This window comes from Emydura macquarii, unplaced genomic scaffold (assembly GCF_026122565.2).
Source record: "Emydura macquarii macquarii isolate MOO-44397 ecotype Brisbane River unplaced genomic scaffold, CSIRO-AGI_Emac_v2 contig_476, whole genome shotgun sequence".
Taxonomy (NCBI): Eukaryota; Metazoa; Chordata; order Testudines; family Chelidae; genus Emydura; species Emydura macquarii.
The window spans coordinates 316,633-893,348 of NW_027130613.1; the positions used below are offsets into that span (position 1 = coordinate 316,633).

At 42.2% G+C, this 576,716-nt stretch overlaps 1 protein-coding gene across 4 annotated transcripts; it reads right to left on the reverse strand.

The window, feature by feature from the left end:
* Nucleotides 1-58,044: 58,044 nt before the first annotated feature.
* Nucleotides 58,045-444,792, reverse strand: APP (amyloid beta precursor protein). 4 transcript variants are annotated; one of them, XM_067538215.1, is made up of 17 exons: nt 444,384-444,786; nt 361,483-361,650; nt 282,054-282,183; nt 237,508-237,620; nt 235,515-235,708; nt 208,952-209,154; nt 196,658-196,825; nt 165,250-165,383; nt 142,922-142,996; nt 141,478-141,636; nt 125,676-125,804; nt 123,505-123,604; nt 96,722-96,943; nt 83,265-83,318; nt 69,925-70,025; nt 66,131-66,277; nt 58,045-59,259 (listed from the first exon to the last, which is right to left on the reverse strand). In XM_067538215.1, the coding sequence occupies exons 1-17, from the start codon at nt 444,441-444,443 to the stop codon at nt 59,158-59,160; spliced, it is 2,259 nt and encodes a 752-aa protein (XP_067394316.1). In that variant the 5' UTR covers nt 444,444-444,786; the 3' UTR covers nt 58,045-59,157. The 4 variants fall into 4 exon arrangements, with proteins under 4 accessions (XP_067394316.1, XP_067394318.1, XP_067394319.1 ...); XM_067538217.1 differs by lacking the exon at nt 83,265-83,318 and having other exon boundaries at nt 444,384-444,792; XM_067538218.1 differs by lacking the exon at nt 196,658-196,825 and having other exon boundaries at nt 444,384-444,785.
* Between the last annotated feature and the right edge of the window lie 131,924 nt (nt 444,793-576,716).

Genomic DNA, 576,716 nt, shown 5'->3' on the forward strand with positions numbered 1-576,716 from the left:
TTGTGCCTTTTAGAGGAAACAGGGTCCCTGTGTGATCAGAAGCCTGCTCATGTCATGGGGTTAATTCAGCACGGTGAGAGACATCTGTGACTAGTTAGGTCATTAATAGTCGCAACTGGGGTGAACTGGGAGTGTTGGTCAAAAGGAGGGGGGATGCTTAGGGAGCAGAGTTTTGCAGTGTCTCTGGGCGAGTAGGCTGTCTTGGCAAGGTGGATTAGGAGGTGACAACTGAAGGGAGATTGTGAGAAGTAGCCCTGTATGGAAGGATGTAACCAAAACAGATTGCAAGGAAACCATAGCAGCCTAGTAAACTGGCTCAGGATGGAGAGGACTCAGGAGTGTGCTTCTGGGTGAGAGATTGGGAAGAACAATGCCTGAGATATGAAGACAGCCAAGGCTTCGCAATACATGTCTTTTTCCTGATTTGCTTTGTCCTTTCTGTTGGACTGTGTTTTGGTGCCCAGTTGATCCTCAGTGTCCCAATGAAAAGAACCCGGAAAGATGAAAATATGAGGGGGAAAGGAACCCAAGAGAGCTGGCTGTATTTTAAAGAGACCTTATTGAGGGCACAAGAGCAAACCATCCCGATGTGCAGAAAGAATAGCAAATATGGTAGGCGTCCAGCTTGGCTTAACAAAGATGTCCTTGGCGAACTTAAACACAAAAAAGAAGCTTACAAGAAGTGGAAGCTTGGTCAGATGACTAGGGAGGATTATATAAACACTGCTCGAACGTGCAGGAATGAAATCAGGAAGGCCAAAGCACAATTGGAGTTGCAGCTAGCAAGGGACGTGAAGGGGAACAAGAAGGGTTTCTACAGGCATGTTGCCAACAAGAGGAAGATTAGAGAAAGTGTGGGCCCCTTAGAGAATGAGGGAGGCGAACTAGTGACGGAGGATGTGGAGAAAGCTGAGGTACTCAATGCCTTTTTTGCCTCTGTCTTCACAGACAAGATCAGCTCTCAGACTGCTGCACTGGGTGGCACAGAATGGGAAGGAGGCGAACATCCCGCAGTGCTGAAGGAACGGGTCCAAGACTATTTAGAGGGATTGGACATTCACAAGTCCATGGGGCCGGATGCAATGCACCCGAGGGTGCTGAGGGAGTTGGCTGAGGTGATTTCAGAGCCATTGGCTATTATCTTTGAAAGCTCGTGGCAACAGGGGGAGGTCCCTGAGGACTGGAAAAAAGCAAATATAGTGCCCATCTTCAAAAAAGGGAGGAAAGAGGATCCAGGGAACTACAGACCGGTCAGCCTCACCTCAATCCCTGGAAAAATCATGGAGCAGGTCCTTAAGGAATCCATTTTAAGGCACTTGGAGGAGAGGAAGGTGATCAGGAACAGTCAACACGGATTCATTAAGGGAAAGTCATGCCTGACCAACCTGACTGCTTTCTATGATGAGGTAACTGGCTCTGTGGATGTAGGGAAGGCGGTGGATGTGATATACCTTGACTTTAGCAAAGCTTTTGATACTGTCTCACACAGTATTCTTATCAGCAAGTTGAAGTATGGGTTGGATGAATGGACTATAAAATGGATAGAGAACTGGCTAGAGCATAGGGCTCAACGAGTAATGATCAATGGCTCCATGTCTAGCTGGCAACCAGTCACAAGCGGAGTTCCCCAGGGGTCGGTCCTGGGGCCGGTTTTGTTCAACATCTTCATTAATGATCTGGAGGATGGGGTAGATTGTACCCTCAGCAAGTTTGCGGACGACACTAAGCTGGGGGGAGTGGTAGATACCCTGGAAGGTAGGGATAGGATACAGAGTGACCTAAACAAACTGGAGGATTGGGCCAAAAGAAACCTAATGAGGTTCAACAAGGACAAGTGCAGTGTCCTCCACTTAGGAAGGAAGAATCCCATGCACAGCTATAGACTGGGGACCGACGAGCTGGGCAGCAGCTCTGCAGAAAAGGACCTGGGGGTAACAGTGGATAAAAAGCTGGATATGAGTCAGCAGTGTGCCCTGGTTGTCAAGAAGGCTAATGGCATATTGGGCTGCATTAGGAGGGGCATTGCCAGCAGGTCACGGGAAGTGATTATTCCCCTCTATTCGGCGTTGGTGAGGCCGCATTTAGAGTATTGTGTCCAGTTTTGGGCCCCCCACTACAAAAAGGATGTGGACAAGTTAGAGAAAGTGCAGCGGAGGGCAACCAAAATGATTAGGGGGCTGGAGCACAGGACTTATGAGGAGAGGCTGAGGGAACTGGGCTTGTTTAGTCTGCAAAAGAGAAGAATGAGGGGGGATTTGATAGCAGCCTTTAACTACCTGAAAGGGGGTTCCAGGGAGGATGGGGCTAGGCTGTTCTCGGTGGTGGCAGATGACAGAACAAGGAGCAACGGTCTCAAGTTGCAGGGCGGGAGGTCTAGGTTGGACATTAGGAAAAAGTTTTTTACTAGGAGGGTGGTGAAGCACTGGAATGGGTTACCTAGGGAGGTGGTGGAATCTCCATCTTTAGAGGTTTTTAAGCTGAGGCTTGACAAAGCCCTGGTTGGGATGATATAGCTGAGGTTAGTCCTTCTTTGAGCAGGGGGTTGGACTAGATGACCTCCTGAGGTCCCTTCCAACTCTAATATTCTATGATTTTATGATTTGAGTAAAGTGTTGGGTGTGCACATGCATGCTTAAAGAGTTGGGTCTATCAGCTAGCCACTAGGGGGCAGCAGGGAGGGAACTTGTCCCTTGACATGAAATGGAGTACTTACAGTGAGACTTAGCTGAGGGAAGTGAGCCAAAGAAAGGGTGATCTGTAATGAGTGTCAATTCTCATGTATGTCCATTTTCCTGATGTTCTGTAGGTGGACACTAGTGGTATTGTAAGAAATAAAACAAAAATAAATCCAAGCTTAGAAAACATGTTTTGATGATCTATGGCTGTATACACACATGATCATTCTTGCTTTTGGCTGAGCATATGCATGTGTAACCTTTCTGTCTGGTGGATAATGGCAGCAAAAAGGGGCAGGTTCAATGTAGCTAGGATCTCTCTTGATAAACAACTAAACCATTGGGAGCCACCACCCTGAAATCCAGGAAAATTAAATGCACCTGGGCATCCTTACATGCACATCTGCCTCAGTCACAAGCACTCCAAGACTGTGTACAGGCAAGGAAATCCTTATTAAGGGAAAAGGAACACACAGCAACAGAATATATGCAAATAGATTGTAAAATACCCTTTCATTAACTGCAGCAGTAGTGCATCTAACTCCCTTCTCCCCTGCCAGTGAAAATGTCACATAGATGATAGTCCTGTGATTGCACCACCTCAGTCAGATGCCACTCAGTTGGGATCAGCAAGTAGCAGTAGTCCAAGTGTGTCTTTGCAGGGCTGTCTCTAGTCCCAAAGGAGTGGCACTACTGCTTAACTCAGCCTAATAATTCAGCTTTATTAAGGTGATGGGAGACTATTTATTTTGATGAAATATATGGGCCCAAAGAGTCAAAGGTGTTAATGTGATTGTTACTGTCCAACATTAAACAGTGTTCAGGGTTTGATATACAGAGACTTCAGCTTGCTTAGTACCATAGCAAACATCATTATAAACCCTTTTAACCTTTTATTTAAAATAGAGGAAAATATGGAGTAACCATGATAGCATTTGAAATGTGAAGTAGTAAGTAAGGCTTTTCATTTTAACAATATCCCTTGTTCCTTTTAGCTGTAGAAAGTTCTAGAACACCCCCAGTTTGACAGTCTTTTAGATGGTATTAAAGATGATCATACTTGTCCTTTTTGGGAAAAGAGAAATTAGTTGAGATGCGCTGGAGCTGTTGTTAAAGTCCAATCCCTTTTTCTAGAAGACCAAACAAGATGAACCCATGCACAAAAGGGGAAAGAGAATAACGGAAAAGATAGAAAATGCAGCTTCTCTCTATGGTGGTGACTTGCACTGCTGGAGAAACACAGGCATGGCATAATCTTTTTTGCCAGGTCTCAGAGTGGCTAGAAAACTTGTAAGAGCACCAGGTTGTTTAGGATGTTACTTTTAACTTCCTCTTTATTCATGGGCTCACAGTAGAGTTGCAAGATATATAGTCATGACTGGCTAAGTCAGACTCTTACTAAACAGAAGGCAAAAGAAAAGGGATAGGAAAGAGAAGAAATAATGTGGGGGTGGCAGGATAGTGTTGGGGAAGGGAAAGTCTCACGTCCCAGGTGATATTTGGGATTCGTTTGAAGCTGGTGGAAATGGTAATGTCATCTGGGTCCTCCTCACTAGCCCGGTCTGGTCAGGTTATCCCTTGGGATTAGGATGATGAAGGCCCAATAGTGTCACAGTGGATCCTGGGGTCCCGGAAGGCTGTGAAGGTGGCAGCCATGACACTGGTGAAGCTCACTCCTTTCTGTTCACCCATCTTTCAGTCAAAAGCATCTGCTAATTCTCCCTCCCCCCAGAGCACTTTTTGAGGAGTCCCAAAAGGGAGTGATGGATGTAATAGCCCATCCCCTCATTATTTTGTTCACTATGTAGGCTTAATATCTGACACACTGATTTTGGTCCATTGATTTCCAGCCCACATTTCTCTTGTTCACCAGGTATGATTATAATGCAGCCTTGGGTTACATCTGTAGGCCTTTTTTGTTTGGACTAACCTATTCTTTGTCCCCTTTTTGCACCTTTTCCACCTCAGTGCTTAGTCTAGATTGAGACAATTTATAAACTTTAACTCCTCACAGCTGAGCTTTCAATGAGGGTAAATTTGTAGGCCCAGTTATTACAACAGGGCCCTCACCAAAGTCCACTCAGCTGCTGTGCTCTGTACTGTTTCTTGCCACAAAGTCCCCACGGGAGGGGAGCCAACAGTGTTTACAACTCTTGAGCAAAGTCTTGGCTGATTAGAACCGAAATCATTGGCACATGGCCAGAACGCTTTCCCTTCTCTGGGAGCCCACTCCCCACCAGAATCCAAGTTCGCAGATAGCTTTGATGACTTTCTAACTGTCACTAGAACAACTATGGGTGGGTAGCTGATGCAAATGAGCCACTCTCTATGACAGCACTTTTTCCTCTTTACCAATAGAGGGAGTAAAGCAAACTTTCGTCTCTGAAATTTCTTATATCATGAGTTTATTTGTTATATATGTCATGAATTCTGACTCAGTTGCCTGGTAAACTAAGGGAACAGATTTGTTAGCTCACTAAGAACTCTGTAATGCCATATGTATCTAGCGCAAAATGGCTCTTAATCTTGGGTGTTATGTGTTTGCATTTAGCTTACAATCGTGGAATTTGCATGCTGCTACAGATCATTTCAACCCATTCTGTTGGTGTGACTGTCTGTGAACTCCTGTCCTGACTCCATACATGAAGATAGGACATGCTGGATGGAGAGAAGAGTATGTAGTCAATGAGTTGTGAGTTTGTGTTTTGTTCTTCTCTCCTGAACCATATAGGCTGTGCTTTGTTACCTACGATGGCTGTAGCATTGCTTTGGAACTACCATCTAGGGGCATAGCTGGTTTTATCCTTGATCTCTGTCTTTCTTTTATTGGTTCCTATCCATATAGAATCTGACCACCTTGAATACATGCAGTTGAAAGTTTTGATATCTGACAGCAAATCAGTATTGAATATGTGGGTGACTTAATCACATTCTGCAAGTGCCTACAAGGGGAACAAATACTTTATAAGGGGCCCTTCAATTTAGGAGACAAAGATATAATATGATCCTGGCTTGACAGGAAGCTAAATAAATTCGGATTGGAAATAAGGTGCAAACTCTTAACTTTGAGAGTAATTAAATTGAGGGTAATTAACCATTGGAACAATTTATCAAAGTGCGGGGGGGGGGAGGATTCTCTCTCCCACACAATTTTTAAAGCAAGATGGGATTTTTTTTTTTTTTTTTTTTTTTTTTTTAAATATATTGCTCTAAAGAAATTATTTTTGTGGAGTTGTACGGGAGATCTGACTAGATGATCACAATAATCCCTTCTGGTCTTGGAATCTATTAATCTGTTTTACCATCGCTTTGTGCTCTACATTTTTTCCTGTCCAGTATCAAGTCTTCATCTACGAAAGCCTAAATGGACCACAATCCAGTTCTCTCAGGAAAATGACCTTCTCTGTGTATCCTGAAAAAGCAGCAGCATGGGACTGAGACATTTTGGCTGAGAGTCTGTGATACAATTTGAAAGCTCCTTGCATGGAGCTTTCATACCTTCCATGGAGATTCAGAATAGTCATCTTTTAGGGAATGGTGCAAAATTGATCTCGTCTTGTAGGATTGATGGAGAAACAGAGTTCCTTCTTTAGTCTGGCTCTCATAAGAAGCTGTGCATTAGGATAAGGTGGAAGCCTGTTCCCCTGATGTGGAGATTGGAGATAGTCCATGTACTAGACAATTTCATATACAAGCATCCAGATAGTAAAATAATGTGTGTCAGGTTCTCCTGACCCCAAAGGGTCAGCCACATTACTAGATCAATATAAGTTTGGATTTTACCCAAAATACCACAATGCCAGCCAATCCCTTAGTAACCAAAACTAAAGGTTTATAATAAAAGGAAAGAAACAAACTATAAGAGAAATGTTCAATGATTAAAGCAATCACATACATACAAATGATTTACAAGTCCATATATATCAGGTTTCCAGGAGAATTGTGGCATTTGCAGGCTTGTATAGTCCCTCTGGTGTATATCTAGTACCTGGATGGGTCTCAGTCCTTTGTTTCACAGCTTCAGTTGTAGATGAGTTGATTCAGAGGTAGATGAAGGCTAAACACTGACTCAAGACAAAATGGATGTGGTGCAGTTGCCTTTTATGTCCCTTGGCCTTTTTCCATGCTGCTTGTGGAAATTTACAGAAATAAGATGGAGTCTAGGGTCATATGAGTAAGTCCTAGTGACTCATCAGGTGTATCCATGGCTTCTCACCCCCACCCCCTCCCCGGGGCCCATTGTAACTGTGAGTTTATTTAATGGACCATTAATCAGGCTAGTGCTGCAGCCATCCTGTCTGAGATGTCGCCCAGAAACACAGCACACACTGAAATACAGATACATCAAACACATCCATAAGTTCCAATACAACTATGACACATGCACATAAACAATATCATCATACTTAGGAAATTATAAGCTTTCTAATGGTACCTGACATGACATATCTCATATGAATTAGTTTAATTTTGAAATATTGATATTACATAATATTATAAATGGTCCACAGCATCACACTGACTAGTACATGTATGGGGGGGGAGGCTTCCTTCCCTTACTGGTCTGTGTCCATTTAAAATGTTTGCATAGGCAATGTATAAAAGAAAAGCTTGCCAGCTAGCACTTAAGTATGGGTAATTATGATTTTGTTGTTTCCATCAGTATGTATTAACTGTCTTAGATACTTATATAAATATACATTAGAAACTAGGAATTGTAGAAAATTGATAAGGGAAGCAGAAGGAACACAAGGATAAATTTATGGCCAGCAAAGTTAAGGTCAATAATTTTTTTTAAAGTATACTAGGAACAAAAGAAATCCTAATAATGGCATTGGTCTGTTACTAGATGGAAATGGAATTGTTAATAATAATGCAGAAAAGGCAGACGTGTTTAATAAATATTTGTTGTGTATTTGGGGGGGAAATGATGTATTGATATCATGATTAAAGTTAAGATTTTGTGATGGTTATTTTTAGTAAAAGTCAGGGAGAGGTCACGGGCAATAAACAAAAATGTATGGAAGCCATCACCTCTGCCTGACATTTACTAAAAATAATTCTATGACAAAATGGGGCTGACTGAGGGGGGGGTGTGATGAGAACAGCAGGGCAGGGTCTTCCCCACTGCCTGCAGAGGCTGGGGGCTAGGAGATTTAGGTCTATTGACCCCCCACTTCCCTGTGGGGCCCATAGCTTGGAGCTGTGGGGGACTCCACCACCCTGGCATCCTCCATGCCACCCAGGGTGGTGCTGAGCTGGAAGGGCTGCCCCCTGATGGCTCTGAGCTTCAGGGGGTTCCCATCATCTGCGGAGGTGGATCACAGCTCCATGGGCCCCCACCTGTGGCAGCAGGCAGCTCCTGTGAACATCCCAGCCACCCCCGTTGCCTGGGAGCTGCAGGTGCCCTGGGCAGTGGCAGGGAGCTCCAGGGATGCCCCACTGCTGGCTGCAGCTCAGAACTCCAGATCCCCCTTTCCCCTCACCATGGGGGCAGGGATCCACCAGGCCCCCAAGAAGCTGATAGCTCTTACCCCCCCTCCCCCCCGAGCTGAAGCAGAAAATCTCACAGAGGTCGCAGGAAGTCTTGAATTCCATGACCTCCATGACATAATCCTATCCTTACATATGATGATGAAATACTTTCAATTCCAGCATTAACTCAGAAGAATGTTAAACAGCAGCTGTTCAAGTTGGTCAGTTGCATCCAAGAGTTTATAAAGAACTGGCTGAGATGCTCACTAGACTGTTAATGTTGTTTTTCAATAAGTCTTTGAACATTGGGGAAGTTCTAGAAGTTCATTGTGCCGATATTTTAAAAGGGTAAATGGGATGACTTCACATGCCACCTGTTATGAATTATTGGGCAAATTTCTGACCCAGGGGATCCCTGAAAACTGTATGTACCCTCCATCAACTAGCACCAAGAAGTTCCTGGGTCACACCATTCCTACGTGATTTGCCCAAGGTCACCGAGGAAATCTGTGACAAAGCAAGGACTTGAACACAGATCTCCCAATTCCTAGAACAGAGTCCTACCCAATCCCTTCTGCTCTGTTATTTAGGCCCTTAATTATATCTGTGGGGGAAACTAGCAAAATCATATAAAGCTGTTAGGCTGTGTATTAGTATTAGAAATACCTAAATAGAACACATAAACCACTAAATGTGACTGAGTAAATTCTGGAATTAGTGCCCACAGTATCTGACAGGACATCAAACTGAAGTTTTAGCAGCATCTAATTAGAGTATTGATGATTTGGCCGTTAATAATTTGAACCAAAGGTTAAAAAAAAATGCTGAGGAAGAGAAGCAAATATTGAGTATCTACCTTTAATTAATATTTTCTCCTTCTGTGCAGAATTGGTCCCCCTGTAACCAAAATTAAACAGTGCTAATGGCAATAGCATCTGAAGATTTATGTCACCTATGTAACAGTCACTTTCTCATTTATCTCAGTTAACAAGGAAATTGATTGTTGCATCTGTAGTTCATGAAACAATTAACATCCAAGCATGTTATTTTTGTAGGTGATATTACAGTAACAAGCTATGAGATGAAAAGAACACTAAACTGAAGATAATGAATTATCGATCATAACTGTAAGCAACTAATTATTTCAATTGCTTAGTAGAAATTAAGGCAGTTAAAAGGGGAGAGTCTAGCTAGCTTTTAATCTTCATTAAAGAGACAATTTAAAATCTTATTGTAAATAATTGTCTTTACCTATGTTTGTAATAACAGCTTACATGACTAACGGGGTTTTTTTTTTACATGTCATTATTCTGGTAGTTTCTATCTAACCTGGCTGTTGATGGGCTTTATATTACATTCTTTATGGGAGAGCAATTTCTGACTTATGAAATGCTTTAGATCAAATTGGAAATTTTACAAGCACATTGCTCTCTGAGCGCTGCTGAGAGTGTAATTCTTGAAACTGCATTATATTGCCTGCTCCCAAGAGCAGTGCATAGAGGTTAGCAGGAAAGTGCTACAGCCCCACACCTCCAGTTGGTGGAAAGCTGTATCTTTATTTTTGTTTCACTGAGGGGCATAGGGCTTATTCTCTTAAAACTTCAGGTCGATACAATGTTTTTTGGGGAAAGCGTTTTGGACAGAAACATGAGATCGTGAGTCTAGGCAAAAAGAAAATAAGTTTTAATGATGTTAAAATGTGGGGTTTTCCACCTTGGCTATATTTGTATTCACAAACACACACAAGGGAGTGTCGCCCTGTAAGAACAGGCCCCAATTCAGGAAAGCACCTATGCATGTGCTTGGGGGTAAAATTTTGCCCACCTCAGTTGAGGAGGAAGTATGGGACCACTACCATCAGCCATCCAGGCAATAAAAAAAGACAACAAACTAGAGAAAAAAACAACCAAATTAGACCAATATTTTGCTGTTGTCCCATTAACCTCAATAGGAAACTGCCATACTGCATTCCTGCCACCCTGTGGCACTATGCAGCGCTCTATATGAGTGGGACTCTCAAACGCAACCCACCCAACTCCCACGCATGATCGAAGACAGGGTCCAGAAGCAAATATTTTTGGCTCCTCATGCATTCAGAAGAAATCTAGAATGGGGAAAAATACCCTTCTGAGATAAGAATGCTTCTCTCTCTTATCTTATAAATGTAGAAAGAGGGAAGAGACCAGCTCTGCAATGTACACCCAACAGTTTGTTTCTCCTCTGTCTCCTTGGGACTTCAGTGAAGAGTTTTAATAAAAAGATTATTATTCTTTATTAAACTTTAGTATCCCTCTCTCTTGGGCTCTCATTCTCAGTGGCAGATCCATTTCAGGGACAATCTAACACTAAGCAAGTATGTCCAGGGTTTCGATGCTTGCCTGATCTGTGGAGAGTAGGAAATTTGTGGAGGGAACATTAACATCTTCTGCAGAATGTAAGCTTTCATGTTTAAAAAAATGTAAATTACCAGCCCATATGGTGTGAAGAAAACCTTCCAATACAAACTCAGTGTAACTGATGTAGTTGTAAGGAACACAGGCCGTATCTGGATTTAGGCCTGAGTGACTTTGGTTGAACAAAAATGAGCATTGCTATGAGACACAAAAAGCAGCTTTTTGTATGTAGGAAGTGGGTTACTACAATAAAGGCTGTGCGCTTGTCCTAGCTGCTACCCATTTCTTAGACTATTTCCCCGCTGTTATAATTAACTCATTGTCATGAATTATATTTAAGCATCCTCATGACGTAATCAAGGACTTGCTTTTCCTCATTTTCATGTAATCAAGACATTTGAGTTTGAGACCTAAAGCAGCAGAAGCTTTCCTAACAATTCCTTATCACGTGACAACAATTTGTGTCCTGTTTCCAAGAGTCAAAGGTTCCAAGACCAGAAGTGACCACTGTGATCATCTAGTCTGACCTCCTGTATAACACAGGACACAGAACTTCCCCAAACCGATTCCTAGAACATCTCTTTTAGAAAAACATCAAATCTTGACTTAAAAATTGTCGCTGATGGAAACTCGACCACGACACTTGGTAAATTGTTCCAATGGTTAATTACTTTCACTGCTAAAAATTTACATCTTATTTCCAGTCTGAATTTGTCCAACCTCTACCTATTGGATTGTTATATCTTTCTTTGCTAGATTGAAGAGCCCATTGTTAAATATTTGTTCCCCATGCAATACTTAAAGACTGTAATCAAGTTACCCCTTAACCTTCTCTTTGATAAGCTAAATAAACTGAACTCTGAGTCTTACCATAAGGCATGTTTTCTAATCCTCTTATCATTATTGCAGCTCTTCTCTGAATCTTGTCTAAATTTATTAACATCCTTCTTGAATTGTGGGCACCAGTACTGGACACCAACAATAGCTACACCCGTGCCAAATGTAGAGGTAAAGCAACCTCTCTACTCTTACTCAAGATTCCCCTGTTCATGCATCCCAAGATTGCATTAGATCTTTTGGCCACAGCATCAGACTGGGAGCTCTTATTCAGCTGATTATCTACCACAACTGCCAAATCATTTTCAGTCACTGCTTCCTAGGATAGAGTGCCTCATCCTCCAATTATGGCCCTCATTCTTTATTCTTAGATGCATACATTTACATTTAGCCATATTAAAATATATATATTTTTGCTTGTATCCAGTTTACCAAGCAATTCAGATTGCTCTGAATCAGTGACCTGTTTGTGGTTAGTAGTTAATCAGATTGCAACACATCCACCCTAGCCTGGAAACTTTGAAATAGCTCTTGGACCAAGGTATCAAGTCATTGGTTCCTGATGACCTATACCAGCATGCTGGAATCTATAACTGGGAAAAAATAACCCTTTGGTGTGGAGCAGAGGAATCACTGATCCCTTCAAAAGTTGTCAACCATGTGGAGAAAAAAAGAGGATTGTGGGGGAAGCATTCTCTCTCACACCAGTAAGATACCTAAAACTGTATCCTGCTCCATTTGCTGGACCAGCCACCCCAAGAAGGAAAACTGATGAACACTGACACCGATTAAGCTGAACCTGAGGTGTAACTAAAAGAAATGTAAAGATCAGAGCTTCTCCACATGCAACTGCGAATCACATCTTCTCATTGGTGAAGATACTAGTAAATATCAACTTAAATCCAAGCTATGATCAATCATGTGAGTTAAAGACTTTAAAGAAAAGAAGATGTGAAGATCCTTCTGCAGAGCAATCTGAGGATGCTCAAAACACTCCAATGCCCACAAGAATGTGTTTATTGTGTGTTAGTAACTTTTCCCAAACTAGACACTAAGCCCTTAAATCTGTTATCAAAACAGTGAGGGTTTCCTGGATTAAATTAGTGATGTTCTAAAACTGCTATAAGTCTGGAATTGCATAAATCATTTTATCTTTGTGCCATACTGTCTGCAAACTATAGGCATTGTGTAACATGGGAGGAGAGAGAGAAATATATTAGACAAAGCAGGCTTGATATTTGTGAACAGAAAAGTTTTAATGGGAGAGAGGTAAGCAAATGAAAGCTACCAGGAAATCATTTTGAGAGTAGTACTCCCTTTTCATCAAGAACAGCTACTTCTTTCACCAGACTTGGAGTTAATTTAATCAAGTTAAAGAAAAAGGGATTCTCTCATCAACCTTTCTGTAAAAACTTTAGAAGGATTATTTTCTTAACTTACTCATTATGATGTAATTACTATTTGTAGTAATTAGTGAACTAGATAAATCGAACCATTGATTTACTGATTGTATTTCAACTGTAATATCAATGTGACCATTGTAATGTACTCTTGTAAATTAAATCAGAACGATAAATTCACCTATCTAGTTTTGCTTAAACTTGTATTTGTATTATAACTACTTACTTAATATTTTAATACATTTTATAAAAGACACACTGAACTGGCCCCTAATCTTCAACACAGACAACGTAACCAATGTAGGAGAAAAAGGTAAAATCCTTAAATCATTCCTAAACCCATTGTATATTTCCATAATTTCAAATATAACTCTATTATTCATACATAGTGCTACAGTACTAAGTCTACAAACATCAGCAGTGCCTGAGCTGCTGCTCACAGTTTTTCCAAGGATGAAAATTTGTCAGAACCCTGTGGGTTGCAGCGAAATTGAACAAAATAATGTCAACTCTATTGTGCTGTTACTTGAGAAAGCTATGAGCATCCTCAGAAGTGGGCATTGAAGCTATACACTCCCAAATGTAGTCTGATACTCCCCTGCCTACTTTTGTGCCACCCAGGATGCTCTGGGGTGAGATGGGAAAACAGAATTCTTCTCCAGAAGCCCCAGGGAGTGGAAGTGAGGAAAATCTATCAGGTACCTATGAATCAGGGGATGAAATGAAAGTTGGAGTCCTGCCACCCTCTCCTCCAAGCAGGGTTGTGACACTGGCTTCTAGGGGAGCTATGGTGGGATTGCTCAATTAGGGTAAACTGCAAATAATGGGGCAGGCAGACCTGCAATACTGGTGGCTATTTCTAAAAATTAGATTCACCAAGCCAGCAACAAACAGCTTCTAATCACCTCATTGGTTATCCGGAAGCCAAAACCACAGCTCCCTTATAGCCCTCCAGCCTTCTGGCTTCCACCCACACAGCCAGGTCAAATATGATGGAGATTACTGAAAAGCTTTGTCCATCATATGTAAAAAGTTTACCAATCCCAAAGGATCAGGCACATCACCAACCAGGTCAATTAATATTTTAGATCTTACACAAATACACGCTTATAGACAATACTTATTAACTAAACTAATATTTACTTTTTTTAAAAAAGGAAAGGGGGAATATTGGTTTAAAAGATCATTGTACATACAGATGAGACTAAAGTCCATAAGTCAGTTTCATAATAGAGATGTTAAACTAAGTTGCAAAAGTTCTTTCAGGATCAATTTGGTAGCAGTGGTGGAATAAACTGCTAATTTGCAAAAATCTCTGGAAATTACCCAAACAGCTTGGAGGGTCCTCAATCCTTGTTTAGAGCTTCCTTGTTAGAAATCCAGTCCAGAGAAATGAAGCAGGAAATGAAGACAAAATGGAGGTGTTTCCAGGGCCTTCTATACCTTCTGCCATGTTGGTTGATGCTCTCAGCCTTAGCTTGTGGAGTATTTCAGGCACAAGATGGAGTCAAGGATCACAGGAGCAAGTCACATTATCTTTCATGCTTTGTTGAGTCATAGGAGCATCCATTACCCGTATTTTGACTAAAACTTTGTATAAAATGTATTGCAATTATATAACAGTGGTAGCAACAATGATATGCATGGTCATATTTTAATCATACAACATCACAAAGGTCCAGGAATAGCATCCTAGTGGAACTTCCAGCACTTTTCCCTTTTCTCAACAGTTGGACTGTGGTGGGGATTGGCTTTTCATTGGGTTGTTTCCTATCGCTTATTGACTGTAGGTTTAGGATTTGTCTACACTTGAAATGCTAGAGAGGCACAGCTGCACCACTGCGGCTACAACACTGTAGTTCTTCAGTGTAGACACTACCTACTGAGACACTACCTACCGAGAGGTGGCAGATAGGTCGATGGGAGAATTCTCCCGTTGACATAGTGTTGTCTACGCAGAGGTTAGGTCAGTTTAACTGCCTCACATCCCTAAGGAACATAATTATACCAGCCTCATTTCCTAGTGTATACCAGGCCTGAGTCCTCTGACTATAGGGTGTTTGGGAAAATTTCCAAGTCTTGCGTGTGAGAGGGACAAACTGATGGGGTAAGTTTAGAAAAGATATGCATGTTATTGTTATGCTGGGGGTTGGGCAATCACGTGACCTCACTGAAGCAGTTGGGTATGATAGCCTCCTTCCATTCAGGCTAAGTGAGAGAACAACTGAATGTGCTTTGACTAGTGATAGCTGAAACAATGGAAATCCACCAGCCAACGACTAGACTGTATGCAAGCTTGGGTAGTGGCTGAGGGCTGGGCCATTCAATCCAACGGGTTTCTGGGGGTCCAATAACAAATGTGGGGGTAGATGATTGCTTTGATTGCAGCTGTGTGTCTGTTACTGTGTGAGAGAGAAGCAGAACAAACACCGCTGCATTGCACAGAAAAGATACCAGAGAAGCACTTTGTAGTGTGACTCTAAGAAAAAGCTTAGAGAGGGAGCTTTTGGGGCAGACCGCTTGTAGGAAAAAGGCTTGGAATTATGAGCAAAGAAGCTGTTTCCTGTTGTTTTGATTCCAACTGTGTTCAGGGAAACAGGGCTTTATGTTCATAGTTTTGTAAATAAACAGGCTTGCATAAAAATTTCTCCTCATAACAGAAACAACTCACAAGACCCCCAAAACTGGCTAACTTCTTGGGCCAAAAGGGATAACAGCACTGACAAAAAGGGGGAGAGATTTTGGAAGTAGACATAAGAGAAGAAGAGAGCAACAGAAAATATCAGGAAGTATATAGAGAACACAGTGTAAGGAAAGAAAGTGATATAAAGAGTGGAGCAAGAAAAGGAAAAGAAAAACTGACTGAAGATAACACAGGAAATGAAATGCCATTATCTGTTATAGGAAAGAAAGTGGGATGAAATGAGACAGGTGAAGGAATTATAAACAAGAGGTGTGGAGGGGCATATTTAAAATGTGTATTAAGTAACAGAGCGCATCTAAAAAAGATGAGTACATTTTGTGAAAAATATCAGAATAAATGAAAATGTTTGCTTCATTTAAAAATATTAATTAATGTATTTCCTTTTAAAAATATTTTGAAAACGTTTCATTTCTGGTGGTGGAAGGGGACGTCCTTTTTTTTCCAATGGAGAAACGTGAGAGAGTGATATCTCCCCCTCTGCCCGTTGAAATTCATCTGGAATTGAGAGCTGTGAGGCTGCTTTGGCCATCCCAGCCCAAACAGTTATGTGATCAATGCAAGTGTTCATGTCTTCTGTTCATTTTGTCCCTTGACTGGCTACTGTTGATTATTACTAGCTGAGTTCCAACGGTGGGGTTCATCCTGTATAGCACACAACGTATAACGTCTCCCTGACCCACAAAGCTTAGAGTGTCTGAGTCCAATTTAGTTACCAATTAACAAAAAAAAAAAGGTGACCATATAGAGCACATTTTCATTTTCTTCCCCGATTCTTTGTAGGTCACTTGTCGTAAGCCTGGATCCTGCAAACACATATGCATGTCAATAGACCTTTGAATTCAAGTGCTTCAAGTTAAACATCTGCATCAGTTTCTGCAGGATCAGAGTCTTCTGAGGGAACTGTGCCTTTTTGTATGTTTGTACAACACTTACTTCAATGGGCTCACAATCCTGATTTAGGCCTCTTAGCAGTATCATAATCCTAATAATCAACAATGACCATGCACCAATATTTTTTGTAATTAACAAGATGGATGTTGTTGATGCTGAACTGTAGAGATACCAGAACATCTCACAAAATTTACCGTAGGATATTGTAGGTCTAGCTTGACAAGAGTAATTGGATGGAAGGGGAGGCCTCATTTCTTGAGAGACAGGATTGGGTGGTAAATACATCAGCAGGCTGAAAACAGAATGTCTGTGCTAATTAAGATAGGTAAATGGGGCAGTAAGCTAAGAGACAGAAGGTCTGTACTAGCTAAGATAAGGGGGAACACCCAGGGAACCCATTACAATGGATAAGATAAGTAGGAAACGTAAAGATGAGGTAAAGAGTAAGTCATGAGTGGACGGAGCATGCTGTCCAAGGATTGGTTCCTGCAAAGGAACCAAGCCACTCTCAAAACGTGTGATGCAACGTGATGTGTAAATTTATATAAAGGAAGAGGTTGGCTATGTATCTTTGGTTGTGTGTGGTATACCCTATACCTACCTCTGACGCTTCAGTCTGATCAACTCAACATAGATTTGCTGTATGCCAGATAGAGGACCTTGAGTGTCAAAACTGGAGTTGGGCTGAAGTATTGTGGAACTGAGTGCAAGAGGCCTCAGGGGAACCCCAACAGATGTGTCTCCTAGAGTTAGAGGTGTAATTTCCAACTCAGTTAGATGTATCCGCACTACCTCTGACTGAGCTAGCACACTGAAAAGAAAAGGGTAGTCACGGCAGGAGAATGGTGGCTAGGGCTAGCCACCTGAATACTCACCTACGGTCCTGGGTTTGCCCACCTATGCTGCTGCAACTACTCTTCTATTTTTAGCATGCTAGCTCAATCAAAACTAGCGTGTGCATACGCCTGCTTGAGCTGGGAGTTGTCTCCAGCTGCAGTGTAGACATACACTTAGTCACTGAGAGATATCAAATGTTTGCCACTCCCTGAGAATATAGCATGCTAGTTGCCAAACTGCGGACAAGTCTATACTTAAAACACCGCATTGGCACAAATGTACCTTTTTAATAAAGATGCTGTAAGCTGATGGGAGAGAGCTGTTCACTCGGCATAGTGAATCCACCCCCCAAAGAGGTGGTAGCTAGGTCGATGGGAGAAGTTCTCCTGCTGCCATAGTGCTGTCTACATGGGGGGTTAGGATGGTATAACTACATTGCTCAGGGATGTGGGTTTTTTCACACACCTGAGCAATGTAGTTATACCAATATAGGTCTGTAGTGTAGACCAGACCTCACTCCTAATTACAAATTCTTCCGTCAAAACCAGGTCTGTTCAACAAATCAATAATAGACTTGAGAGTAGCAAACATCACAAGCATTAGCAAGTAAGAGCTTGTACAGCTTCTTTTCCCAAAAGGCAAGCTCAACTGCACCTAACAAGATTTTCATATTAAAATTTCCATAAACATTACTGAAAACCTTCCATGCCCCAAGAAAAATGGATTTTTTTTCATGCTGATCTAAGTCTCCTGGGATTATTTTACCTAGCCTCCACTTGGATATCTACAGTCTCCTTGCACATATTCAGAAATAAAGTGCATTCACTTTCTCTCCAAAGAGCAGTTTGATATGAGATATTTCCTGCTTATCTGCACATTCCAGAATTGTCCAAGGTCATTTATGCTGTAGCAATATCTTCCAGAAAGAAATATAATCCTGATTTATGCCAAGATCATATACAGTATATTATGTTCTTCTACGAGAATATATATATTGGTCTCTAGAAGCAGAAATGATGATATAAATGTGTTGAATCACCTAGTAAATTGTGCTGCAGTAGTCATGGTGCATGTGATGTGATACACCCCCAACCCACTAACAGCAAATCAAACCAGCATCCCTGAACTCAGGCAATGCCATTAGGTGAACATGTAGAGCATCCTCTACATGGAGAAGGGGAGCTTAAAAGGTGAAGCTGGCCACAGAGCAGGGGGGGGATGTTTGCCCAAAAGGAGAGGCTGTTAGGGAGCCCAGTAGCCAGGGGAACCCAGCCTGAGGCAGTGACTAGTCTTTTTTTCCTCACTGCCCCCCTTGTTTAGGGCATACAGACACTGCAGCCCTTAGAGGGGCTCTGGCTGTCTGTTGTCTGTCAGTGCCCTGTAGCTGGACCTGAGGAGCAGTGTCAGGGACTATAAGTAATTAAACTGAGAAAGGACCCTAGGAATGAGTTCAACTCCCGCCGGGAACAGTGAACTTGGCCAGGCATGGGGGTTCCTGTGAGAGACCCGGCAAAAGACTGGAAGAGATTATGGCCGCACCCAGGCCGAGGGTTGGCTGACTGCAGTTCCTAATTGAAAGCCCTTGATTTCTAACATAGCATTATAATAGGTTGCCTCCTAGAGGACCAAAAAGAATGCCCAAGGGCTAACCACCAACACCTTGGCTGTCACCTTGCTCCAAGTTTACACCTGTGTGTAACCTTTATGACTACAGTGGACTTACTCTTAATTTACACCTATGCAATTAAGTGAAATCAGAATTAGGCTCACTATGTTCTACTGTTTCCTGGAAAAGATATCCTAAAATTGAACTTTATTGTCGCTTTCTGAAGTTCTCTTATAAATTTTATGTTTAAACAATTTACAGGTTTGAAAAATTAGTTCAGATGTAAATCGGCATAGCTCTTTTGATGTCATTGCAGATTGGACTGGGTTCAGATCCTGGGAAGTTGTAATTCTGTAGTACGTGTTTGGGATTTCATCAGAACTGGGATTATTCTTCTTTGTGGTAAGGGGAGAAACATAAATGCTGATAAGTCTTCAGTTGTTCCAGTACCCACTTTTTCCAGCTGATGTCACTCTGGCAATGGAATCAAAGACATTGGGTTAAGGTAGGAAAGCAAAACCCTGCTGGAAATCTAATAGTGTTCCTAAATAGAGAAGAAACCCATCTTCTGGGGGTAGGAGGGAAATGTATTAATATTAATTGCAGAGCTAAAGACTCAACTTGGGTGTCAACGGCTGGATGAACATAACACTTTCATTTATCTGATCATTATGAGTCAGCAGAAATAGTGTAATGAGTCTAGAGAATCATGGAAGTGCTGCAGGCATTCACATGATGACATTTGGAGGTATATCTTCCTGCACTGTCTGAATTGAAGTGATATATCACAGCAATTTCTATTATACAGTCCTGATTTGATATTCTACAAAACACCGAAATTGTCTCTGAAAAGCTGTGTGTCAGGTAATAGACTGAAATATCTGCTCCTCCTAGCAAGAAATCAGGATTTATGGTAAATAAGAGGCCAAAAGCAAGGAAGATATTACTAATAAGAGCACCAAAGTGCCAAATGCTGTTGCCCTAAAAGTTAACAGCCAATAGGCTGAAAATGGAAAATGTGCTGTTGCACTTGTTTATCTCCACATGCTCTATGTTGCTTACAGGTACCAAGTGTTGTGTATGAAAAGACTAGAAGGTATCAGGCTGTGGAACAGTCTGTTGAGGGAACTTTCAAAACTAGCCCAGGCAGAACACAAGAAAATCTATTGCAAGCATTAGACCTGCAAATGCAGGTCTGATGGTGACAATGATCTAATAGGTCATTTCCAGCTCTATCTTCCGTAGTACTTTCAATTAACTGTTTAAATGGAATTGTGTTTTTTTAAAAATATCTTTTCACTGGGAACCAGCTTTTAAAGTTCAAAAAGTTTACACAGACTGAAACTTTTTATATTAAGTAATACTTTCTAGCTGTTCATTGAAGCAAACAGAGGTATTAACAAACTCTTTTATAGCATGTTATATACTTTAAACAAGAAAGCAGAGCCTCAAGTAGCTGACTCCGAGTGGGAAGAACTCATGTCTGACCTCACTACTCTGATGCCCTTTAAACCAAAGCTACACACACATAAAACCCCAACAGTTTTTTTTTTCTGTCATTACAATAAAACTTCATAGAAGTCTGACAAGTAATAGAGGGATGAGAGTTCCATTGCATGAAACAGGAGGGTTGGAAATTGTAAAAGAATGTAAAGTGTATGATTTTACTGACAATGTGTGAAAGTGAAGACCTGATTTGCAGCTGGTGAAATGTAGCTCTGTTGACATTAAGGGCTCTATGCCAGTTTACCGCAGCTGAGATCGGTGGCAAGGAGAAAGTAGCTTTTGCAGCGCTGAAACAGAGGCCATGTGATTAATTTACATAAAGCAATTCAGAAAAGGATGGAAGGTTTTGGAGCCTAACGCTATAATATCCAATACAAATTGACATAGCTGATGAAAGGGTTCGTATGTGGAGGCTTGAAGGTGAAGCCTCATTCTACTCTAAAGTATGGGGGAGGTAATGTCATGTTCTGGATTTATAACTTTCTTTAGATTCATCTGCAGAGCAGTGCACTGACAAGAAAGAGCCCTTCCTCTGAATATAGACTCTAAAGTCTTGCACCTGTGGCTATATGATGCATGTGTACATCACTTATTGGAGGGTGATGCAATTCCTCTTCACAGAAGGGAATCTCAGCTGTATGGTCAGAACGATGTTTGCTGAGAAATTTTTGCATTGAGTTAACTTTGGGTCAGTCTCTGAAAAAGGTGGTTTGCTTATGCTATCGGGCAGGATAAGCACAGTAACAAAATGTATAAATTGGTCAAACAGAGGTGGTACACTGCATGGAAAAAGAGGGCTATACTGTAACCTATAGATCATCTACCAAGACCTAAGAGCACAGATATACTAGCAGGGTGATACTACTGGCTTTTCAGTCAAGAAAAGGATGCATACTGTTGAGAGGGGAATCACAGAAAACTGACTCTAATAAGGTAGTAATACTGGATAAGTTCAAATATCTGCAGATAAATTGTTGATATATCACATTCAGAGAAGCTAAACTAGCATTGTGACACTAAAATTCCTAAAGCAGATTTTTTTTTAAAGGGGATGCTAGTGGAAAAAACCTATCAAGTCAAAAGTAAGGAAATTAAAATCCTTAGCTTCAGCATGTAGGCTGCTTAAGAATAAGATAATAGAAGAGATGCACAAATGAAGCAGGACATCAAGGAAAAAGTTAGGTGAAATCACTGGTAAAAATCCTATTGACATTAATAGGGTGAGAATTTAACTGGCTAATTGACAATATTCTTTGTTTTTTCTACTGTGGAATGAGAGAGATGCTTGGGTAGCTTAACTCAAGGTGTCTGAACCTTCATGGATATACAGAACACCTTGAAAATATTACTTGAATGTAATAGACATGGTGGTGTCTGCCAGAGTTTGAAGAGAGCCTGAAACAGTAGCTCTGAGAGGTGTGAACTGCCTTGTTCAGTGTATTGGAATGTTATTACTGGTTATTTTGGACGCTGCAACTCACACAAAGGGCTCTTGCTACTGCCACCCTATCATGGCATTTTGGAGATAGCCTTACCAACCCATCACTGCAACAGAGTCCTGTGCTTGGATGAGTGAAACCTGCCTGTTCTCTCTTGTTAATCCATTCCACCTGGAAACAGAGTAGTGGGACAGGAAGTGAGGAAATCCCAGTGGACTCAAAAGGAAAGATGATGTGCCCCAAGCAGACTGCTCTTGTGTGCTTGCTATTATCATCGTAAGCAGAGGTGGAGTCATGACACAGGAAACTTCCATAATATAGTGTCTTTTTTATTATTGTTAACAATTACTATGTTGTGGTCTTGAGCATTCTCTGCCTGTTACCCATAGTGTAAGCTAGGAATGCGTAGAGACCCTCCTTGCATCATACCACCACCGCTCAACTCTCAGTTTTAAAAGGATTGTATCATCATCAGCATCAACTTTAACATCATCCATCATCTTCACTTCTTTATTTAAGTATGTATAGTTTAGGCTTTTCTATGCTACTCATCACTTCAGCATCTGAACTCCTCACAAGCAGTCCTTATGCACAAGAAATGTCTCATGGTTACCCTGGCATTTCCCTTAGAGGAGAATCTAAAATGAGGAACTGAGGCACTGAGATTAAGGACCAGACCCAATGCCTATTGAGCAGAGCAACACCCATTAATTTCAGTGGCTGTTGGATTGGGCCCTACATGACATGACCAAGATCACATTTGAGGCTCTCTCCCCATCTCCCTCACAAGTATGTGGAAAGGACTTTTCTTTCTTACCTGTCTCCAAACAGACTGCACTAATCTACTGCATCCAATGCTTACTATGTTTTGTAGTGGTTTGAGCAGGCTTAGGATGAGATTGGTCACATGGAATATGATTAAAACACTGACCTTTCTCTCTTCCCTATGGGGGCGTGGCAGACTGCTGCATTAATACTGTCAAAAGCGTCAGTCAAGGACAGTTCAAAGTGCTTTCTGTCTTTTCATGTGTGATATGGAGCCACATCAACACCACTCTCCTTTTGGTGATATTGATTTGCTCTGACACTTTCTGTGCTCTGCTTGAAGCACTTCAGCTTAAGCAATACAGAAAAACATATAAAGCTACAGGATCTGTGCACGCGGGCTATTACAAACCTTTACCTCCTTCTATTTACCAGATAGATGCTCACTTTTCCCATATAGCTTTTTCTCTAATAGTTCTGCTATATATAAATAAAATCCTATGTCTGGGAATGTTTCTCCTTAAAGCATGGTATAAACCAAAAGGAGATTAAAAAGAAAATTCAGTGTCAACAACTCAGGTAAAAACATTAAAATGTCAGTTGTAAAATGCCTACTTGCTTGTGCTTACTACCAATCCCCTAAATAGGCTATTTTTAAAGACATATTGTCCTTTTACCACTGGCTTCAATAGCAGGTTTTGAAACGAATAAGTTTAATTATGTTGCCATACTACTTAGTGTTTTAATGTTAAGAAAATAGAACCCATAAGAAACACAGAGAAATCATTTTGAGATTATGTCCTATAAAGCGTGGAGACAGACTTTGACTCTTTGACCACCTGATCTAGTGGTTTCCCTTCCCTCACTCACAGTGTGATCTTGGGCAAGTCATTTAACTGCTCTGTGTTGCCTCAGTTTCCCCATTCCAAAAACTAGGACAGAACTGCAGTGCAAACATATTGTGACACATACTTAATGTCTGTAAATGACTCGGATCCTCAGATGACAAGTGGTGTGTAAGTGCAAAGTGTTTGTTATTAATGTTAAGAGTTGGGATAATACAGTTGTGAGTATTTCAGATCCCATGCTTTTGGTGGGGGTAGTCTTCAACTTTGGCAACACTGGATTTTCAGCAAACCAAGCATCATAATATTCAAAATTTTCCTTAGGCTGTGTCTACCTCAGGGAAACTATACTGGCACAGATATGTTGGCATAGCTATGCCTCCATAAACCCATTGTATAGATGCAGCCTCCATCGATGGAAGAGGTTTTTCCGTTGGTGTGGGATACCACCTTCCTAGACTAAATTAGCTACATTGATGGAAACGTTCTTCCATTGACATAGCTGCATCTACAGTGGGGGTTTAGGCAGCATAGCTACTATGCTCAGGGGTGTGGCTTTACTTCAGACCCTTGACTGACAAACTGTCAGCCTAAGTATTAAGCGGAGACCAAGCCTTAGTTATTTAACAGAACTGCAGTTTATAGAGAATCATACAAATGTGTTAATTATATTACAACTCTGTTTATTTCATTTTCCTATTGGCTCTATACTAGATCTGGTCAGGAATTTTTTGACAAAACTCTTTTTGCCAGAAAATGTTGATTTATCCAAACTGAAACTTTTCATGGAAATGTATCAATGAGAGAGAGAGAGAGAGAGAGACTCCCTCCCCAGAAGAGTCAATAGGTCAAGGCATACACCTAGGATGTGGGAGTTTCAGATTCAAATTCCTGCCTTGAATCACACACAGCATAAACATCTTACATCTCAGGTGGGTGTCCTGACCACCAGGCTGTAAAGTCAATCTTTCCTGTTGGAGCTGTTCCACTTTGTATAAATAATGAAATATTCTTTGGGCCTGCAAGAGAGAGACACTATTACTTGGTGGTTAGGGCACTTATCTGCAATGTGGGAGTGTGAGGTCCAAGTCCTTATTCTGGAGCAGAGACTAGAACCTGGATCTCCCAAGCCCAGGTGAATGTCCTAGCCACTAGGCTATTGGCTTCTCAGTGGGAGTGTCTCTTTTGAGGGGAAAAAAAATCAAAAGGTCTCATTTTCATTCTGAAGTGGAATGAAAACAAATTTTGAAACTTCAATTTTTGGCAAAACAGCCAGCCCTGTTGTATACCTCTGCCTATGTCTCCTGAACACTACATAACTTTTCCTTCTAGTCAGTTAAATTTGAGGTTGGGCTTAGGTAATTGAAGGGTGAGAGTGGCCTTCCCAGATATCCAGACCCATCAAGAAGATGGCTTTGCTACTTCTTTTGCCAGTATCTGTGTATCTGCAATAGGCCAAGTACCTGTCATCTTGACGGGCCCCTTGCATTGCAGTTCAAAACATATAGTAACTGGAAGAAATAATATCTTTCTCTACACACAAGCACCCCTCTCCCTTTTCTTAAAAGTGAATTTTTAGTTATCATAAAGTGTCTGTCTGAAGATGGCAAAGCCTGTAATTCAGCAGCAGCCATTTATTGCATTCAGTGTTGGAACAGGAAGCTGGTTTAGTGGATGCCTTCAGAGAAGCCAGAGTGGGGTAGTATTTACAGAGATTAAATGAACCAGTAAAAGCACCTCTGTAAGCAGCAATTTAGAGCCACTGGATTCTCACAATTTGTAAACATTACAATTTAAAGGGATAGAATCTCCACTTCTACTTACTGTTTTATTCAATTAGGTCTGCCATGTCTATTATTTTCAGTGCTCCATATCGCCACTAGCAGCCACTCTGAACCCAGCGATAGCACAGCCTGTATTTTCAAGAAACCTCCCTCCAATCAGTACAAATAAATGCAAAATGATAACTGTGTGCTACTCAACTTATTACTTACTCTACTGCTTCGGTCAACAGGGTTCTTCTTACTCCATTGTGAAGCAACACAAACACACTGGGATGCACATGAAGGCAGTTGGGTAAAGATAATAGTTCTGGGATAGCTCTTTCACAGCTGTTGTGGACTTGAACTATTTTTGTCAAGCAATTGCGGTTTTTCTTTCAGTTGTGAGTGAATCCAGGCAGCTGCCTAAGCAGCAGAGCTATGGGAAAATGCAGCACAAAGAATTGGTAAACCACTGCAATTACTTTTGTTCCCATGGGTTTGCAGTTGCACTTCACTGAGTTTCAGGTGCAAATGTACACCCCAAAAAGTCAAAGCAAAACACAGGCAATTGCACCAAGTTTTGCCTGGTATTGGTTGAAACCTAAAGTTTCATATGGGTTCTACTCAAAGCCAAAAGTCAGCACAGCATCTTCAAGAAGCCTTGGGCTGTCCCTTGCCTTTGGCTTGCTTATGGAGTAGAAGAGTTCTGGTGGCTTCCTGTTACCCTCCTACTCTTGTGATAGCTCCATAGGGGGGGGCTGGCCAGCTATGCAGCCCTACTCTTGACATTTTTTAAAGGGTGGCTGGCTAAACTGATCCCCTTATCTTCTGTCTCTGAGGGAAGAAAGAGCTGGCAAAATAAACTTGCTCCTGGCTCGTTAGCAAAGAGGAAATCTCTTCAGGGTGTAGGCTGCCCATTTCCATCTCACTCCATTGCTGGACTTGCATTACAATGTGAAGGGCAGGGCTAGACTGACACCTCAGCATGTACCATATAATTCTAAGGATTCTGTATTCTGGGTCTTGTCTGGAACTTCCTCCTTCGCCCCCTACATGCATTGCTGTTGTAACTGGAATGGTGGGGAAAGTGATAATCTGTAGTTGTGTTATATAAATTAGGTATGTAATGCAAATTACCTATTGCTGTGGTCAATTGATTTACCTCTGTACTATAATATACATATGATGAAATACCTTGCTTGAGGTTTTTATGTTACTGCATATTTTTAAAAATATTAAAAATTAAAAATTAGGATCCAGAAGTTTTTGACAAATGTAAAGTGCAGATCAATTAAGCAGTATCAATGAAAAGTGAATTTAAAGTGAAGATCAATTAAGCAATAAACTGAATAAAGTGGAAAAGTCTTTGAGCTAATGCAAATACAGTGTTGGGGGCAGGTGGATGTTAGACTGACATAATAAATATACACTGTCAGAAGTATTTACTCCTAAAAGCATTTCTTTCATTCCAGTATGAGTAACCTGGAATGTTCTCATTGTTAGACAGACAGATTGAAAACACATTGCTGTGGAACAGTCTATCAGTAAGCAAACCAAGCGTATTATCATTTACTCAGAATTTCCCAGACCTTCTACATCTAGACAAAGTGATACTCTGAAATCAGGAGCAAGTCTGAATTTTAGGAAATCCTGGATGCTTCTAGGCTGCCATATTGATGAAGCATACCAGTAAATCTGTGTGCTGTCTTGAAAGATTGTCCACATCAATGTATGCATCTCTCATTCATAGTGGAAGCTACTTGTACATCAGAGAAGAGCATCTCTGTCTATCCTTCATTACATGCACTGTAGAAAGAAAATCAATGTTTTTGTAAATAGAGTGCTCAGTCAAAAATCTATCTACTTCACTGTTCCAAAGAGATTTGTGGATGACTTAGGCAGTCAGCTATTTTTTCTCTCCCTCTTCTTGCTGTGACACTTGACAGCCACATGGCAGGCACTGATACTGCATAAGCCAGCCCTTCACTCCAATTTCTTCGTTAAACGCATCATTTTAATCTTAATTGTTGTAGTGTTCGGTGTTTTGCTATGCTTTTAGCAAGTTACTAGTGAAAATGCTTGGTCTTTAGTGGGTGTTTGTTTGAATAATAAAAGCACAACACAATTTGTCACAATAGATAATTCCTGCTCAGAAGAGGCACATTCAAGACAGGAAAAGCAGCAGCTGTGTTGTGGCAATGACATGAATTGACAGAGCTGTGTAGGGTAGTGCCTGCATGAATGAATACCTGACATTAATACATTCATTTATCCCTTGCTTTCATGATTTTTCAAAGTCTCCTGTAGTTATTAAGACGGAATGTACTTTGTTCTAAAAGTGTGTCTTTTAATTTCAAGTGGGAGTTCTGTACTTCCTGTGATACTGACAGATTTCACACATACCAGTCATATCACTATCGCTCCCATAACCAAATTGTTCGAGAACATTTAAAATGTAAATCTGTACAGCTGTTTATCTGAATGTGTCCAGGCCTCCAGAGCCCAAGCACATTTTGAAGTGCATAAAAGCTCCCATGGCACTGTGCAAGGAAGGATTCAGGCAGGAGTCTCTTTTATGTCAGTAGCAGGGCAGGTCAAAAAGTTTCAGTTAACTTTTCTGAGGGGGAGGTTCAGCAAAGTGAATTTTTTTTAAACACGTGCAAATTGAATTTTTTGCTGAAAACCTTTTTGGCCCCCAAACTGAAAAATTTCATCTGAAAAACAAAAAGATTCAGCTGAAAACCATGGTTTTTTGACCAAAAAAAGTCAAAATTTTAAGTGGACGGGTGGCTGATACACTTTCCTACTGGCTTTAATCAGTAGTAAGAGTTCAAAGATGTCTTGGTCTCTTTGCCTCTAGTCCCCAGCAGTGAGGATATAAAAGACAGAGCTGATGTTAGTATGCCCTCTATTTTGAACTGGATTTGTTTCTCTTAGGTGTAAAGAATGTACAATTTTGGGAAGGGCCAAAGGTAGATGACAACACTGCAATCATCACGCAGTAAAAAACAGCCCTGATGGAGATGTTGAAAATACACAAGGAGAAAAATTAGTTTAAAGACAGAGGGTGCTGAGTGTTTGAGTGAGTTTGAGTACCGGCAAAGATTGTGGGGGAGGTGTGAAGAAGTGCTGCTGCTACAGCTAGAATGAATAGGAGCTTGGGGCAGAGCACTTAAGAGTCTAGCTGGGTTGAGTGCATGGGCATAACTTTGGTTGAGAGGGATGCAGGGGGTGATGTTGCAGGGGGCAATGTGTTTCTCCAGTTCCTCCACCTGGAGTGAAGGGAGGTATCAGAGAAAGGAGGAAAGAATGAGTCTCCCAGCCTCCCCTCAGGCTCAAGGAAGAGGCAGTGGCAACCCAAGAAGGAACTGCCACTGGGAGCTATTCTCTAAACAGACAGACAGGAGGAGGCTGCCGTCTATAGCTGGCTCAGCTCCTTCTCTGGCAGTCCCCTGTCCACACTGGAAATGAGGCCCAAATTCTCAAAGGTATTTAGGTGTCAGGTGCCTAACTACCTATGGGGATCTGGGCCTGAGTGCAGAATGAGGATGTGGGGGAACCCAGTTAGGCAGGCAGGAGGCCGAGCCTGCTGCAAAGAAGAGATTGAGCCATCACCCAGCCGCCTGCCCAGCTGCAAATCCTCCTCCTGCTTCCCCCTTACCCCCCAGAAGTGTTTGAAGCTACTTCACCGCGATGTTGTGAAGGATAACTCAATGGAGCCAGCCAGTGGTGAATTTTTCCTTATTCAAATATCTCCCTTCTCCTACTACTGCCAATGGGCTGAAACCAGCAAGATGGCTGCAATTTCCCTTCAGTCTATCCACGTGTGGAAGTGCCGTTAATAAGCTTGGCTGCCACTTCCCACTGTTTTCAGGGAGGCTGATGCCAGGCCCACAGGCAAAATGGCTGCCAGTTTGTGGTTCAGGGGGTTGGGCAGGACACAGGGACTGTGAGGAGCAGCAGAGACCCTGTGAAAGGTGAGTAGAGAAGAATGAAGAGGAGCAGGGGAGGGGGCAGGAGGGAGTTTGAGGGTGTAGAGGATAGGGATGGGTGGGAGATGGAGGCATCAGGTGGCAATGCCCCCACCCTGAGGCATCCCCTCTGAGCAGCCAGGGGAGAGCAGCGTGCAGCATTGCCAGCTCTCATGAGCTGATTGCAAGCTAAGGGATTTTCTTGCCTGCAGGCATGCTGGCAGAACCTTGGTGATGAGGACACAGACCTGTCCTGCCCTGCCCCAAGCCTTGCCTCTATAAATGGCCTAGAGCAGAGAGCGGGTCCTGGGGCAATGGGAAGGAGGGAAATGGGGAAGTGCTGCTGCTGGGACCCAGGTGAGAAGTCCCTGGGTAACGGGAGACGGAGATGTATTACTGCTGGGTCAAGATAGTAATGGGAAATGAATGGCAGATCTGCTGTTTTAGGGGTGAGGAGAGGGTAAGTGGCATCTTCACTGGAACAGCCAGGGAGAGGCATGCATTTTTGTGTTCATTAAAGGTTGACTTTTCAACCTGAAATGATCACACACACATTAGCAGAGGAATAGAGAGGAGTTTAAAAAGTCAAAAGACAGACTAAAAAGGAGTTGGGTGTTGGTTTTGGTTTAATCTAATTATTTTGGAGGGTCAATCTTGTGATTTTTGGTGGTCTGACTCACAATTTTTGACCTCTTGAGGCTAGCAATACTCCACCCCCTGCATCCTCATATCCCTTACATTTTCACAGTAGCTCTACCACTTCTAAAAAAAACTCTGAACTGCGGTATATTGAAAAAGTTGTTAAAATTATAGGCTGTTGTTTTAAATTCCAGGGGATTTTCCTGGTCCTACTTGCAGGACCTTGCACCTTTTAGGGAGCAGTCTGCTTTTGTGTCTCTCTGTTTTAGTGTTCTTGGGTGTTATTGTTTTGAATTCCAAGAAATAAAGTAGTGTTACATTGCATCCTTCCAGCAAAAGAATTCTATGCTTTATCTAACTTCTCTGTTTTGTACGCTGCGAACATAATATGAATATTTTGCCCAGCTCTATTCCAAACAGAGAAGTGGTGATGCTTTAGATGATTAAATATCCTAATTTCTGCTAAAACAAACTATTCTGTTAAATATTAGGGAATAATAAACTACTGCAGTGCTATACTAAATATATTTTAAAATGTACCGGACATTCTTCTACCATGCACGATTAAGCAAACCAAACACACTATCTCAAGTCTCATTCATTACTAGAGTCCAGCTTCTGCCATCATGTTGCTTTTAATGCTTTCCAGCAACTTTGGTGTTGGTGATGGATCCCAGAAAATAAAGGCATTTGTTATGGCTTCCCTGAAGCTTTGTAGGGTATAAGAGCGCAATAAGTTTTTTTCCTGATAAAAGCTGGTTTAATCACTGTAGGTTTATTTCTTCAATTTCTGCAGCTGGGCTCAGACCCAGAAATGTCAAGAGTTCATTTGTATTCTGCTATGTTTTTCCTTGCACAAGAACAATTATATGCTTTTGTGGTGCATGGTTTTTATTACAAATTAGGGAAAACAACCAGAAAGAACTGTAATGGGGGTCTATAAAGCCCATGCTGAGCATAGACAGCTGGAGGAGGCAAGCCTCTCCTGTTAACAGGCAAGCAGCTTAACTACACCCCCTACACAGCTACCAATCGTGGAGGCAGGCACCCATATCTGCAGCCCATAGAGGAAACAAGATCTGCTGTAAAGGAGTGAGTACAGAGAAGGAAGAGGAAGCAGAAAGCCTAGGGACAGCAAAAGGGTCATTCCCCTGCACCTGGCTGCCTCTATAAATGCAACCAAGGGATGGAAGCAGACTGCTAGACTTAATTAGAGGTAAGAGTCCCTGACTGGGCTAAGGAGGGAAAGTCAGGAGCAGCAGAGACCCCCTCAAAAGACCACACCATGAGCCAGTGACAAGAACAAAGAGAAAGCACAGTGTGTATTTGTGTTCTCTGTGCAGGTTTCAGCAACAATGACAATGTCTCCTCTGTGTGCACATCAGCAGATTTCTTAAAAATTTAAAGATGCAAAACACAAGAAACAAAGCCATCTCTCTTTCCTAGTCACACATCTACTTCTAGATAATTTTTTTCCATGGCAGTTACCAGAATCTTCTTTAGCAGGTGCATGTATCATGATTTCTATCACAATTGCACTTCTGGTATATGCAATTCTTCTTGCTTGGGATGCAGCAATCAGAGTCATCTTCTAGATTCAGATCCAGCTGACACTGTGCATTATTCAGTCAATTAATATGACAGCTTTCACATTTCCAGTGACTCCTAATATTTTGAGATTTTTGGTGAGGCAGATTTTTCCAGGGCTTTTAGTTTGCCACCCACATTGATCTGTTAGTTTACCAAGGTCTCTTCTACATTATCATTCTTCTTACCATTTATTCCCATAAGAACAGTCATATGTTGAACATAAGAACAGTCATACCGATGGTCCATCTAATCCAGTATCCTGTCTTCCAACTGTGGCCAGTTCCAGATGCTTCAGAGGGAATGAACAGAACAGATAACCATCAAGTGAGCCATTCCCAATGAGTAACACACTCTACTGGTGGAAACACTAGTATGGATGCATAGTTTTTACTGCTGTTCAAGGCAGGGTGATAAGAACACAGTCAATTGCAATATTTCCAGTGGTGCCACCATTAAAAATAACCAGTAAGAAAAATTCTAGTGTGCACACAGCCCAAATATCCAAGGACTTTTCAGCTACTAGCTCTTGTTCTACATTTGCATTTGCTGCTCCACCAATATTCAGTTAATGGTTTAAAATGAGGTAGTAAGACTATCCAATATGCCCTCCTGTGCCATGCAGTTGCCTCCTTTTGTAAATCTTGTGCTGAAGACTATCTTATGTAGGTTAGGGTTTTTTATACCTGTCCATCGTCCTAGTATCTAAGTGACTTCTGTGTAAAAATAAATAGTAATAGGGAAATTGTCAGTGAACTTCATGATGTTTCTGGCATTTCATTTTAAGGGTAGAACTTTTGATTGGAATATTTTTGTTTTGTGATGCTCGGTTTGGGTTTTTTGCATATTGATTGATTTGTTTGTTACAGTTTTGGGGTTTTTTTTAGGTGGGGTGTTAGGAGTGTCATTCTTGAAGAGAAAGGTTTTGCAATGTTTGCTAAAGATCAGACTCTAAACTCACCTGATCCCCTTGAAGTTTGTTCCCCTTAGTTGAGAACACTTTTCCCCAGCTCTCATGCATTTCAACGTAAGCTTTGTTGTCATCTGCTTTGTCCCAGGGACCGCCTGCTTCCAAGAAATGAAGGGGTTGAGGCTAGACTAGCATGCTCTGAATCTATTCCTCAAACAGGAAGAGATTGAAATAGTCCTTTTTGTTCCATCCTGTCCTTATGACACTTTGGTAGTTGCCACTGGCCCAAGGAGAACCTCAGTACCCAATATAATATGATATCTTCTCTTTCGTCATCCCTACAAAGCAGGGATGAGGGATGGACTAGGAAAGAAGAATCCGAACAAGAATAAAACAGGAGTAAATCAACCAGGAGTTTAGGAGGCTGGAGATTGAATCACTCAAGCAGCAGAATACTTCCTTATATAAAATTTACGAAAGACACTGACATTTAACCACTCTGCCCATTTTCAGGCTGCTCAGCAGCTTTACTGTGAACTATATGACCCAAGCCACTGACAACCCACGATCCCGGAGATGTTTCTTCTTAGAAGTGAGAAGTACTGGTCATGTGGTAGCTGGGAATCTCCAGGGGATCATCAAGTCTTTGCAGATTCAACTGGCTTGGAAATACTCTGAGAAGGTTGTTTGTGGCACCTGGGCATGAACAGAACACAAAGTTCTCTGAAGGGACAGGAAGGTCACTCAGCCCTGTCACATAACCTTTTAATTGTTCTCTATTTCATCTCACCTTCCCAGGACTCCATGGTATGGAAACAGGATTGTCACTTTAACAGTCAGTGTAATTCATTCCTCTGTGTGTGTGCAAGCAATCCATGGCATTGGGTTGACTCTTCTAAACAGCTTAATGAAAACTTCATCTACAGGCTCATCACTCAGCTCGTTCATAGATTTATTAGCCCTCTGGAGGTCTGTCCTCAAACTGTCTTTTAATGAGTCATCCTGGTGTTCGGATCATCGAAAGATATCACAAATCTCAGCCCATGCTCTTGCCTTGACTTACTGCATCCTCATTCTCTGCTTAAAGCAAAGCAGTAATTGCTAGCTACTGCTGGGGAGGCAACATGAACTCATAGCTGTTCAGTTTTTTAAGACAAAATATGGGTTTTTTTTAAAAATTTGTTTTGGTTTGAGAAAAAAAATCTATCTTGTTAACAGAAGAAAATAATGGAGTTGCAAAAATAGAAATATCCATCATGCCATATATGTGCACACATTCATGTAATCCAAGTACATGGATGAAAGAAGCTTTAGGTTGTGAAAGAAAATTCCTTGTCTGTTTTAATTAAAAAAAAACAACAAAAAACTGTAGACAGTCTGAAGCAATGACTCGGATAAATTTATGGTGATATACTCTAGACGATGGTCTGGTGCAACCCATTAGCTGTAAAAGAGGCCCCCTTTCCTCTAAATAGTGTATTAAGTATAAGACCTAATGGTGTTTTGAATAGAGCAAAAGAAGGACACTACTCTTGCCTAAGCAATGGTGGCCTCGTAAACTGCATGAAAGTTGGAGGGAGCAGCACCTGCAAGGAGGAAAGAGTTCGAAGGAGGCATCAAGATGGTGAATCCCAGAAAATAAAGGCATTTGTTATGGCTTCCCTGAAGCTTTGTAGGGTATAAGAGCACAGTGTTAGTTTCTTTCCTGATAAAAGCTGGTTTAATCACTGTAGGTTTATTTCTTCAATTTCTGCAGCTGGGCTCAGACCCAGAAATGTCAAGAGCTCATTTGTATTCTGCACTGTTTTTCCTTGCACAAGAACGATTGTATGCTTTTGTGGTGCATGGTTTTTATTATAAATTAGGGAAAACAACCAGAAAGAACTGTAAGCAGAAAGAACTGCTGCAAGGAGGGAAGAGTGTGGAGGAGGCATCAAGAAGTCTGCCTGTGTGCACATGGCTAAAATGCTAGCTGCAGTCGCAGCACCTCTGTGAGTAGTTCTCTTAGTAAAGAGCCAGTCTGGGTTTTACAAACATGGAGTTCTTCCTTGTAATTACCCAGCATGTGGTGAATGAAACCACTCTGGGCAGGACTTGAAGCAATGGCTTCAGCTTGACTGCTCCCCACCCCTGCTAGGACATCTTTCGCGGGATGCCTGCCTCTTTAGGTCACCCTTTCTTCCATGCACAGCAGTTGGGACCAGGAGCCACCCCTCCAATGCTGCTCCATCACAGCCAGAACAGGGTCTCCCCCTTTAAGCCTCCCCTTTGCCCTCACTCTAAGTGTAGTAGGTATTAAAATTTCTGGCTTTCACCTGGTGGGCAAAGTGCCTCTCATAATGTTTGTGAAATCGTTTGCCAGGCAAGGCACTTCAGAAACATACATTCATTATCATAGCACTGTTTTGACTGTTGAGAGGGCTGATATTAGCCGAGTTTTCTATTTTCCGGTGACATGAAGTTATAGAAGCATAAGCAGTCACTCATTTGCTTGTGCACAATATATACTCAAAGACTGAGCAAAACAGACTCTATGAAAAAGAAATGGCTGGATCCTAATCCGAGATGTATAGATCATACATCACCACTACATTGATACATTTCCTAGAGCGAGAGAGTGTGTGTCAGTCATTGAATATTCCTGGCTAAGCTGGCAGACACACTGACATATCTCTGGGCGGGTGTTGAGGTAGGGGGGCTGGTTTTGCTCTAATTTAAATCCAGCATTACATTAATGATGACTTTCAAGACCCACTTTCAGGGCTTTATGATATCAGCATAAAAATTCTCCCACCAAGGGCTGGAAAAGACGAGCACGTTCCTTCCTCTCCCAAAACATGAAGGGAAATAAATGAGCTCAGAGGAAGGATTTCAGTTATAGGTTTGCTAATTGTTTCTAACCCTTTAAAAAGTTTGTTAGCTCTTGTTTCAAAAACTCAGAATTATGCACACGAGGCAATATTGACCAGACCAAAAGCACATGAAATGCTTGAGCGTGCAATAGGGTCTGTTTTATCAAAGCCTTAAAATGACAAAAGATAGGACAATGCTGAGCCTGTAACAGAGCCGGTAAAGGATAACAAGTCTGGAAAAACTGCAGAACCCATTTTGTGTAGGTTGCGTGAGCAATCACATGCTAGTTCTTGCAACCTCTGGCAGCACCCACAAGAGCTAATTGTGAGCCTCTCAGTTTGCAGGGCCACAAAGGGTACGTCTACACTGTGGTGAAAGACCCGTGGCTGGCCTGGTCAGCTGACTCAGGCTTGGGCTGTGGGTGTATACAACAAAACCACAGTGTAGATGTTGGGGCTCGAGCTAGAGCCTGGGCTCTGGGGTCCACCTCCGTTGTGGAGTGTCAGGGGCTGGTAGCCGGTCTCTGGTCTGAGCCCAAACATCTACCTAGCAATTGTATAGCCCTGGAGCCCAAGTCAGCTGACATGGGCCAGCAGCAGCTGTGCCACAGGTCTTTTATCGCTGCGGAGATGTACCCAAAGTCAAGTCCAAAAGATAACCCCACTCTCTGCTGGTTGCCTAGTCATACCATACAAAGGGTTGCAGCTATAGCATTTTAATATCTTCTTAGGCATTGCCAAATCAAATGGCCTGTGGCTGGGGAAAGGAACAAGTTTCCTCTATCTTCCTATTCCTTTGTAAATCTGCTTTACTGTTATAGTTTATATTCCAGTAGTGCCTAGAGGCCCTAATCAGGGTGCCATGCGCTATGAAAACCCAAGACAGCCCCAGCCCTAGAGAGCTCTCAGTCTATGATTCTGACGAGACACAATGGATGGCTAAAGGAATGGGTGTGAGAGACAGGGTCACAGTAGCAATAGGTACGTTGCAGAAGGGAGTAGTTCCAGAGATCAGAGTATTCAGAGGAAGCTGCAATTCTAGCCAGTGCCTGGGGGCTATTCCTCTGTTGTCATGTCCCCAGTGTCTATTCTAAAAATTGTTTTGTCTCTGTTCTACATTTTCACATTGCAAAACTGTTTCCGTGGGTGGCGTTAGGCAGATGAAACCAATCACTTCTGCATGAGCCCATTTGAATTTTAAAAACCCATTTTTCTCCCAGGGATCCGTTTTATTGTTGTCAGAGCCCTGAAATGCCTTCTCCTTTAGAAATCCGCGTTGCTGTCATGATGGACCTGACCATTGGAGCCTGTCAATTCTGCTCCTTTAATCAGCAGAGTTATCGCTCTCCAGAGAGGCAGTGCGCTTCCCAACAGATGCAGCAATAGCGGAAGACTGGGAATCAAACCCAGGTCCCTTGCATAACAATGAAAAGCAATACTATTATCTCAGCAACCTTGAAAACGAATTTAAAAAAATCCCTATTGTAGTGTTAGTCATATTCCTTTGCTTCAATGACTCTGCCTGAATGTTTGATTTCAATTTGATCACTGTAAGGGACCACTGACCATGCATGCATCTAACTTATCCCTTGCCAGATTTTACAGCTATGTCAGCACTGCATTTTACTCTCCTACTTCAATAACTATTCCTCCTCCCTAGTTGCTTTAGTTTTAACCATTTCGGCACTGCCTCATGCAAATTGATCAGGGCAGCAAAATGACCCCTCCGTTGCAGTCCCCTGTATGTCAATTTTGATATGTCAGCTTCCAGCTGATCTCCCTCACTGCCTGGCTGCTATAGGAACCTGGGCTAAAGGGGTTACTTGTATAATATAGCCAGCTAATCATATGTGTTGCACCTGTGAAATTCCTGGGCGCTATTAAGGCTTTTTTGCCTAACATCCACTACTTCTTGCAATCAAGGGCTTGGCTGTTTCAAGGAAAGGAAGCTAATTTGTAACAAACTAGCAAAATCTCTCCATCCATATGATGGGAAAAAGTCATTGGCTCATTATCATTAAGAGAGGATTTCAGGACCTGTGTGGCGTATGCGAGTGCTTTTTTCACAGTTGCAAGTAAATCTTGCATCATAGATGACTAAAAAGCACAAATTTCAGTATTTATTTGTTGGCTGGCTTCTTTGCTCCGTTTTCGTAGGTTGCCATGTGTGCGTCTGCTTTTTATCACTGGGTCAGTGACTATGTTAATGCTGTGTAGTGTTGCATCAGTTTGGAAATATTCTTTTAATGAAAAAGGCAGTAGAATATGGACATTTTGATAGCTTTTTTTTTCCCAAGCAGTGTTTTGATTTGCTCAGATGAAACCCAATTCCCCACCCCCTTCCATAACATATTGTCTGGTTGTCTGTGTCTGATTCAGAAGTTGGTGTCAGCACAGGGGAAATCATCAGCAGCGAACAGAGGGGCGGCTAACAGAAGGAGAAGGAGGGAGTTTGCCTGGGAGCTGTCCCAGGTGTGTGCTAAGTGAGTGCAGCTGTGTGGGGTGTGCTGTGCTAGAGGGGGGAGTACCTGAGAGACCAGGTATGTGACTGGTGCAAGTACAGCTGACTGTGGGTGGGTGCTTGTGACTGGTGCAGTTACAGGCACCATTTTGGCAGTTGGGGGTTTGTCTGTTTGAGTGATTGATTGGATCCAGGTGGGGTTAATTGCGGGGGCGGGGTTTTGAGGGGTAAGTGCAGGGGCGGGGCAACTGCCCCAGCCTTATAAAAGGCAGCCAGCTGAGCGGCGAACAGAGGGGCGACTAACAGAAGGAGAAGGAGGGAGTTTGCCTGGGAGTTCGCCTGCGGAGAGAGCCAACTGCAGGTTTGTGCCTTACAGACGTTGCTGAGCAGGAAATTGAGCATCTGAGGAGGCTCTCAGAGCAGAGATATGGAGATGGAGCGATCCGTTGTTGTCACCTGCACTGGATGTGCTATGTTTGTCTTCCTCCCACAGGATAGAAATGACTTCATTTGTACCAAGTGCAGGCTGGTTTCCTTATTGGAAGAGAAGGTTAAAGGACTAGAGACCCAAATGTCAACCCTGCGGTGCATTACAGAAAACAATGTCTTTCTCCATCAGGCACAGGTAGAGCATAAGGAAGATTCAGAGAAGGCCGGGCAGGTGAAAATGAAGAACGGGGAAGAAAATTGGCAGCATGTGACCTCCCGAAGAAAGAGAACCCATGTGCCCACCATGCAGATAGAAGTAAGGAATCGTTTTCATCCTCTCTGCACAAGTATTACGGCGGAGAATGATTTGGAGGACCCTTCAGAGGGAATGGATCATCAGGAGACCCGTTTGATCAGAAGGCAAGAGATGCACAACCACCATTCCCAAGAGTAAGAGAAGGGTGATGGTGGTCGGGGACTCCCTCCTAAGGGGGACGGAGTCATCCATCTGCCGTCCGGACTAGAGAAGTGTGCTGCTTGCCTGGAGCTAGGATTAGGGATGTGACGGAGAGACTGCCAAAACTTATCAAGTCCTCAGACCGCTACCCCTTCCTGCTCCTCCATGTGGGCACCAATGACACTGCCAAGAATGATCTTGAGCAGATCACTGCGGACTATGTGGCTCTGGGAAAAGAGATTAAGGAGTTTGAAGCGCAAGTGGTGTTCTCGTCCATCCTCCCTGTTCAGGGAAAAGGCCCAGGTAGGGACAGTCGCATTGGGGAAGTAAATGCGTGGTTACGCAGGTGGTGTCGAAGGGAGGGCTTTGGATTCTTCGATCATGGAATGCTGTTCCAGGAAGAAGGATTACTAGGAAGGGACGGGATTCATCTAACGAAGACAGGGAAGAGTATCTTCACAGACAGGCTGGCTAACCTAGTGAGGAGGGCTTTAAACTAGTTTCGACGGGGGACGGGGACCTAAGCCCGAAGGTTAGTGGGGAAGAGGGACACCACAGGGAAGCAGAAGTAGGAGGGTGCAGCAGGGGAGGCCTCCCGATTCATACTGTGAAAGTAGGACACTCTGCTACTTATCTCAAGTGCCTGTACACAAATGCAAGAAGCCTGGGAAACAAGAAGGAGGAACTGGAAGTCCTGGCACAGTCAAGAAACTACGACATGATTGGAATAACTGAGACTTGGTGGAATAACTCTCACGATTGGAGCGCTGTCATGGATGGGTATAAACTGTTCAGGAAGGACAGGCAGGGGTGAAAGGGGGGAGGAGTTGCACTGTACGTAAGAGAGCACTATGACTGCTCTGAGCTCCAGTATGAAACTGGAGATAAGTCAGTTGAGTGTCTCTGGGTTAAGCTTAGAAGCAAGAACAATAAGAGTGATGTCCTGGTGGGTGTCTGTTACAGACCACCAGACCAAGAGGATGAGGTGGATGAGGCTTTCTTTACTCAACTAGGGAAAGTTTCCAGTTCACAGGGCCTGATTCTCATGGGAGACTTCAATCACCCTGACATCTGCTGGAAGAGCAATACAGCAGAGCACAAACAATCCAGGAAGTTTTTGGAGAGTGTTGCAGACAATTTCCTGGTGCAAGTGCTGGAGGAACCAACTAGGGGCCGTGCTTTTCTTGACCTGCTGCTCACAAACAGGGAAGATTTGGTAGGGGAAGTACAAGTGGGTGGCAACCTAGGCAGCAGTGACCATGAGATGGTCGAGTTCAGGATCCTGACGAAAGGAAGGAAGGAGAGCAGCAGGATACGGACCATGGACTTCAGAAAAACGGACTTTGACTCCCTCAGGGAACTGATGGGCAGGATTCCCTGGGAGGCTAATATGAGGGGGAAAGGAACCCAAGAGAGCTGGCTGTATTTTAAAGAGACCTTATTGAGGGCACAAGAGCAAACCATCCCGATGTGCAGAAAGAATAGCAAATATGGTAGGCGTCCAGCTTGGCTTAACAAAGATGTCCTTGGCGAACTTAAACACAAAAAAGAAGCTTACAAGAAGTGGAAGCTTGGTCAGATGACTAGGGAGGATTATATAAACACTGCTCGAACGTGCAGGAATGAAATCAGGAAGGCCAAAGCACAATTGGAGTTGCAGCTAGCAAGGGACGTGAAGGGGAACAAGAAGGGTTTCTACAGGCATGTTGCCAACAAGAGGAAGATTAGAGAAAGTGTAGGCCCCTTAGAGAATGAGGGAGGCGACCTAGTGACAGAGGATGTGGAGAAAGCTGAGGTACTCAATGCCTTTTTTGCCTCTGTCTTCACAGACAAGATCAGCTCTCAGACTGCTGCACTGGATGGCACAGAATGGGAAGGAGGCGAACATCCTGCAGTGCTGAAGGAACGGGTCCAAGACTATTTAGAGGGATTGGACATTCACAAGTCTCACACAGTATTCTTATCAGCAAGTTAAAGAAGTATGGGTTGGATGAATGGACTATAAAATGGATAGAGAACTGGCTAGAGCATAGGGCTCAACGAGTAGTGATCAATGGCTCCATGTCTAGCTGGCAACCGGTCACAAGCGGAGTTCCCCAGGGGTCGGTCCTGCGGCCGGTTCTGTTCAACATCTTTATTAATGATCTGGAGGATGCGGTAGATTGTACCCTCAGCAAGTTTGCGGACGACACTAAGCTGGGGGGAGTGGTAGATACCCTGGAGGGTAGGGATAGGATACAGAGTGACCTAAACAAACTGGAGGATTGGGCCAAAAGAAATCTAATGAGGTTCAACAAGGACAAGTGCAGAGTCCTCCACTTAGGAAGGAAGAATCCCATGCACAGCTATAGACTGGGGACCGACGAGCTAGGCAGCAGCTCTGCAGAAAAGGACCTGGGGGTAACAGTGGATAAAAAGCTGGATATGAGTCAGCAGTGTGCCCTGGTTGTCAAGAAGGCTAATGGCATATTGGGCTGCATTAGGAGGGGCATTGCCAGCAGGTCACGGGAAGTGATTATTCCCCTCTATTCGGCATTGGTGAGGCCGCATTTAGAATATTGTGTCCAGTTTTGGGCCCCCCACCACAAAAAGGATGTGGACAAGTTAGAAAGAGTGCAGCGGAGGGCAACCAAAATGATTAGGGGGCTGGAGCACAGGACTTATGAGGAGAGGCTGAGGGAACTGGGCTTGTTTAGTCTGCAAAAGAGAAGAGTGAGGGGGGATTTGATAGCGGCCTTTAACTACCTGAAAGGGGGTTCCAGGGAGGATGGGGCTAGGCTGTTCTCGGTGGTGGCAGATGACAGAACAAGGAGCAACAGTCTCAAGTTGCAGGGCGGGAGGTCTAGGTTGGACATTAGGAAAAAGTTTTTTACTAGGAGGGTGGTGAAGCACTGGAATGGGTTACCTAGGGAGGTGGTGGAATCTCCATCCTTAGAGGTTTTTAAGCTGAGGCTTGACAAAGCCCTGGTTGGGATGATATAGCTGAGGTTAGTCCTGCTTTGAGCAGGGGGTTGGACTAGATGACCTCCTGAGGTCCCTTCCAACTCTAATATTCTATGATTCTATGATTTAGGAGCACCAGACAAAATTATCCTGCATCACCAGGAATTTGAGAGACCTTGGGTATTTCTAGTTAATTTCAGTGACTCCTTCAGTACTTCTGCTGTCCATTGCCGCAAAAATCTGATCATGGCTGTTTTAGGGGAGGAGACAGTGAACGCTCGCTGGTTCCCAGCGGTGGTTGTCTGATCTCTCGTGGCCTGGACGGCTGTCTGAACAGTGGATTTTTGTATCTTTTTACTTTTCTTCCAGTTGGGCTTTATAAATCTGGTGCTTGCAGAGGTCTTGTGGGAAGTCAGCCTTTTGGGGAATGATGTCACTGCAATTAAAACCTGCGGCTGGTCTGCACCAGCTGACTTGGGTTCCCATGGCTTGGTCCATGGGGTTGTTTAACTACAATGTCAACATTCAGGTTCAGCCTGGGGCCTGAGCTCCGGGACCTTCTCAGGGTCCTAGGGTAGATGTACCCTTACTGGAGAAGCCAGTCCTTCCATTGCTGTACATCACTGATCCTAGCAAGCAACTCCTTCTGACCGCTCACCAGGATGGCTGTTGCTCTGGATCCCATGGGTGCTTCAAGCTTCAGCAGGCTACAGTCCTAGTTGTTCCCTTGGTTTCTTGGGCACATTTTCTGGGCACTGACTCTCAGTCTGTTACTCCAGCTTGGAAATGGAGACACTCAGCCCCCTCTGCCCTAGGTCCCCAGGAGCAGCACTGACCCTTGAGATACCCCTGTTACTTAAATACACCCCTCACCCCAAATTCCACGCCAAAGGGGAAGCTTCTGTCACAGTATAACTCTGTCAGGGGCACGCAGCAGTTGTGAAGCCATCAATACACACTCTGCAGAGTCTTACACATTTATGCTCTTTCACGTAATTATACAAAGCACCGGAGAATACAGATCATACAAAACAATAAACATCTTAAACTGCAACTTCCCTCACTAGCTCACCCTCTTCTTACGGGACCCGCTGGGTCCAGAAAGGCTGTCAGGGAGCTCCTTGCCTCCCGAGGCATTACATACTGTGTTGCTTCTCCCCCGTGGACTGCAGTAAACGACCCCTGAGCAGAACAGCTTCTGCCCTCTTTAAAACCTTCACCCCCCTCTGTCCAGTAATACCCTTGCCAGCTTCCCCACACAAGCAAAACCCCTGCCAGGTGCCTTGTTGGCAACGTGACTTCCCTCCTTCTAAACCAGTTTTTCTGGGCAGGGACTGTCTCTTGTCTAGAGGGATTAGATTTCCAACAATTGGGTAGTTAGAGCTCATCTTCACCTAAAACTTACAGTGCCACAGCTGTACTGGGACAGCTGTGCCACTGTAAGAGCGCTTGTGTAGCCGCGTTATGTCGACAGAAGAGAGCTATCCCACTGACATACTAAAACCACCTACATAAATAGCTATGTTGGCAGAAGAGCGTCTCCCGCCAACATAGTGCTGTCCGCACAAGCACTTATGCTGGCAAAACTTAAGTCGCTCAGGGGTGGGTTTTTTGTTGTTGTTTTTTTTTAACATCCCTGAGCGACACAAGTTTTGCCAGTGCAAGTGTCAGTGTAGACAAGGCCTCGGACCCTTTATTGTTGTTCTTTTGCCACCAGCCCTTGGAATCTCAACCCTCCCCATGGAGGAAAACAGGCCGTGAAGAAGGCAAAAGGCTGCACATTCAAAATGTGAGCAGCCTGACACAGAATTCAAAATCTCACACCGAAGTCATAAACTGGAGACACACATTCCCAGATTGTCACACTGTACTTCTAAGATTCAGTCATGATGTTTATCTGGCATTCACTCCTGGAGTCCCCTTCTCAAGCCCAGTAAAAACACATAACAAAATAAAGAGTCCATGTCCTGGAAAGCTTACCTTGTAACTGCATGATGGGGGAGACAAGTGACTTCAACAAAGAGATGGGGAGTGAGGTTGGGAGAGCACAAGGTAACAGTGAGATTCGGTATGTTGAAAGCAGCAGTTACAGCACGCCAGCTGCTTATCCTTGCTGACTGTTCTGTAGGAAGCATGATGTCAGAGGTGAGTTTTAAGAAGGGGGTCTGACTTGGTGGCTTTGTGCATCAGTAGAGAGAGGATTTTGATGGTCAGGAATGGCTTTCTAAGAGATTTTTTACAGTCTGCATAGCTCATGGCCATCTTTTTATTCTCTGGGTTTTTTGGGTGAAAGGCTCAGACTGGTATGTTTACAATTCCTAGCCATCTTTACATAAGAATTGGTGTCCTTGGTCCATAATTAAAACCACTGAGATTCCTTGCCTGGGTGATGGTGACAAGAATTGGTAATACATTTATAATTGTCTTATTGGGCCACAATTGTACAGGCATCTCTGAACCAAAGAGCTATGTTCTAAATGAGAAACCCCATTCTAGTGCTTGTGGGTGCTTTCGTTAACATATTATGTTAATCTAGTACATGTACATAGATTGCTGGAGGCCAGACAATGATAGTTTCTCCAGTTTAGATGGCGGTATTAATTCTGTGACATACCCTGGGAGGGTCACAGCCTCTATTCCAAAATGATGGGTCTCTGCATAGCTCAAAGCCTAAAGAGCTATCTGACTAGGACACTGGTAAGAAGATGAATTGATCAAGCTGCAATTGAAAATGTGAAGCAATCTGTACAGGAGAGGTTCAGAAGGCAAATAAAAAGAACTCCATGTTTATTTTTGAAGTTTCATGACTTGTAAACTAATCTCATGATTTTGGGGCCTGACTCAACTCCTCTGTTAAATTGGAGAAAACTATAATTGTCTGGACTCCAAAAATCTATACTTTTGCTGGATTAATTTTAGTGTCAAAGGCTGGTGCAGTTTAAAATGCATTAATGCTGATTTGCTTAGAATGGCTTGGCACTTTGGAGGTTTCTGTTGGCACTAATGAGGTTAATCCTCTCACTACAGTTTCTTTGTTCGAAGGGGGAAGATGGCTCCCACCTATCTGAGAGAGACTGTCCAAACTGTGGAAATAGAAGCTCCCTGCTTAATGAAAACAAAAGCTGAGTGATGAGTCAACTGTTTTCATTTTACAAGAGAATGGAACTCCCTGGATACTTCAGGATTCATTTTGTAGTGAGGCATCCTTTCGCAGTTTGAGGATTCTGCTTTCCTCCTCTATTTATCTAAATGGTTCTGAGTCCAATTCCACATGAGGAAGAATGTTATATTTTCAGATTAGTATGTGCAGTGATGAATGCTGCACATACACTGGCCTGCGTTCCAAACTTCCATTAGAAATGGCTCTTTATGACTCACTCAAACTTTCTCCGCTGTTTCTTTTCGGCTGAAACTTCCCATGCACGGTCTCAACCAAAAAGTATCTTTAAAAAAAACAATTCCATTTAGCCCTTTTTGAGTTACACGTATACAGAGGAAAAGCCTTTTCAGCTTTAAAAGCTACCAAGACTTTTTCAAACAAGCAAAAGAGATTGGTCCACAATGAGTGTTGTTAATTGTATTGCAGTAGCACCTAAGAACACTAGTCATGGACCCGGACCTCAGTGGTTCCCAACCTGTGGCCCGCAGGGTTTTTCCTTGCTGAACTCCTTCAATCTGGCTGCAGTGGGGTTGTGGGGGGAGGGGCACTACTGGTGGAGCAGCCAGAACCTACCATGCTTGAAGAAGGGCAGGACTCTAAAAATCAGTGCCTTCCAGTTTGGCCTGCACTTACCAGGCTGCCCACTGTGACTTAGCTGCCAGGCTATGTGTTTCAGTGTGTAGTGACAGTCACTCTCTACACACGTGCTTTGTCTGTGAGTGTGCGACATACTGAGAGCAATCTGTAGGTGTAAAATAGTGAATGTAAAAATGAGCACAGTAGCATCAAAATATTTACTTTAAATATGTAGTGGTTTGTAGGCCTTAATGGTGTATACATCAATACATTTTTTATGAGTTGATAGACTGGTGGCCCTTCAGGGTGGTAAAAATGATATTTGTGGCTCTTGAGCCAAAAAGGTTGGGAACCACTGTGCTAAGTGCTGTTCCGACACAGAACAGAAAGACTGTCCCTGCCCTAAGGAGCTTACAGTTTAAGTGGTCCCCAGGTATGTCTGGAAGGAAAATCTACAAAAACAAAGTTAAAATTAACTAAACATTTGCTTTTGTTGTTTTGCTATCAGAAATGTCACTGAGATTAAGTTGTACAAGGGGCAGCATCGCTAGAGAGTTGCACAAAACATTGCCCAACTGGCAGTGGGGGCTGGACTAGATGATGTCTTGAGGTCCCTTCCAGTCTTACATTTCTGTGATAGCACCATAGCTAGCATTGTATATATTTACAAAGTCAATAGCTGAGTTTAAAACACATGGAGCCATTTAAAATGTGATTCAGCTGCTACATGTTTTATAGCTCTGATTAGATTCCCTTCTCTCTTTTTCTCCCTTAAAATTAAATGGAAAAAACTGCTAATTCATTGGTAATGTTGTAAAGGTAGAACCAAATTCAACTCCCACTGAAGTCAATGGAAGATTCCTGATGCCTTCAGTGGGAGTTGGATCAGACCCTTGCAATACTCAAGTATCATAGTAATAGTTCTGATATTAATGTTACTTTGGCTTGCCCTATGTTATGCATATATCATTTGTTACTAGTGAGACTTTTAATGTTTCCATTATGGATGTACATATGTCTACATCTATAGCATGTATCTAAAGTATGTGCCTCATGTATCATCTTACTATAAGACCCTTAACTCTAAATTTCCAGACTTGTGTATTTAAACTTGCATCTTTAAATGCAACATCCTATGTTAATGCAGTCTCTGTTGTATTTTATGCGGCCACATAACTATAGCATCCCAGTAACTCCCAATTTTTTAAAAATAGAAATATTAATAGCAATCTCTTTTCCTTCCCAGCCTGTAGTAGAAATAGCTTGATTAGCTTATTAGTTGTGTTTGTGTTGTGTTATTGGCTATGAGTGTGAAAGAAACTGAGAAGTTGTTGAGGGGAAAATGAAGCACCACATTTATTTCTGAAAGAGATTAGTTCCATGGTTGCTGCTTTTCTCTTTCAAAGAAATTAGTGTTAATTTGTTGGACAAATATATATATTTCAGTTACACTAATTGGGAAAGCAAGTGACCCAGAAGCTCATAACCTACTGCAAATCTAAAAACCCTTTCTAAACACAGCTTTGAGCCTGACCCAAAACACCAGATCGAAACCATCCATAAACCTTTAGGAACTTTTGGAGCAGGATCCAAATTTGCCAGCTCAGGCCCATCTTCAGTTGGAATATATTGTAGTTTGTTGGCACGTCTTCATATTGATCAGCCAGACCAGGTCAGAATCAGTTTTAGCTGGAACCATATTTAAACATGGTTCCTTAACACTGGTAAAAACCTGGAGAAGACAGGGAGCCAGAGAAATCCAGGAGGAAGGAAACCACCCCCTCCCCGAATTCCCTTGCCCCAGATCAGAATATGCAGTATTTTTTAACGTGTCCAATTTATAGCCTGACCGTCGTGATCAAAATTATAATTCCAATCTGCTTTATGTTGTTCAAGATCCCTCAAAATCATGGCCAGAATTGACAATTAAATCCTCCAATGAAACTGGTGGTGGTTGGGCAAAATTAACAGCGTATCCTGTTCTTAGGCATGCCTTTTTAATTCACTTTTTTATTCTGTTGAAGCTGCGTCAAGAAAGTGGTGACTTTTATTAACTCTAGGAGATTTGGACATCTGAATGTGATTCTTGTGTTAGACTCCATCACTGATATAGTCTCATGCATTCTGGCAGTCACCGGAGATGGTGCGGATTCTACTTCTAGCAAACCAAAAGCCAGTGTCAGGAGAATGCTTTCCTGATGCAAGAATAAATCTCTCAGATTTTGTATGTAGTGAATGTTGCCATAAAGCTTGTCTTCAATAGACAGCCCCCTACTTTAGGTGATTAAGTACCCAGAATGTTTCCAGTACAATTTGACCTTCATTTAAAGACTGTTTCTGTTAGGCAACTAATCTTTTGCTAGTTCCATGGGTAGCAGACAAAGAGTATTTTCACTGGATCTTGACTAATACTGTTACTTTTATTGCACAAATACTATACACATTTTACCCTATTTGTTTCTAGCTAAATTTTCCTAAATACCAATCTTCAAATCATTGGGTGTGTCTCTTAAACTGCCAATAAGTAGTTTTGCATGATGCAATCACCTGAGCAGCATATGCATGTAGAGATCAAATGCAATACAAATATCTACTGTGGTTTATACAAGACTGAACTGCAAAACTTTTTAAAGATGTTGACTAGATCCTCAGCTGGTGCAAAACAGTGTAGCATCACTGAATTAAATGGAGCTATGCTGATTTATACCAAGTAAAGATCTGGCCCATTACATTTCACCAAATGAATGATGCTCATGTTTCACATCACAAGCATGCATTCAGGTGTAACTCTGTCACAGTTTGAAATACAGTGTTAAAATTTTTTCCCAGTAGACAGCCTCTCATTGGGATGCCTTAGTCTAGCAATTTAGTCATTTTATCACAGTTGGGTGCCTCATCAAGGGTTTCAGTTGCTCACATGGAATAAATTAGTGGCATTGTGGTCTTAATATTACTTAACATAGTAAAAATCAGTTGCTTATCCCCATGGCAATCAGCAGATGTGCTGGATGTCTCTGGGGCCTCCACAGTGGATTACAAATAAAATCCATTGGGGTTTCATGACATTTTGTCAATTTATAACTGTTGCTCTTACCCATCTGCTTGTAAGATTCTTTAGACTCGAGTGCTGGCCCATTGTTTCTGGCTTCAAGAAAGCTAGTTCAATACAGAACTTCTTAAAGGTAAAAGAACAATTTCCTCAGCATTTACTTGTTCTGGAATTTTTTTTAAGTGCTCTTGAAAGCTAATTAAGCATTTTGTAGCCCTCTTTTCTCCTTCAGGATAAGGGGTAAACTTCCAGTTGATAAGAGTTTGACCTATCCCTTTGTAGGGAGTATAGGGGTCCTTCTTTAAGAAAGATTTAAAGAGGATGGCATGGGTTAAATGGAATTTTGTGGGGGTTTTGAAATGATAAGAAAAAGCCCTTAAAAATCCTGCCCAGTGTCACTGCTTGGAGTGCTCTGTGCCCCTCTTAGGCATAGTTAGAGGAAATCTAAAACAGTTTTACGTTGCTATCAGTGGCTCAGAGCTACCATAATTACCTCATTACCTGTTGGCACAGCTGCAGCATGTGAGCCACTTCTGCCAGGATGCAAGGGGTCAGACTCAATCCTTAATGAGGCAAATGCTCTCTGCCAAATTCGTTCTCTTTCTTTTGTATGGAACGTTTTATATATTGGGTACAGGTTAGATTCAGCCTTAGATCAAAAAGGACAATAGTCCTCTCCAGCTGAGCCATCGGAAAGAAAATGGATGACTAATATGAGAGAACAATACCTATGAAGAATCTTCCTCCTTGGTCTCTCAATTCAATTGTTTTAATTAAGAATCAGATTAGAATAGGAATATTTTATTTCTTTTAAATAAATGCCAGCCCTACAACTGGAAGTTAAGTAGATTTTATTGCATAGCCAACCAAATGAGTTCCCCAGAGCTGTACAAAGTGGCAGGGAATGATTTAAGATGTAATCTTGTATGTGTAAATGTAAATAGACCCAGACTGGGAAAAAATCCAACCTGTATTTCTAGCAGAATCTGGGCTGTCTCTTTCCAAGTGGTAAAACAATTACACAGAATTAGAAAACAATATTTTTATTTTCTTATTTACTGGGTTTCAAGGTGCTGCACATACTCTTAATTGTAATCCATTCTTATCTGTCATTAGGATATTTTCATTTTTCTGCCAAGGAGCCTTTTAATTTAGGGTGACCAAATCTGCCGTTTTGGCTGAGACAGTCCCTTTTTTAAGCCGCCCCAACCATCCTGACTTTTTTGGCAAAAATGGGCATTTGTAAAAAGTGGAGTGTGGAGGAATGTGCAGGAAGGGGTGAGTGGTGATGCCAGCCCTGCACAGGGTGGGAGGTAGGCCTTGGGCAGGGGGAAGGCAGGGCTCTGGTGGGCAGCGGAGGAGGAGGGCTAGCCCTACATTTGCCTTTGGAAAATATGGTCACCCTAATTTTCACTGCAATTTATCCACCCACACAATCTGTTTGCTTAAACAATAAAACTGAGTAGTTGGGTCCTACAGTAATTGCACTGAAATTGCTTCAGTAAATGCAGATGTAATGAGAATGGAGAACGGAGTTTTCATCATAAGACCTAATGGAATGTACAACAACTGTAAGTTATTCCTCTTCCGTCCACCAGCGGGCTTGGAAATTTTCCAGATCATCTGCTAATTGAAGAACTAAACTCAGCAGTTAGAGGTAGATACAAATGACAAGGTGAAATAGAGGCAGAAATGGGGTCCCCAGGCTTCCTGAGTGTGTCTCTATCAATGGCCGGTCATTAGAGCACTGACCTAGGAGGTGGGAGAAGCAGGATCCCGACCCTATACTCCAACTCCTTTTGTGCATTCAGACCTGGGTTTGTACCAGTCTATCCCTCTCCCAAAAACTCTTGGCTCTCTTAAAGAGTGGAGAAGAAGTTTCACTACTGTACTCCTTCGCCAATCTCTGTTCTTTGGAGGGGCACGGGGAAGTCTCCCACCCCATGAGTAACTGCAGTGTCTGCCTCTGCTGCTTTTCCCCAGACAGCAGCAATCCCTGCTGTTCTCCCTGAGCCACTGGGGGGGCCTCAAAGCAGCAGCCCTGAAACTGACCAGAATCTTGTAAATTGTTTTTAAAACTGAAATGCTGCAAAAGCGACTGGTTTTGCATCCTTTGCCTCTCCCCACCCCGCCCAATCTCAGCACCCAGGAAACTTTCCTGCTGGCGAGTAGGTGGTTTTTTGTTGGTCGTCCTGGTCTAGCTTCAATTCAACAGCCAACCACGTTCATTCTTAAATTACAATGGAAGGGGGGGGAAAAAAGGGGTATTTTTACTCTTCGTGCTATCCCAGAGCAGGAGTGACTCTCCTAGGAAAGAATTACAAGCCCCCAGGCGATGGTGCCTGAGACACAAGTGAAATAATGTGTCGCCTAATCCAAAACCAGCCCCTGGCACCCCAGAGAGGCTGCAGGTGAAAACACTTTGATCCCGGCAAGAGCTTGATCCCAGCGCACCCGTGTGCTGTGTGCAAAGCAGCTGGAGCCACTTCCCTTGCTAGCTCTGGCCTTGCTCTGGGCCTGGACACTGGCGGGTGCGTTTGGGGAAGGGGGCATGCATTGGAAAATAGTCGGTTGGGGCAGGCTTAATAAGAAGAGACGTGCACCTTCCCAATTACAGGTAGGTGGGAAAAGGAAGGCTAGCCTGGCAGTGCACGGTATGAAGTTAGTGCGAGCTGTTAGGTGGCCAGCCCCTTGGAAAAAATCAAGCCACATGTTATTGCAGTGCATGAATGTGGATTTAGGAGCTGAACTCGATGTACCCATTTTTAAAAATCCGTGGCCTGTGACTTGTACCTAGGCTGAGCATTGCACAGTGACCTTTCTGTAATAAAAACCTCCCCTAAGCTAGCGCTCTGGCACCTCCTTATTGTAGGTTATTCTCTAGCACCCTGCAGAACCATACACATGTTATTAGAGTCTAGCAAACTCAAATGAGGAGCAGTGTAAGGGACTTACCATAACACTTTGACTTCAGGGGCAATGGGGGCTGCTTGAATGGGATAGCACTGGCTTTACTTCCTCTAACTCAACGGCCAGAAAGGGGCTCTTGCCACCAAGCGTTTGTGCCAGCGCTAGAACTTAAAACTTTGGTTCAAACCACTGCTACACACAAGGTAGCCCTGCCGCTTTTGACCTGTTCAATTTAGTTTATTACCTGGACAGATGCATCTCAAGGAAGGGATTCTGCATTTAAAGCTGACAATCTTAGCTGCTTTCCTATGTCTCCCGCTGGTCACATCATCTTTTGTTTGTTTTAGGTGTTTATTTATTTTAATGTTGTCCTTCCACATTAATAAGCTCTTGTGAGTGGTAAGGGATAGTCAGGATGCTGCTGTTAATGAGGGCTGGATACTAAGAGAAGAGCTTTAAGCTCTATAAATGCTAGAGTTCTGTTGTAGTGACGGTGGCAGTTGTTTGCATTAAGACGCTCAGTAACTTTTACATGTTAGCCAATTCTTTAATTTATAAAATATTAGCTTTTAATTAAAAGTGGAATAGCTTGTATTACAACTCAACCCAAGGTAGTAATGCTGTGACATTCCTACAAGCCACTGAAGGAAAATAATTGTCTGCTTGACCACAGTTACTCCATTTTAGTTTTCTTTAGTGTTCTGCTTTCTGCTGAAGATTGCCCACCCCCTCCTCTTTTGCTCTTACAGTGCTTATTTTGTGCCAGGGTCAGATAAAAGTTTCCTAGAAGACGCAAGGAGATAGCCCCAACTGGTTTCTGCTAGTTATACAGCCTTGAGAGAGAGAGACCAGGCAACTCTGATAGATAGGCTGAAATCTTCTGTTAACATGTTTTTTGTTATGCATACCTTTATAAAAGTGTAAGCCAATAGCAATGGTAGTAATAATTTTGAATGTACCTATAAGCATTAAGAATTTATGCATATGTAATTCCTTTGTCTATGTTTGTATAAATATGCAAAAGAGCATGCCGTCGGCATCTCACACTGACCACTTGCTGGGAAGTGTCTGACCTCTGCAGAAATAAAGTTTGGAGACTGCCCAACTACCTGTGTGGATCTCTTTTTGGTGCATGGTAAACGAACCTCAATTGGAATCTTTTTCCAACACCACCCCCCTGTTGCTCCTATGTGTGCCTGCATTATGAGGGTCTCATTATATGAATACCTCACACTGTGCAGTGCGCAATATTATTTGGGAATTGTCGTTCAAAACAACTGCATTTTCTGTAATTGGGGTTGCACTGAATTATGGTATTATGACTGGGATTGTCTCTAACTGGAAATGCACATGTATAGTTTGCGGATTACTCTGCCTGCACTTAAAGGGAATTTTGGTAATGTTCCTTTAATGAGCTTGCAATAAATTGAATTGGGTCCTGTTTGTATTGAAGCCACCCCCTTTCCTATAACCTTGTGTGTACATACAGAGAAAAATCTCTCTGTATTGCTGTAGGTGGCATGGGACTATGTTATGAGACCTAATGTAATGCAGCCCCAGTGTTTGTGAAACTCAATACAAAGGATAAGGGGCAAGCATCCAGATTCCTGCCCTTCTGATCCTGACTACATGTCCAGAGTTTGTCTAACATCCCTTGGCATTTCCTGTGATTTTTCCCTACTGTGGATCTGTGGTTTTACTGACCTCTTCTGAATGGGCCAGGAGCCAGTAAAGTGAATTCAGTTTCTTCCATGACCCATCATCACTACTGTTAAAAAATGGTGCTAGGTGACTGGTGGTTCTTTGCCAGGGATGGTGGCTCGGAGTCCTATGGGCCTTAAAGCCACTACTGCAAGGGGCGGGAGAGAACTGACACCATTTCCTGACTCTCAGGTAATCATTTTCTTAGTCCTACGGTAAAAGTATTTTGCATAGAATTTGTAGAATGTTTCCGAAGGCTTTACAGTCTCATGGGAAGTGTTTTAAAGCTGATATTTTGAAAGGAGCCTATGAAAGTTGGGTGCCAGCTCCCATGCAGTGGCCATTGTGCACCGACCCATCCTCAGAACTCCAGAGCACCCAGATGGCTTGAAGTCTTTGATGTCCCTCCTTCAATATATACCATGCACAGCTTTGGAGTTAGGAAGGGTTGGCCAGAACGTTTGGACTCAGATACACTGCCCAGACCCTACTGGATGGATGCAAGAGCCAGATGGTGCACCTGCAAATTGATACACTTTATGTTTGCCCTTGTACCCAAGTTACTTAGCCCAGACTGAAAGCATCTGTAACTCCGGTCATGAAGCTAGGAGGGCAGTGGGAAGAAAGTTTTATGCCTAGTAAACTTTACCATGTTGGCTTTCTCTCTGTGGCAGAGTTAATTGTCCCAGGGGAAAAAGAAAGATAAAACCAAACAACCCCAGGGCCTTTGAGAAGCTGGGCTTACCAGGAAGGAGTCTTTGGAAAGATTTTTTTTCTCTACCATAGACTACAACATGGCCCAGCTAGTTGCAAGTGGGGAGGGGAGCAGAGCCCTGACACTTAGCTCTGGTCTGTACAACAAACTTATGTGATGACACAGTTCTACCTACCGAACTCCCTATCTATGTCGATGGGAGGGCTTCTGCCATCAACATAGCTACTACCTCTTGGGGAGGTGGATTAACTACACTGACAGGAAGGAAGCCCTCCCATTGGCATTGGCAGTGTTTTTGCTAAGCCTTCCAGGGGTGCAGCTGCAGCACTGGAAATGCAGAAGAGCCCTTAATATCTTCTACCAAACTGCTGGGTGTGAAAGGAGCCTCAGCCCCTATAAGATCCAGGCTCTTCTAACCCAGTCCCTAGGAGGACACCTAATCGCCTTTGTGAATCTAGCCCATAGAGCCAACAGAATGGCCATGGTGCCAGCAAAGCTCAGTCTAGCTTGTGTTTTCTTCAATCCTTGACGACTGGAAGGTTTGAAGGAGGAGGAAAAATAAATTCTGCTGCCTTTCAAGCTCCTGTTGCATGCATGGGCAAGAGCTTTTCTTGTCAACTGATTTTGGAGGTGCTCAGCTAGGCCAGTGATAAGGGCCTTATAAGTAGACAGGTAGAATGGGGTTAGTAATTTAGTTCTCAGTACTGGACTTCTTGTCTCTGAGGTAGCTGGCTCTGAGAGCTGGAAAGTGGGGTTTGATCTAGGCGCACACCGTGAGCTTCTGACAAGTGAGGGGCTGAAGGCATCCGCAAGTTCACCACTGTCCAGTCATCACTAGTGATACCGGACTTTGTGCCACTTTTCTGCATCTCCATGACCTAAGCAGTTGCTAGATAGGATGGGAAAAGTGACAAAGGGACATTACTGACTGGTTATCGTGTTTATTATGGGCTCTTCTATGAAGAGGTGACTGGTTCTGTGGATGTGGGGAAAGCAGTGGACGTGATATACCTTGCCTTTAGCAAAGCTTCTGATACAGTATTCTTATCAGCAAGTTAAAGAGGTAGGGGTTGGATGAATGGACTATAAAATGGATAGAGCGCTAGTTAGATCACTGGGATCAATGGGTAGTGATCAATGACTCCATGTCTAGCTGACAGCCGGTCACAAGCAGAGTGCCCCAGGGGTCGGTCCTGGGGCTGGTTTTGTTCAACATCTTCATTAATGATCTGGAGGATATGGTGGATTGCACCCTCAGCAACTTCATGGATGACACTAAGATAGGATACAGAGTGCTCTAGACAAATTGGAGGATTGAGCCAAAAGAAATCTGACGACGTTCAACAAGGACAAGTGCAGCATCCTCCACTTAGGATGGAAGAATCCCATGCACAGCTACAGACTGGGGACTAACGGGCTAGGCAGCAGTTCTGCAGAAAAGGTCCTGGGGGTTACAGTGGATAAGAAGCTGGATATGAGTCAGCAGTGTGCCCTGGTTGCCAAGAAGGCTAATAGCATATTGAGCTGCATTAGTAGGAGCAATGCCAGCAGATCGAGGGAAGTGATTATTCCCCTCTATTCGGCATTGGTGAGGCCGCATTTGGCGTATTGTGTCCAGTTTTGGGGCCCCCCACTACAAAAAGGATGTGGACAAGCTGGAGTGTGTCCAGTGGAGGGCAGCAAAAATGATTAGGGGGCTGGAGCACAGGACTTATGAGGAGAGGCTGAGGGAACTGGGCTTGTTTAGTCTGCAAAAGAAGAATGAGGGGGGATTTGATAGCCGTCTTTAACTACCTGAAAGGAGGTTCTAGAGAGGCTGTTCTCAATGGTAGTAGATGACAGAACAAGGAGCAATGGTCTCAAGTTGCAGTGGGGGAGGTTCTAGGTTGGATATTAGGAAAGTTTTTCACTAGGACGGTGGTGAAGCACTGGAATAGGTTACCTAGGGAGGTGGTGGAATCTCCATCTTTGGAGGTTTTTAAGCTGCAGCTTGACAAAGCCCTGGCTGGGATGATTTAGCTGAGGTTAGTACTAGATGACCTCCTAAGGTCCCTTCCAACTCTAATCTTCTATGATTCCTCTCCTCTCATTCTATGACCTTTCTGCTCTCTCCTCTGTGACTGTACCGCAGAGAAGCTTCCTTCTTGTCCTCACTTTCCTACCTCTATGCCTGCTTTGGGATATCCAGTGATTGGGCAAATGGGGCCAAAATGAAGTTGGTATAGTACAGCTGTTTGGGCCTTCTACTTCCTGAAAGGTGGAGCCATGCTACACTTGTAAAGGTAGCTGTTAGGTAGCATAAGAGGCCAAACATTTCTGTGCTACCTATAACTTCAGTCTCTTAGGCCCATGTCTACACGTAAACCACTGCAGCGGCAGCGCTGTACCAATGCAGACACTTTATGCCAAGAGCGCTTTCCTATTGGCATAAAAAAGCCACTCCTGCAAGCTGCACAAGCTACATTGGTGGGAGAAGCTCTCCCACCGACATAGTGCAGTGCACATGAGTGCTTATGTCAGTGTAACTTGCGTCGGTCGGGGGAGGAATATTCACACCCCATGAGTGACATAAGTTACATTGACATAAGTGGTTGTGTAGATATAGTCTCAGCCTGCAACAGAGCAGTATCAAAGGATTCTCAGTACCCTGCAATGGTGTTTTAAGGCTCTGTTGCATGTGCTGCTTTGGGCAGGTAGATAATGCAATTATCCCACATTAAACCTTAAATAGTTTTTCATTCCTTTCAATGTACTATGCTTCCCCAAATGCAGTTGGTTACTGATTGCAACAATTACTTCAGAAAACACTTCTGCATGGAACTGTTCACAATCAGTTTGTGATCACTTGTACAATGTGGAGGAGTAAGAGACGTACTTTCTTCACTTTGCTCCCTTTCCCTCGGTGTAAAAAACTAAAACAAACAAGTGCAGGGCCCAAGCATAATTTTTTCGGGCCCAGTACAACCTTGTAACACGGGCCCCCTCCCACACCCATACCACAATCTCTCATCCCATACATACAATCTCATGAGCCATGACAATTTTTTTCCTCATGGTAATGGGTGTTGCAGGCTGGGCCGGGCCCGCCCAGGGCCTCTGGGCCCTGGTAAAGTGTACCCTTCCCCCCCCCACGTGGGGGGCCTGAACAAGTGTCATGCATTGGGGCACCAAGGGCTTGATTCACAGAGAGGTCTTGGATACTGCAACATCTGACCCCTAAGCACCTTGCCAACTAGTGGAATTCACAACCCCAATTTAGGTGCCCAGGCTCCCTGTACAATTCATGGGAAGAGGTAGGTGCCTTGAGGGGGAGACCACAAGAGCCACCTAAGATAGCTAGGAATGAGATGCAGTGGGGCTGGGGATCCAGATCCACAACATCGATGCCTAAATTTGTGGTTTCAGCATTCACATCCCAGTTTTAGGCATGACTGTGAATCACAAAACCCACTTGACCAGTGCCTAAAGTACCTACGTTTTCACTGTAAAAGGGCCCATGGCATTTAAGTTTCTGCTTCACTCTGGGTTTCTGGATGCCTGTCTCGAGCCTAAGCCCCGACTGTGATTCTCAAACCAGGGCAAGACAGACATTCACCCGCCTATCTTGCCTGAGCTCAGAGTATGCCTGCTGGCTTTGGCCCCATTCAAAATCTGGCTGGAGGAGAAAGTGCCCCACTTGTAACTCATCCCTGGGGACTGCACACTCACCTGGGATGTAGGAGACCCTGGAACAATTCTCCTGCTCTGCTTGATGTGGAGAAAGGATTTGAACTTGGGTCTCATGTTGCAGAAGAGGGCTCTAACCATTGGGGTTGGGATATTCTGATGTGGGATCCCTCAGCCTCTCCTGTGGAAGCTGTTCCACATTAAGTATTTATCCACACCAGTGGCAAAAGCACTGGCTTTGAACAGGGAGTCTCTCACCCCCATCAGGCAAAGAAGGAAATTGAACTTGGGTTTCCCACATGCTGGGGTGTGCTCAAAACTGTAAGGTGGCCAACGGCAGCACCACTACCATTTCTTCCTCTGGACAAATTTTGAACGGGACCTGATCTGGTAGGTGGTCTTTGAGCACACCTACCAGATCAGGCACTGCAGGTAAGATAGGGGCCAAACACCAGTCTTACCCTGCTTCATGGATCGCAAATGGAGAGAAGTACAACAGCCGCATACTACCTTGTGATTATCATGCGATTCATTCTCCACTCAGGCACAGGGAGAGCAGTTTTGTTTTTGGCCTTCACTTTAGCAAACCACATCTTGGTATTGTGGGAAGAGAAGAGCTGTGTAGCAGGTATGCTTTGTGGCAGATTTCAGGACTGCCAGCTGATTGCGTACAGCCCAACATTAGATTTGTTGCACTCTTTTGGTGTCCTATTTAAAATCAGAGAGAGCATGAACAGTGGAGGAGCAGCAGTAATGAGAGAACAACTTTCCAGTGAATAATTCCTGGGTTGGCGGAGTTGACCTCATACTACATCAGTCTGCACACCTTTATACAAGCTCTTGTGGGTTGGTAATTACATAATCACACTACTACAATGGAACTCCTCCAGGAATGTATTTATTTACATTAAAACACTATTATACAAACTGAAAAAGAAATGACATTTTAGAGGCAAAGGGATGCCAAGGGCCAAGCCCCCTCCCCCACTGCTACTTTGTTTCTCTATATTCAAACTGTGAATGTTCCTTTCCATATCAGCTTGCAGGAAAACACCCTTTCCCTCTCTCTCTGTGGCTGTTTGATGTTTAAGTTGCTTTCAACATACCTGTTTCTGGCTGCAAAGAAAACTCTTGTCCAAAAGTTTTTTTTCTTAATTTATTTATGTAACAGTGTAGAAAGCTATCAGTTCATAAGCAATGATTCTGTACAATCATCCTGCAGAGACATTTGTAGGATCCCCATTAATTTTCACCCAGCAGGCACTTTTTCCCTATGAAAGTGCTCACAATTAATAGGGATTCTTTTTCATTTTTAATTTTTATTAAAAGATCGAAAAAGTACATGGAAAAGAAAATAAGTTTACCTTCCAATGCCTAAGGTGTGCACATAAAACAGGCACAAAGAAACAAATGTGTATTCCCATGATTTCTACATCACTAATACAGCAGAAGCAACCATCTGTACAATAAAATGCAACTGCAGAGGAAAATAACATCTGGAATACTTTTTAAAAAAAATGAAGTTTTACTTTAAAATGCATAGTGATCAGAAAAAAATACTCAGCAAGGAGAAGCAGCTAAGACACAGGAAACATCCCCCATCAATTCTTAAAGCATATTTCAATTAGGACTTAATTTTTGCCACAAATCACAAGAATAATATACAATTGGCTAAGGGGCTACATGATAAATAATTGGGAAAGAGAATCTATTCATGCACTAGTTAAATACAGCTAAACTCTTTACAGTACACAAAAAACATTCATTAATAATGTAGTGTAAAGACTGAAATGTAAAGAGAGAAAATACATTACTGATTTTTATTATTTCAAGTTCAGGCATCTACTTGTGTTACAGCACAGCTGTTAAAAGGCGATAATGAGTAAATAATAAAACAGAGTGTTTTTGTTTGTTTCCACGTTATTCTATAATCGAACACCGATGGGCAGTGAAGCAATCATTTTGCTGTCCAACTCATGAGGCTGTTGTGGTGTTCTAGTTCTGCATCTGTTCAAAGAACTTGTAGGTTGGATTTTCATAGCCATTTTGTTGCATCTTGGAAAGATGGCGTTCCTCTGGTGTCACGGCAGCATCCACCTACAGGGGAGAGAAGATAAGACTGTGGTCAGGTTTCCTCTTTGATCCACCCAGCGGTTCAAGTTTACTTATTCCTCCCACCTAATACATTCTGAGCTCTTATCGAATTTTCATTCTGTGCATTCAAACACAGAAAAACATATAATTGAAAGCTCCAACCCCATTAGAATGAAAAGCAAACAAATTGCTCACTCCTCAGCCCTACCTTCACAGGAAAAGCCTAAGCAGGCAGGTAAATTTTGGATCTTGCCCAGGTCAACAGACTCTGACCCCTATAGATCAAATTCTAGATGGGATGGTTCTCCAGTGAACAGGGCATAAAAAAGGTCTAAGGTCTATTGGCTCTCATCTCAACAACCAGGTTAAAGAAAGAGGCTGACTCTCCTCTCAAAGCTATCCAGGACTGAAACCATGAAAGGCTTTATGAATCAAAACCAACACCTTGAGTAGCACCTGGGAATTAACTAGAAGCCATCACAGAACTTCTTTAGAGAGTAACATGCGGGCAGGTAAACTCAGCCTTGCTCCTACTGCCTTGGCCAGAAAAAACCTAGACAGCCGTGGTTCGCCTCTCTGCTGCGGTAACCTGCAGGACAAGAACTAGTCACCAGAAGCACTTAAGTTTGCTTGAGGATCTGGCAACCAACTAAGAGAGATGGCAGCTTCTTTCTGCAGTGTGCTTACCACCTCTGCTTGTCCCTGCTCCAAAGAATTTGCAACCTGACAGACAAAAATGGGGAAAGGGGAGACAGTTTGCATCCCCTTTCCCTACCTCCTTCATCTACTGGCTGTCTTTCAGGTCGCAAATGCCTAGTAGCAGGAGTGGCCTCTCTTCCAGTGCTTGGAGAGAGCTTGGCAGAGAGGGGATGCAGCTAGAATCTCAATAACACAAACCATCTGAGCAGGGCAGTAGGGGGAGGCTTGTGCTGGACACTATTAGGTACGTTGCCAATTGGACCATTCAAATTCGCTAATAAAAATGAAATCTAAGGATACTGCTGAGGGCCAAAAATCAACCATGGAGTAAACAAGCAACTCCCATAGCATTCAATAAGGGACACCTCCTCTTACTCCAGGGTTGAATTTGGTCCCCTGATATCAGCGCTTTGTTAGTATTTTCTGTTCAACTAAAAGTGACTGCTGTTGAATTCTTAGCAGATAGAAACAATGACAGCTCGGTGGTTAAAACTTCATTTCTGAGTACCTGCTGCTCCACAGTTTAGTTTCTTCCTTCACTGAACATTACAGTTATGTGAAACTATATCACATAAGAGGTGGTGAGACCAGTCTCTAAATGTTAATTAGGTGTTTTATCTCCACTATGTGAACTCAATAGCTGTTGTGTGTTCAATATCTACCCTCTCCTGGCTATCTTACTAAATATTTATTAAAACCAAGGTAAAGGGGCCCCCCCCTCTGCCAGTTATTCTCTTTGCTGTCCTTTACCTCCAAAAGTTTAACATCTCCCTTTACAAAATAAAAAATTCAATTTTACCTGGTTAGAAGACTCAAAAGCAGGAAAGGCCAAGAGGATTCTAAATTACTCTGAAATATTAGCTATGAAAATTTTAATGTGAATTTCTGTAAGTAATGACCTTTAGCAAAAATAACCTTTTATTTTTAGCACAAAACAACCTTTTGGATAATGGAAAGTGAATTCTCTCAAGAAATCTTATGTAGCAGGCTAGTTTAGTCTAACCTTTTGATGAATAAGTAGAGGAGAAATGTTTATGCCTGATTCTCTTGAAATATGATCTACAACAGTGGAAATATTTTAGCTTTGGGAGGACAAGAGTGTCTCCCTTGAAAAGTTATGTTACCTGACGCTCCAGAGAAAAATAAGGGCTATAGGGCAAATGCACGCTGATCTACCTATTTCTGTGGCCTTGTCTGCGATTGGCCCCTCGCATTTCACTGTATCTTCCCATCAGAATCCTTTCCTACCTCATGTTATCCTACTGACTAAAAAAGAAAAAAGTTTCATGTGTGAAAATACCTCACGTGACTTGCTGCATCAAAATCAGCCCTACTTTAGCATCCCTTCTAAAATCTTCTCTCCCACCTCTGGCCCAATTTCAACTGACTGTAAATCGTCTTAAAAAAAAAAAGATCTCTCCCTATGTGTGGGAATAATCCTTGCCCTTCTTTATCAAGCCAGGTCACCAACTTTAAGGGTCGAACCCAGGCAGGTTGTTCCATAACTGGCTATAGCAGGATTTCTTGCCCTCTCCCTTGGCCACTGTTAGAAACAGTATATTAGACGGGATAGATCACTAGTCTGGTCTGACTTGGCACATCCTATGTTCCCTGTTCTGGAACGTAACTGGACCCTTCTCTTGTTAAAATACTGTCATTAAAGGGTGCTAGGTTTTTTAAAGCTGAGCCTGCAATGAGCAATTTTTTGTTGGTGTTGCACAAAATAGCTGTTGGTTAGAGAGGCGGCTCGCTCTTTGAGCTGCTCTTTTACATTTCCCCAGCTTTTGGGAGTAGGAACAAACCTTTTCAGTTTCAAAAGAAAAACATTTTTATATTGCTAGACTACTAGTTTCTTTCAGCTGGTGCAAGCAGTAGATGAATGCTCACCCTAGCTGTCAAAAGTCATTCCAATTTATCAAGGGGGGCAGAGCCCTTGGGAATTTCACATCCTGTCTCCTCTTCCACCTCTGCACTCAAAGCCCCAAGACACTTCTGGTACAATGACTTGCTCAGCAGCTAGCGTACAGTCCTGCACTTGTATTTTAATGACACTCTCCATGCCTGCCAGGGTTCTTTCCTTTCTATCCTACCTCTCCTATAGACTCTTCATTACTATTTACCATAGTGATGGCACCCTGGTGTTAGTGGGGCTTGGTGAGTGACAGTGCTGCAGACTCTGCCCACAAAAGAGTCTCAGCAATTAGCTCCAGGATAGTCGGCTGGCTTCTCCTGTTTAAATACCTTCTCTTCACAGGCTGCCACTTGCCCCATACATGAATATACTGCATGTAGCACAAATCAAAGAATGAATACCTGGCCAGGACTTTGTCCTACCATCAGGATTCTGTACAACATTTATAATGATAATGATGAAATGTTCGTAATTGAGTACTGCCCAGTAGAGCCAATCAGACTAAGTGTAAGATCTTTGGGTCAGAGGCCATGTTTTTGTTCTGTGTATATACAGTGCTAGTACAGTGGGGTCCTAGTCCATGACTGCAGCCCTACGTGATAATATAGTACAAGTAGTGAATAATAATAGATGGTGTGGTGGACGTTCTACAAACATGTAAGAGGACATTGTGTCTGCCCAGAAGAGCTTACACATTTAACAGTATAAACGATGTGAAAGCTATACCTATGTTCATTGTGTACCAACTGCTGTTTGCTAACGTGGTCCAGTGTTTTGGACATTAAGGAAAAAGGAAAGCAAATATGGGGAATAAAAAACTATAAACATCCCAATATGCTTCCGGCTTGTACTGGACATGCAAGACAATGGAAGAGAAGACAATTTGAAAAACCGCCCAGCTTTCTTCCTGAATGAATTACTATAAAGTCAAGAAAGGTTCAAGATTTACACATACACACAAGCCAAAATCATCTGTTAGATGGAAATGACTGTTGCTTGTCCAGATCATGCCACACAAGCCACTGGAGTGCTCAAAACCAAAAACACCGTTACAGGAAACTCCCAAACGATGAGATATTAAAGGTCAAATTCAGGAAGTGTTGGGCTCTTGGGTTGAGAGATTAGGGATCTCTACATGTTACAACATAGACCCAATGTCTGACAGGACAAACATGCTTAATACCACAGAGGAGGCTAATCTCATTGGCCATGCCACTAGATTGGTCATGGGCAGAGAGAATCTGGGCTACAGGACTGTGCCATGGCCTATGCTTATTGAACCTTTAGACAATATTGTACTGAACTCCGTATTTTGTTTTAGCTTTGAGCTTCCCACGTGATTCCTTTGTTGAAAATTAAGGGGACGAGACGCACAAGGTACTATCTACCTGAGACGAGAGAGAGGACGAGGAGACTAAAAAGAAGACTGGAGAATAATCAAATGCAGAAGAGGAAACAGATGAGACTAAAGAATGGACAAGAAACTGAAGAGAATTAGGAGCAGCATAAACGATTGTATTTTAAAGGTAACGAAAATAGGCGTGTCTATGAAAACATGATAAAGTTGAATAAGCAATCTTAATACTGCAAAATATTCCATATTAAGGTAAAACCTACATTTGATAAGCTAATTTATAAACACCATTCCCTAGCATCATCAAATCATGGAATCTATATGTAGAAGAGACTTATTAAATCATCGTTTCTCTCCTAATGAGTGTTCACTACTGTACATTTTCTTGATTTTTTTTTCCAGTTTGATTTTAGAAGTGTCAAGTGATAAGGCTTCTTCTACCTTTTGCCTCCTTTATGTAAATAACCTCTTCTTTTGTCTGTACACTCCCTTTTGTTCTCACCTAAAGATTTTCTATGCAGCAAATCCTAATGTGGCTTTAGGAGTTGGTTCTCAAAAAGTGTTTATGTTGCATGTACTCTAACTTTAGAGTTAGTGTAGCAGGCTCAAGAAACCCAGGCAATATATCCTAGCAGCCCTCAAAGATATTGTAAGCAAAGATGTTTGTTTAGGGCTTGTGATATACAAGGTCTGTACCCCAGTTTTAAACTGTTTGTTTGCAATCCCCCCCCGCCCCCCCCCCCCCCCCCAAAAAAAATTGTTTATGGTTGTCCTCATCTCAATGAGGACAATTCACACGGAAAATTTTAACTGTCAAAGTTGAGCCAGTTCTAAAAATCTGTTTTAAAAAATATTGCAACACCTTTCAAATGGGCATAGTGTATTTCCCTCTCAACCTCAAAAAAGGCTTTTTATATGTATATTTAAAAAACAAAACAAAACACATTGGAGAACAATTATTAAGAATTTTATCCCTAGTAGAGAATTTTTGGAAACCTAGGCGCGTGTGAAACCAGGGGGTGGTAATAGAACCTGTTTTGTAACCTTATACCTATTAACATAAATTTAAATTGTCATAATAGTTTCTAACACAAGGTAAACAAATGGGATACAAAATTAGTTTGTAAAAAGACACCTAATGTAGATTAGATGCAAAGCTATTTATATTTTAAATGTTATGCCTTTAGTGCACAACTTTGCCAGATAAATTAACCCTCTTTAGACTGGAATATCCTTACTTCAAAGACACTTTATTAAGAAGAATTTACTGCCTAGAGAGTTTTAAATTTTTCAAGTACTGTACTTGTATTTACTAACTAATCCTCAACCTCCCTGGAAAATAGATAAGTATTATCCCCATTTTGCAGTTGAGAAATTAAGGTAGAGAAGTTAAGTGATTTGCCTAAGGCCACATAAAATAAGAATCCTGGTGCCCAGTCCCAAACGTAAGCCACTAGACAATGCTGCCTTAATTTCTGTCATGCTAATTGATTAGGTATTCATGCTAGATTCAAAAATCCTCTATAGGAGCTAGCTTTTACTCACCACTCAGTTACATTGTCACTGACACCCTGCTCAGTTGTACATAAGCTGATACTGTATTTTCAAGAGCTAGGCTAAAATTTCTGATTTCAGTTTTGTTACGGAAAATTCACACAGAACTAAAATTATCCTTTCCATTTTTATTCAAATCTACATTTTTTTTAATGAAAAGTTTGAGAGCTCCTACATCACAGAACCGAAGAGTCATGATGATCGTGTGTTTAATTTTGTCTGGGCTACAAGAATACTCAATAAAATTTTGTAAATACTTCACAAAAATAAAGTAGAGTCCCCCAGCTTTGAAACCTCTTCTGCACTGAATAATGTGCCGCATGTGTGAGTTTAGGAAACATCCCTTTTATGTATCCAGGAGGGCCTGAAGTGTCACTCACATGAATTAAATTGCTGCTGAGACAAATGCACCTAAACAATTTAACAACATTTAGTTTAATTTAAAATTGATAATGTTTAGCTGGTGGTTTCTGGAAACAATCTCTGGAGGAATCTCTTGAGGAATGCCTGATATGATGCACTATTGCAATTAATAGATATCTATAGTGAGTGTTCTGGGTATCAGTACCAAAGGAAGAGAGTAGTTTATTTATTTTATTTATTTAAGAAGCTCATGATGCAGCTTTTTATTTATAGTGATGTTCTGTTAAATCGCAGCAGGTCGTGGCAGCAGTACTATTTTAAATTTATTGTAAGCGTTTGATGGATTTACTTGACACTTGGGGAGAGAAACAGTTTTCATTCTGAGAAAAGATCTTTCAAGTTTTATATATGGTTTTCAAATCTATATTAGCTGTAAAGAATTAATCCTGTTGGTAGAATAAAAAGTAATACAGTATCTGTGTAGGTCAAATCTATGTAGTACACAGTACAATCGACAAACGATCCCCCCCAATCCTATCTAATAGTTTACTTAATTTTTTACAAATCGATTAAAAAAAAAAAAAACTCCTTACATGTAAATTCCCAATGATAGTAATAAAAACTCAAATTTTTCACCCCATACAATGTTCTCTTTGCGGCTACTGTTAAATTCTAAAGGGAAATTCACGTTCATGTTTCAAGGTCATAGGTCCGGATAAATCCTAGAACAGATTTTTTGCCATTTTAGATTGAATTACCCATGGTTTATCCTATGTATTGCTGTGCTTATATTTACTTGTTCAGATCATTCCATCCTGCTGAACAAAACTATTAATTTAACAAGACAGCCACACTGTTTTCGAGCACTGATTAACCAAGGAGCTGATTTTCTTAGTCCATTTGTAAACACATGGATTGACATGGTTGTGTGCAGCACTCTGTTGCCACCTCCATTCACATAAGTGCAGCTTTGCTCAGTAACCTTTACTCACCTCCACTACACCGTGATGGATGGATGTGTACTGTTTTTTCTTCAGCATCACCAAAGTAATGACAATGACTGTTGCTATGACAACACCTCCCACCATGAGTCCAATGATAGCACCTTTGTTTGAACCCACATCTTCAGCAAAGAATACCTAGGAAACAAAAATAAAGCAGATAAGTAATGAAATCCCTTCTGCTATTTAGCTAAGTTGTACAGTCTTGTATACAATTTACAAAATGTCTAAGTGGACTTGACAGAAATTTTAGTCCACGACCCCAATGTTCCAACCTCTTCAGCAGTGCAACAACCAGGTCACTGTAGTACTAAGCTCTCCCTGTCATGGAAAAGGTACATGGGCAGTGTGGGAAGTTTTCATGGCTACTGCTTATGGTGTCCCATTTCTGTGGCTAAATCCAGCACCGTCCATGGGTTTTAGAGACACTTGAAGTATGACTTGTAATTGCTGCTCAGGCTAGTTTAGGGGACAGCCAGGCAAACCCCAGGGTGATTGACGAGACTTGCAGGATGATAGTGGGGAAACGTACATTTTTTTCTCTACGTTTTGAGAGGCTAAAACATGAAATGTTTCATGAATTTATATATAGTCAGGATTGGTTTGGGTAAGCATGATGCACTTGTCTGATATAAAGGCTTATTTCAGACCTGCAGGATAACCAGGAAGCCCCCATGTAACCAGCTGGGTTAAGTGGAGGAAGTTCAAGCAAGCAAGATGATTTGTCTAGCAGCAGCTGAGAGTTTAGCAAACAAGAATAAACATCCTATTTTAAGGTGCCTAGCATGGGAAATCAAGCCTTTCCAGAGTGAGGAGAAAACTATGACCTACATACTGAGATGATGGTTATTTTCTAAATTTATTTTTATATAATTAAAATAACTACTGCCTGCCTTCTTCGCAATGATGAACATTCTTGTTTATCATCAGACAATCATGGAGACTTAGTAGTTAGCCAGAGTGTGAATGTGAGTGTGTGAATGTGAATGTGAGTGTGCATTTTGACATACGTTCACACACTGACTGGCTGCACACTAGGTCTTTGTGTAGACAAGCCCTAAGTATATATGGATTAAGTAGAGGACAAATTATTTGCTCCTTTTTATTTCTTCATTTACCCACCAGGGCCAGTTCTTAATGTCACTACAACACTTCCTTCACCTTAAAGAGCATAATACATAGACATGTATTGAAAAAGGAAGGAGAAGCAGGAGAAGAAGAATCATAATGAGCTTAGTATTTGTCTTTAATAAAAACTAAACCGGTGTGATATATAAAGAGGATGACTTCCTTATTAACTGTGAAGTAACAGTTCTGGCTATCGTAGTATAGCACAGGATAACACAATTTAAAATCAGGTATTTTCAAAGAGCTACAACATTCCCTTTATTACAAAATATTATCTTTTCCACTAGCACAGTAGGGGGAGCTGCAGTTCCTAACAGCTTGAGCAGATATCTGCCACTGTCATTTTGTCAGTTACTATAATTGAATGTATGTGCCACAGAGACAATGAAATGAAAATAAGGACATTGAAATGCACTAGTGGCAGCTTTCCTCTCCCCAATAAACTTTCTTTGACTTATTTCATCATAATATTTAACCCTTCTGAGCCAGGTGTGGCAGAATTTCCCAAATTAGTGCTAATGCATTTTGGATTAGCTTGTCACCCTGGGAATGCTCAATTCCCTGAATCAAAGAGCCGAGTATCTTTTTACACAGTCATTAGCTAGTTCAAATGCAAATTTGAGTCCCATGTTAATTTTAATTTTTCAGCACTACTTAGGTTTAAGAATATATTTTTAAAAGAAACCTTTCGAGTTTATTAGTAGAACTTTAGAACTCTAAGATATGAAATTCTATTATGCCTTAGACCTTCATAAAAGAGGAAGCAAGAAGACAGATTTTACTATCTGCTTGTAGTGTTGCAACATTGCTGTGAGGATTTGCCACTACTTTTGCTTCTTATGGTCCTGAGTAGGGCTGTCAATTAATCACAGTTAATACATGCGATTAACACAAAACAAATTAACTAGATTTAAAAAAAGTCACGATTAAAACTGTGATTAATCGCACTTTAATAATAGAATACCAATTTAGTAGTAATACCATATTTTAATATGGTGGTAATAGAATTATGGTAATATTAGTAATAATAGAATACCAATTTTCTGAATGGGTTTTGGATCCGTCCCTGTTAGAAGATGTGTTCTCTCATTTGGATATTTTTGTATTCACAAGAGTCACAGTGCAAAGTTAAGGCTGGGACTTTTTCCCCACCTATCTCACAGTGCATTTTATTACTCACTGTACAATAATAGCAAACAAAATAAAGATATAACTAACTATAGTTGCAAAGTAAATCTAGTGGAAAATCTCCTCCTTTGAAAGTGAGTGAGACACGGAGGTTTGGGCACTCACCGGAGACCTAGAAACTGTACTGAGGTCTAACACATGCTGGCTGAGTGCCCTAACAGCGGGGCTAAAGGTTACCAGGGGGCCGCTGCTACTGTTACCTCTCCCTGCTGCTCTGTTTCTTGCAAAAATGGTGTAGGTACCCAACCCCAGAAGAGGGGGAGGGAGGCTGTTTTCCTTCTGTGAATCCCGAGTGGAGACAGTTGCTTAACTCCAGGTTGGAGGGAGGGAGGCACCCAACTCCCTTTGAAGCAGGGTTTAGGCCACACCCCTTTCTTCAGCATTTCCTATTAGCTCGCCTAGATGGCTCCCAACTCAGTGTGATGACTTCTGTGACTCCCATTCCTATGTTCCTTACACTCCTCATGTGCCATATAGGAAGCCTCAGTCTTAACTTAGGGTTATGAATGTCACTAGGTGCTGTGTTGCAGTGCCTAAGACCCTCTGTGAATCTAGCCAAGTGGCTCAGGGAACATGGCAATCTCTTGAATCCTGCTCAACTGGTATTATTAGACTTGGGCTGGTATTCCATGATTGCACTGGAATCTGAACTCACTTCATGGGTGGATTGCAAGGCTCCAGGCTCACTTTTGGCACAGCCCTAGCAAAGAGTGTGATTTGACTGCAATCCTTTGCTTCTGCTGGGGTGCTCACAACTGTATGTGAAAACCTCTTTGATTGTTGTTTATTTATAGTTTCTGGTTTCCACAAAGTTTCAGATAACCAGGATGGGATATGAAATCCAGGGCCTGAGGCTTTATGTTTTCATTACCCACCTCCATTGCCATGCTTCCTCTCCCTGCCCTGTTTGCATACCTCATGTTGTTACTGCATCTTAGTTGGAGTTGCAGAGACAAGGTGGGTGAGGTAATATCTTTTATTGGACCAACTTCTGTGGGTGAGAGCAACAAGCTTTCGAGCTTACATAGAGTTCTTCTAATATCCTGGGACAACACTGGGTCCAGAAGTATTTTTACTCCTGTCTAATGATGTCCCAGTTCAATGTTTTCTTACTTTAGTTATTGGATGGCTGGCATTCAGCGTGCACGCTACAGGCCATACTTGGCATAAATGACCATATGGGTTGGTAACTGATGCACAAATTTGGTAACTGTTGGGTTTGATTTTCCTCATATACTAGTCTTACACTGGTGTAAGTTCACTGACTCTGGAAGAATTACTCCCAATTTACACCCATCTAAGAGGGAGGGGAATCAGTCCGTGTATGTGTATATGTGTGAAAATTATGTGTAAATATTTTTTCCAACCATGCAATTAAAAAAATATATCCCCATAATGTCCCTTAGGTAAGGATGTTCTTAGCCACAGTGATTCAAAACATAAACGTAAAGCTCTAGTTGTTCACTCACCAATTTTTGATGATGCACTTCAAATCCTGAATCATGTCGGAACTCTGCATCCATCTTTACTTCAGAGATTTCTTCTGTTTTAACATTGGTCAATCCAGAACCTGCATTGACCGCAATAAAATAATTGATTAAATCCACCATTTAAATAATTAGCTAGAAAAGATGACCGCAAAAGGCAATGGTGTCACTCACATAAATGAGGTGTAATGTAATGTGAAAACTGAGCTGGGGAAGAAATGAAGTGTATCCAATTTTGCATTTCCACTGAATGTAAATTCCTCCTCTGTGTTGGTATTTCTCAATCCACTACAGTTGTGGTAGTGTATGCACCAAAGGTCTGCAGTATGAAATACTGAGAATCAAGTAGTGAGGAACTAAGGTAGTGATCTTATGAAGTGGCTCACAGGATGAAAGAGTTGAGATCCACTATGACAACATTAAGGAAAGTAGACATGAAGGCTGAAATTCTCCTATTTAACTCCCACTGCTGTGAAAAAATTGCATCTTTCTTTGCTTTGTGAATTTGTACTTTATTTTAAATATGGTGTTTTTTAAAAATTATGGAGAGGCAGTAGACTTTCTATTGTTAAGGCTGAAAGGAAGTTTACTTACCATGATTCTTCGAGATGTGTGGTCCCTATCTGGATTCCAGACATGGGTTGCATGTGCGCCATGCGCTGGGGCTGGAAGCATTTAGAACAGTGTCCACTGACCTGCGTGCACAACTCGCGTCATCCATGTGGTACGTCTGAAGTGTGATGTAGCTGAGTGAGTTGATACCCCCTCAGTTTCCTCTTACCAACACGCATCGAGTTCATAGCAGAGGGGACAGGGGGCAGGATTGGAATCCAGATAGGGACCACTCATCTCAAAGAACATCAGTTACAGTAAGTAATCCCCCTTTCTTCTTTGTGTGCGGGTCCCTATGTAGATTCCAAACATGGGTAGCATAGTGAGCATGGGTGGGTATGGAGTATGGAGATGGGTGGTAGGGCTCAGTGGATGCAAAAGTTTGTAGGACCGCTTGGCCTACAGGTGCATCAGTTGATGTCAGATTGGTTATTGTGTAATGTGCAGTGAATGTGTGAATAGAGGTCCATGTTGCAATCTTGCAAATGTCCTGTCATGGGATGTCAGCAAAGAAGGCAGACATAGCGGCCTGTGCTTGTGTGGAGTGAGCTTTGATGCTTGATGGTAGTGGGATGTGGCAGAGAGAATAACACTCCATGATACACTGGGAGATACACTTCGAAATGCATTGGGAAGAGAGTGCGTGGCCTTGGCAGTGCTCTGCTGTCACAACGAATAGTTTGGCAAAGCCTGGAAGGAATTGGTACAATAGAGATAGAAGACCAGTGAGTGACGGACGTTGAGAGAGTGTAGAGTGCATTCTCTGTTGGAGAAATGCTGTTTAGGGTAGAAGACAGGGAGATGGATAACTTGGATAGAATGGTCACGCCACCTTGGGAAGAAATTTGAGGTGGAGCCATAGAGAGACTTTGTCCTTGTGGAATACCGTGAATGGAGGGCCTACCATCATGGCTGCCAATTTGTTGACTCTCCAGGCAGAGGTGATGGCCACCAGGAAGATTACTTTCATGGACAGGTAGGTAAGTGGGCAAGCTGTGAAGAGTTTAAACAGAGGTTTTGTGAAGGTGGAAATGATTAGATTGAGATCCCAGATTGCGGTGGATTCCCTGATGGAAGGGATTGTGTTCTGTAGTCCCCGTAGGAAGCAAGTAGATATTGGATGGCTAAATATAGAAGTTCCATCCTTGGTGGAAGGAAAGCGCTAATAGCTGCCAAGTAAACTCTTACAGAGGAATGGACAAGGCCTGAGTGCCTGAGGTCTTTTTTTGATTTAAGGAAGTAGTGGGACTAGAAGCCCCGGTGCTGGTAGCACTCTGGAACTGGCTCTATGGCACCTTTTTGGAGAAGTGTATGAAAGAATCTGGGCAGGAGCCACATGGTTGTCCCAAGGTGGGTGTCTGGGTGAGAGAACCCCACTGTACGATACCCAGTACTCATCGGCAGGTGGTAATTTTGCTCCAATTGTGAGAAAATAGAGCAAAACGGCCTCTGAACATGATCGGGAGAGCCGGGGGCAGGATGGGGAAGTGTTTGCGGTTCTCTGAGATTGCGTCAAAAGGGCTGTCTATGAGGGCATTGATGGAAGGTAGTGGTGGCTGAGGCCAAAGCAGTAGAGTGTCTAGCACACTGTGGGTATTGGTGATGAGGAGTTGTTCCTGATGGTGTAGAGAGTAAGGTTGGTAGGTGGGTTGAGGTGGGTATCTGGGTCTTGCAATTTTGAAATCTTGTGGGAGCCCAAGTGTACAGGCTGAAGGACCAAAGTGTAGCTCAAGAGTCCTTCAGGGAATGAAGACTCTCATCCATTTTATCACTAAAGAGCTTCTGGTTTGTCCTGCCTTAGGAAAACCAGAAGGTCGTAGCTAGGACTCTCTTCTGAGTACCAGCCTGGATGCCAAGGAGCAAGCTGCTGTGTCTGCTGCATCCACTGATGCTTGAAGGGAGATTTTGGAGACCAGTCTGCCTTCCTCAATGAGGGCCTTAAACTCTGCTTGTTTGTCCTCTGGGATGGAGGCTTGGAATTCTCCTAGTCTTGAGTATGACAAAGACATACATTGTTAGGATGGCTTGGTAGCTGGCTATGTGGAATTGGAGGCCAGCGGTTGAATAGACCTTGCGGCCAATGAGATTTAGCTTTTTGGCAGCTTGATCAGTAGGTGTGGTTCCAGGATGTTGTTGCCCGGCACGTTGAATGGTACCACAGGGCTGACACAAGGTGTGCATGCAGGTTGACAGACACGGCTCTAAACAGTTCCAGCTATGGTGCATGATGCGCATGTGCACCCTTGTCTGGAATCCACATAAGGACCAGCACTTGAAGAAGAAACCAGCCTTCAGTATAAAGTCCTATTTTAGCACACTGTACACTTTGGCTCAAAATATTAGTTTGGGACACTTACTCTGAAGGTAAAAGGTTGTTTCTGTGAAGTTTACAGAACTCTGTTTCCATAGTGCAGGGTTATTAAAAATTATCCTGATTTCAAATTTTGATTTTTGTAACCTACAGCTATTTCTGTAGTTAAATTTTTAAATTCAAGTGATCTGTGCTTTAAAAGTCACAAAAAAGGATTCTAGTCTAAGCTCTGCAGGTGTGTGTTGTTCCCTAGAAGCTATCACCTCTCCACAGTTACAATGAGAACATAGGAACCACCATATTGGATCAGGCTCATAGTATCTAGTCCGGTAACCAGTGCCCCCCTTCCCCTCATGGTCTCAATCCTAATCCCTAGGAATTGGTGTTTGTTTTAAACCTGAAGAATAAGGATTTATCTCCCTTCCAAACTTCTTCTTTTAGCATTTACTACAAGCACTCTGGATAGTTTTGTTATCCGCCTAATCCCTCTTTGAATCTTGCTAAATTCTAGGACTCAGTGAACATCTTGTGACAATTAGTTCCGCAGTCTGATCCAGTGTTGAGTGAAAAGTATTTATATCTGTTTTGAATTTGCCACCTTTCAATTTCATTGAATGTCCTCTTGTCCTAGTGTTATGAGACCAGGAGAATAGAAGCCCCTGAACTACCTTCTTTAGATGACACAAATGATCCCATTTTAAGGCTGATTTTGATCTCTCTTATAACACAACATAAATAAGAGAAAGAAAAAGTCTCATGCTTTCATATTTTAGGCCATTCTCATAGACTGTTTTCTGGCACGTTTGACTGATTAAATTAGCTACTTATTGATCTTAAAATACTTACAATTTTTAAAAAATGTCAATGTTATCTGATGTTTGTGATTAACAAGATCACAAATGATGGATTTTGACATTTGCCAATTGCAAGAGGCAATTGTTAAAGGCAGGAATAGTAAAACGTTTAGGGAATTGCAATGTGAAAACTACATGACGCTTTGGTCAAGGAACCTGAGGGAGGTTAAATACATTAAAAAGGTGACAGAATATTTTCTTTCTAGCTCCAAACAGACTAAAACTAATTTTCCAAAGTGAAAGGAAACTCCTGGATCAGTCTAAGTGACTCTCTCCTTTTCATGCCCCACAAAATACACAATAGGCTTAGCGGGAATGTACACAAGGAATGTCCCTTTTCCAAAGGCAGTACTTGAAGGACAGGGTTTAATGTCTTGCCAAAAGTTATATAACAAGAAATAGTTAAGGACATTGCTAAACTCATACTGTTCACATAATAAACACATTATTCTTATCAAGCATAAAGAAATATAAATTACATCACAAAACAACCTTAACTCTGACACAAAATAAATGCTTTTCTTTCATCAGCAAGTTCAAAATAAAAACACAATACAAAACCTGTTTGAAAGAGAAATATATTAAAACATTAGTGACAAATACTCTCAGTGCAAGTTCACAAATAATTTTATAGTAAATAATTTTTCCTTTTAAATTACACACATCATTATTTATGCAGAAACGCTAAGTATATTAATTTAAAAAATCCTACTGTTAATTGATAAATACGTTAACTGATAAGGGATAAGGTTAGATGGGAAATGTTAATAGAAAATATTTTGAAACCAAAACCAGGATAGATAAAAAATAAAACTTGCATGAGTCAAAGTTCAGATCATTGTGTTTTGATTAAATGATTTCTTTGTACTTGATAACTAACATGTTTGCTGCTTATACATGCAACTGAAAACATGAAACTTAGATATGGTTTGCCTTGCTTTTAAGTATTTAGATTTATTAAATGAGGTGATATGTAACTATATTACAGTTGGTTAGCAGCCTTAATTATATTTTTAAAATGTATTTCTTTATAGTGTTTTGAATATATAATTTAATTGCTCTATTATCTTAAAAGAAAAAAATCAATTGAAATTTTAAAATCTCAGGTTAAATTGCTCAAGAGAGTTAAACAGCTGCTGTGGGGATTGTTCCTCTCTCAAATAGATTAGCATTTATGTTTATGTAAATGTGTGTTTAGGCCTTTAAAAAGAGAGACTGAACCCCTCTGGGTAACGAGTCAGTGGTATGTTGTTTACTTCATAGTTTGTAATGGCTTCATCTGCTGGTTAAACAACAGCAGTGCAGGACTCAATGGTTTTGGTTTGCAGGGGTGTCCACACTAATCTTTATTCCTTTATAATCCCATTGGATCGGGTGCTCCTGAAATACCAGACTGAGCCTCTCGGGGACTGGCCCCTGTACTATAGCAGCAATAATGGCAGACGTTCAGGACTCCGTTTCCCAGATTGCCTAGGGTCCAGGGTGGAGATAGAACTGACTAGCAACACTACCAGAACCAGACACAAAGGCTTTGGTTTTATTCTCAGTTTGGTTGTGTTTGGAGTGTAGCAAGGAGAGAAGCATCAAAGCTAGAGTGGACCCTTCTGACTCAAGAGAAGACTGAGTCCTTTTAGGATTTCTGGGACACTGAACAGTATATCTCAGCAGAGAGCAGAAACCTAGGAGGCTGAGGAGAGTCGCAGTCAGGCGACCAAGAGCCAGCATAACTGCACGTTGAAATCCAGACCAGAGCAATGCAGGGATGATCCTATCCTTGGTGTGGATACTTTGAAAAAACAACCTTGTTCATTTATTTTGCTATGTTGCTTTAAATTGGCCTCTGGCTTCAGTACTGCACCACCCACCAAAGACTTGAGTCTCAACTCTCTATTTGCCTAGGGAGGTGCTGGGATGCAGCATAGGTAGTTACTGTATAGTTGGGAAGAGCAGAGTTTATGTATTCTTGGGTTTTGTCTATTATTCTGATCTTTCCCCATTGTCCCCTATCCTGCGTTCCCCAGTTATTGTTTTAGTACTCTGGGAATTGTGATAGCTATTTCATTTTTTTGTGCTCTGATTGACGTTACTCTGCCACAGATTGTGTGTTAAATATTTTCCCCAGGGAAAATCTGCATAGAGAGGGAGCTATGATCTAGTGATCTGAGCAAGTGACTGGGAGTCAGAATACATGATGGTAGCTCTTACTGCCCACACTGCCACTTATTTGCTGTGTGATCCTGGACAAAGCATTTAAGCTTGCTGCGCCTCATTTTCATCATCGTAAAATGAGGATGATTTACGTCTGTAAAGATGTATGAGATATCTCTGGATGAAAAATGCTGCATAGCTGCATGGGATTAATAATTTTGCAGCTACTCGTTAGGAGTTGATAAGATCTACGTTTTGTTAACTCTTCTTACTCCCTGCATTACTGCAAGGCTCTCTATGAGAGAACTGTAGTGAGGAAGTCCAAGAAGATTTTTAAAATCTCACCCTCCATATAAAATCCTTCATTTTAAAAATTGCTTTTAAATTAATGTAAAAAAAAAAACCAAAAAAACAACCCCCAATCAATCAAATTTGGCAGGTCTCTTCTGGGCATGTGTCGATGCAGCTGTGGTGTAAATGCACTCCTCATTGAAATTATTTAAAAAAACCCAACAAACCGACAAAAAAATACCATGTGTGTGCACAGCAATAACTAGTGTGTTGTTTATAAACTAAGGGATTTGAAAATTTCCTGCAAATGGTTTTTGGACTCAGAAGTATAAAAGGTATCTGAAAATATATAAACAGCAGTTCTCAACCGGGGATCTGCAAGCCCCAGCGCCTCAAGCCCATGGGTGGAATTGGAGGGAGGTATGGAGGATTGCTCCCCCAAACTGCAGTGCCATAACCAGAGAAGCGTAGTCCCAGGGCAGCTCCATACCCCTCACCTCCTCCTCTTCTCTCCGCCCCCAGACCCCGTCCCCTCACTGGAGGCTGGGAGCTAGGCAGTGTGGGGTGGCTGGTACCATGGAGCAATTGGCTATGGCAGTCCAGTTTCATCCTGCTGCTGCTGGTGCCCGGGGCTATGCAGCCAGTAAGAGCAGGGGCTGGCAGAGCCCTTGGGGAGCAGTGACCAAAGGGGGCTCTCCCCGCTCCCAGCACATAGCCCCTAGCTATCCCCTGCCTGCAGCCTGAGTGGTTTTCAAAGTTTCTGAGCTGAGCCACCCCTTTGAGTTATAATTTCTGGTCCTCTCCCCGATCCCGGACAGGCTGGGTGACCTGCTGGGGTGAGCTGGGGGGTGGAGGAAGCGCTCCTGCCCCAAACCTCCTGCTGGGCCCTGTCTCCTCCCACCAAACAGAAGTCAAACTACGTCTATGCCCACGGAACCCGCCCCGCTGGAATGCCGAGGCCCCCCGCCCCCTGCTGAGCCCTGGCGTTTTTATAACATGTTGAGGGGGCCTCAGAAAGAAAAAGGTTGAGAACCCCTGATATAAAATATCACAATTTCAGCCAATTTCAGGACACAGATTTCTAAATGTTTTAAAAAACATGTTTTGCTCTCAACCCAAGAATTTATTTGCCAAGTTTCATCACAGAGCTAGTCTTATGGCCAAGTAAAAGTAACTCAAACTGTTTTTCTTTAAAGGAGGAAGAAATAGTAAAGTACAAAACTGAGCCACAGGGTGAGTCCTTGCTGTGGTACCTGTTTCTTTTTGATCTAGGTTAAAACAACAACTTAAATTAATCTCATTAAAAGAGAAAAGTGATAGTTCATGGTATGAAAATCATCAATAATTAATTTGTGTACTGTCTGCTCATGCCTGCAATAGAATGTCTCAGAAGCTTTAATGATGTGACAAAATACACTGTCTTTTAGGAGTCTTTGCATAGATTAGCTAGTACTGCCTAAGCCTGCTATTCTGTAACTGAAGCAAGATGGACGGGTTACTGAATTTGCTACAGGACTAAGGGGACAGGAGGACAAGAAGAAATAGAAGAGATTTTATGAGCACAGTCCCCTCAAAATGACTAGATAAATATTTAAACAATAGCCTGACAGCTATGTTGGGAAAATTGTAAAAGGCCAAGTGGAAGAAGTGATGCCCTAATATCTGTGAACCATGGCCCATAAAGACATTGTCAGGTGGTGGTATCTGGATTTAGCAAGGGTACCCACAAATCGGAATCTGACCTAATCTGAAGGCAGCACTAGCATTTTTATTTGCAGTGAACTTTGGAAATTCTGTCAGTGTTGAATAATAGGCTAGTTTTCTAATTTTGCCTTAACTTCCAAGAGCAGGGCTGCCAAGTTAATACGAAGTTACTGAGATGTAATGTACACATTTGGGTATTTTCATGGTGCTGTTCTCAGTAAAAATTTACTGATGCACAGGCACTAAATCAGCTGTAAGAAATTAAACAATGCAAAAGTGACTGCTGGCAAGAAAATACTTTATTAAAGCAGTGTTTATAGTGCAGCTATCAACTAAGGTGGTGTTCTTTTCATTACAAATCCTTTCTATAAGAGGGGTTTTCAGAGTCTGGGACAACATTTTGTTCTGGGCTATGACGACTATAAAGTTCTCATTGTATGGAACAATTTTTTGTAAGGCAATAAAAATGTAATAATTATTTATAAAGTTAAAATTGAAAAGAAAATACAGATCAAGGATGACTGCTCAGCATAGGTGGTTTTGGATACATCTATACATTTTTACCTTCCCCCTGACCTCTTTATTCTCTCCGCTTACTTTCTTTTGGGGGAAGAGAGGAGAATAAACATATTTAGGCACAATTCTTTCTCTGTTCCATCTTTTGTGAATGACAAATAGGAAGCAGAGTGGGCTTCATTTCAAAAGTCTGTCATGGAGATGCTGCGTCTACATTAGGAAAAGTTCGTCACGTTGCAATACTAGGTTCGGGATTTACAGAGACTGTTGTATTCCAGGTTCAGGACTGCTTCTGTTGTTGCTAGTAAGAATGGAGCTGCACAGGTGAATTACGCAACGATATTTCCTAGTGAAGATCCTGGAGACTTGATGCCAGTTTCCACAGAATACTCACCACTCTATGGACTGGACAGCTCTTCACATTCCCTGACACGATTGCTCAGGGCAATGATGATGGCTAAACTCTATATGAAACTGTTGCTACAGCTGGTAAGACTCTAGGTACCTAGGCTGCATTATTTTCCATACTGAGTCTGGATCTACTTGGGGTCTCAAGGAGATCCTACTAGTTGCACAGTAATAAGGTGGCGGTGGTTGTGAGAACTTCCTACTTGGCAATACATGAGCCATTTTTAAAAATGTACATGTGGTGGCATTAAACGTCTGTTGGGTTTTTTAAAAAGGTTCTGAGCACCCACTGGCAAGTCTGACAAGTTAGCTCAGGGCACTACATTTGAGTCAGGAGGTTCATTTGTTTCCATGCCCACAATAAAAGCCTGATTATGGATGACCAACATCCATATTTTCACCCTGCAGAAGCGGAAACTGAAGCGTCAAGATGGTGACATGAGGACCCTTAAAGGAAAACCAGCTTGGAATCTCTGCCATTTAAAAATTGTTTAAAGTAGTGTCAGGTATTTTATCAGCGCTTGAGTCCTTCTGCTAATATTTGTGGTTCTACAAACACACCCTCATATTTCAAAATGTTTTTCTCTTCTCTACTGATGTATGAAAGAACAGCCAAAACAACACTGAAAACCGACTTTCTGTTCAAAAACACAGTGAAACCAACTATATATATAGCACAATTATTTTTCCTTCTTTGTTATAATAAATTGAGGTTTACTTGTAGTAAGTAGTTAAAAATATTCAGACAAAAGGGTGATTTTTAAGTTTACAGCATCCCTTTTGCATTAAGTACTTTGAGTTTGATTAATTATCTACTTTGGTTGGAATTCTGGAAAGATACAATGCTTTTCTCTATTATCACGGCTTGGATGACTATACATTTTCCTGTACATAGCTTTGAATGTTTCAGAAGTATTTTAAAGTTACCTGAATTATAACTAAGGTGTGATGGAAAATCAGGCAGGTAGTTGTTGCCAGACCTTCACATAGTGGACAGAAAGTCTCACTATGATGTTTACACATTCTTTCTGACCTGGCTTGATCAGATTTTTAAAGAATTCAGTGTGCTTACTGATAATCTGCAGTGGCTCTATGTTCTATGCATCCTTTTGTTGCTGAGATCAGAGCCTACACAAATGTTGTTTAATTAAAAACCTGGCAAATAAGGTTGTTTGAGCTTAATGAATAATTGTTTGGTTCATCACATGATTAGCAATGACCTCAAGATCTCCTCACGTAAATCAGCACAGAGATCTCTGAGTTCCGTGAAAGTGTTCTCTCCCACTTAGTGTGAAGAGACAGGGTGGTGAAGGATACTATATTGTCTTCTGTATAATATATTATATGTTATACTAGGCAACTTGGAATGTGGTGAAGTCATATGCTGTACTAGAAGCAGAGAGTAAATCCAATCTAGTTAAGGATGCACAAATATTTCCATAATAATCCTCTATTTTAAGTAAATAAATGTATAAAGCTTTCCCTCATAGGCTGAAATGGATTTATTTTTTTAATTACAACACCCTCTGAGGCAGGAGAGTATTATCCTTGTTTTATAGGCAGGGAATTGAGGCAAAGGGTAAATTAAGGGACTCACCCAAGGTCATATAGGAAACTTGTAGATGAACTGGGAATTGATGCAAGGTCTCCAGAGTCCCAGGCGATACTCCATCCACCTTTCACACTAGTAACTTTGTCATTTCCTGACTCACTGAGCACTTAACCATCTAAACTCAAGGAGCACTTGACAGTTTTTTAATGGAAACTGCTAATGTTTTTAAAAAAGTTAATAGGCTAAAAATCCATTAGGCTTTCCTGAAGACAAAAACTATCTGGACGTGTAGATGTTTAAGAAGCTTTGTAAATGTAAAAAGGATATGCTATTTTCAATGAATTTTTGCACTAAGGTAGCCTCTTTTCCCATCTTCTTCTAATTGAACCTAAGAAGTTGATTTATTCCGACAAACTCAGGGTGCAGGCACAAACATCAGTTCCAGCATTAGATTTTAGTTGGTCTGGCAAAGTAATTGTGCTCATTTATTGATAAGATTATCAGTTTGCACTTACATGGGATGGGAATATTCTAGGGTTGTCATGTGATTTAAAAAAATCACAATTAATCATGAATTAAAAAATAGTCCCGATTAATCACTGTAGAATACCAGTTTACATTTATTAGAAATATTTTTGAATGTTTTTCTCCATTTTCAGATATGTTGATTTTAACAGCAACACAGAATACAAAGTGTGTACAGTGCTCAGTTCATATTATTTGAACTGTAAAAAAGATAAGAAATAATATTTTTCAATTCACCTCATTCATTCACAAGTACCGAATGCAATTTCTTTATCGTGAAAGTGCAACTTACAAATGTTGAATTAATTTTTTTTTTTTTACATAACTGCACTCAAAAACAAAACAATGTAAAACTTTAGAGCCTACAAGTCAAAGCATGAAGGGGCATATGAATGTTTAGCATATGTGGCACGTACCTTGCAACGCTGGCTACAACAGTGCCTTGCGAACGAACGCCTGTTCTCACTTTCAGGTGACATTGTAACTAAGAAGCATTATCTTCCGTAAATGTAAACAAACTTGTTTGTCTTAGCAAGTGGCTGAACAAGAAGTAGGACTGAGTGGGCTTGTATGAGGTGAATTGAAAAATACTATTTCTTTGTTTATTGTTTTTACAGTGTGATTAATCACAACTTGCTGTTGCACAATGCCCCATTTGCACTTGAGTGAATTTCACCTAAAACTCAAGCAGGAAGGAGTTAAAGAAATACTCAGTATAACTGAAGAGTGGTAAAACTGCCCTCTTTCACATTTGGAAATTTGAAGCTATTAAAAAAAAATCACCTTTAAAAATATCACAGTCCTTCCCAAAAAAATCTACTATACAACCTTGGATGGATCGTTTACTACACTAGCACCAGTACACTTGGTACAATACCACTGCCAGCCAAAGGAATGTACAGGAAGAAATTAAGAACCCCATTTACCAAGGGATTAATAATAGCTATCACTTAAGGAGATGAATCCTGAATGTAGCAAACTGGAGCAAGAATATGTCTTCTCATATCCATACCTACCAGACTTCTCCCCTCCACCCCCCCAACCCATTTGTGAAAAATATTTAACAATGAACATGGGTCTTTTAGCAGCAGGTTTTTGATTACACATATAAAAATGCCTATCAACACAATAACAAGCTTAAACAATTAACTAAGACATAATGCCAGGAAAAGAACTATGAGAAGAAAAATCCTTGTAAAACAGGTTACAAGGTTATGATTAAAGTGTGAGTATATTCTGTGGATGAGGGTGAATGAAAGTAAAATATTCATATGCAGCATTTTGCATATACTGTGATATTTCTACCTCTCTTTAGGAAGAAGCTTAGGTGCTACAAGGATGTTCTGTGATCCTAATATTTTTAGAATATCATATGTCTATATCTGTAACTGATGGAATTCCTGGCCCACTTAGCTTACCTAGAATAAATTGAGGCTCTGCACAAAACTAAAAAGATCAGACAGTTAGAATGATAATACAATCCTATTACACGGGCTGAACCTTGAACTGTACTTCAACTTGCTTAGATAGTAAATACTGGTAATTTTGTCTGAAAGATTTAAACACATAAGATCATGTTGCTTATGCTTAGTGTCAGACTCTGGAAGGGGAGAGAGAAGGTAGATTAACATTTACAAAAAAGAAAAAAAAAGCCAATCAGACTTGCTTTTAAAAAATGTGATGTTTCAGTGCTGAAATTCGGATCCAAGAACAGACTAATCTCATATCACAGATGTGCTGGAGGGGGACCTAAATTCTGCCATGAATGAAAGCTTGGCATGATTGCTCTGCCTTCAATGGAGTCAGCGCTGGAGCAAGACTACTACTAGAGAGGACTTCTTCTTGAGCTCGTAAAAATACTTGTGAAAAGCAACTTTGCCTTTGGAAATTGCATCAAGGGGCTGGTATTTAAAAAAAATAAGTTCTGTCACTGAATGCCCCTAAAAAGTTTTAATGGCCCGTCCAATTTCTGAACTGCAGAAGGTTAAGCCTGCACTTTTATTTTCAATTTATAAAACACAATACATTGTTCGCGAACAAAGTATATATATATTTCTAAAGTAAGGGATCTCTATATGTGATGCTGCTTCCCTCCTGTTTATAAAAAAACCTACTTTTGCTACATGGGAAGAAAAAAAATGAATAGATCCTCCAGTCTCCTTCCCTCTCCTTCTGCAAGCATGTACTGATATATAGAGAGTACTCAGATGCTTGAGGGAAAGATTTGAGAGAGCCCCTTTTTACATTTTGGCTGAAAGTCCCCATCTATACTGGTTCATGACATAACACTACACAGTTTAACACAGGGTTATAACAAAGAAAAAGTGATCATTTCAGCTAAAGCAGATCACAGACATGCTGGGAAAACATAGGTTAGATAAAAGCCATGCAAATTATATACCTGGTCGTGTGGTCAGTCCTCTGTCTGCAGCTGGGCGGGCATCGACTGGCTCAACTGGGCATGTGCAAAAAAGAAAAACAAAGCAAACAAAAAAACCGAAAATGATGTCAACTGCTATTCTGTTGGGATAGTGCAGGAGAAACATATGCCATAAACAAAGTTATAATAGCAGCAGCTGGAAGAGATTTGCCTATAGTTAATCCTGGGAATAAAAGGAAAGAGATGGGAACAACTTCAATAGTATATTTTGTCGCTGACGTGTCAATCCAGCACTTTATATTCTGGATACTGCTCAAATTAGAAACTATGGAGATCAAAGAATTTTAGTCAGTAGAGTAAGGCTTCATGTATTGTGTATGCTTAACAATATCTTCCTGCTTATTTATTAGAATGGGGAACAGGAACTGACACTATAAGGAGTCCTTGCAGCAAGTTTTAATCATTGCTAATTTCTAACCCCCGACTAAATCTTAGTTTATTTTTCCAGATTATTAATTTTTGAAGGCAACAATTACAGGCATTAGAAAAATATACATATACAATGTAGTTCCTAATATATTTTGCTTTGTAAGCAGTAAAATTGTCCATCTAGTTAGATTATCTTCCATTTTGAAATTGGGAGGGGACGTAAAGAACAACCATATTTCTGTGCCCCTCATTCACATCTTTAAACACTTTGCATTCCCACGCAGAGGCCATACCTGGCTGAAGACTGGCATGATGCTCTTTGGAGCCCATTGGTCCTAATAGTAAATAGGAAAGGGTTCAGACAAAATCAAAATAACCTGACCCTTCACCTATAATCCTAGCTAAAGCCAAAATGAACCTGGGGAAGTTGAGGAAGTTTTTTTTTAAAAAATTGGTGTAATCCCTTTCCCCTGCCGTCTTTATTTTTCTTCGTTTATGCTACTTTGTGCCTCCTTGTTCCACTTGGCATTGGAAGTGCCAAAATGGCACAAATAATTTGGTTTCTGCCTTGGTGGGGCTGGAAATAGGGTGCAAAGTACCACATGTCTTGTGAAAGTCACAGCCTAGGTTTCCAGAACCATGATATTTAGATAAGGTTCTGTTATGCATTTGAATTTTGGGATGATTATTTGAACTTTCTGATTAGTGATGGTTAAGCCACAATAAGACAAAAAGGTTGCTACTAAGTATAGCGGAGTGAAAACTGGAATTTCTGTCTCGCAGGAAATTCTGACATTTCAGCTTTTGCTTTTATTCTGAAGGGGGACAAAAAGTTGAAATTTCAATTTTTTTGTGTGGAACTGAATTTCTGAAAAACTCATTTGGAAAGGTCAAAATAGAACTAAACATTTCAGGTCAGGTCAGTAAACTGAAACAAACCATTTTAATGTTGGGAATGTCAGTGTTCTGAGTCAGTTCAATATTAAACTGTATTTCCCCCAAAGTAGTGAATTGCCTCATGGGAGTTGTAGTTCAGAGGCCAGATGGCCCCATTCTCTCCTATGGACCAAGCTCTCTGATTGGACAACAATATTTCCTATAACGTATTCCGAGTCATGTGACTATCATGAGGTGTCACACAGCTCAATGAGAGGGAAATCCACACTGCATTATGAGAAATGTAGTCCTCCATAGGACTCATAGGAAAAAAGCAGAGTCCCAAACTACAACTCTCATAAGGCAATGTGCTGATATGGAAATACAGTTTACTGTTTTGTTGAACTGATTAGAAACAAAACACACTGGATAAGTTAAACAAAATATTCTGGTTTGGATCGAATCAAGACAAAATGAAATATTTCATTGAAATTTGAAATTTTTCAGCAACATCAAAATTTTTCTATGTCAGAAAATCAGTCAGATGGAAAATTCCCAACCATCTATGTTATTGAGTGATGCAAGGGGCTCTTTTCAGGGGGATTGCACTGTTTCCTTAGCACACTTCATGCATACCAATGTAGGGAAGTAGAGATGGACCATTTATGAAACCATCTTCCTGGCAAGTCAGAGCACCAGCAGTAGCCCATGTGATTGCCTTCTCAAGATATACTAGAAACTGCTTTTTGTACAATGCTAAATAAAAGTATAGCCACTAAATGTTTTGTCATCTAAGCCTTTTGTTAGGTTTCTCAAATTGTGGATTACAGCCTTCCAGGGCAGCAGCATTTTTACAGAGAAAAGGACTGGTGGTGACGGACTGAAATATCCTGCTACTGCAGAAACATTACCCTTATTTCGTCCTCTGCTGTCACCATTTTTCTTGCTCTTGCCCAGTTCCTGTATTCTCTAAACATTTTATTCCTGCTCATCTGGCACCTCTATGCTGTTACACTTGGTTCTTCAAAGCAGGGACCGAATACATTGTTGCAAAGGATTCTTATATATATATATATATATATATATATATAGCCACTACTAGAAGTGATAGCTGAATGTAAGAATAAAATTATGTTAGATAGTCAAGGAGAAAGTTAGGAGACTTAGTTGTGGCAGGAAAAATGGTGGCAGCTGAATGGGGAAGAGGCAAATGGAACTGTTTGCTATAAATTGATGTGTCTACATCAATATTTCTGAGGGGTGGGGAGAGTAATGATACTACTTAACTCTTATACAGTTTTTATCATCCATAGTTCTCAAAGTGTTTTATGAAAGGAAGGCAAATATCATTGCCCCCCATTTTACAGATGGTGAAATTGAGTCACAGACAGGGAAGTGACTAGCCCAAGGTCACATAGGAAGGTCTGTGGTAAAGCTGGGAACAGAGCCTCAAAGCCAAGATTTGCAAAAATGACGAGCGATTTTGGGATCTTCAGTTTCTTGGTGCCCAACATGAGACACCTTAATGGCGCCTGATTTTCAGAAAGTGCTGAGCAGCTGACTTCTGAAAAGCAGGGCCCCCTTTAAGATGTTTCAAGTTGGACACCCAATATTGAGGCAGCCAAAAATCACTAGTCACTTTTGAAAATCTTGGCCTGGCACTCCTGACTCCTAGTTCACTGCTTTTGCTGTACTACGCTGCGTCCCCAACGTAGGACATAGTCATCTTTCCTGTGCAAAGTAGGCCTTGCAACTCTGTGCTAGCTGCTTTTGTCTGTCAGTTACTTGGCAATACCATGGGATTGTCTGCAATGATAATTGTTTGCATGCTGAGAGAAGAAGAGCCAGAGCAGCTGGAAACAGAGTGGAACATAGCAGTGCACACGTCTACAAAACAATCCCCAGGTAGGGATTCTTACATGGGGAACAGCAGGTGGGCCATGAGGTGAGCATAAGGGAGAGACTTAGAGATATGTTCTTTGAAGAAAGGGTGGGTGCTGGAGAAAGACGTGAAACCATATGTGTCTGTAATGTACAGGATGACTATGTGGAAAGATATGATAACCACAGTACTAATAAGAAACACAGTATGCTACAGTCCAAGTTTATAAATAGTCTATTCCCCACTAAGGACAACTGTGTCTGTGGAGAAAAACTCAAAGGGCAAAAAGTCATTGGCAAAAATTCCCATTTGACTTCAACGGGGCCAGGATTTCACCCTTAGTTTCTTCAGAAGCATTAAGGCAAGTATATCTAGCTAAGTTGAGCTAGACACAGGCAAATGAGATGGTCATGTGTTACTAACTAAGCTAGGAATATGTTCATTTGTATTCATTGCTAAAATAAAAGTACCTGTGAAATTCTCTTTTCCAAGTTTTTAAAATAAAATATGCTTAATTTCTCAGCCTTATTACAAGAACTTAAATTACCTTTTTAAAACTGGCACAGAGACAGATTTTTGTAAACCTGTCAACATTTCACAGTTACAGGAAGATAACTCACATAATCAAAGATCTACATATTCATGTAGGTTTATATTCTTCCCTGAATATAATTTACATTGGATATGTACTGGGAAATCAGCTTAGTGTGTAAGCAGAGGGGAAAAATCTTTCAGAGGTCTATAGGGATTTGCTGGATCTTAGCAGACTTAAACTTAGGCTGGGTCTACACCACAGGGTTAGGTCATCATAAGGCAGCTTTCATCGACCTAACTCTAAGAATCTACACTATTGCATTGCTCTCGCCAATGTATGTTCCCCACTACACCGACCTAATAACTTAACATCCACAAGAGGCGTAGTGCTTAGGTCGATGTACTCAGGATGACAGCATCTGTGCAGACACTGCATTACTTACATTGCTTGTCAGCACCCTGTGGAGCTCCCAGCTGGGAGGCCAGCTGCCTGGCGCTGAGAGCCCAGGCTCTCAGCTCTGCGTGGAACTCCTAGTTCTCATGCCAAACTGAGAGCCCAGGCTTTGAGCCCTCCCCTACTGCCGCACTTAAGTTGGTGCAAATGATCCTGGTGAGGACGTGTACCACCGGCAGAAGGACGATAGTGTGGACACGGAAAACAGCAATAATTACTGAGATGGCTGTAAGTTGACCTAACATAGATCAACTTAATGGTGTAGTGTAGACAAGGCCTTAGACTGCAGAGAAATCAATTCTCTACTGGCTCCTTAACTTCTAACCAAGCTAGGCAAAAAGATGGAAAGCAATTCTAATGAGAGAAACTGTTAAAACAACAACTTGTTCTTTTACACAAATATGCAAACCACAGAGAAATTCAAAATGAAGTTAAGAAGTCTCAGACTTAAATCACCCCCCATCACACCAGCGTGATAAAAGGACAGCAGTTTTGCATATACTGTATCTTGATGATCACCTAAGCACACCTCCAGGAGGGAGAGGTGCTGGGTTGAAATACCGAATAATGACTTTAATGCTGGATTTGCTTGGACTTGTTCTTTCTTACCATCACTCAACTTCATTAATTTCTTTTTTTTCCAGTGGTTAATTAAAAACATCTCATGCAGCTGTGACAATGGTGAGAAAAAACACATCATAACAATTCATTTTAGAATCAATCTGCCTCATAATTTAATAATTTAACATTTAATTTACCTGCCAGATACCAGTGTCTATTTGAAAATTTTGTATTCTGATATGTGCAAGTTAAATATGAAAAGGCAATTGATTTACCCAACACATTATAAAGGCCGCTCTGGAGAATAGTAAAGCATGTCCTCCTCCAGTGCCACAAAGGAATAACATTGCATTCATGTTAATGTTTGCATTTACGGAGTCAAGACTCCCAGGCCCAATGACTAATACTCAGGATTTCTGATCACCGGTATTTCAAACGTTGGATTTACTTCCAGCTAAAGCAAAAGCATATTAGCATCTGTAGATTGGCTATTCGTGAAGCACTGAGCAAATTACCAAACAGCCCCACTTAAAATTGCTAGATCAACCATGTGCCACATTATCCAGAGACCAAGAATCTCATCTAAGGTTCAGTCCTGCTGAGCTTTCCTCGGTGGTGCTGAGTGCACCTTCCCTCCCACTGAAATCAGTACTTTCAGCACCTCCTAGGCAGGCTCCACATCCTACAGGACCTAGCTGCTACTCCTATTAATTCAACTATTCACTATAGCGTATCTGAAATCTCTCCATTGGGGTATCTTTTAACCCTACATGTACTATGATTAATAATTTGGTAAGCAAAACAGTGTGCTCAGTAAAGGTGGTTACTTACCTCGTAACTGTTGTTCTTTGAGATGTGTTGCTCATGTCCATTCCATTGTAGGTGCATGCGCGCCCTGTGCACGGAAACCGGAAAACTTATCCCCTTAGCAGATCCCGTAGGGCCAACTTCGGCGCCCCTTGGAGTCCTGCACGCATGGCACGGTATATGAGGCGCTGCTGCCCTATGCCCCCTCAGTTCCCTCTTGCTGTCAACACCGACAGCAGGGACAGGGGATGTGGACATGAGCAACACATCTCAAAGAACAACAGTTACAAGGTAAGTAACCATCTTTTCTTCTTTGAGTGCTTGCTCATGTCCATTCCATTGTAGGTGACTCACAAGCAGTACCTTGGAGATGGGTTTGGAGTTCATAGGTTGGTTGACTGCAACACTACCCTACTGAATCCCTAGCCTATTGCACAAGGGCATAGTGGGACATAAAGGTATGTACCGACAACCATGTAGCAGCTTTGCATATGTCCTACATAGGCATCTGTGCCAAAAATGCTGCAGAAGATGCCTGCGCTCTGGTGGAGTGAGCTGTGAAGTTGCCCGGTAGCGGAACCTTCACCTGCTCATAGCAGAAGTGTATGCAGACGGCTACCGAGGAGGAGATTTGTTGTGATGAGACAGGTAAGCCTATCATCCTCTCGGCCACCGCTATGAACAGCTGCGTGGACTTACGGAACCGCTTTGTCCTCTCCAAGTAGAAAGCCAGGGCCCTGCATACATCCAGCGTATGCCCTCTCTTTTCCTCTTCATAAGTGTGCGGCTTTGGGAAAAACACTGGCAGGAAAATTCCCTGGTTGGTGTGGAATTGTGATACCACCTTGGGCAGGAAGGCCGGGTGAGGCCTCAACTGGACCTTATCCTTATAGAAAATTGTATAAGGCATCTCCGAGGTGAGTGCCCTGATTTCAGACACCCTCCTAGCCTATGTGAAAGCTACTAGGAAGGCCACCTTCCATTACAGTAGCAGAAGTGAGCAAGTTGCCATAGGCTCGAATGGCGCCCCTGCTAGGAATCCAAATTCAGGTCCCAGGGCAGTACGGGATCCCTGACCTGTGGGTAGAGCTTTTCTATGCCCTTCAAAAATTTCGCCGCCATGGCGTCAGAAAAAACTAATCTCCTGTGAATCAGGGGATGGAAGGCTGAGATGGCAGCCAGATTCGTCTTTAGCGAGGCAGTAGCTAGACCCTGAAGCATGCGGTGTAACAGATAGTCTAGGACCACCTGGATTGGAGCCTAGTGGGGCATAATCTGTCACACTGCGGCCCAGCAAGTGAACCTCTTCCACTTGGCCAAATATGATGACCTCATGGAGGGCTTCCTGTTACTCATCAGTACGGTTTGCACCTGAGAGGAGCAAGCTTGTTCCTCCAAGCTCAGCCATTCAGCCTCCATGCTGTCAGGTGAAGGGAATCCAGGTCTGGGTGCAGAAGGCGCCCCTGGTCCTGGGAAAGTAGGTTGAGCCACCTTAGTAGCTCTAGGGGAGGGGCGACTGACAGCTCCAGGAGTATCGTGAACAAGTGCTGCCTGGGCCACTCAGGTGCAATAAGAATGACTCTTGTCTGGTCTTTCTTGATCTTTAACAGGACTTTGTGTATTAACGGAATGGGAGGGAAGGCATATAGCAGCCCCCGCAACCAGTCCCCTCGTCCTGCCCTTGAAAGCAGCCCCTCCGACATGGTCCCCTCGTCCTGCCCTTGGAAGGAGGAGAACTGGCTGCACTTCTTGTTGACCCTGTAGGCGAAGAGATCCACTTGGGGAAACCCCCACCTCTGGATGATCATGTCAGCAACTGACGGGTGGAAAGACCACTCGTGAGACGGTACAAAGAACCTGCTGAGCCGGTCCGCTGTGCCATTCTTGATACCAGGGAGGTGAGAGGCCACTAGGTGAAAATCGTGGCCTATTGCCAGATTCCAGAGACCCACCACCTCCTGACAGAGGGCTGAGGAATGAGCCCTGCCCTGTCTGTTGATATAATACATTGAAGCAGTGTTATCCGTTAGGACCTGAATCACCTTGCTCTTCAAGAAGGGAAGGAACACCGTGCATGCTAGCTGGATCGCTCGGAGCTCCCTGACATTTATGTGGAGCCCCTGGTCGTCTTCCGACCAGGTCCCTTGGGTACTGTGACCGGAGCGGATGTATGTCCCCCACCCCAGGTCCAAAGCATCTGACACTAGAGTCACTGTGGGGCCCCTGTCTGCAAAGGGCATTCCCTCCATCACCATTCGGGGGTCTAACCACCATTCTAGGGAGGCCAGGACCTGTGGAGGCACCTTGACAACCCTGTCCACGGGGTGCCTGCTCAGGGCGTAAGCCGAGGCCAGCCATAGCTGAAGTGGTCTGAGCTTCAGGTGGGTGTGGCGGCGCACATAGGTGCATGCTGCCATATGGCCTAGTAGCTGTAGGCAGACTTGTGCTGTTGTAAGGGGGAAGGCCTGAAGGTTCCTGATCAGGCCGGCCATGGCCTCGAACTGGGCCTACGGCAGGAACACTCTGGCCTGCGTCGAGTTGAGGACTGACCCGATAAACTCTATCATTTGCACAGGCACCAGTGTAGACTTCTGCTTGTTTACTAGGCAGGCCCAGCCTGTGACAGGTGGCTCGCACGAGGCCCAGACTGGCTTGGGCCTGAGCCCTCGACCTGCCTCTGATTAACCAGTCATCCAGATACGAGTAGATCCCTACCCTTTGATGCCTGAGATATGCAGCCACCATGGCCATGCACTTTGTGAACACCCTCAGAGCTGACGATAGGTCAAACAGGAGGGCTGTAAACTGGTAATGGGAACTCCCCCTCCCTGCCCCCCGAACCTGAGGAACCTTCTGTGACCCGGAAAAATTGATATGTGAAAATATGCGTCCTTCAAATCGAGGGCAGCATACCAGTCTCCTGGATCCAGGGAGGGAATAATAGAGGCCAGGGAAACCATGAGGAATTTTTGTCTTCTGATGTACCTGTTTAGGCCCTGCAGGTCCAGGATGCGTTTGAGGCCCCCTGTGGCCTTCGGGGTAAGGAAATATCAGGAGTAGAAACCTTGACCTCTCATATCCAGTGGGACCTCTTCTACGACTCCTAGTATGAGAAGATTGCTCACCTCTTGTAAGAGGAGTTGCTCGTGAGAGGGGTCCCTGAAGAGGGACGGGGACTGGAAGGTGCGGGGAGGAGGAGAGGAAGATTGGAAGGTATAGCCCATTCCCATGGTGCCCAGGACCCAGTGGTCTGATGTTATATGGGCCCAGGCCAGGAGTAAAGGAGCAAGACGGTTTAGGAAAGGTTCCAGGATCCAGGTGCGAGGCTGGAATGCTGGCCTCGTGCACACCAACAAATTGAGTGCCGCTGACCACCTGAGTGTCGAGAGGTAAGCAGCTGCATGGTCAAGGAGGAAAGTGGGCCCTGCCTGTGCCGCCTAACGTTCCTTTCTCTCTCTCTACTCTTTTAGGTCCCAAAGTGCTGTGCCGGGAGCCTTGACTGCTGCTGGGGCCGAAACTGCCTCCTGGGAGCTTGCGGTGTGTACAGACTCAACGAGCTTGTGAGTCCTTAAGCCCATGGAGCTTCTCATCCGTCTACTCCAAGAAGAGTACAGCCCCATTGAATGGTAGGTCCTGTATGGACTGCTGCACCTCCAGGGGGAGAACTGGAACCATGAGCAACGGCGCATGGAGATCCCTGAAGCCACTGCCTTGCTGCTGAGTCAGCTGTGTCTGAGGTGGCCTGTAAGGCCGCTCTGGTCACTGTCCAGCCCTCCTCCAAAACCATAGAGAAGTCTTGGGCTTGATCCAGAGGTATGGCCTCCCCAAAACGCTTGAGGGAGTCCCACAAGTTATAATTATACTTCCCTAACAACGCCTGTTGGTTGGCGATGCGGAATTGGAGGCTAGTGGTAGAATAAATTTTTCTCCCAAACAAGTTCAGTTTCTTGCTGTCCTTGTTTTTGGGGGTTGAGCCAGACTGACCCTTCCTGTCCCTTTCATTTGCTGCTTCCACCACTAGGGAGCTCAGCGCAGCGGGAGTGAACAAATATTCGAACCCTTTCAAGGGAACATAATACTTTTTCTTCGCCCTCTTCGATATCAGGGGCAGGGAGGATCGAGTTTGCCAGATGCCCTTGCCCAAGTTTAGGACCCCTTCATGCACCGGCAGGGTGACCCAGGACAGCGTCGCTGCAGCCACTATGTTAAACAGGTTGTCCGTCTGCTCATGCAGCTCTTCTGCGTCTAGTCTGAGGTTGAAGGCCATCCTTTTTAGGAGCTCCTGGTGCACCTGGATGTCGTCCAGGAGAACCAATGGGCCTGTCACCAGTGCCTTGTCTGGAGAGGAAGAGGATGACTGACCCGGTGCCGGAGGAGCTGGCACTTCTGCTGAGTGTGCGGGAGCCCCCGCAGATGTATCCCCTAGAAGGTCTGACTCCTCCCCTGACTCGGAGTCATGGGCCTCTGCTGCCGGTGCTGGGGCCCCCAATTGCTTCCCCGACGAGACAAGGGGTAGGGTCCCAAGGTCACCTGTAACCCCCAGGGGTTCGAGGACTGCCACTGGGCCTGAGGCCGCCCTGGAGGGACCAGGCAGGGACCTTGTTCTTGCCCGTCAGATTGGGGAGGCTGGGTGAGGGGAGCCACTGGGTCCTTTCCCCTGTTGGAGTTGCTGCCAGACCCTCCTGCCGGTGACCAGTGTCGACTGGAGCTTGACTATCTCCTCGTCTCACGGTATCGAGGGGTAGGGAAGCAGTATCTGCGCCTCCTATCTCGGCGTTCCTTTGACCAACATCTCGGGGACGGGGAGTATGAGTCCAGTGACCAGCAGCGTCGCTGCTTGGACTGACTCGGTGAGGAGGATCGCCTGTGGTAAGAAGAGGAGTGGGAGCGGCGTCTGAGTGGGCGCTGCAAGGCCGATGACCAGGTTCTGCACCACCCATGTACGGGCAAACTCATCGGTGCCGATGACCAAGAATGGTGCTGGGCTCTAGACAGGGAGCGTCAGCTCAATACCGAGCGGGACCTGCGTCAACTCATCAATGCCGCTGCCCTTGGTGCCAGCGATCGTGAGTGACATTTTGGGTTGTCTAGGCTCCTCCAGTACCAGAGCTCTGTCCCTGGAGACCGCCTAAGTGCTGGGGAACATGCCCCAGGGGATTGGCCTCTCGGTGGGATGGATCGATCTCCACGGTGACCTGTTTCGTGGAGAGGTGCGTTGGGGGTCTGGTGAGGTGTGTAGCCACTGGGAGGGACCCACCGGAGATTTTCCCTTTGACGCAGGCGCCCTACCCCTTGTCCTTTCCGTCCAGGCCGACAGGGTGCATGGGACGGGCAGGGCCAACAGGTAGGCTGCCGCCTGAAACACCTCCAGCGTCGACGGCACTGCAAGGTGTAGCAGTCCCCTTCTGCACTCCAGAGCTGGGAGGCGCTCTGCGGAGGGGCTTACCACCCCGGGCGAGATCTGCCCCTGCAGGGGTTGCTCGGTGCACTGGCTCTGAGCTGCCCTGGAGCTTGACCCCTAGCCTTCTTCCGCACAGGACGGAGGTGGACTTCTGCCGGACACTGTTTTCTGGGCTTCTTCCTCTGTGGTGAAGAGGAAGCCCTGTGCCGTGATGGAGTCGGTGCCAGTGGAGCACTCTGCATCAACTCGGTGCCGAAAGGGAGTGGGACAGCTCCGACGCCGGGCTCAAGGCATTAACAAGGCCTTCAGATGGATATCTTGGTCCTTTTGAGTCCTCGGTCTGAACACCTTGCAGATGCATCACTTGTCCTTCCGAGGAGACTTCCCAAGTCACTTTATACAGTCTTTGTGGGGGTTGCTAATTGGAAAGGCCTTCCTGCAGGATTTACAAGGCTTAAAGCCCAGAGATCGGGGCAGAATCCGACACTGAGTGGAGGTCCCTAATGGGAGAACCTTAACTACTACAACAACAGTAACTAACAACTATCTAAACAACTACTTAACAAATACTTATTAAAACAAAAGGCTACAACTAAGAGGCACTTGCCGAAGCAAGCAAGAATGCAGTTCCAGAAACCATCAGTGGTAGAAAGAAGAAACTGAGGGGACATAGGGCCAGCAGCCCCTCATATACTGCACCATGCATGCAGGACTCCAGGGGGTGCCAAAGCCAGCCCTACGGGATCTGCAAAGGGGAAAAAAATTCTGGTAACCATGCACGGGGTGCGCACAGAATGGACATAAGCAAGCACTCGAAGAAGAACTGTGTAAAATACAGTGTTAAATACTGAAGAAACTACAGTGTAAAAGAAAAGACAAAGATGAAAGTTGATGCACTGGCACCCTTGGAGGAACTTCACATTTTTTTCTTCTTAGTTTCTTAAACATGTTATAATGAGGATGGCTTAGCCTGAGTGGGTTAGTGTTTGTGAGTCTCCAAGAGGGATTTAATTGAGTCTTATTACTGGGAGGTTGGCCATCCCATGCATAGAGTACAACATCGAAGAAGGCATAGAGATGGGTGTGAGAACAGAAAACAAGGGACACAGCAAGTCTGGCATTATTTGTGAAGCAAAGGGTTGGGAGAAACCTGATAAACAAGGCGAGAATGTGAAGTTCAAACTTGGTGCAGTGGCGCAAGGGAGGCTAAGGAAGGGATCTGAAGAGAGAAATGATGTACCATCGGTCAGATCGCATTAGTACCATCAACAAACATTAGTAGCAGCTGTGGTTTGTATAGGTTGAAAGGAAGTGACATGGGTACAAAGATGGCCAGAGAGCAGGTTTACTTCCACAAAGTATTTCCCATTTGTCATTTCTCTAACTGTATAAGACTTTTAAAAGCAGATTAAAAAAATGCTGATTCTGGCTTGATATAATATTCTTGTCTATAAAGATCCTTACATACTTCTTGAGTGACTGTAAAAGGTTTACAAAGTAAACACTGAAATACACTAATATAGCATGTATTAAAATGCCCAGAAATCCAAAATTAAGCAGTGTATTATTCAAAGCAGAGTTGTTTGTGCATCTTTATTAGGAACATATTAAAGGAAATAAGAACCACACATCTAGATGCAATTTGCCTGCCCATGGGAGCAACCAAGTGTCATCTTAAAATAGTATATATCATTCTTTCATAAATGCTCATTTATTTCTCTGTTTCAATTAACCTTGACTGAGTCTCTCTCATTACCTTGGTGAGTTTAGGTTTCCCTTTGTTAATTCATCTCAACACTTACATCAAAAGAAACTTAAGGAAAGTGAACAAATAGAGTTTTCTAGATTTCTGATTAATGTGGCTCAGGCACCTAGACAAAACCTGCCCTTTACCACCCTGGTAGTAAAATCCCAAAGATTTTTAAATGTAACAAATTAGATACAATTATTTAAATTTAAAAACATGAAAAGCATATTATTGTCTCAACTGGTTATTCCCCATGAGCTACACAAAATACTTCTTTAAAAGTTTTCACTGTCCAGTTACAAAATACTGAGTGCATGCAGAATGCCTCTGTAATAAAATACCAGACAATATTCTAATCAGTATAATCAGATGTTTACTTATACCACATTTTATTTTTAGAATGATTCCAGGGTAGTGTGCTTATTCGTTTTGATATTAGCAATTAAAAGCTCCTGTTTAATTAAGTGATTATTTTAAAATGCACATAATTCTAACACATTATCCTCATTAATTTACAGTGCATCACGTAAATTTTGCTGTTCTACAATAAGGGGAGTAGAGTAAATTCAACACTGAGATTTACTGTATACTTAAACCTCTGAGATGTAGTTAGAATTCTCTGTCTCATTAAGGAAGCCAGGCAGGTGTGGCAGACCATTTCCCAATTAGAATGAATAATTTCCTACTTAATCAGAAAGGTCAAGACTTAGGTCATGAATCAATGTCGCATCACACACCAACTCAATTCCAAACATTCTGGGGTCTCCTCTAAGTGATTCTACATTACCTTCATTTTCAGTGTTTGCTGGGACAGAATCAACACCAAAAGGATGCCATGGCTGAAGGTCATCTAGACTGAATTCTCCATCAACTGGAAGAAGTTCAACTGTGGTCTTAGTTTCAGTCAGTGAAGGCATGAGGGCATCATTTCCATAACTGATCCTGGGTTCACTGATCATATTGGCCAAGACATCATCAGAGTAGTTTTGCTCTTTCTGAAGTAATTCATCTGAAAACAAATAAAAGAAAATCTGTCATCAGTATAGAGGACTGAGTTTCAATTTTCCTGCTGTAGGAATTTATAGTAGCAGATTTTATTTTTTATAAGAAGTTATAATAAAGGAAAATAAAAGCAAAAGCTTGGAATGGTTGACATTTTTCATGCTGCTTAGTGACACATTTTCCAAATGGTAGTCAGAAACATCTGATACCCAGTTTTGCACCCAGAGCATCAGAACATGGGTCAATATCACCTCATTCTGGGGCATCTCATCCCTTTTGATGATCTCCTTGATTTTTTCCCCAACATTTGGGAAAATTCAGGTCAGTTTTCTCCAAGTCAGCAGTCAATGTTACTCCATGTATTAAGGCAGGGGGAAACTGTAGGAAGGAATAGCTTCGTTCTTTCCTCTCTCTCAGTCACAGCACATCATTATCTCTGCAACGCTCTTGATCGCTATCTGCCCAGGAATCCACAGTCCCAATACCACTTATTGCATGAACCTGAGTCTACTGAGACTCTAAGCCAACTTAAGGAAACATGCTTCTTTAATACAACTCAGATACCTTATCCAAACTACTGCAATTATAATCTCATTATAATTATAATCTCAACAATCTCATGAACCTATAGAAGGTTCTATAAAACATGATGAATATAAACTTCTAGCCAAAAAAAAAAAAAAAGAAGATATATGAATAATACACTCAAACAGAGACAATTTATTAGCCAGACACACATTAGTAGTGTAGTACCTATTGTTTTTGGATTTGAATGACTTTAGGAAGAGAGGAACAGAGCACTTCACAGCCCCATGAAGTACCCACATTTTAGCAGTTTTGCTTCCCAAGATGCTAAAAATTACTTGGATAACAACACATGCCTTTAGAATCACTGATTCATAGAATATTAGAGTTGGAAGGGACCTCAGGAGGTCATCTAGTCCAACCCGCTGCTCAAAGCAGGACTAACCTCAGCTATATCATCCCAGCCAGGGCTTTGTCAAGCCTCAGCTTAAAAACCGCTAAAGATGGAGATTCCACCACCTCTCTAGGTAACCCATTCCAGTGCTTCACCACCCTCCTAGTGAAAAACTTTTTCCTAATGTCCAACCTAGACCTCCCGCCCTGCAACTTGAGATCGTTGCTCTTTGTTCTGTCATCTGCCACTACCGAGAACAGCCTAGCCCCATCCTCCCTGGAACCCCCTTTCAGGTAGTTTGCATGTCTCATCATAGTAATTCCTTGTAAGTGCTGTTGTGTCCTCTTATGTCAGGGTAAGCAGATGCTCCCTACCTCACTTTACAAGATGTGGAGGAGGATGGCGGCCCATGCCATAAGCTCAGTGTACAGCCTTCAAACAGTTAAGTAATAACCAACTCATAATCTGGCTGGCTGTGCTTTTAAACAAACACTCACATACATAAAAGACAGGCACTTGGTTGCAGCGCTTTAAGCCAAAACACTGACCTGGCCTTGGAGTTCCGGGTTAGCACTGAAGCATTCCCCTTCTGTCCCAGTCTCACCCAGCTCTACCCTTAGCAGGAGCAGCAAGTCTTCTTAACTGTCCTGCTGGCTACCTATTGGTCCATGTCACCTTCTGATCCTTCTAGACCTCTGGAGGACTAAATCTCACTAGCCTAAAAAGACTTTCCTTAAGCAGGAAGTGTCAGGACACCAATGCCTCCGGCAGGAGACCAAGATGGCATGACTGATCCTTTCACAACCCCATTCTCTCATCTCCCACTTCACCGACTGTATAGGCGTCCCTCTGTTGCATCATACGTGAAATCAGATTGCAAACTCTTTGGGTATGAACTATGTGAAATTTACCTGTGTTTTGAAGAGCCTGGCACACTTTTGGGCATTTTAACAAACAGTGCCAAGAAGAAAACTTGTTAAGAATTGCTAATAAAGTGGTAGCTAATTACTGATGCTGTTTTGAAAACATGTACTTTTTTTTAGATACAAGGGATTCAACGGTTACATTCAGCAAAAAATGACAGCCGTGATACAACAACTCTCATTAAGGATAGCCTCTTTTCCCTTGTCAATACAAGCTACTGGATATTGTTGCTATACGATACACTTAAATTTGAATTTTTTAACACTATAGAAAGTAAGATTTCTTCACTATGCTGCCAGCCCCTTTATGCCACTCAGAGGGTGCAAAGGGGCTCAATTCTGCCCATAATTCGCCAGTGGAGAATTCCCCATGTGGAAGGGAACTACTTGCCAGTGTAAAGTTGGAAGAGTTGGCTCCTGATCCATCCAACCTCCTCCTCTGGTAATGGACATTAGGGAAGGGAGAAGACTGCTTCACTATGCCAATCCTCTATTGCATGGGTTTTCAACCTTTTTTTAGAAACTGTACCCCTACGGTCTCAAGGTTTCACCTGAAGTACCCCTTCAGGGTTTTCACTCTACCCGATGTTACCACTGTTGCAATAAAAGGCTGGATTCAGTTCTTTCAATGCCAGTGCTTCTTTGTGTAAAATACAATGAGTTGAAACAATGTTCGGTGCTACCTGCTTTATTCTTGCTATCAATTCTATCCTATCATTCTTATTGCAAGTCAGAGCCCTTGCCCCGTCTGTGCAAATACCACTATAGCTGTCCCACAAAAGACCTTCCGTGGTTATGTACTGGTTAAGTATTTAAAAAATATCTGTTCCTGTTGTTTGTTTGGCAGTGTAAGACGACAAAAAAAAAACTTCAACCAACTTCTTTTCCCAAACATAGCGAATAAATACTAACAACTGAGCTTGATCTCCCATTTCTGTGGATTCATCAACCTGGAGTGCATATGCAGAAACTGTTTTTAATCTCTCTATTACCTATATCTCTATGTCAAGTGGCATTTCAGAAATTTGTCTAGAAACAGTGTTATCTGAAAGCAGTATCTTTTGGACTTGACTTGTTTGCTCGCTGCCAAACATTACTTTACAGATATCCACTGCAGCAGGAATAATCAAAGATTCACCGATAGTATGTGCTTTCTTGTGTTTGGCAATCCGGTGTGATATCAGTTACGAGGCCTTCAGAGCACTCTCAGAAACTGTTAAGGTACAAGTGAACGTTTCCTTTTGTCATTTGAAATTTGCATACTTTCTTTCAAAGTATTCAGTCGGTTTTCCAACTAAGCTTGAATGTTTAGTTTCCATGTGCCTTTTTAATAAAGACGATTTTATACATTCATTGGAGAGCTCCTCCAGACAAAATATGCACTGGGGTTTTGATTTATCTTCATGACCCAAACATGTAAATCCAAACTGCAAGTAATCATCACTGTACTTATGGACTTTTTGTTGCTTTGCACTTTCTGTAGACAGTTTCGTGTTTCCTTCCTGTGCTTTGCTTTTGCAATTAAGAAATGTATTCATGTTTGATTTAAGAAATGATACAGGGCTTAATCTGAAATGAACATACTCTGTCAAACAATACTCTTCAACCAAACACTATACTGTTGCATCCGTTTGAATTTAAACCCACCCGATAGAAATAACACACGCGTGAATTATTTTAGTATAGTCAGCTAAATGTGTACGTGTGTATATATAGCTGTAAACCTGCGCAAGTGAAATTAAGCATCCGTGAATTATAATTTAAAATTTTGGTAGATAACAGTTGCTAAACAAAAAATGTTTTACATGTGTTTGTGTTGTAGAGATATTACATTTAAGACCATTTTTTTTTTTTTTTTTTTTAACCTTTGCACTTCTGAGTCTTCTTGTGCAGGGTCGTCCCTGGGGGAGAGGGGGCCGGGGCAAAGCACACTGTGTGGGCCCCAAGCCCAACTCCAGGGCATACCATAGGTCTCTGGCACCCAGGGGTCAAGCCTGCATTTGGGCACCCCTCCCAAGGCTTCACGCGCGCGCCCCCTCCCCCCCCCTCCCCCCGGTGCAGAACAGGAGGGGTTGCCGGCTCCCACAAGATGGCGCTGTCCCCCAGCTGACAGGGGGTGTCTGTACCTGCTGGGAAGGGGGAACATGCGACTTATCTCCTCCTGTGCAGGGTGGCAGAGCTGGTTCTGGCTGGGCTCTGTAGCCCCCTCCCTGCACTTACCCTTCGAGCTCCTTGCACTCCCCACCCCCTGCACTTACTCGTTGTCTCACCCTCCGCACTTACCCACCACGCAGTGCCTGGCTCCGGCCGGGCTCCACCACCCCAGCCCGTGCACTTACCCACCGAGGCCCCTGCACTCACCCGCCACCCCCCACACACTTACCTGCCATGCGGCACTTAGCCCTAGCTGGGCTCCGTCGCCCCCTGCCCCTGCACTTACCCGCTACCTCCCTTCACTTATCCGCTGCCCTCACCCTCTGTATGTACCAGCAGCGCACTGCCCGGCTCTCCTGCTCCAGCCCCACAGCCTGGCGCTGGCTCAGACAGGGCGGCCTCACTTTCCCCCTGTCCCCGCTGTGCGTCATGACCCAACGCCCCCCCCGCAGGCCGGTGCCAGGAGGCTCCCTCGGTAGGGGTTGTCATATAGCAAGAAGCCATGGCAGCTCCATACAACAAGGCCTGCAAGGAGACTCTGGCAATCATCTAACCTTTGGAGAGGAGAACTTAGAATTGGTCCTTCTGATCTTGTGGCAAATAATCAATAAAATGAGTGAATTTGCTGTAGTTCATGTAGTCATATCTAGCCACGAGGTCCTGGTTGTTAGCTACACTAAGATGAAGCAATACATTTTGCAACTAAGGACGTCCAGATGTTTTAGCTTCTTGTCATGTGCTATGGACTTGGAGTGATGCTGTCTGTCTCTCATTTGCTGCATCCACCACTAGAGAATTCAGTGTGGAATGGGAGAGGAGGTACTCTGAGCTCTTCATGGGGACATAATTCTTTTTGTCAGGTCTTTTGCCTGGGGAGGAGGACATCTCTTTTTAGATATTGGCATCTCTTCCTCAACTCCCAGGTTGTGTTTCTCAGGAGAGCTGTTGTCCTGGAGGAGGGGGTGGGAGGGAGAGGGGAAGAGAGGATTATGGTGCACTGGAGAACGCCTTTCCAAGCTGGACCTCTTGCTGGAGTCTCCTATAATACTGGTATCTATATGGTGCCCAATGATTCCAGAAGGCCCATTGTGGTGGAGCACAGGAGTATGGTTGGGGATCCAAGGGTGCTCCTGCCAAGGTGGTGGTCGCTGACTGGTTCCTGGGAGCTCCTCTTCCAAGCAGATTTTAGGGGAGGGAGCTGTTTTGTCCATTGCTGAGGGGAGAAGACCTTCTGCAGGTTGGGCAAGGTTTGAATTCCAGGGTTTTGGACATTACCCGAGCAAAAAAAAAACAGGGCTTCAAAGAAAGGAACCAACATGGGTGTGGAAATGCTTGGCCACTGTGGAAAAGGGGAATAGTGGGAAGTCCCCCCCCCCCCCCCCACAATGCACAGGAAGTGTAAGAGAATAAAGTTGAAACAAGAAATAAAATAGAGAAGGGCAAAGGGTTAGCAAAGGCTCTGTCTCAGGCTCCAGATGGCTGATAAGGAATTGGAGCAGCACTGGGTCCACCTTTCTCAGACTGGAGTACAAGGATGTGTAGGGTGCAGACTTAGACTTAGACACCACTACTGAAAATCTGCGATCAAACGCACATGGGTACGTGTGTGTACCTGAAGTGGAGCACCCACAACTACTCAAAGAAGAACTCAAGAGTTCCTGGCTCCTATGCCTGTGCTCAGTCCACTAGACCATGGTGTCTGCCTCTCTATAGAGGTCTGCTGTAAAAAAAGGGAAGGAGGACGTGGAAGAGTCACTTGCATGCACGCATACACACTCTGTATGCAAATGAGAAAAAAAATTCCCAATATGCCATCAACAGCATCTTAAAAGAATTTTACTACTTCAGCTTCAGAAGAAAAATAGAGTTTCCATCCCTTGATTTAAAAAAACTCAAATTGTTCCAACATTAAATGACAAAGAAATAGTACCGTTCACAGAGTCTAGAAAGCAAGCATACACAGGCCTGGTACTGCACTGTCAGAAATGGGGTAAATTTTTGGGTTGATTCTTTATCCTAGAATTGCATGAACACTGCCATCTTTAGTATTTTTGCAAGAATGGAATTCAAATGAGTTGTTATCCATTCTGGCAACATAGCGGACTTCTACAAAGACTACCCTAAAATTTCCAGTTATTTATATTGGCGGCCAAATTTCAGCATCTTTCAATGCTAACTACTCAAATTATTCATGGTTTTTGATACTATCCATCACACTAATATAAGCCATAAAAAACATTGTTATTCTTCAACAGTGCTTTCCCCATTTAATCATAGTTACTGACCCTTAATTTTCCCCAACCTCCAAAGAATAATTCTCTAAATATGATGGTGGCAAGGGAGACAGCTGGATGCTAGAGTTTGCATTCAAGTACATAACAGCGTGTTTCTTTATTCAGTGACTATCTTCATTATCAAGGCCTCAAGAAAGATAATATTCAGGCTGTTCCACAAGACTGCATCTTGTATCAGACCAAGCAGACAAAAAAACAAACCCAAAATCCACTAATAGATGTTCTCTTCCTATATAGCTCATTATGTCATTATGTCACTGCATCAATACAGAAGGATTGATACAAAGATAGTGTTTTGACACATTTTGTTTTGCATTGTGAGCACATGTGCTCAGAACTAACCACAACTTTGAAAACAACACACATCCAAAATTAGTGAGAGAAGAACTCCCAGCAGCTCAGAATTTGGGTCGGGTCCAATTAATATCCTAAAAATAGGATTCTTGTCTAGACCTATGGAGACCCCACACTATACTATTTCCTTCCCCCATGTAAAAACAGGCCTTGGCTCACTCTGTTTCCTTCTTGGGTGAATGAGATGCTCACACCTGTTCTGGTATCTTAATAGGGCATCACACTTTTTAGGTTTCTCATGTTCACCTTCCTTAGCACAGTCTTTCCCATCCTCTCTCCTGCTGCTTGTGGGTGTTTTCCTCAACTCTCTCCTCTTTGAGAGGGAAAAGCTTTTGGAGAGGAAGAGGAGAGATGTGGTTGGGGGAAGTAATCAGGAAGCTAGCACCATGTCTGTCTCTCTCCAAGTGCTCCATTAGGTCTCCCCACTCCACTGTAATGAGGCATGAAGAGTGGCAAATAAAAGAAGGAAAGAAAAAGGAGAGTGAAACCTCTGCTGTGGTAGCTTCTAACAGACAGGTGTTTGTAGAGTGGATAAACAGTTCTGACACTCATGCAGCTTTGTCTCCACTAGAAAGGAGTTGCCAGTATAGCTACACCAGCAAACCTGCCAAGTGGAGATGGAGCAAGAGAGTTCTTTTTCTGCTACAGCTTATACCAGTTCCCCAAACAAAATAAGCTATACCAACAAGATGACTGTTTCGCCTGTATAATGGCAGCTTCTGCAGGCATAGCTATGTCAATTACGGGTGGGTTTTTTCACACTTCTAACTGACACAGCTATGCAGAAAAACTTTTAAGTGTAGACTGGGTTTCAGTCCCTGGGACATATAGGCTGCTCAGGGACGTCAGCGATCCATTAGTCTCATTCCAAACCATTATTTTTACCTATTGTGGGTAATAATTAATTAATTAAAATTTCTGAAAGGACCAGGTTTAGTACTTGGTTATACTGGCTGAGTGGAAAGAAAATGTAGCAGTCATTACCAAAGCACTAGGACAAACAGCCATTCTGGTGTCATCACTGTGTAAGGAATATTTGTCTTGTCTTTACTTAGATAGTAACTATACAGTTAGGAATTTTAATTTTGTCTTAGGAAAAAGGATTTCCCCGCAAGTTAAACAGAATATTTTTTCTCAGCTAAACGGTCCAATAACATGTTAAAAAAAAACCCAAACAAACCCACACTTCCAACATGAGAAAAAATCCTTCTATGCGCTACCCTTTTAAGTAACTCCATAAAACTACCACTTGTTTTCAACAGACTAGCAAAACACTCCCCTCTCAAGCAATGTTTACATGACACAATTGTACCAATTTAACTAAGTTGGTTTAGAAATGGCTTTAAATAAATTAGTGCAATTGTGGACCACCTTATTTCTGCCTGAGAGTGCCTTATACTGGTTTAGCTTAAACTGATCAACGACTTTCACTTGATATAAGGTACTTACAAACTGAAATAAGAGTGTCCATACAACAGGATTGCACTGATTTAATTATATCAGTTCTAAACAAATTTAAATAAACTGCTACAATTTATTGGCCTTATAAAGCAAACAAAAAACAAACCAAATTGTAAGTATAAGCATTACAATGTCGTCTTAATGACATTTGGTTTGGTGAGAAATAAGTTAGTCCAGCAAAAGTATAATTGCGTGTACACCATGGCTTTTGCTGGCATAGCTACGTTGTTAAAACAACAAAACAATACACCACTATGCTGGCAAATTTTTTCAGTGTAGACCTGGCTTTCAATAGAAATCTGTTTTTAAAATCTGTCTGTCTTAATTTTAAACTATTTAGTAAATAAAAAAATGTGGTGCACATGGCTAGCTGCAGTTCAGAGTTATGTTATATGCACCTTATGAATGTATCTCCATAGAACTTACTTGAGATATAAACAGACACGTAGGTAGAGACTTCCAAAATACGAACTGTACAATTTATAGTATGGAGAAAAATTTGAAATTAGGAGGATGTAGGTTTCTGGACAGAAATGTGCTCTGCATAGCTGACAAAAGCCTAACTAATCAAGTTGTAGTTAGACATGTCTTACTTGAGACTGAGTATTTTATCTATTGTTCCTAGCTCCTGTACTGTCTCCATATCATATTGAACTCAAACTGTTTTCTCCATACCCAATCAGGTGAAACAAGGCAAAACCCCACCAATCCAAGGTATGGCATGATTCATCCAACTTTTCCAACCCCCAGTTAAGCGAATCAACTCAACCTCTTAATTAACCTCATAATTAATGGCTTTCATATAGAGAATAATCACATTGCACTGACTGAATATGGTTACATCAGTAACACAAAAGCATACCAGAGAAATGTAATGGAAACATTGCATTCTGAACCCAATTCAGTAAAAACATAACAAATGCTTAACTTTATCCATGTGTTGAAGTCCATCCTCATTCTGAAAACATTTAAGCACATGCTTAACTTTAAGCACATACTTAAATCGCATTAAAATTAAAAGTGCTTGTATTTTGGTGAATTGGGTCCTATAAGATTTATCGTGCCCTTAATATTACATACTATTAAGGGTGATCTTTATCAAACACCTTTATCAAACACTACAAAACACAGAAAGACTCAACTATGCTCTGTTCAGAGCTGAACTAATTCCGTTTTATAGTGAGCCAAGCTCTAACCTGCAGGGCAAAGCTGACCAGAGCTTTATTAAATGTGACCTGCCTACTAGAGGGAGCAATAATGGCTGTTTTGCCTGAGTGCTTTGATGGTAATAGAGGTACTGAAGTCCAGTACATGAGGAAGGAGAACAAGCACCAGGAAATAGAAGAGAAATGAAGATGACCATAAATATGTGATATTTTGGAGCATTATTATGTAATGTTGGAAATGGGCTCAACCTATAATGTTCAGATCCATATAAAATGTTTTCTAAAGTTCAGGTGTGTTTGTCTCTTGAGTTTTGGCTCAGGTCCATTACCATGTAAAACAGTAGGTTTTTTGTTTGGTTTTTTAAAAATATTTTTGGCTAGGAAAGAGTTCTTAGGAAACATATTTACATTGTCTTAAATGACTTGCCTTCAGTAAACTCACTTGTTTTATTCCAGGAATCGTGAAAACATAAGCTTTGCCACCTTATTAGAACAGAAGCTTTGATGGTTATAAGAGAAAACTTCTAGATGAGCCTACAAAGCTACTATGCTATTCCTTATACTCTCTTATTTCCATCAGTGCCGATGTATAATCTTGAACGAAGCCAAACTCAAGAGCTGTGAAAGACAATTTTCCACAGATCTGGGTTGCTTTTTAAGGGTCTCAGTTCCTCACAGAGGAGACTTACATACCATATTAGTAAAAGATTTCAAATCAGAAGAGCTGCTGGATAATTGCCGAAACTAACTATAGCAATAGGAAGATTTCAACTCTAAGTGGGTGACAAAGCTTCTATTTCAATATGAACATTCTGAACATTGCAGGTTGGGCCCATTTCCAAGTCTATACAATAATTGTCCAAAACATTACACCTTTATCAATTATTATCATCACAGTCATCTCTCTTTTATTTCCTGGTACTTGTTGTTTTTCTTCATGTACTGGACTCTGTTACCTCTAGTATCTCTGTTATGATCAAACCACACAGACAAAAAAGCCATTCTTGCTCCCTTCAGTAGGTAGGTCACATTTAATAAAACTCTGGCCACACTGGCCCACAGAGTAGTGATTGACTCACGCTATGAAAAGGATCATTTCATACAGCATAATTGTGTCTTTCTGTTTTTTTGCAGTGTTTGATAAAGTCATAATGATCACACTTAGTCGTATGCAATATTAAGAGCACAGTGAATCTTAGTGAACCCAATTAAGCAAAGCACAAGCACATGTTTATCTTTATGATTTCAATGCAATTTAAGTATGTGCTTGAAATTAAGCTTGTGCTTAATGAACTTCTAAAATAAAGATAAGATTTGAACGAATGGGTAAAGTTAAACACATGCTCAAGTTTTTTAAGTCTCAGGCAAAGATTCATCAAAGTTTCAAAGACATATTTTGTAATGGAAAGAGCAGAGTCATTTGTTTCCATTTTTTCCAGAGGTCGCCACAAACCTCAGGTTTGGGATTCTTATGTAATTCTAGAAGTCTTATATATATTATTCTTGCCTTAAATAAAGGAAAACTGTAGTTATTAATTATAATCCTTTAGTGAGAGAGCTATTTACTAAATATTATATTAGTGTGTGTGAATCTACATATACATATAGACCACCAAAATACATATGCGTATATGTATGAATGCAAGTTTATATTTAGTTAATATTAACTCTCTGGGGTATATTTAATTACTGCCGTTTTCCTTTAGTTGAGGCCAGGAGTGTTACAGTTGGCTTGTAGGATAAACAAAGAATCTAAAACCTGAGGTTTGTGGCTGTGGATGGAAAAACTAAAATGAACGATCTTGCTCTTTCTTTGACATACGTCAAAGTTTGGCTCCAGAACTCAATTTCACGACTTAGGCCCCTTCATTAAGTTCCACCACTTTTTGTTTGTTTGTTTGTTTTTGCTTTTTTAATTAAATTTGGTCCGTTTAACAATATTATTTTTAAAAACAACTTCAAAGATCTTGAAGTTTCCAGCATTCAAATAGCAAAATTTCTCACTCTACTCTACAAGTACATGAGACTATCTTCTAAATAGCAGATGATTAAAATAAAAATAATAAATATTTAAGACAGATTTCACTAATCTGTGATTAACTTTGCTTTGTAATTAGATATAATTATTCTGTCTTTTACATTACTACATTGCAGTTTCCCTCTGAAGTAGAAAATGTGCTGTCATAGCCAGAGGTCAAGTTTCTTAGAGCAGTTATTCTCACTTAAACTAATGCATGTTGCTGTTCATCATCTCCTTCTTACAAATTCTGAATGGAATGCAGTTATTTATAAAGCCAGTCCAAATATTTCAAAACTGCAATCCTGGCGTTCCAGTATCCTTAAAGAAATCCTCCCTTATGCCTCTCTCAAAGTATTAGTAGGCGAAACCTAAAAAGCAGCAAACCACAACATGTCCCTAAAACAGATATAACAAGTGAAAAAGCATGTAAATTGGGACTGAAGAAAATCAGACTTCAAAGTCGGAGGTGCCATGACTGCCCACTTACAGCTGGTGGGCATGGATCTCAGGTTCTTAACACCATGACACTTCTTGTTTTTCCTTAACACATTGAAAATTGTGGAGACACAGATACTAAAATAAATAGTATTTACATAATTTTAGAACATATATTTTGGTATAACTTCATAAAGGGACACTGTCAATAATATTTAGGAGTCAAAAATACTTAAATTGGTTTGATTAATATAAATACTAAATTCTGTTCTTTCCAGTTTCCATTCCTGTAGTTCAAATACTTGTCAATACCTGGGTCATCTTTCTCTTTCACCACTGCAATCTCCTATTCTTGTCTTTTTATCTCCATTTTTTCCCGAAAACCTTTGATATAAATATCTTCTGCACCTGCAACTGGAACCATGTCACTCCCCTTCATGAAGCTCTTCACAAACTTTCTCTGACCTTTAGTGCTGAGCTCTAGTTTGTCGATTGTTTAAAACATGATGTGGTTTGGCCTAGTGACTAAGGACACTTATTGCCTTCCAGGGAAGAACATATCCAACACCATTTGTCGCGTAGTGTCAAGATGGAGGCCTTAATGTTTTCCCTTGCATAACATACAGAATCTACCCATACTCCAAATGCTTAAAAAACAGAATTAGTAAAAACAATGTCAGCTACACTACATATTAGCTTAACCTAAAAGTTTGCCAAAAAATCCGCATAACGCTCATCTAGATAAGACTGATCAACAAGATGCTTTCATTTTCTGCTGAGATGGGTGGAATAACGAGAGTCTCTTACCAGAGTGGACTCAGTCATTTTATTTCTGCTTATGTTACAGAGAAGGGCTCAAAAATATAACAGTCTGGTGGCTAATGCAATCAACAAATTAAGAGTACATTTTCTTCAATTCAATATGATTCTCTTGGGATACTCTGGTGATCATCTTATCACCCCAATTAAGCAAAAAGGCCATTAGAAAAGGTCTGAAAAGACCTACCTGAAATACAACACCATAATTAATAACATTCACTCCATTTCAGCACTTTAATTTTGACTTGGCACTACCTATGTTAAAATCCTGAAGCTTAAAATTCCACGCTTATTTAACTCCTGGTTAAACACCTTGGAACTGGTTGAATACAGAATAAAGGCAGAACTTTTGCCAATTCTGTCCTGATTAATCAGTTACTCTTCTCTATCAGACTAATCTAAAGTGGTTATCTGGGAGCAATCTAAATAAACTGGACATCCCAAATAAGTGAGTTATAATGTAATGATGGTTTACAATTAAAATTACTCTAGAAAAATAGCCATTAAATAAAACATTTTATAGAATGTTATCAATGTAGAAAATTCGATGATATAAATCATCTGTAAATCCTCTCACTACACAGCAAAATTCAAATACATAACTATATCTATGTCATGGATCTTCTCAGACTCTCCTTGCCTGCAGCCCATGGGACTGCTGTGAGAGGAATCTAACCTGTGGACCCCAGGTATTTTAAGCCTCCAGAGTCTGAAGAGGCTCTCCCAGTTTTGAGGTACGTGTGTACACACACACACACGCACACGCACACGCACACGCACACGCACACGCACACACACACACACACAGAGTGCAGTCCCTCTGTCTAGCACACTTCCTGAGAACTGCACACATGGGGCCCAGCTGCCTTGCTCTTGAAACCAGTGCTAACTCCTAAGATTCCCCTGACAGGTTAAACAACCACCTCACCTCTCCTTCAACACCACCACAGGTGTGAGACTTTTGGGTTACATTTAAATTTCCAAGGCCATGTGGATAGGTTTGTCATATAACACATGCAGACATGTGACGCATTATTACTCGTTATTTAGTCACATGAGAAGCACACAGCTCCATGCAAAATTAATAAACCCTGCATGCATTTTCCCTCGCTCCAGCTCACTCTTCTCCGGGAGTCCTTGGGGGACCATTTCTGTTCAGATAGTTAAGCAGGCAGGCAACTTATCCCCTGCCACCAACTCATCTGGCTCCTGCAGCAGCTTCCCTCATCTTAAGATAGTGACAAACGGCCAAAGAGTGAGAACAAATACAGGAAATTCTGTCCTTTATAACCTTCCATTCTCCTCTGTCAGGTTATTCCCTGGTCTCCTGTTGAAGCTGACAGAGTGATTTTGTTGTTAAGTACCTCTCCCCTGCTAAATCAGTTCCTATGGGCAGCATCCAGCCTCTTGTCGAGAGCAACTACATTCAACAGTCAACCACTTGAGTCAACAACCCTCTTTTGTTAGCCCTTTGACTTCTACCTTTGAAATTTCAGTAAAACAGAGGAGGCAAAAGCTGCACTCTCAAAATGGAATTTGCAGCTTGGTAAACAGAGTTCCTAATCATGTATAGAATTCATAAATTGTACGGATGGACACATTCCCCAAATCCTCACAGCCTTTAAAATAGAAAGCCAGATGTCAGATGGTTTATATAATATGATCGTACTTAAGTACCCAGTCCAAATCCCACATAAATCATTGGCTCCCATTGATTTCTGTGGCAGTTGGGACCAAGGAAGGATTTACAAAAATTAAAGGTAGCTATAAACATCAGTTCAGAACTTTTAATTGATCACTCTGGGTTCCTCTGATTATATCGCCATAGCAAAGTACTACTGATACACTCAATTCACTTGAAAGGCACCGATTTAAAACAAAGTGTCAGAATTCTACACATCTTAACTGAGCACCTTTAGATTACATCTTTGTTACATAAGGTCTTACGTATTTTTTCACAGTTCTGTGTATATTGCAGTTCTCAGGAAAGTGCATTCTGATACTCTGAATAGTCTTGAGATGAGTATCCTAGTCATATATACACCAAAGCACAGATAAATGCAGTATGCCTTATTTCAGTAGATTTTACATTTTGCATACATGGTTCTCTAGCAGAGATCAGGAGAATGACAAGAAATCATTGCTGTGCACTGGAACCATACCCAGATGGTGTCACTTTGGGAAATGAAATTAAGCATCTGAAAGTTACTTGTCGGTAGACACTATCTTGCTGAAAAATGACATCATTTGCAGTCCCTTCAAGTTTTATAAAACCTTGACTGGTGTGAACACAGTGAATAAGGAAATGTTATTTACTTCTTCACATAACACAAAAACTAGGGGTCACGCAATGAAATTAACAGGTAGCAGGTTTAAAATAAACAGAAGGAAGTACTGCACCCAATGCACAGTCAACCCGTGGGACTCCTTGCCAAGGGATGTTGTGAAGGCCAAAACTATAATAGAGTTCAAAACATAACTAGATAAGTTCCTGGAGGATAAATCCATCAATGGCTATTAGTCAGGATGGGCAGGGATGCAACCCTATGCTCTGAATGTCCCTAGCCTGTTTGCCAGAAGCTGGGTGTGGTTGACAGGGGATGGATCACTTGATGATTGCCTGTTCTGTTCATTCCCTCTGAAGCACGTGGCATTGGCCACTGTCGGAAGACAGGGTACTGAGCTAGATGGACCATTGGTCTGACCCAGTATGGCAGTTCTTATGTCCCAGTTGCGTGGGAGCCCACTGTTAGGAGAATACTGCAATGTTTCCTTCAGCTCAGCTATTGTGTAACATTAAATGGCTTCAATCATTCTTTTTCTATTTATTTTTAAGTAAGATCATGTTTAGCTAGAATCACCCTGTTCAGCTATTCATGAACACAATGTACATCTGTGCACTTCCACTGAGCACATCTGAACAGAGAATTGTCAGAGGAAAAACCATTAACTTTGTATGTCATTAGTTATAGTGGCATATCCTATCCTAACCAGGATACTTCAGATGACAGGCTGCAGTGTTTTAAATCCTCTGGATAAGATTCCAGACATTCACTGCCTGGAACAGTGACTGGAATATTGGCAAGATAAATAGAGTATTGGAGTATATATACATAATTATTGTGGACAGTTATCTCTAATGCTATGTAAATAGATACAATTTGCTACTACAGGAAAGTTTATCCAGAACCCCTAGAGATGATTCCATTCATTTATCTTACAGGCTGAGATGGCATATTAAAAATATTCTAGGGCTGAATTATGCAGTAAGTTTGTTTTTCAGCAAGCAACTTGGAACTGAAAATTTCTCATGCAGTAGAAGGTGTGAACTAGAAGCAGCAGTTACAGAGCCCATGGTCTGGCAGGTCTGTGATGCTCTGCTGGCACAAAGTGGCTTCAAACCTGGCACCTTGAGGATCTCAGGTGGCACAGAGATGCCTTAGTATCTACTATTCATGGATGCTGGCAGAAAGAGGCTTGGCTGGAGGGAAAAAGTGTGTGGTTTGGGTGTCTCAGTCTACCTCAGCTATCACTAATAACTGGTGCAGGTTGGAAGAGTTGAACACAGAGAACCTTTGCAGTCTCCCCAAACATTGCCAAATACTCCTTTGGCACAGTTGTCGACCCTCCATATTGACACTGAAAATGGAGACCATGTCAAATTTATCTTAAGCATGTTTAAGACAGATGTAGTTTTCAGGCAGTTGTGGTTTTTCAAAGGCACGCTTATGCATATATTCAGTGCAAATATTTTTCTATAATAAGGAGTAATGACATTTCTCTAAGAGGGACCATGCTTCATGGAACCAGTGCCACTTCATCTGATTGAAAGCTATATAGTCGCAGAGTCTGCCTCTTCAGAGTTAACCTTTCTTAAACTGATATTTGCAATCTAGGCAGCTTCATGATTTGATTTAATACTTTTGTTCTCCAGTAAAAGAATGACATTTCCGTGCAAGATCTATTACCTGCCCAATTCCGTTAAGTAAACTGGCAGAAGCAATTTTTAAGAGGAGGTATGAAATTGAAAGAGGGAAAAAAGCCATCTTGTATAGTAGAACTGTAAATTCAGTCTTAAAGATAGCACCAATTTAATGTTCTGTAAGGAAAATACTAATATCCTGTATTATGACCGTATCCTAATAACCAACAGATATTCCATCTCTTCAGTTCTCATCTTTGCTCACCATTACTTATGTGCCCAGATACCACAGGGAAAAAAAAACATCCAAAGCTACAGTCTTGTACAAATCTATAATTTTAATTGATAATCCCAGTCCTATGAAATTACGTGTGTTTTGTTAAACAAAAATATACAACTTCACAATTTTAGATACTGCAACTTTATGCCCTGTATTGGCAGAAAGGATGGTAGTTGATGAGGCATTGAGCTAGGATGGCCATGGACACAGGTTCAAATCCTGGCTCAGTGATAGACTTCCTACGTGACCTTGACCAGATCACTTAAATCTTCCCTATGCTGCAGTTCTCTATCGGTAAAATGGGAATAATACTTCCCCTCCCTCACAGGAGTGATGTGAGGATAAAGTCTAATGACGACTGTTGGACATCAGAAATGACAATGGTGAAGTCCATATAAGCAGAGAGATAGACAGAAGTATTTATATGGGAGTGCTTCACTTTGGAATACGTTTAGTTTAGAAAACAGAAGATTTACTTAGCTAGAGCAAAAGTCCTTAACTGGAAGTCTGGTTAAACCCCAGAAAAGCTTTGGATTCTGATCTGAACTTTTTGAGGTCACCCTGTCCACAAACTCACCATAACTTCAATAAGCCTCCATTTAGGGCTTGATCATGCAAAGGTTGAGCACTCTAGTTCCATATAGCAAAGGATTCAAGCATGTCCTCCGCTTTCAGCATCTGATCAGTCTGATGCTTAAATGCTTTGCTGGATAAAGCCACAGTGCTTAGCACCTAGCAGGATCAAACCCTTATTTTCCTTTCTGCAGCCCCAACAAGTGTGTCTGTTAACAAGTTGCTTATCTTTGATTCTGGGGCTGGGGTATGCTTGATTTTAAAAGTCTCTGATGGACTATGGCTATTTGCTCTATTGAAATCTCAAGCCCAATCTCTCTCAGTTTGATACTGCAGTCCACCACCATAGTATCTGAGTGCCTTCCATGTAAAGTGAATAGGAACAGAAAAGATCCTAATTACCTTAATGGAGTCTCTGGGATTTTTCCCTTTTTGGGGTAAAACTCAGCTGGGGATATAGTTATTTTTCTTTTCTTTTTAAAAATTAATTCTCTACATTTTTACACTTTATTTTTTCTGGTTGATTTTTTTTTCTGGGGTAGAATGGGATGTCAACATTGTGAGTGTTGATTTTTTTCACTGAAAGACTTTCATCAGACTAGAAATTTTAAGCATATCCTGAACTGGCTCTGAAATTCAGGGGGTTTAAAAAGACAAGTGGCATAATGGAAATGAACTGGAAATTTCAAAGGTAGTAGGGCTTTTGGGATGAAGAATGCAGTACTCACAGAGTCTTTTAAAAAGGCTAGATTTTCAAATTTAAATGTATGCATATGTGTAATTTATATACACAAATACCTAATATACATGTATAAATTCTAAGCGTTTGTGCACACGTCAGTTAGTCTTAGTGATCATATTTGATCTGGTTTGTGAGAACACATTCCTTATTTATTTACTGAGGCTGTGGTGGTGCTTAGAGACCCCAGTCAAGACTGGGCCTTCCTTATGTTTACGCATAGAAGATAGCTGTGTGCAAATATACGCTCACAAGTTTATCTCCTTAACTTAGAAAGTTGGTCCAACTTATCTTGCTTGAAATTGGAGCTTGTTTTCTTAAACTCTATATCCACCCAGTAGGTATTTTGGCAGGTATTCTAATTAGTGGTTTTTGATCATAATAAGCACTCCGTTTAGAAAACGCTTTTCATACACGACCTAATTAATTCTGCCAGTGCTCCTGTGAGATAATTATGGCATATTCTATTCTAGAAGTGAGGTAATTGAGGCAGAGAGTTTAAATGGCTAAATTTGAGAGATGCTGTCTTATCCAACACTACAGTCCTAAAGTCAGCATTAGAACTCAGGAGTTCCTCGGTCTCCAGTCCAGTGCTTAGACCACTAGAACATGCCTTCTCAAAGGAAGAAACTGAAATACAATAGATTTTCAGATGCTTTCTTTCAAGTCAAGGGAAAAAATAGTGTTCTGTATTTCCCCAGATTTGTAAATTTTCTTTTTAAAATGTAAAGATCTGCAGATACTGTGAAAGGGCTGCATATTCCAGAGGAGGCTGATTTCTTTTGTTACCTAAAGTCATGCTGACAATATTTATGAGATTAAGTTCTAAAAAAAAGTTTGTACATGGAAAATCAGGATTAGCATCTTTACTGAAGAACATTAGTGTTAGTTAGCAAAGCACAATACATCATGTAACTACAAAAGATGGAGAGGCTATCATACAATGATGAAAATACTTGAGAGCACCATTCTGAATGGAGGACACCAATACTTTTTTTTAATCACCTAGCATTCACTATCAGTTTTCCTATGACAAACTAGTAATCTAGATAGAAGATGAGAGCGACTCAGAAGTGTGTGAGAAGAAACCTTTCCTAAGATCTTTTTCCTTTTTCCCCAACCACCAAAAGGTACTTCAACAGCAGACAGAGCTGAGCCTTCAAACACATACATAGCTCAGACTCCTCGGCTCTTGCAAAACGCCAAATGATGTGTAGAATTTACAAAACCTGAAGCGACATACAGCTGGCACTCAACCTGTCAATTATCTTCGCCTATTAAAAAGCAGCAGAGTTATGTCATTAATGTCTGAAACATACACACATCTTGTTGAATATATCACCTTGTTGCAACTAATACTGTGATAAGCCTCTCTTTATAAGCTATCTAAACAAAGGCAAAAATGCAGTTTTATAATGAATTCAACATTGCAGCTGCTCAAAACAGGTGATTTAATATATCTGATAACTATTGTAAACATAAAAATACATAAAACACCCAAAATATGGCAATATAAACTAGCCACAGAACTATCAATGCCACTATGCATATGCTGGAGATAGCCTGGCTGTCTATCAGGGAATCTCAACTGGGTCACCTTACATTAGTACTTAAGCATACGAAGATTGTAAAAACACTGTGCGAGACTTAATACAGAATTCATTTCTTTTAGCGGGAATAGATCAGAATTTTTTACACCATTTTTATGAAAGGCAACATCGCAATGCTATTTTAGTAAAGTTCTAACCAATTAAAATATTAAATCGCAATGTTCAATACCGGAAAGTTAGAGGAAAGTGCTGCACAGCAAACTGTGAGTGTTCTCTGGAAAGCTAATGTTATTGCATACACCTAAACACCTGTGAGATGGATTCTGTGAGGGAGAGCAGGTTCATATTAATATTGGAAATGATGTGTGTGCAAGTGCACCTGTGTGTATGTATACACACACACACTGCCTCCCAGGGCTTGAGTATGTCTGCCCAGTCTCATCATCTTTGTGGCCAGAGGCACAGAGTGGCAGGGAATGGAGGAATTGCAACTGTAATGCTGCTGCTGCTGCTACAGATGATCTGGGGACGAGGGCCCATATGACATTGTGATTTGCCACAGCTTTGCCATAGTTTGAATTGTACATGACATACAAAACTCAGCACTTTCATTCAACTGTGTCCAATGCTGGGACTGCTTTTGTTTAGAAATATTTTCTGGCTGGCACCTGGCATCAGTGTAAACTGCCACATGTTGCTCAAGACGAGGAGTTCACAGGCAGAAAAGGCACACAGGGACAGAGCAATCAAAGCAGCGATGGCTTCAGTAATTTTATTTGCCAAAGAATTATAGTTTGCATCAGATTTACCTACCCCATCCTCTCAATTGTTTTAGAGATTAGCTGTTGCACTGCTTTAGCAGGCTGGGACACAAATCTTGCTGCTGGCTCCAATGGAGGGCCACCAGTTGGGAACCAAAGACACTGCTTTGAGAACTGACCTCAGCAGAAGCAGTAACAAAATTTTGCCTGACCCCTGCATGTTTGACTGATAAACAGAATTCATTATAAGATTCAGAATCTGTGCCTGCCGCACCATTCCTGGCAATAGGTTGCTTTTTCCATACACTGGTAAGTACTCCAATCAGAAGAGGATATAAAATAGATTTGTCAAGATGGCTTTACTGTCTTCCCTCTACACCCCACCACTGCTCTGCCTGATGTTTTATACAAACTGCATGTTACATGAAATGTATCAGATCAGGAGAATACAAATTCCAGGCTAATCAGGTAATTTATTCTCCTGGGTGTTGTGGGTGTAATATTACTGTTCTCATCAGACTCTCACTGCCACTCATACATCCATGGAATGTATTTCTATCTCTGAATAGCAATGCTCAATGCTGTGGGCTGTGTCAGTCACAGATCATGACCTGGCATGAACTGTAGCATGTGTTGTCTCAATATCCTTTGAGAGATCACTAGCATCCAGGGAAGCAGACATATTTTCCTGGGCAAATAACTTGTTTATATGTTATTGTCACAAGCTTTGTCACAAGACACACACAGTTGGATCCAAATCCACGCCAGTATTGTGCCTCCGAGACAGGCTGATTTATTTTCCTAACACCAAGGGCAAGTATTCAGCCAGCATCAATGCCAGCACTGCTCTTGATCTTATTGTTGAGACTGACTTTTATAACACCTGTCTATCTAGCTAGCGAGAATAAACATGTAGGGAACCTATCTCTTTGATATACAAGTACTCAACAACAGGGCCTCCACATGGGGGGGGCGGGGGGGTGGGAAGGGGGGAAAAGGTACACTTTACTGGGGCCCGGAGGCCCTGGAGGGCCCAGTCCAGGCTGCAACCCCCATTACCATGAGGAAAAAAATGTTCATGGCTCATGAGATTGTATGTATTGGACGAGGGATTGTGGTATGTGTGTGGGAGGAGGCCCGTGTTACAAGTTTGTACTGGGCCTGAAAAAATTATTCTTGGGCCCTGCTCAACAACAGTATTAAGAAGCAAAAGGATGCAGTACAAATGCTGCTTGCTTTCTTTGTTCCCTAGTGTTGCATGGATCTTTTTACATATCTGTACGTGTAAGGATTTCTTTAAATGAACTATGCTTACCAACTAGTGAGAAATCACCGCAGGCAGTGACTGCAATTGATATGAACTGTACCATAATTAAGTTCCTGACACCTTCTTCACTGTATGTGTTAATGACAAATTGCCATATGCAGAAGGCTGGGTTGCTTTTACTTGAGAACTGGATTTGTTATTTTGGATCCCTCAACCATGTAATTCTCTTCCAGCAATGTCAAACACTGCAGTCAATACAGTGCACACAGGACAAAGAGTATCTTCAGGGTGGGACAAGAAAGCGTCCTGTATTTCTCTCTCTCTTTTTCAGGGACCTAAAATCACCTTCCATTCATCTGGTTTTCAACGTAAGCATCCTGAAAATCTCCTGATTTCCTACAATCCACTTCAGGAATTTTGGTTTAAACAGAGGATACACTGTGAAATTGCTGGATTCTCTATCTCAATGCAAGAGTCTCTGCAAGGGTTTACAAACTGTTAAATAGAAGATTCTCTGTGCATCTGTCACGATTCCAGACACAATACAGGATTCCCAATGGAACTATGCTAGAATTCTTGGCTCAATATAGGGCTCTCAAGGGATTCCCAAGTTAAGGGCAGAGCTTCCTGTACATCTGCTGGACCTTATTGCTACATACATATTCTCGTCTGTTTATGAGACAAGGACACCTCGTTTCCATTGATAAACCTTCTCTACTAGGTACGAAGGCAGGAGGCTCAAGGGCTGAGGAAGGCTTGCATTTGTTTCTTAATTTATTGAAAAATTATGTTCAAACAGGGCTAGGTCTCTTAATAAAAAACTTATGGTGCTAATACTTCAAGGTATAAATGGGTCATGAGGAGCTCTGCAGTCAACTGTAGAACTGGAAATAGTAGGCAAATAACCATGGAGAGAACTAAACCAATTCTCCAGTTACAGAAAATAATTATTTTCAAATGCTCTATTGCTGGCAATTCATTATTCAGACAGACTGTGTGTGTGAATAAACTCATATCTGGACGTAATAAAGCTTTTTCATTGATTCAGAATTTCTAAGCCAATGGTTTTTACAAAAGGTATTTCATGAAACTTTGTCTTTCTAATGGGAACTTCAGTATTTCTGGCCTTGAAACTGTTACAGTGATACAATGTGCCTTTTTTTGCAGAGTAAAGTAACTAATCATTTCAGAATACAGACCTGACACAGTACAGGTTTTAATTTGATCTGTACTCAAACCAGAGGGATACTGAGTTCTTTAGTATCAGGAATAAGTTCAATAGACTTCTACAGTAAAATTGTGATTAAAAAAGGTACCAAGTACAGTATTCGCTACCAACAGGAAAAGTCTAGCACTACCTATTAAAAAGGTTGTCCAAAAGTTCCCATTGTAAGTTCCAGTTTTCAGTTTTCAGTTCCTTATTGCTTTGTCAAGCTTCAATGTTGCAGGCTGAAGTTCTCCATGTTGGATGTCTGCCTCAGGCTGAATTTTTCTGGGAAAATTTCACACCCCTCACGTAAATATTTGCTCTTGGCTTCAGTGTTATCACAGTGGCAGGACACTGACATCTCCGTTACAATGCTTGGCTTCCGCTGTGGATATTGCAGCAAAGGCAGCTTTGCTTGGGTAGCCTTTGTAGTCTTTTCTATACATTTAAGATATTTGCACCTCTTGGTGGCAAACTTTTAAAGCTCTTATGAAAAAAAGAATGCAGGGAAGAATGAAGGATAATGGTCATACAGCCACTGTAGCAGCAATAGGAGCTTAAATCATAGAATGAGGGTTAAAATCTTTGAGGCAAAAAATAGGTCTGGCAGGAACAAATAAAAAAAGTTGGAAGGCTGGCATCAGTGTAGTTTAGGTGCTTTCACTTTCCATTTCCATACTTCATAGATATTTGAGTTGTCTTCATTTGAGATGTCTTCAAAGATAGAGTGTAGTCCAGGATAAGGGAAATCTCCACAGGTTCTGGTCCAACAGCTTTTGTTGTGCCCAAGAGGAAAAGCATTTTTTTTATTTAGCCTGGTAACACTGCCTAGTGGAGTATTTCCTGCTGTTAGAGAGAACATCCTGCCAAGGAACATAAACATTGACACCCATCCAAATACCACTTTCTCAGGTGGAGCAGTTATGGATTGGGATACTTGATCCTGCCACTGCACTGGATCAGAAGGTTGGGGAAATCAGCGGACGGGATGACGTGCAATAGGTTGGGGAACTAGAACTATCTGGGCCAGACCGGGGTAATCAGGAGCACCCGAGGTATGAGCAGTAGTTGGGGGAAGGTATAGTTGAGCTGATCCAACCAGGACAGAAGGAGAGCATTGCCCTGAGAGTGATAACTGAGTGCTCCCCTGGAGCAATATGTGGCACACTTGTTGTTGACCTGAGAGGTGAATTGGCTGGAGTTCCCCATTGTGTGAAGATGTCATGCAGTACTCCGTTGTGAAGTTTCCACTCATGGTCAATTGCAAAGTGCCTTCTGAGTGAGTCCGTGAGAACATTATGCAAGCATAGTCCCGGGAAGATAGGCTGGGGATAGGGTGATCTGATTGCTGATGCATTAGTTCCAGAGACTGACCCCTTCTGCACATAGGGTTGCGGATTTCACACTCCCCACTTGTTAATGTAGAAAATGGTGGTGGTGGTATCTAACATAATCAGGATATGATGGGAGTGAATGAGTGGAAGAAAGAACTCGCATGCCTTTCTTACTGCTCAAAATTCCAGAATATTGATGTGCAACCTGGGTTCTCGAGGTGTCCGTGTCCCTTCCATTGTGTGGTTGTCCATATGGACTTCCCGGCTAGCAGGGACATGTCAGTGGTGATAGTTTTGTCCGGAGAAGAGGGAAGAGAGAACAAAGATACCTTGAGGAGCAGTGACAGATCCAGATCTCACTGAAGTCTTTGCTGGTGCTGGAGAGTCTGGGATTTTGTGAGGCATCGGAGACAGTGGTACCAATGAAGCACTGCTTGGAACCAGTGGATCCTACCGTTTAAAGGTCTTCTTTTCATGCCTGTGGGACTTAGTACATACTACATCCCTTGGGCCAAGCTGATGGAAGGAATGTCTAATTTTTTAGAGCTGAATTTGGAGGAAGACTTAGTCCTATGCTTATGAGAGTGCTTCCTAAGTTCTTCACTAGGCCCTGCTGTGGGGTCTGTGGGAGTGGCTCCTCCAGCACTCAAGTCAGACTTAATAACAGCAGGAGACAGTTCCTCTCTGATTCAGCCAATGTACATGGGGTGGGGGAGGTGTGGCCTGGGTCCAATTGTGGTCTCATGGCCATCTCCATGAGACACTTCCAGAGATGAAGCGCTCATCCTTCTTGGGTACAGCGGGGAAAGTTTGACAAATACTGCACCTAGAAGTGATGTGAACTTCTCTCAGGCAGTAAAGGCAAGGTTGCTGGTCTTCACTGACTGAGAAGGATCACGGGCAGGAGACACAACGTTTGAAGCGCAGAGTTCTGGGCATAATCCGGTACCCGAATGAGGTATAAAGGATGGGGGGGGGGGGAGGAGACCCTCGAGCTCTACCCTATTTAAAACTACTAAACTAGTAAAAGTATTAAAGCTATTAAAACTATATCTAAATCTGATAAAACTATTCTCTGCACTTCAAGCACTGTAGATACCTGAATCAACATCTACTCTACAGTGGTGTGACTCATTATCATTCTCAAATTTCCCATGTCATATCAATGAGTGACACGGAATTGCTGAAATTTAACTGGAGATATGCCATCTTGGAAGCATTTTAATGATCAGTCAAAGAAAAGATGCTTGAGTCCTGCAAGTTATTTTGCTTGGGGTCTTCCCAAGACACCTAAATTAGACTTATCACATTGAATTAAATATCCAAAAGGAGGAAACATGATTTGCTCTTCATCAGTTATCTTAAGTCTAGTGGTGACTAGGGATGTAAAAATTAGTTCACTTAAAAATCCGTTTAAACATTCTAAAAACAGAACGTTTAAATGGTTAAATACTGGGGGGCGGGGGGGCGTGTGCACTTTCCCCGACAGCAAGAGGTGCAGAGCCCAGCTGCAGCTAACTCCCCCTGCCCTTCAGCGCTGGGCTCCGCGCCTCTCCCACTTTCACAGCTGTGGATCACCCCCCCCCCCAACCCCATGCTGGACTCCATGTTTCCTTGCCATCAAGCGGTACGGAGCCCAGCTGTGGCTACCCCCACCCACTCGCGGGGATCCAGCCCAGCTGCGGCTAACTCCCCTCCATCCTCCCCCGCAGGGAGCCAAGCCCAGCTGTGACTCCCTCCTCTCTCCCGCCCCCACTGAGCTCTGCACTTCCCTGCCAGCAAGAGCTCCCCAGTTGCTCTCGCTGGTGGGGAGCTAGCCCTGCTGCCACTCCCCTCCCCCCCAGTTTAAACGGTTCCCAGTTTAAATGGTAATCAGCTTAAAATGTTTAAACAGCTGATTACCGTTTAAACTGTTAGCCTTTTACATCCCAGTAGTGACACAAGTCAACAGCTGTCTGATTTCTTTACAGTGTGTGGGCCCCAAGTGTAAATTAATACACTGTCAGACAAAAATTGTGAAGACATCGTTGCATACGTTCTGTGAGAATTAACCGAGTGCTATAAAAAAGATAGCCACTTCCAAGAAAGACAATGTAGGAGGGAGAGGCCATTATGCAAGCAAAATTTTTTTCCTTTCTGTCCTTCTAGAAAGCTCATCTTAGTCCAGAGTAGATCAATGAAGATAAAAGGTACGTCCATATTTTACCCCCCAAAATGTCCCCATTTGTGGTTTTAAAACATTGACAGGTTTGTCCTCTTATTTGCTAGTTATACTCACTGTAGACAAAAGGAAGCATCGTATTTTAACTCTTTTTCTATTTTAACATTAACACGCAACTCCTTTCTAGAACGTCATGATTCTTATGCAAAAAATAAACTGTTAAACTTACCCACTTCATCTTGAATCTCCTCAGCAACTGCTGGTACATTGTAGAGAAGGGAAAGAGACTGGTTCATGCGCTCATATATCACACGTAGGTGTGTCATAACCTACAGAAATAGAAGATGCATTTTGAGGGGAAATCATTAATATTTTACTTACTAATCATCATTGCAGATTTATATCTTATACAGAGCAACACAGTTTTCAGATGAAGTCAGTATAAACACATTGAGGCATGCCTCATGGATTCTGCAATCCTCCAATCATGAAATCTATTCTACAGTTCAGCTCTCTCCTGCAGTTGACACAGAAACAGTCTTTCTGACAACGATTCTGTTGTCTGGCCCCTTCTTGTGTCCCTGCATTCTAGCCTACATCCTCTCCCATCCTCCTTCTACCTACCTCACATGTGACAAGTAGTGAATGAGAAGAGGGTGTCAATGAAGGTGGCCAACATTTTTTGGCTGAACCTGCTTTTTGATGGAAAACTGGGTTTTTGACTAAACAAAAGTTCCAGAGGGGTAGCCGTGTTAGTCTGTATACAGCAAAAACAATGAGAGTCCTGTAGCACCTTAAAGACTAACAAATTTCTGCAGGCATAAGCTTTCATGGGCTGCAACCCACTTCGTCAGATGCATCAGCTTATGCCCACAGAAATTTGTTAGTCTTTAAGGTGCTACAGGACTCTTGCTGTTTTGACTAAACAAAAGTTTTTATGGAAAGTGTTTGCTTTCTGTGGAAAATTTTGATATTTTGTTGAAAAACTGAATGTCCCAAACCTGAAATGTTTTCATCCAAAAGTCAAAATTATTCATTTCAGAAATGCAGCTGTGGTAGCCGTAGTTCTGTTCTGTTACCTCATGTCTTCATTCTCTATGAACTGGGCTCCCCAGCCGGACTTCATCTCCCATGCTGCACCATGGCAGTCAGACTCCCATGAAGCACCATCTCCCACCACCAAGAAGGATGGTCATGGTGCGTCATGCAGAATGAAATCTGACCAGGAAACCCAGCCTGCAGAGGAAAGTAGGAACATAAGGCATCCAAACTACAATTCCAATGAGGCTCTTCGGTAGCTCTTCATAATTGGAGTATTTTGGTTTTCCATTTTTCACCAAAAAGTTAATTTTCTGCAGACCCTTCCCCCCAAAATTTTCTGACCAGCTCTAGTGGTCAATAAAACATAGAGGAGGAAACATCCCTCAGTACCAAGATCTCAGTACTCACATCTGCTCTTCCTGCAGTTCTGCTATGCTGCAGAGAATACAGGGACCAGGGCAGGTACATTTAGAAATACATCTGCATTTATTGTTCTAATTTCTTATTTGCCAATTCCCATTCTTCCTTGTGCAGCAACTGCCACACTTCCCTGTATGCTGCAGATTTTAGTTGCACACAATCTCAGTTTTAAAGTAATCCAAATTTTCAAATAAATGGTCATATTAAGGGCAAAATGGCTAGTGATTTTTAAGATTCTTACAGGGGCTAGTTAGAGGTGAACATTTAAGATTCCAGTGATTTTAAAACTGTATGATCTTAATTTCCAATTCTGGCATATGTGTTCAAACCAGGGGTTTAGAGTGTAAACAATGACATTCATGGAATTACATGTCTTTAATTTGGCTGTTAGCATGTCTTATCAGTTCAAGAATCACAGCTGGGGCAGAGTTTTCAATTACATGATGAAGGGGGTGGGAGGGGGGGAAGCAGATTCTACAGAATACAGCACAGATTTTCAAGTTTAGCCACTATATCTACAAGTTTAATTGACATCTTGAAAGCCAGCTACAGCTCTGCTGGTTTCTTTTTCGTTCTGTGTAATTTGCAAGGAAAATATGAAAACTGTCCCAAAACAAATGTATCAAGGGTTGCAGAAACATCCAGCAGGCAACATGCCATGAAATACAGTGATCTCAGCTGAAAAGTGTGTTAGACACAAGCAAACTGCATGATTCATATTTATGGACACCACAAAGTACCCTTACAAATGACTACAGGAATCCTGGTAAGAATCTTTAAGACCCTATTTTATTAAAAATTGTAAAAGAGGGAGTCAAATATTTAGCAGATAGCATTACAGTTTACTGCGTATATTCAGGAGACATAAGTTTATTTAAATTCGTTGATGGTAGATTTGCAATATTTCAAACACTGTTTGCCCTCCTTACTGGTTATTACCTGAGATCTGATTTGGGCAGCTTTCTTTGGATCCACCATGCGCACATGTTCAAAGTGTTTGAGGGTATGCTGTCTGTCTTTCTCCTCTGCACGCACGTACTTCTTCAGCATGTTGAACACGTGGCGAGGCTATGGAGGAAAAGCAGGAGAAAATTCTGAGTTCAACACACTTTTCTGCATATTTGAACATATCTGCATATCTGGATGTTGGAGGTCAGAGGCTTCTCCTGAGACAAAACACTAAAACGGTCCTGCTTGCAGCACCTGCCCACCGAAGAAGGTGCAACTACTGGGAAGAACATTCAGTCTCTTGATCAGTATATCGTTATGAGGCTGGGCACTGGCTGCAGATAGATATGAAGCTCAAGAGGGCTGGGAGTGTCCAGCTTGGCCAGGTTTACATGCCACCTGTTACATTTCTCTCAGTGAGTACGTCTAGGGGTAAGTCCTTTGGGGTAAGGATAACTTTTTGGTAAAGGGAATTGTGTTTTAATAACTTATCTCTTTACTGGACCTAGTGGCTTATTCGGAGCCAGAGACTGAAATGCAGTAAAGGGGGCTGTGTATGTTTTGTTTTAGCTTCTTGATAACAAGTGTGGGGAATCAGAAGCACTGTTGTGGGTGATTGGGGAGTCTGACTTCAGTGTCACCCACCAGTGCTGGGAGAACCTGCTCTCCTTTTACAGCCTGCCCTGACCTTGGCATTTTCAGGTGGCTACCCTAGGCACGGACAGGTCACAGATGGTTCTGCTTTTCCAGAGTCTTAAGTTGTCCAGGAAAGAATAATCATACTGATACCTTTCCTAGGAGAAGTCAGTATTCCCTCCCCTCACCAGTCTGATGCCAAACTAACAATTTAAGAAACTTTACTCTAGACATAGCTGTCAAGTTTAGTAAGGAGCAAAGAGAGCTCAGGAGTAGCTTTGCCTGTTTGGGTGCGGCTGGGATCACAAATCACCTCTACGTATTATAAACACAATTTTGGCTGTGACAAAGTAAAACTTCAAGAATGATAATGGAAAAAGTATATAATAAATTGGTAAGTGCTTGTGCTAGAGATGTGCATTTAGAAGAATGGGGTGATGGTGCTTGTCCTTTGATTATTTAACTACTATAAAGATCAATTCTCCTATGTTGTTCATATTACGATAGCAATGAGAAGCCCTGACTGAGATCGGGAACTCACTGTGCTAGGGTCTCTGCAAATACATAGAACACATAGACAGGTCCTACCCCAAGGAGTTCACAATCTAGGTTTCTATAGGTGGGTGCAAAAAACAAGGGGAAGCTGAGGGGAAGAAGTAGAGAATGAGATGACAGGGAAATGAGCATGTCTTAGCAAAATGAACATTAGTTATGGCTCACTTCCTGCCCAGCTGTTCTCAGCTGATAGCATTTTATAGGTATCCTGGCAGAGCTGAGATTTAAGGAGGGATTTGAGGGATTAAAGTGATCTTGTATCCATTCAACAAAAACTAAGTCTGCAGCATGGGCCGAATCCTTGCAATCCTATCACACGCAGAACTCCCATTCTCTTCACTGAGAATCACCCGCTTTGAAGAGATGCAGGACCAATTCCTATGGCTGGAGCTATTATTGCAATTTTGGGGCATATTTTATTGCAAAAAATGTAGCTATTATCTGAAAATTTAAACCTCAAGGTCTGAACTCTGATCCTCTCTTTAGCAGAAGAATGCATTGCTGCTAGACCACTGAGTCAGGCCTGCCTGTTTTATATTTGATATTTCATTTGCAGTGTTGATAATTACTGAAAAAACCCTAGGTTTAGTATTTATCAATTAAAAACTCTGCTCCATATTTAAAATTTTTTTTAAATATGTTTGTAGCTATACTAATAAAAACTAGCTAGAGGACTGTATGCAGAACAGATAATAAACTTAAGGCAGCCAACAGGGGCTGTCTGAGCCCTATAGAATAATATTCATTACAGTCCAGTGAGAATAATCTCACTTAACTTTATCAGAAAGCAAATTATTTTTTTCAGATTGATTTTCCTCATCCACATGCTTATATTTATCTCGACTGGTCCTTTGGAATACTCTTATTAATCCAGTAACAAGAATGTTAAATTACCTCCTAAGCAGCAGCATCCAGGATTCCTCGACATTTTGAACACATCTTATTTCTAAGAATATTGTATAATGCAGATTTCACAACACTGGAGAATCCTGATTGGTTGGCAAGGAGGCTAAATTTCTTAAGAGCAAGGGCACGCTCACATTCCTTGGCTATCATTGATACAAGGATGATGTCTGCACAAAAGGTTCACTGATGGATTTTTAGGTGGTTAAAAAGCCCAATTTGGGCCCTGCAGATTTTCCCACAGAGATGAAAGGTGTAATCTTGGAGGAGACATACTTGTTGGCTAGAGTGTTGTGTCCTTTCTTTCCTTCATCATTTATCTGTCTCTCCCCAAAATAGGTGGTAGCTTGGTGTATGGTATGGCGCCCCTGTGTTCTGTTCTGCGCAAAGTCCTCCCAGTTTGTGGGACTGATCCCACCCTTTTTAAGGTGTACTTTCAGTATGTCGGAGGTGCTTCCACTGCCCTCCACAAGCCCTTCTTCCCTGACTTAACTGAGAGAAGGGGACTTGCTTCAGGAGGCGAGTGTCAGGCATACACTCAGAGTGATCAGCTCAACAGAGTTGGTGTTTCATGAACTATGCGTCTGCACTGCTGATGTTGGCTGCAGAGAGAGCGCTGATGTTACTGAGTCCATCTTGCCAACTGCTCCTGAGTATCCTCCTAAGGCAGTGCTGCTGGAAACACTCCAGCTGCTTGCAATATCATCTATAGGGCACCCAGGTCTCACACTTGTTAAGGAGGGTGGAGATGACAACTGCCTTGTAGACCAAGATCTTGCTGCCTGTTTGCAGATCTCTGTCATTGAAGACTCATTTAAGTAGTCTTCCAAAGGATGTGCTGTATTCGATTTCTGTGTCACTGCTGGCTGTTTGGGAGAGGTGGCTGCCAAGCTATGGGAAATGGTCCACATTTTCCAGGGATTGTCTGCCGATGGTGATTTGTGGAGTACGAAGAGGAGTTTGTGCAGGTGAGGGCTGGTGGAATACCTTGGTTTTCCAATGGTGAAAGAGAGACCCAGGCTGTGATAGGCATCTGGAAAAAGATTTAGAGTGTTTTGCAGGTCAGTCTGTGTGTGTGCGAGGATGACACAATCATCTGCATATTCAAGTCAGTGATGCCAATTCTCATGATCTTAGATCTTGTTTGGAAACGTTGGAGATTGAAAAGTTGACCATCCATACGATACTTAATCCTGATTCCGTCAGGAAGGCCATCGCAGACAAGAATCAGAATCACTGTGAGGTAAATGGAAACGAGTTTTGGAGCAATGACACAGCCCTGTTTGACACCAGTGTGAATGATGAATGGTTCGGTCTCTGAGCCATTGCACAGAATGCTGACAGTCATCCCATCATAGAGTAGTCTAATGATGGAAATTATTTTCTGTGGGCAGCCAAGCCTACACAGCACTTTCCATAGGGCATCGCAATTGATAAAATCAAAGGCATTGGTTAGGTCGATGGATGCCATGAACAGTTCCTGGTGTTGCTCTTTGCATTTCTCCTGAATCTATCGCACCATGAAGATCATGTCGGTTGTGCCTCGGGGTGGTCTGAAGCCACACTGTGATTCGGGGAGAAATTCCTTGGCAAGGGGGTGGAGGCGGTTTAGTAGGATCCAGGCAAGGATCTTCCCTGCGATGGAGACGAGGGCAATACCTCTGTAGTTCCCACACAAAGAACTGTTCCCTTTTTTGAACAGTGTGACAATATTGGTGTTCATAAAGTCAGGTGGAATTTCTTTGCAGATCCAGATTTTGTCAACAAGTTGGTGGAGTTTGTGCTGCCAGCTTAACAAACCTCAGCTGGGATGCTATCTGGGCCAGGTGCCTTATGATATTTTTTCTGAGTGATGGCATGCCGGACTTCCTCAGAAGATGGGAGATCAGCAAGATGTTTCATTGCTGAACACTGTGAAATAAACTCGATGGTGTGTCAGAGACCATGGTTTCACGGTTTAGTAGGCTCTCAAAATGCTCCTTCCAGATTGTTTAATGGTTGCATTGTCCTTAAGGAGAGTGGAGCCATTCTGGGAATATAAGGAGGTTGGGCCTTTGGAACTTGGCCTATATATAGCTTTTGTTGCTTGAAAGAAACTTCTCATGTCATCCTGGTCTATTAAACTCTGGATCTCAGAGGCCTTCTCTTGCCATCACTTGTTTTTGATGTCGCATAACCTCCTTTGAACTTCAGCTTTGAGTAGGTGATAGGCATCATGTTTTCACTGGTTAGAGGAGTCATTTTGCCAGTTACTTTTCTTTTCTGCTTTTCTTTAATGCTAGGATTTTCTCATTGTTTTCAAGCCACCTGAAGAGAGACGTATCCACGGGATTGGTTTTGCCATCAAAAATAAGATCACCAGTCAGGTTTTCGAGGTTCCGATGGGGATCAATGAGCATTTCATGACCCTTTGGCTCAAGCTCAGCAACAACCAATATGCCACGGTCATCAGTGCTCCAATACTCGATGACGAGTAAGACAACAAGGAGCAATTTTACAGCACTCTCAATGCAGTCCTCACAGCCACACGTAAGAGAGATAAACTCATCCTCCTGGGAGATATCAATGTCAGAGTTGGGCAGGATTTCCAACTCTGGAGTGGCATAATAGGTGAAAAAGGGGTGGGAAATGTAAATCCCAATGGTATTCTCCTCCTCAGCAATGTATGGAGCATGATTTGCTCATCACAAATACCATCTTCAGGCAGAGCAACAAATTTAAGACCAACTGAAAATATCCTTGGTCCAAACACTGGCATCTCCTCAACTATGTAATAGTCAGTCCGAGATCATACTGACCTCCATACAACACGAGCCATGACAAGTACAGATCACTGTTGGACTGACCATCAATTAGTAAGATCAATCATGTACCTGCAGTTAACTCCACCACAGTGCCAACACCCAAAGACTAAGCGAAAGTGGTACAACATCAAAGCATTTCAAGACCAAGCGAGTTGCGAGACTTTCCGGCAATACCTGTCTGAGAAACTCTTTAACTTGCCTGATAACAGGACAGGACAGAGTTAAGGTTGCAAATGTGATCTCGACTGTGTCATTTCCTGATTTGAGTGTGCTTAATCATGCAGTCTTAAAATTCCCATAACAGTTTTGAAATTGAATGAGACATAATGAAAGTCCAGATGAAGCAGGAAACTCTGACGGTGACTTTGCAGTTGACATGTGTTCCTCTGAAGTTACAGTAGTACTGAAATGTATGCCCTAAATTAGAGTTACAGGAGATGTGCTACTTCAAGTGCCATCATTGGAATAAGAAGCAAAATAAAGGTTTGCTGACCAGAAACAATCCAGGAATATCTACTGACAACTTTTTGCAAAAGTGAAGTGTTAACCCTAATGTCTTGGACAAATCCCAAACTGAGGTAATTGGAATCTGTCTGTCTAAAATGTCTCCTGTAATTTTACTTGTCCAAGTTTTTCTTTATATTTTCCTGATACACAATAGCTGCTGAATTTGCATTCCAGAAATGGCTTACATCCCAAGTCTGAAAAGCACTTTGGGACCCTTCTTGATGAAACAGCTTTATAAATGTAAGGTATTATGAGAGCACAGTCACCTCATAAAAGTGTATTCATGGTTATAGGCATTCATATATGAGATACTTTGATGAAGCAAACAGAAGGCTACAAAATGTAGCCTGCTAGAACCTGTTCATATAACATGCTAAATAGAAAAGTTCTTTATCTCCATTTTTAACTAATCTTTGCGATAACAAGGCCTTAGTTTGATTTTATTCTAGTTAATGTTGACAGTTCCTTGCCTTTTGTCTATAAAGGGAATTCTATTAATTTATATCCTGAGATTTAGTTCCCCTTTTACTCTCTCATTTATTCCAGCTTTCAGCTTTAGTACCTACAGGATTTCTTTATACTGGAGACCTGTGGAAATGATTAACTGGTGGCAGTCTGGCTTTATTTATACCCACCAAGTTAGCACATGAATACTCTTGTATTTTCTTTTCAAGAGGCAATTACAATGACAAATGGTACTGGTCTCTTTCCTGACCCAGAAGCCAGACACGTATCAGAGCTGAAATTTCTGATAAACAGTTGCACGCAGGTGAGAAATATTATTTAACCTTAAACACATTATCTTTCTACTCTCTTGAACCACCATTTCAATCTCAATGACCTGCATGTAATGTTTTTTGAAGCAATAATTTCATTGCATCTATGGAAAATGGAAGTTTACCAAATTTAGTCTACACTGATACAGGAAACAAGCTGACTCCCATTTTGCCAGCTCAGAATACTGACCACTGGAAAACAGTAACAACAAAAACCAATTAAGGCACTTGTGTGTATTTGAAAAACAGGTTCTAGAAAAAACTTCCATGCAAAATTCTGAGCAACCTCTTTATTTTGATCAAAAACTTTTCTCACACTTGAAAATAATAGCTCACTCTATTTAGCTTAGAACTTTGTACCCACTCTAGAGCAGTATCCAACTTTAACTGAACACTGCTTTAGGCATGTACAATTACTTCTTTTTATTAGCCTACGAGGATGGTTAACTGGTTGGATTTTATCAAATGACTGTGAAGTTAATGGGACTGGTTTGGTGCAGAAACAGAGGATTATCATGGGAGTGTTCAGGAAGGAATGCACTGAAGGGTGAGCTATAAACATTTAGAGTCTTTCATACTGAAATAACATTTCAAATATAACTAAAACCTGGATTCAGTTTCATTTCACATGGTTTTAATGAGGCCTTCCTTTGCCCCCCACTTTTGCTAGTTTAAAAATAAAATTGTTATTTAAGCTATGCATGGGCAAAGTGCCACCGTTTATATCCAACCTTCCCAGCTTTACACCTCCCCTGACTTTTGGAAAGAAGGATAAAATAGGACCACAATTTGGACCAATTGTGGTTTTGCTTTTCAGAACCTGAGCTTGCTAGGTTTTAACAAAATTAAAAACACCTGCAAACTTTGCTCTTACTTGAGCCTGAGATGGAGCAAAGCCAGAAACATTTATCAGAAAAAAAAATTCACTCTGAAATTTGGGTTTTAGATAAAATGAGATCTGGCAAAGTTATGTAAAACCTAACACATAGCTAGGTTTGCCTCCCTTTCGTTTAATCAATAGTTTGCTCTAGGAAAACCCATATTCTCCTACTGGCAAACCCAGGAATAAAGACTACACTACACGATCAAGCAAACAATCTAGGAAGTAAGGGAGTAAAAGCATTTTCAACAACAGCTGGAAAAATGCTGAAAATACTGATTTCTCAAAGTTTGAGCCAGTTTAAAAGAAAAACTGAAACTAATCCCTCCCTTGCACAAATCCTGTAATTGGGCTTTGTGCAAAACAAACAAACAAAAAAAAAACTCCATCGCTGTGGGCTTAGACTAGTGGGTCTATGGGCTGGAATAGTGGCTGCTGTCCTCCTTTCCCAACTCCAGGAATTTTGATAATTGGATCCGTGCAACTGCAGATACAAAAGACCCTCCTTGGCCTACCCTCAATCGCTCCTCACCACAGCAGCCTAATTAAGTTCAGGAAAGACCTGCAGTGCCTAAGGAGGCAGAGACCCCTTTTCATATGCCCTTCTCTCCCATCCCATGATGGCCAAAACTCTACCCACATTGTGCAGATGGCACTATCAACTTCTGCAAGTGAAGCAGAAGTGAAGTGACCCATGATGCCCTAAAAACACAAATTATAGTTTTTTTAAATCAAATGAGCAAAAACAACATGGCAACCGAAACTCAGATAGACATTCAGGACCTTACCCCATGGGGAGCAATTTACACTTGTGCCAAGTGTTTCCAGATCAGATCAGTAGCATTTAAAACCCTCTGTGCACATGTACAAGGCAGTGGGAAAACGATATTCCAAACTTTTCCCTTATATTTCCTTTATTATGCAATGTGAACTTGTGGAAAAAGAACGGTTACTTACCTGGTAAGTATTCGAAATATGTTGCTTGTGTCCATTCCCAATTAGATATGTGTGCGCCACATGCACCAATGCCGGAAATTTTTCCACTAGTAGTACCCATAGGGCCAGCTCTAGCGCCCTCAGCAGTGGCACACAAATGCTCCCGTACATACCGTGCCGCTGGCCCTCCTCCCTCTCAGTTCCTTCTTGCCAGAACTCCAACTGAGGGGAAGGTGGGTGGGTTGTAGAGTGAACGTGAGCAACACATCTCGAAGAACAACCGTTACCAGGTAAGTAACCATTCTTTCTTCTTCAAGTGCTTGCTCATGTCCCAATTAGGTGACTTACCAGCAGTACCCCTGGAGGCGGGAAGGACTTTACAGATGTGCCCTCTGCAAAACTGCCCTGCTGAAGCCAGCGTCATCCCGGGCTTGCTGTGTGATGGCATAATGGGATGTAAAGGTACACACTGAGGACCAGGTAGTGGCTCTGCAGATGTCCTCAATGGGAACATATGTCAGGAAGAGTGCTGAAGATGCTTGAGCCCTCGTGGAGTGGGCCGTTATAGACGTCGTGGGTGCAACTTCTGTCACCTTATAGTAGGCTCGAATACAGGCTGTAATCCAATTCGAGATTCATTGTGATGACACCGGCCATGCCTTCATCTGGTTGGCGATTGCAACAAAGAGTTGTGTAGATTGACAGAATGGCCTAGTCCTCTCTTTATAGAAAGCCAGAGTCCTCCTGACATCCAGAGTGTGGAGATGTCTCTCCTCATTAGACTTGTGAGGCTTTGGTAAGAAGACTGGTAAGAAAATATCCTGGTTGACGTGGAAGTTGGAAATCAGCTTTAGCAGGAAAGCTGGGTGTGGTTGCAACTGGACCTTATCCTTATAGAAGATTGTGTAAGCGGGCTCAGAGGTCAAGGCTTTAATTTCCGAGACCCGTCTAGCCAATGTCATTGCCACCAGGAATGCAACCTTCCAGGAGAGGTGCATGAGGGAACAGGAAGCCAAGGGCTCAAAGGGTGGTCTGGTAAGCCTGGAGAGAACAAGGTACCAGTGGAAAGAATCTTTCCAGGCTTCTGAGGAATCTAGCTGAAATTTCATGTGCAAAAGCCTATTTCCCTTATATAGGGGCGTGAAAAGCCGATATGGCTGCTAAGTGCACCTTGACTGACAAAAAGGCCAACTCTCCCTGCTTTAGGTGGAGCAGGTAAGTCCAGGATTACCTGAATGGCAGATTTATTTGGAGAAATATCACAGTGGAATGCCCAGCAGGCAAAGTGCTTTGGCCAGGTAAGATGCTCTAGCGGAAAGCTTTCTGCTCTCCAAAGGGACCTGCTAGATCTGTGCCGAGCAGGACTGTTCTCTACTCAGCCATGGAGCAACCAAGCTGTGGGGCGCAGGGAGTCCAGAATGGGTGGAACAGATGACCTTGGTCCTGAGTGAGAAGGTCCAACCGGGATGGCAGCATCCAAGGGTGGGCTATGGACGGATCAAGCAACATCCCATACCAATGTTGATGTGGCCATGCTGGGGCCACCAGGATGACCTGTGCCCTGTCTCTCTTGATTTTTATGAGGACTTTGTGAATCAGCAGGATCGGTGGAAAGGCGTACATGAGACTTCCCGTCCAGGACAGGAGAAATACATTGGTTAGAGAGTCCGCATCAATCCTGTTCCCTGGCTGATGTAGTCTCCTCTGGCCTCTCAGTGGCTGCCCCATCTTGGTCAGATTCCACATCCAGATCTAGTGCCATGTCTGGGGCCATCGAAGACCATGGCACCAAGGCCCCTGCAAATGAGTGAGCTTGTGGGGTTGCTGTCTGAGGATACCCACATGGGTTTCAGAACTGCCATGGTCCCAGCCATTGACTTTGAGACCATGCTCCCATTGGTGGCATCATGGGGAAGCCGGTGACTGGGATCAAGGACTGTGCCCGCGGTAGGGTTGCCTCCTATTCCTCAGAGTCCGAGGAGCTGCTGGGCGACCATGGGGGCACTGACACCCGATTTTTGCCTTTCCGCGCCGTGTGTGCCAGTGCTCCGGTCTGGTGAGCAGTGCTGGGAGTCTGGGTGCCGGGTGTCACATGGCTGACTTTTGTCCTTTGGTTTCCTGTAAGGACATGGCGAGTGGGATTGGAGTTGCAGGGACCCATGACGGGAGCCTGCGGATCGGTGCTGAGGCTCTTGGGATTGATGATGCTCCAGGGATCAGTGCCGTTGCCGGTATCTGGAGATCGGAGGCAGAAGTCCGACCTTTCATGGTGTGGCTCTGGGCATTGGTGCCACAGACCTGGTGACTGCTGGTGCGTTGGAGAGTAATGCCTTGGGGATGGGGATCGTTGTCATAGTGGGGGCTGCTCTCTAGAAGAGCTTGCTGAGGGTGTGTGTACCAGTTCCCAGTGCACAGGCCTCCCTTCCCTGGGTGTTGGTAGCACGGGGATTGCTAAGAGATACTTCATTGCCTGAAAAGCCTCAGGTGTAATAGGCCCTGACAGGTGTCGGGGGCCTTTGCTGCTCCGTGGAGTCGGTGGTGAGTCTGGGACTGTGCTTGAAGGCCAGACTGGTGTCAATCCCTTCAGGGCCTGTGGGGACAAGAGTCCTGATGCTGGTCTTGCTTGACTCCAGATCCCATCCTACCTGTTTTTGACGCTGGTGAGCGCCCCCACTCGGCGTGTGCCTTCCTTTGTTTCTTTTTTGGCACTGGAGATCTTGATCAGTGCCGGGAAGATGGCAGTGCTGGGGGAGCGCAGAATCCGACTGCGGTTCCAATGTGGGTCGAAGAGCTGACTCTATCAGACGGGCTCTAAGTCTAATGTCCTGATCCTTTTTAGTTTGGGGTTGGAAACTCCTGCAGATCTTACACTTCCCCTGCACGCGAGCTTCTCCTAAGCACTTCAGGCAGCTCTGGTGCGAGTCACGCAGTGGCACAGGCTTCTTGCAAGAACCATAGGGTTTAAAACCAGGAGATCGGGGCATGTCCCTTCTCTGGGTCACTTACTATCAGCTAAGTATTGGTTTTAGAAATAGTTAAGACAACTAACTCCAGAATTATACACACAAATACTAAGAAAACCACTAGGTTTGAAGAAGCTTGCAGCAGCAAGAGAACATTTCAGCACCATCACAGTCAGTAACAAGGAACTGATAGAGAGGGAGGTTGATAGTGCCCTATATACAGGTGTATTCGCACACTGTTGCAGAAGGCGCTAGAACCAGCTGTTTGAGTACTACCAGGGGAAAAATTTCTGGCACTGGTGCATGTGGCGCACACCCCCTTATTTGGGAATGGACATGAGCAGGCATTTGAAGAGGAAATACAAGTTTTTACATAGGAGGTCAAAGGTAACCATAAAGACCAAATGGAAAAAGGGGGAGAAAAGGAGGGGAAGCCAATTAAACTCGATGTGCATGTGAAAAATCAAATGTGAAGAAATATTTGAGCCAACCTACTTAGAGAGAATTATGACTATGTATTCGCATGGGGTTTTTTTATTTGCAAAATGGAAAAACAAAAATACTGATTATGTAAGCTGTAGATACATATTAATACCACTTGCCATTGATCCTCCTTTCTGTAATAATACCACGGAGCAGTGCAATATTGTGAACAGCTGCATTCCATTTCCAAAGACGACAAAGTACACAACAGCTCTGCTGCACAAAGAATTGGAGATGACGATCCGCCCTGAGGTTTTGGACAGCTTGCATGATGTTGCTTTCAATGATACTATCTTTCTCAATTTTCTGCTTAGTTTTGTTCTTAAATAGACCTTGAGTTATGTGACTTCATTTGGTACTTTCTCTGTTTTCCTGATTGCTGTGTCCCCACAGAGAACTGCTATGTAGCTGGCATTTCTCTATGGTGTACAATAACTCCAAAAATATTGCAGTTATACAAATTTGTCCTGCACAAAATAAACCATAAGTGAATTCCAGTTCTTCACAAGTGATGTGCAAGATGCCAAAGCCAGCTAAGGTGCCCATGGCAAAGGAAGACGATAGCGTGGAACGTGTGTGGCTGGGCATATGCATGTGTGCATATATGCACCTGGCTGACAGCACCCAAAACTGTTCTCTCCTGGTTTACAATCTCTTTACTTCCTCCTTCCTGTTTTTTGTTTTTAATTTTAACCTTCTTCCCCCTGGTCTGGGTGTTGTCATTCTTTTCCCAATTCAGCCTTGTGCTGGAATGTCTAACCTATTTTGCCTCGCTAGGTGTTTATCTGCAGTATCACAGCACTCCACAATCATTAATGGCATTGCTGTGAGGAATGAGAGTAATCTTATCCTCAGTTTACATAAGGGGGACTGAGGCATGGGGAGACTGACTTTCCCAGGGTCACAAAGGAAGACTGTGGGAGAACCAGGAACTGAACCCAGATATGCTGAGTCCCAGTTCACTGCCTCCACTAGAGGAAGGGCCTCCTCATTATATTATCTTCTTTTTGCAGTGAAAAGTGTATTTGTGATACTGTATAAAAGCAAAATCGACACCATGTAGTGCCTGTGTGACCCTCTCATCCATCTGAGAAAGACGCGGCACAGGCCGAGGAAAATGACCCTGCAAAGAAAAAGCTTAAAACAGGTTTATTACAAATCCTAACTTGCTTCTCCCTCAAGGCAGTGATGTGCTGCTAATAGCTTAACAGTGAGCATTCACAAACAGCTTGCCCCTTAGCCTGTGCACCAGGGATGCACATACTTCTATGGAGGAACTGCAATGGAACACAGCCATTTGTTTTCCAATTTAAACACAAATGCTCTCTCATAGCTTTACTCAGAGAAACTGGCTACCTCACTTGGCAAACTAACTTATTAAGCTGCTGGAAATGTTTACCCTTTATTTTTATAGTTAGTGAGTATATTAACAGAATAGCACAGTGCTCAACCTACACTTGAAGGTCTAGCAAGGACTGTTTATCACTAAACAAAGAAGGTCTGATTCCCTCAGGTCCAAACTCCTTTCAATTTGCTAGTGACAGAACCCTTAGGAGCACATCCTGTCTCTCCTTGTCATTCCAGGCAGCTGTTTCCCAGGGACAGAGATGAAGCTGAGTTCAAAGATTAGCACAGCTCCAGCTGAGTTTTCCCTCATTCCCGTTTTCCCTTGAGGTGGGACTTCAAGAGGACTGATATTTGGATTCTGATGGTACTGCTATTCATGAATCTGAAGATCATCTGAACAGTCACAAGCCCGTAACTATTCCGCAGCTCTTATCCACTGTCCAACAAGAAAACAAAACAGGCCCTGCTACTGCAGTCAAGATTTGTTTGCTGGACTTTTTGAACCACACACCTGAGTTGAGATTAACAACAGAAAAAGGGTGGGGGAAGGCAAGGATAAGTACCATTAACAAAACAGGCAGGTGAGCTATTAAAAACCTCCAAGCTGCTGTTCATCCTCCACAGCCTCCATCTAATCACGATGAGGCTCTGTATGGTAACACGTCAAGCAGGCAACAGCTTTGTGTGGCAGGGCTGACAGATCAATTTTTGTACTGTGGGATTTTTGCTGTGACTAGTTCAGGGTCTCTTTAAGATGCCATTAAAAACCCCATTTCCATGGAATGATGTGTAAACCCACATTACTTGACACATCAGTCTCAAGGGGGGCATAGGTTGTCAGTCCCAGTGTTTTCCTACTTTTAAAAAATAATTGATTTAGCTCTTTTAGACATGGTGCTGACCCCAAACCTGGATGTTTGTTACTTTTCACCCAAAATCTAGACTAAAATATGTACTCCTTTGTATTCTGTATTTACATAGCACCTTTCATGGGAGGCTCTCGAATACTTTAGACATTTATTTATTCCACACAATACTCTTGTAAGGCAAATATGTTATCCACCTTTTACCGAGAGGAAAACAAACTCAATGATGTCAAGTGACTTGCCCAAGGCCATGCAGTAAATCAGTAGAATAGCCAGGATCAGATTTATTTCAAGCAGTACGCCCACGTAATTTTCAGCTATGAACTGCTGACCATACTACCCCAAACGAACTCTGTACTGATCTATAAATTACTAACCTTCCCACTAATTAAAGGCTGGAGACCAGGCTCTCCATTATCTTTATGGTATTAGTCAGAGGCCACGCTAGGTCACATCTTACTCTCAACACACGGTCTGCACAAGACCCTGTACCATCCACCACCACACCACAGACTGCATGTCTTTTCATCCTGCCAAAATTAATCAGAGATTCCATGCTTCAGAACAAGCAACACATTCACCCTGAGTGTACAGGATATACACCACAAGCCTTCACAAGAGAGACCTGAGAGTCCGCCCCACCTTTTAATTGGTGCAGGGTGAAAAGGTGGGGTCACGCTGTAGGAGCCTACAAAAGACTGCATTTGTATGGGCAGGATAAGCAAGTGTACCAGGATTCTGGAGTGAGGAGGGCTGAGTTAAAGGCGATGATGAAATATTAACTGGTTAGCTTATTTTTTTTTATTTTATTTTTTTAAACTAGCACCTTCAAATTCTCTGATTTTGAGAATTTGTTTTCCCAGCTGTTACCCAGTCTTTCTCATTTTAAAAATATTTATTGTTATAGCTACAATGCTGTCTTATGGTAATCATCTATTTGAAAGACTTGTTTGTAGAAATTTTTGTTTTCTGCTTTGCATCCTATAATATACCACCTTGGAACATAAAAGCTCAGCTTTTAAATCTTTCCTACCACTGTGGTTAAGAAGTAACAATCTCTCACACAATCAAGGACAGGCAGCTTTCCTTCCAAAGTGGATTTTTTTCCATAAAGGAAACCATCCTACCCACGTGACCTCAGAGAGAGGCTCTCTGACAGTCTATTCTGACAAGTAAGAGAGGTTAAACCTCTTATGAAGCCCAGCCCCCTGGCCATCATCACCAACATTCCAGCACATCAGAAAAGTATTTAGAACTTTAGACTTTTAACCACAAGAATGTCTGGTGGTAGTGATGGGAATGTTTGTTTCAAAATCTCAGTAGTCATGTATTTTTTACTTTATTTTTCTGCTCTGGCAGATTAACAAATGCTTTGGATGCATTTCCAGTACGTTACCAAGTTTATCACTTGCATTACTTTCCAAGGTTGCTGAATCTGTCTCTTCTCACTCTGTAACTTGTATAATTGACTTAAAACCTTGTCAGTGCACTAAGGGTTTTTCCATCTAATAAGTGTCAGTAGAATATAAAATGATTGACTGTTTTCCACAAACTCTGAGTGGGCTCATTTTTCTCTGGAGAATACAGACCTACTATTTTTGGACTAAATTTAGACATTACAAATATGGATTCATTAAAAATTCCATCCAACCCACATCCTGAAGCTGCTGTTTACATCACAACTAGCAACCATATTTAGCACAACTACTATATTTAAGTTTCTATTTTGGAGCAGAAGTCAATGCCTAACAACCCTCCTAAGGGCTCAACCTCCCACCATCACAATATTTAAGCACATAAAAATCACAAAACTTTGACATGGAAATGGCAACTTACATCTGACTGCACACCACACTGTAGCACTTAAATATTACATGGATAGGATGTGTGGGTGCTTTCAATTTCTGAAGCCCAGGTCACTTTTAGTATCAAGTGCCTAAATACAGATTAAGGAGCATATCTTTAGGGACCCAGGTTTGAAAATTTTGGGTAATATCATTGGTGAATCTCTCATGAGGGAAAATCAAATGTTATTCTGTGACTTTAGAGAGGGGAATTGTATGTTAGTGTGTTTCTCTTTCTAGGATATTTAATGTGATTTCTACACAGCAGGTGGAGTTTGTAGTATTCTGCTTACTCTGGGAGGGATGGCCTGCAGAGCTGTGATATAGTTCTCCAGAGAAATGCGGCGACGGTCATTTAGCATGGCTTCCACTCTGGCCATGTGAGTCTCCACTAGCTGCTGTCTCTCATTCGCTGCTTCTTGTTCAAGTGATTCCACTTGCTCCTGGAAATGCTGTAGATTTCATGTTTAAAAAATAATAGTAGAACAATTGTTAAAGAGACTGGCAGAGCAATGGAGAAGTACCTTTTGCACAGAATATTAAAATCCTTATATACAAATGATGAAATTACCTGCCTTTTACCACAGCCTAGTGTGTTGCCCTGTAGAAATTCTGAGCTCCCACACCTACCACTGGCTTAAAATGGGAGCTGCAGGTGTTCAGCATGACAGCAAATGAATCCTTCACATGAGCCCTGGGACCAAGTTTGAGGTGATAAGATGCAGAGCAGGAAAGCATTTGATTTTAGTAGGCACCTTGCCTTCTGAGATTCTCAGGCTCTTCTGAGTATCAAAGTCACTCCATGAACATATATATGGGGAAAAATAATTCCATTCTGAAGAGAATGAGAAATCAGAATTCACTAAACATTGGTCACTTAGAAAACAAAAATGACCACAAGCTGGAAAAAAGTCAGGAAAAAGACTGAACAGACAAAAGACACAGAGCGAGGCTGTGGAATTTAATAAGTAATATTCTGGTTCTGGATTTGTATCGGTCTTGTGGTTCTGCACTGAAACCATCCTGGAAGTATATAAATTAAAGTGGCCCCAGTGGACGCAAAGGAGTCTCCGGATCTTTGGATTATAGACAGCTCTACTTGGGCTAGGTTTTTCTGTGTGGTTGGTCTGCTTTTTGGATGTGTGTGGAGCGGGAATGCTGTCTTTTCTTTCTGTTCACATATTCAGATACATTTGGTGAGCCCTCACCCTGATATAGTCCCTCTGAACATTCCAAATATTTCAGACATTCATTCTGAAAGAAAATTAGATCATTTCCAGTTTGGATAAAGGTTTGAGAGGGGTTGATTCCTATTCCCACCTTCCAAAACCTGTTTGCCCATTTCTACTTGGAACCAAGATACTCATGCAGTATCAAAAGTTTATACTGTTACAATTCTGGTGTAACTAATAACTACAGCTGGGATGGTCAAAGTAGCCTAAAGGAACGGGGTTCCCAACTCCTTCTGAAGATAAATCTTAATCTTATTGAAAACTTTCCTCTACAGTGGAAAATTACACTGTAAATTGTGAGGCTCTCCATTGCAATTCAGCTGATTGGCTGCTAACTATAAAAGCACACAGAAGTGACTGATATCTGGCAGCTAAAAGAGCAACAGCAAGAGCAGAAAATAGTAATTACCAACATAAATATGCTTGAAAATTATACCACAACTAGCATGGTTCATATTTTATTTGCAACCCCAATTGTTATGTTTGTAATTGTGTTTTTCTTTACCTGGATAACAGCCTTCTTATCAGCCTTTGGCAAGTTCTTTGCTTGGCGTTCTGCCTCTTCCCATTCCCTCATGACCTATACAACAACAAAACAGGGAGCATAACCTTTGAGTGATCTAGTTTCTCTCTGATGCGCTGGGGTTTAGCAACAGTCAAATAATGTAGTTCAGATAATCATCTCTTTTCCTCCCCTTATAAAGATCAGTTGCCACATATAACAAACAGAGTCTTGTTGTTAATTTAAAAACACGAAATGGATCACCCTGTCTGAATATCAGCCAAGCTCTCACAACATGAGGTTGCTAGAAGTGAAGGAATGCATTAACTGTAGATGTTTAACAGACCCTACAGCATCAGTAGAAGTATAATTACTAGATGCATTAACATACTGACCTTTTCATCTCAGAGAAAAATAAGTGGTTTAAATCTATTTTATGTCCTCAGCCAAAATGAACCAATTTCAACTGATTCTAAAAGGCGTTCATTCACATCACAAATCTTTCTAGTTTTAGATGGAATTTATCAGCTGGCTTTTGATCAGAACAGATCAAGACTACGTGCAATTTCTGCTAGTCTGTTCTGTATGCATGCTGAACACAAAGAACTGAGCTTACTTATGTCCCAAGTACAATCTTGACAGAACAATGATATAGGAAAACTTGCAGTATGCTTATTTTGAACAATCTGAAAGGTCATCTCCCTCTGGGAAAGGAAAGCGATACTCTCTAGCAAGGGGGGGAGGTGCAAGTGTTGTTTACTTTTCTGATTTTGTGTTCTATACGCGCCACTTGAAATCACTGTAAATTGTTGTAAAAAACATGGCCTTGCTCATGAATGTCCCCATTTCATTCCTAGGCCGCAATCTTTTAAGACAGCACTTTCTGTACATCAGCAGAGTTTCTTCCATTGAATACCGCATGTGCAAACAACAGTAACTTCTGTTTGCAATATTGAAAATAATAAATAAAAACCCTACCTCTCTGCAAAACACACTGTTTTCCCCTTCCCTCCCCCCATGAAAAATGCAGATTTCATGCCATTTAGAACAGAAATTCATTTAAATCCTTTTTCCAAAGGGGAGGAAAAAATAGAGTTCACAGGAACACATACTATTTAGAAAGAAAGGGAAAAGATGCACTGTATATGCATTTCTAATATGTATTAAGGTTGAACTGAAATTTTGTTATAATGTATCTCTAGGATGGAAAGATATCATTAATCTGAAGAAAGCAATGCACACTATTCCTTCTGAAAGTGAGATGACTCCTTTCAATTTAGATTATTTTGTTTTATAGAGGGGTGTTTCTGGTCTTCAATGATAATGGGGCAAAAAGTAAGTGGAATGTATTTTAATAGCCAGTGTGATGCTGCAAATCCTAAGGTAAGCAAGTTTTGCACTGCTTGCTTCTGGTCTTCGGAGACATATTGTTTTTGAACTGATTAGGAGCAGTGTGGCTGGTATTTAGATAATGGTTGGATGGCTCAGAAGTCACACTGTGACTGAAAAATATTTTTAAACAAATAAACCTAAAATTATTTAAACGTGTAAATCATGGCCTAGAAGTCAATAGACTTCTACTAGTATCTATCAGTTGTAATCAGAAGCCCTAGGAACATACATGAGGTGATAATTTAAACATGCCCTACCAATATACTGGCTCTTTTCACTGGAAAACTAACTATCCTATTTTGGCTAGTCCCAGTGATGTGGAACAACAAAGATGAAAAAGTTACTTACCTTGTACAAGTAACTTGAATTCTTCAAGGTGTGTATCCCTATGTGTGCTCCACATCAGCACATGCACGCCCCTGTGTGTTCTTGATCGGATATTTTTGTCAGTAGCTTCTGCAGATCCAAGTCTGTGCCTAGTCACCCTCATGCCCCAATACAAAGGAAAATATAGGGAAAGATGGACCCATCACCACACCTGTTCCTTCTCAATCATGAAAGTCTCAAGAAAGAGACTCTGAGGCAGAGGGGAAGGAGGGCGGGTAATGGAGAACCTAGAGGAACACACATCTCAAATAATTCAAGTTACTGTTCATGGTAAGTAACCTCTCCTTCTTTGACTAGTGTTCCTATAGGTGCTACATGGCAGGCGACTCCCAAGCAGAACTTCCATCATGGAGGCGGGTGCCATGGAAGCAGATATAGTACAGACTGTAGGAGAGTGTCACTGAAAGCCACGTCAGTCCTGGAAGTAGGCACAAAAGCATAATGCCCATAAAATGTGTGAGGCGAAGACCAGGTGTCTGAAGACCTACAGATGTCTGAAATGGGTACATTTTTGGGGAAGGGCTACTCTCAAAAGACTGCCTTGGTGGAATGAACAACAACTCTCAGAGCAGATAAACCACCAAGGCTTTGTAAGATGACAGGACACAATCTGTAATCCATTTGGATGATCTTTGAATGGAGAGCAGATGTCCCTTTATTTTTTCTGCAAAAGAGACAAAGAATTTAGAGGATGCTGTCAAGGCAAAAATGCAGGAGCAATTTTAATGTCCAGGGTATGGAGGCTCGCTTTTTCACTTGAAGAGTGAGGTCTGAGTAAAATCTTAGTAGGTGAATCTCTTCATTAACATGGAATTCAGAAGAGACTTTAGGAAGGAAATGAGAGTGTAGACACAGAATCACCTTACCTTGGTAGAAAACCTTGTATGGTGCATCCGTCTTCAAGGACTGAAGTTCCACCACCCTCCTGGTGGAAGTAATGGCTATAAGGAATGAGGTCTTTAGGGACAAATGAATGAGGAAACAACTCCCCAAATGTTCAAATGCTGGTTTCCTTAGAGCACTGAAAACTAAGGTGACATCCCATGGTGGAATTGGTTCCTTGACAGGAAGGAAGAGGTTGAATAAGCCCTTGATAAATCGTGCAGTGGGCAAAGACTGAGAATCCTTTATGGGAGGGTGAAATGTTGTGATGGAAGCATGCACCCCAACCTTTGAGGGAGGCATCTGTGGTGATAATCTGCGATGGTACCAATGGAACTCCCATGCATACCTTTTGAGGGTCCTTCCACCAGTTCATAGAATTGAGGACCTCCTGAGATATGGACACCAGCTTGGATAGTGTATGTCTATTGAGGGTGTAAACAGTTTTCAACCATGCTTGAGGTGAGAGTGAAGTCTTGCTAAGGGAGTCACAAACATAAAGGCTGCTACATGGCCCAGAAGTTGTTGGCACACCCTTGCAATGGTTAATGGACCCTCTTGGATTATTGAGACAAGGTTGAACATTGTGTTGAATCTGTCCGTGGTTCAGTATACTCTGGCAGGAATCTAGAGTAGCTCCGATGAAATCTATACATTGTGTGGGTATTAAAGTAGAAGTGGGGACCCAGAGAGTGAAACAGACACAATGATTTGCTGGTTGCTGTCTTCACTTCGAGAATCGAGCAGCCCTTCAGGAGCCAATCGCCCAGGTAGGGAAAGACGATGATGCCCATCTAGTGAAGATAGGCTAGTGTGGCTGACAGAACTTTGGTAAAAACCTTTGGGGCGGGGAGAGGCCAGAGAGTAGGATGCAATACTGGCTTACCACGAAATGTAGGAATAGTTTGTGTGAGGAATGAATGGTGACATGAAAATAAATATCCTGAAGGTTGACGAAACAAACCAATCTCTCAGATCCAAAGAGGGAATTACTGTTGCTAGGGTCATCATTCTGAACTGTTGTGAGTGAATGAAGGTGTTTAAAGTCCTGAGGTCCAGAATTGGTCTCCATCCCCTTCTTTTCTTCAGGATGAGGAATTACTAAGAATAGAACCCTTTCCTGATGAAGTCTGGTGGGACAAGTTCAATCTCCTCCAGAGCTAGGAGGGATTGTACCTCTGGCTTTGGCAGGACTTTGTGAGAAGGATCCCTGTAGAGGAACAGAGTGGTGGGTGGGAAGGAGCAGAACTGGAACATCCAGGATCCATCTGTCTGAGGTGATGACAGCACAGGAAGGTAGGAAATGGAGAGATGATCTCCATAAGGGTAGGAGGGGAATAGGTACAACATTGGGTCAGGAACGGGAGGTAGTTCATGATCCTTGACCAATGGGTCAAAACAGGCATTCTGAAGATGTCACTGGCTGGAAGGTTGCTGAAGTGGAGGACTCTTTCATAGGAAATCTGGGCTTCTTCCTGGGTGGTTCAGCTAGTGTCGTGGGCTGGCAGCGGACTGGGGAGATTGCTGAGCCATCTGTGACCTGCTGAATTTTCTTTTCTTTACAAGTGGATGGATACCCAAGTGTAAAAGTTAAAGCTTTATTACTGGTAAAATACAAACGGTCAACACTGCATGTCAAAATATACAAAGTAAGCAGGCTCAAAATGAACTCTAGTAAGCTTTCAGGGAGCATTTTTCTTACTTTGTGCCTATCTGTAAATTTAGATTATTATCAATGGAAATATTTTGTGATCGGTTTGTATGTGTGGTGAAATGAACATTAGCTGAGATTTAATGTTAAACACCTAACCCTTCCAAGCCTACCCAGAATCTATTAGTGTCCAGGGTGGTACAATGCTTTAAGCGCCCATTAGGCATTTGTCTCTTTAGGTCATGATTTTAGTGGTCTTAAAAACTTGCCCACATCATACAGGAAGTTTCTGTTTAGAAGACTGAATTATCATGAATGCTACAGATTATGAGAACATGGAAACTACAGCATTAATTCAAATCACTGTGCCTTTCTAAAACACCATGATATGTATTAAGTCTTGAGCATCAGCCTAGATTAGCAACTCTATATGATCTTATTTTTTCCTTTTGTGGCTTTAAATAAGACCTTTAACCTCCTTTTAATACTGCTTTTCGCGCTGAATTTGCAGTTAGAAGTTTTTTAAAAGAACATTTCTTTGCAAAACAATCGATCATTGTCCTCCAAACTAACCTTGCAATTTAAAGTCAAAGCCATTTTGCTAATCCATATGATGTAAACAAGCATTGTAGGCAATGTGATAAGGACATATTTGACTAGACCAGGTTTCACAGCCTGTTATCATTTCCCTAACCCTTTCAGGGTACAGGAGGTGAGATTATAAAGTGACAGCTCACACAGCTGGTCTGAGGAGATGAAAATTATGGGAGTTCAACTGTGGTGCAAAGAGAATGAATGGCTTGTGAAAAAGTAGAATAGCATGATTATCTTTAGAAATAACATTTAGTGTAGTATTTGCACAAACAGTTTAAGAGCTGGATATTTGCAATCAGTCAAGTCTGACTGCCAAAAGCCTCTACTTACACTAGCTGATCAGAAAAACTCATCTGTTTTTGCCAGCAGCCATCCCATACGCATCAACACTACAACCCAAAAAAAACCTTCAATTTTTTTTTAGATCACAGGTTTAGAGAAATTATGAGAATTCAACAAAAAATTTAGCATCTGTGGGAGAACAAACAACCGCAACAAGAACAATCATTCTGAAGACATACATTTGTAGAAGAAAGCTGCCTCAGGACCATGAAGTTGCCTCATGTATGCTTATAAAGATATTCTCCTTCATTGAAAGAACTAAGCTATCAAGGCCATACAGATTTACGGCACTTCAAAGACTTGGCTGTTTCATGTCGGGAAAATGACAACTTTTAAGATGCAAGCCATTTCAAAGTCAAATAGTCCTCAGAGTTCAGGATACACTGCATGCTCTACTTTTTGGGGGAGGATGGGAGGATAAGAGGGGAAAAGGGAAGAGGGAGTCACAAAAATGTTATTCATTATTAAGACAAATGCTAATCACCCAAATCCCAGTATATGTCAACCAGCATAATTTATTCTGGCTATATATACTAATGCATGGTAGGCCTACCTATACAGAGGATATATATGCTAGGCATATTAATTTGTATAAAATCAATCATGCTAGTACAAGTACCTATCTCAGGAAAAGGTTTTATTCAGAATGCCAAAATCATGACACCAAGGTGCATATCTATCAAAGGCTTTCTTCCTAGACTATGAAGTTCTGACCTTCCTTGGTAGTACTGGGGTAATCTCAACAATCTCCAAAGAACAGTGGCTCTGTAGCTAAGGAAGCACTACTACTACTGGAAGAGCTTTAATTAGTTTTGGAGAGGAAAATGATTCCCCACACGAAGAAGGATCACACAGACGGGGTGAGAGAAGGGAGTGGGTCCAATGGGCTATGGTGGGGAAAAAGCTGCAACAGCCACTGTGTGTGTGGATCCAAACAGCCCATCATATCCTGACAGCAACACCAGAGCCTGCCCACCACATGTGGGGAGAACAAAAAAAAAAGACATGCAGTAAACCACATTTGCTGACCCACCTATCCTATAGCTCAGTGGTTCCCAACTTTTTGGCTCGAGGGCCACGAATATAATTTTTACAGCTCTGAAGGGCCACTGGTCTCTGCCAGCAGCTCCTCCTTCCCTTCCCCCCACTGCAGCCAGAGGGAAGGAGTTCAGCAAGGAGGATCTCCCGTCCCCCTGGCTGCAGCAGGGAAACCGTACACTCCACCTGGGTCCCTAGGCAGCAACTCCCTTCTGCAGCCAGGGGGACGGGAGATTAGTGCTCCCCTCCCTCTGGCTCCAGCAGGGACCCCTGTGCCTAGGGACCCAGGCAGAGCACTTTGCCGTGCTCCCTGCTACAGCCAAGGGTAGGGGAGTGCTGATCTCCTGTCCCCTTTGCTGCAGCAAGGAGGCTGCACCAGCAACACGCTCTGTCTGGGTACTTGGGCAGCAGCTCCCTTCTGCAGCCAGTGGGAGGGGAGCTGCGGGCCACTCTGAAACACCTCACGGGGCACTTTTGGCCCCTGGGCCACGGGTTGGGAACCACTGCATCTAGCTGGCACTGACTGCTGCTCCAGTGTGGTGTTGAATGGCCAGCAGAAGCTGGTGGTGGGGAGCAGGGATGGGCCTGCTAAGACTGTGGTTCTGAGCTTGGCTGATGAAGGAGGCATGGACCTTTACTGTCCGGTACAGGGAGCAGCAGCAGCCCCATCTGAGTTGTGTGCTCACACCAGCATCTTCTGGTTCCCCACAGGAACTCTACTCTCTTCGTGTAGTGCCACTGAAACTATGTAAATTCACTTTTTTTTTTTTTTTTTTTTTTTTTTTTTAAAAGAGGGAGTTGGCAGGTAAGCAGGCCATGTCAAATCAGAGACCCTATTCAACATCAGGAAATTACCTTCTGAACGGCCTAGGGGCATAACCTTCATCTGCCAGTATTCGAGGCATTTAAATCTCAACCTCTCACACACGCAACTCAAATGTTCAGAGTTACACGGTAGGATGAATAACAGGATTTAGCACTTTGATTTAGAACTACTTGTTGTTTTGTTTGTTAAATTACACTATTACTACAGAAATAACTCAAAACCCTAAGAAAGCATTAATTTTAAATTGAAGATAGTAGAGCGTTTGTGGTACCTTCCCGGAAATCTGAATTATGTGGTAAACAGGACTATGATTGGAGATGAAATGTTATTCTTAAGCTCTTCCTAGTCCCAACATAAACTATGATTCCTAAAATGCTGCAGAATCTCAAGAAGAATAATTCGAAAAGCCTCAACATGCTTGACGGGGGGGGGGGGGGAGGAGGAGGGATGGGGGGACATCAAACATACTGTTCTTTTGACTAAGGTGCAATAGCTGGTGCCATCAGGCTATTTACCAATCTATTTACTAAATAAAGTATCAGGAGAGAAAGAGAGATGGGTACATTTGTGTATCTGTAACCAGTGGGTACAGAGAAGAGAAAGAAATGGAAAGGGGGAATCCCATCACACCAACAAATAAAAACTAGGGCATCCTGAAATTGCTGAAGTTGTGTTGACAAAATAGTAAAAATGTGTAAATATCACATTTGGAAGACTAATAACTAGTTCACACAGAAGCATGGTTTTCTTGGTGGTGGTGTTTTTGGTTTTTTTGGTAATTCTGTTGGTAAAAACTAAAATATGCCACTGTATTAAATAATTATTTGTATCACAGTAGTGCATAGATACACCCTAGTAGGCCCCATTGTACTAGACAGTTTACATACTATAAATCTTAAGGGAAAGTTCATATCCTATAGAGTGAATAGTCTCAGTAAGTAAGAGATACAAATGATGGGAGAAAGTAAATGGAAGATAATAATACACCCTAACATGGAACTCAAGAGATTAAAGACCATATTTTTAAAAGGTATTTAGGCACCTAATTCCCACTAAAAACAACAGGAGTTAGGTGCCTAAATACTTTTAAAAATATGGACTTAAGTGACTTGTCTGAGATCACACAAAATACCTGTGGCAGATATGGGAATGAACTGACATTTCCCAAGTCTCAGTCACCATCTTAACAACGTGACCATGCTTCTTCATAGAGGAAGGTCTGAGCCACAGAGCTGTGTCAAGATATTAAACAGTCAAATTACAGGCTTCTGATATGGTTTTACAGTGCTCCTCTGGAGGTTCCAAACAAGGAACCAACTCAGCCATAGAGGGAAACAATTTGAGTCACAGCAAATTTGAAAATTTTCACATGGCAGGAAAATAATTTATTTTTGAGAGTTTCACAGTAAGCAAAGGGAAACCACTGACAGTAGCAGATCAGTATATTCTCACAGAAAATCTATCAGTCCCATTTTAAGCAAATGTGCAGTAGTCAAGGTATCCAAATCAATCAAAGACTGTCACTGGCACTCTGCCTGACCTGCTGGGGATGAATTATGAGTAAGAGCAGTTGAGACACAGATGCAAGATTCTGCATGTAGTTGGAGATGGGATGAAGGATGGCCAATCGAAATTTTTTGTCCTGTCAGTTTTTTTAACATCACAAATCTTAGCCCTTCAGTTCTCACTCTGTGACAAAAAAAATCAGATGATGAGAAGAGTGTACAAGACAATGAGTTACTTGAAGGATAGCTAAATGTATAGACATTTTACTTCATTTATAAAGTTGGTTTAAAAATGCTTGCTAAGGTATTTTAACAAAATTTCATTTTAAAGATTTCTGGAGCTAGAATTTCTCTGCTTTTCCTGTTAATTGATGTAAATCCAAGTACTATCATTATTTTGTTAATTACACACTCTCTCCATAATACTTCTTCGGTGATTACCACATTTGATTAGTTCTCCTACTTTTTCTGCTTTGTAGAAAATATAAACACAGTTTATGCAAACATCATTCTTAAAGCTTAAGTCAAATATAATTAAAATTAAAACTCAAGTTTTTTAGATCAACTTGAAAGTGGGAGCCAAAATTGTAAGGAATAATTAAGAAAATCTCATCTCCTTATACATTGCCTTATATTTGCAAAGCATCTCTCCTTGGATATACGGTAATATTAAGATACTGCTTTCAGCTGGCCACTTAATGAATGCTATTGTTGAAGGATTCTCTCTGTGTGATAGGCTACACTAGGATGTATTATAAAAGGATATATTCCATTATTGCAGCAGCATCAAGAGCTTGTTACTAATGGCACCAAGCATTTTCTCCTCCCCGCTGGGAGTAGGCTTCTACCAGAAGTTTATACTTATTTATTATGCGCCATGCAGATTCCTGGATGCCTGAGGAGGTGGTATCTGCTATTTAGCTTTCCGGGTCCCTTGGACTCCCCAGGAAGATTACTGATAAATCCAGGCAGCTGAGTAGTAGATACCACCTCCTCAGCCACCTGGGAACCTGCATGGTGCATCATAAATAAGCTTGGTTCAGGGGAGGAATGGAGAGTGCGAACTGAGGGGGCTTTAGGGGAAGGCAGGATGTGCAGGAGAGGAGGAGTTTCTGAGGGGGGAGGGATGAGGAGGGATGTGGTAAGTGGCAGAGGGAAGGGGAGGAGGAATGCAAGCTGTGAGAACGGTGACCAGATAGCAAATGTGAAAAATCGGGACAGGAGGTGGGGGGTATTAGGCACCTTTATAAGAAAAAGACTGAAATATTGGGACTATCCCTATAAAATCGGGACCTGTGGTCACTCTAGCTGTGAGTGGGGAGGAGGTTATGGGGGGAAGGGGTGGGGCCCTGGGGCAGAGTGTGGATGGGGCAACAGGCGGAAGAGGCGGGATGGGGAGCTAGCCTCCCCGAGGGGAAACTTCACCCACCATCCATGGTCACTCCCAGACCTGTCAAACACAGAGCTTGCGGACAGCTTTGAATTAGGCTCCCTTATGCATTAATACAATGGACAAAATTGCAATGCTATCAGCTTGGACAAAACTGAAGTAATTTTAATTTAGTTGGTGATTTTTCTGAAAGGCAAAGGAGATCAGTGCTTAAATATTTTTATGGCCTTATTTCAGAATTTTCCTTTTCTTTATTTGGAAGGGATAGCTTCCATTTACTATGCTGCTGGTGAGATGTAGGTCAAATAGCCAAGAATATACCCCTCTGTCATAATGGTTTACTGTCATATTTGCTGTGTGTAGATTTAAAACAAAAGTCCAGGTATCAATGAGTTGTCATATTTACTTGTAAAGTTCCAGACATAGATATGGTGCTATATTAACAAGTAGGGTGAACCTGTTTCACTTACTCTCAATCCCACTCAGTCATTATGTGTCTGAAAATTTGATTCATGCAGTCATGCTTGTAGGTTAATGGGTTTGCATTATGCAGGAGAATAGGCAGTATACAGGAGAACGGGAAAAAGAGGTAAAATCCAATAGGGTGAAGGAGCAGAGAGTGAAAGTTATAGTGGAAAAATTACATTACTATATACATTACATTTCTATATACAGTATATCCAATTTGAACCTGGTTAACTTTCAGGGGTTGCTGTTTTGTCCCTAGTATGCATTGCAAACTTCCTTTACCACTTCTTTTAAAAAAATATATTTTTCCTCTGCTGCTTATGGAAATGCCACTAGAAGAGTTTCTATTGGCATTTCCATTACAAATCCTGTTTCTGAAAGGTGTAAGTTCAGCTCTTAATGTTCACCACTCAGCAGGATTAAATGTGGTATGTAGAGTCTCGGACTATATGAGTCTTTTTGGTTAAAGGAAAAAAAACATGGCTTGATATTTAGTTCAAAAGCCTGTATCTTCCTCCCTGCTTTGGTTTTAGATGCATTTCATGTCACCTTAAGGCACACGTGAACATACACACACGCAACCCCCCTCTTGATTTTAACAAGTACACGGCAAAGTGTGCATATATCTAAAGAAATAAACAAGATTTCCTTAGATGCTACTGTATGATCATGTACACACTGGGGCAGCTCCCACTTTAAAGACTACGAATAATGTCTCTCTCTCTTTAATGAGTAACTCTGTTTTTTCATGGGAAAAACACATATCACCACAGATAAACTATGTACATTATGATCAAATCACAACCATGTGATCCATTTGTAAACTTAGCAAAATTTTCTGTCCTGACTCATGTCTTAGATAGCAGCAGACAGTCAGTAAGGAGAGGCTACTTACCTTACAGTACCTTGAGTTCTTCAAGATGTTTTGTCCCTACATGTGCTCCACTGTAGGATGCATGTGTGCCCATGAGCTCTCAATTGGCTTGTGCCTCCAAATGAAAGCATATAGGGAGGCATGGACCTGTCGTCACTCAGTTCCTTCTCAACTGCAAAGGGAAGCCTTCACAGCTAAGGGGAATGAGTGCAGGAGGTGGACTATCAATAGGGACAAAACATCATGACAAACTCAAGTTATTGTAAGGTAAGTAACTGCTTCTTCTTCTTCGAGCATGTGTCCCTACGGCTGCTCCATTGCAGAAGACTCCCAAGCAGTAACTCAGCAAGGAGGTGGATGATGAGGAGGCAAGTTCAGGACATCTCAGAGGACTGTGTCAACAAAGGTAGTATCTCTGGAAGAAGGCAAGATGGCATAATGTTTGGCGAAGATATGGATAGAAGACCAAGTAAAAGACCTACAAGTAGCAGACTTTTGGGAAAGTTCTTCAGTACAGCCACAGACGTGGACTGAGCTGTCACTGTGAAGGGGCTGCATCTCAGCGGATTCATACCAAGCTAAGATGCAACTTGAAACCCACTTTAGTCTTTGTGTGGAAATAGGCTAACTCTGCATTCTCTCTGCAAGTGATACAAATAGCTAAGGAGAGGCCCAGAAGGTCTCAGTCCTGTCCATGTAGAAGGCAAGGGCCCTTCTGATGTCTAGCGTTGGTCTCCTCTCTGGAGGCATGAGCTTTTGGATAGGACACTGGCAGACAAATCTCTTGATTAATGTGGTATTCTGGAGACCTTTGGAAGGAAGCGATGATGGGGATGGCTTTTCATAACAGGTGGTGGAATACTGCCATTCAGCCATGAGAGCCTGAAGTCCTCCCATTTGACTAGCTGAAGTGATGGCTATGAGGAACAAAGTCTTGAGGGAGAGCTGGAGGAGGGAACAGGCAGCCATCGGTTCAAAGGGAGGTTTCCTCAGGGCATTAAGAATCAAACTGAAGTCCCATTTAGGACTTGAGGAATCTACCTGTAGTAGCATGGGCAAAGACTGAGAAGCCTTTGATGGGTGAGTGGAAGGCTGTGATGGTGGCCAAATGTACTCTGACAGAGCTCATCATTCTTAAATCCAACAGGTAGCCCAGGATTTTGGAAAGCGGAATCACTGAGGCTTGGGAAAAGTGAAGAGAACACCAGGAATGTAAGTCTTCTGAGTCCTAGGTTTCCTGCTAGGTAGGAGAACTGAGTGGACCTTCTCTGAACAGGTTAGCTCCATGCTCAAGAAACATCTAGCAACCATGATTTCAGGTTCAAGAAGGAGAAGTTGGGATAGATCAGGATTCCTGAGTTCTGTGACAGGTGATCCATCCTGAGTGGAAGCAGAAGAGGCATTATTACAGAGAGGTGAAAGAGGTTCGAGTACCATACATGTCTTAGCCAGAATAGCACTATGTGAATAACTCTCACGCTTTCTTGACATAGCTTGAATTAAGTCTTGATCATTAGAGGCAATGGTGGATAAGCATGCAGCAGGATACAGGATCAAAGCATTATCAGGGCATCTCCCAATGAGTTGTGGCCATGTCCTCCTATTGAGCATAAAAGATGGCATTTCGCACTGTTTGGGGTGGCAAAGAAGTCTGCATCTGGGGAACCCCAGATCTGGCAGATGTTGTGGAAGACAGAATTGTTGAGCTGTCACTTGTGGCCCTGAAGAAAGCGACTGCTCAGGGAGTCTGCCATTGTATTCTGGAAAACAGACAGCTGAGACTTCTATCTGATATGAAATGCACCAGTTCCACAGCCTCAGAGATTCTGAGCATAAGGATTGGGCTCTTGCTCTGGCCTGTCAGTTGATGTAACACATTGCAGCCCAGTTGTCCAGCATTACCCTGATGTAGTAGCCCTGTATGGTGTGAAGGAAGTGATGGCAAGCGTAAGAAACTGCTCTCAGCTCCAGAATGTTGATGTGGAGTGTGACCTCTTGTGTGGACTACTTGCCCTGGGTTGTGGCCCTTTTGGAGGTGGCCTCCATCCCAGAAGAGAAGCACCAGTTGTGAGGATCTTTTGAGGATGAGGAAATGTGAGAATGGGGTTCCCATGAAAATCTTCAATGAATCCTTCTACCATCTGAGAGAATCCAGAACCTTCTGAGGTACTGGGACACATTTGGAGAGACTGTCTGGGATGTACACAAATCTTAGCCACATCTGAAGACACATAACGTGCAGTCTTGCGAGGCATGATGAACATGGAGGCCAACATGTAGCCCACAACTTGTAGGCAAATCCTTGCAGTTGTTTGCAGGCTGTGTGGCACTGTGAAGGTTAGACAGGACACAGTGGAGACTCTTGTGGTTGGAGAGACTAGAGTGGTTCCAGTAGTCTCTTCTTTGAACTAGTGTCAATGTAGGTTTCTTTCGATTGATACGAAGGCCCAGAGACTGAAATAGGGCTAGAGTCCCGAAGGTTGCTAATTGGACCTTTAGAGTTGATTGATCTCTGAAGAACCAATCACCCAGGTAAAGGAATACTACTATGCTCCCCTGATGTAAATGGGCCACCAATGCTGAGTGAAGCTTTGTAAAGATGTGGAGCACCCAAAGGAATTATTTGGTACTGGTAATATCCTGAGTCCAGTTTGAAGCACAGGAAGCATTTGTGGGATGGGTGGATAGCTACATTAAAGTAGGCATCCTGAAGGTCAAGGGAGATAAATCAGTCTCCTGGATCTAAGGATGGGATGATAGTGGCAAATGTCACCATCCTGAAGTTCTGGGAAAGGATATAGTCCTTCAAAGTGTGGAGGGAGAAGTCTGTATCAGAGCTGAAGAACTTGGATACTTCAAAGGGTAGATCTTCAGCTGTACTCTGCACCTCCCTCAGGAGGCCAGAAGACTGGAGCTACGATACTCTCTGCATAACCATGGTTGTGACTAGGAATCTAGAAGCTGTGTCTGTGGCATCTAGGACAGCTTGGCAGAAAGTTCTGTCTATCAACTGACCAGCCAAAATTAGGGCCTGAAATTGTTCCCTCTGGTTCTGTGGCAGATGTTCAAGAAAATGTGTGTCTCCTGGCATCTCCTGGTGATGAGGGGGCATAACGTATCAGGGGAAGATCATGTGATACTGGATGGAGATCCTGTGGTATTGAAGGTTGGTCAGTCAGTGCCTGTGAATGATCCAGTACTGCCAAGTATTAGGGTCTCTTTCTGTATGGAACCCTATAAAATTGTTCACCAAGGTGACCCCAGGGATTCCAGTAAACTCATTGAGGGGGTGGGTAGGGAAAGGATCCCCATGAATAGTCATAGCCCTTAGCTTTATGATATCTGGTGGGGTCCTAAAGAGCTTCTCCAGAGTACTGCCTCAGTGAGGTGTGGTGGTCAAGTGCCAAAAAAGAGCCCTGTACTGAGACACCAGAGTCTGAAGTTTCGTCTCCTGGGCTGAAAGGGGAGCTTCAGAGATAGGTGTCAGGGCTGGAGGTCCAGCCATCTAGGTACTATCAAGGAAGGAGTCTGGTAGAAGGTGTAACAAGGGGACAGTACAGTACAGTACTCCAGTATAAACAAATCTCCCAGGGATATAAAACTGAAGGGTATTGGAGGGCTATGGAATCCAGAAGACTGAGTCCGTACCAAGGTTTGGTGGTGCTGAGATGGTGAGCACAGTACTGTGCGGCTCCTAGAGGAGCTACCTCGGAGCCCTGAAAGGGAGATGATAGTAACTGGGTGTGTGAAAGAGGCCTGTGCATCTCTTGGTGCCTGGAAGTGTCAGTTGGTACCTAGGTAGATTGCTCCCTGTCCTGTCTGCTAAAAGACTTGTCAACATGCTGCTTCTTGTGCGGTATCAGTGGCTCAGTACTGGGCTCAGATGGATCTCCGCTGTACCCCTTGAGAGACGTGAGTTCTCCTCAGAGTGGGATTTATGGGTTGACCTACCCATCTTCCTAGGGACTCTGGAAGGAGAAAGAGGCTTCTTTTTAGAAGCCCTAACCTCCAAAGGTGCTTCTGCCAGTAGGATGGCTTGGGATACTGAGACCGATGTTGAGCCCCCATAGGGCTAGTGAATACTCCATTAGAAGGAGCTTCCGTTTAGCCTCTCTATCTTTTCAAGACCTGCCTTTAAGACCCATACAGACCTTACATAAATGGGAGGTTGGTGTGTCTGAGGCAGCAGAGACTGCTTGAATGCCTGTCACTATGGGGAAAAGACCTGTGGCAGTTCTGGCAGGGTGTGATGGGGTGTTCACCCCACACTTGCCTGGAAAGGGTTAATAAAGACTAAGTAGGGGTCTAATTAACCCAATAGGCCACAGCTGAGAAGAATCAGGTGTCTACTGAAGAAGAGGTGGGCTGGATTATAGTTATTAATTTATTGAATAGGGTAATAGGTTTGCCAATTTCTTTAATTAAAGGATCATGAGGTTCGTGTCCTAAATCAGGCTTCAGGTAAGTTTTATAAGGACCCCGGGTACAACACAGGAAGAATTCCAGTGATAACCAGGATTTGTATAATTTTATAAATTTATTAAAACAACACAAAATAATAAACAAATGATTACTATAGAGAAAATAAAATGAATAATCAAATTGATAATAGATTAATACAAAGACTTATTTGATAGATAAATTTATGATATGCTTTAAACTAGTATACTCACACCCTTCCTGGACTTGGTTGAAAGAGATGTCTAATTTCTTAAGTTGGAGTTGAGTGGAATAAGAGCTGCTTCAAAGCTAAGAGCTATAAGCTAAGACTAACATTACAACTTTAAGAATATAAAATAAAGAATGAAGCTTAACACTAAATAAAACTTTAAGCAGGGATAGCTGACAGTCGACTGCCCCGATGAGCTGCCTTTCGATCTTATTTATACCCTTAAGAATATGAGTTCTTCATCCGGGCCCATACTTGGCCTTTCCACCTTCAAACTTTTGGGGTACATGTTGTCTATTGGCTGCTAGGTTCGTACGTATTATTGACGTATCCACATCCTTCTTCAGGTGGTCTTTTATCTCACCTTTGTTATTTCTAGCTTATTGTGGGTTCTGTGGTGTTCTTGTGAAGTTTCTTGGGTGTAACCGGGACAGCCCCTTCCCCTTTTAATATCTCTTGACTTGTCTAGGGTAAAGGTTATAACTATATATGTCTTATCCTGTTCTATTATTGATACTTATCTCTAAATGTTGACGTGGCCTGTCTAGGGTAAAGGTTATGACCATATATATCTTATCCTATTCTACATCTATCTAAGCCAAAGGTTGAATATATATATATCTTAACAGTAGCTGTCATCCAGGATGTGGCCTGGAAGGTACCTTGCATTACAGCTGAATAAAACTAATTTCATCACACAATCATATCAAAATATATATATGAAAAATATCTCTAATAATAAATGCAAGCAAGCAGGTTAGTTCTATAGGCTACAAATCCCCCCTTTGATGGGGTGGTTGCATAATAAACCCCATCACATAATGTGGGTCTGGTTAGTTGTTTGAGGGAATAATTTTCTCATTTCTTCATACTGCTTGCGAAGAAGGAAGAGTATCATAGTGATCTGTATTTTGGTACCTGACCCTTATGGTGACATAATTGTTTTGTTTAGAATTTTGTCTTTGATTGGATCTGAAATTTTTTTGTATTTATTAATTTTATATATCATGAATCCCAATAGAACTAAGATAATTTCTATTGCAATTTCTGTAATTTGACTTTTATTGAGGGAACTTTAAGTTTTAGTAATTTGGGTCAGACATAATGGTAGTAATGTTTTCAAAGATGGGAATAGGAGAGATTGCTTGATTTCCAATCAACACTGGTTGTTTTGGAGTAAAACAAAAATTTTGGGTCTGTGACCTGACACTTCAAGAGACCATAATGATACTTCTTTTGGTTAGTTACCATGCAAAATTGACCATTTCCAGCATAGGACACCTTCTCCATTGGAGCTTTCCATGTTGTCAGCCTCACCAGGCATAACAAAAACGATGTTTTGTGATTCTCCCTGGAATCCACACATGACAGTATTTGTTTCAAATACATTACAGCTACAAATGTACTGAAGCCCTTTTCAGAGCAACAGGCCATCTGTGGAACTTTCCAAGTTTAAGTCGGAGTGTGAGATTACCACGGGAGGCACATTGATCCGTTCTCTGTAGATGTTATCTTCCAGGTGACCTATGAACTGGACAGCTGCCAATTGCTTGTACACATCCTTCTTTGGATCAAACATTGAGTGAATGAGACACACAAGGATTGTGCCATTGTACCTTTTTTTTTTTTTTTTTTTTAAAGAACTGTTTTGGTTGGGGTGTGGTGTCACAGATCCCATATGTCTTATTGTTTTTAATGATAAATGCTGGCAAAGATCCAAACATGTGGATTGCTTTCCTTCTAACCCCTGAAAACATTTAGGACAATACCAACTTAGTAATTGTTTATCTTTGATTAGGTTTGGAACCCTTTTGTGTAGTTTCTATTAATTTTCCCTGTTTCACAGTATATTTCCAATTTAAATTACCTTATATTTTTCACATTTTAAATTAGGTGAGGGTTTTACTTCTGTTACTCTCTTCCAACTTCAAACAATGTTTACTACATTAATACTTAAAACATTTACCATATGAAGGAATGAGTCCATTGAAACATTTCCCACAGGTTTGGGATGCATTTTTAAGGTAACCATACGACCTGGATTAATTGCAATAGTTTCTTTCATTTCTTCCTTTGTAATTTGCGTCAAATGTTCAGTTAATTGATCAAGTTCATGTCGCCACACTTTTTGGTCTTGAGTGGTAGGTGGTTCTTGATTTTGGCTTAGTCTTACCCTTGAAGCAACAATAAGGGTGTAGTAAATCAGAAATACCAATGTCCATTTTATGATGGTTAGTTGCTGGACTTCAGCGGCAACTGTAGCAAACTGCTGTTCACCTAGCTCTTGAGGAGGAAGCTGCTCCTGAAACCTGAATGATTGATTATCATGAAAAATTTTGTTTTTATTACGCTTGCCTCCTGTTACCTTAATTTTATACACTGCTGAACCGAGTTTATCGATGATTCAGAATGGTCTGATCCATCGATTACACAATCCATGCTTTGGTGCCTTTCCTTGTATGTTAACAACATTACCAGATTACCAACTTTCCAAGTATTCTCTCTTTGAGTATTATCAAAGTAGGCTTTTGCCTTATGTCAAGATTTCCCCAATTTAACAGCTACCTGCATTTGGACCTGATTTGAATTATGTTGCAGATTTTGCAGGTATGTATCCATTTTTATTTCCTCTAGTTGAGTGCCACTAGTGTGCCAAATCAAGTGTTCTGGTAGCCGCATGTTTCGGCCTGTCATCACCTCAAAGGGTGTTTTATCAGTAGACGCAGCAGGTGTTGCTCTCAATGCCATTAGAATTAAAGGCATGAGGGTATCCCAGTTACGTCCATTGGCATCTAGTTTCCTCAACATTATTTTTATAGTTTGATTGGTTCGTTCCACCATCCCAGATGACTAAGGTTTATATGGGATGTGTAGTCTCTGCGGGACTTCCATTAATTTAAGGCAGTTCTTAAAGAACTGTCCAGTAAAATGTGATCCCTGATTTGATTTTACTTTACAGGGATCTCCATTGAGAGAAAACTTGTTTTACTAGTACCTTGGCTGTGGATTTTTCAGAGTAGTAAACTTTGCTGCCAACCATTAGATGTATTTTAACAGTGAAGCATACTTGATGGGTGATCCATCCGAAGATGTGAATCCATTAGTTTCCCAATATGGTAGAAACTCTGTAAGAGAGTTGCACATCCATGCTGAGTCTGAAAACAGACAAATGTTTTGATGTGTAGAGATGTAGTAGTGGTGTTGGAAAAATTGCACATTGTTCCAATACACAAGCTACTGCTGCTAATTCAGCATATTGGGCCGAATGTGGTGTGCATGAGAATGCCTTCTCCCCAGGTTCTCCTTTTTCTTCTGGTGGAATTGCATAAATTCCGAACCCAATATAATGTTTTCTTTATGATAGTAACTAGATCCATTCACAAAAAGCTGGTACCCTTAAAGGAACCTTTTTGTATTAAGGGTAGGAAACATTTTCTTGCCTCCCCCCTTTGATGGTGTTGTGCAGTATTTGGACACATATGTGTTAGAACAGACTTAACAGTTTGGTTTCTATATGGTTTGGCTTGATTTGGATAAGGGTATTGTTTTTGAGCTGGTAAATCTTCTCCTTCTACAATAGCAGTGACTGCCATGTATCCACAATTATATTTGTGTGTAGCAAATACATGTTCGCAGAGCAGAACTTGTAACTTAGGTTGGTCTGCGTGTTTAGCCACTATTTTTTTTTCATGTTGTAGCCTTCTGGTTCTGATTTCTCCTCTGGAGACACCATGCCACATTTAAGCATGGTCACTGGTGGGTTGTCAATTGCCTGTTCTGTAAAATATAACAACTGATTAATCAAATCAAGAACACTTTTTTTTGTTTGTATAGGAAATTGGATGCTAGTAAGCTATTTTATTTATTTATTTTTTTTATTTATTTATTTTGTGGGGGGGGTTGCCAATTTCATTAGGGCAAAGATGTGAATTCTTTGCATGTGACCTATTTGCATTTTGATAGGTTTAAATAATATTGTTATGACCCAGTTATTTGCAAAAGTTGATAGCACTTTTGTCTGTCTTGAAGACAGAGGAGAAGAATAATTTTAATTATTATACATGAATAGTGCAATTAGCATTGCTGCCACAGTATTTATAATAACTTTATGTAGCAGCCCCTACTACTGCAGATAATGTGGGTCTTCCACTTGCATCCTTGTTTAAAGGGGCCTAATGGCGTCATACCAAATATTCTGCAGACAAGTTGTCCACGGTTCTCCAGCCATCTCCTCAGGTGCAACTAACCCTTTAACAGGGGAAACTGTCCATGGGAGAGAAGAAAATGAGTTAATGGAGGCCACAGGACGATTTGAGTGTACTGGGCCTTAGCTTTCCAATATTAGCTCAGTTAGACTTGTCCAAAGTTTTCGGACATCCTGGTGTTGTTCCTCCAAAGTTTGTTGCATCACTTTTAGCATTGGCATGACCACATCTTCACTTTGACAGGGCGGTGATCTGAATCTCTGCGATCGTGATTGGTTCTTGGCTGTGTCTGAAAAGAAAGAAACACGATCCCGGAACCCCACATAGGGTCCGAACGTATAACCCTGTCGAGGGACACGCCCACTCGAAGATCCAGGATTATTCCGTTGGTTAGAATTATTTTGCCAATGTTTGTTTCCAGGGAATTTAGAAACACTTTGGCATATTCCTTGAGGTGATGTCCTCAAAGGTCCCTCAATTTTTACTGTGGGATTGGTGTGTGGCTCCTGAAGCGTTGCAACAGGGAGCCCACGCCGACCTAACTTAAGGCCTCCTTGAGAATGTGCTTTAGCCAATAAGGCCAATGCATCCTTCAAGGAAGTGTCATCATTGACATGCATATTAACCTTTTCCTGCAGCTGTGGGAGAGAATTGTTAATTAATAAACTAACATATTGTGGCCCATCTATGTCCTTTTCCATATAACTGTGCCAAGCTGCACTTAACCGAAGATGAAATTGATGTGGAGATTCATTGGGTCTTTGCTTTAAATTCGATAGGATAGCTACTCCAGCTTGTCCTGGGTGCTGATTATGTTCCAGTAAGGCTACTGTTTCCTTAAAAGTTTTCTCTCCTACTCTGTATTCAGGGGGTAATGTACTCCACAAAGCTCGATTTACTGTGAGCTGTAGGAGTTTAACCCAGTCTTCTCTCGGTAATCCAAACACTTTTGCCTTCTCTTGTACATGTTGTGCATGTACTGCAACAGAACTGTCCTCCATTATTCCTATTTGCTTAGCCACCAAATCAAGGGTCTTAATATCTGTAACTACTGCCACAGGACAATTTGAATTTGAATCTGATCTGATAATTTCTGGGGTTTGATTCTCCAATTTGGGAGATGAAGTTCTTTTATTCTGATTAGTATGCTCTTCATTAGAACTATTAGAGCTTTTTGTTGAACATTCTTCTGGGGTAGCTGGTGGATCAGGGTAGGTTTTTATTAAAGTTTTACATTCCCTATTTAAGGCTTCCCCCCACTGGTGCAGGACATTTCCTAGTTCCTGAAGAGGTATAGTTGAGTGCTTTACAGGTACACCAGGAGATACTAGCATATACCAAGAGGGTGGTCTTGGATCATGAAATTCAAAGGATTTAGGCAGTGCTTGTAATGATTGTTCAAATGATACCAAATGTTCACCTGAAGGTGCTAGAACTTTTAAATCATATGGTGCCAATGTAACATTAGGTTGGGGTACAGGGATAACATCCCTGTGCTGTTGCCTTACTTTCTGTTGCAATTTAGAAATTACTATATCACAGGCACTAGCTGCTTGTGTTACTTGGGAAACTGCATCTTTGGTAGAACCCAGACAGGTAGTGGACCGAAGAAAGGAGAGAAAACAGAAAGAAGGAGAGGGAATCCCTTTCTAAACACAACCGCGTAAGACTAAAGAAATAAAAAGAACTACAAAAATAAGGAAAGAAATTCTAGAATAAATGATAAACTAAGAAAGGCAGGAAGCTGAGAATAAGTGAACATGTGATTATTCCATTGAGCTGCAGGCAGCAGGTCTGTGCCTCCCCATCTGCCCTTGTTTGGTGGCATCAGGTGCTGCTCTGAGCAGGCATAGACCTGTGGACACTGCTTTGAATCCTCCAGTCGAGAGTTCACAGACATGTGTGTATCCTATGACTGAGCATGCATAGGGACATATCCTCAAAGAAGAAGGGAACAGTTAGTCTCTTTACTCCACTGCAGATTGGAAGAGTTGCAGGTAAACGCCACATGAGTTTCCCCAAAATACAGGAAGTCAAGGAATGAATTAATCCTGTGATCCCCCCGCCCCTCATCCAGCCCTTAATTATGAACAAACAATATGACTTACCTGCGACATTCTTTCACGGTGCTTGGCTTCGAGTCTCTCCTTGGCTTTCTGGAAGTGGGCGTGCTCATTCTCATCACCAGGTGTCTCCAAGTATTTGTCAACAGCATCAGGAGTGCTGGCAGCTGTGGTGGGGACTAGGGTAGGAGTTTTATAGGAGAAAGGGAAAAAAGCACAATTTCCAGTTGAGTATAAATAAAGTTCTTCTGAACACAGGAACGAGCATCGTTCTTTTTCCAGTAGAGTGAAGCCATTCAAGTAAACTCTGTCAGGAGACTAGCTTTAAAAAACGTCTCTATCAAATATATAGAAAAAAAATTGTGGCCTAGGAGAAAGATTTCACTCTTTTTTATAACTCAGGAAAAACTCTTTCACTTGGTACCATGTTACTTAACAGATGAGCGATTGGCAAAGGAAACATGCAAAGAACAAACACACTTGGCACTACCTTAGGTGCATAAACTGACAACAGACGTGTTTTTCAAAACCACATATTTTATTTATTTAGTTCTAAAGATTAAAAACAAACATGCGCAACAATACAAACACACTTTAAAGCATCTACAGAGACCATGTAAACCACAACCATACTGCAGTCCAATGAAATTCTATTCAAAACCCCTCTCAATGGCATTTTGTCCTCATAAAGATGTGCTTTGTTCTCAGTAACTTCGGTTAGAAACCCCTATGCTATAAAGTTGATTAATGCATTGGAGGGTTAACTAGAACACTTTTTTTGTTTTTTGTTTATAGGAACTCCTATGAGATAATCAATCGATATGTATTTCACTAGGGGCAGGGACAAGAATTGAATTTCAGGTTATTTAAAATGAGTGGACAACAGTTCTTCGGAGATTCAGTAGCAACCATTTACTGCTAAGTAATAAAGGAGAATTTTTCCTATTAGAGATTTAGCAAACATCATGGGCACCACAAACCATCTCCTATACTGCAATTTTAGAGTTATTCCATAATTTTTATTGCCCTCTACCATATTTTGAAAATTTTAAGATTTCATTTAAACAAAAAACATCTATTGCAAAGGTGCAGCCATAACAATAATGGAAACAAATATAGCCCTTCAGCTGCAAAAAGTGGAATCCTTCTCTATTACATTTACATGTAGTCTTCAAATCTGATTGAGTCTAGTATTTGTTTTATTATGAAGTACAGACTATTTCTTTTTACTATTTTTATTTTCTTTGTTCTTTGCCTGAAACCCCAGTGTGAATGAAATGTTAAATTATATAATTAGAATGCCAAAGAGTCAGGAAATGCAAAAGCTGTAGTATTTTCTATTCATGGAGTCATTATGCAATTATGATATAATGTAAATATAGCCCTATAATTCAGCCACTTACACATATTCACCCACATGGATAGTAGCCCACATACATTAATTAATCATAATATTTTGTACGTATGTGGTGTTTTACAAACAATAGTTCTTACAACAATCTTGTGAAGGAAGCAAGGAATTATCCCTAATTAACAGATAAGGAAACTGTGACGCAAAGATTCACTTACTTGCCTAATACCGTGGAATCAGGCAGTTTCAGAGTCAAGGTTAGAACTCAGAAGTGTTCCTGGCTCCTGATTCTTTGCTATGCTCACCCAACCAATCTGTCTCCAGTTGTCATGCCACTAAGCATAATTTTAAATCCATGAACATACACTTACGTTGTTTGTGCTGAAAGCCCACGCTGTTTTTATTTTAAAACTTTTATAGAGTGTCTAAAATTTACAAGGTAGCTTTACAAATGCAAGATAAGGCAAATAATTTGTTTCAAATATAAAAGATTCCTGCTATGAAACAGTGTTCTCTATTGGAAAAAATTATTAGCACTGATGATTTCCACCTATGATCATTTGGAATTTCAACTGAGTGAAGGGAAAACTTTTTGTGTATTTTGCAAAGTATTTAAAAAATCCAATTTTCTACCTTTGCGCTTAATGTTTGTCACATGCTGAATTTAATTGATATTCTCCATGTATTTCTCTTTGCTGAACAAAACTTATTCAAAAGGAAAAAAGGAAAATTAAAATATGTATCATGAAAAGTTTTAAATGGAAAAGAGTGATTGACTGAAATAATTATGCAATAAATATGTATGCAAATATAACCTTCAATTTATTGCACAGAAAAAAGTTCATGGGTATTAGGAATAATAGAAGATCAATCAAGCCATGTATACATTTAGGGAACAATTTTCAACAGCTTATCTTCCATGCAGGTATCTAAATAAGGGGCAGATTTCAGAAATGAAATATCCAATTTCCAGTGGGATACTGAAGATCATATTTTCTAAAGCATATTGGGTGCTGAACTCTTTTGAAAATATGGCCCCAATTGTGTGTGCTGAACATTTAAAAAAAAAAAATCCAGCCACTCGTTATGTGGTTATGATTCTTCACTGATGCTAATCTACCTGTGGTAGTAACTGTGGAAGTTGTAGTAAGAGACAGATCAGACTTTTTACCGACATATCACTTAACCCTGCTCAGAGCAGCTACCAATGGTGGAAAATAATGGTTATGAAGTTTCCTAGTAGAGGCACAGCTGACATAGCTGCATCTAACAAAGAATGCAGATCACACTTACAAGATGGGGGGAACTGTATCCTGAAATAGTGTGACACTGAAAAGGACTTTCGTGTCACCAAGATACACAACTGAACAACAGCTCCCACTGGGATGCTGTAGGTAAGAGGGATAAAGCAATCCAGTTCGTATCCAGTTCTGGAGTCCAAAGGAGGTTAAAAAGTAAACAAGGATTCAGAAAAGACCCACAGAAATGATCTGAGGTCTAGAAAACGTCTTATTTAGTTTATCCAAGAAAAGGTTAAATCGTAACTTGATAAAAAAGAACCTATGTAGGGAAAAGCTTTCTGATAGTAAACTGCTCTTTAATTTAGCAGAAGAAGGCATAATCCGGTCTAATGGCTGGAAAGCTAGATAAATTCAGACTAGAAATAAGGTGCACATTTTTGTGAGGGCAATTAACATTTGGAAAAAAAAACTTTCCCCTGGACATGGTGGAGTCTCCATTACTTGATTCTTTAAATCAAGACTAGATGTCCTTCTAAAAGATAAGCTATAACTCAGCTACAAGGGAGGGGTGAGGTTCAATGGCCTGTTTTATGTAAGAGTCCTTATGGCCTTAAAATCTATTCAACTGATTTACTGTTGCTAACAAAACCGGTGGGATTGCAGCAGTGCACAGCATCCAACACCAGCCACCTTACTTCTGTCACACACAATGCACCACACACACAGGGCGTAAGCAACCCTGCAAGTACTGAAGCACCAGGAATATTGCAGTCATCTCAGAGTACTCCCTTAGCAGGTCCATAATGTCTGTAATGTAAGTCTATTTGCACCTGTTCTCATTTTTGGTTTATTCTATTGCTTGCTTTCAATGGTTCTGTCCTGCACGAGAAGCTGCGTGTACATTTCAAGAGGCAAGGCCTATGCCCTGCTATGCACCCATACTTGCAACCAGAATGAAAGAGTCAGCAGCAACCACATGTGGCCTGGTGTATATTAAGACAAGCACTGCCAGCTTTGGGTCACTCTGCCTGAGGAGCCAAGGAACTTGATTTTATCTTTTTTTGGCAATTGTCTTCAATTTTTAAGTTTTAACTCTGGGCCCTCCCATTTTATTTTCTAGATGAGTAACTGTTTCCCCCTCTCTCTTGAGTCCTCTCCCTGAGAGACAGAAGCAGAAGTGATTTAGGCCAGTGGAACCCGTGGCAAAATAGGGACGGGAGAGAACTGAGAACAACAGAATCCTGCACACAGCCATTAGACCAGTGACCCATCCAGTGCTCTGAGCTGTCAAAGGCATCACTGAAGAGTGTGCAGGAGCACTAGGGGAGTCAAATGGGACTATCAAATGAAATGATAAAGCTGGCACGTCAATGCTAGCTGTCAACACTAGTCCAGCACCAGTCAAAGTAGAATCCCAATGGTGGCGTGTATGCTTGGTACTACCGTTAGAAAGTGTGTGCAGATGGGTGGAACTGAAATTGATTAAAGGAAAAGTTTAGAGTGTATATTAGAACAGAATATTATTAACAATGAGATTCATTAGAATGTGGAATAGTCTCCAAGTTGAAAAGGGAAAAGTCTTCTTGCTTGTGTCATTTAAAACTAGCACTTGGTTACCTGTAGGGAACAATCCTGCAATGTTGGGTCTTTTCCATTTCTTATCACTATGATTAGGTAGTGTTTTATAATTAATGTATTGGTGTTCAGAAGTTAATTCACATTAGCTTGCTTTTAAAAATGGTAACCATTTTAAAATAAAAGGCAGAACATCAGTCAACCTGGCATAAGAGACTAGTAAAAACCTTTAAAAACACAGATCTGCTTAAAAATCAAGGTCACCGTGAAATTTATTTATTTATTTCGTGTATTCACAAAGTCCCAAAACAATTATATGAGAGTTCCTCACTTCTATATCTCAAAGAATATCAAAACCGCACAGTGCTGGACTAATAGCAGTTTAAAGATTCCTAACTTACAACAATCAACAAAAAAAGAAGACAAAGAAACAATTACAACAGCACCACTCTACTCTTACATAAGCAGAAGTATTTGTCAAAATCCTTCACGCAAATTTAATTTTCATTGGCAACATTAAATGATATAGGTGTATCACAGACTATTTTTTTTCAGGTCCAACTGCAAATGCTCTTGGGTAGACATCAATAGCATGTAAGAGTACCTTAAAGATTTGGTTTTTTTGCAATCTGCAATCTGTTCTCATTTTATGAAGATCCCAGTAATTAGAGGAAGCTTCAATTTTCTATGCTGTGTGTTCAGTCAGTTAAATTAGGTGTACTGAGTATGCAATAATTGCTATGTGAAATCTAAAAGAAAAAAATATGTGCAAACTTGCTGATGGGTAGGGGAGAAAAGAGCCTTTTCCCTATTCATAATGGTCTTTTCTTCATGAATAATGACGATGGCATTCTTTATAGATTTCTGGACAGGTGGCTTAGTCGATATAAGCATCAGATTTAATAAAATAAAATTTAAAAAAAAAATCTAAGCTTCCTGGAAACAGACTTAAATCTCAACAGGGCCCACTGTGTACCTTGTCTTTTGCAGGTTACGAGTCTTTCAAATAAGATAATAAAAGATGCGGCCCCCTCCACCTTCTTCCCCCCCATTTTTTTTTTTTTTTAAAGTAAGAGTGTCCTTGGTCAAATTTTCCACTTCCCAAAAGTGATACTGTAAGTGTTGATAAAAGCGACTTATGTAAAAGTGCCAAACACACCATTACAGAAGTACTTGTAAGTACAGTATGCAATGGAAAAAAATGGTTATTAACCTTCCATAACTGTTGTTCTTCGAGATGTGTTGCTCATGTCCATTCCAAGTAGGTGTGTGCACACTGCATGCTCAGTCACTAGAAGATTTTTCCCCTAGTGGTATCCTTAGGGTCGGCTCTGGAGCCCCCGGAGCGATGCCTTCATGGCGCAGTATATTGGGCCCTGCCAACCCCCTGCCTCTTCAGTTCCTTGCTGACTCCAACAGAGGGGTAAGCGGGTTGGTCTTGGAATGGACATAAGCAACACATCTCGAAGAACAACAATTATGGAAGGTTAGTAACCGTTTTTTTTTCTTCAAGTGCTTGCTTATGTCAATTCCAAGTAGGCGACTCTCAAGCAGATCCATAGGAGGAGGGGTCAGAGTTCAATGACCTGGGGATTGCAGTACTGCTCTTCCAAATGCAGCATCATTTCTGGCTTGCTGTGTAATAGCATAGTGTGCAGTGAAGGTGTGAATAGATGACCAATTCGCAGCTCTACAAATGTCTTGGATTGGGATCTGAGCAAAGAAGACTGCCAAGGACGCCTGCACCGTTGTGGAGTGAGCAGTCAGTGCTGGGGCAGGTACTTTTGAAAATTCGTAACACGTCTGGATACAGGATGTGATCCATGAAGAGATTCTTTGTGCTGTTACCGGAAGGCCTTTCATCCTATCTGCTATTGCTACGAAGAGCTGAGCTGTTTTCCTAAAAGGTTCAGTCCTTTCGATATTAAAAGCCAAAGCCTGCCTGACGTACAGAGAATGCAGCCTCTGTTTATGGCGTGTGGCTTTGGATAGAAAACTGGGAGGAATATGTACTGGTTTGTGTGGAATTCTGACAACACCTTCAGAAGGAAAGCTGGGTGAGGGCATAGCTGAAACTTGTCTTTGAAGAAAATCGTATAAGGAGGCTCAGACGTGATGGCCCTGATTTCAGAAACTCTCCAGGCCGAAGTTATGGCTATTAGAAAAGCTACCTTCCAGGAAAAACAGAGAAGCAAGCATGTTGCTAGAGATTCAAATGGAGGCCCATCAGTCTTGATAGTACAAGGTTAAAGTCCCATTGGGGAATCAACTGAGGCATTTGAGGGTATAACCTGTCTAAACCTTTTAGGAAACGCCCCACCATAGGGTTGGTGAAGACTGAAAGGACTGCAACCCAAGGATAAAAAGCCGACATTGCAGCCAGATCCTGACTAATGACACTGACAGTCTTTGCTGCTTCAGATGTAACAGATAGTTCAAGATGAAGGGTATTGATGACAGCACAGGCAGAGTACCCTTCTGCATTGACCAAATGGAGAATCTCTTCCACTTAGCTAGACAAGTGGTGGAAGGTTTTCACCTGCCAAGGAAGACCTCTCTGATTGGTTCCGAGCACTCTAATTCCAGAGGATTCAGCCAGGGAGATTCCATGCTGTGAGATGAAAAGACTGGGGTGATGAAGGTGGCTGTGGTCCTGGATGATCAGGTCCAGAAACAGAGGCAGACTAATTTGAATTTCCACTGGTAGGCTGAGGAGCATGATGCACCAGTGTTGGCGCGACCAGGCTGGAGCTACCAGAATTACGGAGGACCTTTCCTTCCTGACCTTCAAGAGAACCTTGTGAATGAGTGGGATAGGCGGGAATGCATAGAACAGATGGCCTATCCATGGAATGAGGAATATGTCTGCGATTGATCCCGGACTGTGATTTTGGAAGGAGCAGAACTGTAGGCACTTTCTATTGTGTTTTGTCGCAAGCAAGTCTATGTAGGGAACTCCCCAATGCTGGAAAATGTTGTTCACCACATCCGGGTGGAAGAGACCACTCGTGGTTGGAGAAAGACCTGCTGAGGTGGTCCGCCAATTCATTCTGAGACCCAGGAAGGTAGATTGTCTCATGGTGTCTCCAGTGGGCTATGCAAAAGTCCCACAATGTAAGGGCTTCCTGGCACAGAAGAGGAGAGTGCTCCACTCAGTCTGTTAATATAGAACATCGCTGTTGTATTGTCTGCCATGACTGATAAACATTTGCCTTCCAGGTGGCTTGGAAGGTCTGACAGGCCAAGCGTACTGCTCTCAGTTCTTTTATGTTGACATGAAGTGAGAGCTCTGCTTAGGACCAGAGGCCTTGGGTCCTGAGCCCTCCTAGATGAGCGCCCCAGCCCATTGCTGAAGCATCAATGACCAGGAACAGCGAGAAGAAGGGGACTCCGACCGCAGATTGAGCCACCACTGGAGGGACTTGATCACAGAGGGAGGAAGTGAGACTACCCTATCTATGTGGTCTTAGGACAGATGGTACACTGAGGCTAGCCACGTCTGGAGTGGCCTGAAATGTAGTCTTGTGTGCTGAACTTGCATGCTGCCAAGTGCCACCCTGGATGGACCTACAGGAGCTAAAATGTCCACCATGGAGTCAGCGCTCTCAGATACCTCTTCAATCTGGAGCCCTAAATTCTGCACCACCCTCCTCAAGAGCCCCTAATGAGCCCTGCTGATGTCTGCAATTGGTGCTACTGAAGGACCTGCTACTTCTTCGTCTGGAGACAAAGATGATGAAGCTCTGGCCAGGGTAAGGCACTGTTTTTGACCTTCTGCCCCCAAAGGGTCCTGTGGTGCTGACTACTCGAACTCCGTGCTGGGCTTGACATCATGTTCGGTGCTAGATTCAGTGGTGGGTCCAGTGCCGTGTGGCAGTTCGTGACCTGATTGAGGAGGGTGATGTCTGCTCCTGGAGGCAAGCGATAGTGACCGTCCCAACTGCAACACCTGAGTTTGGTGGAATGCCCACGGAATCCAAAACAGCCACTGGGCTGGCATTTACCACAGTGGTGGCCAAGGCATGGGAAAGGTCTGATTGACCTTGATCCTTTGGTGATAGCTCTCTGACCGGTGCCAGCTTCTTCTTGAAGAATTCGACTCCATTTCAGAGTCAGAGCCTGACAGATCGCTTCGTGGGGACCAGGACAGTGCAGTGCATAATGATGCTGGGGAGCGGTGCCAGGGAGAGGGTTACCGCAGCATCATAGCCAGTTTTCCCCTGGATGGCACTGGGTGCTTTTTCAGTGCCAGTGATCTGGGTCCTGAAGCACGCTCGCGCCTGGGAGGATTATGGCGGCGCCATGCTCTCTGTCAACTCCCTGCCCGCTTCAAAAGTCTCTGGCATGGCGGGAAGCTGTAATTCCTCTTTGTGGCTCTCCTTGGTTGGGAAGTCCAAAGGCCCCAGACTTGATGGACCCCTCCGAGGTGGGAGTCAATGGTACTGTGCCGAAGTAACAGAACTTGAGTGGCCTGACACAGGTTGCACTCCACCCAAGCTCTTATGCCCAGTTGTTTTGGGTGTCAGTGAGCACCCCCTGTCCATTTTCTTCTGCTTCTTATGCGGTACAGGGGATTGTAAGCAGTGCTGCGTCCCTCTGCATGAGGTGTCCCTTGGTGCTGGGGGTCTCTAGACATACAGTCCTTCAGTGCCATCTCTCGTTTGGACACCGGTGGGCTCTGCACCGAAGCCAACGTACTAGGTGTCAGCTCAGCTGGGCTCAGCACTGAGTGTGGTCAGAGAGTTGCCTTCATTAAAATTAACTTTAATCCGATTCCTCTCCTTCTTTGTTCTTGGGCAGAATCCCCTTCAGATCTCACAGCAAGCCCTCTGATGGGTCTCTCCGAGACACTTCAGACAAGCAGTATGGGGATCGCTCCTAAGCATCTGTTTTTTGCAAGTCCTGTATGGTTGAAAGCCGGGGTCACCCTGATAAGTGGGGTCCTAACTCCTCTGCCTATATTAATTATAAACTAACAAACTATTTTACCTATTTACAGGTATCGGTTTAAAACAACCACTCGGGGAGCGCTCGCAGAGCAAGAGAAGACCAATGTTCCAGTGACTGTCATAGGCGATAAGAAGGAACTGAAGAGGCAGGGTGTCAGCAGGGCCCTATATATGGCGCCATGAAGGCATGACTTCAGGGGGCTCCAGAGCTGACCCTATGGATATTACTAGAGGAAAAACCTTCCGGTAACTGTACATTTGGTGCACACACACCTGCTTGAAATTGACATGAGCAAGCACTCGAAGAAGAATAGCATTTATATATTTATATAAGTGAAAGTACAAGAACAAATATATAAGTTCATGTACTTTCCATTCCTGCCTTTCCTGTAATTGTCTGGTTAATATATGAACAATTACCTAAATAATATAAGCCCATAGTGGAAGAGAAAGAAAAAGATGTGCCTATTGGGGCTGTTCTCTCAATGCAGGGCACTGAGAGGTATATGTCTGCCTGCTCTGCTGCACCCTCCCACACCCTGCTGACTCACCCCTCTTCTGGGCTGGGTCAGACAGGAAGTCTCCCTGCTGTTGCTGGTTGCAGTGACCAATCAGAAATGAACAGATGAGGCTGCCACCCTCCTCAGCAGGTAGAACAGCAGAGCCAATAGAAAAAGTGCTGCCAGCCGGAACTCAGAGTCTGAAGCTCCCAAATCTGGGACAGTGGATTCTGGGGCCCAACCAGAATCCGGGACAGTTGGGAGGGGATGTGATTGTTTCAAAAAAAGTATTTTAAAAAAGCACTTGCAAATGAAAAAAAAAAAGTTACTTGTGGTTTAGGTACCTTTAAAATCTACTTAAATACAAATATTTAAAATACTTAAGTATTTTGAAGTACTCTATATACTTGTACTTAGGTATGCACTTAAGTGTCAGGGAACACTGACTTCCGCACACATGCATAACAACTCTCCGATCTACTAGATAACTGGATTTCACTGGAGCGGGATATAATTTGTGAAGTGATTTGGGATGAATAGTACTATATGAACATAACTGAATATTCAGTGAATGAATAGATTACTTCTGAAATGCAATATATTTAATTATATCATCAATGTAAGATTAAGGCCAAAGATTTTTAGTCATTGACTAAACAAATTCAGATGCTTACGTTGTTCAACGTAAGCTTTCATTAATTCACCCTTTCCCACATCCGCCACTAAGTGTATTTATGGCATGTGTTGGGAAGATGGGTTTTCAATATTCTCTGTGCTAATTTAGGAGAGACACTGCTATACATGACAGTAATACAGTTCTTGTATGGACAAATTACTCAGTCTAAAGCTAGATAGTTCAGTCTGAGTATTACTGTCCCATAAAAAAGTCTAGAAAGCAAGCAAGCAAAATTATTACTGTAAAAGTGTGGTTTTTCTTAAAAAGAAATTTACTAGTTGAGAGATGGAACAAGACAAATCAAGGGAAAGAGAGGTATACTGGTCCATGGTAAGAAGCCATAACTTTATATTTAGGAGAAAGCAAGGGGATGCACAGAAATGTGCTGGAATATCACTAGAGGACGATCACCAGGTAATAAAAGGTTTACAAAGTTTTACAACGAATCTGATTTAATTAGCCATGATACAGCACGTACTGGATAATTTCATGCCCAGTGTGAGCCTCAAAATAGAGTGCCAGCAATAAAATTATAAATTGACTAGTCCTGAAAACGCCAAGGAAGACTGTGCATAGGGTTCTAAAATGAAGGACGGAAGCAGAGAAAACACCTCTATTCTCCTAACCCTCACTCCCTTCTCCAACTCCACTTCACATCCTCACCCATCAAGAGACATGAAGTCTAGCTCTCTAATCCTAACCTAAGGGGGGCAGTGTCTTCCCTTCCATAGAGAGGGACTCTCAAAGGTGATGCGTCAATGAAAACCAGGAGCGTTCCAACGTTCAGGACCTTTTCCTTGTGTCCAGTTAGTTTTTAGAAGATAACCGTGTTTTGTCCTGGTTTTTGGCATCCTCTACAAACTGGCTTCATGAAAGAGCAGAATGTAGAGCTCGCGAAATTGACAGCAGGCTGTCTATGTGCAGTGACCCTGAGGGATCACCATCCACAAGGCCTTCCATGTGTTGCCACCCTCTTCTTGTCTACTCCACTCACCCCCCAGTGAACCGCCAATTCTTGAACAAAACCCTGAGCTAGCCTTCCTCCACACAAGAGTCAAATCTACAGGATGGCAGGGGAGGAGACTGAGGTGGGTAGCTTACCTGAGGAGGATGACGGGGAGCAGTATGATTTATTATTTATATAACTGTAATGCCAGAGCCACAGTCGTAGACTAGGACTTCCGTGTGCTAAGTACTGCACAAGCCCAAAACAAAAGGAGACTGTCCCTGCCCCAAGGAGTTTGCAATCTGGAAAACTGATGGATACAGACAGACAGGTTGGGGAGTGCAAGGAAACAAAGAGACTACGCTGGTCAGCATGATCAGCAGCGGTCTTTGCACACCTAACTAGTGTCAAGTTTTTCTGACAGGCATCACGGAAAAGGAGAGCTGTAAGGAAGGATTTGAAAGAGGATGATGTGTTAGTTTCGCAAGTGTTTACGAGGAGCTTTTTCCAGGCATGAGGGGCAACACGGAAGCACTAAAACCATAACCTTAGGCCCACTGCCCCTGAAAACAGAGGCCTTTTTTGTCCACTTTGTAAATCTTGTTACTCTTCACTTTCTTTCCCCCACTGGCCAGCTTCTGGGCAGTCTCAGGCTCTATGCCCAGTCTGTCATCCCCTTCCTCTCCCAGTACACAGCCTGGTGTTTCACAGCATAAGTCTACAGCAGCATCAGCAGGAGGGTAGAGAAACAAGGGTAGAACAAGGGTGGAAGACTCCCAAGTCAGGTTGGCTGAAAGGTTCCTGTCTGGAGGGGAAGGAAAAGAAGGGGAAGCTTGACATAGCTGTTTGCCATGAGTCCTCAGTGTCTCTTCTCCCCATAACCAATCTCATATAGTTCGTTCACTGAAATGTCTAATTCTAAAGGTGACTTGAAAAGGAATTTTTTACACATGTGCTTTTATTGCTTCTCTATGACGCATAAAGGACGTCTGAAAAAGAGTTTGTATGTGCATGCGTGCGCACACAATTTTAGAGCTTACTTGCTTTTTCCCCTGACCGTTCTAAGATATGTAAGTCTAGTCTTCTCTGTTTTGCTGGAGGACTTTTAGGGCTCTCATCTATGTTTACCGTGAGCCCTTAATTAAAAAGGGATCTTTAGCAAATGCATTCCTTCTCCAAAGTGTTCAGTCAGACTTAAATGTATGTTCAAAACTTTTTAAAAAAATGCGTGACTCAAAACCCTTCTCACAGCCCTCCCCCATCTGCTCAGCTTTCAGCATCTTGACGCTTCTGATTTAATCATTTCACTATGTAAAAGATTGTTACAAGAAGGAGGGAGAAAAATTGTTCTCTTTAATCTCTGAATAGGATAAGAAGCAATGGGCTTAAATTGCAGCAAGGTTTAGGTTTAGGTTGGCCATTAGGAAAATCTTCCTAACTATCAGTGTAGTTAAGCACTGGAATAAATTGCCTAGGGAGGTTGTGGAATCTGCATCACTGGAGATTTTTAAGAGCAGGTTAGACAAACACCTGTCAGGGATGGTCTAATACTTAGTCTCACCATGAGCGTAGGGACCGGATTAGATGACCTCTTGAGGTCCCTTCCAGGCCTACAATTCTGTGATTAGTTCTCCATTTACCACATAGTCTTCCAGACTAGATAAATCCTGAATTTCTAATAAAAAACAACAAGAATTCCCTAATAAACCTCCTCCTCTATTTTCAAAGAAGCAATGAAGCCTCTCTCTGTACCGCCCCCCCCTTCCCTCAACCCCACTTGAGGTCATCTTTAAGGAAGTAGCTCTGCAGGGCGGAAAAACCCAACCAAACCAAATCCTTTTCTTATGTTATGAGAAAAATCTCCTGTCTTCAATCTCATTTTTACCCACATTCCTCAACACACTTTCTTACAAGGAGAATTGCAAGGGAGGGAAAGATAACCAGAAGGCTATTAGATTTTCACTGAGAGGGAGCTTTAAAAGGCATGGATAAGAGCTTCTGGATACTTATGTAAACTTACTGAGTCTTGCCCATCACTAGTCTTATTATAGTGATCCAGTTCTGATGCTAATATTTTTTAAGATTAAGTTCTGAGGTTCAGAAGATCTGAGATGTGACTAATCAGCACATTTGCTTGCACAAAAGATAAGTTCAGAGCACTAAATTGTGCTGATTACACTAACAGCTTGAAATTCCTGTCCTTGTTATAACTTTCTACTCCAGCTGCCCATTTTATAATTCATAATAAAAATGTATACTACCATTAAGACATTAGTTGATAGTAATGCCCAATTCTTCATCCATTTAATCTATATTTTTAGCATCTGGGGTGAATATGAACATTAGTTAACTTTTATTTATTTTGTCTTTCACATTCTTTCTTTTGACAGTTGGGATTTTTTTTTTTTAAGAAGAGAAGTGGAAAGTTTTTGAGAGCAAAATTTTGTTCAGAACTACTAATGGATTATCTACTACTAAAGCTCAATAATCTTGGACAGACTTAGTCATTATAAAATATGGGCCTGAACTGGGATGCTGCTTCAAAACCCTCCCAAACTTTAGAAAATTAAAGATCTGACCTCTGGAGCTGGGAAACATCTTCAATAAATACACTTTAAAAAAAGAACTCAAACATCATCTGTTGAAGCCTGACTTCAGGGCTATATACTACTCTTGTAACAGTGGATATCACTATCAGTATCTTTGTTTGACATTATCACAAAAGATCACAACAAATTTCCAATATTCCATTGGCTACCATATTAAGATGGAATTTAAGGGACACAGGAGTCACTCAAGTTAGAACTAGGCTAGACACCTAGGCTAATGTATTTTCAATTGGAAAAATAGCCATTGTGTCTTGAGCCCAGATTTTCAGAAAAATTTTCTCATGGGTTTGCTTTTGTTTTAAGATATTCATGGATTTAAATACAGCAATTTACAATTATAGTTAAAAGTAATGGAGTTACACATCCATGGCTTCTTGGAAGTCCTTTTTTTCAATTAATAGTTGTTTTTCTACTCATGTTTTTATTACCTTACCTCCTGTCTTGGCTTAAATGCCTGGTCACAAAAGCTTGTACAGTGGAGCCTCGTTATCTGATCTAACTGGGACGGGGCCAGATTGGATAATCAAAAATTTGGATAAACCCAACAATGGGCAAAGAGCTGCAGCCTAGACTATCAGCCCCATTTGGTTAATATGGTGAGCTGGATAATGAAGGCTCAGATAAACGAGATTTTACTGTATACTGATTCTCTCATATTTATTCAATTAAGTATTCTACAGCTTAATTATATGTCTTATCCTACCAACTTCTATTGATTTGGACAAAAACATTATTAACTGTGCAGGTATGGAAAATTACTTCATATTTAATGTTTTGAAATTTATATTTACATTCAAACTTATTTTGTAAAGCCTCAGCCTATCATTCTTTGAATGTTGCAGTTATATACCACTGCTGTACATCACAACAAAGCAGACCATCGAAATAATATGCAATTTGAGAGGAAGTTTACTACAATTCTGGGAAAAGACTAAGTTTACCTGAGTTTACCTTTCCCATACTATTCACCACTGTATGTACTGACATTGATACAGTCTTCTAGTTAGCACAAAGCGAACTTTCTGCATAACGCCTCTAAGATGCAGCCTTTCCTATTCATCCCCACAGCTAAAACTGTCATTCAGGCTCTCATCATCTTGCACCTTGATTACTGCAATAACCTTTTTAGGGCTTTGACAAATGCCATGTTGTCCTACTCCTATCCATTCAGAATACTATTGCAAAGATTGCTTTCCTAACCAGTTGCTTTGACCATGTCACCCCTCTGTTTGCATCCTTTCACTCACTCCTCATTCTCTAGCGCATCAAACATAAGCTGCTTGATTTCACTTTCAAGGCCGTTCATCACCTATCTCCACCCTACCTATCATTTCTCAGACATCACTGAAATGTTGTCTCCCACCTCTGATCAGCCCATGATACCAGCCTCCACCATCTGCATGTTAAATGTTCAAAGAAGCCCCTTCATGTTTCTTCCCATGTTGCCCCTCACCTTTGTAAACATCTGCAAAGCTACCTCATTATCCACTTTCAAATCCCTCCTTAAATCTCTCCTCTGATGTGATGCCTAAAAAAACCCCTTGACAAAGTTTAGGCTGCTGGGTGTGCCAAGACCACTGCCTACCATGCTGAACAATATGGTCGTAGTACAATGGGGTCCTGTGATGGTTCTCAGGGTATCCAGGACTTTGAGTCAACTTGTTAACCCCTGCTGTTGGCAAGAAGGGGGTCGTGCCTGTGGTGGCTCGGTGTTAGGTCTCTAACAGCACCAGCTTGTTAGCTACAAGTGCTCTCCTCCAGGCTAGGCCAGTCCTGTCTTTGCCTTGCAGGGTAACAAAGAAATGCACCCCAGTTCCCAAGTTCCCTTGAAGTATTCTCCTGTGACATCCAGCCCCTGACATGGGCTACTTGTAGAAATTACAGATCCTCTGTTCTGCGTGCAGTGTACCCCAGTTTAGCGGTTTTATCTTAAAACACTGCTCCTGTATAATGCACACCACTTGTGAGCGCTTATAATAAAACTTAAATAAATCTTCTGAAAGAAGAGAGTGTGATGGAAGCAAACGGTTACAATATAAAACAAAATTACAAAATGTGAGCTGAGGCCTACACTTATTAATCGTTACCTTTCCTACCTAATAAAGTAGTCCCCTTTCCCCAGCCCTCCTCTGCCCTCCCTCCGGTCAGTCTGTTGCAGGGCTGTCTGGCTTTACAGGAACCAGGATCCAATCTTTCATGAAAAACACCCCTGTTCAACAAAATGGATGCAGGGGGTCTTTCTCTGCCCTGTCACATACTGAATCAGTCTTTTGTCTTTATTCACAAACAGGGTGATCTCTGTCTGTTATAATGTTCCTTTGTACCTACATGTGGGGTTTTGATTATTTGCAGTTGTCTTGGATGGTTTTCCACTGGCTTTTCTGGGATGGGACAAGGGTAGGCGATTGAACAGTGCATTAGACAATTGGCCAGCCAGGGAGGAGTGCCCACTTCCTCTCACTTGAATGGGTTATCACCAAGACACATGATTACTTGGAGACTAATTTTTACTCCAAGACCATAAGGGCATAATTCTCAATATAATTACATCACTCCTTAAATATTACCCATGCACACATCTTGCAATGATTACGCAAGCTTTCATGGAGACCTTACAGACTACTCTTTATGGATAAATACCATGAAAACAGTGTATTAGGTGTAGTGAGTTTGTCAGGTCTGAGACAGGAGTTGGTTATAGAGAACAATGAACCCTTTGCCAGTTGGCACCAATGGACCTCTGTGCCACAGGCTCTGGCCATGACCAGGGCTGCTAGGCACTACAGTTCTACAAATAAACAACAACAACAATATAAAAAGTGGCTATACTAGGAAGGGAATTAGGGAAAGAAAAATTGTCCCAATTTAGGGGAAAATGGTAAAATACAAAACCCTCCCTCACTTGTGCTAAATACCTTGAGATTACTATTGAAGTACTTCTGTGTCCTTCACTTCTTAAGCATATGCCACTTGCCAAAATGATAAAAGATGGACAAGTCCCTACAAAAAATCTGTGATCCCTTAAACAGAGAAATACATTCTTATTTGGATAAAAATCCTAGGCAAACTGAATTTTTGACCAAAACCCGAGAAACTTCTATTTTTTTGTGCCAGGAAACTGGGCCAAAGTCAATTCCTATATGTTCTAAAGGATGTTGTTAAAATCACTAACATATGCATCTACCCTCTAATCAAACTCTTGCCATAACCTTGTGCATGTTCAGTTATTTGCATTGTTGCTATTTTGAACCCTAATCCCTCCATTCCGCATTCTATCATTCTAAAGTCAAAAAATCCTCATCCATTTTCAAGTGAAGTGCCATATCCTATGCTCATTGCATATATGGAGCAAGGACAAGCCATGAGACCGATTTACATTATTACCATTTTAAGTGGGTTGTACCACGTACACTGGTAATTCATGATTAAACAGTCACTGAAGGTCATATACATAAAAATAAGTTTATAGATTCATCGGAGGACAAATCTCAAATAATTATAACAGACAGACTCACAAAAATGTTATTCCTGTCATTGTCCCTGAATTTCATCTTGGTAAAATGGGCATCAGCTTCATCAAGACATGTGTCCTGTCTGTTTTCTGTGCCAGAGAAATAGAAGTCAGCAGAGGCAGGCAGCCCACATAGGAGAGGGAACTGGCTCAGAGTCTTTACTTAAAGTAATCCTTACCTCCCTCTTTACAGCCAGTTTGGGAGACAGTCAGAGCTATCTGTCCCCTCTGTTACGAACAGACAGAATGCCTTGATAATAAAATCACCCTTGGCAGATTATACCTGGGGACTGGTTTAACATATATTTATAATAAATTCACTTGCATGTTTTTATTCATTCAAATTGAAGACTTCATGCTCGCAAGGGGGAACCCGAAGCTGCAATGCCAAGCTTGGATTCACTACTAACAAATATTAGGTTTGGGGGATTTAAAATTTTAGTGCTAGGCTTCTAATCTATACCTTCGGATTATGCCCTCAGGAATGCTATGGTGAATTAAGGCTGCAGCTATTTTATTGTGATGATCCTTTCCCATCAAACACTGTACTGTCAGAAAGGTACTTCTTGGATGGAGCTACCTGCAAGCTCCACTGCTTTTATACAGACATAGTCCTGCCAATTACCCTATAAAACTCAAGAACAGTGAAAGGGCAATGACATCCAGGGCAGATGAACGTGTTCTTGCTCATTTGCTTGTTTTCTGCCCTCAAGCCTGCAACCCAACCTCCATCTGTCTATGAAGATTTTCAGATAAAATGCGCACTCATCTGACAAATAAAACAGAAAGAGCCATTTAGTTTTTTAACTAAAAATTACATATATTTTACCCATTGTGTTTACACAAATGCAGCACTCCTTACTGCTAAATATACTCTGGATGTTGACATGGACATTTAGCTGTCAAAATATTTAACTCCCTGTTATTTAGACAGACATCAAGATCCAAAACAATAGCAAATGGATCAAGAAATTTACTGAAAACAGGAAATTATGAGTGTGCCGTTTTTATAGGCTTTCAGCACCTATTCTTGAAAGGTACAGATTACAATGTGTGTTATATTTGAAGATACATTAAACTAAATAGTACACAGCACTGTGATGTGATGTTACACCATTTTCTTGAAGTTTCACTAAGGAGCACGAATTCAAAGTGTTTTAAGAAATATGCTGTCATCAACGGACATTGATGGTTTGATGACACATTTGAAGTCAATATGAAATTAGCCTATGCAAAGAGTAACAGATTAAGCCATAAATGTTAAAATATCTACGTCTTGTGCATAATAGCACAGTCAATTTGAAAAGAAAATACTTTGTTTTACATTGTAAAGTATTTTAATTATTCAATGGTTGTTCTTTAAAATAAAATGGGTGATACTTATTTTAATTTTCCCTGCTTCAGATTACAGTTTAAAGCCAAATATATAACACTTACTAAATGCTATTACTGCTTATATTGGTATTGTTTTAGGAAGTTGATTAATTTTACTACTTTCAACACATACTAGGGAGATGTTATTCAATTCACTCTACCCAAAATCCCAGCATGAGTGAATGTTTCTTCTAAAATGATAAGCAATTGAACAGTTAATGCTGAGAATTAAAAAGTCATCATTAGGCTTCAGAATTTACACAAATGAAATGAATGGGATAGCTAGGCAAATTCCATTGTTTTGGCAGTCTTAGCTACACAGCATAGCACAAGAGCTAGATTTTTTTCCCTTTTCAAATGATATATTAATTTTTTTAGAAATTGATGGTGCCACCAGAGAAATGATACTGAAACGTATTGCTGAGTGCCCCTAAATTGTTATGCCAATTCTGAAATAGGATTTAGGATGTCCGAAGTCTCTCAGGCACTTCTGAAAATATTATCATAATTGTACATACTTTGAAATAGAGTCTGCATTAGGCAAATCTTTACAGCAAGCAATGTTCTTTAAGATTAACTGGTGGGACTTTGAGTTTCAAGAATATTGATTATTCTTTTGCTAATGCTAATATTCAGCCTGGGTAAGACTAGTCAATGCTACTGGAGGTAAATGTCAGTGGATATTTTACCTAAGAAATAACAATTGACAGTCAACACCTACATTTTGTTTAAGAGAGACATGTCAGAGAACTGATTTTTGGTGAGCATGGAAACATGTTAATGTGATCTTGACTCCCTTACATCTTTGGACAACAAAGATATGCAATGTATTACAATTTTTCATAACATAATTGTTCTATTTTGAAAAATAGCAACGATAGTAATATAATCTATAGTTGTAAAATAGACATACATATTTGGCTTAAAACCAAGAACAAATGAAATATAGACCTAAGGATTTACTGACATTTTGAACTCACCAAATTGCAACTGCTGGAAGTACTGCAGGGGCCTGATATCAGCATGTTATGTTGAATTCTATCCTTGTTAAAATAAGTAAAACTGAAGAGAGAGGCAGAAGCCCCAAATCTGAAGTTCTTTGGCCTTTGAGGAGTTAAGGTCAATTGCTAATGTTATTCAGAAAGGGTATTTATTAAATATGTGTTTCTGCTGTAATTCTAAGGACAGTTTAAACAAAGAAAATCTGAAGTCAATAAAAGAAATCTTACAACTGGTGAATTTATGGTATGATGAAAATACAGAAATGGCTCCTACGGAACAGATATCTGGTCTATTTGGACAATGGATAATCACATCAAGATCATTTAATCTGAACTACCCATTTGACAGCTCCTAATGACTCCTTTGGAATTACTATGGATACTAATGTGGTGGAAGTTTAAGTACTTAAACTTACATTGTAAAATGTGTGTGTTTTGTATTGAACATCCTTACTAACAATCAATATGAAAGGGGTGTGTGCTCTGGAAGGCTAAGAAAATTGGTGATGCTGTATTTAAAGCCTTTAACTAATAGGTTAATGGATCGATTCCAGCGTAGTTCAGTGATGAATGAAACTATGAGTTTTGCAGTCTTAGATAGTTCCCAGGAGATAGAAGAAGTCTTTTTGACAAAACTCAGTACACTTGGCAGACCTGCTGATATGCAGAGAGGCCAAAGAGTGGATGAAACATAGGTTGTCCTCTCAGATGAAGGACACACACACACCTCAGGACACACACACATCTCAGATGAAGGACACACACACACACACACACACACACAAAGTGTTTTGTCCTACTTTTTGTAAGCTCTAGGAGACTGAACTCACAAAAGGAAACGCTGGCAGCTAAGTGGGGGAAATAAACAAAAGGTTGTCTCAACGCATGTGCGCCTCCACACCCCTGCAAGTCCCACACAAGTTCTGTCAATTTTGTCCTGTGTGGTCTTCTCCCCTTTCAGACTTGCCCCATCTCAAGATCTGCCATCCGCTGCCATTGAGGCCTCCCAGTGAATCCCCCTATTCTTCTGATCTAGCCCGCCCCTGAATGTAGAAACAGGTTGATATGGAATCAAACTCACTCTGACTCTGGGCAAGTGCTAGGAGCAATGAGCCTACTGGATGCTCAGCTATTTCGGCAAGCAACTGCTGATCCAGTCTGGTTTGGCATCTGCACATACCCTGTCCTGAATTAGAGATGGATTTTCACAGAACACTGGGGAAAAACAGGAAACCGGTGCCTGGATGAGAATGAAGGACAGAGTATATGAATGAGTGTGAATGAGTATAGCATGGAGCAGAGGTTCTCAACCAAGGGTACATGTACCCGTAGGGGTACGCAGAGTTCTTCCAGGGGATAAATCAACTCATCTAGATACAATATTTGCCTAGTCTTACAACAGGTTACAGGAACAGACTCAATGTGAATAAAAACTTAATTGTTGCTGTCGCTTCACTGTCTCCCAGAATGACAAGGCTCACAAGTGAAAAATAGGTTCAAGTATTACACTCAAACGCAAGTAAAATATTTATATTCCAATTGATTTATTTTAGAAATTATATGGTAAAAAGGAGAAAGTAAACAATTTTTAGGAACAGTGTGCTGTGACACTTTTGTATTTTTATGTCTGATTTTGTAAGCAAATAGTGGTTTTTACATGAGGTCAAGACAAATCAAACTCCTGAAAGGGGTACAGTAATCTGGAAAGATTGAGAACCACTGGCATGGAGAACAAGGAGGAAATAGGAAGGTGAGGTTTAGAGAAGGAGGAGAAAATGGGAGTAATTTGGAAGAGAGGGATGGGGAGGGGAGAAATGGGTGTCCAAGTCTGAAAATCTGGTCACCCAACTTTGGATAACAAAATCAGACTTCAGCTGTTAAACTGGGCAAATTTCATGAGCAGTGAATTTACATATAGAAAAAAAGACAATGCACAACTGACTCATGTGAAACCTCAATTCTGAAATAGTCCTCTTTTTAAAAAAAACTCTCAAGCATCAAATCCGCATTATGGAAAACGAGGTTACTTACCAGTAACTGATGTTCTTCGAGATGTGTTGCTCATGTCCATTCCACTAGAGATGTGTGCACACCTCCGTGCACGGCTACCAGAACTTTTTTCCACTTAGCAGATCCTGTAACCGGCTCTGGTGCCCCTTGGAGTCCCGTGCACATGCTGCAGTATATGAAGCACTGCTGGCCCTACGCCCCCTCAGTTCCTTCTTTCTGCCAACTCCGGCGGCGGGGATGGGGGGTGGGTTGTGGAATGGATATGAGCAACACATCTCGAAGAACATCAGTTATTGGTAAGTAACCTTGTTTTCTTCTTTGAGTGATTGCTTATGTCCATTCTACTATAGGTGACTAACAAGCAGTACCTTGGAGGTGGGCCGGAGTTAGCAGTGAGCTGCCTGCAGCCCAGCTCTGCTGAAGCCCACTCCTTCCCGCGCCTTGGCAGAGGCACGGTGGGTCGTGAAGGTACGTACCGCCAGCCTGGCAGCTGCTTTGCAGATGCCCTGCCCTAGCACTTCCGCTAGAAAGGCTGTAGATGGAGCTTGAGCTCTGTTGGGCAAGCTGTGGTGTCTGGAAGCGGCACCTTCACCTGCTGGTGGCCGAACACGATGCAGGAAATTATTTACAAGGAAACTGCACCAGGCTGAGACCGGTGAACCTTTCATCCGGCTGGATGCTGTAAGGAAGAGTTGCGTTGCTCTCTGTAATGGTCTCGTACATCTGATGTAGAAGCCAGGACCCCACTGACGTTTTAGCGAGTGCTGCCTTCTCTTCTCCGAACAGTGTGGTTCGGGGAAACCTGGGGAGAATATATGATTGGTCCAATAAGACTGGGCAACCACCTTCTGGGCCTGGTGCGGTCTCACTGAACCTTATCTTATAGACTATGAGGGAGGAGCTCTGGGGTCAAAGCTCTGATCCTGGAGACCTTCCTTGCCTAGGTAAACACCCCCAGGAAAGCCACCTCCCTGGAAGGCCAGAGTAGAGGGCATGATGCCGTGGGTTTCGGGAGGGGTGGGCCCATGGGCCGGGAAGGGCCAAAGCGAGATTGCAAGGAAGCACTGGGTCGCGGGCCTACGGATAGAGACTCCCTTCCCCTTCAGGGGCCGAACCGCCATCTGACGGGAGGATCACAATCCCCACTAGAGCGGCTGATATGGCTGCTAGGTGGGCCTTCAGGGAGGCCACAGTCGGTCTCTGGAGCTTTAGCTGCGGCAGGTATTCCCCGGATCACCTCCACTGGTGAGAGGCCGGGCAGAGTATCTCGGGACTGCTCCCAGCAGGCAACAGCCACTTCCACTTAACCCAGTACACGACCTGCGTGGAGGGTTTCCTGCTAGCCATCAGAACTCGCCGGGCTTGTTCTGAGCGGCTTGCTCTTTGCCTCTCGGCCACTGATCTATCAGTCCCTGAGGTGTTGAGGATCCAGGTCTGGGCAACACAGGTGACCGTGATCCTGGGAGCTGGGATCTCGCTTGCTCAGAGGCTCCGGAGGTGGGCAATCGAGAAATCCAGCAGCATGCTGAACCCGTGCTGGCGTGGCCAACCAAGAACAATTGAGATAGCTTCTGTTTAGCCCCTCCTAGGTCTGAGCCGGACTGTATGGAGGAGGGGAAAGGCGGGAGAGTGAATATGAAGGTCTCTGATCGCTACAGACAAATGGCATTGGCGAGCGCCCCCGCCCTTTGACCATGGAGGGAGCAGCACCATGGCCACCTTGTGCTGCAGACCGATACAGCCTGATTCCCTTTGGGGAACCTCTCTCCAGTCGGTCATAGATGTCCCTAATGGGCGCAGCGACCCTTTGTGGTGAGGAATAGCAGACCCTTGAGGTGGTCCACCTTGCCATTCCTCTCCCCCAGGAGGTGATCACCGCCAGGCCCTAAGGACTGATAAGTTCCCTTCATAAGGCTGATGAATGGGCTCCCGCCGCCTGTCAGTACAGCATATGGTCACTACACTGATTGACAGCGACTGTACCTCCGTGCCCTGGATAAAGCGAAGGGACATTCCGCAAGCCCTGCGAGCATTTCGTGGGTCTTCTCATTGGCGTGCCGATGCCTCTCCTCCCTTGGCCAGATGCCTTGTAAGCCGAGGTGAGCACTGATATGGCACTGTACCCTTTGCTCGAGGTGGCTGCTATCAGGGTACCTGAAGGAGCCTGTTCCATGAACGGAACGCCCCTTCACACATCCTGAGGAGTTGTTCACCAGTCTTGGGAAGCTAGGGCTTGCTGCTGCTGTTTGTTTGGGTTTTTTTTGGCAGTGGGGGAGGGGAGAAGAGGGGATCATAGCCTCCCGGCGCAGGAGCTGCCTGCCCGGACTGTATCCCTGGGCCGTGACTGAAGTGGCCTAAGTTTCAGGTTAGCTATCCTTACCCCATAGGTGCAGAGCACTCTGACCTATCCGCTGTCGGCAACATTTGGTTTGTTGTAGGGCATTCAGGCATGTGGCCCATTCTGAGGGACTCTGTCCCACAGCACGGCTGGGGCAAGAAGGTCTGGTCTGGGAATCAACCAGTCACTTCGATGCATTCCGTAGGCTGCACCTGGGCTAACATAGGTTTTGTGTGTTTGCCAGCAGCACCCGTCAGCCACAAGAGACGCCTGACCGGCTCACCTTGCTCTGGGCTTGGGACCTGGGCGGATCATGCACCGCCAAGTGCGCAGCTACCACTGCCAGGCCTTCAGTAAACACTGCCAGCCAAGTAATGGATTGCAGGGTAAGCCATAAAGCGTTAGAGGGAGTCAGCCCCTACAAAGTGGAGGAACCTTGAGGATGTGCACTGCTGACATCCAGGGCGGCCTGCCAGGCTCCTGTTTCCACTAGCTGGGGGGACCATGTGAGATTTGAGCCCCTTGTTTGGTATTGTGCGATGATGTAGGTCTGCCGTCGTCCTCAAACTCCCCTTTTTTTCCGGGGGGGGGCAGGGGGAGCAGGGGATGAGGAAGTACCTCAAGTAGAACCTCTTCAGCCATCGCCTGCGGGACATCTCCCGCTGTTTCTGGCTGAGGCGGCCTCAACCTCTTAGATGTGGAATTGCCACTGAGGAGGAAGAAGTGGGAGGCGTCGCAGGGCAGGGGGAGGAGACGACCTATGTCAGGGGCCCAGTGGTCCGAAGGCCTTCCGGCTCACCCAAGCCTGAAGGAGGGTATAGGCTAGGGCGCTGCCCTTGTGTTCACCAGCAGAAGGGTCTTTCCGATTGTCCTATTGCCATAGGACCCTTACTGAGGGCCTAAGGAGCCAGTCAGGGCGAATGGTTTGTTTCCTAGACCCCCTAACTCTGTCCCCTTGTCCATAGGTCACGAGATGGCAGTGGCTGGCACCTCTGCTGCTGCTGCTGTCCCTGGAGACCTGTCTGACACCTGAAGATCTGTGGCGCGTAGCAGCCCAAGAAACAGGACATGGATTAGGAGTCCCTGAGACCATGCAGCTTTGCCTTTACGCGAATGAAGAGAAGGCTGAGCTGTCCACGGAAGGACCCGATGGGCTGCTGGACCTTTTCGGGCTAGCCTGGGATTGCAGCCACTAACCTCTAGGCCTGCTGATGTTGGGGAGGGGAGGGGGGGGACGCTGTGGCTCTGCCCACCGAATGAGCAGCAACCGAGGGTGGCAGGAGCACTGCTCTAGCTCCCGCAGTACCCTACTCTGCAGTGGCCTACAGGTTCAGCATCTGCTGCTGGGCAGAGCCTCAGCAGAGCGGCTCCCTGAGTCCCCCGAGGGCTCACCTTCCACTTGCTGGTAGTGCTATTGAATAAAGTTTTTTCCCAACAAGTCTGACCTGCAGTTGCCCTTCTTGTCTGGAGTCGAGCCCATCTGCCCCGCCTATCCCTGTGGCTGGTGGTAACCACCACCAGAGACCCAGGGCAGGGTGGTGAACAACATTCAAACCCCTTGGCTGGGTGTAATACTTTTCCCGGCTCATTTAGGCATCGGGCTACAAAGGAGGGGGTTTTCCACAACCCCCACTATGTTGAGAGCCCCTCTGGAGGCCAGGAAGGCTACCACTCTGTGGAGCCCCTTGGTAGCATATTAAAGGGTGTCTGATGCCCCTATTGCTCCTTCGCCTCCAGCCTCCAGGTGGAGGCCACCTCTTGAGCAGTTCTCGGTGTGCCCTAGAAACAACCAGGGCTCGGGAATGTGCTTCATCTGGCGGGGGGCAGGAGGGGGAAGTTGCTGCCTGTGGGGCTAAGTCATCGTCCGAGAGCACATGGTGGCCTTTTTCTTGTACTTGAGGCACTGAGTGCATCCCTGAGGGGTTGATGAACCGTGGTCCCTCCTCCCCCACCCCCCCAAACCCCTTAGGCCCCCATACAGCCATTGGGGTGACTGTTGCCTCTGAAGCCATCCGCCTGGGACTCTGGCACCTTTCGTTGATGGTTGCTGCCCCAGGCACTGCATCCCCAAAGGGACACTGAGGCACCGTTGACAGACCTCTGTTGGGGTTGCCCAATAGCCTCTTAGTGTGCGGTACCATCACTCCAGAGAGTGACCCCTCAGGGGTGACGACCTCTACTACCAAGTTCGTTGTGGGTGCTGTGGCCAGAGCAGGCGTAGGGACCGTGCTCCGGCAAGCTGGGCTGACCCGAGCATCATCCCTGCATTGAGGGCTTTTTGCGCTCTTCATGCGTCTTGGCACTGAGTCGAGCTCTGGCGAGCAACTCTGCTTGACCCCGGTGCTGGGCGAACTCCTCGGTGCTGAGTCTGTCTCTGGCCACTGATTTTTGCGCATCCTCAGTATGGGGCGAGACTTGAGTTCCAAGGCTGTCTCCGACACCGGGTTTGCCTCAGTGCGGGGGGATCTCCTCGGTGCCAAGTTCGTCTCTGGCATCCAGGGTTCAGCGCTGCCTCGGCACGGGGAGAACTCCTCGGTGCCAGGTCCAGCTTCGGCATCCAGGGTTCAGTGTTGCCTTGGCATGCAGGGCGAACTCCTCAGTGCCAAATCTGTCTCCAGCTACCGGGTTCTGCACCACCCATCGAACTCCTCGGTGCCGAGTCCGTCTTTGGTATCCGGGTTGTACACCGCCCGGTGAAGTCTTTGGTACCGAGACTGTCTCCGGTGACCGTGATCAGCGCTGTGTCCTTGCAGGTGACCGGAACAGTGGGTTGAGACCGGTGTCGGGTGAGCGACTTTGCTGTCCGCCTCGATGCAGGTCGGTCCAGCGATCGCGACCTGGGATGACTTCTAAGGGAGCATTCCTGATCTTCCAACCCATACCAGGGATCTCTTGAGCCATTCAGGGGGTCTCAACACGGGCTTCCCCTTAACGCCAGCCCCCTCTCTCACAGAGGCATGGGCGTTGATGGTGTATGCAAGGCCAATGAGGCTCCTGGAGCCCTTCGGCCACCGAAGTTGATGGTGCCGGTAGGTGCCAAGGGGCTCCCCCACTCTCCTGAGTCAGGGGAGGCTCCCTGGCTGGAGACGCTGGCTCCAATAGCGGATCTCCGTGATCCAACCTCAGTGCTCCACCCTGTCTGCTCCGACGATGCGGGGGAGTATCCATGCTCCGAGTGCTTCCGTCTTTGCAGTGTTGAGTCGGGTCGGTGCTGACAGTGCTGGATACCACAGCGAAGCGGTTGGTTCAGAGCTGGCTTGGGGCTCCATGAGCCAGGCTTTCAGGCAGATTTCCCAGTGGTGTGAAAGCCTTATTCACTTCTCTGCAGAGCTTCCACCCCACACTTCAGGCAGTGGGGGTCTGTTCGCAGGAAAGCCTTCCCGCTGAGAGCACGGCTTGAAGCCATGACACTGGAACATACCTGCTCTCGGAAAGTTTGAGCTAGACTATCTTTGAGGCTCTAACTACTTACTAATCTAACTAACTAATTAACACAAAATATGCAAGTCTAAAGCTTTACTCACGGGGAATTAAGTGCTTGCAATGCAAGCACAGGCAGTTCCAGTAACCACCACGGGCAGAAAGAAGGAACTGAGGGGGTGTAGGGCCGGCAGTGTCTCATATGCCATGGCATGTGCACGGGACTCCAGGGGGCATCAGAGACGGCCCTACGAGATCTGCTAAGGGGAAAAACGTTCCGGTAGCCATGCACGGAGGCGTGCACAACCTATAGTGCAATGGACATGAACAGCTTGGATTTCCCCCCCTCTCAAAAAAAGGGCCTTCTCAAAATTCCCAAATGAGAATTCTCTGTCTCCATTAAACTAAAACCATGTTATAAATCAAAACCCAAGAAAGCATGTAACCATTATATCTCCATGTTTTTTTTAAAAAAAATAGATAATTATTTTCCTAACTGATTGAATTCATCCGTCTATTTATTTTAGAACATCACTGATTTCTCTGTCTCTCTTTCTTTTTAAGTGCTGTGAAAGAATTGTTGGATTGACCATTCTAGAGATACAAACCATTTAAGAACTTCTCCATTCTCCATTAATGAGGTTCAATCCTGATCTACCTGAATACATTTGAGGACAGAGGGTACTGTCTAGTTGCCTGTCCCATTTAATCTACAGCCTCTCTTCAAAGACCATGGACATGGTCACCAATTATGTTGGTGGCCGTTCTGTGATATAGATGCCTGCTCACTGGGAAATGAACTAGAGCCAACTCATTCCACTTAGGTCTTGGAACACTAGACAGCTTTCTGCCATGACTGACCTGTGCTGGATTCTATCTGAAGAGAATCTAGAGAGGAAAGGGTTCGCATCCCATTTACCAATGCTCTGAGCTTGAATCCTACCTTCTTTTTCTGATGATCTCTTAAAACCATCTTTCCTGAGGAAAGACCAAATATCTAAACCGGAAATAAAAATTGTAATTAGAAGCTTTAGGTAAGTAACTAAGGCCCCATTCTGCAAACTGTGCTATATGCGCAGATCCTGGCCTGCACAGAGCCCAGTGCAGTTTAAAGGGCTTGGGTATGGAGACCCACCTGCATGGATCAGTTTGCAAGGTTAGTACCTGCCACAACACTCTAAAGGCCTAAAGTTTAACGTATGTTAAAACACTATCTTCCTGCTCCCACAAAATCTATTTGGTCCTCATGCTAAGGCTGAGAAGTACAGTGGGTTACCATGAAAAGCTCAGCATTTGCCAAAAGATGCCAGTGTTATTTTTCACTCTAACTAGAGGGGGTAACTGTGGAATCTCATATATCACTGCGTAGTGACTGCTGGCAAATAGTGATTTTTTATTTTTTTTAAAAATAGAGACCAACGTAGGCAGGTTTCAAAATACCCTGCTGAATGACCACACATGACACATCTACAACCCGTTACCCTTAGCCATTTTCAATTTGGTTTTCACTTGGCTGCACATTAACTATGCGGAAGAAACTGATTAATGAACTTCTCCTGGCAAAGGCACTCAGGTACCATGATGATGATGGGTGCAATATCAGATTTAGATAGAGAAAGCTATCTGTTTTCCTTAACTTCAGTTCAGCTACAGATAATCAACACTCCTGGATTATCCCTATACCTGTGCAGGTGAGTCAGGTTCATTCCTATCATGGTTCCTCACTCCTATCCAATAAACTAACTTTTTATCTGAGCACAATTGTTTTTCTGCAACAAGACCCTTTCTCTATGGAGTCCCACAAACCTCAGTTTTTCAGCTTTTTCCCTTGAACAATTTCTATATTGGTCATCTCATCTTCAGTCTTAACTGCCATTTAAATTGATGATATTTAAAGGCACATACTGCTGACATATTTAATTACTCTTCCCTCATCCACTCATTATGTCTGTAATGATCAAACAGAACCATGGTTCCATCTCTGCTACCTGAAGCTAAATGTTGCAAAGGTAGAAATACTTTTCTAGGGCAAAAGGAGCATTCACAACCATTTCATCTACTGTCTCTCATTTCTGGACTTAAGAATTACTATATGTCTCCATCATACACAGTCTAGCCATTATCCTCGATTCTGAACGTTACTTTTCCCTCATTCTGTGTCTGCGTATATGCCCATTACCAACACAACACTGCCTGAGTTTGCTATCGCATCAGATCTACCTTGGCTAAAATTCTCATCCATACTTTCACCTTTTCCGCTATAAATCGATTCTGCATGGGCTTTCCAAGCCCCAGCTTTCTCTGCCTCCAAAATGGAACACACATACATACACAAAACTACAACCACACCACTCATCCTCATAGGACACCATTAATGTCTTATTCAGTTCAGGATTCAGTTCAAAACTCCATTTTAATTAATTAATTATTTTTGAAGAATACTCCGTGAACTTGTTCCATCCTACACCATAATCCTACTTTCTTTCTACTACTCCTATCCCACTTCTCTGGCACCTGCCTCCTCTAGGTCCCGTCATACAATCTTGCCACTGCTGGTGTGGACTCCTCCTCCTCTGCAACTTTTATCTGAATCCCTCTCCAACTCCCCAGATGTCTCAAAAAACTCATCTGAAAAATGTCCTTTTCTTGCTTGTTTACACATTACAATTCCCCATCCCATACCACTCCCCACACCCAGACTCATTGAGACACTCTCTCACCTTCGTATTATTTAAAGCTTTTCTGGATACCATTCATAAGATGTACAAAATGAAGTCATGGTGAATTCCTGCTAGTTTGGCTCCACTGCTCTATTCTTGTGAGCAGGCTGGGTATTGAAATATGCAATCATTCTTGTACATTTCATTCGTAAATAGAGGCTATAATTCCATGAATTAAGCCAAAAGGTGCTGTCCATAAATTAGCGGAACATTAGCGGGGTGTGGGTCTCGGATTTTGCACATTTGTTTCAGTGTTACCAAGTGTAACAAGGGGTGGGTGAAAATTACCAGAAATATGTTACATAATTTATGGACAGCCCCCAAGGCAGAGGAAAAGGGACAGTACAAGAGTCTCACAAGTCAAAAAACACCCAGATTAAATTTAAATCTTTGATTTATCAGCTTCAATATTCCCCTATCGGGAACAGCGATGCTCCACAAACTGAAGACTCAAGAGCAAGTATTTCTTCTTCATGAAAATTAATCATTAAAATATATGGTGTATTAAACATAAATAGGTAGCAGGTCATTCATATTAATGTGTATCACTACGCTTGAAGAAGACCTAAACCTCAAATGGCAAATCTGTGTTTCCTCTTTTCCAAGTTATTTATTTACATGCACACATGCTAACAACCAACTTCCAAAAGGAAGAAGTGAATGCTTAATATTTAAATGTAGAAATAAACATCCTGACATTTTGATGTGTTTGCGTTGCTTTGATAAAAACAGGAACCCAAATAAGAAAATGTAATATCAACAGCATTTTCATGACTCAAAGATTATAAAACTATTTTAACTCACTTAAAGCTTCATTAAAAACTGGATATACATTTGGTTTTGAGGGTTTTTTTGCACGTGCATGATACATGCATGAAGACAAACACACAGACACACAAATGTAAATACATTTTTACAGAAAGACCTACATGAGAGACTAACTGTAAACTGCCTTGTTGAAAAATGTTAGGACAAAATTTTCATTCCCTAGTTGCAAGACTCTTGCATCTATAACAGATAAAAGAAGTCATCCACTGTCATGCTGGTTAGAAAGACAGATATTAATGAGTGAACACACTCTATAGAACATGGGCAGTTAGAACATCTTGACAGAAATATGGTTAGTGGTAGCACAGGCCCATCCCAAGAATCGGGAAAAAAAAATTGTTACAAACAGCAGAGTCAGTGGCAAGAAAGAGAAAGACTGCTACAGGCTTGAGAGGTCCACTTACTGACGCTGCCACAGACTGCCATGCAGTATTCCTCAGAGTCAAAGTTGTTTCGGTTCCCACCACATCCACCGTAAAAGAATGGTGCACACTTTCCTTCAGTCACATCAAAGTACCACCGGGAGATCATTGCTCGACAAGGACCAGTCTCAGCTTGTTCAGAGCATACCTCTAGTTATAGGAGATGTGGAGGAACCACATTTAGCATGAAAATGGTATTGTCTTGCTTTTCTTCTACACATGTTTACTTACATCTTTTAACTCTTGCACATTATTAGCTATGAAATGGATGCATCAAGGAAGGATCTATATCTTTCACAAAGCAATTAAATGATCTACACTAACTCTGTATCTATAAATAGTCTTTAGAACAATGCATTCTCATCTGGATTAACACAACTAAATCCCTCCTGCTCTACACACAATTTTTGTACTTTTATATCTGTTTTGGTTAGAAGCGTGGTTATTTACTGAAATAGTTATATGGTACAACCCCGAGTGTGGACGCAGTTATACTGGATAAAGATGTCTTATTGTTCCCCCTCCCTTATGGGAATCAGCTATACCGGTATAAGCATTTTTATACTGCTATAACTGCATCTACACTAGCGGTATTGTATTACTTTAACTATACTGATCTAGTTAAAGCAGTACAACCTCTGTGTGTGGACAAGCCCTTAACTAGAGTTTTGCCTACAAGGAAGTTTAAATAATTGTCTTTAGAGAAAAAATTGATGGCAGAAAACTTCTACACATCAAACTATAAAAAAAAAAATCTAAAATACTGAGATTTCTTGGCTTGTACAGATGCTCTATACCAGTGGTTCTCAACCTATGTGAGAACCTACTGGCGCACAATGTGTTATGTGGGCCGCATCCAATACTACCGGTATGGACTGAGATGGTCACATGGGCCACAGCTGTGTGCTGACTGGGCCACAAGCGGCCCATGGGCTGCAGGTTGAGAAGCACTGCTCTATACAAATGATGCAGGGAGTTAAATTCCTTCCATACTACGTACACAATCATTTTGGGTGAAACTCCCTCCTGTGTAGAGACTCAGCACAAGACTTATATACAGCACTTAGATCAACACAAGCCCACAAAACAAGATTTAAATGGTGCGCCAGCTTTGTGAACAGGGGCGATTCTCCTTCTTAACATATCATACTACGGTACAAAATCTGGTTTGAACATATATAATGATTTGTGTTTCTCCGTTTTCTCTGAGAGCTGGAACAGCCACTGCATTTACATTGAAACTCATTAACTGGAAACCTGTGGGGAACTGAGCTGCACAAATTAAGGTCAGAGAACAAAAAATGAATGCAGGCAATCTGTCCTTAAATTGGAATTCAGCCCATCACCTTGGTACATATATAACCCTTTACCACTAATGTTCCAAACAGAAAAAACAGCATTTACATTCAGCATGTTGTATATCATTTGCAAAATTGTACAATATGAAACACCAGTACTTCCCCTCCAGACTTCTATTCCACATACAGGTTCAAAACAATGGCAGACAACTGGTAATTTATCTGCAACTGTTTCCAAATTTATTTCACAAGTCTTAATTTTGTGGAAAGCTGACTCCTTCGTTTTGAAATAGGGGTCTCTTCCTTGGTTAACTCAACCCCAACTAGTGTATGTAACATTGGAATTCTCCCCACGCTCATCACCTCTGAGAGGCTCTCACTGACTGACATTAGCCAAGATTTGGAGAGTCTCACTGGGTGCTTCACAGCCTTTTTTCTTATAGGCTGTTTGGTTCGTCTCTGTTTAGCATATAACCCTTCCCATCTCCTTTCTGCAGAGTACATTTCGTATCAAATTGCTGTAAGTAATCAACACATATGTATATTTACATCAATAATAATTTACCGTAAAGCCTTTATGATGGATCCAATAAAATGCTGTATATATGCACATCAACAGTGTATTAGGCACTTACACAGTTTAGTTTGTAGAAATTAATGATTTAAGTTATGGTAGAGGAGGGTTAGCTTCTTACTTTTAAAAATCAGGACAGGTGTGATTAACAGTAGACATTGTTTTCCATATCAGTTACTCCTGATGGATTTTACCATAAAATCCAAGCCCACCCACCTGATAACATAGTTATAGTTTACACACAAAGTAAACTTTGTACAGCTTTAAATACATGGAGGAGCCCCAAAAATTTCAATTTAAAAATTAATCACTGGTAGAGTGATTGGCATTAAAGAGACAGGTATAATCAGGAACAGTTTTGCTGAAAGAATACGTCAATTCAAAAAATCGGGGTCTCAGCAATTTGTTCTTGTTCTTTTAAAAACTAATCTATTTAATGTGACTGTTGATCAACCTCAATCTATAAAGAAGTAAATGCCTTCTAGGATTCCCTCAATACATCTAAATTTTGTTATGAAGTGTAAGTTATTTTATTATTTTATATTTCATACACTCTTATCAGTATGTAAATGTTCCAAAGACTCATTTTGGCATTTTCTTTTTTAATCTCTCTTTCTCTCTCTAAATGTCTCAAATATAGGAACAATAAATGCAACAACTTTTAGCACCCTGTATATTTTTGCTACCTACAGAATGTGAAAAAAAAAAAAAAGAAGAAGATTGCCATTATTTCATTGATGGGTTATGAAAATCAGGAATCAACTCTTGGGGCACTACATACATTTATACACATGAAGCATTCATTTGACCGGCAGTCAGGAAAATGCCATCACATATAAGTGTCAATCTTTAGGAGCCTTGCAGTCAAAACTACTAAGATCTGTTTGCATGAAAATGGAAAACACAGCCCTTTAAAGAGTGAGTACTTAATCATGCAATTTAATCAGACTCCCTCCTTGAACTTAATGCAGGACTAAAGCCATGCCTTCCTTCCCCTGCCGCATGGGGAAGCCAGTGCTACTACAGGGCAAATTCCTCCTCTCAGATCTACCTGGTAGGTCTTGACCCTTTGTACGGATGGTGTTCCATTGCTTCAGAACATAGATCTGCTGTGTGGGGATGAGAGGAGAATTGAACACCTGGAGATTAATAACAATGTATGATACAAACATAGGGCTAGACTGTCACTTTCTGATTGGCCCTCACCCAGGCAGCAGATTGTAACTTGGAGTCAATAATCTTCCTGGTCTTCCCTCTGCTTGCCCCTGTCATCTATACTCAGATGCAAGACTTCCCCCTGCCCTCCACTGAAACCCTCAGACTGGGAACATATTATCTGTGAACATATTATCTATGATAACAAGAAAAATTAAATTACACTGTGGCAAAATGGTAACTTTCATCTTTTAATCTTGTTTCTGGGAACTGATTAAGAACTGAAGCAGTTCTTTGCCTTTGGCTGCAAAAAAGAGCAAAGCAAATTAAAAAGGCAGAGCTTTTGTGTGCTGCTTGTTATAGCTAATGTTGCTGAAAAGTTTGAGTTCTAACCCACATGCTCAGAATTTCTCAAACAATCCACTGTTGGTACTGAAATTTCTCATGTGTCGTCTTTGCCCAGAAATGAGAGTTTCCTGTTGCTAGCCCCTCCAGAAAGTTTGAGCTAAATGTTTTCAGCTCTTATTTTTGAGTTCTGATGTGCAGAAAATGATTCATGTTTCTTATTTGACAAAACTGCCATGCTTTTCCCACACACGTAACTCAAAAACAGCTAAACTTTTAACATGGCAGGAGATTGACGGATATCTCCATAACAATTTTTTTAGCCACTGCAAAGGCACAGTAAATATTTTGCGTGGTCAAACTTAGACGTGTGCAATTTTCAAACATTTGGACTTTTGGATTTACAGCTGCTTACACCAAGCTATTTCAAAAGAGCTAATTGATCAATGTGTTATTAATAGAGCTAGCTGAAATTTTTGTAGGGAAAATTTTCATGTTTAAAGTTACAATTCTTTCTATATTTTTCATACGAAAAAATTTTCATATTAGCATTTTCCTATGAAAAATGTTCCAAAATTACAATTTCATCACTGGAAATGTCAAAACGAAAATCATCATTTTGAACTGACATTTTGAAATAAAATCTTTTGTTGCATTTCAGCTTAAAATGTTGGTTCATTTTTGTTTACTGAAAAACTGACACAAAATAATTATATCTAATACTTGCAGTTGTTAGCGATGTCTAGTTTTATTACACAGGAAATAAGTATGAACATTTTTGTTTCTCTTCAAAATGTTAATTTGAAACCAACATCTGTGTTTTTATTTTTTTTTCAAATTGGTTTGAAACTTCCTGTGGGAAAACCAAAATTTTTCAACTGAAAAATTTCAGATGAAGCTTGAAATTTCTCATGGGAAAAAATTCACTTTTCTGACCAGCTCTTATTTAGTTACCCTAAGAACGTATTCCACCTTAGATATTTTTAAGATGACTTAACAGTCTCCTTAGGAACTGAGCACACTTAAATGCTGGCGTTGTCTGTTTCACTCTTAAAAAATCTAGGTAATTAAATCTAAAAAACTACAGTGGGTATTTTCAGACAGAAATGGGAATTACACCACCAACTGGCTTTCCATGGGAGCTGAGCTTCTAACTCTGTTTAGTGCCTTTTGGAAATCTCAAAGAGTCATACAGTTAAATTAATCAACAATCAGGAAAAGTGAAAGTTAAGTTTCCATAGCTCTGGTCTGTTGTAACTATCCAGCATTTTCCCTTATTTGTTCCTATAACATCAACACATTGACCTTATAGCACTTCCATCTGAGAATCCCAAAGCTCTCCTTTATAAATGTGTAAAATTCACAATAACAACAGCCCTATAATGCAACCAAGTCCCGGTTTCATAGTGAGGATAAGTGACTTGCACCCAGAAAGTATTTGGCAAAGAAAAGGAATAGAACACAAATCTCCTGACTCCCAGTCTTATGCTTTATCTCCAAGACTCTAAATGTGCAGTTTCATATTACTATTTACTTCATAAAATGGAAAATGTATACAATAAAAATATGCCAGGATGTACGATTTTACTGCAGACAGACTCAGAACATTTACACGGCTTGTGTTTCAGTGGCTATCTGTGCAATTTTTATGTTGTATTCATGTAGACCCTGATTCAGAAAAGCACTTTAGCATGGGCTTAAAATTAAATATATGCTTAAGTACTTTGCTGAATAGGGATTTACTTAAGCATATATTTAGTTGCTTTGATAAACTGGGGCCATAATTCTTTGTATTTTTATAAGGTGTAAAATAAAGTATATTTTCTAATCTATATTCCACTGGAAAACTGCAAGGTAGTTGATTAATGCAATAACTTGGGCAAAAGAATCAAATCCCCCTAGCAAATGTAAGATCATCCAAGTGTCTGCTCAACATTATTAGGCATGAAAATTTAAGGTTCGAGTCAGTACTTTTGCTATCCCCTTAATTTGGGTTATTTGTAAATCTCTATGGATGTACCCACATATTCATTAGGAGCATTATTCTCCAGTATGTAATGACTTCAGAGTTACGGAACTACGTTTTAAATAAAGTTTACTTCTTTGATGATTTTGTTTGTATTTACGCTTTCCTTAGTGAAAAATCTATGCTACTGTTCTGCTACGTGGATTATTCCCAAGGGAATATCTAAAGATAATTTTACTGAACCAGAAAACTATTCATTCTGAATATATGCCTGAAACTAGCAGCCAAATTTTAATTTGAAGATTCAAAGACAAAAACTAATTACTTAAGAGGTTTTTAGAATTGAGCAGGAGGCAGCTGTGGAGCTGGCACTGGCTCTGGGAATAAAGCCCATGCATTAGCTACACAATAGCATTGATACTCTCTAGAGAGAAAGTTAAAAAAAAGCTGAATGATTAGTTATAAATGCAATATTAAGAACAATTCTTTAAAACAGTTAAATAGCTTGAAATTATAATTGCCAACCTAAACAATTAAGATTGAATTTCTCTCCCTAACGTTGACTTGGAGCCTACTGGAAGGGAATAATTGGGGCATAAATAAAAAGTAGTTGTATACGGTGCCTAAAATACAAAACCTTCCAATTCCAATGTAAAATAAATATATAATACATATATTTTCATTTTATTTGTGCGAATAGTATCTTTGCTTAGAAGCAAGATGTCAAGTGGCCAAAAAAGACGGCTTGAATGTAAGACTAGATCAACAAAATTCCACATTTAATGTATATTTTAGAAGGATACAGCTTTCATATAACACTATGATTTTACCAACACAGCAGACATATTGATTGAGAAGGTTAGCACAGAAATGCATTTCAATCATCCAAAAGACTTATCCCCACAGATGATGATAATGTAGGATAATATTAAACAGATTACTAAATAAAACCAAAGCTTTAGATCATTACAGTTTCAGTACATTAAAATGGTATTTTCTGCTGGAGAAGCAGATTAGCAGAAGACAGAATTTGATCGAGTATGGCATAGATCATAATGAAATTTTCATCCTTATGTAAAATAGCAGAACTGCTATATAAAATATTCCAATATGTTTGTCCTTGGCCCAGAAATGTAATTAAAGAACATGTTCAATTATTATTTAGCAGTCCTGGTAAACAGTGAAAAATATTTAATTTGATGTAAGACAATTTACAGATGTTGTTCTATGGAGAGACAACTGCATTTTAAATCAAAATATCCAATTAAGTTCATATTTGTACTAATCAAAATGCACCAATACGTGATGTTAATTTTACCAGTTCTCTATAGCCAAGGCTAGACTGAACATATTAACATTCATAAGAGTAAGGAAAATCACACATACTTTTTGTCAATGGACAGAAAGATAGTTATAACATTAGACACTATTGTACAAATGTGTAAGTATTTTCTTACAATGCAATGTGAGCATCTACTATCTTTTTTCAAATTCTTTCATCTAGGCATCCCATCAAATTCACCCTAAATTAGGTAAAGAAAAAACATAAAATGTACTGACTGACTCTTAAGCCAACGTAATCACATTTTGCAGAAGAAAAGGGAAAAGCAATTAAGTCAATGCGAGCTAAAGCAGAACTGATTTTGAACAAAGAATTAATACTCCAATACTATGTCAAAGCCTGCAATTGATAGGACCAGCACTTCAATATAATAAGGTGAATGACGTGCCTTGTAATAGGTAGTAACTGTAATTGAATGGATTTAAAGAATCTATGAAGTGGTAAGGGATTAGCAAACAAGATACAGTAGAGCAACAAGGCTAACAGCTACCACACCTAATGCCACATCACTTCTCTTTTGCTAGAAAGCTGGCTCAGATTACAAACATTTTCAAAATGTCACAGCAAGCAGCGCTACTTCAATTCTTTCCTAAATATTTAAACAAATCTATTTGAATTAAGGGATAGTGAAATCATTGCTCACAAGCAACACTATACACAAAACTAGATGGTCAAACCTTTGCTGAATCTCCCACATCTGCTGAATGGTATGTGTACAAGCTGCCAAAAGTTCATCAGGTTGCTGCGTTGGCCTGCTGCTTCCCTTTAAATAAACTCTAATTGACCGATATGTTGACAAGCAGCATTAAACTCAAAACAAGATCTAATTGTTTCTTCTTTGATGTAAGCTAGGAGACGAACAACGTTTCTTACCGACAACCATGTTGAAGGAGAACAGAAATGGAATCACAAACAATTACACATCACAGGAGAACAGAGTTTCTCCATGATTTAGTCAAGCCTAGCAAAAATTGCCCAGGGCCTGAATATTTCAGTATCATTTCCTATTTCTGAAACAATTTATAATGTACTAAGGCAGTGATGGCAGCAGAACCAGAGCTGATCTGCTGGTTATGGCTGGTCTTCAAAGTGATTTCCCTTGTTTGGTATATAGGTTGGGTGAAGTGCCTGCAGTCCTGCACTCTGCATAAACGAGTCACTCAACCCACAAATTCAGGGATAACATCTTCCAGTAGATGGGATAAGAAATGAAGAACTGAGAAGGGCTGACTTTTGGGCTCCCTAGAGCCCGGGCCCTCAAGCCCACCAGTCAAGGTACACAGATTCCTCAGTCAGACTTACAAACTGATAATCAGTGGCACAGATATACACAGAATCCTGTTCTCCTGATTCCTGGGCTTAATCTATCTGAAAATGTATAGCATAGATGCCCTTGCCAGATAAAGGCATGTGCATGTTGCTAAATATTGTGCTAGGATAAGGGAAAGGAATTCACCAAAGCCATCTTTTTCCATATTCTCTTACTCTCTTTAACAAAGAAATAACTGCTAAAAAACACAACAGCTTTCAAAAACATGTTTGCCAGAGGACATGAAATAACAAGTTACCACCCCTCAAGAGGTAGTGCCTGACTGGTTAAGGCACCTGATGATAATCCTGAAGGTCATGGGTTTGAGTCTTGCTCAATCTCTTGCTGAAAGGCTGAAATGGGTACCTGGATCCATGGGGTTAGGAGAGTCAGGGCAGGTGGACATAATTCTGGCCACATCATTACCTGGTGCACTGTTGTCTAGGAAACTGATGTGGCTTAACTGCATCAGCCGCTGATATATTGGCTCAGGGGAACTTCTATGCTAGCTGGCATTCTCCAGCTAAGACTAAAATTGTTCTGCTCCTAATGGTTGGAAATATATTTGTGAGCTGTTTTGCTAGGGGCATTCTGGTCACTACTAGTAAAAAGCATGCTTAGGAATAAGAAACAGCATGACATATTGAAATTACAGCAGACAGCATAAATGTCTCCACCATATAGCCTCAGTTTATGTACATGCTTTATTTATCTAGGGCTTGAGCCAATGCCCATTGTGTCAATGGAAGTCAGTCCATTTACTTGGTTGGGCTTTGCATTACCCATTATCAGAAGAGTTAATTTATGGGTTCATAAGAAAACTAGCTTCCACTGATTTGACATAGGAAAGATAACTCCTATAAAACATGAATAACTTCGGTCCACACTCTAATGTTAATGGATTTAAATAATAATTATATCTCCAGCAAATATAAAGAACTGGATGTGCAATCAGCAGGGAGAGTATTTACTCCTGGGCGAATTCTGCACCACTGCACACATGCAGAATTCATGTTCCCTGCAGATTTCCTCACATCCTGCAGAATGATACAGGTGCTTCAATTACACCTTTTACCCACCAGGGGCTGCTGTGGTGCCAGAAGAGAGGGCAGCTGGCTCAGGGCCAGAGGAGCCAGCCATGGACAGGGTGGAAGCAGAGGCTGCTTTCCTCATAGCACCCTGCCCTCAGAGCCATTTGAGGAGGCACGGGATATGGGGGGATGGACAGAGCAGGGCACACAGAGCTGCTGGGGAGTTACACAGACTGAGGTTCAGAAGGGCTAGGTTGGGGGACAGACTGGGGTGGGCGCACAGGAGCTGGTAGGGTGACAGCATTGAGCCAGGGGCTGAATTGGAGTGAGGGTGCAGAAACACATGGAGAGGGGGAGAGGTGGGTGCAGGGACACACAGGGATGGGGCAGATGTGCCTGACTGAATGGAAGAGGCTAGGGGTCAGCCAGGGTCTGCATGAGAGAGGCTCCCAACTCCCTAACAATCCTCTCCCCCCACAAAAAAAATTATATTGTGTTATTTTGACAAATAAGATATGCAGAACTTTAAAATTTTTAATTTTTAATTTTTGGCACAGAATTTCTTGGCAGAATTCCCCAGGAGTAAATACAATATTATAGGATACACTGTGTAAACTTCATTGCCCTAACCCTTGGGAAAAGGGACCTTAGTTTTACTTGTAATGCAAAGTGGGTTCAAGCTAGTCAGCCACCCATGGCAAAGAAGTCCTATCTACAAGGGTTCTCAAACTTCTTCATAGCATGGACCACATCTTAATAGAGAAACAGTCTCACAGAACCTCCTCCCTTCCCATTTGCAATCATGGGAATCAACTCTCCTCCCACACGTGACAGCATAACATCCCTGTGTCAATCGTCAACATCGCATAGTAACTGCTTAATTTCCTAATTTATTTTTAGCTTTTTTCAACGCATTTTACCTGTGGGAACAAGGAGACAAACCTATACCACAAGAAAAGCCAGTTCTCTGCAGACCACCAGGTAGTTCCTGCAGATCATTCGATTAGCATTTTACCCCTGGAGGACAACCCTGCAATCAGTGTGGCAGAAGCAGCTGCAGCACAATTTGAAGATATGCTGGCATGAGAGTAGGAAGTTTAGTCATTTCAACAAAATAATCAGGGGTAGCCACCTACAGCACCAACACCATATAAATAATTTGCTACAAATGATAGTCCCATCAAGAAGAGCCTCATACTTAAAGACAGAGAAAGACGCTGAAGGTCAGATGGGCTGAGGTGCCTTAGGAGAGCTGCATAGTGAATCTGGCACTGAGTCTGATTACAGTAGACTTGTCTGCAGCCAAACTCTTGCCTTCATGATGCATGCATTTTATTAATTTTACATGCAAAAACGAAAGACGATTATCTTTAGGCTCTTAAAACCAACACAACTGAATGCCATATTTTAGCTAGCAAATGCTTATATTTTGCAATCTATTTTTAATATAAATTCAGTATGTTGCTTCACCTTTTTTGTAGTTTATATTCACATTAAACATACTAGTTGCCTGAAGACTAAACATCTTAACTTCTTTGAAATTTCAGCTTCGGTAACAGATATACTGTACCTAATTTGTTCTCATTTCCACTCATCCCAAATCCCATTAAAATGAAGTGTATCATTTTTAATATTAATTTACTGGTGAGAACAGGGTGTTTCTTCCTTGGGCAGTAAGAGCTCACATATGGAAATACAGTTAAATGGTTTAAAGATTTAAATGGGGATTTTTACTTTCGTCTCACCCTGGCTCTCCAGTGACTGAACGGAATACTCCAGAGACAATTAGGACAAATAAGAGCTTCTTCTGCCTAAGAAGGAAGCCCTTGCAAATCAATTTTACTCAAACATCAATTCATTTGATCATAGCATTCACCTGAAACATGGAGAAAAAGAGAGGAAGAAGAGAAAATCTAAATCAAGGAGCAAACACCCTTTCCAGGTTACCTACTTAACGCCATTCAATTATATACATATTTCATCATGGGATGAAAATCATAGCTAAGGTCGAAGCTGTGCTGTCCTCCCAACCACCAAACAACATAAACATCGGCCAATAGGGCAGAACAACCCTGCCACAGGGAAGGGACAGGAAAGTTAGTGTGGGTTTGTGTATACTTTTAAGTTGCAAGGGTCTGTGTCCCTCAATTTCAATAGCAGCAGGTAAGGACTAAGGGAACCAGGACTAAAATGTTTCTGTTAGTTCCATTGCAGTCATTCCATGATCATTTTGGCTCTGAAGGTTGCAAGTTGCAACTCCTTCCATTTTAACTCCTAGGAACTTAGCTTGTTTTATGTTTTTTTCCTCGCTTTTTCCTGTCTCTCATTCCTTAGGAGGTAGAAGATCATTATAAAGACATTTGAAAAGTACAACACTACCAGGGGGATGAGCAATATAGAAAACCAGTATCCGGTTTATATATATTACACCACATGGAATTGTTCCAAATCATATAGAAATCTAGGAAAAGTTCCTTTAAAGAATAAATTGCATGAGGAAAGAGGAACAGAAAAAAAAATTCTATCCTGACTGGATTATCAGATTGCCTATGGATAGCTAATATTCAAATGTATTTAAAAAAATGAAAAATTGCTTTAATGACACCATATAAAAGATTATAAAAATGGAGCATATTTTAAAAAATCTATTTTATCCCATTTGTTTCTTTGTGCATTGTGTGTTCCCCATAGACAACAACCATATATTAGTCTGATTCACTTTTGTTTATAATTATTTGTAATCTGTAACCCCTACACTAGAGTTTTTTTTATTTGCTTATTTTTGAGAAATGCTGGGTGTAAAAAAACCAATCTGAATAAAACAGCTAACCAGAAAATGTTAATATAAGAAAATATCCTACCTAACAGTGCTTTCTAACACACATTTTCTATTTTTATCAACATTCCCTTTTCTTTCACATTAATTGATTTATCAGAATACATCATCATCTTCTTGTGTAGTTTACTATGCTGTTTGCCACATATTTCATTCAGATAGCTTTTAAAAATAAAGTTCAAATCTGTCACAATCATTATCCATTCATCTACATACACAGAGACCAGAATCTCTCAGGAAGATAGAACTCCAAAGCTTAGATATAAAGGAGGAAAAAACTTGCAAATCATATAAAGATAAAGCATAATGATGTAGCAACTTAGGATATTTTGCTGTTTGGAACATTTTTAGTAGTAAAGGGCAAATATACACCAGTAACATCAATTACACAGACCCCAAACTAAACAAACATTAATTTACCTCTAACAACTTCTTCTACAGATTCTGTAGTTGTGGTGGTTGTGGTAGCAATGCTGGTAGTTCTTTCTGAGGTCTCTTCGTACTGTTCCTCTGTCTCTTCTTCAATCTCATCACCATCATCATCGTCATCATCAGCATCTTCGTCCTCCACATCCGCTACTTCTACCTCTTCCTCTGGCTGCTCTTCTACTACTTTGTCATCACTGAAAGAATCAATGAATGAGAAATTTGACAATGGTTTATTCAGAACCTCTTGGCAGTGCGACAAGGAAGCCACTTCTCAAAAAGTAAGAACCTGGGACTCTGGAGAGCAGTGCAGTGAGATTTAATGCGTATTTTGAAAATGAAACAATGACAACAGATCAATATGGATTATGTTCTGTTGACAGCTTAGAGAAGGACGGTATGCAGCCTGTCTCCATGCACTGGAAGAAGAAAGGCTTCATATTAGCCATACCAGATTGTGCCAACTGATTAAGGTCTTGGATGTGCTTGTTTTATGCTACTGTTGGAGGTTTGACAGTTGCTTTGCACTGGAATTCTGTAAAATGACATAGGTGTGTTCAAAGAGACGAATTAAGCCAAGGGTCATGTGCTTTCAACATTAATGATGTTTTCTTAAACACTTACATACCTCAGATTATAATGAGTAAATTGATTATTATCAGAAAATGACATTAAATACTGATAACAATCAATTTACTTAAACTCACCTTCTATTATTATTTGTATTCTGGTAGCTCCCATTACGTGATAGGAGCTGTTCAAACGCCTATGAAGACGTGGGGTAACACTAAGTCTGTGGTACTAGGGGCTTGTCTACACAGGGACATCCTGGAAAATTAATCCAAATTAACTAAAGGTATGAATTTGAAGTGGAGTATGTTAACCACATTAAATACCCGTGTGGATGCTGTTACTCAGAATTAAAGTGGCCTTAATTCAGTTTAGCTTAATTCACTTTGGTACTCATGTGGGATAAACAGGAGTGTCCAAATCACAGTCACAAGATGAAAAAAGTAGTAGTAAGCCCTTGTGTTTAAGCACAAGTCAAGCTAAGGTGTTTGCACCCCTGTGGTGTGTCTTGGGCAGTGGGTCTCACCTTTTACATACCGTGACCTTCTCCTCACTCTGGGACAACCCACCCATTTAGCAACATGGGAAGAGCAGGGTGGTCATTACCTTTTGCCACCTGTTTGTGACCTCCAGGTGGAGAGCCCCTTAGTCTTGGACATCCATTCACATTTTACCTAGGAATGCTGAAAGTAAGGGGCTTCTATGGTTTCTGATTGTAGAGCTCTGAATATGAAATGCTTTTCTTACTTTAACAACCAACCAACATCCTCCAAAAAGAACCACCAAAACAAACTAAAGCAAGCTTGAAAGCAAGTACAAGTAGTTTTCCATCTTCCCTTCAGGTGATTATTTTCAGAGCATCACAAGCTCATAAAGCAACAAAAACACTAATGGAACAAACAAAGGAAAGCCAATTTAAGAAGGGGCAGGGAAAAGCATCATAAAAACCCAAGCATTATAACCCAAGCACTATAAAACCCAAGATCCAGCTGTGTTTAGCTATATAAAAGCAATTCACTTTGCTATGTGAATGCACAATATTCTGTTGTTATATTTGAAGTCCCCAAATTCAATGGTTTGTTTTGGTGTAGAATTCTATATACATCTGATATTTGAAATTGTAGAAAGAGTTATAGCTAGGCCAGGGTCATCTAAAAATACTTAGTAGAGTGATAAAAGTATGTTCTGCATTTGTTTTAGGATCATCACTGGAAGTAGCACATTTTTGATCGTCTGTAGACATTTCATAAGAATGAACACAAATCCACACAGCAGTTACTTGTAGTTGGGAGCACAAATATTGAATTAAATGTGAATAATAAATGATCAAACAATCTAGTTCTGGCTAGAGACATAGTGAGCTATTTACCTGGAATTCAATTTCTGGAAAACAATACGCTACTTCCTTACATGAAAAAAGTGCTTATATACCCCTCATATGAGTGACATATGCTCCTGCACTTACTACATTTTATGCTGGTTGCAAGCACCTGACTATAGCACAGAGGGCCTTGGATTGCTCTTAAATTCCACTGACCCTGTAGACACTAGTGAATCCTAAAGTGTAAGATCAGCCATTTGCCTAAATGCTTTGGAGCCTTGTGGGAGGCACTTTGGTGGGAAGTAAAGAAAGACTATGATGGCTGGGGAAATTGGACTCCTGCAATTATTCTAAAAATCTACAGAAATAAACAAACAAACAATATCCTTTGCACCTCTTTTAGCCTTTCTAGAAAATTATATTCTTGCTATAAAACAGTGCACTATATCCTTCAGGACTCTATCCCAAGGGCAATAATTCACAGAACTGGTTTTATACACATCACTGCATTGGAAGTACTGTGAAAATTGACTACAACACATTATTTCTTCCAGAGATTTTAATGCGAGTCAATCAGAAGGAACCAAAAGTACTGGCATACGAAAACAGTATTTGGCTTTCTCAAATTGAATTTAAAATCTAAAGGTTTATTTCTGTCCCGTCCCCCCCAGTTCCTAAAAACTGATGGCCTCTCATTGTATGCACATAGCCATTTCACAGACTTCTGAAGTAGGATAGTTTCACCATAAAAGGAGTCATTATTTTTTCACTCACTGCATTCAAAGATGACTCTTTAGATGACACACGAGCCAATTTTACTATCAAACATACTCTCTTCATTTTAAAGAAAATGAGGAATTGCAGTTGAAGAATTTAAACTCGTGTTTTAATTTTGCTTAAAGAGAATACGTCTAAAAAGGAACTAACAATAAAACAGAGTACCAGAGAACAGTTTGACTTTGGCTAAGTCTGATGATTTCATTGTACTGTCCTAAATTTATACAATGCAATACTATAAACTGCACAGCACAAATATGCAAATTTAAAACATGATGTCTAGTGTTATATCAAGCCATACTAGAGAAAGCAACTAAAAGAATAGTAAGAGCATGGTTATACTAGAAATCAATGCTAACAATTGTCTCATATGCTCCTCCAACTCAGCTGTGATAGCAGCACTCAGTATATTACTACTGTAGTATCAAGGGACCATGACTTCCCCCCCACTCTCTCGAAGTGACACAGACCTACCAAGAAATAACAACATCATAGTCTTTTGCCACAATCCTTGATTTATATCACTTACACCAGGAGTTCTCAACCTTTTTTGAATCATGCCCCATCTTAGCTTTCTTTTTAGCTTAAAAAAAAAAAAAATAGGTTGGTGCCTCTGCCCCCCCTTAGCGCACTCTCACATGGTTACAACCCCACTCACTCGAATCTGACCCTTCATGAATTAGAAGACTCGCTATACCCACCTACAAAGTTTGATGCACCCCTCCCAGGAGGCACCATGCCCCAGCTGAGAACCGCTGAGCTACGCTCTAGAGGCAGAGTTTGATCAGCTGCAGTGCCAAAAGAGGTCAGTGTCAAGTTTTGTATTTCTGTAAATATTTATATTTGCAGATATGGATTTTGAACCAAATTTTGGTGTTGTCATCAGAGATGTGTCTGCGGCACATGCTTGATAATACCCACACCGAGTGCTAGTGCTTCAGTGATGGTGCTTCAGTGATAAATGATGTATTCTATACTGTATGTGGCCTTAACACTCTCACTCTGGAGACAGATCAAATGCTTTTATTGTTGTTCAAGATAGAAGAGATGCAGTGACTGTTATGTCAGGCACTGCTGCCTGCAGGTTCTGGACACCAGGTGAGGAATAAAAACACACCCACTCCAATTAGGTACACTTATCTTTAATACGCTTTATGCTCCAAACAGCAGAGGGAGCCCCTAAGGCTCTGCGAAGCAACTGCAGGGGAATGCCAGACACTCCAGGGTGAGTTTATGGTGGGGTCTCATAACATAACTCACATTTCAAGCTTTTATACAGCATAACATATTTTCTCTAGAAAATAGCAGGGATTGGCTTATTTACAGCAGGTGGCTTGGCTAACACTTTCACTTTCCTTGGCACAAAACACAATTAGATAAACTGCAAAACAGGTTACATAATCTATTTACTACTCAACCGGTCCTGACCAAACCCGCCACGTCACTATCTCAAACACATCACAACATCTTCCGCAACTTTCACTACAATCCACCCCTTGACGAGGCGGGTATGGTCTGGCCATAAATAATACGCTATAAATACAAAAACTTCTATAAACTCTTTTCAACTTATAACAAACATATCTATTACACATACTAACACACACAATCACACCTAACATCAAAACAATTGGGTGTAACATCACATTTTGGAATTTGCTGGCTCCCGGGGACCAACCGATAAACATATCATACCAATGATGTATAATTAACTGTTGAATATGGTGTGCTGAGTGAACCACCCCTTGACTGTCAATTATCATTTTGATGGCACTGCCCCAGCCATTGCCTCAGTCTGGGCAAGCAACCATTTCACTCACAGCCCGTCCTGCTGCAACTCGTGGGCCCGGGTCAGGGAAACATGATATGCCTGCAGCCACTGGTGCGATAGAGCGACCTGCAGGGTCCTTACTTGGGTTTCACAGATTATCAGCATAAAGCACAAAACACAATCTTTGTTGCAATAATAAATTCATGGTGGTGTTATTCAGCTGCTCCGCTGATGCCCACTTTTCCTGAAGTTCTGAAATACAAAAAGAACATTTTTCTACCCCCTTTTGGGGGTGGCAGATAATTGATTAAAATACCTCTTTCCTTTACAAACCTCCTTGCTGATGGCAGGCAAAATAGGGGAATTACCTCCATATTTTCCTGTGTCTGGTTGACTTTTCCACAGCCATAACTTTGGTTTTTAAAAGATACTGAATTTTATGAAGCACAGAAGTACCCAAAGGGTTACTTTGCTAACAAAACCAAGTCATTAAACCAGGAACTCCTTTTTTATAACACTGTTATCCTTTGAACATTTCTACAACTATTACTTTTGAGCATTTCCACATATCTTAACTGTTTAATTCCCTTCAACTTCTGTAGTATTTATTTTTACCAAAACCATTTTATTAACTCTTCTTTTTCAAGTCACTTACTTGCCTTCCATTTACTATATTTAAACTTTATTATATGACTCTTGGCTGCCATTACTTTTAACATTTAAAGTGTATCCAAAATTCCTTCTATTAAAAATCTCAGAAAAACAAACGTGCAAGTGAGTGTGTGGGGGGAAGCAACCAATTAACCTTGTAAAATCTTTTAAGTTCCAGGCTAACGGCAACACATTCTTTAACAGTTTAATCAGGGATTCACAATGGCTATGATTAGCAGGTGCTCTGCCCTGCTTCAGGGTCAGTCTTTTTACTATTCCCTGCACTGCTTGATTTTTCCTTTCAATATCACGTTAAATGATGTTTTGGAACAATACAAAGGATTTCATCTTTTCTATTAATAAAGTGATTGACTCCTGATCAAGTGCAGCTTGCATGTAGCCTGAATTACAGGGTTCTCACAAAAGCCAAATTGCTGCTGCATCTTTCTGTTTTGTTCCAGAGGGATTACAGAAAGGGGAAATATCTTTGACAAAGGGCAGGGATTGGGGTTTGGAATTGGGATCGTCCTCTGAGGGTGAGGAGTTCTTAGGTTGTTTCTTTCTAAACAGCCCGACTCTCTGACACGGTCCAAATCTATCCCTGCTTAAGTGCCAAGGTTTTTGAGCTTTAAATGCTTGCACTTAGTTTCCTAGTCATTGGCACGGGCAGCAGACGCCTCTACCACTTCCCGAGCCACTAGCTGGGCTTCCCTTGCAGCATCGAGATCATCCCGGAGCGCCTGCACCTCCTTCTCCGTTTCTCGGAGTCGGTCCTCTAGGGAGCACATGTGGCAGATTCCTGCATCCAGGCAAAGCCCCTCTCACTTCAGTGGGCTCTGTGGGGGCAGAGAGGTCAACCCACACAGAACAAGCTGCAAGAGTCAGATCACGGTTTTATTTCTGACAATGGAGTATCAGGGGCAGTAATAATAAGATGGGATCAGGGGGAAGCATGAGATGGCCCACAGCAAAAATTACATCATTACTCAGACAAGGGTGTGAGCAGCATGGAGTAACAAGTGTGTGTGCATGTATATGTTTCCGAGTGCATCACAGTAAATGTGGGTGTTCATGAGGGGTTTGAATGAGGAGCGGGTGAGAGGCTTACAGACTAACTTACAAAGGGAATGAAGTTAAATTTCAACTGTATGGACTACAACTGCAAATTTTTTAAATGGTACAGATCCCTTTATTTTGGGCACAACTTGGATTGCCAACTTCTTTATCTTGGTCATGGTGCATACTCTTACTCCCTCTGACACTGCACTCAAAAACTGGCATCAGAGTGATGCTCTTTCTAGCTATTCTATCTAATAAACCCATCACTTCAAGTTACATCAAAAGTTTTGAAAGAAAGATTTGTTACAGAAGCAGTTAGGCACAAATACTTTCTTTCTTATCAGCTCAAGAGTTTCTTTATGTTTTATTTAACATATTGAGCAGGTGTGCATACTTCACGTTGCTATTGCATTTTACTACTTTGCTAAGCAAACCTTACTCTCAGTCTTGTTGCTTCTGGAACCCTGATCCTTCAACAGCTGTTTCTGCATACTCCTTAACACTCTCTCAGCCAGGTTTTCCGAAGCACCACAGACTGCAGTGTCTAGTTTACAAGGTATTGTTGACATTTTGACTCAACATAATGGTGCTGGCAACAGTATTTTTCAAAGGCTGTTCAAGACATTACTTGATACACTGGCAAGTTCACATATTTGCAAAGCCTTTCCATTATCTGAATTTTACAGTTCAGCAGCAAGCTACAGGGATAAAGGCTTGAATATGGCTTTGAAAATACCTGCAGTGTTCACAAAATCAGTATTAGTGTGTCACATCCTCATGTCAACAAATATGTTGCAGTAATTAGGAATAGTAATTTACAATAAATAACAGACACATGGAGGCTTAAAAGCAACCTTGACCTGTTTCAAAACTCCTTACACAGGGAATATTAAAATTAATTTCCTCACCATGGAAACATTTCTGCTCTGAAACACTGGAGAAGTAAACTAGATCTTAATGTAAATCATCTGCCCTGCTTATTGTATTATCAAACAGAATATTGTTAAGGGACACTACAGTAATACTACTTGACTAATACTTATGGAACCTCTGGTCATTTCAGGCAGATCCAAGCAATTCCATTTGTAACACTGCTTTAAATAAAAGCATATCAACCATTTTAGGCCTAGTGCGCTACCCTCAAACACGCACACATATAAGTCCCATTAATATACACCTCAGCACATATTTGAAGGCAGAATTTAGCTCACAGATATGCATTGATTATTCAGTATGGTTTTTTTTTAAATCCACCACTTTGCTTGGACCTAACACAAGCTTACACTTATTCTGCTCATTCTAAGACCTGTGCATGGTACTGATGACTTCATGGATGCCGGACAAACATCTAAAAAAACCTGAGCTATGCCAACTTCTGTGCCTCTAGGAACACGACAAAATCATCAGAGGAAAGTTTTATTGGTGACCAGACAGCAAGTGTGAGAAATCGGTGAGGGGATGGAGGGTAACAGGTGCCCATATACGAAAAAGTCCGGAATACTAGGACTGTCCCTATAAAATTGGGACATCTCATCACCCTGCTTTTAGGCCTTGTCTACACTGCAAGGTAAGTTGACCTATTACTGTCCACACTATCCTCCTTGGGTCGGTGGCTTGTCTCCTCACCAGGAGTGTTTCCACTGATCTAAGAGGGGAAGTATGGGGAGCTGAAAGCCTGGTTTCTCAGCTCTGCTGGCAGCTCCCCCCCCCTCTGTCCCATTCCCTGCCAGGAGCTGGGGGATGCTACCCGGGGCTTCTCCCCTCCCTGCCAGGAGAGGGGTCCAGCCACTCAGCTCTCCAGGGGAATGGAGGGGCAGTTGGGCTCTAGTTGCCCAGCTTTCTTGTCTATTTAACAGCTCCAAGAACGACAGCCAACAGCCAATGTAAGGGATGCAGTGTTTACACTGACACTACATCGACATAATCCCTTCCCCTCTCATTAAGGTGGTTTTAGTATGTCAGCATAGCAGGGGAGTTACACTGGTGGGAGGAGCATTTCAGTGTGTTCACCTCCACTGTTTTGTAGACAGATGCTGACTTTTGTCACTCTGTTACAAACCCTGTTTTAGAAGCTTCTGTCTCTATCACAAAGATTTTCAAGCTAATACTTGGCAAAAAGTTTCAATTAAGAATTGATATTTAAAATTTAAGGTTACTCTTTTAAACTCACATTTTAGTCACAAACCTGTCACATACCAAAATTAACAAAATGTATATTTGAACACTGGAAAAAAAAATCCTAAGGTTTAAAAACAAGATGTTTTAAAATGTGAAAAGCAATGAGTCCATAAAAGTTGCATTGTGCTTTTGCAATGTTATTTTATTAAAAATAGATTCGGGCTGGATTGTATTTGTACCAGCTACTCTGCTCTGCAAATAGGTGGGGGAATGCTGAATTCCAAGAGAGAAACTCAGCAACAGTAACCAGAAGCATTCTGTTTCCAGACGACAAAGCCATGGAGAATTTCTCTGTGGGGCTGAGGGAGGAACAGCAGCTGTATCTACCTGAAAGAATACAACATCTTTTCCCCCGGTACCATAGGAATGGTGCCTCACCCACTGGCACATCTGTTTGTGAAGTCTAATACTGCTGATGCTACCCCTCTTCCTCAGACCTTGCCCTCAAGGATCAGGAGCACAGGATATCTTCTGTATAAGGCACAAAGACTTCATCCTCTCCAGAAGCACTGCATTCCCCCAACAATTTTATATTTATTTGTATAGGTGATGTTATTTTCTCTATCTCTGGTTCACAATATTTTTTAACGGTAGTTTTCCTACATAAGGTTTTGTTCAACCCTAAGCAAGAAGACTACAATGAAAAGAAAATTTGTGACAGAAAGTGCCTAAAGACACAATTAAGGCAAACACTACTTCAACACATACTCTTATACTTTTTCACTTATAAAATGAAAATTTGAACAAAACAGAGAGAGGTAATGTCACATATAGAAAGCAATACAAATTTACAAACCATGAACAATGAAAATTAACAACTACTCTGATTTCATAGGTAATTCTTTAAACATAGAGCATTCACTTGCTTATGAACAGAATTGAACTTTTAGTGTTTCATTATCAGAAGCAAAGGGGAGATATGGAACTTCCCATCCCTTATTAAGTTGTGCACAAATGAAAAGGATAGATATTTGGCAGGTGATTGAGTTATACACAATTTCCAGAAACAAAGGCCCTTCACAGGTGGCAGGTCAAAGTCGTCTGAGTCTCCAGAAGCACTGTACATATTTTTTTGGAAACTTACAGGATGCAAATCAGAATCACAATGCAATTGCTCAAATGTGATGTATGGCTGTAACTGAAACAGTAAGACTAATATAGCACTTTACTAATGCTTTTGATCAAGAGATATTTATGATGCAAATAGCTGAGGAACTCAATTCTGTATTTACTAACAAAACTGTCTGTTAGAGGGACTGCAGTAATTTGTACATAGGAAAAATCTTTTCCACAACTTTACATGCTGAAGGAAATCAAAACCTCCTTTGAGTGATAGGTGGTAAATCCATGAAAGATGGATCTAAGAGTGCCCAAGAACTTTGTGACTATTCTACCATTCAGAGGAATAAGAGCCAACATAATTACTAATAACCTTAGGGTTAAAAATCAATGCTAAAATATAGACCTTTGGAATGTGAGGATGTAAATCCTTTATTGTTTACTGATTTAACTTTGTTTTTGTAAGTTAGGCATCTGTAAGAAAAAGGCTAATATTTAAATAAAGTGTTAAACTGAACCTAAAGGTGGTATGCTTATAAGGACACTACCTAATTTAATGCTGTGGCCTCAAGGACTAAAAGAGGGACAGAGATATTATGGGCATGAGTACTCACCTTAAAGGTCTAAACCCTGGTCTACACTTACCTGGAAATTTGGCGGTAGTCAAAGGGAGTTACACAAGCTACACAGAGTAGCTTATGTCACTCCCATCGACAGCTGTGCTTCCCTTCTGCACGCCGTCTTCACTGCACTGCACTGACAGGAACCGTGTTCCCATGGATGCAGCGCTACGCCACTTGAGGGGGTGGATTTACTGTGTCGACTTCCTCCTGATTGATTGAGAAGGTCTACACTGACCGCTCAATCGATGCAGAAAGATCGATCTGACGGTGGCGACTTTGCCACCGTCAGTATAGACATAACCGAAGAGTAGGAAATACATTTTTCAATTCAATTTTCTGAAGTGTCTGTCTGAGCTGTAGTGCTGAGTTTAGGCACAAAGCAGAAAGTGAAAGAGTTTGGGCCAGATCTTCAACTGGTGTAAACTGGCATAATTCCTTTGAGGCCAGAACTGACACACCAGCGAGAATTTACACCAGCTGAGAATCTGGCCCAAAGTGTCCATTGTCCATCATCCTTTTGCTTTCAGATAAACAAACATAAATAAAGGATTTAGGAATTTACTTTGTTTTTCCTACTAGAGCTACATTTTGTCTACAGCAGCTTTTCCAATCAATCAGGCATCTTTCAACAATCAGGAGAAACAAAATGCATACCAAAAGCAATGTTAAGCATCAAGATTGCATGGTTAAGCACTCAAAAGTGAGGAAATGATAAAGCTAAGGTTGCACATTTTATAATACAACGAGACCTGACAATTAATGAATGGAATCTACATTTTTGGAGTGGCAAATCTGTAATTTCCAGTTATTCTTCTGCTGCTTTCTCTCACATAAGTGATTGCCTTGATGTTTATGTATAGTTTCCCCAAATAGCTGCAATTATGTTTGTGAAGCCTATTTTGTAACATATAATAATTCATCTTGTTTTTCTACCACCAAAGTTTATTTTTGTGTTGTGGGCTTTAGAACATTATTTGTATTATGAAACTCTGTTCAAGAAATTCTTCCAATGCATATCTAAAATTTGCACAATTGTTTCAGTGTAGAACACTGGACACTAGAGAGATGTGAATAACATTTACCTATGAGCACAGGAATTTCCACTTTATACATGCCAAAGGACTCTCACCGTGGAATGTCAGAAATAGTAACACACCGTTTGCCATGTATATGAGCCACACATGAAAAGTTATTGACTATAGTACATCATGAGCTTCAGTGTAACTTTAATTGGCCATTGAGTGTAGATCACATCATCAATGTAAGAGGTACACAGAAATGTTGCATGTTGTGTTCAATGCACAGTACTGCAATTACTGCTTTTGCTGACAGCAGGGTACACTGTAAATGAAATGTTAATTGGTGAACTTCTTGCAGTTTTGTTTTGATAAAGTAAAGTTCTCAACACACCATTGCGGTGGTTACATATCTCAAGACATTTTCTGTACTTTAGTTTCTAACTAAATGATCTAAATGACGCTTGGAAGCATTATTTAATCAAGCAAACAAAAATGATTAATTTTCAAAGACAGCATTATAATGAAAGCCAAATCCACAATGCATTCAGGAAAGTAAAAGACTAAAATGCTGAAATTCAAATTCCTACCTAACAGCAAGTAGACAAGACTTACAATAAAATAAACAAATATATATTTCTTATCCTTCCACCACTAATATATATTTATACAGTTTTTTACACAACCTTTAAACGCATACAAAACTATTACAATTGTTATGACATTATGTTATTCTCTGAATTTGACTTGTTTTAAGAGACTGTGTAAAATTTTCAAAGGTATCTAAATGACTTATCAGCTAAAGTCCCAGTTTCAAAAGTAACTTAGAGGATGGATAAAAATAATTTATTTTAAAATAAGAAATTAAATTTTCTGTTTAAATCAGATTTTATTAATATTAATGAAATACAGAGTTTTTAAAAATAAATTATTTAAAATTAAATTTGAAATTATGACAACCTATGCTAAGGCCTAAATTTATTGTAATCTATTAAAATCATTTACATTAAATATAAAAAATAATATTAAGTGGTCCATGTTTGCTACCCAATTTTAAACCAGTGTTCCTCAACTTTTTAAGTAGCAAGTACCCCCTGACTTCTGAACATTTTAATAAGTTACCCCAACACTCAATTTTCCACTCTGAGAAATACATTTTTTTTCCCTTTTACCGCTGGATGACTGTATTTCTTGTAAAGCAGGAGAGTTCTGCAATGCTGTGTGGCTGTGGCAGATCACAAAATCCCCGGCTGTTTCTCCCCTCCTTCCTCCATATAGGAGCAAAGGTCAACGCCAGCCAATCACTATGGCCTGACAGCGGGGTCAGGTGGTGTTCTTCTCACACAGGCGGGAACTTGTGAGGTATGAGCAGGCACTAGCAGCCCACCAGAGTGGATAGCAGCGCTCCCCATGGCCGTCCCTAGGGGGTTGCGAGCCTGGGGCAAATCACACTATGTGGGCCCCTAAAGATTTTTATACTGGTAAAATCTGGGGCTGTCATAGTTGTCAATTTCACTGCTCAGCTACAGCAGTGAAATTGACAAGTAAACCTGTGGGTACAGCCCGGCTCCAGGACTGGACAAACTGCTGGGCTCTCCGCCCGGCTTTCTGGGCACTGGGCTTAGAGCCCGGGAGGTGAGCAACTGCCACCTAATCCAAGCTAGGGCAGAGGAGGCTTCTGCGCAGGCTGGGACCTGGGGATGTGGGCAGGCAACTGCTGCCCATCTTCAAGTCAGGGTGCGGGAGCCTGTCTCTTGGTTCAGAGCCGAGCCATGGGCGGCCACCGGAAGCCAGCCGCTGCCACCCGGCGGCCACCAGAAGCCAGCCGCTGCCGCCCGGCGGCCACCAGAAGCCAGCCGCTGCCGCCCGGCGGCCACCAGAAGCCAGCAGCTGCCGCCCGGCGGCCACCAGAAGCCAGCAGCTGCCGCCCGGCTCCCTTCACTGGGTTTTTTGCCGCGTACCCCCTGCCTGTGTCTCGCGTACTCTATACCACAGGTTGAAAAACTATGTTTTAAACAAAGTAAAACCACTGAACTGGTGTAAGTCACTGGCTAAGTACCTGGAATCAGATTTGCTAAGGAGCTAAACCATCAACAGTAACCTCTTCTGTGGGTGCACAGAGAATATTTTCTTCATTTCAGTTTATTCAAATTGTCCAGTTCAATGACTTGTTCATTCAAAGTAAAGAAACCAATTGGGAGTCGAAATAACAGGAAAGCTAGTTTTCTCTTCCAATCTATGAATAAAAACTAGGTGCAAGAGGGTGAGACCTACTAGTTTTAAAATCTTGAAGGACCTGGTGAGACCAGAAACAATCAGTTCGACAGACTGATCGATAGATACAGTCAGTTTTAAATTAAAATCATGTCTCAATAACCTCTCTTTGTTTATTATCCAGCACACTTAAGGTTGTTTTATTTAATAAAGTTAAAATGCCACTTTTGTGCATTTTTAATTTAATTTGATTTCCATCCAAATAGAGCTTGACCCAAATGGCAAGTACAAATGAATCATCATCTAGTATATAAGAAATGCATCAGTCATCATTTTCTAACACAGTAAAACATGCAAAACATTAAAAATCTGAATAAATGTACTTTAAGCTAACTAATTGCTTAAATAAAGGTATATAGATATAGTGTATCTTTCCTAGTTCACAAGAAGCAGCACCAAATTTAAAGCAAAGAATATACTTGATTGCAAATCAACATGTTTTAATGGTTCTGAACCAATAAGAATCAACTTTTTTTTTTCTTTTCTTTTTTTTTTTTTAAAGAAAAAAAAAGTACAAATGCAAAACATGATTAAAAGCAATGATTTGAATCAAGGTTTTCTGCTTGATTTAAATCATGATTAAAATTGATGATTTAAATCATTTCTCCCGGTCAATACTCCCCAACTTTATACTGCAAAAACTCAAAACAAACAGATCAAATATTCTTGTACACATACCCACACAAAATCCCATCGCCTGGCAAATATTTTGGACAACATTTCATACATATTACATCCAAAAAGCTACATTAAAAGAACTTTTAAGTGCTTGTCCAGATGAACAGTTAGTGTCCAGCAAGCTGGGGTGTAAATCTACTTTGCACTAGCCTGCTGTGCAATACCTGTCCATGTGGACCCTACTACCATGAACTAAAAGTTCCCTAGTGCACTGAGATCTATTCTGCTTTGTAAAGGAAGTAAAGTGCACTAGGCTATGGAACTTTTAGTGGACTTAGTCCACATGGAGAGTTAATGCGTGTCAAGCTAGGGCAAGGTAGATTGACACCTCATCTTGCCACATGCTAACTGTTCATCCAGGCAAGTCCTGTGGGTGCAGAGTCAAGCATTCATCAGTTTACAAATGCCAAAATTAAGATGTCTGTGCAATTTTAATCCCTCTCCCCTCTCCAGTGTAACCATGATAGTGTTGAATTTATATGATCACATACTATTCTTTCCATATGACCCTCCCTCACTCGGTACACAGAATGGACAATGCTTCCTGAATGAGCAGCTATTCAATGTTTCATCTTCATTGTTCAATGTATGGTTCCGTGTCTTAATTCTACACACCCTTCACTGAATGGAGAATTACTAGTTTCATGAGCTTTTCCATGGCACTCATCACGGTAGTATCTCAGTAAATTTATCTTCACAATACCCCTATGAGGTAAGGTAGTATTATTTCCATTTTACAGATGGAGAATGGAGGCAGAGTCACAATATCAAGAGTGTCCACTAATTTTGAGGACTCAGTTTTAGATGCTTATGAGAAAGCAGCATTTTATAACACTTTATTTGTTCAGATCAGCTCCCAATGACTTCGGTTGCAGTTGAGAGTGCTCTGAGAGATCAGAACAAACCCCAGGAATCTCAAATTGTGCACCCAGAAAATACTTGATTAGTTTCTGAAAAGTGTGAAAAATTTGGTTTAAGTGACTTGAGAGGAACTTTGTGCCAGAGGCAAAGATCGAAACAAATTTTCCTGGGTGACATTCAGTTGCCTAAACCATGAAAACTTCCCTTCACTTTTCTTGCTTTTCTTGTTCACTAAATACCTTCTAAATTTTGAAGCAAATGAGGCAGGGATGTTGTGGAAAAATATTATTTCATCATGCAACTAAGGCCTATATCATAATGCATACACATAGGCAATCGTCTGGCATTTTGGGTGTTTGCTTTGTAACTTCAGCATTCTTTAATGTAGTTTTTTGTATGTAATTTCGTATGCAACTTCCTAAGTTTTTAAAGAAGCAAACTAAAAAAAAATAAAAGTTCCATCATGTGGAAACAATGCAACTCCCACATGGTTCATCAGAAGGGTTAGAAAGTTTAGGTCCACAACACAGGCCTTTACCACACAATAACTGAAAGCAATAGTACAGCCAGCCACTAGAGAGAGATGAGGCACATATTTTGCCAATGTGTTTCACAGCTATTTGCTAGCAGCAGAGGAATGTTGAGACTCAGGAACCTTGATTCTGTTCCAGGTCCTAAGTGTTCTCTGGTGGTTTCAGAACTTTATGTCCATCTCTCACTCCCCCCCACACACCTGACCCCTTCTGCTCTTGGTCCCATTCAGCCTGTCTTTGTCCCCGTTACAGTCTCCCCACACCCTCTGGTTCCAGTTTTCCACCAGCCACCCTTGGTTCCCCATCCCAAATCGCCTGCTCATGACTCCTAGGAAGGGTTTTAGCTCATTTAAAAACTCTTAACTACTCGCCCATGTCCCATTCTCACTGTCTCTTGTCCTAGCCTACTCTCCAAGCCCCTCTGCATTTCAGTCAGGCTGCTTCCTCCTCATCCTCTTGGCTGCCCGGATGCCAGCAAGGGGTCTGTTGAGAGCACAGAAGAGACTATCTTTTTATTCTGTGTTCCAGTACCTGGTGTCACATAGCCTGCAGCAGCAATTGCATGGAAAGTCCTCATCAGTCTCCACACCTCTGGGCTGCAGCATGCTCATTGTGGACAGATTCTTCTGAGAATTTAGCTGCCAAATTCTAACAAGTCTCTGCTGAGCATGCATGAACTTAGATTTTTCAAAGGCTTGTAAGTTGGCTAAAGCTGGGCAGTTTTTCATGTCAAAGGCACATCCCTAACCGTAGGGCAACCTCCTGGTCATATTTCAATTCTTTGCTCCCAAACATGGAAGCACTAGAGCTTTTCAACCATTTAGTTATAAGAATTTTTAAGGGAAAAACATATTTTCCCTTAGCCCTGTTCTACGAAAAAGCTGAACTGTTCTTTTGCTGAAGTTTTCCAAAAAAGTTCAGCCTGTGACAGACACAGGTATGAAAAATTTCAGCCTAAATGAGTAGAGTTCAGCTAAGTTAAGCAACCGAAAACAGTTCTATAATTGACAATGTTGTGCAATCTTAACTATATGCATTGCTAGTTATGCTGCCTATAAAAGAACAAATAATGGATGCAATTATAAAGCTATAAACGGTGGTTATTATGACATAATAATGAACCAGAAGTAGGAAAAAAAGTGGTTTCAACACAACCCCCAAGACACATTAGTAGCCCCAATCAATTTGGCATTTTGTGGACTATGGAGACAACATTTTCAGTTGTATACCTCTGTCACTCCTACTTGCTAGGAATAACTTTTACCAAAATTAATTTGCAAGTGTCTTTTTGTGTTGCTTGTATCTGAAAGAAGTTCTTTTACTCTGATACTTGTCCAAGTCCTCAAAGGATAAAGTGTCCTATTTCCAAGAAGGACTGCAATTTTGAGAGTTCATATTTTAAAGTGATGAACTGATTCAAATCCCACTGAAGTCAATGGCAAATTTTCAGCTGACTCCAATGGGCTTTAGCTGAACCCCTGGACAAGGACGTTAAACAAATTACACGTCTCATGTATTATGTAACCATCTTCTGCATTAACTGTACTTCAGTATTATTCTGTCACAAGTACACATTTATCATAATGCACTAGAGTGAATAAAAAGAACTGCATTGGCAGTGTAATTCTTTTTTTTTTTTCCAGGAGAGCTTTTTAATTTTGTTTTCTACTCCCAGAGAAAGAAGCAGTTAATTTTTTGTGAGGTTTTTTCAGTGCTAATCTGAAGTCATTAGTTCCGACTCACACCACATCAACAGAACCACCCTCTTCAATTACAATATGCAATGAGAGAATCACAGTCTGCATTTAGACAGAGCTTTTATTTAAGTTTCCCACCATTTCATCGGCACCAGTGCAGCTGTGCTAAGGGCAGCCAACAATACCAGTTAGTCACTGGTATTTGTACTACTGTGTGATCTAACCCTGCTCAAGGAAAATTGAAAAGATACAGGGGTAAGAACTCAGATAGCCTTGTCTACAGTAGAGCGCTCCCTTGCTGGACCCTGGTGATGGTGCAGTTATGGGAAATTTTAAGAAAAAAGCTTCACTTGCCATCGAAGAGACCATAAGTATTATTCAGTGCTGATTTTAGAATTTTGGCCTGCTTTATCAGGATCCGGTGGACTTCATGTGGACTTTGTAAACTCTGTTAGCTGAACCACTTTGGTTCAACGAGTTTCTACACTCCTTTGGCAGAACATATGATTGATCTATTCCAGAACATTGTATTGTATTTCACACAACATCATGTACCGTCATTAGATCACCTCTACAATGATAACAATTTATATCCTTTAACAGAAGGAAACAGAACAATGTACTAGTTTTCACATATCAAAGTTTTAAAATACTTTGTAAAGAAATTAAGAAAATTTCCAGACAAGGCTCCATTATGATGAGTTAATGTTATAAACAGATAACCTTTAAAATAAAACATTATAATAGTGTAGTTGTGAAAGAAATTTGAAAGATTGGGAATTAAAAATGTGTTTTCCATAGACCACCTTATATCTCACCTCACCAGTAGCCTATCACCTAACCACCATACCATGTCCACTTTTCCAATAAGGACCACAAACTTTAAGGAGCAGACTATAAACCTAGTAAAGATATAAACAAATCAGAACTACTGGAAACATCTCATGGAGAAAAATCTCTTTGAAACCATCATCTTTGAAGCCATCTCTTTGGCCATCATGTGCCAGCAATGCCCCTCTGCCATGTACATTGGCCAAACCGGACTGTCACTACGTAAAAGAATAAATGGACACAAATCAGACATAAAAAATGGTAACATCCATAAACCAGTCGGAGAACACTGCAATCTCCCAGGACATTCTGTAGCTGACTTGAAAGTTGCCATACTTCTACAAAAAAACTTCAAAAACAGACTTCAGCGAGAAACTGCAGAGCTGGAACTCATATGCAAACTTGACACAATCACACCGGGTCTGAATAGGGACTTGGAATGGTTATCTCATTACAAGAAGTAATTGTCACTGTTCACACATTCTCACATTCTAATCAATGGTTGTGAATAGGCGTCATCTATTCTAACTGAATGGACTTTGCTAACACCTATCTTCCCCATTGTTGTTCCTTACCCTTGGATGTATATATATACATATATATATACATACCCCCTATCTGATTTTTGTTTCTTGCATCTGACAAAGTGGGTTACAGCCCACGAAAGCTTATGCCTGTAGAAATTAAATTTGTTAGTCTTTAAAGTGCTGCAGGATTCTTGTTGTTTTTGCTGTATACAGACTAACACGGCTACCCCTCTGGAATTTTTTGTCAGTTAAATGCAGAAGTGTGGTATTAACCTCCTGCAAGATACTGAAAGTTCACTGAAGTCAAATAGGAGATCTCATGGCTGACAAACTGAGTCTTCATGGAAGCAAGAAAGCTCGTCTTTTTCTTATTCATCCTTTCCCAGATTAGATTTATTGTTTCTGCACAAGAGCTCGACCATCATTAGAGTTAACATTTTATACTCAAATGGTGCTTGGAATTGCTACTGCAGCACTATAGCAATTACCTCTCAAAGCAATAAGCTGTTTCATCAGTTCCATTCTTACTCTACTCAACCATTTGCAGAGATTCAACATTGTATTTGTCTTTCTGGACTCACTAATGCTCACATGCCCCTAAGCTTTCTCTGCTTTGTTTATTTAAATAGCTTCCATGAAAAGAAAGATTAGTTATTAAAAACCATTTATGCACCAAAATGTATTCAAATCTAAACATTGCAACTTGTCAGCAAGGAGGCAAATACAGGAAATTAAAAATTGTAAATAGAATTTGTTATCAAATATGTTTTTAATCTAAAACATGTAACATATTATTCCAAGAGATGCAAAATACATGCAGGAACATTATGTCCATAATTAATACAATATATTTAACAGCCACAGGTAACATAGTTAAAAAGTTAAAAGGAAAAGTTCAGTTTTTAATCTTAAAAAAGGCCTTGGTGAATATCTTCAAAGTCGTGACTGCCCTGGGATTCAAAGCTTAGCTCCCCTCTCACCTTTTATCCCCACATGGCAGTTGAGCTATGCTTTGGATGCACTTGCTAAGACTGAACTTTTCTAAGATCAGCTATAGATTTTTTTAAATTGAGGGCCTTCTTTAGAACTTTATCTATCTAGACATGAGAGACACAGTGTGAAGTTGTATCGTTTATTGGACCGACTTCCGTTGGAGAAAAAGGCAAGTTTTCGAGCTCCACAAAGAAGACATTACCTCACCCATCTTGTCTCTCTCATATCCTGTGACTGTTTTTAAAGGGTTCATTTTTGTTGAATAAAGCATTTTTACTGAAATTATACATATAATTTTAAACAGTCAGAGAAACAGCACTCTGCGGCAGTATGGTGAAAGCCACTGGCTGGCACCCTGTGAGCTAGTAGGGTAACCTTGCCACCACCTCTCCCGCCTCCAGTACAGGGCCTGTGATAATGGCCCTGCTGCCTCCCCTATTTCCTTGGGAAGCTGGCTGGGCTGCCTTGCTCATCTATGCCCTGGTTCAGCCTCTCACACAAGAGCCAGGCGAGGAAAGAGGCATGGCAGGGAAGACACAGCAGCAACAGCAGCAGCTCTGGGGATTCTGTGCAGCGGCCCCATCCCCCATCTAGAACCAGCATTAAAAATCTCACTGTGATTTGTAAGTGTTCTGCCTCACTGCCAATTTACACATTATGTGGGCTTCAAATATTTTCGCAGCATAAACATGTGTAAGAATCGTTCTTTTCTCTTCAACCACAAGTAATCCAGGAAGGGGTAAAACAAGAAAAGCCTATTATTTAAGCAGCATATAATAGACACCTGAACGAGGCACACTGGGGATCTGCTGTTTGTACCAAGTAGAACATATGTAGTATCAGGTACAACTGATGAGGAATCCTCAACCACCACTGATGACCATTCCAGAGAAAACCCACCTGCAGTGGAACGTACAAAGTGCATCCAAACACTGTAATGGACACACGATGCAGCACAGCAGGTACAGCAGCAATTCAGCAGAAGAAGAATTAAAGCCATGTGACAGGTATAAAGCACACTGTGAACAGTCAGAGCAGGCAGGAATGTGAAAACCTGGGGATGTGTCCGGGTCAAACGGTGAACTCCATTTTGTTTTGTGAACCCCATTCTGTTTCAGGGTTTCCACCTTGTACTGTAACTTTCATTTTGGACCGTGACCATGCTGCTTTGCAACCTCCTTTGTGGATTAAAGCATCTTTTTTTGTAACAGGGGCCTGACGCCTAGTGGAAATGTTGGCCAAATCTTGTTTTTGAAAAATACATGAAAGAACAGAGCCACAAACACCCCCCTTCCTACCAAAAGGCACTTCAGCCTGACACACTGTAACTTTAATCAAAAGTTAAAACCTCAACTAACTCTTATTGTTTTACCCTTTGAAATGTTCACTTACTTTCTATAAGTCTATTTGTTTTAAGACCATTTTATCTGCTAATTTTACTCACTTGCAATATATTTGTAAGTATAAAAAGCCACACCGTGAAATGTAATATATCTACTTCCAATTGTAAGACACTGTCAAAAATGAAATAATGTTTGCTTTAAAAATAATATGCAAGTTCTTCAGCTAGGAGTTGGCACTGAGTGATTGGAGTGCGAATGGCTGAGCAATTTAGGTGGGTGTAGACAGGGAGAGTGATTGAACAATTGGTCTGAGTGAGGGATGTTGAAACACACGAAAAAAAAACACCAGCCTCACCTAAAAGGCTTGAAGGAAGAAGAAAGGAGCGAAGATAATAACTTTCACCATTCAAATGGCCGAAGAGGAGTCCACCCTGATAACTTTGGAGCCAGCGCATTTCAAAGCACAAAATCTGATCAGGCTTGCAACAATGTGGGTGATTAAGAATCACACCAAAAATGCAGTTGCAGCATGACAGTGCAAAACCCACAGACTTACATGGCGTCTTTTCCCTATAAAATGGGACAGAAAGACGACAGCTGGAGGTTCGGGTCTACATCATCACATCAGCCAAGAGTACCGATGCGCATCGGCAGAACCTTGCTCCTCACCCTTGTGCCCTAGTCTGGCCAGTGACTACCACGAGCACCAAGAGGCTGGTAACTATAACATCTGTGAGACCCTTATGTATGCTTGTCTGTCTCCCTGTCTGTGTATGCCTGTCTGTGTGTATGAGTGTGAATGAAAGTACCAATTGAAACATGTGCCTCTGTAATTGTAATATTGATACAATGTTAATACTGTTTTCCCATTGTTTACATTATTAGTACTATTTTACTAAGTAAAGAACAATATTAATGTTGTTACAGTGTTGATACTTTTCTTTTTATTGGTAATATTTACCAAATTTCTGTATTCACAATAAACGTGGCTTGTTGCCTTATCCCCTGAAAAGATCCTGTGACATTAGTTATTTGGATAACAGAAAGACTGCCTGAACCAGTGCTGAATGACTCTCCCCTTCTGGAACAAGGGGCTTTGTACTGGTAGTGCCACTGAGTTTGAATTACTCTCTACGCATAAACCTGGGAGTGGGGAGGGGAACTGGAGCCTGTAACTCCGCTGGCAGAAGCACATGAGCAAAAGGGGGACAGAGACTATTTTAAAATGGGGGGTGGCTTCATTAAGCAGGATGCCATCCATTGCCACATACCAAAAAGAAGTAAAGGGGGGTGGGAGAGGAGAAAGAGAAGGAGGAGAAACTCTGCTGAGTCAAAGGACATAGGACTCAGAGAAGAGGTGAGATCAGAATAAGGGAGCCTGTGTTCAGGATTTCATTGTTTTTCACAGATCTGTAACTCCCCAAATGCTTACAAGATAAAAAGCTTGTAGTTAAAAAAAATTTCTCTGCTATGCCCTTGTTTTCCTGCCACATTGTCCCTGAAGAGTTTAATTAGAAACCAGACCTTCCACAGCCAGGTGGACTCCGGGGGAAACATGTCTAAACAACTGGGGGGTCCCGAAAGGGCTGATGCAGTCTAAGGCAGCTGGACTGAAGGGTCCCAATGTCCCGGAAAGGTGTAATACAAGGGTTGAGCACCTGTGCCTTTGAGATCCAGAGCTCAGAACAGTGACCAGTAACTACCCAGACTTATGGGCTTAGAAACGTGTGACCAAGCAGTTTTGTCACTCACAAAAGACTGGTAACCATTCAGAGAGTGGGTGTGGACTAGGTTTTAACAAGGAGTATTTGGTAACATTGACATAGCTACTACTGCATGAAAATTAAAGAAGAGTCAAATTTGGTAAAACCAGCTAAAAGGCCCTATTTGCAAAACAGGGCTAAAAACACAACACAAGACTGATCAGCTGTAATAAAAAAGAAAACAGAAAAAGCACACCTTATCATTATTTAAATATTCAATTACAGATTCACTCTGCATTAATTCTAATTAGCCATTTTGCACTTTTGCGAAAGCACTGGACAAAAATATCAAAATAATACAACTGCCACAGAAGTGCTAAGGAATTCTTAAAATAGAATGATGCTGAAGTCATAGCATAAAATAATGAAGTCTTTTTAAAATAAAATCTTCTAATTTTACTTATCTTTGTATAAATAGAAATGTTTCACAGTAACTGACAGCTAAGTGCATGATAAAGCAATTTCACTGATAATTACTGCAGGCTCAAAAACTGCACTCCTTTCTCTGTTATATCTCTGAAAGGCCTATTCCAAAGGCCAATTTCTTACAGTGCAAAGAAGATGTTAAAAGCTGTCACTGGAAACTACTGCTGCATTGTGTGCGGTTAATCTGACAGTCCGTTTAAAAGACCCTGATTAATCTACTACAAATAGGATCACAAATTTGTCAACATCAATATGGGACACTAAATTACATGCATTCTATTTTTTCTTGAAAGGCTAAGAAAAATGCAGCCCAATTACTCTATAAACTCAAACTCTTGACAAGATCATTGCACAAAGGAGATACAAAGTTAATTAACTCAATATATAATTGAGAGAAATGAAAGTAAAAGTCAATACGAAAGTTAAAAAATAAAAGGAAAAAAACCCCACAGACTTCTGTTACAGTTGCATGATTTCTAATAAATTCTTCCCCAAAAAAGTCAGGTTCTAGTGGACAGAGCACTGGCCTGGGACTCAGGAAACCTCGGTTCAATTCCCAACTGTACCATTAATCTGTTGTGTGACCTTGCGCTAGTCACCTTTCCTCTGTGCACTTGTTTTCCTTTACATTGTCTGCCTTGCCTATTTGGACTGTAAGGCCTACAGGGCAAAGATACCAAAATATCCTAGGCACTTTACAGTAAAACAAATACAGATCAGCTGTTTATTTTAAATTACTTGTACAATAATAAAATAATAAAATTCCTTTTACTGAATTCTTATCCTCCTTTCTCCAGCCATTGGCATTCCTCAATGTTCTGTCATTGCTCCTTTCCTCTTCTCCAGCCCCACCTTCCCCCATGAACACAAATACTGTGTGCATGCCCCCACCTCAACTCATTCACTTCTAAGGTTTCAACCTCTACTTTTATGTGGATTACTTGCAAATTTACCTCTCACCTCTTGCTCCCCTTGGTTGATCCACTGCTATCTAAAATTTGCTGTCTCCAAAACTGACCTTGTTTTTCCTCTTAACTTGAATGCCCTAAAATCTACAAAAGCCACATCTGAAGGTACTAGCACCAGTTGTTTTTTCCATCACCAGTTATGGGGAAAATAAGTGTTCACACTCACATCAGCCAACTGATTTTGCTAAAGCTTTACCACCTTCCCCAAAAAAGAAAGAGAGTCTCTTCTGGGGCATGTCCAAGCATATAAAATTGCTGTTCAGGAAAATTGTGTTTTAAAAAGTTAAAAGCTACTGAAAAAAGAGGGCTCCGAAACAGAAGCTTGAATTCAACCTTCATTAATGCAGGAGTTACCAGCACCTTCTGTTCTTTATATACAGTGTCACATAACATACATATACAGGGACAGCCTATAAGCTTTTTGGAAGGCTGAATGATGAAAGGAACTGTAAATCTAAGGTTATCTACTTATGGGTGAAAATACATGGAGCCAAGTAAACGTTCCTAACAAAGAAAACTGCTTTAGTGGTATAAAAACATTAGTTTAGTGATATTAAAATATCAGCATCCCTCCCTATTGATTTTAGAGCTAAGGTACAGAAATCCAAAATTTGATAATTTCCTATCTGACACATACTGTAGCTTAATATATTATATGACATAGGTTTGTTATTCTATCAAGGATACAGCATTTAAACTTACTCATGTTTGAAGTGGGAAAACCTATTTTTGTAACTTAATATCAAAGATACTCTAATTTTGATGCCAAAGGATTCTCATTAATAATTTTCATGAGTATATTTTTGGCTTCCAGGCAGAGTGGGGGGACTGGATGAAGTCTCAGGATTGAAGAGGCGGCAAGCGAAACTAGTGAATTAGTTTATAAGAACTACAAATTGCTGAGCTCTTCATTTTAATTAAAGTTAAACTATTTCATAAAAGGAACTTGGTCTTTCCATATCTGCTGTACGTATTTCTATATGAAAAAAGCTTTTACTATTCACTTGGAATTTTAGGATATGATTCAAATGTAATTCCAGTTGATGCTCTAACAGGGTATTAGTAATCTGAAGTCATCCCTGACCTGCTTAATTTAAAACTTGAATTGCTTTATGAGTCAGTAGATTATATATGCTTCCCCATGACAAACATGAACAACTGAAACAAATGGGTAATTTAGACTGCTCTATGTGCATCCCTTGTCATTGCTGTTAATTGTTGTAATGTGCACCATTATAAAAGCATTTTTATTTCATATTTTAGATATCTTTAACCAGACATTTTAAGAGAGAATATTTCATTTTTGAAAATTTGTCCATCTTTATATAGGAAGAAATTGATTTGAGGGTTGCAAACATTTTTCATTTATAATTTTTAGGCTAATATTCCCATTTTAGTTTAGTCATTTTAGTCATTGCTAAGGCAAACTATACACATTTAGCACTATTAATCTTTCCACATAAATTTATCCATCTTTCCCCTAATCATTTTCATTGTTCTTCTCTGACCTCTCTCCAGTCTGCCAGTCTCATTCTGATTATAAGGTGCTGTGAAATGAATGCAGAAGATGAGATTAAATGAAAAGGAATCCATCAGCCAATTCCCAAGATCCAGATTCCATGTTTCCTTTGTAAAAATTGACGTTACCAACATATAAACTCTGCACTTCCTGATTTATTCTAGCATGTTGTGATGTTAAAAAAGCTACAGGACAAGTACAGAGTCATGACCTTTGATCTTAGTTTAGTAAAGAAGGGTATTTTTCTTTGTATTTTAAAATTAATTCACCAGAAATATTTAAGATTCAAATAGAGCTGTTCTCAGCTCTCACTTACTCTAGTGTAACCCGAAGGCAGTTAGTATGCTACTATGTAAAAGGCAGTATCAACTTGTAGCATCCAGTTACAGTATGATCATATCCCAAGCTTAGTCCAGCACAGTGTGTATGTGTGTGTATCTAAACTGTTAAATGAACCAAGGTATAGCCATGTTCTTTCCCCATCTACAACAGCAAACCAGTCCATATTGTAACAATTGTCTTGTCTAACATAGATGCAGCTGTAGTGCAGACAGGATCTAGCAAAGAACAATACGTCTTATTGTCAATAGTTGGCCATTTAAATAGTTTTTTTTAAATGCCTTTCAATTCACAATTAAAAGGGACACTGCCAGCTTCAAAGTCTTCTTACTATGCTACTCATACCTATGTTAGTAAAACTAAAAGGGGGCTTTAAAACATCTCACTTATAACTAATTATGCTGGCTATGTATTTTTTGCAGATCACTCAGCTTGCCAATGAAAGTAAGCTTCCCAGGTAGCCTGTTTTAAGTTTTGGTTGTCATGTGCTTGCATAATTTGGTGTTGGGTTGCAAATACTGCAAGGGAATGTTTACAGCCCAACAAGGCATTTTTCACTGCACTGAAAAAAAATAATTAAAACATTATAAACCTTAGGGTTTTGAAAAAAATCAAAAACCTACAAAAACTCCATACATTTTGGGTCACTTCAAATGTTTCAAACCACGTGGAGTTCCATCAAGTTTGCTCATATCAAAGACTGAGATGTTAACTTTTAGTCTTTCCAAATAAACTTTTGACAATTTTCAGCAAGCCAGAAGGGGGAAACACCACTCTTACCTTCCATCTGCATAATCTGCATCTGCACCTCCCCACCAGACATCGGAATCATCTTCCTCAGCATCAGCTGAATCAACATTGTCACTTTCATCTGCTAATGGACAGCAAACAAACTCCACACCACGGAACTTGTCAATTCCACAGGGCAGCAGCATGCCATAATCATGCAGATTCATACTCTTTTCACTACAGGACTACAGAAATAAAGAGAACAGCAACAACATTGTTACACAGCGAGCTGGCCAAGGAAAAGTTGGCACAGATGTAAGAAAACAATAAAACTCTCTGTACAGCCTCAGAAAATTAGAATTAGCTTGTCAATTGACCTTTCCATTGTTGTGATTGATAAATTCATTCTGTGTGGGAACCTGGGCAAACTACCCACAGTCTATAGTCATTTTAGGCAACAAGCTTTTCCTTCTTCTCAACTCTACTTCTTGCCAAAAGATTATATCCCCTCACATACATTTGACAACCCCACATGCTCTCACCTAGAACTCCTTTAGGGCTTGTTGTGCTGTGCACAAATAACCATGGGAGAGTGACAGTCTGCCCTGTCTATGTAGCAGTGCTATTGAAGACTCCACACCTAAAACACTTGATACATTGAGGTTTGAGTCCTCCTACAGTATGGTACCTCCAGCCATGTTGGAAAACTGTTGGTTATGCATCCTTTAAGAGGTTGCACAAAATACTTAAAAGACAAAGCCACACAGAACATGTGGAAAGGGAGAACACATTTAAATACTATATGGTAAATCCACTCAAGACTGTCATTGTGAGCTGATGATAATATAGTGTCAAACAGACTTCTAGGAGGGTGCATGCAAAACGGTAATTTGAAACTCTAAGCTCTTCTCAGTTTACCTTTAAGAAGACATATCCTTAAAAGGACTCAGATATTATAGTTTGGTTGCACAACTCCTACAAAATTAAGTTTCAGAGAGTCTTTAATAAAATGTCAGTGAGTTGTAAATGCATATGTTCTGTGCTTTGTATCAGTTTTAGACATTGTCCTTGCAAGTATCTTTGTCCTATCTTTCCTATTCCTTTGCCTTTTCTATTTCCTTTTCTGTCTGATGCGACCTCATTTGTTGCATCATCTGAGATTACATTGTAAATTCTTTGAGGCAAGGGACGTGTTTTATTTCTGTGAAGCACGCGGCACAAAATTATAATAATAATAATAAATAATACATGTGAGTGAGTCAAACATTAAAGGTGAAGCTCTAGTTTAAAACGAACTAGAGAGAATGCAGTTTAATGTTGCCATGTACCATGTGGGACAAAAGTTTATGAGAAGTTAGCTAGACGTTTTTATTTTCCATGCATGGAGAAGTGAAATTACAGATTTAATCTTAGTTCTTCAATGGAAGAGCACTGTTAAATCAACTTGATAACACAGCAGCTTTCTATGAATACATGTGACGGTAGGTAAATGCTACAAGGGAAGCTGGTGAGATGAAGCTGGGGAAGGGAATGCAGGAATTTTAAAAGGATGTGAGGGAGTTGGGGGAGGTAAAGGGTTTCTTTATATGCTAGCAATACCATCCTCATGATCCCCCCCTTTGGATTACTTGATACAGCCATAAGTAGACAACAGGGCCAGAGTCAGATGCATTAAGCCTCCCTAGTAGGGGAGAAACAATGCACAAACACTGGAACTTGCATATAAAAATCAGAAGAGCATTGACATTTGAGAATACCATCTAAAACAACAAGAATATGAAAATTGAAATGTCAGCTCTACATGACTTACATCAAGTTACAAAATACTATTACTTATGAAACAAACTAAACTTAACAGAACTTCTCCTGTTTTTCTTCTAATTAAAAGCACCAATTCACCACCCACCAATAAATATTTACAAATACAACTGAGAATTCACGATTTTCTCTATAACATCCTGTTGTAATTAGATGTATTCCCAGGAATGTGATACAACTTGAAAGAAAGATGGCTAGGAATTTCAAGATAAATTATATACTGTACCTCTTTAGCAACAGTGTGCCAGTGAAGGTGGGTTTCACATACATCCATCCTTTCCTGGTGGAGGAACTTGCACTTATCTGGCACTAGAAGGGCATCACTCACAAACTCACCAACTGGAAGAAAACAATATGCAGTCTTCATTTCACTCATGATCTCAGTCTCTGATTTTTTGTTTTAAAAGTTTAACAGTGCATAAGCCAACCTCCAACTAATAGAGGCTAGCAAGAAAGTTTCACTGACAGACAGGTTACTCAATTTCCCACTATAAGGATTCCTTAACTTCCAACTGAAGAATGTGGTACTGTTCCCTTTCAGAGACAGGATATTGGACTAGAAAGACTACTGGTCTAATCCAGTGTGGCAATTCCTATGTTCCTAATACAAAATCTGCAGAACCAAAGACTTCACTGGCCTTTACCCTTAAGTTAGTGTTTGCTGTGATCACGCTATCTGAAAAACATCAGAACATGAATCTGAACATGTTTACATTTTTTACATCGAGAATAAATCTGACGGGAAATCATTGTTCCAAATCATTCTAAAATATTTTAGTGAATTACAGGATTACTAAGGCATTGTTACTGTGTAGCTCTTTTTTATTTATTTATTTTGTTCCTTTTCAGCTTAAGACACTTTCATCAGTCAGACAGCACACAGGTTAACTGAGAAGGTTAACGGAACTCTGAAACAACAACATAACAAGATTCTGGGATCATCTGATTGTCAGCCCTCTACATCAAGTTAGTGTGTGATCACTGCCTCTCTCTCGAGCACTGTACTTTAATTGGCCAGGAGGGATCCATCTGCTGCACAATAAAAAAAACAAATCAGTGCTGAAAAACACACTAGGGAATAAACGTCTTCAGTGTTGGTGTTTACAATTATGGGGAAAATATGACGAACAACATGATTTATTGCACTGCAATCATTGTAATTCTGTCGCAATTCTGGTACTGCAATTTTTTTAAATTAGAAAGGTGGAGATAACTAACAAATAACTAGCATGAAGCTGTCACAGAATTGATGTACTGTATTGCACTGACATTGTCTGGACAATAGGAAAAGGAAGTTACATACCTGAGGTGATGGGTACTGGGAATGTAACTTTCATGGATAGGAGAGACATGGAGGAATGATTGAAAAGAAAGCTTAGTGAGTACTGAGAGAAAAAGGTTCAAGTCCCATTGAGGAGTAGGTTTTTTTACTAGTGGAAAGGTTCTGATTAGGCCTTTTGAGAACCTTACAGTGGGTGCGCAAAGACCGAGTAACCCTGTGAAGGGTATGGCATGCACTAATTGCTACCAAATGGACCCAGGAGGAGCTGATGGACAAACTTGCTGTCTTTAGAGAAAGAATATAGTCCATAAATAGAGGACCATCAACATCTTCTGGGGAGTATATGTCTGTGGCACACCCAGAGAGACAAACACTTCCACTTGGTTAACTAACATTTTCCAGTAGAATTCTTCCTACCATTAGTAAGGATGCGCTGTACAGATTCAGAACTTGATCATTCTAAGGATGATGACCCTCCAGAAGCCACACCCAAAGGTGAAAGGCACAGGGGTTGGGATACTTGATCTTGATAGTCCCCCTGGATCAGGAGATCAAAAAATGGCAGGATAATGATTGATGGCCGAGACGACATGCATAGGAGGCTTGGAAACCAAAACTGTCTGGGCCATTAGCAGAAATGAGGATGACACATACCCTATCATGCCAAAACTTTCATAAGACCCAAGGGAGGAGTGGTAATGGAGAGAAGGCATAGTTCAGATGATCCGACGATGGAAGAAGGAAAACGTTGTTCTGCAAGTGGCAATCTAGGGCTCCTCTGGAGCACTATATGTCATACTTCTTGTTTGTTTGGCAAACAGGTGCTGGTGGTGGTCCCCCACTCATCCTTTTCTAGGGATGGGATTGTAGATGCCAAAGTGACCATGCAAAACTTGATTTTGCGATAAAATGACTGAGATGGTGAAGATGGAGAATGGGTCTCCAAACTGCCCTTCTTTTTGGGAACTAGAAAGTACACTGAATAAAAACCTTTCCCTTGGTACTAAAGAGAAACCAGCTCTAACGCTGTAAGAGGGATTCTACTGCTTGCTTTAGAATCTCCTGAGGGTGGCCCCCAAAAGGGTTGGGAAAGGGGGTAGAGCCATAAATACCCATTTGTCAATTGTTATAGCACTCCAGGTGTGGTACAAGAGTTAGCTATCCTGAACTGAAGGCTAGAGGAAGAAAAGACCTTCCTTCCCAACTAGTCGAAATGCTTGCCCTTCCTTATAAATCAGGTTAGATCGAGAGTATTGCTAACTAGATCTCTCTGTAGTGGCTTGGAACACCAAAGAGTTAGGGCAGGATAAGAGAAATAACTGACTATGCCTTAGGAATTGGGGTGCAAGTAGCTGGGTATGCCAGACTGCTCTAGCTGGCTCCAGGATGGCTTTGTTAATAGGAAACACTACATGACTAGAAACGGAGGACTGGAGAACATCCAGGAGTTTATGTTGAGGATCCTGAATTTCCTGAAGAGAAATCTATAGCTCTCCTGAAAATCTATGTAAGAGCTCTTGGAACTGCTAATAGTAATTGGGGAGATGGGGACATTGGAGTCATCTCTTCATCTAAGAATACGATAATCTTGTTGGTCTTGGAGGAACTGCTCGATATGGCGTGTACTCTTCAATGGGATCAGGAGGCAGCTTTGGTTGCCCTCTTGAAGGGGAAGGATGGGACAACTCCCTAGCAAACCGGACCGACTCTGCACGATAGTTTGGATCCCCGGTCTCCAGTATGGCCAATAACATGGATCAAATGGAGATCCCTATGGCACAGGGTACCAATGGCTCTGAGGCAGGTGATGATCTCAAGCTGGTCCAGGCCTCCTGTCTAGGAAGGCATGCCTTGGAGAAATAAATAACAGTTTATTGGGTTGTTCAGAGGAAGACAAAGCCAAATCTGGATCCAATGGCTGTACTGGCTCTGGTGCTGAGGAAAGTCATAACCACAGAATGGAATGGGAGACAGATTCCACTCAAAAGTCACCTCTCCTAAAGAATTCAGGACCTCTCTCTTGAGAGGGAGAAATCTGATGGAGAAGGAGACCCTAGATATGGGAGGGCAAAGAAGCCATCAAGAGGAGCATAGGTATTGGCTCTTCCCGGAACATGAGGGGTCCTGTCTGCCCAAATCGATGGAGCCAAAGTAGAGACAGACTGTGCTACAATCATGCAAGACAGAGTCAGTACCATGGGTAACCCAAGCCTCAGTGCTGAGTGATCTGTGGGGGGTAGACTCCCTTGCTCCTGAGTTGGGTCCTCACAGTGGGAAGTGCACTCCTTGCTGAGTCAGGTCGATGAACTGGGGATTGGAGGGGGGGTGAGGGGGAAAGAGTCCCCTGGCCCAAGTCCAACTGCAGCCTCATTGCCTTTTCCACTGGATACTTCTTGAGGCTAAGTTCCTACCTCTCTCAGGGAACGAATGGCAGATACTGCACCTTGCAGCAGTGGAGCTTCTCCAAGGCAGTACAAGCAGCACTGATGGTTGTCATTGACCGAGAAGGAGGAAAGGCACAAATTTTGAAGCCCAAAGTGGTGGGTATAGTACTGTACCTGAAACGGGGTACATGGGTGGTTTAGTGGGGCTCCCCAGGTCAGGGAGGCTATCTAACTACAAAACACTAAAAAATATTATATAAAACTCTAAACCTTAAAATCTTCTAAAAACTACTTACAGATACATTATATATATATGTAATAGATAAAGATAAAGCTCTAGACGCTAGAAGTGGCAACTCGGACCATGCAAAACTGAAAAGGAACTGGAGAGGTGGTCGGCCCACTCAGCCCTTTATATCCTCACTCAGGGATACAGGAGTACAACGGAGCACGTGCGGACCAACAGACACTGCTTTCAAAATTCTCCAGCTCCAGCACATGGAGTGCACGTGTACCGACAGTGGAATACACATAGGGACTAGCACTCAAAGAAGAATTACGTTTGAATGGCATGTGTTTATCTGCTCCCTGAAGCATACTTGCTTCTAGCAACCTCCAAAAAATTAAAGTACACACATTTCAAATGAATGAACCAAAATGGTCCAGTGGTTACATGTTGAAATAATGGTTTAATAAGTTACAGAGAAATAATTATGTGTTTACTATTAAGTAAGTAAATATGTGCTGGCTTTTGATAATTACTTATTAATTTTTAAAGCAGACTTTTTGAATTAACTAACAACAGGGAAAATTTTTCAATATTGCACTTCAGAAAATGGAGGTACACTTCTTTTGCTAATGATTGATATTTGTAGTCCAACTGAATTTTTCTCCTGTGTTCGATGTAAGTAATTTTAAGTCATTAAAAGCCAAACTCAGCAAATTTCTGGGGGAGAATGGATTTTATCACACCAGTGCGTCACACCATAATGCTCGCAATTTACTCACAACAACAGAAAACCCATAGGGATATATTATTATTCTGCACTCAAAATGGGTTTGTGAGCTCCATGCCCTTAAGATGGGTTCATGGAACCAATAAGACACAAACATTTGTAAACGCTGTGCAGCACATTCAACCTCTGATCCTGACAGGTATCATATGGTGGTAAAAGGAAGGTAGAGGCAACAGTCTCTCTGGCCAATGACTTGTAAGGAAGCAGGGAACTGAATCATAGAATCACAGAAATGTAGGACTGCAAAGGACCTCAGTATATCATCAAGTCGAGTCCCCTGCACTGAGTATTACTGAACTAAGTATTATTTTGACCATCTCTAACAGATGTTTGTCTAACATATTCTTAAAAACCTCCAGTGATGGAGATTCCCCAACCCCCCTAGGTAATTTGTTCCAGTATTTAACTACCCTTATAGTTAGGAAGCTTTTCCTAATAGCCAAGCTAAATCTTCCTTGCTGCAATTTAAACCCATTACTTTGTGTCTTGTCCTCAGTGGATAAGGAGAATAATTTATCATCCTCTCCTCTTTCTATCAATTTTTTACATTCTTGAACACTATCATGTCCCCTCTCAGTCTTCTTTTCTCCAGACTAAACAAACCTATTTTTTCCCAATATTTCCTCGTTTTCTAGACCTTTAAGCATTTCTGTTGCTCTCCTCCAGACTTTTTTACTTTGTCCATATCTTTCCTGAAATGTGGTGCCCAGAAGTGGACACAGTACTGCAGTGGAGCCTTTATCAGTACTGAGTAGAGTGGAAGAACTGCTTCTTGTGTCTTGCTTTTAACACTCCTGCTAATACATCCAGTGAGGTTTGCTTTTCTTGCAACAGCATTACGTTGTTGACTCGTATTTAGCTTATGATCCAATATAACTCCCAGATCCTTATCTGCAGTTCCCCTTCCTATGCAGTCATCTCCCATTTGTTTAATTGATAATCCATTTGTCTTTTTCTTAAGACTCGTCAGAGGTCAAATCAAGCAAGGCAACAATGGCACTTCTAGAACGGAGACTGCAAAGAGGTGTGGCAAAGAACTGGACTACAGAGGTGTGATTTACACAAATCACAGAGGGATTGTTAGTTTAAAGTACGGAAAATGATGCAGGCTGGTACATTTTACAGCCATGTTTCACCTGATTATCAGTGGCTGAATTAGCAGTACGCAGTACACCACCATCTTATGGAAGGTATGGGTGACATCTTCTAAGGCTGAATACGGAATACCGAGGTTCACTGCACCTTGGATTCCTGAACTCTGCACTGCAAAGAAGAGCTGTTGGACCACTAACTCAGGGCCTGGCTGGCTAGGGAAAAATGCCCAGGCCTCTTCAATGAGCTGTGGGTCTTTCAAACCTGAAATGCGGTCCTTTCATCCCCTTCCCTCCCCTTCAGGATCAGCCAATCAGTCTTGGGGAAGTAAGTCAGCTTTGATGGCATGGTGCAGCATTTCCCCCCTCACTACCGGCCAATCTTGAAGAAGATGACAGGCTGTCTCCAAAGGAGAAATAAAAAGCCAGGGGGCTGAATGACCCTAAGTACAAACTTCAGAACTTCGTGTACTAGCTCTCTTATTATCCATGAGATCTTCAGATAAGAAGGGATCCAACATATGTGATTATACTCACATATACCATACTACTGGGGAGCTGATAGCAACCACTATATTTAGATGGTTTCCATCCTAAAAGATTGAGTTCTCTCTCTATCTTTATTACATATAAAATACATTAAATGAACGTTAAGATTGCAAACCCAAGCTCTCAAAATGTAGGAAATGCCAGAATTAAGGTCATGCACACAACCTTAATTCAGCCCCTTTGTGTGAAATGGTTTATGATACAGTCTTTAATTACATGATCACATTCTTTTTCCCCCACAAGAACCCCTCATTTTGACATATTGACTCCCACATTGATTCATCAGCAGGGCTGAAACCTTTACATACACAGCACAGACCTCTGCCACGGGAGCTAACAGAGCAACTGACAGTAGTAGCATTTGTCCTTCTCTATATGGACCAGTTGCTAGAGGAAGATGAGAGAGAGAGACTCTGTCAGTGGGTTTCACAGCTATTTGCTGACATTAGGGAACTGATGAGACCCAGGAATCCTTACTTCTATTCCAGGTTCTGAGAGAGGTATATCCAGTGGTTGCTCCTGTTCTCCCTGCTGACTAACCCCTTCTGCCCCAACACCTCCAGTCCCCCCTTTCACCCACTGGCGCCTTGTCTCAGTACCAGTCACTGCTTGGGCCACCTATACCTATGCTAGCTATTTAGATACTATCAGAAATAATAATAAATAATTCTCTCTTACCGCCCCCACAAAACATTACAATGTGCAGCTAGTTCTGCCTCTACAGAACTGCAGATATTAACATTATGCCTTTCTGTGCATTCCCTCCTACATCACCACATTTTAAAAGTGTAAGGTACCATTAAATACAAAGATGAGTGTTTTGGGGTTTTTTTGTTGTTGTTTTTTTTTAAAGATACCTTGGACTCTGTAGCTAAAATAAAAACCTTTAGAGAGGTACCTTTTATAAGCTTATTCCAGTAATGAAATGGATTACTTAACTGGATCATGAACCTACTGTAGATTTAAAACTATTTTAGATTATAAATTCTCTGGATCAGGGATTGCGTGTTGTACAGCACCCAGCACAATGGGGCTCTAAGCTTGATTGGAACCTTCTGACAGTATCATCATATTAATATTTACTACCACTACTAATATATTCTGAAATGTCTGTCAGTAATACTAATAGATCTACTAATAGATCAGACAACCAATATCTGCACTCAGGATACACTAAACTTCCTCACCTCTGCATTCTCTTGCAGAATCTTTCTGGTAGCGGACTGCAGAGTTTTACCAGGTACATTAGGCAGCAACAAAGCAGTTAATAAAACTACATGTTTACAGCAAAGATAGCTTTTAAGATGACCTGCTGGACTGGCTAGCAGATCATGAAATTCCAGCCTTTTAATCAGAGAAATACTCAATACCATGATTGATATGAAGGAAGAATCTTGTGGCCTTTTCATAAAATTCATTTTTTACCCAACACCCAGTTCTCAGAAGCAATCTAATTTTGATAAAGCAATACGTCAGCATTCCATAATAACTTGAGCCACTTAAGTCTATTTACTCATCTGAAGAATGTATCTCCTGCCAATAAAGTTGTCGCACTCCTGTGAGAACGCTGAGCCCAGTTCATCACTGATCTGTAATTTAGGGCATATATGTTCATTTCGGATTTACAAAAGGCAGCAGATTGACAGCGCTTGAGACCGAAGTCCTAACTGCAGGAGCAGTGACATTAAAACCTTCCTTTGTCACCCTGCTAATGCACTTCAGAGGTTAACTAGAGGCATTGCCTTCAGTAATGTGAGGGTAGAATAATCATCACACCAATTCATTCCTTAGAGACTCTGCTAAGATTGCTAACTTTGTGCCTTCTGTGATAGCAGTTTTTGTTACTGAGACTCTTCCCCACTAGACATCACCAACTCATTTACTCCAGACCTCTGCACAGATAACAGCATTTTATATTCTGTTCTAGAAAGGTCACCCAGAACGTTTTGAACGTTTAAGTATGACCTCCCAATTATCTTTTAGACCATGCCTTTGGCCTCGGAAGGAAGTCAATACAACCTCACCGTGACAGGGTGGAGGCTTCCAGTGTGCCCAATCATGGACTCAGGGTGGCCCTGCAAACAGCTCCCTGCTTCAATTTTCCTCTTCTGGGCACTTGTGATTCCCTCTTTCCACAGCTGATCACCTGCCCCATCATATGTGATAGTGCAGTCCTCTCCTGGGGCACCCTCCTGCGACAGGCCACGGCACAACTGGTGCACCTGCCTCAGTTTCCCCTCAATCAGCCACAAAGAGATGCCACGAGGTGAGTTGACCCCCCTCCCCCGTCCCTTCACGCCTTCATGTTACAGACTGAAAATTTTGGACCATAGTGGGGTGGTAGGAAATGGCCTATGGAAGGCAGCCTGAAGGTACTCCTGGATGTCAGACCTATTTGTCCGCCTGGGTCAGAGCCTGGTGGAATTGCGAGGGCCCAGGCTCCCCTATCAAAACCCCACTCTGCGTGTTGAAGGGCCTAAGCTCCTGACCACTATGCAACGCTCCATATGAGCAAACACTACTACGGAGGATGTGACAGGTTTATAAAGTCATGAACGGCGTGGAGAAAGTGGCTAAGGAAATGTTGTGTACCCCTTCACATAACAAAAGAACCAGGGGTCACCCAGTAAAATTAATAGGCAGCAGGTTTAAAACAAATATAAGGAAGTACTTCTTCACACAACGCACAATCTGTGGAACTCACTGCTAGGGGATGTTGTGAAAGCCATATGTATAATTGGGTCCGAAAACAAATTAGATAAATTAATTAGATAGGTCAATCAATGGCTATTGATGTGCTTTGGGTGTTTTTGAACCTCTTACTGCCAGTAGCTGGGACTGGCTCACAGGGGATGGATCATTCAGTAATGGCTCTCTTATGTTCATTGCCTCTGAAGCATGAAGCACTGGCCACTGTCAGAAGATAGGATCCTGGGCTAGCGGGACCATTGGTTTGAAACTGCATGGCTATTCTTATGTTCTTGTGGAACAGAAGAGCTTGGCCCAACTTCACTTAAGAGGCCAGCTACTCTGTTACTCTCACCTTTTCTTATAACTGTTATTGGGAGCAAGCTCTTTGTGACCTAAAGTGGTGTAACACAAACAAGGGATTCATATTGTTGTTGGGACCCATTCTGGGTTCAGTCATGTTTCATTTTCCACAGAGAATTACTAAAATCATTTATACAGCATCAGAAGTTTACACAGTGGTTTACAAAAAGAGATTAAGACATGTTTCCTGCCCCTGCTTTAGTTAATGTCTGAAGAATTAAAGGACATTTTTAGAAATTTTAATAAAAATCTGAGAACAATGAGATTAACATTTTAACATTAACATATGGCCAAATTCACCCTTAGTGTAACTTCCTGAAGTAGAAAAAGTTACATTAGGAGCAAGGCTGGTCCACAGCATCAGAGTACAGAAAATTATAGGCTTCAATTAACAAGTTTCTTTCTATTGGATATAAAATTGATTTACCTTAAATGCTGACTCTAATTATATTGTCGTTCTTAATCACTAGATTCCTTCAACATAATTTTGCAAATCACAGACATTAAACAGTACCATTTCCCAAGCATCCTGCAACAGCACAAGATGCATGACCACAGCTTGGCTTGTGCATGGAACACACAAGAAATCAGGTGATTTCTTTCCACTCTAGGGAAGTAAAGGAAACAGATTATAAACTCTTTGGGGCAGGGATTATATCTGCCTCTTCATCAATAGTGAGGCTAGCACAACACAACCCCAATTTTGACCCAGGGCTCTGTGTTCGTCTATATATAAATAATGATCAATCACCTTTTTGGGAAGCCCGAACACCTGACATGAAATTCTGGAGACAAAAGGACTAAAAATAAAAAATTGGTAAATTTTAATGCATAATCAAGTGGGCAACATCTGCCTCAATGAAATAATAAACTACAGAAAGTGTATAATTAGACAGAAAGATAAACAAAAGAAAGTCTAATGAAGTGGTAGGAAGCAGCCAACAGCTCATTTAGTCTAAACCGAGTGCAACTGAGCCTTAAGCTTGTGTACTCAAGGGATGCTGCCAATAAAACAATGTGTCCAACAATACTTCTATTCATAAAACACCCTGTTACATAACTGTATAAAATTGGGCTATTCTCAAACCATTGCCCTTTTATTCCTCCCAGTAATGCTTCAATCTAGCTGTAAATGGGAATTTCTGCTCACTTTGCTACGTTTCTGCTTGATTGAATTTGAAATGAAAATGTCTGCTCTCTCTTTTCAGACAGAATGCAAGTGTCATTCAGATTTTACACACCATGCAAATAGAGAATGCATTTGTTTAGATGCAAAAGTATTTACATATGCTTCATTATAAGGCCTGGCACTTTTACAGATGCAGATGTTAAAAATTATTTATGCACTGCAGCATTTAATGGTGGTTCCTTCAGACTTTAAATACATTTACTTTTCTAGCGTTTTTTTCCTTTAAATAAAAACTGCATTTTATGTCTGACACTGCAGTAAAATGCTCTTCCTCTCTCTCTCACTTGTTAACAATGCCCATTACCTCAACATCTTGTTCCAGGTCATCAGAGTAAGGTTACTTGAAAACCTTCCTTTTAGTTTGGACTCTCCTGGGAATAACTGTTGTGATAATCAAGTGTTCTTGCAATGATGCAACAGCACTGCATCACAAATCAAAGTGTTGCCTCTCAAACCTGATACATTGCAAAACAGCCCAAATTTGGTTGCAAAGTCAAGCACTCCAGAGTTAAGAAGTGTCAGAATTAAGGTTTTTTTTTCTGAAGCCCCCCCCACCTCATTAACGACACATCTTCCAACTTCAGTAACAAATGAGGCAGAGGCCCTGCAGCCAACAGCTCGCTCTCTCTGAGCACCATTCGTCCTGTCCAATGAATGAGTTGGGAGAGTGCAGGAAGAAAAAAGAGCATTTAGTGATTAAGGTAGTTAAATGTCATCCTGGAAATTTGGTTACTATCCCTACCACAACCACAGTTTCTGTGTGATGATGTCACACTAAACCAAACCTTTCCCCCTCCCTGTACTCCCCCCAGCTCCTACCCATCTTGTCACTAAGTTCCTGCCTCCATCCATTTTACCTGCATTCCTCACCTCTTTGCATTCCAGACAGATTGTTTCCTTCTTCTCCATGTTGCCTGAGCACCAGCTCTGAGACTACAAGAAAGAATCTCCCTTCTCTAAATTACAGTGCCACAGCATCACTCAGCTACTGGAAAGCACAACTACAAGGAAAGTCCTGCATGGCCCCTGTAGCCCTGCAATGGGCCATATTTGATTGCACTGTGCAGATGGGTGCACACGCATTAGGGTCAACATGTAGGAACTGTGTGAGGATGGAGCATGCTCAGTGCAGACAGAAGTTTGACTATTATAATCTGTAAAAAGGCTCTTATAATAGAAAGTGGGAAGCATTGATATAATCACTTTTTTAAAGCTACCCAAAGAACTGTACAGGTTATGAGAACAAGAAAGAAAATAGGACAAGTTTAGAACATTATGACCTTCATTATCCCCAAGAGCTTCTATGGAAAATATAGTTGGTGAACTCTAAAAATGAGAAGCTCAATTTTGCTTTGTTTGTAAAAGTCTTTTTCTACTAAATGTAGTAGTGTCTGCAGTCCTTCCCAAATTTAATATCACTGGTGAGTATCACTTTCTTCAAATGGGATCATGAATAATGGATGGTGAAACCAGATCAGGCACCAAATCTGAAGTACCCATTAGGTAAGATTTGAAAAAAATAACCTGGCCAATGTGAATTTGCTGTTGGTCAGCGTGCAAACAGAGACTGCTCCCTGATTCCACATCAGCACTCTGGTCCACAGAACCTGACGCTGAAGAGCAACACTGTGCTGGATGGCATTAGAACACATCCTCCACCAGCATATTCCCTACCCTTCGCCTCCTATTCTAGCGCAGTGCAGTGAAGAGCAGAAGACTCAGAGAAGATCATAGCACCTTGCTCTCACTGAGGCATTAGACAGGGTATTTGTCAGAGTTAAACAAGTGACCACCAGATGTGGGGCTGGAGAGGAGGGTTCCTATGTGAAATATAGCAGATGGCAAAAGAGAGGAAGAACATAAGAATGGCCACAGTGGGTCAGACCAATGGTCCATCTAGCCCAGGATCCTGTCTTCTAACAGTGGCCAATGCCAGGTGCTTCAGAGGGAATGAACAGAACTGAGCAATTATTGAGGGATCCATTCTCTGTCGTCCAGTTCCAGTTTCTGGCAATCAGAGGTTTAGGGAGCATGGTATTGTGGCTAATAGCCATTGATGGACCGATCCTACATGAACACCTCTAATTCTTTTTTGAACCCAATTATACTTCTGAGAAAGGAAGAAAACACTGATCAGGGATAACCTCTTGTATTATCACATTCTGTATCAGCAAAGATTAATGTGAAACCCCAACCCCTCCGCCCCCCCTCCACACTCCAAGCAAGGGCCAGCCCTTGCATGCCAGTATGATGCTTAGCAAGCATTTCTTCTTCTAGCTTTCTGTGTGAATGCTGGGCTTCTTCAAAAGATGCTGCCTTTGGGCCATGCTAGAGTTCATCCCATCTGTACCATCTTTAGTGGCCTTTAGCTAATAGTTAAATAGTCATAGTTAAATAGCTATTGCTAAGCACTGTCTGTATGAGGGACCAACTTGCTTTCAAACTGCTATTGCCTACAGGATAGGTCTATTGACTTAGTTGTTTTTACAGGCAAGCTGGAGGGAGCTAAAATGAATTGTGCCCAGGTTTAATGATTTTTGTCGATGCAAATTAACAAATACCCCCCAAGTGGCGCAAAAATCGGGTGTCTCAAACTCACCTTACCTAACCAAATTGGTTTTGCCTGTCTTGTCATACTTACAGCCAGCAAATACAGGTAAGAGCTGATGAGAGGTTGTCCTGGATTCACAAGGTCTAGTCTACATCCTGGCCTTTTGTTACCTAGCAGCTCTGTGTTCTTGGGGAACCAGGGCGCAAAACCCCAACTCTCTCTCTCTGGCTCACCTGAATTACCCCCCCACCAGCCCATGCTTGAACCAGAAACCAAAGGCTGCTTGAACCAGAAACCAAAGGCATTTCAATATGAAAAGGCAGGGGACACAACTGAAACCCTCCCATCAAGGGTGAGGCAACTCCCCATGCCTCATACAAGAGACACAATTGGAACCCTCCCATCAAAGGTGAGACAACTCCCCAGGACACAATTGGAACCCTCCCATGAAGGGTGAGACAACTTCCCATGCCTCATAAGCATCTCAGTTAGCACATGAATGAAGAACAGAAGCCTCATCTACATCGAAGATGGAACACGCACTGAACTCTGGGATTGCTGAAGCAGGGAAGCACTGCATTTTGGGAAATCTCTGCTCTCGATGTAACTGAACTCACACCTGTACACACCCAGCTCCGCAGTTATCAGACCATTCTAGTTATTGGTATGCAAAACACTGAAACCTGGTTGCATTGTGAGCCCTCTCTCAAGAAAGGACGCCCTTCCAGGAATGATCAGCTCCTTTTGTCCAGACATTGTTTATCCATAAACAAACCTGGCATCTACAAATTCCCTATCAAAGCTCAAACCTCTGTTCTGATGCTTGGATCCAAACTCTGCATCAGTTCCACTGTAACCTGTCTTCTCTTCCTGACTGATCGTGTTGGGGGCTCTGCCAGACTCAAAGCCCTCCAGACCCTGAACTGACAAGCCTGTTCCTGGGAACCTCTGAACTGCATGGAGTGGTGAGATCAACCCCCTCCTCCTCCCCCCAACACAACTGATCTCTCTCTCTCTCTTAGTCCAGGTATAACTTTCTACTTTTGTAATCAAACCTGGGATAGCTTTCTCCAATATCCCAATTGTAATTGTGTAGTATTGTAAGTGTTTGATTGTTTTTCTCTCCTTGTATGGTATTACTATTAGTATCATAAGTTTTATATACCTAGCAATAAAATAACTGTTATAATCAAGCTGGTTGCCACTTTCTCTCTCTCTCTCTCCAAACTTTATGTTCTTCCTTTGTGTCCTTGGTCCCTATCTTGCTCTGTAGCAACGCTTCTCTTACCTAAGCCAAAGATCCCTGGAGTGCCCAAAAATCCTATGGGGTTTGCTCATCAAGGGGGTTATTGCTAGAACAATTGTGGTGTAAAGGGGTATATGAAGGGGACAGCCAGGAAGTGCTACTCTGCCTAGCCTATGGGATCCAGGGGCAAATGAGGGTGCAGCTCAAGTGCTGTTTGACCCAGCCTGATCGATTCCAAGGGGCAATTAAGGGGAGTAGCCAAAAAGGTGCTGTTCTATTCTGCTCTATTCTGGTGTGTTGCACAGGGGCATATAAGGGTAGCCACTGAGAGTGTGGTGTCACCCAGCCTGCTGAGTTCAGGGACATATAAGGGGTCAGCTGAGAGTGCTGATAGCCCGGTCTGCTCAGACGCACTAAGTTGAGCTGAACTGTGTATGTGTGTGTGTGCATATCTGTGGGGGGTTGTGCTGGAGGAACCCAGCCCTGAAAACCTTAGGTCCTGCAGGATACCTCCATTGGGAGAGGGCTTGTAGCCCTATGAACACACAAGTAACACAAGCAGTACATTAGTAGAATCACACCCCTAGAATCACACCCCTCTTCCAGGAAGGTAACCCTAATAAATGAGCATACCCCAAGGAGAAGGGCAAATCTGGTAACACTTTGGCCTGTCTCCTTAGAGTGCCCCTTTAGTGTCCTGGACTTCATGGATCCCCATCACTCCACAGAGCAGGCCCATGGCCTCCATGACTCTGAAAAATCAGCCTTCGGCACCAGCAAGCCTTATCTTTCAATGTAGTTCCTGCAGTGAGTCCAGCCAAGTCAGACTCCGATGACAGACTTTTTCTACCCCTTCAGGGTGCAATAAGTGTCAGTAGCTACACCAGGCATTCTTTTCCAAACAAGGAAGCAATGTATTAGTCTCTGGGAATACAGAATCTGAAGATCCTTACATTAGCAGAAGATAGGCAGAAGCCAGGTCAAAGCCAGGATTTCAGCATGCTCTGCTTTCCTGAGCTCCATCCTTGCTCTCCAGACCCACCTATTTCTCAGGTCTGGTCTACACCTAAAAATTAGAACAACCTAGCTACATCACTCAGGGCTGTGAACAATTTCCTGCTCTGTGAGACATAGTTAGGTCAACCTAACCCCCATTGTAGACACGGCTAAGTCAAGGGAAGGATTCTTCCAGCAACCTAACTATAATCTCTTGGGAGAGGTGGATTGACAAAGAAACCCTTTCCAGTGATGTAGGAAGCATCTATTCTACAGAACTACAAGTGTCTGTCTATACATTATCTCACACCCTTGTTTCTAGATGAAGTCTTTCCTCTCTGCAGAGAGTTGGGGTGAGGGTGTCTCTTCCTCTTGGCTGTTTGTTACTTGATATTAACATCCTAGTCACTGTGGTTTCCATTGCCCCCTACAGATTCTCCATTCACATGAGCAGATTCCAGCTAGCCCTTGTTAAGCAATCGATTCCAACTCAGACAGGCTACATGGCATTCTGTTAGCCCCCATTTCCTTATAACTCAGTATATAGCAGTGCTGAGAGCACAGGGAAACTGAAATGTTCATAAAGATCATGAAAATATTAACAACTTTTCCACATTTAGCACAAACACTAACCAGAAAAAATAGTAGAGCTGGCTGATAAAGTGAAATTTAGCGAGGTTGGGTCTGGATAGTTACATAACCCGGGCACACACTGACTGTACTTCTACATTCAGTGAAGCTACCTGTTTATTTTATTTGTATTAATTTAAAATACTGTTACTAAAGGATTGGGCAATTGAAAAGAATTTTTCCACTTATTTCTTTACTTTACAGTTAAGACACCTTCAACGTACTACAGCAAGACACTAGAGAAGCTAAATAACTGAGCTTTGGATACCATCCATAATTACATCTTCACAGCAAAAAGCAGCTGGTACATCCAGAGAGAGAAGGGGAACCAGGGGTGATAGGAAGCAGTCAAAGAGAGGAGAAGTGAGGGCTGGGAGAGGAAAGCACAGAACTGCTGAGCTGAGGGTCCCATGACTGGAATCCAGAGTAGAGGGTGGGCCTAGGTTCCCCTACCAGCCCCTGTGGGAGTGGGATCCAGGGGCAGTGAGAGGGAAGACTGCCTAGGACTGCTAGGAAGAAGGGACTTTGCTGCCCTGGAAGGGGCGGGGGGAGAAACACGGTGACCCAGCTGGAGGGCTAAGTCACGAAGAGGATGCTGTGGTTACTGGGGCTGAGAGAGGGGCTGCAAATCAGAGAGAGAGCGACGGTGTGCAAACAGCAGAAGGAAGCATCGACATCAATAACTAATCCCCAGGAGGCAGTGCCAGACCAGCAGTGAATGGTGCATCCTGTGATACCTACCATTTAACTTATTTTCTCTTCTTTCTACACTTCATGAGTTATTCTGGGCAGGGAAATATTGGAAGAGGATAGGATTATAACTAAATATAAATACATTCTTACAATCAAACATTGTATTGGATAGTCACTAAGCCTGATTCACAGTGACAGAATGAGGATTTTGATGTGTTAACAGGTATTTGACATTACAGATTTAAAAACACCTTGTCAGAAAGTAAATCACTTTTATAATAAGATGAGCAGCAGCAATGCAGCAGACAGTAAATTGAACAAAAATAGTAAATATATTATACTTTCAACTGCAGTAAGGTTGACAAGAAATTAGAATAAATCAAGACAAGCTGACTAGGATGAAACATGTTGAAAGACATTTGAAAAGGTCTATAAAATCAGTTATTTCTGGCAATGAAATCTCTCACAGATTTTGTCCCTAGTCAAGACAGTTTAGCAGATTTTGTCATTCAACAAGAAAAGAGAAACAATATATCTGTTGTATTAAGCATGTCAGACAATGGTGTTAAAGGTATCAACGTCTGTATATAGATTTTCTGCCTCATTGGGGAGGATAACAACTCCTACTATCAGCTGAAACAAATGGCAATGAGTTTGATCCCTCACAAAAAGAAGATTCAACGATAGGTTGGCAAAGATAGTTTCTGTTGTATTCAGATGCAGAATAAAACAGCAAGTTTAATGAAATTATACACAGCCCTGCGAAGCAGAAAATATTAAAAGTGACATGGTAATGAATTCATTCAACAAGGAGGGTCAGGAATGAAGATTTTAGAACAAGCGGCATATTACATCGTAAACCTCTGGGACATCAAACCCAGCATTCCACCCAGCTGACTAGCTACCACTAAACAACAGACAAGGGCTGCTTAGAAACAAAATACTGCATCATCGTAATAACAGCATGTTCATTCATCTTCCCTTCCGATAAAAGAGTATGTATTCCAGCCAGGCAGGATGTAGAAGTACATTTTGCTGCCATCTAGCAAGTGGTGATTCTTTCCAAATCTCTTTAGATATCGTTGTGCTGCTGTTCCACTGGAATCAATGACCTCATGCAAGTCTCCCAAAAACGGAGGGAGCACAGCAAATGACAACTGTAAGAAGGCCTCCTGTGATGCTCCTTTATGAATCCAATAGAGACAGATACTGTATTCTTCTTCTTCGCCTGGCGGATGTAAATGTAGAGCAACAACTATAATTTTAAATTCAGATGCTTAAGCCAGATAATTGTGTCTGGAGTAGCAGAGTTTATTGTTGTGATGCCTCCTTTGTATTTGTGAATCGGACATTGAGTTGTTATATGTTCCATGGTCTGTTCTGGGTGACCAGAGTTGCACATTGGAGAGCCTTTAATTTTCCATTTGTGCAGCAAGTATCAGTATCTGGCATGTGCAGATGTAGTTTAAGGTTGGCCCATGAGTTCATGGGAGATTGAAGCCAGGGATCTTCTGTGTCAGGTCTTTTACGAGGTGTTTATTTGTAACTTCTTGTGAACTCCATTCAGCTTTCCAAGCTTCAGCGGGTTGAAAGAACAGTTACTTACCTTGTAACTGTTGTTCTTTGAGACGTGTTGCTCATGTCCATTCAGAATTAGGTGTGTGCGCGCTGCATGCACCGGTGCTGGAAACTTTTTCCCTAGTGGTATCCATAGGGCCAGCTCTAGTGCCCTCTGCAGTGGCACGCGTATGTGCTCGTATGTAGGGTGCTGTGGCCTCCCTCCCTCTCAGTTCCTTTCTGCCAGAACTCTAACAGAAGGAAAGGAGTGTGGGTTGTGGAATGGACGTGAGCAACACATCTCGAAGAACAACAGTTACGAGGTAAGTAACCGTTCTTTTTTCTTTGAGTGCTTGCTCATGTCCATTCAGAATTAGGTGACTTATCAGCAGTGCCTCCGGAGGCGGGCAGGAGTTCATAGATGTGATGATTGCAGTACCACTCTGCCAAACCCAGTGTCATTGCGCGCTTGCTGCTTGATGGCATAGTGGGACATAAACATATGTATCGAGGACCATGTAGTGGCTCTACATATGTCCTGAATGGGTACACGTGCCAGGAAGGCCACTGAAGATGCCTGTGCCCTTGTAGAGTGGGTGGGACAGGGAAGCCAGGGGTGCAAACCCCGCCTGCTCATAGCATGTCCAAATACAGGCCATAATCCAGGATGAGATTCGCTGGGATGACATTAGATGTCCCTTCATCCGGTCAGCGGTCACAATAAAGAGCTGTGTGGAGCAGGGGAAGGGTCCGTTCCTGTCGACGTAGAAAGCCGATGCTCTCCTCACATCAAGAGAGTGAAGACGCCTCTCCTTGTTGGATTTATGAGGCTTCAGATAAAATACTGGCAGGAATATGTCCTGGTTCATATGGAAGCGGGAAACCACCTTTGGCAGGAAAGCTGGGTGAGGACAAAGCTTGTCCTTAAAGAAAACCATGCATGGTGGCTCCAAAGTCAGGGCTTTTAACTCAGAAATCCTCCATGCCGAGGTGATCGCCACCAGGTATGCCACCTTCCAGAAAAGATGCATGAGGGAGCAAGAAGCCAACGGCGCAAATGGCTGTGCTGTAAGCCTTTAGAAGACAAGGTTTAGATCCCACTGAGGGACAGGGTCCTGTATCGGAGGAAAAAGCCTATCCAGGCCCTTGGGGAACCTGGACACCATTTCATGGGAGAGAACCGACATGCCTTGGATCAGAAGGTGAAAAGCTGAAATCACTACCAGGTGTACCTTAATAGACATGAAAGCCAGGCCCTCCTGCTTCAGATGAAGCAGATAATCCAGGATCACTTGAATAGGGGAGTCAGTTGGTGAGATGGTTTGACTCGTCACCCAGCAGGTGATGCACTTCCATTTGGCTAAATAAGATGCTCTTGTAGAAGGCTTTCTGCTTTCCAACAGGATCCTCTGGACTTGGGCCGAGCAGTAGCGCTCGTCCCTGTTCAGCCACAGAGCATCCACTCCGTCAGACGCAGAGTGGCCAGATCCGGGTGGAGCAACCAGCCCCGGTCTTGAGAGTGAAGGAGCGACCATGGTTGGGCCACTGAGAGCTCAGACAGCATCCCAAACCATATCATCATGCTGTCTGGGCCATGCCGGGGCTATCAGAATGACCTGTGCTTCGTCGCTCTCGATCTTCACGAGGATTCTGTGTATGAGAGGTATCGGGGGAAAAGCGTACAGGAGACCCCTTGCACATGACAGGAGAAAGGCGTCTGACAGGGAGGCGTCCTCCGCCCCCAAGATGGAGCAGTATCGGACGCACTTCTTGTTTTCCCTGATAGGAAAGAGGTCTACTTGAGGAGTTCCCCACCTCTGGAAAATACTGTCGGCTACCTCCTGGTGGAGAGACCACTCACAGTGAGAGCAAAAGGACCTGATCAGATGATCCGCCAGCATATTTTTCAACCCTGGTAGATGGATTACCTCTGGCTGGATGTTGTGGCTCATGCAGAACTCCCACAGACATAAGGCCTCGTGACATAGGGCTGAAGACCTGGCTCCTCCTTACCTGCTGATGTAATACATGGTTGCTGTGATCTCCGTCAGGACCCTTGCTGCTTCGCTGGAGAAGTGTGGAAAGAATACCTCACAGGCCAGGCGAATCGCCCTGAGCTCTCTGACATTGACGGGAAAAACGACTCTTCCCTAGACCAGAGACCCTGAGTTCTTAGGACACCGAGGTGGGCACCCCAGCCCACTTCCGAAGTATCTGATACCAATGACAGTCAGTCTGGGGGCCACAAATGGTACCCCTGCCAATACATGCCGGGGTTCCAGCCACCAAGACAGGGAGATAAGTACATGAGGGGGGATTGTAAGTATTCTGTCCAAGGAGTGTATGGCTGGGGTGTACACTGTGGCAAACCACAATTGGAGTGGCCAAAGTTGCGTCCTGGCATGCTGGACCACATATGTACATGCTGCCATAGGTCCCAGGAGACTGAGACACACTCTTGCCGTAGTGAGAGGGTGGGCCGATAGTCGGGCTGAGCCCTGACAATGTCAAGAATCTGTCTTTGGGCAAGAGTGTCTTGGCTTGAGTAGAGTTTAGGACTGCCCCTATGAACTCTATCCTTTGAACTGGTGTTAATATCGATTTTTACTAGTTTATTAACAGGGCCAGCGACCGACAGTGTCTCTCATGATCTCGATGCTGCATCAGACCTGCCCCACTAACTGACCCGGGATCAGCCAGTCGTCCAGGTAAAGAAAAACTTGCACTCCTCTGTGCCTGAGGTTGGCCACCACTACCACACCATGCATTTGGTGAATATGTGTAGTGCAGTGAAGAAGCCAAATGGTAGAACTGCAAATTGGTAGTGCTGGGTGCCCACAGTAAACCGCAGGAATCTCCTGTGGACCGGAAAGATCGCAATATGAAAACAGACATCTTTTAAATTGAGAGTGGCGTACCAGATGCCTGGATCCAGGGGATGATAGCCGCTAGGGTGACCATACAAAATATTAGCTTCTTGAGAAATTTGTTCAAAGAACATAGGTCTAGAATGGGCTGCAGTCCCCCTTTGGCTTTGGGGATCAGGAAGTAGCGGGAGCAGAAGCCCTTTCCTCTCAATGCTTGAGGGACCTCTTCCACTGTGCCCACACCGGGCAGGGCCTGCACCTCCGGAACGAGGAGTTGCTCATGAGAGGAGTCCCTGAAAAGGGACTGGGAGGAAGAGTGGGAAGACGGGAGCAAAAGAAAATGGATGGTATAGCCAAAGGCCATGGTGTTTAGAACCCAGCTGTCCATCATTATGGCCCTCCAAGCGGAAAGGAAAGATGCTAGGTGGGAAGAAAATAATCGGGAATTTGGATCCTGAATACAGTCTGGTAGGTTGCTCTCAAGTGCACCTTCAAAAGCCTCGCTTCCCCTCTAGGGGTGGCAGCTTGGTCCTGTCATCAAATTGCCCCAACAGCGCTTATAGTTCTTTTGCCTCCTCCTGTAGGGCTCCATCCGGGGCTGACCCCGAATCGTTGCTGCTGAAAGAGCCTGAAGTGCCTCCTGGATGAAGACAGGATGTAGTGGCCCAACAATCTCAAAGTGGCCCTTGAGACTTTGAGCCCATGCAGCCTGGCATCAGTTTGGTCCACGAACAGGGTGGAACCCTCAAACAGGAGGTCCTGGATGGATTGCTGGACTTCTGCTGAAAGGCCGGATGATCCATTGACACTGCGGAGGCCACTGCCTGCACCACCGACTCCGCTGCATTCAACGCCACCTGCAGGGAGGCTCTGGCCACTGCTTTCCCTTCCTCCAGGACTGCCTTGAATTCCTGCTTGGAGGACTGTGGGATGGAGTCAGCGAACTTCTCCAGCGACTGCCAGATATTACATTGGTAGTGTCCTAAAAGCGCCAGCTGATTTGACACACACAGCTGTAGGCTCACTGTTGAGTACACCTGGAGACCAAATAAATCTAACTTCTTGGCCTCCTTATTTTTGGATGTTGAACATATTTGTCCCTGCCTGTCATGATAGTTAGCTGCCGCCACAACTAGGGAAGTCAGGGATAGGTGCATCTATAGATATTCAACCCCCTTGGTGGGCACATATTTTTTTTTCTCCTCCTGGTTAGACATGGGAGGTAGGGAAGCCAGGATCTGCCACAGCGCCTTAGCAAGCTTCAGCACCCCATCATGAACTGGGGGGGGCCACTCTGGAAGGAGCTGTGGATGCCAGGACACCAAAGAGTTCATCCACTGGCTCAGACAGTTCCTATATTTTGAGGCCCAAGTCAGCCGCTACCTACTTCAACAGGTCTTGGTGTGCCCTGTAGTTGTCCAGAAGGACAGCGTGGGAGGGGCCTGCGACAGTCTCGTCTAGCGAGGAAGATGAGGAATCTGAAGGGGAGCTGGATATATCTCCCTGGTTAGGGTGGTAACCGAGGGGCTACCCGAAAGAGAGTCCTCTCAGTCCAACTCAACATACACTTCTGGTGCCGTGCTGGGGTCCCTACAGGGTTGCAGTACTGAGGTGCTCACAAACGACTGCGCATATGTCATCACTGCCTGAGGGAAGCCGCACGGATACCAAAATTGCCAGGGACCTGGCCATTGTCCTTGCGGCCACCCTGCCATCTGCAGTGGCATGGGGAACCCAGTGGACTGCTTGAGGGCTTGTCCTTTTGGGGGAACACCTAGTTCCTCTCCCAAGTCCGAGGAACTGAGTGTTGGAGACCATGGGGGTGCGAACACAATGTGTTTGATTGAACCGCTTAAGTGCCCAGACTCCAGAGACAAGGAGCAGTGCTGAGAACCCAAGCGCCGCTCATACCTAAACTTCAACTTGTCTTTGGGTTTCTTGTAAGGACTCGTGCAGTGCCGGGGCTCCGGAGATTCTTTGTGGGGTGGTGCTGGGGGCTTGGCAAATGCTGCTGTTCTGAAGACTGACGCCAGAGTTCTTTGGTCTGGTTTCAGTGATCTGCTGACCGGCACTTGGCACCTGGAGATCGAAGACACAACCCTGACCTGTCCTGATGCGGTACTGGGACTCTAGCAACTGCTGCGAAGCCAGTGTGGAAGGGAGGGGCTGTGGCAGAACCAGCATCGGTTTTCCCTTTGATTGGCTCCTGGTCTTGGCATCTGAACTTGGGTGCTCTGCTTTACCCTCCTCCGATGTAGGCAGCACCAGCAAGGCCAACAGGTCCTTCATTGTCTGGAACAGCTCAGGTGTAGAAGGAACTAGTAAACGGAGCTGATCCTTGACACTCCCCAGAGTTGGTGGTGGCACCTGAGTTGAGCTTGATGCCTTTGCCAGCGGAGGTGTTCTCAGAGCCGAATCAGCTGTCCCCGTGGTGCCTGAGCTCCTTTTAGCCAACTTTGGCTCTTTCTCTGAATGTGAATTTCTCTTAGTGCTGGCAATGTCGATCGGTGCCATGTGGGTACTGGCGCTGGGAAAGCACTTCTGGTCAATGCTGCCGTACTTGGTGCCAAGTCCGACCGTGGCTCCAACACAGATCTGAGAGCCGATTCTATGAGAAGGGCCTTGCGCCTAATGTCTCGGTCCTTCTTGGTCCGGAGGCGAAACCCCTTACAGATCTTACACTTCTCACGGAGATGAACTTCCCCCAGGCACTTCAAACAGCTCTGGTGCGGGTCGCTCAAAGGCATAGGCTTCTCACATGAAGTGCAAGGTTTAAAACCCAGGGTAAACAACTAACTAACCTGCCACTAACTACTAACTAACAAACCTTTAAAAAGTAACTATATACACTATATAAAATGAAGAACCACTAGGAATACTGTAGCTTGTAGGAGCAAGAGAGTGTCCCAGCAGCATCATGGCGGTAAGAAGGAACTGAGAGGGAAGGGGGCTGGTGGCGCCCTATATGTGAGCGCATATGCATGCCACTGCAGAAGGCGCTAGAGCCGGCCCTATGGATACCACCAGGGGAAAAATTTCTGGCACCGGTGCATGTGGCGCACACATACCTAGTTCTGAATGGACATGAGTAAGCACTCAAAGAAGTTGCATTGCTGAAGGTTAAACACATATGTCCAAAAGGGTTTACACTTCTTCAAGCGATGGTGAGGCACATTGTTAAGGTCCTGGATGGGAACACATTCATTTTCCATGATCCTTTCAAATTCCCAAAGGGTTGCGGCATCGTGGTAAATGGATGGGAGAGCAATGTGTGATGGCACTGAAAGTGAAGATGTCGGTTTGACTTGAGGGTTGCACTGATGCACCGCATTGCAGTGTTCAGTTGGACATCAACAAGTCGAGTCTGGGCCATATCTGTGCACAGCACTTGGCTGTGGAATATACAAGGGCCATTGCTGATGTCTGAAACACTGATGCTCCTCAGCTTGTGCTTGCCAGTTTCTGGATCACGTTGACCCTTGTCTTTGTCTTGACAGCTACCTTCTTCAGGTAGTCATAGAAGGTTAGTGTGCGATCCAACTTCATTCCGAGGCAGGCTGGAGTAGGGTCATGTCTCACAATATTGCCACAAGTCACCTTCAGGGTGCACTTTGCGCTCCTGTTATCAAGATGGAATGCAGTGACTGTTGTTTTGTGAAGATTTGGAAATATTTTTCAGAAATATTTCTCCATGCTGTTTATGTCCCAGTTCAAGATGGACTTGATGTCACTGAAGGCTGCTTCCATTGCCAGGGCTAGATCATCCACATATTAAAATTTATGTGACTTCGTTGGAGACGTGCCGCTCGTGTAAACATTGAAAAACATCAACACGGATACTGAGCCTTGTGGCAGTCCATTGTTGATTCGGAGCGAACTGATTTTGTTGCCTAAGTGGATATGTAGCCGCCTATTACTCAGCATTGTCAATAGCAGATGTAGTGTTTTGTGGCAGGGGATGATCCTTGCAAACTTCACCATCAAGCCTTTAATCCAGGCTGTGTCGTAGGCCGATGACAGGTCTACAAAAGCTGAGCCAACCTTAGATTTCCTCTGAAATCTGGCCTCAATGTGCATTACAAGGGTCAAAACTTGGCTGCAACAACTGTTTTTAGGCCAGAATCCTGCTTGTTCTTCAGGAATCATTGACTTTTCAAGAGGACTGATTCTCCAGAGATTAATATGTTCCAGGAGTTTGTAGGTAGTGCAAAGGAATAATATCGGACTATAACTTCTGGGGTCATCAGTTGGCTTGCCCTGCTTGAGCATGGCAACGACTATCGCCTCCTGCCAAGCTTTTGGGATACATCCCGATTCCATGGTTTGGTTTACAGTTTTGCCAGCCACTGGAATCCCTTGGGACCCAGTTGATGAAGAAATTCCAGGGGGATACCATCTTTTTTCATTACGAGTAAACCTCTTTCATTTCATCTGTATTGATGGCAATGGGATCTTGTGGAGCCTCTACTTTTATGAAATACACCATTGTTATGACAAGTGATTAAGACCAAAGCTTTACATAATATGTAAAAGAAGAGGCCTTAGCTTCAGTGGAGTTCTTCTAGATGTAGTCTTGTGTAACATAACAGTGTTTGGTCAAGAACCTCTAGTTGCATAGTAATTCTATACCATAAATGACATTGGTTTAGCAGAAAAAAGAGTGAAGAGCGCCATCCACTAAGATCCCAGTTCAGCAAAGTGCTCAAGCAAGTGCTTAACTTCAAGCATATGTTTAAATTCCTTTGACTTCACAAGGAATACTTAGGTGTTTTGCTGAATGAGGGCCCAGATTGCCAGCACTGATATGCTGTTAGAAGGCTCCAATCTGAACATGACCTATCCCAACCCTCTTAGCTTCAAAAGCTGACAGAATGTAGTACAGCATAGTACCACTGACTTCATGTCAGGTACTATAGTATTGTTACTAGTCTCCATCTATAGAGTTATCAACGGTTAAGCAGCAATCCTCATAGACAATAATGGGGATTTCTGCTTTTAAATCAGTAGTATGATCTGACCATATGTGTTCCAAGCATATATAGAGTAGTACAAAGTCAACATACAATAATAATGCATTAGAGTACATATTACTAAGGGCATTTCCTCCTCCTCCAGCTCTCCTCATCTAAATTACCTGGCCTAGATAGGAGTGCATGATATTTTATAAGACATTTTCTCATAAGAATGTTACTTAGATAATACACTAATGGTTGCAACTAACGGTTGCAAATTGAATCTGTTGTAAGAGACTGGATAACAGTAATGTTACACAGGCAATTGCTCTTACACAATAAGCATTGCATTATATTTTAATATAAAAGCTACATAATCCATAATTACTGTAATTTAAAAAAGCCACTCTTGAAATGTTGACATAGTAGGATAAGGTTTGTTGTGTTTTTTTAATTATGCAGGATAATTACATTACTGAAAACTGGAGAAAAACATGGGTTTTACATCAGTATGATAAAAAGAGAAGCATAAGTCACTTGAGTACACTTCCTTTATTATATTTCAGAGTTGCTTTTTAAATTAACCAAAAAGAACAAACCATACTGCAAAGGGCTAGATAGGCGACAGAAGAACACTACAATCATACCAATCTGACTTTATTTTAAAAATCTCATTTCCCACACAGTGCTTGGAGAACTAACCCAGCTTGTCAAAATGATGTATTTATGAATTGGAAAACAAAGCAAAGGGTTTTTTAAAAATGTTTTATGATGCTACTTTGCCTTGAGAGTGGATACCAACACTGCCCAGAGCAGTATGTGCTACATTTGTTGTTGGCATGGGAGGCAAAGAGGTCTCTCAGTCTCCCATTGCTTGAAGATGTCGCTTACTACGGTGTTATGGAGTTCCAATATGTGATCGGCCATGAATTTTATGCTGAGAGAGTCTGCAATCACATCTTGAGTCCCCCAAAATAGGCTGCCGACAACAGGATCTTGTGGGCAATGCACCAATCCCATAGATTGACTGCCTCCACACACAGAGCAGTCAACCTCATGGCTTTTGTTCGTTGATGTAATAGATGGTGGTGGTGCTGTCTAACATGATGAGAACATGATGGGAGCGAATGGATGGGAGAAATGCTCCATACCGCCTGGAGTTCCAGAATGTTGATTTCCATCCTGGATTCCCAAGGGGTCCAGGTTCCTTGCGTCATGTGGTCTCCCATGTGCACTCCCCATCCTATGAGGGATGCATCTGTGACAATCATCCTGTCCGGGGAGAAAGGGAATCCCTACACAGACCTGTCATGGGTCTGTCCACCACTGGAGGGAGGAGAGCATCTTGTGGGGAGGAGGAGGGAGACTGTCAGCATAAGGACCATGGCATGCCACATGGGTGAGTAAACTCTCTGGAGCCACATCTGTAGGCAGTGAAGGCGGAGACGAGTGAAGGCGGTGATGTGCGGGCTGCCATGTGGCCAAGGAGGGATAGGCAAGTCCTGACTGGGACAGATGGACTGTTGACTACTCAGGTGACGAGTTCTTGCAGTCTGGAATCTGTCCCTTGGTAGGTAAGCTCTTATTGTTACTGAGTTGATGGAGGCATTTAATGAAAGCAGAGAATTGAGTGAAATCCTGAACTTGCCATCTTGTGCAATTTCACCTGTATACACACCCACCCCACATCTTTTAAATTGCAGAAGGCCTCAATAGATGTAAGCGTATTTGCTTAAGTGACATCCTTAATTTTACTGATGTCTAAAGGTTCCCCTGTGTATATAGATCATTTAAAACACAGGAAACATGCTTTTTAGATCTGTCCTGATTTTCCTTAATATAAAACAGGAAAATAAAGCATTTTCTCTAAAACACTACCTTTTGCATATTAATTACAGCTAGGTGAACCTATTGCAAAAGCTAGCTTGGAGGGGTTCTTGAAATCAGTACTGAGAACCCCAGCACTGGCTTGTGGTTATCGGACATATGAAACTCAGGTAGAGATACTATGGCAGGAATTTACGGTATTTTGCTGGTAGGGTGTTTGTTTTCTTTTATGGTAAAAAAAAGTCTCTATAAGTGGTAGCCTGAAGTCTCCATTTCATTATAAAGAGAAAAAAAATGATTTTATATACAGGAACTATTAAAAACACATGCTTAACCATTAAAGTGAAAGACAAAAAATTTCCTGCACAGCATGCAAGATCAGACAACAGAGAAGAAGTACATGCTATTCATATATTTGCCTCAATCTGTTTTTCAATCTTCTGCAGAAAAACTGCCACTCCTCCCAGAAAAGCTGTCATTATTGCAGAGGTCAAATTAATTTAGCCAAATAAACTCTTAATAAATTAATGACTCAATTTTCCTTTGACCTAAATACAATGATCTAATCACAATTAGGATTGATTTAAATATTTTGCACAGCAAGAACTAATTTAATGTTAGATCTTACAGGAATTACTGTATCATGCAGGATATTAATGTAAGAAGGAAATGGTCTCCACAAATCTTGATCCTCAACCATTATCACATAATTTTTAACATTTTTGAACTGTCAACTCAGGATTTCCAGATGAGTAAAGGACTAGACACAGAACCCCAGAACTGTCGACATAGTTCACTGAAAAGTAAAAAAAGGAAAGACCAGACACACACTGGAAAAATACTTGTACAAATAAACCATAATACTTGAGCAGATTAAGCAGATAATTTGCAATCTTTCTTCCTGTTTCTGCATATTTTAACGTTAATCAAAACTGAAATATTTTACATTAATCTTAGCTTTAAATCTTCTAGGTCCATTTATTTTCCTTGAACAAATTTTACTTTATACTAGCAGTAGTCAGACAGACTTGAGAGCTGCAAGTGGCTCTTTAGTATGTCTCCTGCAGCTCTTTGCAGCACATGATATTAAAACATGTGATTTAACTGTTAACCAGTTTAAGTTATTAACCAATCAGAATGCTTTTACTATGTTATTAACCAACTCTAGTTGATAAAATAATAGTTGGTCAGTCATTTTGCTGTGAGAATTATACATATATAAAAATATATAAATATATATATATAAAATATAAAAGTAGTAAATTAAAAAATTAATTCACACTACTGTGGCTCTTTTGAGAAATGTTGATCGCTAATTTGGCTCCTGAGCCACTGAGGTCAGAGTATCACTGCTTTATACCATAATTTTGTCCCTTAACTAGTCATTAGGAAAGACTTCTAAATTACAGGATTTTTGTTTTCCTCCCAATGTAAGAGGTTTAAACCATTATTTATTATAAATAAGCTTAGATGTCTGCAAACCAAGAATTTTAATTCAGTACCATTTGAACTCTATAGCAAAATAAAACTGAAAAGTAAATGTGATATCAATCTCACATTTAGCAACATATGTGGAAAGATTAATTTTGTTTGATCTGAATAGAAAAAATTGTCCAAGCTATGAAGATGCTGATTTTTACAACATAGGTCAGTCAGTATTGTCATGTAGAGCATAAATATATCAGCTTAAGAAGAACTAGCCACAACCAACTTGCCGTCAACACCAAAACTAATTTTTTGAAATGAATATTGTAAAATAAAATTTTTCCTCTGGTGTCCATAACCACTGCAAGTAAGAATGTTCCATTGTCATTAACCCAAAAGATCTGAGGATGGAAGAAGAAACTGGTGGCCACACCTCTTCAAATAAAAACAATGGTATAAGTGTCTCCTACATGTAAAAATAATAATCAAACATACTTCCAATACTACCAATGAGTTAAACAAACATAGAATCATAGAATCATAGAATATTAGAGTTGGAAGGGACCTCAGGAGGTCATCTAGTCCAACCCCCTGCTCAAAGCAGGCCTAACCTCTGCTATATCATCCCAACCAGGGCTTTGTCAAGCCGCAGCTTAAAAACCTCTAAGGATGGAGATTCCACCACCTCCCTAGGTAACCCATTCCAGTGCTTCACCACCCTCCTAGTAAAAAACTTTATATTTATGGCTTTAGCATAAGTAAGTGGATAACATAGTATTCTGTGGCGTAGTAATAAAAACTTTTTAAAGTAGCGGTGATCAGAAAGTATCAGGGATAAGTAGGTGATAACATTAATATGATGAACACTTCAGCCTAAGAGTCATAGCTATAGTTGAGGTGGTTAAAAATTTTTTTTTAAGTTTGTTGAGAAAACAGTACAATTGCTGCCTACTCTGTTGCTAGTTGAAAAAAATGGGGAATATGTGGAGAAGATTAAAATCTTTGTCAAAATTCTCTGCAGGGTTTATTTTAATTTTTTAATGAAAAATATCATTAAAAAAATCACAGTTCAGAAAATTTTGGCTAACAGTGAAAATGAAAAAACAGATGAATTAAAATGCTCCTTTTTTTTGTCGCAAGACCAACATCTACAAGAGAGAATAAAGCCAATACATTTTTTAGAATATTTATTTCATATGAAAGCTTGTATTTACAGCGATTCAAAGACCCAAACTTCTATATTACATGCAGCTGCTATCCTCTTGTATATTCCAAAATGAACCATTTTCAATTTATATTATCCATTCTGTAAATTTACTGGAATAAAAGAAAATGATGCTGAATACAAAATGTCTTCGGATACAGAAAATGTTTTATTTGACACTACTTTTTCATGTGAAAACTTGTACTTACAATTATTTAAAAACCCCAAACAATTTCTTCCTTCAAATAGAGATGGTTATGAGCCCAAGAAGGGCGGGCGGAGGTGGGGAGAGGAAGGAAGGGAGAAGAGAATAAAGGGGAGAAGTGTTATAGAATGTTTGACCTTCAAATGTCAACATATTCATCCTGCAAAGATCTTGTTTATATAATCATAAAATGCTGTAACTTCCTCTAGGGACAAATTCTGAGCACAGCCATCAGTTCAGGGTGAGATGGCAGGTGCCATCATAATACAGTTTAATGGAAATCAGCCTAGAATAGTTGCATTATGTGTCATTTCACATAATGGGAATACTGCCTAGTTTAGCACATTGGACATAGCTCTAAACCCTCCTATTCTTCTAAAGCTTTCAAGGACAGGATTTATTGAAAACAACAGTTGAATGTGTCCTATAGCTGAATACCTTCCATTACTTCCCTGCAGTGCTGCTATGTTTTCCTTTTCTAGGTATGGCAGTTCATCCAGAAAACAAAGAAATTCTGTCACATCACTGTACTGGTTTTATAAGACCTTTTTTCTGAAGAGGGACACGGGCTTAATAAGAAATTCTTTTCCATACTGAAAATTAACTGGGCACTCTCTTGCACTCACACAGATAACTTGACAATGTGATTGCAGAATAGATGACTTCTTGGAAACAAAGATTCCAAAACACTACACTGTCCACTAAAAAGGTAAGGCCCTAAATCTTCTTGGCTGCAGTATTGTTTACACATTTATGAACACATGTTCAAATTTTGCTCACAGAAGGAAGGAAATCTCCTATTTTATGTGCCATGGGTGGCATTCAGGACATCTTGTTTCTGTGCAAGGTCAAACATCATCATGGAAATATGCACTTTAAAGGAGATGATCTCTCTGCACTGTTATCACCATTTTACAGACGGGGATATCAAATGTATTCTAAGTGAAAAGTCAGCCTGACATGTGGGTGTATTGTTGCATGGAAGACTCCCAGGTCTGGAAGCACATAAGATTTTAAATTTACAGCAGTGAGGCTTAGACACATAGAAGAAGTAAGCACAATGGGCTAACTAGGGAAGGAAGTGAGCAATCTGTTATTTGATGTGTAACAATGACACCCCGGGGGGGAGGGGTCCTTGGCAGTAGGGATCAAACCTTGGACAACTGCATCTTACTTGTATGAACCTCACAGTAAGAACCTGCAGGATTAGAACTTGGGACCATGAAAGTTCTGGGCTGCTGATGCCTCTGCATCGCTACTTGAGGCTTAGACTGGTCTCCCCCAGGAGAACTCTGTGAAGCTAGACTTGACAGAAAGTGACACCCTGCAGGGCCTGACTGGCGCCACCTCTCAGCTCACTGATTGGATGATACCAGTATTTAAACAGGAAGGGTTGATTATGAAAAACAACATAAACTGCCTGCTTCTGTTCCAGACCTTGCTTGTGACTGACCCTAGACTCTGGCTTTTGACCCTAGTTTGTCCTCGACTTCACTATTTGATTGCTATTTGTAACCTTGTGACTTTCTGGTATCCTGATCTGGCTTGACCCCAACCCTGCTATCTGCCTGCTGCCTGCCAGTTGGAGCCCAACCCTGACTCCTCGGCATTTTGAGCCGGTTCACTTCTGACTCCGTTACTCATCTTCCAATCACAACTTAGCACCTGACCAGGGCACACCAGCCACCCAAGGCCCGGCCCTGACACTCATACAAAAAAAGAGTTCATTTTCTGTTCCTTTCCCACCACTCCAAATGACACACACTTACAATGGTGATCAAATAATGAACACGTTAAATAGTCCCAAAGTTGAAGAAACAAAAAATCTTATTTCACGGCTAATTTAACCGAGGACAGCACATTTCTAGTCACAAGCCACGGCTATAAAAACTCAGAGTAATACACAGGTCTCCCTACAAGCCTATGGAAATAGGATCTCAATGGTATTCGATTGTGAACAATAGGCTCAGACTTAAATTCCATCTATTGCTCCAAAAGAATAATTTTTCCTCAGCTTTCAAAATTCAAATTCTTAAATACACCTCATTGAACATTACAATATGTTGTTCCTGAGTTGTTTAATGGTGATGAATATGAGTCAGCACTTTATCATCTTCTATCCAGCTATGAAATACGGGTATGAATTCATCTATGATTTTGTGTATAATGAAGTGACTTCCTAGCTTCATCTACTTGTTAATTTTCTCTGCAAGAAATATTACCATTCTGGCTTGTGATTTTTTTTTAAATGAATTGCAACACAGGATTTCATGCACAGAAAGAATGGTGGCAGTGCTTTTAGTTCTAATTGTAAGATAATGATCTCAAAATAAGCACAAGAGAAGAGATGTGATATAATTTTCAGCTGCACCAATGTCAAAGACTACATATGGCAGAGACAGTGGAAAAAGGTTATTTGCTCCTAAAGTAGGTAGCCATTCACTCCAATGGGGCTGTCCTAATAATGAGTTTGACTGTTGCACGGAATACAGCAACAAAAGGTATTAACTTTAGGGACATGAGGTGGATTCCAAACTATTTTTCAGTGGAAAGGGGAAATTAAAGCCTGAATAAAAAAATCCCTCATGATTCCACCTTAAGTGGAAATGGGTGAACGTTTTTTGGCATACATTACAAGAGAAAGCCGTCTGACACTGTAATTATGCATTATGGAAAACACATGTGACCAATGACATAGGAAAAATAGTCTGTGATCATGCGATTAGACTATCATAATACATACGCATAAAGGGGCCACATTAAGATTGCACAGACACGCTTAATTCTGACATTTCTTAACTTTGAGCACTTGACTTTGCCACCTTAATGTTCTCTTAATATAGGTTTGGGGGAGGGAAGGTGGTATGCTACTAATATTTACATCATGTAGGAATATTTAGATAACTATCGTAGAAAAGCAAGCACACACAAAAACCTTCAGGCATCTTGATTAGAGTCGCTATGAAAGTCATTCTGAAGCACTGGAAGAATTCATCCCAACTAAATATTGGTCCTACTAACGGATTTAATTTATCATCACATAGCTTTTATATATTTGAATAAGCTGTGTGCCTATAAACAACAACACATACTTGTAGTCATGCAATTCATATTGACATAATCCAATTTAGTTCAAAAAGTCATTAACTGGATTTCCATATATCCATGAATCCCTCCAATCAATTATTCTTCAAGCATATAAATTATATGTTTTAATTTCAATTTCCATTTCAAAATTCAATGCCATAAATATGGAATATATCCAGTTTTCAATATTCACTTGGAAGGAATCCTTTTACTGCCTCATAGTACATTTTTACAACTATTGGGTTCAAGATATCTGATTGTTTTGACTTGTTTTGCAATATTTGGTGATATCAATCTTACTACAGATACCAGGTGACTCAGTATCAAAAGACATGTGTATCAGTACATATATGATTTATAGTTGGTATGTAAGTCTCTTTTTCCACCTTTGTGTTTTCATTATACAAAAATGTAATAAAGTTTATATTTATCCTTAATCATTCATGAATGTATATGTATTTGTCAAATACCATTTATTTCTCTATGACAGAGGCTACACATAACACTTGAGCCTCCATTCAGCAAAGCATTTGAACACATGCTTAGCTTTAAGTACGTGCCTAAGGCATGTGCTTTAAGTACTTTGCTAAACAGGAACGCACCTAAGCAAGCACATGGTTGCTGAATTGAGGCCTTAAATGCTCAGTGATTCAGTAGAGAGAACACAGATGTTGGAAACACTGGTTGCAAGATGCTGGAAAAATATCCAATGAGTAAAACAGTGCAGCTCTGGATTGAGAGTGCAAGGGATGAATCAGGAAGAGATCCCTCAGATCCAAAACATTTTTAACATTTGGCATATGAAGATAGTGTCAAGAGACATTGCTGCAGCAAGAGACTTCTACATTTAAGGAGACCTCATTTTCAGTGCAGTACTTGCACATCTTCCAAAAAAGTTGTCTGGTTCATTCTGGCAGAACTGTTTTTAATGTGCTTGCCAATAGCTTAGCAAAAATGTTAATATCAGCATTAGGCAGGAATACTCCCCTTTATGAAGAAAATAATACAGGTGAATAGGTTCCTTTCACATTAATGAACGGTAACATCTTTCACAGAATCTGGGCTATATCTGTTCTTAGCATCTTCACTAAAATATTTAAATTGCTTTCCCTTTCTGATCTTCTGTCCTCTCCTGTCAACTAATCCTGTAGGAAAACCTGACCATGGTATAGATGGGTGGGTTGAAGTTTAGTGCATTCTATATTTAAGGCACAGGTTTTCAAACTTTTTTTCTGGGACCCCCTTTGAAAATATTTCAGACTATGATGACATCCCAATGCCATGCCACCACCCCTTATGCCATGCACCCTGCACTGCTGCTGGGGGTGGCGCTGCCTTCAGAGCACCCAGCCAGCAGCCGCTGCTCTCTGGCCACCCAGCTCTGAAGGACTCTGGCTATCAGCCTTGCACGGGGCTGACAGCCGCAACCATGGCATGTGCAGGGGCTGACAGCTTACGACACCCACCCCCGTAACAACCTCGTGACCCCTTGAAGAGCCCCGACCCCCAGTTTGAGAGCCCCTGATTTAAGGAAGACAGAGCAACATGAGGTTTGTCCACATCAGTCACATAGCTGAGTGAAGACTGAAGCAAGTGAAAAGAACTGAATAGCTAAACCAGCAATGGCATGAAAATTCTGAGACACCATTTGTTAATCTTGTCTGATTGATCAAGTAGAAGACAGAGAACTCCGGTGAGTACATCTAACTCTTTGGAAGGGAGGCTTATCAGGAGTGGGGGGGGGGGGGGGGGTGGCGTTTTTTGGGTGGAAGTTGAGCTGACAAAGAAAATTAAATAGAAGCATAAGCATTGACATAAAAAAGTGCATACTTTACATATTCTGTGTATTTAAAAAACTTAAAATTGCAATGGGTTACCAAATAAACCACAACAGTTCAGTATACTGTGTACATCTACGTTTAAATGCTTTATATCAGTGGTTCTCAACCAGGGATACACATGCCTCCGGGCGTACATAGAGGTCTTCCAGGGAATACATCAACTCATCTAGATATTTGCCTAGTTTTGCCGCAGGCTACATAAAAAGTGCTAGTGAAGTCAGTACAAACTAAAATTTCAGACAGACAATGACTTGTTTATATTGCTCTAATTAATATACACTAAAATGAAAGTAAAGTATTTATATTCCAATTTATTTATTTTATCATTATATGGTAAAAGAGAAAATACACAATTTTTCAGTAATAGTGTGCTATGACACTTTTGTATTTTTATGTCTGATTTTGTAAGCAAGTAGTTTTTAAGTGAGCTGAAACTTGGGGGTATGCAAGACAAATCAGACTCCTGACAAGGAGGCAGTATTCTGGACAGGTTGAGAGTCACTGCTTTATATCAAACATATGACTTACAATTTTCTGGGCATGCACATAAAAGTTTAGTTAAATACCATGGGCTTTTTTTGGTCACAACTAAGTGATACTTATTTTAAAAAACATAGAAATAAGAATGTCAAGTTACTTACAATCAAAGCCATTTTTGTTGAAAACAAAAATCAAATCTGAAGTCAGGCTTTTCTCTGCAGTGCTGAACAGTATAAGAATACTTATTATGTAATCTAATTTGTTTATATCTGAATAAGCTATTTGACACCCTAAAGTAAAATGTGTACTTTGCTGCTGTCTGTTAGAAATAGGTGACCTTGCAGTACATACTGGTATTTCAAAAAATTATTTGAATATAGCAATCAAAGTTAGAAGCACACCCTGTAAGAATCCATCCATTTACAAATACGCAAGGTGATCCTCTACACTTTCTCATGCAATTTTAATGGAGAAAATGACACATAATTCGGTCTTTAGCTCTTCCCGTTCTCCTCAAGGCTACAGTACATGAGTCGCCATTCTATACTTCATTAATGGTAAATAACATTTCTTCTATACATATACTGAATAGATACACGAGCATTTTTATCCAGGGATCTGATATGCAGTCAGTTTATTGGGACAAAATATGCCGGCTTCTGCAGAGAGGGAGAAGAGGGTGCAAGAAAGAGTGCTACTACATTCCTCTTAGTGCATGAACCCAAACGGCAGTCATAATTTATTTGCATAATCTGATGACAGGTGCTGCACAGTACTCGCTGCTCAAAGATGGAGAAGTTTCAGGGTGAAACTCTGATTCCTACTAAAGTCAACAGGAGTTTTGCCATTTAATTCAATAGGACCAACATCTCTTCCTGCATGTTTTTCTTAAAAGAGATGCTCTAGCTCAACGAGACGTTATAGGCTTGGTGCAAGAATCACTGAATGAAAATTTCTGGCCTGTGTTATGCAGATCAGACTAGATGATTATAATGTTGCCTTTTGGCCTTAAAATCCATGAAGGGATTTCATGTCTGGGGATGGCATGTGTACCAGTAAGTGATGCCTGGAGAGTTCTAGGAAAGCATTGGCTACCCCTCATCATCACTATTATTAGTCTAGCAACTCCTGCTGGTCACTATCCTCTACCAAGCATAAAGGAATCATTTTGCCTCCCGACACTGCTACTCAAGCAGACCCTCTTCTGTCTCTTATACAAGATAATTTAGCTCTTTAATCTCCTAAAGATCCATGATGGTATATTTCTGAATTATACAAACTAGAGCAGCCAGCTCATTAATTGAAAAACAGATCTAAAAATCTCAGAATGGCTTTTTGGCTGTGTAAATGTAGATCCATATTTCTGCTAGGTGGTACAAATAAACGAACGAACCATAATAAAGAGGCTCTGAGATGCATCATTTTCTGACAATGAGAAGACAACAAAAAGAAAATATTTTGGTAAGACAAGCAAAACTTCCCTTACTGGATCCTGACAATTTTTCCTTTAATAAAAAGCTTCCCTTTCTCCACAAACTGAAATGACTAAAACAATGCCATGTGCCTAGGAAGGCATACATAAGACATATCATTAAATTAGACTCAAAGTGAAATGCATTCATTGCATGAGACCACCCGACTTTATGTGCAGCTAGCAGTTTTAAAAACACTATGGCAAACCCAGCACAAAGGCACTGCTTTACATCTGAAAGTAAGCAAAAGTGATAACATTTTTCTTCATCAGGTTAAATTTTCTTATTTCCCTCATGGAAAAAATTTAAGTAGTTGCAGCTTGAATGTGGGGCTCTCTCAGATAATGGGCTTGAATTTCATTTTAAATGATTTATAGTTTACATGCTTTAGTCACATTAACTCAAGGAAAGGAAATATGAGCTAAGTAATCTAATAACTTTGATCAATATTATTGGAACACTTTGCTGCAAGCAACCTGCATAACTGCCATATAGCATAAAGAGTTTCCCATGAGCGAGGCTAAGAATACAGCTAAGTGCTAAAGTGATTTGCTTCATCCTCATATCTGAGAAGGCCTTAACTAAAAGGCTGGCATGCAGATGAATGGTGAAGATGTTTTGTCATGAAAGCAGACATATTTCTGCCACTCAAACAACGTTCTCACTCCTATGGAGAGAGAAATCCCAGACTGAAACAAACTACGTGCTGACTCAGTGTACTCAAGGGTGTCTCTCTCGCTGAAAATATAGTTTAAAAATCAAATGATGTTTTAACAGATCCCTAACTGGGAGCAGTTAAAGCTTCTATTCAAAGTATTGCTTTCTCTGGATATATTTAGATTCCTATCCTGCAATGAGGTCCTTATAGGCAAACTCCTGTGCATGTCTGGATTCCCAGTGGCTTCAGTGGGGTTCTCTCTCTCTTCAGGGGGCTGCCTGTGTGAAGCTCATTGCAGGACCAGGTCTTAGCTAACAGTATATGAGGATCACAATGCTGACACTGCATTTTTAGCAGTTGTCAGACATGCAACCAGGCAGAGCACTGGATACACAAGGTAACCAACATACACATAGAAAGTTCATTTAACTTTTAAGAATTACACTAATATCTTTTAGAGAAATTCATTTCCTTAGAAATTAAAAAAAAAAAAAAAAAAAAAAAAATCTTACAGAGCTTATTTTTAACCTGAACTCAACTAAGACAATATGCCAGCTCCTGCAGAGAGGGAGAAGAGGGTGCAAGAAAAGTGCTACTACATTCCACTTAGTGCATGAACCCAAATAGCAGTCATAATTTATTTGCATAATCTGATGACAGGTGCTGGAGAGCACAAAACCTTGAATTACCTGCAGTACTTGCAGCTCAAAGGTGGAGAAGTTTCAGGGTGAAACTCTGGTTCCTACTAAAGTCAACAGGAGTTTTGGTTGTAAGTCCGGATAAAGTGATCCAAAACAGAAAATCATGAAGTGACTGTCTATATTACATAGTAGTACCTGTACTGAGTTGTTAATGTATAATTTTGCAGCCTGACACAGAGTACACCAAACAGATGCAACTTCATGTAGAGTTGGATTTTAAGATGAGCTGAAACCAAATCCTCAGTTTGGAACATCCATGAACTTCAAGGCTGTTTGGTTCATGTCAGAACTTTGTAGCTTGTACCCATAAAACTTCTAAGCACATGATGCTTGTAACACTGTGTTACTTCTATAGCTTAAACACTTACTTAGCTTATACACTTAAGAAGTGATTACTGGGATAACAGCAAAAGGATGAGAAACTGAAAGGAGAGTGACAGAGCCAAAAAGAAAGAAAAGGGGTGGCCTTATGGAAAAGTCCTACAGAATTTAGTATAATAGTGTTAATTTCTCTAAAACAGACTTAGCCTCTGGAATTTAAAAGAGAATTAAATTCCTGCTATACAAGTTCTATAGGATGCATTAAAAAACAGGTTGAAAGGAAGAGTGAAATTCTGGTCTTACTGGAACTGAGGGCAAAAATCCTATTATTGATTTCCATAAAGCTAGAATATCAACCTATATGTTTTCTGAAAAGATTGCACAGCACCCCTTTTGGTTTCACTCTATTAAAATTCTAAAGGATTTTACAGTGAGAAAGAGGAGGAGAGGTACTGGAAAAACATAAAATATTGGAGCTGACCCATAATTTTCCAATGTTGACTACTCTAAATCAGAGGCAAGACCATTTTCTTTAAAAAACACTGCATGTCTCTTTAATACCCTAATGCTCTGGGGACACTAAGAACGCACACACCAGTGGTTATAAGAGCAGAAGTCCACCAACATCACCGCTAAAGATTGAGGGCCAGGATGAAAAAATGACCAACCCTCCCCCCCCCCCAAAAAAAAAAAAACAAAAAACAAAACAAAACAAAAACAAACAAACAAACAAAAAACACTACTAAAATTCTAGACATCTGGGGGCCTCCAAGCGTCCCCACCTCTTTTCTTCCCTGAAGCTTTACCCACTTTTTGAGAACTGCTATGTCACCATCAGGGCACAAAGCTAGCAGTAGGAAAGGGTGTATTGGCTGCAGAAAGAGAGAGTATACAACAGGCTGCTGTTGCTTCAAACAGCAGCCAATGATGTAGACTGTGATGGGGTGGGAGAAAAGGAGTGGGAGAGAAGAGAATAGCATCTGGAGTCCCTCTCTCTCTCGCGCGCACACAGAGCTGGGGAAAAACACAATCTCAGTGAGGGAGGAACTATGGTAGGTGTACGAAGGAGGAGAACTTGTGACCTTCCTGACCAGGTAATGGAGACAATCTTCTCAAGTAAGGAAGACACCCATTGGTCTTATATTTCTTAAAAGTGAAGCCAGAGGAAAATGTATTTCAGCAACCCTTCAATACTCTTTCAACTGCGGTAAAACTGTTCAGCTATTCATTAGCTCTGCATTTATCATTCTCAGGTAGAACCACAGCAAGGTTACTTCTAAAGGCTGCACGCTATGCTACTGCCTACCATTTCGGTAGGGGAACTCAAAAGAAGCATATGACTCCACTGTGTTCAGGTATTTTCACTAAGTGCCAATTCAGGTTTGGGTTCTGTTTAAAGTGCTTACTGATACATAAAAAAGGGCCCAGTAATCTCAGAGACCATTTCTTTCCCTCGTTCCCATCATGTCTGTCTAGACTGACAACAAACTTTTAGTTCTCTGTGGCAGATCCCAGGTGATGGAATTTTCGCCCCATCTGACAAAGGCTGAACTTTGTTTTTAGGTTGTGCTGTAATGTACAGCCCATTGCTCATGATAGGGAATTGCTGACATACCCTTATTATTCTCCTTGGAATTTGGTTTCATGGTTCACCCAGAAGGACCAGGGAGAACTAACTGTTGACAGAGGTGAGAGCAGATTACACACGGTCTACTTTGGGAAAATAAATATATTTTAAATTTAATTAGGTAAATGGTATCTACACACCATGATAATTAGTACGTTATAAATGCATCTCAATGTAATTAAAGAGGGGGAAATTACAAAAATACGAGGAGGGATTTTTAAAAGGCAAAAGTTAAGGGCTGGATTTGTAAAGGTGTTTAGGCACCTAACTCCCACTGATTTCAATGGGAGTTATGCACCTAAAGACCTTTAAAAAGCTGGACCTAAATGCTTAACTCCCATTTACCCTTCAATGGGAGATGGGTGCTTAACTCCCTTTTGTGTACCGGATAACCTCTCCTGTCCTAAATTATCACATATTGGAATTAATGCAAGTGCATTTATATGAAAACTCATCAAACAGATCTACACCTGGATAACCCATCAGTTCTTTGCCATCTCTAAGATCTACGGGTCAATAGTAAGTTGCTCTTTACAGTCTGTAAATGCCCATTCTAGAAGCCCTTAACCTTGTTGCCATTTTCTTTTGTATTGTGGGGCACCTGGAGAAAACCAGCACATTCTGTTGATAGCACATCTCCTCTAGACATTTCCTTCCCCAGCAAGTTTGTAAAGCTATTTAAAATGTTTTTTTAGAAGATGTCGTAATCACTTTTAGAGTGCTGCTTTCCTTAACACAGTTGAAAAAATTGTATAATATTCAGGGCCTGACATGGACAGCACTAAAACACTCATGCTTTTTGCACAACATTAACTATTGGAGCAAGCCATAACTACTTTTTTCAAATTGTATTGTTTCTGTTAAGATGTTGCTAAATCATGAAATCTTACACATGGGCAAAAACTCAAACAGGTTATCAACATGGCTCCTTACAATTTTCATGGTATAGTTTTAAAAAAAGCAGTTCATTCATTTTACATTCCCCTGCATGCTGTAAATGAAACTTATTTTTCACTCAAGCAGCTTTCAATTAACCCTTAAGCATCACAACATTTTAACATGTATCACGCAGATAGCAATGGGATCTGCCATAACCACCACCAGAGCCAAGTAGTTGAATAGATCCTCAATTAGAATTCTATAGCCTAATCTCAATTTGTGATTCACCTCTGAAGAACAGAAACCACTGAGAATAAAGGATCCAAAGCAAGTGAAGATGGGACTAAATCCAAGATGTTTCTTATAGCACCCAACATTTATTATTACAATAGCATCCAGAAACCCTGATATAGATCTGGAGGCCACTGTAGAAGGCATTTTTCAAACATATAGAAAGATACAAGAACATAAGAATGGCCATATTAGATCACACCAATTGTCCATCTAGCCCATGATCCTGTCCTCTGACAGTGGCTGGTGAATGAACCAGGAAATGAACAGAACAAGATAATTATCGAATGATCCATCCCATTGCCCAGTCCCAGATTCTAAATTTAGGAACACCCAGAGCATGGGGGTTGGGTCCCAGCCCACCTTGGCTAATAGCCACTGACCTATCCTCCAGGAACTCATCTAGTTCTTTTTTGGACCCAGTTATACTTTTGGCCTTCAAAACATCCCCTGGCAAGGAATTCCACAGGTTGACTGTGCATTGTGTGAAGTACCTCCTTATGTTTGTTTTAAATCTGCTGCCTATTAATTTCATTAGGTGATTCCTGGTTCTTGTGTTATGTGAAGGGGTAAATAACAGTTCTTTATTTACTTTCTCCACACCATTCATGATTTTATAGACCTCTATTACATTTCCCCCGCAGTTGTCTCTTTTCTAAGCTGAACAGTCCCAATCCTTTTAATCTCTCTAATATGGAAGCTGTTACATATCTCTACTCATTTTTGTTGCACTTCCCTGTATCTTTTCCAATTCTGATGTATCTTTTTTGAGATGGGGAGACCAGAACTGCACACAGTAATTCAAGGTATGGGCTTACCATGGATTTATAGAGTGGTGTTTTGATATTTTCTGTCTTATTATCTAACACTTTCCTAATGGTTCCTAACATTGTTAGCCTTTTTTGACTGTTACTGCACATTGAGCAGATGTTTTCAGTAAAATCTCTTGAGTGGTAACCGCTAATTTAGATCCATCATTTTGTATAACTCAGGCCCATTGTTTCATAAACTTCTTCTGGCTCCCAGAACTATGCTCCTTAATCAGAGCCTTTTCCCCTGAAATAGGTTGCCATGATGATCCAGTGGTTGTCACTAGGCTAGGACTTGTGAGACATAGGTTTCAAGTCTCTACTCCACCACAGACTTCCTTGTGAGCTTAGCTTCTTGTGCCTCAGTTCCCCATCTGTAAAATGGAGATGATTTGAGGATAAATACCTTACGAACTGTGACTTGCTCAGATACTATGGTGATAGGGGCCATGTAAGTAACTAAAAGAAATAGGTAGTAAACACCAATCTGCATGTACACAATAAGGAATCTGCATAGTTAAAATGCCTCGAGAGTACAGGATTGTATAGTTTGTGGTACCAAAATCTGTCTCTGGGTTTGTTTGTTTCTCTGTCTGCCAACCATTGTTATTAGCGGTAGGGTCTTTTCTATATCGCAGTTCTACAGTCTTCCTCTGATCAAGATTTCTTTAGGTTCTCTTGTGGAATGTTTTGTGTACCACTTGTTTGTCATCCTCCATTCTAGTGCTATGGTGTGTATGTATGTAGTTAAGTTACTCTATGCTCCTTTGGTCTGAAAAATGCTAGTGCAGTATAGTGACCAGACAAAACCCACCCATCCTCACCTCCAAATCAGCACCACATAGGAAGAGAAGATTTCCAGTCAATTAGTGGAGGAGTGAGTTAACAGTTACATACTATGATGCCAAAGTTCCTTATTTTGACATTGATCGGTAGGGTCATTATCTGGACATCAGAAAAGAAATATTGACACTCCACCTACTGTAACTCTTTCACCTCCTGATAAAAATAAAAGATTGCAGGAATACAACTCTTTTGCCATCATTCCCTTCACTGAATAATTGGTCAAATTTCAGTTGTTCACAGTTGCTTTGGAGGAGATTAATGTTCATACATTTGTTTTTAGCTAAACTGGCTTTATACCAAGGCAAAATTGGAAGTTGGAGGCGAGACACCCAACCTAAATTACCATGGTCCTTAACATGACAGTTCCCTGATATTATTTCAAAACCTTTTTATTTTAGAGAATAGATTTGAGGAATTTGTGAAAAATTCGAGCCGGATACCTCAAGAATCAACATGGTTTTGTTTCTCCTATCCCTTTTTGTGTAAAAAGCTTATTAAAAGTGAACACTTAGCTCAGCACCACTGTGAGCCAGCATGCTGTTTCAAAGCAGGAAGGTCACAGAAAGGAACAGAAGGCGGCTGCTAAGAATACAATCTTGTAGAAATGCTGGAGTTGTGCTTTACTGGTGGGTACGGGAACACAGGACTCTAGAATCTTAAAGCCTAAGCATGCATGGCCTTCTTTTGCTCCCAATAATGCCACATTCCCATCAGCTTCAATGGTGCAAGATCTAGCACTAAAGAAAAAAGCTACACCTGTACAGATATTCAGGAAAAATTATACAAGTTCGTCTAACCAGAAGATGGATACATAGGTAAGGAAAGAACCATATCTCCAAGTAAGTGCCTATCTATCTATATATAGCTCCATACATTCCAATTGTCTAAAGGACTATTTGAAATAGACAATACCTGCCAGGAGAAATATGAAGATTTAAGAATATTTAGTTCTCACCCTTTCCCAATGAAGAGAGTTTTAAATGAACCATGAACAGATACATGGAGAGAAAACAGAATTGTGGATTTAAAAATCTACACAACTCACCCAAGCACCTGTAGGGAACCACAATGTGAGGGTGACTCTTGCACTGCTTCCGTCCTCTTTTGCACCAGTTTTGGATTGTCACAGGTTGGTTGGCTTCCACAACATTCGTAATTTGCAATTCAGGATAAACCTAATGTTCAAAATACAAAGAGAACAAACACAATCAAAGGCATACTTGCTGTGTTATTAAATATTATTACAGCGGTTGTCACAGAGTGATACTGAACATCACACCTTCCCCCATCTGTTGTATATTATGTACCCATCATTCATCAATTCTATTTCATATAATTAATTTACATTGTTACATGATTCACTCAAGTAGGAGTTATATTCTATTAAACACTGATAATGATCAACTATGGTTGCGAATTTAATGATACCCAAGTGCCTTTTTAAAAACGTTAAATGACCCCTCCGCCCCCCTTGACTCTATCGCCACCTGAACTGAACATAATCAGTCAATCTATTTGCCTTAATTTTCTTCACCTGAATGTCACCAAAAGGGACATCTTTCTGTTTAGCTACAGTATCCTCTACTGCAAGACCAGTCCATCAACCTCCTCTCAAAACTCTGAACTTCCCCTCATTTCTCAAGTGTAATTGTGGAGTCATCCTAAACTTAGAGCACTACTTTTCCCTAATATTGTTGCATTCAGAAAGTCTATTTCTGAATGTCAGCTATTACTTTCCCTCTCAATACAGTCCTCATCTGACTCTACACTGACAGTTTGCTGAACCACTTATTCATTTTCATGCTTAGATTATTGCTGTTCCTTTCTTTCTGATTTTCCTAAATTACTCATCTCAAAATCCAATTTGTTCCAAACACTGCAGTATACTACTGCACCCACATGTGTGCTGACAGTTATGTCGCTCTAGCCCTGAAAGGAACTACTAAATTACTGTCATTGCCATGATTCCAAATCATCACCATCTGCAATCTCATACCTCCCTCAGTCGTACACACATTCTCCCCCCTTTTCCTTTGTCATTTCTGGCTCCATCTGCTTTCTTTTGTCAAAGGTCAATTCTTTGCTTTTAACCAGCTATATGGAACAGTCTGCTCACCTCCCAATAATCTAGTTTTTCCATCCCTTCTCTTGAAAGGAAGTGAAAACTCATCTATAATGCTTCTTATGATCAGTGATCTGTCAACCAGATCCTCACATGGAGATGACTGTAGTACTAACTTCCCTTTACTTCTCCTCTCATCAACTATTCCAACCTATTCTTAACTCACTGTAACTGCTGAGCATTAAGATACCTAAAAGAACATACAGTTCTGGAGCCTTCTGCCAAAATTCTGCCTGTATTCCATAAAGGGAGCTTTTTGTTTTGTTTTCTTTGGTAGCTGGGAACTCAGTGTTGTTCAATGCAGGTAGGAAACCCTTTGCATGATGGGTGGAGTTTTAAAGACTCCAGAATCATAGTAAGTTGAATTATCATTTTTATTACTTGCATTCTGGTAGCACATAGAGACCCAGTCAAGAGCAAGGCCCTATCCTGGTAGGCACTGTGCAAACAGAGTAAAAGATGACCCCTGCCCAAGGAGCTTACAATCTAATTAAGATAAAATGAAACAAGTGGGTGTAGCAAAGTCAGAATTTTTAATTCAAGATGAAATTTAAAAGCATAACATTTAAATGGCAGTGATAAGTAGAAATACATTTTTGTGCTATTTTAGGCTACTCTGAGATTAGCATTAGTTGAATTCAAGCGGCGTGGGGATAACATGCATAGTGGAGGGGTAGGACGCAGTATAAACACCGAACCATAGGATTATGGAAATGGGTGCTTCTCTCCTAATGGTCAGTTAAAAGAGGTTGTAATTGAAATACTGTACAGCCACATCTTGGACTATATATTTAAAACACATTATAAATTACATTTAAATAATTTGTTACATGTAAGCCCAGGACAATTAATGAAGGTTATTTACTGTAACTGGAAGTTCTTCAAGATGTATGGTCCCTATCTTGATTCCAAACATAGGTGTGCATGCGTGCCAAGTACCTCAGCCAGAACTGTTCATAGCAGTGTTTGTCTACCTGTGTGTGCATTGTGTGTCAGCCATGTGATGCATCCGAGGTCTTATGAGGCTGCGTGGATTGACATCTCTCCAGGTCCCTCTTACCAACAGGCACAGAGCGTGTAGCAGAAGGGAAGGAAGGTGGGATTGGAATCCAGATACAGACCACACAACTCGAAGAATCTCCAGTTACAGTAAGTAAACTTCATTTCTTCTTCAGTTGCTGGTCCCTATGTGAACTCCAAACATGGGTAGCGTAGTGAGCAGTACTCTGCATGGAGGTGGGAGCGAGGGCTCGCCAGAAGTGAGAGACTGCAGGACTGTGCAACCGACTGCCTCATCCGCTGCTGCCGATAGGACTATGGCATACTGAGCAGCGAAAGTGTGGATGGAGGACCATGTGGCTGCTTTACAAATGTCCTGTCACAGGATATCCAGGAGGAGAGCGGACGTGGTCACTTGTGCCCACGTAGAATGAGCAGAGATGCCAGATGGCGGAGAGACTTGAGAAAGGGAGTAACACTCCTCAATGCAACAAGAGAGCCATTTGGACAAATGTTGAGAGGAAAGGGCGCAGCCTATGCAACATTCTGCTATGACGTTGAAAAGCTTGGGCAAAGTATGAAAGTCACGCGTGCGCTGGAGGTAGAAGGCCAAGGTGCGACGGATGTTGAGGTAGTGCAGAGTATGCTCTCTCTGTAAGGCGTGTGGTTTTGGATAGAAGGTTGGGAGGTGAATGGACTGGTTGAGATGAAACAGAGAGATTACATCAGGTAGGAACTTGGGATGAAGTCATAAGGGCACCTGGTCCTTATGGAAGACCATGAAGGGCAGGTCTGCCATCATAGCCGCCAACTCGCTAACCTGTCAGGCAGATGTGATTGTTACCAAGAAGATCATCTGCATGGAGAGGTGGGCTAGGGAGCAACTAGCCAGTGGCTCGAAGGGTGGTTTGGTGAGTATCAAGAGGATGAGGTTCAGATTCTGGCAGGGGGGAGGAGCGTTTGGACCAACGGATAGTGGGGATAGAGACTGGGTTGAGGGAATGACAGTGATGAGCCGCCCACACTATGAAGCATTTCCACTTTGCCTAATAACATGCTCTAGTGGATGGGCACCTGCGATGCAAAAGGAGTTCACGTACTGGTGTTGAGCACGTGCTGTCAACTAGTGAGTCCCATCCAAATACCAGGCTGTGAGGTGAAGCAGTTGCGGGTTGGGGTGTCGGAACTGGCTGTGTTGCTGCATGAGGAGATCTGCAAGAGGAGGAAGACGAATCGGTGGGTAAACTGAGAGACAAAGGAGATCAGTGAACCAGTACTGGTGAGGCCAGAAGGGAGGAAAGAGGATCCAGGGAACAACAGACTGGTCAGCCTCACCTCAATCCCTGGAAAAATCATGGAGCAGGTCCTTAAGGAATCCATTTTAAGGCACTTGAAAGAGAGGAAGGTGATCAGGAACAGTCAACATGGATTCACCAAGGGAAAGTCATGCCTGACCAACCTGATTGCTTTCTATGATGACTGGCTCTGTGGATGTAGGGAAGGCGGTGGACGTGATATACCTAGACTTTAGCAAAGCTTTTGATACGGTCTCTCACAGTATTCTTATCAGCAAGTTAAAGAAGTATGGGTTGGATGAATGGACTATAAAATGGATAGAGAACTGGCTAGAGCATAGGGCTCAACAAGTAGTGATCAATGGCTCCATGTCTAGCTGGCAACCGGTCACAAGCGGAGTTCCCCAGGGGTCGGTCCTGGGGCCGGTATTGTTCAACATCTTTATTAATGATCTGGAGGATGGGGTAGATTGCACCCTCAGCAAGTTTGCGGACGACACTAAGCTGGGGGGAGTGGTAGATAACCTGCAAGGTAGGGATAGGATACAGAGTGACCTAAACAAACTGGAGGATTGGGCCAAAAGAAATCTAATGAGGTTCAACAAAGAAAAGTGCAGAGTCCTCCACTTAGGAAGGAAGAATCCCATGCACAGCTATAGACTGGGGACCGACAAGCTGGGCAGCAGCTCTGCAGAAAAGGACCTGGGTAACAGTGGATAAAAAGCTGGATATGAATCGTCAGTGTGCCCTGGTTGTCAAGAAGGCTAATAGCATACTGGGCTGCATTAAGAGGGGCATTGCCAGCAGGTCACGGGAAGTGATTATTCCCCTCTATTCGGCATTGGTGAGGCCGCATTTAGAATATTGTGTCCAGTTTTGGGCCCCCCACTACAAAAAGGATGTGGACAAGTTGGAGAGAGTGCAGCGGAGGGCAACAAAAATGATTAGGGGGCTGGAGCACAGGACTTATGAGGAGAGGCTGAGGGAACTGGGCTTGTTTAGTCTGCAAAAGAGAAGAATGAGGGGGGATTTGATAGCAGCCTTTAACTACCTGAAAGGGGGTTCCAGGGAGGATGGGGCTAGGCTGTTCTTGGTGGTGGCAGATGACAGAACAAGGAGCAACGGTCTCAAGTTGCAGGGCGGGAGGTCTAGGTTGGACATTAGGAAAAAGTTTTTCACTAGGAGGGTGGTGAAGCACTGGAATGGGTTACCTAGGGAGGTGGTGGAATCTCCATCTTTAGAGGTTTTTAAGCTGAGGCTTGACAAAGCCCTGGCTGGGATGATATAGCTGAAGTTAGTCCTGCTTTGAGCAGGGGGTTGGACTAGATGACCTCCTGAGGTCCCTTCCAACTCTAATATTCTATGATTCTATGAGGACTACATGGTCTCATCGTATTTTACGGAGGATCTGTGGAAGGAGTGGTATGGATGAGAAGGCATACCAGAGGTTGGGTACCAAGGGAGGAGAAGTACATCCCCCCTGAAAGCCTCATCCGAGAGCACCCCTGGGGCAGAAAAGGGGGAGCTTGCGGTAGACAGGAGTCTTAAAGAAGTTCCAGCGTGGCGTGTCCCATTTGTGGAAGATGGATTGGACATTGGGTCATGGGGCTCCCACTCATGGTTGTTGTGGAAGAAGTGACAGAGCATCCGCAAAGTTATTGTTGGTGCCCAGAAGATGGACTGCGTGGTGTGGGGTGAAAGAAGTGCAGGATGTCATATGGCCCAGGAGACATGTGCAAGGGCAGTGGTGGAGTTGTGCAATGAGGGAAGTGAGGGGTACGAAGCAGTCTGACAGCAGAAAGGTTCGGGCTGCAAGGGAGTTTAGCCAAGCTTCTATGAAAATGAGCTTGTGGGTCTGTACAAGGGTCGACTTGTCCTCATTGATGCAAATCCCCAGGCTTGTGGTGAGGTTTCTTGGGGTACAAATGGTGGGCAGGAGATGTTCCCGGGACGACATGACTAGTAGCTAGTCATCCAAATAAGGGAACAATGAGTAGCTGAGACATCTCATATAGGTCACCTCTACCACGAAAACCTTCGTGAAGACGCATGGAGCAGAGCCTATTCCAAATGGCAGAACTCAGAACTGACAATGTGAGTGGACTCCCATGAAGTGAAGGAATTTGCCGGGATGTGTGTCTACATGAAAATAAGCATCTTTCATATCGAGGGCCATGAACCAGGCTCCAGCGGCAGAAACAGAGGACAATCTAGAGAAGAGTGATCATGCGGAATCAAAACTTGCGAATGAAGCGGTTTAGAGCCCGGAGGTCTAAAATGGGGTGAAGTCTGCCCCCTTTCTTCAGTATGACAAAATAGGGGAAGTAAAAACCACGGCCATGATACTGATGTGGAATGCATTCTATTGTGCCTATCCAGAGGAGGGTATTTGTGTCCTCTCAGAGGAGATTGTGTCATGATGGGTTTCCCGTTGCCCCATGTGTGGGGGAGAAAAGGCGGTGATAAGGGGGAAAGGAAAGAAACTCTATGAGATACCCCCGGTGTATTATGTCAAACACCCAACAATCAGGGTGGTAATCTTGCTCCAATTGAGGGCAAATTGAGCAAGACAGCCCCCGAAGATAGCCGGAGGGACTGCATGAAAAGGGAGGGTGGTTCCCGAATCTCAAGGGAAGAGAGTTAAAATGGGTTTAGATGGCTGCTGTGGAAAAGAAGAAGCAGTGGACGAGGTAATGGAACCAGGGTATCGTGGTCATTGTAAGCATTGACGTTGACACGCTTAATCCTGCTGGAGTGGAGGGCAAGGTTGGTAGGCAGGTCAGGCAGGGTACCAGAGGGGAAAGAGGACCGGCTCCGATGGCCAGTTAGGGCTGGTGTGTAAAGGCCTAAGGACTGCAGAGTGGGGCAAGAGCCCTTAAGTGAGTGTAGGCCCTCATCAGTTTGATCACTAAAGAGTTTTTGGTTATCAAAGGGGAGGTCCTCAAGCGTGGTCTGGACCTCCTTTGGGAACCCCAAAACAAGGTTACTTACCAGTAACTGTTGTTCTTCGAGATGTGTTGCTCATATCCATTCCAATGTAGGTGTGTGCGCGCCCCGTGCACAGATTCCCGGAACTTTTTTCCCTAGCAAGCCCCACATGGCCAGCTCAGGCGCCCCCTGGAGTGCCGCGCTCATATCACGGTATAAAGGGCGCTGCTGGCTCCGCGGGTCCCCAGTCCCTTCTTTCTGCCAACTCCGACAGTGGGGACGGGGGTGGGTTTGGAATGGATATGAGCAACACATCTCGAAGAACAACAGTTACTGGTAAGTAACCTTGTTTTCTCTCTTCGAGTGATTGCTCATATGCATTCCAATGTAGGTGATTGCGTAGCCGTACCTTGGAGGAGGGTAGGAGTTATCGGTGACCTGATCTAGACAGCACGGCTCTGCCGAACCCTGCGTCTTCCCTCGCTTGTTCCACGATGGCGTAATGCGACGTGAACGTATGGACTGACGACCAGGTCGCTGCCCTGCAGATGTCCTGCAGGGGAACCCTCTCTAGAAAGGCTGCGGAAGAGGCCTGGGCCCTAGTGGAGTGTGCTCTCACCGGCCCTGGGAGGGGTACTCCTGCCTGCTCATAGCATGCTTTGATGCAGGCAGTAATCCACTTGGAGATGCGCTGGGTAGAGACAGGCAAGCCCTTCATCCTATCCGCCACAGCTACGAAGAGCTGTGTCGACTTCCGGAAAGGTTTGGTCCTCTCGAGATAGAAGGCCAAGGCTCGCCTGATGTCCAGCGAATGTCCCCTCCTTTCCTCCTCCGACCCATGGGGTTTTGGAAAGAACACAGGAAGGAAAATGTCCTGGTTACAGTGGAACTGAGACACCACCTTAGGCATAAAAGCCGGGTGAGGCCTCAGCCGGACCTTATCCTTATAAAAAACCGTGTAGGGGGGCTCCGAGGTTAACGCCCTCAGTTCGGAGACCCTTCTGGCCGAGGTGATAGCCACTAGGAAGGCCACCTTCCATGACAAGAGTAGAAGGGAGCATGTAGCCAAGGGCTCGAATGGGTGACCCATCAGCCCGTTAAGGACCAAGTTGAGGTCCCAGGGTGGCACCGGGTCCCGCACCTGAGGGAAAGTCCTCTCCACCCCCTTAAGGAACCTCACCGACATCGGGTGAGAAAACAGGAAGCGGCCCTCCATGGGTTGGTGGAAGGCCGAGATGGCTGCCAGGTGGACCTTGAGGGAGGCCAAAGCCAGGCCCTGCAGTTTAAGCTGCAGTAAGTACTCCAAGATGGCCTGAATAGGGGAGATGCTAGGGTGTAACCCTCTCGCTTCTGCCCACCCCGAAAACCTCCGCCACTTAGCTTTGTATGTTACTTGCGTGGACGGCTTCCTGCTGCCCAGGAGGACCTGTTGAACCTGCATGGAACAGGCTCTCTCTCCCTCCGTCAGCCACAAAGTCTCCAGGCGGTGAGGTGGAGGGAGGCCAGGTCGGGGTGCAACAATCTCCCATGGTCCTGGGAGATCAGGTCGCACCGTCTGGGTAGCGGAATCGGTTCAGTGATGGAGAGGTCGAGCAGCACGCTGTACCAATGCTGCCTCGGCCACGCTGGAGCAATCAGGATAACGTCCGCCCTGTCCCTCTTGATTTTTAGGAGGACTTGGGGCAGGAGCGGGACAGGGGGAAAAGCATACATTAACTCCCCTGTCCAGGGAACCAAAAAGGCATCGGACAGAGAGCCCGGCTCGCGACCCCTGAGCGAGCAAAACCTCGGGCATTTCCTGTTCTCCGCTGTAGCGAACAGGTCCAGATGGGGAGAATCCCACCGTTGGAAAAGGGAAGCCACTACGTCCTGGTGTAAGGACCATTCGTGGCGGGGAGAAAAAATTCTGCTGAGGCGGTCCGCCTCGCTGTTTCGTACCCCCGGGAGGTGAGAGGCAGATAAATGAAAACCGTGTCTCACCGCGAAGTTCCAGAGGTGAATGGCTTCCTGGCAAAGTGCCGAGGAGCGTGCCCCCCTGCCTGTTCATGTAGAACATGGCTGCCGTATTGTCCGTAAGGACTTGGACCACTCTGCCCCTGAGGAAGGGGAGGAAGGCCTTGCAGGCCAACCGGACCGCTCTGAGCTCGCGCACATTGATGTGCAGAGCCCTCTCCTCCAGAGACCAAAGCCCTTGGGTGCCCTGATCGTGAGAAATGTGGGCTCCCCATCCCCAATCGGATGAGCGTCACAGATGGGGCGAACTCTCTGAAGGGGACGCCCATCATCACTTCCCTAGGGTCCCTCCACCAATCGAGGGACGACAGCACCTGTGGGGGAACCAGGACCACTCTAGTTAGAGAATGCCTGTGTGGTACATACACCGAATTCAACCACGCCTGGAGAGGTCTAAGCCTCAATCGGGCCAGTCTCACTACATATGTAGAAGCCGCCATATGTCCCAACAGCTGCAGGCAGTGCCTGGCTGTCGTCATGGGGGACAAGTGGAGATCCGATATTATGGCTGCCATCGCCTCAAATCTTGCTTGAGGCAGGAAGGCTCTGGCTTGTACTGCATCTAACCTGGCTCCAATAAACTCAATACATTGTACCGGAGTGAGTGTGGACTTTTGCTCCTTGATAATCAGCCCCAGTCTAGCACACAAGTCGCGTGTGAGGAACAGACTATGTCTCACATGGGCACTCGACCTCCCCCTGATTAACCAGTCATCCAGGTAGGGGAAGATTTGAACACCTTTACGGCGCAGGTGGGCTACCACCACAGCCATGCACTTAGTAAAAACCCTAGGTGCTGAGGAGAGCCCAAAGGGTAGGGACCGAAACTGATAATGGTGTCCCGCTACCACAAACCTCAAAAACCGCCTATGGGCCGGTAATATCGAGATGTGAAAGTATGCATCCTTCAAGTCCAGGGCGGCATACCAATCCCCTGGGTCAAGGACCGGAATGATTGTAGCGAGAGAGACCATACGAAACTTAACTCGCCTAATATACCTATTTAGGCCACGGAGGTCCAGAATGGGCCTAAGGCCTCCCTTCGCCTTGGGGATTAAGAAATACTTAGAATAAAAGCCCCTGCCCTCTTCGGCCAGTGGGACTTCCTCCACTGCCCCCAACGTGAGGAGCGACCCAATCTCCTGCACCAGGAGTTGAACCGAGGTCGGATCCCCAATGGGGGACAGCCTTGGGGGGTGTTGGGAGGGGAGGTTGTAAGCTGGAGGGCGTACCCTTTAGCAATCACCTCCAGGACCCAGCGGTCCGTAGTGATGGCTTCCCATTCTGAAAGGAAAGGGCGAAGCCTGTCCCCAAACGGCCGACCAGGATCCCAGAGAGAAGGAAGAGTACTACCCTCCTGCTCTGGGTCAAAAACGTTTATTAGCCTGATTACCCCCTTTTGCAGGCCCCTGCTGGCCCCTCGCAGAGGACCCCTGGCGGCCTCCCCTGCTGGGACCGCGGTAGCGCTCACGACCCCTCCTCTGCTGGGGTGGTCGAGGAGCCGGCCTGGGCGGGGGTTGCCCTTGGGCCTGCGGTCTGGACTGCTGCCTGGAGGCCTGAGGAGTATACAACCCCAGAGACTTCAGGGTGGCCCGAGAGTCCTTGAGAGCGTGGAGCTTGTCGTCTGTCTTTTCCGAAAACAGACCCAGGCCATCAAACGGCAAGTCCTGGATAGCCTGCTGAACCTCTTGAGTGAGGCCAGAGGCTTGAAGCCACGAGCAGCGGCGCATCACCACCGCCGAGGCCATTGCCCTACTGGCTGTGTCCGCCGCGTCGCTAGCCGCCTGCAGCGCAGCGGTAGCCACCGCAGAGCCCTCATGCAGAACCGTGGAAAAATCCGCCTCCTGGTCAGGGGGCAGCTGGGAAGCAAACCTCTGCATCGAGGCCCACAGGTTCTTATTGTACTTCCCAAACAGGGCCTGGTGGTTCGCTACTCTAAACTGCAGCGCCGCAGTAGAGTAGATCTTCCTCCCGAACAAGTCCAGCTTACGGCCCTCCTTGTCCTTAGGGGTGCTACCCTGACCCCCCTGACGGTCCCTCTGGTTGGCCGCATCGACCACCAGAGAGCTGGGCGCAGGGTGGCTGTACAAAAATTCGATGGGTTCCTTGGGGACATAATATTTTCGTTCCACCCCCTTGGAGGTGGAAGGCAGGGAGGAAGGGGTCTGCCAAAGCTTCCTCGCTATCTTCATGACATTGTCATGCACTGGCAAGGTCGCCCGGGAGGGTCCCAGAGAGCCTGAGGGCCCAAAGAGGGAATCCTCCTCCTCAGACATGAGCTTAAACTCCATGCCCAAGTTCTCAGCAGCCCTCTTGAGGAGGTCTTGGTGGGCCCTGAAGTCAAACAGGGGTCCTTTACGGTCCCTTGCTGCTGCCTCATCCGGTGACGATGAGGAAGAGAAGGGTAGGGGTGTGGAAGAGGGTCCCTCCCCAGGGTCCGAGTCCTCCGAACCCTGCTCATGAACCTTAGGGGCCGCGGGGACTGGGGGGGCCACCACTGAGTGTAGTGACACCGAGCCCTGGGGCATAGAGGCATTCCAGGGTCCCCAATACGGCCACTGCCAAGGTCCCTGGGCCCACCCCGCGGCCTGCATGGAAGGCTGATGCAGCCGCACCGCCTTCATGTCACCAGAGCCCCCCGTGCGTCGCTTATGTCGCCGACGCATGGAGCGGTCCGATGAGGACGACGTGGACCGGTGCCGACGTCTGCGGTGCCGGCGATGAGAGGAGGACGGGGACGACGACTACGACGCACCTGATCTGCCCCTGCGGCGAGAGGACTTGCGATGCCGCTTGCCCCCTCGAGACCGAGAGCGGTGCCGACGATGGTGACGCTGAGGGGAGTCCAGCCGTCCCGAGGTCGGTGCCGGTGCCATCATCGGTGCCGGCTGCAACGGTGCCATCATCGGTGCCGGTTGCACCGGTGCCGGAGCCGGCAACAGTGCCGAAGCAGGCGTCGGTGCCGGGATCAGCGGTGCCGCCAGATGTGAGTCGCTGCCTCTCGAAACGACCGACAGTGACCTCGATCGGTGCCGGGACGGGCTCCGCACCGTAGATCGTGAGCCCGAATCCCGGTCCCCGCTCAAATCGGAGCTGGATCTGCGGCTCCGGCGACGGACTCGGGACCGCCCACAGTGCCGCGGTGCCGAGTCGCTCGACGACCTGGAGTCGGAGCTCGGAGGGAGCCGACGCTCTCCACCCTCCGTGACCATCTGGCAGGAGACTTAGATTGGGAGCGTCTCCAACCACCGGGACCACCCAGCGCGGGTTTGCCCCGAGACGCGGGTCCCTTGTCCCTCGGCCGAGGGGGGGACGGAGGCGTGGGCAAGGCCATGAGGGCTCGTGCCGCAGTAAACGCCTCCGGCGTCGACGGCCCTTGCAGGTGCACTCCCCCACTACCAGGAGTCGGGGGAGGCAGCCCATGCGGAGACCCCGGTGCCGGAGTAATCTCAACGGCGCTTGGCTGGGGCGTCTCCGTACTCCCTCCACCCTGCGCGGGCCGGAGGGAGATCTTGGGTGCGGCCGAAGGCCGTGCTGTCTTCTTGGCCACTTTAGAGGCCCGCGGCGGTGCCGAAAGCGGTGCCGGTGGGGGGGCGCTCCGCACCGACGACACACTCGGTGCCGACGGAGACCGGGACGGCTCAGAAGCTGGACGGAGCGCCGACTCCATTAGAATCGCCTTTAGCCTCGCGTCTCGTTCTTTCTGGGTCCGAGGCTTAAAGGACTTACAAATCTTACATTTGTCTCGACGGTGTTCTTCTCCAAGGCACCGGAGACAGCGGTCATGCGGGTCACTAATAGGAAAGGCTTTAGTACACAAGACACAGTTCTTAAAGCCTGTGGACCCCGGCATGACTCCCAGCAGAAGAGGACCCCGTCCGGGGTTCTAACTTATCACTACAACTACAAACTAACGAACTCTATAACTACTACTATAACAAGAAACTTTGAAAACAGTCAAACAACTAGGGAATGAGCTACTTGCACACAGCAAGAGGCGATAGTTCCAGTAACCGTCACAGGCGGAAAGAAGGAACTGGGGACCCGCGCAGCCAGCAGCACCCTTTATACCGCGACATGAGCGCGGCACTCCAGGGGGCGCCTGAGCTGGCCATGCGGGGCTTGCTAGGGAAAAAAGTTCCGGGAATCTGTGCACGGGGCGCGCACACACCTACATTGGAATGCATATGAGCAATCACTCGAAGAGAGAACATCTGTAACCAAGTGTCCCTGCGTAGTACCACACTCGAGGTCAAGGAGCAGGATGCTGTGTCCACCAACTTGCCTTCCTCAACCAGAGATTGAAACTCAGCCTGTTTATCCTCTGGGAGAGAGGCCTGAAACTCTGCCAGTTTGGTATATGTTCGGAAGTCGTATTTCACCATTATAACTTGGTAACTGGCTATGCGGAATTGCAGATCCGCCAATGTGTAGATCTCATGGCCAATCAGGTCAAGTTTCTTGGCCATGCTACCTGGAGAGAGGAACCTGAAGTGCTGTTGTCTAGCACGCTCTGTTGACACCTGGACCACTAATGAATTTGTTGGTGGATGTGTAAATAGAAAGTCTGTATCTTTTGCATGGACAAAGTATCTGCGGTCTACCCTTCTAGGTGTAGGTGCATACGATGCAGGGGCATGCCAGACTGCTGATCTGGATGAAGAAGCGCGCAGTGTATGGGAAGAGCGGTGCACCAGGGTCTCGTTGACTGTAGGATGTCCAGGAACTCGCCCTGGTGGGTCCTTTATGTCCTCCAATGTAGGTTAAGGTGCCTCGCCATGTGGCAGAGTAGGTCTTCGTACTGACCATGATTGTCCGGGTGAGAAAGGGACAGTGAGATAAGTGCCTCATCCAGGGAGGAAGACACTCCCATGAGGACTGGTACTTCCATCAGTTCCAGTGGTGCCGATGATGCAGCATCTCGGGGTTCCTCATAAACTAAGGGAGGAGCTGAATAAACCAGGAAAGGGTGGTGGTGAGGTGGTGGTGGTGTTTCGCGGCCACATTATGGCATGGTATGGCATATCCCAATGCTGCCAATAGGCCCAAGCATATGGATCTGCTGGAGCCAGTGGACCATGCCATCGGTGGGAGCATAGAGCAGGCATTGCTGTTCTGGACTGTAGGATCATGCCGATGAAAAGATGGGCTCCCGATCTGAATACCACTGTGAGTCAGAAGGTTGACCTGGAAAGGGTGGTGCTGTTGGGATGGCTGGATCCAGTGTGGTGCAGCTCTGTAAAAACGTGCTCACTTGCTGCTCCAACAGTGCAAAGAAGAGTGGCTTAGGGCAGTGGCTCAACATCTGCCAGTGATGGAGGGCATATGGTTTCTGGCAATTTGGGATGTGGTGGGGAATCAGCATACAGAAAAAGATCAGTCGTAGGTGTCAGCGGTGATAGGTGGCCAGTTGTGCGTGGGATTCCCGATGATCCTGGTAGCATGGATGGAGCCAGGGGAGGAAGCAGTGGTTTTGCCATAGAAGTCGAAGACGATGCTGGTTGGTCCCTATGGTGGTTAGACTTGTGCTCCATCTGAGATTTTTGAGTGGAGGGGCAGCTGAATCCTCAGGCGACTTCTCACCTGTCCTGGCATGGCGTGAGGAGGCAACACTGTGCTTTGAGGCAGTCCCTCTCAGGGATCTGTCCTTGTGCCCATGCGTGTGCTTCTTATGAGCACGGTGCTGCTTTGACGGGTGCCACTGGTACCACCAGTGGTGCTGGAGATGAGGAAGCTGCTCTGGACGGAGCGGGTGAAGCACTTACCAGCAGTGAGGCTGGACACTCTGGTGGATCCGCCAGCACGCCATCCGAATGCACATGCGGGCACATTGCTTCCACCACGAGATGTCTGAGGAGTCCAAGTTCCCAAGCCTCACAAGTCCGCGGTGGGAAAGAGTGACAGATGGAGCCACAGGCGACGACATGGGCTTTACCCAAGCAATAAAGACAACACCAGTGTTCGTCGCTCACGGAGAAGGAGCACGGACACAATACACTGCTTTTAACATCGGCTTGCCAGGGCATAATCCCCATGAGAGGGTGAATTTCAGATGCCATCATTAACAATACCTTGGGTTACAAGACTGAGATATGATGCAATGTCACTGAAACGTTGTCCCTGCAGAATTATTTTTTAACATAGTTCACTGAATAAGTCAAACCCATAATGGAAATGTAGCTACTGTACATACTTCGTTGCTCATGGAGAAGGAGCGCATAAACAATGCACAGCTTTTAAAGCTGGCTTGCTGGAGCATAGTCCCCCCTGAGAGGATGGGATGCCCCGCACGAGCTAAACGGACAACTACTACTAAATTCCTAACTTCTAACTACTAAAACGATGCTAAATTGTGGAAAAAACTACATACAATAATGCTAAGAAGGCTACTAATATGGAGATAGGAAGAGGTTTCCAACTCTGGCCAAACGGTGGTAAGAGGGAACTGGAGAGATGTTGACCCGCGCAGCCTCATAAGACGCACCACATGGCCGAACGCACACTGCACACATGGGTCGAAGAACACGGCTACGAACAGTTCCGGCTCAGATGATGGCACACATGCGCACCCACATCTGAAATCTACATAGGGACCAGCACTCGAAGAGAACCTTCTGTTGCTGTGGAAGATGATCAATTATGGAAGGAGATCGTTATTCCAGGTTGAAAGATTAACACGTCATACTGAACATTCATATCTGACTGGGTGAACACCATCCTGTATAACACATGGCATACGGCGTTTAATTAATTACTACTATAAAAGAGAGAAGAGAAAAAAAATGAATGACTGTGTACTATCTCCATGGCTGAATCACTGTACTTCCAATATGATATGGAACTGTTCCTCTTTTACATTGGATCAGATGTATTTCTTTGAATAGTAAAAGGGATTGATTGGGTTTGGGATTTTTTACTCGAACTTTTACGGCCATTTTTTATAGGACGCAAAGCAAGAAATACAAAGAAAATGAGCCTATATGGATAAGATGTTTGTGGAGTTTGCTACCAATATTTCCATATTTGAGAGCTAATGGATTGGCTCTGTTACACTTCCTTGTGTTTGTTCTGCAGCAGATAGATTTAAGGGTTCACTGTTTACACTGTAAGTGCACCAAATTTCCATATTCAGTTATTAAACATCTGCATGAAGTTTGTCTAAAAAAATCTGCTGCTCTGTCTCCTTAAGTGTGCAAGTACTGAATTTTAATTAAGTTGGCAACATGAATTAAATAAGAAATTCCTCCTCCCTTTCAAACCTGATATCTCTTCCCCTCAGTCGTCCTCATTCCCCTTTCCCCAACAGGTGAGTGCACAATCATCCTTATGTTCCTGTTTTCTGTCACAGCAGTACCAAAATGGATTAATAAGGATTGCATGATGTTAGTAAGTTTCAAGCTGCCACAGCTTTGTAAACACTACTACCCAAGAGCACACAGGCTGTTTCAGGAGCCACAGGTGAGGTACAACAGAAGGATTTGGTTTGCTATGTGGACTAAAGGCAATATTTGAGAGGACGCAAGTTTATTACTCCAAATTTAACCCCCCATATAGACAACTTAAATTGAATTTCAGATGCCATCATTAACAATACCTTGGGTTATAAAACTGAGATATGATGCAATGTCACTGAAATGTTCTCACTGCAGAATTTTTCTGACATAGTTCACTGAATAAAAGTCAAACCCATAATGGAAATATAATTACTGTACACAAGTAGTACATGGTTTAAAACAAAATGACAAAAAAGTAACGTTTACAAAACGTTAAGTTTTAAAGTGTTTTTGTTGGAATGAGAAAGAAAGAAAGAAAGAAAAATAAATAAATAAATCACTGACAAAACTGTATGCAAATGTCAAGACTCCAATAGAGGAAATCTTTCCTGGTCAGGGCAGCTCTTAAGCACATGCTTAAGTCTGATTGATTTCATTGGAACTTAAGCACATGGTTAAAGTTAGCCACATGCTAAGGTGCCCTCCTGATGAGTAAAATTAACTACTGATGTGAGGCCTCCTTAAAACAATAGTATCAATACACAGATTAAGACCAAATAGAATAATTTATCCATGTCTTCTTACCTGAAAATTTATTTTCTTGAAGTAATGAGGTCCACAGATCCATGACACCGAGTACTCTGCTCTATGCAACCCTGTAGGCAAACCAAACCTGTCAATCAGAACTAGGGGAGGTGAGGCTCCAACCGCCAGTTGAGATACTTCTTAGGAAAAACTAAGCACTCTATCAGTAAGGAAACTTAAGCATTAAGATTAAGTAGAACAATCTCCTGCAGAGCAAGGAATTCATCTAACAAAAAACTTTGATTGCCAATTAAGAATTCAGTATCTTTTCCCAACTGACAGCCCGTTCAGGTGGGTTGGATCTGTGGATCTCATTACTCCCAGAAAGAAAATTTTCAGGTAAGATACGGATAAATTTTCCTATTCTTATTCATAATGAGGTCCACAATTCCATGACATCAGGATCTTTACAGTAGCATTCACTCGAGGCAAGAATTATTTAGAGTTATGTACAGATGCAAAAGAGGATAACCCTTTATTAATAATTACTGACATGCCATAGCAAGGAGCACCCATCTACCAAAGACAGCATCAAATGCTTCATGTCCAGCTGGTAGAATTTGAAGGTGGAATGAACAGATGACCAGGTAAATGCTTTACAGATTTTCTTGTGTGAGGCATATGATCTGCCCACGAAGCTACCACAACTCAGATTGAGTAAGCTCTGATACTGGAAGATGGAGTTATAATTTTTGACTTCTATGCGTCTGAGGTAAAAAAGCTCGGCCACCTGGAAGTGGAGGATTTTGAAGCCTTCTTTCCCTTTGAGACTGGATAATAAAGCACAAAGCATTTTCTTTCTCACCTGAGCTGTGTGGTAAATCTATACTTTGAGAGCTCTGCAGACATCCAAAATATGCCACAATTTCCTCATTGCAGGATGATGGAGCTGAACAGGAGGATGGAAGAACAATTTCTTGCGCTCTATGGCGCCTGCCATTAACCTTTAGTATGAATCGGCTCTGAGTACCACTTTGGCCTTATAAAACATGCAGTACTGCAGTTCCAAGAAAAGAGCTCCCAACTCGGACACCCTGAGAACAGACAAGATGGCTATCAAAAACACCACTTTAATGATTAGAAAATAATGAGACACTTTAATGAGTGGTTCAAATGGAGGGCCACTAATGGCAATGAGTACTAGGTAAGATCCCATAAAAGAACTGGATGCACTACAAGAGGATGTAGAAGAGATACTGCTCTCCCTAAAAAAGTGTCAGGCATAGCCTGAGTCCATCTTAAAGAAATTTGAGACTCTATGTTACTGAAGCAGATGTGGGGGGTTGAACCTAGAACCAATGGTTAAAATTCAAGCAGACCCCTAAATAGATTAAGTTAGTAGATTAATTTCTGCTAATTAAAAGCGTGGATATTACCTCTCTAAATAAACTGATCTTAAGAAGCTCTATTCAAGAACCAGGCAGCTAGGCTCAGACTGCCTGCAGTCTGATGCAATATTGGCCTTTGTAACATCATATCCCTTCTGGATAGAAATCTGATGGGTGGTCTTTGTACCACGTCAAGGGGGTCAGAGAACCAAGGTCTCCTGACAAGAACAGGGCTACCATAACTACTAGTGCTGCTTCTCTTCTGATCTTCTGTAGCACTATCAGCATATTCATAAACTCTTGCAGTGCTGTTGCTAAACCAAAGGGAAAGAACTTGTACTGGTAATGTCGTACCCTCAAAGCACAGCTTAGGACATGTCTATGAGATGGACTGTCGAACTGGGATATGGAGATAGGTGCCTGTCAAATCTATTGTTGTCCTGCAGTCCCTTTGTTGATGGCAGCTAGTGCGGATTATAAAATCTCCACCTTGAATTTTGATTTCTTCCTGGATCTGTTGAGATAACTGATGTAAAGAGCAGCTCTGTGGCCTTGTTTTGTCTGAAGGAGAGGGACAAGTTCAGTTGCTCTGATTAATAGATCTAGGATGAGATGGGTAGTCCGCATACCCTAACTCTTCCTTAGGCAGAAGTCCTTAGGCCAGGCAATTTTGTATTTATTTATTTACAGGTTGAGAGAGACCATTCTTGCAGTACTGTCCTGCATGCTAGTGTTTCTTGTGAAAGTAGCCCCAGCAGGGAAGGAGGAATTAGGGTGTCAGATGTCAGGGGTTGTTTTTGTTTTAAATTTATTTCCTCTTGTTGGTTTGATGCCCCCAACACTTTTCATGACTAATGGAAGGGGCAGAAATTGTGCCTGTCTGGACTTGGCTGCCTTTGAAGTGCCTGTATAGTGAGGCGACCGCTCTTTCAAGTAAAATTTTTTCCCAGTTGGAAAGGCACATTTATCTTCAGTAGTGATACCAGGATAAAGTCTAACTGGTAAACACTAAGAAACCTTCTGACCTTACAGAACGAAGGCTGGGGATCCTTGGGGTAGAAAGAAAGATACGGTGGGCCCAGGGAATCCTCAATGACTGCCAGTTCTTCCACATCTGAGCAGCTGTCCCACTTGTCTCACCGTAGCCATCTGGTGGGGAAAAGGAGTTAAAGGTAGAAGCAAAGCGTGACAACCTGCAAAAGAAGCTGGGAGCAATAACCAGGGCATTAGGACATTGTGATCCAGCCGCTGGGAATGACAGCCCAATAGTTATGACATGGCAACCCACAATGGCAGCTGAGGACGACAACCTGATACTTTCAGAGTCTCAGTCTTTTAGGTGTAGCAGGAAAATCCTTATCATGCTATTAGACACTCACAGGGTGTCTGAGGAGTATAACTATAGCTTGTCTAAGACATCTTCAGACTACATAACTGTAGTTCACAATACTCAGAATACTTAGTATTCTTTTGCCTTAAAGTCTATTCTCTGGGGTTTTATTTCTTTTTCTTTTATTATGTGAGTCTTTAGCTTTGATTTGGAGTGCTGGCCTTCCTCCTCTAAGCAGGAAGAATTTCTTTTGTGGGATTGTGTGTGCATATCTAGAGGAAACAGCACTTGTCTGTGGCCTGGGTCTTTCCAGCATTGTTTTGATATACTGCACTCTGTAAAGGTGAGTAGGGGACCCAGGTGCTGATGAATTATTTCCTATGCTGCACTCCATGAAGATGAGCATGGGAACTAGCTGCTGATGATATCTGCCCTGCTGCGCGCCACATATTTATGCAGCTTGAGGGAAACAGATTTCACTCTGTGCCTCTTAGAGCACCTCCTAGGGAAATCCCTTGAATCAGACTCTTCAGAAGATGAAGGGGGCTGAGGGCTTTTTTGTTTTCTTTATGTTGGGGCAACTAGCAGGGTCTGAACATCTGAGAGACTTCTTTCTTATGCCTCCCTTTAACCGACCCCTCCCCAGGAGAGATAAATTTCAGGAGGACAGTCAGGGAGGTTTGGGGGTGGAAGAGAACCACAAGGTTACTCTTTTGATCAGGTTTCTTGCTCTGAGAAAGAGAAGGTTCAGACTTGAGGTTTTGTTCTGGAATGGCTCTGGAAGGGGGGTGGAGGGAGACCCTGGGTCCCTTGCTTTAAGGAAATTCTTGGATGTGGCCTGGAGATAGGTCAATCCCACCAAAGGGGAACCAGGCTCTAAACCTGGACATTCAAAGATGAGTCCCTGGCCTATTTCCTGCACTGGGAAACAGTGCTGGGTTGACACTGCTGGTATGGTGTAGACCTGAGCCACTGCAGGGCCCGCGAGGGGACTTGCTGTACAATGGAGCGAGAGGATGGGCCCAAGGGCCCTTTACTTGGTTCTCTTTCTGGTTCTGTCTCTGGATCCCTCTCAGTCACTCCCTGTCACTGCAAAACTACAGAAGAAGGGCTGGGCAGCTGCTTCACAATCAACCATCGTGGCTGTGAGCATAGGCTCCATCAGCTGGTGGGAAGTTTCCCTGGCCCGCTGATATCGTGCTTCAGCCTACACTTACCCCACATGTAGGAGGGAGTTGGGGGCAGGGGGGGAAGGAAGAGAGGGAGCCACCACTTGCTAGTCCTGGGATGGCTGCCATAGCCTGTGCTAGGCCTGGGACATTCTGCTGCTGAGGAACTGCCAACGCTTCCCAGAAGCTCGCCTGCTTGGGGAGGGTGGCTGCTGGAAAACCTGCCCATGCCTGAGCACTGGCTTTCCCTCTCTTTGGCTACATCTGCACTGTGAGCTAGGGCTGCGATTCCCAGCTCGCCTAGACATGCTCATGACAGCTCTGATCTGAGCTAACATGCTAAGAACAGTAGTAGCTGCAGCCGCACTGTGCTAGCCACGCCAAGTACAAACCATGCAAACCCTGTGGGTACATAGTCGGAGCCACTAGCATGCACCACCACTGCCAAAGCTACTGTGGCTACACTACTATTTTTGGCATGCTAGCTCACATGAGAGCTAGCATGAATATGCCTATGTGAGCTGGGAATTACACCCCTATGTCACAGTGTAGAGATCGCCTTAGCAGGGGTAAGCAGGGTACAGACCACCCCAGTGACTGAGTAGAAAGGGAATCCTCTCTGCCAATAAAGGCAGACCTTAACAGCCTGGAGATTTTAAGCCGCCTTCTTCAAATTTGCTCTGCAGCAGGGAGCTGTTCTGTCTGCCTGCACCTACTGAATTCCGGGATTGCACCCGTCCACAACTGAAAGCTCCTCCCCCAGTCTAAGGGGAAGAGCGGCTAAACCTGGGACTCAAACGATCTTGGGAGTCAACCAATAAGAAACAGGGACAGGAGTGAGGTCATAGGGCCATAAGCAGGGAACCTGAGGAGGACACAGGAGCAGAGATCAGTCTGGTCAGATCAACAGTGAGTTTTGAACGGAGGAGCTTCAGTGCTGAAAGCATCAGCCTGTACTGCTTTAGCTAGAGGACCATGTCCCCTCTGTCTGCCTGCAAGCTGAAGAGGCAGATGGAAGCTGGTGGTTTCTTAGCCTCACCTCCCCTGCCTCTGATTGACAGGTATGATCTGCCTCCAAGGCGGCACGGAGCTGAGCACCCAGTGTCATGAATCTGTGGACCTCATTATGAATAAGAGAAAAAATGTTTGAACTAGTTTCAGCATGGATATGACCTGTTTAAGCTGTTGGCAATATACGTTTTACTGAACCAAATGGCAGGACTAGTCTGCTTTTGACAAATACCATTTAACAACATAAAAACACAACCACAAAAGTCTTCTGTTGTATTTTACATTAGTTACTAGATTCCTAATTTCTTTTGCAGCTCATAAATGAAGCCTTGCCTACTTACACAACCAAAATTAGGCTTTGATTTCACTAATTAATCAAATACTGGTAACATGTACCTACTGAAGTAACAGTTCCCATAACTTGACTTACATGAGATATTTGATCTGAATTGAAGTGGGATCTACTCAGGGCTCGAGGGAAATCATATTCTTGTTTATTTATGGTGTCCCTGTGGAGCCAGTTTCTTCTAGATGGTCAAATTAGTCATTTTTGAAAATTATGGCAGAAGGATAGCTCTACATGCTCTCAATCCTACGAATTACTGTGCAGCAAAATAGATTCATTTATTCATAAATAAGAATAAAAGTTAAACCGAGACAAAAAGGACAAGATATTTTAGCAATCAGAATTGTAAATTAAATATTTACTTTGGTTGTCTAACAAGACTTGTCCATGTGTAAGTTTTCTTTAATCAACTCCTGGGCGAATTCTGTTCCAAAAATTAAAAATTCTGCACTCAATATTTAAAAATTCTGCATATTTTATGTCAACATAACACAATATAATCATGCCAGTTTCAATTATTTTGGTAATTCATTTCAAAATACCTATCAGCAAGTAATACAGTAACAATACAGATAACAAAAAAGATTCCCCCAGGAGTAGAGTGTTAAAGAAACCCCCTATGCCCACATGGATCCTCACTGCAAGATCAAGGTGTAAGTGACCCTGTGGGGAGAAAGGCAGAGCAGATTAGCCAGTTGAGAGAATGCATTAGCTTAGTGAGGCCTATCCCCTCTCAGAGACACCAACACCCACTTAGCACCTCCCAGCCCCCCCCCCTTCTTCAGCTATTCCTCCCTCAGGCTCCTTGTCCCAGAGACTGTTCCCCCTTCGGCTACTCCTCCCCCACTCACTGCCTCCTCCCTCAGGGCACAACCCTATGCCCTCACCTCTCCATTCCCCTGAAGACTGCCTCCCCCACCCCAGCTCCAACAATGCCTCCTGCCACTGCGGGCCCTGTAGTCACTCTGGCCCCCCTTCCCCATCACTGGGGACCCTCTGCTTTTTCCCCCCTCCCATCACCACTGGGGTCCCTGTGCTACTGCTCCCTGCCCGCCACAGGGTACCCTATACTCCCACCCCCACCACTAGGGACGCTATGCTCCCACCTCCCCCCTGACTGACCCCTTCCTTGCCTGCTCCATCCCCAGAGGCCCTAGCATAGTGGAAGAAACTGACCACAAGAGCAGCAGCTGGAGAACCACGGCTCCTGGAGGAGGGGACCTGCCTGCGCAGTGCTCAGTTATGAGCTCTACCTTGGGACTGGTGCATGCGCTGCAAGCAGGTCTCCGGTGTGAAACTGGGGGAGGGAGGAGAAAATGCCCCTTGCTAAGGCTCCCTGTGGTGTCCCCACCACCGTTTGAATCATCCTCCCGCCTCTACAGGGCAGGTACAGTGACAGGGGCAAAGGGCACACTTCTGGGGCTGCACGAAGCTGCAGCACCCCATCTTCCCAGGACACAGACTCGTTGGCGAGGCTGCATCCAACCTTGACACAGCGCAAGGGCCAGGCCTGCCCCAGAAACATCTCGGGGTCCTACCCCTCTATGCTGAGCACACCACAATAGCAGGAAGGGGGACAGAGTCTTGCATGCACGCCCAGCCCCGCTCCAGCCCCCTAAGACGTGATATACGTCTCTCCTGGCAACTCCTAATGTGCTCGCTTAGGACCACTGCCGAGGAAGGTGGTTTCCCTTTGCTTCCCCATCAGAATCTATTATTCTACAAAGAAACAAAAAATATCTGCAGGGGACAGGAAATCTACAAATGCACAGTGGTGCAGACTTCCCCCAGGAGTATTAATCTTGATATTAAAAAAAAAGTTTTTTCTTCAAACTTCATTCTATTTAATGCCATTTGTAGCCAGTTAAATTTAGCTGTAAATAATATAAGCCTGATGACATTTGGTCATATAGGCCCCAATCCAGCAAAGATTTATGCATTGGCTTAACATTACTGCTTACAGTAACTGCACTGATTTCAAACAACTGGGGCCATAATAAAACTGGAATAAATGCATGTCTGTTTTGTACACAGAAACAAATCCTGCATACCTCATACAAGTAATCTCCATTGTTTTCAGTAGAACTATTCATGGGTAAAGTTTTAAAAAAAAAAAAAAAAAAAAAAAGTTTTTTTATAAGGAATTTTTTTTTCTCCTAAATTTCCCCATGAAAACTTCCAGGTTGTTTTTTTTTTTTTTTTTTTTTTAAACTGAAACTGGAAAATTTTTGGTTTTCAAATATTTTTATCAAAAACAGTTTGTGATTTGCAGTAAAATGTTTCTGTTTCCTGAAAAACCAAAAAAAAAAATTTATTTTAACCAAGAGACTGGAAAATTTCAATCAGCTTACTTACAGGATTATTGAAAACACTATTTCGCCCCAGCTCTTGTTCACTTATTTGTGCTACAATATTCTAACCAAATTTGAGGCTCTTCATAGCACACTATATTTTTTTTTTTAAATCAATAATGTGAAAGAAAACAATCATCACTGATAAAGTTTGCAGATGACACAAAGATTGAAGAAGTGTAAAATAATGAAGAGGACAGGTCTTGGACACAGAACAATCTGGATCACTTGGTAAACTGGGTGGAGGCAAACAATATGCGTTTCAATACAGTCTAATATAAAGTCATACGTCTAAGAACAAAGAATCAGGCCACACTTATGGGATGGAGGACTCTGCTCTGGGAAGGAGTGACTCTGAAAAAGACTGGCAGGGTCATAGTGGATAATCAGCTGAACATGAGCACACATAGGGCAACATTGTGGTTTAAAAGGGCTAATGCGATCCTGGGATGTTTAAATAGGGACATATTGAGCAGGAGTCGAGAGATTATATTATCTCTGTATTTGACACTGGAAATACTACTACTGGAATATAGTATTCAGTTCTGATATCCACAATTCAAGAAAGATGCTGATAACTTGGAGAGGGTTCAGAGAAGAACCATGAGAATGATTAAAAACTATGTCTTATAGTGAAAGACTCCAGGAGCTCATTCTGTTTAGTTTATCAAAGAGAAAGGAACAGAAATTTGATAGAAGACTCTTCAATCTATCAGTGTACCACGATCTAGTTTCTGGAAGTTGAAACTAGGCAAATTCAGATTAGAAATAAAGTGCAAATTTTTGACAGTGACGGTAAATAACCATAGAAAAATGTAGCAAGGGTTGTGGTGGCTACTCCAACAATGGAAATTTTAAAATCAAGATTGGGTGTTTTTCTAAGAGACGCACTAGTTCAACTACATTGGACCTGAAACAGGAATTAATTCAGGGAAGTCCCATGACCTGTGCTGTGCAAGAGGTCAGATTCCACAATCACAATAGTCCCTGTTGTCCTTCAAATCTATGAACTCTATGAATAGAATTACATCTACAAAGAAGAAACGTCCTAATTACAATCACACTAAAATCTATTCAAGATTGCTAGAAGAATTCTTCATTATTAATCACATATACTGACATAAATCAGTGTGCTCTGTATATATGTTCGAGCAAATGACATTAAATAAATATTAGAAGAAAAATGATATTGAACAAGTAGTCATTTCTTATACCTATAGTCAATTCCAAAATAAAGCACAATATTTCCTTCATCAAAGAGCCCAATGGTGTTCACTAGCCCTGAATGTTTTTAATGCAGCATCCTCTGCTTGTTCATTACACGGTACTGGATCTTGTATCGCAATGTTTATTGTTTCCCCAAGAGGTTTACAATGTTTATAGCAATATCAGTTGAACTATTCTGTGAAAGTTTTTTAGTTGACTGGTATTTTTCTGTAAGCATTTAAATTAAAACTATTTTGTACCAGTAACTCCATGCTGTACATGAATACTGCTTGGTTCACTTGAGATAGAGAATATGCACTGTAAGCATATTTGTACTTCAAATAAAAATACTTCATGTATAATCATTTTTATCTCTCTCTTTGAAGAACTGAAGTATCTTTTTCTATATATCCCAGAACCAAGGTCCTAATACCTTAAAAGAACCAAAAAGATTTACTAGTATGGAATGATAAGAGCTATTTTGCTGATGGGAAATGTGCAGATAATTAAATGGGATTAAAGCTCATAGGTAGAAGAATAAAGGCATCACCATGGTGCTGCTGTAACACCTGGGTACTCTTTACCCTGGACTCTATTCTTTATCCTGGACTTTATCCTGATTCTGTTTGGGATCGCTAAACTCAACTGTATTACAAATTATAATAATTCTTTATTCTCTGCAGACTTGAACGGGAACAAAAAAGTGGACAGTCACAACACATACCTGTCAACAGCAGGAGGCAGCACTAGTGCAGGACTGGTGCTGTTTTGTATGTTCAATTTAGGATCTCAATTCAGATGGATTTTTTCCCCCCCTAATATTTTTACTTCTGTTTCAAATTCAGAACTACAGTCTCAGATCTGACTCAGTCTCCAGGTGCTGGTGGTGGCAGTGGTATCTTTATTTACATTAAAAAAAGGGATAAAACTAAGCACACAAACCAAGTGCAGGACAGACACACAGACAGACACACTTAAAAAAGGATAAGGCTGGAAAGCCCTGGAACAAAATAGAACAAGCAGAATGCAGAGAAACCACATCAGGCAACACAATAAGACACAAAATTGAAACAATCAAATTTCGTCGTCAGGTAGCCAAATTTGAAGTCTTTGTTCCCTGTGGATAAGTCAAAACATTTTCTTGACTGTTTCATACTTTTTAATATACTGTTTATTAAAATGCTTAGATTGCATTCATCCCCACAAAATATTCACTGAAGTCTTAGGAGAATTGATTTTAAGAGCTGAGAAAATTTTAATGGACATACAATAGGTAAAAATATATCTTCGAGCTTCAAATAGAGTCAGGAAAGTCTTTTGATCATCTAAATGAAATATCTGACAGACAACATTTTAGGAGCACATTTCAAAGGAATCTGTACATTCAATATTCAATGTTCAGGAAAGTGGCTGTTGTATAATTGATCATGGAAAATAGTGTTCTTGATGATTTAGGGTGAGGATTTCTGAAAAAGAAAATTAAACTATGTTCTGAATATGGCAAATGTATTCAATCACAAATTTTCCCTATAGCCAATTAGAATTGAATGGAAACAGTTTTTGTTCCTGCCACTAGATTGTAAGGGTTCAAAAAGTTCAGAACTGGTTGCCAGAAGGCAGAGAAAGTCTGGTGAGTTGATGACTTAACAGCACAAAGAAGGAAAAGTACCATCTTCCTTCCAGACTGAGTAACTAGGCTTTTGAGGTCAAGTTACACTGAGGAAACCTTTGCTGGAATATTGCATCCCTTGTCCCTGAAATAGTTTAGCGTGTCTACACAGCAGTAACAGCTTCTGACAGCTGTTCTGATGTTCCCCCACACTGTACCTCTTGCAAGAATGGTCGCCGATTTGTGTTTCCTAAAGCAGCACTGTTGCTGAGAGCAGAGACTCTTGGGCATGGAGGGATGGAGATAAAAGCCCCCTGACGAGCTAGCACAGCTGCAATGCCTGTGGCATCTGGTCCTCACCGAAGATTGCACTGGCTCTGCCAAACCTGAGCTAAATAGATAGTTACAACACTAAGAACAAACAAGTGCCCAGACACTCGCAACATGGTCAGCTGTATGTGAATTCAAGCCACCGTGAGATGTTACGGCACCAAATTATTTCAAACAAGGTTGTTCTTTTTTACAGCTCCTTTTCACAGATTATAGAAAGCCTTGAGGGGTAATAATTTTACATGCTATCAGTAAGATTTAAGCCTCAATTGAGACTCAGGAAATATGTGTTCTTAATGTTTAAATGAAGTGTCTCTCTATTGTTCTACTACATGGTTTTAAAAACAATGTATGTATTTCACAAGAAGAAAGTTTATTTATAGATAAGTGACAGTAGGATTCATCTAACACTGAGAACCTACTGTAAACATTCAAAGGGACATTGCTGAAAGGGCCATGTACTCCAGAAGGTCCCTTTCCTCAAGATCCACTTCTACCATGCTACCTACAAGAAATCAGACTCCTAACGGACAGCTAGAGAAAGCGGATGCTATTTATAAAAGGGAAAAAAAATATGTTCACATGATTCAGCAGCATTAAATTGTGCATGCTCTGTGTAACCATTACCCTCATTCTCCTTCCCTTCAACTCTCCTGTTGTTTGGTACACTTGTTGCATCGTTTCAATTTAGGATTTTGAACTCTTCAGGATTACATCTTCCTATGTACTTGAACTACACCTACACAATGGGGCTCTCATCTTTACCAGGGCTCTCGAGTCCTACCATAATATAAATAATCCAATAGCATTAACGATCACACGTGGGAAGGCAGAGAAAAACAGCACATCTTTTTTAAGCTCATGACGATGTCTTGCCTAGCCTAAAGAAAACTTGGGCACTGGGCTTGTGTGCATCTGGAAGTCTCCCAGGACTAAATTTGTAAACAGAGAGAGAACAGAGGCTATGCAGATTTTTCAAAGGTGTTCAATAACAAAGAATGCTCAAAGTAACGCTCAAAGAAAGGAGCCTATATTATATAGAAGGTTAGACTTGATTATAATGGTCCCTTCTATCCCTAAAAATCTCTGAAGAGCAGTTTCAGCGTCTTACAAAAGCAACATCTGTATAAAACACAGACAGGAAATGAAAGAAGCAAAAACAGCCGGACACACCCTCTGTAGCCTTTTAGTCCTCACCAGAGAGATATATAGTGAGTGTGCTGCTCTTTTTTGTTCACTTATCTGCAGTAAAAATTATGAATGGGCATTACATTCTCCTCAGTGCTGAGTCAAAAGGGAACCATTGCTTCTCAGCTCATATTGTTAGCACTATGGTTTTATAGTTTTGTAAAGAATCCAATTTTAGGTGTTGTGGGAAGGGTGGCGGAGGTCGTTTTTTGCAAGTGTTCCAATAAAAAATACTGCTTGCTCTCTCCAAGGCCACACACTCTGTCAGGCAAATGGAGTGAGAGGTCTCACTTTCCTAGTTCACTACCCTTCTACATGAGTCAATATTACAGCATTTGATTTTCTCATCAAATCTATTTCAGTTCAACTGTTCTATATTGTACCTACCCAAAGTCAACCTCCCCCACACACACACCCTACACACAGAAGCAGATGGAGATGAAAGCAAAAGTAGTAGAGATATCTACTCATTCTACAGTTATATTTCCTACACCTGATTCACCATCCCTATTAGCCTCAAAATTCAATTCTTCAATGTCATTTTCTATTGATTCCTGAAAAGATAGCAGGCTAGGATTAACCTGCATATAAACAGATGATTTGCCTCATCCTCCTACTGCCTGAACAAACACCAGTCTAACGCCCCCAAAAATATAAGCCCAGGAACACCTGTTTTCCTAACAGTAACAGCACTCATTGACATCACACAATGCTGTGTCTCACCATTCTATTCATGCTGTTAAATCTCACAGTGTAGACCTTAAATCCCACAATCCTGCATAACAGTGAAAAGATTCAACAGGAAATTGGCCAGGAGAACAGGAATGAATCTAATTGAACAGCAAGGAATTAAGTATTAACACTAATCCTGCAGAACCTCCACCTAGTGAGAGGAGTCAAAAAATAGGCAACACTTTCCATTTTAAATGGAAACAGAAAATGACCCTTTTCTTATTCCAACAGTATCAGTTCCTTCTTGACGCCACTCTTCTCCACAGCACCATTATAATTCCAGGATAGTCCTAATTCCTCATTAATTACCCTCCACAACCGATGTAGAATGTCTAAGTGACTTATCAGAATCCCAATAATTCATGCCATTTTTTTTTAGTTCTCTGCAAATGTACCCCAGTTGGACAGGGAAGGTGATAGGGAATATGGATAATGTAGGCATCAAAGCAACTTCAGGAAAAGTTTCCAAACCAAATACTTGGCTTCATTCTCTGCTCTTCACTAGCAGAGTGGAGATCTGGCACCGAAAGAACAAAACAGTGAAGGAGGATGAATATTTTCTTCTCTGCAGCACCAACAGCATCTATCACTGCAACCTAACAGGCCTTAAGTTGCAGAAACATGCCTGCTTATTCTTCAGTGCACAAGGAAGCAGAATTATGGTTGCAAAGGCAACCTCAAATTTGGCAGTTCCCAACTTTTGAATGCTTGGCTTTGCAACCTAAACAATAGTCTCAACAAAGTTTTTTGGTATGTAACAAAAATCAGTAAGAAAACAAAAAATCAAAATTTCAACTCCCTCACATCACATTTGGTTTACCTCTTAAGAGACAGACACCAGGCCTCTGAGCCTATGCAGTGCAATTACAGCTGAAACTCAACTTTTCTTATGCTGAAACTCTAATCTAAACATGCCTGTATGCATTCTCTCCTGTAAACCAGCCTATACCCAACATGTTTGTTCAAATTCTTCTCTTCCTCTGTACATAGATGCAGCAACTTCCCCAGCAGAAACATATTCGAAACTTTGCAGGCAAGGTTCTGTTTCAATAAATGATTAGACCCATTGAGAAATCTACACTGATAATCATGTATGGATAAAAGCAACAGAATCTGCACTCTTGCCTTCTTTCACCGGCAAATCCTTAGACCCCTTTAGTCTGCTTGCAAAATAATTTAGTGAATTGTTGCATTGATCCTGTGTATCACAGGAACATAGTGAACTATTAAAGCAATGAGATGGAGGCACATTTTAAAATATAGTTTAAAAACAGCGTATGTATTCTCTCAAAGCTAGTAAATTACATCTCTTTTCAGTAGCAAGTATGGGTTGCCTTTGGTATTCACAGGGCAACAAGCAGCAGTGCTCTAAGGGATCTTTTGATTTAGGAACAGTAGACGGTATCTTGTCCTTCCCAATGAGCAACCACTCTCATGTCACACAGTCATTGAAACCTTTTGCTGCCCCATATAACATCCTGTTCTGCCTCTATGGTAGAACCAACAAGCACCAAGGAGGATGCTTAAACAAAGTTGCTTTTGCTAGAGTACTCCTGGCAGGGCGAATAGACTAATAGAGATTTTAGCTGCCTGTGCTGTGGCAGCGGCTGTACTCCTTAGCAGGACTGTATTTTTCTTTTTTAAAATCCTCTTTACAGCAATCAGAACACTTGACCCTCATGTACGGTGGCGTCATAATGATGAAAATGAAATGTCACAATCTTTGGACTCAAAGAGCAAGAGTATGACACGCTTAATTATTTGTTGTCCCCCTCTTTAGCTGGTAATTTATGCCTAAGGAAAGAACAAGCTTTTTATATGCACAAAGATAGCAATCTGTCTGAGAATTAATTCTGGGGAAACACTCAAACCACGTGGGATTACAGTTTGGTCTTCCTGACTAACGACAACACTTTTGAAAGCTCCTAGATATTAATGAACTACACTTCATATTTAAAATGATCACATCAGCTATAGAGTTAGTTTCACAAATTCCATCTACAAAATCTGTAATTGCATCTTTCTGACAGATTGAGACAGATGCGTACATGAATGAGCTGCAGTTATATTTTATTAAGTAGATCACAACGTTACACTTCTAAATGGTAGCATACAATCTATATAAGTGCCTTTTTAAAAAATGACTTGTTACCTCTATTCAGCTGTTCCAAGTTTCATCAAGTTATGAAATGACCTACTTTATGTCAATGTTCTCTCAGGGCTTTCTGTGAGCTGTCACAAACTAACAGGCCTGGGAACTCATTTTTTAATAATCTAATTTATGCATTCTTGAGTTTCCTACGGAACTAGCCAAAGGGTAATTTGCTAATCTAAGAACCTAGATTCAGTTTTATGCATACCCAAGAGACAAACACAGCTGTGATTTCCCTTTTTATAAAACTCACTTCAGGGTTTAACTTCAAAAATATAAAAGAGAAATATAGTATCATATGCTAAAACTTTGAAATGGTGATTATGCTCCAAGTCATTCAAAATGCACTACAGCATGCAATGAACGTGGCTTAATAGTAAGATGAAGAAATAGAATACGATCTAGGAAATATGCAACCAAAGAGATATCCTACCTGAACATACTGATTAGCTTTGATATTTTTACCTATGTAAAGTTAAACATGAGGGACAAAGTTACCACATATCTGCAGAAGATATTCAAATCTCTGTTACTTACTTAAGTTATAGTAACTTTCATTTAAAATGTATATGTAAAATTCTGGGGTTTAGGCTGTAAAATGTATGATTCCTGGTGTAATTACCCAGAGATTGCTACAATAGCATTTATTTTTTAGTTGAACAGTAATATATATATCTGAAATAGAATACAACATATCTAGTATTTTCCATCCTATTGGATACTGTGAAATATTAAAGGAACATTGTCGTCTTAAAAAAATTTACATTCCTCTCTGGAAAAGTTTCACCTACTGTTATAGACTCCACCTAAAGTTATTAGAACAGAAAGAGAAATATTTGTGCCTTAATCATTCTTTTAGCTTCTTTACTTAGTATTTTTCACTGCATTTTGTGCATAGTCAGTTTTACAGTTCTCCCACATAGTTATTGTCTTCCCTCTAAGTGGATCTTTCACATAGGAATGGGAAAGAGAAAAAAAAAAAGAAGAACTTGTTGGGGGGAGAGAGCCCTTGGGACTGGTTTTTAATTGATTCAGGTTGAACGTGAACATTAAGGTGTACACATTTTCTTTAAAAACAATAAGCAAACTGAGTGCTACAAAGAAGTGCTAGATTGATAGCTCTACATAGTCAAGTCCTGCCTCCATATATAACCTCAGTTTGGAGGCACCACTGGTGGTCAAGGGGTTATTCACCACTTAGTGTGCTCATTTTGCCCTTGATTTATTTTGAAATTCCATCACAGGGACTCATTGGATTGTATGTCTTGTGCCTTGTTCCAGTTTAATAGATCAAGGTGTATGCCCTTAACATCCTAGGCCATCCATGCCACAGAAGACAAAAAAAAAATATGGTGGCAATTAAATCATTCCCTTATCTTGATATTTAGTCAGATAAAATGTAAAAGACAAACACATACAACATACATCCTTGATAGCAATTAATTGCTATTACCCATTTATAAATAAACTAAAGTGAGATCCAGCAACAGCAAATAGGGCCCTGCAGCATGCATAAGAGAGGAGCTGATGTAAGGTAATATGGCTTTTTCTTCCATTCCCAAGGCACATCATGAGGAAGTTTGTTTGATGTAAGGCTAGGAAAGGGTAGTCAGAGATGTACAATGTAATACTTAATATTTTCCATTAGGTATTGAAATATTATAGCTCATCAAAATGTTTGTTTCTTTTCTAATAAAACACTGCTTATTGTAACTCAAACTCTGTTACAATGCATTTCACACCTGGGATGGGAATAGGATCTGGGCAAATCCATTAATGTTGCAGTCTCTAAATGGCTCTGTGACTGTTTGGGGAATTTGTCTTTGTAAAACTTCTGAATTCTGGTTGATTTTATTAAATTGCTGTATCATCAAATGCCTCAGTTTACACTGAATCAGACATTTGCTAGCAGGGCAGGTGTCATCTCTCAGACCAAGAACAACCTAAAACAACCTCCCATTCAAATGGGAGCATCTTCAAATAATGGGATGGCTACAGCCTGAGAGAAAACTAGTTCTACTCAGATTGCCTGTAGGTGGAAGGCTTAAAGCAGTTAAAGATCCCCAGTAGAAAAGAAGGGGAAAAAAACCCAAGGTGTTGGAACTCACTTTTTAAATAAAGGGTGAGGAAAATCCCACCGGACTCTGGAACGGGCTGTCTAAGCTGGGGAACCTTTTCACTGCCAGACTCAACAGGCAGAAGGGATCTTACTGTGGGAGTCAGGGGAGACTCTGTGATCAGAAAGAAAAGTCTGAGCCAGGAGAATGGGATTCAGGAAACGGACCTGGGACCCCTGAACCCAAACATGCTCAAGGGAGGAAATTGTGTATTGGTGTTTATTATTTTGCCTAGGTCTATGCATTTCCTGTACTTTGTCTATGAGATAAGTGTGTTTGGTTTAGAAATTTCTCTACAACGTTTCTGCCTATTATTTGCTTCAGCTGTCACATGTCCCTGAAGAGTTAAATTATAAACCAGAGTACCCAGAAGGGCAGAACTATGGAGAGGGTATGCTTGAGTAACTGGGATGTCTTAAGGGGTTAACACTGGTCCTGGGGCACCTGGACCATGGAGTTCCATTACCTAAAAGTGGCATCAGAAAAAAAGTCTGTATGCAGGACGCATGCCCAAGGGGCTAGAGACTGTTGCTGGAGCCTGCCCACACCCAGTGGGGCTTAGAAGCACATAGTTCCAGTGTGGGGGTCCAACCACAGGTACCTGGTGAGCATCCAAAAGGAAGAGCACACAACCGTGACAACCTCCTAAAAATTCTCTCTCATGAAACCTTCCCAAGTTTATATTCATGACCAATTTAAAGGTAATATTCATTTCCTCCTTCTGTAATGAAGGTGGGGCTTCATTTTTTGACTCAAGGAGTCGACTTAGTTCACTGGTTTCCAAACTGCGCTCTACAAACAAGCATTCATTGGTGGTCCTTAGAGAACTGACTGGTCAAATGGTTTTGGATCCTCTTCCTTGTTTCCATCTGCTAAATCACATTGAAAGTCTGCTAAAAATTACATGAATTCATTTTCTATTACTTTTCTATGCAAGCAATTCTATAGTTGCCCCAGGGATGTAACACTCACCTGAATGTGAGAGGTGGTGGTCTTGCACCACCACAAATGGAAAGTGTCCACAAGACACTGTGTTTTAAAATGTGATGCACATTCTGAAGAAGTCTGAGATCCTTTGATCAAGGTTATTATAAAATGTAAGCACTCTCCTACGTGCTTTGAAGTGAGGAATATTCCTGGATTTATTGCAGAATTCCAGAGACTGCTGTCATTTTCGATGTAGGGCAAGAAGCCCACAAGAGAACAGTTTCCTCTGGGTTATGCTACCAATTTACACCCTACTTCCTTCCCCCACACTACATTTCAGAGGAGTTGAATGGCTGCAGCAATACTGCACTCCTACTCATAGCTGTAACTTTCCGATTGTACAGAACCTGGATTTCACCATTTACCTCAGCACAGTAACTGAATTATGTCTCTGGTTTGGTATAATCAGAGAATTGAAATTTAGGTACCATGGCAAGGTTAAGGAGTCAGTCAGGCATGGTCTACAGTCCTTTCAAATCATATTGGATTTAATGGTAAAACTGACACTAAATACAAGAATTGGTACTGGATCTCCTTCTGCTATCCTTACGTTCCAGAGTCTGTTCTCACAATATACCCTGTAATAGAGTACAGCCATGAATACTGTTACAGAAAGCAACTTTCCAGTAGCACTGAGAGCAGAACAAAATTTATTCTGCTGACAAAACGTATCCTCACATAGGAGCAGAGATGTACAGGAAGGAGCCAAGAGTCATTCTCCCATCGCTCTCATTTGATCAAAAGGCAATATGCAGGAAGTTGCAGAAAATGAATTACAGGTGAGAATCCTAACTGTTGTAAATAGAGACTCTTTGGATTCATAAATTTGATGATGAGATGAAGTATATCAAATATTCTCTCACAATTGTAGTGTGGAGTAGTATGCCTAACACAGGGAACACTAATGAAAAAATAGTACATGATCACGTAATTAAAGACAATCATAATGCTCATATACAAAGGAGCCAAATTAAAGCGACACAGACTGTCTTAATTCTGACATTTCCTAGCTTCTGAGTGTTTACCATTCTGCAGCGATAGTTTTTTGTAAATATAACTTCTTTAGGATTTTATAAAGAACACTACCATACCCAACATTACAGATCATAAAAATGAATGTCTCCAAGTTGGCTCTGATTCAGTAAGGTATATTGGTATGGACATATTAACTTTTCATAGTCTATGTCTGAACAAGAGATTCATGCAAATATTTTAAGGGCATCTTCCATCTTTGTACTCAGATTGGGCTTTTGGGAATAATGTAACACAATTTATTTCCTAAAAGGATATAATCCTTCCCAAACTCTATCCTTCTTATATTGGTTAATAATGTTGAGTGACAATATTTATACCCTCTTCTTTAAAATTCTGTTCTAGGTTGCAAAGTGGCTTCTCACAGAATGTTGAATCATCTTCAAGATCTTGGCCCTTATTTTTGTAGTCCTCTTTAAATGTCCCCCATAGGATAGGGGCGTGGCCTGTGATATACAGGAGGTCAGAGTGAATGATCTGGTGGTCCCTTCTGGCCTTAAACTGCAAGACTTGAATTCTCAATCATTTGTCCTCAGCTGTTCAGAGGTGAGCCTTTAATATATCAGACACACTCACTGTATTTACCGTTCTCTCATGCTATCCCCTGAAAAGTTGTAGCTATCTGTAGGACAGTTTTTAGAAGTCTGCCAATATCCATACTTTAATTATTTATATTCATAAATCTAGATCACATAGGCCATAACATTAATGCTTTAGAAAGTATACATTCAAAAAAGAGGGCATTTTATGCCCCGTTAATTTTTGGTCATAGGGCTACGAGCTAGTATGTTTCTCTATAGCAGCTCTCAAACTGATGGGCCAGCAGAAAGTATTCTGAAAAGAACTATTTGCAGTTCTAGCGTTTCTGTACAAGTGTAGCCCAAGACCCTGGGCTCTGAACAATGAGTATATCATTTGTTGTGACTGACTAACCCAATATCTCAAGATTCAAACTTTTATTAAAAATGTACCTGTGGGGGGGAGTTGGGGGAGGGATTCAAATAATTAAAGACTCCAGGAAGACTAGTCTTACTATCAAGAACATTCAACACTAGCAGACTAAAAAGCTCAAGTACTAGCAGGTACTGAGTATGCACTAAAGATATATAGATTATTCAAGAGCTGAAATTATTAATTTTCAGTAAAGTCTTACCAAAATGCTGAAATTACATTTATCTGGGTTATTTGGAGCAGAGCGAGTTGAAACACAGGACGAAAATTTTGCAATATACCCTCTTTTTCAGAATTTAAAAATTTCTTCAAAATTTGAAAAATTTCAACCAGAAACTGGTGGAAACATATGAATTTAAGTTTTCCATCTTTTTTAGAATGTCAAACTTTTCACCTGCTCTAGTTTCAAGAATTCAGCTCTTACAGTATGAGTGTGTACACTGAGTTCTCTTTCTTCCCCCACAATCTTTCTTGCACACCCTTCTAAACAGGAATTTTTTAAAAATGGGATTGTGCCTAGTTCTGCTGCTTTATGAGGTTTCTAAGGACTTGTCCACAGAAACTTAGCCCATGGCAAGCACGGTGTAAATCTAGAGCACACGAGCATGCTAAAAGTCCATGTGGACCCTGATATCATGCACTACAAGTTCCATAGTGCACTTTGATCCACATTAGGCTAGTGAGCTGTAAATTTACATCCTTGCTTGCCCCTCACTAAGTCTCCATGTGGACAATCCCTAAGCAAACTGCCTTCAATTCTCATTAAACATTAGGAATGTCAATTCTGATCTTCCCTGGTTTTGCTGGAGAACATGCTAGATGTCTCAGAAGATTTATATTATCAGGTCTCACACCTTTGACAAAGGCATCCTTTTCCAAATGTTATTTACTGCAGTTAAATCATAAATAAGTGTTTAAAAAACCCCACACCAAAACATCGATTTCTGAAAGCCAGTTTATGTATCAGCCCCTGTCTGAATACCAGTCCTGTTCTTTGTGGAATTGTAAAATCAGATTTATAAACATGTTTTTGTATCAATTTATTATATCTAATAAATAAAATTTTTAAACCGTGATGTAAAATCACTTCTCCTTGCAATTGGTGCAAGTATTGCTCTTGATATTGGTGGTGCAATCTTTTCACTAGTTCAAATCTAGACAAAATCTGAATTTCTTAATGTTAAACAAAAATAAGCCGCTTGTTTGGCTTTTTTTAAATAACGACTTTCAGGTGTGCTTGCTACAACAGGAAATTGCACAACCCTGCTTATGTTCCTTTGCAGGTAATTCATGTTTCAGAGGACTATCATTTTAGGCCAAGCCTACAGTTCAAATTTCCCTGGGGTGAGTGCCCAATCACAATCAGTATAGTTTCTTGTCCATTACTTCAGAAGACTATCTTTTAACATGAAGCTCCAGGCATCAGCCTTAAGATTTGTGTATTGTTCAGTTAATCGCATGTCTTAACTCAAGCAAATGGATAGCCTAAAATTCCTGAGGCCATCAAGTGCTTACATGATTGTCATTAGTGCAGGATCTGAAAATCCTGTCGCTCATTGACCAGGGGTTAAATGTATACTACTGCTAAAGGGTTCCATATATGTCGATTCAAAATTCAGTAACACTTGGAATAGTAATGTCTTCCTATTCTTTTTACCCCCAGAGCATCATCAAGGAGCTTTTAATAAATACTCCACATTATCTGTATCTGTTGGGCAAATTGGGATTTTATGCTTATTTCAGACCCTTGGCAACTGCAGGATCCCAGGTGTTATGACAGTTCTCTTACATAACTCAGTTTGGGCTCTCGTTAATCTTACTTTAATCTTCCTATCTATCTATCTTTTGCTGTGTCTTCATGTGTGAAAATCCATGACTACATAAGAAATCTTCCTTTGCTATTTTGTTAACACAGCATGCCCATCTGGCTTAGTCTACTTCCCTAGTTAGACTGTATTACATGCACTTTGTCAGCGACCTCAATCTACGTAACAATATTGCATACACAGAGAAAGATCTATTATCCAAAGTCTATAAAGCTGATTATCAAGTTCAAGAGAGGTTAGGACCCTAGGATTTAAGGTTGGGACTGTGTTACAGCTGAAGAAATTTAAAAATTAAGTCCAGCATAACAGGTTCACCAAGATTTTCCTGCTTAGCATCTAATAAAAGATGTCAGTGGAAACAGCAGTCACCAGTGGGAAAGGCTGGTAATCCTCTGACAACAGAACTTATTTTTGATTTGAGCATTACCTCAGGGCCCCAGTCACTCAGCTATATGTATACTTCATGTTTAACACTAGCAGTTCAGGTACTTACTTGAGAAGTAAAGGTGTGAGAGACATGTTCTGTCCACATTGCCTCAAAAAAAATATTGTACGGTCTATTCCCCCTCTTGCCCCTTACCCATCGCAGAAGCTCTCCCAGTGCTCTCCTGCCTCAGGTGTCTTATCCCTTGGCCTTTTTCCACCTAAGCCTTATATTGGACCTGATCATGCATCACTGAAGTTAGTAGGAGTTCTGCCATTGACTTCAATGGGAGCAGGTTTTAGCCCGTAAATACAAAATGAAGGTAGGTGAATAAGAAAGCTTTTTCTAGAAAGAGTACAACTGGGAAGGCTGCTGATTGGAGACTAGTGGTATTTTTTGTTTCAAATTACTCAAAATAACATAATATTTACTAGTAAAGTTAATTACTAGAGCAACAATGTTGCTCCACAAAATTTCAAACCGACATGTATTCTAAAACAAATTTGACACAATTAATAAATGGAGATGGGTTTTATTTTGCCTCTAATACAGAATACACAATATTAGACAATAACTCTCTGAAAAGCTCTATTAGTTTCTGAGTGCCTTCAAGCAAAAATATGCAGACAGAGTTTCACAAAGCGCATCCTTAAATATACACATATATAAGTTCCACAACAAATATGTTTCCCCCCATACACACACATCTGCCAGTCCAGAGGCTTTCAGAACAATTAAGTGAGGGAATTATAATCCTGAACCCATCTTCATATCCAGGATACTCACACAGCACAACTGGAATGTGTTAGTGAAATTAGCTTCCTTTCTGCACTGCTGGCCTCTTTAGTTGGTTTCCAGAACAAGAACAGAGAGGTGAGGAGGGGCGTATTGAGGCAGACTCAGAGAGGTGTGTATATGTATTTATTGTGAATTCTAATCAAGGGCCTTTATTACCTAGGTTCTCAATGCTTTTACATGTGATAAATATTCAAAATACAAAACAAAAATACAAATTTAGTATCAATAAATGACGTAATGGACTGCCCATGCAATGCTATACTACAGCTGTCTGTTAAATCCTGGGCAGTTCAGACAGGATGATTATATAGGACTTGCACCTTCAGTAGCCCCGCCCAAGTTTATGGAAAAAATCAATTTCCACTACCTGCAAGAGAATAATGAAAATATTAACCATTCACGATTCTTTATGAGATCCTGGTTGGTTCTATACTATAGAAGCAGCGATTCTCACCCTATTTACCATTGTGGGCCATATATGCAGCTCTCTGTGTTATAATGGATTGTATCCACACAACATATATGCTACCTGTGTGGCCCTGAGAATGTCACATGGACCGCAGCTGTGTGCTGATTGGGCTGCAAGCAGCCTGCAGAACCACTGCTATATAGCAGAAACGAGAGTCCTGGAGCACCTTAAAGACTAACACATTTCTGTTAGTCTTTAAGTGCTACAGGACTCTTCTTGTTCTTGCTGTATACAGACTAACATGGCTACCCCTCTGGAACTTTTCACAGCTATATAGTTTCTTAAACCACACTCAAGTTTGAAGTATGACGGACTTCAGCCTGCAGCTTTAGGTGATATTTTATATATATCCTGGGCCTAGGCCATTGAGTACTTCAAAGATAAGGACCAAGGGCTGAATTTGACACAATGTTCTATGAGAAGCTAGAGTAGAGAGCAGAAGACAGATTTGATGTGAAGTGGCACACCTCATACGAACAGCTGTTCACCTCTAATTTGGGAAGTATTATCTTGTCTATGGAGAAAGAATAGCTGCTTCTGATACAGACTCCTCCCCCAAGTGACCCATACTGCAGAAATGATGTTAATCTCCTGCTATAGGTAGGAAGAAAAACTTTAGGATGACGCAGAACTAAGATTTTAGAATTCGCAAGATAAGGAAACAGGAGCAGGGAATACGTTCAGGGCTATGATAACATGTACCCAGAATTCTATTGACATTTAAAGTCTGTTATTAACGTTTGCTATGATTTCTTTTCTCTCCTCTCCCCTTCCCTTCCCTTCCATGTGACAATTCCCTAATGAAATAGGTTGCTTCAAGCAACCAATTAATATACTATAGCTAACTACATTTTCCACACAATTAAACAAACCCTTAGTGCATCTTATTCAAACAGCACTTGACAAAAACCCCAACACAGAACAGCCTCTGTAGGAAAGGCTGGCAAGAGGGTTATAAGACGGTAATTACTTCAAATATAATTTTACAAATAGCATTGCGCTAACCCAGAAACTTCAGAAACATGAATGTTTATCTTCAGTTGCTCTGAAATATCAATTGTTTTTTTGCAATAGTACTCGACAATTACCAGCTTGTGTAGAAGCAGAACGCCTTTATCACCTGTCAAAAAGGTGAAGAAATGAAAACACAGGAATGTGCATTCTTCAGTTTCATTACTTCACATCCAGGTACATTACCCAGAAGAGATTATTGAAGGCAATTCCATCTTTGAAAATGAAGTCACTAATGGAATTAGACCATACTTCAGTTTGCACGCATCATAAAACCTGGGACTTCCCAAAGGGCCAAGAGGAAGTTAAAACCTATGGCAAAAATGATAATTCACCAATATACTTATATGTTTCATGTTCAGAATGGTACACAATGTTTGAATGCTTCTGATAAAAACCTGTATCTCTGATTCCCTTTCTCCCCTAGCAATAACTAAATTTGCTGAATTTCTCTGGAACAAAGATATCAAATTCAGCCTTTTCAGTCATGGCCTTCCTGATGAAAAGTTTTTCCAAACTGAAAATCAAATAGAAACACTTTGTTTCAGCAAATACCAGGATCAACAATTATTTATGGTCATGTACGACTGGGTGCAGAAGCGAGTGTGCACTTCCGTTAGAACTTTTTGAAAGAAAAAAGTCAGTTCAAAGCTGCAGGATTATATTAAGATGCAACAGGGTGTATAAAAATGAATGATTTTTAAAAAACACAAATCAGACATTTAAACTGGATTTTTTATTTAAATTAAATACCTTTTTCTTTCTCAAAATAAAGCCATTTAAAAATAAATTTGAAATTATGATAACCTAAATTAAGACCTAAATGTACTATAATTTATTACAATCATTAAAATTAAACAACAAAATATCATTTGAGCAGTACATGTTCGCTGCCACAATTTAAGGGTATGTCTACACAGCAAAAGCTGTGCATGGGCTAGACAGTGGTGGTCCCCAAACTCTTTACCTCACGCCTCCCTTCCCCCCATTAGTCCTTTCCACATATCCTTGCGCCAGGGACTGAGGCAGGGAGCTGGGCACCACAGCTGGGGACTGAGGCAGGGGGCCAGGGGAGACAGCTGGGCGACGCGATGGAGGCTATAGCTGGGTTTGGGGCAGAGCGGACCTGAGTGGTGTTTCCCTCCTCATCCCCCACAAGGGCTGGCCCGTGCCCGGCCCTAACGCCCTCACCCCCCCAATGTTCCTCCATTCACTCCTAGGGTGGTGCGCCCCACAATTTGGGGAGTCTATCCACACTAGCTTGAATCCACTTAGCGGAGGTAACAACAGCAGCAAAAACAGCCCAGCACAGATTTCAGGGCTGGGCTGGCTAGCGAACTGAGTATACAACCAGAGTCCATGCTGGGTTTGTACCATCTGCACACAAGCCTATGCTGTGCTGTCTTTATCACTATTGTTACCTGTGCTAGTTGGATCCAAGCTAGTGTGGATAGTCTCACCCATGGACAGCTTCCCTTGTGTAGACATATGGAAGTCAAACCACTGAATTGGTGGAAGTCAGTGGATAAAGGTTCCTGGAACCAGTATTTGTTGAAGTGCTACGCCAGATTTTGACAAGTGCAGAGAGAATATATTCTTCATTTCAGTTTATTCAGACTATTCCATACTCTAACACAGGAGTGCCAAACATGCGGCCCGTGGGCAGCCGGATATGGCCCGCGATCCTTTTTGGTCCAGCCCGTCGGCTGCTGCCGAAGGGTAGGACAGTGCAAGATTTCTCAACGGCGGTGAAGACACTGCGAGCTACCCCGAAAGTGAGGACACTGCAAGATTTCTTGGCAGCAGATAAGATGCTGCGAGCTATGGACGAGGGTATGGCCACCTGAATTACATTTAATTACAATCTGCCATAGGAAGTAAGTTTGACACCCCTGCTCTAATAGCCTTCACTTAAGTTTTTTCTGCTATTTAGCCTAAATTCTCATTTGACTTCAATTCATCACGTTTAGTTTTAATCTCCTTTACTACATGAAACAATTCCTCTCCATTCTTGGGGCACAATGCTGGTCCTCTTGAAATCAATGGGAGTTCCGCCACTGATTTCTCCCTTGGGTGTCTAACACGAAGCAGAGTGATCCCATGACTAGGGAGCTAGCCTGGGACTAATTTCTTGTCCTGCTACAGACCGCATGTGTGATATTGGGCTAGTCACTTAGTCTCCAGTGCCCCCTTTCTCCATTTGTGAAGTGGGGACAATAGTACTTCCTTACCTCACAGGGATAAATACATGGTAAAGATTGAGGCGTTCACATACTAAATAACAGAGCCATTAAAGACAGGCGAAGTGACTGGCTGAAAGCCACAAAGCTGTGCAGTATTGGAGGTGGGAACAGATCCACAGTCTCCTGCATCCCCAAAACTGTGCTTTCCACCGGGCCATACTGCCTCTCATCGACAGTAAGCCAAGACAAATCAGACAACCATTTCTAGATAGATAGCGCCAACAGGAAGCAGGGCTGCTTTGGAGATTGCAACATGAAACAAGGCTGAGTTTATCAATGAAATAAAATGTATTCTCATGCAAGTGTCAAAGTAAAGGAGGAATGAAGTGATGCTGGCTTGCCTTTCAGAAAAGGCAGCATAGGATAGAAAAAGAACCAAGGTCCCCTAGCAATCGATGGAACTGTACCTCATAGTTTTAAGGTTCTCTTACTAAGTTATCCTTGCAACCTTTACTCTAAACATGTGTGTCAGAGTATACCTGACCCTTTGTGATCTCCTACTGGAGGTCCTACAGTCCTACTACACCCCACCCCAGGAAAGAAGCAGTGAAGGTAGGTCCACCAGGATTGCTTAGAGAAGCTGCCAATCAGATTTCTCAGATAAAAGGAGCTGCAGGGCCTTAGCAGGTGAGTTCCTGGCTGGGATCAGAAGGGCATGGCAGGATGCTCCTCCCTGGCCAAAGGAGTTCGACTGATGACCAGGGTTTTGTTCTGGCTGCCTTTGCTTAAGCTGAGAGAGAGAGGACTTGAGAACTTCAGCTATGAGATAAAAGGTAAAGATAAAAAAGCCAGGTGGGAAGAGACCCAGGGAAATAGCAGCAACAAATTTAAGGAAGCAGTATGTGGCTGCTCTTTATAGGGTCCCTGAGTTGGAACCTGGAGAAGTGGGAGGGCCTGGGGTTCACTCATCTGCCATCAGCGAAGTGGTGTAAACCCCAAGAAGGGGATAAGGCTTGTTTGGAAGCCTGAGCAGATGGCTGAATTTAAAGGGCCCAGAGCCAGGGCTCAAGAGTGCAGACAGTTTTATTGGACTTTTGTTACCCTGGAAGGGATTCATTGTGTGACCTGGCTGGATGACCAAATCACTGAAGACCTGCTCAGTGAGGGTGACAACCTATAGGGGACACCAGGAATGGGAAAAGGACTGCAGTACCGCAAGCAGCAACAGGAGGCGCTCAAAAAGTGTGTGTCCCATTACAACATGGGACACTGTATGTTCCACAATATGCTACTAACAAGGGGTTTCTTTTGCTGGCAGTTAAAATTAAGTTTCTCACTCTATCCACCCAAGGCAGCAAGCTGTAATGAAGGCAGGGCTTAAACAAAGTACAGGGAGTGCTTCCCTAATAATCCCATGGAACATTTTTTCCTACTTTATTCCAATATAGTTAATTTTGCGCAACTATACCAGATATGGTTTAAATAACACACTCCTCCACATTACCTCCAGAAGCATTAAGATATGTTATTACTATTACGTTTGTGTGAATTATACCTATTAACAGGAAGAGCAATTCACTTACCGTATTCCCCATGTATAAGACACACCTTTTTTCGAAAAATTTGGGGTCTAAAAACTGGGTGCGTCTTATACAGTGGTACTTACCGGTGATGTACCGTAATACATTTATTTTCAAATTTCGGGCCCTAAAATTAAGGTGCGTCTTATACATGGGAGCATCTTATACATGGGGAAATACGGTACTACATAACATAACTCACATATTTGTTTTAACCCTAAGCCTTCCTTCTATAGCCTCCAGCCCCTCCCCCCCCTTTTTTCATTTTCATGTACAAGGTTTGTCTCGTTTAGATTGTATACTCTACATGAGACCAAACCTTTCTGAAAAATTATGTATCAAGGACATGACATCATGGTTAATAGCCTAAACAAGAAATGTTTACTGAGTATGTATAGTCTGCATCTCTACCAGAATACATTTAGTTATGTCTCAAGTTTTCCATTCTTTCATGCTATGGCATCTCTTTAAATCTTTCCCCTAGATATCATCTACTTCACCTAATCCCATTAATCAGGGTCAGCGGCTCTTGTTCTTCATCTCCAAGCATCCTTGTCAAGTCCGTCTTCCAAGATGACACCGACTTTCTTTATCCATTGTTGACCTGCCTGGCATAAACCCAGACTGGCTGTCGCTTACTTAATGCTTCAGTTCCTCACAACATCTTTTCTTGATAATTCTTTCCAGCCATTTCATCGTGTGACTTTTTAACTTGAGGGGTCCGCAATTACTATATTCTTGCACGTCCCCACTACACTTGAAGAGAGGGCGCAATCATTAGGCATTTTTTCAATTCGGAGTATTAAGCTAAAAATGTTTATCTTGGCTATCCCTCATGCCTACTGCTTTAAATGCTTCTATTGATACACCATCTCACCATTTTCTATTGATACGCCTTCTCACAGTTAATCATTTTTAGGACTGCCTGAGTTTCCACCATGGTGATATGTTTTGCGAGATGGTTGTTTGCATGTACTTTTTTCAACAGTTTCCTTGGATTCTCTTCACTGAGCAGTTTCTCTTAAAACCAATGCCATCTCCTAACGCTTTCACTGACTGCCACAAATGAACACAATAAATAATCAAGAAAAGGAGAAAGCCATCCTAAAAACGCCAGTCCTATTTACATTTCATAATCTTCACCTTCCTATTTGATTCACTATAGCCTTCAACTTCCTCCTTCTCTACAAATCTAGGTGTCTCTTGAACTCAGTCACAATCTTCGGTACTCTTGCCTTCTCTGCTCTAAATCAAGTTATGGAGCCACAGTAGTCTCTCCATAATTAGAGTTGTACCTTGCTTTTCATCACAAACTTGATTTAACATCCACCTCCTAAATCTAATATATATATTATTATTTTTCCACTTTAAATATCTCAGGTGTTGTCTAATCCCAAAGGAAGATAACTAGAGAAAGTCTGAAAATAACTGGACAAGGCATTTTGAAGACAGGATATTAAGAAAATGAGTTTTAGCACTTTCTGAAATATTAACTTATTTTAACAATATTCTCTTTCCATCTACTTGGTTTATGAACTCTAAATTAGTTGAATTCATTTGATGGCCTTTTTTTTTTTTTTGGTGAAGGTTTGACAATGTATTTGAGGGACTGGACATTTTTAAATTGGAAAAAAAATAGCAGGGCACCTGGCAAACTATAGCCATGGTGATCACCTCATACTTAAGATTGGAAGAGTTTCCATTATAGCCCTCCCATCTTTTAACTCACGAATGACAATAGGCAGCTACATGAGTGTGTGAAAGCTGACATTATGAAGCCCTTGCAACAACTTAGTCAGCAACTCAGAAAATATTTCCTCAAAATGGACAATCATAGAATCATAGAATATTAGAGTTGGAAGGGACCTCAGGAGGTCATCTAGTCCAACCCCCTGCTCAAAGCAGGACTAACCTCAGCTATATCATCCCAACCAGGGCTTTGTCAAGCCTCAGCTTAAAAACCTCTAAGGATGGAGATTCCACCACCTCCCTAGGTAACCCATTCCAGTGCTTCACCACCCTCCTAGTAAAAAACTTTTTCCTAATGTCCAACCTAGACCTCCCACCCTGCAACTTGAGACCGTTGCTCCTTGTTCTGTCATCTGCCACCACCGAGAACAGCCTAGCCCCATCCTCCCTGGAACCCCCTTTCAGGTAGTTAAAGGCCGCTATCAAATCCCCCTCACTCTTCTCTTTTGCAGACTAAACAAGCCCAGTTCCCTCAGCCTCTCCTCATAAGTCCTGTGCTCCAGCCCCCTAATCATTTTGGTTGCCCTCCGCTGCACTCTCTCCAACTTGTCCCCATCCTTTTTGTAGTGGGGGGCCCAAAACTGGACACAATATTCTAAATGCGGCCTCACCAATGCCGAATAGAGGGGAATAATCACTTCCCGTGACCTGCTGGCAATGCCCCTCCTAATGCAGCCCAATATGCCATTAGCCTTCTTGACAACCAGGGCACACTGCTGACTCATATCCAGCTTTTTATCCACTGTTACCCCCAGGTCCTTTTCTGCAGAGCTGCTGCCCAGCTCATCGGTCCCCAGTCTATAGCTGTGCATGGGATTCTTCCTTCCTAAGTGGAGGACTCTGCACTTGTCCTTGTTGAACCTCATTAGATTTCTTTTGGCCCAATCCTCCAGTTTGTTTAGGTCACTCTGTATCCTATCCCTACCCTCCAGGGTATCTACCACTCCCCCCTGCTTAGTGTCGTCCGCAAACACCTGGATATGCAATCCATTTGAAGTGCCTGAATCTCGCCCAATCCCCCATTTTTCAGTGCATGAGCAGGAGAAACTTTTAGATTTCTCTTCTGACGGTGGGTTTAAATTAGAGTTTGCCCGCAAACCTTTGGCAGACATTTGGGCACAAAGAATGGTAGACTAGCCGGACCTGACAAACTGAGCTGTCAATTTTCTGATGCTCTTCTCCCCAGCATACCTTTGCAAGACTGGATTCTCTACCCTCACACTGATCATGATCAACTACCATCAGAGATTAAATGCTGAAAATGACTTGCAACTGAAGCTCTCTCCAATTTTCCCTGCAATCAGTGATTTGTGTGATAAAAAGCAGGGATATCCATCACACTGATAGATAAGCATTTTATTTTTACTATTTTTAATTAACATCAATAAGCACATCATTCTACCTCTGCATCTGACGAAGTGAGCTGAGTCTCACGAAAGCTTATGCGTACAAAAATTAAATTTGTTAGTCTTTAAAGTGCCCCAGAACTCTCGTTTGGTTTTTTTTTTAATCAATAAGTACTGTACATTAGTCATCAAGAATTTAAACACAGCAATAATATATTTTCATATTACCCAGGTCAGCTGTGGAAATGCATGAACTTTTTTTTGCCTCCTTTTCTGTATCTTTTTATTATCAACAAATACATGATTGGCATTTTTAAATGCTTAGTCACGATGAAGCTATCACAGGTTATGTCAATTCTGAGTGACTGAGACCAGCATGGAGGCTTCATTCATTTTCATTAATTACAATACATTTATGCTGAAAACTTCCAATTTAATGTTTATTACTAGAAACTTGTTTGAGGGATTATTTTTATCCAAAGTGAAGTATATATAATAAAATTTTTCATTATAATAATTGTATCCAGGCCAACTCACTCCAGGGCTTGTGCATTATGTTGCATCACCCTTTTTTCCTGTTTTCATAGGTATATTATGACCCTATCTTTGATGGGGGTACACAATACATTATTTGGAAAGGGGTACACAGTCTAAAAAGTTTGAAAAACACTGTCCTAACATATTACAAGTTTCTTTTTGATATGTCATTTGAAAGGTGATTTCCCTTAGATTCTCACAACAGTCTCAGATTTGAGGCATGAATGTAATTTGTTTCCTTAGTAAGCTCATTTCTAAAACAGGATATACTTACCTTTTATCTTAGACGGGCCAGACAAATTTGTGGGTTGTGAGTGGCAATCTGGTCAAAAATATGTTAACTGTCAGGCTTTACAGTTTTTAAACATAAAATTAATCAAAACCAAAATGGTATTTGCAACTGTTAGAAGTTTATCTTAAGTCAAAACATGATAAAGTAATTAGCAATTATGGATCTTGATACTGTATCAAGAGAATGATTTCCCCACCCACCTGAGAAGTCTAGTTTTTGCAGACAAAATGGGGGTTATCATAGTCCTTAATCGCAAAGTCTACGTTAACAAGGCCAACAGACAACTCTCGGACACCATCTTCTATAAAGATCTACAAGACACACACACACACCCTGCACAATTCATACTGGGATTTAACGATGGAACCTTACAAAATCCCATGGATCACCCTACTTACGTCCACAGATTCAGCAACCATCCCAAACACACCAAAAAAATCTGTTATCTACTGCCAGGCGCTCAAATACCACAGAATTTGCCTCCAAAGAGAGAGTGAGTCTGGGATATACATGTAAACACACTTAAAGCAGCCTTCGCTAAATAAGGACACTCCACCAAAGAAGTATATCTCATCATAGAAAGGGCCATCCCACACACCAACAGATGCTGCTTCAATACAGGAGGGGGAAAAAAACCTATTGACCACACACCTTTGGTTTTCACCTACCATCCCACACTGGAACCCAAACAGGGTCCCCCAAAAAATTACAATGCATACTTAATGGGGACCACACTCTCAAATCATTTGGAACCCCTCTTCTAACCTTCCTTCCCCCCACCCCACGCAACCCAGAAGCAAGCTGCTGCCCACATACCAATTGCAAGTGGCAACAGACCCTACCAGAACAACAGATAAGAAACATATCTTCATTGGTACAATGATAAATACCCTCACAACACATCTTTCAAGATTCTCAGATCTTACACATGGCTATCAGAACACATGGTGTACCTTATACAGTGCATCAAATGCCAAAATAACAATAATGTGGGTGAAAGCAGACAATCACTACTCTCTCAAATGAACAAACACAGAAAAATGATAGACAAAAATACCATATCACTTAAGGGCAAAAACTTTTCACAAAATGATCACCCCAGAACTGATTTTTCAATACTCATCCTCAAAGGAAACTTGCACAACACCTTCGAAAGGTGAGCCTGGGAACTTCAAATGATTATGCTGTTAGAAACTAAAAACCATGAACTCAACAGGAAAACTTGTACCTTCCACTAATATAGAAGTTGGGCCAATAAAAGATATTACCTTACCTACCTTGCACTCTAGGTTAGGAAGCTGGGAAACCTGATAAACAACTTAATCCACATGTCAGGGTAGATGGACCATTTACTGATCATTTAACTCTTACTTTCTGCAGTCAAAGATGTTTAAAAAACAGAAGTATGAACTGAATGGAGGAAGTCATCTGCTCTGTAAATGATTAATTATGTATCTTACTGAAAGTCTGGTGATATGCCCAGGATGTGAGCCAACTCATTAAATCAAGTTTCATTTGACTGGATGACACATTGAAAATATAACAACACAATTTCACCACCATAGAGTGCCTCCTTCAGAAAAACAGACTGAGTAGTGTTAAGCTGTCTGAGACCTTGTCTACACTAGAACTTATGGCATCAAAACTTTTGTCGCTCAGGGGTATGAAATAACACCCTTCTCAGTGACATACATTTTGCCAGCATAAGCGCTTGTGTAACTGTGTTATGTCGACAGGAGAGAGCTCTCCCCGCTGACATAATAAAGCCACCTAAATGAGTGGCGGTAGCTAAGTCGACAGGATAGCGTCTCCCATCAACTTAACGCCGTCCACACAAGCACTTATGCTGGCAAAACTTATGTTGCTCAGGAGGGTGTTTTTTCACACCCCTGAGTGACAAAAGTGTTGCAGCATAAGTGCTAGTGTAGACTAGGCCAGAGATCCAGAAGAGTTCAAAAATGGGGTCAATACCTTCCTGATCTAGAGGAGATTTATTGAGAGACAGAAACTATGATGGCAAGGAAACAGTATCACCATATATATTTCCTTGTACTTCCTGACTAACAGTATTAATTCTTTAGAGATTAGACTTAGATAAAAGAACATGTATGTGTTTTAAGCTATTTTCACTATTGCACCATTGCTATTTTCACTGAACCTTTTTCTTGCAGAACACATTTGGTATACACATGTATTATAGGCAACAGTTGTCACAGTCTGCTAAATAAAAAAGCTAATTTTAACAGTGTGTGGTATTTGTCACAGTATCTGGTACATCTAGAGAAGTGCATATTAATTTCCTTGCCCATTGTAACTCAGGGCAGAGAAACAAATTATTTTTTTCTAGACAAAATTCACTTGAAGTCCAATATCAATTCCATGCTTTTTAACAATTTTGGAATGTCTTGAAGTCTCACCACAGTGATGAGCAGACTGGAAACAGAGCAATGGCTCTGTCAGCACCCAAGAGTTTAGAAGAACCGAAGGAAGAATTTCTAACAAGAATCTTCAGTAAGCCGTGAGCAAGGAAACATACTCTATATGTGATAATCTGGCCTCGCTGAAGCCAATGGCAAAAAAATTTTTACCTCAAGACTCAAGAGGGAAACATGACACCTATCTTAACAGTCAGGAAGGAAACATGACACCTATCTTAACAGACACAGATGCTGATCATGAATTCCAGCATTTCCAGATACATATATGAACATAATGATAGCATTAATAGAAAACTATCTAGAAGGATATTGCTTAAACAGCACAGGTGTATTAAAATAGATATTAGAATATCATCAATGTAATTCTTGATTAAAATGAGAAAGCGGAAAAAGTTGTAGTGCATTTGGATTTCAGGAATGCATTCAATAGAGAGCTACTTAAGAATCTGGATAAATGCCAGTCAGATGAAGATATCATGGCATAGATTACAAAATGATGATATAAAACCAAATGGGAACAGTATGCAATGAAAAGCCACAGCCTCAATGGGATTTGAAAATCTAACCAAATCTACCAGTTAGAAAGCTTGGCATCTGACTAGCAGGCCAATAGGAAAGACAGCAGTCCTCTCCCTCCCAATCTGGGTGAGGTCAGGGGCTCTGCTCTGGTAAGAAACCCAATACACTCCACCCTCCTAACAGCTTGGGAGCCAGGTGGAGAGGGGAAGGATGCTTAGCACTATATTTAGATCCCACCCACTGTAATTTTGTACTGGGCTTAGTGAACATCTGATAGACGTTGCCTCTCTCTCCCTCCCACTCCCAATATCTTTTTCCTTCTCCATTCCTAATACCTTCTATCAGGCATAACCTCTCAAAATGCATGTCTGCCTCTCACACACCCCTTTGTTATCCATTCCTGGGGCCTGCAGAGGTGGACCCTCTGCCTGCAGAGACGGCATAGAAGCAGCAGGGAGTTGCAAGGATCAGCAAGCTGGGAATTTATAGCAGTACAGCAAGAGGATGATTTAACTCCCAGCAGTCCTCTGGAACTCCACGGAGCTCCAGGGCAGCAGCAGGCATTTACGGGGGGGGGGGGGGGGGGGGCGGGAAGACGACACACGACGACGCGGGGGGGGGAGGGATTATACTCAACTGAAAAGCAGAATTTTGGAGCCAGGCTTCCTCTCTCTTCCTTCCCACAAACTAATCCATGGATTTCTGCACCATTTAAGATGTAAAAATACATACACAAAGTGTGCCTAACCCCCTTAGGGTTGTGGAGGCAGGCTTCTGAACATGAACCTATGTAGTTCTGTCCAAGCCCACAGCCAGCTCACTCCACGGCCTGCTACTAATCGCTTTCCTAAACAACACCGAGGGGAATTAACAAAACTCTCATCTGCCAGTATTCAGAACCCTGTGGGCAGCAGTGAAATCAAAAAGAATGGTACGAATGTCATTCTGCTACTGTTTGGGAAAGCTGTGAGTTGCAGCAGAGGCAAGCTATGGAACTGGTCATTGGAGGGGATGGGGGTGGAAATAACTTAAAAATACTCTGGGCTGCGACAGCAGTGGAGACATATGTCATATGCTATATGTACACACGTCCAATGATCATGAAGTGGGTCTGAATCTGGAACCTTTGGCAGCAAAACTAAAAAACCCCTGCCACTTGAACTAAGTTGTCTGTAAAATGGACGATCTTAGCCTTGCTGATGCCAGTCACTAGAGAGAGGTCTGACTGTACACATTGTCTAGCATATTACCCATGTGCAGTTCGTCACAGGAGCTAAGAAGTTGGGGAAAGGGTAGAGTAGCAAGGACATTAACCTCTCCCCTCCTGAAACGGAAAGGTGGTAATGCAAAAGGGACACTGCTATAATTTATGGAGCATTTCCTGACTTGCCACTAAAATGACCAATATGTCCTTTGAACCAATATAACTCTTCTGCTTGCAATATTAATTTGTGGGAGGCATGGCTGCTAATAGTTCATCTACCTGTCATCTTGACACAGAAGCTGGAGGTGTAAAATCCGCCAAGGAAAAAAAAGAAAAAGAAAAAGATATATCAAGCAAAGAAATACAGTATGTAGCTCTGGATATGAAAAAGCAAAAAAGAATGAATAGCGAAAAGGTTGCTGGTACAGGGAAAATGCATCAGGATCCAGTCCAGTTAGGAGAGAGACTAGAAAGATCCAAGCTCTCTGACTGTTATTTTGAACATTATTTACAATGTATTTATTATTAGTGATGACCTGCAGCTTGCTGCTCAAATTAATGGTTTTATAGCAAGTCTGAGTGAGGGTGGGCGAGTATGTGTGTTCTGCTAAGATCTTGTGTTGATTTGTGTGGGTGAGAATGAGGGGCGTTTGTTGTGGTGAGGAGCAATGTGTGTTCGGGTTTATTGTGTGTGCTGCCTGTGTTGTTGTGTGGGTGGTTTTGAAGAACTGTGGCAGTTGGGCCAAAGAATCCACCGCCTGTGCAGTCTCCCTCATACAGCCAATGAAACTGCTACATTCAAATTAGTTGTAGAATAAGGGTGGTGATTGATTGAGACACCTCTGATATCAGAATGGTCCATCACTCTTGGCAGGACATAGAAGCTAGATACATGACTTACTGTAACTGTACACCACAAAGGTGCAATTCACAAACCTTGCTTTTAGCTCTTTCCGTCATTTCACACTGACTCCATAGACATTCTAGGCTTCAGACACACAGACAATTGACAATTCTGGAATCTTATTATACAGAATAATATACTTGCAACCCGTGCCTTTGAGTGGAGTGTCCAAAACACAGCAGAAACACCATGTCTGCCGCAAAGCAAGACCAAGAACCACTGAGCCTGCTCAAAGGAATTTCACAGCTTTCTCAAGGTCACAGAGCACGGTGCTGAGTTGGTTTTGTTCAGTAGAGTTCAGAAAATGTAGTTAGCGTGTCTCTACAACCTTTCTCCTTAAGGGCCAAAACTGCATGAAAGGGGAGCCCCGGACGATGTCTGTAACCTTCCCCTATAATCTGCAGCATTAGCTGCAGGCCCTACTTCCAGGGTTTGGGGTATATTTTCCAGGGTGAAGGAGAGGAAAAATTGTCCCCAAATTCTACATTGTTCTCACAAGCAACGTTTTACTAGACCTTTGATTGATGGACCAAGTTTTGGTCTTTCATCAAATAGATCACAAAGCACTTTAAAATTAACAAAGCTCACAACACCCTCATGAGATCAGCAATCATCCCCACAATTTTTACAGAGCAGGATGCTGAGATGGAGAGGTTTAGTGAGTTGCTCATTATCAGACAATGATGGGAATGGATCCTGGGGTCTTCAGATTCCTAGTTGTGGGCTCTTATCTCTCAGCCACATTCCCACCATACAAAGAGGGAAATTCTTATATTTAGTTTGATATGTGTTGCTAGCAAGTGGAGTTAAAGTTATATAAATCATAAAAGATGCTTGAGCCTCAGCAGGCATACAGTGAGGCATAGATGCACAGAACCATACTGCATTGGCAGTTAGTGTATGATTGATATTCTCTTCCAATAAAAAGTTATTATTCTTTTGATCCATGCAAGCTATGTTGTCTGTAAGGATCTTTATGTGAGACCCTGCTATATGTGGTAGGAAATGAACGCAGGCATTCTTGACCACTCTCAACTTGAGCAGATTGATATGTAGGGTGACCATTTTCCTTGTATTGACAGGCTGTTTAGATGTGCACCCCAGCCCATGAGGGATGTGACAGTAGTGAGAAGTAGAGCACCTGAAGAAAAGAAATCCCTTTGCAATTCTGGATGGGTCCTTCTACCAGTTCAAGGAGTCCCTGATCCTGGAGGGCAGAGATAAAGGTTTCTGCAGATTGTGTCTGTTCAGCTTGTACACCGAGCGAAGCCATATCTGCAGGCATCGCATGTGAAGCCTGGCATGCGGGATCACTGCAGTTCTGGCTGCCTCATGCACCAGAATGTGGAGGCAGATTTTGGCTCACACTTGAAGGCTGCATTGAGCCATGACTATAAGCGATATCAAGGACAGAAACCTGTTTTGAGGGAGAAAGGCTTTGGCCTGTCGCGCATCCAGATCAGTCCCTAAAAACTCCAGACGTTGGATCGGTATGAGTGTCGACTTCTGGGAACTGATTTGCAGGCCTAGCTCCATGAACAAGCATATCGTGTTCTCAGTGGCTCGACGAGCCTCCTACCATGACCGGACCTTGAGGAGGCATCTGTGCAGGTAGGGGGTTGATCATAATCCCTTGAGAGTGTAGGTGGGCAGCTATTACAAAGAGAACTTTGAAGAACACTCTCGGGACTGATGACAGCCTGGAGCGCAGGACTCTGTATTGATAATGATCGTGTCCTAAGGTGAACCTTAGGAGGCGTCTATGAGCCGGTAATATCAAGATGTGAAAATAGGCATCCTATAGGTTGAGGACCGAAAACCAGTTTCCTTGTTCCAGTGACAGAATGATCGTCGACAATGTAACTGTTATAAATAACCAAACAAGTTGTCCCCAGAGCGGACTGGGGAGACGGAACCTTTATTGCCTGCTCATTCCACCTCGACGCCACGAGTGAGCAACGCGGGGATTACTTTACAATCCTTTTATCCATAAGAGTATGTAACTGTATTTTTAGCAACTCCCCTAGACCCTTATTTGGTTACACTGACACCTATAAAATGAATATTAACAACTACATAATGAATACAATTATACCCGCCCGTATGTTGTTTACAGGATTATTTCAGAGTGCAGGCACATTACCTTGAAACTTACTAACATTCTTTAAAATATACAAAATGCAAGGGACGGAAAGAAGATAATACTCTGTTCCCACCAAAAGCCTTGCGCAGGAGTAGCAATAGTTAGCCTCAGTCTCGTCCCCAGCGCAGATGGCCAGGAAGGAAGGAAAAGAAGAGAGATAACAGACTAACTAGAATTCATACCAATTAGCAGAAATAAGGTTTGCCCGTGCCTTGACCCTATTCCCTGTAATTTAGGTCTGATCAATTGTCCAGCTTTTAACTCTTTCCTCTCCTACAGTAACCATCTTGAACTTCTGAGCTTTGATAAGTGTGTTGAGAGCTCTGAGGTCTAGGGTGAGTTTCCAACCTCCCTAACTTTTGGGTATTAGGAAATAATGAGAACAGAACTCTTTGCCTCCAAGATGTTGAAGTATTGGTTCTATGGCTCCTACCTGCAGAAGGCAATCTATCCCCTTGTGAGAAGGGTCCCTGAAAAGGAACGGGGAAGGGTGTTGTGGAGGGGGTAGCGAGGTGAAATGGATGGAGTAACTGAGCTTGATGATTTCCAAGAATCATTTGTTCATTGTTGTGTGCTCCCAGGCACTGCAGAACACTGCCAAGCAGTGGCTAAATGGGTGTATTGATGGTAATTGGGAGTAGTCTCGTGGCACCTCAACCTGCCTGTCAAAAATGTTTCTGGGTGGTTGGCTGGGTGGAGGTCTGGGCACCAGAAGGCTTGCATCTAGAGAATTTGCCGTTCTTTCTGTACAGTTCACAACTGTATTGTGTTGAAAACTGTGCTGAGTACAGCCTGGGGTGGTATTGACTGTTAAACCATCTCTTTTTCCCTGGTTTATAGATCCCAAGAGAACTGAGGGTTGCGTTGGAGCCTTTTAAGGAGTGGAGAGAGGCATTGGTTTTCTCTATGAAGAGGTTTACACCTTCAAAGGAAGGTCCTCTACTGTGGTCCGCACCTCCTCCAGGAATCCCAAGAGGTGAATCCATGATGTCTGCCTCATTACCACAGCAATAGAGATGGTTCTGGCACTATATCAGGCACATCAAGGGCTGACTGTCTTTGCCACCAACTGTCCCCGTCTTGGACGATTGCCTTAAAAGCATCCTGAGAGGCTTCTGGCAGTTTTTCAATAACGTTTTTGAGTTTATAGGAATTGGAGATTCTGAACTGCAGGGAGGCTGAAGAATATGCCTTTCTGCCAAAAAGGTCCAGGCACTTCCAGTTCCTGTCATACGGCGTGGCCCTAGAATGATGTTGCCACCCACAGGAATTGACCATGTCCACTACAATGGAGTTGGGTGACAGATGGGAAAGAGGAAAACAGGGTTACTTACCAGTAACTGTTGTTCTTCGAGATGTGTTGCTCATATCCATTCCACTATAGGTGAGTGCGCGCCCCGTGCACGAGTCTGTGGAAGCTTTTTTGCCCTAGTAACCCCAGCGGGTCGGCTCCAGTGCCCCCTGGAGTGGCGCGCGCATAGCGCAGCATATAGGGTGCTGCCGACCACACGGGCCCTCAGTCCCTTCTTTCTGCTGACTCCGGCAGTGGGGACGGAGGGAGGGTGTGGAATGGATATGAGCAACACATCTCGAAGAACAACAGTTACTGGTAAGTAACCTTGTTTTCTCTCTTCGAGTGATTGCTCATATGCATTCCACTATAGGTGATTAGATAGCCATACCTTTGGTGGCGGGAAGGAGTCACTGGCGAGAGACCCTTCTCAGCACGGCTCTGCCGACGGCTGCGTCTTCTCTTGCCTGCTGCACGATGGCGTAGTGAGAGGTGAAAGTGTGGACCGATGACCAAGTTGCCGCTCTGCAGATATCCTGAATGGGCACTCGTTCCAGGAAGGCCGCAGAGGAGGCCTGCGCTCTGGTTGAGTGCGCCATTACCGGTCCCGGGAGTGGCACCTTCGCCCTCTCATAACTGGTGCGGATGCAGGCGGTGATCCAGGTGGAGATGCGCTGGGTGGAGACAGGTGAGCCTTTCATGCGGTCCGCGACTGCGACGAACAGTTGTGTGGACTTCCGGAACGGCTTGGTCCGGTCTATGTAGAAAGCCAAGGCTCACCTGACGTCCAGCGAGTGCCATCTCCTCTCCTCCTCCGAACCGTGTGGTTTAGGAAAAAACACGGGGAGGAAGATATCCTGGTTATAATGAAACTGGGACACCACCTTAGGCAAGAAAGCTGGGTGGGGTCTCAGTCGTACTTTATCCGTATAAAACACTGTGTAAGGGGGCTCTGAGATCAAGGCTCTTAACTCAGAGACCCTCCTAGCCGATGTAATGGCTACGAGGAAGACCACCTTCCAGGAGAGGACTAGCAGTGGGCATGTAGCCATAGGCTCAAAGGGGGGACCTGTGAGCATAGTAAGGACCAGGTTTAAGTCCCAGAGAGGCAACAGTTCACGGACCTGTGGGAACAGTCTCTCTATCCCCTTGAGGAACCTGATGGACACTGGGTGAGAGAAGATAGACCTCCCTTCCACAGGGCAATGGAAGGCCGAAATGGCCGCCAGGTGTACCCTCAGAGAGGCCAGGGCTAGGTCCTGCGTCTTTAGGTGTAGCAAATACTCCAGAATGGCTTGTATGGTAGAGCCCAGCAGCAGGATACCCCGTGACTGCGCCCAGCAACTGAAACGTTTCCACTTTGCCCGGTATACAACCTGAGTGGAAGGCTTTCTGCTTCCCAAGAGGATGCGCTGGACCTGCTCCGAACAAGCTCTTTCCCCCTCTGCTAACCATGGAGCCTCCATGCAGTCAGGTGGAGGGAGTCCAGGTCCAAGTGGAGCAGGCGACCCTGGTCCTGGGAGAGGAGATAGTAGTGCCTCGGGAGCGGGAGCGGTGTGGCGATGGATAGGTCGAGCAGCATACTGTACCAGTGCTGTCTCGGCCATGCCGGTGCGATCAGGATAATGTCCGCTCTGTCCCTCTTGATTTTCAAGAGGACCTTGGGAAGCAGTGGAACCGGGGGAAAAGCATACAGTAGTGGTCCCGCCCAGTGTATCAGGAATGCATCTGAAATGGAGCCCTGCTCGCGCCCGCGCATCGAGCAGAACATCGGGCATTTCTTGTTCTGTAATGTGGCAAACAGGTCCAGATAGGGAACACCCCACTTGCGGAAGAGAAACTTTGTGACCTCCCCATGAAGTGACCATTCGTGGCGGGGTAAGAACGACCTGCTGAGGCGATCCGCCTTGTCGTTCCTCACCCCTGGGAGGTGAGAGGCAACCAGATGAAAATCGTACCTCACCGCTAGGTCCCATAGTTGAAGCGCCTCCTGGCACAAGGCCGAGGAGCGTGCTCCTCCTTGTCTGTTGATGTAAAACATCGCTGGGGTGTTGTCTGTGAGGACTTGCACCACCCTACCCCTCAGGAAGCGGAGAAAAACCCTGCAGGCTAGGAGGACTGAACGGAGCTCTTGAATGTTTATGTGGAGGTTTCTCTCCTGTAGCGACCATCGGCCTTGTGTACTGAGGTCGCAGGTCATGTGGGCCCCCCAACCAACATCGGAAGCGTCTGTAATTAGTGTTACAGAGGGGACAAGGTCTGCAAAGGGGACTCCGGTCATCATCTGTCTCGGGTCTGTCCACCAGTTCAGGGACGCTAGGACCTGGAGCGGAACAGTGACTACTCTGCTCAGCGAGTGTCTGGCTGGGGCGTAAACTGAGGCTAACCACCCCTGAAGGGCCTGAGTCTGAGGCGAGCCAGCCTCACCACATATGTGCATGCCGCCATGTGCCCCAACAGCTGGAGGCAGTGCCTGGCTGTCGTCATGGGGGACCTCTGTAACTGGGAAATGATGGCAGTCATGGTTTGGAACGGGGGTAGTGAGAGGAAGGCTCTGGCCTGTACTGCATCTAGGGTGGCCCCGATGAATTCTATGCGCTGCACAGGGGTCAGTGTGGACTTCTGCTCGTTGATGAGCAGACCCAACCTGTTGCATGTCGCGCACGTTAGGGCTAAGCTGTTTGCACATGATCCCTGGACCTTCCCCGAAGCAACCAATCGTCCAAGTAGGGGAAGATTTGAACCCCTCTGCGCCGCAGGCAGGCTGCTACCACCGCTATGCACTTTGTGAACACCCTGGGCGCTGAGGAAAGGCCGAAGGGGAGGGCCGAAAACTGGTAGTGGCCACCAGCTACTGTAAAGCGGAGGAAACGTCTGTGGCCTGGGAGGATAGAAACATGAAAATATGCATCCTTTAAATCGAGGGCAGCATACCAATCCCCTGGACCCAGTGTGGGAATAATGGAGGCTAGGGAGACCATGTGAAACTTGAGCCGTCTGATGAACTTGTTTAGACGGCGAAGGTCCAGAATAGGCCGGAGGCCTCCCTTTGCCTTGGGGATAAAGAAATACCGGGAATAAAACTCCCTGCCCCTTTCCGTAAGGGGGACTTCCTCTACTGCCCCTAGGCGGAGCAGGGAGCGGACCTCCTGGAGAAGGAGTTGCTCGTGAGAGGGGTCCCTGAAGAGGGACGGGGTAGGGGGAGAATCCGGCGGGAAGGCCGAAAGTTGCAAGGCGTAACCTCTCCGCACCACACTTAGCACCCAGCGGTCTGAGGTTATGTCCTGCCACTCTCGGAGGAACGGCCGCAGCCTGTCTCTGAAGGGCAGGGTGTGCTCCAGGTCGGCTACGAGAGCCATGGGAATGGGGAAGGTGCCACCCTCGAGCGTCCCATCAAAAGGGGCGCTTATTGTTTTTCCTCGGCCCTGGTTGAGAGCCCTTGGCAGGGCCTGGGCAGTCCCGGCGGTTGGGCTGTCTGAACCGCTCACGACCTCTCCTAGGTTGAAGTGGTCTAGGGGGTAGTCTGGGAGCGGGTTGCTGTTGCCTCTGAGGCTGCTGCTTGCCCTGGCGTCTTGTGGCACGTACAGGCCCAAGGACCTCAGTGTGGCTCTTGAGTCCTTCAAGGCATGTAGTTTGTCGTTCGTCTTATCCGAGAACAGGCCCGCGCCCTCAAGGAGCAGATCTTGTATTGCCTGCTGTACCTCGGATGACAGGCCTGAGGACTGTAGCCAGGACGATCGGCGCATGACTATACCCGATGCCATGGCTCTGCCCGCTGCGTCCGTAGCGTCGCTGGGGGATTGCAGCGTAGCTCCTCCAACCGTTGTGCCCTCCTGGAGCAGGGTGGTAAAATCCGCTGCGAGGTCTTGGGGTAGAGCAGATGTAAACCTCTGGAGTGACGACCAGAGATTCAGATTATAATGCCCTAGAGAGCCTGATGGTTGGCTATGCGGAGCTGGAGAGCAGCAGTCGAGTATACCTTCCTCCCAAAAAGATCCAAGTTTTAATTGTCTTTGTTTTTGGGAGTATTTGCCTGGGCACCTTGCCGTTCTCGTTGGTTAACGGCATCCACTACCAGCGTGCCCGGAGCTTGGTGATTGTATAGGTACTCGAAGCCCTGCTGCGGGACGTAATACTTCCGCTCCACAGTTTTTGATGTGGGAGCCACCGAGGCGGGGGTCTCCCAAATAGGCTTGACCAGTTTCAGTACCCGGTCATGCACCGGGAGCGCTACTTTAGAAGGGCCCGCAGAGGCTGGAATGCCAAAGATAGGGTCCTCCTCCTCGGAGAGCTCCTTAAGGTCGATTTTTAGGTTCTCCGCTAGCCTTTTCAGGAGCTCTTGGTGTGCCTTAAAATCGGGAAGCGGGGTCCTATGGTCCCTGGAGGTTGTATCAGGGGGAGAAGAGGAGGAGGATTGTGGCAGGGGACCCATGGAGGGCCCTTCCATAGGGTCCGACTCATAGTCCAACGACTGGTCGTCCCCTTGTGGTGGAGGAGGGGGTTGGGCCTTCGTTGATAGGAGGGACCCTGTCCCTTGGACTGTTTGTGGTGGCCAGGGTCCCCAGCAGGGCCATTGCCATGGGCCTTGCCCCCATGTCGGTACCGGGCCCGGTGCCGGGTATGGTGCAATCCCTGTGTGAGCCGGGCTTGGAGATCTCCGGCTCCTCTTGCGCTGCCCTTTAGCTGGAGATGGGCTGCGTGACGAGGGGGAGCGATGGCGGTGCTTGCTGTGCCGGCGTGGTGGAGAGCTGCTGGAGGAAGATGAGTACCTCCGAGTCTTGCGGCGATGTTTGCCAGTATGGCCCCTGGGAGTTCGTATGTGCCGTCTCTCAAGACTATAGTGCGGTACTGGAGAGACCCCCGGTGCCGAGATGTCCAGTGCCGGGGCACGTGCCGGGCTGCGGGAACGGGCTTGAGAGGTCTGTCGGTGCCGATGATGTCGCACCGGGCTGTCTGTGAGAGACCTCAAGCGTCGGTGGTAATGCCCCTCCCTCGATGCCGGGGATTGAGTACGCCGACGCGGTGCCGTGTCCTCCCTCGGTGCCGTACGTCGCGCCAGGGAACGTGATGGCGACCGCGATCTGTGTCGGTACGGCGGACTGTCCCTGGGTGCCGGGGTCTGAGAGCGCCGATGGTGTCCGGGCGCCCTCTCCGGTACCGAAGGTTGTACCGGACTACTCGTCCTGGATCATGTACGGCGGTACCGGTCTCATCCCCTCGGTACCGGTGAACGATGCTGACGCGCTGCGGGAGCATCCGGTGCCGGAGGGCGCGATGGGTTTGGAGTCCGGGATTGCGATCAAGCCCGACGGCTTGGTTTGTCCCGCCGCCTACTGACCGAGCGAGAGTGGCGCCTGTCTCCGTGCACAGCCGGGGATCTAGACTGGTGTCGGGCTTGTGTCTGGGTCACCGGCATCCGCACCGGACTGTGCTCTGACGATCGGGAGCGTCGATCTCTTGCCGACACTGAGTCCCCTGGCACTGGAGATGGTTGGTGCCGGGAGCCCGAAAATGAGCGGGAGCGGTGCTGTGACTCTTTCGGCTGGGTCTTCCCCCGAAACGTTGACCGGTGCCGGGGCTCTGAGGACCTTAGCTCGAATACAGAGCTGGAGTGGCTCTCCCGGGAACCTCCGTGCCACCCCCGGTGCCGCGATGTGGAGGAGCTCGACGACTCGTGGTCGGAGCCAGGAAGGGAGGTTGTTGCTCTCCCTCTCCCCGACCGTCTGGGGGGAGACACCGAATCCCGTCTCCTCTGCCCACCGGGGTAGCCCAGCGCGGGCTTACCCCGAGACGCGGTCCCCGAGTCCCTCGGCCGAGGGGGGACGGAGGCGTAGGCAAGGCCATGAGGGCTCGTGCCACTGCGAACGCCTCCAGCATCGACGGCCCCTGTAGGGGCGCTCCCCCACCACCCGGGGTCGGGGGAGGCTCCCTACGAGGAGATGCCAGTGCCGGGACGCTCTCAATGGCACGTGGCTGGGGCATCTCCTGTATCACCCCCTGCTGTACCGGTCGCAGGGGGGAGTCCATAGTTACGGCCACCCGCCGTTTTTTCTTTTTCGGTACCGACTTGCGCGGTGCCGTTGTCGGTGCCGAAGGAGCGCTACGCACCGACGAGATGCTCGGTGCCATCGGTGACCTGGAGGGCTCCGAGTCGGGACGCAGTGCCGACTCCATCAGGATCGCCCGGAGGCGAGCATCTCTGTCCTTTTGCGTTCAGGGTTTAAACGACTTACAAATGCAGCACTTATCCTTGCGATGCTGTTCCCTGAGGCATCTAAGGCAGCGATCATGCGGGTCGCTCACGGAGAACACCTTGGAACAGGCCGCACATGGCTTGAAACCCGTGGAGCCCGGCATGGCTCCTGAGAAAAGCCCCTAAGGGCTAACTATTTACACTATCTTCTATCTATCTACACTAATTGACTATGCTAACTAAGTTTAAACAAAGAGAACTTATCTACAAGATTAGAGGTTGCTACTTGCGACGAAGCAAGGGGCAGGCATTCCACTGACCGTCACGGGCGGAAAGAAGGAACTGAGGGTCCGCGTGGTCGGCAGCACCCTATATGCTGCGCTATGCGCACGCCACTCCAGGGGGCGCTGGAGCCGACCCGCCGGGGTTGCTAGGGCAAAAAAGCTTCCGCAGACTTGTGCACGGGGCGCGCACTCACCTATAGTGGAATGCATATGAGCAATCACTCGAAGAGAGAACTCTGAGTTCTTAGCATGGACATAGTACCTCTTGTCTGCACGCTTGCAGGTTGGGGCCACCAAACGTGGGGTTTGCCATACCACCGTAGCTGGATCTAAAATGGCCTCATTGACTGTGAAGACAATCTTGGAGGTAGCTGAGGCATGAAAGATCTCTATCAGCTGGTGCTGTGCATCCTTCACCTCCTCCCAGGGTATGTGGAGGGTGTCACATACCAATTTTGCTAGCTCCTGAAATAACTTGATGTCATCTGGAGATATGGTGGTTATAGCATGACTGCCTTATCAGGGGCCCCTTCTTCTGTTTCTCCCTCCTGCTCTTCCATGTCTTGTACTGTGGCTCATGATGCTGTGGCCGAGGGAGCGTGTCTGGGGGTTCCTGAGCCACACTAGGTGCCCCTGAGACTAGTTGTCAATGGACTGCCCAGTATGGCCACCGCAGTGGCATACAGCTTGGTGGAGGTGCCCATACCAGGATGGTGGAGGTGCCATCTGGCAGCACATCCCAGGACCCTGTTGATAATTGGTACTGTATGGCACCTGGGAAGAGTATATTGAAGCCTCAGCTGGCTTGCTCTCTGAACCCTTGCTCGACAACAGCAGGGCAGGATATGGCTGAGGGAAGCTACTTCTTGAGCAGCTGTGGCACGGTTCCAGAACTTCGGTACCGAGGTACAGAGAGTCGGGGTCCTCTAAGACCATCTGGTCTCTGGCTTGCTGGAAATGCGCTGGAACCAACCACCCCGGCATCAGTGCCGGTGGTAATAATGACCTTGCCCATACCAACCTCTCCGGTGCTGAATGGGCTGGTGCCATGGGCGGCACCAAAACTGACTGATGTACTAGGAGCATCTTAGGTGCTTGCCCTTGTCTTTGCGTACCACAGCTTCATTGTCTGTGTCCAAAAGGTCCGTGAGCTTACCAACAGTGCTGGATGGTCGCTGGGAAGCATGGGAACCGGATGGTCTGGGTTCTGGGGATACTGAGCGAGATGGAGATGTCTTTCAGCTATCCCTGGACTCACTAAGGGGGATTCCCGGCACTCTATCTCGATTTATGAGACGAGTCCCCTGACTACTGTTTCGACTCACTATCTTTCAACAGACTAGGTTGTGGGGAAGATTCATGCCCACCAGAGGACTGTGGTCACAGAGCCACCTCCATAAAGATGATCTTTTGGCAAGGCTCTCTGTCCTTGCAGGATCTTGATCAGAGCTGCTGACAGAAAGAGCACTTGTGTTGGTTGTGGCCCTCGCCAAGGCAGCAACTGAGATTGCCTTGCTTGAAGTGTGACACTTCTTGGAGCCCAGCATACCCTTTTACAGGGGGTTCCCTTCCCCCTACCAGGGTTGACACAGGAACAAAGTATTTTCTTTTCCTGTCTTCCTTTTTTTTTTTTTTTTTTTTTAAAGGCGCTCCCAAATAAAAGTTAAAATAGGCAAACTAGGAGATTTGCAGAGCAAACATATACAATTGAAAGAGAACTTAACGATCTACTAATGGACAGCTAAGTCCTCCATCTCTAACCAGGGCAGCTAAGCAGAAACTGAAGACTGTGAGCCCATATGCACTCGCTAGCCTCATGGCATAGCAGGAGGAGACAGCTCAAGTGTGGGCCCAAGGGACACTGCTACCAAAGTTGTCCAATCGCAGCGCAGGGACGCAGTCACACCTACAGTGGAGCACCCATAGGGACACTGCTCAAAGAAGAAGATACTGATTAACAGTCTTCTGTCTGTAGGACTCTAACCATTACATGCAGCACTTAGGTCAGCCTGTTAGAGTATAACATTGTGTTTCCTAACTGTCCAGAACTAAAATCCACTGACTGAACTGCAAAAAGATGTGCAGGTACACACCTTCTGTTTCAGTGCTTTGTTCTGCTCATCCACTAGGGCTGCCTTGAAACAATTTCAAATGGCTGAGTTTTAGCACTTCCAGCAGAGAAATTACAGGTCTGATTCCTCCACAATGTCTTTATTTCACCCAGTGAGCAGAGCATTAGAGAAAGTTTCAGTCTCCCTATATACCCAACAGACACTTAAAACATACTTTATGTCTCTCTACTTTGGAGACAAATGGAGATGAATTTAGAAGATCAATCCAGCACTTTATTCTTTGTAACATATTTCTGTTTATTTCAGTAACAATCTCTCTGGAAAATATGCAGTCGATAACACTATAATAAAAGTGGCCTTTCACTTTGAAATAGTGGTGATCATTGAGTATCAGAGTTCATTTCAATCCCACGTTCCCTAGCACACAGCAGTAGGTATTACATTATTTCTCTCTACTCCATTCTTCGAGCCAGCTGGGCTTAGCCAAAAGAGAGTCAGAACCTTCGCTGCTCCCAGCTCTTGTGTGTGCTCTGTCATTTCCCTGTCCCACCAACTCCACTGTGGACACCATCATACATTTAACTTATTTGGCTATAAGTGCTAGTGGCTATTTCTCCAGAAAGCGTACCATAGTCAAGAAATGTATGGCTAAAAGGGATCATGGTGATCATCTCCAGTCTTATCTCCTGCATAAATGATGCCTCTTCGATCAATTGTCAAAACACTTATGAGAAATACTATGTTGAGATATTGAGAACATGTGAAAAGCAAACACGTAGTATTCTGCTATTATTGAAAAAGTGAAGAGTATTTTTGAATGTACCTTCTGAGCTATGTCAATTGCTCAGTTTAGAAACTATACAAATTGTGGATTACACACTCTGAAACATGAATGTGTAGAGGTTCTTTCTGGCTAACAGAAAGTGCCTTAGATTAGAATAGTACTGTTAAAGCAGTAAGGTTTTTAAGTAATTCCCTCTCTGTTGCCTTAGGATATATATATACCGGAGCAGAGTTTGAACCCAAGACCTTCAAAACCAAAAGAATGAGCTTCAACTGCTTGAACCAAAGGACTCAGGCCTGATCTACACCTAAAACTCAGGTTGACCTAACTACCTACATCACTCAGGGCTGTGACCTAAGCCCTGGTATAGCACTGCTAGGCTGACAGAAGAATTCTTCTGTTGACCTTGCAATTGTCTCTTGAGGGGATGGATTTATTACAGTGATGGGAAAACCCTTCTGTTGCTGTAGCAAGTGTGCACACGACAGCTGCAGTGTTGCAGCTGTGCGACTGTAGTGCTTGTAGTGTAGGCAGAGCCTATGTCCTCTTGCTGGAGCAGATAGCTGGAGCAGATAGCTGCAGCAGATAGCTCAACTTTCTATGTGAACCAGCAATTACCAGGGGGGGAAAGATCATAGAATATTAGAGTTGAAGGGACCTCCGGAGGTCATCTAGTCCAACCCCCTGCTCAAAGCAGGACTAACCTCAGCTATATCATCCCAGCCAGGGCTTTTGTCAAGCCTCAGCTTAAAAACCTCTAAGGATGGAGATTCCACCACCTCCCTAGGTAACCCATTCCAGTGCTTCAACACCCTCCTAGTGAAAAACTTTTTCCTAATGTCCAACCTAGACCTCCCCCACTGCAACTTGAGACCGTTGCTCCTGAGACTGTTGTTCTGTCATCTACTACCATTGAGAACAGTCTAGCTCCATCCTCCTTGGAACCCCCTTTCAGGCAGTTAAAGGCTGCTATCAAAACCCCCCTCATTCTTCTCTTTTGCAGACTAAACAAGCCTAGTTCCTTCAGCCTCTCCTCATAAGTCCTGTGCTCCAGCCCCCTAATCATTTTTGTTGCCCTCCGCTGGACTTTCTCTTCCTTGTCCACAATCTTTTTGTAGTGGGGGGGTCAAAAACTGTACACAATACTCCAAATGCGGCCTCACAAACGCTGAATAGAGGGGAATAATCACTTCCCTCAATCTGTTGGCAATACTCCTACTAATGCAGTCCAATGTGCTATTAGCCTTCTTGGCAACCAGGGCACACTGCTGACTCATATCCAGCTTCTTATCCCGGGTCTTCTTCTGCAGAACTACTGCCTAGCTCGTCGGTCCCCAGTCTGTAGCTGTGCATGGGATTCTTCCGTCCTATGTGGAGGACTCTGCACTTGTCCTTGTTGAACCTCATCAGATTTCTTTTGGCCCAATTCTCCACTTTGTCTAGATCATTCTGTATCCTATCCCTACCTTCCAGGGTATCTACCACTCCCCCTAGCTTAGTGGCATCTGCAAATTTGCTGAGGGTGTAATCTACCCCATCCTCCAGATCATTAATGAAAAGTTGAACAAAACCGGCCCCAAAACCGGCACCTCGCTTGTGACCGGCTGCCAGCTAGACATGAGCCACTGATCACTACCCGTTGAGTCCGATGATCTAGCCAGCTCTCTATCCATTTTATAGTCCATTCATCTAACCTATACATCTTTAACTTGCTGATAAGAACACTGTGGGAGACTGTATCAAAAACTTTGCTCAAGTCAAGGTATATCACTCCACCGCTTTCCCCACATCCACAGAGCCATTCACCTCTTCATAGAAGGCAATCAGGTTGGTCAGGCATGACTTGCCCTTGGTGAATCCGTGTTGACTGTTCCTGATTACCTTCCTCTCTTCCAAATGCCTTAAAATGGATTCCTTGAGGACCTGCTCCATGATTTTTCCAGGGATTGAGTTCAGGCAGACCGGTCTATAGTTCCCTGGATCCTCTTTCTTCTCTTTCTTGAAAATGGGCACTATATTTGCCTTTTTCCTATCATCAGGGAGCTCCCCCAATTGCCACAAGCTTTCAAAGATGATAGCCAATGGCTCTGAAATTACATCAGCCAACTCCCTCAGCACCCTCGGATGCACTGCATCTGGCCTCATAGACTTGTGTATGTCCAATCTTTCTAAATAGTCCTGAAACTGTTCCTTCAGCACTGAGAGATGTTCACCTCCTCCCCATTCTGTGCCACCCAGTGCAGTAGTCTGGGAGCTGATGCACATTTTTCTACTGTAGGTTACATACAGAATGATGAAGATCAACCTTAAACACAAAGAGATACAAAACTCCAAAACTTAAAAGCACTGGGCATATCCTGTGCAATAATTCACATGCCATGTATCTTTAAAATTGGTATTGGTTAAAATGGATGTTTGACTCTACCAAAAATCTAAAGGTGAGAGGTTTACTCTAATTTTCCAGTTGATTGTGGCTTTCCTGAGCAAAAATCTGAGATACCAGTTTTACCTCCTTTAAATGTGCATCTTAACTGAACGGTTATTTTGAAGACAATTTCTACCTGTCCGTAGATAGGCAGTATAAGAGAGAGAAGAAACTGAAGAGAGACCACTAACACTCATTTATATAATTTTGGAAGGTGCTAGCTACCACAGTGAGGAGCACAGCAGGATTACCTTGGTCTGGTAGATGGACAGCAAGGGGAAGAATGTGGGGGCAGAAGTATGTTTGATGGCCCTTTTAGTGCCTTACCAAAAGAAAAGGTGAGCATGGAAGCACTGTTTCTGTGTGGGTGACTGGACACGTACAGTAGCCTACTGATGTCAGTTAACGGCTTATCATTCTTCAAGTCAGAACTATTGCTCAGTTGGAGATGTGCTGGACTTGGCCTGAAGTTCAGAAACAAACCTAAGGCCATTTAAGAATGTTATAAAACACAGAAAAGTGGAGAATATCATCCTTTCAAAAATAAATTTTATCATTTTAATTATGTTTTGGTGCCTAAACAGTGCAGTGGTAGGACGCATGAGAAATGTCGATAAGACAGATTGGACTGAATATATAAAAACGCAAGTGGTCTCCAGTTACAAAAGTGATTACAGTAGAACCTCAAAGATACGAACACCTCAGGAATGGAGATCATTCATAACTCTGAACAGAACATTATGGTACAGTACCCTGCAGTCAATGGGAGAGATCTCTGCAAAGGTGGCACCTGGCAGCACTGCCTGGTTTGCAAGCAGTTCCTTGCCATGTTCCTGTTTCTTGCCTTTGGGCTGAACTGGGGGGGCTGGGGAGGCCTGCCTGGCATCTTTGGCATTACAAGCCCCAGCCCTCAGCTGCTCCTCCCCAGGGCTCGCCCTGCTCTGTGTACTGCTTACCATGTTCCAGAGGCAGCATGTGGGTGCCAGCCGACTGCCAGTGCACCTCCTTCCCCTGCCCCTTGCACTCCCAGAGGTGCTGGCAGGATCCAGCAGTCCAGCCACAGGCAAAGCTTGGGCCACATCGGTGCACAGGTTGTGGCCCTTTAAAACTCCTCCAGAGCGCAGCGTACAGGCAGCAGCTTGGACTCTGGCTTCCACTCCAGCTCCAGGGCAGGCTTTGGCTGCAACCTTCAGTTCCTTGCCTTCCAGCATGAGCTGCTCTGCTAGGGCAGCTTTCTTTCCCAGGCTGGGGTGTGTGAAAACAGCTTCCCCCTCCAAGCAGGGTGAGGTGGGAGGGGGTGAAACAATGTCCTTAGCTTACAAGAACAGAGCAGACCCCGACTGTTTCTGCTCGGCACAGTATTTGCTTTCTTTCCCCCTACCCCCTCCGCATTGCCTGATTGCTTACAGTACTTCTGGTTTCACAGGGTGTGTGGTTGACTGGTCAGTTAGGAACACCAGAGTTACAATCTTTGAGGTTCTACTATAATTTACCAACAGTTCTACCAGTGACATCAAACATGCTGCAGTTATTTTCTGCTCCATATAATACAAGGAAATAACGCTAGGATATTGCAGTGTGAAGTTACAGTTGGTAAATATTGATTTTCTGAGGACGACTACTGAAGGAATAGACAATGTCTACATAACTGCCTTCACTGAACTGAGTGGTTTACAAAGGGTAGGCATATCTCACCATTTTCCAGAGAAGTAAACTGAGTAATTAAGGGACTTTCAGAGATGCTGGGCACTCCAACTCCCATTAAAGTTAATAGAAGATGTTGGTTCTCTGCATGTGCCCTAAGAGACAAACTGAAGATCACACAGCAGGTCAACTGCATTTGCAGACTATGGGGCAGAACCCAGGTCTCCCAACTCCCAGTTCTATGCTCCACCCACTTGACCACCCAAAGGAAATTTACTATAGAGTTCTTGGCTTGCTCTTGAAACCCTTCATTTTCAGAAAGATTCCTTTGCATTCTGCTCAGCACTGTGCACATTTAGTTAGAAAATCAAATTTAATATGAAAATGAGCATTCTAATGTGAACTAAGTGAATGAAATCATGTCTTAGACAAAAATCGATTTATCTGTTACCATCCCTGCATGTCATCTTTACAATATGCTATGAACAAGTTCAGTACGAAAAGCAAAATTAATTCAGTCCTATGAGCTATATTTATAATGTACTGCAATCGCTAGAAATAAGATGCAGCACACAGAGGCTATTTTCAATATTGCTAGTAAAGTAAAATGTATGTTCTGCCTGAATCCTTTTTCTAGTAAATCCTTTTCCAAAGGAACAAAACCCACTCAAAATTAACTCCCCCTTTGTGTGTGCTTTGCTAACGGCAGGATTTCACAACAACTCACAAAAGCCTTAAACCACTTTCAATATTGCAGCCAATTGATTTTGAAGCTGAGTACTAAGACCAGGACTAAAATATGCCTTTTTCAACAAAATACTCTGCCCAGAGGTTCTGGTAGCTGCCATCTTCAACATTTGTACCTGGGGATATTTAGTTGATCCCACAATAAAGCAGCAGTTGTCTCTTCAAGCTTTGCGGTACAAGCCAAACTCTAATTAATGGGGTTTAGGAAGAAGCTTTCCCCGTGGACAGGTTATTCCATAACTACCTACTGCAGGATTTCTTTTTTGAACATTCCTTTGAAGCTACTGGTACTGTATGCTGTCAGAGACAGGACTAGAGGAACTAATAGCCCAATTTGGTATAGCAGTTTTTATGTCCACAGCACTAACTATTCTGGCACTCACACAGGTATTACTATCCATCTGGTATTAAGTTCTACAGCCTATAGCACTCAGATCTGCAGATTAACTGCAGATGAGGCCCATACCCAATAATGGGTGCTGTTATATGGCAGTGAAGAAATTATTTGTAGTAGCTAAACTATTTAATGATAACAGATGTAACAGATTGTTTACACTTCCGCAAATGTGTCTCATTCCACCAAGAGTTTAACTGACTTTTTTTTAAATCAGCATCCAAGCATCTTCCATTTCCTCGTAAATATGCATCTTACAGACGTCTAGTACCTAAAACATGCTAGGTGCTGTCCAAATAAGAAAAGACAGAAAACTGATCAACCTATTTAGAAAGACGTTTACACTTTGCTTGTTGTTTTTCTCCCTCTTTCTGCCCCTGCAACCCTTATCCTCTCCCCTCCTGCCACCTTTATGTCTAGATGCCAAAGGCAACCTAAGCTGCCATTATGGCCCTGATACACCCTCCTGCCCAATTTAGGGCATACATGTTACAGCCCTAACTGAATCTCCTCTAGTAGACAGTCTTACCGCACTGGACCGAGCCTCTGGATCCCACATGCTCTCAAGCTACCTGGTTCTGCAGTGTTTAGCATTCGATGCTGTCTCTAGTACTGGCCTCTCAGGCAAGCTCCCAGGGTGCAGATTTTCCATCTGGCCCCCTTTCTGGGGATGTGGGACCCTGCAAGTCCAACTGTCCTGAGCCCTGACACCAGTGCTGACCTTTCCAGCTCCTCCTTGTAATTCAGGCAAACCTTCCCCAGACACCCACCCTCATGGGCACTCGAGATTATAGTTTAGAGAAAGAACACAAGGCTTGCCAAGGAACTTCTTAAACACACATGCAACCACACCTTACTTTGCTCTTTAAAAGCACATTTGAGTCACAAATCTATGGAGAAAACAATGAACACCTAAATGCAATTCCCATCCTCAATGTCCTCTACGTTCTTGTAAGTCTTTCGGGGCCTTTTTAGGTGCTTCCTGCTCTCACACCTTCTTGCTGAGTCTTCTGCTTTTGCAGATTGATTTAAAAAGGAGATGTGGTCTCTATGTTAGAGAACTATACAATCTGTGACACCTTGTCCTGTTTCTCTTCTTAGGCTGAGATTTACCATGCTCCACCCCTTGAGTGGGATTGCTGGCAGAGGATGACTAAAATACAATGGCTCCATCAGCAGCCTCCATTGTTCTCCAGGGAGGTTGATGGCCCATTTTCAGCTTCTCAGATTTTCTGCCAGGAAATGGAAGTTATAATCCATACTGACTGTTACAACTACAAACCATGCTCATAAAATCAAATGGAATTCATATGGGCTCAGATACATTCCACAAACCGGCACAAGAGACAAGCAAAAACCCCAACCACACAAAACCCAAAGCACCAGCCAATCAAATGGTGCCAGGGTTCATAAAAGTGTCCATAGGTCCACAAAGCTGGGCCTGTCCTACAGCCTCCAATGGCTCCTGAAGTTCTTCCTGCACCTTCCCAAACCCCAAAAGGAAAAGGGGGTGTGGGCACTGTCCTAATGAAGCATCAGGAGGCCCCTCATGATCTGTCCTTCCTCCAAAGTATTATGAAGTATTCCTTTACTTTCAGATTGATGGGTATTTCTCAAATTGAACCTATCAGAGCACTTTTAGAGAACTGGCACAGTCCAGGTCTAACGGTTCTATGAACCAGGGCAGAAGCTCCCAAGGTCTTTGTCCCTAATGCTGAGCCACCTCACTGAAGGCACTAACAGCCAGGAGGCATTCCAAGTGGTTCCCTCGGACCGAGGTACAATCAGTTTTGTCCTCTGGGATCTCTATGAACTGCTGGATGGTTGTTTAAAAGTTGTAGGAGGCAAGGCTTCAAGTAGCAATCTGTGTGTCCTGCAAGTCATGAAAGAACATGGTAGTCCGCAGAGGGAGGTCTGAGAGCTTAAAATGGGAAGCCCTAAAGCCCATTTTTGGATCACACAGCTGGACACTATGGATATTGGCGTCCAGCTGCAGAGTCTGAGTTTTGGGCAAGGTGAGTTTGGAAAAATGATAGGCACAGCCCATTTCCACCATCACACAGATAGTTAATTTTTCCCATCAGGAAACTAGTGGTCTCCCCATCTCATCCTCTGAAGATTCCTGTTCTACCTGAGAGAAAAGAGACTTTGTTACGTGGGAGAACAAGGAACATTATTCTGGGGTGATTCTCCTCCAGTTTTGTAAGGAATAAAAAATAGGCGGCAGAAGGAACCCCAAGACAGAATCTTATCTGGACCAACCCACTAACTCGTCCTCTCCATTTTCTAAGAAGGGGAGAATGAAGGAGGAGATTTTTCCTGCTCGTGGGCTAGAGAAGAGCAATGAAAGATGGGGCCAGGAAACCCACTTGCTTAGGAGGAGGAGAGTTCTTGAAAAGTTCTTTTGGAGGAGAGATGAAAGCTTTTTTTATGAAGGAACATAGGAAGGCAGCAAAGGCCCCACTGATCCACGCTGCCACTCCTGGATGAGGAGACAGGGGAAGGAGGGAGCCCTACTTCCAAAATGTAATCTTGCAAGCCCCTGCCTGACACCTGTGTCCTCTTTGTAAGTCACCTGCTTGGGTATTTAGAAGGGTTTGTAAGTGCTTCCACTGGTCCTATGAACTTTGACCAATCTACTTCAATGGAGTATGTTCATCTAGATCTGAGTCACTCCCATGCATGCTTGGGCTTGGCAAGGAGGCATCACAACATGAGGAGAAAGGAAGGGTCAGGATAGGCAGAACAAATCTGCTGCTGAAGATTTCAGGGGACCAGCACATGAGGGACAGCTTTTTCCATAAAGAAATGTCTTTTGTCCTCATCTGTATCATGTCACTCCAAAACTCTGCTGAGACTAGAAGAAAGATGGTACTCAGCAGCGAGGCACCAGGATCACCTGCTTCTTTTGAGGCAGGAGAACATCTATGGAAGCTGTCTGTATGCCAAGAGGAGAAGGAACTGAGCATGAACAGCCCATATGCAGACTGGCTACCATCGGTCTGGCTGACAAAGGAGACAGAATCAGTCTTTGTTTAACTGGTACAAGTGCACCCCAAAAAGTAGCATCAGTTCAGCATCAGGAGAGCAGCATGGGCAGAAGAGAGAAGAAAAAAGAAGGTTTTGTTTGGAAAAATGACTCTGAAAGGAGATTATATTATTTGTGGGCACACAGTTCACCTGTAAAATGTAGCACATCTCCGCCTTGATGCTTTATTGCTTCCCTGATAATAGGAAAACTGAAAATGTGCCCAATTCCCATGTGTCTGATTTGCAGTGCTGCCTTGCTATCTAAGTAATCAGCAGAAGGAAAAGGGACAGAAGAAGGAGAATCTCACCTATCAGTCACCCCCTCAGGAATACAAAGCACAGTTGGTATAACAGGAGACAAAGGCTTCTGGGCAGGAGCTGAAGAGTGAGTCTAGCTTACATTTCTATATTTAGTACCACTTCTCTTCAGATTTTCCCTGTTATACCAATTCTTTTATCTGCATTTCCCATTTCCCTCTTCATTAGACTGAGTTGTTTTTCTAATAAACTGTTAGTTTCCGGTTTCTCCACTGTAATCATTTTCTCCTCAGAAAGATTTAATGAAAATGTTTAGAACAGTTGGTAAATTTCATAATTTAAAAAAAAATTTCATTACATTTTTCAAGAAAAAGCGGCTTTGATAAAAAAAATCATTTAAACATTTGGATCAGCTCTAAAAATTGTCAAGTATAGGTGGGCCCCGCACACCAAGTTAGCTGCTTGCAGAGGCTCTAAGGGTATACAACACTGAAGGGAGCAGGGTTGTATGAAAACCTTCCTCTCTGTTACACTGTCCATGACCAGAACCTGCATTAGTGAGTCAGCTCGAGGCTTTTCCTTCCCCCTGCTCATCCTTCCTCCACTAGCAGATTATAGTCCGCCACTTATGAAGAAAGAAGTGGAATGAGGTGGAGCAGCCAGCGGGTGAATTCTCATAGGCAGATGGAAAGTCTAATTTGCCCCCATGTTAGCAGAAGGTAGGGCTTATATTCGCCTCCACTGTCTCTGAACTGCCAGCCCAAACCCTGGCTTCCCCTTTAAGTGGCATGCACTTATTATCCCTACCCTCACCATGCTCATACGAGGCACGGGGAACCACCAGCTGTCTCCCTAACCAGTCTACCAGTGCTGAAGCCAGAGGGACTTGGGAACAGAATAGGAGGAAAATGAGGTAAAACAGGACAGTGAATAAGACACCCGTCTGGAGCTAAGGTGACCAGGATTCTATTCTTGGCTAAGCCACTGATCTGCTGCATCACCCTGGGCAAGCCACTTCACCATCTTCCTCAGGAAGACTGGTACAGTGCTTAGTACAAAAGAGAGCTGGGTTCAGTTCCTGCCTCTGCTATAGACTTCCTCCCCCACCCATCCCTTTGCCTGCCTATTTAGATTGAGCTCCTTGAGACAAAGACTACCTCTTACTACGTATTTGTACCACACCCAGAGCAATAGGGCTGTGATCATGGCCAATGTAAACAATCTCTCTCTCTCAAACAATAATCTCAGCACGGTAGCAGGGAATCTGCCTGTCAGCAGCAGCTTCTAATTCAGCCCATTCTGTTACCTAGGGTTTTATCAACCCAAAGCTCTTGGTAACCTTACTTTGTGTGAGGTGGTGTCAGGAAATAAATCAGATGGAGACCTGGCCACCCAGCCGATAGATGGACAGGTAGAAACAGTACAGTGCTCTCACTTAAAAGCTAGGCTTTACTTAGTCTCAAGCACTTATTCATGTCCATAACAGGATAGTAAAACACCCCAACCCTCATTACCGAAATTTGATGCGGCTCTTGAGCAGTACAGCGGTGGCTTTCCAACTGACCGGTCTTCCAGCAGCCATTGGGGGACCCCAAAACTGTGTCCAAGAAGAGATCCCTGAAGAGTCCAAACCTCTCCCCCCAAAAAATTTATCCCTTTTAGTAGACAGTAACACATCAAGGAAATAAACTGTTGGGCAAGCCGTTTCAAAAGCTATTCAAGAGGTTTCCTTAGATCACTTATTAGTCAGCTGTGTTTATGCAGAATCTGCATGTCTTGAGGCCCTGACAAACATCTCATCTTATGCATATATAAGCTTCTTGCTTTTCTCCTAAAACACGATCCCAGAATGTCCACCAGACACTTCATTGATGGCTGGGAGTGTATAGTCAGATAAAGGTTGAGAAAGAGACTCCCCTCCCTTCCTGGCTTAGTCATGCTAAGGCTGCACAGGCCTGCAGAAAGACCTACTAATTTCAGCTGCTGAAAGCAACAAGTATGATAATCAATATTACACTATCAAGTGGTCCTAGGCCCTTTTACTGGTCTATCAAAATCTTCCCATACAAGTTCTTGTCATCATAAAGATATCCTCCCAAATATGGTTGCCACCTTTGAAATGAAAAAAAAACCCAGCAACCCCACGCACACAAAGTAAATGCACGCAACCCCAACCACAAGGCAACTCTGCAACCCCCCACTTCCCCAACAGGCACTTATAGTATCTAGACAGATAACACTTATAGATAAGATTGATAACATTTTCTTACTTCAACTGCAGAAGTGGGAACACAGCAGCACCTTTAGCTGGACACAGAAACTTTTAACATTAGATATTCCAATATATTGTGATAAAGATTTGCGTTATTAGACCCACATTAAAAAAAAAAAAAAAACTGCCCAGCAGATTAAGTTATTTTTCTGGCAATTTACAAATTCATAAGAAAAACTGGCCAGGCTGGTCAAATATTGGTAACCCTACCCCAAACCAGGCTCCTCATAGACAAGTTAGGACAGTGTCATAGACGTGAAATGGAATCTAAAAATTAAAGTGATGAAGTGTTACTTAACATCCAGCAGCAGCAGCCGCCACCTGGGGCTTAATTTATGGCCTTGTCTTAGATCTAGTTGAGGCCCCACTTTTAGACACTCACCAGACTTCTGTGAAAAGATCCAAATATTTAATTAAGCCTCCAGAGTTTGAACAGAGTCCAGGCACTGACCCTGGCCTGAGGTCTCTAGGCCCATTCTCAGAATGCAAATTTTCTAGCTAGGACCCCCTCTAATCCTGAAAGCTGAGGTCTTGTGATCCAATTGCCTAGCCCCTGGGACTAGAATGCCAGCGATGAGGGCACTCTGGATTTAAATTTACCTCTTATGAGGCATGTGAGAAGTGTAGCAAGTAACACATACAGTGACTTTGCACAGAATTTGAAAACAAACAACACAGTTTTACCCTGGCCTTGGCCAGACACTAAGCACAAAGGCTACATTTTATTATCCATCACTGTCTGGTGTAATTGTGTTCTCCATGACAAATATGCATTTCTGGAGAGTTTCTTCCTTCCCTCCCACCCCCTTCAGTTTTGTCTTCTAGGTGTTTTTAAATTAAAATTTCCTTTTGTAAATTCTGCTACCCTGGACTTCAAAGTTCAGGTTGCTTTCATTATTATTTACACTTTCCATTCTTTTTTTAAATTTTTAGTTATCTCTTTTAGTACGTGTAACTAGAACATCAGGCCGCTGCAGATTTATGCCTTGAAAATTCCTAATTGTATTATTTCAGTTATTTGCTAAAAAATGTTGTGTGTTTTGTTGGTTTGTTTGGGTTTTTTTAAGTCTTAATACTTCCATGGACTTTTCTCCCAATGGACAATATCTGATGTAGTTCCATCGTCTGACCTCTGTTTCCTTACATTTTGTTAATTTCATTTCATGGTTTCATTATAAACAAAAACTGATTATATACAAATCCCAAAAAAATCAACAGAAGACAAAAAGATGCCTTTTGAAAACACACATATGAAGCCCATGCTTTTTCAAAGCCCAATCATTCGTGAAACCTTGATAAATAGATATATTCTCTAAACAAATGCCATGAATCATTTTAATACTGATTTTGGTACTAAACAGAGCACTGGGAGTGAAAAATCCCTGTTGCTGTCATGGCATTATATTTGCAAGAAAAAAAAAATTCAAAACCCAAACACCTTGCAGAACTATACACTTGACCCAAAAGCCAAACTAAAAAATACATGCCAAGAAAAATCACTGGAAGGAGTAGAAAGGACGCCCGAGGGGAAGGTAGATATGGATCAGGGTACTGAATAAGCCCACAGATTCAACCACTGAAATATACTGCTTTTTAGAGAGGGATTTTTGCAAGAACTAGAGTGACATTTACGGGGTAAGAAAGCAGCTCTGAAATATTTTCCTTTTGGGAGACAGTGGCTGGTGTTTAAAAAAGGAAGTCTGGATGAGAAGGCAGAGGGACTAAAACAGCAGCTCAAGCTGTGCTCTTTTCTTTCATGGCATGAAAACCACATTTTCTCTTCCACTTGTCACACTGGTGCAAGGTTATCATGCTATCGCAGCATGGGGACAAAATAAAATTAGATACACAATCTGTTCGCCAGACTTGAGCGAATGGACAATAGGTTTCTGCTCTCAAACACTATATCATTTGTTGTGACCTCATTTGCAGCGCAATCTTTCCATTAAAAAACCCTCAAACAGTTCATTGTGCCACAGAAACCATTAGCTGTGGGTTGACCTGGCGTATATTTGTGGTGTGCTCCAATGACATTAAGGTTATCACAACTCAATCCCTTAAAGAATGCCTAGCAGGAACTAGGATATTAATATTAATTAATAGCACTTCTTCAGCATTTTTAATCTCCAAAGAGCTTTGCAAACAATTAATTCGTTGCATAGACAACACAATTAGCTCCAGGGGGAACTGCTTTACATTACTCTCAAATAGCCTCTTCAGCCACTGCTGGGAGCAGCTTTGGAGAGAACCTTATTAAACTGGGTGAAAGAGCAAGGCAGTGGAAGGGAGAAAAGTAAGATCCTAGTGGACTCAATCTTTAGGCAAAAAATTCTATTTACATGCCTGAAAAAATGTTAAATTATCTGTTAAACTAGGAACTTACTTCCTGGCAATACTGCAGGATCCCTTCTTTTGTTCCAATGCAGGTCTTGGTCCCCGAGGGGTCAGATTCCCATTTTCCATTCTGAACATTCATATGCATATTGAGTTTGCCACAAAACATGGCAATTTGGGGCTCTGCCAACAAGCCAGCATTTCCATCAGTAGGCACCTGGAAAGAGAACACTATTATTAATTATTGAAATTTCAATCCATGGTGGTAACAGTTCAAATGAGCTGGAATCAATATCTTCTGCTTACGCATGCAAGGAAGCAACTATTGTAAATGGTTATATGCAGAGAGATTTGGGAGATCAAAAGTCTCTTTAGTAATTCAACACACAACAAACTCAAGACATGAGGTTTTAAATTGCAAGCTCTTTGGGGCAGGGATTGACATTCACTATAAACTTGTCTAGACTAGGATAAAAGTGGTATGTAGTTTAAAAAAGGGCTGGATAACAAACATGTTTTAACTTCAGCTGATCAAAAATGAGAAAAATTTCCATGGAAAATGTGGCCTCTTTTTCATAAAAAAACCTCAAATTTTTCAACCAGTTCTAGTTGAAATTCACATTTTTAAACACTTTTATAGAAAGGGTAAGGTGTTTTGTTTTTTTTAACGTGTGTTAGCTGATAGGGTACAGGTGAACCCCATGACCCGCCTCCATTTCTAAAGTACAGTTTACCCTATCTACACAAGTCAACTAAAATGTGCTAGGTAAAATGTGTTAGCCAACATGTTTTAAAAATACACTTCTTATCCTATGTAGGCAAGCCCAATATATCTGTACAGTGCTTGGTACCACGGCACCCTCACCTACTTGAAGCATCTAGGTGTTACTAGAGCACAAATGACTAACAACAATTAATACCACCACTAAACAATGTCTGTGTAATTGCTGAAGGGAATCACATGCATGTGTAACTGAGCAGAATCTATTAGATTTGATTTATAAATATATAGTCAACAACCACAACAAAAAATCATAAAGTTGTTATATCATAACTATTAACTGGGGCACAGTTAAATATGGTCTGTGGAGCCTTATTTAGAAATTCCCTCATTTTAAAATTACTTTTCCTGGAACTACTTTTTTGTTACAGTTACAATGTTATTTTATATTAATAGGATATTTAGATAAAATGTTAAAGATCTGAAAGTTTCTGTTTCATCCAGATACCATATGAATCCCCAAGAATATCTAAACGCTTTATAAAACAGTGCATTCAGAGACTGCCATACGCTCTATAAACATCCTTCTTTCTAGAACTTTATCTCTTTAAGTAACTCAATATTGAACCTCTTCACAGCTGAAATCACCCTTAAGATGCTGAATGTGCAATGAAACCATGTAACAGTAGATAAATCTGTTGTTTGAAATGAAAGAATCAGCAGATACATTAACCACAATGCTAACTGAAAGCAAGCTCTGGCAAGAATACACTGGAAACAGATGTCAAGCATCAGCATTGGAAGGTATTACCTTCCAGCAAGGAACACGGATGGGTCACAAAAGATGGTCTAAGCATCTGTGTAGAGCAACACTCTAAATATTAGGAGGTGAAAAATTAATCAAACACCAAGTGGTAAGCTAAAATGGAAGACAGATCTCTCATGAAAACTCTTGGGCCGGGACTATAGCAAGAAGTCTAACATAGCACTCCTCCTCTCTCTCACGACTGTCTTTCCCATCACGTCTCATCTGACATTTGCACAATCAGGCAGGTGGGATTTTTTTTTCCCCCTCACATTCAGGGGCTGACTCGTATTCATGATATTGCAGTTGCTATGACTCAGGCAACCAAGTTTTTCATATACAGATCTAAATGGATGTTTTCTCTGCCCTCACGCTCACTTTCATTCCCTTACAAAGGCATGACTTGCATCACATGCTCACTTCAGGAAAGGCATTTCCTCTCCTTCCCCCTCCCTATGCCAAAACCAGCTGTTATGAAAACAGACGAATGTAATCTTTTCCTTCCTGCCTCTAAGCTGCTACATTTAGTAGCTATTCTGATCCAACCTCTACTTTAGGATGAAGGAAGATATTTTCAAATCATCTCCACATCTTACCATTTTTGAGTCTGCCTCCAGATCACTTTGGTGCCTGTTGTTTCACATAGTTTAATCCAAGCAGAAGCAGGATGAATTGACAAGATTCTCATCACTGAGGCCCAAACGTTCAACAAATAATAATAATACCTAGCTCTCATATAGTGCTTTTCATTACAAGATCTCAAAGCGCTTTACAAAGAAGTTAAATATCATTAATCCCATTTTACAATTGGGGAATTGAGTCACAGAGAGGTCATCCAGCAGGCCAGTGGCAGAGAAAACAACAGAGGTCCCAAGTCCCAGATCAGTGTGCTACTAGACCATGCTGCCTTCAGTGTGAACAATAATTTCAGAACAACACGGAAACGGATCAGTATCTTGTGTACTTCAATTTCTTGTTATTTAGGTCCCTATTAACAGATTATCTTCCCTTACCAGCAAAGTGCCAGGGTGACACCCAATTGGAGAAACTTTTTTAAGCACCAGTAAAATGAAAGTGACATGACAACCTGGTTATATTCCCTACAGCCCTCTTGTTTCAGAACAGCAGGGGTGAAATAGGCCAGCATCTTTTTAGTATCCAACTGCTGTTGTTGCTGCCATTTCTCACCAATAATTCACTAGAGACTTCCTACTCGCCATTTGGAAGGACACAAATGTATTATGCAAACCCTGAATATGATATTCCTTGAATACACATCACAGCTTTTGCTTCATACCCTCCTCAAACAAGTCTATTGACATTTTAAATGTGGCAGACAACCAAACATCAAAGAGCCAATTCTGCTCTCAGTATCACCCATAAAAAATGTTCACGTGGCCCTCATTGACCATATTATTTCACTTTCAATCACAGAGCAAGTATATCGGAAGGGGTTTTTATAAAAAAAGTTAGTTCTCAACACAAGAGAATATCATTGCATGTCAAAAAGGATGAAAATGAGAAATCAGATGAGCAAATCTTGGATTAAGAGACTAGAGGATACTATTTTACAGGGAAGGGTATTCCATTCATGTTCTACAGGAAATTTCTGGCTGGCTGAAATACAGCTACCTGTAAAGGCTTTCATGGTGTAACTGCAAATTTCACCCATCTCAAACTGAAAACTCAAAAGGATAAACCTACTTGCTGGTTACTAGTGAAGATGGGAAGCTTGTTTATACAGTACCAGGAGGCAAATGGATGGTAACCACTCAATGTAATGTCGTTTCTTAATCAAAGATCTGGAATGGTCAAATATGTTTTATGAGATCTAAGAATTTATAACACAAAAGTTAATTTAAAAGCTCATTACCATTTGTTAGATCTTGTCTACACTGCACAGCAAAGCGCACCTGAGGGGTGTTATTTGTAAAGCACTCTAATAAATTGCATTCTAAAAGCCCAGAAAAGACCCTGCTGGTGCACACTCTAAAATACATGTGTACATCAACATGAGCGAAATACTGTTTAGAGCGCACCAGCAGATTCTCCACAGGGCAATTAGAGCACTACACACTAGAGTACTTTCCATATCACACCCCTTTAGTGCACTCTGACAGCTCCATCTAAGCATACCCTTAGTCAGCCAGAAACCACTGTAACAGAGAAATCCATCCCTTTTTTACTATCCTTCTTTAAGGTTAAAGCATAGTTTAACTTTGGAAATTATACATCTGAAATATTCATGATTACAATCGAAACAGTTCAGTAGCACTGAGAATGTCTGTGTTAACTGTATCTCTATTTTTTATGACTAGTAACATTGAGCTGTCTTCAACAAGTAACATGAACCATTCTACTGAAAAGTTAATTAGTATAGCCATGCCACTTCAAAATGCAGAAGGCAAAATGTGTTCATGACTTGTTTTAGTAATTTGATTAATCAGGGAAAAGCATACTTCTGTTTCAAAGAGAATAAAAAGATTGCAAACAGACATTTCAAGATTAAGTCACTTTAATAAAGAGAAATTGATAAAAAAATAATTTTAATTATATTTTTAGGCACCAACTTCAATTTTTACACTGGCTAAAACAGAAAAACAGTGAACTACAACAAAAATAACCCTACCCATCACAAGATGAAAGATGTGCATGCATATCAAATTTCTAGTTTTGTCAGAAAAATGAAAAAAACCATGATGATTCATAAGTGCACTAGAGTAAAGGTGAATTTCCCTGACGCACATTATATGAGATGGAATTATTTATTTGTTTATTTGTAATAAAGGAGAAAGCTGTTGAGAAGAGTTGATTGGGAAGACTGGGATTCTCTGTAAATGAATAAAGTTCATATACCATGCCAACTATGGAATGACTCATTTATGTCTATTAAAATCTGTGATTAAAGGAAGTTGTATCAAATCTCTAGGAAGAAAGTACTAAAACATATTTTTCTTTGATAACCTGGAGGATTATTTTACACAAGCTGCTTCACAGGAGAACTACAAATACTTGGTTCAGTATTTAGGTTACAGGTCCATCACATTAGATACACTCACCTGTGATCCTTGAAACACTAGAATTCATGAACAGGAGTATAGTTTTACTAATCAAATCCACCCAGGTAACATGTAACCCACATTATTACAGAATTCTCTAACTACCCTCTGCATCTTTAAAAGGGAAATGGGACTTACTGCTGGCTTCCGTAAGTCTGACTACTTCCATAGCACAATTGATGGGGAGCAAGGGGTTGTGAGGGAAAAGGTGTCTCTCAGGGCTGGTCTACACTACACAGTTAGGTTGACGTCAGGCAGCTTACTTCGACCTAATTATGTCAGTGTATACACTACAGCCTTCTCTGGCCAATGTTAGTGCTCTACTACACCGACCTAATAACTCCACTGCCACCAGAGGCGTAGGGCTTATGTTGATACTGACCTGATGTACACTGCAGGCGAAATTCAGCGACAGTTGATGGGAGTTACGCAAGCTATACAGAGTAGCTTGCATAACTCCCGTCAACTTCGTAACTTGTGTTTAGCGTGCCATCTACACTGTGCTGCGCCAACGGGAAATGTGTACCCGTCAACACAGCACTATGCTTTTTATTGGAGGTGGTTTTAATAGATCGACTTCTGGATTGATTGAGCGAGTCTTCACTGCTGCTCAATCGATCTGGATAGACTGATCTGAAGGCAGCAAATTTGCTGCCCTCAGTGTAGACATAGCCATAAGTTACATTGGCAGGAGAAAGGCTGTAGTGTTGATGCTGTGTCCCTTACATCAGCTATTAGCTGTCTTGTCAGGTTCACAGCATGAGCCCTGAAATTGACAAGAATTTGGGGGAGCTAGAGCCTAGCTGCCCCCCACTCCTCTGGAGAGCTGGGCAGCTGGACCCCAGTCCTGGTTGGAAACCAGGTCAAGAAGCCCAGGCAGCTCCCCGCCCACTCCTTGCTGGGAGCCCTGCAGCCTTGTGAATTTCATGGTTCCCTGAACTGTGAAATTGACAAAGCTGCCCGGCAGGAGCTGGGAGTGGCCAGGGGGATTGAGAAGCCAAGGCAGCTGGACCCTGCTTCCCGGGGCCAACAAGTCCCAGGCAACTCCCAGCAGGGACTGGGGAGTGGGGGCAGCCTGCGAGGCACCCAGGCTCCCTGCAGTGAGTTACCAGTGGAGCTCAGATACCAGGCTCTCAGTTCCCCACACTGTCCCTCTTACATCAATGGAAATGCTCCTGATGGGGAAGCACACCACCAATTCAAGCAGGGTAGTGTGGACATGCACTACTGCAGTAATTACTGCAGTGGCCGTAAGTCAACTTTCAGCCTATATTAGGTCGACTTATCTTTCTAGTATAGACACACCCTGAGTATAATTCTGTCTCTCATTGATCTGCTTCTGTTTTCAATTTAATTTTAAGATGGTATTTGGGAAACTTTTTTTAAAAGACTTTTAAGCAGAAGATGCATACAGATTTTTTCCCCATTTTAAGCACTGAAGTATCTTTTTTTTTTTTTCCTTCCCCTAAACATGGCATCCTAAACGTTATTTATATTTGATTTAGGTTTGGTTTGATTTGATCTCTCAATTTCAATGCCTCACTAGTTCTATTAAACGACAAGATCATAATATTTAAAGCTGCTGGTACCAAATTACATTTTATACATGCACACGCACAGAAATCTTTATATTACTGTTAATCATATAAGTATATCCAGCCTATGGTATTACAGATGTTTATTATTTTTATAATAGATACAGATATGAAATATCTTTTGGTTTCTACATTCTGTGTCAAAATTTCTATGATATAAACTTGTAAAAATTAGTCTTCATTTCATATGGATCATCCATTTTATAGGAGAATTTTTTTGTTCTAGAATATTTTGGTGATCTTCCTCAATTTAAAACTCATAGTAAATTTTTGTTTGCAGTGGTGTTGTAGCCACCTTGGTTCCAGCTTATTAGAAAGACAAGGTGGATGACCATGGACCAACTTCTGTTGGTGAAAAAGACAAGCTATAGAACTTACTCAGAACTCTTCTTCACATCTTTAAGAATTCTTCAAGAATTCAGTAAAATCTTAACAATTAGCTATGTTCCTTGAGACACATTTTTCTACCTAGAAGATTACTACTGATCTAAACATACAAGCTGCATATACAATAGCTTGTATTTTACAAGATGAGATAGAGTAAAGAGGAGTAATATTAGTGACAGTGGGTGGGTGTTGATTTTTCTGTGACTGGAAACATGTTTTAAGACGCTACTGTACTGACTAATTTAAAAAAACACAAATTCTTTAAATGCAGATTAGTTTGTAACTTTTGTCATTTACAGTGGCAAAAATTCTATAAAGTATCTCTTGGGGAATTTACAGGTAGCTATGCATAGCACTCATATTCACTCTACACAACCCCCTTTATGGTATAAACCAGTGTTTCCCTGATAAGCAGATTGTGTCTGGAGCAGCAGCTGTGGGAGAGAGGAGGACTAGTATACAGAAAGACCTTTCAATTATTGTAGAACCTCAAAGAAACAAACACCTCGGGAATGGAGGTTGTTTGTAACTCTGAAATGTTCGAAACTCTGAACAGAACATTATGATACAGTGCCCTGCAGTCAGTGTCTTCCAGCTGCAGCTGGGAGAGATCTCTGCAAAGATGGCACCTGGCAGCACTGCCTGGTTTGCAAGCAGCTCCCTGTCCTATTCCTGTTTCTTGGCTTTGGGCTGAACTGAGGGGGGCAGGCCTGCCCCACACCCTTGGCACTACAAGCCCCAGCCCTCAGCCGCCTCTCCCCAGGGCTCACCCTGCTCTGTGCACTGCTTGCTACACTTCAGAGGCAGCACATGGCAGGGGGTTGGTGCCAACTGGCTGCCAGCGTCCCCCCCTCTCCTGCCCCTTGCACTCCCGGAGGTGCTGGCAGGATCCAGGAGTGCAGCCACAGGCAAAGCTTGGGCTGCATCAGTGCAGATTGTGGCCCTTTCAAATTCCTCCAGAGCGTAACTCCTCCACTCCAGCTCCAGGCCAGATTTTGGCTGCAACAGCAGCAGTTCAGTAGCAGACTGACTCTCCTGACTGATGGTGAAAACAGCTTCCCCTTCCCAGTGGGGTGGAGCGGCAGGGGGTGTGAAACAGCACCCTTGGCTTACAGGAAACAGCGCAGACCCCAGGCTGCTTCTGTTCCGCATGTCTAAAAATGCAATATAGGCGCAGTTTAGTACAGGTACAGTATTTGCTTCCCCCCCCTTCCTCCGCTGTTGCCTGATTGCTTACTTCCCATTCCACATGGTGTTCGGATGACCGCTAAGTTCGTAACTCTGGTGTTCGTATCTTTGAGGTTCTACTGTAATTTCCAAAGTCTCTGCCCCCCCCCCCCACTAAAAAAAAAAAAAAAAAAAAAGTCAGTCTCTAGCCATTAAGGTTGCAAAGAAAACATTCAAAACATGAAGCAACTGTAAGCACTGTCTGCCTGAGTTTTCAGAAAGCCTGAACCAAGTGGTCTGAAGTGTCAGCCGCTCCACTGATTTCAATCGGTGCTAACTCAGATGCCAACCGTATTTTAAATATCACCATTGTCAGCTATTCACTGCCCAAAGCAGATAACAAAAGAGTGCTGAGTGTCATATTAGGAAGATCTCACTAGGGAGCATGAAAGACTAATGGATGGGGGATGTAGGGTGGGAAGGAGAGGTGTACAAACTAAGATCCATAGGCCCATACCACCACCCAGCAGTGCAGGAGAGTACAACTGGTTTCATTTTCCTGAAGAAGGCTCAGCTTTCAAAACTCTGGAGAGCACGGATATAAAAAGGTTTTGGGAGACATGGAGGTTGAAAAATGACAAGCCAATTGAGTCTCCCATAATCACAACTAGAGACTGGAGTGACCTATGTTTTGGACTATAAAATCAGTGTTCAGAAGTAAGAATGTTATTAAGATAACTATTTCTCTAGTTTTATGTGTAAATTATCATTGTTACAACTGTGTTCTGTTCTAGCACATGTGCAGAGTGCTTCTCTTTACAAAATCATTTGTATATACTTTTAATCAATAGCATCACCTTGTTTCTGTTACCACAAACCATAACTGTCTTCCAGCCAGCATGGCCAGAATGCCAGTAGTCATGTTTTGTTACCAGCACACTAAACATGCTGTCTGAAAGCCACTCGGTTAAGCTTTGCATTGATTTTGACAAAACTGTTCATGAATCCACACCAAAACAAAACAAACAAACAAAAAATGTTTCAAAACTTCTTCAGCATCACTTTGCATTTCTACTTTACCCAAAACAGTTTGAAGCCAACCCAGAAAAAGTAGTCATTTTGTGAAAAAATACCCAAGAATTAGTGAAATCCTATCAACTTTCTTTTCAAAATCAGATACACAGAATTTTAACTAAAGTAGACTACAAGGAAAAAAACCAGACTTTCCTGATTAGAAGGCACGTAACTCCAGATGTTTCCCAGCCTACACAGCTGTGCAAGAAGATCTGTTCTTTGAAGGATAATTTTGCCCAAATATACCAGCACTCTATTCAGGAAAGTGTTGCATTCTTTTCAAAGGGGTTAAATGCTGTTTAGTTCAGTAGTTATGAAGAACAAAAATGTTGAATGAGAAGCCTCTTCTTACTTTGGACAAAAAACAAAGAACAGAAGATTCTCTTAAAGATCTGAGTGATATTTCTCACTTGCCCTCTTCCTAATTTTTGCTTTAACCTCAGTTTTATTTATTTAATGAATTAATTGTTCATGTTCTGTAATTGACTAACTATGGCTGAATCTTTTTTCCTTGTAATTATTAAGACCATGATGATTATTGGGTCTTCTACTGTATTTCAACGTTTTTCTAATTGGTTGTGATCTGCTTAAGAAAAATAGAGATTTCAGTAGGTTCTTTTAAATGATTTCTCCTCATTCAGCTTTGTCGACTTTAAGGAACTCACAAAGAAACTAGAGAAATTGCGATCAGAGGGAGACAGGAGACTGCCACAGGGTGAGCTGGCCGTTTAAGAAGGTCATGACTCAGCTGCATCTGTGTCAAGCTTAGCTCATCTAATCAGGTGAAGAGAGTTAAAGGGAGAGTCATTTGACAAAGCGTCACTGACTAAGAACTTGTCTACACCACAGAGTTTTGTCAACACAAGTTATGCCGGCATACACACAGCCAATGCTGTAATTAAACCACTGTTGCATGTCCTCACTGTGCTCCTTGTGTCAGAGGAGTGCATTCACACTACCAGCTCTTGCACGGACACAGGGAGCTATCCTACTGTGCAACTGCACCGCAGTGTGCTTTGGGAAGGGTTTGCAATGCCTCATGGGGCAGGCACAGCATCACATGATGACAGTTTCTGAGTCACATCGTTCCATGGGCATCCTACTTGATTGACAGCCGCTTTTTCAGCTACCTTACCTGCTAAACTGCCATTGCTGAACACAAACCAGAGAAGCCCACAGAAGCGTGTGCGCGCACAAGTGAGAGAGAGAGAGTAAGTGTAAATAATACCTTTTCAATTTGTCCACTTAGGACTAAAAAGGTTTAATAAAGAACATCGGATATAAGTGGGTAAAGAGTAAACAAACTAGTTTTATTTCTTTAACAGGTTTGCAAAGCTGGGCACAACTCCAGAACAAAAATCTATTCTGAAAGGAGCGCACCCCCCTTTCTTTGTTTAACAGTTTATATTCCCTATCCCGGCCGAGAAAATCCCTCCCTTCGTTCCCCATTGGCTGGGTAATAAAAGGTTTACAACTTTCCCGACCGCCTATTACATACATTTTCTTCCACATACAACATATAGATCCATGTTCATGCTAATAAGCGAATTTTCTATGCAAGGTGTGTGCTAATATTCTATTACCTTTTTAAGCATGCGCCTTTCTGCTTTACCTCTTGTCCTTTCTCTAATGGAATTCTTGTGCTGACATTATCAGATAAGAAAACTCTCCCTCCCTTTTACCCCTGTCTGGTGAAATACCTGAAGCCAGAATTTATGACTAGATAAGTGCTTCCCCCTTGAGAGAAAAACTCCCCTTCTTTATCAGAGGGTGAAAGAAAGACAGACTCCCTTTCTTTAGCAGAGGGTTAACCCATTGTTTCCCTAAACTTATTTCCTAATATTGGAGCCATGAATTCCTTTTCTATTACTACAACTATTTTATTTCCTTTAGACTCTTAACTCTTTCATAAGTGACAGGGTGTGTGTGTCCACACACTGTCTCGTTAAATTCAGACAGCACCTAGAAGCAACCAATCCTGAGGCAGAAGCTGGTGCACAGACAGCTAGTGTCCCCCTGTCCCAGAGACCTATACACCAGTGGGGGATGGGGGATACCTCGACATCAGCCCCTGCCTCTGCACAGCACATCAGGAGTCTCTACCCCTTCCTCTCCCAGCAGCAGCCTGCGCTGCCTGCCGCAGGAGAGCAGGATTGATTCCCCCAGAGTTCTCCCACAGCCTTGCCTCCCCATAGACCCAGGAGAATGATCCACCCACTCCCTTGCAGTCCATGAGGAGGCCAGTTTGCTGCCGGGAGCCAGCTTGCTCAGCTGGGCAGTAGCTGTGTGAGTTCTCCAAGCTGAGCAATTTCAAAACTTCCTGGGGCTTTGAAAGGGGAGGGGCACCTGCCTATGTAGCTGGAATGCAGGGCAGCTCAGCAGAGTTCAAAACAGTGAGCAGAGCGATCAGGGTGGAAATTGTGGGATAGCTCCTGAGGCCCAGTTATGGCACACAGCGTCTGCACTGATGCTTTGTCATTCAAATTCTGCTGCAAAAATCTTTACATCTCTTGTCGCGGTAGTTTTATTTTGTCGCCAAAGCAGCGGCATTTTGTTGGCGGGGGGGGAGAGGGGGAAGGGAGGGGAGCATTGCAGTGTGTGCACCACCGCTGTTTCGTCCCCAAAAGCTGATTTTTGTCAACAAAAGTCTGTAGCGTTGACCAGCCCTGATAAACAAGGCATGCTGGAGCATAAGAGCTGCCTGTGATCAAAGGGAGAGCAGACTGAGTCAGTGCTCTGTCAAGAGCAGGAGGCCAACAAGGAAAGGGCCAAAAAGGAAGTATAGGCAGGGAATGTGTAGGACAGTAGTCCCTCTCTGTCCGTACGCTCCCACAATCCCCCAGCAGGGGTGGGGAGTGGGGCCACGCTCAGGGCCGATACTGGGAGAGGGGCTGCTGGGGCTGAGGCCGTGGTCGGGCGAAGGGGCTGCAGCAGGGAGACCAGAGGGGCGAGGCTGTGGCTAGGAGCTGAGGGTGCAGCCAGGCTGGGTGCCAAGGCCAGGTGCTGGGGCTGTCCTGAGCAGAGTTTGGGGCAGAGTGGGGCTCCCTCCCCACCGGAGCTGGCCTGGGCCCTTCCGCACCTCCCCAGAATGTTCCTACATGCCCCTGTAGTTTGGGGACTTCTGGTATAGGAAAAACCCTTGAAAAGAAAATAGTTAACTAGATTTTTTTTAAAAAGTCATGATTAATCATAGTTTTAGTCACACTGTTAAACAATAGAATACCAATTTAAATTTATTATAAATATTTCTGGATGTTTTTCTACATTTTGAAATATATTGATTTCAACTACAACACAGAATACGAAGTGTACAGTACACACATTATACTACTATTTTTTATTACAAATATTTCCACTGTAAAAATGTTTTTAAAAAAAAAAAAAATCACACTTTGATTTGTGGATTGCACTAAGAGGCATATCTGGCACATACATTCATTGCAATGCTGGCTACAACCATGCCAGGCAAATGTTTGTTCTCACGTTCAGGTGACGTAAATAAAAAGTGGGCAGCATTATCTCCTGTAAATGTAAACACTTATTTGTCTTAACGATTGGCTGAAGAAGAAGTAGGATTGAGTGGACTTGTAGGCTCTAAAGTTTTACATTATTTTGTTTTCTGAGTACAGTTATGTAAAAAAAATGTCTACATTTGTAAGTTTCACATTCACAATGGAGATTGCAATACAGTACTTGAATGAGGTGAATTGAAAATACTATTTCTTTTTATCTTTTTACAGTGCAAATATTTGTAATAAAAATAGTATCAAGTAAACTTCGTATTCTGTGTTGTAATTGAAATCAATATATTTCAAAATGTGGAAAAACATCCAGAAATATTTATAATACATTTAAATTGGTATTCTATTGTTGTTTAACAGTGCAACTAAAACTGCAATTAATCACAACTTTTTTTTAACCTCACGATTGTGATTTTTTTTCCTATTTTTTCTTTTAAAAAAAAAAACTAGGTATTTTATTCTAACATTAAAAACATATAAACTCCTCACATCTCTCTGCTGGCATTCCTTGGCAAGATTTTTAGGGGAACTGGAACTTTAAAAAATGGAAAGACATGGATGAGCTGCAGCTCATCCTAGTTCAAACTGAGTGAAAGGGGATGCCGATTGTCAGCCATGTAAAATGACAGTGGCTGCTGAATCATGCTATTCGCTGCACTATGTTCGAGACACATTTCAGTTTGCAGTTTCCTTCAGGGATTTGACTGCTACAAAATGCACTGAAAAGTAAGAAAAATTGAATTTAATGAAACAACCTATTCATTATAGATACTTGGCTCCAAAGTACCTATTCATTTATTTTAATTAGCATTAGTATCTTTAGAGAGAGAACTTTTTCCTTTGTTTACATTTACTTCTTTTGACACTATGGTTTTCTTTGTGCTTTAAATATACAATAAGCAGCACATATACATTACAATATCAAATGAAAACCTGCCACCAAGATACTTCTCTATTACCCTTCCTGCTGATCCCCTACTGCTGAATTCAAGAAAATTCTGAAGACTTCAAATTAAACGTGATGCTTTAAATCAGATTCTATTGCACTGGAGTAAAATAGCATACCTCATTACTAAAGCCCTACTTAATTTATGATATTGCGTAAATCGTAGATCCCGTAATATTAAGCTTCCACCACAATTTTGACAGTGGGAGCTCCCACCATCAGCCTCTGGTGGCCAGTAGCAGGGACTCCTGCTGTCAAGCTTTTCCAAATTACTGCAAATAACAAAAGTATATTATTACTTTTCTGTGACTTTCCACGTCTTGTCTGCAACAGAATCACAATTATTTTACAATCAACCCACGATTCAAGTAGGGTCTTACTCATTACCAATTAAAGCTAACTGTAATGTGAGCACCAAAGAGCTTTTCAATTTAAATAAAATTAGAATCACTAATTCTAACAGATTGGTAAAAATATTGTCTCCACTGTGTTCTATACTACTGTTTGATTTAAGATGGGAGGAAATTGAGGCCACAGAGCAAGTTAAATCCCCACTGACAAATAAATATCTAGCGCACCAGCTTTCAATTCCACATTATTCCTGTTTAGTAAGGTCAATCAAAAACCCAAGTTTCTCTCACTTCCTTCTAGTTAACATCCTGTATGCAGTCTGTCTTCATGCTTTCTCTCTCACATGCCTATTAAATGAAATGTGCTAAGTATGCTGAATTCTGAATTAATAACTGACTGCATGCAAATATCTCACCTTAAAATTTAGGTCAGATCATTTATTCAGCATAGCAACTGCTTCCAGAAAAAACAAAAACAACATTCAGTGTCTCACCTACCTCTTCATTCATAAGAGTTCACAAGTCAGAACCTCTAACACATTAACTAGGATGCCTGTGGTTTTTAATCAATTTCCCTATTTAGTTCCTTCCTGCTGAGGCAATTCAGCCATAAACTTACCTTTCCTTAAGTTAACTGCTCTGAGCCAGCCCCTTACGCCCAATGGTAAAAGGTCAAGACTTCCACTTTTTGCCCTACAAGACTGTGCAAATGTGGTGGAAAGGGAGAAACTCCAGGCTATCACATCTTGAAAATCTTACTCCCCAGACACCACAAGCCCAAAGGCATTTCCAGTGAGGCTGGGATAGAACATCTTGTCCTCCAGAAACTACACAGTATGACACTTTTCCAGCAGAAATCTCTGTCAAGGAGGATGGATGGGGGGCAAATGGGACTATGCGCTAGGGCAGAGGTAGTCAATTATTTTTCGTCAAGATCCAAATTTCTTGGTCAAGGTATAGTCAAGGTCCAGACTCCAGAGGAACAATTTTTCACATTCCAGTAACAATAACGATAATAATAAGTAAATAAAACAATTTTGCAGTTTGGATTTGGCCTACAGTACACCTATTGACTACCCCTTCACTAAGGTAAAGAGACAAGTATCTTCCCTCTGCCGCCTCACCTCCGTCTGGGGATCTCCTTTAGGCAAGGTTACATCAATGACCTCACCAAAATACAAGCAAAAGAGTTTGTGGGTTTTGGGGACCAAGGCAGAAAAACGTCAAGTACTGTTTTGCTGTCAAGGGACCTGATCCAAAGCCTATCAAAGTCAATGGGAATCTTTCCATTAACTTCTGTGGGCTTTGGATTGGGCTTTGAAATTGAAGCTAGTATGAAACAAGAACTGGTAAAATGGTTCCTTAAAATTTGAAATGTGTGGTCTACGGTATCCACCTCAAACTCTGTACTGATGGGAAGCCTTAGCCAGCCGACAGAGACGCAGACAAAACTGATTTTTATTGATTACAATCATTTAGAGTGTTGTCCATGCACAGAACACATTAAGCTGGTAAAAAAGTGTGTCACTAGCATTAAAGCAGTTGTGATTAGTGGCTTGTCCATTACAATCTTCTGTGCTACAGAATCATCATCATCATCATTTTCACACGCAACAGGCAGACTAAAGTAAAGTACAAATGTACGTGTTTTTCTCTTACTAAAGCCATATCTGTTAGGCCATACAAGAAGCAATATCTACCCAATTTCAAATCTCAATTTTCCTAAAATGACTTAATTTTTGTCCAAAAAAATCTGATTTGGTTTTGTATACAAATAGTCTTTGGAATTATCTAAATTTTTTGTATTTTAAAACATTATTTTAGTCAAAATAGTTGCTGTAAATGTGATTATCTATGTGATAAATGTTGCTGTAAATGTGATTTTCAGTTACAAAAATGTCTGTAATGCTTTAGGTATACAAGAGGCTGTGCAACAGGAAAAAAGTGAGCCTAACAAATACAAATTCCAGTCCTGAGGAAGTTTATGGCTTAAAGACACTAGCTGACAAAAAACAAAGAATAAGGTGTGGTTTTCAGAGATGGAACACAATTACCGTAAAGCTGGGCAGGAATTTGTTACACTGAATATGAAACAGGAGCATCTGCTACCATAGCTATACTCTTGTTAACGATTTTCTTGTGTCACAGATGTCTTCACTTCAAGGAGCCAAGTTACAGTCATGAATTGTGTGACTAATATTGAATAAGCCACAAAAGCAAGGTGTATGCAAGGATAGGCCTATGATAGGTGGCATCCCTGAGAAAAAGGGACCATTTTCCAATACAGGGACACATTTTTTTAAGGTGAAGTTAAACATTCAGGCAGATTCCTTTGATTGAAGTGAACATCACCCCTCAAGAACAGACTTAGACATCAGAAATTAAGAATTAAAGCTGCGTTTTCCACAAAAAGCCACACGTATTTTACACTAGGTTATTTGGGAGAGGGGGGGAAAAGAAGTCCATGCTGTTGCTACCACCTGTTCCGCTCCAGCAGTCGTGGCAATGGTCAGAGTACTAGTGTAGACAGAGTGTCAGAAGCTGCCAGCAGCATTTTTACCATCATACCATTCAGACACACTCCGAGTAGGGTTAGACAACAGTAACAGAAATGCTGGCAGCTCCAAGAGCCTTTTCTACAATGTGGAGGAAGTTGTTGGACCTCCACTATAGGCCTTTGGGGGCTTTCTAAATCCACCCACCTACTAGCAAGTCTCAGTCCTCCTACCTTGTTCAGTCAAAATAGGCTCAACAGACCCCCATACAACACAAATTAGGGTCTTCAGATCCTAACAAGTCTTTTAAGGCTTGTCAGAGGTCAGGAGAGGCCAATGATGAGGTACTCTATACTTTTTCAAAGGAGGAAAAACAAATGAGCCTTACGCTTGTGGGGTGAGGGGCCCAATGCATAAGACTCACTGGGGAGTTCTCGCTTTCCATAGGCTTCAGAAATCCCACAGGAGGAATTCCTCCTACAGAAATCCCATAGAAGGAATTCATCTCCATTCCATTGTAGGTGCGTGAGCACCCCCATGCATGGTTACCAGAATTTTTTCCCCCATAGCAGTACCCATAGGGCCAGCTTCAGCACTCCCTGGAGTCCTGTGCACCTGCCACGATATATTAGGCGCCACTGGCCCTAAGCCCCATCAGTTCCTTCTTGCGGTCAACTCCGACAGCAGGAACAGGGGACAAGTCATAGAATGGACAGGAGCAACACGTCTCAAAGAACAACAGTTACAAGGTAAGTAACCGTCTTTTCTTCGAGAGCTTGCTCATGTCCATTTCCTTCTAGGTGACTCACAAGCAGTACCTTGGAGGCGGGTTGGGAGTTCACGGATGAGCTGACTGCAGCACCGCCCTGCCGAAGCTGGCGTCATCCCTTGCCTGCTGAACAATGGCATAGTGGGATGTAAAGGTATGCACTGGCGACCATGTAACGGCTTTGCAGATGTCCTGAATAGGCACTTGGACCATGAATGCCTCAGAAGAGGCCTGAGCTCTAGTAGAGTGAGTGGTGACATTTTCCGGAAGTAGAACCTTCGCCTGCTTGTAGCAGAGCCTAATGCAGGAGGTTATCCAAGAAGAGATACGCTGTGAAGGAACAGCTAAGCCCTTCGTCCTGTCAGCCACTGCCACAAACAGCTGCGTGGACTTAAGAAACTGTATCGTCCTCTCAATGTAAAAAGCCAGGGCTCTGCACACGTCCAGCGTGTGCCACCTCCGTTCTTCCTCTGGGCCATGCAGCTTCAGGAAGAATACAGGCAGGAAGATGTCCTGACTGGCACGGAATTGTGACACTACCTTGGGGAGAAAGGCCAGGTGAAGCCTCAGCTGAACCATGTCCTTATAAAAGATCATGTAAGGCAGCTCTGAGGAAAGTGTCCTAATCTCAGATACCCTCCGATAGCCGAGGTGATGGCCACTAGGAAGGCTACCTTCCATGAGAGCAAGAATAGGAAGCAGGTAACCAAAGGCTCAAATGGTGCCTCCGTGAGTCTGGAAAGGACTACATTCAGGTCCTGGGGGGGGTAACGGGTCCCTAGCCTGGGGGTAAAGTCTCTCTGTACCCTTTAGGAACCTAACTGCCATGGCTTGAGAGAAGACTGACTTCCCTTGAATGGGCAGATGGAAGGCTGATATTACAGCCAGATGCACCTTCAACAAGGCAGTGGCTAGGCCCTGGAACTTAAGGTGCAACAGGTAATCCAACACCATCTGGACTGATTCTTGGTGAGGCGTGACCGCCTGGGCTGTGGCCCAGCAAGTGAATCTCTTCCACTTGGCTAAATATGACACCCTGGTTTCCTGCTACCCATTAGTATAGCCTGCACCTGAGATGAGCAAGCCCATTCCTCTAGGCTCAGCCACTCAGTTTCCACGCCGTCAGGTGCAGGGACTCCAGGTCCTGGTGAAGAAGGTGTCCCCGGTCCTGGGAAAGCAGGTTGTGCCAACGCAGCAGCTCTGGGAGGGATGGGGGGGTGGGTGGGGCCAATGACAGCTCCAGGAGTATCATGAACAAGTGCTGCCTTGGCCATGTGGTTGCTATAAGAATGACATTCGCCTTGTCTCATTTGGATTTTTAACAGGATGCTGTGAACCAATGGAATTGGAGGAAAAGCATACCGAAACCTCCCCGACCATGCGAGCAGAAAGGCATCTGACAGTACTCCATCATCTAGCCCTCAAATGGAGCAAAACTGAAGGCATTTCCTGTTAATCTTGGAAGTGAAGAGATCCACTTGAGGAAACCCCCACCTCCGGAAAACCATATCGGCTACCGACGGGTAGAGATACTACTTGTGGCAAGATATGAACGTCCTGATGAGGCGGTCCATTGTGGTGTTCCTGATACCAGGGTAGTGTGAAGCAACCAGGTGAATATCATGCCCTATCACTAGGTTCCATAGGCTCACTGCTTCCTGGCAGAGGGCTGGGGAGCGGGCCCCGCCCTGCCTGTTGATCTAATACATTGCGGCGGTGTTCTCCATCAGAACTTGGACCACCTTGCCTCTCAAGAAAGGAAGGAATACTTTGGATGCCAGGCGGATCGCCCTGAGCTCGCTGGTATTTATGTACAGCCCCCTGGTCCTTCCTTGACCAGGTCCCCTGCGTGCTGTGACCCAAGCTGATGTGCGCCCCCACTCCAAGACCGACATAAGAGTCACCGAGGGGGCTAGGTCGGCAAAGGGAATCCCTTCCATCACTGACCGGGGGTCTAACCACCATCCCAGGGAGGTTAGGACTCATGCTGGCACCGTGACCACTCTGTTTAAGTGGTGTCTGCTCGGGGCGTATGCCGAGGACAGTCACAGCTGGAGCCACCTGAGTCTCAGACATGCATAACACAGCACGTAGGTACTTGCTGCCATATGCCCCAGCAACTGCAGGCAAGTCCATGCCGTTGTACGGTGAGAGGCTCGCAGGCCCCTGATCAGGTTCGACATGGTTTCAAATCGATCCTGTGGCAGGAACACCCTGGTCTACGTAGAATCAAAGACAGCCCTAATGAACTCTATTCTCTGTGCTGGAGTCAGTGTGGATTTTTGTTTGTTCAACAGCAGACCCAGCCAATGACAAGTGGTCCAAACTAAGTCCAAACTGGCTTGTACCTGTGCTCGTGACCTGCCCCTGATGAGCCAGTCATCTAGATAAGGGAAAATCTGAACCCCTCGGTGCCTGAGATACGTGGCCGCCACCACCACTATGCACTTTGTAAAGACCCTTGGGTCAGAGGACAGGCCAAAGCGTAGGGCCATAAACTGGTAATGGAACCTCCCACCACATACCAGAGGAAGCGCCTGTGTCCAGGGAATATCGAGATATGAAAATATGTGTCCTTCAGGTCGAGGGCAGCACACCAGTATCCCGGATCCAAGGAGGAGATGATAGAGGTTAGAGAGACAACGCTGAACTTAAATTTTTTTGATGGACCTGTTTAACCTCCACAGATCCAAGATAGGTCTGAGGCCCCCTTTTGCCTTGGGAATAAGGAAGTAGCGGGAATAAAACCTCTTCATCTCCTGTCCGCCGGAATCTCCTCCACAGCTCCCAGTGCGAGAAGGTTCTCCACCTCTTGCATAAGTTGTTGCTCGTAAGAGGGATCCCTGAAGAGGGATGAGTATGAGTGGGTATGCGGAAGGGGGGGAAGAAAACTGCAGGATATAGCCCACCGCAATGGTCCCTAGAATCCAACGTCTGAAGTTATACAGGTCCATCCTGGGAGAAAAGGAGTAAGCCAGTTCCGAAATGGCAGGGAAGGAGGATCCTGGTGTGAGACTGGAAGGCTGTCCTCAGGCGCACCATCAAAATAATTGGCGCTGGCCACAAGAGCGCCAGGAGTGGGTCACCTGATTGGCCACAGAAGAAGGTGGGCCTGATCTGCGGCACCAAAAACTTCCGTCTCTGTCCCTTTTCCGATAGGTCCTGAAATGCTGGGCCTGGTACCTCGGCTGCTGCTGCTGCGAGCAGGACTGCCTCCTCAAGGCCTGCAGCGTACAAAGGCCCAACAAGCACTAGGTGGCCCTTGAGTCCTTTAAATCAGTGGAGCTTGGTGTCGGTCTGCTCCAAGAAGAATGCAGTGCCATCGAATGGTAGATCCTGGATGGATTGCTGCACCTCCTGGGAGAGACTAGATGACTGCAACCATGAGCACTGGCACACGGAAATTGCGGAGGCCATCAATCTTGCAGCTGAGTCAGCTGTATCTGACGCCGACTGCAAGGCAGCCCTGGCCGCTGCCTTGCCCTCCTACAGGAGGGCGGTAAAGTCCGGTGCCTGCTCCTGGGGCAGGGTCTCACCAAAGTGCCTCAGGGAGTCCCAAAGGTTATAGTTATACCTCCCTTAACAGGATCTGCTCATTAGCAATCCGGAATTGCAGGCTCACCATAGAATAATTTTTTCTCCCAGATCAAGTTTCTTGCTGTCTTTGTTTCTGGGAGTCGTGCCAGGTTGCCTGTCTATCCCTCTCATTGGCCGTCACCACTACCAGGGACCTTGGAGAAGGGTGCGTGAACAAGTACTCGAGCCTTTTAGCAGGGACATAGAACTTCTTCTCCACCCTTTTAGAAGTTGGTGGCAAAGAAGAAGGCGTTTGCCACAAGGTCTTAACCACCTTGAGAACCCCTTCATGGACTGGCAGGGCAACCCAGGCCGGCACTGCAGTTGCCAGCATATCGAAGAGGTTGTCCGATGTTTCTTGGAGCTCCTCCACCACTAGGCCCAAGTTCAAGGCGATCATTTTGAGGAGCTCGGGGGGGAGGGGCAGAGAAGTCATTCACGGGGACTGATGACCCTGCAATGACCACCTCGTCCGGGGAGGAGGAAGATGAGTGGCCCTGCACAGGGGGTGGTGGCATCTCCCCTGGCTGCTGTGGACCTGCTGTAGATGTCCCCTCCAGCGGATCTGACTCTACCTCCGAGACTGGGCTGAGACTCTCAGCCAAGGGTGCTGGGGCTGCAGACTGTTTCCCCGATGAATGGAGTGAAAAGGGCCCTGAGGCCACAAGGAAGCCCCAGGGATTCCAAAAGGATCATTGGGTTGGCCACTGTCCCTTAGCCATCTTGGTGCAGTCAGGCAGGAGCCTTGATCTTGGTCCCGCGGTTGACAGGGCTGGCTGGGGGGAGCAGCCAAGGACTTGTCCTCCTGTGATAACGCTCTCTACGGTGCTGAGTCGGAGAAGCCCTCCAATGGGATGAAGATCAGGAACATCGCCACACCACAGGTGCGTGCCCCAGTGCCGGGGATCGATGAACACATGCCAAATCCCCCACAGGTAACATCTGCCGGACCTCAATCTAGACCAGTGCTGCCACGCCGGGGTTGTCGACCAAGACCAGTGCTGAGCTGACTCCACTGAGGGTCTGTGCTGTCGTCTCTCCCTCCATGACGATCTGCCCGGAGACAGTGAATGCACCCTCGGAGTTGGAGAAGACTCCCTTGGAGGACTTAGGACCTCAGGTGGCAAGCCATGCTACTGCAGAGTCTGCTTGGCCTGTTGGACCTGAGATGGTCCGGTGCTCGATCCTGCATCCCTGGATTTCTTAGATGCGGGCGAGCAGCCACTCTCCAAACATTGCTTCTTCTGTTCTTCTTCGAAGGCAAAGCAGAAGATTGGTGCTGTGGAGGTTCCGGTGCTGACGGGATGCTCTGCACCGAGAGTAAGACAGCTCCAATGCAGGTCTTAAAACAGCCTCCATCAGTAAGGCCCTCAGATCTCTCTCTCCTTCTGTGTCCTTTATCTGAACACCTTACAGATGCGGCACTTGTCCTTTCAATGAGACTCCCCCAGGCACTTTAGACAACAGTTGTGGGGATCGCTAAGCGAGAAGGGCTTACCGCAAGACTTATAGGGCTTGAAGCCCGGGGATCAGGGCATGCCCCGCTGCTGGGCAGAGGTCCCCACGGGGACTAAACCTTAACTACTAAATTATTAACTATTTACTACAATATGCTAACTACTTCTACTTGACTAAGAGGCTAAAACGCTAAGAGATACTTGCAGAAGCAAGCAACGAACAACTCCAGTAACCGTCAGTGGCGGAAAGAAGGAACTGAGGGGACGTAGGGCTAATGGTGCCTAATATACTGCAGCATGTGCGCAGGACTCCAGGTGGCACCAAAGCCGACCCTACGGATGCTGCTAAGGGGAAAATAATTCCCATGACTGTGCACAGGGGCGCACACGCACCTACAATGGAATCAACATGAGCAAGAACTCGAAGAAGAACATTACTAATTCAATTTTTATTAATTTTTGAAATTTCACAAACTCAGCTCAGCTGTGGTCTAGATCATAGCTAGGGAATCCTGTAATCTAGATTCTCTTTCACCCTCCACCATGACCTCCACCACCTATTTCCTCTTCTTCTTTCCTGATTTCTGCTACAGAGTAGCAACAAAGTTACATTTTTCCAAGTTCTGATGAAAATACTCTTTTCTTAGGGTGTCATAATTGGCGGACCTCTTTCTTGTCCAATTCATTTAAAAATTGGTAGAGAATTTCTACCGTGGCTCTAGAGCTTACCTATTACAAAACATGATGTTTAGAGGCGGGATAAAGATTGGGCTCATAAAGGAACCCCTGTTACAGTATTAAATACGAAGCCCTTCCTACAACTGCATAATGTTGGTGAAGTGTCAATGTAGCTGAAGGTTAAATAAAAATTTGGACTGGTAAACAAAACTTATCCACATGAGTCTCTGAACTCTTAATAAGATCATGATCTTTGAAAGCATGTAAGTAGGCCTCTATCAGATTCATGTTTCCCTATTTTATGAACCAACACAATTCTTTCCAACTGTCATTTTCTTGGTTTTTTTTTTTAAACCTTTTATAAAAGGAGAAAGGATTATTTCATTTTCTCTTTTTTGTCAAGTAAATAAAAGGATTTTCTGTGGAGCCATACTGTGCTCTTTCAAACTCACATGCATCCATCTCCCACCATCAGAAGGTAGAGGGAACATAATACAAAGAAAGAAAAGATTAAGTAACAAAGAATTATACTTTTGCTGTTGTATTTGATTTTTTTTTTTAAATGGCCTGTATAAATCCCCACTGAAAAACACTTTGAAGTAAAGGTGACCTTCAAAAGCAAAGTACCAAATTCCACTAATGTTAATAATATGTACTGAAGACCCCAACAGGCAGGTTATTTAATTTGTATGGAGTAATGTAAATCTAAACAAAATCACATCGATACATAAAAGCATCTAAACTATATGTGCTCAGGAAGACAATTCATAGCTTTCCGCCTTGTGCCACATTTAACTTTAGCAGATTTACAATGTGAGTTCTACTCAAAAGCACAGCTCTAAAAGATCTGAACTGTGGCTATTTTTTTACTTTAACTTTCTGTGAGTTAAAGTAGCTAAAAAATCTATAGCAAAGGTTGTATATGCAAGGAAAATCTTCTACAGATCATTCATGTTTATTGGAGAGGCGGGTTTTTTTGTTTTTAATTTCACTTTTTTTCTATTTTGGAACAGTAAAAAGTACCATATTGTTAAGCCAACATAGCAATATAAATCTTAATATTCGTGATTTGGTGGCTAGCAAGTGAGTTTTCTGACATCTAGGTCATTACATAACCTATACCCATGCTGATAGTGACCAAAAACAGTTAGCATCTGACAGATGGTCAGGAGAGACTCAAATACCTATGGAGTCAGAAAGTCCATCTTATGAAAGTCTCTATTTGGCTCTCACAATCTCAATCATGTAAGGACTGAATGGAAACTGCATTTCCTCCTTCAGCCTTATAGGTGGTAGCTTGTGAAGAACACTGAGAGGATTGCTCAGTACCAGGAAACTTGCACCACTGTTTCCTGTGCTTTACTTATTCCATGGATACGTTTTAGTCTCCTAAATGGCTGATTCAACTTCTCGCATCAATGTTACATTTTCCCTAAGAAAAGATCAAATTAGGTCCTTCGTATATTTACATCAAAACCATGTAGTAAGGTTGGGGCTCTTAAACAATATTATATCTTTCTCAGAATATTTTATATTCATGCTAAGCTTTACTCTGGAAACTTAGCAGGTGGACAGTATGACACTTCTGTGTATGCAGAACTTGCCAGAAGCAATAACAAATACAAACAGTGTGCTGGGCATGGTTGATTATCGTCTAGGGATAATTGGGATAACTAGTACAGATATCAGTTTACTACATATTTTGAAGATCACACAATGTAAGAAAAGGGATAAAAGGTTTGTGGTTCTACAGTGAAATCTGTGAACTCTTCTACTTGTTCTACACCAATGAGGTATAAGATATAGGCAAAATTTAGCTCATTGTTTTGGAACAGTGTACAAATGTAAGCCTGTTCTCCAGATTAGGTAAAGGTATTAACCCCTTCTGTATTGTGTTGATTTATCTATTTATAGTAAACAGTTATCTGAGGTTTTATCTATAAAAGAATTGAAGCCATTCAACATTAGGATATCTACACGGTATCCTAAGTGCACAGCACTTTGATAAGTCTACTGTTCATTGTAAATTCATTTTATTCTGCTAAAAATTCACTTTTGCACCTTTCTTTTGTGCCTCTCTTAACCATTGGAATTCCTATTAAGTTCAATTCTAGTTAGGCATAGCTATGTACATTGTCTTTTTCAAAATACTGATTGGCCTAGTCACATTTAATGAGTTTTGTAATTAACATTTATATATTATTATTCCTCTACTTCTTGTATTTAAAAGGAAATAAGAACATTTTTAAAATTGACCTCATACAAGCCAATCTTGCTTCTTAAAGTAGACAAACATATTTTCAAAGACTCTTGCCAGAAGAATAGAAACAGTCCTTCCTCAGTTAGTACACACTGATCAAACCGTATTCATATGTGATAGATTAACTGAGTGATCACATCAGATGACTCACAAAAGTAATTCATAAAATGGAGAATACAAAAGACCTAGTGCTATCCCTAGATGCCAAAAAGGTCTTTGATAAAGAAGAAGGCCTTTCCTCACAACTCTGCTATTTGAGGTTTGGGAAGCTATATGAAGACTTGGATAATATAGGACAAAGGATAAAAGTTAACAGGGCACATCCAAAGAATTTCAACTACAAAGAGGAAACAGACACGGTTGTCCTCTATCCCCCTTTACATTTGCTTTCTTTATTGAACCTGTGGCACAAAAAAATACATCAGATTAACAACATAAATGGGGGTTACAATAAAATGGAATATACAAACATACTCTATGTTGATGTTGTAATATTAATGGTTACCGATCCAGTATAATCTATGACTTACATTCTGAAAGAAAAGAAAGAATGAATTTGGTGATATATCAGGCTAAAAGTTATACTAAATCTGAAATATTAAATATAGGGCTGGAGGAATCTACTATTAAACAGATGGAAGTTACATTTGTGTTTGTGAAATCAAACCAAAAAACACATGTAGGAGTAATATTTCTTATTACCTCAATTAACTATATGAAATTAAGTTTCTCTCCATTACATCAAAATTAAAAATTGATTTGCTGGATTGTAAAAAGCTACAACTGCTTTAGCTAAGCCATATTGCTGTCTTAACAATCAATTACCTTACGGCTGCCAAAAATTAACTTTCTATTTCAGGTTCTAACAATATGGATAGTAAAAAGAACACTAGAAGAAATTTAAACAAGAATTATTACATTTGAATGGGACAATAAGTTCCCACAACTTTAATAAGAAAACTCTATAGACCCACTCTGGAAGTGGGATTGGCAGCACCAAATTTACTGAAATTTAATGATATTTCAGTCTAATACCATGGTGACTCCAGTTTATAAAGGTCAGATCCCCCAACATCAATGTCATGGAGAAATAAACGACAGGAAATCCTTTCAACAGAAAAAATAACATTCTTATACCAGGATCAAGTAGATTTCATAATGTATGGTTACCATTTTTGGGATTTGAACAAAATAAATATGGAGATGATAATAAAAGGTTGACCAAACAACTTCATCTTTTCAAAAGGTAACAAATACAACTTTCAAATAAGTTTCATTAATACCTGCATGGAAAGTTGATGTATACTAATAATGACAAAACAAAAAGTTAAAAAAAATTCACAAGAATCTAGTTTTACAGTTAAAGACATCTCCCTTAACATACATTTCGGAACACTGCATGCACTACAGCAGAAAACTAGGAATCTGAGCATTGGCATTTAAAGCATAATATATGTGTTTATATAGCATTTAGCACAATCAGGTCCTGATCCTGATTGGGCCCTCTCGGTGCTACTCTAATACAAACCAGTAATCTATAATAATCTACTGCAAGTGGTTCATTAGGCACTGATCCTTCAAATAAAGGTCAAGTTACAGTAAGCACATTTGTAAGAAGAATTCTATGTATCATGCTAATGTTCATTGTACCGAATTATAGATCTGTTTCATTCACGTTAATGAAAAGCCTGTAGCCTGCCAAGAAACCTGTTCTGTACTGAAATGCAATTATATAATCAAGTCTAAAGTACTGCACCTGTACAGAGCTGCAGTTTCTAAATGGTAACATTGAGCATCTTAAAATAAAGCTAGTGTGGGTTACTAACAACCTGCCTATGGTGCCTCTACCGATCGTAAAGGCTTTCAGACAGATTAGTTTCCCAAAGACAAGCTCATATATAACCAATTATCATTTTAACAGTAGCAATCTAGTTTATTACTTATATAGAAATACTAATAACTCCAAACACATTAAGTAATAATCGTACGTTATTCTACTCACTTTAAATAGAATTGAGAAGGGATGTTATGTACTTTATTTGCCTGACTTCTGGCATGCCATTATGCAACAATTACTCAAACTAATGAGGGGGAGGGGGGGATTTCACACTATTATAACAGCTTTGCTAGTCTTCACTGTTACTACTATAAAAATCCACTGCAGCAATGATTAGTTATTATAGTGTATAGACCTCATTTTTTAAAAAAATGGTTGCCTAAAATAAAATAGGGGCTTAGGAGCGTACTCCCTGCCTTTTAAAAAAAATTATCTTGACCATTACCTTTTTTTTTTTTTTTTTAAACCAAGAAAGGCTCTTCTAAACTTTCCACTGTGACGAAGTCAGAGTTAAAATTCCAGAACGCAAACTACCCTAAATGTTAGTCGTATCGAAATAATGAATGCCTGCTTTTATAAGAAATATCGTTAGAGCTTTAGAGTTTTTCAGCTATTTAATAAGGCACACGACCCCAAGCTCAAGGGTTTTTTTTTTTGGAGAGCGAAAGCAGAAGTGTTTTGGATTTGATTTGGGAGTTTGGGGCTTTTTGAGGGGCAAGGAGGTGAGGGATGTTTGACTCCAGAGGACGTTTCTTCAATCTCAAAATACTTAAAAATAAGAGAAAAATCAAGACTTCCCACTAAACTTTATAAAAAGAGAGACCAACTTTAAGTTTTAATGCAAAGTTGTGTGTGACTGGAATAGTTCTGTAAAGTAGTATAGCTTTTCTCCTCCCACAGCTAAGGTATATCAAAAATACACTCAGGAAACAATTGCAGCAAAACAATTTTCATCAAAATGCTAGGAAATGCCAGTTTCTGCAATTCAAGATATAAACCATTTCTATAATTTGTGGGATTGATATAAATTATCAATGCAAAGTGCTGACAAAAATTTATCAGCTCCTGAAAGCTAATAAAAGCCACTTTACCTTCACACAGCCAGATATGTTTGAATTCTCTTAGCTCTCATTACTATTTCACCTTAGAGTAGATGCCCTGCGCACTGTTGTTGTAGCCGTGTTGATCAACTACTGCCATATATTTTAGTCACAACTGCAACAGGAACACACTAAAACAATGAATTAAGGATAATGTGTATGAACTAGAGCTTGGTGACATTTTTTCTGCAAATAGTAAATTAGTCAAAAATGCATTTTTGAGGGCACCAAAACTATTCACAAATTCAGGTCAAATTTAGCAAATAATTTTAGCCAAAAAATGAAAAATATTGACATTGCAGAAGCGACTATTCTAAATCCACACTTTGTTTTGAAATGTCATTTCAATCAACATTCAAAACATTTTGTTCAACCCAAAACTTTGTTTTTGTTTTTCCTTTCAGTGTGAAAAATTAAGAAATCAGTTTCAATTCAATGAATTTTTTTCTTCAGATTTTTCAGTTCAGCTGTCAGAACAAAATACAAGACACAAAAACAAACAAAAACCCACAAAACTACAGAAAACCATACTCAAAAACAGTTATTTGTGCAGCTCAGCTCTACCATGACTAGTAAGTATAACATGAGTTTGATCCCCCACTCCTAAATCCAGTAAATTTGCCATTACTTTAACTAAATACAAAAAAAGCCTATGTCATTGAAGGCATCTACCGCAAGAAGTTTTCACTGAGATACCAATGCTATATAATTTAACACCAGACAGCAGTGACTATCAACATACTACAAAGGGCTACTACAGCAGGTGAAAGTTTAAGTAGACTTCGCAAATGTTGTCTCAAATATCATCATTCCAAAAACTGTTCCTACAAACACTATATCTTTCAAAGGGTTGCCTCTAATGTGCAAAAAGTCTCAAACTGCAATCATAAACTTCAAACCACACCTGTTCAAATCAGTTTCTAATTTGCTGCTATCTGCAAGGAGAGAACATTCCATGTTTACATCTGATACAAGAGTAATGCATTCCTTTTATGTGAATAACTAGAACAACTTGATTAAAATTCTCTTTCAGCCTCCATTTCTAAGGCCAGGTCTACACTACAAACTTACATCAGTATAACTACGTAACTCAGGGATGTGAGCGACATAGTTATACCAACCTAACTCCCACTGTAGACAGCGCTATGTTGATGGGAGAGCTCTCCCATTGACATAGCTACTGCCTGTTGGGGAGGTGGATTAACTACACTGACGGGAGAAGTGCTCTCCTGTCCGCATAGTAGCATCTTCACTAAAGCACTGCAGCTGTGCAGCTGCGCCACTGCAGCCTTAAGTATAGACCTGCCCTAACTCTCGTGCCAGTTTTGCCTTTCTGAACCCACTTCACAGTATTCAATTCAAGTTCTTAAACCCTTTCCCTAAATCACAGGTCTGGAGAGGACTGAATATTGCAGAGGATTAAGTTTCCATTCCTAGGGCGTTACACCGTCCTTCCAGTATTATGCTCCTAGATCGCCTTCAGGCTGACGTTTGAGTTTTCTGCTTATTAAAACAAATTACAGATTTGATGCAGCTTGCTTCATTTTAAACTACAAAAACCACATCTTCCCAGATGTGACTGCTCAGGGGATGGATTTTTCTGTTTCTAAATTTTCAGATTTAGGGCATGTCTACATACACAGCGCTGTACTGCACTGGTACAGCTGCGCTACTGCAGCACGCCTAGTGAAGACACTCTATGCCGACAGGAGAGAGCTCTCCCATCGGCATAAAACAACCCCACCCCCACAAGCACAGCTGGCATAATTTATGTTGCTCAGGGGGTGAAGTTTATTCACACCTCTGAGCAATATAAATTATACCGGCATAAGCTGTTGTGTAGACGTAGCCTTAGAAACTGAAGGAGATACCATATCTTGAGTAGTCTTTGTTAACCATTAAAAGATTTAAGACTTAGATTTTCCATGTTGGGCCACCGATGGAGGCCAAGCAAGTCATAGTCTTTCCAGAAGGGAGCAGTGCTAAACATTCAATGGTATCCACAACGTACATACAGAGGTCCCCAAACTGTGGGGTATGCCCCCCAGGGGGCACAGAGGAACCTGTGGAGGGGGTTCAGTGGGGCCTGGGCCAGCACCATTTGATCATGCTCTGCCCCCATCTCAATGGAACCTCATTGTCAGAGTTGCTCAGCTTCCACCAAGACCCCAAAAGTGGCTGGATTTTCAGACACTTAGCAGGCAGCTGCTCCCCACGAAAACAAAAAGGACAGCTGAGAACCTAATAAAAGATACACTCTAGAACATAAGACACTACAGAACACAGGACACCAAAATGTGTCAGTGATGGTGAACACAATGTTGCCTTTAAATTTTTTAATCGGGATCCAGATTACCTTAAAAAACACACATCTATATCCTTATCAGGATTGGATCCACTATCTACGGTAATGATTAATGGGCATACAGCAAAGTATTAACTAGGTTTTTAGTAAGATACTGAAACTAGAATAATTCCTGTGTCTTTGAGAAAAAAGCAAAGTATAGAACTCTAATCAACAAAACCACAATCTCATTGAACACTGAGATAGAGACAGCTTCAAGGGACTGACAGAACTAGACATTAAACATGAAAAGATTCCTCTTTCACTGAGGAAAAGAGAAGAAAGGAACATAACACAGTTGGCTTAATCATCAAAAAGTCAGTATCATCGCTGAAGGGATCACCCCACAGAGAAAATAAGGTAGCTGATTTGCAAGATATATAAGCAGTACTATCACAATTGGAGTTGCAGCTAGCAAGGGACATGAAGGGTAAAAAGAAGGGTTTCTACAGATATGTTAGCAACAAGGTAGTGGTCAGGGAAAGAATGGGCCCCTTACAGAATAGTGAGGTAACCTATTGACAGATGATGTGGAAAAAGCTGAAGTACTCAATGCTTTTTTTGCCTCTGTCTTCACAGACAAGATCAGTTCACAGACTACTGCACTGGGTAACACAGAAAGGGGAAGCAGTGAGCAGCCCTCAGTTCTGAAAGAACAGGTACAGGACTATTTAGAAAGGCTGGACATGCACAAGGCCATGCTCCGGATACAATGCATCCGAGGGCACTCAGGGTGTTTAGCTGATGTGACTGCAGAGCCATTGACCATTATCTCTGAAAACTCGTGGCAATCGGGGATGGAGGGGGAAGAAGAAACCCAGATGTTTGGAAAAAGGCAAATACAGTGCCCATCTTCAAAAAAGGGAAGCAGGAAACACGGGGAACTACAGATCAGTCAGCCTCACCTCAGTCCCTGGAAAAATCATGGAGCAGGTCCTCAAGGAATCCATTTTGAGGCACTTGGAAGAGAGGAAGGTGATCAGGAACAGTCAGCATGTGTTCACCAAGGGCAAGTCATGCCTGACCAACCTGATTGCCTTCTATGATGAGATGATTGGCTCTGTGGATGTGGGGAAAGTGGTGAACGTGATAAACCTTGACATTAGCAAAGCTTTTGATACGGTCTCCCACAGTATTCTTAACAGCAAGTTAAAGTATGGGTTAGATGAGTGGACTGGAAGGTGGATAGAAAGCTGGCTAGATCATCGGGCTCAATGGGTAGTGATCAATGGCTCGATGTCGAGTGGGCAGCCGGTAACGAGCGGCATGCCACAGGAGTTGGGGCCAGTTTTGTTCAACATCTTCATAAATGATCTGGAGGATGAGGTTGATGGCACCCTCAGCAGGTTTGCAGATGACACTAAGCTGGGCAGAGTGGTAGATATGCTGGAGGGCAAGGATAGGATACAGAGTGAATTAGACAAATTAGAGGTTTGGGCCAAAATAAATCTGATGAGGTTCAACAAGGACAAGGTGCAGAATCCTCCACTTAGGACGGAAGAATCCCATCCACTGCTAAAGACTGGGGACCGAATGACTGGCTAGGCAGCCGTTCTGCAGAAAAGGATCTGGGGGTTACAGTGCACAAGAAGCTGGATATGAGTTAACAGTGTGCCCTTATTGCCAAGAAGGCTAATGGTATATTGGGCTGCATTAGTAAGAGCATTGCCAGCAGATCAAAGGAAATGATTATTCCCCTTTACTTGGCACTGGTGAGGCCACATTTGGAGTACAGTGTCCAGTTTTGGGCCCCCCACTACAGAAAATATGTGGGCAAATTGGGGAGAGCCAGTGGAGGACAACAAAAATGATTAGGGTGCTGGAGCACATGATTTATGAGAAGAGGTTGAGGGAACTAGGCTTGTTTAGTCTGCAGAAGAGAAGAATGAAGGGGGTTTGATAGAAGCCTTTAACTACTGAAAAAGGGGTTCCAGGGAGGATGCTAGGCTCTTCTCAATGGTAGTAGATGACAGAACAAGAAGCAGTGGTCTTAGGTTGCAGTGGGGGAGGTCTAGGTTGGATATTAGAAAAAAGTTTTTCACTAGGAGAGTGGTGAAGCACTGGAATGGGTTACACCTAGGGAAGTGGTGGAAGTCCATCCTTAGAGGTTTTTAAGGACAAAGCCCTGGCTGGGACGATTTAGTTGGGGTTGGTCCTGCTTTGAGCAGGGTGCTGGACTAGATGACTTCCTGAGGTCCCTTCCAACCCTAATCTTCTATGATTCTATAATTCAGCTAGTACATGGACTAAGCTGCAATATATCTAAAAGGGAACACATCAGAAGAATACTATATCTTAGTAGTTCCACAAGTAGTTTGCTTATCTTTACAGTTATTCCGCAGAGTTCAATTACAAAATTCACTTATATTTCAGAGATTTTATGTTTGGGTTCCCCCCAGACCTAGCTTTCCATAAGACTACACTGCACAGAGGAAAGTCTGGGAAACGCACCTTAACGCACTTAAAACTGCCTTCACCAAACAAAGACACTTCACCAGGGACTGACTGCACACTGACTACATACCTATCATCCCACACTGGAACCCATAAGGGGCATCATCAAACAATTACAACCCATACTTGATGGGGACCCCATCCTGAAAGGAATTTTTTCCGGCCCTCTTCTTCTGGCCTTCAAATAACCTACCAACCTCACCAAGCTCTTCATCAGAAGCAAGCTCCACACAGACCCATACACACCAACTCAAAGCAGCATCAGACCCTACCATAAATTAAAAAAAAAAAAGATGAAAAACCTGCAGACATATCTCCACTGCTGATGATCATCAATACACCTTTCAAGATCCATGGGTCCTACACACGCCTATCACAAAATGTGATGTACCTTATCCAGTGCACCAAATGCCCCCAAAACAACTAAGTGGGTGAAGCCAGACAATCACCATGCTCTCAAATGAACTGATACAGAAAAATGATAAAAGAAAAAAAACACCATATCACCCATAGGAAACACTTTTCACAAAACAATCACTCCCATATCTGACCTCTCAGTCCTTGTCATCAAAGGAAAACTGCACACCTTTAAAAGGCAATCTTGGGAGATTAAATCCATAACTCTGCTTGACACCAATAAATATGGACTCAGTCGAGACACAGGTTTTGCGTCTCTTTACAACGATCAGTAACGCACTAATGCTTGGTCTACAGCACAGAGCTCAGTCGATATAAAACAACTTAAGTCAACCTAATTATGTCAGTGTCTACACAAGAATGCTGACATAACTCCTCCATGAGAGGCATAGTGCTTATGTTGGTGTAGTTAGGGTGATGCAGTGTCCGTATAGACACTGTGTTACTTATATGAGCTGGTGGATGCCATTCCTGTCAATTTCACACTCAGCCCTGCAGTACAGGGTGCATAGCTGCAGCCGAGAAATTGACAAGGAAGGTGCGTGAAATTGAGCCTGGCACTGGGCTCACAGATGGCCCTCCCGCCCCCGGCTGTCATCTGGGCACAGGGCTCACAGCTGGAGCCCCCACCTCTCCATTCCAGGGTGACAGCCCCAGCTGTGAGCCTGGCGCAGGGCTCAATTTCACAGCAAGGAGCCTACCAGTCTTTCTTGTCAATGTCATTTCCCCTGCTACTCTATGTGGAGGCAGCGGTGAAATTGTCAAGAAAGGCTGGTAGGCTCTGACAACCCCCTGCCAGGCTCCCAGCTCAGGCTCTCACCCCCAGGATGGGTGGGGGACTCCAGCTGTGAGCCTAATGCAGCTGTCAGTTCCCCACAATGCCTCACTTCAGTCAGGGCAAGCGCTCCTGGTGAGGACACGCACTACTGGCAGCAGGGTAGTGTGGACACCAACAGCCGATTCAACTACTGCAATGGCAGCCAAGTCAAACTAATTTTGTAGTGTAGACAAGCCCTCACTTTCCTTTGTTCTAATAGTTCAAAGGTGTGAACTGCCCACTTCATTTTGAATGGTTTCTTACAACATGTGTTAACTTCTTATGCTGAACAGTCTGTTTCACCTTGTAAATGATCTGTGACATTCTGAGGTCTGGTCTACATTACAGACCTATATCAGTATAACTACATCGCGTTGGGGTATGAAAAATCTACAATGCTGAGTGACGTAGTTATACTGATCTAATCCCCGGTGTAAACAGCACTATGTCAGCAGGAGAGCGTCTCCTGATGACATAGCTACCACCTCTCCTGGAGGTTGAATAACTAGGCTGACAGGAGAGCTCTCTCTGGTCGGCTTAGACTGTCTTCATTAAAGTGCTACAGCGGCGCAACTACACCAGTGTTTTAAGTGTAGACTTGCCCTGAGTGCCTTTCCTAGGAAGACCTGAAGAAGAGCTCTGTGTTGCTTGAAAGGTTGTCTCTTTCACCAGCAAAAGTTGGTGCAATAAAAGGTATTACCTCACCTAACTTGTCTCTCTCTCGTACACTGCACAGACATAATTTGCCAAGTCTGTCACCCAGGTTCTGCTTTTCAACTAGTTGGCCATATTGGTTTACTAAGAGATGGGTAAGGGATTTGGTGTCAGGGCTTGGGTGTGGGCAGCCTGGCCTAGGGGTTAGCATTGCGCAAGGGCCAAAGAGCCAAGAGCAAAGTACCAGGAATTAGGCTGGGTTGGAACGCCAGGAGATGAGAAGCAAAACAGAATCCAGAGGGCAGGGATCAAGAATCTGTTACCAAGAATTACACCAAGTCAGGATGCCAGAAGGCCAGGATCAGAAGGCAGGGCAGTCTATGGCAGGGTGAAAACTAGTTGTATGGACAACTTCCTGTTTCCTCCTTTGGCAGAAGTAGGGACTGTGGCCCAACCAAGAGCCTTGGAGCTCTCCCAATCAGAGCACAGGGACAGGGTTTGTGCCCCACTTGGGCTTTGTGGACCCCAGCTGTCTGTGAGCTGCAGGGTTGATGATTGGAGGATGACTATCAAGACCCCATGTACCCAGATCCATGGGGCCTGTCATTTCTCTAGTGCCACATAGCATATTAATGTTTCACATAAAATTAGAATTCCTGACTTTCCCTTGCTTTAATCATCAAAATTCTTTGGGTGTGTGGTAGGGTGATGATTCACTACCTGCAATGAGAAAAACTTCTTCAGTAAGATTCTTTTTTATGCTAAACAAATGTCATCTTGACTAAAATAAGACTACATTTCTTTTAGCCAACAAGTACCAGACATGAATGAGTCAAAAGGGAACTTATCTGTCAGCACTAGGATTAAGAGGCACACAGAGTTATTTGGATTAATTTCAAAGCACATTTGTAAGTCCGACACAAGTTGTGGCATGATAGACTCTTATTGGTGTTAAGGAAGATATTGACTGGAATATTAAAATGAATTACACAGAAGCTAACTGCTAAACCCTTTACCACAAAAAGGTATGGACTTCTTAAATATTTCCCCTCCACAGCAACAATACTGTGACACAAACGGAATGTAAAATTTGAAGTAGTTTTCTACGGTCTTCTAAATTCCTTGAATTTATTACATGATAAAAAGAACAAGATACAAATACATGTGATTCTGCACAATATTAAGAAATAAAGTAATCTGCTACTAGAAAATCTACTTTTCCATTAATGATCAGTCACACACTTTTTAGCTCATCATAGTAATAAACAACCTTTTTTGAAACTGCCACTCTTCTCCAGTAGATGTTTTCATAGTAATGTTTATTAAAACCTAGCTCTTACATAATGCTTTTAATCAGTAGATCTTGAAGTGCTTTACAAAGGAGATCATCAGAACCAAAACGCAATGAAAGAAAGACCCACTGTTACCTCACTACTGTAAAAATGGGAGATAGGTTTCTCTAACCTATATTTACTAATCTGAATTGCACTAGCGAAAACAATTTTTCAGGCAAAAAAGTCACCAATTAATCTCATGCACTATTTTAGAAGTGATATGATTTGTATACAACAGCAACTGATCTCAGTTATCAAAGTGAAGTGAGATCACTATGCTATTAGGAAATAATCAAAGTTTAAGGGGAGATTATTCAAAGTTTAAAGGGAATAAGTGGAACCCGCCTTTTTTTTTTTTTTTTAAACAATCTGTTGGATACAATATTAAATTTTTCTCCTGATCTTTCTATTCCCTTCATGCTTTTGTTATTTATTATTTGTATTGCAGTAGCTCCTTGGAGCTTCACTCATTGACCAGGATCCCATTTGCTAGGCACCATGGAAACAAAAAGCTGGTCCATGACCATATGAGTTTACAATTTAAACATGAAATAAGAGATAACAGTTGGATACATACAGACAAATAGATGGGGCAGCACAAGGAAACAATGAGACAATACTGGTTGGCATGATAGGCATCTCATTCTGTTTGCTTTTCAACCACATTGTATCCAGAAAACATATATCACTCAACATGATCATATCTGTACATTTCCACGGAGGTGACAAACTGACTAACTCACAATCGTAGAGCGTATCAAATTCTTGAAGATGTTGGAAATAATAAAATACAGGCATTATTGTGCAAGTCAGTTATACTGAGGAAGTCTCCCCGCTTAAGCATATGAAAGAAACCACAAGAAAAAAATCCAAAAACAAAAATTGAAAGAATCCCCACAGTCCTGCACCAAATTTAAATCTCATGACAGTTTGAGAACACATCATCAGTTACAGACCAATACATATTATGACTGATAGTTGCTTGACAATCTATTTTGTAATTCAATTTGAAAAACCATATTAATAAAAAGTTATGGGGAAGAGTTTAGTTCAAGTGCAGAGGAGATGGGAAATTCCATGCAGGCAGATGCTTCTGAAAACCACTACATCTCTGTATTTGGACATTTACATGTTCAACCATTAATTTAGGATTCTGCAATGAGCTTCTTTTGTGTACAAAAGTAAATAAGCTGCATGTTCACAAATGCACCAAGTATTTATCTCAGTAACTTTGTATGGGATCATCTTTACCATATGCATAAGATTCCACTCCAATACAGTTTTGTTTATGTCTATTAAAGTAGAAACTCAGAGTTAGGAACACCTTGGGAATGGAGGCTGTCCATAACTCTGAAATGTTCATAATTCTGAACAAAATGTTATGGTTGTTCTTTCAAGAGTTTTACAACAGAACATTGATTTACTAAAGCTTTGAAACTTTACTATACGGAAGAAAAATGCTGCTTTCCCTTTATTTTTTCGTAGCTTACGTTTAACACAGTACTGTATTTGCCTTTTTTTGTTTGTCTCTGCTGCTGCCTGATTCCGTACTTCTGGTTCCAAATGAAGTGTGTGGTTGACCAGTCAGTTTGTAACTCTGGTGTTCTACAGATACTGTAGACATGTTCTCTGCACTTCAGTAAGTGAAAATTTTCTTCTCTTCTAAAACAACTACCTCCGTGTTATTTGTTAACCAATATCATCAAGGACTTAAATCCATGGCAAATCTGAAGTTTAAGATATCTCACAGAGTTACACTTGCATCAAAACAACTACAGAAAATAAGAGGTTTAGTGGGGTGCCACAGAGAATGGTGTTGTATCCAACCCCATTTTGTACAGAAGAATTCCCTCCAATGCAGGAACTACTGAATAAAATTCTAAAGCTTATGTTATGCAGAAGACCAGACCAAATGATGATAATGGTCCCTTCTGGCCTTAAAATCTACTTCCATTAACCTAGCAGTGGGATTTTCATATTAAGAACGTGAATGTAGTGGATACTAAACTATTAGGCTTTACTAAAACAAATGAGATAAACAGAAAGATAGCGAAAGAACTAAATTTGTCCTTATTTTACGTGAAACTGTTTCTTTGCTCAGAGAAAGGGTCAATAAATATTTCCTATAAAACATTTTTTTAAAAAAAAAGATGCGTTTTAAAGGTTATTAGATCAACACCAAAACCTACTTCAAAAACAGGGTTTCATAAATATTTGTCATCACGTAATGCATTTATCCCAAGAGGCTTTTGAATCTTAGTCCCATACAAGTAACAAGCAACCTATTTATTTTAAACCACATTTGTTTTGCACATCCAATTTTGATCAAGTGTGATTCTATTTCTCCTTCAAGATTGACTCATCCTGGCAGTATATCACGACTCAGGAAAAGGGGCAAAAATGAATGTGATTGAGTGGGAACAAAATATAATTCCACAATGCATGAGTTAGATGCAATACTTGCAGGTTTACAAGAATTCCAGTATTTACCCATTCTAACTACTACAAAAACACATAATTGGAAGCTCTCTCAAATCACGAAAGACATGAATGAAATAGAACACTCATTAATACAGAGTAAAACTTCTTTAACAAAAAAAAAATATTAGTATATGTTTAAACAAAAAAAACCAGGAAGTTGACAAAAGTATAAACTATACCATGTTTGTTCTGTGCCTAAAATATATTCACACCATTTTGTTTCATATTAAATTGTGTTGCTGTACCATAATACATGACATTATCCTGTTTTACAACATTCGTATTTCAATATCTTATCCATAGAGCTATTACGTCTTGTCAACAGAGCTATTACAAATGTACTGACTCTATATACAAAAACCCATTAATATGTTTTATTAAGAAATGATTCTGTGCATAAACAGTACGTAATTTTCTAAATGAAATGCTCAGGCACACATCAACAAGTACTCTGCCTCAATATCATGTTTCAGGAAGCTATTTCTGAATTACAAATACAAAAACATTTGAAATTCTTCAGTTTAACTCTTATAAAAATTAAATGTTAAAAAAGTTTCCTTTCAAATCCTAAGAATTAACTTGCTCATGACCCTAAATACTGAATTCTAAGTTGTGGCTATAGTGTATTACAGCATTACTGACAAATCCTGTCGGGCCAGCTTCAGTGCCCCTTGGAGTCCTGCACACATGGCACGGTAATCAGGCACTGCCGGCCCTATGTCCCCTCAGCTCCTACTTGCTGACAACTCCAACAGCTGGGACAGGGGGCGGGTCATGGAATGGACATGAGCAACACATCTCGAAGAACAACAGTTACAACGTAAGTAACCATCTTTTCTTCGAGTGTTTGCTCATGTCCATTCCATTGTAGGTGACTCAAAGCAGTATTTTGGAGGCAGGTTTGGAGTTCATAGGTTGGTTGACTACAGCACCACCCTTCTGAATATGAAATCATCCCTACCCTGTTGCATGATAGCATAGTGGGACGTAGAGGTATGTACCAATGACCGCGTAGCAGCTTTGTATATGTCTTGCATAGGCACCCAAGCCAAGAATGCTTCAGAAGACACCTACGCTCTGGTGGAGTGATCTGTGACGTTGCCCAGGAGGGGAACCTTTGCCTGCTCACAGCAAAAGCGTATGCAGGTGGCTATCCAGGAGATTCGTTGCGACAAGACAGGCAAGCCTTTCATCCTCTCGGCCACCGCGATGGACAGCTGCGTGGACTTACAAAACATCTTCATTCTCTTGTAGAAAGCCAGGGCTCTGCGTACATCCAGCGTATGCCACCTCCTTCCCTCTTCGGAAGCATGCGGCTTTGGGAAAAATACTGGCAGGAAAATGTCCTGGTTGGTGTGGAATTGTGAAACCATCTTGGGCAAGAAGGCTGGATGAGGCCTCAGCTGGACCTTATCCTTACAGATATAGGGCGGCTCCAAGGTGAGTGCCCTGATTTCAGACACCCTCCTAGCCGAAGTGATGGCTACTAGGAAGGCCACCTTCTCCATGACAGTAGCAGAAGTGGGCAAGTTGCCATAGGCTCGAATGGTGCCCCCGTGAATCTAGAGAGGACCAAATTCAGGTCCCAGGGGGGAAAAGGATCCCTGACCTGGGGATAGAGCTTTTCTATTCCCTTCAGAAACCTAGCTGCCATGGTGTGAGAAAAAAACTGATCTCCCATGAATCAGGGGGTGGAAGGCTGAGATGGCAGCCAGATGCACTTTTAGCGAAGCAGTAGTTAGACCCTGAAGCTTGAGGTGCAATAGGTAGTCCAGGACCACCTGGATCAGCAGCTGGTGGGGTGTAATCTGCCATGCTGTGGCCCAAGTGAACCTCTTCCACTTGGCCAAATATGATGACCTCAAGGAAGGCTTCCTGCTATTCATCAGTATGGTTCGCACCTGTGACAACCCACCACCCAGATACAGGGCTGAAGAACGAGCCCCATACTGTCTATTGATATAGTACATTGCAGCTGTGTTGTCCGTTAGGACCTGAATCACCTTGCCCTTAAAGAAGGGAAGGAACATCGTGCATGCTAGCCGGATTGCTCGGAGCTCCCTGACATTATATGGAGCCCCTGGTCCTTTTCCGCCAGGTCCCTTGGATACTGTGATCGGAGCTGATGTGCGCCCTCCACCCCAGGTGCAAAGCATCTGACACTAAAGTCACTGTGGGACCCCTGTCTGCAAAAGGAATTCCCTCCATTGCCGGCCAAGGGTCTAACTACCATTCTAGGGAGGCCAGGACTTGTGGAGACACCATGACAACCCTGTCCACGGGGTGCCTGCTCGGGAGATAAGCCAAGACCAGCCATAGCTGAAGCGGTCTGAGCTTCAGGCGGGCGTGGCGGAGCACATAGGTGCATGCTGCCATATGGCCCAGTAGCTGCAGGCAGATTCTTGCTGTTGTAAGAGGGAAGGTAGGGAGGTTCCTGATCAGGCTGGGCATGGCTGCGAACCGAGCCTGCAGAAGGAACACTCTGGCCTACATCGAGTCGAGGACTTCCCTGATAAACTCTATCCTTTGCACAGGCACCAGAGTAGACTTCTGCTTGTTTACTAGGCAGGCCCAGCCTGTGACAGGTGGCTCGCACGAGGCCCAGACTGGCTTGGGCCTGAGCCCTCGACCTGCCTCTGATTAACCAATCATCCAAATATGGGTAGATCTGTACTCCCCGAAGCCTGAGATACGCAGCCACCACTGCCATGCACTTTGGGAACACCCTCGAGGCTGACAATAGACCAAACAGAAGGGCTGTAAACTGCTAGTGGGAACCCCCCAAACCACAAACCTGAGGAACCTTCTGTGATCCGGAAAGATCGATGTGTGAAAATATGAGTCCTTCAAATCGAGGGCAGCATACCAGTCTCCTGAATCCAGGAAGGGAACAACAGAGGTCAGGGAAACTATGCGGACTTTTTGTCTTCTGATGTACCCGGTTAGGCCCCGCAGGTCCAGGATGGGTCTAAGGACCCCTTTTGGCCTTCGGGGTAAGGAAATATCAGGAGTAGAAACCTTAACCTCTCATGTCCAGTGGGACCTCCTCTACGACTCCTAGTATGAGAAGATTGCTCACCTCTTGTAAGAGGAGTTGCTCGTGAGAGGGGTCCCTGAAGAGGGACGGGGACTGGAAGGTGCGGGGAGGAGGAGAGGAAGATTGGAAGGTATAGCCCGTTCCAATGGTGCCCAGGACCCGGCGGTCTGATGTTATATGGGCCCAGGCCAGGAGTAAAGGAGCGAGACGGTTTAGGAAAGGTGGGCACGCAGGATCTAGGTGCTAGGCTGGAATGCTGCCCTTGTGCGCACCATCAAATTGAGTGCCGCTGAACACCTGAGCGTCGAGAGGTAAGCAGCTGCATGGTCGAGGAAGAAAGCAGGCCCTGCCTGCACCGCCTAACGTTCCTTTCTCTCTCCCCGCTCCTGTAGGTCCCGAAGTGCTGTGCCGGGAGCCTTGGCAGCTGCTGGCTCTGCTGGGGCCGAAACTGCCTCCTGGAAGCTTACAGCATGTACTGTCCCAATGAGCGCAGAGTTGCCCGTGAGTCATTAAACCCATGGAGCTTCACATCCGTCTGCTCCAAGTAGAGTACAGTGCCATCAAACGGTAGGTCCTGTATGGGCTGCTGCACCTCCTGGGAGAGACCGCACAACGGGAGCCACGAGCAATGGCGCATGGAGATCCCCGAAGCCATTGCCCTTGCCACCGAATCAGCTGCATCTGAGGCAGCCTGTAAGGCCGCTCTGGTCACTATCCTGCCCTCTTCCAAAACCGTGAAGAAGTCTTGGGCCTGAGAGAGAGGTATGGCCTCCCCGAAACATTTGAAGGGGTCCCACATGTTATAGTTATAGCTCCCTAACAATACGTGTTGATTGGCGACACGGAACTGGAGGTAGAATACATTTTTCTCCCAAACAAGTCCAGTTTTTTGCTGTCTGTTTTTGGGGTTGAGCCAGGTTGTCCCTGCCTGTCCCTTTCATTTACCACCGCCACCACTAAGGAGCTACCTTTCTAAGAGCTCCTGGTGAACGCGGAAGTCGTCCAGAAGGGCCAATGGGCTTGCCACCAGTGCCTTGTCTGGAGAGGAGGAGGATGACTGACTCGGTGCCAGAGGGACTGGCACTTCTGCTGAGTGTGCAGGAGCCCCCACAGATGTACCCTCCATGGGGTCTGACTCCTCCCCTGACTCAAAGTCATGGCCTCTGCTGGTGGTGCTGAGGTCCCTGATTGCTTCCCCAAAAAGATAAGGGAGTAGGGTCCCAAGGTCATCTGTAACCCCCAGGGGTTCCAGTACTGCCATTGGGATGGCCATTGACCCTGGAGGGGCCGGGTAGAGACCTTGCCCCTACCCCTCCAGTCAGGGAGACTGGGTGGGGGGGAGCAGCTACGTCCTTCCCCCTCCCCCCAGAATCGCCAGACCCTCCTGCTGGTGACCAGCATTGCCCTGAGCTCGACCGTCTCCCTGTCTCACAATACCTAAGGGAAGGAGAGTGGTATTTATGCCTCCTATCCTGGTGCTCCTTTGACCGATGTCTTGGGGATGGGGAGTACGAGTCCAGTGACGGGCGGTGTCGCTGCCTGGACTGACTCAGCGAGGAGCACTACCCGTGGTAAGAGGAAGAGTGGAAGAGATGTCTGGGTGACCAGGAGCCTCTCGGTACTGAAGACCGTGGTTGGCGGGTCGCCTCACTGGGCGAGTGCCGCGATGCCGGCAACCGGGTTCTGCGCCGCCACATACACGTGGGCAAACTTATTGGTGCCGGTGACCAAGGGTAGTGCCGAGCTCCAGACAGGGAGCATCTGCTCAATGCCGAGCGGGGCCTGTGACTCGTCAATGCTGCTGCTGTCGGTGTCAGAGATCATGAGTGATGCCTTGGACTGTCTGGGCTCCGCTCCCAGAGACCGCCTCAATGCTGTGGAACGCACTCCAGGGGATCAGCCTCTCAGTGGAATTGATCTCCGCCTCGGTGACCTGTTTCACGGAGAAGTGCATCGGGGGTCTGGTGAAGCATGCAGCACTGGGACCCACTGGAGGTTTTCCCCTCGATGATGGTGCCCTACCCCGCGCCCTTTACATCTGGGCCAATAGGGTGTGAGGAACAAGCAGGGTCAACAGGTCGGCCGCCACCTGAAATGCCTCCACTGTCAATGGCACCGTGAGGTGTAGTGGTCCCCTTCTGTTCTCTGGAGTCAGAGGGCGCTTTGTGGAGTGGCTCACTGCCCCAGGCAAGACCTGCCCCTGGGGAGGCTGCTTGGCAAACTGACTCTGAGCTGCCCCGGAACTCGACCCTGCATCTTCAGCCTTCTTCCGCACGGGGGAGCAGTCTTCTGCCGGACACTGTTTTCTGTGCTGCTTCTTCTGTGGTGAAGAGGAAGCCTGGTGCCACGATGGAGCCGGAGGAGCACTCTACACCGACCCGGTGTCCGGTGCCGAAAGAGAGCAGGACAGCTCCGATGCCAGTCTCAGAGCTGCCCCCATTAACAAGGCCTTCAGATGGATATCTTGGACCTTCTGAGTCCTCAGTCTGAATGCCTTACAGATGCGGCACATGTCCTTTCTGTGATACTCCCCAAGGCACTTCAAACAGTCTTCATGGGGGTCGCTTATCGGGAAGGCCTTCCAGCAGGATTTACAAGGCTTGAAGCCCAGCGATCAGGGCATACCCTGACGCCGGGTGGAGATCCCTAAGGGGACTATCTTATCTACTACTACAACAGTAGCTAACAACTATCTAAACAATTACTTAACAAGTACTTAAGTGAAACAAAAGACTACAGCTAAGAGGCACTTACCGAAGCAAGCAAGAACACAGTTCCAGTAACCATCAGGGGTGGAAAGAAGGAACTGAGGGGACATAGGGCCGGCAGTGCCTGATACACCACGCCATGTGCACAGGATTCTAGGAGGCACCAAAGCCAGCCATACGGGATCTGCTAAGGGGAAAAATTTTCCGGTATCCATGCACAGGGTGTGCATGCACCTACAATGGAATGGACATGAGCAAGCACTCGAAGAAGAATTTCCAGAGCTGTTACTTTAATTCTAGGCAGTATAATCACCTCAACATTTGGAGGAAAAAACCTACTCAACATTAAATTGAAGAGCAGTATGACTGGAATAACTTAGCTAGAGCAAATATAAGAAGTGTAGCTTTTCTGTGGCCTGATTGCTCACAATGTACACTGATGAAACACGAGTATCACTCTCCGGCAGACACTGTAAAAGGAAGGAAGGAATACAAGAGGGAAACAACAAGCACTAATCATCTACACTGATGAACATCTTAGAGGGAACATCCCAGTTAACAGGACAAACTAGGGGCAGTGATGTCTAGAATGGAAGAGTTTAAGGGATGGCAGATGTCTAGGCACAGCACCCCAAACCTGTATACATCACATAGTATTTTTTTATAGCTGCTTCACATAGTTCCTCCACAGAAGATTTCCTGGTTTTGACTCATAAAGCAGCTACAGTTCATGGAGAGCCTGATCTTAATTAAGAAGATGACAACAGTAGGGTTGTTTTTTTTTTAAATACCTCAGAGATACAGATTAGCAATTACCAAATATACATGCCAATGCTCTGTTCGGACCTCTGAAGAAGAACAGAAAGGTTATGTCTTACGGTGAGATAACCAAAGCTCTAGTGGAGATAAAGCAGTAGTTTTCACATAAACTAGCAAATGGACTTGAAGATTAGGTTCCCCATACTCTTCAACTCAACCTGCTAACTCATATGAAAGCTACTAACTGACTTGCCTTCCACCTCAGTTAACCTGAATTAAGAACATACATTTTTTCCTAGTTAAGACAAGGCCCGTGTCATAATGAATGTTTTAAAGACCATGCTGATGATAAGACAATGCTACATCCTCCTTGCTAGCCCTAGGATTAATGGTAAAAATTACAAAGAATACAGTCAGTTTAGCATTGTGATCAGTAGGGTTAAACCTTTCTGTTATGAGTCAGGTGTAACTGCCGCCTCATATTCAGGATGAGTCAGGAGTAACTGCCGCCTCATATTCAGGATACATGTAAAGAAGCATTGTAATCAGGTGGCTGAAACAGTTAAGTGACCTTCACCCAAAACACAGGCCCATGTATCCAGCCAAAACAAAGGCACAACCAAGCCCACTCAGGAATTTGAACTATGGGGCCAGGGTCTTGGCTGGGTATTTTTGGGGCTAGTCTGCACTTAAAACTTACAACGACACAGTTTTATCAGTACAGCTGTGCCGCGGTAAGAGCACTTGTGTAGCTGCGTTATGTCGACGGGAGCACTCTCCTGCCGACACAATAAAACTGCCTAAACAAGCGGCAATAGCTATGTTGGCACAAGTGTTTATGCCGGCAAAACTTATGTTGCTCAGGTGGGAGGAGGGGTGTTTTTTTCACATTCCTGAACAACAAAAGTTTTGCCTGCATTAGACAAGGCCTTTGAGCGAGAGAGTGTGGGGGTCAGAAAAGAGACAGAAGCAAGGAGAAAACTGCATTGAGAAGAACAGAAGTACTTGTAATGTGGCCCTGAGAGACAGTTAAGGTGAACTTTTGGGTACAAAGTGCTGCCTGGAAAAGCAGGCTGAAGACAGCTAGCAAAGAAACAATTTCCTGCTATTTTAGTCCTACTGTGTTCAGGGAAACGGGACTTCATGTATAATCTTAGTAAATAAACAAGATTGTATCAAAGAAAATACTATCATCAGTTTATCTTCCTAACTGGAACAAACTGCAACACCTGAAATTTGACTAACCACTCGGGTTAAGAGGGGTTACAGCATGACTGGCCCTTACCACCTTGGCAAAGAAACCAGAACATTGCTGCCCTTTCACTTTACCTGATCTTCAAAGAGCTATTAATGCTATTGCTCCCATAACTTATAAAAGAGCAACTAGATTATGCATCCAATAGCATAAAAGAAGTAGCACGACATCCAGTAGCTCACAGGGCCTTGCAAAGATGACAGTAATTGGTTCCAACTTAAAGCAGTTTCTTGAAAGACGTCAACGCCTGCTCAGAGTGGGTCAGTTTCCCCCAGGCCAAGAAATGCCCTACTAGAGATGAGCTCCAGCTCATCCCAGCTAAAGAGAGGTTTGTACTTTTCTATTATCTTGCCATTTGACACGAGCTAGCTGTTCTGAACAGGAAGTAATTGTTTTGATAATCCTCCTTCAGGTACAAAGCCAACATTGCCATACACAGTTCTAGTCTCTGGAGATAAAATGTCTTACTCAATGCTCTTCCTCATACCATGAAGCCCTCAATCCTAGCAGGCTAGACTTTGGTGAGTGGAACACTCATTGCTTCCTTTCAGAGCACTTCCTTTCAAAGTATTTTTGCACATTGACCTCTAGAAATAAATCACACTTATTTGAGGCAGAAGGATGATAATATAGGAGTGTCAAGTCTTCTGACAAAAGAGTAGTTGACTAGGGAAGAACCTCCCCAGGTCTTATTGTTGTGAGATCATCAATTCAGATAAACTGGACAAGGAGCTGTCACATGACAATCCAGACTTTTCCCATTTCATAAGTTCAACACCTGATAGGAAAACCTCACCTTCTTCTGATGACTACAATGCCCTTTAAATAAATCAGCTCCATTAGTCCACTGCAGGGAGTTTCTCTCCTCTACTACCATTCCCAATGTCCAAAATGTATTGCATATAACTCCAAATGTTTTATTTGACTGACTGGTTAAATCTATCAGATCAAACCATACATATGTCCTTCTGCTTCTAGAGGTCCATACATATGTCCTTCTGCTTACCAAGGGCTGCCACAACTATTATTATTTATATTGTGGTAGGGGTCGAGAAACCCAAATTAGGGATTGACACCCCATTGTGCTACACCCAAAACACATGTTTAAAAAACAAAAACAGTGCTTCCCCCAAATAACCTGGCCAGGTGTAACCCTAATGTAATTCTATACTGAAATCCTATCAAGTCCAGGTAAAATTGCACACTCTCTGGTGGACAGATGATGTAGGAATGTGAAGATAAGCCTTTCAAATCACTGGAAGCAAAGCATTAAGTTTGTAAACAGTGACTTGAATAAAACACAGGGATCCTACCCAGAATTATTGGCACTTGACAAGCACATTAATCCATTTCAAGTTTAGTATTAGCCAGGACTGTATGGATTTCTTTGGAACCCAGGACAGTTTACAAGAGATGTCTGAGAACTTTTGTCTAGGAGAACACATACAGCTCCTTCAATAAACAGCTGTTTGCATAAAGGTTTCATATTTAGAGGTGTGTGCGCTGGGGAAAAGAAAGTTACTATTGTATGAGATAAATCAGGAAGCAAAAAAATTCAGAGAAATATCTTTTCTGGAGTGACAGGAACCGTAGGGCCCTGGTTAGCTACGGCCACTGTGTTAAATTGGTGGTTGCCCCTTCTGCTGACAACAGTGGAAAAGGAAGGAAGGAATGCATGCATGCACACGTGTGCACACACAATTTAAAGGCTTGGAAGGAGTGTAAATAAAAATCTTATAGCTTACAAGAGGGTGTACCAGGACATTTGGAATGATTGAGAGTTTAACAAGCTTTAAGAAGGAAAGGTTAGGGTGGATTTTTTAAAATGCTTACAGCATCTTAAGGATCAGAAAAGTGAAAAATATCACTCTCAAAATTATCAGATATGAAGAAACTGATGAATATGTTAACACTTAACATTATAATTCTCCAGTGCAAGATGACTGGGCCAATATGGAAAGCCACAATAATGGGCAAGTGCAGGTTCATTACCTGCAAGTGCACTAAAGCTGGTGTAGACAATCAATTGAGGAAAAAAAAAAAAAAGGACCACTAGTTTTCCCTCCTGATGAAAACTCAATTTTCAGTTTATGTAATTATTTTGGAGCTGTACACTGTAAATCTCTCTCTATTTCTTTAATACCTTCAAGTGGCTGTTTATGGCAGGGATTCCTTTTTCTTTCTGAGGCCCCCCCAAAATGCTATGAAAATTCCATGGCCCACCTGTGCCATAACAACTGTTTTTCTGTATATCCAGTAGATTAAAAGCCAGGGCCGACTCTGGGGGGTAGCAAGCAGGGTAATTGCCCAGGGCCTTACACCACAGGGGGCCACACAAAGCTACGTTCCTCAGACTTCAGCTTCAGACCCGGGCCCCAGCGAGTCTAACACTGACCCTGCTCTCTGGTTTATTTTGGCGGATGCCCAGAAACCTGCTCACAGCCCCCCAGGGGGCCCTGGGCCCTTGGTTGAGAACTGCTGGTTTATGGAGATTTACATATTCAAGGTAACCTGAATGAGTAATATCACAGCTCATCTTTGTGAAACTTATCAGCTGTAGCATTCTGATGCCAAATTAATCAACAGGAAGCAGTTCCCTCCCCCGCCACCTCACATTTTTCACAGTTTTATTAAGACTTAATGAGAACCATTTATTGTGAAAGAGGTCACATGTTCTGCTGTCACCGCAGGAAGAAATCTCGACTTGGTTACAGTGACTGAAGTTCCATTATGCAGAATCTCACAGAACACTAATGATATCTCACAATGGGAGTTCAGCAACCTCATTTCTAATCATTAATTATGAGATGGTAGAGAAATAGGAATTGCGAGTGCCAATGCGCATTTAAGACTCCCTAGATCACAGCATGCAGTGAAAAGGAAAGAATGTTTATCATACGTTATTTCTATTGCTGTAGTGCCTACAGACTCCAAACAAGGATTAGGACCACATTGTAGTAGACCCACCACCCCCAGCCCCTTCTTAGAGAGCTCACAAACTATGGTTCAAACAATCAGTAATAAAAAGGGTGTTATAAATTGGTTGCTGAACCGCTTGGACCATAATCTACCCATTTTTTTTTTTTTTAAATCTTCAAACCCAGGATTTAGAGCTTTCACCCTGACACACTTGTTTAGTTGTGTTTTACCACCATTTATGCTGAAAGATTAATCGAGTTAGTACAACTAGGAAATACAACACAACACATTCCAGTAGGTTTATTCTTGGCTGACACTGAGTGATGAATAATAAGGGTTCAGATTCTCACCCCCCATTTCTGCTTTGTGCACTGAATAAAAGTGCCAGAATGGCATGAAGCTCCCAAGGGCGATAACCACAAACTGTCTTCAAAGTCTCTCTCACATCCCTGGCATATGCAGCCTGGCAGAGACAAAGCAAGGGGTGGGAAAACTTCAGGGGGTGGATGAGGGTCTTTTATTCATTGGCACGCAGGGACAGGCAGCAACAACGAAGGCAACCCTCCTTAAATTATCCCAGGCCTTCTCCAGCCCCCAAAACAGCCCAAAACTAAGAGGATGCAAAAGTGACTTAGAGCCACCTTCATCCCTTTTCCCCCAGGCTGCAAGTTTTGTGCTCTACCTCTTAAGATATGTCTTCATGGCATTATTAGCCTGGGCTTCTACTCAGATGGGGACCCTAACTCCCTCTCTATCCACACACACAAACCTCTCACCAGAGGGGTTTCAACCTCAGCTACCTGGTCCAGCTGGTTTGGGTTACAGCCCAGGTTCAGCTTTCACTTGGGCTAGTAACCTGCCCACTATGCAGTGAGGATACAGGCTAAACCGCTCAAGTGTGGTTAGTCCTCCAGTGCCTTCACATATTCCTCCCTGTACACCTAGGAGAAACAAGTTTTCCCACAGTTCACTGGGAAAGAATCATCAATGGGCGGCTCAGCTTACTGCAGCACAAAGAACTATGAGATGTTCCCCCACAAGTCCTAGCAATACACAAAGGGTTATGCTGTGACTCAGGCATGGCTCTACAGTGTGCTGCTCACATCCAGATGCCAATCACTCAGGCTAACTCAGCAGTAAAGGCATACCCTTAGAGGCACAGCACCACCCAAGGTGCATAAATAAATAGCTGATTTACAGTGTCATAAGCCACAATACAGCTGTATTTAACCTTAGTGAAGCTGTGTGGTAATCAGTGTGTGTGACATGCCAACATAAAGGCTGCCATCACAGTTCATTCTCAGTATTCAAATCTCTCAACTCACCCTCCAATACGCTACTATAGTTTTCCACCATGAAGCTTGATTACGTGTTTAAAAAGCAAGACAGTGATAACACCAGTGTAACTCACTGGCCAATGTGTGTTACATGACTCCCCATTAGGACCAATCCATAAAGAACAGAAGTCAGTTGTAGTTCACCACTTGATAGCATGGCTTCTTAGCTCATGATGTACCCTCATGGCTTTCAGTTTTGAGGGGCTCAGTTGAATCCCTGATGTTACCCAAGAAGGAGGCTGTCACACTCACATGACTTTCTGGAGGACCAGTTCTCCCATGTAACAAACAGTTTCTTACATGGTCTACATTTTGGGGGGGGGGGGGGAGGAGGGGGGGAGGAGAGGCGCGGGGTGGGGGGGGTAAATATTGTGCTTGTCAGAGGAGCAGGACCCAACCTATATTACAAAAGCTATTTGTTGCTCCTTCTTAGAGATTGAAGCCAGGCCACTTCAATTACTGGGCAAGAAAGCCCACAATATATGTGTGAGACCTGCAACAATCTTTCAATAAAGCCGAGCATAACAGTGGCTACTGGAATCAGTGGAGAATAGACCATCCCATGACAGAACCTTTTGTAACTAACCACAAGCATAATTTTTTCGGGCCCAGTACAAACTTGTAACATGGGCCCCCACACACATACCACAACCCCTCATCCCATACACATAATCTCATGACCTGGGATGGGGCCTCCAGGGCCTCTGGGCCCTGATAAAGTGTACACTTTCCCCCCACCCTCCACACCATGTGAGGGCCCTGCCCATTGGCCAGTGACTGGGGCAGAGAAATGAAGTCTTCTCTCTTACCAGCACTTATAAATCACACCTTCCTTTCGTCGGGAACAAAATTTGCAGAGAACTTTTGGACCTGCTGGAATTCAACTGTTCCTCAGAAAGAGGATGGCTTTGTTAATAATTGTAGACTATATTGTAGATTGGCTATTTAAAAAGAAACCTAGCACAGTGATCTTCAAAACATTTAATTTCTGCATGTAATGCACTACACCAGCTTACTGCAATGCTAGCATTTATTGTAAATGTTATTGTTAATGTAATATTACCACCATATTGAAAACAAGTATTTTCAAGTAATCACAGTAGTATAAAATGAGATTTTACTTTCATTTTACTTCTTCACTAAGCCAAACCGATAAATCTAGATACAAGAATCAATTAAAACAAGACTTTACAATGATTAATCATGTAATATTTTATACTAGTCCAGAGAACGATAGTTATGATAACAACACTATGAGGTATTTTTTGGTCCATGTACTTTTATATTACATTTTATACAGTTTAGCATGGGTTTTAGGTGGACTTCTAATTTAGGCAGACAAACTTCCTGATACACATACTCCTATAAATACACAGACTTCCTGATGTGCACGGGAGTGCCTAAGCTGGTCATTTTCAAAACTCTGGGTGGACTCATTTGGATATTTGGAATTTTCCTTTTAAAAAAAAGTTTTTAAACAACATGAAAGGGAAAGGAAGTCAAAGTAATGTACAGTCAATTACTTGAATATACTGGAGCACCATCATTCCATTATCTAACATTAACATAAGGAAAGATTACTTACAAAAAAGGTAGGTAACGTTGTTGTTTTTTTCAAATTGCTGTTCTTCGGGATGTGTTGCTCATGTCCATTCCAAGTAGGTGTGTGCGTGCAGCACATGCACAGTCATTGGAAGATTCTTCCCCTACTGGTACCCATCAGATTGGTGCAGGCATCCCCTGGAGTCACACCTCCACAGCACCATATATAGGGTCTTGACGACCCACCACCTCGTCGGTTCCTTCTTGACAGCTGGCTTCGACAGAGGGGAAAGCAGGTGGGTCTTGGAATGGACATGAGCAACACGTCTTGAAGAACAACTGTTACAAAAAAAGTAGGTAACCATTTTTTCTTTGAGTGCTTCCTCATGTCGATTTCAAGTAGGTGACTCCGAAGCTGACTATAGCAGGACTTGGAGCTCACAGAATCGCTGATTGAAGCGCTGCTCTGCTGAATGTTGCATCGTCCCTGGCCTGTTGTGTGATGGCATAATGCACAATGAATGTGTGGATCAATGACTATGTTGCGGCCCTGAAGATTTCCTATGACATGCACCAGGAACACTGCCGAAGAGGCTTGCACCCTTATGGAGTGTGCTGTCATGCCGGGGCTGGCACCTTTTCCCAGGTTATAGCAAGTCCTGATACAGGACATGATCCACGATGAAATCCTCTGGGATGACACCAAGAGACCCTTCATTCTGTCTGCTACTGCAACAAAGAGTTGGTTTGATTTACTCAATGGTCCTGTCCTTTTGATACAGAAAGCTAGTACCTGTCTGATATCTGATACAGACTTCGTTCCCTGATACTGGCTTGTGGTTTAGGGAAGAATACTGGGAGGAAGATATCCCGGTTTGTATGAAACTGGGATACCACCTTAGGGAAGAAGGCTGGGTGCAGTCGCAACTGGACCCTGTCCTTATGGAACACTGTGTATGGAAGTTCGAATGTCAGAGCCTTGAGCTCAAACACAATCCTAGCTGAGGATATCATGACCATTTTTTATGAGAAGTAGAGGAGCGAGCATGTTGCTAAGGAAGGGAGGCTCCATTAGCCTGGGGAGCACCAGATTGAAGGTCCCATGCCAGTATTGGACAGCAAACTTGAGAGTATAACCTGTCCAGACCCTTGGGAACTTGGGTCACCATCAATTGGCAAAAACTGATCAACCATCCACCCTAGGATAGAATGCAGAGATTGCTGCTAGGTGTACCTTTATGGATGACATTGCCAGATCTAGCTGCTTCAAGTGCAGCAGATAGTTCAAAATGAAGGGAAATGCTGCTTGCGTCGGAGGGATGCCCTTCTGCATTGCCCAAATGGAAAACCTCTTCCACTTGGCCAAGTACGTAGCCCTGGTGGATAGTTTTCTGCTGCCAAGGAGGACCTCTCTGACAGGCCCTAAGCATGCAGACTCCATGGGATTTAACCATGAAGCTTCCACATCGCAGTGTGGAGAGACTCAAGGTTGGGATGTTGGAGGTTGCTGTAATCCTGTGTGATTAGGTCCGGCACCAAAGGCAGGGTGATTGGAGTGATTACAGACAGTTCCAGTAGCATCATATACCAATGCTGTCGGAGCCAGTCTGGGGCTATCAATATGGCACTCTGTCCCTCCTAATCTTGAGCAAGATCTTATGAACAAGCGGGAAAGAAAGGGAAGTTTAAAGCAGGTGTCCCACCCAAGGAAAGAGAAATGTATCCGCGATCAAGCCTGGGCTGTGGTTCAGGAATGAACAAAACTGTTGACACTTCCTGTTGAGTCTCATTGCAAACAGATCTGCTTGGGGAACTCCCCACTGCTGGAAGATGCTACTCACGATGTCCGGGAGAATAGACCACTTGTGGTAGAAGGATTTGCTAAGATGGTCCACTAGCTCATTCTGGAATCCAGAGAGGTAAGATGCCTCCAGGTGTATGGAGTGAGCTATGCAGAAATTCCACAGCTTGAGGGTTTCTTGACATAGGGGAGAGGAGCATGCTCCACCTGTTGTCGGTTAAGACTAATACACATCTGCCTTGTAGATGGGACTGGAAGGTTTGGTGAAGCACTTTCAGCTCCCTGATGTTGATGTGGAGTGACAGCTCTGCTCGAGACCAGAGGCCTTGAGTCCTGAGAGTTCCTAAATGTGCTCTCTACCCCAATGCTGACACATCCATGACTAGACACAGTGACGGCCGGGGTCTGGAGAACGGCACTCCCTCGCATACGGACTGAGGGTTGAGACACCACAAAAGTGACTCGACGACCTGAGGGGGAAGCAAAACTACCTTGTCTAGTTTGTCCTTGTGTGGTCAGTATGCTGATGACAGCCAAGCCCGGAGAGGTCTGAGCCTGAGCCTCATGTGCTGGATCACATACATGCAGGAAGCCATGTGATCTAGGAGCTTCAGGCAGCTTTGCGCTGTCATGATGGGAAAGCATCTAAAGTCCTCTATGATGGAGCAAATGGACTGGAAGCAAGACACTGGCATAAGAGCCCTGTACTGGAACAAGTCTAAGACTGCTCCTATAAACTCTATTCTTTGGGTTCGGGACAAGGTTGACTGGGATAGATTGGGTCTACAGCTAAACGTGCTGAAGCTCGACCAGATCATGTTGACATGAGCCTCTATCTGCTCCCTGGAATGGCCCTTGACAAGCCAGTCATCTAGATACAGGAACACTTGTACCAGTCATCTACTTAGGAATGCTGCGACAACCGGCATACACTTGGTGAACAATCAATCGAAGGGCTGCTGACAGGCCGAAGGGGAGGACTGTGAACTGATATTGAGTGTGGTCTACAACGAACCTGAGGAACCTTCTGTGGGACAGGACTACTGGTATATGAAAATACACATCCTTCAAGTTGAGGATGGCATAGAGTCGCCCACATCCAAGGAGGGAATGATAGCGGCCAAGGATTCCATGCAGAACTTTAGTTTCTTCATTAATCTGTTGAGATTTTGTAGGTTGAGAATAGGTCTGAGGGACCCCCTTTGGGATTAGGAAATATCGGGAGTAAAACCCTTTCCTCTTAGTTCCTGAGGAATTTCCTCTACTGCTCCTGCTCTTAGGAGCCTTTGTACCTCCTGCATAAGAAGTTGCTTGTGAGAGGGATTCCTGAAGAGAGACGGAGAAGACGGATGGGAGGGAGGGTACAGAACTGGAGAGAATACCCCAATTCTACCATGTGTAGCACCCATCTGTCCAAGGATATTTGAGACCATGCGTAACAGAAATGGGTTAGATGGTTCAGGAAGCAAAGAGAAGGATCTGGGATCTGGTCTGATGTGCCGGCCTCAGGCGTACCCTCAAAATGCTCACTTGGAGCCAGAGGACTGCCCCATTGAGCCTTGGCCTTGGTTGGATGGCAGTTGTGGTGTCTTATGCCTGTTATTTCTGTCTTGCTTCCTAGAGTAGTCCTGTCTAGTCTGCGCCAGATAAAACTGTCATGTAGGCTGTCTCTTAAAATGCTTCCTTTGGGTGGATGGCATAAAAAGCCCTAAGAATTTCAGTGTTGCCCATGAATCCTTCAGGCTGTGGAGTTTGGAGTCCTCCTGCTCCAAAAATAACCCCAAACCCTCCGAGAGCAAGTCCTGAATAGTTTGCTGGACCTCTAGAGGGAGGCCTGACAACTGCAACCAAGACCTCCTTCTCATGGCAATCATGGATGACACGGTTTTGCATGGCCAAGCCTGCCACGTCCATGGCAGTCTGCAATGAAGTCCTCGCCATTGTTTGTCCTCTTCCACAACCACTCCGAATTCCTGATCTGGAGTTGGCCAGAAGCAGTTCTCTGAACTCTGTCTTGGTCTCCCATGAATTAAAATTACATCAGCTCAATATCACCTATTGGTTTGAGATGCGAAGCTGGAGTCCCCCAGTGGAATACTCCTTCCTACCAAAGAGGTCCAACTTCTTCAAACCCTAGACTTGGGTGCTGGGCCTTGCAGCCCTTACCTCTCTTTCTCTTTACCACCGATACCACCAGTGACCCTGGCTGTCAGTGGGTAGAGAAACTCATGCTCTCTGGAGGGTACAAAGTACTTCCTTTCTATCCCCTTAGCTGTAGGGGGGATATAGACTGCTGTCTACCACAATGTTTTGGTAGTATTTTGAATCGTTTTAATAAGGGGCAGTGCCACGAGATCCACCATAAGGTCCACTGTCTTCCTCACTTCTTCCGCCTAGAGTCCTAAGTTCTGGGCCACTCTTCGCAATACATTTGGTGAGCCCTATCGTCCACTGGGGGCAGCGTGGTCAAAGTCCCTGCCACTGCCTCATTGGGGGAGGATGCTGAGGATGCCCTGGGTAGGACCAGGCCCTCCCAACCCTCCGGGTCATGGGTTTTGCCCTGCGCTGGCTTGACATGCTTGGTGCTATGGTTGGCCCTGGTGCCAGAACTCACACCGCACTTCATGCCAACCTCAGCACTGATCTCGACATCCGTCTTGGTGCCAGACGGTGTCAGGCATTCCTTGTGTGGCTGGGGAGCCCATCTATCAGAGGAAATCAAGTGGGAACACCTAGAGTAAGACCCATGGGCCCGGTGGCCTGCCCATGGGATCCAAAAGGGTCATTGCATGGGCATCTGCCACTGTGCTGGCTAAGATCCCATGAAAGGGACCTTCTCCTCCCTGTAGCAGCGCTGCTCCGACTGGTGCCGACTACACTTCGAGGTCTATGACTCCACCTCTGAGTCCAATGACACTGAGCACAGGGACCATGGCAGTGCCGAGTGAGATGGTGCCAGAGAGCGGTGTCGAGGGAAGGTGACCGATGCCGCATTATGGCAAGTTTGCCTCTAAACGGCTGCGATGATGGAGGTCTTAATTCTGGCACTCCATTCTGGCGGGAGACTGCTGTGCTGTCATGGCTATCAGGTCCCCGGCCACCTCAAAAGTGTGAGGGGTGGAAGGAAGGTGCAACTCTTCCACCTGACTCTCCTTTATGGGTGAGTCCACTGGCACCAGGCTAGACAGAGCCATCCTTGAGTCCGAAGTCGACAGTGCCATCTCCAGTGGGGTAGGCTCCGGGTGCCCCAGCGCGGGATGCACACCTTTAGAGCTGTCCCTCCTCACTGCCTTTACCGTGGGTGAACACCCTCTATTAGTCTTTTTGAGCCTCTTGTGAGACACCAGAGAGAGGGAAAGGTGCTGGCAAATGCCGGCGCTCAGTTTCTTTCAGTGCCAAGTCCTCCTTCAGCACCACAGACTCTCTAGACTGAGGTACTGGATGGTGGATTCAAGTGTCCTGAGGCCAGTTGGGGACGGAGAGCTGCCTTCATGAGGAGGTGCTTAAGTTTAACGTTCCTATCCTTCTTGGTCCTGGCACAGAATCCCCTGCAAATCTTAACAGCAATCAGTGGTGGGTTTCACCCAGGCATTCTTCATGGGGTTTGGATTTTTTTTAAGTTTATGGTAGTTCCCACATGGTTTTAATCCTTGGGACCGAGGCATGCCCCGGTTCCTGGGGAGAAACGTGAAGAGGATGGAAACCCACAAGAAAATCTTAACCTAACTAGTTAACTACTAATAATTAATTCTACTCTAACTATTTACAGGAACCACAGTAGAGACCACTAGGGAAAACGCCTGCCGAAGCAAGAGACAATAGAAACTCCAACAACTGTCACAGGCAGTAAGAAGAACTGAAGAGGCAGCAGGTTGGCAGGGCCTTATATACGGCTCCATGGAGGTGTGACTCCAGGGGGCACCTGCATTGACCCGACAGATACCGCAAAGGGAAAAACCTTCTGACAACTGTGTACATGGTGCACACACACCTACTTGGAATTGACATGAGCAAGCATTGAAGAAAAGGTGAAAAGTAACTCCTGTTGTGTCACAGCACAGTAAGCAAGAAGCAACGTACAACAACGAGCCAATCCAAGGTTTAAGAAAGCACTGAATAGTGGTAAATTACCCCATGGAATTGCCCCACCCCCCGTCCCCAACATCCCTCCTGCCCCTGGCAAACATCTGTTGCACAAGTAATCACACAAAGACATACTGAGGAATTCTGTTTTTCCAAAACATGATTTTGTGTTTATTTAAAGAATAGTTTGCCTTCTCCATTAGTTCTGAATCTAGCTTCCACACATATGCCATCCTGATATTTGCTATCCACAGGCTCGGCGTTTCTTCAAAGTAATGTCTCCTGAACAGTCTACAGTACATGCTTTTCCCCACATTCTATGGTAGAACAGGTTAAATGTTGGGGATGGGAGTTGTGTTTTAAATGCCACGCAATCAATCCCTACAATTTTCTAACCTGCAGGTTTTATTTCATCATTTGTTTTGTGAGGTTTCAGACTTGTGGCCAAGTCACAAGATCTTGATCCGATTATGAAGTCTACACTCTCACTCTCTCTCTCTCTCACACACACACACACACACACACACACACACACACACACACACACACACACACACACACACACACACACACACACACACACACACACACACACACACACACACACACACACACCGGTTTAATCTCCATTTCAGATCACGCTTCGATTGTCAAGACACGCATTGTCCAAACACATTTAACCCAATTTAAAAATAAACTCGATCTATTTAATCAAACCCTGTAAAAGCAACTGGTCTTGAATACACTGGAACACCATAAACCCACTTAAAGTCATCATGCAATCAGAGATATTTCAAGCACTGACAAAGTGATCCTCTGCACTGGCTCTTGAGCAGAATAAGAATTTATAGTGACAGAAGCATACAAATGTTATTTCTGGAAACAGTGAAAGAATGAGGGAAGAGAAATAAAATACTAAGATTCCCTTCTAGTCACCCTAGGCTAGTCAGAACTACTCAGATTAATGTTAAAAAAATTCATGCAACAATCACCATACAAGGAAGAACATCACTCTCAATACACTTACCTCAAATTCTTAGAATAGCTAAATGAAAGCATAAAACTATTTTTCATTTCCTTGGCCACACTATAACTAACATAGCAACTGATATAATAACAGGTTCACTAACCAAACCTTCCCATTTATTCTATTTCTGTACTTGAGTGGGAATACCTTGCAAAAAGGCATAATTTTTGTTGCTGTCATGTGAGACAGGTGTACAGCCCAATCAAAGACAATACAAGATGCTAAAACAACAAGTCATAGCTGCATACACAAAGACACCATAGTCACAAGCTGTGAAACTGAACCTCGGGCCTCAAGCAGTTTAGATCACGGTGTCTGTATCTAAACATTACAATCTCAACTGGCAGGGGCTCCTATACTGGTGGTGGAAGTGCCAGATTTATCCCCTGACTAATCAAAGCAGGGTGGATTTAAAAAAAAAAAAAAAAAATTTAAAAAAAAATTTTTTTTTTTTTTTTTTTTTTTAAATAAACCTATTTAAACTTAAATTTGAAACTGACAATCTATGTTAAGGCCTAAACTACTTATAATCTATAAATTCATTTAAATACTAAAAATAATATTCAAGGAGTACACGTTTGCTACCAAGTTTTAAAGAAAGCCAAATCACTGAAATGGTGGAAGTCACTGGCTAAGTATCTGGAACCAGAGTCTGTTGAAGTGCTAAACCAGCTTTTGACAGCGCTAGCCTTTTCTGAAGATGCAGAGAGAGAATATTTTCTTCATTTCAGTTTATTTAACCAGTTCAATTCAATGACCAGTTCACTGAAAATTAAGAAACCAACTGTAAGCTGAAGAAGCAGGAAAACTTGTTTTCCTCTTCCTGTCTATTTATAAAAACCAGGTGTGAGAAGCTGAGATCTACTAGCTCTAAAATCTTGAAGGACCCGGGGCAACCAGAAACAATCAGTTCAATTCACTAACTACATATAATACTTCCTATGTTTAATAAATCAGTTTTAAATGCAAAACATTTTGATAAACCTTTTTTCTTCTATATCCAGCCCATTTAAAGTAGTTTAATTTAAAAAAAAAAAAAAAATTAAAATGTCTTTGTGCACTTTTATTTCCATTCCGACTTCCATCCAAATAGAGGCTTACACAAGTCACAAGTAAAAATATTAATCATCATCATAGTAAACATGATATACATCATTCACCATTTTGTAATATAGATATAAAAATTAAGAGTGAATAAATGTAAATTAAGCTATAGAATGGCTTAAATAAATGTGTATAGATATAGTGTATGCTCCTAGTTAGCAAAATGAAGCATCAAATTTTGTGAATAGGCTATGTTTAGTTGCAAATCAACAAGTTTAAATATTTACCAACTAATGACAATCAACCTTTCTTCAGGAAAATGAAAAGACAAAAGAAGAACTGATCATTTAAATCAAGGTTTTCTGTTTGCTGATTTAAATCCGCAATTTAAATCAATCCACCCTGAACCAAAGTATAGGCAGCCACAGATCCTTACAAAATGGCACCCTTGCTGGGATTTGAACTCCTGTGCTCAGACACAGGAAAGGGTTTATATAACAGGAGGAATGTGTGTTCAAGTGACCTTGTCTGTCTGATCACGACTCCTCATAATGGCTGCCCCAACAACTCTGCAGCTACCTACTTTCTCACAGATAAAGAAGTTCTCCTTCATCTTGACTAGCAGAATTGAGTTTGTGGTGCTAGATGTCTGGGGTTCAATTCCCACAGACATCATTGTGTCTGTATGTGCACGAGGCCACGGTTACACCAGAAAATGAGCATTTTCAATCACTGTATTTTGTTGGCAGCTAAGCATGAAAACAAGTCAAATTGATATTCTCATCATATACTTTACTTTATTTACCTGCAGGTAGGTTGAAGATATTAGGTTTATAAGCATACCATTTCCATTATTTCATTTGCACCTTTTGAGGTTTAGTAGATAACAAGTTCTTGCTTTTAAAGTGGGCTTGTCAAACCTCATCTGCATCTACTGCTCCAATCAACATTCCTGATTAAAATGGGTTTAATTGAAAGCTTTCAATTAGCAGCTCTAGAGGAACAGGCAAGCAATTTAATAGAACGCTAGCATGCCTGAATATTGTACAGACCAACAGCTCTCCCAGTAAGTGTTCCTTTTATCTTTAACACAAAGCTCTGTGATTTGACACTGTTGCCCTGAAATATGGGTATACAGAAGAATTTGCTAATGTAGCTTCACACCACGAGAAGATAACCATCTGGAACGCAAGATCTGTATCACACGTCTATTCTACGATCACTGCCATTTTTCCATAACATTTTCTTCAGAGCGCAAGGTAGTTTTTATTTCTTAGTGGATTCAGTGATGTTCCAACTAGTCACATCACAAGAGACACCACTGAAACTAGGCTGCAGAATGGCCGAGTCCAAAGATTCACAAATCACACTCCCAAAAAATCATGAAATTGGCCTACAAATAATGCTTTTTAAAAGTTATATTGTGGTTTTGCTCTGTCTTGGTTTTTTAACATACTCTGCCCAGCGAGGGAGGAGGGGGAGAGTGTTCCCCGCTGAAGGAGCTCTCACCCCCACATCTGCCCCCCCCCTGCCCAGGAATTAATTCTGTTCCTCAACCAGCCCTCCCCCACCCAGCCTCACTTCTGTTCCTCCTGCAGCTCCAATGGTTCTTCACCCCCCTCTGCCAGGTGGGGCAGAGGAGAAGGGCAAGAAGAGTCCTCCCATTGCTCACAGGAAGGGGAGGAGGAGGAGGGGCAGAGCTGCCCTGAGCTACTGGGTCTCTCTCCTCCTTCCTTCCCTCCCATCCAGCTTTGGTTCCTGATTAGCTGCTACTATACTATACTATATACTACTATATACTACTATATATAAACATATATAAAAATTAATTCTATCACCATAGAAAATATCCAGAACAGTTCAAATATCTGACTCCTACTCCACATTCTGTCAAAACAAAAATATTCCTATATGTTTGTACTGTGACTACCAAAACAAGGCTTAGGCCTCTAAGAACTACTATAATACAAATAAATGAAATAAAGTAAGTTTTCAGACTTGCAAGAAACTTGCAAGCCCCCCCATCCTTCCTCCAAAAACCCCCCAATTCCTCCCCCCACCCCCCAAAAAAAACCTTTAAGTGATTTAGGTCCATTTAATAACAGTTTATTCAAGTAGCTTTTATCTCAAACATAAAAGTGTTTTGAACCTCCCTTTACAATTACTTTACTTCATTATGTTTTCATATAAGTGCTCATGCGTGTTTAAAGGTAACATAAGACAGTCTCCCGATCTTCCTCTACAAAGCAGCAGCTTATATGGATATACAATGGAGCCATTTTAGCACAATACCCTATTTCTTCTCTCCATTATAAAACAGGACTATCTATAACAATAGTCCGTTTGTTTCCAGAAGGAAACCATTCAGACTCTTTTAGCCTCTTTACAGTCTTGACTTTCTGACAAAAGACTGAAAAGACAGAAGAGTAGCAATGTAATAATTAATCATTAGCAATATTACTTAGCTAGAGGCAGTACTGCTAAGCAAATGTGCCACAAGACCCTCCATTTCTTTGCATGCCTCACTATTTGACTTCTGTTTCATTCCGTATTGATTAAAGTTTGAAAGCCAAAGAGAACTTAAGAAAAAGTGGGTACACGGATTTCTTTGGTTTGCTTTAAAGCTAGAATTAGCAAGAAAATCCTGCTAGCTAGGATGCAGAGTGCAGCAAAGATTAAAACATTATACACAGTATTTACTACTGATCTAGTTGAAGGATTGAGTTTTATTTTGATAAAGGTGTGCTATAAACAAATACACTGATGCAAGGCAACAACAAAGTTAGTATGAATTTCAACACCTGCCAAGTTTTAGGAACATCTAAAAAATGTAAGTGCTAAAGTAATGTGGACTGCCAACAGCCTCTCTCAATAATTAACTCTGAAGACATGTAGTACTCCAAAGCAAAATCCAGGTTTATCTCCTACTCTAAAGTTAAAGAACATAGAGCTTATTATTACATTTCCAACATTATTACAATCTCTTAAGGCTAATTCATACCCTCATCTAACATGATACAGAACTTGACAAAATTAAAAATATGTCCCTCCTCAAGTTCTTGGATCTCGTTTCAGATTATAAATATATCTGGTATCACCTCCTGCACAAGTTAAAATATACAAAAGGATTTTTATTGTTAACAAAAAACTTTTTTAATATTTACTAAAAATATGCAGAGAGAATATTTTGGATACTTTACTAGGTTATTCACAAGGCTTTAGTCTACAAGCTAATTTATTTTCTCAGATCTGTAGAGAAAATGCAGCCTTGTCAAAGCAGCAGAAGAATTTGCCAAAATTAGGTATCATTTCAATTGACATTTTCAATGGCAATTTTATTTTTCTGTCCATTGGACACAACTTCCATGAACTAACACTAACATTTTATTTTAATCAATCACACTTCTGAGCCAACCACTAAGAAATAAAAGGTAAATTGAATTTGTTTTGCCCTCTTGCATGGGGTACCTACCTGCACAGGTAAACATAATTTTTGCAGTGACAATGCCCTTCCATACACAAATTATTTATAGTTTGAAAGACACAGAGCTACACTAGTGTAAGATTATTGAGGGGTTATTTTTAACAAGAAAAGGATCTGTAGCATACCTAAATAGTGTTGGTAAATCCATAAGATATTTAAATTATAAGAAACCAACTTCTCAATATTCCATAAGCAATTTACATACAGTATGGTGCATATGTTAGTTCAGTTTCCAGCTTTAATGAGAAAAAGTCCTATCATTTTAAGCTACAATAAGAAGATGAATAGACACTAAAATGGAGCACCCACCAACTCAAGAAGGTTTTTCACAATACGGGTTGAAGTAACTTTAAGAATATACAACATCAATGCAAATTTCCAGGGAATGAAAGCAATGCCTCCATGAAAACATTTGGAATTACATTATGTTAAACAAGGCATTCATAAACTTAAGCCTTCGCACTTTCATTGATCTAAATAGTCAATAAGCAATTTTTTAATTAAAATATAAGGTGAGGGGAAAGAAAACCAACTTGCTTAATGTACACTAATTATTAGACAACCTCGAAGATGGATAGTTTATTAAAATGGACTGTGGTCATGAACTCAGCAATAAATTTAATCAATGAATCTGCTATTCTTAGGCTAGAGGCTCAAAATGCTGGAATGTAATACTCTAATTTTGAGCTATAGAATAAATATAATTGAAGCTCCCATATATGAACACTAGAGGAAAATAAATCTACATGAAAAATGGACAATTCGATTGCGGCATTTATTATAAATGAAGGGAAAAGAGCAGCTGCTACACTTGTCTTTGTTAAGCAGACATCAAAACATCTGGAACAAGCTACAGGATGTGAGTGTAATGAGCTCACAAAGAGCAACATTTGATCTGATACCACATACAGGCCAAGAGAAATCTGCAAGCTCCCTAGTCCGAACTACTGGCACATACAGCACAGTGTTCAAAGCAGGGCACTGGAGAAGGCAACACAATGAAACATTCTGCATAAAACTGCCCTGTCAGGCCGTCACTATATTTCATCTTGCCCACACAACTAGTAAGATTTATACATAGTGATAATAAGTGAAGCAAGAAGGAGAAACATCAGCAGTAAATCTATTACAGTGGAAGGTGAACCTCAAAAAGGTTTGGATGAACACTCAAACATCTGGAGACTTCGTTAAACTTGTTCAGAGCCAGGAAAACTGAGTGAAAACCTCATGAGAGCATTCTCTTCTGTAAGATTTCTAGCACTTCCCACTTCCATTTGGGCCAGAAATGCTTTGGGAAAAGTCTCTCACAGTGTGGCAGCAATTTAGGTCCTACCATGCGCCACCAAATACAGAGGCATATTCTAGTATGAGTATATTCTAGCTATTCCTGAGTATATTCTAGCTATTCCTCCCCAAAACAAAGAGGTATTATTCAAGGTGGGTACATGGATTTCTATAGAGGCAATGGGATGAAAAAAAAACAAGAGGGAACACAGTCATACGACAGGTTTCATGACGGGAATTATTTTGTCTGTGGAACGGTCTCTTGGAAGAGTAAATCAAACTGGACAAGATGGCAGGAATGTACCGTAAAAAACAATTCCGCTATGACAAGGAGATGGACTTGGTGACCTGATTAGGTCTCTTCCATTTCTCATGTCTGAATGTACCTTCAAAAAAGGAATGAGTTCAGTTAAGAGTCTGGTTTATTTTATCTTTAATACACAGCAATGTAGAAAGGTAACACTAAGGATAGCTATTCAGGTGTTCTTCTGTGGCTCTTATTAATACCTACAGGAATTAGTAGTACAGATCCCACTCATGAATTGATTAACCAAGCCTGTCAACATGAGAGAATATTTACAAAAAGTCCCTTCTCTCTCTACCCTGCTCAGAGTGCTGAAATGGCTGTCAGAGCAGGAAAGCCATCTATACTAGCAACACGTATATTGGGAACAATGACTGCAGGCTGAAATTCACTGCGATAGATAAGAATTTAAAGTATTTCTTTAAAACAAATTCCAGACCACTTCACGTACAACGGGGGGGGGGAGGGGGGGGGGGAAGGGGAGGGGGGGAGAATTATTTAACAAGGCTCCAGTACATAACTGTCTAAGAAGGATTTATATATAAGAAGGAAAGAGGCTGTGATTAAACTGTTTCTCTTTCTTACAATGAAGTCAAATATGTTGTACTCCTACACAGGTGGAAAACTGCTATTGCCTCACAGCATTCTTCATAGGTAGTTTGTTAGTTCTTTAACTTCAGCTATGTTGACTTTTTAATGGCAGAAAAAGTAGAATGGCTAATAGCAATGTCATAGCGTAAGGTGTTTGACTAGCAGTAACCTCAAGAATTTTACCATTCAAGAAATGTTCTGAACTTGTAGCATTCCCATATATTAAAAAAGAGAAGTTTCCTACAAGAAGTCTTTCTTTTACAGTAGGCATGGATGTTTAGGCTATTCTAGCACAGTGCATAATTATCTTAATGACAGCTCTTTCACAGCAATTTTTCAATTAATTTTTGTGTTAAGGGCAATTTCCTCTTATGTTGTGTTTTAAATAAATTACACAAGGTGGGAATAGGGGTGAGAGAGGTATTCGGACTGGCAGAATTTTTCCATGTTAGCTTCTGAGCTGATACAGTGACTTTTACTTCCTATGTCTGAAGTAAATAATCTGTGATCACGACATTACTGTAAGAACATGAATTTGCTCCTTGATGGCTGGACACAAGGCTTCTTCATTTCTTGAGAGACATTAGAGTCTAGTGAAACGAGCACAGGAGACTGGGAGACAGAACTCCTGGGCTGTACAAACCCAGCTCTGCCAAGAGTTCCATACGCTGGGGGACAAGCCACTGAAGCAGTCAGTCCCACTTTATCCATCTGTAAAATTTGGGCTATGACTTCTCAAGTAAGTCACATGAAAGCTAAAGCTGCATGAATGATCCATATTTGCATGATTTATTGAAATGTAAAATGCTACATAAAGAGCAAGCATCATCATCACAGACTACTGGAAGTGTTTAGATTCAGGATTCCAACCATTATGTCATGTTTCTTCTCTGGTCACCAAACATCAATAAGATTTTCTGGATCTTTGAATCACAATTCAAGCTCACACCACGCCTTCACACAATGTTCTTCAAAATAACTGGTGATATACAGAAGTACAGACCAATTTCATAATACATTTACATACTAATATCCATATACACCTCCACAGCACAAAACATATTCCGTTAATATCTTAGCAATACCTATTCTTCCTACTTTGTTGGAATTTGCTTTGAAGAACTTTATGATAGTTGCATGATCACCAGATGAGAAGGTGCTTTCAAAATTACTTAATTTTGCTCAAAATCAGCAGCCCAATCCACAACAGCAAACAGCCATGAAGTTTACCTCTTAGAGGAACACACACTGTTTTGATTTACTCCCCATTAAAGGATATCATTGTGCTCGGTTTTGCCAGTAGTCCCATAAACTTCCTCTCACTTACTAATCAAATGAGTTGGGATTTAATCATCGTTAGAATATTTCAAGGTAATGAGATTAAAACCCTTCAACAAAAGCAGGACTGTAATTCAACGAAGTCTATTTGCTTTACTACTAAAATATCACTTCCTTTCTGTGAAGGCCCCTCCAGTCAGGAACATTGGCTGCTGCTCCTGATCAGACTTTCACGATTCCAGTCCTAGGTGGTTTCTAGGCCCTTGACATTTCAAAGAGCCCTTCATATCAGCAGCTCTCTCTCAGACAGAGTGGTTAGCTACCTCCCTGTAAAACAAGAACTTCTCCTGCAGAAGCCTGCAGCAGCAGTAGAGGAATATATTAGTGAACGCAATCAAAATTATGTACACACACACACGTCCACAAATATCCAGGAAGATGAAATTAAACAATCCACCTCTCCTTTTCTGGACAGTTTTCCAAATCTAGAAATATTATTTTGACAGCTAGTAAAAGTATTTCTCCCCTCACCCCACAACCAGTTTTCAAAACTTTAACCAACTCTAATGACTTGTAATCATTTACTTTGATTACATTATCAAATTTCCTACTAATACCTGCACAGTGCCCACTTTAATGTGCCTGACTCTAATTATCTGTTGTTTAATATGGCATTAATTACAGTAATTCTCTGTATTACAGAGAAAGACTTCTCTTTGCCCTAGAGAATATACACAACATGAATTTATAATTTACTACCTGCAACCTAAAAGATGGAATTTTTGATCAATACGAGCATGCTAAAGCTTAATGAATTTACCAATGAAACAAAAACTGGGGATAGGTATTTCTATCAGCTCTCTCAGAAGAACAATCGGATTACTTAAGTGTGACCACTGTCCCAAAATCTCTCCTTTTGGAATTGATAACTTGGTTATTCTTCTACTTCTGCCAAAATGCTCCTGGGAGGCTATGAATTTTGTAGATATTGTTATTTGTAGATAACTTGTCACTTACAAGTACAATTTGTACTGTACAATTCAAGAACTTCCTGATTGCAAAAGTTTGTTCAAAGTACTATCAAATATGGACTCACATAGGTTTAAAAAAATTCATCCTAAAATAGGTAAAGAGGAGTGAAGAATTGTTCACTAAAAGTCAATCTTTTAAAATTACATTAAACTTTATGAAAGATGTATTCTTTAATTAATTTTAAGTATTAAGCAAACATGAAGAAAATAAAACAATAAAAGGGAAAGTGAAGAGAGACATCATTTTGTACATAGCAAGTTTTACTACAAGAAGAAAGTCAGCATAAAGAGTAAAATAAGCGTCATATGAACTAGGATGCTAAAAATTCACCTTCCAAGTAATTTCATATTTAGAAAACATCTACTGCAAGGCACTCTTTCCAGGGGAATAAAAAATAATATCCCTCAGACTAAAATTTGCAAGACATCTTGTGGAAGAGAATACCAGACATGCGTTAGCCATAGTCTTGCATCTTGTTTGTGTAGTTGTCCACTCTTATACAACTTTCCTGAATACATGACCATAATTGCGGTGGACTTTAAAAAGAAACAAAACCCACAAGCTTTTAATGAAGATGTGACCAAGAATCATGGACACACAAATAATTCAAGCATGACATCTGAAGAGGGTCAGTAAAACTGACGCATCATGTTACTTTAACAGCCAAGTTACAGAAACAGCAGCAGGTAGAGGTCACAATATATTCGATTAAAGACCACACAGGTATTGCCACCTACTCTGTACCTACCCACAGGAGCCACCAATGCACACAGAGAAACAGTAAATAAAAGCAATTTAAAAGCATCAGAGCTTCCAGTGGGAGGATGCGTAGCACAAAGAAGTTCTCTGAAAATTTCAATATTTGAACATTTTACAAAAATATTAAAAGTGGGATGTTTAGTCTCCACTTAGGCAATATTTTTAGTTTTCTAGTGTTACTTTTGTTTATATTATATTAAGACCAGAAGCATTCAGCGTTGTACACACAAACAAAACAAAAACCACCACAAAAATTCTCCATCTGATCTTATGACGCATTATTGCCAGATGTCATGAAGCTACCATGAAATCTGCTCACGAGAGAAAAAAAGCACACATCCCCCCTCCTATTGATGACTGATTTTTAAGGCACATGTACAACTGTTATGACGCTAGTACTTGTGCCACATTCTTCCAACATAAAATTCCCCCTGAACCTGAATTAAAGGTCATACAAGCAGGAAAGAGTTAAATATGAACATATATGGTTTAAGAGTGAAAGGGGGAATGTGGAAGAGAGGAGGAGGACTGAGTGGGAGGCGGGTGGAGGGACGTGGCAGCGAGTAGGCCGAGGTTGGGGGGGCTGGAGTGGAGCAAGGGCAAGGCCTGGGGCAGAGCAGGGGTGGACTGTGGCAGGCCATAAGTAGAAGAGGTGGGACAGGACTGTTCTGCGTTAGGGCCCAGAATTGCTGTCGGTGGGCCTGCTGTCAGCTTTAGGTTTGTGCCTTCTCTTGGTGCAAGCAAAGGCAAATTCAGAGCTACAAATGAGCCATGCTCCTTTCACTCTTCCCTTGGGTAAAGATTTTTATAGCTAAATTAAGTATTGGTTAATGTGGTCACATACACGCGGTATCTAAATACGGGACTTGGAAACCTAATTTTAGGCATCACCGTGTCACTGAAGAGAAGATGGGTCCTGCCTGATGTAAGACATCCAAAACATGGAGCAGCTGGAGGGGTTGCTTCACATCCATTCCAACTCTTGCAGATACCAGGCCTACCTGCTAACATTATGTTTAAGAGGGCAAGAGGGGCAACCAATACAGACAATTTTTCCATTGTTGTCGGAGAGAAGCTACAGCCCTGCTCTTGGATCTTTTCCTCAAGAGAGGCACTCAGTACCTTCCACTTCTGTCTGGCTGCAAAGAGGTCTATTCTTGGGAAGCCAAATCTCATCATGATGTCCTCTCTTCTTATTTACCTGACATCTGGTAAGCCTTTTATTGAGGTGTGTGGAGAGAGGGTATGGAAAGAATGGCCAGCATTTACACATCCTGTGGCAAATCAAAGAAAGGCTGAGGTGGCAGAAAAATCCTCCTTCCGAAAGGAATCAAGAAAAGCAAGAGAGGTGAAACTGCTAGAAAACAACATATGTAGAAAATCATCTTTGAGGCAGGAGCTCCTCTACTCCTTGCTTTGTTTCCTAGTACAAAAGGAGAACTCTTGAGGCAGAGGCCAAGGAGCAGGTGAGACAAGATAAAAAGCTCCAGAACTTTGCCAGGGGACCATATCTGGACTTCCTAGAAGCTAGATCAGGTCGGTCTCATTAGCTCCAACCCTGGAGAGTCCTACTAGCTTAACACAGGCAGAAAGTTTAAGGCAAGAGAGCGACTGGGGTTAGTGCAGGTCTTGCCAGGAAAAATCCTAGTGAGAGCCAGTGAAGGAGAAATCTCAGGCTCTGATTTAAAGTCTGTTTTCCCAAAAGAATTACCCCCACAAAGGGGGGTGGGGGGGGATAAGTGTTTTAGATGCTAACCCAGTGTGTGTGACCATGTGTGCTGAAAGCAGGGTATGGACTCCACCCATTCACAAAGAGGCTTACAAGTCATTCCCCTTCCATGATAGAAACCTCATAACGACTTAAAGACATCTGAAAACAAACCGCAAAAGCCCACAATTTCTGCACAGAAACCAAACTGAGGCTATATCTACATTTAAACCGCTACAGTGACACAGATGCAGCTGCGCAACCAGAACACTTCAGTGTTGTCACCCTCTACAGCGATGGGAGGGGTTTTCCCATCTGTAATAGTTAATCCACCTCCCCAAGAGGCAGTAGCTAGGTCAACAGAAAAATTCTTCTGTCAACATAGCACTGTCTACACCAGGAGTTAGCTCAGCTTAACCATGTTGCTCAGAGCAGATTTTTCACACCCCCGGACAATGTAGCTGGGTCGACTTAACTTTTTGGTGTAGATCTGGCCTGAGTCTTAATGATCCTTTAAGTACACAATACTAAATGCAAAATCTGTATCTGTGATTAGAAAATGGATTAAAGATGTGAATGAAGATGACCAGAGTATTAAGAGGCTATTTTGATAAAGAATGTAACATTAAAATGACAGTACAGAAATCAACTGCAGAATTATAAATGTTTACTAACATTGAAGAGGCATGGTATAACCACAAAGTTAAAAGCATTCCTGTCATTTCCATTGACAAGATTTCCTGTATTAATATTCTACCTTTTAGCCATCTTTGAATAAAAATTCATTGTTCCAATTCAGTTCTGAAAAGCTCCTCACGCTCAAAGCAAGAAACTGCTCAATCTCAGCAGCATGTGATTAAGTGCTGACTCTTCAGCAATTATTGTTAGTATTTTTGAACACTTAATCAAATCAATACAAGCTATAGAACCACATATTTAGTGTTCTGCAAACAAAAACTAATTCCATACGTGTTGCTTTTGAAAAAAGAGACTCACTATTACATTTTTTTCAAAAAAGGAATACAACTCAGACAATCCACTTTTCTCACCTGCCTAGGTACAAGCTGTTTGCTTATCACATCATTTCTGGTGGTGAAATGCAGTCTGCATGTTTAGCAGCAGCTCCAGGCTCAGCTGTCATGTCCTGTATTCCAGCCTGGGTATTATTAGCAACAATGTACTTTAAAAATAATAAATGCGATCTAATGCAGACTGGCAAATCAGTCCGTGCAGCTTCAGGAATATTTTAAGACAAGTTTTTGCTTGCTTTTTAAAATTTTTTACCAGACTTTAAAAGGAAAGGCAGGTCTAAAACCTACTTCGGGTTTTGTTGTTTTTTTTCTTTTGGGGGGAGGGGCTTGGGGGTGAGGGGTTTAAGCAAAAGTATGGCTGACTTCACTTAGTTGTCAAAACAATTCAAGGTACTGAATGAGGTATGTCTCAGGACATTCTTTGGACCATTGTTAGAATCAGTTCATAGATCCAGTGATAGGTGTTTGCACTGTTGGAGAGAGTCCTGGTGAGAATGTGCGTTTATATAATTTTTGGCTTTCAATGACACAGACTGAAGACAGAAGCTTAAACACAAGCCTTAAAATAAGTACGTTGCTACACTAATGGAAATTTATAGGCAGATAGGCCCCAATTCTTAAAAAAAGCAACCCTCTTCAGGAAAACACTTAAGAACTAGCTTAAATCTTATTGAGGCTCCTGAATAGGGATGGATTTAAGCATATACTTAAATCCTTTGGGTAAATAAGGACCATACACAGCATGCTCAGAAATATTAATTAAGATTTATTAGGCAGTGTGAAACATTTGACTTATAGCTTAGTTGTATTTAGAGCCAGATACACAAATTATTCTTAAAGGGAACCCAATTTTAGCTTCATAATTCACTAAATATATCTAATACCACCTTACAAAACTAAATTAATTGAAGCCCATTTATAAAATATTTCAGAGAAACAGTTAAACACAGTAAGTCACATAGAAACAAACCCATTCCAGATTACGTACTCCTAATATGACACTGCACTCTCCGTTAATGTCAACGAAAGTAAGTCCATTCTAATTTTTGATTTCATGGCATATATTATGACAAAAGTCCTGTTCAACATGGTTGAGGACATTTAATACACACCAAAGTGGCTAGAGTCTGAAAAAAAAATTCAAGTCAGAACTACCTACTCTACAATGACCAACACTTTCATCCTCTATATTGCCACCCACGTTTTCTCACATTAACACTGGCTTGAACAACTGTCTGACCTCATCAGTGCAAAGGCTGCAACATAAATAAATTTAAACTGAAACAACCATGTTGTTGAAGCTGTATGGGACTATAAATGTGGGTAATATTTGCTCATATCCAAGAATAGCTAAATGATTCAGAACAAAATGACTAGATACTGATTTGTAACAAGCCACCAAAAATATAGCTTTCCCCTTATATTGTATTACAAACTGAAGAAATGCCTTCAGGCTTTTACAAACTTTACAAAGGACATGAAAAAATATTTTAGAAACTCAAGATGACTAGTTTTGTCTGAAGTCCAATAGTTATGAACAAAATAATACAGCAGTCATCTTGATGGACAGACCATTGAACCACTGGTACTGACAATCAATTCAGTTTTCTTAAGACCCAAAGGCCAAATTTGGCTCTTGACAACACAAGCTTAACTCATATTTCAGTTAATGGGAGTTGGACTTGTGTAACAAAGGGCAAAACAGAGTTAGCAACCTATGCGCCACCTTCTTTACCATTCCCAAGACAAACCATTCCTTGAATACTAAATATTTTGCTTTAATGGAATTGTCACCAACAACTCAAAAAAAAATCAGTCTAGTCTAATTAAATATCTAATCTGAATTTTGGTTAAAAAGTTACATTCCCAAAATGTAAGATGACCATTGAAATAAGTCTCCATTGTTCTTAAAGAAAATACCTGGACATCTTCTACGTGAGCTATAGGATATATTCCTTAGTGATCAGCATTTGACTTAGTATTTTATTTATTTATTGGCAGGTGCAGCCACTTGGATATACAACTCAATACTCAAGAAGATAAATATATACCTTACTCAGGAGAACAACAGCTAACTACATTCAAGGAAACTACTTTAAAAGTGCAAATTTGGACTAATAAATTATATAATAAAAGATATCACGCACCTTGTCTCTCCAATATCCTGAGACCAACATGGCTACAACATTGTAAACAAAGAAAAACTGATTTTTCAAAAAACGTTCTGCTCAGGAAAACCCAAAAGAGACAAGCCAACCAACGACTGCATGGAGCTAAAAAGACGATATGCAAGCTGATGGAGTTCGCAAACTGTACAGCAAAGAATCGCACAGACACTGGATATAGTCCAAACTTATCCTTTTCTTGTGGTCTGGTTTCATCTCTAACTAAAAACAGATACATATCTCATCAGAGTGTATAAGACTTATTTAAATTTTTTGAAAAGCTATGTTTTATTTAGATGTTGCTAATTCTTGACTAGCCTTCCATTTTACAATTGTTAAAGTGGATGTTTTGTAGTTGTTTCCTTAATTTCCTGTTAGCAGAATTTCAGATTTCACATAAGAGATCTGTTTCTATCAAGAACTTTCAAACATAAGATGCTCATCTATGCTGAAAACAAAACATCCAAGGCTTCATTAGCATCCTTTACTGAGAGAACACCACAAATTCAAATTCCAAAGTCAGAAGCAAATACCCTAAGCTGTATTTGCAATCAACACCACCTTGTGATATGTTGAACTTCCATAAGCAAGAGAACTGAAATGCTTTGACCAGGCTATTTTCCCATCAGATCATGCAGCTTGGAGTCAATAGAACTTGTGCTTCTAAACCAGGTAGATTTGAAAATTCCACCCTTAGGTGACTAAATATGGCCTAACATTCACGGTCTCTTTTTAAAAAAAAATTGGTCTGTGTGTAACAAAGTTGTTGTGAACTTTATTAAAAAAAAATAATAATAATAAAGTCTTGACTTCTCATTGTTAAAAATAAATTTGCTTGGAATGGCAGATTTTATTCCATGAAAAAAACTTTAAAAAAAAATACAATTTTAGCCCCTTATGCTGTAAACATTTATGCACATGCTTAACTTTAAACACAATTTGAAGTCAAAGGGACTATTCATGTGAGTGAAATTACATACCCGCTTATGTGTTTGCACGGATCAGTGCCTTAAATGCAAATATTAACCTACCAATAGCCAAACTGTAAAATTTAAATACATACCCTACCAAGTAGTATTGATAATTTAATTCATTATAAATTTTAATCTAAAATTATACAAATTTTCAAATTAGTTTTGGCCTCAGTCTCATATTTAAATCCATTATTTTTTAAAATAATTTTGCCTAACTTTAAATTGCTCCACCTTGTACCTCAGCCTAAATTCTCTCTCCATACTTGGCTGTTCCTAGGATTTCTTTGCAAATACTTCTGTCCCAGATCTTAGCTCTCTTTGCCCAAAGAGGCACGTCAAACTTCCTTATAATCAAGAGTGGAGTTAATGAATCATGTCTGCTACCATGAGTCAGCAGAAATCAGTCAGCAGCTTTCTGCATGGTTCCAACACTTGCTCCCAGCATGGATCAACAGAAGAACCTTGCCATCCTGCCTATAGCATGAAATGTGAGCATTCTAACACTCTCCTGTGAAGCCTCCAATATGGGTCACTGCTAGAAACATGATCATCGCTGGTCCGATCCAATATGGCAATTCCTATGCAAAACTCTGTTTTAAGGTGGATTCAAATGGCAAGGAGATCCTCTTAATTATAACTAGCCTAAGACAGTTTTAAACAAAAGTTCAGAGCTGTGGCATCTTTCTGACCAGATTTTGAAAGGAACATTATCAATTTAAAAGCATAAAAAAATTCTGGGGGCGGGGGGGAATCTATTACCTTACAGTGAAAACAGCTGTTTTTTAAAAACAAACATTAACCTAACATCTTGGAAACTAAAATGGCAGTACCAAGAAGCAAACAATGACTATAAACAGAAGCAATCATTTTCACTATCTAAACTGAAAGAGCCACTAAAAAAGGAAGGACATTTTTTTAAATGAATATTGGGTCCTTTATTTGCCTTCTGTTTTTTTGAGCATTTAGAATTCAGATTTTCAGGCTTTTCTTCACGAACACAAGGTTTAAACTGTTTCTTTTTAATTAAAGCTTAGCATCTCACATAATCACATGACTCCAGGAGCTGGGACTTCAAGAAAAATCAAGCAACTTATGTTAGAACTGCAGGAGCTGGCATGACAAACAGTGACAAGTAAACTAGGAGACCTAAAATTCTTAGTTTTAATAGTCTTATTAATAACACTGTCCCTTCAAGGATAATAGTGCAGGGATAGACAGACAGCTGGGAGAAAGAAAAAGTCATCAGGACATCTTAGTGGATGCTCCAAAACATTGAAGAAAATTCAAAATACTGAGAAATTAAAAAGCAATTTTACTCAGCTCTGGATTTAAAAAGGTAGGGAAGGGGATACCACACATAGAGTAGAACTGCAAAATTGCAAAAAAATGACCCTCAAAACTAGCATAGCATGTGTTATTACTGATCTTGATTAAATGTATTAAAAATATTGCACACTTACATAGAATAACTCACAACTCATATTATAAGACAGTTACTAATTACTACATATTCATTTATAATACCTATAACTATTCTGGTTTGTTTTTCTTTAATTCCGGATTATGAGTCATTTTACAACCACTGACTTCTTGCTTCTCTCTGATTTAATATACAATCATCGTGACTGGGGGGTTTTTTTCCATTCCAAATTAAACCTTCTCGGTAGTTTACTCTTCACCCAGACAATGTTGTATTTTTGTACATAAATGTATGCCCAGTTAATATTCTGTGTGTGTGTGTGTATTATTTCTGGGATAAAACCATGGGATTGGCTCTCCAGAACATATTTATGATTAAACTCTCTTTAAATCATAGAAAATAAGAGATTAAAATAGAAACTAACAAGAACTAAGGAGCAAGTGGACTCCATCAAGATCTCTTTTAATGATGCAAAGACATATGGTAATAAGCTACTGCATTATCATAATGTTCCACATTTCAGGCTTAATGTAGTAGCTCAGTTATATAAAAAGGTATTTATAACTGAAGTTTAAAAATAAGAATTGAAGTTAGCTGTGTCTGTAAACACAAAATCCACCACAAAGTTTCTGTCTCAAAAAGGATGTGGACAAGTTGGAGAGAGAGTCCAGCAGAGGGCAACAAAAATGATTAGGGGGCTGGAGCACAAGACTTATGAGGAGAGGCTGAGGGAACTAGGCTGTTTAGTCTGCAGAAGAGAAGAATGAGGGGGGGGGATTTGACAGTGGCCTTCAATTACCTGAAAGAGGGTTCCAGGGAGGATGGAGCTAGGCTGTTCTCAACGGTAGTAGGTGACAGAACAAGGAGCAATGGTCTCAAGTTGCAGTGGGGGAGGTCTAGGTTGGATATTAGGAAAGTTTTTCACTAGGAGGGTGGTGAAGCACTGGAATGGGTTACCTAGGGAAATGGTGGAATCTCCATCTTTAGAGGTTTTTAAGCTGCGGCTTGACAAAGTCATGGCTGGGATGATTTAGCTGAGGTTAGTCCTGCTTTGAGCAGGGGGTTGAACTAGATGACCTCCTGAGGTGCCTTCCAACTCTAATCTTCTATGATTTTTAATTCCAGGCCACACTAATTGCACAGTACAGATTTGATCTGTGAGCTGTTTGGAGGAGGGACCATCATTTCAATTTAGTTTACAGTTTTCCTACATTGTGTATGTGTGATGCAGATTTGTGTATTGACAATATAGCTGCTTCATGGAAACGCTCAGAGGAAAGGAAGGTGTTTTTAGAAATTGGACATGATACCACTGGAGCTTTTTGGAACCAAGTGAAGGCAGAAGCTGTTCAGGATCATGAAATAAGGATGTCAGCTGGATGCTTTTGCTAAAGTAGCAGGAATGAAGTTGTTAGCAATATTGATGCTTAAATTGCTATCTGTAGGTTCCAGAATCAACAACACATTAAGATGAAAGGGTGGTTTGCTTCACAGAGCGATTATTTCAGGCTGTCTGAAAACTCAGGAAAACTGAATCAGCACAGCTAGTTTAAGTTCTCAATGTCTTTGATACCACCAGCAAAGAACCAGAAAATATATTTTTAAAAACCATGAAAGCTTAGAATTTAAACACATTTGCAGCAAGGTATGGGTAAAAAGGTAGATTCCACAGCAAATTCTATGACTGTAGAATCATACAGCCCTGATTATATTCTTTTATCTAACAATAAGGCAACATTTTTGACTTTTCCATTGAAAATTTCTTTCACATAATATTGCTTTAGGCTCTCATTTTTTCTGTTTTTCCTCTTCGGATCTTTACATTCCTCAGATTGGCAGCAACTTGTGAATTCATCTCATGTAAGAAAATGTTCTAATAGTTAACCAAGTTAACCCAAAGCAGTACAGTATTCTTAAATTTGCTTCATTTTTAATCTTCTTATACCACAGGATTTTTTCAAAATCCCAAGAATTTAAATCCAATAACACACAGTTGCAGACTTAAGTGTTAAACCATGACAGATAGCACACTTGACAGTTACAATATATTACCATACATAACCCCAATTATACTTTTATCAGCAGTCTAGAATTACTCCTATTCTTTGTATGTGCTTACGATTTAATTAACAAAATACTTATTAACTAATAAATATTTAGTGAAAACTCATGTAGCATTAGCAATTCTTTAGATGTTAACCGGGAGAATGTTATTCCATTTGTTGTTCTTATCTTGATTTGTTTTGTTTTGAGAGAGTGGCAGGATTGGGATGAAAAACACTGAAGAATTAAAAATCTCCAGGAAGAATGCATGAAGATAACCTAATATTTTGCAAGTTAGGGAATTCTGAATTTTACAGTAAGACGATGGAAGGGGAGAAACAACCCACTGAATAGATAAAAGAGCAACAAACATAATTTAAGTGTAAAGAGACTAAAAAAAAAACAAAAACACCACCATCTGAGACATTGCAATTTAGATGTGATCCAAACGTTCTGTTGACCAACTATCTGCAACCAACAGCTTGTGGGCATTGTTTCACAGAGATGTTCATTTTTATTGACTGATTTGTTTTTGAAGTTGACAATCAAACAGTTTACACACAACTGTTAAGTTATTAAACTATTCTGTGAAGCTTCATAGTCGAAAAAGACTACTGATAAAAGGAAAAAATGTTTGTTTTTCTTCAAACATCTTGCACACAAACTAAATATGCCCCGTTTAACCTCCACAACTAAATGTTTAGCAAACACAAATGCAAAGATCACACAGCATGAATCTTCATGAAGCCATGCTATGACAGCCTGCATCATTCTGACATAAAACTTGCACAAAATACTGGCCAGCCAGCACAGAATAAAGAAGGATCTGATCTACTGCACAAGCGCCCTCAGGCAAAGAATTTCCTTCGTATTTCCCCTCTCTTTTGGTTTGTTTTATGAAAATATGACCTAATTTATAATCTTTCTCCAGAAAATGAGTCTCTTAAAAGTCATTTGCAGTGATGTTGGGACAGTGTTGGTCCCAAGATATGAGAGACAAGGTGGGGGAGATAATCTCTCTGATTGGACCAACTTCTGTTGGTGAAAGAGACTAAGCTGCAAAAAGCAACCTCACCCTCCTTGTCTCATAAAAGGGTATCTGTGTGATTATCCTTTACCTATTGCCTAGTAACATTACTATAAATGAGATTAGAGAAAAAGTTCTCTCTGACTATGTTAACTTGTGCATTTGAATAGCAATCATGTGTACAACAAATTTCATTGGTTCCCTGGTACGATCGTTTTCTCTTGTTGAGGTAGGTCTGACACAGCAATATTAAAGCGCTTTATTTTTAAAAAATGAAATTTCAAAAGGTGTTAATGATAAACTTTGGTTTCAGGGGATTCCGGACCAGGCACAGTTATTCAACTAATTTAGATGTTTGCTTTAATTACAGTCTAGATTTCAAATTGGTGTCTTTCCTTTACACAGGTCATGTATTAAAACACAAACCATAAACAAAAAAATCTCAAAAACTATCTTCTTCTTTAACGTAAATGAGAGGTATGGAAAGAAAATTCTACAAGACACTGGGTCAATAATTTTGTTAATGAAAATACAAAACATTTATTACCTAACTGCAACAACTTTCTAAGGGCTAACATACCAAATTAATGAATGTACCACCTGTTTAAACATCTTAATTTTAGTTAGCTTTTAATAAAATGATAGAACCACCTCACTTATAAATAACATTGGAACAACTGCAACATTCAAAACAGAGCTGATAGAAATCTGGATACTTCTATAAATGCTCTAATTAAAAAGAAAATCTCCACTAATAAAATGGGACTGTTCACTAAGAAGTTACTGAAATCAGACAATTAGTGGAAATAGACGAATAGATAATTTCCATGTTAAGAACATAATTAAAAGCAGAAATGGCTTTCCAACTATATGTCACTTGTTCATTCTCATGACAATTTTTGCTTTATATATCTTACATTCTTTAACACAAGTCCGTCACACGGAATGAAACAAGAAATTACTTAAACAAGTGTGAGGACAGTGGTAATGAGGACACTAGTAATAAGGAATGCATTTTTTTAAAAATGTTTCAACAAGCCTTAACATATCTGGATAGGATACATATTCTCCTCTGTGTCACTTCAAACAATTTCTCCTCCTTGTCCTAATTTCTGCGTCTCTCTCATTTCCCCTCCGCCCTCACCCCTAAAAGATGGGATAGGGAAGACTTCTTAAACCAGAACTGCAGGAATTTCTGCTACTTTATGAATTCCAAAAGCAATTTTAAAACTGTCAGAGAAAAACTTCTATTCCTAGAAGCAAGATTTTAAAAGAATCTAAAGCAAGTAGCAAACTCTGATAGAATTTGCCTCAGTTGAAATGGCTGTTTACTCCTTTTCCCTCTTCTTATCACCCCCCCCCCCACAATTTCTTCTATTATCAAATATTCAGTATATTATCAGAACCAACTCATTCAAAATACTATAGTAATAGGTTTAAACAAGTGTATTTTTGACCATGTGAAAATCATGTAAGACCTTTTCCTATGCTGAATGTTGTTAAAAACAAAACGTCTACAGTGCCTGGCAACTAAATGCAAGCTAATTTGAGAATTCCATGTAACACAGGTCACTGAATAAAATAGGAACTCTCTATGCACAGTGATATTTTCCTTTAAATAACTGTTTCAAAACAAAGGATGCTATGCTGACAATGCAGAACATCACTCTTCAGCAGATAGCACTAAAAGAATGGGTAAGGGAAGCGCTCCTAAAACTGCAAACAATTAACCTTTCCTTTAGAAACACCAAACTGATGTAAAATCCAAGTCCTTGATTCTGCAAGCACTTCTATGTGAGTAGGATTACTCTTGCAGTCTTCACGTAAAATTATTGTGTACCTGTTTGCAGGATCAGGGCCTGAGATAGTATTGTTGCAAAATAAAGATGTGAAAAATGTGCCCTCTTCTTCTACCTCAAATGTTTTCTGTCTCCTACATGTAACCTTATTTTTATTTTCAGCTGATTGCACCTAGGTGGAGATTTAATTCATATTTAAAACAATACTGGGTTGAATCAAGTTGACAAAACCCAAACAACTTAAAAATTAAGGGCCAATCCTGCAAGCTGCCCTGAGGTCACGAACTATCACAAGCACTACACTCTGCAGGAAGTCTTTAGATCAGACCCTGAATCTAAAACTCTTTAATTTTAAGCCTGTGTTAACAATTTTAATGTTTGCATTCTATGTATTATTCTTATTAACAATTTCAGAAAATTTTTTAAAAAAGTGTTCCTGTCTCATCTCATCTGGCACAATCTAGAGTAAAAAATACTCTATTCTGAAGGCCCTCTCGGAAATAAAGATTGGCAGTTCATTGCTGAAGGGCAGTCAATGGGCTTGTGCTTGTTTGTTTAGACTGAGCTTGTAGTTTGTCTTCATTTCACTCCCATTCATTGAATTCCTCCTTGCTAGCAAGGCATTAATTGCTTTATTCAGACAGGGAGAGCCTGTGCTTTTGAAGGCAAGATTTGGAAAACAAGAACAGAACAAGTTCAGAAGACAGCTGGCTTTATTTTTCAGTGTCAGTATTTGTCCAGCTTTTGTCCGAAGGGGAGCATCCCTGCTGCAGTTATTTGCATGTTCCCCCCCACCCCCCACCCCCCAAAAGACCCACTGTGGACACATTAAATCCCATGTAACAAATTAAGTTATGATTTCTTCTATCTTTTCAGAACCTCCTCGATTCCAAAGGAGCTGAGACATTTCATTCTTCTTTCTACCCATCCACAGTTCCCTTAACAGGAGGGAAATCCTCGGCGATCAATCAAACTCAGCCCAACAGCAGGGCCGACAACCTTCGCTAAACCGTGCCGGTGCGGGGGATGTTTCTCACTAGAGAACCCCGGGATCGTATGGCAACAATTAAGAGGGGGAGAGAGGAAAACAAAGTTGCCGTAAGGCTGAAGGGGAAAGAAAATACATGACGCTGTTAGCTGGAATGTGCCCCCCACCGCACCCACATTGGGCTGGGTGTTTTTCCTGCCCGCAGGCATCGCCATGTAGCACGCAGCACAGGCTGCCTGCTGGGCAGTGACACGGATGGAAGGAGTAGGCTGGTTAAACACCTAGCGGTGGGAGGATTTCTCCAGGCTGCAGCTTTTTCATGCCAGCCCGTCTTTGCTGCACTGCAGAGGCGCCATCTTCTTCTCGCTCTTTTAATCTCCGCGGCGCTCGCTCGCCCCAAGCCTGCCGGCCGGTCCCCATCGCCGCCCGGCCGAGGGAGCCCCGCGCAACCCGGCGAGTGTCCACTCGCGCGCGCGGGGCCGGCGGACAGGGGGAGGCGCCGGCCCATTGTTTCCCGGCGGCGGGCGGGGGGATTGTTGAATGCCCCGAGCAGCGCCGCAGCGGACTGGCTCCAGCGGCGGGCGCCTTCTGGCCGGCGAGGGGCGCTCGCTGCTGCTCGCCCGCGCCGCAGCGTCAGGGAGAAGGGCGCATCCCGAGGGGCTGCGCGGCCGATCCTCCGCTGGGGCGGGGGCGGCTCCTCCCCGGGGGGCAGCGCCACCGAAGTTAGCCGGCATCAACAAGGCGCCAGGCGTTGCCCCAGGCTCTCCCCAACCCACCCCGCCCAGTCCGGCCGCTCAGCCCAGACTGTGCGCCGCGGGGCATCCCCCCGCCCGGGGCGCCTCCCGGCCAGGAGAGGCTCCCCGGCTCCAAGGGCGTGCACTGCAACCCCGGGGCGGGGAGGGAGGGAGCTCGCTCGCTCGCTCGCACACAATGAAAGCGGGAGGCGCGCGAGGGCTGCGGCGGGGTCGGGCGGTGCACGGCATTTCGCAGCCCGCGCCCCCCTCCCCACGCCCTTTTGTCAATTGCACGCTGCTCAGCTGGAGAAGCCGATTGTTCGGTGGTGGGAGGGGAGCCCAGCCCCTCCTCGCGGGAGACAGGCAAGGGGTCCCTTCGCCCACCTTCGTGGCGCCCGGCCCCGAGCCGTCCAGCTGCAGGGGCGGCTCTGGGGGCTCCTCCGCAGACAAAGGCTCCGGGAAGCCGAGCAGCAGGGAGGAGAGCGGCAGCAACCCCTCCTCCCGGCGTCTGCCCCTTACCTCGACAGCCCGGGCCGTGCAGGAGGAGACCAGCAGGAGGAGCGCTAGATGGGGCAGCATCGCGTCGGGGTGGGGCGGGGGGAGACCGGCGAGGTGGCGAGAGTCCGGCTGTAAATCCGTGCGCCCGCCGCCGCCGCTGCTGGGGAACCGGATTGGAGTGTGAGCTGCGGCAGCAGCAGCAGCACCCGCCGAGCTCCGGGCAGAGCGCGAGTCAGCTGATATCCCAGCCCACCCAGAGCAGCGGCAGCGCACACACCCCCGGGGAGACCCCTAGCGGAGGCGAGCGGAAAGCGCAGCCAGCCGACTCCGGCTCTCGCAGACTCACTGCACGCTCCGGCTCGTGGCCACGGTGCAAGCTCCTGCCCCCACCGTATTTTCACTCAGATTGGAGGGGAGCGGGGCCGCTGTGCGCGAGACCCCTGTCAGGCCCGCTCCTCTTCTGTGTTTGCAGGATGCAGGCGGGAGCTATTTTAGGGGACTGCAATCTGCCTTTCTGCTGCAATGTGGGAAACACCTCTCTCTAGCCCCTGCCTCTCTCCCGTCATCCGTCTGCTGAGATTGCGGCCACACCCGCTGTTTGCACCATAGCCACAGGTGCACAACGCATCGCTTTAAGGAAATGAAATCCAAATAAAAGACACATTTTGCTAGCTGCTTCCAAGCTCATGTCGGACAGGGGCAATTCTTTATGTCTTGGAGCCCAAGATCTCCTAGGTCGAAGGGTTTAGGCATTATACTGATGCTGGATTTGTATGCATGCTTTGTAACTAGAACATCTTTTTACCCTTTCTGGAATCGCTGATATTTTCCTTGCTCCAAAAGCTATTGTAATTCTCTGTCTGCAGCAGTTCTTGCTGATATCTTCTGCAGAATGCCCATATGCCTATGGCTGCTTTGTTGACTGATCAGTCATCCCTGCTTTTAATATACATACATATATATATATATATATATATATATATATATATATAATGTGAAACGAACCCCCCAAATGGTTGAGAAATCTCAACACACACACATTAATTGCAGGTTATTTGGTGCCCCAGAAATTTTGCTCTTCACTACATTTTTTACAAACTGGCTAATGACATATTAAGCTAGTCTTTTCAAACATTATCAATGAGTTATACCATGATCTAACCACCTTTTTGGGTTGATAGATTCTGTAAGTAAGCACAAGTTCAATTCCCAAGGCCCCAATCCTGCAAACCCACAGGCGCAAGGCCAAAATTCTACAACTGCTACCTGGCAGGCAGACAGCTATGCCCATAAGGGGGCACCATTGTTCACTATTAATTGCAGCATCTGTGTTTGAATTTATGTGACTACTCACATGAGTAAAGGTAGGCACATGCATAAGTGCTTTCAGGATTGGAGCCCAAGACACATAAATGAAGAAAAACTATTAACTAATTCTGAGCACTTCTGCAAATAGCTCCTAGCCAGGGGAGATGAAGCAGACTTATTTTCTTGTTGCTTCAACAGTAGTATTGTATAATATAATGTGTATAATAAATCTTTAAGGAAGCCTGAATGGATAATATTTAACACAGTGTCATACTAAAATGTGTGAAAGTTGGAAAATGTGCATATTTTGTTGTGAACAGCTACCTTCATCCAAATACAATTTCAAAAATACCAAGTGATTTGCCCCAAAATAGGATTAATTTTGAATGGAAATGAATCTATTTTGAGTGAACCGCCCTACCCGCAAAGCCCACAAAACCCTTTTTATAATGTTTTACAAATGTAGAAGCAAATACTTTGCATAACCATGATCTTTATCAAATTTTATGTTCATTTCAAGAGTTTTATTGTAAGAAGCCCTCATTATGGGGGAATCTCCCTCTCTGACATCATTTTTAAGACCACACACCCTACACTGTCAATGGCTTCAGATTTTTTTTTAAATTGCAATTTAAAATCTCTGGGTGTGACCAAGTTCCCCCCAATCCATACACAGACCTTCTGCCTGCATGTCTCCCCTCACAAACAGGAGGCACAGCTACCCCAGCAGCAGTGTACCCACTCTCCTCTTGACCCCCCCAGAGTCCAGTCCATAGGTCCAGAGTCCATCTATGAGGGAGAACTGGCCAGGCCAAGTGAAGGGAGACACAATTTGTGCCTGCCTCCAGGAACGAGTACACGGAAAAGGTGTTCTCTCTGTTGTGTTTCTACACTGAAGTTGGTAGCTATCTGCTGCCAGACCCTCACATTTATCAATGCTGCACTGGAAAAGATCAAGTCCAAGTAGCATGGGACTGGCACACAGGCACAGGGCCTCTCAGTGGATGGGCTTGGATTCATATGAATCCTTAGGATTTGTGGGTCGGCCTTTAGAGGAGCACAGCCCACCCACTGATTCAACAAACAGAGACTTTGCAATAGGACCTTCATGGCATTTTCTTCCTTCCTAGGCCACAGCACAAGATGGGGGTACTTTAGCTCTCTAGGAGGAATAAGCTTCCAAACTATGGAACATGGTCCCTGTATTTTACTCTGTGACATATTATACAATCTAATATCATCTCTATAAATGGGTGATACATCACTCGACCTACTGTAGCTAATCAATTAATTATTTTACACAAGTCAAATAACACTCCCACCCACTTCACACTAGTTTAACTGGAGTATTCTATCAGGTGGATAGATAAAATAATAAAAATATATTAATTCCACAGAGTGTTATTTCAGATTCAGATATACATTTAGAAGGCAGTTTAGCTTCTTGCAAATGTGACTCTTCTCATGCAAACTAATGAAGCACATGGAAGGACTGGGCTTTTGGGAATTGCTCTCATCACACTTGCTGATTTCAGTGATCTCTGGCAAGTAGATAGCAGATAAGATCCTACACAGATCAGCAGTGTCCAACAGGTATATGTAACATAGAGTATGTGAATGTGTTTGCGTATTTCATTGCAATGTTGTTGTAGCTGTGTTAGCATGTAAGCTAGAAAGCTTGCCTATCTCACCACCAGAAGTTGGTCCAACAACAGATATTACTTCACCCACCTTGTCTCCTAGTACATCATATTTAACTCACTTAGGTAGACGTTGTGAAGGATGTGGGGCTGCAGGGCTGGATTTAGGGGCAGGCGACTCAGCCGACTGCCTGGGGTGCCAGGCTTGGGGCACCAGGGTCAGGATGCTGTCTTTGTTGTTAGTGACAAAAAGGAAAATAGAACATTTGAAGTAACATCCTGTTTTCAGCATTAACTATCAGGTGGAAGATCTTCCTGGACAACCTTACAAATCTGACCATGAAGCCGCAAAGTGACACTCACTGGGAAAGCCTCATTGGCAGTGTAAGGCCAGTGAGGTATCAAGTGACTAAGGCTTGGTCTACACTTACCTCGGCGATTTGGCTGCAGTTGACGGGAGTTACGCAAAGAATGCAAAGAACTTGCATAACACCCGTCGACTTCTGTGCTTCTCTTCTGTGCACCGTCTTCACTGCACTGCACCACTTGAGGAGGAGGTTTTAGTATGTCAACTTCTGGATCGACTAAGCGGGTCTTCACTGACCGCTCAGTCGATCCAGATAAGTTTATCTGATGGCAGTGACTTTGCCGCCATCAGTGGAGACATAGCTTAAGGTTTCCAACACCCTGATAGACTGGTGCAATTAAGTAAAGCTGAGGCCCAAATCTGACATGGAGCCCAACGCCTGTCAAACCAGATCACTGACTTCAAATTTCTGATCTGGCACAAGATCCTGTTACAAGTAAACATTGTAAAGAAGGCATTACAAACTCAATTGATTGACATCGCGCCCCCTACTACTTTGGTGAGAAGCTCTCTTGATTTCGTTGTGGTCTACAGAGACAACAGATTTGAAGGTGCCATCACTGCTGCCAAAAAAATGGCAGCAAACTTAGGAGTTGAGCCTGTCTTCAAGGAAACTCATATTCTTTGGAAGAAGAGAGAGTTTGGTTACAAAGGCAGAGATGAGGTGATGGGAAGCTTGGAATTAAAATTCAAGAGGAAGTGTTTTGCTCACTCATTGACACTGCTTGAGTGTCCATCGAAGAAACATTCAGATAAATGAAGGGGGGGGAGGTTGTATGACCTCCCGTCCGCTGGCAGCTTACTAAAAACACTCTTGAACAATTGTACAGACCTTCACTAGACTCCGACACATGGGGAATGTTCAGACATCAGTGATAAAGACCTGAATTGAACAATCTCTGTCACATTTTGCCACTCAGGAAGCACTCTCCACTCCAAGTTCTCCAACTGCAGAGCTGAAGGACGCTTTTCCTGATGTATGGATTGCTTTGAGGCTTCTGCTCACGCTGCTGACCACTGTCACAAATGGCGAATGCAGCTTTTCAAAGCTCAGTCTCATTAAAACATATCTTCGATCGATGAGGGCCAATGAGAGATTGACCGTCGCTTGCTATTTTATTGCCTGAAAATGCCATTGGCAGGTCTTTGTATCTCTCTGACACTATGCTTCAGTTCGCAAGGGTAAAGGCGAGAAAAATGACCTTTTAAACTAAAGAACTAGGGTTAACATTCTAAGGCTGTCATGTACCGTAACGCTATTTAATACAGGTCCACCCAAGGTTGGTGCTCAGTTCAATTTCTTGATGTTAGTACATTTCAGTTATCCTTAAAATTAAAAAGTTTCTGTAAACTTAGAGGAAAATAATTTGATTTATTTGCTTATATATGGCATGAATAAATACAGATTTACAGAACCTAGCATGCAAATTTATCATCTTATATGACGGGAATAGATCATGCATTCAAATCGTGCATCAAAGTCGTGAAATAAGCTACAAATGCAATAAAAAATAAGGTATTCAAAAGTTTAACATGAGGGGTGGGGGAGACACACCACAGACGCTCCTCACCTGGGGCACCATTTGGTCTAGGGCCAGCACTGTGGGGCTCATCTGTAATAATTTATGAATGTTCTATATGACATATTGGGATAATATGGCTATGTTTGGTTATTGGAAAGTTAATTCTAGGAATATGTTGGTTTATATGATGTCCATTCTTATGTTAGTTTAATAGGGCTGTTGGATAACAAGCTGGAAAGCACCACAATGGCTCTAGATAAGCATACTTTAACCAGAAGGTTGCTAAGCACCATTCAGAGACAATACCTGAAGCTATTAGCTGTGAAAATGCTACTTCTAGGCTCCAGCCAAGTTACAATAGGTACTTTGCCAGTGTTGGGAGCAACAGAACAAAAGGACTTTAAACAGTTAAAAAGGCAGTGTGCCCTGTAGTGGGAGACAATTGCAGGGAGCTGTTTATAGAGAGCAGACTGACACAGCCACAAACAGACAGTAGGGTTTTGAAGAAGTTAGGCTTCTCTAAGCTGCCTGAGCGGGGAGGGGGGAATCATAGGTAAGATAAACACTGTTTGTTGTAGCAAAGCCTTTTTTCTTTTGTGTTATGCCTTGTTTCTACTGACAAAAATCAAACAATACTTTGGTTTAAGAAGCCTGTCTGATCACTATATTAACCACTTTTCACAGATTCCCAAAGGGAGGAACTGCAGGGTCCAAACTTGCTGAGTAATCATGGATGCTACACAGGATTCAGTAGGCCAGGGCCCAGTCTAAGAGTAGGAGAATTCCATCCTGGAATTCCATTCAGGAATCTATCGTGGGATTCCATCCTGAGAGGGGATAATGATATGGGGCCTAACACCTGAGGAGGTGCACTCAGCGAGGAATCAAAGGTGCAGCTAACCCTGTAATCATGACACTTGTATAGTATTCACATTTACATTTACAGCCAGTTCACCTCTGTCCACTCCTAACCAGCAATGTTAGTTTATGATATAGTATAAGGTAATATAAAGTTAGCGATACTGAGAGGCAATAATGACTGAGGGCCCATTTAATACTAGTTTATGGTGGCTACAGAACTTGAAGATGACCTTCAAAGGAAAAGAAAATGTGCTTATTTTTAAGTGCTTATTTACAAATGCTAATAATCTAAATACTAAGAAGAGTGAACTTGAGTGCCTCCTATTTAAAGAGGATATTGATATAATAGGCATCACAAAAACTTGGTGGACTGAGGATAATCAATGAGACACAGTAATACCAGGGTACAAAATATACCAGAAGGACAGAATAGGTTGTACTGGTAGGGGAGTGGCATTATATGTGAAAGAAAGCATAGAGTGAAATGAAGTAAAAATCTTAAATGAACCAAACTGTACCATAAAATCTCTATGGATAGTAATTCCATGCTTGAATAAGAATATAGCAGTAAGGATTTACTACCAAGTACCTGACCAGGATGATGATAGTGACTGTGAAATGCTCAGAGAGGCTATAAAATAAAAAATTCAATAATAATGGGGGATTTCAACTATTCTTATATTGACTGGGTACATATCACCTCAGGACTGGATGCAGAGATAAAGTGTCTTGACACCTTAAACAACTGCTTCTTGGAACAGCTAGTCCTGGAACCCACAAGAGGAGAGGCAATTCTTGATTTAATCCTAAATGGAGCACAGGATCTGGTGCAAGAGGTGAATATAGCTGAACCGCTTGGTAATCATAACATAATAAAATGTAACATCTCTGTGGGGAGGAAAACATCAAATCAGCCCACCACAGAAACACTTAATTTAAAAAATGGGAACTACACAAAAATGAGGAAGTTAGTTAAACAGAAATTAAAAGGTACAGTGCCAAAAGTGAAAACCCTGCAAGTTCCATGGAAATTTTTTAAAGATTCCCTAATAGAGGTTCAATTTAAATGTATACCCCAAATTAAAAATAGTGTGAGGATCAAAAAAGTGCCACCATGGCTAAACAAAGTAAAAGAAACAGTTAGAGGCAAAAAGGCATCCTTTAAAAAGTGGAAGTTAAATCCTATTGAGGAAAATAGGAAAGGAGCATAAATTCTGGCAAGTGAAGTGCAAAAATATAATTAGGAAGGCCAAAAAAGAATTTGAAGACCAACTAGCCAAAGACTCAAAGAATAACAGCAAGAGTTTTTAAAGTACATCAGAAGCAGGAGGCTGGCTAAACAATCAGTGGGGCCAGTGAATGATCGAGATGCTAAAGGAGCACTCAAGGAAAGTAAGGACATTGCAGAGAAACTAAATGAATTCTTTGTATCAGTCTTCATGAGAGAGATTCCCAAACCTGAGCCATTCTTTTTAGTTGATAAATCTGAGGAACTGTCCCAGATTGAGGTGTCATCAGATGAGATTTTGGAACAAATTGATAAATTAAACAGTAATAAGTCACCAGGCCCAGATGGTATCCACCCAACTGTTCTGAAGGAACTAAAATGTGAAACTACAGAACCACTAACTGTGGTATGTAACCTATAGTTTAAATCAGCTTTTGTATCAGATGACGGGAGGATAGCTAATGTGACACCAATTTTTAAAAAAGGCTCCAGAGGCGATCCTGGCAATTATAGGCTGGTAAGCCTAACTTCAGTATCAGGCAGATTGGTTGAAACTATAGCAAAGAACAGAATTATTAGACAGATAGGTGAACACGATTTGTTGGGGAAGAATCAACGTGGTTTTTGTAAATGGAAATCATTCTTCACCACACCACTAGAATACTTTGAGAAGGGTCTACAAGCATGTGGACAAGGGTGATCCAATGATTAGTGTACTTAGATATTCAGAAAGCCTTTGACAAGATCCTTCACCAAAGGCTCTTAAACAAAGTAAGTTGTCATGGGATTAGAGGGAAGGTCCTTATGGATCAGTAACTGATTAAAAGATAGGAAGCAAAGGGTAGGAATAAATTATCAGTTTTCAGAATAGAGAGAGGTAAATGGTGGTGGCCCCCAGGGGTCTGTCCTGGGACCAGTATTGGTCAACATATTCAGAAATGATCTGGAAAAAGAGGGAAACAGTGAAGTGGCAAAATTTGCAGGTGATACAAAACTATTCAAGACAGTTAAATCCAAAAGCAGACTGCAAAGAATTACAAAGGATCTAAAAAAGCTGGGCAACAAAATTGTTGGCTATCCCACATGTTTGTATGATAAGCTGGCATTTAGCCATTTTGGATTCTTGTAAGTACAAGGCTTCTTCCATGTTGGAGGCCCCTTATTGTCCAAGGTTCCCACTCTAGGGGAGAAATGGCAGGAAACCCCCAGAAGGGAGGGGTCTGTAATCTGGCAACAGAGGTTCTATATAAGGGCAGAGCAGATAGCATTCGTCGCTGTCCACCCTGGAGACAGTCTTACCAGCACATACAACTGTCCACCCTAACGGCAGTTAGGAGCAACAACATCAGCATTGGTTGGTCTCCAGGGAAGAGAGACAAGGGACAGTCCCAAGCTGAAGATAGACACATGCACCTGGATCCAGATGACATCAAGGACCATCTCTGCCTGGGTTCCTGATATCTCTGGAGTCATCACTGGAGTCGGTATCAGCACCCTGTGAGGGCAAAGAAAATCCCTGAGTACATAAAGACCCCGAGCCTGTGATATAAAGTTTCATGTTGGGAAAGGACCCTGAGTTCATCTCTATATTATTAATCCTCGAGTGACCATTACCGCTACCCTAGTTGTGTTCCCCATTAATAAACTGTATAATTTGAGAATCTAATTAAGTCTTGAGAGTTCGTAGCCTACACCCAACCAGTGATAGATACAAAGGAGGGGCCTCATTTAGAACTAAGTTAGTAGTTCCTCTAACAGATTTGGCGACCGTGATAGGACTTACCCATGAGTAGTAGGTCGTCCCCTCTTGTCTTAATGGTTTTATGTTTCACTCGAAGGATTATTGAGGTCCGCCAACTGAGAGGGTGGATAATTAAGGATACAGGTCAGCCCAACGGTTTGACAGCTTATCTGGACCAGACGTGTGCATGCTCTGAACAATGCTGGTTATAACTTGACATGACCTCGAGTATCCTTGCTGGGCTGCCAGGCGTCATAGTGGCCTTGCGTGCCACCGGAGCTGTGGAGAGTGGTTAATCTGAGGGATAAGTACTCCCTCACCGGGTGATGCGTGAACAGGAGTGTTCAACCACCGAGGAGCTGTAGCAGCTCAAGTACAGCAGGGCGCGTTGGCGTTCTGGGAAGACCTCAGAGAGGTTGGTCACCTAGAGTGTGACTGCTGAGAAGTGTCTCACTAGATCCTTGTTTGGATCAATGCCCTGGGTGTTACGAAGAAGCAAAAATTGGGTGCAATAATAGATCTGCCCAATCAAACAATCCTTACCCAGGGAAAGGATTCGGAACCATATACAGTTGCAGCATCGTATTGTGTAGCAGTGGTAAAGGCCCCTGCTGAGGTGGAAGTCCAAACTGGGAACCTGACATACTGGAGATAGTTCAGGACTTTAAGGATGTTTTTGCCACAGACAAGTTACAATGTGGGAAGATCGACGGTGGTCAGAATAAAGGGCCCCGATCTGGCCCCCCAAAAACAATATCGGTATCCTCTGCAAGCTATTAAAAGCCTCCGCAATACCTTAAGGTCTCTGGGAAACCAAGTGGGGGTAAAAAGGATTCAGAGTCCATGTAATGCTCCAACATGGCCAGTGAAAACGGCGAACAGTGTTACTCGGAGACTTACGGTAGACTTTAGAGAACTCAGTGGGGTAACACCAAGATTAGCCCTAGTGGTGGTGCGCTACCAGGAAACCATGGCCACTATAGCTGCCGGAGCCAGATGGTTCTCCATCTTAGATCTAGCTAACGCTTTTTTTAGTATTCCTATTGATCCTAGGGATCACTATAAATTAGGTTTTACATTTGAGGATCATCAACTAGCTTTCACGTGCCTCCCCCAAATTTTCCATTTATTTGCCATCAGGAGGTATCTAAAATGTGGCAAGATTTCCCATATAAGCCTTTTGTGATATCATACGCAGACGACATTCTGATCTCTACGTAGTCCAGGGAGGAAAACTTGTGCATATTTACGGAAGTGCTAAAGAAATTACAAGAAGCAGGATTCATCTTGAACCCACAGAAAGCTCAGATAGCTAAACAAATGGTATCGTATGTAGGGGTCAGCCTGAGAATGGAAGGTCATCGTCCCAACCACCAACGTATTGAGCTAATCACCAAGTTGCCAGCCCTTCAAGATATCAGCTCTCTGAGATCATTCTTAGGACTGACAGGCTTCTCAAGGGATTTTGTAGAGGGATATGCCATGTTGGCAAAATCTTTGTACAAGCTGCTGTGGAAAAATATGTCGTGTGAATAGGGGCAGATCCAGAGTGAAGCCGTTAAGAAACTAAAAACTGCATTAACTGCCGCTCTTGCCTTGGCTTACCCACAAGAGGGAAAGCCATTTATGCTGCAGTTGGCTTCCACTAAAGATGGAATCAGTGCAATACTGAGCCAAAACTGTGGAACTGGATACAAGCCAGTAGTTTATGGGTCCAAGAACCTCTTCGAAGTAAAGAGACAGTACATGCGAAAGGGTGATTCTGGCACTTTTTTGGGCACTCCAGCGCTGGGAGTTTATGATCAGTATGTCTTCCGGGATACTCAGAACCTCGCCTATGACCATAAGACACAGCTTGCAAGGATGAGCAAACCAAGGCTGGGTATCGAATCTGAGGCTTGCCAATTTAACGCTATTAAACCGTGAGATTGTCATAGATAAGGTATCCCACAAGATTTTAGCCCCGTACGCATTGTTGGCCAATTGCAAAGATCATAAGTGCCTTCTGCCTGAGGAGGTTTCCAGCAGTGCAAGGTCTCCATTTGAAATTGGAATGTCACTAAAAGAGACCAAAGAAAGCAGTTTCACAATCTGGGCTACTGATGGGAGTTGCATTTATGTTGGGGGTAAACTGCAGGCAGGACATGCTGCCTACCGAGCCAAGGATGGGAAGATACTGCAAGGTTGGGTCACACCACCATCAGCCAAGGCTGCAGAAGTCATTGCAATTCTCACCGTTTTGAAGGAAGACGAGCCAGGTGTGGATCTGTGGATGGTATCAGACTCTGACTGGGTTGTGAAGGCCCTGGTGGATTGGCTTCCTGTTTGGAAGGAGCGCCAGATGAGGACTATTGATGGAAAGTTTAGTAAAATACAGTGCCTCCATGCTCCAGGCCTGGGCCAGACTCGGGAGAATACAGCTCCACAGAGTGAAGGCTCATCAGAAAAAGGATCAAGATGAGGCGGTTTTGAACAGTAAGGCAGATGTCTTAGCAAAAGAAACGACCAGGCTAGGGGAAGTAACAATATGGACGGTCCCAATCCAGAGAGAGGCACTTGTCGATGCACTAAAAATGAACAAAGGTGAAATTCCTGAAGGACTGCGAGAGTTACAAATAAGAGATCAAGAGATACAAAACCTTATAAGGAAAGGAGAAAAGAAGAGTCTACAATTTTACAAGGACAAAAATGGGCTAGCTTTTGTCATGGACAAAGAATCCTCGGATGGAACACCAAGATTAATTGCTCCCTCCTGTATTAGGAAGGAATTGATCAAACTAGCTCATGACCAAAGACACTTTTGCAAAGGCAGGACCATGGGAACAATAAATCAAGTGGCATGGTGGCTTGATCTAAGGAAAGATGTAGGAAGGCATAATGATCAATGCCCGAATTGTGCCCACGTGAACGCAGATCAAAAAGCTGTGATGGGTCCTTTGTGACATCAACCAATCATTGGTCCCTGGGATCACGTCCAGATAGACTTCATCCGCCCCTTGCCTCCCACAGGTCGAAATAAGTGGTATGCTGTAGTTGTCATCGACCACTTTGGCAAGTGGGTGGAAGTTTATCCAACACTGAACAACACCACTATCAGAACGGCGAAGATATTGTTAAATAAGGCATTTTCAAGGTACGGAATCCCTAAATTGATTGATTCTGATGAGGGACCCCAATTCACCGTAGAGGTGATGAGGAATCTATGTACAGCCTTAGGAATCAAACAAAGATTCCACATAGCGGGACACCTGCAAGCGTCGGGACTGGTAGAAAGATCCAATCGTACCATAAAGGCCTGCCTATGGAAGATAGTATGTGATTCGGGAAAAGACTGAGATCTCCAACTTCCTATGATCCTCATGGCTATAAGATCAACAGTGGGAGTGCACGGGTTCACCTCCCCACCAGGTTTTTATGGGTAGGACCATGGTTATGCCCGAAATGTGGTGGGTGCACAGGGGAGTCTCTCCTGATGAGTTCCAGCCCTCCCTAAAGGTGAAGGAATTTGTGTCAGAGATATTATTGCATATCTCAGAAGTTCAGAAAAGGGTAGCTTATCAGTCACATCACAATATTCAGGTGATGGATGGACGGTTGGGAAATAGCTTGAAACCAACTGAATGGGAAGCGGGAGACCAGGTACTCGTACGATACTTCTCTGAGAAATGTCATGCTCTAAGTCCTCAGTGTGTGGGACCAGTTTTTGTTTCGAACAAGGCTGGACCCACAATTTATGAGTTAGAATTGTTTGACCACCATGGGAAAAAGATACACAAGTGGTTCCACAGTTTGCAACTGAAAATGTGGAAGAGAAGGTGAACTGGGGTGTGTGGAAGTATCCTAATTCTCGTTGTGTATCTTTATATTGAAGGAACCTTCGAGGTCCACCATCGACTGCATAGGTTAAGATAAAGGGTTGTGCCATAAGTGTTGGCGCTATATTTGTTATCATTGTAAAGTGTATTCTCATTCAAGGGTTGGAAGTGTTATTGGGCAGGTACTACTTGTGCCGTTTGATAAATGCATGCCCAAGAGAGGAAAATATCCTCCAAAATGGGAATTGTTGCCTGGGTCTAATAGGAGAGGAGTGGACATTTATGTCACAGAAAACAAAACCACATGCCAAATTGGGTGGCATGCTAGGTTTCGAAATCTATCAGGTCTATCCCACCAAGGAACAAAGCAGGTGCACATAATGGGTCAAAGGTTCTTACAGACTCTGGGAAGTCCAGGAAGGTGCAGTTGGTATACGCCAGATGAAAAGACATTTCATCAACTAGTGACATGTAAGAGCACCTGGGGATTAGAAGGATCAAGATGCACATACCTGTATGTGCAACTACCATTGGTTATAATATCGGGAAGGTATGATATCAATGTCACGTTAGATACAGTAGCAAATGTGACCAATATATTGGTCAAGGTATACACAGGAAGTTATGATTATGAATCTATTATTTCCTGCCACAGAGTCACAGAACCCATAAAGATAGTGGGAGGTTATCGAACTCAATTTTGTAAAAAGGACATAAACCCTACTGGTTACAATACCTTCTGTAGAGGCACTATTCCCATTTGGACAAAATATTCGGACCGTGGCCTATGGTTTGTTACCAGTCTATACAGCCTGAGATTTCAGCAAGAGGTAACAATTCTAGGAAAACCAATAATGAACAAAATAGGACCTATAATAATCAGTAAGTTATACAAGAAAGAGGTCCTGTCTCATCCCAAATATCAGTTAATTACCTTAAGGCTGCCGCCTTTGCCAGTTTCAGTGGTCATGGTCCAAAAGAGTTGCCAGCCTATGTAGGCACTGCTCTTGTGGGATGGGAGAACTGGATAAAAGGTACCATGCAGCTTAATAGGATCCTACAACAGCGAAACATACCAACAAAAATAATAGGAGGCCTAGGACTAGGTCTGGGCTTGAAGAATTCAATGGATCCAGGTAGCTTGGCTGCAAAAATAAGGAGATTGGGTTTAGATATAACGATGTTAGAGCAACCGCTGTCATCTGCAATAGAAAAGATAAGCCTCCTTAAATTCAATATATCTCAGATCATGCTTAACTGGTTTCAAATTCAAGAGAACAATGATAAGCTTCTACTAGAGGGTCTGAAAGCCCTTAAGGATGGGGTTGGATGGGCCATTGCTTGTAATCAAGCACAGGCTTTGATGTTAACGGTGTCCAGTTCCTTTTTAAGAATGGGATGGAAAGGAATGATCCCCAGAGAACTGGACCAATTGTTGATTAGACACCTCAGCCAATTCGAAACGGAGAACAGAGAGTGGTGGGACCTTTTAGAAGTGAATTACAATTGTTCCACCCAACAAGTCCAAGCTACTATTTTAAGTGTCAAGGAAGCCCAATTAGGGTGGGTATACCCTGTGGTACCTCTGGGGTTAAATGTAAAGGATGCAGTTTTCATGCCGGAAGACTTATCCACTGAGGTGACCCAAGAGAGTTAAAGGTTCATTTAAGTGAGTGTGGGGAAGTCCTGAATCAAGGTTATTTACGTCCAAACCAGGCATACAAGGAAGTGCACATTTGTCTAAGTGAGTCACAGAGAAAATGTCACTATGTCCTCAAAAAGGTCCCTCACAACCATTCAATAATGATGGTAGTTAGTAACAATCACGTTTACTTAAGAAGCTGGTGCAATCATTTGTTGAGTATGATGTACATACTAATTTATGTTTACAAGAATTGTACAGTTTGAAGGGCTAAGATATTGATTGTGTCTCCGATTCTCCAATCAAGGAAGTTTGGGAAACATTATGGGATCTATACTCTATTGTGTTACTTGTGCGGTTGGGACCTAATATTTCTGTAATGGAGCAGTTACTGCACCATCCAGAGATAGAAAAGCAATTGGCAGCAATCAGGGCATCTGGAGACTAGGTGAGAATCGCAGTCCATCATACTAAAGAGGAAATAGCCGCTGTAATGAAGTGAGTTTATCTGACAGGAAACATATCCACTGGTGGGAGAGCTTATTTTCAGCATCCTCTAGTGCTTGGAATTTATTAATCCACCCACTTGCTTTAATTCTTATAATTCATGTGTATTAGTTGCAATGTGTCTGGATCAAACAATGTTTAAGGGGAACGGAGGAGTGATAGTGGAAATTGTGATACATATGGATGAAGGGAATCCCTATCCATGTGTATCAAGGAGGGGAATATGTTGGCTATCAGACACATTTGTATTGTAAATTGGCACTTAGCCATTTTGGATTCTTGTAAGTACAAGGCTTCCTCCATGTTGGAGGCCCCTTATTGTCCAAGGTTCCCACTCTAGGGGAGAAATGGCAGGAAACTCCCAGAAGGGAAGGGTCTGTAATCTGCCTGGCAACAGGGACTCTATATAAGGGCAGAACAGACAGCGCTTGTGGCTGTCCACCCTGGAGACAGTTTTACCAGCACACATAACTGTCCACCCTAACAGCAGTTAGGAGCAACGACATCAGCATTGGTTGGTCTCCAGGGAAGATAGACAAGGGACAGTCCCATGCTGAAGATAGACACACGCACCTGGATCCAGATGACATCAAGGACCATCTCTGCCTGGGTTCCTGATCTCTCTGGAGTCATCGCTGGAGTCGGTATCAGCACCCTGTGAGGGCAAAGAAAGTCTTTGAGTACATAAAGACTCCCGAGCCCGGGATATAAGGTTTTATGTTGGGAAAGTACCCTGAGTTCACCTCTATATTATTAATCCTCGAGTGACCATTACCCTGACCCTAGTTGTGTTCTCCATTAATAAACTGTATAATTTGAGAATCTAATTAGTCTTGAGAGTTTGTATCTGTACGGGGGAAGGGCCTTATTTAGAACTAAGTTAGTGGTTCCTCTAATAAAAAGGCAGATGAAATTCAATGTTGATAAATGCAAAGTAATGCACACTGGAATACGTAATCCCAGCTATATATAAAAAATGATGGGGTATAAATGACCTATTATCACTCAAGAAAGAGAACTTGGAGTCATTGTGGATAGTTCTCTGAAAACATCCACCCAATGTGCAGGGGCAGTCAAAAAAGCTAACAGAATATTGGGAATCATTAGGAAAGGGATAGATAACACAACAGAAAATATCGTATCGCTTCTATATAAATCCATGGTACACATCCACATCTTGAATACTGCGTGCAGATCTGGTTGCCCCATATCAAAAAAGATCTACTGGAATTGGAAAAGGTACAGAAAGGGCAACTAAAATGATTAGGGTTATGGAAAAGCTTCCATATTAGGAGAGATTAATAAGACAGAGACTTTATAGCTTGGAAAAGAGATGACTCTAAGGGGATATGATAGAGGTCTATAAAATCATTTCTGGTGTGGAGAAAATAAATAAGGAAGTGTTATTTACTCCTCATAACTCAAGAAGTAGGAGTCATCAAATGAAATTAATAGGCAGCAAGTTTAAAATGAACAAAAGGAAGTATTTCTTCACACAATGCACAGTCAACCTGTAGAACTCTTTGCCAGAGGATGTTGAGAAGGCCAAAACTAGAAAAGGGTTGAAAAAAGAAATAGATAAGTTCATGGAGGCTAGGTGCATCAATGGCTATTAGCCAGGATGGACAGGGATTGCTATTTGCCCGAGGCTGGGAATGGCCAACGGGATGGATCACTTGATGATTACCTGTTCAATTAAGTCCCTCTGAAGCACCTGGCATTGGCCACTGTCAGAAGACAGGATACTGGGCTAGATAGACCTTTGGTCTGATCCAGTATAGCTGTTCTTATGTTCTTGTCATTTTTTTTCCTCCTTCTTCATGCTATAAAAAGAAGGCCTGAAAGATTTTTTCCCCTCCATTTATTTTTTAGAATAGATATTCAGGTTCTGTCTAGTCTAGAAAACTCTAAGGTAACAGGGGAGCTAATGAAATTATCACATCACAAAGTGGAATGGGCTGTAGTAGGCTCTTACTATAGGCTCTTACTGTAGCCTATCATAGCCCATCCCACTTTGTGGTATCACCTGTGAACATTCTTCCTTCCTCAATTGCTCAACTTTCAGTCTCTTAGCTATTTTGATGTTAAATGATTAAATGTTAATTCTTTACAGATGACAACTGAACAGGCTCAAAAGTGATTTTTTAAAATTGCTTAGCTTTCTTAGCCAACTTCGTTTTCATAGCAGGTTGTTGATATGCTATTTACATGTTAACTTTCACAGTTTAGCTTTTTTCAAACTGTGTGCATGTGTCTCTGAGTGGCATTGATTTCCAGTAAAAATATATTATTAATATATTAAGCTGTAAATATTGTTGCCCATAGACAACCCTCTCCAGCTAAACAAAAACATGCATTTTTTTCATTGAGCTTTTTAAGAGATCAAAAGGCTCTTATCCAAAAAACTTAGAGCCTTGACATTACTTAATATCATATACAATATTGTATAGAATGTTAACACACCCAATTAGCTTCACACCCTAACAAAATCCAGGTATAGTCCATAAAGAATAGGTAAACCAGAACTTCATTCTATCTACACCTCCATGCCTGCAAACAAAATAAAAACAGATGGGCTTCGTTTTGTGCCCAGAAGTCGAACAGATTTGGGCTATTTCAGCCTGGGGAGAAAGGATTGATTTTTAAATATCCACCCACTCGCCACACAAAAAAGGAAATACAAAAAAACCCAAAAAACCAACAGCTAAAGAAAGACAGGTTGGTGGTTAGAAAATATACTACAGTGGCTCAACAATTTAGCAATATTTAAAATATTTTATGATTTTAATATCAGACAATAGACTGTCACAATAAAGTCTATTCTTCCCTTGATACTTGCCCAAATCTCATATCAGTGAATTATAATGACAGGAGTCATACATGAATTCTGAAGGCAGAATAGATTGCTTGCGCTTGGATTGGATTAAAGTACTTCCAGATGTAGCCAGATGTGTCTCTTTGGTTTTGTAGTGTGCATCACATTTCCCTATATATGCTGTCTGATATCCAGTCAGTTGCAATCATGGTGATTTATTCCCTCCACTGTAATAAAATTATTCCTCATGCTGCTATTAGACCCATTCACAACTCTATTTTATTCATATTATAGATGCTTCTTCAGTCAACTTTAAGTATAGGGTAGGTGTAGCTGATACCTTCATTGCGATGATTTCAGTTGTTCTCAAGATTGGAAGGGGGCTCCAAGTCAGAAAACTTGGGTTCTGGTCCAGGATCTGCCACTGACTCATTGTCTTACCTAAAAGTCACAACTTCTGTGTGCCTCATTTTCTCCATTGGGGATTATAATGCCCACCCACCTTTGTATTTCACTTAGAGAACAGAAATGCATTAAGTATGTACTAAAGCTAGTATTTTCAAATGAATTTATGGGAGTTAGGCACCCAAAGCCCATTTAAATTCAATGGGATTTGGGCACTTAACTCCCTTAGGCTAATTTGAAAGTCCCAGCCAGCATTATTATTTCTCCACAGGTCCAAAAATATAGGAGAAAATTTCCAAGTACATTTTAAATCTGTCCAACAGAATTTCTTAATAGCACAGAATTAATTTTAATTGAAATCCCATACAGTTTATGCTGCATCTTTAACTGTTGATTATAAATTAATCTATTTGCCATTGTGCAACTATCTTTCAGAAACGCAGTCAGCTCTTTAGAGTCACCTGATGAGCAAAGGAAATAGATGCTGTAAAACTTATTCCAAAACAAGTAAAGGAAAACCGTACCTGATCACACCCAGGCAAGTTTGCAATGTGAGTAGCCACCACAGGTGAGGATGACTTCACTGAGGACAGAGGTTCCATATAAAAGACATTATATTTGCCTTAATTCTGCAAGTATGGCTTAATTTGGTTGCATTACATAATAGGTAGCTGGTAGCCATAGTGACCTGCTCCTATGTGAATGATCTCTTTTCTGCATAGCACTGAGTTAGGAGCAGTTCATGGTATCTGCTGAAGCATACAGAACAAGTGGGAGAGATAAGTGGCTAATGAGAACACAATCCTAAATTCCAAGAGAGGCAAACCATACACATGAGATCAATAAGGAAGTGTACAAGAATAAGTCCTCAGTTATTAGGATGTGCTTGTGTATGGACACCACTATGTGCCATGCAATACAATATGATTGCATGTCTATCCCAGCTGCACATATTGAGTTGTACTCAATGGTGTTTGACTCTAATTTGCCATCCCTAATCTTGTTTACCCATTTATTACAGAACGCAAATGTGCCCTGCAGAATGGATCTAACATTCATTGCATTCTTTTCACCGCCTGCAATGAGTCTGTCTGCATGTGTTAGGCCTTGTGTGAACTGATCTCTGTGTCACTAAAATACTGCAGCTGGAAGATCTTTTAATGCTCTGTTTCCTCACCATCTCAGAGGATTAACACAGGTATTAACACATTAAGAATACAAGTAGTATACTCACTAAAACATACTTCAGTGTTACAGGCCACTCTTCTCCACCATGCAGAATCTTTCTCAAAGAAAAGTCAGGTTTGGAATTGGTTTGGGTGTAGTAATTATTTTTAAACAGTTTAAGTAAATTGCTGAGAATGTCTAAGATGTATATGTGTTTGTACTCATACCGTATGCCAGCTATCTTATATTGTCTTTATGGCATATGTTTTGAATGTCGTGAGATGTGATGCCTAATTCCCTCTCCTTTTTTGGAGAGGGGAGGAGGCAGTGATAAAATAAAACAAAGTCATTATACTAGGATTTACTAAGCATTTTGAGCTGAATCCTGGTGATTCTATACCGACTTCCACTGGTCCCGGATTCCGTCCCCAATTCTGCAAGTGATTCTATGCAGCCAGATCCCTGCATCCACACGGAGTAAAGGCAATGGGGCTCTGTCTGAGTGCAGGAGTCTGTCTGCAGAATCAGCTGTGGGATCAGAGCCTTGGCTCTTTATCTTACCACTTCGTTGGCACAGAAAATAAAAAGAAGAAGCTGGAATGAGGTACATATTACAAATGTTTTAGAATCTGACTGAAGTCAGCTGAAGCAGGTAATGCTTCTATACAAAACAGAGAGAAAAATGAATTCAGTTATTCTATTTCTTTCAGTGTAATGTCTTGGAAGTGCCTATCATAAACTCCAGGCAATCTGATTATTATGAAAAGCACAGGCTGAGATGTTCAAAGGTACCAGGGCATTAAGCATCCAGCTACCATTGTCTTTCAAATTGGGTGCCTAATTTCTTTAGGCTTCTTTGAAAGCCCCAGACACAATCTGTAATAATATAAATAAAAACAATAACAAAACAGCTGCAGATCCAACCAAAGACAGAACAGCACTCAGCCAGAAAAAGAACAAACACCCTCCCCCGCACCCTTCAGCTTCTTTGTTCAAAACTACACAACTTAACCTTCCCCAAATGCCCATGCAAATAGATTAGCTTTGCAGCATGCCTGGAAAGTCAACAATTTTGGATTATTTCAGATTTAATCAGGGAGGCAGTGTGTGGGAAGTGGATTCCAAGTGAATGGACTCTCACAGAAAGTCCCCTATTAGCGGCCCCCTTTCAAATTGAAGGGGATCCAGATGGGACGCAACTCTATCAATCCCACACAGGGAGAGTATTAGTCTCAGAAGTAGGCAGGTCTTAAGCAGTTTAGGGTTTTACAGGTCAAAGTCAGCACCTTAAACTCCAACTGGTAGCCAAAAGTTCGACCAGTGTCCGCAACTGATTCAACTGGTGTCCCCAAGAAGAGTCATCAAGGGCAATAGCCTCACCCGCTGCCTCTTTATCCCCTACATTTCCTCTGCAAGATGGCCAGATTTGTGTAGGGAAAACCTGAGACTGTGCTGGAGGGTGTGCATGCATGATGGAGTAGGTGGTTGTTAATGGGGATGAGGGAGGTTGGTGGCAAAGTGGAAAAGCACAGGAAAAAAATACAGCTTGCTCTTCCCTTTCTCTTTACCCAGTTTAAAACTGGGGCACATTAAAGAAAAGAGCAAAATAAGAGAAAACCCTGTCAGACTCCAGTCATCCCCTCTTGACACCCTTAATGTTTTTTCTAGTCACAGACTCTTTCTAAACATCACTTTGTCTCCATTCTAGCTCTTATTCCCTCCACAATTCCCTCATCCACCTACACCATCATACACACTACCACACATTCCCTCATTCAGCAATTCACTCCCTTCTGCCCACATTCACTTCTCTCTCCATCCATCCTCATGCAACCAGGGCAACAACCTGCCTATCTCCTGGCACAGATTCTTCCTCCCACAGTTCCCCTTAGTTCCCTCTCTCCAATCCAGCTTCCTCCCGCACAACTCCTTCCCAGGCTAAGGCCTCCATTTCCTTCCCACCTGACCACAAAAGGCTCTGTCTCCCTTCCTCCTAAGTTCAGAAACTTCCACATCCAGGCTCAGAATACCCCCATTCTCACAGCTAAGAACCCATTGGTTCCAGCATCCCACTCTCCCAGCTCAGAAATCCATCTTCATTGTACCCAACCCTCTCACTCAGACACTTCCCTTCCTTCTCTCTCAACAACCTGTTTTGCCTGTTCAGGCTCAGAACCCTAATACAACTGCCATGTTGTTGTCTGGCCTGAAGGAAGAGCAAAGGCACCAGAGAAGGACTGTGGTTGCAGGGATATATCTGAATGAGCCCTAAGAGGCAAGTATTCCTTCCTTTTTGACTGCTCCCTCTGCTGCTTGAAGTTCATGTGCTGCATGAACTCTTGTGAGACATGCCAGAGTAGCTCCAGCTTCACTAAGATTCACTCAATGGCAGCTTTTGGCTCTGCACCCTGACACGCATCAGTCACACTGAAACACCACGGTGTCTATAGCGGAGGTGTTATCAATGGGGTTTAATCTCACCAGGCTTTATGGCCAACTGCTTCTGAATATGTTCACAGCAAGATATAGTACTCCACTTAGGAAGTAGGCTGCACACCTGCTTCAGTTTCTGAATGGATTTAAGTTGTAGTGCCAAGTAGAATGCATTGAAGTAGAGTGATCAAGAGATGACAGGGACATGAATTACATAGTTCCTGTTTGAAAGAAAGGGTCACAAAGAACCTTGTTATCAGACACAGATGGGGAAAATAGCTATGTTGATCACTGCTGCCATTTGGTCATATAAAAGCAATTGAGACTCTCAGCAACTCCCAGGTTGCAACTCTTGTAGCAAATGGCAGGCATACTAGGGGGTGCATTGGAAAAGTCCATTCATGTTCTAGAGATATTACCAGTTCTAGCTCTATTTCCCATTTTAAGTAGAGGGACTATTTCTGAAACATGTAGTATCTGTAAAACTGGAATTAATTAAGTGTATCCATTGTATACCTTTCATCAAAGAGATTGATATAATCTCTATCATATCCTCTAGTTGCTCCACCCAAACTTGCTTCAGCACTTCAGCCTTATCTAGAATGGTGCTTAACCAACTCCCTTCTCTAACCCATGATCCAGCTCACACAGACACAGAGAAAGTCAAGAAGATTAGGTGAGTTAATTAGGGTGCCTTCCCCTGCTTACAATCAACCAAAACAAAAACCAAACAGCAATATATCTGAGAACATCCTGGAGAGACAGCCTCATGGTGATTTAAGTTGTGATGCCAATTAATTTTCTTACTTTTCAACTGACCATTCATTCTCCTGTTCATTACAGTTCATTGTGAAAAACTGCATACCCTGAAATTAATTCAGCACAGGGAAATAGGATAAATAAAGTATGTACATTTAGAAACATGGACAATTCATGTTGTTACAGCTGATAGTGTCCACTTAAGCTTCAAACTCAGTACCTCAACTGTTAATAATTTGATAGGTCTGAAAGGAAAGTAACAAGAGCCAAGACTGCCAGAAACTCTGTGGAATTATTATTAATTTGTTTATGGTAGTATCCCCTGCGTACTTATGTTTGGAAGTGTGATAAGCACTTTCCACACATAAAACTAGGCTTGAGGTGTTATTGTAAACAAATTAATAATAATAATTAGAGAAACATAAATGAGGGGCGATAAAGTGATGTAAAGTGCTCATGATGGAAATTGACTGTGGTAATTTAATCCTTGGTAACACAATGAATTCTACTTTGGGGGGGGGGAGGAAATGATGAGCTCCTTTCCCCAAGTCCCCACATCCTAGCTATACTGACCAGGTTTCCATTAGATGTCTTAGCAGAGATAGATTTTAGGAGGGATTTCAATGTGGAGAGGATGGTGGATTGTAGATAAACTCAGATAGAATATTCCAAGCATAGGGACCAGCATATAAGTAGGCACAAAAGAAATATCTGTCTAAGAATCTGACTAATGAGCAGATGAAGCTGGCAGCACTGATGAAGCAATGGGATAGAGACAAGGATAGTTAAGTATGGATGGGCAGATTTATTCAGGGTCTTGAAGGCAAAGTCAAGAAGTTTGAATAGTACGTGATAGAGGAGAGGGAACAAGTGAAAGGATTTGAGGAGATGGGTGATATATCATTGGATGAGGAAGATAGCTTTGGCAGCAACTGTTGTTGTTGACCAGAGAAAGGCAAAGTGGGTGTCAAAGAGGCCAGAGAGCTGTATGGGTCTCCAAAATGGGAGATTTGAAGGGCCTGGACAAGAGTTTTAGTTATAGGGATAAATATAAATAGATTACTCTTGGAAAGAAAAACATGGAGAAAAAATGATAAAATTTGGATAAGGCTTGGGTATATGGGCTATGGAGAGAAGGGACAAAAAGATTACTGCCAGGCTATGGGCTGGGTCACAAATATGGTGGCATTGTCAGTGATTACAGAAAATGAGAGAAGTGAAGATGGTCTGGGAGGAAAGATCAGGCCATGTCATGCTTGAGTGAACAGCCAGACATCCAGGAGGAGACAGAGACAGAACTGAATGAATTGATAAGGAGACTTCTAATTCATCAGCACAGAGATGGTAATTAAATGCACAAGAGCAGATCACATCATCAAATAAACTGTGTGAAATAACAAGAAGGGGCTCAAACTAAGGAGAGAGCCCAAATGTGCAAAAACATGTATTCAAATTATTTTATGTAGAAAGAATAGTGCCAGTCATTAACTGAAATTTTTATAGTGCTATAAACACACTAAGTGCTATATAAATACTATTAATAAATCTAGTTCAAGTTCTCTATGCTGATTTTCAGACATATCGCAGCAAACAAAAGAGACATAATCTATCAGTGCATGACCGCAGAGAAGTTGTTTTTCATAGCAGGAGAAAATTACACACACATATTCAATCCAATTACATAATAAGATGTTTTTTGCACAGAGCATCTCTCCAGCACTGCTTCAGAAATGCATCCCACAATTTAAAGGTCATTTAGTATTTAGGTTTGCACACAGAACTCTCAAGGAGATCATTGGGAGTTTTGCACAAAGATTAAGGGACATAAAATAATAATGATGGTCAACATTATTTTCAACCTGGTAGAATTCACATGCAATGTTCTGAGTGGTCAATTTATAGTCCCAATCTTGTATATTTTAACAAAATGTGAACAAACTGCTTCCCTCACCATTAGAGAGGGAGAAAAATACCCAAGTCCTGACTAGGAGTCCCTTTGGCTCTATAGAGGAAAACAAAGTACCATCAGTCATCTTCTAAGTGATTTTGACTCCAGAGATGGGGTTGGGTAACCACTGTCCTGGGTAAAAGTAATTTCAGCTCCAGAGCAAGCTGGGAGCAAGCCACTACTAGTCTCTCCCAAAGTCCCTTTCACTCTGAAGCAAGGAAAGTCTTCCTGGAGAAAGGAGCATGAGTGTGTCACTGTTTTCCGCCTCCCTCACCATGCCAAGTGGAGTTGGAGGAACACAATCTATATTCATTGCAATGATGGCAGCCCATAGTCACCGAGTTCACAGGAGTGAAAAATAGATATAAAATCCTATAATGCCTGATCTTATAATAGTGATAAGGTCCTTCATAGCATTCTTCTATCACCAGAAGAAGGGCACTTAACTATCCCGATCAGTTGTTATCGGACTGATTAAAGGACTGCTATGTCAAGGCTAATCACTTATTGTGTGCAGCTTTTTTTAATTTACAGGGGTTGTTTTGTTAGTAGCCTGTTGGTATTGGGAATGACTATCAGAACTAAACAAAAAAATATGTATAAAGGTGCAAGTAATGAAGTTCTTCTCCACCTCTGTTGTTTTAACTAGTACTGCCAGTGTCTCACTTTAATGAGCGTTAAGTTTAGCCAAAATTTAAAAAAATGAAAAACAAAAAAACCAACCTCCAAAGAAACCAAAGACCTAATAACCAGATCTGGGCCAAACGGCATTGTTAAGGTGCCCATTTCTTTAAATATAGGGCTATTGAAAGGTCAAAGGCTAGAATAAGCAGGAAGAATTTCTTACCACTTTGAAAGTCAACTGTCACAAATCCTCAAGGTTTCCAGTATAATTTTGCTTGACCCATAGTTAATGACCAACTCTGAGAGGCATCCAGTTGTTGCCAGTACTTTAGGTGGTCAGTTAGTTTGTGTATTAAAATACAGTGAAATTCATCTGATCTCCAAACTTAGTGGAGATTTTTAAGATGTTCCACTTCCCATGATGCCTACTGATTGGAGAATATCACAAAATACCAGCCATGTATCTACATGTCAGTTTTGTCTTCTTGCCTTCAGATGTCACCCACCTTCACTGTATATCCATGTGCACTCAGCTACTGTATAAAATTCACATAGTTCAGCCTTATTAGTCCTAGACCTATTCTCCATAAGAAAAGTTGTTCTCATCAGAATTTGCCAGGGCTTGATATTTCTTTCCCTGCAATTGTGATACTTCAATCTCTGAAATTCAAGACATAAATAATAGAGCAGAAATAGATGGAACTATTGTGATTTGACATTAAGAGTGGTGCTTCTCAATGGACAGATATGTAGGGCATTGTGACATGCTGCAAAACTGCCAAGCGCCTCACCCACTGTCCCTGAGAAAAAGAACCAGGCTACTTTTTAAAGGAGAAAGTGCAGGATGGAAGGGGATAATGGCTAGACTAAGAAACTGTGCAATACTCATCAACCCTTGCTGAGCTTTGATATAAACTTTTAATGTAGTTCTATTTCATGCTGGTCAAATTAATTGAAATGTCTCCAGAAAAGTCAGAACTTTTCTCATGCAGCTATTCAATGGCAGATACTTTATTTTGTACTATCCTAAATTTAGCTCTTTCTGAGTTGAGGTGCACAGATTAGAAGTAGCACTGACCAACCTTCAAGTTTCCCTTGTTCATAGTTATCACTGTGTGGGGACAAAAACCAGTGGCAGTTAGTATAATTTAGCAAAATCCTCATAACCAATTACAGGCATTGTTCAATTGTTGAGTGGTACCATAAAGTGTAGAACATTATACAGTGACAGGTTAGGTTATACAGATTAGGGGATTGGCAAAATGCAACCGGACATTTCCATATGGCTTCTTTTTATTGAGGCTTACAGCAACACGGAAATAACTGATGAGGGACTAGAAGCAGAGGCAGCTGATTAACACTAAAAGAGCAACGGACCCGGTAATGAATACACAGTGGTAAGTAGAGAATATAACTTCTTGGGGACATTTATGTGTCCAGCTACAGGGAAAAGCTGTAACCATGTTTTATAAAATGTTAGAAATAGAAGAACTCAATGACCAGTATATAAATGGAAGCTTGCAGGATCTTTGTAGTGGATGTGTAGTGCTAATGAAGGAAGAGAAAATGGTGATGAAGAACTGTAGCTTGTTCTATAAACAAGAGTATTGTCATCCTCAGCACCTGTATCTTTTGTAATCACACTGCAATTTCCTGCAGCAAAAGGGTTTGAAAATTATTGTTTGAATCAAATTTGCATGTATCTGGCTTATCCCACTTCTAAAAACAGACAGCAAAGCTTTCTGCTCCAGAATGGAGAGACAAAGGCATAATGTCAGTAAGTGATCTCACAGGATCAAATTAGCCACTCATTGAAAGAGCTGTGAAAAACACCATGTGTAGTAAAATCACCTGAGATCCACTGAATGAGAATTGCAAATGAGACACTGCACATTGGCTTGCCATGAGACTGGGTTCAGCTGCTTGTATGCATGGACCACCTCAGTTTGGGGATTTGGATGCAGGCTGAGAAAAGTGTTAGCATAGATCCAGTGGCTACAAATCCCCCTGTAGGAGAGGGATTGTGCTGGTATTCCACTTCAGGAGCTGGAGGAACAGTCTCTGAAGGGCCGCACAACTGCCCCATATGCTGACCACAGATTGGGAGTGGATTCTGCACTCCCAACACCATCAGAGTCTTCTGTTTACTTGGGCTTTGTGCAGTGGTGGGGGCTTGAACTTCACCCATAAGCATGAAGAATTCCTTATGACAGATATACTGACATTTATACATCATCACCCTCCTACGCACTGTTTTAAATATCCAGCTAAAAAAAGTATTAAAAGCTTCTTCCAAATTGGTGCATTTAATGATTCAGCTGATCTTACAGCAGTTAGGAATTATGAATTCTGTGTAAGACATTTGAAAGATCATTCCACCCTCAAAGCATCAGCACTGAAAAAAAACAAACAAAAAAAAACCAGTAGCGAGAGCAGATTCTGACATCAAACTGGAGCCTAAGCACAGGCATTAATCTGAAGAGATAACTAGTTTTGATATCATAATCAATCACACATTACATTGACTGAAGTAAGACTAAACTAATATGCAGTAAAAGCTTGCTTTGCTTAAGTCCCATTTTCAAAAGTGACTCAGGCCCTAAGAAGCCTTGTCTGTACTTAAAACCCTCCAGTAGCACACCTGCAGTGCTGTAGCTATGCTGCTGTAGCACGTAAGTGTAGACACCAGCAATGGGAGGGTTCTCCTGCCGCTGTAGTTAATTCACTTCCCCAAGAGGTGGTAAGTAGGTGGATGGAAGAATTCTTCTGTCAGCCTACGGCTAATCTACACTAGAAGCACTACACTGATGCAGCTGAACTGCTGTAGCACGTCTGTTGAAGATGCTCTATGCTGACGGGAGAGAGCTCTTCTCTTGGCATAATAAATCCTTGTCTACAAGAGGTGGTAGCTATGGGAGAAGCTCTCCTGCTGACACAGTGTTGTCCACACCAGCATTTAGGTCAGAGTTACTTATGTCGCTCAGGGGGACAGCTTATTCACACCCCTAAGTGATGTAAATTATACCAAAGTAAGCAGTAGTGTTGACCTAGTCCTAGTGCTATCTACAGGTTAGGTTGGCTTAGCTACATCTCACAGGGTGGATTTTTCACATCCTGAGAGACATTGCAATGCTGATATAAATTTGCAGTGTAGATCAGCCCTATGTCTTGCTGAAAACCATTTTTTAGAAGTCTCTTAGGTGCTTTTGAAAATTTTACACTAGACTTTTACATTGGCCAATGATCAAAACAAAACTGCTCCCAAAATTAAAGATCAGAACCATTCATTAATTTTGTTTTACACTGATAAATAAATTTAATCTATTTACTTTAAATTTTGTAGAAAATAAATGAATGAAAAAGACCTGACGTTCTGTTCTTGGAGTCAGGTGGAAATTCTTATGGTAGAGAACATTAAAAAAAGAGGTGGTCACATCCTAAACTATACGAGGAAAAGGTTTCTATCAAAATAAACACACAACATGTACAGGGTATGTAATGCCTGTAAAACTAACATACTGAAAATAAATAGAAATGAAATATATCAATATTATAGATTGGCACATGCAGATGTTCAATCTCCATAATCTCAAATAAAATTTCATTGCAGGAAATTGAGCAGATATATTTAACAGTGTTTGGCCTGACTTACTCAATTATGAGAATCATTTGATTTCTGACATCTTTTATATGGAACGTTACCCAATGGAATGTATATTACAATGCAGCTTTTACTATGTGATGAAATTGTGTATTTGCAGACTTTCTGATCTCTGCTTCTTCCTCCCACTCCTCTTTCTGAAAACAGTAATATATAAAATTGAAAAAGAAATACTGAAAATATATAAACTTGTATGGTAATTATTGATATGTCTTTACAGCTAGTCATGAAAAACAGCACTGATAGTACCAGGTACGTAGGAAAAAAACTCCAACATATCAGTACTGATGAAGCATGTTGCCTGGTCTAGTGATTGTGTATTAATTCTATTGATTATTTAAGATTCCTCCATTAGCACTCTGTGGTTGGCAGGGTCTAGTCCTGAGATCAGGCCCAGAGTTTTTAGAATTACTATTAATTTGATCATTCCTATATGCATGGGTACAATACTCACATTTAGGACAAACCTAAAACAACTAGTAAAAGCACAAACAGGGCAACTCAAAAGATTAGGTAGCAATAACACAATATTGTCCATATGTCCAGCCTCGGGACAATACTCACACCATCCTTGTGGCAAGTTAGAAGTTGTGAGAGGGGTGGTGGTCCACAAGGTTCCTATCCTATCCTCTCTCTGGCATGTAAAAGGATCCCAGTGGCTTAGGCTGCGGTGAACCCTGCTATAGAGTTCGATGGCCACCATGAATATTCATAAGGATGTCCAGCCTGTTAGTCCATATTTAAATTTCCTCAGCCTAAGAATGTTGGGGTGCTCTCCTTCTATAGGTTAGCATATTAATTACCTCAAATTTATTACCATATACATCAATTGGTTACTATAGCAGTCTTGCGGTTGAGCATCTACTGATGTTCCTGTCATAAGATACCCAAACTATCACAACTGATATTCTGCAGTTACTCATCAGCAGTTTAATCATATTTGTTTACACATTTATTTATCTTATGCTATCTTGTGACTTAAGGTCACTTCTGGTTAACTTACTTATGCCAAGGCTCATTGGCCTCTTATCCTTATACTAAGGCCTGGTCTACACTATACTGTTAGGTCAATGCAAGGCAGCTTACATTGACCTGGCTGTGGATGTCACTTAAATTTGGCGCCTGCCAGAGTAAGTGCTTCACTACACTGACTTAATAACACCACCTCCCTGAGTGGCTTAGAGTCATAGTCGATGTAGTTAGGTCAACACAGTGATAGCAAAGACACTGTGCTAATTATATCGACAAGTTACTGGCTTCCAGGAGCTGTCCCACCATGCCCCACACTGACTGCGCTGGTCACTGTTGTGATCTCTGCTGGCCAGGGGCCAGGTAGACTGGAAGCCACTTCTTCCCCTTAAAGCCCTACAAATTTTTGAAATTCCTTTTCCTGGTTGCCCAGCATGGCAAGCACACTTAGCTGCTCCATTGCTGTGTGCAACTGCTCAGCTGACCATGCCAGATACACACTGCAGACATGCTCCTGCCAGGAGGTATTGGATATCCTTGACCTGTGGGAAGAAGAGGGTGTGCAGGCACAGCTCTGATCCAGCCATAGAAAAATGTACATCTATGAGCAAATTGCTCAGGAGATGCAGAAGAAGAGGTACAATAGGGACCACCAGCAGTGCCATGTAAAAGCCAAGGAGCAGCAGGAGACATACAAGAGGGCGAAGGCGGCCAACAATTGATCCAATACTGAACTGGAGAACTGCTGCTTCTACAAAGAGCTTTTTTTTAAAATTTTTTTTTACAAAGCCATCCTCTGCTGAGACCTCACCACCATCCCCAAGAGCATCATGGATACTTCTGAGAAGCCTGATTCACAGGCCCCTGTTGTGAACAAATGAGGGGGAGGAGTATGAGGGATGGGTGACTGGAGGATACAGCTGTACAGCGAGCCAGGATGTGTTTTTGACTCCACTACAGTCCAGCCAATCGAGCACAGGTGAGCCTGGTGCAGGGGAAGGAACCTCTAGGAAGTATGCAGGTGGCTTTGAAATTACAGGGATGGAGCCCCCAAAGCAGCAGGAAATATCTGTTGATTTACTCTTTTTTACTTGTACTAGAAGAGGTTGTGGTACAACCAAAAGAGGTAGAATTTCTCTCTGCTTTTCATTCCCCTCTAGCGTTAGGCAGAGAGGGCCACAGATAGTAGTTTGTTGTGCACTGGGATGTCCCATGAATCCTTTGTAGAGATGAAACTTTCATTTGCAATCCTGTGCTGAAGATTTCTAGTAATGGCAGCCTTGTTACTTGTGCTGTGGTAGGCTATTTCCCACTCCACTCAGCGATTACTTCAGTGGGAACCATTGCAGTACACAGGCTAGCAGAATAAGGGCTTGGGTGGCATTGGGCTGTCAGCAGCAGCTGTGCTCTCTCTGCCTCTGTTACAGTCAGCTAAAATCACCACCGCCTGAGGAGAACTGTGCCAGTATTCAGTGCCATTGCCCTGTACAACTATAATCATGCCACTGAGCTATTCCTCCTTTATTGGCCCAACTCCCCTGAAGGCCGTATTCACCATAGCTAGTGCTGTGATTAGTGCTGTGTGCTATCAACCCCAACTAGAAGTGAGAATATAGTAATTACAACTTTTGGGGAGCAAGGGGAGTGAGTTCAGTATCTTAAGTTTTGATTTCCATTGTGAATACAGTGACAGTGGCACCTCTGTGTGTCATATCTGCAGCTACTGCCACTGTGGCCTTCGGAGTCTCCCCCCGCAACACCTGCAGAGCGCCCGAGCTGGATAAGGAGGAGACAGAAGACAATCCAGGATGACATGTTCCAGGAGATCCTGCAAGCCAGTGCTGCATCAGAGAATGAGCACAGGACCTGGAGAACCCCCTCTTGCCTATAGCATGGAGAAGGATAAAGTGGAGAGGAGAATGGTGCAGGAAAAGGAGAGGGACGTGCAGCAAGAGATGCTTGTGCTTTTCAGACAGCAAACAGGTGCTGCAGACTCTGGTAGACCTGCAGGTTTAACAATCCCATGCTCCCCTCACTCTGCAGCCCATAGATAACTCAATATCGGGACTTCCCTGCAGCTCCTCCTCAACATTCCACATGGCAGTGCACTACCCCTACCACTGCACCTGGGAGGACATCAAAGACAATCACAGCGTCACATACACCATCCGTGGCTTTCAGAGGTCAGTGTTTATGTACCTGAAACAGAAATGAGCGTTCTTTCCTTTCATAAGTTCTGTTCCTTTAATTTATTACGTTTTAAATGGTTTTTTTAAACTGCCTGATTCATGTTACAGAATAAAATTCTATTTTTCAGAACAAAATTCACCTTTATTATAGTTCACAACATATGCTGTCTGGTGCTGAGCATATCTGACACCCACCAATTTCCTGTTACTTTACTTTGTCACTGAACCCCTAGCATCATTCACAAGCAATATTAATAGGTGCATGGACAATCTTATATTCCTACATAGCAATCACTACAAGAATCATACCAGGTTGCAAAAGAGCAAGGCCAGGCAGAGCACACAACAACAACACACACTACTCTGGCTCACTAATAAAATGTTTGTTCAAAGACTTTGCTGAGCCGTATAGGTCTGCATTGAGCTTTTCTAAGAGACCTTGTATCTGGCTGTTCGAATTCAACAGACAGCCATTCCATCTCTGATCACCACCCTGGTGGAAACCTTTTCCCCCTTTGCTTCACAGATATTATGCAGGACACAGCAGGCAGCTATGACCACTGGGATATTTTTCTCACTGAAGGTCCAATCTTGTAAGTGAACAATGCCAGAGACCCTTCAGATGACCAAAAGCACATTCAACTGTCATTCTACACCTGCTGAGCCTGTATTTGAAACACTCCTTGGTGCTGTTGAGGTGGCCAGTGTACGGCTTCACAGGCCATGGGAGTAAGGGGTAGAATGGGTCTCCCAGGATCGCAATTGGCATTTCAGTTGCTGTCATTTCACTATTTTGTTATCATGGGTTTTCTCTCTTGGGTATTTGGAAATGATTTCAAGGAAGTGTGGGGATTTTATTTTTTTATGTTTTCTCTCTGTTCCTGCAGCTGTTTCTTTGATTGATTGATTATTTACAGTTGTGTATATTTAATATTCTCCTTTTCCTTGTCTATATTTGAGGGCAGATTCTCAGCCTGCTCTTTTCTGATTGAATCTGGTGTAGTTTTTCCCCTGTAGGTCTGCCCAACAAAATATTTAAGCATGTTTCATGTTAAGCAGGTGGGACTATTCATATACTTGAAGTTAAACATGTGTTTAAATGCTTTGCCCATCCCAGGGCTGAAAGCCTGGAGGTTATAGATCCTAATTCAGCGAATAAATTAAAGCACCTGCTTAACTGTAACTTTGAAGTCAACAAAACTGAAGCACATACTTAATTGCTTCACTGAACCAGAGCATGTGCTTCTATACTTTGAGGAAGCTTCATTTCCCTTCCATCATGAGATCTCCTAAAAGAAGGCAGGAAATCAAGGAATGAAGAACTATTAACTTGGAGGCTGTAACAGGTTCACGCAGAGCCCTCCTGATGCTCAGGTCCTCTGCACCCACAAACCACTCAGAGATCTCAGCTTTGTGGTCCCACCAATGCAATTTATTTACAAAGTTGCTTGCCCAACAGCTTCTATGCACAAACAGTCCAGCTTGCTGGCCTCACCGTCAGCCACCAACAGAGGTGAGCCCAATCTCCTCCGTGGCTTCTCCCTTTCTGGCCTTTTCCACTCTGCACTTCCTGCCTGTAAGCCTTTTATAGCTAACGAGCCCAGCAGCTGCTCTCTATTGGCTCACTAAGTGCAGGCTTACTCAGCTGGCTCCAATTCTCCCTTAATTAGGGCTCACATGACAGAGGGCTGGCTCAGCTTTCTGTTGCTCAGCACCATGTCACAGAGGCTATTGGCTGGTTGTAGGTTTTTTTCTTTGTTTACTCATCATTGGTTGTTTTTTAAATGTTGCCTTGCTTGTCGTTGCCCACATGCAGTTGCTATACCTATACATAGTAGATTTTATAAAGTTTTTCCATAAAATCAGTTTTCTGCTGTGTCCGCTTGTATTGAAACCTTTGCTAGTATTCACATATTGCACTTGTGCTTCATTCATATTTTCTCTGAGCGCTTTCACATTTTTTTCATTAGTTAAGGTTCTTTGTTCCAGATTAACAACATTTTTGATGAAACCAGATCCATCTTTGCTTTAAACAAATCAAATTTAGATGGGAGTGTTGGAGATGTTTCTCATGAGGCTTTAGATGTGAACCATGCTTCAGTTTGCCTAAGGGTTCGTCTCAGATCAGCTATTTGCATGGTTAAGAAAGGATTTCTGCCATGCAGTGGCAGGGTGCATCCCATATATCTCTGCATAGTGATAAGTGGGGTATTTGCTGTACCTTGGCAAACAGTTTGTTGGCTGAATTCTGACACCGGATGTTAGCTAGACGAATACTGGCTATGGGCTGGTAACTATACTAGTTTTGTTGGCATCAGTGTGCCTGTCATAATTCTCATAGTATAATTAAGCAGTGACTCTACACGTCTAGTGGAGGAAGAATTCAATCAGAGGCACAATGAGCAGAAAGCAAGCCCCAAACGATGCACTGTTTATTCATTGGCTCTTCAGTGAGATGGTATTTGTATGTGAGTGTACATTCTAGGGTGAACCTGAATATGATCCAAAGCCACTATGTGCCAATCACTGACCCTTCAAAAAGATGTTAAGCTTTAAGATATAACCTTCTTCACCGGTGACAGCTCACAAATATAAGTACTTATTATGGGTGTCATTTCATTATACACCTGGGGCCAAACCTGGAGTTTTTGCTCACTTCTTTCTTAAGCAAAAACTTCCATTGACTCCTCTTAGTAGACAATCTGGAATACCATCCATACCTCCACAACACAAATCCCTTTTTGTTAAGGGTGGAAATTCTGCTGCTCAAGTATCATGCAGACATCTACCAAAATGTTCAACCAGCAAATTGCTCTAGAAATGAAGTCACGCTGTTATACTACGTGTTTATGAGAAGGGACTGATTTAATTTTGTGCTGGAAAGAGCTGGGCCACAGCACACTAGCATACACAGATGGAAGGTGTTTTTCTTTTTGATTTGAGGCTAATAGTTTGAAATAAAGAAATTTAAACGTCAGTGTGTCACGTATAGAAATATTGGAACATATTTACTTTGGCACAAATCCACATGAAGCTCACTATAGAAAAACCTTATCAGTCTGAATCCAGCCTCTCATTCTGGAACACCAAATTTGAAGACAATCTCCTTGAAAAAAACAAACAAAAAAAAGCCCCCCAAAAATACAGACCACATCATGTCAAGACACACAGGAGAGAGTTAAAGCTAAGGAAGTTAACCCTGGCATGAGTTTGAGTCAAAACTAGTAAACATCAAAGTGAGTTACGATAGATTTGGGCCAATAAATTGGTAATGACTCAAAGGAATTTTATGAGTCTTGTAGGCTCAGACATTTTTTGCTGGCATAGCAAACTGAAGATATTATCTTATAGTTATTGAGATATTGTGGTCTAAAGCAATTTTTTTTTTAAATTAAGAATAGAGTAAGTTCCCATTGAAGCAAGTGCTGAGGTGAGCTGATGAATAGAAATGAGCCAAAAGAATAGAAATGAGTTGAAAGGCATGAAGTTTTCCATCCTTTACTAGCATTCCTGCTTTCCAGATAACACTTGCTATAGGTCATTTGAATATAACTCTGTAAATCACATCTTGCAGTGCTGGTAAAAACAAAAGGAAAAAAAAATTAAAAAAAAACCCCACCAATGTGGACAAATGTGACTGATAAAATTAGTAGAATTTTATCAATAAAAATGAACACGCCAACCCAAAATTTAATGGAGAGGTTTTATTTTGCCATTCTTGGCATTTACTGTTGACATCCTGAGATTTGTGCAGACATTTCTCGCTAAGATGTTGAAGTGTAAACCCAATCAACCAAGTGAGGAAGAGGAATGCAGTTAAATAGAAAAGACAGATGACTGAAGAAAGTTACCTCATAGCTATAGGCCTTAATTCAGCAAGGGATTTACGCGCTTAATTTTAAGCACTTGAGTACTCTCATTGAGATCAATGGAACTATTCACAAGCATATACTTAACTTTAAGCATGGGAATAGTTCCACTGAGTTCGATAGGACTGTTCATGTGCTTAAAGTTAAGCACATGCTTAAGTCCCATATTGAATCAGGCCATAACATTGTTGATCACTTTTATCAATAATATGTATGCAAAATTTGCAACTCATTTATGGAATTCATATTCATTTTCTGAGAAAAGATGTTGGTCGATATAATTTGCTGGATTAATTTTAACAAGCATCAGTCATTTTTCTTTTATTTGTGGGTACCTTAGTAGTAGTGGAGCTGAGCACCAATTGTAAGGTGTCAAGCATTCTCAGCTCCCATGCTGATGAACAGATGTTGAGGGTACGAAGCACCTTGCAAGCTGACGGCCTAGCTCTCTCTCATTTGGAATGCCCTTGTCTGAGTTTGTGAGACAGCATGGTCAGTACTGCGGGACTTTGCAGTAGTTGAGTGTACCTACAAGAATGGTTGAGTTCAAACCAAAATCACTTAAAGCATTATAAAAATGGATATATTTCATTGCTCCCATCACTATATTCCAGAGAATGTAAATGTTTTATAGGTTGTTCCAGTATTAGAATGACACTTAATAAATGACTGAGTTCAAAATATAGCAAGAGTCTCATACTCAAAGAATCCACATTTCAATCTCAGATTTTTTTCGGTTACAAGAGGTGTTATTCAGCATGTGGAGTCTACACAAGATGCATGCATGGTGAGGGTTCATTTTACACTGTCAGGTTCTGGACCAGCACTGCAGTTCTTTGGGCAGTGACTATTGATTTTTTGCCTGTGCAAGGACAGAAGGTGCAATAAACAGCTGGCAATATTAATCAGTGCTTGAAAATAGAACTACCTAAAGCTGATTTCATCATATTGTCCCTTTTTGGGGAAAAAAAGGATTAAAATGGGGCTATGTAAAGCAATAAATAATGGAAGAAATCCTTTTTGCAGGAAATAAGTATTTGAAATGTGGCTATAAGATACTATTTTCTAAGTAACTTGTAGAAGTCTTGAACTTGAAGAGTTAATCATCATAAAATGTGATGAATCAAGGCTTCTTTTTACATCCTTTACTCAAGGAAAACTCCCTTTGGTTTCAATGTGAGTTATGCCTCTGGGAGAGTTTTTCCTGAAAAAGAACTGAGTAAAAACTGAACTAGAAGCTCAGGATTTGACCCTCCACTTTTGGCCAGGGTGAGGATTTGCATTTTGGGACAGTGACACTTTTACATTAGTTAGTGATTAGTTAGACAGTTGTACAGTTACTGGTTATTCTGATCTGAATATTGTAAATTTTGTAGATTAGAACAGCTCCAGCTTTCTTATCTCTTTCCAGAAGACAATCAAATTTAGAGAAGGATCCCAACTTAAAGAGAGAGTATTGGAAACATCGTCTTCTGCCTTGTGGCTACCAAGGACGAATTGATACTAGAGATAGGTCCTGCACTTTTTCCAGGGACAAAGCAATACTCTGGGTCACTGAATGGAGAGATGGAAGGAGATAGAGTGAAATGGAATAACAGTGAGGAACATATTGAGGAAGGCAGAAGAGAACAGAGAAATAAGGATGGACCCTGGAGTTGAGACAAAGGGAAAGGTGTATCAGTTGCGAGGACAGAGAAAGAAGAAGAGAGAAACTATGGTGTGGAAGAAAAGTGGCAAATAGAGACGGGTGATGAGAGTAGACTCTCAAGTAGGAGAGAGGAGGAAAGAAGAGTTAGGGATATGGAGAAAGAAAGTGATGGAGAGAAGTTGAGGTTCAAATGGTATGGAAACTGAAATATTCTTTCACCCTTTCTTTCAAAGTTTATCTTCCAGCTCAGGGTTGAGATACATTGACATGGCATTGTAGAGAAACTTGCAGTATTAGTACTCACTGTGTACTTGCTCTGTGGAGAGAGGACCTTCAGGTTCAGAGCTGTCAATCTTTCTTGACACTAAATTCTTGACTTTTCCTTTGGAAAAAATATATTTTAATCAAGAGATGGATGGATTTTTCTCTAGTCAATTCTGCACTTCTTGCCAATCACAGGCATCAGGTGCTGCCTCAGGAAGAGGTAATTCATAATGAAGTACAGGAGTGACAGGGAAGATGCAAGTCATGTAAAATAGGCACACTGAAAACAGAAGATTCAAAGGGAAGAAGAAAAAGGAGGTGTCTTAATTTCTACAATCAAAATGCTTTAAAACTGTATGTAAAATGCTTGGTGCAGATAGGAATAATTAAATTGGTGTGCCATACACCTTGCAAAGATCAAGAAGGATTTTTTTTTTGTGCATCATATATTTTCACCCCAGATTGAATATAGATATTTGGTAAATAAGTGAGGTTTTTGGCCTATTAGCACTGCAATTTTTTAAAAAAAATTAAAGCTTAAAATGTACTTAGGAGACAGACAGCAGAGCTGTCATCTCTCTCTAGGACACTTTTTACATTTTAAATTTAATACTTCTTTTAAAAAAAATTCTCCATCCCAAATTTCCTCACGAGAGCTCACCCACTTAGCTGTCACCAATCCGGTGATCTATTACTACACAGTTCACAGCCAGACACAACAAATTGACTACCAGCATTTTTACCATCTTTGCATTAGACAGGAGGGATATGGGTGTGTAAGACGGAATGTAGGCCATGTAAGCAGGACACAGAAAAAATACACACTGGCAGCAGGAGGATTGAAAGAACAGGCAGAATTTAGATGAGACAGAATTGCTCACAGAAAACCCCATATTTAGCAACGCTAAAACTGGCCCCCTACCAGAATCTCAGAGAGTAAATGCACACAGCCACAGGCGTGTTGATCCACATAAAGAGTAATAAAATAGTAAACTCAGCTAGGATCAGTAACAGAAACTTTAGATAGCCCCTTCCAGTCTGGTCTTTTACTAGGATCGTTTCTCATTATTGTAAATGTGTGGCCAAAAGATTACTGAACTTAACCGACAGACTCACAGATAGTCAAGTACTGAATTGAATACATGCTCTGAATATGCACTGAGGGATGGGCCGCTAACATTCCTCATCCTTCACCTGAGGTATTTCTATTCAGATTTTCCCCTCTGCTCATTTGTGAATCCTAAATGGAAATAATAAAAATTTCCCCTTTAAATAATTCTTGCCCTTCTTCTCTGGAGAGGGAAATAAACCAAAAAAAAAAAAAGAAAAAAAAAAAATACAAATCCCAGAAGCAATACGTCTCAGTAAATGAGCAGGCAATGTTATTACTATTACTTCTACCACCATAACACCCAAAGGCCTTAATCAGGTACAGAGTTCCATTACACACATATTAGAAAAGGTCTTTGCCCTGAAGAGAATTTATAGTCTAAGAAAGACCATCAGCATAACTAAATAGACATGTAATCTCCTGTCACTGATATCTAACCTATTTCTCTTGGGGTTTGTGTGTGTAAAGTATTGCTTGCTAATAAAAAAAAAAAGTTGTTTAAATTCAGTCGAGGGTTATGCTGGCCTATGGCTTCACAATTTTATAAATCTTAAAAATATCATTATGAAAGGTTACCTTTTCACTAACCCAAAACAAAAATAACCACTAGTGCCATCCACTGATAATGAGATATGTATAACAATCAAGTTTCTAGAAGGGTCACAGAAGCTTTTGTTTACTAGCTTTAGTAAACTAGCCTAGACAGCACAAAACTATATATAAACTTCAGATTCATCAAAGTTCAATTCCAAATTATGAATGCTTACCCGAACTAGTATATGAAACTATGGAAGCCAGAACTGTGGCCCTCCAGTCCAACACAACTACCTTGCAACCACAAAGTCCTCAACAACCCCTTTCACTCATACCTAGCATTGCATTTCAGGAGGAAGAATTAGTGCTTTGTATGGTTGATGATCTGCTCTCTCCCCTCTGATGATCATTGGCCACTATTATTATCAGTCCAGGATAGTCTTTAGGGGACAGTAATATATGCCATCATGTGCCAGCAATGCCCCTCTGCTATGTACATTGGCCAAACCAGACTGTCACTACGCAAAAGAATAAATGGACACAAATCAGACATAAAAAATGGTAACATGCATAAGCCAGTAGGAGAGCACTCCAATCTCCCAGGACACTCTGTAACTGACTTGAAAGTTGCCATACTTCTACAAAAAAACTTCAAAAACAGACTTCAGCGAGAAACTGCAGAGCTGGAACTCATATGCAAACTTGACACAATCAGACTGGGTCTGAATAGGGACTTGGAATGGTTATCTCATTAAAAGAAGTAATTGTCACTGTTCACACATTCTCACCTTCTAATCAACGGTTGTGAATAGGCCTCATCAACCCTAACTGAATTGACTTTGTTAGAACTTGCCCTCCCCATTATTATGTTTCTTACCCTTTGATGTATATATATACCTCCATTCAGTGATTTCCATTTCATGCATCTGATGAAGTGGGTTGCAGCCCATGAAAGCTTATGCCCACAAAAATTTGTTAGTCTTTAAGGTGCTACAGGACTCTCGTTTTTGCAGATAGATTTAGTTTGATGTGTAAAATCTATAATGTTAAAGTAGGTGAATAATGGTGATCGGATCCTATGCAGAGTAACACCATTGATAAAATATTTCTATTGTGTAATGTAAAATGGGGAAGATGTGCAAGATTGTTCACTACCACATCAAATGCTAGTAATAAGCACCAGGAGACCATATACAGATAAAATTAAGGTTTTCTTTTACAATGTCAGTCTACATGATGCAAAATCACACGATGTTCAAGGTCAACTGGGAATATTTCCATGTCCTTCAGCATAGGCTCCAAATGTAAATGTTTCAGGGTATTTTAGTTTAAAAAAAAAAATTAATTTGCAAACTTGAATGTTCCATTATCGACACAAGCATCTTCTTGTAATAGGAGAATTTTCCTTTGAAGTTGCAGTTGAGTACATTCACCACATTCTAGAGCACGAAGGTATTTTATTTACTTGTTTACTACACCACTCACACAATAGAAGGATAGTTACCTAGCTGCAAATGAAAAAGTTCAAAGACCAACAGTTCCTCTAATGGATGTTATGGCTCATATAGCAAAACAACTCTGACGCATGATGCTGGAGATGTTTCAGAACTTAAAACTGTAAAATTGTGGTTTAACTGAGATGAGTCTTGTATTTTATTACTATAGATAAAATATACAATTTAATTAACGTGCACCTATAAAATTTAAGTTTCAGTTAACTGCAGGCTTTATTTTAATTTAACCTACATAGATTAGTAATGGTAATATTATGTAGAGGGAATGAATAGCTATTCAAATAATAAAATATTAAATAAAGGAGGCTCACGATAAAATATTAAATAAAGGAGGCTCACGATTTTGCAACAGTGTAGGAAAATAAAGTCATCCTGGGAGGTGGTCATGGACAGAATTTGCATACTGCAGTTTTAGAACTCACACCTCTAAAAAACCCAGATTTAGTTATTAGGCACTCTCTCTAGTCAAGATACATTTTGTAAGAAAAACAAAATATAAGGGCTGCTCAAAGCATTAATACAAATTTGATAGAGTGCAAATGGAACCCCCACCTCCTACCACCAAGGATTACAAACTATTAGAGGGAATCATTAAAAAAAAAAAAAAAAGTATATTCCTAAATAAGGGCGGATCCTGCAAACGTTTAGGGCTAGATCCACAAAAATATTTAAAAGCAAAATTTAGATCCTCAAAACCCCTGCTCAGGGGCTGCCTAAACTTGTAGGCACTTTAGGTTCCTAAATTGCCACCAGAGAAGTCCCCATGGCATTTAAATTTCTGCTTGTGAGCATGTGCAAAGTCACTGAAGTCCTGACCTAGCTGCTTGGTGTCTAAGCCCCAGTGGGATTCTAATATTACGTGTCTCCAGCTGTCTTGCCTGCAGGGTCTGACCTGGTAGGTGGGCTTAGAGCTTGCCTAACAGCACACCTACTGGATCAGGCCTCTCACAAAACAAGACATTGGAAGAGGTGCAATAGTGTAGTCAAGGGAAAACAGAGTTCACCCACGTCTCATTTAAGAAATATGGAGTTTAGTTTTCCCACTTTTTTTTTTAAACCACTACACGGGCAAAAGGCCAATGAATAGAGCACTCACATGGGTTCTGTGAGACTTGGGTTCAAGTACCCACTCTGCCAGACTCATAGCTGGGAGTTGAATCTAGGCCAGAGACAACTGGAATGGCTCTATAGCCCATTGGTTAGAGCACTTGGAAAGTCAACTTCCACTTCCTGCTCTAATGACTATTTAAGTGTTTTATACAAATTAGAACAACTTCAACAGGTGCAATTCAGAGAGCCATAGCCCAGCGGTCGGGGCACTCAGCTAGGATGTGGGAACCACAGGTTCAAGTCCCTACTCCAAATCAGGCAGAGTGAGATTTTGATGCCAGGTCTCCCTCAATCCATCCAAGTGCTCTAAGCATCAGGCTATTGGTTATAAGCATGGTGGAGCCCTCCTCCTGCCTCAGCTTTTTGTAAGAAAGAGCTTGGGCACTTAACTCCTGGAGACAGTTCACAGCTGAGAATACTGAGTGGCACTGAGAATACTGAGTGACACACTCCTTTTGAGGGGTGGGGCTTAGGTTCCACCCCTACCCGTAGCATTTCCTACTGGCTGATTTAGTTGGCTTCCTGCTTAGCGTACTTGTTTTTGTGAATCCCCTTTTGGGTGCTTAGCTGTCCCCATGCGTTGTATAGGGAGCCTGGGCACCTGACGAGGGGCTGAAGATTCCATTGGGCAGTAAGGCATCTACAATTGGACAACACAAAGCCCAAATGGTGTTACACTTAGCTCCTAGACATTACAACGCTTAGCCCAAATCCCTTTTGTGGATCAAGCCTTTATTGTCAAGCATAGTATTTACTGTGATGAGGTGCTACAGAGCAGTCAGTACTATGCCTGATAGTGTTTGTAGGATTGCACCCTAAGAACAATTATGGCTTTTATTTTTTAAGCCAGCATACATTAGAAGAGGTAATGACTGAACAGTAAGACTCATTATACGGTCTTAAGGCAAAGGCAGACACAATGCCTTCAAGTGAGTGCGCCTGTACAGAGAAAGGTCAATAGGACTGCCTATGTGTGTGTTCAACAATATAATCAAGGGTTGCATAATAAAAAATAAGAAGAAATCACAAAAAACAAGGAAGGTTGACCCTTAAATGTTAAGGTTCCAACAGGATAAAGCCAGCCATAGTACACTTCCTGTATGTTGTGTGGCATACTTTAAATAATAAGAAATATATATTCATTTACACATGTAAGGTCAGATTATATCCACTCTTGTGTGTCAATGCAAGGGAATTAGGGGACATAAGGTATCTCCTTGTTCTTTTATACTGGCTACCCATAGTGGGTAGAGCAGATGATTGGTAGGATTTTCCATAGAGCAGCTACATACCTCTCCTGCCCAGGTGGAAAAGGAGTGGCAACAGACCCAATACTGCAGCCATACCAGAGCATCATGTGTCATGTGCTGAATCAGGTCCAGATCAGCAGGAGGGAGTCTGGGAAGGAGTTGGATAAGGGATATATGCCAGAGTAGTATTATCATTTAAATCAATGAAAAGGAGAAGTGTATTAATATTAAATATATTTATAGGTGTGATAAGGTAAAATGAAACTGTTATTTGCAGAGTATTTGTTCCTGTTAAGCTGTTAGGTAAGTCAATGAATGAGTAAACAAAGGGAAACAAAATAAGTGGAAACCCATACTTGTGTTTACATTAAATAGTCACTTGTGTTAATGTTAATAGTCAGTTTATCTTTCTAAGAACAAACATCTAGTGCAGCATCATTCATAAATATTAATTAATTCATTAACTTCTAAAAAACCAAACCACCTTCCCCAGGATATAACTGGAGTGCTGAATAAGGGATTATGTTTGAGAAACTCCAATAATGAAAAAGGAAAGGAATTGAGAGGGAAGGAAGGGGAGTCCGTGCACGTTAAAGACCAGAGGTGCATCTCTAAACTTTATCTATAATACAAATGAGAATAGAGAAGCTTTTCAAGTCTTGGTGCTTCCCTACTTCACATCACTTTCTATGTTTTGTGCTGTGTAAATATGTAAGATTTGTCTAAACAAACTTGAACCAAAAATAACTAAATTGGTTTTAATTCACACATTTAGTTCTTTCACTGCAAGACTAAACATAGACAATTATTTGGGAACAAGGGCACACAATTGCAATTTAACTTCAGTTGATAAAACAGATTTAAGTTAAATCAAACAGGGGCACTCTTCTTTCAAAAGACGGGTGCCACACAAATATGTGCACATGTGCACACACAAAAATTAAATGTTTAAATTAATATTTAATATCATTTTAGCCTGGAGCTGGGTGCCTAAGTCTGAATTGCAGAGAGACACCTATCCCTGCTTGGGATCCACGCAGGGAAACCCCCCTCTTAGAATCAGGTGGCTTAGGCACCTAAAGTGATTCCTATGAGAATGAGTTAAGCACCTGCCTCACTCCACACAAAAGAGGGAAGAAGGGGGAGGTGGTTAGTATCACCTTATTTAGGAGCTCTCACTTGTGACGTGGAAAACCCAGGTTCAATTCTTCCTGCAGGAACAGTGGGAGAAAAGTGGGAGACTCTGGTTCAAATCATCTCAGAAGAGTGCGCTAAGCTACGGGATATTCTGATGCGGGCTTCCTCAGTCTCTCCTGTTGAAGCGTTGCACGCTAGATAAATTATGAAACAGTGATTGGAGCTGGGGACTGGATCCCACCTCCCAAGTGGGTGCTCTAACCACCGGACTACAGAACAATTCCCTGCTGCCCCTGCGGCCCAGTGACTTTTCCATTGTGGATAGTCATTGGGACAGAGAGAAATCATGGGAAAATGGCTCTGCAGTGCACTGGTTAGGGCATCCACCTGGAAGGCAAGGGACCCCGGGCCAAATACGCCTAGAACCTAGGAACAGCATTGCTCTCCACCAAGTCAGCATGCCATTCAGGGGAGCCAGCATGGCCTTCAGACAGCAACTGTGAATCAGACAGACCACACACAGGTGGCCATGCTGTACAATAGCTCCACTGAAACTCTGCTCTAACAAGTTCCCTAAACTGGCAGAAAAAGGACACACAGTTTCTACTGAAAAAATTAAACACGTTATCTTATGATGTGTGCTACAATAACACTCACAAGAGACCCCGACACTTCTCAAAAGCTACCATTGCACTTGCCCATCACATTCTGCACAGGACAGCAGGCACGCAGTTTAGCTGCCGCCTGGATTCTTTACACACAAGGGAACACTGGATAGTGAGTTTAATATTCCTCCAACAATAACAGCGGAGGGACATGTGCTCTCATATGCTCAGGGAGCGGGGCACAGTGGCCAAGGAGAGAAGGGAGCTGAGCCATGCTGTCACATACAAATGCTATATTCCTCTACCATAGTCTCAGCGACCCACTACTTCCAATTCAAGGGAAATCCTCCATGAAGTCTCCCATGCTCATATTCTAGAGAATATCAGAAATATCCTGCACCTAATAGATGGAGAGGCACCCTGGGTTTATGCATTACAGCTGCTCAAACGGCTCACGTTGCCTGGCCTCATACATGCATGGAAGGGGGTAGTTTCCTATCCTGGGAATTGGGACAGGACAGCCCTTCTCCTGGGGCTGGTTTTAACCCTGGAAGATCTCATTCTCCAGAAGTAAGCCTGAATGGTGGGAGCCTAGTGGAAAAAACCCCAAATCCACCATAAACAGCTCCCTCCACTGACACACAAACAGCTTCAGGCAACGCAGCAGGCCCGATCTGGCGGGATCTAAATCAGCAGGTCCCACTGCACTGCCCCCCACAAACCAAGAATGAGACCAGGCACTCTAAGGACGATTCACCACTACCAGAAAGACACAAGAGGGGAGGTAGAAGAGTTGCTCTGCCAGCAGCAGCACCCAGGAAGATTTTGTGCCACAAGACTGGCTGAGGACCCCTCTGGGACTGGATCACTGCGCTCCATGAGGGCCACACACAGAAAGAGGGAAGTAGAAGTGGGGAGACGTGGATCTGTGTCTGGGTGCACGCTCTTTGGCACGCTGGGGATCCGCAAGAGCCATTCCTTTGTTTTGAAACTCCTGGGCTTTCCTATTCTCCCCATCCTCCACCCCTCACCCAGCCCTGCACAGGCAGCCTAGTAGCAACCTGGAAACCCTGCCCGCAGCAACCATGCAATAGACCTGAGCTGAAGTGGACTTGCAGCCAATCCCTGACCGTATCGATGGGTGATGACACGATGAAGTCCCTCCCCGGCTGGAAAGGCACAGCTCCTTGTGTCAGAGGGTTCTGTCCAAACCTGAAGGGAGCTGGACTGAGGGGCTCGCTGGTAGCTGGGCTGCGAGCTGGGATTGGGTAAGTGTCTATGGACTGAAACACATGTCCAGGAGGTCACAGGGAAGTGCTCATTTTGAACAGCTGATAAAAAGAGCCAATATGGGTACAATTTGGCCCTCACCATGGCAAGGGCTATCTCAGGGAGTGAGGGAGAAGCCAGTGGGCACCTGGGAAAGGGCAGAGGGCATGGGCAGCTCAGTGCCAATTTTATACCTGCTGAGCATCAACCATAAATGGATTAATGGCCACCCCATGCTGATGTCCTGATAAGATTGGGTGTTAGGGACAGGCTCTGGGAGTAGCTCAGAGACTGGGTCAATGCCTGGGGAGGGAACCCCAGGACATGAAGAAGAATGGTGACCTCTGTGACGGCAGGCTAAGGTTGGCTTGCAAGGGATTGCTAAACAAGAGGGGGCATCACGGTTGGGAGGGGGGGAAACCACTTGGGTTGACCAGCTCCTGGAAAATCAAGATGGCAGGTGCCACCTTTACTGCCTTAGACATGATAGGCGTAAGGGAGCTGAATGCCCTATGAATATATCATACCTGCTCATGCTGTAAATGTAAGCACTAGGACAGGTGCAACAAGACAATGCAATGGATGGCTCCTTATGGGTCATTCATCATTGTGGTTGCATTGCCTGGGCACAGACTTCACTGTCACTTATCCCACTACCTACACAGGGACCACAGCTATACGGCAGTGCCATCCTTCCAATTCCCATGCCCCATTGCCAGGCCCCTCTCATTGCACTGAGGCCCACCTGTCGCCCGGTTACTAGCCGCACATGTGCATGTGGTCCTGGCCGATGTGGGATCTCCCAGTCTCGGCACATCGCTCCAAATTGGCCCTGCACCACGGCGCAGTGCCTGGAACGTGCCCAGACAGCCACTGCCAGATTTGGCCACTTCAGCCACAAGCAAAATGTAGAAAAAGAGGCATTAAGTTGGGGCTGGTATAGATTTTTGACACCTCCTTCACTAATCGGCCTACGCCCCATAGGATTAGCCTAGAGCCGTCTGCCCCACGCTGTATACTTGTCAAGCATTTCTTTAAACATGCACACTTTTAAACACTTGTCTGTTTTTACCTTTTTTCTCAGCATTTTTAACATGCTTAACCTTTTTACCATTATTATGAGCATTATTTTATCATTTTTATTGGGCCTTCTTTTAACATTTTCTCTCTGAGGGGAACATCTGTGCCATTTTTTTCAGGATATATCAGTGTTGGCATTGTAAGTGTTGGCAGTGTAAGGGCTACATATTTTCTCTTTTGGCTTGGACCACTATGCCTTTTACCTCAGACCACGTGACTATTTGGCATGTTAAATGTCAAGCACTGTTTTAGCCTCCTATTGTTTTATTCTGGATTTATGTTGTCTCTGTCTTGTGATGTTATCCTTGATTTTAATTAAAATCACCCTAATACAGGGACATTACTTTCTTTCTCCTACTCCTATATTTCTCCACTAAAGTTATACTAACCTGAAGTACAGAATGGATCAGCCCCGGGTAGTGAAAGGGTTAAGGTCCAGTATCTCAAGAGTCACAATGTCCCTTTATGTCATTTGGAAATCCCCATCTTTAATGGAGATCAGCATTTGATCCTAGCCTTCATAGATGAAGATAAATTGGATCTTAAAATTAGGAATACTATTTTAGATTATTTTAAAGTTTCTTAAATGTATTAGTTACAATGTTTTTCTTCCACCAAACCTTGTATAGGTGAACTCAGGGAGCTAGGGCAGCCTGGCTTTAAAAACAGTGATGAATAGTACCATCAAAAAAGTAAAATAGGTTTTCTATATAACGTGTGATATCTACACAATACATCTTGGTATATTGAACTATAAAGGCTTTTACCAGCACTTGTTAAGGAGGATCTGAATAACTAGTCCATTGTCCAATGGTTGGAAAGTGAAGCTAGACAGGGCTACTCACCTGTACTGTGGGAGGCCATAGTTCAATACCTCTCCACTGTCTGATCTGGTGGAGGAATTTGAACAGAGGTTTTCCACCTCTCAGGAGAGTGCCCTGACCACTGGGATATTTTGGTATGGGGCTGTCTTAATATCTTGAAGTCATTCCACTTTGTATTAAGTATTAATTGGACCAGATAAAGAATAAGAATGTTTCTCTAGTCCAGTGGTTGGGCATTCATCTGAGAGGTAAGAAATCCTTGAACACATCCCTTCTCCTTATCAGGCAGAAGGGGGAAATGAAATTAGGATCTTCCACATCTTCGGTGAATGCCCTAATAGCTGGGGTGAAGATCATGAGGGAGGCTGCCACCGCTGTCAGCAGCCATTTTGTATGAAGTTGAGTGTGCGCCACTGCCATTCCCATAAGAACTGGCTTAAGTGCCAGACTCTAGGAGAGGGTTCCCAGCTGTGGATCCCAAGAAGAGATAGGCCTACGACTGGGCTGCAAGGAGGTGCCTCAGCCTGAGAGAGGTGGGGCTTAGAGACCACAATCTCATCAGCATCTCCTATTGGCCTAATGATTGCTTTGGTGGATCATATTCTCAGATGCACATCTCTCCCCAAGCATATTGTATATTGAGACTAGGTGCCCAATGCGGTGTTTGTGGAGTCCTCCAATGATTTTCAAGGTGCCTAGAAGTTAGGCAGAATTCTGGTACAAAGTAAGTAATGTGTGTGTAAAGTGTTATTGCCACCTTAATTTTCCAGGTTTCTTCAAATGGTGGTTCTCAGTGTCTCGTTTTCCTTGAAAATAACAGAACACTAACAATACCATTCCACTGGCTATGCTTCAAGTTTTCCAATTCATTCAATAAAGAGCAACATAGTATGCAAGATAGGGGTATGTTTCGGGAATTATTCCTAATGTGTAGCAACTACAGTATATCTAGGCCCCAAGACAGAGACTGAAACAGAGGTGTCTCTGACGTATTTATAGGCATCTAACATTTTTTAAAATAGTGCTTTAGTTATAGTGCCATTATTCAGTTGCAAAAGTTAATTGTAAAGGTTCATGATAAAGGAAAGTAATTATTAGAATTTAGAAACCTCAAATTTTATAATAATGTTTAGAGTGAGTGCAACCCATCACCTTCTATCACCATCCCTAGATAACTAAAATGGCAGAGTAATTAAACACATGCCTTATTGGTTTCAAAGGGACTACTCAGCAGCGCAACTACCATGCTGAATTAGTGCCATAATGAGAATAGTTACATAATTACAGGGCTATATCTACACACACAGTTGGAAATACAATGTTTAAAAATGACAGGCTAATTTGCAAGTTACTAGGAACACTTAAGGGCAGCTAAAGACTGAAGAGAATGCAAAACCATAACTAATGAAACAAAACAGAGCAGGTCATCCATAATGACCAATATTGTATTTACTTCAAAGAGTTTGAGCTGAAAACACTCACTCACTCCAGGTATATGAGCAGCCTCAGTCTCAATGTATTGCTGTGTCTACACTACAGACATTACACCAACACAGGTTTACCACTGAAGATGTGCCACTCTAAGATCTCCCGTGTAGCCATTCTATGCCGATGGGAGAGAGGTCTCCTATCGGCATAATTAAACTACCCCAATGAGTGGCGGTAGCTATGTTGGCAGGAGAGTGTCTCTTGCTGACAGCACTGTCCACACTGGCACTTTTTTTCATGAAACTTATGTTGGTCAGGGGTGTGTTTTTTCACACCCCGACCGACAAAAGTTTTACTGACAAAAGTGCTAGTGTAGACATGGCCTTTCACACCCACCCCATATATGCTGCACACTGTCCTGTAAAGCTTTTTTTGAAGGAAAAAGTTACTTCTTTAGCAATAATTGTGTTGGCTAAGACGTTTTTACAATGGAAAAATAGGCCTTTCCTTCAACGTAAGCATGCCAGAGTTTTCTGCCTAAAGATATTGGGGCCCAAGAGCCTTAAAGGTACTTTGTCACCTAACTCCCACTGAAACAGTTAGGTTCCTAAGCATCTTTGAGGATTTGGGCCTAAGAACCCAACCCTGCTCCTGTTGATTTCAGTTGAGATTTATCATTGACTTCAATGGTGCAGGCTTGGACAGTAGGTAAGCAAACTCCTTGGTTTGAGTTCTTTGTTTTGAGTTGTCTAAAGTCAATTTTAAAGTCTCAGATTGATTGGTGAAATGCTGCTCTCAGTTGCATCTCTGGCATATTATTTATGTCAGTGAGGTTGCATGAACATAAGAATAGAATTTGATCTCAATAGTGCATTTCCATGTACAGTTTCCTAAATTGAAAATGCTGGTAATGTAAAGCCTTCTTTTCATGTTGTAAAGGAGAAAGATCAGCAAAACTGGAAACTGTACACATGGCATTAGAACTAGAATCTGTAAGGCTGTGCCTACACTAGACCATTTCTTCCTTTTCAAATTTCTTACTATTGCTACCTCTAGTACAATTCTACCCATGGCAGTGATAGTGGGAGTTCTAATGTGGACTAAGCAATGGTGTTTTCACCATTTTCTCAGCTAACTCTGTTTGAAGTACATGATACAGTGGTTGAAAGGCAGGTGGTTGCGATCTCCTTATTCACACTAGTGACCCCACCATTGCTACCACCAGTGATGCTCCACTGATGGTGGAACTGGGGGGAAGTGTAACATAGGCAAGGCCCATATGAAAATAAGTTGCATCAAGGAAAAGGGTTTAAGATTCAACATTTATTTTTGCTTGGTTAGAAGACAGAACAATTATGCAGAGGTTTTATGAGAACACCTGATGTGCAATATCTATTTTTATTTGTTCCTCATTTACATTGAGTGCTGGCTCTAAAACTGCACAAGTAGCTTAAAACATTCAAATAGGAGGAATTTCTCAGTAAAAGACTCAAACCAGGTGTAACGGACAGGTGTGTTTGCACTCTAGGTTTCACTCTGCTTGCGGTGATCCCTATTGGTCACTCTGATCTACTCAGGTGGGTGTTCAGGGCTGAGTCACACATGGTTTGTATGCATATAAGCAAAACAGACCCTTTTTGGGGTACAAGTTCAACAGGGACTTTCACAATGCCCTCTCTTATGTCTTTATTGGTAGCCCTCTTTGGATTAGCTCACCAACTCAGTCTCAGCTTTAGGGCTGCCTTTCAGACCATTTCTCTGCTCTGTTACAGAGCCATGTCTGCAGGGTTTCCTCTTTGGGGACTCAGACTTTGATCCCAGTTCTCCAGCTGAGTCACTACACTACATCAGTTTATTCCCCATCTGAGGTGTATCAAAGTTCAGTTAATTGCTGGCCCTCTTCAGGGTCTCTGGCCCCTCTCTGGGTCTGGTTCAATTCTCTCCTCAGGGAGTAGGCCACTCTGCCTGTGGCTGGTGGGGGACCCAGACCTGCCCACTACTCCAGGTCCCAACCCAGGGACTCTATAAATAACAAGCACATGCTGCATCCTGTAAGTATTAGCTGTTGTTACTATTCTCTGGGTCACTTCCCACACAGCCCCTTCAGCTTCACCTCAGAGTTTTTCCAGCTTGAGCCCCAGCAACCATCTGGCCTCAGTCAGCAACTGCTCTGTCCCTTTGTCAGCTCCTTCAGCCAACCTGGAGAACCTTCCTAGCTCTTCTAGCTTCAGTCAGTAACCGACTCTGCTCAGTCCCTGCAGCTCTTTTTAGCTGGGCCTGCTGCATTCTAATTGGCTGGTCCCTGTAGCCTCTCTCTGATTGGCTGTTTTCCCCAAAGCCACTCTAGAGGACTAGCCTAGAGGACTCACCTCTATTGTTCTTTGTGGGGCAGGGTGTGGTAGGATCACAAGGCCTCAAGCAGGGGGCCTCAGGGCCTGGCACACCCCATCACACCAGGTCAATATGAAATATATTTTCAGACCCACTCCGTTATGGTAAGCAACATCCATCCATCACACCATAGCTTAAAACACAATAAAATCCTTTCATAAACTCATACAAAACACCACACAAGATCAATAGGCTGAATTAAAGCAGAGATATAAAAGTTTGTGAGTTAAGACAAGAAATATTTAAAGCTCACTGACATTAGTATGTTGTACTTAGTTTTACCTGTTACATTATAGGAGTGTTGTATTAATTTTCCAGAACTGAATCCAAGCTACTGAAGGAGAAAAGAGTTTTTTCAGAAGACTGAAACAATTTATAGTCTCAGAGTATGGAGCTGGCTTTAATAAAATTGTTTTTTTATAGCCCTGGTTATGCTACCATGATTAGGATGCTTTGTCTCCCTTATTCCTGAGCTGGTGAGGCTACCGATATATGTTCAAATTCAGTCCTGGAGTAAGTGGGCTCAATGCCAGAGTTGTATCCTCAGAGCAATGCATAAGGAGTGAACTCCTATGCTAGATTTTCGTTTACTGTCTTTACAAATGAAGAGTATGGAGGAGTGCTGGAACTAAGGGTGCAGCAGCACTCCCCGGCTTGAAATAGTAATAACACCCAAATACATGGTTTCCATCATATACAGGATTTACAGTTTTGTTCAATGGCTTTCAGGACTCACACTATAAAAATTGTTCCAACACCGCTGAGGACATTGCCATTGTCACAGTTCCTGGGTAACTCCATCTGTATTGCCCCTCTGTGGTCTCTCAAGGGAGCCCATATAAGGTTTCCAGTTGTCAACAATCTTGGGCAGGGGGACTCATATCTCTCTCCCTCCTGATCAAGGGTTGAAAGGCCAGTCTACTTAAAGGCCAATGCCTGAGCTTTCCTTTGTCTGTGAAGGCTGTGAACAGTATATATTGACAGCTCTTTCTAAGCAAGCACATTTATACTTAAGCTAAAATCATTACAGACTTCTACTGTTAAAAAACAATAAGAGTTCCTATATGCATTCTGGAAGCTTATCAGAAATCACCCATCAGTCTTATGGGGCCTTAGCAAGTCAAAGTCCTATCAATCCTTATGTAAGAGTTGAGGACTCCTGTAGACAGAAGGTGACATCCATTTGCTGGTTCAGAAAGAAGGTCCTGTGTCAGTTCAAATTCATCCTTTTATACCAGAAGCCCTTTCTTTGTGTCCTAGTCTCTGGAAAACACAGCTTGACCCAGTATATGCAAACCATCCAAAGGGATGGTAGCTCTCTCGAGCTGTTCAGTCTCAGTGAGTCACCTTAATCACTATTTTTAGTTCTTGAAGGCATTGTGGTGACCCTCCACCATGGAGTAGAACACAATCACAAATAAACCATTCATGGATTTAATACACTATCTTCCCCAAAGATAGTGTGCACGATTGCAATGTCTGTCACAGCCACCATTGGGAAAAATGAAGCAGAATCAAGGTCCTTGTTTAATCACAGCAATTGTAATGCTACTGCTAGGAAGTTTTGTTTGCATTATTCCAAGTAAAACTCTGAGAAAGTGTCAAGTTTGGCCTATGTGAGTTAAAAAAAAAAAAAAAAAAAAAAAGTTAAGTTTCACCTGTTTAATCGATTTTTCATTTCTGGCAGCTTTCCATGGAATTTGATCACTGAACAAAGCCAATCAACTTTGAGAATTTGCATTGGAGTAACATTTTACCACTTCCCCCTCCTCCATAAATTACTTCCCCCTGCCATACTGAAATGGTAGTTTTTTGCTGTGAATAGATTGCATATTACTGTCACAAAAAATCAAAGCAACTTTTCAGCAGCAGGGTCTCTCAGCAGGGAGATATGAGGCAGTGGGAGGGCCACTGTTCCCTGAACTCTTGCCCATAAGCTACTACGGAGACAGTTTTTAATTAAACTAATTCAGACTGGAAATAAAGCATAAAACTTTAATGGTGAAAATAATTAATCATTGGAAAAAATTACCCAGGGTCATGGTGGATTCTCCATCACGGACAATTTTTCAATCAAGATTGGAGGTTTTTCCTAAAAGATAAGCTCCAGGAATTGTTTTCGGGATGTTTTATGGCCTGGAGTTATACAGGAGATCAGATTAGCTAATTGCAATGGTTCCTTCTGGCCTTAAAATCTAAGAAAAGCTCAACCAAGACTGGAAAGAGCCTATGGGAATGGAATTCCACATCTGAGGAAAAAGCAACAGTTTTACTGTTGACACTAACTTGTTGCCCTTTGTCTCTCCCAATCACAACTAACATGCTTTGGCGAAAGAACTGGGGAGCTAACATTGAGCGAATGTCCGTCGAATCTACATTAGAGGGATAGGAGCACAAGAGATGACACGGTCAAAGAACTTTTGTCAACATCCCAAGAGAGGAATAAAAAGATGGAGGGGAGGGAAGTGTTCCTGAAGAATGACAGAGAAGAGAGAAAAGAACAGGGAACTGGCTAGGTCCTCATAGATACAACTGCTGGGGATGATGGAGAGGTAAACAACTCGCCTGGAGAGCAGAGTGACTCTGCTTCAGTCTATGCATTCCGTGCAAATCTTTACCTCTGATACCACCACATTCTAGGAAATGCCATTCACTGCAACAATGCCCAGAAACAGGTCATTTTCTAGGCAATTGTTGCCAAGGAACAACAAAAGAAAATAGACAATGGGATATCACCTTAACTCCCTCACCACTGAGGGATGGGCCCTTCTACTGACATCCCAAGATGCAGAGAACATCCTGTATCATTGCATCATCAAATAACGTTACTGATGCATTGCAGGACTTCAAAGTTTCAGTAAAAATTACCTTCCTTCTCAATCAATAAAGTTTCCTTTTCTGGGATTAGGATAAATAATTTCAGAAAAGAAAAAATAACCAAACTTTTCAAAATGTACAGCATTTCCTTTTTCAGTGAACTTCAATTGTCTCTATAAGAATGAGTCGAAAAGCATGTCATTAAGTCACACAAGAAATTCTAGACGGCTTCTCAGGATGAAATTCTAGCATCACTGAAGACAATGGAAGTTGTGTCACGGATTTCAGCTAGGCCAGGATTTCACCCCCACTCTTTACTCCTACTCCAAAGTGGGTGCCTGTTGAAACAGAACATTAGAATCATAGAAGATTAGGGTTGGAAGGGACCTCAGGAGGTCATTTAGTCCAACCCCCTGCTCAAAGCAGGACCAACCCCAATTAAATCATCCCAGCCAGGGCTTTGTCCAGCTGCTCCTTAAAAACCTGTAAGGATGCAGATTCCACCACCTCCCTAGGTAACCCATTCCAATGCTTCACCTCCCTCCTAGTGAAAACATTTTTCCCAATATTCAACCTAGACCTCTGTAAGGGTCTTCCACCACAGCCCCTCCACTTTGGCCAACCACTTGGTCACAAATAACTCCAAGACCCTCTGGTTTAGCAGTCACCAGTGCAGTTTGTTTACAGTGTGCTGTCCCTCCACCTTCTTACAACATACAGCTTAGGCTAGCAGCCTCTGGGACTTCTCAGCTTCAGCAGGCAGGCAGAGCCTCTACTCCCCTTTCATTCCCTAGCTTCTCCCTGGTTTCTCCCTTTCTTCTTCCTTCCTTTCTCTGGGCCTGTATAAAGCCCTAGGCTAATTAGGCAGACAGCTACTTCCCCTTCACAAATCAGGTACAGGTGTCCCTAACCAGCTCCAATTTACCTCAGTTAATTGGGGCTGGTGTGACAGAAGGCTGGCTAAGGGGTTGCTGCCCAGCACTCTGTCACACCTCCCCACTGCAACTACCAAACCCAAGAGAAAAATAAAAGAATAATAATGATGATATTAGGCCAAATGCAGCCACTGACTGTACCTTGCATGGTTCCCACTGACTTAACTGGCGCTACCCCTGTGCATTTGAGTGAAGAATTTGGGAAATTAAGTATGAAATCTGCCCAGGAAAAAGAAAACATTTCAGAAAAAGCCATATCTAATCATCATATTGATAACAAATGCACCTTATTCTTGCCTGATCATTAATAGATGATTGAGTCCTAAGGCTTGTCTTATGAGAAAGTTGCTATGATGTAACAGAAAGTGAGCTTTTAAAATAAATTTAGTTAAACTGGGGTAAAAGGCTGAATGAATACACTTACTTCATTTAAAACCAAGTTCATTATGGATTTAAAATAAATCAGTGGGGAATTTACATTCACTAGCAAGATGGCATGGGTTTCTGACTAATCAAAGCACAGAAGCATTTCCTTACGCTTTTGAAAGTGTATTTTGTCTAGACAACTGATCTGGATTTAAAGGCATTTCCACAACTATGCACTCAGCTAGCTCACACAGAAATTCCTATTTTAACAGTGCTAATTGCACCTTTTATTTCCATTTACTTTATTATCCTGCATGGATAATTAGCTCTTACTATGCACTTAATATGCATTCTTATCACTGTCTGAAAAAAAAAACCTATTTATAAAAGGTAATACTAGGTCATTGAAGAAATGCAAAATATTGTTAAAATTAGTTCTTGCTGCTTTCTTGTAGAGGAAGAAGGTGTTCAAGAGAGAAGTCCCCCACGTTTTATAGGCATGCTTCTCACTCAATTTTGTGACTCCAGGAGAAATAGTTGGCCCATTGCTTTATCTTTTGGGGTATGCCTACACTGCAACAAACAGGATTTATAGAAAGCGCTGCAGACTGTCCACACTACAGTGTTTGTGCTGGTTTCTTGCATCCACCTGGCCAGCCTTAATTCAAATTAGAAAGCAGTGCAATGTGGGAAGCTATCCCACAGTGCAACTAACCATAGAGGCTGTTGTGACGAGTGTCATCATCATGGGATACAGTCTGGAGGCCAATTAATTCTAATTAAGTCCCATTGCGTCCACACTCACACTAATGTGAATTAACTGATGCGCTTCAGGCGCTAATCTACTTGCAGAGGTGGTTTTATTAATTTGATTTTAAAGGCTCCTTAATTCGAATTAACAATGCGCAAGTGTAGATGCGGGAGTAATTAATTCGAATTAAGGGACTTCAATTCGAATTAAGCCACCAGTGTAGACCAGGCCCAAGGGAATGGATGACAATTTGGATTAGACCTGACCTGGTTTAGGAAGGCTATATGTGACCCACACTCATCCCCAAGTGTAGACCCATTTCAAAATATAAAGGAGGGGTAGGAAGCAACCCGCCTCCTTTGCTGCTGCTGCTTATCCCCTTTTACTGCCACTGTATTCTAACACCTTTGTACCATACTCACTATTCATGTCTTCTCCTTACGTGTCCTGACTTTGGTCCAATCTCTCTTTGCCCACTGAAGTCTTCTAAGGTGCCCTATACCTTTATAACGGGGAATGTCTTCATTAAAACGTGAAACAACAACATCTCCTCTCCCCCAGCCTGTAGGAAAATTACTTGAATTCGTTATAGCTGTTATTTTTCTCCCCACTGAGGTTCACCCTTCAACTAGTTTCCTTCTCCAAGAAGTGGTTGCTGCTGTCAAGTCTGGGGATCAGTTCAGTGGCCCATTATCCTGTGATTCCATGCTTGTGGAATTTGCCACAAAAACCACTCCCTTTCTCGCCCCAGGATCGAGCTCCAGAATCCAAGCTTTCATGTTTTCAAAAAAAGTTCTAGTTCTAGTTCTTATAGTTGGGAAGAAAACTTTGAAAATGTGAAGCAAGTGTTAACAGGTGCAGTGATGCCTCACTTAGTTTGCAGTTTGAAACAAAAGGTCTGAGAAGCAAGAATTGATCCTTTCATTTCAATGTATTATCTTTGAAAATTAAACTGACAAGTTAAATGGCCACAGAGTGCTCTTTCCCTGCTGACAATTTTAAAGCATCTAGCCAATGTGTTCCTTCCATACTGCCAGTTGCCCCATACCCATTTGTCATGACCTTCAACTTTCCTTTTCCCCCACCCCTAACAGCTTTTACAGTGCCATTATGCATTAAGTGTTGGTGGTACAAAAACTGCAGCATAATGAAAACTGAGAGCAGAGGGACAATATAAAATAAACTGAATTTATATCAGAATTAACTTAAAAATACTATATCACTCCTATTATTCATTTTTGCATTTAATCCATAAAAACATTATTTTCAAATATTTAAATGAAACTGCTGCTGGATTTTCAAGATGCTGCACCAGACTGTGTAGACTACAGATTCCTTGCCACAGAATTCATATACAGCTTGCTAAAGAGTACAGGGGGCTGCATGCTTTTCCTTCTCTTACCTTTGACAGGGCTGCAGTAACCCTTGAAGCTCTTCTTTAAGTAGGGAGGAGAGGGAAACCAAGGCAAGGACATACCTACAAAGGATAAAGGGGGGTGATGTCACCATCCCAATGAGTTTTCAGGGGCTGGGTTGGGTTATGATGGAAAGGGACATCCCTCTCTATTTCCCAGTCTTATCTATGTTTAAGGGGATGTTTGTTTTATCCTGTTGCACCCCATCCCTCCCAGTCTGCTTGCTCTATTTAAGTTATGAACTGCTGTCTTTTTTGTGACACAACTGGCAATTCAGTGTCCCAACCCTCCACACAGCTTCAAGGATACTGCACATATGCAAATATCTCCTAATGTAATCTGCAATACCAATCCACAGTGCCCATTCTGCCTCTGCCTCTGGGCAGGGATAGGGGATGGGGGACTACATAGGCACCACACCGTCTCTCCAGAGAAGGATTCCCAGCTACAGGATATGAACAGACCTGTACCATTGTGGACTATAGCTAGACCAAGAAAATCCAAAAGATCTGCAACATGGAAGTGCCATGGCCCATGAATTGGCCTATAGTATTTCGTAGCATATATTTTAAAGATATATTAATTCCATCCAGATAGACTTTAAAAAGATTTATCAATTTTAAAATACACACATTACATGCATACTCCTACCTATGTACAGAGTACTGATCTAAGAGCTGATGGGTGGAACAGGTTATAATCCATTTAAAAAAGTCAATAAATCACCTCCCAGTATACAACTCCCTTTAACCACAAAGTGGGTTCATCAGAGTAAGACCAAAAAGGTACTACTGGTGGGTAGGAAAAGAGAGGATATGTTGCACACGAGGCAAACACAACAAATGGGTTAAAATAGATTGAGCAGAAAGATTACTTCAGTTATTAAAGTTACACACTGGCACATCATGTGGAAAAAAAAGTGGCAAATTAACCAATAATTAGCACTCTTTATCATCTCTAAAAACTCAGTCTAGCATTTAATCAAAATCTGGGATAATAGACTTTAACGATATATCATAATGAGCATCATATCTGCACTCTGGTTATCCCAATCTGCAGGATTTTTAGACTCTGCTAATTCAAAATCAAGTACTATAACAGTGAACAATATTCCCACCCCCATCACTAATAATTTGAAGTTTGGTAGTAAATAAAGCAGTATCATTAATTCCTAACTAAAAGTAAATATAGATGTCAGAAATTCTTTTCTTCTGAGCCTATAATGTTTGGTCTAAATCAGGAAAGTTGTGTATTTTGGTTTCCCTGTTAAAAGGGACATACAGTCGTGGTGTTTTCAGATCTTGACCATAATGCAGTCTTTATCTCAACACAAGGTAAACAAGAGCATGCAAAAACCTATTTAGGTGATGACTTGTATTTTAGAGAACACAGATTTAAATAGCACTCTGAAGAGTTCAGTTATCTGCACTGGCGGATTAATTCTCTCAAGGAAAGATATCAGCAGGTGAAGCAAATGGGTACTGGGATCATCTCCTTGCCTCCTTTTGTATAAATTTAATGCTACGAGATTGAAGCTTTTAAGATTATTTGCAGTGATTTCTATTTGTCAATGAAATATGACATTTCCTCTGATAAATACTCCCATTAGAGAGTTAGAATTTGCTCCATAAACTTGCAACTCCAAATTTTCCTCAAGATTTAACAATACCGTCAATATTTCCCCCTCTCTCAAAGCTTATTTTCACAGCAACTGTAGATCTCAAGTTTAGTTACAGGAACCTTAATGGCTGAGGGATAGGGGAGAAACTATCAAGTTAAATATCTCAAGACCCCCAATTCAGCAAAGTACTTGATTATACACTTAACTTTAAGCATGTGTTTGAAGTAAACAGGACTTAAGGACATGCTCAAATTCTTTGCTGAATATGGGCATCTGCTCAAGAGATTTAGATTACCTAGAACAGTCGCTCATACCTGCAATTAAGATTGTTTCCATTCTTGTTTCAAAACTAGACGTGATGGGGAACCATTTCAGGAAACACATTTCTTCAATACACTGATCTCAACTTTATCTTTAGGGCGTAGCCATCTTTACATGTAGGATCTTAATGGAAAGACTTAATGAAAACTAAAATACATGGCAAAATTCTTTAACCAGTGGCTGGGAAAAAACCACTTTCAAGCTTAGAATAATCCAAACCCAGTCACACTGAATTCTATAGTATTTATGTTGAATGCAGCATGGTACAAACAAACTATAAGCCAACAACAACAACAAAAACTAGGACCCCTTAAGTTCTACTTTATGGATGAAATTCAGTTCCAGTATACATAGGTGCATTTTTCATTGGAGTGCTCATATATCAAGCGTATCAGAGGTAGTTAGTATCCCATATACAAAAATTCTGTGCCCACAGAACTCCCTGCATTACACCAGTTTTCCTTGTCCCGAGCCTGTACGGCCAGTGCATAGCTCAGACCTATGTCCTTTTCTCTCAGGAGTGCAACTACCAGTTCTCCTGAAAGGGTCATCAATGTGATCACCTGAAATATAACACCTGAAGCTATGTCAGAGTCCGTGGCAATACCATAACTGAAAGTAATGGAAAAGCAAAGACAGAAGGGGACAACCTGTAAAGGCTGCTTGTAAGCACCACTAACAGTAGCTCAGAATGCATTCCAAAGCAACAATAGAAGCAGTTCAGGCAGGCAGCTCATCAGGCACCTGACAGCAGTATTGGCTCAGCAGAAATTAAAGCCAGTAGGTCAGATGACACCAGCAGGTGGTATTTCAAAGAGATGCCCACTGGCTTCCCAAGACAGTTGCTGACATTGGCCCAAGAGTGGGCCCAATTCAGTGGAAATACTCTGGATTTATACTTGTGAAACCCAGCAAAGTTTGGTCCATTGTCCTGCTGGAGATGCTGAGTATAAACAGTGCTTCAATAAACCAGAACATCTTCCATGTGGATTGGTTTTCTCCTCTTCACAGTCATCAGAACGTCAATCCTACATACGGGCATTTTAAGGCTCCCACAGCACATGAGCATCAATAAGGTATTCTTTGCTACTGCACATTTCCAGGAATTACCAGTTTAATATTTGTTCTCTCAATTCCACCCACACAACAGATAGGAAAATTGGTTTACTGGATAAATGTGTGTTTGACACAAACCATGTCCAAAACTTATGGAATCCAAAAGCCATTTAGAACCGACCTTAACACTATTCCAGACATAGCATAACTGAATGGTTGCCATGGATAAAATAGCCTTAAAATGCCCTGCAGTCACACAGCTCCTCTGTAGTTTAGAGGTATTTTGCAATGAGAAATTTGACTTATTGTATGGAAAATTATATTTATTAAGAGTAAGCTAGTATCTATAAGGTAGTTGCCCTAATTCATCTTATAATTAGATTATTTCTATTTTGATGAGAAATTATCCAAAAGACTAATTGGCAAGCACATCTGTGATGATCAGTATCAATTAGCGCAAGGTTACTGGCCTGGGTAATTTCTTGTTAGTCCTCCTGGTTGAACAATTGCTATACGTATCACCCTATTTTTATTTATTTGCTTATTTTATTAACCAGAGAGTCTCACTACGCAATAGCTGTTTTTCGCTGCTGAACTAGGGATGGAAAATATCATCTGCACCTTCTCAGCTTGAATTAACGTTCTATGACCTGCAAAATGTTAATGTATGAGAACAAAACCAGAGAAATTGCTGTTCTTTAAAATCTAATAAATAATGAAACAATCTGTGCCACAACCTACGTGCAATAACCAGATTCTTTACACATTCAGAGTCTGAATGTCTAGAAGAGAGTCTCACTGATCCAAAAAAGGAAAAATGAGTGGGAAGATGGCATTATTTCCCTCAGTTCTGGTAATAAAAGAAATAGGATTTTTCACCCTTATTTCTTAAAACATAAATATCATTTACTACTGAGAGATTAAATAGTCAAGAAATATGTAGTGCTAGGCAATGAACACAAAATTTATTTTAATGGATTTGTTATTACCTGCAGACAGACTGAGAAAACATTTCCACAGCAAAAAGTAACTAACTACTATTCCAGCTGTTGTAATGACTGGTTCTTCTGACATCTCTGTTGATGTTTGTCTGCTCCATAGTAGTTGTTAAGCTGACACCCTCACAATGTACAAGAAAATTGTGACAGTTTTAATTTTAATCTCCACTCCCTAGATAGATGAGCAGTTTTCCTCACAAATTTTGTGGGATAATTAAGAAATTATATCAAACATAAAATGTGATTAACAGACAGAGGGCTGAATTACAGAGCACTTCAGAGAACCATAAAATAGAAGCTGGTGATGATTAAGGCATTTATTCCTCACCGATGTGTACACACAGCTCCCATTAGCAGACAGTGTCTGTTAAAGGCGTTCTTTAGCAGATTTCTATAAAGATTGCCACAGTTTTATCACACTCTTTTTACTCATTTATTGGGGTATCTAATTGAGCAACATCAATGGTTTAATGCATACAAAGTTTATACGGAGTGGAGAATTTGAAAAACAAGTGTTGTTTAGTAGGATATCTACTAGTACAACTACTGCCAACATTGAGCCAGACTTAATGAAAATTCTCTCGCTTCCTGCCTAAGGCCTAACAAATCAAAAATAGTGAGACTAGACTGGCTTCAGCTCTGTGGAATTCTTGCAGAATTTTAGTAGACTCTGCCTCATGACCAATACCCTGAGAATTGTTACCTCTGCACATATACACTCACAACATTTAATTTGATTCAGTGCTGTCATGGACATGGTATTAGTATACATTAGACATTACTTCGATCCTGTGCCTAGTGCTAAGAACTAATGCTAAAATCTTTAGGATATTCTGTCATGGTTTAAGGCTTAGTTTCTTAACCACACACATAATGTAAATCTTCTATATTTATTTAAACAACCAGGGAAAAATTCTAACCAAATTTTCCTTTCTTAGCACTTCCATCATTTTAAGAAAAGTGCTAACCAAAGCTGATGGTTTATCAAGTCTTTTTCCCAAGTGAACAGAGTCAAGAAGTAGAAGAAATACTAAACAAAACCATAACAAAAACCCAATACCACTTAGACTGAAATGATTGTTATCAGCTTCAGGCCAAAGTTGTGGCTACTTTCTCAGGTAGTCAGAATCTCTGGTCCTCTTAGGTCAGCTTGGAAAGCTGAACTGAGGTCAGGTGTAGTTGTTAGATGAAGTCTGCTCCTCTTTATTAGCGAGGGGGATCAGTAAAGAAGTAATCAGACAAACACCAAATCTTGGACTATCCTGGGTACATTGTTGAACCTGAGAAATACTATGGCCTATGGCTCAGTAGGCTTTACACTCATCCATCCCATGACTTGGAGAGGAAATACAGAGAATGATAGGCAAAGCAAACACAGCCCACTCCTTAAAAGACAGAGGGGCACCACCTCCCTCTTTGGCCACTCTGTGTTTTATACACAGGAAACCTTCTGCTACCAGCAAAATACTTTAGTGAAAGAATGTTGATAGCATAGTTATCTAGCTGATATATATGATTAATTTAATAGTCTCAGTCTTTCCTTGTCATCAGTGTAGCTGAAGCAACATGAGAGCTCTTAATTTGTTTTTCTTTAATGGCATAAGAGTCACTAACTGCCTGGATATACATCCACTGCCCTCTTATATATTTAAAGTGTTAAGATGACAGTGACAGGAACTGAGCATGATGAATACCAGCAGCGAAATTCTGTTTTCATTGTCATTGGATCATATGTAACAATCTGCTGGAGTTCCCAGAATTGTAAGTTACTCTGTTACCCCTCTTAGCCTCAGCAGTTGAGAGTTTTGCTGCTGCTATGCTATGTATAACAGCTCCCTCACACACCAGCTTGTTTGCTCTGCCAGCAAACTCTTCAGGACTCTGCCCAGACAAGCTTTACCTAGCAGGTAACAATCAGTAAACTCCAACTCCAGAGTTCTTCAGAGATGTCTTGCTTAGTGGCCAGCCCACTCACTGAGCATGCACAGATGTTATTAAGTTCTCTCTTCCCTCAGGGAGATAGCAGCTTATTACCTTAACTGGGATTAACAAACACTCTATTTTAATCAAAGCACTGAATTGATTTATAGTAAAGGTAAAACAAGTTTACTAAATAAAAAGTCATAGGTTTAAGTGATACCAAGTATAAGGAGTAAAGATAGAAAAGGTTACAAGGAAACAAAAGTAAAAATACACTTCTAAGACTAAAACCTGATTTAACAAACTAGAGTCTCTTTTCTACGAAGTGTTTCTCACCAAGTCTTTTTTCCAGTGTGGCTGACCAGACTCTTTGGCTAAGACCCTTCACAGAGCTCAAAGTGCTCAGTTTCTTTGTCTCCTTAGATGAAGGTTATCTTAGTGGTTCTCTCCCCCTCTCTTTATAGTCCAGTAAATCTTTGAAATGTATTCTTCTGAAGAGTATTCCAAAATAAAGTTCCTTTCCCCTGCTGGTGATTTTTACAATGCAAATGATCTCTTCCTGCAGCAACCTCGGATACAAATGAATAGCCCATAGAATTTGGCCATACGTGGTTTGAAATGTTGTCCTCTTTCCTTTGTCTGGAGAAAACCTGTTTATCAATGCCCTCTGACATATCTAGTTTAAGCACATTTTAGTCACCTATCTCAGCACATCTGTAAAGTTCTTTGTGTGGTTAATGTATGCATATCATGCAAGAATATTAATGTTCAGTGAGTCATTTGTTTTCCAGTGATATGCCACATTCTGGGTAAATATCATAACTGTGCCATCTGGCCTTGGAGTGCTCTAAGGGTCACACAGGAGGTTAGCTCTCAGATTTGGTAGACGCTCCCTAATGATCAGATGAAAAGATTCTGATTAGATTCAGAACCTATATACATTAGAGATGGACCTTCTCTCAAACCAAAACTTGAGGTAAAATTCCAATGTCATTGAAGACAATGGTAAAACATCTATTAACTAAAATAGGGTCAAGATTTCTCTCCTGGAGTCTAAATTCAAATTTTGCAAATGGCACTTACCTATATAACGGAATGAACCAAAACCTTGGATTCTCAACACCCACTGAACTTTAACTTTGAACTATTCAAAATCCAAATCAGTATCCAGACTTTTCAATTTTGGGCCTATAATTAGTATGTGGCAAACACAAACTTAAATACTGTCTATGACTGAATCTGACAAATGAAATACAGGACATGGACCTCTGAGTGGAGTTTGCAAAACATTGATTGATTTCTTCACTACACTAGGCTATTTAAATACTTTTCCACATAGCCTGAAATTTGATCATGAAGAAATTCTATCAGCTATTTGATCTCATTGGTATTAGGTTTGCAAAGCTGGATATCTATCATAAACAAATTGAGGGCTTATTTGATGAGTATTTGTATTGAAGTGGCTACAACTTGCTTTTCTGAAATATTGTCTTGTAACACAAGTGTCCAATTCAAAAATACCTACAGATATTTTAATGTCTTCTGAAGATCCTTTCTGCAATTACTTCTGCTATCAGCATTAAAGGTGTTTAACAATTCCAAAGATGCTTTCCTCTCTTACATGTAAGAACTGTAGTATTAACCAAAGCCCAGAAAGATTCTTAAGCATGTGGTCCATAGCAATTGATTCTTTTGATAACTGAGAATATGATCCTAACACAAATGCTGGCCATTAGGTTAAAATGAAAATGATCAAACTGATGTATAGATCAGAGCCTAATATTGCAAAACCTCCTGTGCAACATACAGTAACCCTCCCTCTGTATTTTGAGCGGCTGAAGAAATTCCTTTGGCTCCTGGCTTCCCAGTCCTGAGGAATATGTTGACTTCCTTTATTAGAGAAGTTGGGACATAGAGCTCTTATGGTAATGGTTCCCTTTTCGGGTCTAAAATATCTACTATCTACAATATCATTTAGTACTAAAAAAATAGGTGTTAAATTGGGGTATTTCACATTTAGTATTCTGATCTTTAAATTAGCTTTGATCTTTAGCTGATGTCTGAGAATGAGTTGACTGTTAGAGCTCGGTACGACTACCCACTATCTAATATAAACTAAAGCACTTAACATGATTAGCTCCTGAAAAGGGATTCACTAAATCAGAATAGTAGGGAAGAAAATAGAAAAAAATTAATTTCCTTAGTTACTACTGAAACATCCTACTTCCATCATGAACATGGGAATTTGAGCTTTCTGGAGAGGTATTTGCTTTGCTTTTGTTTTAATTTACAATACAGAACAGCAGTCACACAAGACATTTGTTTCCTTTTCAGATAACCTTTTTAGAGAATAGTTTACAAGAAGCTCAGATTTAAATTTTGATTATGTGAAAATAATTCAGACACATGTTAACTCTATAAGAGGCAGAAATCAAAACTACAAGAAGCCAGTCTGCCAACCCGTGCATTGTTCTAATGATACCCGTATCTTCTAGATCCAAAGCAGTAATGGATGAAGTAAAGAAGTCTGAGTCCAGATTTTTGTTCCTGGCTTAGTATGAATTAGGCTCTCATTGTCTACTTTTCTTATTGTTACAAAGTCAAAATCCATGGTGATCCGCTGCTCCCCCTGAGAGGTGACCTTCTCTTTATGAAAATGTTGACAAGTTACATTCCAAAGTTCAACCTGATGCAAGTTGAAATAGTGAAGAGATGAAATAACTGGGTAAAATATGGACTTTCAGGGCTTATAACCAAAAGGCAGATGAAGCATTACAAGAGGCCCTTTCATTGGCAGCAGTGGTATTAATCATATTACCAGAAGATTTAATCTCTTAATCATTAAGAAAATGTTACAAATAGTAGTTCCTGTGCATACATAACATCCCACTCAACTGAATGTAAGGGTTTTATTTTTATGTAACATTTAAGATGCACATAACAGCAAATATTAGTGAAAATATAGATAGGAAAGAAAATAAGGGATAAACTCATCAGAGATTACAGTCCAGAAGGAAACAGTATAATTAACACAAGAGGTGGATAGTGGAGCTGTCTGTGAATACTAGTACATGCTGATGTCATGGAATAGGAAGGTCTGTAGCAGAGAAGTGAAAAAGGAGACAAACTGGGCTTCTAGATTGCTGATTGGGTTCCAAGCACAGAAAGAGGGATGAGGGCAGATCCTCATTCAGCAGATGTAAATTGCTGTAACTGTTTTGACTTCAGTGGAAAGGTGCTGATTTACACAATTTAGGATATGACTCATCAAGTTAAGCATGGGCAAAAGAAAAATTAGAGCAACAGAGAGGGATGAAGTTTAGTGAGAATATGGGAAACCTGATTCTCATCTCAGTTACACCAGTTTTACTCCAATGTAGCTTTGTTACTCTTGGTAGAGTTATTCTTGACTTTCATTGGTTGAAGTGAATGAAGAAATAAGTCGAAGGAGTGGAATAGGGCATAGAAAGAGATTTTCCCAAGACACAACTTTTCCTTTTTGTGCTTTTATTTAATGCTACTAATCTTCATTTGAGGGAGTACAGGAGAGTCTGGAACATAAAGGAAGAATAGGCAGAAGGCTCCAGCAGAGTATCAAGTATCTCCCTTCTCTTGGAAGAGGAAGAACTTGGTATCTCTTTGTTATTTGATCTGGCCATGGTAGAAATAATCACTGGAGATGCATTTTACTAAATACTGGTTTGGAATCAATTGCTATGAAGAGAAGAAAAGATAGTCTTTTCCAAAAAGCTAGTTTAGGGTCTGAAAAATCCGTGTGTGAAAAATCTAGTTGTTGCCACTGTTTAAATAAAGCACAGATTAACCAATTTACAACATTCAGGATAAACCTGACTTCTGGCCACCTACCAATTAGTATCTAATCTGGTTTGAAACAACAAAGATATTGCCCTTCAGAAACCAGGAGTTATATTGCAAAGTCTGAGAAAATATTAACATAAGATCTTCAGTTGTCATTGCAATAAGTCTGAGGTTTTAGTAGTGTTAATTTTCCATTGTGGAGGATAAGATATTGTTGAAGAGTAGCTGGCCAATGAGTGCTCAGTGGTGGTTTTCCAAGTTAAGTGCAGTTCTCATCTGTTTTAGAACATTTTTCTTTCAAACAAACCATATGACATTAGTCCACAGTAAGTGTAATTGTCTGCCAAGTTTCCTTTTTCTCATCAATATTTCATTAGAATTAAAAAAATGACACAAACATGGCAGATCCAGTTCTCACAAGCTGCCCTTATTGAAACCTATTTCTTTCAACAAGGAAGTCAGAACAAGTTTTTTTTTTAAAGAGCTGAATAAATACTGGGGAAAAAATCATATGAATATTCATTTAAATGTCTTAAAAGTTTGCTTTGACTGGCACACTCCAATTTTATTTGCTTTCCATAACTTCAAATTCTTAATTGAGAGCATTCATTCTGGAAAAAGGATTTTAAGAGTTATGCTCATTCATGTATCCAAGTACTATGTGATTTATGCATCATTGTTACTAGGCTATCAGTATCTCTGTCCACTTTCTGGTCTCTCCAAGTGTGATGGGCCTTGAGCTTTTACCTCTCATGTGTGGAATTGTGCACTTTTCTCCCTCTTGTACAGAGTGCTGTAGCACAGGGCAAGATCTGTCAACTGTGGTTACCTTGCAGGTCCAACTGTATTCAGCACCTGCAGTCCTTTCCTTTGGAAATCTTTGATCAGTCATGACTATAATGACCAGACAGCTGTCTCAAAAAACAAAGCATTGTTTATTTTAACAGACATAACAAAGCATTTAGAGAAAAAGGATTTTAAAAACAAACAGAGGTTTACCTTACCTAAAGGCTTACCATCCCAGGATGGTAATCCAATCTATGTAGCCAATAAAACAGTTTTGTTGCAAATTATTTGCTCTGCTCTAATTTTTAGTCCTCTTATATTGGGATTATAAATTCAATCTGATTCTTGAGAAGAAAAATTAAAAAGAAAAATTACAGTGAAGAAAAAGAGTAGAGGAAAGGAGAAAAACTATTTGTCAAAATAAATTCTTTAAAGATTAAGACGACAACTTTGGACTTACATGAAATGCCTTTCTTGTTGAATTTTACCATCTTTTGTTAAAAATATGTATCTTTGTATACAAATTGATTGCCATTTTAACCCTAAAATGTCTGAGATGCTAAGTTTGTGACACTGGCATTTTAATGCCTACTCTGACAGAACCTACTGAAAAATGTATTAGGATATGAGTTTTGCGTGCGCACACATATTAATGTAGGAGGTACAGAAAGGGTGAGCAAGTGCAGGGTAACACATTTGGGATGAAAAATGAAATGCTGTCATTGGGCTAAAACAGTGAGTAATTCCTTTTGTAATGAAGTAATATCAGAGAGGAAGTTGGCCCATAAAGAGACTGAGCCTAAATGGAGATCCGACCACTCTTACCACAGAAGATAATTTTCTCTTAATTGGAAGAGGCTTCAGTTCTTTCCTCTACCATTTGGTACCTAGGTCCAGAGGACATATCTGTCATTGTGTGTATAGGCAGCCAGTTCACACCATGCCCAGCACATCCATACAGCAGTCATTCATAACACAGTCCTAATGACCTAGCGTTCTCTAGATGGTGCTAGACTGTGAGTCCAGTTAGTGCATCCAGAAGTATTCCACAGTCATAAGGCAGCAGGGCCAGCTTGGAGGATGTATGATCAGAGCCCTTGCTCCAACTCACCCACACATACATAATCTTTGTCTCCCCACATTCGCACTCTGGCTTCTGGAAGCAAGTGCTAGGGATTGTGCAAAACATCTTTCAAAAACAATTTCTTCAGCACGCCCAAAGTCATTCTGTCTCCATCTGCATTGCATAGGCTGGTTGACACGGAGTATCCCCAATTATCTGCTACTACTCTAATCATGGATTGAAGGAAGGCCACTGGTTGGTCACATGTATATGTAGCTAAAACCCTTGACAACTGGAGATATTATGTGAAAATATGACTGACATCCAGCTAAACATTTTCTTGGCTGTCGGGAAGATACCACTGTGTTAATGTATGTAAATACTTATGACCTTCATGGCAATAGTATCTGAGTTGTTCATAGACATTAATAGCTTTTATCCTTATAATGTCCTTGTGCAGTAGAGAAGTATTATCCCCATTTTACAGATGGGGAACTGAAGCTAAGAGAAGATCAATGTGCTCCAGGTCATGTACTATCTTACTAATGAGCAGACTGGTGTCAAGATAAGCCTTGATTATGAACAGGAATTATATGCAGAATAAGGAAACAAAACTTCTTACTGCTCTGCATAACTTCAGCCTCTGACTGCCCTGTTCAAGGCTTTTTTGTTTCTGCTCTCCATCAGGATGTGTCTCAGGAAATGGAAGACTGTATTTGAAGGGTAAAGGAAGCGTGGCATTTTTACATCACTTCCTGGAGAACTTACTCACTAACAGGGGGGATCATACCTGAAATTAGTAGCAGAGCTGGGAATTGAATCGAGGATATAAACTGGCCATCAATAAGTTTAAGCTTGAAATTAGACAAAGGTGTCTGGCCATCAGAGGAGTGAAATTTTGGAACAGCCTTCCAAGGGGAGCATGGGGGCCAAAAAACTAACTGGCTTCAAGACTGAGAGTGTGTCTCCACTGTGAAGTGAAGTCAATTTAATTTCAGTCGACATTCACCCACCAAACTAATGAAGTCGGAGGAGCATGATCACACCATGCCCATTGCGTCGGGTGAGTGCGTCCCCACCAGCTATGTTTACATCAATAAGCAAAGCAGTGCACCATGGGTAGCTATCCCACAATGCAACTAGCCGCAGGGGCTTTTGGGATGGTCTTCATCCTCCCATGATGCAACATTCTCTCTACTCTCCCTTTTTGTCCTAAACAAACAGATGAATAGTTTTTCACGCTTTTTTTTGAAACCCTTCAGTCTCTGCCATCTGTATGCCATTGCCCGAGAGGCTTGGAGCCCACTCAACTCTGCACTAGCATTGTGAGCATCACAAACACCTCACGACTCATCCTGCAGTATTTCCAAAAGCCAAAACAGAGGCCGCAGTGCTGAAAATTGCAATGTTATTCAAGCCACCCTGTTACAAGTTATAGAACGAAACAATTCCTGGTTGCTGCTGGCTGTCACGCATCAGCTGCAGTCGGTGGAGTGCTGCTTCTGGTCCTGTGAAACAAGCACAGACTGGTGGGATCGCATTGTTATGAAGGTGTGGGATGACGAGCAGTGGCTGCAGAACTTTTGGATGTGTAAGGCCACTTTCCTGGAACTTTGCGCAGAGCTGTCCCCAGCCCTGAAGCACATGAATACTCGCTTGAGACCTGCTCTGACAGTGGAGAAGCGAGTGACCATCACTCTGTGGAAGCTAGTAATGGCAAACTGCTACAGGTCAGCTGGGAATCAATTTGGAGTTGGTAAAATGGGAGATGCTATGATGCAAGTGTGCCAGGCCATTAATAGACTTCTTCTAAGAAGGGTGGTGACTTTTGGAAATGTGCATGGCATAGTGGACGGGTTTGCTGTAATGGGGGTTCCAGAACTGTGGTGGGACGATAGATGGCATGCATATCCCTATTTTAGCACTTGACCACCTTGCCACAGAGTACATAAACTGAAAGGGATACCTTTTCATGGTGTTGCAAGCCCTTGTGGATCACAAGGGATGCTTCACCAACATCAGTGTGGGGTGGTTTTGTAAGATGTGGTCCTAAGGGTATGGGGGGCTGTGTGGGTCAATGTCCCTGAAGAAAGAATATGGTCACCCATTCCAGGATCCCAACACCCAGAACAACCTCATGTTGAAGAATTTGTGATGGAGAGACCCAAGAAACCATCCGTGGCAGGGGAATAACACGCATTGTGTACTTTGGACAGGTATTGTAAACTTGCACCATCTTCCCTAGGTGATCACGTGTGATATCAATCTCCTGAGGGTAATACAGGCAGAAAGGGAGGATTTGCTGCAAGCATCTGGGTACAGGCCTGGTCCTTATGCTGCTATGCCTGCACATTTAATAACAGAGGCAGGGGAAACTGTCCTATCGTGGTGGAAGAAATAAGGCTGCCCTCCCAAGGAATCTTCTGTAAAGGATTGCAGAGTACTTACATAAAGTTTCCTAGAGATATCCATGGAGGATTCTGGGGCCATCCCTGTGCACATAAAGAGTCTTTTCCAGGGGCAACCCTATGCTTAGGTGCCTAACAGTGAGGAAGCCCATCCCCAACAGCTTACACAGTAATTTTTTTCATCTTAACCTGAACTGGGCCTGTAACCCCAGGAATGTGATTTACAGTACATACTCACCAGATGTGACTTCCCCGGCATCTCAGTCCAGCTGAGCTGCTGCGGGGTAACAAAGAGCTCATGGCTTTCAGGGAGAATGGATACCCCACCTGCCTTCCCCCTGTTCTCCTCATCCTCCTCTTCCTCATCCAAACACTCATTGTCATTCATCCTGGACTCAGATTTCCCTGAGGTATCTACGCTGCATCAGGGGGCAGTCGTGGGGTCACCGCCGAGAATTGCATGCAGCTCCTCGTAAAAGCGGCATGTCTTCGACGATTAGCCAGAATGATTGTTTGCCTCCCTTATTTTCTGATACACCTGCCTCAGCTCTTTGATTTTAATGCGGCACTGCTGCGCATCCCTGCTGTGCCCCTTCTCCAACATGCCACGCGATATCTTTTCATAGATGTCCAGATTTCTTTTGTGGCTCGGAGCTGAGCCAGAACAAACTCTTCTCCCTACTGACCAATGAGATCCAAGACCTCAGGTTGACTCCATGCTGGAGTGCGTTTGGGGCGTGCAGTCGCCATGATCAGTTCAGCTACAAAGCTCTCTCCAGGCTGACAAAATAGGAAATGGGAATTGAAAATTTCCTGGGGCTTAAGGGGAGGGGGTATTTCCTGTGTGCGTGGCCATGGTTCAGCAGAGTGCAAATGTACAGAACGGTCACAGGGGACCATTGTGGGATACCTCCCAGGGGCCAATGCAACGCTCCACCTACACTGCCACTCATTCGACCCATCCAATTCGACTTCAGCACTACGTCTCTTGCAGAGGTGGTTTTATTAAGTTGAAATTTCCGGTGATTTAGGTCGGCAGAATAGACCTTCCAGTGAAGACGCATACTTTATGTGGTCGACGGAATACTGACCTAATTTCATTGAGCTTGATAAGTTTATGGAGGGGATGATATGATAAGATTGCCTATAATGGTATGTGGCACATCTGTGACTGTTAGTAGCAAATCTCTCCAACGGCTGGAGATGGGACACTGAGTTACTTCAGAGAATTCTTTCCAGATGTCTGGCTGGTAGTCTTGCCCACATGTTTGGGGTGTAACTGATCACCATATTTGGGGTTGGGAAGGAATTTTCCCCCAAGTCAGATTGGCAGAGACCCAGGGTTTTTTCACCTTCCTCTGCAGCATGGGGCATGGGTCACTTGCCAGTTTAAATTACAGTAAAGGTGGATTCTCTGTAACTTGAAATCTTTAAATAATGATTTGAGGATTTCAGTAACTCACCCAGAGGTTATGGGTCTGTTACAGGAGTGGATGGGTGACCTGTGATGTGCAGGAGCTCAGACTAGATGACCACAATGGTCCCTTCTGGTCTTAAAGTCTATGAATCTCCTAAAATCCAGTCCCATGCTCTATCCACTAGACCATCCTATTAAGAGTTAAATATTTGGAAATTAAAATGAGGATGAATTAATGAGGCAGTGATGGGGACAGAAGGAAATGGGGGCTGGTCTATACTATATTATTAGGTCAATGTAAGGCAGCTTAAGTCTACTGAATTATGTCCGTGTACACACTACAGACTTGCTCCCACTGATGTAAGTGCCCTACTACACCAACATCATAACTCCACTTCCCTGAGAACCATATGGCTTATGTCAGGGTAGTTGGGGCGACAAAGTGGCTGTGCAGACACTACATCCCTTACATTGGCTGTTGGCTATCTTGTCAATTTCATGGCAGGAGTCGTGAAATTGACAAGACAACAGGGCAGCTAGAGCCCAGCTGCCCCACTGCTCCTCTGGAGAGCTGGGGGGTTGGATCCCTCTCCTGACTGAGAGCTCATTCTACTGAGCAATAATCTGACAATTGTTCTCCATTTTGAGTGACCGAGAACATTACTTGTTGTATATCTAAAATGCTATTTTGGATGACTTTTCACAGTTCATTTATTACTGCTGTAGGGTAGGAGAGGAAACCAGGACAATGGAGAGGGAAAATCTATGGTTAGTGTTTTGAGAACACCTAATGTAAATAGTTTAGATACTGATCAAATCACTGGCTCACCATTTATGAAAGCTGCAAGCCTTGCCCAGATAGCAAAAGTTGTTAGAACTGGCCACTGACTTTGGCTGCCTAGGGAATTAGCTATCCAAATTGAGGAACCTCAGGCCTGATTTTTTTTCCTGAGGTGCTGAGCACCCAGAGGTCCCAAGCTTCAGATGCTAAGGGCTTCTGAAAGTGAGGCCAACAGTACCTCCAGTTGGGCACCCAAAAGTCAGTGGTCACTTTTGACAAATGTGGGCCTTAGCCCCTGTCCCTCAGTTTCCCCATCTATAAAATCCATAGGGTTACTAAGAGCTACCAACCATGTTGAAGCATTTTGAGATCTGCAGATAAGAAATGCTAAGAATTATTATTTAAATGTTATTTTATGCCCAGTTCCTCGTTTTAATTAGCATGTTTGCTCTTGCAATTTAAGCAAAAATAAATCACATGCCCTTAACTATTCTTTTCCAAAACAATACTATTATAGAATGAAAATACCAGATTTAAAGAGTTAGTAACAGTGATAGATTACATTTTCTCTGACAAAACAATCATTTTATAATGCATTGTTTTCAATAAGGAATCAGTCCAGCATTTGCAACTGCAATATTAATGACAAGGGAGACAGAATAAAATAAATCACGTCAGATTAAGGTTCTCCTGAATCATAGCTCAGGACATAGAGTGTAGTTCCTTAATAAACAGATTATGTTACAGGAGGTAGAACTAGTAGGCAGTCTTTCATTTTGACTGTTTGCATTAGGGCTGCATATGACTTATTGTGGCAGACCCAAGTGAAAACATCCCTTGGCATAATGATTCTTACAGATGCACTATCAAGTGTCCCTGTTTGTCTTCGGCATAGGCGTCCTCAAAACGAGGAGATATTAACCATGCCAGCCCTACTCTTCACTACAGCAAGAATTAGACTTCAAATTAGAATAAAAATTCAGTGTACCTGAAGCAAATCAATTGGTTATCTTCAAAGCTTTTTAATCTGTAAAAAGATCAGGAAAATTGCACACAAAAAGGGTAATGGCTGTATATACTAGAGCTAAGTGAATGACAAATTTCAAATAATTTATTCAAAAACAGATCACAACTTTCATCAAACAAACTGTTCAAGTATTTTTTGACCATCCATAGGCTCCAATTAAGCAAACACGTAGGCATGTGCTTAACTTTATACACTGTGAGTAGTCCCATTGCCTTCAGTGGAACTTCCCAGCATTCTGTTCTGTATAGGTTCTTATGCCCTCCTCATCACAGTAGTAGCTAATCTCCTTTCACTAATGCATAAAGCGACCAACATTTGTCATGTGCGTTCATTCTCTCTCTCCCCCTCTCCCTTGAGTAGGGTGACCAGATGTCCCGATTTTATAGGGACAGTCCCGATATTCAGGGCTTTTTCTTATATTGGCGCCTATTACACCCCATCCCCTGTCTCAATTTTTCACACTTGCTATCTGGTCCCTTACCCCTGAGGAAGAATAGTATGTGCAGTGTGAGTTTTTTTGTTTGAAATTTACACATTGCTCTGTGTTTATATTGGAGACCTTGAACTTGACTCCATATTTTATCAGAAGCCAGCAATGGAGATCGGAAGGCAAATATGATGTGCTCATGATGGCCTGTGTTGCTGAGACTTGCTGCAGGGTTCCATACAAGTTGGAGTTGCCGAAGAGTTGATGACTTCATGCTCAGCTTCCCACAGTGTGTAAAATTAGGAGGTGCATAAATCTTAGCAGAATTATGGCTTTAGTGAGTACAGTTTGAAGTCATGGGAAAAATAGAGCTGAGCTACAGGTAAGCAAAATTCTTGAACATTTTGAAGTCCTTCAAATAGATATTTGCTTCAGCTGTGTTCTCCTTTTATTCACTTTTCCATGAACATTGAAATGAAATGAAATGAAATCAATCAATTACAGGAGCATTCTTGGAAAATGAATGTTGGGCCCATTGCTGAAACAAAACTTGATTAATGACTACAAAACATTTGTTTTCAGGAGAAAAAGATATATATGAGAAGTTATCCAACCAGGAATCAGAAATAAAGCCATGTGACACACATAACCAGTCACAAAACTCAAATACTTAAAGCAATACTTGTAGAGAATAGTTTGCAAGCAACTTTCTTGTCTCCCATGATGTGTAACCCTTGGGGTTCCCTTATATCCCAGAGTGGTCACAAAGGAAGCATTCCCTACTCTCCAGTGAGCCCAGTGACTGCATCTGTTCACTGCAGGGGTGCAAGAAGCAGAGCATCTCCTCCCATACTGAGCAGCTGGGCACAATATGGCCTAGTGAGATGTGTCACAATAATAAGAATAAATGCTTGTGCACAAATCACAGACAGGAAAAGGGTTGAATCCACTCTATAAATTGTATGTTAGGAATAAATCAACTAGCTCTAGTGAAGTCTCATTTTCCGTTCATAATCATAAATCTTTCTGCAGAGGATGTACATTGCACAAATATCACAGAAAATTCAAAGTGCTATAACAACACAACTGCAGTGTGTAACATTTTTGCCTATTTTTTTCTCCCTTGTCCACTTGATTTTAACCAGGGGGATAAATTTAACTAAATATTTAACTTTTAAATTTAAAATTTAACTTTTAAATTTAACTTTTCATGATCCAGTTCTGGTACCAAAGGATTATAAGATGCACATGAAGCGACATGTACCATTAAGATCTGCTGCAGAAGAGATATTTAGGGAAAGGCTGCTATTGGTTCCCTTCCCCCTTTCATGTAAGAAGCAAGCTTATGTAGGAGAAAGCCTTTTTGTGATGAGCCTTCCACATTCCCCTGAAGATAGCGAGTCTGTGAGGAGGAAACTACTGGTAGTCGGCTCTACTTGCCGATTGCCCCAGAGCTGGGGATCCATGACCTTTCACAGAGAATTTTGAAATTTTTGGTTTTCCTTCTGAATCATAATGAAGGCAAATTTCAAAATATCAAACTTCTCCATGAAATGGAATTATCTTTCTCTGCCCAGCTTGAGTTGTTAGGCTTAATTCATTACATGCATGTGAGGCACACAGATACTATCAGTGCTTCAAAGCGGTCTGAAAAAGGTGTGTGTGTGTGTGTGTGTATGTGGGTCTATCACAATCTGGGAGCAGCAGTTTTGGAAAGACAATGCTTCAAGTGTGACCCCAACTCAATATTTATTTTCTCCCTTGGTTCTGGAACTGCTTATGATTCCCCTCCCCCCAGAACCACCTTCCTGACACTTTAAGCACTGGATACGGTTATGGTAAGTGCTATACAAACATCAACAAATTTTGAGAATGAATGGGTATATAGGGAATTTTTGTTCATTTTGCTGGCCAACAAACTGTTTTGTTTTGCATTGTGTTGGAGGAAACCTGAAATATGCAGCTGTAATTCTATGGCAAGGAGCATCCTGGGTATGAAGAGAGATTTAAAAACCCCTGTAGCTTGAAGAGGATATTTTTTTGAATACAGGAATGAAACTGTTCTTTCTAAATGAGGCTATTTATAAAACGAATGTTACATTAACCAGAGTATGCTGATATATATTATACTATTTTATGTATTGTCAAAGGCACTTCTTGCTGTCGGCTACATTTGTTTCATGTGCACTTATGAATTGTTGGTGTTACTGAGAGCTGCTACTCATTCCAGGTGTTCTCTTGGCTGACTGGAGCTTCCTGTGATAGAGGAATTCCCAGCAGTTGAGTTTCTTATATGTGGGAGGGTGATGTCAATTTTGGCCTTCTGGGAAATATAGTTTAGTAACACCGTGGCTATTTTGTTGCAGGCATTGGTTGTTGGGATTGGTTACATAAAAGAGTGTGTAGCCTATAGATATAGCTATTTGCTAGGTAAGGAATAGGCATAAGTTAAGGCAGCTAAGCAATAAGCCTACAGGCCTACATCCTGTAAGACATTAGCTTAAGCAGTTAGCATAAGGCTTTGAGGCCTGTGAACTTTGGCACAGATAAATGGCCTGACAGTCACCCTGAGTTTTGGGGAACTGGGAAAGGTGTGTTTAAGGGGGAAGTTTATATTAGGTAACCACAAGAACACTGAATTGATACTAGGCTTGGATATTTTAGGATAAAATGTTGACAAAGGCTTACTCACGATATTGCCTTGGTGACGAATTAACACATATGATAATAACTCAAAACCATTAATATACTAACCTATAGGATAAGGACACCCTAACATTAGTAGGGTGAAGAAATATGAATAATGAAGAGGGGAGAAACCCCTACTGAATAAGCATTAGGCTTAATGGCGTCAGCATACCCTATTATAAAAGTTGTATCCCGGCCTGTATGCTTGGGGATGGAGAGATGTGGCCCTGGGAGGTGCTAGGATGTTGGCCATTGGCAATGGTGATGATGAAGATAACGGCTAACATTTTAGGTTGTTCTGAAAGGGAGGGTGTGAGTATATGAATGTTCAAATGTACATTCTGTATTATCTCTATCTACCTTGCTGGGATAGGGTGTTGGTGACTTTGCTAACTGTATTAATAAAACTATTACAAATACACAGATTCCTAAGTGTGAGTGTTACAACCGTGCACATTGGGGTTCCTAAGAGTAATTTTAATAAAACTAGGCCTGATCTTGGGACAAGAACCTATCAAACCTCAGAGTGTTAACTGGGAATTCTTAAGTAATCAATGTAATCAATACACAATCCATAGATCAGGCAACAAGTGTGGTTTTAACATCAAAATTGAATTGAATGAAATGGAAGTGATAAGTTGCCTGCCTCCTTGCTGCACATGAGCATTAATATGGGTTTTATTAATGGAAACAAATATTTTGCAGGCTGAGGGTCTAATAATTCCCTATAATCAGGGTTGAGATGAACAGCTAAGGCAAGTCTCTTCTATCTGAAAGAAATTTATGCATAACTAGAGATAATATGGGAAGATGCAATAGATGGGGTCTTCTAGCTGTAAGTCTTAGGGCAGGGGGGTTATTGCTAGTTTGTGCAAGCTGAAAGTTGAAAGTTGGTGGCAATAATCTGTAGTTTGGCCATTAGAATAAAAATTGAAAAAAGAGAAGTTTCTATAACCCTTCCCTTGCTCATCAGTGAGATATACTGACTCCTCCCAGGAAAAAGGGGGGTGCAAGCTATGGAAGAGTGCAAATTGTTCTCCCCCAGCAAACCAATATCTCTCTGCACTTAACCTAGAAACCAGTTCCCATGCTCTCACCTCATAATGTTCCCAATCCCCAATATAATCCAATTTGAGACATTCAGTCTTGACTAGCTTCCCCTCCATGATACACCTTTCCTACTGACCCCATCCTCATTAACCAAATACATTTTCCCAATTGGCTTCTTCTAGGAGAGCAACCCAGCCTTCAATGCTCACTCTTTCATCAGGAACTCGCAAGTGGTGGAGCCAGATTTTGCAACGGGGCATGTGTGTGAGGGGAACGATGGGTCACTAGTGACTGGCGTGGGCTGGACAGTGAGCCTGCCCCATACTCACCTGGCAGCCAGTGGCCATGGGGCTGGGCCTGGCTCCACACTTAGGGTATTGCGACCTGGCACTTGGGGTCGCAGCACCATTCAGGTTTGGCCTGGCCACCCCTCCATTCAATCCACTGAAATCAATAGGAATCGAGCACTGAAATACCTTTAAAAATCTGACCCTAAGAGGCTTGCCTAAGGTCACGGAGGAAATCTGTGCAGGGAACATTTTACAGCAAGAAACAATGATTCTTTTCTGTAGTAAGCTTGTGCCTGCTGCCATTTTTCTGGGGATTGTAGCAGTTTGTGCTAGCCCACCAGCAAAGAGACTGCTCAGTGACAATGAAAGCAGGTTAGTCTCACTTTATAATGTCTCGCTCTGGAGGCTTTTTGACACTTTCTTCTGCTTGCCTTGGTATGATACAACAAAAGAATATTTCTGTGGATGATCCAGCCATCTTCCATTGGGTTCACATGTCAGGGCATTCACAAAGACATCTTAATAAGGCAAACAAAGGGCTACATGTTCCTCACTTTACTCACATGAGTAATCCAATGAAGTCAATGGGACTACCTCTGTGAGTAAGAAGAATTTGGGCCAAAGTGGCTTCACTGATGTAAACAGGCAGCTCTCAGGGGAAAGGGAGAGTGTGCTGAAGTATGAAATTCAAATACAGACATAAAAACATAATTGCCAAAACTAGCTGCCACCTCCAGTATATTTAACATGTGATTTTAAGCAGTATTCAAGGAAAAAGCTGGCATATCACATCTACATCAGATCATTGGGATGATATATAACCCTTGGCATGTGGTCGCAGTTACTCCAAAAACAAAGAAACCAAAAACCAAAAACCAAACCAAACCGAACAAAAAACTAAAACAACACACTACCACCACAACAAAGAACTATTGTGTATGTATCCCATACACTAGCTGCGAATTGGTGTAGTAGAGCTGTGCTCAAGCCACACCTACTCTGGCCTGACATGCTCCTGAGGCATTCCTGACACCAGTGGTTCTCAACCAGTGGTACGTGTATCCCTGGGGATACGCAGAGGTCTTCCAGGGGGTACATCAACTCATCTAGATATTTGCCTAGCTTTATAATAGGCTACATAAAAAGCACTAGTGAAGTCAGTACAAACTAAAATTTCATATGGACAATGACTTGTTTACACTGCTCTATATACAATGAACTGAAATATAAGTACAATATTTATATTCCAATTGATTTATTTTATAATTATATGGTAAAATGAGGCAGAGAATCTGGGCTTAAGGTCATAGTGACTGAAAGTTATTAGCATCTAATAGCTGTTCAGGGGGCCTATATTAAATGAATCTAATGGATATGTGACCATATGCAATCTGTCTCTCTCAGTTATTTCTAAGGTTGTGTCTTCATTGCCAAAAAGATGATTTTTTTTTTAAGCAAGGTAATAGACACAATAGTTATCTTACTGTTAAATCCTGGTGGAGAGAAGACATTTCTAGTTTTTACTGCAAGGTAGCTAGATAAGGTCAACACTATATACCCTGCCCAGGGTTGACCTCACCTAGCCTACACTCACAATAAAACTACACTGCTATGCCTGTACCAGGATTTTAGAGCGGGTTAGCTAACTTGCACTGGTTACCCCCTGGGTAAACACATTTCTTTTTTTAGCAATGAAGATCAAAGCTTAAGTTTTTAGATACCAAGATAACAGGCCTCTTGAGTATGGAATGGGACCAAACCTCCTTACCATAAAAGAGACCCTAGTCTCACTAGGTTATGGTTAAACTAAATGGTAGCTCCCCCCACACCCCATCCACCATTTATATTTATTCACTGTTCAGCAGAAACAAGGACAAAAACTGCTTCCTAACCCAGGGCCACAGGCCAGGTGCTTATGTCACTATAAACAAACAGCAACAATCAGTGAAACAGTCTAACGAAACATATTCATTCCCCTAGGTTTGTTTTAGTTATTTATTTATCTTTAACATAGAGTTCTGCCTGTAGATTGTCTTGGATGTGTCTGTGAGGCTCACTTAAGCACAGCTCAACCTACGTTCTAGCCTGTTGGGTTAATTGACAAGCTAACAAAGGACACCTGCTAGCAAACCCAGCTGGTTCGTAACACTTGCTGGGTCTGACAACATATCTTCAGTGTGCACAGGGTTATGAGGTTTCTATTGTGCCAGTCTGAGGGTGGGATTATCACCCTGAACCCTACAAGGTGGATCTATTCTATATGACAGACAATCACCATCACAATTAGTCTCAGCAGAAGCCTACGATTAAATGGGCATGGAGACGGAACCCCTCTTTCACCCTGAAAGATTATATCTCAAGAACATGTCTTAAGAAGTTCACTTGAGGGGCCCAGCTGTTGCCTGTGCTGAAAATACCATAAATAAAAAGAAGACTTCCCATATTAGTGTTTAGAAAACTGTCATGGGTTTTTTGTCTTCCATCTGAACAGCCTCCAGAACCTGGGAGGGGAAAACATCTCATTCAAGAATGATACTTTTAATGGTACCATAACTCTAATAGGATTTCACTGTAATGTCAGCTTTGCGTATGAGCCAAGTTCTGGTTCAGACCCCAAATCCATAAAGTTCTAACACAAAGGCAAGAGTGCTGTCAGTTAAGTCTTGCTAACTCATTTTAGCAAGCAATGTCTCTGACATATTTTCACTGCTAACCTTGTATTTGATATTTCCATGGGCAAAACTGAATATTTTGTCGTGCCCAATTACATTTATGAGTTCAAGTCTTTACTCACTCAGAACCTAACCACATGTTTCATGTACAAAAATGAATATTTTCCCTCCTTAATCACATAAAGTCGTCCAATCAGACCTGAAGGCAAACAACAGGAAAATGTTGTTCCCTGATTGTCTTTTCTCTAATGATTAAGGACCATAAAAAGGAATTATGTTTGATATCAATTATTCATACTCGAGCGACTACTGACACATCCTCAAGTTATGACTTCCATCCACACTGGCAATAAAATGCAGTTTTACTATGACTGGAATGTATGTTACTGTCAATTGAAATATATATCATGTCCAAGGCAATAGAGAATGACAATACCAGAGAGGAAAGAGCACTTGGCAGTCATTTGGGAAGTACAGAGGAAAGACAAGACAGCAAGGTTGTCCAGGATCCTTATCTAAAGCTTCTGTACTTTTAACATTGACCTCTGAGGTATGAAGAACAAGAAGAGTTATCTGTACTTACCTGAAAATTTCCTTTCTTCAAGTAATAAGGTCCACTGATCTGTTACAATGGGTACTTCAGCTGGTTTGAGGGAAGAACCAGACCTGTCAATCACCAATAGCAGCAGCATGCCCTGCTCCCTCCAAAGGAGATAAAATCTACAGCCAGGATAATTCCAATCTTTCCTAAACGACAGATTGTGTTAAATATATGTTGAGGAAAATGCACAACAATTTCTCCCGCTGCAGAATATGCAAAATTCCCACTAATTCCAAACCCAAATCTTTGGATATCAATTTCCATCCCTATTCTGGGTAATCCATTTGTGTCCAGGATGGGATGGATCTGTGCACCTTATTAGTTGGAAAAAGGAAATGGTCAGGTAAACACAGATACATATTCCTGTTTGTCATCATGTTAAGGCCCACAGATTTGTTACAATAGGATTTTCATAGCACTGTGCCTTTGTGGGTTATCCTTTAAATATGGATTTCCAAAATGAGATCTATCATATATCCTCCATCTCCCCTTGTCCACTAAGTCATAGTGAAAACTTCTGCCAATCTCCCCTCCACCCCCCGCATTACTAAAGATTGGATGTATAAATGGCCACACGGCTGCCTAATAGATATCAATACAAGAGGGCTAACTTCTCTACCTGACAGCATCACTGACACTCAATCCTGCTTGTCTTTTGTATGGTCCTGAGGGAAGATGAAAAGGTGGAAAGCTGTATATCAGAGACTTTGCACTTTGTGAGACGTCATTCACCACCTCATTCCCAGGTCCTGGTACATGCAGAGACCACAGGGAACATTATAGCTCTTTCCAAATGCAAAGAAGTCAAAGCATCAGCCCACCAACTTGACTTAAAATGAATGAGGCTATTTCTGGGTGAAGGTTCCACGCTGCTGAATCCAACTTCTGCCATGTATGTAGTGGTGTTAGACTCCCTCTCGATGGGCAGTACACACAGAGATAGAAGCTTGCTCCACCCAGCACAGAAATGAATTTTTCTCTTTGGGAGAGGGCTGATTGTGTTCTTCCTAGTTTACTTATGAAATTCCCATCAGGTTAAAATAAACTGTTATTGATAGAAGGAACAGTACTCTGCCACCTCAATGAATCATAGCATTTCAGCTGGTGGATGCTCTGCTGTGTCTCTTCCTGGTACCCATTCCTTGGATTGAATTGGGATTTGAATGACCCCCTCCATTATCCCCAGCTGGCATCAGACATAAGGATTTTCTAATGGGTACTACTGATTTACTAATGGGTAGCTCCCTTCAAAAGTCTGTTCTCTGCACTCACCAGGGTTGCATAGGAGCAGGAGGCAGCAGACTGTCCAAGGACATGGGCCTCACCCAAGCAATCCCAATCCTGCCCCTTCTGCTGCCAGGACTGTGGGGGTGGCAGGGTAGGATCAGGACTGCGGGGGAGGGAGGGGTCCATGGGTGGCAGAGTCAGGAGGCAGCAGGCTGGGGCTTGGGATGGCTAATTTCCCAGCCAGGGGTCCCAAACCACCTCCCCAGCACTAGCCCTAGCCTAGCTGGGCTCCCTCTGGGACTTCCCTGCTGCCTAGCAGGAGGGAGCATGGCTGGGAGCTGCAGCCACACACATGCCATCACCGAGGGAGGCACAAATTACTGCAGGTAGGAGGAGGGGAGGCACTGCAGGTGGGGTGGCCTGCACAGCACAGTGACCAGTCTAGCCCTAACTCCTTAAGCTGCTCTTTATTTTGTTATGGGGGGCATGGCTTGAGAAGTGGGCCCCCACACTCCTCCTTGGCTGGGTCCTGCCCTGAGGCTGCCAGAGGCTGGAGCAGAGGCCCCTGGGATCAGAATGAAACAATTCACAGCTGATTGATGTAACTTGATTAAATCAAACAGCTAATCAGCAGCCAGGCAGGTGGGGCAAGACAAACTGCAGCCACAGTCCCTGGGTGAAATAGCTGATCGGCAGACTCCACCAACAGCTAATCACTGCGACTGTCCCAGTGGGTGCTGAGCACCCACTGTTTTTTTCTGCTGGGTTGGCGCCTATGGAACCAGTGTAGGAAGTAGTAGGAAGCAGCCCAGGGATAGAGCAGTGAGGCCACAGAGAGAAGGCTTGGACTGCTGAGGGTTGCTGGGCTGGAACACGAAGAAGAGGCCTGGCCCGGTTCCCCTACTAGCCACCAGGTGAGTGGCTCCAAGGCAGTGAATGGGAAGACTGCCGAGGATAAGTGAGGAGTTAGACCTCCCCCGGAAGGAGTGAACACAGACCATGCCATGGCTGGAGGGCTGAGCCATGAAGAGGACGTTGTGGTTCTTGAGGCTGTGAGAGGAGCTGCAGGTGGACGGAGTAATGGAGCACAAACCGCAGACAGGGAAGGTGTTGGCCTTGAGTCACTCCTCAGAGTACCAGGAGGAGGCCCCAGTCCATTGATGAGTGGTGCACCCCGTGACATCTAGAAACTGTATCGCTCTGTGTATGTTCATTTCAACTTTCTCTCTATATGGAACACTGATGAGAAAAATTGCCCAGGAGAGTTAAAGTGAATTTCCTGTCTTCCATAAAGCCAATAATGAAAATTACCATGATCCTGGAAAAGACCCTGGGAGCCTCTTGTCAGATCAAATGGCAATTATTGATGTGGGGGAGCAAGAGGAACTGCCATCCATATGAAAAAGGGAGGAATTATCCATGGGATGGTAAAATAAGTATGTGAAGATAAGCTTTCTTTAGGGACTGACTTAGATGTTTGTCAGGTGGAGCCCTTCTCTGTTTGTTCCCAGTTTTCTGAGGCTATAAATAGGATGAGGAGCAGTTTGTATTGCTCCAATCTGTAGTATATGATGTATGGCTTCATTCTTGTCCTGGCATTTCCATAGGTTTGAGATTGGGAATAGGACAAAGCCGTTCTTGTGATTCTTGCACAGCTCCATATAATACTCCTCCTGGAGAATGAGTGGGATTATATGCCTGCAGGGACAGGGGGAGTGGGGCTTTGTTTAATGATCCAAGGGGTCCCGTCTGGTCCTATGTTTTATGTTCCTAAATCTTATGCTTCAGGGCTTCAGACAGTCACCTTCAAGGGTCAGGAATGAAACTTTCCCTCCCACTCCAAATATTATTGTTTTTTTCCCCTTCATCTGTCTCAGAGATGGTGATGTCTGGAGAGGGGACACCAGATGGAATGGGCTGGTGCTCTGAGGTAGCACAGAGAATTACCTTTCTGAGATACTTGGCTGATGGGTCTTGCTCACATGCTCAGGGTCCATCTGGTTGCCATATGTGGGGTCAGGAAGGAATTTTCACCGAGATCAGACTGGAAGCATCCTTGGTTTGTTTTGCTCATCCCTGCAGCAAGAGGTGTGGGTTATTTATTAGGATCATCTAGAAATAGCTCATGAAATCAATTCCTTGCCGTTATAGGAGACTTAGGCATTAGTGCACCTGTTTTTCCTGTTCCCTGCATGTGGCACACAAAAGTTTAGTTTCCTGATGGCTGTAATGCTTTAGTCTAATCCAGGCTATTGGGCTCAATACAGGGGTAACTGTTGGTGGCCTGTGATAAACAGAAGGCCAGCGTAGATGATCTGGTGGTATTGCATGTCGGGGCCTCCAAGACTGAGGTTTGCCAGACCACCTTCGCTGGGTCTAAGATGGTCTCATTGATCGGGAAGGTGATTTTGGATGTGGCTGAAGCATGGAGCATGTCAATAAGCTGAGGGTGTGTATCTTTAACTTCCTCCAATGGTATGTGAAGGGTATCCGCCATTCTTTCTGCCAGCTCCTGGAATAGGTGAAAATCATCTGCCATGGATGACGGTGATGGCATGTCTGTTTCATCTGGGAACGAGGAGGATATGGCCTTGGGTGTGACCTCTTCCTCTGCATCCACCTCTTGGGGTTCTGAGACCTGTGATGCTGTAAGCCAAAGTTCTTGAGTGATGCTTGATACCCCTGAGGCTGGCTGTCGGTGCGCAGCCCAGGGTCCCAGTATGGCCACTGTGGTGGCATAGGGCTTGGTGGAGGTACCAAGATGGTGGCAGTGCCATCTGGTGATGCATTCACGAGCCTTGTTGGTATTGGGTCCCATATAGAGCTTGGGAGGGGTATAAAGAAACCGCATCAGGCTCACTGACTGATCCCTCGCTTGACATCGGAGCATATCATGGTTATGGGAAAATACCCCTTGGTTGGCCATGGCTCGGTTCCATAATCTCCATACCAAAGTGCGGAGAGTCAGGAGCTTCCAACATAGCCCAATGATCGGTGTTGGTGCCGTGGGGAATAAAGACCTCACCTGGACCAATCTCTCCGATGCCGAAGGCACTGATACCATGGGTAGTACCAACACCAGCTCACATACTGGGAGTGCCTTGGGGTGCTTGCCCTTGTCCCTCTGTACTGCAGATTTGGTACTGTGCCAGGGTCCATGAGCTATCAATGGTACTGGACATTGATGGTTGCCGTGAGGTGTGGGTGCCAGATGATCTTGGTGCTGAGGATACCGAGCAAGATGGAGATCCCGTTCAGTTATCTCTGGGCTCGCTGAGGGGACTTCCCACTCTCTTTTTCAATTTGTGAGTGGAATCCCCTTGACTGTTTCTTCAACCCACTATCCTTCGCAGTTGAAGGTTGAGGGGAAGACTCTCACCTGTCAGAAGGCTGTGGTAGGAGATTCACCTCCATGAAGATGGTTTTCTGATGGAGCTTCCTGTCCTTTCAGGATCTCGGTCAGAGCCGTTGGCAGAGGCAACACTTTTGCTGGGTGTGGTCCTCGCTGAGGCAGCAAATGCACCAGGAATGCTTGTCAGCAACTGGGATCACCTCACTGCAAGTATGACACTTCTGGAAGCCCGCAGAGCTTGGCATACCCTTGTCCGGGGGTTCCACCAACCAGGAGTCGACACAAGAACAAAGTCTTCTCTTTTCCCTTTTTTATTTTGTTTAGGCATGGCCAAATAAACGTTAAAGAGTTTCTAAAAATTAAAATTAGCTTTTGAAAAGGAGAGTTAATGATCTGCTAATGGACAGCTAAAGGCTCCATCTCCCACCAGGGGCCGTTGAGAAGGAACTGAGGAGGCTTGTGTGTGCTGGCTTGCCTTGTGGCATAGCACAAGGAGAGACTGCACATGTACGGGCCCAATGGACCTTGCTACTGAAGTTCTCTGATCAGCAGCACAGGGATGCAGACATACCTCCAGTGGAGCACTCATAGGGACCCTATTTGAAGAAGTCTAAAGGTCGAAATTCAGCAGAACATTGAAGTACATGCTGATCATAGTCTAGATCACATTCTAGAAAGTGAATATATATATATGTCTTTGGAGGTGTGAAGGTTATGGAATGACTGAAGGTAAAGTTAGCCCAATCACCATTTAATGTGGAAAAAGGATCTCGGTAATAGCTGCATGCAGGTTTGAGACAAAGCTCATTGCGAGGATTGGGACTTAGGCAAAGCAGACTATGAAATGATTTTCAGTAGATTCTCCTTCTCTTGTAGCCTAGATACCAGATCCTGGATTCATGTAAATAAACCCAGCTCCCTTGACTTCAGTTGAGCTACGCCAAATTACAGCAGCTGAGTATCTGGCCTCATATTTTACATGAATAGAGAAGCATTGTTCTTGCCAACCCTCTTAATCCATCGTTTTCTTTCATCTCTAAGTTTTAGTTAATTCTTCTTAGTTATTATCCGCATTGCATAGTGTCCAAAGGGCCCTCTCGTTCACTCTGAATGAAAATATTTGGGAGTCGCGTGGCATAACAATTAAAACTTACCAATTTCAAACACTGTATAAATATCGACAATTTAATTCTCACAACAGATCTATGAGGTAGGTAAGTATTATTAATCGAATTACTGACATCAGCACCTTGTATTATCACCTTCCTGAATCTGAGTTTCCCAGATCCTTCTACGGACTATTGTCACTGTACCAGTTACATATGGCTATTTTAATACATTTTATTGGTAGTTTTCTGATTTTCCTTTATCAAAATATAATTAATATTACTCTTTCTTATTCTTGTATTATTCTTGGCCATTTCATTTCTCTGTGCCTCAGTTCTGCATTTGTAAAATGGGATGATGACAATGATTTTCTTTTACCCTTTGTTTACAAAGTCTATATACATTGCAAAATCTTAAAGGCATGGACAGTTTTATAATGTGGATGTACATCACACTAGGGCCCAGATCTTGTCTGAGGCCTCTAGGCATTACTGCAACAAATACAGGCATTAATAACTAAAAATAACATCATCGTGACCGCTTGCTGTCAGTGAAGACGCCAGCCGTAGATTTTTCTCAAGCTGTGTGGTGCAGATCCTGGTTTCCAGGCCAAAATCCTATTTTGACAAATACATTCCATTTGCCTTAATTCCTTGTGCATTTTCAAGGGATTAAGGTATTTTTCATTGCTTCCTGTCCCAAACTGTCATGTACAGTTACTATGTGCTCTCAAATATGTGTCCTGTTTCATTTCATGGTTGAATAAATTTCAATGGTGATTGAAAAATTCCTGTATATCTAGTTAGTAAAGCATTTAAGGATCCTTTAGGATGAAAGCTGCTATAGAAATGTAAAATGCTATGATTCTAATAAATGGTCACTAGCACTTTGCAAACTGTCCCAATCCATAAATATTCCTGTGCTTTAACAAAAGGTCTTGGGAATATTAGCTTTAAAGTGGAAGGATATATTTTTACAGTACCAAGAACACTGTTACTATCTACTTACGTGATTTATGAAGCATTATCTTTTCATTGTGGCATTATTGAAAATGTGGCCTCCATATCTGTTAAAATTGCTAACCATTCCCTGTTACAGCTTTCAAAAGAATCAACATTAAAAGAATAAATCCTTTAATTTTTCATTAATTAAGAAAGGTTTATATTAGCACTAATGATCTATATTCATTGGCGTGTGTTATTAAGTAATGATAATCCAGTACATTTCACTTCCCATAGATTTGCCTCAGCCTTTTAACTCTTCTAATTGATTATTACCTAACTGTAAAATCTCCCAAATGGGTCATTAAGGCTTAAGTAGATTTCACTTGCTATTGCTAGAATATGCAGTTGTACAGAATGGTATCTAAAGAGAGAGACTTGTTTGTGAGTGGCTTATTCTGTACGAAAATTTAAAGAAATACCAAGTAAAAATGAAGTTAGTCAGTGAAATGAATAATGGTTTGCAATAATTACTATAAATTAATACATAAATGATTGAAGGAGTACCCCACATTCTTTCCCATTCCACAAAGGATGACTCATCAGTGCTGGGCATCGGAATACATGCAGCTCTTACTGGCAGCATCATATAGATTCTAATACACAGCATCAGCCATGTTTCAGGTAACCGTCTTAGTGGACAAGCTAAACTACACAACCAAATGAGACTCGCTCATGGAAACAGGTACTATAGTTTTGGCATAAGAAACCTTGCCCTGCATGGCGAAGTCATGAGTCAAAGTGAAGCTAGTGGAGGCTGCAATATGAATGGGAGCATGAGATCACACCAGGGCCAGCAGTGAAGACATCATGTTCAAAGCCAACCAAAACTAGTGGCATTGTCTCCTGCCAGGTTAGAGTAAAAGACCCATTATCAGCCATAAGCTGCATTCTAACATTCTCTCTCATTAGAACACACTGTAGGACATCAGACTGATGGATGTGAAAGTAGACGTGGCTAAGTGCAAGTCATCTTCACTTTAATCCATTCATTGGCAGGCTAGTCAGATCATGGTGAATAAATGACTCTTGACCAATAATATTGAAGAGCTTTGAGCAGAGAAGGTGTCAAAAGACATATTTGCATTTTAATACCAGCTCTTTTCAGGTGTTATAGTAGGTTTTAGCTGTTGTCATTTTTTTCTTGAAGCAAAAATCAGTACAGTTAAAGAGTTGTTTTAATATCTAGGCAAAGAAAATAAAACTTGAGGTATAAACAAGATACACAGTGGAAAAAACAATAATGGTGTATAACACTGATCCGATTGATAAGACCTTTAATAAGTGCTACACAGCCAGAAGTTCTAAATTCAACTCTATGGCTATTTAAGATGGTGAAACACTCTCCTTTCTGGTTATGTAGCTACTGTTTCTTGCCAGGTTGCTTACATTTAATAAACTCTCCAAACTCTTTCATCTGCTTAGATTGTACAAGCACCTCAGTTTGCTTTAAGAAGGCTGTTTCCATTTAACTTATTCTCAAAGTACTCAACTGTACCTAGATACATCATCATTTGCTTTGATAGGGCCTGATGTATACTTCTTCACTGATAAAATTCCAGCTGACTTGCAGGAAGGGAGCAGTCTTATGCTTCATTCTGCAACCAGCCAAGGCAAGGGATAATGTATATCAGTTATGAGTCACTGAATCATACTCTGATACGGCCCAAAGATTTTTTGAGAAAGTTAATGTACAAGTATGCACCCCAAGTCTCTCACAAGCTGGGGTCCCATCAAACGAAAGGATCTATTTTTTTCTGAGATGCTAAAATGAATTTCTAAGAATGTCTTTCCAAATACATTTGTTGACATGAGCTACTTATGCAATCTAGACACCTTATCTATCATGATGATCTTTACAACATGATACCTTCAGTGACAAGGTGCAATCTCAAAAGCTCTGACAAACTGTAGGCCTCTTGACCAATGATTTTTCACTTATTACCAGAAATGCCTCTTCTCGTGTGAGATGTACTTTATTACTTGTTCTGACTAATGTCAGGCTAAGAGAGAGATCTCCATGATGAGAGATTTATGATCCAGGAGACATTTAATTTTCTTTTTCTGTTCAGGAAACTGTAAGGACTGGTTCAAGCTAAAAGTAGCATGGGCTCATCAAATAAAAATAGAGCTGCAAAACTGCTATCTAAGATGAGTGTGTATGCATGTTCGTTGTTACAGGACAGAAACCCAGAAATGAGGGAAGGAAAAATATTTCTTTAATTTATACTTTCCTCTCCCATGGGTAATTATTTTGGCATAAAAGCATCATCAACTGTGATCAGCTTTTAAAAAAAAGGCATGGGTTACTAATGTGGCATTGCTGGGGGAGATGAGGGACTTCATGCAGAGACAATGGGTTGGTCTACACTTACCTTGGCGATTCGGTGGCAGTCAACGGGAGCTATGCAAAGTACGCAAAGAACTTGTGTAACTCCCGTTGACTTCTGTGCTTCTCTTCTGCGCGCCGTCTTCACTGCACTGCGCTGACGGGAACTGTGTTCCCGTCAACCCAGCACTATGCCACTTGAGGAGATGGTTTAGTACGTCGACTTCTGCATTGACTGAGTGGGTCTTCACTGACTGCTCAGTTGACCCAGATAAGTCGATCTGACGGCGGCGACTTTGCCGCCGTCAGTGTAGACATAGTCTATGATGCTTGCTCTGTTATGCAGGCAGACCACTAGCTCAAACTGGCATAGTGGCAGGCATGCCATCATCCTAACAGATGGTCAGGAGTAGGGGAAGCCAGAATACGATAATCAGGAATCCTACTGTCAAGTATATTGTATGCTCTACATAGGAACAGCTGTCTGTCCCTTGTGAGCAGTCATATTAACGCCTAATGTGACACACCATTATTACTCCATCAAAGAGCTGGATTTACTTTAAAAACCAGAGAATTTTGGATTAATGATCTTTGCACAGCCCCAAAATGAATAATAATAAAACCTTCATTCTTCAAAGCTCTAAGGAACTGGCTTATTCCAAGTTCTGTGGGACAGTCCAATTTCCCCTGAATAGGTTAAGAAGTTTAAGTAGTGCTTTACACAATGCTCAGTTTGGCCAAAGGCCATGTAATAGCCCTTCTGAACACATTCTGATGAGAATAAAGGTCTTTTATGTCTTCAGATGGACTTTTCAGGAGGATAAGGCTGCTCAAACTGGAAAGGACAAATACTACTCCAAAATACTAGCAAAGATAGTTAATAAAGCCTTGACTGAGCAAAGTACTTAAGCTTGCGAATACCTGTAAGCATGTGAGTACTCCCACTGAAGTCTATGAGATCATTCATATGCTTTAAAGTTACACAAGTGCTAAGAATCTTACTGAATCAGGGCTTAAACACTAATGTGTTCCTCATTTGGGACCTAATTCAAAGCCCAACAATGGCAGTGGAGTCTTTCTATTGACTTTAATAAGCAGTGGATCAGATCCTCAGTGAATTATTTTTCTTTTTAATTTGTAATACTTTGGTGTCCACGAAAGTTTCCAGCAGAGGGCTATGTGCTAGTTTTTAAATAAACACATTTTGAGCCATAAGAATCACAGTTAACTTGGAGTTTATATGCATTAAAATTACTGTTTCCACAGCTTTGTGAATTCTGGTCACCATAACTTCTTGATATGTTACATCATTATCCCTCTACTACCTTCTACATAAATTGTTGAGCATACAAGTAATCAAGGAAGCCATAAAAAGTCTATACTTCAGTTGTAAATTTTACATAACAGTAACTTCAAATAAAAAAACCCCATGTTGCTGTTTTTGTTCCAACAACTGTCTAATCAAGGAAATTCATGAACAATGTCTGCAAAGCAATTCTGAAAGAGGAGAGATCAGGTCAGAGTTGTATATATTCCTAATTTGGTTGTGTGTGCAGTTCTTAAACAGGATGGTAAATCCTACCCTGAGCTTCAACCTTTTTTCCTCCTTCTATGGAACCCAATCACTTTTAACTAACCAAGAAGACTCATTCCCTTATTTTTCCTGTTGATAGCCCTTCTGTATTATTTTTCTTTAGGTTGACTATTTGCTTTGCAGAACAAATGTTCAATTAAAAATTATTACTGATCTTCATACAGTTTAATCAGCAATCAAACTCTAGGAGAAATCTATGAAGCCTTAATAACTATTTGATATTTTTTCCTCAAACTATTTCAGGATTTTGCTGAATCTATATTTATTTTCAAAATTAAAGTATTATCTAGTGACCTAAAAAAGCTGTATATAGTATTTAAATCCATATAAAAAGATTTGTCTATAATTTATAGTGAAATCTACATATAAAAATGTTCTGTATGCTTAGATTATAGGCTATAAACCAGATTTAATCTCCTTAAAAGTAGGCATTTAAAATAGCCTGCGTTTTGGTCAAAAGTCAGTCATATTTTGGCTATTGAATTACTTTAATAAAATTCTAATTTGCAATATACCTATCAGATCCTATGTACTTCTATGTAGAAAGGGTCATCTGGTATTATTTTGGAATGGAAGTTAATAAGTAGCTTCCGTGTTCCTTGTTCTTCCTTATCCACATCACTTCAAGGAAAGATATATGTTTGTAGACAACAGCTGGAATTGCTCCTAGAATAGAACCCAACTACTGTGTCTCATGCTCTGAAGAGGAAGCTTACTAACCATTTTTATTCTACATTCCTTTAAATGGAAAGATAATATTGCAATTCGCTGTAACAGGTTGCTAAAGAAAGCCAGCAGAATTTTGGATGATGCTAACCACTATTGGCCAGGCTGTTAGTCCAGGTAATTGTTTCTCCTATTGTGCTCTAGTTTATTGGTGAATTACAGTGATCTGGGATGGACTATTGGTTTTTTCATCTTTTAGAAGTCATCCTGAGCCACAGCAACTGTCCTCAGTTACACTAACAACTGGCAGCAAATGTTGATGTAGGCCCCATCCTATTTGCTCCTGAGCCAACAATCTCTGTCCATACTGTGCTGGCTGATTCCACAGGCACTTTATATCTCTTTAAAGCCAGTTAATTATTTTCCTGAATATCCAGGGTAAGGAGGAGGTGATGGATCCGGTACTGAAGTCTGTGGAGTTGGAGTGTAAGGTGGAGGTAGGTCTGCTGGGTATTCCATCTCATATTCATAGCTATAAGGTGGAGGAACCACTGAAAGTGAAAGAGAAGAAGAATTAGTTTGAAAAGTATAATTTAAACAAATCAATATGATTTAGGTGGTGAAGGTTTCCAGTGGCAAATAGCTCTACACATTCTGAGACAAAGCCTGAGGTCTTCTCTTAAGAGTTTCTCAAGACTTTACCTGACTAAGACAGAGTGAAAACTGAGTAAGAATTTTAGGCTTTGGTCTTAGATGTGGTAATGTTATCTAACAGGGAATATATGATGAGAAAGATTTGTTGGTAGAGCTGGGTTGGAAGTTTTTGAAAATTCTATTAAAATTGTTCACAATTTTCTTCACTCCCAACCAGCTCTACCTGCTGTTAATCCTACAAAACAGGGTTTAACCCAGCAAACATAAATCTGCAGCTCTTACTATAATTTATATCATGGTAGCATCCAAAGATCCCAATTAGTGTCAAGGCCCCAGAAAGACGCAGTCTATGCCCCAGTGTGTGGTTCTTCACAGCGCCATATCTCATCATGTTCCTAACTGGATGGTACATTGAGAAGAGGTTGAACTGCCTGACAGTGAGAGGATGTGAACCTAGCATGTGTGCACTGCAGGGGAAAATCAGATCCTAGCACAGAGGACGGATAATGGCACTTCCCGAAAATCTACTCTCAGTTGAAGTTGAGGCAGAAGGAAAAAAATTCCACAGCTGGCCAACTATATCGAAGACAGCTCCTACCTATGGTGGGAGTAATAGTGTCTCAGAGCCTGCTCCATGCTCCAAACTCTGCTCCTGCTGAATCAAAGAGCCTTTCCCAGAACGTATGTTCATAAAAGGAATAGGGAAAATGGAGAACTAAAATGTTTCCTGCTGGAGACGGATGGTAAGGATGAAACACAGCGAGAACGGCATTGAGGTGGGAAAGTCTAGAGCCTTCACTTTCTGCATATTGGGGTGACTATCAAATGCAAAAGTGGCTCTTTAGCAATCCATGATTGAGACTCCTTATACTCTTTATCACTCATCTCTCTGTTATGCAAAGCATGTTGCTATAATGAGGATGATTATAGCTAAATGTAGCTGGAAAGTATGGGAGTAAGGGGGAAGATAGATACATTGAGTATGGAAGATTGCAATACAGATACATACGCAAATACCAACTATGTAGAGAAATGAGGAGATTGCTTGGCAAACATAGCATAGTCTGGAGTGGCATTAACTTTGCTGCAGAACCCCAATATGGTAGGGATTCCCATTTTTAAGGCAAGGGGGAATTCCTGTACTTCAGCAGCACTGATTTTACTGTTTGTAAAATATGTAACACAAAACCCTTAGCAGGGTAACTTCAATAAAGTTGCCAGAATTAGAGCATAAAATAGAACACAACTTACTAATTATTAGCAATATTATAAAAGTAGCACAGGTCATACAATTGATTTAAAAATATAACTGATATTTATTTAGGCTGTAAGCTTTTTGGTACAGGGATGGCCTCTTAGCATGTGGACACAAACATTTAATAATATTAAAAAAGCCCTGGTTCATTTTCTCAGAGAGCGCTTAGCATTAAGGACAAAATCCTGCCAAGTGTTAAGAGCTCCCTCCTCCCACTCTGGGGGAATTTGCAGAAGGCACACAAGACCTTCCAGGAATGGGCCCTTGATATAATTTGTGATTCTTCTGTTTCCATCCCACAAGGAGTACTTTATCTTGAAAAGATTTTGTTTACAAAACTTGGCCAATCTCCTACTTAAACCTCAGTGTTTTTTGTTTTAAAAGACTTGTCCTTAAAAGGTTATTCACCAAAGCCATTCCTCTAATTTGATATCTGGAAAACCAACTGCATTCTGCTCTCACATCCTCCCGAGACAATATAACAAGATCTCTCTCTATGTCATGGCTTCTTGTGCTGTTTTTCAGCCTTATCGTATCACAGGTATTCACTTCTGATGTTGGAGCATGCTCCCAATAAACGGGATTGGTGGTTATCAAATGTCCTAGCTTCACTTTGACATGAAAGCAACATGATAGCCGGTTGATTGCCTCACATACCTGTGGAAATGGAGAGAAAAACTCTCAGATAAGTTTGGTTTGGGATACGGGGGGTCAGCGAGACAGTGAGGATTCTGGAGGTTTGCTTAATCAATAAACCCTTTATTTTACAATAAACAATTCTATCCCTATAATAAACAGTTTTATTCCTATAATAACAGTTCCACAGCAAGCAATTGCACAGCAAACAGTGATAGCAAAGGGCAGGAGAACTCCATGCGCGAAAGGACAAAATGTGCCACCCAAGACTTTAGCGTTTCGTGATCTCTCCAGATGAACGCATGGCTGCCAGCGTGTGACACTAGGGTGCCCAGTTTTGGAGTTCCCCAAAGAAGTTACAAGACAAACACAACAGAAAACAGTTAATCCATACTCACAAACATTATATACAGGTATACCATGTTGGCCAAATTCAGTTGCCGTTTGCTTTAGATACTGCAGACGGGAGAGAGCCGCTGTGAGTGATCAATTCACAGCGAAGCGGGCTGGGGAAGATGCGTCAGCCCGCCGAACCGACACGACCAGGAGATACACAGGGTGCTGAGTAGATTCAATTTCTCTCTGCTCTCTGCTACCTGGGTTTGAACTTTTATAGTTTCCCGCGGTCAGCAGAGACTAAGCCCCATTGGTTGCTATTTGCTGCGTGATCTTCTAAGGTCATGGCTTGGAGTTTAGCCAACCAGGTGCTCCTGATTTCCCGGGCAGGTATGGACCAGCCAACCAGGTGATTACAATTTTCCCGGGCAGTTGCTGACCACGCACCAGCAGGTGAGGTCGCTTCATTTCCTTATAAGGAGACAGGTACGTGCGGCTCGTGCTGCTGAGTCAACCCTCCCGAGGCTGCCTCTTTATCTGCCTGGGGGGGGGCGGTGCACATGGCGCTGTAGACGCCACTATGCGATTTTGTCTCCACAATACCCTGCCGCCATGATCATTATTCCATGAGTGATACAAAGCTATTAAGAAAGGACTTGATGGTGGAAAACCAGAATATATTTAGTTTAGTAGTAGTGTATTTTGCATGGCAAACCATGCCCAGTATTTTAGGGACTGACTGTGTAGACTAGCTTGGAAATGAAGTCTGTATTTTAATATTAATATTCATGTGTTTGAAATAAAATGTATTATTTTTACTAAGCATTCAAAAGAGTTCTGGGTGCTTCCAAGATGCAAGAGGAGACATGATTTCTGCTCCAAGGAGTTTTCAAGAGAAAGTCTGGGGAATGGACTTTGTGGTCTGTTTTTCAGAAGGGGATGTGGCTCAGCAAAACCTGCCTCTGATATGATATGGGTAGAACAATGCAAGTTGATCCACATGGAGATTTCCTCCTCCAAAACCCCTTGCAGTTGTGGATCCGGGCCAATCTACAGTATGTTGGGTTTCCAGAAGCTTGAGATGCAGATACTACTAAATCATTTAGATAAACGCTTGCTTTCCATTATATAGACTTTCCTCAAGTACAGAAACCACACCCACCCAACTCTTGAAGATTTGATGGGATCGCAGGGTGCACTTTACACTGCTCCCGAGTAGTTTTTGAAGTATCTCAGGGTATATCTACACTGCAATTAGACACCCATGGCTGGCCCGTGCCAGCTGACTCAGACTTGTGGGGCTGTTTAAATGCAGTGTAGATATTTGGGCTGGGGCTTGGGACCCTCAGAGGTGGGAGGGTCCCAGAGCTCCGGCTGCAGCCTGAGTCTGAATGTCTGCACTGCAATTAAAAAGCCCCGCAAACCTGAGCCCCGTGAGCCTGAGTCAGCTGGCACAGGCCAGCTGCGGGTTTTTAATTGCAGCACAGACACATCCTCAGTTATTGGGAACAGCCATCCTTTGTTGAAATCTTTATTGTTTTATTTTACTTACTATGAACCAGGGGTGGCTGTAACCTCCCACTTCAATGGATGAACTTAACTAAACTCTTCTGCTGTAGTCAAGGGGGGCACTGACCATCTGCAACCCTGACCCCTTAATCCTGGCCTGGAGGGGAGACCTGAAAGCTGGCAGGGAGATGTGGAAGTGTGAGTCTGCCCCACACTCACCCTGTCCCAGGGGGATGGTGTTGGCTCCCTGTTCTGGGCATTGCAATGTGGTGGCCGGGGGTTGCAGCATCACTGAAGTTTGCAGCATGAGTGGGGGGGGGGGTTGTAATTTCTGTGGGTAAAACTGAATCCATGAGCCCTCCCCTAAAGCTGCCACTCCCAAGAAATCATAATGATTAAAGAATTTAGCTCTATCATGAACATTTCCTACGGAATTTTTGGCAATCTTATGAGGGAGTAACAGCATCCTCACCTGGATAGGAGCTGATGGTGTTGATGTGCGTAGTTCTGATGACCCCTACTCGAGTCGCACGGTTGTTCTTCGCGCACATGCAGATACAGATGGCGATGCCGGCAATCACTCCCATTATAAATACTATGCCAAATACAATCCCTGCTATCGCTGTGCCTCTGCAATATAAAAGGAAATAGGCAATCAGTTTCAGCCAAAGGCAGTTTAAAAAAGAAATCCTTTCCTCATCATTGATCATTGGAAATATCACATAAATCAGCCCCTGACACACACAAAAAGATCCCAGACACACAAAATGAGACAGTAGATTCAAAATCACCTAGAACATTGAACAAGGTCATTCTCTAGATTTACTATATGTTAAATCATCTCATTCCAGGGCATACATAAATGACTTTTAAATATTCTGCAGGACAGTTTCTCCTCCTCCTCCTTCCCATTATGCAGGTTTTTCTCCAGAAGGTATCGCTATTTTTTCCCTTCAGAAAAAGGTAAAGTTTCCCATAGTAATTCCAGAGGCATCCCAAGGTGCTTGCATGGTATGTTTGCATTTGCACTGTTCTTGTCTTTGCTATATTTTGGGTCACAGAGTTCTACTATATAGAGTTGTGTACCTGTCCTACTCCAGGCCCACAGATTTAGGAGAACCTTCTCTACTGTGAACAAGAAGCAGCAAATTCAATTTGCTCATTCTTTCCCACATCTTTTGGTGCATCCAGCATGTATACTTGCACAATGATAAGAACAAAACAACTGTCATAAGGGCTCAATTTACTCAAGTTGCCTTTTCTCCAAGGTGATTAATCAGACTGTATTTCCAAACCATTTGGAAGAAGAAAGCCCTGTTGCACTTGCACTTTGGGTCAAAATTCTTCTTTTTGATATATGTGAAGAGCTTCTGATATCGAGGACAGAAATTAGCCCTTATGATACACCCCACACTAGCTCAGTGTTGTTATTCTGTGCTGTCAGTGAAGCATACACAATGTGCAAGATAGTATTGATAGTCATGACTTTTATAGAGAGAAAACACAGTTCACTGAATATTTTATTTCTGGGCATCATTTTACTTTCAAACCAGAATTCTAGATAGCAACCTTGTGGATACTGTTATGTATATTTTATGCCTTCTAATTTGATACTTTGATCAAGAACAAATAAGCCATAGCAGGATATCTTGCAATGCAGAGAATAAAGTAAGCATTGCAAACACCTGAAGGTTATAAATAAAACAGGGTTTATAACATGTTGGTTTTCATATACAAGTGTCAGCACAAATAACTGGAATGAATTTCAAAATGCTGAGTGCCCAGCTGCTTCAGCTGAAATCAGTGGAAGCTGCAAGAGTCCAACACTTCTGCAATCAGACCATTTATTTAGGTGCCTAAATATGGATGCATGGGATCTCTCTTGATCCACAAAGGGGATTTAGGCTCAGTGTGTTGTGCAGAGGGGGATCTTCATCCCTGAGGTAGGCACCCAGGCTCTTTGTACAGTGAAGGGGGAGACTCAGGTGCCTAAGAATGGGATTCACAGAGGCCATCAGACTAAGGAGCCACCTAGGCCAGCCAGTAGGAAATGCTTATGCCTTTAAAGGTAGTTAGATGCCTGACTCCACCCAGAATTCAGAGCCACGAACCCTCTCCTGATGGTAGGCACTTATGCCAGCCCTTTCTCACAAAAAACAGTGGTGATGGCACCTCCTTATAGCCAATAGCCCAGCATTTAGAGTGTTTGCTCAGGATGTAGGAGTCCCCAGTCTGCCTGGCTTGAAAGCAGGTCTCCCGCATTGCAGGTGTGCCATAACTACTGGACAAGGGGCTATTCCTGGGGTGGGTTTCTCTGACTCTCTCCTGTTGAAGCTATTCCTCTTTTGTATAAAAATTTATATAGCGATTAGAGCAGGGACTGGAACCAGGGTCTCCCAGGAGAGTGCCCAAACCACTGGGCTCCAGACTCATTCTCACTGGCCCAATGCATATTTAAAGTATATTATGAAAAAGTAAAATAAGGGCACTCACCTGGGCTGTGGGACACCTGGATTCAAGTATCTGCTCTGAATTACTCAGAAGGGGGATTTAAATCTCAGTCTCCCACATCCTGGGTGAGTGCTCTAACAACAGGACTATTGCACATAAGGAAAACAGGGACAACTCCTCCAGGTTCTGCAGTGGCCTGATCTAGTTGATGGCTTCTAGGAACATCTGCCAGAGCAGGCCCTGCAGCCGAGATAGGCAGGGAATTGCCTTGTTTGACAATTCTGCCAGGGCTTAGGTGCTGAGCAGCCCAGCGGTGTCAAGAATTAGATGGCTTTGTGTATGCCCACCAACAGAAATGTAGAGATCTTTACTGGTGGAAATGTAGACACCTAAGGACTTTATGTGCCTTCAGGGTTAGGAAGCAGCTGAGCAGGGGTTCTGAGGGTTTAAATTTTTGACTTACGTATCTAAAGTGGCAATTAGGTGCCTAAATCCCTTTGTTGATCTAACAGTGTTCACCAAGAGCAGTGAGTGTTCCACCCTTAGACTCAAGCCTAGAAATGTGAGGAATATAAAGCCCCTTAATTTGTAATGTAACATAGAATGTTGCAACATTAGAATATGTGCCAGAGATCTTCCATCTTTCACATTCATCGGTTCTTTCTGGGAGCAATTTAGCCATTTTTGGAACAACTGGCACATAAAAAAACCTATTTAAAATTCTGGAAAGACTTTAGTGTGATATTCTTTCATTTCCAAAGAGTCTTCTGATACTACCAAAAAACAAGACAAAACAAAGGCATAATGAAAGTTCCATTTATTATAAACAACCGCAGAACTGTGAATGCTTCTATTATATCCATTAAGTGGATGAATCATTGTGACCTTCCCCTGGAGTGCAATATCAGACAATCATACGGAACAATGTTGTGCTTAAACTATATTCTAGGTGGAAGAAACAGAACCTGAAACTAAACCTCCTGGACTGCTGGCTACAATTTTAGTGTTTTATTTTTCCTTTTTACATGTATCATTGTTAACTGTTCAACAGTAGCTATGTTCCAAATATGCAAATCTGCTCTACCACCCTCATTCATTAATTAAAGCTCTTAAGATTAAAACAATTTGCTACTTTTTCATTATAATAGTCTGCAAACTGAGGGGAATCCAAACCACTATTAAAGGAATAAAGGCCAGCCCTTCCCTCCCTCCCCACTCTCCCTCTCCCCCAAAAAACCCAATCTCAGAACCAAACACCACCATCCAATTCTCTGGAAACAGTGATTGATCTAAAAATGCAACAATCTAAATACAGGGCGCCAGATTCTGCTCTCCTTATGCTGAGTTAATATTTCACAACATGAGTAGAATTGAGATTAATGGGACTACTCATGGAGTAAGGGACTACTCAATGTAAATGTGGCAAAAACTGTCCAAATAACTGGATGAGAAGTAAATACTACTAATACTCAAATACTAAACTATTACTTAGGCCTTTGTCTACACCTAAAAGTTTGCCAACATAGCTATGTCAGGAAAACCCTCCTAGTGTAGATGCAGTTATACGTGCAAAAAAAGAAAAAAGAGTAAGCTTTTGCAATATAGCTTACACTGGTTCAGTGAGAAAGCTGTTATATCAGCAAAAGTACTTTGCTAGTACTAGTAGGTGTTTTGCCAGCAGGCTACATCATCAAAAAACCAAAAGAACACACTCCTTACCAACCTTAGAACCTTAGAAAGCTTGATAATTTGGGATTTATGCAAATGAAGTGAATTCCAAACCTTGCCAGCTAAACTTTTACATGCAGACCTGGTCTTAGAGACTAAGGGAACGAGGCAAAAAAATTACCTAGCTAGCTAAACATCTTTGTTTTTATTTAGGAGGTCAGGTTTTGCATTAAAGTGGTGATTAGAGGCTACTTATTACATAGTTTGTTAGTGAGAGTATGAGACACGGAGAAGGAGCTGCCAACCCTCAACTGGTTTCTCTATTCAAGTTGGGCCTGATCCCAAAGCCATTTGTAAAAAAAACAAAAAAGAAGATGAAGAGTATTTTGAAGAGAATGTTGCAGCATTAAAGTACTATTTGCTAATTAGTCACATAGTAAGAGCATGCATGCTATTAAGAGGTGCTGAGCACCCACGGGTCCCACTGACTTCTGCGGGAGCTGTGAGTGCTCTGCATTTCTGAAAATCAGGCTCCAAAAGACTAAACCTCTCAGAATCAAGTCCTGGCATGACTAGAGTGCTGGAATGACAGTTCTGTGGAGATGATGTGGAAAAACTTGTTCACTTTGTGGATAACCTTTGGTATGACTAAAATGTATGAAAGAAAATCATAAATATATTTATTTACCCTTATGACAAGGCCAAATCTTTCTCAATGCTATTTTCATGTTCCTCCTGTTCAATTAAATAACCGATAAAGAAATCGCAGTCATGTTATATTATAAAATGCATGCTCTCTCTCTTCTCTCTCTCTTTCACTCAGTACTTAAGAGGATACAGATGACATTTTTCATGCTATCACCACTGCAGGCTTTTTCAAGGGGGAGTATCTTTAGAGAAAAAAGTCACAAAAGCAAAAGAAGACCTAGAAACTGCACAGCAGAATCACACAGTAACTAGGAAGATCTGAAGGAAAGAGAAAACTTTGAAGTACAACAGTTTAAAAGAAACCTTATGCAAGGTCCTCCACAGAAAAGATATGCATGGAGGGAAAAAATATAGCCATAGAAATAGTGACGGAAAAAGAGAATACAGAAACGTAATGTGGGAAAAGGAAAAGATAATTTTTTTAAAATAAAGTGAAATTTCAAGAGACATTCTCAAGTTAACAATAAAATAGTCAAAGACAAGTTTCCATCCCCCCACCACTAACACAGATCTGTTTTACCAGTCAACATTTCTGCTCTCAGGCCCTCTTCAGTATTTCTGGTGGGCTGCACAGGGATGCTGCCAGTACAATGGTGATCCAAGCAGCCTCTGCACCTCACATGTGCCATATAGGAGGTCTCACTAACCACCCTACATCCACCTGTCATGATGGTGGATGAAAAGGAGAACGGCCACAGTACTGATCACTATGTGGATGCAATGGCCTTAATGCCCTGCACAAATGACAGAGGGACAGCGGCTACTACTCTACCTCAGTGGTGCACAAACTGGGGCATGCAATAGGTCCCTGGGGGGGGAGAAGGGGGCGCAGAGAAACGGAGATTCCACGGGTCCCACTAGATCCACTGCCATAATAGTGGGAGTGAGATAAAAATAGAGAGGGTATTGTGGGATAAAAATAGAGTGAGTACTGCAGAACGGGAGTTGGATTAAAAAAAATCATCCTCCCACACCGCAAACAACATTACTTTTGTGCTGCTGCTGGCCTTCAGAGCTGGGCGGCTGGAGCGGGGGAGTGACAAACTCCATGAATGGTAAGGGGGTCACGACTGGAAAAGTTTGCACACCACTGCTCTAACTCATGGGTTGGAGTAGTGACTACTGGGGACAGACAGTGACTGCACTGCAGCTACACACACTCATCGTAGGTCGGAGGGGGTAGAATTCAGTACCAGACTTCCTTCCCCTTAGAAAGCTTGATAATTTGGGATTTATGCAAATGAAGTGAATTCCGAACCTTGATAAACAAATACTATACTTCCAATGACATCTATTTTGTACTGTGGCTTGTGTGCCTCTGAAGCATAAAATGCATATGATCCATAGCTTAGATTTGCTTCAGAGTAACTGTGACTATTGACCATCCCTCCTTACTTGTATGTATGAAACAATGTAGAGATTTCCTGAAATTTAAAGAGCTAATCTACACAGAGTTTTTCTACCGTTATGTAGCAAGCACTTAGCCAACCTGATTTCGGACCCATCCGCTGCTTCTCTTTCTGTCTCTCGGGATCTCCAATGACTCAATATAGGCTTTTATGCATCAAATAACACTCCGTCTTCGGATTTCGTTTATTAACACAAAGTCCAAAAGAAAGCACAAGAACTTCCACCCAGTCTTCCTAGCTGTCCCCAGATCCTTAGTGCACGATTCTGAGGCCTGGTCTATACTTACTGGCAAATTCGGTGGCAATTGACGGGAGTTACACAAGCTAAAGTATGTAAAGTAGCCTGCGTAACTTACGTTGACTTCCTAAACTCCGTTCTGCACGCTGTCTCCACTATGCTGCGCTGACAGGAAAAGTGTCCCCATCGACGCAGCGCTATGCTTTTTGTGGAGGTAGTTTTACTAAATCGACTTCCGGATCAATTGAGCGGGTCTTATCTTCTGCTCAATCGATCTGGACAAATCAATCTGACAGCAGCGAATTTGCCGCCATCAGTGAAGACATACCCGTAGTCCTGTCCCTGTTGAGACTTTGCTCCTGCCAGTTTGCTCCCCGTACTCTAACCTTCCTAGCTGGCTGCTGCTCCCTGCAGAATTGCATTTCCCAGTCCCTCTATCTGGGAGCTAAGAAAGGACTTCCTATGTAGAGCAGCTTATTCAGTCATCTTAGCTCCAGTAAATCTCTCTCTGACCTCGGGCTGCCCTTATATTTACCAGTAGGCCTGGGTTTGCATCACATGCTCCCGTTCCTTGCCACCTGGACTTATTCCCTTCATTTGAGGAGGTGGGTTGAGCCCAATACTCTTAAAGAGTCAGCTCACTGTATGTTATAGCAGTTTAGAATGCAATATAGATAAAACAGTACAAGCCTCTAGTGTGGACAAAGTTATACCAGTATAATGGTCCTTATATTGGGCTAGCTTACTCTGAGAAATTTACAGAAACCCAGCCTAACAAGGTAAAAGAAATATTGTTCTTAGATGATATATGATGGCCAGTGTCCTCACTGTATCTTTACTATGTTTCACTACAATAAGGAGGTGCTATTTTTACAATCCTCATTTCATGCATCTGATCTACCCAGTCTCAAGTTTCTGTACTTTTTTAGTTCTCTAGTGAATTTGTTGCCAGTTGTTGGCACCAGTGGTTTGCTGGCTTTGAATTTTTAATCAATACTGTACATCCATAATGATGCGTGTAACACAAATGTTGGAATACTACTACTACCACTGATATATCTTTTAAAGGATTTTCCCTAGCGTGTTCTAAAATGAAGCTACAGGATTTTTAAAAAAGTAATTCTCTGAAATACTACTATTTAAAAAATCATATTCTAAGCTGTTTGATCCTCTGTTCTAGCATATGGTATATTTGAAAAATGAACTCTTTGGACTTTTGATTAGGCCTGATTTTGCTCTTTTTATATAGGCAAAACGTCTGCTGAATTTACTGGGACTAACATGCATGTTAGGTCTGCAGCAAAGGTTCAGCAGGCCCATGTGCACTATCCACACAGAGGGCAGATTCATGTCTACTGGCCTGTAGTTGTTCAAAGTGCACCCTTCTGTCCTAGCTGGAGCAGCTGCACCTGATGGGTATTCACCTCCACATCGAAGGCAGGCTATGTTTCTACTGCTACTCTCTTGCCAGGGTTTTGCCAGGGAGAGAAGATTTAATTTATGGCTGGGACACCATGGGAGCCCCACTTGCAAAGCGTACATGTTATACTGATGGAATCAGAACATCCTCTGGCTTCCCAGGGCTCACTTGTTCTGGGCAGACTTTCCACCACAATGGGACCATAACCCTGGAGCACCTTAATAGAGGCCAGTGTAACCTGGGCTGCATATAGTCAGAAAACTGCTAAACCAGGGACTCAGTGAAATTGTTTGGCTAGCTGGTACCCAGTGTTTAATGAAATAATTGGCTTATGGAGTAGCAACTGAAGTAGGACTGGTTTTGTCTTTGGGGCCTTATTCTGCAGTCTTTACTTAGGCAAAACTACTGACATCCTTATTTTTACATTTTAAAAAGTGTGTGTCTATGCGTATAAATATATGATTCTCTTTCAGCCTTAAGCCCTCTTTTCCCCACTGGAACTGAGTAAAAATGGTACCCAGGATATACTCCCTATAAGGGGGTTCCCCATTCAGCACAGAACTGGTGGAATGGTATTATATCCACCTGACCCCAGATGGACATAGCACAGTGCATTCTGGCTATTCTTCTTGGCTGTCCATGGCTACTAAGGGGCTATGGAGAGCACAAGGATAAGTGAGAGCACCCCTGAGGCTGCTCTAATTTATTCAAAGTGTCTGACAGTCCCCCTTGCAGCTCTGAGAATACAGGAAGTGCAAAGATGGCTTGAAGTCACTTGTGCCTCTTCTTTCATTTCTGTGCCCAGTACCAAATCAGAGCAACTCAGAATCAGGGCTAGAGCCCCATCCAGATGGTGCTCAATACATGGAACTCCTTTTTGAAACTAAAATTCTCCAAGCAAGTATCTGAAGGTAATATTATTGTCACCAATCAAATACTAATGTAAAGAGCTGCACACTAATAAACCTTTTAAAAGTACATCAAAAGCTAGTTTAGGATTTCAACTGTTACTTCATTAATTCTGTTTTACTTAACTCAGACTATGTATTTAAATATGCTGCTGATGTTTGATTCCATCCAAATTGATTTTTTTTCCTCTTTGATACTCACAAGGTGAGTTATTTTTAACAGCTCAGCCAAGCTCAGCCTTGAGAAGTGTATGCACTGTAAAAAGCCAACAGTACGGCCCTTTGCCATATACTGCAAATCCTAAGCTTCATTTCCCCTTCTCTACTGGCAGACAGTCCATATCTAATGTTGCCCCAGCAGCTCAGGACAGACATAACACTAGACAGGGTTAAGAAGAATATCTTTTGTCCTTTAATATTTCTAGTGCATGAACAGTAGGTTACAACCTACAAGCTTGTTACAAGGTTGCACATCCAGTGAAGTGTAGCTATGGCAGATTTAAAGAACCTTAGAGAAAATCATATACACTGCAACATAAAAGGATACATAATTACAGTTTGTCCTGGTTTCAGTATAATCTTTGGATGGACTTTTCAGACAACTAATCTTTCCCCAAACATGTGAACACAATGTGCTTACTTCCTTTACGCACATCCACACACTCTTTTCCCTGGCGCCTAGCCTGAGTGGCTTGTCTGGGCAGTGGAGAACTCTGCAGGGCCATATAAGGATGGAATGCTACAGAGCGGCAACAGAGGGCTCCAAGTAAGCTACACTGGAGAAGACTGTAACATCCTGGTGCCCACCCCGCACTGGGAGAAAGGGCCAAATCATTTGTATAGTTATGGATCCTCTAGCCTGTTCCAAAATCCCCTCACATGACAATAGCAAGCCCCTGGGATGCTTGAAACACACCATGAAGGGTGTGTGCGCCTCTTCCCTTCCCCATCTACCATACAATACAGAAGCATCTCAGTTCCTCTACAACTCTGCCCTCTGTACCCACAGAGGATGATTCAGGATGTCCTGCTCAGTGCATTCAGGACACACGTGTACAGGTCTTTATGTTGATTTTATCTCTTGTTTAAAAAAAACAACAACAGGAAATGAATTTAGTGCTTGTGGAAACTGCTGAAGTGCCCTGGGAACTGAAGTCAACTCTTAACAGAACAAGAGTGTGTCAGGACAAACAAGTGCACTGCTTCCCATCATTGTGCCTCTGCTTTAGGGTCATCTCCCAGGTACAAAGGTCATGGTAGTTTGAAAACCATGTCCATTCAGACTTGGACTTTCTGTCCTGACTGCCTATCAGGGACAACGCCGGTGCAGAAAAGCCCCTGACATCCTCAAATCATTTCACACAGAATAAGATTATTATTAGTTTGTACTATCGTAGTGCTTAGGTGTTCCAGTTCAAGGATCAGGGCGCCACTGTGCGAGTTACAAGAAGAAGGTCCCTGTCCTAAAGAGCTCATCAGACAGGTTTATGACATTCTGTGAAAGGCAGACAAGACAGATAAGTGGGGGGAGGAGGGAATCATGGAGGGTGGGATGACAACATAACAGTAAAATTAGCATGTTTTGCATAATAGGAAATGGTTACAGGCCATAACCTGACAATGGCTAAGCAACTAAATTTTGATCAGTCTAGATTTGTTCTCTGTTTGAACTTGAATTTTAAAGATGAACAGATCCAGATAATGGCTTTGAAGTCGTGAGACAATCAGTCCAATAGTAAAGAAATGAAATGCTTTTACTGCCACTTGAAAAACTGTCACTACATTTAACTTAAAACAAAAGTGATACAGAAAAATGCTGTTAATACTGCAATATCAGAAATGATAGCTTTTCTATTTTTTATCTTAAAGTATTTTGATTAGGACAATACCCCAGGGTTCCAATTATTGACTTTTCCCTCCGACCTGTTTGGTCTAGGTGCTACAAAGATATCTGAACCCCAGCCTCCCAGGTTAGTTTGATGTGACTTTTCTCTCTCTATTTTCTAATCAGCCTCTTTGCTGCCTGCCCTTCCCCTCCCCCCCAGTCCTCATGTTGCAATCTCATGAAATTTGAGTTTTCCCAGCGGTGGCCCTGGAAAGGAAATGGAACCTGTAATGGAATTTCCGTTTTTTGAAATGTTCGACATTGTTGTGCTTCCTCCCGGGGCCTGACCCAGTCACTCTAACATTGTATCTACAGCTGGGAGGGTGACAGTGTTGCACTTACTGTAATCACCTTTGTCTTGTTTTAGAGGACATACTTTTTTTTTTGCTTTTGGTCCCTGGTATTCCTGGTTCTAGACCCAAGGTTCTCAAACTGGGGGTCACCCCCTGTGGGGATGGGGGGGACGGGGCATGGAATGTATTCTGCGGGGGTGTGAGAAGCTTTGGGGGGTAAGAGGGAACTTACTGCGCACATTTTACCCATAGCAATGAATAACTAGCAATGCGGATTCCTCCAGATAGATCAGATCCTCAGAGGGCGCTGTGCATTTGACTCTAGACGGCACTGGCATTTTGATGGATTTCTGTTAAGCTTGCATAGCATTATACAATGTTGTTGCCACCTGTACGTTAATCTGTTTGCTATGACGTGGTGTGCACATTTAATTATAAGCATTGACCATGATCAGTTTTGCTTTTGCTCTCATTACAGTGGATCACTGGCTCTATTTGAATCAATGCATTACTGTTTTTTTAAAAAAAATCAACATGCAGCTCACTAAATATTATTGGTCTATGTACTTGTATGGTGGGAGGGGTGTGTATAAACTACTACAGACATAAAGAAGGGTGATGCAATCAAATAAATTTGAGAACCACAATCCTTGACTACTGTTAAAGAGCGCCTTCTGAGTCAGGAGCCAGGAAAGGAGGGGGGGACACACACAAAAAGGAGCAACATCTCTAACAGCTGAAGAAGAAGAGAGTTGAGCTCCTTCCCACAGCCATAGAAAATTGCTACCTCTCCAGAAAACTCTAGTAAAAATCCACTTTTGGCGTCAGCTTGGTTAGGTAGGTTTAAGTGCCTCCCAGAATCCTCTGACTAGTGTTTGTTTGGTAAATGTTTGAAGTCCAATTTCTGGCACCAATTTTATTTACATCAGCTTCTGAAAACATTTGGTTTAATATATTTCCACCATCTCATTTCAAGAGCTATGCCAGATTCTGTGTTTTTGCTTCGCAGGGTTTGTTTCAACATTTTATTTGCTTTCAATTTGCAATCTTTGCTTACACTTTTGAACTTGGTGTTTGGAGGAACCCAAAACCTCAGATCAAAATCCACCAAGTTTCACTTAGGTTTGCATCCACAGTGGATGTGACATAGCTTCAATGCCAAATCAAATCAGATCAGAGACGTGTAAGAGCTTCATGGTCCTGAGACTTTCTGTGAACCCATTTCATGTTTCAAGTTTGTAAGAAATCCCTAAAAATCAGGCAAGTTTTACATGATTTTAGGTTTCACTGAGAACATTACAAACAGCTCTGATCATTATTTGCAATGTTACCCACATGAGTAAGCACTAATTAAAGGGGTTGCAAGACTGGGCTCTTAATTACAGCTTGTAGGCAGAGAAGCACAAGCTTGCAGGGAGAAAATTAAGTGGATGAGTGACATGGAAGGTGGCATAATATATGTGTAATTGATAAAACTTAGATAATTCTGATGACAGATACCTGGTAGTTGCTGATGCAGAGTGGGAACTGGGTCCAGATATGGTTCGTCTGGGGCAGTATATGCCTGAGACTGTACAGACAAGCATCTCTTACTCAGCCCTGGCACACAAGCATCCAGTTAATGCTTTCTCCTGCACTGGTGCACTGAGGCTGACGGGAATGTTACAAAACTGTGTGTTGCAGAGAACAATTGCAAGTACCAGATAAATCTCTCTCCCACATACAGCCACTCATTCTCATGCACACACACACAAAGGAAGACTAACCTGCTCCCTCTTTCAGTGCACTGAAGACATAAGACTAAACAATAGCTATTCTATTTCAAAACACAAGGTTCACTTTTCTTTGAGAAGTGTAGTGGTTGAAAGAATTATTAAAACTGAAAACTGAAAACAAAAGGACAAATTAAATGAACAAAAATCAAAATAAATGTGCGTTTGTGATTATTAAAATTAAAAGGAATAGATTCCCAAGAATTCAAAGGCATCTGGCTAAGCTGGAAAAGGTAAGTACCCAGTAAAGTGGAAGTTAGACCTTAAAACCAAACTTCCTAAAAACGACAAGACACAACTCCAGTTAAGTGGTGCTGTATAAGCATATGTATGCAATCTCTAATATGGTGTTTCTCAACAACCAGTCTGTGTACCGGCGCCAGTCCATGGCAGCCTCCTTTCCGGTCCCTGAGATTTCCCTGACACAGTTTAGGAAGGCAGCAAGCCAGTCCCTGGTATCAAAAATGTTGAGAAACACTGCTCTTATACACCAAAAGAGTCAAACCAAAATGTGGCGTGCTTCATGAGAGATTACATGCTATTGACTCAAATTATCTCCCACAGCTCTGGAAAGGCTGAGGCCTAGAAAGAGATCCAACAGCTTATATAAAATTGCTAACTAAGACTTATTCTCAAATACAAGAATTTTTCTACTGAATATTGTGCATTCCCTAAGTGCCCCTTTAGTCAATCACTAGAAAGAACTATATTGTCATCTACTAATGGCTGTCAGTATTAGCCAACAAATGCAAAAATCCAGAAGAGCCCTCTGAGGAAGGAAAGCCAGTCTGCATGGAGGTACCTTAAGGGACAAGCTACCCAAACAAATGCCCAAGGGACAAGCATTATATAGCCAAATAGCTCTCCTCTTTTGATAGAGCTCTCCTCTTTTGATACATTGCACTGGAAGAGGCCCACTAACTTTTAATTCTGTTCATATCAATGGATAACAACTAGTGGCCACCTAAATCACAGCAATGACATAATAAGAGCAAAATAAATTCTACTAATGATATCACTTCTAGTTCTCTTTATATTTCTTGCTGAGGGTGCTTTTATGTTAGCATCACTGATGAGAGAGTCCTAGAAAACTATAGTATAAATAGATGGCCACTTCAGTTCCACTCCTGCACCCACTGGAATTATTGGCACTATTGTCACGCATTTCAGTGGAAGCAGGATCTGGTTCTATGGATGAAATATCCCCCCAACACTGAGACTCATTCAAGACTCACTGCACCACTTCAGCAGCTCGGTACTTCTGAAGGAGGAGACGGCCTTGGAATAGATAGAGGTGCATCCCTTGTGTATTGCTGAAGGATAGTTTATATCAGCTCTGACTGTACCCATTTTCATGGAGGCTGTGGTCACTACTCCAGTTCATAATTCCCACAGTAAACTGACTCTCCAATCCCTGCAGAGTTCATCACCTATAGGGCCTAATCCAAAATCCACTAAAGTCAATAGGGATTTTTCAATGGATTTTAGTGGGTTTTGGACCAGTCCTATGGATGATTAGACCTTGCTTTATTCAGGGAGGGGCAAATTTCATCCCTTAAGAAAAGTTGTTCCTTTAATTTTTTGTTTTTGTTTTGGTGGCAAAACTAACTGCAAAATAACACATAACTGCAAAATAAGAGTATGCGATACCAAAACAGAAATCTCTCAAATTAAAACACACATGCAATACTATTTTTATGGAATAGAAAAAAGCTTTAAAGTTATACTTTATTTTTGTAACATTTGAATCTCAGAGCTTAAATCATGCCCACAAAATGCAGTTATGATTTATTAAATTCCAATTCAAATAGGAAGATTTTACTGTCTTTGGGAACGCCAGAAAATAGAGTAAAAATGAAATAGATGTAATTTTAAAAACTAAACTATCAGAATTATCTCCTGAATCCAAAGTGGGAAATTAAAGCCCCAAATTCTTTAATCATTTACACCCTAATTTTTTAAAAAGAAAATTATATCTTCATGTACATTGCTAGAGGAATAAAACAACAGTAAAATATCTTTTAAAAAGGCAACACTATCTGGTATCATATTTTTAAGTCTGAACAAATTTATGTGGGCTTTGAATTACCTGGCATAACTTTTTTTCCAATAAAAAAGAAAAAGGTATTCTTCTCCTCTTTCTAATGTACTTTAAAATTCAGCCCTCTGACAAAGTAATAAAATGGGCTTTGAATCTTTCAGCTGCTAAAATAAAGGGGAATTTCTTCAGCATTCCTTTCCTTGTCAAATTTACAATGTGGTTTACTTTCTTTACCTTTTCTCTTGCCAGAATCTGCATCAATCCTCTGGAGATAACTCTCATGTCTTTTGTGAGTTGTAGGAAAGGCAGGGCTCAATTCTGTTGTACTGAAAACAATGGGAGTTCTGCCAATGCCTTCAATAGGAGCAGGACTAACTTTGAAGGCCCTGATCCGGCAAGTATTTATACACGTGTAACTTTAAGCATGTGCATGCATCTTTACAGGATTGGGGCCCTATTGTGTAACGTAATAAGCAGGGATCACCAGCAAACTGTGACTAAAGTGATTAAGCAAGCACAGGTTAAACATGGCTGTAATATGAGACGTGTGAATTATATATATTAAGCATGAGAAGTGAGTGGTGATGGGAATCAGTTTACATTTCTAAGGAAAGAGATTATGAAGTGTTACACAGGAAATGAAGTTCTGTTTGCAAAGTTGTTGGGTTTTTTTTTCTCTTGTATGTTCCAAAAAGTGCAATAATTAAGGTAATTTTACCCAAAGAAGGTGGTTGTGCTGAGGATGCAGAAGGGGCCATTGATCCATAAAAGCCTGTCAACGTGATAATTTAAATAATACTGGGCTAGATTCTTCTTTCACCAGAAGGAGTGCTGGAGGTGTTTAGGAAGGGCAAATGATTAATGAATCAGCCAGAATTCCTCTTAAGGTGTCTCAGAAAGCACACACTGATGTGCCCACTGCACCATCCTTATAAATGACACAGTATACCCTGGCCGGCATGGAGAGAGCGTGGAAACATGACCCAGCCCCTCCTGCCCCTTTTCAGGTATCTGTGCCCAATGGGATGCAATGAAGGAAGAACTACTATGCACCTCCTCTATCAATTCTGGCCAGTTCCTATATGGAGGTGCCTGTACTCCAGTGGCTCTCAACCTTTCCAGACTACTGTACCCCTTTCAGGAGTCCGATTTGTCTTGCGAACCCCCAAATTTCACCTCACTTAAAAACTACTGGCTTACAAAATCAGACATAAAAATACAAAAGTGTCACTGCACATCATAACTGAAACATTGCTTACTTTCTCATTTTTACCATATAATTATAAAACAAATCAACTGGAATATTAATATTGTACTTGCATTTCAGTGTATAGTATATAGAGCAGTGTAAACAAGTCATTGTCTGTATGGAATTGTAGTTTGTTCTGACTTTGCTAGTGCTTTTTACGTAGCCTGTTGTAAAACTAGGCAAATATCTAGATGAACTGAGGTACCCCCTGGAAGTCCTCTGTGTACCTTCAGGGGTATGTTTACCCATTGTTGAGAACCACTGCTGTATAGTGTGTGGGATGAGCTCCTTGTACCTCTCTTCCCCTTTGCACATAGGGGCTGGCCAGAATTTGACCCATTATTACTAGATATGTTCCTCCACAATTTTTATCATAGTCTTATTTTATTTGCTACTGATAGGCACAGATGTAGGGCTAAAACCAGCTCACCTTACTCACGCATATAAGATGGGAAGGATTTTCCATATAGACTATAAGGGAAGAGCTATGTAACCTCAGTGGGGTCCCAGTTCAGCAAAGTGCTTAGCATGTTTAACTTTAAGCATATACGTATGCCCAATGAAGTTTACAGAACTACTCAAGTGCTTTGCTGAATCAGGGCCTGGATTCTCATCCATTACTTGTTATACAACTAAAAATGTTATCCTTTTTTTTCTCACCTTTGCCTCATGTTCCCATATCGTGCAGGACTTCGGCACTATTTAAAATTATATTATAAAAACATTCTGCTACAAAAAAACATTCAAAGAATGCACAACATTCAGATTCTCAGTGGGAGAAGATGCTCCCATCACACTCAATCATTTAAAAACAATCTGGAATAAAAAAATATTGCTCACCCTTAGGTGTGCTTTCTTATACTACGTGCTTTACTAAATTAAGCATCTGTAACAGCACTGGAACATTACTACTTTGCAAAACAATGATGATATCCACAAGCCAGAAAAGCTCATTTCTATGCAAATGTCCTTAGTAATAAAATACAGAGAAATACTGAAAAATTGAGCTTTATTGGCAGAATGGTCTGTAAACAGAATGGTTTTTTTTCTAGAGTTCTCCTTGAGGCTTTAAGTATTGCCTTTATATCATAGCTGAAGCCGATTACTAATGTACACTTTACATGATTTATATAGTAGTGTGAAGGAAGTGACTGAATACTGTAATAAAATGGCTTACAAAATATTCAAAAGCAAAAGCATTTGTAACTGCAAGACCACATACTGATGTGGTTTTCACTGTGGCCTAGCCCCACAGGGCCATTTTATTTTAAATTTCACACTCCAAGATAGCCACTTAAGACATATATCTCAGTGTCTCATGATATAGCTCCTGGGGACAGCAGTTGGGTCAGCTACATGTCACAACAGCACATCACTGTAAAAGAAAACATGTCTCAAAGAAAAATGGCCAAATTCTGTCCTTTGATGTGTGTGAACAATTACCCTCATAGGAGTTGTGCACATGCATCTGGGGCACAATTTTGCTCAAAGAATTGGCTAAAATATTCAAAAGGAATGTTTAAAAATATAGAAGCAGAAGTATATTGCCATACACTATGTCATCAAGGAAGTGACTAAAGCAATTATTGCACATTTTATGCTAGCCAGGCATATAGTTTACAGAAAGGGGCCAAACATGCTTCACCAAAATTGGCACACTAGTGGTAGAGCAAACTTTACAAAAATGTATGTGGTTACTCTCAATTCAAAATGTACATACAGCAGGTAAAAAGATCCTGCACAGATTTCAGAAGAAATCACATTCACCCCAGACTCTCCAAAACTTTGGAGCAAGGCTGCTGGGTGAGAAGACAACCTGGGTTTTAACTGACGAAAAATATGCAAATAATAGGCCAACTCTTGTCTTTCTGCAGAATGTTGTATGGAAGCTCAGTATTGGGAGCTCTTGGTGATATAACCATAATCAACACACGGACTACTCACATAGAACCAACTTTTCTTCTAACATCTGGTATTTTCACGGCAGTAGGTTGAGGTACTGAGGTGAGCAGGTACAGCTCCATTGCCTCCAGTGGAATGGGACCTACTGATGCCAGGGATACATTTGGCCTGAGAACATTGTTAGTATTTTGAGGACTAGAACTGTGCCTTATATATACTCCAATATAATTAACTAACTACAGGGGAAACGTTCAAAGGCACAAAGGGAAATCAGGTGCCCAATTCCTGAGAAGGCAAACAAGTGATAGGGGAAAGAAAGATAGTATTGAAAGAAAGAAGGAACAGAAGGAAGAGTCAGAGTGAAAGAATGGGAACCAAGAAGGAAATCGAAGGATAAGGAAGAAAAGGTAGAAAAGAAAAGAGGAATAGAAGGGAAAAAAACCTATCCCTTTGTGCCTCTGAAAATCTTTTCTTCTCCTTTCAAGGTCACAGAGGCTACTTTTCCTCACCAGCTGAGTTTTAGAGTGATTAAAACCCTGATTCAACAAAGCACCTCAGCATGCACTTGAAGTTAAGCATGTGGTTAAGTGCTTTATTGACTTGGGGTCCAATTTCTTAAATGGAACGAGGAAAGCAGTAATATAAAGATTAGTGGCTATATGTTGGACTTGTGGGAAGGAGATAAATCCACTGCATCCAATGTATCTTATTGACCTAAAACACAGAAAAAGCTGGGAAGAGATCAGAAGAATTAATATGGCTTTAAATGGTGACAACTCAGATAAACTCTAGGAACTTTATTCTGCAAGACCTAAGGCCCAGTCCATATCCTAGTGAAGTCAACAACAAAGCTCTCCAAAGACTTCTATGAGACAAGGATTGGGCCTTTCAGCATCTCAGAAGTCTGACTAATCTGAAAAAGCAAAGCACCCATAATTAGCAAAAAAAGTAATTGTAAAAATCTGGAAGAAAGCAGACAAGCTAAATACTAGTGAGTGGGGGTAATGAACTGAGAGAAGTGGAGAACATGGGAACAATTTTACATGCTATTTATGATTATTGACGTTTATGAAAAAATATGGTACTGATTTTTAGAACTTTTCAATGGATCATTTATATACCATTCTTTCTGTTTCACTTTTTCATGACTGATCAACTCATGTATGGCTGAGCGAAGTGAGACTTAATACAGAACTTAATGGCATGTCTGTGTGTGTCTGTAATGTGACAATATTTGAAGATCAATCTGATCAATTCCAAAATTTCAGGGAATGGTCTTGGCCTCTGTGAGAAGAATCCTACTGATTGAGTTTCAGATCAGAAAAAAATAGTGTCACTACTAATGTGAGTAAAGTTACACATGTGCTTGTATGTTTGCAGGATTGTGATCTTAAACCGGAGTATAAATCCCAATTTTCAGCTTCCATTTTCTACCCTGGTAAATATTGTACACTATATTAGGTCCTCAACAATATTTTAAATATAATTTTTTGAAGATGAATATAATAAAAAACTGACTCCTTGCAATGAATCGACACCTACTGCTGTTCCAGCCTCTATGGTAGTGGGACATAATATTTATTGAGACCAGACATCATCCAGGACGGTGGAACTTGCCACAGGAGTGTGGCATCATAACATCTTATTATTTTTAAACAGCAATTTGCAAGGTGCTAAATTAATACAAACTAAGTAAAATAAAAAAAGAGTCCCTTTGTGCTTCTAATGTCTGAGCTATTCATGAAAGACCACTCTGCCAGACTAATACAGTACAGACCTCAAAGCACAGTCCCTGCAAAAAGATACAATACCGTGGCTGCCACAAAAGTTGCCTGAACAACTCAAAGAATCATTTAAGTCCCACTGCATTTTTGCTTTCCTTTACCAGATATTTATCTTGAAACGGTGTGTCATATATCTTGTAATGTTTTCATGAACCCATTCATTCCTTTAATGGCTTTGGGGATTATGAACATACCTTCCCCTCTACTCAGGAATCAGATAATACTCCTGGAAACATCTGTTTAGAGACTCTGTTCTGGAAGGGCCATTATCAGCTTATGGGTGGTTTTGAGTCTGTTGTATACATTAACTCTTGGGGAGGGGAAAAAAAGGAATAAATTAAATCCTTTTATTTCAAAACAGCAATCCTTCCTCCCCAAAAAGATTTAAAAGGATTCACGAAATATCAGAAAAAAGGACTTCATTACTAATGAAGTGTTTGCATGGTTAAACCCACAGGGTTCCTTTGTTCCTATCTAATTTTTTTAAAGGTCCTGGTCTTTTTTTAATTTTGTGTTTTCCTCATTTACTAATTCCAGAGGAAATCATTTCCTTTAGCCTGGTTGGTTCCATATGGAATTAAGCTCGATGAAAACAAAATTCAACTTAGGCTCATTCAATGCCAGTGAATACAAGCCATGACCAGTTGGTTCTGATTTGAACTCAGAGAATTTAATGAGGAAGTCATGACTAAGCACTCTCTGTCCTTCTAGTGATCCCTCAATTGTGCCTGGATTTGTAGGGAACAACCACCCAACCGGCATTTGTATCCTGTCTGGCTGCACATCAGAAACCCTAACATTCCACACTTACTGCCCACTCTTCAGCTCCAGTGCTGCCTTGGGTAGAGGTGAAAAGGTCATTTTAGGGGCGAGAGAAAAGAGAGAGAAATTGCTTTCTTAGGTTTCTAAAGCAAATTCAACCCAGCTTTATTTATTAGCGCTGTGTCTGTACAAGAACGCTTGCAATAAAGAAAAAAGTTTTCCCTTTTCCTTTCCAGATGACAGTATTTCAGAATAGTACTGTGGGAATCAAAGGGTCAAATCCTCAGCTGACCTACAGTGATGTAGCTCTGAAAAGTCCAGGATCTAGCTCAGATGGATTTATAATATTTTTCCTCATGAGCCAAGGTAAATTTGTTCTGCTTCTTGTACCCAGCTGTATATTAACAGACCTAAGACCGAATTCTTTTATCACTTCCACCAGCGTAAAACAAGAATAACTCTACTGTGTAAAACTGCGGTAAGTGACAGAAGAATGAAGTTAATAGGTTAAAATTTTTAAAAGTGACTAAATGATGTAGGGGCCTAAATCCCATTTCCAAAGTTGTCTTACGCACTTAGGCTCCTAAATCCCATCAGCTTTCAAGGAAACTTAGGGCTTGTCTACACAGCCCTGCAGTTTCAAACAGGACTACATTAACACAAACTAGGTACCTTTCAGTTTGCGCTAGCAGGGTCTACATGGGGCAGTTATAGTGCTACACTTTAGTGCGTGCTGCAGTTCACACCCCTGTAGTCTGCAGTGCTGGGTTCTGTAGAGAAGCCCTGATTTCCTGATTAATTTAGTTGCTTATATAAACTTTTCCCAAGCCTACAAAGATAAATAGCAACCAGTATCCTTGTGTCTAAGAAAATACTGCAAACAAAAAGCAAAACCAAAATCCTCCTTTGAAAGTGTTCTCAAGCAATGATGCAAAGAAATATTGTACAGTGTAGTGTTATGGAGATTGTCTAGCAGAATACTACAGTATGGCAGGCAGTACTCCAGCAAAGCACTTAAACTTGAGTAGTTCCATTCGCTTCAATAGGACTAATTAAATTTGAGTTTGTAATAAAATGAAAACAAATTTTCATGAACAAATTTGAAATTTCACAGTGGTTTTTGTTTTGAAGTGCTTGAAACAGACCCATTTTAGTATTTTAAGTTTTTGTTGTATTTTTTTTCAAAATGTTTATCTTTTAATAATATCAAGAAGTGTGAAAGTAATTTCAAAGTTGACAATTTCTCATTTTTTTAAAGAAAAAAAGGCCATTTTCAACAAATATTTTAATTTGAAAAAAAAATTAATCTGCTATAACAAGTGCTTAAAGTTATGCATGGGCTACATGCTTAGTTGGAGTAGGGTCTTAAAAGGAGACTTCTTGAGGAATCAGGAATTTCTACTTACACCTGTTTCTTCCTCCCCTGGTGTGCATGCAGAATGCAGTGGTGTGAAAGAAAGAGACTTTTCCTGTTTCCTTTATTTTCTTATATTTTCATCTCTTGCATCTCAGGTCCAATGACTAGATCTCTGCTGCATCGGATACAATGGATGAAACAGGAATGAGTTTCTCCCATTTGACTGCCTTTTATGTGTGGGGTTTTTTTTTAGTTTTGTTTTTTTGTTAGCATGAATATGGCTTTCTGAATCAGATCAGTGGGAAACTCTGCCCCTCCGAAAGACTTCTGCTCGATGAGACCAGTGGTGCCAAAAACAAAGCCATTCCTTACAGAGATAGCAGAGCCTTTTATTCAAAATGATTAGCTCACCTGTTTCGGTCTCAAGCCAACATGCTATAAAGTCAGAGATAGGACAGCATTTGTGATCTTAGCTGAAGAAGCAGTCCCATTCATTAAAATATTATATTGAAATAAGTGCAGATAAACAGCAATAATTTAAATGGGGAGGTGGAGGGGGGGAGGAGAAGCTACTTCACAGTTCAGTAACACTTGGAACTAGCAAAACATCTGAGAAAATTTGATAACCCTCTGGTCGAGAATCATTCTAAGAAAAATAAAGATTTCCATGACTAACAATTTCAGAGAATAAAAATTTGTGGTGGAATTTAAATATATCCCCTTAACTAAAGAACTTCTAGCAGAAAACAAGCTTTACATCTTCTGGGGAAAAGAGTGCAAGTTTCCACACATTGTCTCCCAAATTCTTGCACAGAGGGCCAAACTCTGTCCCATCCCATGCTCTCTTCTCGCCTCCTGCACAAGAGTTGAGATTGACTGTGCAGGAGGTGGGGGGACAATTTGGGGACAGCGTATGCCATGGAGTTGTGCCCTGTGAGGACCTCCTGTGCATCTCTGTGCCAGCGAAAAGACCACCCAACCCTGCAGCCCCTGGGGATGACTATAGCCCTGAGGTTGCAGTGTTGACTATGGTGTAGATTCATCGCTGCTCTGGGGTCTGGGTGGAGAGAATTCTACCCCTCTCAAGCCCTGCTGATTGCTCCAGTTCACAATCTGAGTATGTTTAGCAGAAGAAACCAAACAAAGCAGAGATACCATCGAGGTTAGTGAAGTGGATGGAGATTGGCTAGACAAACTACATTTGGGGAGAGGAATTCACCTTCAGTTCAAGTTCTTCTTTCTCAACTGTCTGTCTGCCGACTCAGTAAGACTGCATTGCATCTGTTTACATTTGGTCCACATTTAGGAGGGTTACTTTGCAACATTAAAGACTAGAAAGCACATTTTCAAGGAGTTTAAATTCTGCTTAAATTGATGGCTTTGGCCCCAACACTAGAAAATAGATTTTACAAGACTGGTTTAGCAACAATAATTAAGCTCCATATCAACTTTATGAGGTAAATACAGCACACCCCTATTTTACTGATGGGAAAACTGAGGCACAGAGGGATTAAATTTGTGGCAGAGCCTGGAAAAAAAATCGAGGATTTCTGACTCCCAGTCCCCTGCGCTAGTTGTTCCACACGCTCTCTTTAGCATCAGTTTCCCTAGTGCTAAATTAAGCTTTGAAATATTTTATTGCATTTGATATGAAGAAGCTGACAAGAGTGGTCCAAGTGACTCAAAAGAGTCATGGCACAGAGGTTTCCATGGAGGTGACCATTTGGTGGTAGCACTGTACTCCCTTCTGCTTTGCTCATGACAGCAGGATTCCAGGGGCAAAAGGGAAAGGCTGAGGCCTGTGGCAGCCCCCATGTGGAACTGGAAGTCTAATGCCACGAGGTCATTAAGAACCTGCTGCAGAAATCCACATGGCACTGTTGTACAGCAAAACAGCCCCTCCCTGGACAGTATTCCAGTCTGGCCTTGCAGCCACTTTGCTACTAATTTGTTCCCCCTGCGTAGCCTGCCAGCTGTGCCTAAATGCACAGTGATTTTGTGGTACAGACATGTTTCTACTCAGAATTAGTTTAACTAGCCTGAGACCTACGCAATATACGAACCTAAATTCCAGAAGTGATAGGTCAGTGGTCTAACACACTATACAAGGCCTGCACAAATGGTGAAGAACAGATGCAGGGTAGGCCACTGCCAACTTCGTTTTGGCCCATGGGCAACTATCCAAGAGTAGGCTTGTAATTTTTGCAAGAGCCCCACCTGGCCCACGGTCCTGGTTGGTGCTTCACTCGCTTCAAAGTGTCATGCAGAATGCTGATGTTAAACAATGCCTCCTGCCTGCTGATCTTAGCTCAGAGAACCAGTGACAGCTGTGTGTGTTCCCTATGACTGGGGCAGGAGGAGAAATTCTTTAGGCTCCTTCCCCCATTGGCATTAGGGTGAGGAAGAAGAGGAGAATGCCTCCAGCCCGGCTGAGAGCCAGGAGGGAGCGCGGAGTACTTTTTACCTAGCAGAGAGGAGAGGGGGAAGATGAATGGGGTAAATTGTCCCCCCATTCCCAGAAACTAGAAAATATGAAGGAAAAAAGGGACAGTAACTTGGAAGAAGAAAGAAAAAAGCCTTATAGAGCACCTCCCCTCTTTCTACAGCTGCTGGATAACTCCATGGCCTGGCTATGGATCTCATGAAAGCTTTATGGGTTTGATCCTCCACTGCCTTACACCTTGTGTGGTAATTTACATTTGCGCAGAGTGGTGTAAAACACTAGAATATCAGAAAGGTGGCATTTTACACTCACTTTGCACTGGTATAAATGTCTGCACAAGGCAGTGGAAAATCAGGCTTGTGTGTGCTTGCATGAGATCCAAATGAAAAAATCATATTGGACACTGGACAATTCTAGCTGCAGCCTGCAGAGCTATGGCATGCAGTCTTCTGTCATTCATTGTTACACAGCATTAGCCTCTCTACATAGCCATAGCTATCATTTAATGTGGGAAAGCCTGACAGGAACAAAAATATGCATGTTTACTATGTGTTCAGAACTGAGCACAAGCAGCAGGGAATTCCTGTAATGTTGAAGTGGGGCAGGAGTATAAGACATGGGGGAAAGATGAGAAAACACAGGAAGCCCTGTAATACAACAGTCCACTTTGGAGCTTGGCAGAAAAGCCAAGGAGGTATGGGATAAAGCATGTGAGAGCTTTGCAGACCAAGTCTAACCAAAACCCTCAGAAAATCTATTTCTAAGTCTGTAAACTATTTAATTCTCTTAATCTTTGCACACCCCTCCCACACCTTGTCCAAGTAAAACAGCAAGAAATTTGTTTGGTTTTATTTTAGGAAATATACTGGCCTTGGTTCCTGCTTGACAAGAAGGCACTATGTCTTAGCACATAAGAGTTCTTGCTTGCTCTCAGTACTGGGTCTGCTTTGACATAACAATTTGCTAATACAATCATGGCTTCCCAGAGCAACTCTCTGCAGTGTTACTGTGAGATTTTAGTCTCATCCTTTTGAAACGCATTGCCTGATGGGCAAAAATATTCATTTCCAATATATTTTGGAATTGGACAGAGGATTGTTGATATTACATGGTCCCCTATCTTATTTGTTACATAAGCTCCATGTTGCTGGGTGAACATTCAAAAAGTGATTTTAGATTTGTCATAGGAAAAAGAACCCTCAATTAGGTCTTTATTTACCATAGCAGAACACTGACTCAAAGTCTGGTATCAACACAAGACAGAATCCTATTTTTCCTTTTCATAAAGTTTTGTATTAGTTTGCATTCTACATAAAATCTCAAAAATAGCCTAAGAGAGAATACTTTCAAACTAGCACAGCTCATAATATAATATCATCTGAGCTGAGAAGCATGCATTATAAGAAAAGTGTATATGTCAGTCACCCCCAGAGGATAATTCCATTACATGAAAAGAAAGTATTTTAAAAGAAACGCAGTGACAGTAATTTACTTATAAAAGGCATAATTCTGCATTCACCTAGTATTTAATTCAGTATTTTTCATACTTTTAACACAACACGGTGTCCCACATGAGCTCAGATTTGTCATCTTTATCAGTCTAAGTTTGTGAAAAACTGCCTTGAAAATGCATATTCATATGCAGTGCCCCATTCCAGCATGATTCATGTTGAAGCTTCTAGTAATCACCTGCATAAATCCTTTATAGTATCTAAATCTGGCCACCTTTCTGTAGATCTGTCCTTACTTGCACTGGTAAACATTCAGGGATTCTATATAGATTCTAAATGATCTCTTAAGCAAGCCTTAACTCAATCACTTATTCAAGTGGGTCACTACCACTACAGAACATTCTGAAAGCTTTCATACTGTATTTTTCAGAGACAGTGAGAGAGTAAACATACTTGTGAATAGTGCCAGACTGATAGCCCAGGAAACTGACACTTGTTAACAAACAGGACATACAGCATAGGAAGCAGCAGTGCAAACTTCGTAAGGGTGCTCCACTAGGGTGCCTCAAACAAAACATACAGGGACCAACTTTAGAAGTGTGATGTTACAATTCAGTCTCCATGTCAGTTAACACTTTCACTTCTGTGTGGTGCTTTTGTTTCTGGGAGTTGGACATATATCCTCTAGGAACAGGACCACGATGACCAACTCACTGGTGATGACATCTCCCACTGCAAACTGCTGTGTGTGTTCAGAAAGAATGCTTGGGTAACAGACCCCAGGGAAATGCTGTCAGGAACTAGTGGTAGGATATACACAGTGGAAAGTCCTTGGTTATGGAATTTTTTATGGCAGAAAATCAGTGTGCTCCTAAGACTCAGTGTCATAACATAGCACCTGCCATTGCCTCTTCCCTCACCAATGACAGGAGAATGGCCAGCAATGGTTCTTGTGAATGATTATTTTAAAATCATTTCCAGTAACTAATAACAGCTGAAAGCAGGAGTGTTGGAAAGGAGAGGCCCAGTCCTGCAAATGCTTAAAAGCATGTGTCTAACTTTATTCATGTGGGTAGCTCCACAGAGACTGCTCACGAGTAAAGTTGGCACGTGCTTAAGTGTTTGCACGACCAAGGCCTAGATGTCCTTTTTGGCAATTAATATTACTCTCAACTTTGTACTTAGTGCCAGGTGATAAACTACTGGGTATGACAGATATGCACAGACAGATTAATGAACAGAAATCAGATGCATAATAGCTGTTAGTAGAGGCCTGTCTGGATTTAAGCCACTGACCTAGTGGTGTTACTAATCATCTGAGCCAACCAAGTCCTGTCTGAAGCATCTCTTGGCTTTCACTGATTAAGTGAAAATGATAGCTACATGTAAAATAATTAATGACCAAGTTGCTAGGGATATTTATGCAAAATCTGATGAGACACATTCTTGGCACTTTCAAAATCTGGATTAAAGTTAAAATGTCTTTTATATTGTTTCTCATCAATGATCCAGTATGTTCATAGAAGTTTGAGATGGCAGAATCTATTAGGTCACCTAGCCCATCCCTGCACCAATGCATAATTATTCTTTACAGTACTTTTCTCATTGTTTTGTCTAGTTTAGTTTAAGCACCTTGATTGATATGACTTTAGGAAGTTTTTCTTGCTATTCAGCATAAATTTTCCTTTCCTTGATGTCATCCCATTCCTCCTACTTTATACCACTTGTATACAGCAGCTGACTTGACCTCTTCTTAAGAGGAAGAACAAACAAGCAAACTCACTGAACTATAAGAAGGTGGTGGTGATGCTGGGGATGGAATGGAGGAGCCATTCTGTAAGGGAAAGCTTGCCCCATCTGTCACAGCTGTGGAGGGCCCTACCTGTGCAGAAGTGGCAGCACCTGGGATTAGGTCAGAGTGAGCCCAGGCAGTGGGGCTGCACTCCCTGAGCACTCCAATGCTCAGATTCATGAGGACTCCCCCTTTGCATCTCTGTGCAGCAGGGTTAAGGAGAACAGGCCCAAGCTGGTAGAGGAGTGGATCAGCTTTCAAATGGAGCCATTAGCCATTTCTCCCTATAGAAAAGGACTGCAGTGGGGGCTACTGCTGACAAGAATTCTGCCACCTTTCCAATGCCTCTGACAAGCCAGTTGTATGGAGGTAGGATTTGGCCCTGTTCCAGAAGATGGTTTTGTTTTTCAATGTTTGGAACAGCAGCAGGAACAGTTGCCAATGCTGTGCCAGGTATTCCCTGTTTATTAATTCAGACAAAGCCATGGCCCTGGAAAGGCAGATTTAATATGGCAAGCAAAGCTTGACCTAAGGTGCCGCAGAACTTCAACAATTAAAAGGAATGTGAATCTTTAGAGGGGGATGGGAGAAAAGTCTCAAATGTGATCGGCACACAGTGAAGAGAGACAAGGGGCTTTATGTGATGGCTCCCATCCTGGCCAACACACCAGAGTCTGAGTCGGGGAGCTCCAGAGCTAAAAGCATGATCTCTTAGGACTCAAACTAAAGAACCCAACTCTCTCTAGGTGGGGGCTGTAGCAACTCCTATGGTCTGTAGAGAGAGGCGCAGAGCAGGAATTGGAATGCACGCTCACCAGTAGGTTACGCTTGCACCTTGGGCGTCGTTACACCAGTGCTAAATGGATACATAACTCTACCAAATCAGAGTGATTGTTTTTTTATACCCACTTGTCACAGATCTAAAATGACTGCCCCAAGGTGCAGGAAAGAAAGAAGAGAAGTAGGATAACACACAAAAAGATGGAAGAAAGAAACGGGATTGCCAGAGGAGGAGGAAAGGATTCTTGACATGGTGAAGCCCTTTCCAGAAATAATTTTATCCCTATAATGGGAGTCATTTTGAATCAGTTTCAGTTTCTCTCATACAGGTATTCCAAAACTAAATTTTTGTTCTTCTAAGTAGCTCTCACTCCACCCCCCAGTATTACCTTTGGTTTGTCAGTTTCCACATTTGGCTGATCTTCCTCCAAGGACTGCTGTTAAATGGTATATTCCTTTGCCCTTCCCAGCAGCGCTTGGATTTCTCTTTCTGATTCAGGAACAACAGAGTGGCTTGGAGAGAGAAAAGAGTGGCAGAGCCCAGAGTCAGCCCTTAGAGGAGCAGACCACAGAAAGCATCAAACCAAAGAGAGTCGTGTCATTGCCAAGCTAAGTCATCAATAATTCAGAATCCAATCCCTTCTGTACCGGAGCTGTAACTGTTTAAGAACTCTGGGGGGAAAAAGGGATCTCCTTCCTCCTGTGTCCACTGATGTGTTTCCTGATGAGCCCGAATGCCAGTCCCAGTGAAATAAAATGTCAGGACCTCCAAAGCACTCAAACACACAAGTATTCATAAACTGTTCTTAGGGATCCGCTCGTCCAGGTATGAAACAAAACAAAAAACAAATCTAGATCAAAACCTTCAGTGAAAATATTACACCACAATTTACAAACCTGATCTAACCTCGGGATTTTTAAAGTTCTGATTTATAAATCAATCACTTGTACCCTAAGAGTAATGGTAGAATTTGTATACAAAAGCTTATTTAGGATTTATTAGCAGGATTTGTATTGTAAAGGCATGAAAGGATTTGTAAATCTAATTTCTGACTTATACATTTTTTTATTTTTGTTGGTAACTCCAGTTAATTTAATTTAATTTCGAAATCAGAACTCTTAACTATGTCATATCTTCTGATAATAAAACCTAGAGCCCACTGGAGAAGGGGCAGGAGCCCAGCTACTCGGTAAGGCTCACTTGGGGAAGCATCTGACTATTGTTCCTCACAAGGAGGATGGCCTTGATATATAAAAGAGGCAAAGGGCAAGATTTTGAAACTGGACAGATCCTGGAGAAAGGAAGCACTAGCCCCATGGCGCTGCTCAGCCTCTCTCTTCTGCTTGTGCAACATCACCCTCCTTGAGGAGGATACATGGAGCTGGAGCTAATTCTGCCAATGACAATATTCATTCTCTGTATCCAAGCTGGATACCTCCAGCACCTTATCTATCTGGCGACTTCTAACTAGAGTTTCCCTCTTCACATGCTACCCATTGAGTAGAGGAGCCCTGATACTGCTGAACCATGGAATCCTGACTTTTCTGACGTGGGGCAGCTACCTTGGATTCCCAGTGCCTGGTTTCATTTGGAGACCTAGACTGGTTTGAATCACAAATTAAATTAGATATGGGTTGACTCCATGTGGTAATTTGTCCAGACCATGAAATCACATGGAAATTTGGCACACTTCAGCCCATTTAGATAATATACGGAACGGTGCTATTCTCTGGCTTCCAATTCAGTCTCCTTTGCAGAGTCTGTTAGTAATTCTCCTTGTTTATTTAACAATGAGATTACACTTATTAGAAGAACATGCTAAACAACCTATTTCTGATGCTTAAAACAGCTAATTCAGGGCTACAGAATACCAATTACTTAATTAACCCACAACATATCAACTGATTACAGTGAATGTTAAAAAAACCAACCAGTACCATATACACACTTTCATTTCAATCAATGCCTGCAAGCTGCATTCAAACTTACTAATCAATTTCTGACTCCACTGCTTGACATGGTGAAGCCATTCTCTCCCCTTTTCCAGAAACAATTATCCCTATAATGGGAGTCATTTTGAATCAGTTTCAGTTTCTCTCATACAATTTTTCCAAAACTAAATTTTTGTTCTCCTGAGCAGCTCTTGCTCCATCCCCAATATTACCTTTGGTTTGTTAAGTTTTCACATTTGGCTGATCTTCCTCCAAGAACTGCTGTTAAATGGTATACTCCTTTGCTCTTCCCAGCAGCCCTTGGATTTCTGTTTCTGATCACAGATTCAGGAGCAACAGAGTGGTAGAGTCTCTGTTTCTCTTCTATCAAAATGATTCTTAGAACTAACACTCCAGCTTCAGTGCTGATTATCTTTTCCAGGATAAGATCATTTTGTAGAGGGAGATTTTCATTTTGTATGGGCCAGATCCATCAATTGCAATGGAGCATGCCAGTTTACATCAGATAAATATTTGCCTAGATAAAGGTCTAATGGTTAGAGCAAGAAATGGCTGCCAGGAAGCTTGAGTGGTGGTGCTGAATGTGCCACTGGCTTGCTGTGTAATCTTGGGCAAGTCACTTTGCTTCTCAGTGCCTCATTTTCCGCATCTGTGAAATGTGAATAATACTTATGCACAACACCCCAGCAAGGTAGGTATTAATGTTTGTCAACAGCTTTGAGACTGATAGATGGAAGGCACTATAGAAGTAATTTTTAAATTTCAAATCCCTCACCTAGGCAAAGTACCCCCAACTTACTCCCTTTATTATTAGTACTTGTATTATGGTAGCATTTTGAGGCCCCAACCTAGACCAGGATCCTATTGTGCTAGATGAGATAAAGGTACTTAGTAAGAGACAGTCTCCATCCCAATGGTTTTAAAGACTAAACAAATCTATATGGATTATGTCTTGCCCAAAATTATATAGGAAGTCCATGACAGAGCACATCATTGAACCAACTTTCTTGAGTCCCAATCTACTGAGTTAATCACAAGGCCATCCTTAGTGCTTTTTAACACTTTTACAAAATGAACAGTTTATGAACAGGAAATCCCAGCATTAGTTAAAATAATTCCCAGGAATCACAGAATCCCTGCATTGCCAGAGTAGTTGGTTCTTTCACATGCATCAGAAACACGTTGCATAAAATCCTAACAAACCAGTGAGAAAGACGGTGTGATGGAATACACCCCTGTAGTCACACCTGACATATGATTATCATAATCTTTGTACAAGGTATGCCTTGTAAGGTATCATCTGAAAACTCTTAATTTGATGGTCTGTCCTGTCCTGATAAAATGTGTGTGGCAACACTGTTGAAGTTATCAGATTCCTCTGGATGATGTTATTGACACATATTCCAAATTCCAAAGCCCTGTCCAAGCAGAAGTCGGCAAACAGATCTGTCCTAAAGAAAGGAATGTGTGCTTGCCTTAATTTGCATTTAAGCAGTAAAAAAAGTCATCAAGCAGGAAGGGAAACAAAGAAAGCTCAAGCAGGTGAAAAAAGGCAGCAGGAAACATCCTTCCACATATTTTCTTTATAGCCTGGTTCTCAGCTGGAAATGTTTTTCAAGAGGGGGGACTGAAACTATAAAAAGCAGGGACAAATGCCCCAAGAGGCACTCCCCGCCCATCACATTTTTTGCACCTGAGAAAACAAAAGGAGACAGTTGCAAGACTTGGGGGGGTGCAGGGACGGGACGGTGCGGTGCGGTGTCCTGACCTGAAGGGTTTGGTCAGTAATATTGCTGGAAGCATGTGGTGAGAAATTTTGCTTGAATATATTATAGTTTGTTAAGTTAGGCACTAGTAAGTATTTTACCTTTATTTTTCTTGTAACCATTTCTGACTTATGTGCCTCATTACCTGTACTCACTTAAAATCTCTTTGTACTTAATAAACTTGGTTTACTGTTTTATGTAATCTCAATTGAAGTGTCTGGATAACTATTTAAGAGAATAAAATGGCATATTATTCCCTTACAGGAATACCGGATTTAATATATTTGTACTGTCCATGAGAGGGCTGGGCAGTATAGGACATACATTTCTGGGGGAAGACCTGGGACTGGGGGTGTCTTGGGGTCACCCTGCAGTATACCCAAGGCTGCTGAGAGCCAGGGTGTTGCTGGCAGGCTGCAGTTACACACAGACACTCAGGATTGTACGTTGGAAGGCTGTCTGTGAGCAACCCAGGTGGGAGCTACTTCAGCAAGGCATTGGAAGGCACCCAAGTTTGGAGGGGAGGGGTGACACAGCCCCCCATTGATCTGAACTGTACCCCACTATGTCTCAGACAGTAAAACGATTAACTGCTAACTTCATAAAAGGTTTAGCAGAAAACAATTATTTCTTTGTGGAACAGCACAATCTTACAGCTGAATTACACCTTTTGGTGGAGAAACCACATTTGTACTAAATCACTGTGTGATTTATATTCTCCATTTCATCAGGTCATGAAAGATTCAACAGATAGCTGAGTAAATAACTTAAACATGCAAATCTCCCAGGCATCAGTAATATTACTCCAAGGATTCTGTCCCACTGGCTCTTACCAGATCATGGAAATGAGAATGACTCAGAAAAGAAAACATATTTTATTTTAATTCACTCTATGTTTATTTTAGCTGCAGTTATTATTTTCACTTATTATATATATTATGTTCTAGTGGAAATTCATGTGTTTCAGAATCGGGGGTATTTATTTGCACAGACGCTAAGTTAACTGTTCTTTAGAGCCTCCTTTGCAGTATGCAGCTGCTTTGTTAGGAAGTTCCCAAAGCAGTGGTTGGCAAAAAAGTTCTGGCAAGGGCTGAACAGGGGCCATGTTGATGGTCAGAGGAGGGAAGCTGCAAGGGTGGTGTATGTGGGTGTGTATGTGCACGCACCCAGAGAAACTGTGCAAATAGCTTCACACATAGTTTCTGGAGAGACACATAGTTTCTGGAGGCTGAACATCCTACCCATTAGCCATTTGTGACATGATGGCAGGGGCAAATTCCCCCTTCTTTAATCCCAAGAGAAGGACCTGAGTTTGCCTCCTCCCAGCTCCCCTCTGTGAATATTTCCATGGGAGGGATGATCTGGCCCCCACTTCTTAACTCCAGCAGTGTCCAACCAGCAGCATCAAGATTTGACTGTGGGTCCCTATGAGCTACTTCTCTCTACATCACTAAGAGCTAGTTTGTTAAGCCCTGTCTCTTAAATGTGAAAACAAAGCATATTCCTTAGCTATTCATGCCCTAATGCTACTTATCCAAGTACCTACCAGAAACAGTTAGGCTGATATACTACAGAAATAATAATATTATGCACAGCAACTCTTTTTCTTATAAATCAAACTTGTATACCATGCTGGAGAGCAAACAAAATGTGCCAGATCCAATAGGGTCTTATTAAAGCAACAATAATAAAACACAAACCCCACTGTAACAGATTTGGGTATGCTGGTTTCAGGATAAGCTCATTTCCCCAGTGATTCACTTCAATCAGAATCTGAAAAAGAGTGATTTC

Excerpts from the sequence above, each read along its gene's own strand:
- APP (XM_067538215.1), bottom strand. The coding sequence starts at position 444,443 with ATGCTGCCCCATCTAGCGCTCCTCCTGCTGGTCTCCTCCTGCACGGCC. Across the intron at positions 142,997-165,249 it reads ACCGTGAAAGAATGTCGCAG|GTCATGAGGGAATGGGAAGA; the intron begins GTAAGTCATATT and ends GTTGTTGTATAG. Across the intron at positions 141,637-142,921 it reads ATAAGAAGGCTGTTATCCAG|CATTTCCAGGAGCAAGTGGA; the intron begins GTAAAGAAAAAC and ends TGAAATCTACAG.